The sequence below is a fragment of the Siniperca chuatsi genome, linkage group LG17, assembly GCF_020085105.1.
Source record: "Siniperca chuatsi isolate FFG_IHB_CAS linkage group LG17, ASM2008510v1, whole genome shotgun sequence".
Lineage (NCBI taxonomy): Eukaryota > Metazoa > Chordata > Actinopteri > Centrarchiformes > Sinipercidae > Siniperca > Siniperca chuatsi.
The window spans coordinates 4,256,161-4,832,876 of NC_058058.1; the positions used below are offsets into that span (position 1 = coordinate 4,256,161).

Here is a 576,716-nt window from a genome sequence, read left to right on the forward strand (position 1 = left end):
CAGCCTGATGAACTTTAACCCTGACATTTTACTGCCCTTCTGATAAGAATGTAGTGAGTGTTGCAGGTTTGATGTAGACACACATATACGCAGGTATACACCCCAGGAGAGACATTAATCAAAGAGCACACACACGACAGCAGAAATACAATGAGTTGCCTTTTGCTTTGTGGTAAAAGCTCATTTAGAGTCAACACGTTTGAACTCCTGAACCTGCCATCTAATTATAGGGCTGTAAAACGGCAGGCAGAGGGAGCATTAGACGGTAATTCCTGCTGTGTAAGAGGGAGAAAGTGTGTGTGTGTGTGTGGCTGATTATGTGGCCACAATATGTTTGAGTGAAGGAGAGCAAGTGAGAAAGAGGGAAAGAAAGGAAAGTATATGTGTGTGTGTGCGTGAGGTTTATCCATATCTGCAGTGTTCCTAATACAGGCGGCGCTCATTGGTGGCCTATTGTTGGCAGAAATGACAACCGGCTCTATCTTGCCCTGCAGACAGCACGAGAACTGAGCGCCGTCTCCTCTCTCTTTCTTTCCTTCCTCCCACCTCTCTTTCTTTTCTCTCTTCAGTCCTTTTTCTATCAGTGTGACTGTCTTTCACTGGCTTTTCCCCTTCTTCTCTCCACCCCTTTCTCTGTCACTTGCTCTCTCTTCTTTACTTCATCTTCTATTTTCTTGTCTGCCTTTAGCAGCCTTATCTTCCCTCTCTTTTCCCGTTTGATTTTCAGCCTGATGATCAGCTCTACATGGGTTGGGGACACAATAATAGTTGAATTTGACTTCTCACTGTTGTTTACTTATGTTTGTAATATGTTTTATTGGCTATATTGTAAAATACACTCATCAGCTTCATACACATATTGGGGCTATAACAGAACAAAATCTTAACTAATGAAGCCATCGATTCACTATTTTGCCCAAGTAATTCCTGACACTGGGACACAATAATCATAGTCAAAAGTAATTTAATGATGACCTGTTGTTTAGTGTTTGTGGCTATACAATTCAAAATTGGTGAAAAGTGACAAAAAGTGAGTGACAGGTGGTTCATGCACATCAAGTTTTGACGTAACAGAATCATTCACTTCTTGTCAGCTTTTATTTTTGGCCCCATGTATAAAATTGTGATGTTGGGGGAACTATTTCGGGCACCCCTGGTTCAGTAAAAGTCTAATTCATTTTTCCCTTAGACAATGTTATGTGACTCACAGTTGGAGCACTTATAAGGCTCAGATCAGCATTAAACCGGTTGAATCAACAGTAAAGAAGATGAAAGATATGTTCTAACACAAATACATTTTCTATATTTGGGTTAGCAAATATCTGATTATTTGATAAAAAGTCAAAGGCACAAGCCTGTGTACATAAAAAGTTAACTATGACTCCCAAGGTACATTTTGGTAAGACACCACAGAACTTGAAATTCTTTTCCTAAATATTACATGGTAGAGAAAATTGATAATACAATCTCCATTTTAAATCATTTTACTAATTTTCGATGAATTCAGCAACTACGGTACCATAATTTGTTCACAACTGCAAAAACAAGTGTTGTGAATTCGCTACAGCTGTGATTCACGGCTCTGTCTGGCTTCTTCTCCATTGCAATGGCGGCCTCGGCTCATGGGTATTATAGTATTTATTGCCATCCGCCATGCTTAAGTGACAGAAACAAAGTTGAAATAATTAAAACTGGTGGTCAGAACATGAACCTAAAATGCCGTTACATTAACCAGGGGACTCCATTAAAACAAAAAAATGAAATGAGAATTCAGAGTAATGAAAAATACTTCCTCTTCCCACTTCACAACTCTATTAGGGCTTGGTCACACCAGCATTTATTGTAGTGAAAATTTGGACCATAATAAATGTAATCACTGTGATCAGTGGATTTGCTCAGGGAGTCAAAGTACATTTCTACAGACATTGGGATAAATTGCAAAGTTGCCTAATTCAGCTTTGAACATGTCTGTGTCTTTTAAATGACCCGGGTTAAGAAAGTGAGCCATATTCCTCAAAACTGAAAGTTACAATCTAACAAACTTTTAATATTTCTTTACCTACTTACCCAACCGGCAAAATGAAACACAGGCATTTGTTTTAGTTCTTTATTAAAATCATCTTTTTATTTCTGTCCTGCTTGCAGTACAGCACTGTATTGTCATTGTCCCCACTGGTGGCAGATGTGGCTGAAGCAGAGTGGTGGCAGTATCTTACCAACCTTACCTGTGTGTGTCTGTGTGTGAGTGGACTCGTGTGCATGTATGTGTGTGTGTGAGGTGCTGACAATAAAGTGTAGCACAACTAGCCATCATCTCGTACAGTCAGTCAATACAGCAGTATTAATACAAGGCCTTTGTTCAGAGGTGTACAGGCAGAAACTGTGAATGTGTTTCCACTGGAGGCTAAAATTGGGCTTGCCAGGGCTCGGGGCCAGTAAATGCTTCATATATTTCTAAATGCAGTGTTGAAAATTGATTTACCTTCGACCATACTGACTTACATTAATGTATCATAAGCACGTAAAAGTGTAAGTTGGCCAGGAGGATGGATCTACTCTCGGGCAGTGTTGTTTCCATGTTCTACTCAATGACGTGTGCAGGATAATTGTTGTCCATTTAGGAAATCCTTCTTGCTGTCAAAAAGTGGGGATACTGACTTTTTTTTTGTTTGACGATGTGATTATCAAAAGAAAGCCCTGGTTTGGCCATTTTTGGCCTTAGTGGAAACCACACTAAGATTTAGCCCTGCCCCTGACATGTGTCATATTAGCTTTACCAGTTTTGTAAAATTAAGAAACAGTGTGTTTGTTGTGTACAATTTTTTTTCGCTTTTGTTTTACAGCACAGCAGCTTGGCAGATACAACACACTATGTACGTATATCAAAGTCCTTATATATACCGTATAGGTTGGTTGGCAGGGGTAGCTGTGCATGTTTTTGTATAGTAATACAGCTACTAAGAGATGCAAAAAAAGCCTGTGCTGCTCGCTACATTGTGTTTCAAAGAGGTCACCTTACTCTACACTGCGATATAAACTCCAGGGCTTGATGTGAACCTGAAACAGGTCGAGAATGTGACCCCTACACAAGTGAGAGTTGTGGTAAAAGCTGCTGTATCCATAAAAGGTTTAATTAGTCGTTAATCTGTAGCCCAAACCAAAAATAAAGGCCCCTCTGGGTAGACAAACACATGCCACCACTGCTACAGTGACACGGTCATAAGACACTCGCACACCCCTCCACGTTGTCACTTTGTTGAAATCTTAGCGTTAGCTACAGTAGATAGCTAATGGAGGCGGATGGTTGGTCTTAAGTGAGCAAAAACACAGTTACATACTGGTCTCTGTTTTCGCTGGGGGGTAGGGAGCTGGGCAGGAGGTTTGAGACAAGGAGAGACAGACAAACAGACAAAAAAGACATATTCATTAAGATAATACCGAAAATTTAGTAGACAAACTTATATAACATAGATCTTAGCGCCTTGAAATATACTATCATATATATTTAGATATGCTATTTTTTTAGATGAAATAAATATATCCACAGATATTCTTTTTTAAAAACAGACCAGCTTTACAATTGCAGACACGCACCAACACAATGGATAGACATGAGGAAAAAGAGGCGAGGGGAGAGAAGGAAAGACCGGTGGCTCATTTCTCTGATAAAGCACCCAAGCTTTGTGTTCACACCGCTAGCAGCTGCTGTGCTGCACTAATGTACAATTATCTGTTTATGCTAGCTCACTGATGCTGTAGAGTTTCAGCAACAGGTTTGACACACAGCAACACAAATGAGCCCAAATTGTTTAACTGCAGCCAACTTTTTAATGGCAAAAGTAAGTTAAGTTTTCTTAGGTCAGAGAGATTGTTTGTATTTGGGGCAACAGACTTGAGTTACTTGCGGTGTGAATGCACAGAAACATGTCACACTTACTCAACGCTTTTCCTGGTTTCACTGCAATTTGTATAAACTGTTGATTGCTGATTGTAATAACCAAAGCACTCAACTGCCTCTAACTTGGCTTAATACAGTCAATCTTTTTTGAAGAAAGTAAGTCTTTAATTTGAACACAAGAATTTCCATGTTGTTAGTGAATATGAGGGAATATGTGTTTTTAACACATAATATTCATATTATTATTATTGAATGGACTTGGAATGAGAAACAATATCCCCAAATGTCAAGATGCTAAACAACAATTTTCTCTAACACTACCCATCGCCACAAGTATATATGATATATGATTTATATATATGATATAAATATGATCTATATAAATATGATCTATATATATATATAGATATATATCTATATATATATATATAGATATTATTTTTCCTAAAGAAAGGCAAACCAGCTCTACACAACAAGTTTATGTTAAAAACTTAAGCTTTGTTTTTGTTCTCTTCAGCTGAAGTAAATTATGGCTCAGATGCAGTTCTAGGCAAACAACAAGAGCTGATCAGACTGTTATGGGAAAGATGGCTCAGGCATTATGACCGACTAAAAAACACAAACGGCGTTGTGCCAACGGCTCTTGCCTCTTCACAAGAACTCCACTGATGTCCAGTGTCCTGATGCAAAATTCTAATGTTGATGGATATAACTAGCAACTCTAGCTAAGTGCTTGACATCGGAGTGTAACTGCTGGTGTCAGCTTGGTCATGGATTAAAAAGCTATAGCTCTTGGTTACATATTTACAAGGTGAGAAATACTTTTTAAAAAACAAGATTGCACAGGAGGTGCTACTGTGTCTTTCATACACCCTCACTCAGATCCAGCACTTCTTCAAAACTGTCTATTCTGGTAGCTAGCATCCAACATAGGCACAGTCTCTTTGACATCAAAACGGCACTCGCACTAGATCTAATTTCGCACCAATCTAAATCCTTCCCATCCGATCATACTGTCTTGGTTGTCATGTTGATTAAACTACATACCTTTATACTCATACTTTGCACAAAACATATGGCAGGAGCAATTGACCAATCCTAAGCACCACCCTCCCCTTGGTTACTGTTGATATGTCGGACAATTTCAGTCAACAATATGGCAACATCTACTGATAAATTGATTTAGTCTTTGGAGATGGAATAAAAGCTTTGTTGTTTCTCAATTAATCTATTAACAGTTTTGTCTATAAAATATTTAAAAAAAAAAACTCAAATAAACATGCTAATCGCAATCAACCAATGCCCAAGGTGACATATTCAAATGTTTTGTCTGACCAACAGACCACAGCCCAAAAATATTCAGTATACTGTCATATAAGATGAAGAAATGAAGCAAATAATCACTAATCATCATTTTAAAAGCAGCAAATGTTTGACATTTTTGCTTGAAAATGGACTCAAATGATTATTATTGATTATCAAAATAGTTGCAGATTTATTTTCTGTCACCTGATTATTCAATTAATCAACAAACAGGTTTCAGCCCTAGCTGCAATTGGTGATTGAGGGAAAGGGTCACAGCAGAGGATCGGTCAATTGGCATAAGGTTATAAGTATTTATTTCCCTGCAACAATCTTTCACTTTGTCTGATAAAACTGTGTAGCTCCACCTAGCATGTTGGAAGCATATCTCCTGCTTGATGGAAAGCAAACCTGGGTTGATTAGTTTTAGTCTTGGCACCCATTGGACCACTTGAAGGAAAAAAAAAGAAAAATGTAAAACTCTGAAAATGTAACCCATTGCAGATCTAATCTTTAAGCAATGACGCATCTACACTTACCTCGCAAGGGTAACATACCGTTGCTTACGTCAGGCTACGTCAACAATGAACTGAAGTCAACTCTCTTCATATGTCTTCAATTAGCAACACATGCTAACCATCAGAAATGCTACAATTTCCATCTCCAAGTGTCTTAATTGTTGTTGCAGCACACTTGTTGGTGGCTGACTTTACATTCAGTCAAATACAGGGAGAGAATAGACACTGCCTTCAGTGTCGTAGTTAGGTAGTTGAGAGAATGTTTCATGTGCAGCTTGAGTAGTATGGCACAGTGCTTACATTGTATTAGACTTAATACATGTTTTGATATATAGATAACCATTAATAACAACAACAACAACTACAACACAGAAGTAAAATAAAGGTTTAAAAGTATAAAATTGTAACATGAACAGATGGTGAATAATGTATTGCTCATAAAAGTGTTTGTGTGTACTTATGTGTGTGTGTGAATGTGTATTTGCATGTGCGCATATATTTGGGAGATGATGGAATACTCTGCAAGATAAAAGGAAACACAGCAGCTAACGTTGTACAGATTGATGTCGAGCTCTACTTAAGTTTGGCACTCAGCTTTTCATTAAGCCAGTAGAATATCAGTCACAGTTGACTTACCCTGTTGTCAAGAATACAAACACAGAAAAGCACAGACACACATAATAATCACATCAAGGAGAGGAGCCAAGAGGGGAGGATAGGCAAGGAGATGACAGGAGAGATGAGGAGAGAAGAAAGAGAAAATAAGGGGGTAGAGGAGGTGAGAGGAGAGAAAAAGGGGGAAAAGATAGGAGAGAACAAAAGAGAAGAGAACAAGAGAGGGTGCATGGATAACACAGAGAAGACAAGGTGGTTATCACCTTCCTCTCCCTCTAAACAAGAAGGTATTGATCATACACAACAAACGTGCCTCGGGAGGGCATCACAGTTCTGCGGGGGTGTAAACAGTTTGTTAAGGAAAGTAGGGGTAAGCAATTTGTTTAAGGGAAAAAAATAAGAACACGGTTCTGTGTTAAAGGCTTCCGAGAGCAGCAGGCATACAGTACTACAAAGTTCCTGAGCCCTCAGTAAGCATTAAGAATACAAACTACTGCTCTGCTTCAACATCCAAAGCCCTTTACTGTCTATAGCAAAGGAGTCTCCTTCGGTTGTACCACTTTTAATGTCTGATTTGCTTTTAGTGTATTGGTTAACCCAGTTCAGAATGCAAATGGTTGCTGTGGTTGTAGTCTTTCACATACTGAGAGGAATGAAAGGAAACAGTAAGCACAAGATTGCTCCTGTTTTCCTTTGACCTACCCCACTGGGTTTGTTTGGCTTTCTGGTTTGTTTGTTTGTTTGTGCAGAACTTTAGGAAAGGGCTCAGTGCGTATACTGTACTGACTTGGCTGCGCAGCCATCTTTGCTGCTGGACAGATTTAGATCCAGATCACCTGCTTAGCATCAGCCTTGCAGGGCTCTCTTATGACTTTTGATACCTTGTCAGACCTCACTCTCCACGCTGGAGAAATGGGCTGAGCCCCTTCGTGAGCAAAGGCTCTTGGCTTTGAGGGGTAAGTGAGGAGACTGTGGAAACCTCTGGGGCTGAGGTACAGAGCGCAATCTCTGGTACTGTAGTTTAGCACTTGCCGAAGCCATGGAGGAGGGCTGGGGTGCTCCTGGGGTAGATGAGACCACAGAGGGAGAGGATACAGAAGAGGAAGAGGTAGGGGGAGGAATGTGGATAGGGTGAGATGAGGACGGAGGAGCTGGAAGGGCAGGGAGTGGGGGTGCCAAGTTAGGTATGAGTGTCGGAGGTGGGGATGGTTGCCGTCCTCGATCTCGATCCCTATCTGTTCTCTGTGTCCGCTGTTGGATACTAAGGTTTGACTGGCTGCCAGATTTGGATGGATTTTGTGAGCGATCAGGTTTGGAGGAGGATGATGAGTCATGTTTGGGCTTCAGGGGACCTCCAAAACTCTGACAGTGGTGGTACAGCTCTTCCTGGCTTCGTGAGGTTATGCGGGCCCATTTGGAGGAATGGGAGTGCGGATGGTGTCGGGGGGAATGACAGGAGGAACAAGCTGCGTGGTCCCTTCCCTTGTCCTTTGACTTGCGTTTACTCTTCTTCTCATCCTGTATGTGGAGTTTGTCCACTGACCAGTATCGTCGAGGAGGTGGTGGCGTGAGAGGGGGCGGGGGCCAGTGTGATCCCGATCCCCACCCTCTCTCTCTTCCATCTCCTCCTCCTCCACCACCGCCACCTCCACTAGACCCCCATCCACTTTCTGCCGTCCCCCACCTCTCTCCTCGCTCCAGGAACAGGTCATCTCTACTGTTGATGCTGCCGATTTTATCCCTGGAGGGGTAGGTGCTGAAAAACCAACCTCCCCCTCCAATCCCTCCTACTGCCCTGCCTTCATGATCCTCCCAGTACCTCTCAAACTTACCAAACTCTCCTGAAGAACCATCATCATCAGAATATATCCCGACTACCTTATCACGTTCCCGCTCCTCATCGGACATTGTCCTTGCTCCTCTACGCCTCTTTCCACGCTCTGCTTTCCTCCTCTCTAGCTCAGAATCTTCTTCCTCACGCTCTACTTCGGACTCCCACTCGTGGAAGGACAACCCCTCCTTGGTGTGCATCTCACCTCTTCCGTTCCGTCCCAGCAATGGCCTCCTCTCTCCTTCCATTCCTACAGCATCCCTGTCTGAACTTTTACTCTTCCTCCTTTTAGAGGAGACAGGCAACAAGGGCAGAAAGGCAGATGGAATGGTGTCAGAGGATGGGTTGCCCCCTCCCCAAAACTTAACAGATGAAGAAGGCTTACTGCTAGAGCTTTGATAGTGCTTGCTGTTCCTTCGCTTGTGGTGTCTTTCTTTCCCTCTGCTGTCTTCCCCATCATCCCTCTCTTTCTCTTCTCTTTCCTTCCTCTCATCTTCACCTGGGATGTTCCATCCATAGCTCCTGATTGAGCTTTCACTTTTCTTCCGAAAAGACTCCCGTCTTAGGGGTGGGTATGATGGGTAGTCTGGTGTCCCTGATTTGAGTTCCTCTCTTTTTTCAGCATCTCCTCCCTCCTGTTCGGACCTCTTCCGCTCTCTCTTCCTTATCTTATCCTCTTTCTTCCTCTTCTTCTTTGTTTTGCGCCGCTTTCGCTCCCTTTCTCTTTCCCTCTCCTCCCTCTTCTTCTTCTTTCTGCCCTTCTTCCTCCTCTTTCTCTCATGCTCCCTCTCTTTGTGGTGCCTCTTCTCCTCTCTACCCACTCCTCCATCTCCCCGGCTTGTTGTTCCTCCCCTCCCTCGCTCTCTGTCACCCCACGATGCCCACCACTCTTGTAATTGGGCCAGCTGACTGCCTGTTCTCTCTCTGCCATAATCTCTCTGAGGGCGTGGCTTCCGGGGCGGGATTGGTGGAGGTGGAGGGCTGCACGGCAGTGAGCGTGATGACATGCGGCGTGAACGACTCTTCCTCCGTGACCCCAGGAGGAGACTGGACTCCTCTGTAAGCAGATCTGAGTCATAATCGTCATCCACCATAAAGTCCCGGTCACCTGCTCGATACCTGAAACTCAGTGAGGAGTTGTAGGAGCTGTCACTGGAGCAAGAGGAGGGGGAATTTGACCTAGAGAGTGAGACAGAGGATGAAGAAGAGGATGAAGATGATGTAGAGGAAGTGGAGGAGGACGAGGCACTGGAGCAAGAGGAGTAGAAACGGCATGGGGAGGAGGGAGTGGTAGGGGTGTGTGTTGGGGAGGAAAGGGGGACAGGCAGAGGAGGAGGTGGAGGAGGACGTCGCCCTCTCCTTCCACCTCCATCACTTGCTCCATACCTACCACCTCCTCGCCTCCCCAGAGGGAGTATATTCTCATACAGGGGACCTCCTGAGCCTTTTCTCCTTGCCTGAGCTAGGCTTCCTCGTCGCCAGAAAGGAGGCCTTCGTGGGGAAGATGGAATTGGTGGAGGTGGCTTGGAGATTAAGTGCCCTGGGCCTTGTTGGGGGCCTTTAGGAGGCTGACGTGGCATCCCAGAGGCTTTGGGGCCTCGAGGATTAGCTTTGGGAGTCTGCTGGGGCCCACCTACCTGTTGGTCCGAATTAGCTCCTAGCCCCTCTGGATCTATAGGACCATAGTAGCGCTTATATTCATCTAGCCCCGTGTCACCTCCTCCCCCTGCAACTCCTCCTTGCAGGTTCCAGTGCTGTCCAAGGTTCTGCTGATACTGCTGCTGGGCCTGGAGTTCACTGATCCCTCCTGCTATCCCCCCAACTCCCACTCCTCCACCACTGCCTCCGCTCATGACTTTCTCTGGCTTTGGCCTGTTCCAGCGATCGACCACAGCAAGTCTGCGGTCATGCCGTGGCAGGAAGGTGGAGCAGGGCATGGGTCCTTCCATTAAGGGGCTGTTTGAGGGTCCCAGAGCCATTGCTGAGTGTCCTGTAGTTGGTGGCGATCCGGGTAGCATGGTGGTATAGGTCTGCCCCTGTTGTTGTTGTTGGTGGTGCTTCTGCTGCTGATGCTGCTGTACCATGGCAATGGCAGTCGTGTTATTTATTGTGGCTGTAACAAGGTGTTGTTGAGCTGCTGTAGGCATGGTGGTCATGGTGTGGTACTGGGGCAACGAGCTTTTGCTGCCTCCTGGTGCTGTCTCATCCTCAAACTGGCAGCAACTGTACATCCCCTGGGTGGATAGATAAAAGAAAGATTGTAATTAGACCAGCAGGCTGCCAAGTATGATAAGGAGGAACTGTGTGTGTATGTGTGAGAGACAGAGAGACACAGAAAGAGAGAGCCCAACATTCCCAATTTTGAAAATGAAACCTATAGAGTAGTTTAGATCTGAAACCTACACAAACCATATAAAAGCTATCTTCAGAAAACTGCTAGTGTATGAAATACAGTACATAAGTCTCATTGTTCCAGCCTTCCCAGTTTTTTTCAAAAAATATCCAGATCTTTTGAAACTAGCAGATGCATTTAAACGCTCTCACAGATTTTGTTATGATTCCTGCAAAAATACACTGATCACCACAGTTTAGATTAAAAAAAAGGTCTTCTTGTAAAATTGACATGTTAGAAAATGCTTTTGGAAAAATAATAAGCTATTATGCACCAGAGTTTCTCTAAGTATGTAAAAAAAAATATGAACAGTAAATTATAGCATGTTTGAGCCGCCAATGGTATTTTTAAAATCTGGATTTCCAGAGAGATACACTGAAAGATACACTGATAATCTCACAGATTTTTTGCTGCCCTTATATTAAAAAGAGTAACAATAAGCAATGGCGAACCAATTGTTTGTTTGCTTTTCACCACAAATTGCTATGCTGTCTAAACAGACCTGGTTTACCTACTTAGTTTATTTTAAGAAAAGAGCTTGTGGTTATAATACTGTACTACTGTACTGACACTAACAATAACATTGCAAATAAAAGTCATTTAGTTGGTAGCTGTAAAAACACAGGATAATGGCAATATTTTGAGTCATTCTATTAGCATATCTTGATGAAAAACAACATATGAATGTTGTGCTGAAGAAAGTCTGTTAAACAGCAACTATAAATACCTCAAAGAGGATCCAGTTAAAACCGTGACAGGCTGCCGTATCAAGAGAGGCTTTAAATTTGTCGGGGCTACAACTTATGTATTTTTATTTTCCTTTATCTTTATTCAGTGCATTGCATAACCACTGACTGTGTAACTTCGTCGGCTCAACGCGTTTCACAAAAGCATTTTGAAAAGAAGAAAATAATGTCAATTTTCTCTCTCTCTCAGCATGCTGGGAAATCGCTCTAGGTGGTTTCCCTCTACCTCAGGTTCTCTCTGTCACCACATCTTCTATAAAGGCAGACAACAGGGAGTACTGACCATTAAATATTGATGAGAGTTTTGGAGAAACTTTGGACTGAGTTTACCAAGCATCTTGGAGTGTCAATTTTTCACACTATCAAACCAAACAAAGCTTCCAGCAAACAAAGCATCACTCAGCTGGAACAGGGCTGGGTTTTCTCCAAAAGCACTGTGAGAAATAATTGTAGAGGGAGGTATGCACAAGGGGTATACAGCGTCTGGAGAGAAGTCAAAACAATGGGGGAGAGCAAAAGCAACAGAACCAATTTTGTCATTGTGCAAATAAAACAACTGGTGACAGATGCTGCATTTTGAGAGAATCACATTTCCTCTCAGCTGCTATCTTGCTTGCTTTACCGAAACTCAACAAGCTTCAATGTCTCTTCGGTCTGTCTTTTCCCAGTCCACAAATTAAAATTAAAATGTTTGTTTTATTTGATCTTAACTAAAGTAGAATTTTCTCCCATCACACAAGGTTAGATATTTTCGTCACAACAAAAAACAGACCTGATTCCAGTTCCTAAAAGTATAGGCTGGGCTGTATCATTTTTCACTAGTGTTTGAGTAGAGAAACACAATCATAAAGGTCTTATTTTCCTAAACCAAGTGACAACTGATCTGCCAGTGCAGTAAGAATATTTCAATGCATTTCCAATAGAAATCCACTTGTTTGAAGAATCTTCTCAAAATGAGTGTCTGTATGTCTGTATGTTTAAAAAAATAAAACCTGATCTTAAAAATACAGTACTTGAAACACGTTTATTTGCTATTCTTACAGTTTACTTACAGCTAGTTCTTTTTACTTTTATGTAAGAAATTAAGACAAGCCAAAAATGCCTTGAAAGGGAGATTTTTGCAGTGAAGGAAAAAGTTGAATATGGGTGTCAGCACAAACCTTATGATGTAGAAGGTGCTACTGTTATTTGATGTCAAGATTAATATTCTCATTCACAGGAAATTGTACATTTTGTTTCCTGTAGTTGCTTCTGACAAGGACTTATTAGGACAGAGACTAATTTTCACGTGTCTTGGTGCTGTTATCTGTTGCCACTTGAGTTTAAATAAGATTGTTCTCACTTGGTATTAATGAACTGCTCCAAATGTGCATGGTGAGAACCAGTCTGGCTTTTTACATCTCAGCAATAACATTCAACAATGTTTGATATGAATAAAACATGAAATGAAGGAGTCAGAAATACAAGTAAATTACAAACTCCTTGTGACATCTTTTTAAATTTAAAACCCCAAGCAGAATCCCTCAGTTATAAAATCTGTCAGATGAGCAACCTAATCTCTACTGTGCCAGGATGCTCTTTCTCCCCTACCTTTGTATATTTACGCCTCGCTGTAGATAGATGGGACTCAATTAGCAGTACTGAGGAGAGCCATGTAAATCACAAAGACTCTATTAGTCTTCACACATGAAGATGATTCATATTATCCATCGACATCTGTCACATCTTAATGACTAAATGTATGGGGCCTCCTGTAAATTTCTGTTCCCCACCGGGACACAGATCTGATGGAGAGACTAATAATGGCCCTTCCGGACACATGAATCAGCAGTCCCAGCGGCAGAAGTGCTATCACAGTCCCCAGAGCATGGGGCGCAGCACACTGTGAAATTGAAACTTGGGTGAGTCGCTGATTGGGTTAAAGAAAGTCACAGAGGCCAGCTGCTGAGGCTTTAAAGCAAGCACAGCATATAGATTGGGAGATAGAACCTAACTGGCCTTGGAAGTGCCCTTTGCATGGAATTGATGTTTTTATTCTTAGAATGAGGAATGCTACAGATAAGAGTAGAGTTTGCTGATGCGAGAAAATATGCTGGTACGCTCGGAATGTATGAAGAGAGCTGAAATTGCACTCCAAAAGGGTCTGCAGGGAGACCGTCAGGGAATGTCGAGATATCAGAGAATGCAGGGGACACAATGGATTTTCACCCACATGGTCAATATAAATGATCATAAAACAGTAGCGTGTGTTCAGTAAATGGCACTTCAGCCTTATATCAGTACATACACAAGACCTAGAGGACTTCAACCTGAATCTGAAGAACTTCACAAATTCAGGCAGGGGTTTGAGCACATTTTCACATGCATACTGGTTCGGGTAGGCTTCTAGACTAATTTGAAGTTACTATTAAACATTAAATGTTATAGCCTGACCAATTTTTGAGGCTGATACTGATATAGATATTTGGGGGGTAAAAAATCAAATAACAATGTATCAGTCGACAGTAATTTATTTAACATAAACACATAACATAAACAAACAATCTCGATACGGACCCCTTTGATTTTATCCATCTATCCATCCATCCATCCATCCATCCATCCATGGAGAATAGAAACTAAATTGATTGAATGATAAGTAAAGGAACACTTTTTTCAATTGTTAGCTAGGCTCTATAGTTTTTGGTCTTTGAGAATTTAGCCACTTGGCGATATGTTTGTGAACTAAATTTTGTCATTGTCTTCATCTCACATCAAGGCAAAGTAGTGAGTCAGGCTTCTTTTAGAAATTCATTCAGCAATTGCTTGCTGGTTTATCATTATAAATATAATGAACTGTCCTTTTTCATTGAGGTAAAAGATTTTGTCTTTGTGGGTTTGATAGTTGGCTAGTGCTTGGTGAGACTTGTATTAAGGGTTACCACTGTTTGTCATAGTATTTACTATTGGTTCACTTGTATTGTAATGCTTCACAGACTTTTTCCTTAAAGTTATTGACCAGTTCATTATGAACAATGTACCAGCATCAGTGTTTAGCTTTGAATCAAGAGAGCGTCAGAAAGAAAGAGCAACAGAGAGAGGCAAAGAGAGTGTGTGTTTTAAATGTTAAAATATAGGCTTGGGCTTGGTTTGTGCTGAAAAATGTTGTTAGCTGTTTAACTCTGGCCAGGCTTGAATGAACTGGTCTGTGTTGGGCTCAGGCCAAACGTTCATGCCTGTGGAAGATTTTAATAACCCTCACAGTGACCACCACTCATCAACCTTACACATCCATACATCACTACAGCTATTATTATATAATGTGTCTTTTTGTGCTCAATTTATTGACTAGCAAGCATGCTGTTAATTTGAAATTCAATATTTTTCCCATTTTATACTAGATGTACACTGTCAGCATAATGTATATCTTATCATCATCACTTAAACTCTCCTGTCCATTTCTCCTCTTTATCTTATTGCCCTTGCTGTATTAATTTCTAAACTGTGCCACCTGAGTTTGCGCACACTTTCTTGTCTTTTATTTTATAATTGTATTAACTTGTACTGAAATTCATGTTTGTATAATTAACTATCAAAAGAATTAGAAACACTTGAATGTGCTTTAAGATTCTTAGCTCTCTCTCTCTCTCTCTCTCTCTCTCTCTCTCTCTCTCACTCTCTCTCTCTGTATAGTGCATAGTTTGAATTGCTGATTTTTTTTATGTGCAAAAGCAATAATTCTGTTTTTGCATGTGAAATGAGAGTTTTGATTTAATTAGACTAGAGTAGTCTCCACAGCATGGAAGCATCAGAAATGAGAGCTGTAATGTTATTTCCTTTTTATAGTGCAATTTGAACACAGCACATAAATTAGCCATTTTCTCTGCTTTGTCAGGCAGGAGCAGGTGATAAATCACAATCTTTTGTCATTCCAACATGGCGGTGTCACCCTTACAACCAGCAGTACTTACACACCAAGCATTTCATCACAACGTCTGCTGCCAAACAAGAATATCTCCCCAGTGCTCTATGAAGCCTGTTTTACACTTCAACAGTGTCTCCTCTTACCTTCCTCTTCTTTCCTCCAAACCCTCCCTCCTTTTAACCTCAACTTCTGTAAGTCTTTCTCAAGACCTGTACTAAATATTTCCAGGACCCTGGGCTGAATTTACAGAAACTGTATTGGCTCTAAAAGAAAATAGCTGTGCGACATCTAAGTGATCACTCTGCCCTGGGACCTTTGGGCTCTCCTTGGCATGATGACAAGGATAAATACCATTGATGTTCCTCTTTTTGGCTCTACCTCCTTGTCCCCTGCTGAGTGCCAGAAACAAGTACCAATATTGAGTGGCACCTACTTTTGTGCAATCCATATTTTGATTGTATCTGAAAACTGTACATTTACCTTCCTTCATCTATTTCCTGAATAAAGAGGACCTCATGGCTGCAATCAGTAAGACACCTTCCATTCCATATAGGGAACAGGAGATCCTAAAAGTTTTTACACCTTTCAATTTATCATAACATCCTGCGTGAATCATTTACCAATGCTCCTCAAGCACTGTATTATGAATCTGCAGGTTATTTCACTGATTAGTTCTACCCTCTCAGATTAAGGGTGTGCAAATCAGTGAGATCAGCCACTGTAGTGTTTGGTTGAAATTAAAATTTAAAAACTCTCACGCTTCAGAGTTTACTTCCTTTAGTTCTCTCACCACCTGGCAGAACTTTTGAATTGTTTGTAAATTTGGTAGAGAAAGATTATATTTGTACCTTATGATAAAAGGTGTCTCAGGCATTATTTCATCTGTCTTGAGAATAAATGCACCCAACATAAACTGCACACCACTTTAGAAGGTGGTGTGATAAGCATTCTAGGCAGTAGTCATACTAAAGCATCAATTTCTCCAAGTGATGTATGTTCTAATTTGAACACTCGCCATCAATGATCCACCCTAACGACTCACCCGGACCTCATTGCTATGTTCAATACAGTTCAAAACAGTTTCCTTAATAAGAGGTTAAAAACATTATTTGGGCTCTTTCTTGGGCACAGTTCTGGGTCAAATCTTACCTAACAGGCCGAGACAATGTTTACTGTGGTGTGCCCCATGGCTTATTCCTTGGCCCCATTCTTTTCTAACTGCCTATGCTGCCATTAGGTTCTCACATTTGGTATCAGTTTCTGTCGTTATGCAGATGACACACAATTCTATACTTCACATCCAGTTGACAGCCTTGTTGATTGCATGTCATGGATGGACACATTTTCTATAGATTAATAAGGACAAAACAGAGAATAGTACTGTTAGTTTGGATTGAGATCAAAAGCGAGAACCTCATTTAAATGTCTAATTTTTATTTGTCTTGTCTATTTTTCTTGTCTATCAAATTGTGAGCCAATAAACCAGGATGCTTGTTAAGTTGTATGTGGTTCTTTGCTGCCTTTTCTCACCCTGCTGAGAGCCAGGAGGAAGTCCATCCCGCCAGATCGCTTTACACAGTGCCGTAGTTTCCAGTACACCAGATGCTCCCAGGCAAATACCAGGAGGCTGAGGCCCATGGCCACCAGCAGCATGTAGAAGACCCCTGCCATGTTGTCTATGTCCAGTTTACTGCTCATTACCTGGGGGGGAGAAGGGATGGATGGGGGAAGACAGCAGGGAAGGAGAGTAATGGGAAAGGTTATAGGAGGTTAGAGCAAAGAGAAGAAATGAGGAAAAGGAAGCAGGAAAGTAAAAGCCAGAAGAGGTAAAAGGAAAGCATATGAGAAGGGAGGGGCAGAGATAAGACAGGAGAGTGTATTTATTTCTAACAAGGGCCAGTTTGTCTCCCAGACAGTAGATAAAAAGTTAATTACAACCAGCAGTACAATAGAGAATCCTTTGCTGTCACTGGATGTCAGCGCACCCATCTGTGATATTTTAGAGTCCCTGCGCTCAGAACACTGATGCAAAGGCCAAAACATGTCAGCCACCACAAAATATCTGGTTCACATCAAAAAAGCTTTTCAGACAATTTAATTGATTCAGTTTCAACATTCATAACTCATCTCATCTACAGCCAGGCTGCATTCACACTTAAATCAATAATTATTATTGCTTAATATCAAAGGTTTTGGTTTGTGTGGGGGCATTTGCACACAATATGTGTGCACATTTATTCTGAGGTGTTTACGCCTTAAGTTTAGTTTGTTTGTCACAACAATAAGTGACAACAATAAAATTTAAACATGTAAAACACCAAATAACCGCACATACATCCCTGAAATTGGGAGTCTTAGCCTCCCTCTATGAGACCTGTAGTGCAGTTTTGTTACACACCTACATTAAGAAACCACAAAATGCAGGGTGACATTTGATAGGCAGCAGTTACTTGTGATTGGAAATCTGAGGAAAACAAAATTAACTGACGGCAAGCAGGAGTGTGGATATGTAATCATGTAGAACAAAAACAAATCTCAAACCTGGCATGGTGACTATTTTTGATTACATGTACAACTATTGCTTACAAGCTGCAGAGAAACAGCAACTCTGGATTTTGTGACGACTTTAACCACTTAATATACAGTTTTTCCACTTAGTTTTCCATCAAGTAGCTTTAAGATGGGAAAAATCATCCTTTTCTACATTGTCAATATCAGTATCATCAGGTAACTATGAACTGAAAAATTGTCATCATACACTAAAGTACTATAGTTTTAAACTTGAAGATAAGTTTATCTCAATTTACTGATGTGGTCTGAGCTCTGATGATGATGGTGATGATGATAAGTTGAGTTAGTCTGGTTTCAGTGATACCTGGTTATCTGCCAGCAGGAATACCAGCAAAAACGCCTGAACATTCTTAAGACAGTGCCTGTTTCTGGTCTGGGGTTACAGTAGGATCAGCACTATGGATAGCACATGTGACACCATGTTGGTTGGACAACTTTCCAACTTATGCCTTACAGATTAGCTGACCAGGATTAAGGTTAGACCACATTTAGTTCATTCTGAAAACAGTGCAGAGTCTGACTGTGTGCCAGGTTGATGGAGAAAAGCGGAGAAAAGGTATAAGACGTCATACCTCGATCTTATCATTGTGGCAGATACCCGACAGCCAGAGACGCTCCAACATATCAATCTCATCTGCAAGAGAAAAGATGGAGGGAGAACAACAAGGAGGTCAAAAAGAGGAGAAGCTGAAAGAAAATGAAATAAGATGAGAAATAGGGAAGAGAAGAGCAGGTTTAAGGTTCATAGGAAAGAAAGAGCTAGATGACAGGGCGAAGAGTGAGCAAAAGATAATAATGATGAGGAATTAGGGAAGGAAAAGACAATGGGGGAGAATGAGTTAAAACAGTACAGCACTAGAGGAGAAAATAAGAAAAAAAAATTAAAAGGGGATTACCGCCCCTTTGTTATGAGAGCAAGGTGTTTGATCCCCCGAGGGAGAAGCAAGAGAAGGAAAGCTGAAGAGGAGAAAGAGGAGGAATGGAGTCTATTGTGTTACACTGAAAAAAGAGAGGGACATATGATGAAATGCAGCACAGAGGAGCGAAATGAGAGGAGAGAGTGAAACCTTGTTTGTATGATGTTAAAAAGAGGAGAAAATGAGACTGGTAGGGATCAATTTAAGAAAAGATCATATAGAAGGGACATTTTGTTCCCATGGTAAAACATAGTAAATACATAGTAAAATTAAAGTAAAGGGTATCAGTCACTACAAATTACAAGCAATCAAAGTCCACAGAAAGTTGTATTTGTCTTACGGATGCTACAAATTACAAGCACAGAAATATAAAGTATGAATGGAAAATGAAAACTTAGAACATCAGGGAGAGGCTAAAAAAATGATAAAGGAAAAGGTAGCATGAGAAAGAATTAGAGGCCATTTGCAGAGAAAGTCATGAGATTGAAAAGAGAAACTGGGAATTACAGGCAGTGAGTGGAAGTGAGAGAATCCCTTTGAAGCAGGTTGTGAAATGGCCCTGCATCTGAGGCGGGCACACTGAGTGCAGAGCAACACAGGAGATGAAAGGGGGGAATGCACACAAACATTACACTTCCTGCTAAAACTGTCAGAATCACGCACACGCATGTGATACACACTCTGATCTCCTGCGTAATGGGACTCTCAGCGCTGGCCATTAATGCATTAATCACAAACAATGAGGCAGTGGGAAGGAAAAGCAGGATCAAATGTACAGAGAGACTTATGTAGACAGATGTGCACCGACCCAGTCACAGAGGATTTTTAAAACTAGCACACACACACTGTCATGCACACACTCTGTGACTGTACACACTCAAAGGAAGTTCCAATTCCCAATGCTCACAGTTACAATATTAATTGACCTCTGGGTTAATTATTGCTGTCTGGAAACCCCTCCGTATAGCTCCGCCACAAGGATTAGACCACTAGGGCTCGGCCATGTTGACTGAAACGTCAAATCCGCTCAAACAAAACACAAATCTCACTCCGACATGAATCACTGTGTGCCACATTTAACTTCCCCAACAGTCTTGTATGGGAATTCAAACGTTCCTTGACAGCTGAATTATACCAGGCTCAACTCCATCGACCCTGCCTTTTGTCAGCCCGCTCCATGCGCAGATCCTGACAATAGGCGCTAATACACATGTTCATTCTGTGTGCGGCTCACTCCCATAATCGAATTCGAGTTTCAATGAGTTCTCAGCTGATTTCTCTCTCCCTGTCCAGCTCTCCGCCTCTCTCCCTTTATCTCCCTGTAAATACGTTAATCATGGCAGTCAGTGGCACATAAAGCTGCTCTTTGGGAGAAATCTTCCCCACAAAGAGCTGACAGACAGGCAGAATTTCAGCTGTATCCTCTCTCACCTGCTCCAAGGAGGAAAGAGTAAAGAGGGGGAATCGTCTGCACAAATGAAAGCAGCAGACATGCAAACACAGAGGGGAAAGCCAGAGCTTATAATTAAATTCATGTTTCATTGTGTTTTTGACAGTGTAGTAGTGATTTGGGAACAATCCATTTCAGTTTCATTCGGTTCTATTCTAACCTAACCTAACCTTCCTTTAATAGCTTTACATTGGTCATCAGTGAGGATTTAAGGCCCCCCAATCTTCAATCCTGTCAGTGGCATAAATAACGTCTCCTTTATCCAATCTGTGCAGAAAAAGAATTAAGGGAAAGGGTATTATGACCCGGACCAGTTTGATACATATGGTCAAGTCAATTTTAATTCTATAGCCCAATATTACAAATCACAAATTTGCCTCAAGGGGCTTGAGTGGTGGTATCACCTGGAATACCTCCACAAGGAGGCAAAAAGGAGACACCCTAGCCAGATACCAGAAGCACCTCAGTTGACTCCTTTCAGTACAAAGGAGCCATTTTTGCATTCTGTGTGAGCTTTTTTACCCTACCCTTACCCAGACACCCCATAGAAACATATTTTTGATGCTTCAGATCATTAAATTTGTTCAGAAGATTAAAACTACCTGTCCCGCTCCAACAAAGGCAATAGTAGCACAACATTGTTATACCACTGCAAAAACCTCTTATTATGCAGGTCACTGTGGATGGTTGGGCATAAAAAAGCACGTGAATGAAAAAAACAAAAACTGCTGTTCAAGTCTACTGTTTTACCAATGGTCAACATTGGCTTCTCAAACTCAGGAAACACTAATGAACCATTTTATGACCAGTCATGAATTGTCTTAGAAGGCAATGAAAAACCACCTATTTTTTTAGACTTTTTTGCAAGTAAATTGACTGATAAACCAAGAGTTCCACCCTCTTCATCATGCCAGTTTGGTACAATGTACATTTTATGACCCCGAGGTTGTCTAGGTGTAAAACCAGATGAAGAATATGAGGAATCATTGTTCTACTTCTGAAGCATCTATGGCTAAATATGTATGTCTAAATTGAACTTTAGGTAGTGCTCAGGCCAAAATATCAAACTATCCAACCCTAAAAATTTAACCAAAATACTAAAATAACTACTCAAAATGAAAGTCAGGCTACTCAGAAAGAAAGAAAAAGAGAAGGAAACACAATGACAGCTCTCCCCTACAGAGCTTCCTGACAAAAAGTTAAGGTAGGAATTAAGGTACAAAACAATAACTCAAAATAAGTGATAAATAATTTCCACACAAAACCACTACCTTTCTGATATTTAAATGGCAATACAAGAGAGCATTGGGCTAATTCTGCACAACTCTGACACAAATAGCTCACAATACAAAGACTGATCATGCCACACTAACCAGCCTGTCAATTTCCATTTTACCCTCACTGTGAATAAGACCCCAAGACCCTGCACTCCTTCACTTGCGGCAACGACTTGCTCCCAACCTGAAGGGGGCAATCCACCATTTTCTGGCACAGTACCCCTGACTGACCCTCATCTCTACTGTTTAATTCAAGCCATACTTGGCCAGAATACACCCCAGTGCATGAGGTCATAGCCTGATTAAGCTAAAGGAACTAAATCAGGAAAAAAAAGAGAAAAAAAGTCACTGCAAATGTTTTCACAAATGGAGCCTCACTTGCCAGTAGGATGTAGTCTCCATGTCATTTATATAATATCAATTCCAAATATTTTGTATCAAGCAAGATACGCTATCTACAAATATTAGTAATTATTGGGTGTAAGCTTTTATTATATTGAAACAAGTTTTTTTCTGTATAATGCAAATGGAAACTGGCTTTTTAAACAAAGAAATTGCTCTGGTCCTATTTCATATTTCAAAGTTGTTCAGTTTCTTATTTCATGTAGTTGTTTTTGTCATATTTAGATTGGATTACATTTTATTCTCAGTGACACTGAACAGCAACAATATTCAGTATCTGATTAACTGTAGATGAAGTAAAAGTGAACTTTGCGGGGAGAGAAATATTGGACGGGAGAGAAAACACTACAAATAATTTAAAGTTACTGTAACAGCTTTTTTGTGAGTGACAGAAGTAAATTATATGAGCTGCAGTTGTTCCTGTCGTCGTGTCATTGCACAGTTCCTCGATCTCTAAAAGAAATTGTTTTGTAAAAACTGAAAGTGTTTTTTGTCAGCCGACCTGTAAAATCACAAATAATGATTGGACAACCAGCCTGAGAGACAGATCGTGTTTTCAGGGTGGGAGCGATGGCAGAGGTGGTGTGTATGTGTCTGGGAGGTGTGGAAGTCTCACTCTATGGAGACTTATCCCAAAAATATGAATAATTTCAAGGGTACTTCTGCAAGGCACTTGGATTTATGGGGGTTATCAAACTTCCAAGAAGCCAGTGGCAGAACCATTTCAACTTTAACAACCATCCCATCTTTTACTCTTCCCTCTCTTCTTCCAACAAAAATACACTAAGGCGACTGGAGTCGACCAGGGTGACTAAACATCGACAACTTACTGAAATCATTTTTGCTCAAAGGAACATTTATATCAAATGAGCCAGTGGAGATTGTTTTAAAGGACTTTGTTGTGTGAAATAATGTACAAACATTATAAGATTCTGTGTCAGAGTATAACAAAAAGAAAAGTAATGCCATGAGTCAGGCTTAGGAGTCTTTTAAAGGGAAAATCCTGCCATTTCTAGTGTTTGTTTATTTGTTTTTAGATGTTGATCCCAAATGATCTGTGGATTTTGTTTGACTGTGGAACTAAACATAAAAAGAAAACTGCAGGTTCTATTTTCAGTCTATAAAATTAAAATCAACATCCGGGTCTCTAAAGACTCAAAGCCATCTGAACAAAAAAGAATGTGAAGAAAAAATAAATCAATTTCCCGAGGGTCTACTATGCTGCTACAGTATGTTCCACCCTCAGTGCCAAAAGCTGTTTGCATTCACATTTTCTTTTTATCATTCTATTGTGTGCGAGGTGTTTTTATTGGCTTTGCTCAGTCAGCATGAATCAATGTGAGTGACACAAAGGAGTAGTGGAGCGGAGGCGAACTTTGGATACGCGCTGCTGTGGGATTTGAGCCCAGGTGCAACTTCAGCAGTTGTACATATTCCTGCATCTCGGCCATTTGCAGCATCACTTTGAAGACAGTTTATTTCTTGGAAGTCTGTTAGAGCCAAGTGCGACTTGACACACAGCTACCTTAACTTCAAAAGGTTTCCTTTATCAAAATTACTGCTGTGCATCTGCTCTCCAACAGGGTCTCTTCTTTCTCTTCTTCATGTTTTAGCAAACGGGGGGTCAGTAGCGCTTCAACAAGGGTTCAACAGGTAGTATCTACTATTAGAGCCGTTAACTAAAGGAAAGGACGGACGCTAATGAAGGCCAGCTAAAAACTCACCACTCCGCTGCTCTGAGTAGATCTTTTTAACAGAAAAACAGTTTTCCTCAGCTAATAAATCCCTCGTCTACTTTGCCATTTTTTCTACCCTGTTAAGTGAATTATCCTGGATGTATCAAGACAAACGTAAACAAAGAGGAAGCATCGAGTTTTGTAAAGGACCCGTTTTAGGGTTTAAATATATTTGAGAATTAACATTATGTCTAAAATTTGGAGGATCTGTCCTTTGAAAACAATTAGTTTTATTTTTCCAAATCAACAGTTTTGTAATTGTGGTGTCACCCTATCAAATAACCAGATGTCTCATTTGAAGAAAAAGAAACCTCAGTTTCACATTTTTCGGTCTGAAGATTTTCAGTATCCACATGCCGCCAGCCTCTAGTGTTCGCTGCCCCTGGGAGCCGCTGTCACTGCTGGCACTGAGGCATTTTCCACATTGACTCTCGAGCCTTCTAATTGCGAATGGGCTAAATTGTTCCCCAGAGGAGCCAATTTAGTGACTGACCAGTCGTGCTAAAAAAAGAAACGCCGATGCTCTAACAAAGAGATGTATTAGGAGGAAAAATAACAGGACCCGTTGAGGGCCACAGGGCACGTGCTGTGGATAATCAATTCATGTGAAGTCATTGGGGTTGGTTATGAGGTTGCTGTGGCTCAGCGTTAAGTTTCTGGATGAACACTATAGAGAGCACAATTAGCCCAAACGTCACATAAAATTCCGTTTACAGCAGGTCCTTCAGTGTTCAGACAAATCATTTTTTAACCTAATCTCGTATTATGAACTCGGAGTTTATTCACACCCCTGGATAAATGATCAGAACATTATCAAAGTTTCTGATTACCATGTGCTATCTGTACAGGTGTGTTTTTGACGTTTTTGTCCACTTTCTCTCTACTCTTTTCGCTTTATGGCTGCCTGAGGATTGCTGCATTTAAATTCTGTCAGCAAAATTAGGATTTTCCAACTTTCCACACACATAGGAGAAGCTTGCCTGCAGGGCTCTTTTTTCCCCTGAACCTAACCAAGTATTAAAGCTTTCTGGCAGAAAGCCCTGAGGGCAAACTTCTCCCAAGTGCACTTTGCACCATGAAATATGAGCACAATAAATGATATTAAGCCTTACCAATATCAGAGTTTCAATTTCACTTCAATGTGTAGGTTGTTTATCATCTTTAATAATTTGCATACATCTTTGCATGGCTTTAATTTCAATGTTTGTTTATGTTTTACCTCCTTTTCAGTGTTAATTATGGCCAAATTTAAGTCCCCCCCCCCCCCATTTTCCACGCTTCTTTTTCAGTGTAACATAATTGTGGTGCTGTTTGGGCCAGAACTCTAAACTGAAAATCCTTCTGTCAGAATGTAACTGACTTTTTTAAAACCAGGATGAGCACTTTTCTGAAACTAGGATAAAATGTTTACACATGAATACATCAACAAGATACTAGTGAGCATGTCTAGTCTCATCTATGTATGCATTTGTGAAATCATTTTGCTTCTTGTCATTCATAGTTTATTTGCAATACTATTGCAAGATTTCTGACATAATGAAGTTGGTACTAATTCAGTCTTGGTGGTTTTTTCTTTGAATGCAGATTTATCACTGTTTGTACTCTTACTGAGCACTGACGCCAGCAGAAGCTAAAAGGCTTTCCTGCCATTATAAAAATATAAAAGAAGGGGTTATTATTTTAATATTGAGAGTCATTCTGACTACTGCAAACCAAATTACTGGAATCTGCCAAGGTCCAACTTGTGTAAAACTTATTCACCATCTCTCTTGGCTGTGCGTGCCTCCTCTCTTGCTCCTGTTCTATTCAAAAAGGGCTTCTGGCATGAATGGAGGAGAGCACATATTGCCAAAACATTTCAGTCAATCAAAAAGAAATCAGAACATTACATTTGCTTTAAAAGTAGGAACTTAGCACATTCTTTAACAAAATAACATTTATTTCAGTCTTTGTCGCATCGTTTTTTGCACTAGTGAGAAGAAGAAAACCTGTACATATTTTTTAGTCATTTAGTATTTGTATCTTATTTTGACACATTTTGGAAGTTTGGAGGTTCAAATGTAACTATGCCTGTGTCTCTTGTGATCCACAGTTTCCTTTCTGCAGATCCAATAATTTTCAATTCCATCTATCTTTTTTCAGCCTCCTCTTCCAGATACTCACACTCATCAGAAGCAGGACTGTGAAGCACTGAGAGATCCTGATTAGGCATAAACAGACTGGTTAACAATGCCAGCCAGTTAACTGTGCTATTAAAAGGTACCATAAGGAGCCGTGATCACCTCCATACCTCCTTTTCTCACATCTGTCTCTGTCATACCTCCTGCTCTTTATGTTTTCTTTCCTCTTCCTCCTTTATCTGACTCATCTGAATCACATTTTTTTCTCTCTTCTACACTTACACCTTTTCTGAGTTAAAGAGTAACTTAACACTGAATGCAAGCCATTACTGATCAGTATAGACGTAAAAACGAGATGTACGTATGTAACTATGCTGCCCAACAAAAGCAAAACACAGTAACTACATATTTGGTCAACATTTAGTTATAACCTGTATCTGATTTTCTGATCTGTTTTAGAAAAAGTATTATGGCATAGAAAAGTGTAATTTCTGTCAAAACAGCTTTATAAATTTGCAGTAACTACAAAAGTACCTGCACTTTGGCTGTGTAGTTACTGCACTCTGGCTTGGTAATCATTGTGCTGTAGGACTTACTACTGCATTTACTGCACTAGAAAGACAGCTAACCAGACAGCTAAAGTAAGAGGGCTACGTCAAGTGAAAGCTAGCTTGTGAGATAGCTGTGGCCAGCCTTAGCTAAAACTAAAGGTAAGTTTAGTTATTGATTTCCGCCACGTTATCTCTAAATGAAAAATATTCATTTAAATGAACTGACATTTTGGTTATTCAGTTGGTTACTCCACATAATTAAATACGGCAGCAGCTAAATCAATTTATGATGGAGAAGAAAAATTAAAACAGCTAAATGTAGCTAGCTTAGCATAAAGGTAGCTACATTAGCTTAGCAAATCTCAGCTGCCATCTCATTTTTTGACTTTTGACCAATGTCTTGCTAAATGTAGCTATTAAATTAAAAATGAATGTATTATATTGCTTTCAATATAAATATTAATATTAGACAGATGTGTACTATGTACTGTAATAATAAATAAATTAAAGTTAAAGTTTCTTAAACAAGCTAGTTAAAATGGATAAGAAAGCTGAGAAAACACATTTTTTGGTAGATATTGCAATTTATCTGAGTATTCAGTGAAGATTATGCAAATGCAGAGTGCAGTATCTGCATTTTTGTAGGTATTATGTTGGTTCCATGGCAATATTTTTTGGGGGTAAAATAATCAGCATCAATAAAAACACAAAATGAAGGCATTACAACCATTCTATCTGTTTTACAGTTTGCCATCCAGCCTGAAAACTTTAAACTTTGTTTTTTAAACTTCACTGCTTCTGTAGTTACTGCACTCTGCCTTTGCAGGCCAGTATGGTTCTTTGAAATGTGAATACCACCAGGTGTAAAAACTAGGCAGAAATAGTGGCTGAAAACAGCTGAAACACATAGGTGTAGACAGTCAAGTTGAGAGTCTGGGTTTGCAGTTTTGGAATTTGTGAAGGGGGCATGTTCAAGCTAAAACACGGTGTTACAGTAAATAGCTCTTTAAGCTCTTTACAATCAAAAAGAAATTTAGAACATTACATTTGCCATCTGTCTTTCTTGCATCGTTTTTTGCATTTTCATTTTCATGACACTAGTGAAAAGAGGAAAACCTGTACATATTTCTGAGTCACTCAGTGCTTGTATCTGTTTTTGACCTATGTGACAGCTTTAACAGAGATCATACCGCCCCTTCTCTTCCTTTCTGCTCTTTCTCCCTTTAACCTTCTGTATAGATCTTCCTCCTTCTGATCCCTCTTCAAACCTTCCTTCTCTTTCATTTCTCCACTGACCCTCACCCTTCCCATCACACCTTCCCCCATCCTCACCCCTCATAACTTTTTCCCTAACTTTGAACTTTGTCCTCTTTTATCCTACCACCACCTGTATCACACCATGTACTAATAAAATCTACTGTTGACCTCGCCCACATTTATATCAGTGAATTGCAAAATGCTTTTTGTTTGTGTTTTCTATCCTTATTAGTGTTATAGTTGTTTTCCTGAAATCCTGGAACAATACAAAGTACTTATATTTCTTCTATTGGGTAGGCAGAGGCAACTTCAGCCAGCAGCTTTGTACCTGATCAAGTCACATTTATTTGTGATTTGCATTTTTATTTTTATTTTTTTTTTTATCCTTGTCCACATTGCAAAAGAAGAAGCATTTTCAAACATATTCAGTTTGGAAAGTGTTTTTAGAAAAACTTCGTTTTTGGGGATAAACAGATTTCAAATTTAACTTGCCTGTGTGGACATGGCCTCAAAAAAGGCTTGGTCTTAAAAGTTTTGTGAAATGAGCAAAGTGTGACAAATGAAATACTGTATGTTTCCTCATAACAATCCTCTGACATGACATCACATCTACAGCGATGGCTTTCACGAGTTCACCTGGAACTCTCAAACCGCAAGTAAGTCACACAGAACCTAACGTTAGCTAGTTGTCGGGTGTTAGCTAAGGTTAGCACTTGTCCAAGCGGACCTCTGCCTGACTAGCGGCCTGCACTACGAGTCAGGATTTGAGGTTAACAAGGTAACTTCAGGATTAACCCTGGGTTTTCAGTCCTATGACGGTGGTTCATTTGTTATTGGGGTACATCGCCATGGTAACTTATGCTGGACGCCTAACCTGCACTGGAGCAGGTTATGTTCGAGAAAAGAGATCAACGCTATAAAAGAGATTGATACAAAAGTTACTTACCGCTTTGAATTATGTTTTTAAATTTATTTTTTATTTGCTCCCAAGTTCGTTTCGCAGCCTTTAAATTTTATGTTAGGCTAAATATAATGAGCAGAGCATATATTTTGGTATTAAAATTAAGTTTAATATGATTTTTTTTATTATAACTTTAGGTTGCATTTGTTACTTATATTATGAAGCTGGTCATGTACCGCCCCACCTTTTTCTATTTGGGCGCAGGAAATGTGGGTGAGTTTTAAGTAAATGTTGGGAACTGAAACCGTGGTTGAGATACAGTCTTTCAACCACTATTTGAGCACTTTTTATGACATTAATGGATTTTTCATTTCATTACTTTATGAAGTTAATTTAGAACAATGTTTGGAACATTTTTGAGTGCGTTAAATTAATGAATCAGATTTCTGAAGTGATGAGAAGTTCTGAAAGTGAGTTGAACGACCACTTATCCAGTGCCCGCAGCTTTTAATGACGAAAAGCCGACACGCAGCCATTTAAGCTGAACGAATAAGGCTACAATTGCCATACACGCCATAAAAATACATCTAAGCAACTCATTAATTTAATGGAATACACAAATGTAGCCTAATTATAGTCAGATCTACAGTGTGATCGCAGTTGTCAGGGTTAGTGAAGCCAGATAATGAAAATATATCCTTGTAGTACAGGCCCCAGCATTACGTCAGTTAAAGGTAAAGTTAACTGAGCCCATTTTTTTTTCTGTCAGTTTTTTTGTTGATTTCACTGTCACTAAAAAAAAGTGACATGAAGGAAAAATCAGGAGATTGTCATTGAAAAACACATCAGAATGCAAAAATATCAAAATAAAATGAAATAATTTATAATGCCTGTGTTTTATTTTTCAGTGGAACTTCAGTGCCTATACAACTTTTTCAGTTCAGGTTTTGTTTTCAATGCCAAATTTTATTTTTGATGCCAAAATTTAAAGTCACTGTCCTGGCTCGATACCACTTCTGTAACCAAAAGACTAGATGCCTTCCAAAACGACCCATATGACTGTTCCAAAAATGACTCAAATCAGCATTTTCTGATCAGTTTTCTGACAGTTTACACAATTACAAATACTAGGTTACGGTTATGAAACGATTGTGTTAATGGTTAGAAGAAATCACATGACAGGAGCGGCAGTGTCTGGCGTTGAAGTCACACGACCATCCACCCAGACCTCAGTGTGATCCACAATGGACACACAAACAGTTCTGTGTATACTACATTAGGTGTCTGCAGATATGTTCACGTTTGTTGTGGCGCATGGTCTGTGTGTACAGTCCACACGGTCATGCATTTCTGGTCTTCTCTGAGCTTTGTGGTCTTTGTCAGATTACAATATATAATTCAGCTATAGAACTTGGAAAGGTCAGGGTGTGGAAGTCACATGACCATCAACCTCAGCCTCCTTTCTAAGAAATTTTGTGTCTGAAAATATAATAACACCACAGTAATTCTGCCTTTGTTACTGAGAGAAGGCATTCATTAACTGCAGGTACAGTGCCAATACAGCTGTGTAGAACATAGTGATATACTGTATATACTGATAGGCAGATTGGTGTTCTTCTAACTTTCAGTTCAGCAATGTAACATTGCAAACTCCACTGCGAATTATTTTGTTAACCAAGTTTTCATTTTCAAGATCATGACTGAAACCTTCCTTTTCCTTTAACCATGTCGTTTGACTTGCATTGACCTAAGGACTAGTCAACCTTTCCAAGTAACAAATAGCTGGAGGTGTTTATGACTTTCTGCTCTTTTGAGGTAATTTCTTCTGACCCAAATGCTTCATCTATCCTCCTCATCCTTTCCAGTGCCCCACCCTCTTCTGTCTTACCATCTCCAACCAGCTGCAGCAGAGCCAGGTCTAGTGGCCGTTTCCAGCGGGAGTTCTTGTGCAGGGCGATGCCATAGCCCGTAGTGGCAAACACCTTACCAGAGCCGATGGTCATCACCTTGTGGAATAAAACACAAACACATAAACATCCATACATACACACGTACACACACAAACACATGAATCCCTAGACAGAGGGAGATTCCAGGAGGCAGACGGCAATGAGCAAATGAAAATTAACTTAGTTTCTGCTGTAATATTTTCTGTCCACTGTCACTGTTGCATACATGCAAAACAGTTGGCTCAGCTCTAGTATCAACATCCCCAAAAATCCCAGAGCTGGAGTGTGGGATATTGTTTCAGTAGCGGAATTAATATAGATCCACATCAGTTGTAATCATTACTGCAGCAGTGGCTGTTGTATGAGGCTGCTGGGAGCTCAGGCCTCCTACAGACCTTATTACAAATGATCACTGGGTAGGATTTTCATTCTTACTGTGGGAGCTGTAGCAAATGCAAACTTATAAATAAATCAACACCAGCGCTGTCCAAAAATGACAATATTAACTAGCTATAGGCCATGAGAGACAAATATAAAATTGGATCTGTTTGATTTATTTAATGTAGATGTAGAAGTGGCATGCTTGTTGTGCTACTGTTGCAGTTGTTCTTCCCACGAGGAGAGGCTGAGCACACTGAAGATCTTGTAGTTTTGTAGAACACAGTAGCTGCAGCGTACAGGGACTTCAAGAATAGCGGCCACTATGTATGAGCGTGTCATTGTGCAGAGCTGCAAAATGACAGATCAATTTCTTACCTTGCAGCCCTCGTCCTTTCTGGCCATATAGTTCAGCACCGCAGCGTCATAAATGAAGGCATCCAGTTTCCTGCGGGGAAGGAAGGAAGGTGGAAAATTACAACAAAGAAATGGGAATCACTGACCTGGAGCTAAATGACAACAGAGGAAGTGCAACTAGTGAACAAAATGACAGAGATGATGGATAAACCAGCACTGAGACAATGACACTGTCTAAAGACAAAACAGACACTGAAGGCAGGAGAGCTTCTTTCTCGACACCATTTTGCACCAACATTCAACAATCGCACAGAGAGCTATTCATCATAGTGGAGGCAGACTTGTCAATTCTCTAGCCTCAATAGACCAGAATACAATGCAGCAGCAGGAGAGGTTGCGATGCAAGTAAGGTGAGATTCTCACTTTTGCTAAGCAGGAAAAATTCTTACCTCTCCTGGGCTTCTAAGAGCACTGCGCTTGTGCCACTTAATGTTGTTTCTTATATGCAAAGAGTATAAAATCAGTTAATAGACCACAAACAGTGTGAATGAGCCAATTTGAAATTATCTAGGAGAATTCTTTTTATGTCATCAGCCTATAAAAATATGTTTCATCCTCTCACCACACCATGTCCGCAGAAGCAGAATTAAGGGAAAACCTCTTGAATTACTCCAGGATGGTTATCAACGTTGCTGCCCTGTAGTAACCATACCATAAATGAAAGTGCAGCCAAAATGATCTGTTTTTCTCAACCAGATATTAAACTGCATAGACTATATGGTGCATTATATACTGTGGTGATTTTGCAGTAGGCCTGGGCGATATGGTTAAAACCAAAATCTATCACAATATGGCAAATGTATGCAAATTGCAAATGTATTTGTTAATTGCAATGCATTGTATTCCACAGTTCCACAGATGCATTACATCAGAAAAGACTCTATACACTTAAAACTATAACTAATTAGAAATTATTTTTTTATCTACACATTTTTATTTTCTCAGAATCATTGATTTGGACACTCATTTGTAAAATATGTTATACGATACAAATCTGCTAAAAGCCTATAAATGATAATATCACGCAGCCTTAATGTGTTGTTTGTTGACCATTCTGCAATCCTTTCTGTCAAGTTGGAGATATTATAGCCAATAGAAATTCATCAAATTTCCACCTCATAACTACAACTAGGAGGCTGACATTAAAGGGTTTCCCACCTAGCTGCCCAAATTTATTATTTGTACAAGAGAGATAATGATTGGAAGGAGAGAGGAGGAGGGAAGGAAGTGCAAGGCAGAAGCAAAAGGAGCTGATGAGCTAAGAGCAAGGAGTTAATGAGGGAGGAGGCCAGTGAGAAGACAGGAAAAAGGATTAGAGAAAGAAGGAGTTAGGAGAGGAGGAGGAAAGACAAGACAAAGATGGAGAGGCGATGTTTGGTGCCTCGACAGCCAAATCAAACAGGAATCTTCATTCTGCTTTGCTTTGACGGCGTAAACTAATGTTTCCTCCGTAAATAATGTCAGGATGAGAGGTAGAGAGAAAGATGTCGAAAGAAAGATAAACAGCGAAAATAAGAGACACGGTAAAGAGACTGAGGGATTCAAGTGAGGTAGAGGGAGGTAGAAACTGATGTAAGAGGAACAAGGAGGATGAGTAAGGATAATAAAAAGGAATGCATCATGCGAGTTTTAATAACACGGTACGTCAAATCTGCTAAAGACTGCGGCCGCTGCTTGTCGGAATGCCAAAGTGTGTTTATGTGTGTGTACATTTGCTTGTCCCATTAAACATTTGAACCCTTGTCTGCATCAACTAACATCACTCCCCCTCCTCCTCACCTCCCTCCCCCTTCCACTTCAAACACGATGAGCAAGTGTATATTTTATGGCTAGGGCTTTGTGTACTTTGTTGCCCCACAGGCGGATAATAACACCCCCTTGTTGAAGACAAGAGCCGCCTGAGTGGCAGCTGGTGCTGAGATGGCGGGTTTTCCCCCCTGCACTGCAGTTGCTGCTAGCATGCATTATTTAAAAGTACTTCTTTTTTCCTCCTCTTCTCCCGCCTCGTTTAGTAGCCATGATCCTAATGGAGCTGCACAGGTTACAACAGTTAGCTGAGGCTCCAGAGGCGAGGCAGATCAATGTGCAGGTTGAGAAGGAGAAGAGGGTCCTGTAATTGAAATGAGGCGTGGATGACAAAATTGCCTCAAGTTAAAAATAAAAAGTATATGACAAGCAGAAGAGAAAGGGCGGTACATATATGTTTAATGGAAGAGCTGTTGTCAAAAATGTGTAGTTTTGACTTGTGAATTACAGGAGGAATGCAGCAGAAAGCTGAGGGTTTGTTTTTGTTTTTTAAACTAAAGTGGATGACAGTAGAAGTATATTTCTTGGTAACAAGATTTCTGTGGATACAGCCTCCAGGCAATATCTGACTTTTACTCTATGGGCAATCCACAGTGGGGTTTTTAAGTGTTTTTAGAGTGTTGTAGATGTTTGTCATATGTTGTATGCTTAAATTTCTATTAATGTATCAATTAACACCAACTCCAAGAGATGCATGCGTGACACACGCCAATCCATTTTTTTCTGTTCTGCATGCCTGGTGAGCTGTAATCTCCATAGGTAGCTGTTAAAAACACTCAAATCTCCTACTGCCTTTATGTTGACAGCTACAGATGGGTGACATCCAGAACAGCGTCAATGCTGTATGTATTATCATCCTAGAAGAGATCACTCCCACCAGGATAGATCATGTTTCATGATAGGATAAAGGTGATCACTCAGAATAACTTTGTATTGATTTGCATTGGTCATTCTCTCTAAGGCAACAAATGGACGCTTCCATGGAAGGATCTCCGCCAGGAGAGGATCTTTCACCACTCATTTCTTGTAGTTTTTCCTTTAATTTGTCACCCATCTGTATTTGGATAATGATCCCTGAAGGCCTTCACTTTCACTGTGAGCATATACTGTAGAGCTACAGACAAACTATTTTTGTCCATTTAATTTCTGATGTTAGTCAGCCTGGGGAAGACAGTTTGTCTGGTCACTGTACATGATGCTGAGGACAGCGTAGATGGAGTTCGGAGTTCATGGAGACTGAATGGATGGACACTTCAGTAGTGCTTCCACTCTGTTGACGACTTGCATCGGGTGTGAAATTTGGGTACCACATTGTATTCCACTCTGGGTCTACTTATCATTAGAGGTCTGGCCTTTATCATGCCCTTTCCCTTTGTTTAACCGCATTTTGTGCCACAGTCCAACCCTAGTATATGTATCACAATGTGTGTGCCTAACGCAGTGGTTCTCGAACTTTTTCTGTCAAGCCCCCTTTCAACAGTTGAAACAGGTTTATGTCGTCTTACCACCTTACCTGAATTCTTATCAATCATTAACAATATTAGGAAACTCTTGTTTTTTTATTTCCCTACATAAATCATGTTCCTTCAAACTTAGTTCCACTCCATATTTTCCCCCTGGTCATCCACGCCCCCCTTGCAGTGTCTCTATGCCACCAGTTTGAGAACTACTGGCCTAACGTCAGATATATATATGAATATGAATAATTCTTCTATATTTTATAATTGTTTATTTTTATGTTTTAAAAAGTTAAATATGCGTCACTCGATGAATTGCTTTTATTTTACGTTCTTCACCCGTTTTAGTAATGTTTTTTTTTGTACTCAGGGACCTCTTGAAAGAGATGAAAGCCCTGCACACCCACACAGGTGTTTACTATTGTGGCTGATTAAACCTCTGCTCAGGTTGAAGTTTGGTGGAGCTATGTGAGCTAATTAAGTGAGGTCACTAGTAACAATAAAAATGATTAAGGTGTAAATTATCCAGCTTGTAAAGGGTGAAAACAGGAGAGTCATGGCACACTCAAACCGAAATTTGCTTCCTATTCATTTCTATGTGGAGTGGGGTGAGACACATTAGCAAAGGTTATTGACAGTAAAATATTTGATAAAATGCTGTATAATCAACACATTTGTGGAGTACTATTGTTAGCATGCTAGCCATGCTAGCTCCCACAGTTTATGTTTACAACCATACCCACATTATTTCCTGTCCCCTCCTGCTTTTAGCCACACCATGCAAGTACATTTCGCCAGACGGATTTAGGTCTGTCTGCGCCATCAGGGAGGTGTCAAGAGGTCTAATCAGGTGCATTAAGTGAAAACACCTGTGTGGGTGGACCATGGGTGTGTAATGCCCTATACCTAATAATAAAACATCCAAAAGTAGAAATATAAGCTGTAAGAATAAAAGTAAAAGGAAATAGAATATTAGCAGAAGTATAAGACATTTTATTAAAAAGCAAACTTCTTAATGAATCTGGGATACAAAAAATAAACCTTATAAAACCTTTTGTTTTCTTCAAAATTGCAATGTAGATTCGGTCCTTGTCTGGTGTGTCATTTGAGCTTTCTCTTTTTCATAACTTAATTCCTTTTACTAATCTGTCCTATAGTCGTTTCCTTACTCATCACTACTTCCCTCTTCCCCGTCCGCTCTCTTTTCCTTTCCTTACCCAGTCTTGAGGTTTTCAATGGCCTCCTCCACACCCTTCTGGTTGTTGCGGATCATGTACTGGTGCATGTTGGGATAGTTAGAGCGGATGTTCTCCTCTGTGCTGCCGTTTGGCACTGTGCCGAAACGCAGCGGTGGGTACTGCTCTGTCGGGTGCTGGAACTGTACGAAAAGAAGAGGTGGGCGGAGATTAAAGCGATGGAAAGAAAGAAGTTAAAGAGAGGTAGACGAAAAAGGGGGGAGAGGAGCTGATCCCTGCCGCAGGATGAAGTGCTACAAAAATTCAAAGTCTTCACTTTCAAAGAATGGCCTCTCTGCTACAGTTTTCTGAAGAGCGGACGGGGGAGACTGATAAAACAGATGAGGTTTTAAAGTGTCAGAGCAGCAGGATACAGTATTCTAGGATCTGCTGAAGCTGCACTGAGAAATAAAAGAGTAGGCAACAGGGAGACGGAACATTTTGAGGGAGTATATGCAGTATTTCACTTCTTTCTGTTAACTCAAGCTATTCTGAAGTTGCCCACCTGTTGTGGAGAAAGACAAGAAACAAAACCTTTTCTTCTCTCTCTCATCTGTTTACTTTTTAACAAATTAACAAAACCCTTGCATTTTACATTATGTAAACATACACGTAATCTTGAATCCTTGTTAAGCTAAATTTCTTGCTCATCTGTTCATCTATTAGTCCATCCACCTGTTCATGCATCCATCCATCAGTCACCCCATCCATCCATCCGTTCATCCATCACTCCTAGACCGTACCTTCTTATCGGACAGCCCTGACACCGTGTCAATGTACTCCTCCTGGATCATGAAGGCAGCCAGGTTGGCAGTGTAGGAGGCCAGGAAGATGACAGCGAAGAAGGCCCACACCAGCACCTGAAGAAGGAGTGCGGTGGAGTAAGATCAGTGAGGGCTGAGTCTGACGGGTGTGGAAGTATTTTAAGATTCCAGTGACATTGTTTTAACTTCTTGGCATTTCATTGCTAAACCCGCAGCTGACGCTCTGTCTTGCCTGGAGGGTAGAGCCGTTTTGTCAGCACGACACTTCCGCCTCCAAAAAACGTCACTGCAACCTCAGCATTTGTCCTTTTCTTACTTAATAAACTTATAAAAATGATAAAGTGACGCATTGTAGAGTTTTGTGAGCAAATCTTCTTTTTCTTGTGCCCCCATCTTGAAATCATTGTACCTTATTATGTCTGTCACAGTCATTTATATGAATATTGTAAAATAAAGTACATATAAGTACAAGCACTGTATTTAAGTACATATTTAAACTTCCTACTCTGTCTGTGCCCTCATGCCCATTGTTTCCTACTGAAAACATAGATCTCTAAAAAGAGGTCATAAAAATATGGTTTTATTTCTTAAAAAAGACTATTTTCAATTGTGGATCAATAAACATTTCGTGCTCTAGTCACTATTTATAGCAGCAGGACGGACAAAATAAACTACAGTGTGTGTGGTCATAGTAGGGAAGGAACGTGTCACCCAGTGCAGCGGTGTGGCTCATTGATGTGTTTTTAATAGTTAAAAACTAGAAACTAGAAATAGAACTAGAAATATCTGGCTTCCTTATTGGATCCATTTATTGTTGGTTTTGGTGTTTTTGATTGAATTTCTTGATCATAATAAAAAATATAGAACATTGCCTACATTATCCTTTAAGTACATTTTGCTTATAAAACACCTGTAACTAAGTAAAATTTTGATAAACAGGACCTTTAACTGTAATGGAGTATCTTTACATTGTGGTATTGCCTCCGAAGTAGTAGTACTAATTTCCACTACTGGATAACACAAGTTGACCCAAATTACTAAAGCACGTATAAAAGATCCTTTGAAAGGTGGTTTAAAGACTTAGCATGAAGACATTTAGCTGTTCAGAAGTGCTTCTTTTATTGCTGCAAGATGCTGCACTGTTGACATTCAGCCATGAAGCAAGTGGGAGAGGTGGATTAGTTTTAGCACTAAATTGCACTTGCAGTCGGTGATGAACAGGGCTATTTGCTTCCATAGTACTCTATGTTTATGCCAAAAGTTCATTTGCATCATTTTCTTAATGAATAAGATGAAAAATGTACACTCATAACTCTGGCAACTGAGGCATAATTTAAAAAGAAGTAATCTTAGTGAATGAGGATTAAGTGTTTTGCTCAATGACGCTTTAGCAGGAGGCTTCGTCCTAACAGGAGAGTTGAAGGACGGACTCCTCGCTTACACCTCCCTGGTGAGTTTCATGACCCTTGGGCCGCTGTAAATCAAAACTTGAATGTATAATATCAGTAATACATGGTTGTCAATTCTCCATCCAGTGCATGCTGGGATAGACACTGATGTCCCTGAGTAGGCTTAAGCAGATATGAAAAATGAACAAATAAATGGAGGTCAAGAGAATAAGCCTTCATTAAAGATTAAATGTATCTTGGATTTTTTTTTTTTGTTGTTGGTTGTGATTAGTTGTGGTTGTCTGACATGATATTTTAGCTGGCATGTGATATGAAAATGGACCAGATTTGGAGTGAAGCTGTGTTTTTTTTTAAATGTTCTTAAAGACACAGTTGTCTCTTCTGTGTATTTTTTAAAAATCCTCTAAAGTTGAATGAAAGAAAACAGGTTTGATGGGCTACAGGACCACTGATCTTGCTCTACCTGCAAGGTGACGTAAAGCAAACCTACAGTTTAACTAAAAACTGCACCATTTGCAGAGAAAAAGAGCTGAAACCCTCTCCTCTGACCTCCTTTTGTAAAGCCTATTGAGCAGCTAATGAGCTCTTGAGATTATTGGGGTTATTGTGAAAAGCGCTCGGGCAGACAGAAGAAAAAAGACACCTCTAATTGTTTAACCTCCTGTGGTTCTTTACTCTGCAGTAGAGGGGGCAAGCCTTCGACTGATTTTTCTTTTTATGTCTTGAAGGCAGAAAGTAACAGCAGGTATTAAAAAGACCACCGTGGTGAAACAAGTAAATGAACACTCTCGAACTGATTGCACCGGCTCATAAAGCTCGCAAGTTTTAGTTTTTCTTGATAATACAAATTAGGAATGTGCCAATGTGTGGGGAAAAAAACACCAGTGGAGATAAAGTCAAGATAAAGTTCTAGATAGAGCAGTATTTTATTGTCACCTGTCAATAAACTTTTCAATCAATAATCCAATAAATAAATAGTTAAATACTTAATTTACTAAACTAAAAACTAATGCTGCCCAGTAAGCACTGATGTGGTGAGTTTCTGGCCCTAAAGAAACTATGCTAAATCTGGGCAAAAATTGATTGATTGAAAACATCTAGGTTGCACATAACAGCATTTTAATGGTTATATTTTAATGTGACGCAGGTCTTTATCACATGGAGAGAAATATACATTTTTAACATTTAAATTGAAATGCTGTTGAAACCAAGGTTATATTTAACTTAAACAGCTAAAACTACTAGACGACTTCACCTGCAAATCATCAAATGAATGCCTTCTAGGTGTTGAGTGATCAACCAACTACCAAATATATGACACAATCAAGCAGTCAGCCAGTCAATCAACTAATCAGTCAGTCAATGAGTCATTTGGAGTGATCACCATGATCTTGCTGGTGGTTCCTCTGGGATTCTCCACAGGCACAGAGTTGTTGAAGACCAGCGCCCACAACAGCCAGACGGACTTCCCTATGGTGAACTTAGATCCTCCTGACTCTGAGAGAGAGAGAGAGAGAGAGAGAGAGAGAGAGAGAGAGAGGGAGAGAGAGAGAGAGAGAGAGAGATAGCGTGTTAAAAAAAAAGTTTTTAGGAGATTAAGAACAACTCAACACACATGCTGACTGATATTAGCAAGGTAGGACACTTGGTGGCATCAAATCTAAAGGTAGTAAATGAGAACACATTGCAGTGCCACAGTTAAATTGTAGGACAAATAAAGAAAAATACACTACATGGCCAAAAGTATGTGGACACCCATGTTATAACAGTATGTGATTGGTGAAAAACATGGGCATTAAACTGAGGCTAAAACAGCCTCCACTCTTCTGGTTTCAAGCTTTCCACTAGATGTTGGAACCTGACAGGAGTTTGCTCCCATTCAGACAAAAGAGCGTCAGTGAGGTCCAACACTGCTGTTGGGTGATCGGCTTTGTCCATGAGGGCACTGTCATGTTGAGACAGGAGGACCTTCTCCAAACTGTTGCCACACAGTTGGAAGCTCACTATTGTCTGAAATATAATTGTATGTTTGAGCATTAAGGTTTCCCTGAAATGGAACAACCTAGGCCAAGCCCAAACCACAGAAAACAAAGTAAAATGTATGCAAAAGCATGTCCTACAGTGATCTAAGAACTGTCTGATGCTCAAAGTTCAAACAGGGGTGATTGAGTTAAAGAGGGGGTAGAGGAAAGACCTATATGGAGTTATAAAAGAATAAACCTGGCAGTAGACTCCTTTTGTTCAATATAGAATCATCAAACTGTGAAGCCTCAGAGCCTTCTCATGGGAGAAGAATGAGACAAAATCTAAACAAAATTGAACAGAATCTAGTTGGTTGTTCAAGATGATGGTGGTGGTACATTTCTTACTGGAAAGAGAGTCATACTCTGAAGGTATAGACGGGATGATGGGGGATCGAGGGAGAGAGTATGAGAGTCTGAAGAATCAACTGAGTTGTCAGGGCATGTGGAGAATAATGAAGAAGTGAGGGGATCATACTGACAAACATTATGAAATCATATCTACAGTGAGTGTAAGTGGACTATAAAAAGTACTATAGTACTATAATAAATTTACAAAATTAGAGAGAGAGTGACAATTCCTGCATGTTATCAAAATGTCATAGTTGGGAATAGTAAGGACATGTTTAATAAATAGTAGTTAAATATGGTGTATATATCAAATGTTCTTATTTTTCCTCTTTATGAATTCATTGACAAGCAATAATAAAGTTTTACTGATTTGAACAGATTCTTTGCCTGTTTTTGAATGTATTTAAACAGTGCAGGTTAATTTTTCAACATAATAGGAGGGTTAAGATCTCTGCTGGTACACCCAGCCTGCAGAAGAGGACTGGAGTGGTGTATGAGCTTCTCCAATCGCTAAAAGCTGGTACATAGATTTTTTGACAACTTACTATTATACTGTTTTGAAGGATGAGAAGAAAAGGTAATGCGGAATGGAGGATAAGATTAAAAACAATGTGTTTAAAAATGAAGAGAGACAGAAGCAGAGGTGTTTTAGCACAGAAGAAGCTCGAACTAACAACCAGGGATGAAAAAACACCTACCTGTCACTCCAATTCAGTGTAATTCCACTTGTGTCAATTTATTAGAAAGTAATAAATAACATTTCAAAAATTATTATTTAAAATGAATGTAGCAGCACAGAGGAGCAGCCAGTAAACAGTTGGAATAAATGATAAACTGACAAGTACTGTAAAAATGTCAAAATCAACCACCACCGCACCGTCAGTGTTTGTTTCATTAAAAATAAATAAGCTGGATCGTGGGTGTGGAGTGATTGTTTTGACTCATGTGCAGTCAAAAAAAGTGGGACGCTTTGCATAATTTGAGCAAGCACCCTCCTCAAATCAGCCCCCCACCCCACCCCGCCTCGCTAACATAACTGACGAAGTGACAAGTTGGTAATAATGTTGTGAAATGAGCAGTGGCAGTAGGTTGATTGGCGTGCCGACGCTGGAGTGACTCAGTTTCCTACTCTTGGCGCTCTGCAGGCTGCGGTTGTATCCCACGGGGCTGAAGAACTCAAAGATGAAGACGGTGACAGCCACCACCGACAGGCACATCACAAACATCATCACCCACACTGCCGGGCTGTAGGGCTCTGCAATGCACACAAACACACACATGCAAATATCAGAAAGTTTCAGAAGTTTGCCTGTCATCTGTAACTTAGCTACTATGCTAACGTTGCTAGCAGTAGATCAGTACGTTTCAGAAACTCAAACAATTTTCTGTACCAAACCTGGTAGCTGCATCTGCATGCTGATATTTCTAATTTCTAATTTCTAATACTAATATCTTTTTTTGTCTGGTCTCTATACGAGGCCAATTTGTTACTGTACAGTTGTGGAAATTCAGAAACACAAGCAACCCCCGTTCCGCTCGGTGCACCACAGACATCCGGAGGAGGAGGCGCGCGCAAAAGCTGTTTGCACAGCGAGCGGTTACCGCAGCAGTGGCAAAGACAAGAACGGTGGCTGCCGCTCTCGTGAGCACGCACAGCTATTTGCGCCCAGCTGCTGCCGATTCAAAACGTTGGCAAGGCCAGTTGGCTGCTGCGGCACAACCGCTCGCTGTCTGAAAGCACCTTTACTATCCAAACATTTTTCCACGTGGTAACAGTGTGAAGCCACGAAAAGGGAAAAAAACTAAAACCATTGCTGAAGTAGGTGAAACTGCTCTTCTTTTTTGACTAAATGCTTTTAAGGCAACTTTACTTTACTCATTTCTGATTGGCTGGCCGCTGTGTGTTTAAATTCCTGAAGTATTTTTCCATAACAATACGTATTTATGACTCAACAATCAAAGTCAAAGTTTGGATAGAAACATCCTTATTTTTTTAATTGACAATTTAGCACTCAAAAATTCAGCGTATCAGCTTCATCAGGACAGCGTGGCTGTGGTTTGATCAGAACTGATTGACAGCGGCCTGTTAGCCAACAACCCCACAGCTGTCATTACATTGTAATTCCTCTGTGAAACCTCTGAAATGACTAAAACTGCTCCAATCTTGACAGAAGAACTGAGTATTCATGTAGGACCCCATCGCTCATACTAAGAAGCTGAATGAGAAAATATGTTTTCAGGGCCTGTAAGATTACTAAACAGGACACCTCAGACACAGTTCAGAAGACAGCCCAAGAAACAAGTAACTGCAGGTTTCTATGGCAACAGAACTCGCTACAGATCCTACAGTTGCTGCTCATGTACTGTTACCTAACTGGTGAAACTGACTTCAAAATGGGTACAACTGAGCTCCTCTTTTTGCCTGTTGTAAGTGGAGTCAGATATAAGCTCAGTATGACACCCCAAAGCCTGCTGATATAGAAAATAAAGGCCTTGGCGGAGGAAATGCCTCACACCTTGTACATGCTTAGTGTACTTATTTTACACAGTAAATCATTATGCAAAATAGTTGGCTGTCGTGAACTACGATTCACTTTGGTTGGCAAAAATTATTTTCTGTTTATTTTTCACTTGAGACCTTTGGCAGATGAGCCAAAAAGTTCAATTTCATGCATTAATGTGAGAGTAAACAAAGACAACGGCACAGTGAAAGGAACACACTGTTAGGCAGAGAGAGCTGAAGATTATGTGTACAGAGACACTCTCAGCTCTTGGCCACACTGCGTTCATGTCAGACTAGATTCATAGTAAATAAGAGCTGCCGAATGACATAAACGTTTCCTGTCTTTAGGCAGAGGTAAGACATGTCTCAAACCAGGAGGGGTCAGAAAATCATTTATTTTCAGTTGTTTGGCATTCAGAAATATGGAACGTTTTTGCAGCTTGCATAAGCCAAAATTTAAGTGCTGAACATTTTGAGACCTATTTGCTTCTGTAATTAGACAACTGAAGCACTGTGGTGGTGGGACATATATACTTTGGTCCAATGTGTAAAACATGGAAGACCAGGTAGGAAGAGAAAGTATTTTATATATTGTTTTATTCGATGGGAGAGGCAGAATTGCTTTTTATTACGCCCACTGGTATTTCATGAATATTAACACGTTGTTGTTTATTTTCAAATATAAGTATACGCAACACATGGAAGATTATATAAAAACTTTGTTACTTTGTAACGCAAAAACGTAAATACGTTTTCATTTTGCTTTCAGAAACTAGTGTAATTCCTTAACTGCATGACAAAGCAAATAAGCGTACTCAACAGTAGAGGTAAAAACCTCTGGCTGAAGACAGGAGGAGACTGGAGGAAACGAGCAGATGCTTCTGAGATTTGCCAAATTAGTGAGGGATTTTCTGCCGACACTGATAACAGCAGCAGCGGCAGCTGTAACGCTAATCAAACAGCACTGGAGAGACGGGTTGAGCTGCTGCGTCGACTCATCAACACCTTTGTCTGGTCTGTCTGTGTTACATCCAGGAAGAGACGCTAAATCGAACTCAACTGTGTGCTGACATACCAAAGAGCAACAAGTGCTGTTTACATATGAGGCTTTTGGCTGAGGCTCCCCTGCAGAGAGATGTACAGTGAGGGCGCAGGTGGAGAGGCTCAGGATTTATCCATTAAACTTACTGCCAGACAGGGTTAATTTGCTTTTAAGGCTAGGCTGTCCAACTGTGTGCCATGAGCACTGAGAGGTTTTATTTCCATCTAGGTTTGTCGCAGTGGACGATATCACAGGGGCAGAAACCTGCCATCTGTTTTACTTAAATAATAATGCCGCAAAACCCCTTTTTAGTTTGAAAAACGCTGACTTTTCAGGAGGATTCACTAAAGACATGCAACATTATTTATGATTAATGACAGTGAAAACTAGACTGATGTCAACAGAAACACAAAGAAAGCTCTAAGTGGGAGACATGTACAGTATTTAACTACCGGCGCCTTTAACGTGTGAGGTCGTAATATTTGGCACATTGGAAGTCAAGGACACAATAGGCCTAGTATTCAAGTGTTGCTTGAATGTCTGGTGATAGACAATAAGGTTTTCTGATTCTGGTTAAAGCCACCTGTTGCTAGGTGACGGGCAACAGAAATTGCCATTCTGTGGTTCTATTTTCAAAAATTGTTGATGATTTTGTGCACTCTGTATTTCAATGTCATGCTCGGAACCAGAAATGGGTCAACAACAAAAATCAAAAATTATTACTAGAAACATTTTAAAGGCTCCTTCTATGTGTTTCAACATTTTCCACAACATCAGCTATGTAATAATAATAATAATTATAATGATAAAATAAACCACACTTGAAGGCACTGTAGGGTAAATTACCAGTTTATTGTACTGTACAGACAAATGCAATCCAGTAAAATACAGCAGTGTCTGACAAGATTTAACTCAACATTATGCATTATACTGAGAGGTCTTTTTTATGTTTGTTCAACCACATTAATAAACATGAGAGGGGCAGTATTTTAGAAAGCCCTCAGGCAAGTGCAGTCTAATAAAACATCGCCTCAACAATGACCGCTGTGTTAAATCAACATCTGCCAAGCACAGTGTGAGCAAAGCAGAAACATTGTCTGTCTTGAACTGTCTTCACAAAGGAAGGATTTGTTGCAGGGCTCTTGTATTGAATTGTATTAGAGTTCACATATACTTAATGAATTGATAACTTACTATAGTGTACAGCAGATAATTGGTTTGGCAAAAGAAACACAACTGCACCAGTGTGGCAGAACACTAAGTGGTTCAATGTATGAGTGGCCTGTGCTTTATTTTTATTAGACATTATAGAGTCTAGACATCAGAAGTTAAACTATGTTACTAGACCTGAAAAAACTATTTTGTTGTAATTTGTTGTAACTTTATGAGCTATTTAAATGTGGCTGGGTGTGTTTTTGTAATCTTTTTATTGCAAAATATGTGTTTGTGTAAAACATTGAGATTTGAGTGTTACGCCAAGCTTCTTCTCATAGCATTTGTTCAGTTTAGCCTCAGGGAGGTGATTTAAAAGTGATTTAAAATATTTGATTGTGTTCTTTGGTCTGATGTCTTTTTCTAACCAAAGATTACAGCAGCTGCATTTACTAAATAGCACGACATCAACCAGAGAAACTGTGAAAACACCACCAATAGAATCATCAGCTTAGCTCGCATGCGAAACCTTGACAAATAGTAAATATTCCTTTTTTATGAGGTCATATTTTTCTAATTTACATTATTAATTTTAGTGAACATCGTTTTCATTGAAGGATGAAGTTTCTTAACAGTACCAGTGGACACAGCACTGTATTTATCTACATGTATATTTATCTACTCATTTTGATTGTGGTTCAATCAAAATTGCCTTGGCAGAGGAAGTGTGTAAATAATTACATGGCGCTCTGCAAACACTAAAGGGTGCGTTTGATTTATTTTCTTTTACTCTGGCGGGTGAGGAGTGTAAAGCAGCCGCATGTTGTTGTTCAAAGTGCTGTCAGCCTTGAGTTAAGATCTGAGGAGCTTTATTGCTTTATTTTCGCATTCATGTACTCTCTCAATTAGTCTCAGTGTTTGGTTTCCAGCAGCTGTATATCCATTTTGGACAACAGCAAATCTATTTTTACACCCACATTTAATCAGGGAAAGTCAAGAGAAGACATATGGTCTTTGTCAATGATGCCCTCTTTTCAGTTCACACCTGGGAGCTGCCAGGTACAACCACAGTCTGGTACTGGTGCCAGTGAGCAGATTCACTGGAGCAGATGGGGTTAAGGTGGGGGTTAATGAGGTTTATGTGCCCTTCCTTAAGGGCATTTAAGCAGCAGTTGCTGAGTAAAGTGACTGCATTACTTATTCATTTTGCTTGCCAACATGCTCCCAGCAGGTCCAGGGATTCAAACTGGTGACCTTAGTAGTCTGAGCACTGATTAGCAGTAACCCAGAAAAGTTGGCAGGTGTTCATAAGTCCCTTTAAAGAGAGGGATAACCACTTTGTGAACCTGAGTGCAGGTTTAGTTGGTCTCTGTAGTGAGAACCAGAGCTGCACAGGACAAGGACACAGTGTGTACGATATGTCACTAGCTACATTTACATTAACATAATAATGTGATTGTGGCCAGTAATAAGAGTGAGGTATTCCCCAATTAAGACATTTACATGGTTCCATTAATATTCACTTTCCTTATGGAACATATGACAACCACAATATTTCCATAGTCTCCCTCCTCTTTCTGTCATAAAGCTACTATAGTATGCGCTTGGAGTGCTTATTATGCAAATATCATGTGCATATATTATGTAATCTAATGCACACCTGGAAGTGCAAAGGAAAATGGAATCTAGTGCTACCTTTTGATGAAACTACTAAAACGTAGCTTCTTGAATGATTTTGGTTAGAAAAAGTCATAAAAGCACAGTTGTGTTTCTGGGCGCTCGAACACAGTACAGCATGTACAAAGGGCTTAACGCAGAGGAAGACTCTTGACTTGTTAAATGCCACCACTGCTGTTTGAGGCAAAGGAAGTTTGTTTGTACCCTAGAAAGCATTTTTAAATGACAAAACAATGGAAGAGTGAGTGAAGCATCTTATCAGTGGAAGATCTTTGGCATGTGTTGTAAGGCAGTTGGACTGCCATGTGAAGTGCAAAATGTGGTGAAAACTGATAGTCATAGTTAGATTAAGCAGATTACATGGATAAAAATGCTCAATGTGACTATAATTGGAATCATCCACAAATCTTACTTCAATAATACCTACTGTGACTATCAGAATATATGGGCATACGGTGTTAATTGGGCTTCACTTAACTTGTAGCATTGCCTTAATTACATTATGAGTGAATTATTAGTATGCATGTGAGCAAAGCCACTGTCTTTCCTCCAGAGTTGCTCCTAACTGTTTCCAGAACTGGGAGCAACCTTAATGCTATACTAAGCACTTAATAAAACACCAAGTTACTGTCGCTATCAAAACTTGATAACCATGTTAGTTATGTGTATCGTGAGACAGTGTTCATTTTCACTCATTAATATGTTTTTTAATCCCAAACAGTATGATCACAGCAGCTGAGATTGACAGATCTGAATATGTTTATATCTTCTGACTACAATCAAATTACTCAGCAAAAGTGACATCAATTTGACTCCGTAGACAACGTTTCACTAGTCCCTTTCTAAGGAGCATCTGATTACAACTCTATGGTCAGTTACAAACATTTTGTCCCTGATTTGTCCATCCTAATTGGAGGGTTGATCTGTAAAGATTCTCCAGTGGTCTGAAGGCTTCACAAACTTAGTGTACATCACTTTGCTCAACTGTTCATATCCCACATGTTTTATATGTATGGCCCGACATCTGAACAGCCCTGTAGTGTGTAGGTACCACAGATTGCTAGCAGTCAATAAGAGCAGAGTTAACAGTGATGGGGCAGAGGGAGCTGAAGCTGGCTGTCTGCTTCCTTTGTTCTGATTAGATTCATGTTGAATCACATCAGTTCCTGTGAGATTAGAGGACCTGCAGAATAATATGTTGTTTGTTTGATCCTTATTTTACAAGGTGAGTTTATTAAGAGCAAATTTGTTTTTACAGTCACAGCATGACAAGAGCCAACATGCCTCTGGATGATATCATGTGACTGAGGAGAAAAAGTGATAATCATAACAACACAAAATACAATAAAGGAGATAGGCAAAAAAGAAAACAGTTGTAAAATATTGTTGTCATGCAGTGTTCTCAATATTGTCAGGATTTTGACTTGTTTTGAATTTTGAGTGTCCCCAGCATTAGAGGAGCATTGACTTCATTCAAGCACATGTCATAAAATGCAAATAGGACTCAAATTAAAGTTAAAATCCATGTTGGATTCTTCCCACATTGTCAATGACAGCTAGTATTTTACCATCAAAATTTTAGGACAATAAATGTCATCTGAGCACTGATAAGCAGTTGGGGTTTAGGACCACAGGCTTTATTCTGACTCAGTCAATAGGCTTTTTTCCCAGAAGACATTTTGACATATCACAATAGGAAAAGCACATGTGTGGAATAATAGAACTGACGATGTCTGAATTCCATGTAGCTGTTTCAGTTTCAGGGTCCTGGCATTGTGCGTGCTGGCTCAATGTCACACCATCATGGCTTACTGGGACACTTGAATAAAACAAAGCCATCGTCAATGTTATCAGTAACACCTGTGATTTTACTACTATGACAAGTCAAAATGTCTGAAAAAGGCCTATGCTCCAGTGCTGCACTTAACATTAGGTAGCACATTTTATCATTCCACCACATGCTTATTGACTGGTTACTTGTTAAAGGCTAAATACATATATTTATAAATTGACCACAGCTGAATTCACTGGGTTCACAGTAACTCTTAAGAAGCTCTTGTTGAAGCACGAGTTGGTGGTTTGGCCTGACAGTTTTGCTGCACTCTTTTGTTTGTAAAGGCTTTTATCTCTGAATTGCCAATATGAGTGACAGCCCTGCTACTGCAGCTGACCATCCTTCCCAACACACACTCTTTCCCTTTACTTCTCTTCACTTGGTTCAATTTTCACATCTTTTTTTTACTGGGTCCCTTGACAGTTTAAGTGTTTGTTATCATCCAGGCTTAGACTTTGTGTCTTTGTGCCTCGCTCTCCAGCTCTGCGGTCTGTCTGGGTCTCTGTGTTTGTCACAAGGCCTCTCTGTCGGTCTCATTTTTCACTCACTGAGTGTATCAAGGTGTTAGAGGATTGATTTAGCTAGAATTATTGTGATGTTTCAATATAACTATTCTATTAAAGAACAAACATCTTACACTTTGTTTCTTCATACCTTATATAAAAACATAAAACACACGCACTATACACACTTTTCACAGCACACACACAGACCCACTCTTGAACACATACTGAAGGTCGTGCAGCAAAGTAAACACGGTCGGACATGGATAAAAATCCGACTGTCAGAGTCCTATGTTTATTTATAGTTTTTTCTAATGCTGAATGGGAAACTTCTGAGTGACTTTTAATGTGCACAGTATTTCAAAATTAGAAATCGTTTAATTCTGCCAAGAATAAGTGAAGCAATTCAACTTGTTTAAATTGTACCAAAAGTGAAATGAAGCAGGACTGACAGACTAGAAGCAGTTGAAAATGTTATGATGAAATGGTACTTTTAACTTATGCAACATTCAGTCCAAGGTTTAGGAATAAGCAGTTTATCTGAAAACCTACTTTCACTCTGAAACATTGACGCTTTACACATTTTGTGTGTGTGGGTCTGGTACAGTTTATCAGCCTCAGAAAATGTCCAGTAAGCCCAGTTCACCCTGCAGGAATAATCGGCAACTATCATATTTGACATGAAAAACAATCCTTTCTTAACAAGTGTCTTGACTGCAGAACAAGACCAGACAGAGTCATCAAACAACTGGCCAGTGGCACAGAATGTCAAGTCAGAAGACGGGGAGACCAAATAGACAATAAAAGAGTCACAGAAAATGTTTTCACGCTCCCAAAACTGACCGCTTCCAAGAGCTTGACAGGAGAGTATGTGACCGAAACTCTAAATGAACGCTTGGTACCAGAGCCACTATCTAGCTCATTATTAACCATTAGTTTTTTGGTAGTCATGGTTACTAAATTTTATTCATGGTAAATCTATTTTTTTATTTACTGTATATGCATTTACATGTGAAAATACATTTAAAATAAGTGCAGTGGTATGTCTGTATTCTTTACCTTTATCAAACAGTTGCTACCGAAGGGAGGTTTGTCTTGCATGTCTTGTTTCCTCTGGTCATTCATACACAGACACAAACACTGGAGATGCAACAGGATGCCACTCGTGAAATAAACCTCGAAAAACATGCTGATGCTGCCCACCACTCATAGTATAAAAGACTTTATTCAGATGACCTTTAACGTGCAGGAGGAACAACGTGGAGGCAACCGGTTGCGCGTCTTTTGATTCCCCCATGACATGGAAACAGATAGTGTGATAGATGTTGTACTCCAGTTATCTACAAAAAAGTCAAAGCTGATCAGCACAGTCAGTGGTTTCACAATTCTCTACGATATAACTTTTAACGAGCTACCGGGCCTTGCCGGGTCAACCAATAGATAACAAATGATATTGTGTGTGACAGACAAATTAACTACTAACTGTTTTAATGTTGTTCTTATTCAACAACCTGCATGCGAATCATATGTTAAAACTCATGATGAGGACAACAGTGTCCTCCACTGCCCAAAATACTAAATAGTGACAGCCTGTGTTGGGGGGGTTCCTAGACAAGACAATTGTTTTTTGCTAGTCACCATTATTAGCTTAAGCCTATGGCATTTTACACTGCAACTCACCGTTGGTTTAAATCACTGCATCTCCTGACAGAACATTACAGCGTAACAAGTTGTCGCCAACTCGAGTAGCGTTCACTCCCCCCACAGCACTCAACATAGCGGAAACACTGCGTTGCTTCGAAGCGTTCGGGTCTAGTGGCAACATGAGAAGATAACTGCCCCATTGTAGCTGAGTATGTAAATTACATACTTCATACACAAAGGAGAAAAGAGACAACCTGCCTACTTATCTCAGACCCACCAAGGCTCTACTCTTGCTTCACTCTCTCTTTCTCACTTGACTGTTTTTATCACCTTTGACCTTTCCTCGCATGTTTTTGTGCATCTTACCTCTCTCTGGCCTTGCTTACCTTTTTTCTTTATTTCCCTTCCCAACAATCCCATCTTCTCAATCACACACACACACACACACACGCACGCACAGAGCCACCCACACACAGAGCCACCCACACACCCACAACCATGGAAAGCTACAGTAGAGTCGCTGTCAGCCCGGTGGCCCAGCGGTCTTAAGATAAAACGGCCTTGGGAGCCCTGCACCTCCGTCCAACCATGACGTGTTTCAGATTGTCTCCTAAATCTCCTCTGACAGATGGATAGATGTACTACTGCAGCTGTGTAAGTATGAAATAGATCCCTTAAGGAATATGAGGAAAAGATCAGGTCTGTGAAGGGAGAATATAAGTCGACTGCTGAAGCGGATTCAAATCATGTGCCTTAAAGAACTGCATTTTATTAAAAAGGCAAAAATACTGAAAACTTAAATCTGCTTTTATTGCAGGAGGAGCTTCCAGGTTTGAAGTGGTTGTTCTGGCAAGAAAATAGTCCTTGATATGAAATAATATTGACACCATGCTGGATATAAAAATGTAAAGTAACAGTTTGACATTTTGGGAAATATGCTTATTTTCCTTCTTACAGAGAATTAGATGAGAAGCTCGATTCCTCTCGCATGTCCATTAAATATGAAGCTACTGCCAGCAGCCAGTTGGCTTAGACCCGTAAAACCACAACTTTGTACAGATTGAACAAACAAGATTTTTTTTTTTACCTTTGAACGGAGCCACACTAGCTGTTTCCCCCTGTTTCGAATCGTTATGCTAAGCTAACCTGCTACTGGGTCCATGCTTCATATTTGGCAAATTTCCTAAAATGTCAAACTATTCCTTTAAGGTACTAAATTGTCTTTTCTTTCAGGTCGTAAAACAAACAGCAGAAAACACCAAATCAAAGCAAAACAAAAGAAAACCTGATATTAGCTGCTGCATCAGATAATTAACACTTTGGTTTTGGTACTGATAACAAAATTACTAGTTTTTACTTTGGTTGCCTTTTAAGGTCAATATTTTTATTTACCTACATTAGTTATTAACATACAGTGATCAGGTAAGTGGTAAGCAGTTTTTCTTATTTGTATTTATTGAATTTAATCTAAAGTTGCAATGTTGCTTTAGCGATTTTGCTGGATGTTTTTATTCTATAGTGGCTTTTTCCTGATTCTTGGATTTTGTGTCTCATTATATTTTCATTTGAACTATTACAAATTCAAACCTTAAAAGTTATGTGAAAGTTCAAAGAAGCATTCAGTATGTATTGTTGCAGAATGTGCACTGTAGTGCATTCTCACAAGCAGGTTTACAGCACAGATGGAAGGCTTAAGAAGTAGTCGCCTGAGACGTTGCTCTGTGCTAACAAGTCATTTTGCTACGGGTTATCGTCTTATCTGGCACGCGCGCACACACACACACACACACACACACACACACACACACACACACACAGAGCAGCGTGTCAACCAGCCACTGCTCAGATTAAAACATCTGAGAACGTCTGAAAATTTCTGAAGCAGCTCTATCCCTCTCTATCAAAGCCACTCAACCTCTCCCTCAGTCTTTTGTGTTTGGTTTATATTGGTATATGACAAGACTCTCTCTCTCTCTCTCACATTCTTTATCCTTCTCTCTTTCTTTGTTTTAATTTCTCTCTGCCTCCAGCTTTCTCCTCCTCTCATCTTTCCATCTCTTCATGCTTGGAAATGTCTGGAATTAGTCTAAGAAGATTTGTAAATTAAGAGGTGTTATCTTAGGAGAGGCCAACTTTGACTGAAACAGATACTTTAAAAAAGAGCAAAAAAAAAAAAAATCCCCTCTGTTTCTCTGTGGGAGCTCATTTGGGTACTGAGAATATCAAATCTAAAGTCCGGGTTGGCAGCTTTGCTTTGAGATGCAAAGCCATGAGTGTGAATCTTTGTGGGAGACAAAAGCATGTCAGAAATGAAGGCCTCTTACATAATTGAAGGTTCATTTACAACACACTGTACAGGGTTATGTTCAGCAGGGCTGTTGTAGTACATCATTCTACCCCTTCAAAGGCCTACATCTTCAGATTAAAGGGAAAAAAAATGAATCTGTACTCAGCTATTTTTGAGGTTTCTTCCGTTTTTGGGTCCATTTTGCTGACAAGTGGTGAATTTTTCACCCTTCCAAAAAAAAAAAAAACACACGTGAAGCACATTTTGCATATTTATTACAAGTTAAAAATCATTTGAAATGTGGAAATTTCACATACACGCACATGGTTTTTGGAAACTCCACATATAATAAATTCACATGATGTGGGTACATGTGATTTTGAGATATTTCACATGTGAAATGTAAGACATCGCAACCAGCAATTTCATATCATGAAACCACATATGGTTTTCAGACATTCCACATCTAAAACAAGAAAACATGAATTTATTTCACATCTGTCTTTTTCACAAAAGCTACGCTGACAAAGGTTTTAGTGATTTTGAACATGAACAATAAAATACCTTGCTAATGAGTACATCGGTGGTGATAATGAGGCAGGGGCAAGTGTTGGTCTTTCGGTTTTCCCATCCAGATTTATCCACGTTTGAATCTGCCTTTCTATATGGTCAGAAACTACGACTTATGCTTGCACTGTACGGATCAATTGACCCTCCACAACGTGGCTGCTCACACTGAACCCCTGGCCAGTTCTGTCCAGTGACAATTCCAAAAAAGTTTATTCCAACAAGATGGCTCCACCCGCAAGAATGTTGACAAGAAAGAGAATAAGGTAGCGTTACTTTGTGCAATCCTACTATGAACACAAAGTAAGAAAGAAAAAAGACAAATATGGAGCCGGTGCTTGAAGATGCAGACAATATGATCTGTCTGTTCTGCAGTCAAGTTCAGTATTAAATCACAGCACAGTCTCAGTCAAGATGACAGTTTCAGCGACAACATGTAAAATACTACTCCACTATCATTAAAACAAACTCACCGCAGATTATAACCGATCTTTTGACGGCGGTCATGTGGCAAATCGGACCAGGGAACTGCTCAGACTGCAAGGCAGCTGACCAAAATTTCTGACATGCCAGTCATCCAACAGCCAGATCGTTGATCATTCACGCAATTAATCAGGCTTTGTGACCTGCATGTCAAACGACAACTAATCTGGCCTGATTCTAAAATTAGTTGGGAGCGACCAATGCAGGGCTAAAATTTAATGGCTTAATCCGTACGGTGTCTGCCCAGCTTTAGGCCACCACGGCATAAGCCTATTCTGATCAATATAACTCCTCAAAAGTCCTTAAAGAGGATAATCCATTAATAATCAAATCTTTTCTTTCTGAACTATAGTCATGAATGATCACCTCATTAAGACTTTAACCCTAAAGCCTTTGGTTCAATAGAATTTGTGATACAAATTCCGACAAAACCCTATGCACTACCTGAGGATGCTGCAACTTCTTTTTGTTATGTAATGATATACAGTAGGGTTGTGGATGTTTTTTCATTTATTTTCCTGAGTTCAAGCATTTGTGCTGTTGTGTACAAAGAAACCTTTAGTTCTTGTAAACACTTTGGCAATAAAGTGGATTTAGTAAGATTTTCCACAGCGGCAGTAAAATAACAGCAGGTCAATACTTTGGAAGCTCCGTACTCTTCAACATTATCCCTCAGTAATAGACGGCCACTGTATCACTGTGGGTTCTAGTTGACTCAGCATGCGTTTATGCATTTTTTCAGTAAAACGTTTTGGCAATATGTGTGAGATATTCCATATATCACCATGGATTGATTTGGTTGACGTAAGTTTTGAGTGTATACCGAAACCTGCGTTAGAAAATAAGATCACAACAATGACGAAAATAAAACTGTGAAATTCCCTTTTGGTTTGATTAAAAAAACACAGTAAGTAGGACAGAGAGAGAGAGCACAACATGTAAATCAACTAGCTGGGACAGCCCAGTGGGTTTTTACATCTGAAATAAATACACCTTGATTTATGTGTACCTTGATCTAAATCAAGTTGTATTTTTAAGGATATGTTTTTATACTTTATATTGGACATATTTTATTGGATTTATATTAAACCTCATTTTGATCTTTGTACAGTATATCTATTAAGTGTTAGTATGTTTTTATTAGTGTAGACGCGTCTGTCTACAGCTACTCTTCCATCCACAGCTGACTATGGGAGGGGCTCTCTCTTTTAATTGCTTTTCCAAATATTTATCACGTGTCTTAGAGAGCACGACATGGGTTGGCAGCAGTTAGCTGATGTGCGTCTGTAAATCCCATATTTGGGGAATACAAATTAAAAAAAATAAGTTTTAGATATTGGAGTTTATCATCCCTATTTTATACTTGTGCCTGAAGAATAAGCACACATATAATCCAGGGTTTTTATATTCAACAAAGTTTTCGTCAGTTTTCTTTTGGCTTTTCGTTGAGCCTCTGCTGAGTTCCTCCCTGTCAGTAATCAAGCTGTTATAGAAATAAACCTGAATTGAATTGACTAGACTGTATAATCCGATTATTTGTAGAGGAATATACTGGGTCTTGGAATAATCGTGTAAGGTTTTCTTTGAACTAGTCCTAACTAATGTTTGACACACAGTTACAGTCAAGCAGCTAAATTAATTACTGTTTAAGTGTAATCTATAGACCTCATCCTGGATTTATTTTTAAGGCTCTGATTTAACAGATTATTATTTGTCACTACACTACATGTACATTTACTCAACCATTTAATAATGCCCATTCTGAGTCCATACAGATAAACATGTACTTCATAAAATGGCACAAGTGAATGTAACTCAAGACAACAACTCACCAAGGAAAGCAGAAGGCGATACGGTGCCATTACTGCGAGAAACCATGACACTGATGCCAGTCTCCACGAATGGAACGGAGAACTCTACGACCTCTGACCTCTCTTCGTTAATGGTGAGAGAACCGATGGCCATGTCAGCCCTGTTGGACACCACCTGGAAAACAAGACGCCCGAAGTTAGAGCGATTGTGTGTGACTCAAAGAACTCGAAAAAAAGTTTGAATGAAAAGTTAAAAGATTAAAAGGATATTTTTACCAAACAAGACAATTTTTAAATAATATTTAAATTAGATCTTAAGTTCAAATCACTACTATTGTTGTCCTGCATCAACTTTGTCTTTTCTCTCTTTTCTGTGTACTGTATCCCTTTTATGTAATTGCTGAAAAACATCATAACATTTTTGAACTCTACACCCTCCTACAAAGTGTTGCCTTAAGACAGTGCTGTGCATAAAACTGCAGAGTGGAGTCTTTGAAAAGAAAAATCCAAAGCACTCTTCCTCAGTGATGTTTGAAAAAATACTTCATAGGCTTTGTCAGTGAACTGGATGTAAATTCGAGTGTGTTTCAGAGTTTTCTTTTGTCTCGGCATGCAGCATGAAACTGGGTTGTGTTCCTCCTCGGAGCACTTCTGACGGCTGTAAATGAGGCTCAGGTGGTCAGAAGGTGAGGAAGTGAGGGGATTCACAGCTCTGTCGTGTTTCACCTGGCAGGAAACAGAGGTTACCTGACTGCAGCCGAGGGACTGTGGAGGTTAGAGGAGCTGGCTACTGACCAGAAGTTCATTAGTCTGAGTCCTGGCCTGGCCCCAAAACTCTGTTAAGACAAAAGGCTCTGCGGTCCCTCACCAGACACCACTGAGACACCTTTCACCAGGCTCTTAAAGTCACAAGTCCTCCTTCTCTGTTGACATCTTAAGTGTTCAGCGCTCATTGATTCATTGTTGTGTAGATGTACTGCACTTCCCAGTTATCACCTGTCAATGAAAGAGTAGTGGTAGCGTGGTGATACCTTTATCAAGCTTAATGAGATATTCAGTTATGAACATTTAATCATACTTTTTGTGGAAGTTATGTTATTTTAGCTTAGTTATGCAGTTAATAGTGCAGATTTATTTGAAAAATATGGGAAATCTGTTGTTTTTGTTTACATTTGAAAATTGTTTCGATTACAGGCGATGTTGTAATCCAAAAACTGTAATCCACAAAACTACAAGCAAGCATGTAAAAATGTGATATTGACCAATTTGGTTATCTCTTCCATTAAAAAGCTGCTGTGTGGCAGCAGACAGTCAAGTTATGGATCTCAGAGCTTCGGGTGCATCAAGCTGGAGAGTTTTTCTAATCAATTTATAGTTTCTATTGCATTGCCATGAAATGACATCATAAAATAATATAATAATACAATAATAAAATAATATAATTAAATACAACTAAATGTTCACTGTGATGGATTACCTATATCAAGCAAGTTTCAAGTTTTTGCATATCATATAATTATTCATATCACAATGAATTATAATACTATACCATGCAATCATGAAATTAATGGGAATTAATGGCTGGCTGAAAGGCAGGAAGGAGAATGTTGTGAAAGGAAATGTGCTGCTGAAACAATGTGTGCTCAGTCAACCCTCTCTGGATAAATGCAGGATGAATTTGTTGAAATTTTTAAGTTTACTTTGTAAAATCAATAGTTTGTCTCTGAAGCCTTCGGAGAGACACTTTAAAGTACACTTCTATACGAGTGTGATGACGCACACGTTTTACACTTTTGATAGCGTGTGATTAGTTGCTTCTCTGCCTGTCAAGATCAATCAATCCATGATAATTATTCCATTTAATTCAACTAGGTCATTTCAAATATCTGAATACAGCTAAGTCTGAAAGCAACACCTGTGACACTCCTGTTCAGGAAGTGCTTCATCGCTGCACAGGCTTCATATTGGGACAAAAAAATATTATACCAGGATGATTCATAGTTGAGGATGAGAAAATGTTAAGGACATGGGAAATTACTGCCTTATTGGGAGGCATTCATATAAGGAAGAAGGACAAAAAGTACAAGGCTGAATGACATGATTGTCCAAGTGTAGGCTTTCACTGGAGGCACAAGGACACAAAACATGTCTGAGGAAGGCGGACCCATTAGCCTTGGTGAAATTTTACCTTGTCAGGATGTGGGAGGTGTTTAGCTAATAGAAAAGAATAAAATGGAAGTAAAGAGAAAAAGAGGAGGGCAGCCAAGGATAAAAGGACAGATGCGAGAGAAAAACAAAATTGGTGCATTCTTTTGTATATTCACAACAAAATGGTTTGGATTAAAAATAATTACTGCCGTAGGCAGCGGGATACAACCAAGGACAGGAGGATGTGAGATATAACAGTTTTCACACAGGATCAGCTGCCCCTGTATACACATGTTCGTCTGCCACCATAATTAAGCAACTTAATGAGTTGAGTGACAGAAGCTGGGCAGCTGGGAACAGAGAGAGAGAGAGAGAGAGAGAGAGAGAGAGAGAGAGAGAGAGTCCACCTGCATCTCTGAGGCCTATCTGAGACAGTAACACTGTAAACAACAACATCAGGACTGTGTATGGTTGATCTTAATAGACACATGCATACACATACACATACATACATACATATATATACACTAACTTACACTCATGCAAATACGCAAACACACACATATGGTTTCACATAATGTGTGAGACTGTAAAACCCTAACCCTTAAGCTGGATTTATACTTCTAGCACTCAGATGTTACATGCTTACGGTTTGCTAATACTGCATGCGCTATGCTTTAGCTAGCCATTTATAGGGAACGAAAGAATGTAAACCAGATTATAAGGTTATTAATGATTACAAAGCAAAAGTTCAGGCGCCGGTGAGACATCAAATTTGATCCAGGAAGTCCTGTTTGATCTGATCTGAATGCACCACAAAAGGATTTATACAACTTTTTTTCACATGCAGCGGTAGTCCCCAAGACATGTAAACAGACTTTGATGTGTGAGAATCGGTGTTCACCTTATTTATCATTTTACAACACAAGGTTGTACAACGAAATAAGTTTGTAGTCCCTTCGTGCTACACACAGATCATAGCAGATAATTAAATTTATATTATAAAATAAATAAAATAAAACAATATATACAGTTATTTATACATATATACATACACGTATTACTCCCAGGAAATAATTCTGCTGTGCATTTTTTGAATTTGCGTCTGGTGGAATGTAAACGGCAGATAGAGATAGTGATGATAATATAGTTTTCATCATCAAGCTCAACATTTGGGAAACAGTGTCTGTCCACTTTGTCTCCTTGTCGGAGTCTTGCACTCTGTCAGTTCGGAACACGGTCCGCCCGTTGAGTGCTTGATCCGGGATGTTGATGGAGCAGGTCTCTGTAAAGATGTGGGCACAACATAATGATTTCCTATTGCTTGGCATTTACATGTGCAGCCGGTGTGAAAAGGACAGTTAACTCTCAGTAAATGGACAGTGGTTTTTGACAAATTGTTGTCAAATGGAAGTCCTGTATTTTGCTAAACATAACCTAAACCTACCTCCAAACTTAACCCTAGAACCAAGTCAAAACCTTAAACCTTTGAAGAAGAAGGCACCAGAAAAAATGCCCTCAATTTCCAAAAATGTCTTCACTCTAAAGGTCTAAAACTAGAACTGGTCCTCACAAAGATACAAATACAAGACCAGGCACACCCACACGGTGATAACTTGCATCCCCTGTCTAACTCTATGTTAAACCAACTTCATTAATCCAGCCACCAGAGGGGGATTGGCATCATGGAAACAGCAGAGTATCTGCCAACGCACACACACATACACACACACAGTCATGTACAAACAGTCTCACAGTCTGTGTTGTCCTCTCTCTCTCTCAGTTTCTGCAGCACTAATCCTTCTGACAGCCTCCCTCCATATTTTCTCTCTTCTTCTTCGATTCGGGTCCAATCCTCTCTCGCTGGGTCGCGTTTTAAAGGATTTGAGGCAGGATAAAAAGAATTTCACGGGAGCCCTCAAATCAAACCCCCTTTTTGTAAACACAACAAAAGAAAAAAAAAACAGAATGGGAAAAACGACCATGCTACTGTACAGGGAAAATGGAGAATTAAAAAAATAGTTACAATATCTCACTGAGACTCACACAAAAAAGGCTCACGGTGTGTTTGTGATCTGGGCTGCTAAACTTTAGAATAAACTCCCAAAGGAAATGCAGTCTTAATAGCTGTGTCTTCTTTCAAGTCCCAACTGAACACACATTTTTATAAACTTGCATTTAATCTCTCACCCATGTTGCTGTCATGTTTATTTGTTTGCTGCGAGTTCTGTATTGCTTATGAATGTTTCATGATTGGCTATTTTTTGGATGTTTAGCTTTTGACTTTAAAGGAATAGTTTACCATTTTGGGAAATAGGCCTACACTTATTTGCTTTCATTCAGACTGAGAAGCTGGATGGCAGTCTTAGGTCTGTGCGTTAAGTATGCAGCTGGAGCCAGGACGAGGTTAGCCTAGCTTAACACAAGAACTGGAGGCAGGGAGAAGCTAGGAGCTAGTCGGGCTCATCACAATTTGTCATTTTTACATTTCTGTTTATGTATTGGTTAAACAAACAACATACAATATGCAAATAAGACAGCTGTAGAAGTGTTGGAAGGCATGTCTTTTCCCCCCTGGACAAAGTGTTTTCCCCTGCTTCCAGTCTTTATGCTAAGACACCATGTCCTGGCTCCAGCGGCATACTTAACACACAGATTTAAGATTGGTATTTATCGCGCTGATTGACAACGAGCTTCTCACTCATACTCTAAAAAAGCAAATATGTACATTTGCAAAAAGACTATTTCTTTAAGAAAACTGGAATATATGAATCGTTACTGTATCAATATGTGGCTTAATTACTAATTTCTGATTGGTTTGCAGGTATAGGTTAAAATAGGATAAAAAAACACCTAAAACAAAGTTCTGGCCAACATTTATGTAAACTCATTCTAAATCAGTGAGCAAAATATATTAAACTGCAGGTAACTACAGCAACAGTACTTGCTACAGTTGCTTCTTGCTAACAGCTAAGCTAACTCTCACTGGTGAAATGGCCTTGACCATGGGTGAAACTGACCCCAAACAATCTTTAATAAATGTATAATTATTTGAACACAGCTTCACGTTTTGACAATGGTAAGCGGCCATGTCATAATAGCTATAATACAATCCCAGTAACATACCCCATTCCGCTTTGTGGTGTTATTTTCGTATATCTGGACACCTTGTCACGTATTGTCTTTTATTTTGATTACAGTTACATTACGTTGACAACACACTATATTATACTCAGATTATATTAAATTACACTGAGGTTACTGTTAATTTGCTGTACAGTTAAACCTTCAAAGGTTTAAAACTGTTGAAGTCAACCTCTAATTTGCTTTAAAGTTGCTACATTTATTGCTTCTGTTTGTGGCTACTATCACTCAATTTAGTGTAATACTAAATTGCTAAATTGTTATTATGAATCCTATTATTACTCAAAACGACGCGAACTCAGCAACCTTGCCTGGAATCGGGAGCAACGCAACCTGGACCTTGATAAGCGGCTGGGTGGATGGGTGGATGGACCATGCTAGCACAGAGGCTATCACTCAGCATATAATATGCTGAAATGGTAGCACTGAACACCAGATTAAGCCTACAAAAGACCAACCTGATATAATTTTTATTTATACTGAGCTGGAGAGTTCACCAAAAAACCAGTTTTCCACAAATACAATGTATTCTTAAATTGTAAAGGTATATAATAATTATTATATTATTAAAATATTAAAATTAACATTAAGATCCTCACCTCTCCGACCATGCCGTTCCACTCCCCATCAATGTTCTTCCCATGCCTCCCATTGGTCACCAGGTAAAGGTCATAGGTGAAACCCACAATTTTTGCCAGTCGCTTGAGGACGTCGATGCAGAACCCTTTGCAGCAGTGCTTCATGGGCCCGGTGCCATCCACCACCAAACTGAGGAGATGATGTGATAAAAGACAGATAGGTGAACATAGTGAACATGCTTTTTATGAGATGTCAAGATTTTCTATCAAGGATGCTTTGACCTGGATGGGCTGCTTGGCTGTTATAGAAATTGAAAAAGGAGGAGGCTGTGCTGCTAGGGGAATGAGAAAACGGTGAGTACCAAAGAGACACAGTAGAACGTAACAGACGAAGAAGAACGGGAGACTGAGAAAGACAAGGAGGGTATGAATTATTGGCAAGGGACTGAGTGGATCGATACAGACAGTTTGGGCTGTGTTTGGAGAGGCAATGCTTGACAGGTCAGGGAGCTCAGCAGGAAAAGTGCTGCATTATTAAAACAGAATTAAACTCCATTTTGTGCTCTTGGATGCCATCTAAAATTTAAGAAATTCTGCAAAGGCCTCTGAATGCCTCTTTCTACTGAGGCTTCATCGAGTGAACATTTCATCCTGAGTGGGTCACATATACGGGAATCAGTCAAGTGGCTCCAGCAGCTGTCCATACCAACTGCCCATTCGATGGTCCCTGAGACACTAAGCTCTCGGCTCTGTTACCTAGCAACACAACTTTCACATTTTGCAAATTTTGTTTTTTACTACAAGCCAAAGTAACATCAAACTTATGAGGGTAGGACACTTATTCCCTCTTTACTTATAGCATATAGTTGTAAAAATATTTTCTACAAATAAAGTCTTGTCTTTACTTAGCAAAAATGAAAGGAAATACAAGTTGTGTTATTGTGAAATACTGTTTAGCAAGGAGTTTTCTTGGTTGTGATTTTTTATGCCAAAGCCATGATTCTCCTGTTGTAAAGTCACATCACTGACATAATGTATTTCTTATTATTTACCCATTTACTTACATAGAAAGATCCCACGTGATGTACAGCGACATTAAATGTTTTCATATACACATGTAAGCATGAATAAATGACTTTCTAGCAGTTCAGGTGCAAACTAGCAAGCAGATGCAAAATGTCACAACAGTGTTCTCCACAGAATGAAAGCAGGTAATTAACTGAACTGACATCACATTTAAGTGATATTAATAGACTTTGGCCAGCAATATTTACATGTTTTGCCACTTTAGAGCAACTAAATGCTCCACTATATTCACCAGCTAGTTACTAACTTTGCCTGTCTACTGTTTGGTGCTGAGTAGATAGCATACCGTGGGTTTATCAGAGCCTTTTACGTGAAAACAATGAGCTGAAAGATTTTAAAACACACTGTACATCTGAAAGTAACTCAGTAAGTTCTATGCTATTATGTGGTAAGTGACTGTTTGAGATTAAAACATGTCACGTGTGATGTGGTCCTCATCAAAAGTTGGAAATATTAAAAGGCAGTTAAGTTTAAGTGCTTGGTTGTGCCCCTGTAATTTAAATGCATGTTAATTTTAACCATTAAACATAAAAGCATGACCTTGGTGGTGATGAAGAATATAAAACCATAAAACATCTTAGCCACTGCACTGCAGCAGCATCCGAGGAAATAAGCTGTGACAGGTAAAAGATAACAAATCAATTAAACAGGAAGTATATATATATATATATATATATATATATATATATATATATATATATATATATATATATATATATATATGTGTGTGTGTGTGTATAAGAAGTATATAATATATAAGATATATGATATAAGAAAGAAGAAAGACAAGCAAGTTAGGAAAAAATCACTTAAGGAAAAAACCTGGGTCAAAGTAGGTTGATTAACAAGAGAGCAAAGTTCTCTCTCAGCCAATAAAATTGATGGAGGATGAACTCTTTATCTTCCCATTGGCCAGGTCATGTGCTGGCAGGAAGGAAGCTTATCTGGGATAGACCAGGAGCCCAGAGCACACACACACACACAGACACATGCAATCACTCTTTCTTTCTCCCCTTGACTTTCTTTGGCTCAAATGAACCTTATGCATAAATGAAACAGGACAAAAACTAATTATAAAGGATACTAGTTCTCCTCAGTTATCAAAAATCAGTATTGAATTATCATGTTGTTGCTATCTTTTAGTACATATAATTTTATGAATACAGCACGACTCACTGTAAACTGGACTAAATCACTCCACTTATACACAATGTTTTTTTCCAAGTGTTGGTAGGGATGCAGCAGGGATCTCTTGCTCAATGATTAAAAGTCTATTGATTTTCTATCAAAGTTATGATTATCTGGATTGATTAAAAGACAATTAGTCTTAATTTGCTGTGCAGCTTCAAGTTTCTATTATGATTTTAATGAGCAGCTGGAGCAAAATCATGCTTTGTTCATAATTACATGCTTTTAGGTGGTACCATATGACTTTTAAAGTGTCTATAGCTGCTGTAAGGAAACTTAATTTCCTCCCTGGGATAATTAGGCTATTTTGTGATGTTTTAATCTATTGATCCCAGAAGGAAAGTCTTTCTTTAAGCCTATCCCTCCCTGTACACAGCACCTGGAGATGGTAAAGATTTACTGTCTTGTTCATGGATGCTTGGCCAGACATTTCAATTTCACAAGGAATCAGACTCTGGACCCATCTGGTTTTCAGGATGGTCTCTATCTAACCACTTTTTGAAGCTTTTTTTCTACTTTCCACTCAGGTTTATAGGCTGATAAGGATTTAGAGGAGAAACCACTAGGAGACGTCAAGGTTAGAAATCACTTGTTATGTACTAAACCGACTCCTGTGATGGCTATAATAAACTGCAGGTCATCCTGACCTGCCACTTTCTTTGGGAGTTACGAAAATAAATTTCAACTCCATTCACACTTACTTTCATTGCAATATTGTTTTTGCTTTTCTCTCATTTTTGCTTTCGTAATGCTGAATATTTTACCTCTCACCATCCTCTCTGTATGAGTCAACTTAAACAACCAGAAAATGGACTGTACACCACCGTGGTGATGAAGGAAGTGTGCATGTGCTATTTTGTTTTAATGGCTATAATGGGTAATACACTCCATAACAGGGTATTTTGGGGGTGAGAATATTAACTGCCATTATTTACATCACTTACACAGTTCATTTTATAAAAAAATGATTTGTCATTATTTTGTTGTATTAAATAAATCCAAATGTACAGACCAATCATTGAGAACGGAACCTTGCAGAGTTTGGATACAATGAAAAGCAAACACGATGCAGTTAAAAAAAAAGTTTGTTTCCTCAAACTTGATGGCTATCTTTCATATCCAGGGGCTGTGGTGTGTTACCTGGTGTTGATGGGCATTCGACAGGGTACGGAGTCTCGGATGCAGGAGCTGGTGCCTGGGTCAGCCGGTTCCACGATGACAAAGGGCCTCTCCTCCAAAGTGACCACTCGGAGGTGCTGGGAGTCATCCAGAGGCTTCAGGAAGGAGCCGTAACGAGACCAGGGATGGTAACGCAGACGCAAGTGGCCGTTCTCCCACCAGCCAACCTGGATGGGCATAAACACACAAACACAGATGCTCAGGGCTTCAGGTCTTGGGCAACAGTGGCTTAGAACAGACTGCTGATCACATTTCTAAAACTAAAATTTAGCAGTTTTAATACATGTCTCCAGAGCATTTGAGTAATTTCATCAATGACACATATGATCAGTTTTGTTTTTTAGCCTGGATAATTATATCTACTTAGTAAGCTAACCATATTACCTAATATGACAGCTAAGTATCTTAACCTTGCTGTTAACACATCTGATTTCCACACGACCCAATAAGCACATATTTAGATGTTATGGAATCTGGGTTAAAACTGTGCTAAATCTGGTCAAACACTTTAAGCTTTTTTAGACCTGCAACATCCTGAATTACTGTCACTGAAATGCTGTTAAAACAATGGTCATATGTAACTTGTATATCTAAACATCTGTAACATTTCAACCAAAATCACAGGTTTCACAGTAACAGTTTCACTTTAAAAGGGACACCCCTTGATTCGTGTCCAAAACGCTCCCCAGTAGTTTAATTCAGCGGTACAAACATTTTATTTTGGTAGGCCAAGAACACCAAACCACAGGTCCAATTGTTTTGTCAAAAGAGTTTTGGAACTTAGGGCATCCTTGTGTCCCAGTCGTTTGAATTGCTGGGTAGTTGCATGCCATTGCCCTACTCTCTCCCCATGTGTCTTGTATCTATTGTGCTATCTAATGAGGGCAAAAGAGCCTCCAAAAAAGAAATTTGTATTAGATGTTCAAAATCGGGTACTTCTGTGTATATCTGGTGCATTATGCTGCTTCCCCGCGCTTGCAAACACAGAGTAGTAGCTACTTTGACAGTTTACTTAGTTGAGTCCTCACCCATGATGACGTCAGTGTAATAGTTTACTAAATGGGAGTTAATGCTGTCAGCTTCTTATTTTTGTTTTTTGTTGTCTCAATTTAGGATTTCTATATCCTCACATCTGTACAGCAAGTCCCAAGGGACAACGTTACTCACAGAATAGCATAGGGCCTGACAACTCTGATCCCAACTTGGTAAAGTGTGTTATAAATGAGGTACCTCAGCCCATCTGGCTATTAACTTTTTTGTAGATTATCACAGTTTGAGTCATCTGTTAGGTCAAGCTTCTAGATGTATGCTTCTTCTGCCCTTCCTCTACGCCTGCATGCTTTTTCCAGCACAGTTATGCTTCAAACCATAAACAGTGAGCTGTGGAGGACAGTTTGGGTTGTGAGGGAGATGTAACACAACCGCGCAGTGTGTCTTTGCATTGGTTGTGTTGTATAATGAGCAGTTTGTTCATGTTAACTGAGCTGAGTGTTTTCATGCTGAAACGTGATATTTTGGAGTAGAGACTGAGACTAAAGACGAGACAGTTTGCAGTGTCACAGTGACCTACATGTGTAAACAAATCTGTTCACATCGACTGAAGATGTAACTGGATGGATGTGCAGCAACAACACAGCATATTTGTCAGGCATTTTGTCATCTTCTAGCTGTGGTGTCATATATTTAGATGTCGTTTGCATACAACCAATTCTTCCTGATGGTGCCAGACATAGCTGCTGGGATTTATGAAAAAACATGCAAAGCCTCTTTAAACACACACATACACACAATTTGTTGCTTGTGAGGACATTGTTTATAGACTTGCCCAAACCTTAACCATGATCACTACATGCCTATGCCCAACCCTTACCTCGGTCTTGACATAATTCTAATCCTCTTTCTAAAACCAAGTCTTAAACTTAAAGCCTATGGTTAACCTTCAGGGGACCAGCTTTTTGATAAGAAATGAGTCCCCACAAACAGACATGTCTTCACAAACACACATTCATTTATACTTATGACGATTCTCATCGACATAATACATTCCTTAGAACCTATCCCTAACCCTGAACTTAAATGGATCCTTATTCTAACCTTCTCCCTAAAACTCTTGAACTTAAAATAAACAGTTAACCTTGTGGGGACCAGGACTGGGTTGCACCAACTATTAGTAAAATTCATTAGTAAGTTTGTGCACCATTAAAACTAAAGCAATGTCTAAACTAGAAAAGACCTTAAAAAGACCTGTAAATTGGTAGCTAGAAAACGTGTGCTGCTGTCAAAAGAAATCAACTAAAGAGAAAGTCACTGTAGAATCAATCAAACAAAAATAGCAGGGCCAAAAGCTAAATTAAATTGACCAGACAATCTTTTGTAAATGAAAGTATGACTTTGTTTTATTTATATATGCATACATGGAGCAATACATGAGTTTGAGAATAAGTAGTATTCATGCAGTTCACTGGGAGGGAAATATCAGATTACACAACCTAACCAACCTTAATTGGTTAATTGTCTAACATTATTGCCATTAGATTTTGGAATTTATGGTAACATTGTCTTATTTAGGTCAAAAAATCTTCTTAATGTACATCATTATTAATCAGTATTTGATTCGATGTGTCTGGTCAGATACGTGGACCATATTACATGTTACCTTTTGTTTACTCTTCAACAGTTCATATATTATCAAGATAGTTTTGTCAATTGATTCGGTCAGTTGTACCTGGCAGTTAGTAGGTGTAAATATTATAATCAGCTGATCTCTACTGAGGAACTATCTGTGTGGTGCAACATGCTAGAATTAAGAAAGATATACATCTCTACTTAGTTGATACTTGTGTTAACACAAGGCAACACTTGAACTTACAAACAGCTGGTGCAACTGGACCCAGCTTCTTTTCCCCAGATGGGAGGTCAGTCCCCATAATGTACCATGGAAAGTGATGTACCCACAATGTGATGAATACACGTACACACACACACAAAAGAACAGGTGCAAGCATAATACACTATACTTTACCAGCAGAAATGCATGCACACAGAGACACATAAAAATAAGTCACAAGAACACAAAATCCCACACAAAACTAACAGACACAACTGGGCACAAAAATACAAATAGGTACACTGACACACATCCACATTGTTATTCATAAGTCTTTTTACTGGGTTTCTGCTCTTCTCTTTCACTCTCTCTGCTGCATAAATAATAATAGCCAGAACCAGAACATGATAATTTGCTTTTCTATGCTCATTTGTCCTCCAGTTCACCCTTCTAACATGTTTTGCATTAAGTGAAGTAAATGCTTTCTGCCACTAGACAGAAAGACATTTATATGTGCACACACACACACACACACACACACACACACACTGCCCAGACAGGGGTTGAATCCCTGGATTGCCAGCCCAGCTGAAGGCAGATAGAGCGTGATTTGGTATTTTGTGGTTCTCAGTTACCATGGAGCTCAGACAGACCTTGAGATTTTTATCAACATGTTATGAGACTCAATGACAGCAGCAACATTAAATCCAACTTAAAATTTAAAAAAAATGTAATGATATTCACATATTACAAAGAGCACAGATTCTATAAAATGCTTTGCTGAAATGTTTCAGTAAAAAAACAAGCTAAGCTCCAGAACATGCACAGTGATGTAATTTTGATATGTACTGCAATCCCGCCGGTCTCGAAGAAATGGAGCTGAATCATAATCAGTTTTAGTCTTGTTGTGTCTATCTTTGACATTTCCATTAAGATTAATAATCTGCGGTGCACTGCTCAGAGGACTCTATAGTTTGGGGTGCACCACTTGGAGGAATCAATAATTCAGTGTGCATGAAAAACAACACTCCAATATGCACTGACTTGAAGAACTTTTACTTTTGCAGTCATTGCTGCCAAAGTGCACTGCTGGGTCAATAATCTGATCTGCTACCCCGTCCTGTCAATAATTTGACATTAAATATCTCAAAACAACCAATAACTGCTTTACGGAATCCATAACTTGCAGAGGAATATTTACTTGTCTGTATATCTTTCTTTGTTTGTTCAGTCGCAGTGGCTGTGACAGCTCATTGTAACGCAGCTCCTCTTCTGTTTATAACAAACAAATGACTGCTGCTGCTGCTGCTGCTGTAAAGGTAAAACTCATCACTATCTGAGCACTAGATGACCTTTTCATACAAAGACCAAACACTCAGTGATGAGCAATTGTAAAAACTGTTCTATCCTGGGAACAGGCTGAATCACTGTTACAATGGTCTTCTTGTAAAATGTAGCAAAACACATTCATTCATGAGAAAACGTTGATAAAAAGTTGAACAATTTTCTCAAAAATAATGGTTGTGTGTACTTTTTAATCAGTGTGAATAAGCCTGGCACTGTTAAAGCCACTGTTGTGTTGATTGCAAAGTATATATTTTCACAGGATATAATAGTATTGAAAAAATGTACATTTTACTTATAACTTGAGTTCAAAATATTTTTTTCTGTGATTTTTGTGTCCATTTTAAAAGAGCATGTCACCAGTATATTTGTTTACTGTACTCATAGTGGGGAGTACTACTGTGGCCACTTGGGGGGAGCCTGTGAAAACAGTTGTATGTCTTCTGTGGCTCTGAAGTGAGAAAAAAATATGTAATATAAATAATGATGTCATTAGAGCGATATTGGCTTGGCTACCTCAACAGAACAGAAAGCCTGTGTTACAAACTCAGGCATGGAATTCATTCATTCATTCAGTCAACATCCATGTATACAAGACAGGAAGGGCCTAGTGACAGATGCTATCAGTTGCATTATGGGAATTGTAGGATCAAGTGTTTTTGTACCTTGACCTATTTTAGGGATTAAAGTCCCTAAAATATCTCGGCCTCTGCTGCTTTGATTTTGACAATGTTTTCCAGTTTTTCTGTCTCTTGCAAGTCCTCCAACTTTATCAAAATACAATATTAGATGGAGTAGCCCTTTAAATAGATTATGATGAGTGACAGAGTTTACTTCATTGTAAAGGCAGGAAACGAGACGTCAGAACAATCTTTGTCCTTAAGTTAGACTACGTTGCAGTATTTAGTTTTTTGTTGTTGTTAGTTTGTTTGTTAAAAGTTAAATTCATTAGACAATATGAAAAGTATTCACAATGGTGGCATTGTGATTTGGACTAATGCCCCACCACCATCATATAGTGTATTTGGCTGATTCATTGTGCTCATTTTTTGCCTTCTTTAACCTTGTAACCTTCAATATCGAGTATAAAGTTTTATTTATTTTGTTCATTTTGTTCTTTAAATCGTTATCATTGTTGAGTGTTTTGCTGTCTGGACTTTCTGTCTGCTTCTGTCCTTTTCAGTTGAGTCATTATTTATTTTGGTCAAACTTGCGCTGTCCTGGCTTCTGTTCGGTTTCCCAATGATGACGCCCATCCGGAGAGGGGTCAAGGCTCTTTAAGTATCAACACAACTAATTTTTGACCTTGTTTTCCTGAATGCTAAAAAGTTACTGCACTCAACTCCAATGTCGAAATGTCAGGGAAACAAGGATTGAGCATTGCAGCCCAAATATCAACAACAGAAAGAATGAAAACAGTCAGTCTTTACCTGGAATAATTATTGCGGGACTGGCAGCCATTTTAGAGCCGTAACGATTAGTCGATTAATCAATTAGTTGTCAACTATTAAATTAATTAGTTGTCAACTATTTTGATAATCGATTAATCATTCTGAGTCTTTTTTTTTTTTTAAGAAAAAAAGTCTAAATTCTCTGATTCCAGTTTCTTAAATGTGAAAATCTTCTGGTTTCTTTACTCCTCTATGACAGTCAACTGAATATCTTGACAAATCAAGACAATTCAGGAGGTCATCTTGGGCTTTGGGAAACAGTGATTGACATTTGTCACCATTTTCTGACATTTTATGGACCAAACAACTAATCAATTAATCGAGAAAATGATTGACAGATTAATCAATAATGAAAATAATCGTTAGTTGCAGCCCTACTGCAAAGCATTGATGGGCGTGCATTCATCCATACCACTCTTGCCAGCAGTGGATCCATTACTTGTTTTAATTGATTTCTGGCTCTATTTTCACTCCATTCTGCCAGTCCATTCTGTGAGTGCAAAACTGCTGTAAATTGTAGTAAACAACTTAAGTACAAATTTGGCAAAATGGATTATAAACTTTAACTAGCTGAAGAATGGAATACCTCTGAAAACATGACAAATAATGGTGTCAACTGAACCAGAGCAAATTAAATTTGATTAATAGTTTGGTTTAATTCAATATAGTCTGATACGCCCTGACTTCAAGAGGTTTTTCCTCACACGATGGTCAGTATGTCCATTCAGTATGAGTCTAGTGTCAGGCCTCAACCAGCCTCAGCCAAGATCTGGCTCAAGTAATACCTACTGTACTTTTAATACTTACTAACTATGAAATATGAGTTCAATATGCACCGAACATGGACGTGGGGAGACGTGGGCAGTTTAAAAACTCAAGGTCACACCCTCTGGCTGAGCTCAAGATTTATTCTAAAAAGCGGAGCAAAGGCAGAGATTCTGACAAATTAGCATACTCAAAAATGGTGTATTATAGGGATTAAATTTGCTCATTTAACACCAATTTGAAAATCCTGCCTACACTGCAGCTTTAATAATGTGATATAATGAGAAGATAAGCTGCTCAATTTAATATATGTCTTAGATAATGTCTAATCTCTGCTGATTATGTGTGTGATCATTGATCATTGTAACCATTATCATGTTTTCTCATCAATCTCCTTGTCTTATTGCCACCTTACTTGGTCTACATGATATTTTACAAATAGATGGTTACAATATTGATCTTTTCGAATCACAGCTGTTGATAAAATTGATAGCCATGCTCACCCAATGCAACTGTCTGCCAAGCTGGGTTACCTTCAGAACAATCAAACAGAAACGTATAAAGAAGAGATTATAAAGAGGTCAAACATCGGCCTGCATGGTGCTTGTAGAGAAGTCTACCTTCGGAACTCTAGTTGGTTGGGAGTACAGGCCAGAAAGTAGGTTTTAAAGCCTGCTCCCTTGTGAAGTACTGGCTGAATTATTGTAATCGATTAACAACTCTATCAAACTCTTCCTGCAGATATATTGTGATTATTCTGTGTTGTAAGGTTGTAAAACTCTTATTGCGCCTTTAAACTAAACTGAAATGGGATTCAGCTTCGTGTGGTTTAGGATCCCAGCTCTCTTGTCATGTTGATTAAAAAGGTACTGCAGCTTTCTTGTCTCATTTGCTCATTGATCCACTGTATACGTCCCGGTTAACGCTTCGGCAAACAAATGTAAGATGACTTGCTGTATTATTGCATCACATAACACCTAACTTCATAAAACTCACAGGTGTCACACAAGAGATGTTCAAAAGCTGGTATGAAAGAAGGCTCAGTTGGCAGCAAAACAACAAAAATCAAACAATGAAAGAACCCCTTCATTTCCGATATGATCTGCACTGAAGCACACATATACATAATAGCAACTTAACAACATCATTTGATGCAGAAAAAAATGGTATAAAATAGTGAAAACAATATTACTTGAGAGTGTTTATCAAGCTACTTATGTAAAAGGTTAAGACTAACAATCTAAAGTTGGAAAACTTCTGAAACAAAATGTACATTTTTATCTTATTTCTTTAAAAAAATTATTATTTTTTTTTTTTTTGCACAAGTTAAGTGTGATCCAGTGCTATTTTTTGAGTTATTAAGGAAAATTAAAGGTGAAGCCAATGCTCAGGCAGTGCTGTTGGCCTGACCTTGTAGTTTGTGCTTTTGTATGCATCATGCATGGAACATTTAGATCCAGCATCACTAATCATGCATCCATAAGCACATGTGTACATATATGGATACTTTGGTATGGATTCCAGTGCTGTAATGCAAGATATTCATGACACTAAATAAATCCAAGAAATGACACCAATTTGGGTAAAACCTTATTCTTATTAAATCAGGTTTAGTGGCGGACACATTATTCACTAGGTTTATTGCCAAGTAAGTTTGTATGCGAAAACCTACTTGACAATAAACCTGTTTCTATTTCCTTGTTGTCAATAAAGTGTGGATATCATGGTGATATACAAAATTGGTAACAGAATGATATTATGCAAACAGTATTTTTGAGGACACTTAAGTTTACTTTGAATCAAAAGTTACTATATATAAAACTTATATATGGTCTGTAGGCAGGGTGGGAAATTTTTTAAACTGTAAACATCCATCAGCCACTCAACAGTAAATCATTATTTTGTGTCTGAAATCTACCAGCCACTTTCATATTTTATCAGCATTTGGCTGGTGGCTGGTGCTAATTTCCCACCCTGTCTGTAGGAATATAATATATGTATGTTTGTTTACCATCTGCTGGGTATTCCAGCAGGTTAGGACAGCTTGAGTTCTCCCAAATCCCGGTGGGGATAGGAAGACATTACAAAAGTCCACAAAATACGTTATTTGCCTAAAAGCTAGACCAAATATTCATCTCTTTGTGAATTTTCTGACTCTGAGACTCTTAATAAATACAGTCCCACATATCCCTGCAAGCTCTATAGCAGCGCTTGTTCAGCTGCCCTAAGGTTGCTGTGCTCAGCAAATATACTCCATGATTCAGTTCAGGAGAGGTTAATTTAGCAAATATATGCCTGGGAAATGGGGATGTTCAGACAATTGACGTTGGAGAGAACTACTGGGCAGTTAGGGTTAAGTGCTGGTCTCTGGGGGAGATGTATCGACACTGTTTGTCCTTTGCTTGGCCATTATGCCTCATATCAAAGCATCATCATAAAACAGTCACTTCAAGACCCTGGATTAAGGCCTTTGTCCATTAAATTAAACTGACTCAAATTTAGTCCATTATGTTCAAACTGTAGTAATTTGCATTTGTAGGCCATCATGAAACAAGCAACAAAAATCATTGCGGACCCTGAATACGAACCTCTGCCATCAGGAAGAAGACTCTGTGTGCCAAAGTGCAAATCAAACCACGTGAAGCTATCGTTTGTTCCAGCCTCCATCAAGCTGCTGAACTAAATCTTAGTGCAATAGAGCAATGTGTAATAAATACATAAGCACTTTACACTTAACACTTTTTCACTTTAATTCTTAGTTTCTTTTTTAGGCCGCTGTGTTGTCAATGTCAAATGTCTCCTATGTTTTAAGATGTGAAGCAACTGTCTCATCGTGTCAAACGCTTCTCAGGTTTCCATGATGTTTTTTATGTGAAGCAACAGACTTTCCCCTGGGGGACAATAAAGTTTATTCTACTCTATCTGCATCCACCCTAAGGCTAGAAAACAATTAATTCTATATTCATAAAGGAAGTTTTATTTGTTTGTTACACTTGTGCCCACTGTTAATTTTTTTCAATGCAGTTTTTAGTACAAGTTGTAAACCATAGTCCCATAGTAAACTACTTTATTTTTTGACCAAGGCACTTGCAATTTGAATAGGATGACTTGGTTTCCTTGGACCTCTGGTAGGTGGTCTCATGTTTTTTTTGAAACTCACATACAAAAGTGCTAATTGACTGTTTTATAGCTGACAAACACTGATAACTAGCATTTTGGCAAGGTAATGTGTTTTAAATGTGAATTAACGTATTTTGTGGCCACTTGGGAGCAGCCAAAATAAATGGAAAAAGAACACTGACCTGTTAATTTGATATGGCAAACTTGTGTAGACATCTAACAGATATGGAGCAACATTAGCATTAATTTGTAGTTGTGTTTCTGTCTACCTGATGAATGCAGTCCACCATTCCCTCCCTTTTAGCTCTGTTTTTTCTCTCCACTAACTTTTGAGGGGAATATCTGGCTCCTTAGCTATTAAATACTCGACTATGTTCACCAGTTAGATGTTGTGCAAGTAGCTTATAGTGGGTTTTTAGAGCTTCTTTGCTGAAAACTGCTTCCTGCTACATTTGAAAACAACAGTGATAAGAGCGGTAAGAGTAAACCAAAACTGTGAAGTTACGGGCCCAGAAAACCAAAACAATTACCTAAAAATTGCTAAAATGCTCCATAGAGCTGGGGGGAGCTGCAGAGTCGGGTAATGATTCTCTGTGGGTTTGTCGCTGTAAGATACACCTTTTAACATTACACATATTCATTTGATCCATTGTTAATATTAAAATATTGATTATAGCAGCTTCAAGTGTTCTGTGCTCAGTTCCTTGAGCAGTATCTGAGCCAGATCACAAGCATAGTTTGGTTCCAGTAATTTTCAGGGAGGGATCATGAATACTGTAAAATTACTAAATATTGTACAATCCTAATGCGGGATTCCTTGTTTAAAACATGACATGGCTATCCTGATGATTTCCTCCTCGGCTCACCTCAACATCAGATATAAAAGAGCAGCACAGGAGTCATCTTTTGAGAGCAGCAGTGCAAAATAAACCCTTATCTGTCAGTTTTTATGCCTGCTGTAGCCAATTTTTCTTCTATCTTTTCCAAACCCATGGAGTACAAGCCAGTGACCTATCTCCTCTGTCAGTATCTCAGCATTCATTCAGTAAAAATTCAATACAGTAACGGCGAGATGCATCAGAAAAGGGCAGAAAACGGTACTATGATTCCCACAGATGGAGTAGTACGTCAGTTTACTGCATCTTGCACCAGGCACTACTGTAACTCTCTTCTCTTCTGTAAGGTTAACTACTGCCAGATGAAACACAGGCTGGATGAGTTGCACTCAAAAACCAAAGAAATACAGAGTGAGGTACAGAAGACTTAAAAACATGAATAAAATAGCTGACACTCTCTAAAAATAAATGCCCCTTGTTCAGCAATCAAATGATAAGAGGCAACGCTTTTATTTTTCATGAGTGCTGCCTATATGTCAGGTTTTAAACTAAGTATCGCCAGTAACTTTAATATTTCCCCTGATTTGAATCTTGCTCTGAGGCTTGTTATCTTCTGCAAAACAAGATTGGGGTCAATTTCAGATCATAGCATGCATGATGTACACAATTCTGCAAACCCCCCTCAAACACCACCATTTAGTCCAAGGTTTTTCAGATGCAAATTACCAACAGTAAGTCAGAATTTTATAGAAAGCCCAGAGGGAGAAACATTATGCGGCATTGACAAGTTAATGTGTTTTATCATGAATGTTGACAACTGAAAAAAGGGGATTTAGAAGCCAATTCAGATCAAAGATTCACCATGTGACACTAAGAAGGATTGAAACTGGTGACAAAAGAAACGAGATTCTACAACTGACCAATTTAACATCAAAAGTGTCGAGCAAAAGATGGTGTTTAATGTTACTATGACAAAGCTCCCTCCAATGTCTTCATGGTTTCTTACTAGTTCATTGTTTGGGTGTTTTTTTGTTGTTGTTTTTTGTTGCTTTTTTTTGTTTTTTAAAGATTTTGTTTTTTTTGGCATTTCTGCTTTATTTGATAGTAACTGTAGAGAGAGACAGGAAAAGCAGGGGAGAGAGAGGGGATGACATGCAGCAAAGGGCCCAGGCTTTTTAGGTTTGAATCAAAAGTGGAACAGAATGTTGCATCCATTTGTGATTGTTTATCATATTCCAAAGTAGTATGAATCTATCTATCTATCTATCTATCTATCTATCTATCTATCTATCTATCTATCTATCTATCTATAACAGCAAGATTTTGGAACCTGGCTGCAAGGATTTGTTCCCATTCAGCCACAAGAGAGGTCGAACACTGAGGTTGTGCAATAAGGCCTGGCTGCAGTCTGTGTTCCAGTTCATCAGAAAGGTGTTGGATGGGGCTGAGGTCAGGGCTCTGTGAAGGCCAGTCAAGTTCTTCCACACCAAACTGGGAGCATTTCTTTATGGACCTGGCTTTGTGCACGGGGGCATTGTCATGTTTAACAGGAAAGGGTATTCCCCACACTAGTTGCCACAATGTTGGAAGAAAACTCTTCTCTTCCTTTCGGCTGTTCCCTTTCAGGGGTCGCCACAGCGAATCATGTGCCTCCATCTAACCCTGTCCTCTGCATCCTCATCCTTCATGTCCTCTCTCACTGCATCCATAAATCTCCTCTTTGGTCTTCCTCTAGACCTCCTGCCTGGCAGCTCCAACCTCAGCATCCTTCTACCAATATATTCACAGTCTCTCCTCTGAACATGTCCAAACCACCTCAATCTGGCCTCTCTGACTTTATCTCTGAAACATCTAACATGAGCTGTCCCTCTGATGTCCTCATTCCTGATCCTGTCCGTCCTCGTCACTCCCAAAGAGAACCTCAACATCTTAAGCTCTGCTACCTCCAGCTCTGCCTCTTGTCTTTTCTTCAACAATGTTGGAAGAAAACTATTGTCTTAAATATCCTTGTATGATGTAGCAGTACGATATACCTCAACTGGAACTGTCCTAAACCATGAAAAACAGCCACAGAGTGAACACAGAGTTGGTAGTGGCATCCACATACTTTTGTATGCCATATCGCATACGTTGTGATTCAGTCTGCTGAGACAGGTGTAGAGCACAGCGACATCCTGCTTAGAGAAACTTCTGACATAAATTGAGTTTACTTTTACTTTACCTTAAATCCTACTTAATGCACTCTAATCTGAATCCTTTATTCATCCTTCTCTTATAGAGCTAAGCTGAAATACTGCACTGCACCTTTAGGAGGAGGTTCATCTTTGACAGGAAGGTGAAGAACTAAAAGCACTTAAAATCAAAGAGCTTGTACTGGTGCTGCAGTGTTAGAGCAATGTTTTTTTTCTTTCAAAGGTTGATTTTTCCTTTTTGGTTATCATCCTTTAAATGAGGGGGGCCTTGAGTCTGCACTCACTGGTAAACATCTTGAGTTATAAAAGGTCAGGAGCAAATGGAACACAGTGGGATAGAACAAAAAGGTTTACTTGTTTTTCTCAGGTCGAAGGGAGTCTTGAGGAATTGAAAGTGCCCTCGGAGGGCAGACCTTGGATTTGGTGCTATTATTGTACAACTGCTACACATGGCTCCTGACGGAGAGGATATTGGACTGTGAGTTAGCGCTGGCTAACAAGGCTGACAAACCCTGATGAAAGAGTAGAGGGTGAGGAAGAGACAGGGAGTAAGGGAAGGGGCTTAGGGAAGATGTAATTAAATGGGGGTGGGGGGGTCAGAGACAGTGAGACAGCAGAAAGGTGAAAGGTGAGTAGTGATGAGTTAGCATGTTTGATGGGTTGTGAAATTGCGGTTAGGCCGTTTCGCCGCTGCGCTATGATAATTAGTGCCAACTTGCACAGCTGTATACTGACCTCCTCCCAGCCTCTCCCATTGGTGTAGGAGATGACATCAAGCAGCGGTTTGGACAGGTAGCCATCACTGTTGAAAGAATAGTCCCGTCCACCAATGGATATGTTGCTGAAGTACCTGAGAGGAGACAAGAGAATAGAGAGGTGAAATGAGAGATGTGATTTTACTACCCTACAAGATGGAGGGCATGCAAGGGGAAAAGGAAATAGGTGCGCTGGTATCTCAGTGTGGTTATCAAAGCACCATGTCCTATAAAAGTAGTCCCAGGTCACCTGTGGAAGACTAAACTAGTAAATAAATGGCATAAAAAGATGAAACATTTCATAAAAAAGAAAAATACTAAAATTACTAAATTAAAATAAAACAAAATCATTTGTGAAAAGTTGACATTACATCTTGTCATAAAATGTGGTTATATGTTACTAAAATGCATCAGCCACTGTGTATGCCTATCCTGATTTTCAGACTGAAATTGTTTCACTTCTTTCACTCAGCCTGACATATGTTAGTGGAATTCTTGTTAGGAGGATGGTTTATTTTGTTTTGTTTTTGCCTAACCATGAGTGACATATACGTTCCACCAACATCACCTACAGTCAACACAGAAGCTGCACTAGCGGTTGCTCGAAGCGGATAGCTTTTTCACAACAATTAAAGAAAAATACTAAGTCGACAACCTGTGCAGCTGTGTCGATCTCATTCACAATAATCATGTCAAGTGAAGTCTTATTGCACAAGCTGTTCATTTTCAACAGTTGAGGACAACTAACTTATATTTCCTGTTTTCAGCATTGTGTTTGCAAATTAAGTCAATAAACTCTTAGAAGACTTGAATACAGGTACTGTAAGCTTCAAAGCCTGTTACCCGATCCCAGATCAAAATATTAACTTTAGTATCTATAATACACATGGCTGTTTGTCATGATATTTACTGAGCACATTCATGCTCCCAAAGCAATACGCCTTTTTGATTTTAATGGCCTCACATGTTTTCACTATTGCCACTCTCAGGACAAACTGATGCTAGTGCTAAAGGTCTACAAAAAGCACAAAGTATTTGAAGAAGCAACAGCGTTTTTGGAAACTTGGGAAACACTATCAATAACTAACACTGGCCTGTTTCAATCAATTGAAAACATGTTTCAACACGCAACCATAATACTTTTAATATATGCCATAGTATCTAAAAATATATACTGTTTCGAAAAAGTACACATGAGGAAATACAATTTGTGCCCTTATGAAAATTTTAGAAAAAAGACAAATCAAATGAGAGAAAAGCTCAGGAAAAAAGGAAATAAAATTAGGTAAGTAATTAGTAAAATTAAAGCTATGGAGGAAGAGCCAAGACCTTCACTGCAGGGAACAAACATCAGGGATTCTGCGCTAAAGACAAAACACATTTCTGTTGATATGAGGGGAAATCACATTGAGGTGGTATAGAGACCGTGAGGTGGGGGAAACAAAGAGCTGAGAGGACGTGACGCAGGGAGGGAGAGATAAGATAAAGAGCAGAATTCGCTAAAATGTTTCTTCAGCAGCATTCTTGTGTCACGCAACAGCGGGAGGTTTGCAGAGAAGAAAAATATGGGGAAGAAAAGCTGAAAGAGAATAAACATTGGAGGACAAATACTTGAGAATACTTTTAATACCAGGAAAGACAAAAGCAAAGAGTGTTGGTGTGAAGCAGAGATAGAGAGAGCTTTACCTTTGATCTTTTTTAATGAAATATCAACCTTAAAAGCATCTGGAAAAAGGCACATCAAAGTATCCCAATGAAACCATCTTGCACACTCACAAACACACAGTAAACTGCACTGAAAAAAACCCTCAACAACATCTCAAATAATACTTAATCAACTGGACTTCAAAAAATATGCACTGCAGAACCCAGTTCAAAAAAAGGAATAAACTGTTGTAACTACAGTGACTAAACAGTGAAGAGCACACCTTACGTATTCTTAAAGTACTAATCCATCACATTTTCATATAAAAAAGATATAACAAGTTATTTTGATACTATGTATTGCTGATAAATTCAACATAAAACAGATTTAACCTTTAGCCAGATTAGGAAAGCTTTTACATTTTCTCTTCTAAAAATCAAGTATCTTATTTGTATATCCCTGACATTTAAAACAAAAAACTCTTGTGCACAGGAAGTGATGTGTTTCACGTATCCAGCAGTTATTTAATCCAAATTAATGGAAGAGGAAGAACTAGGTGTCAGATCCAGAAAGACTAATCTAAATTCATCAACAGAAAATGTTCCAGAAAAATATGTCACTATTTGATTGACAAGTGACAGAAAGTCACAAAAACAAACAAACCAAATCCACCACCACAGCAAGGAGCGCCTAGCACCAAAGATGTCATCAAAACCAAAATGCCTAAACCATTATGTCCATAATGTGTCAGTGTGAGGTTATATCATCTAGTGAGCTGTTAAAAATGTCTATTACAATAAATGTATTGCCATTTGAGGCTACAATCAACAATTATTTTCATTATGTGCAACAAAATAATGGAAGCTTTAAGGTCCATTTACTAGCACTCTGAGCTTTCACAGTCTTACTCTGAGTGGCGTTGGCTCAGATGTCAAATATCAGCCAGCTTCAAATGATCAATGAAGACCCTGAGATGTGGGTTAAAAGCTGCGATATCAGTGGAACTTTGAGCTGACATTATTTTGGTGCTTGTAGTGCTCTCAAAGGTCAACAATGATCTTCCATAATCAAAAGTTGATTACTGAATTATAATATATAAAAAAAACTTTATTTATAGAGCACTTATCAAAACAAAGTACAAAGTGCTTCACAGAGAGATATATAAAATACAACAGTGAATGATAAAATACATAAAAACAATAAAATAAATAAAATTTTAAAAAACAATAAAATAAACAGACAGCTCAGGTAAGATCAGGATATGCTTTCCGATAAAAATGTGTTTTGCGAAGAGACTTAAAAGAAGACTGACTCAGACAACCTAATTTCTTCGGGCAAGTTGTTCCAGAGCCTCGGGGCCTTGATGGCAAAAGCTCTGTCCCCCTTAGTTTTCATCCTGGACTCAGGAACAGAGCCCTGCCCAAAGATCTCAAACTACGTAAAGATTCATAAGGGATTACAAGGTTTAAAATATAGTCTGGAGCCAGGCCATGAAGAGCCTTAAAAGTTATCAATAAGATCTTAAAATCAATCCTAAAACAAACAGGGAGCCAATGTAAAGAGGCTAAAACAGGTGTGATGTGATTGTATCTCTTGGTCCTGGTTAAAAGCCGAGCAGCTGAGTTCTGTACAGTCTGCAGTCATGTCAAAGTTTTTTGATTAAGACAAGTGAACAGGCTGTTACAATAATCAAGGCGTGAGGAGATAAAAGCATGCACAACAGTTTCTGCATCACTAAGATTTAAAATAGATCAGATTTTTTGCAATATTTCTTAGGTGATAAAAACATGATTGGACAAGCTCAAAATATAAATTGCTATCAAAAAGGACACCAAGATTTCTTGCAACAGGCTTGATATGTTGTGACAGGTAGCCAGTAGATGGCAGTATTTGTTTAGTGATATGTTGGGGCCCAATAACAAGGATTTCAGTTTTATTTGAGTTGAGCTGAAGAAAATGTATCGACATTCAGTTTTTTATGAGAGTCCTGCAGAGAACTCAGCATACTAAGGTCAGTGGGCTTGACAGGGAGGTACAACTATGTGTCATCCACATAACAATGAAAAGAAATACCATGTCTGTAGATGACATCACCCAAGGGGAGCATATATAAGGAGAACGGTATTTGTCCCAGAATTGAACCTTGAGGCACACCGTACTTGATATAGGAAAAGGATGACATGAAGATATTAATGGTGACACAAAATTTCCTATTGGACAGATAAGATGAGAACTAGTATAGTGCAGTTCCAGATATGCCCACCTAGTGCCTTAGTCTAGAATGCCACAATCAATGTCAAAAGCAGCACTTAAGAACAGCAGCACAAGAATTGAACACATGCCTGTGTCGGCATTCATTAAAAGGTTATTAAGCGTTAACTCCGTAAAATGTCAGAAATTAGTGAAATATGTCCATCGCAATTTTCCAGAGCTCCATGTGACTTCATATTGCTTGTTTTGCCCAACCAATAGTCTGAAAGCCAAAATGATTCAATGTGCAATGAAGCAAAAGAGAGAAAAGCAACAATTCTTAGATTTGAGAAACTCGAATAATTGTTGATGAGTTTTCTGTCATCACTTAATCAGGTAATCACCTAATTGTTTCAGCACTATTGCTATTTATCAGAATTTACTGAATTATACTGTCCTCAAAACTTAAGGGTTGAGTTTGCTTTAAATAAAGGAGACAAAAGGAAAAAGGGTTTATATATGTTTGTAATGGCTACACTCAAAGGCGGGATGAAAAGCCTGCTGTCAGTCCCCTCTAAATCTGCTATAGGAAAGGGGTTTGCAGATTCTGTTCAGATGATCTGACAAGCACTGAGGCACTTAAAATTTAAATTACAGAGACGAGACAGTGTGCACACCTACACAAAATAAAAACATTCTACTGTATTTACCATTACGAGTTGGGCCCATAATCCTTAGTGGTCCACTATGGGATTTTTAAAATATTCCTACAGTCGTATGTTGACTTTAGTTATGTATCAAATGCAACGGGGGGTAGAAATAATTAAAAACAGCATTAGGAAGCAGCTTACAGAAGCTAGAAATCAGGATCTTATATGCATATCCCAGCTATCATATTCTGCATGAACCTGTTGTTGTAAATGAAATATGTTTAGTATTTAAAAGAAACACCTCAGTATTCTGAATATTTCCATTTCCATTTCAGACGATGAGCAGAAGCTTTTCTTCAGGAAGACTAACAGTCAAAGAGTGAAATGAGATTCAGCTCCTGTAGGTGCAGCTGACTGAAAAGTCACAGTCTTTACTGCATAGTTGATTCACTTTGGCTTCATTTCCCAAAGGGGAACTGTTGGACTCACTTTGACTTTAAAGGAAATGGTCAGTTCACTAATTGGTTGAGAGAAACCAGACTTTCCTTATAGTATGCTGGTCTTGGAGTATATGCGAGACAGAAAATTCACTGCATTGTTGATATGCAATAGATTTAGGGAAAATGAATTAAGTTAGACTTGAATAGCTACTGCTGCTTGTCATTACAAACAAACAATACTATCCAGCAGAAATTCAGAGGATGAATAAATGCTGAAATTGCAGCTTGCACTCATGAAAACACATGCAAATAGAGCATCAACAGGAAAGTTGAACCTGAATTGCTTCCAGGTGATATTAATATACATGTCTACCCTACCATATAATCATACTTTGGGTCTCAGTTTTTCAGCAACCTCCTTTAATCCAACATCCATCAAGTGTTTGGTAGGTAAACAGTGCATAAACATCACAGCAGCCATCATATCAGAGTAATATCGGAATATCAACGTGCAACGTGCAACGCAACGTAATCATGTTGGCCTGCAGCAGCTGAAATAAAAATCAAGCCAGAACACATTCAACACTTCAGCTACAGATGTAACCTCACACACTGTGCAATCTCTGAGGGCACTTTGCCTCTTAATTCATGTCCACCTATTTCATGACTGGAAAGTGTTTAGCCTCCCTGGCAGGATTTTTGTAAAAGGAGACCTCTAACCCGCCGCTCTACCCACCAGCACCTGATGTTGCCTGACATCTGGGAGGTCCCTGAGGACTAGAGTATTTCTCTTTCACCTGGTTTTACGTCTGGGAAGAGGAAAAAAATATCAACCTTGAGGCTCAGAGTGACAGAAGTCAGAAGTGTCTCCATCCTTTCTGCCGAGCAGTGCCATTCTGCAGCTGACTGTGGGCTCCAATCCTACCTAGTTTTCCTCTCACCTCCTCTGTCCTTTTTTCTTCACCCTCCCTCTCTGCCTCCTCCTTCTACCCTACCATCTCAAATTCTCTTGATTTTCCCAGGCGGAAGGTACAGTACAGTACAGAGTAGAAGTGAACCAGAGGTGACAGCAGCGAGGAAGTGGAAAGAAACAGCGGGAGGGGTAGGAGGCGAAGAGAGCAAAAGAGCAAAAGAGAAGGTGGAAGATAGAGAGAAACTGCCAGAAACAGTGAAAGAATAAGAGAAAGAGACAACGAGAGACGGAGAGGGGAAAAAAATACTAAAGGGGGAGACGGACGCAGACAGGGAGAGAGTGTGCGATACAGAAAATGAGAGAGGCAGAGTGTGCTGCATGGCACAGAAACATGAGCTGCTTCACTGAGAGGGGAAGCATCAAGCAGGTTCGCTACAGACACAATCCAACAGCTGCTTCATGCACATAAAGGAAAAATCCAACGAATACATGTCAGAGAGTGTTTAACATGCTAAACAACAACCAATATTATCGCATTCATGTTATATCATTGGTATAGTTATTATAAACAGCCAAGTTTACCAGCCCCTATTCATTATTTTGCTTTAAGAGACTTTGAGGCAAATGAACTGAATTGCTTTAAAGCACAATACACTCTGGGCCAGATTTACTAAGAAAAAAGCAATCTTACTAAGACAGCAGCTCATTGTGCAGTCAGCTCCTGGACTGCGACTGGTACTGAACCTCCAGACGCACTCTGCCAGTGAAGGAGGTGGAATTTCTGAGAAATTGAGATCACTAAGCTCAGAAAAGAAATCCCTGATCCCCGGTTAATGCAAACTCAAAACTTCCTCAATATGTTTCCTTGTTGTCGTCACCTGTTAGTATAAAATATGTACAATACATTTCCACAGCACTTATTCCTGTCAGTGCAAGTATGACAAGTATTACCATGTCAGCTATTATATAAGCTACAGGTTATTCCCTCCAGTCAATGTTTTTATATTTTTTTATTTACCCGTCCCAGCCTTTATTTTTTTGTGCTGACCATGGCCCTGCCCATTATTTGAGCCTCATTATTTGAACACAAGCTTTTATATCAGAATTTTCATATCATTGTACTGTATTTCAAAGAATTCGTAGTTGAGGTGTAAAAGAAACAAAAACTTCTTAGCATATTTATCTTTCCCAACTCCAGTTCTCGATTCAGGCACTTTACATTTGAATTATAATTATATATACATTTTTATACCTGTAATATTCAATAGTTGGTGCCTAAGCCCCTATCTGTCTTCTATTATCTGTTTTTGACAGCATGGCGCAGGCTGTTGTTTGAATGTTGGAATAAATATCCCCCAATTCATCATGAAAATGTTGCTCATAACCAAATTACCTGGATAGTTTTCTCCCCCAACCAACTCAAGATGTTGGGGCTCTCATGTCTGTAGCCTTCTGATTAAATAATTTATCAACCATCTATGGATCTTGTGTGATGGTAACTCACCTAACAGATGATAGTGGTATGAAATTATCCAGCAGTAAAATGAGAGTTTTTAGTCTTATTCAAGCTGCAGAAAACACAAGATGCAATCCTCAAAATCTTACTGAACTTCCATTTTGGTTCGTTTTTCACGGATGTAGCTGTTTTTCTGGCTGTGGCACAGGCTGGATTAAAGAATGGAGACATCGTCCCCATTCTTAAATCCTGCCTACAAAGATCTGATTGGTTGAGCAATCGTGAGCAGAACACCAAACCTATTTGAATCAACCTTTTGGACACTGAATGAAACAACAGAAAGGCTTTCATAAGATGCATAAAGTTCAAATATCTTCTTCTCGCTTACATCAGTCATTAACAAAACTGGAATTACTTTCTCTATAAATGTCACAGATTATTATTTTAAATTTCACCTGTAAAGCAGCTGATAGAACCCTGTGAAGGCAGGGTGGAAGGAGGAATGAGTGAGAGAGGAACAGAAACACAGGGTGAAGGAGTGAGAGAGAGAGTGAAGCAGGAGGTTGAGCGTGCCTCAGTGGGAGATGCTGCTCTCTGTCTGTATTATAGCTGCACAACAGCAGAGCTGAGACAGAGCCTGATTTAATAAATGAATTCATTACTGGGACACGCGGCAGCCGTGCATCAAACAGAGAGGGGGAGAAAAGTTCCCTATGGAATTAGTACCTTTTTATTACTTTATAGACTGAGAAAGAAGAAGAGGGAAGGATGTGAAAGAAAACAGATAAAGAGAATTACATGTGAAGAAGAAGAGATAAAGGAACAGAAAGGAAGAGAAAAGGCAATAGAGAGGATTTAAACCAGAGAGAAAGAAATGGACAGACTGACCAGGGTTTGAAAGCAATGAATCGGGGATACAATTGACGATGAAACTCAGCTAACCCCAGTTAATCCTTTTCATTCCCATAAATAAAGTTTAGCCAGACCTCCATCTGTTCAAGCTTACAGAGGTCTAGCAAAAATCTTGTCACAAAAACCTAGGATAACACAATCTGTGGATATCTTTAGGTGGCCGTTTGACTGACTCAGTTTGATGACACATACAGCTGAATAACACATCTGGTCGAGTACAAGCAGGTTCCTCTCAGCATATATTCATCAGTTTAAAGTGTCCCTGTGTACGACCACCCTTTGTGTCTTCGACCTCTTCTCACCAACTTTTAAACTACAAGTCCTCCAGACAGGGAAAACAAGGCCGGGGACAGAGCTTACAACCATGAGCTTAACCCAGCATCCTATGAATTCATTCATATTGGAAGATTCTGCATGTAACAATTTACATCTACAACATTCAGTGTCGATGCAGGAAGTAGTGTGTCCTTTATGTAGCAGGGTGGAAACTATGAGGGTGTGGAGGTCAGATTGTTGGATGGGCATGTAGTGAGACAACTCTTGGAGGAGACAGGTGGTCACATCCTGTCAGCTTCAATTAATGTTCACCTTTTTATTAACTGTAACCACGATCTTTTCCTAGCCAGGTGTTTCAGTTGCCTAATGCTAGCCATCCCTTCACCATAGTTTATTTTTCATAACCACAGTCCTTCCCTAACCTTCTGGCAATAGGGTTGACTTGACCAATTACAGTAGGCTGACATATATCTATTTATGTAAATTGATAATTTATGAAACATTATAGTAGGCATGGTTTAAACAGCCCTTGTTTGAAGTGAGAAGATGCATTAATTGACTTCTGGTCCCTAAGTGTGAGAAGAGCTTAAAAAAATTAGCTGCAAGATACAAAACCCAAACATATTATCGCTTTATAATTTTGTTGTGGCTGACATTTTAGCAATTGCCTACATTACCATCCCATTTGAGTTGCGTTTTTGTTCACCTGATGAATGTAAGTGGAACATTAACTGTCCTTTTAGCTCAGTTTTGGTCTCTGCCACTTCCTGAGAAAAATATGGTGGTGGGAATGTAGTGTACAGGATTAGCGGGATTATTAGAGCTTGTTTGCTGAGAACAACTGCCTGCATCATGGGTTTGTCACACCAAGCGACTACTTTGAGAACATGTATCATTTGATTCAATGTGAATATATAATATTAATGTACAATATCAATGAACCTTTAATCTTTAATTTCCTGTTCTTGAGGATTTCCTGATGAACACTAAGATGATGGTTTAGGCCAGTTTATTAGTCAGCAGGTTTCTGGCTTCAGTGTTTCTTACCTAGCAGAATTTCTCACTTGGTGATAAGCCTGTTACTTTACCTCACTGCTCTGCCATTGGCCAGCTCTCCTCTCTGTTGTGATTTTTTCTGACCAATCACACCGAATACCATCTCAGCCTGGGAACTACAAGTGTGTGGAGCTGTCATGACAGCAGATACTTCAAATTACACTACAAAAACAAAAAAGTCTGTTGCTTTTGTTGTAAAAGCAACAGATTCACAGATTTCTTGGTGGTGAAAATGATGACTCAATCCAGTATCATTTGCTCAGTCTCTTAGTGATTTCAAAATAAAACAAACTGAGCTGGGTATTTTTATTTACTCATTTTTATCAGCACTGATGACTAATGATGAGAGCCAGCAACACTGAGCCTGTATGTTGGCAAAACTGGTGGCTGGCCATCATTTTATTAGGTCTCGTTAATGTGCTGGATAAACAGAAACAAATAGCTCTACCGGCCCCATGAGTTTCCTGCAGAGTTCATTCATGAATTTATAAAGTGCAAAATGTGCTAATGTATGAATCCTAAATTAAAATCCATCAAATCATGAGAGAACTTTTGGCTGCAAACATCAAAACATTATTTTATGAAAATAAATGCATTTCCATCACCTTTTGTCACAAACCAAAATGTTCATGAATCATGACCATTTCTATAGGTTGCAGCAGAGAAACAGAAATCTGGGCTTTGGTAGGTGCATAGATTCATCTGTTCGAACAGAAGCTGGATGGTACAGTGGAGACAGACAGATAAAAACTCTGAGAGTTTAGAGTGTGTACTAATGGTTTACAGTCCTGCTCTAATAAGCACCAAATATCTCGCTGGCTGATGTGTGTGTGATTTTCCATCAGTGGAAACATTCAGCCTCTTTGCCAGCTGTTACGGAAAGCTTTCTGTGTAACCATGACAACTTCTTCAAAAGTAAAAAGATGCAGAGAGAGAGAGATGGGGGGTTAGAGAGAACAAGATGAAAAGAAAGAGTGATGGAGAGAGAGAGAGGGGGACAGATACAGACAAGCTAGCTTGAATGATCAAGAGCCATTTCATGCTTCATACACTGAAAATCTAGGATTTGTCAGCATTTATTCTCCATCTCTCTTCATCTTTCTATCCTCTTACCTGTCACTCTCAATTTTATATGCAGGAATGTTGATGTTACATTAAAGTTAAATTACATATTATTGAATATAGTTCATTGTCAGGAAAAATATATAATAAATAAATAAATTTAAAAAATCACAAAATGATAACTAAAACAGTACAATCTTTTAGAACAGTGGTTACCAACCTTTTCCAAGCAAAGATCACGCCTCATGTCCATATACACATACTGCAAGCCAAGATATATTTATAAAAAGGCATATACGAAATAAAAGGGGTGTTCAAATACTACAAATCGCCTTTATCCTTATATATTTTTAAATAAAATACATTTGACCATCAATATGACTATTCAACATTTCACCAAGGGAAAACTAAGATGCAGTATGAAATTAAAGACACTTACTATCTCCAAAGCAAGAAAACGACGATTGTGCCATTCCATGCTGTGACCAACCATGGCATATGAGGGATTTCCAGCCAAAAGGATGGCTCAGTTAAAGGCATTGTTTATCTTGATGACACGTGAAGGTGTGATAGTTAGCTAGCACAAACCTCCGTAAGAAATCCGTCTACCCTTCGTCCCTGCAATATTAAAAACTGATCCACTTGGAGAAAAAAAGGAAAAAACACTGCAAATGTAAATTTTTTTGTGTATAGCAGGTTGAATAGAAGCTGGTGCTAACCTAGCGGACAAATACGAAGCCCATGCTAGACAAGAAGGCCCATATCGACTAAAGGTGAAATGTTTAGTCAATTATTCGATTAGTTGATCGACAGAAAAATAATCAGCAACTCTTTCGATTATACATTAATCATTTAAAGTAATTTTTTAAAGAAAACATCCCATTTTTCTCGCTTCTCTAATGTGATCATTTGCCGCTTTATATTATTGTAAGTTGAGAATCTTTTGGTTTTGGGTTTTGGACAAAACAAGCCACACTTGTAGTATAAAGAACAACTTTTGTACAAAAAAGTTTGTTCTTTAAGTGTTGCTGGAGTTTTGACTTCCTCAGACTTTTTCCCTTCCCCATGCACCTTGGAAGTAGGTGAAGTTGTGCCAGAAATCCCTACTCTGGTTGGAAGAAACTAAACAGTTGAAGATCACCTTGGGCTCTGCGAAATTGCGACTGGCATTTCACTATTCTTTGACCTTTTATAGACCAATCAATGAATCGAGAAAATAATCGGCAGATTTATCAATGATGAAAATAGCCGTTAGTTGCAGCCCTATATTGGTAAATATAGGGCGTCCAAAACGTCCAATGCCATCTATGTTAAAATTCTCGCTTTCTACTCTCAGCACAATATCAGCACATGGCAACTATGGTATGGGCAAGATGAGCGAAAGATGGGGTTATGGTTAATACAAAGGCAAATATTGATTACCAAACCCTGACTTTCCACTTTGCTACATAAAAGGCACACTATGTCTTTCATTGGCACTAAACATTGGCATTGGAGGTACGGAAGGAATCCAAATAAATGTTGTCACTATCCATCCAATATGGACATAATTTCAAGGGATACTGAGCTACAAAGACATTTCCTGTTGCTGCTTCACAGTAAAAGCATGTGTTTCACCAGTGGAAAGCTTTTAATGAAGGACAGAAGCAGCAGGAAGTGATCGCTTTGAATTACCAGTAATTAAAATCAAACCCCATCTTTGTTACTATTTATGGTCAGCTTTTTTTTCTGCAATAGCCATTCACTGTATTTACATTCAGTAATTACCTCTGTATATAGTAGTTTTTATTGATAGCGGCGGAGTCTCCTCCATCTCTTCAGCAAGGTAAACAACTTTACTGTGCCCTGCTGTGGTGTGGAAAACTACTACTGTGCGCAGCATGAAATCAGATCACGGTTGTAATTATTATTGACAAATGTCTTTATTGAAACAACGTGAGTGTGGTTGGCTGCTCTGTAAACAGATACACCCGTTGCTTTTCTGTTATATTTCTGACAAAGTAGCTGCTGCATTTGTGTTTGCTGTAGTATTTAACCACACTTGCTGTTACCACTGTAACCATGGGTGTCGCCAAATCAATCAGGACTGAAATCTTAAGGGTTACAACTTTAACACAGCAAATACAGTCCTAATATAGGGCATTTATTACGAGAAATTACACTTATAAGTACATTCATTCATAGGAACAGGAGCTAGATGTCATTAAAAAATCTTCAAAAAGTGCATTTTTTCCAAACAAACAACCAAGAGCACATTCAGTGCTCCAATATAAGTACTTTGAGGGTTTTCATAAAGGAAATGAGATGCGAGTAAGTGCTAACATGGCATGTATAGACGTAGTGTGAAAAAGTAGGTTTTCAGCCTGTGACAGCCTGGGAGTTCATTCCACCACTGTGAGGCCAGGACAGTGTAGAGCCCTGACAAAGATGACGGACCCCAGACCACAGCATTTCATTCTGATTGGTGAAAATTAATTCATTTCATCTTTCAACTGAAATGTTTTGTAATCGACTAACTGAAAATGGTAGAACAAAGAAAAATACAGAAGCGGTCTTGTGCGTTTTCTTTTTGGTTTTGTAGCTCCACCCAGGTAAATAATCACCAGCCGCCACTGTTATATGCTGTATGCTATTTATATCTAAATAACAACAAAGTTTGTATTTTGGTAATTCCTGTCCAATAGGTCAGGTCCTTTTCTTTTACGTTGTGTGTTATTTGGCCGGATTGGATTTTTGTGCTACTTTGGTGTTGTCCTGACCAGTGTTGTGTACGAACACACTCAAAGAGCACCGTTCATTAAATGTTAAAAGTTTTTGGTGACCTGAATGTCTCCGTTTGCAACTAATGAACGTGAACAGATTTTTTAAACTTCACATCGAGCTGAAGCATCCGACCAGTCTTGGGAAATATCTGCGAGTGAATGATGATCACAAGAAATCATTAAAGGGTAAGACCACGAGCCAACAGCCGCACAGCATTTTGTAAAGGAAGAAAATGGAAGAAATTAACATGTACTACTTAATTTTTTGGTACTGTAAATTTAGTTCAAAATTCAAAATTGTGAACATGAACTAGTTAATTTTAATCTGTGTGAACTGAAGTTTGAGCTGGCTCTTGTGAAGTGTGAACTTGCACAACACTGACACTCTTTGGTGTTTTGTAATGCTAGCGGGTGAAATACACCACTCTCACTCGATCTTCCTTTCTCCTACTCTCTCTCTCTCTCTGTGATTCCTTGATGCAGCAGATACAGCCGATTGAGCTTCCATTTTTATATTTTCCCCATTTTCCTCTTCCCCATCATTTATAAGGAGGCTGACCCATTAGAAAGTTAAATACATAGAAGGATGAATAAATTGATAAATAAATACATAAAAGCCCTCTGCAGCAAATACTCAATAGGGTTTTCATGGGATGTCAGCTTCCCTCCCTCACTATTCTCTCTGCCTTTCTCACTCTTACCTTCTCTTATTGGCTGAGATGATTCATAGTTCATCACTTTCCATGACAGAGCTGCTGTGAGTCTGAGGCCTGTCCTCTGGAACCGAACGCACCAGCAGAGCTGTCTCTGCTCTTACACTGCGGAGAATAATGTTTGTATCTCATGCTATTGCACAGACACACACACACACACACATATACAGTGTATAAGAGAGAGGCCTTTGGCTAAATCACACAACACAAACGAAAGGCTTGTGACCATGAACACCAAAGGGAGGGGGCAGAGATGTAAAGGCTATCATGACTCCTGTGTGACTCATAGATTCTGCCGTGAAGAGGAGCACAAAATATGTTATGTGTGATTTAACTGGGCTACATGTGGCTCTCGCAGGAAGCACACAGGAACAAATCTGAGCTGCGATCATGGATGTATTTGTTCCAGGGAAAGTTAGCCCGGCATACATACTGAAAAAGTTACATTTTAGGGCCCATAGAGCATGAGCATTTGGGTCTTTCTCTGGATGAGCTAGCGAGCAGCCTACACACATTTGCATTGAAATATTTCAGAGCTACTGTCTTCGAGACTTTAATTTTATTGGACCTGATGGCTCAAATTCTGACCTACAATACTGTAGATGCTGAAACAGTGGTTTCCAAAACAATGGGGTAAAACAGAAATGTCTTTCAGCCTCAGGAAAGCAGAATTAATTGGATTTTCTGTTGCTTTTAATTTTGATCAACAAAACACTTCTGATATTGACTGACACTCATTTGATTTGCACTGATTGATGATCGTGATTATTAGCATGTTACATTGTTTTGTTGGTCTGAGTCTCCACACTCAACACAGCTTGTCCTCCTTGCTTCTAAATAACACACTATGATTCCTTCAGGCTGTATACACTCCAACAGTTATAGCCTGTGTCCAGTCAAAAACAGAAACAAACATTCACATCTGTTCAGTTTCTCCGTGCCTATTTCAGAAGGCAGTAATGGTCAACATGGGTGTAGAGAGAGAGAGACAGGGTGTCCATCAAAGTCTCTGGCTCACAGCTAGCTCAGCAAAAATAATCAATGAAAAAAGAGGCATTCTAGTTTTCTATTGGACACTCAGTAGCTATTGGGGCATATATGGGTTCAGACAACATATTCACAGACTTCTTGCTGACTCCAGAGGTGTCTTAATGATGAACAAAACACAGGCTGTCCATTAACTTTTCAAAACCCATACACTTTCAAGGATTTCCAAGTCCGGTGTGAGTCTTCGCAGCACCACTGATGTGTGAAGCTTGAATTTGTGTGGAGAATATGTTTCTACACAAATGATGCATGGATGTACTGTATCTTGTACAGTAAGCCCATGAGAGGTGGCCATTCAGGGTGTGCAACACTCAAAAAATATATACATATCAATAAAGGGGTGTACAGGTCACCTCTAGAGCCTTATCAAAGGAGAAGGAGGCGGTGCAGAGAGGAAACAACGCTCACGAAATTAAAAGGAGAAAATAAAAGACCGAATACAAAGAAATAACTAAAAATAAAAACAGATGTTGAAAGAAAGGAATATGCCCTTAGTCTATGGTCCGAAGCAGAAAAACTATTTCATGCTTTGGACTCAAGAAAATTCAAAAATTCCTGCTGACAAATAAGAAATTATTCATCCGGCCGGGGACTTAAGTATTGGCTTTTCCAAACATGGTGAAAATAGGCAGTGTATCAATGGAAACACTAAGTGTGCTGTTCTGTTATATTTCTGATCTTCAGCAACTTCAAATTCTTTTTTCTATTGTTCACTTCCACACCACTTATTTCTCAAATTTCCCTATTCTTTTCCCCATCTTTTTCTTCCCTTTTCACTCTGTTCCCTGCTCTTTGAATCTTTTGATTTCTTTCCTGCCTTTCATCTTTTCTCTGTCCGAGCCTATCAGTCCCCCTCTTTCTACCCATTTTTCATTCCATCTCTCCCTTGTCCCAGCAGGGTTGTTATGGTGATGTGTGCAGCTTGGCACTACATGTGTTTTCATTAACGCTGTACATGGCTGGGGCAGAACCACAACAAAGCAGCAGAGGCAGAATGTTTGAATACAGCTCCGTCCTAACAGGGACATTACAAAAAGAAAGAGATGGAGAGATTCAGAGAAGGAAGAAAATGATGTAGATTAAAAAATGACAAGAAAGGAAAGTGAGAAGAGTAATAGGAGGAGAAGAGAGGGATGCAGGTGAGAAAGAGAGATAAGAAGCTATTGATAACAGCTATTGATTTAGTAAAATGTTAAATGCCTCTAGTTGCATGGTTATCTGGTGTAAACAGCGGATTACAACAATGAGGAATCTCCACACTGGATATGGTTGATCCTGTGTGTTCAATATTCCACCTACAGTGTTCAGCTTTGACTCTTCAACTGCATCACTAACTGTGACGCCAACAAGTGAATAATATGTCTATCATCTGAGGAAATGCCTATTAACTGAGAAGCTAAAAGAAAATGTCTGTCACTATATGATATGATCAATCCAAAGGAATGACAAAGGTATGAATGCAATATTTGTGACTAAGAAATACCATAGTAGAAGGTAGAAACATATTATAATGTAGTAATGATGTGAGAAATTAGAAGAATGTTAAAGCATGCAATCAATATTTTGCTGTAATCAATATTTTTCTATTATCAGTGGATCATAGTACTACGTACAATATGAAAGGGGCCGCTCATAGTGACAAACCCACAGACTGTGCAGTTCCCCCCTGCGCTACAGAGCGTTTCAGCATCTTTCAGTTCACTGTTTTGGTTTTATGGCCCAGTGGCGTCGGCAAGCCATCTTACCGGGGCTTAAGCCTAGACCATTTTGAGAGTAGCCCCGAATGTAATTTTAAGCCTATGTGAAGCTCGACAAAAAACATAATGTGTGTGTATGTGCAGTGCACGCCGGCACAGCGCTGAATTCACACACACACACACACACAGGTCAGCGGGCGCTGAGTGAGTGAGTGAGTGACATGAGGGGTGCTGAGTGGTCAGCGGCTTAGAACGAAGCGGGAAGAGTTGCGAGGAGGTCCAGGTAGAAAAAAAAACGACTAAATCTTTTTGGATTTTTCCAAAAGAGAAGGAAGGGTAAAAAGTTAGCCTATGTAGTAACTTTTCAATAATGGTTTAATTACCTGTTGAAGTACATTTCTCCTCATCTTGATTATAAGTGCTTACGTTATTATGAGCTTCATTTAAGTTGATTTCATGGTTTTGCAGAGGGAGAGGGTAGCAGCAGCAACAGCAGCAGCAGCAACGATGAGCTACAGACTGAGCCAACAGCAGCAGCTGAGTCAGAAGAATCAGGTGTGGAAATTGCTAACAGCCATTTGGTGTTACTTTGTAGACCTAATACTTTGTGTTTGTGCAATTTTGATGAGCTAAAATCCTAATGCCACTCATGCCTGTACACTAGAATGGATCCAAAGTCCCGCCCCCCTTAGTTACTGTTGCTAGGTGGGGTAACACTTTATTTTAAGGTGGGTTCATAAGACTGAACATGAACATGAAGGAGTCTTTATGAAGGTTTATGACTGTTGTCATTAAGTGTCATTTGGTCAATTATGTCACTTTTAATGCAAAGTTGACATTGTTTGAGATGTCTTTGTTATGACAACTTGACATTAACCAAGACACAAAAGTAACATAATTGACCGAATGACACTTAATGACAACAGTTATAAACCTTCATAAAGACTCCTTCGTGTTCATGACAGGTGTCATGTCACGGTTATGACGGTGTCATGCCAGTCTTCTGAACCCAGTCTTTTGCTTGACAAAAAGAAACACAGTGACACATCAGCAGTCTGTCGTTAAAAAGCTGCTCTGTTTCAACATTGTAAGTCTGATAAAACATGCATGCAGGCTGAAATTCAACTGTACTAACCCTCACGGTGAGTAAGAAAAGTATAAATAATACACAGAATTTGTTAAGCTATGAGTAGAGGGAAAGTCTGCTAGCTGTTTGGCTAATTTATGTAATGTAAAATGCTATAGGCTTAAGCTAATAAAATTAGCATGTTGGATATGTGGGGAAAACGTGACTAGCAAAAGACGACTGTTTTGTCTTCGAACCTTGTGTGTTATTAGTAAAGTAAACTTTACTGCACTTTACGGGTTAGCTATCTTTCAGGTGTTTTGTCTGCCTGCTAACTGGGTTTTCCTCAAAGTAACAGCAAATTCCAATAGAGACAGACCACAATTAAGTCCCGTTCACAATCACATCGGAGGGGAAAATTTGGTTTTCAAAATAATCGATTGTGTGAAGTGGGTCTTTTGAGTCGGCCTTACGAGGGCATGACGAGACAGACTCCTCGGACAACCCTGGCATTTTCAGGGGACTGGTGGATTTTGTTGCCTCCCTAGACAGTGTGCTGGAGGAACACCTAAGACAGCTAACTTACAGTTTTTAAAAGCACATCAAAGACGGCACTCAAAGGTTGGACTGCATGCTGTCAGTGCAAAAGATTACATTCTGGAGGAAGTAAAGAGTGCCGATTGTATCACCATTCAAGCAGATGAGACGACTGACATTTCCACCCACTGCCAACTGGTGCTTATGCTAAGCAACAATGCCAACAGTAACATCCAACAGCGGTTTTTCGAGTTCATTACCAACCGCCGACACCATTGCTACAGCACTTCTGGAGAGGCTCAGCACCATACTCCCACATGGACAATGAATAACCAGGTATCAAGCAGATGCAATCAAACTCTGACTGGTAGTGTAAAATTTTAAGATGAGGCTTTCTCTTCAAATTTCTGTTAAGGCAGCTCATTATTTTTTATCTTTCTTTTCAATCTTTTAACTGCCAGCTCTGCACATACAGCTGCTAGAAAATACCACCATAAACATTGTGGTATGATACTAGAGGACAAAATGTGATAAATGTTCAAAAGTTTGACTATGCAACATGTAATAAAATGTAAAATTCAGGGTTGGGTAATAACTTGATAACAACTTAATAACAAAATGAAATAATGGTTGTAAAAAATTCTGTTAATTTGTCAAAACTTAAAAACAACTTAACTAACTTAACTAACACAAAAGCATAATTTTGTCATCGAGTGCCATCTAGGTAAGGTGAGGCGAGGAGTAGAAATTGAGGAGAGATGTAGGAAATTGAGGGGAGGAAGACAGAAAAAGAGGAAGGTGAAGGACAAGAGAAGCTAAGGCTGAAAAGAGATGAAACAGACAGCTGAAGAAGAAGCAGAAAAATGAGAAGAGAGACCGACAGGGGAAACAAGAAGTGATGGAGAAGCAGGAGTAGTAGAGAGACAATTAAAGACGGAGAGGAGGATGGTGAGGGGTGGAAGGAGAGGAAAGAACAAGGAGGGAAGGGAAGGGAGCGCTGGGTGGAGGGGAAGAATAGCTATTTCAACATCAAACAACATTGGGCGGAATTTAATGTTCCTTTTACAGCTCCATTTGCATGTTTATAAGCAGGAGTGGCAGCTCTTGTATTAGACACACATGCACACACAAACAGACACACACACGCGCACTCACATTAGCACTTCACTCCCATCATCACACTGATGTGACTGCCTTCATTAGCACTGATAGGACAGGTCACAGCAAGGATACCGGGGGAGAGCGTGAGTGTGTGTGTGTGTGTGTTTCACAGAGTTGACAGCTTTCACAGCGATGGCAGCGGAAGTCACAGAGCCAGAGGAGATCCGCTCGCCGTAACTGACAACTGGTAATTTAGCATGCAGCAAATGCAGCGAGTCGACTGCACATCAGGAGCACCTGCTCTCTGCTCTTCAGCTGCAGCGAGCAGGTGAATCAGAGAGAGCGCCGCCATCCCTCACTGATTAAATAACGTCTCAGGTAATGCGATTGTTCGCGACTCCTTGTGGAGAAGGCATCTTCTTGTTCTCCCTCCTCCACGGGCAGTTCAGAGTCAGCTGCACGCAGCGCAGGGTCGTGGAAATGTTGAGAAGTGAGCATGACTGTAAAAGATAAACTGTGTTTCTCTGCCATGGTAAAGACTGCATGTAGGAGACACAGCTATAAAGAGGCAATGGTCTGACAGTGAAAGTGAATTCTACAACCACCGATAAGGCCACAGCCAGATTAACCCGTGAGGGGGTCCCGGGGCAAAACTTTTTTGTTGGGCCCCCATTACTGCCCCCAAAATAGACTCGGGTATAACCAAAAAGCCAGAAAAATCCTATAAAATCAAACAGCCTTGCTTTCTATAACTGATACTGGGTTTATAGTTCAGAGTGACCGTTCATTTGTTATGTCTCCACCCAAACATTCTGTTTTAACAGGAACTGCATCCCATCAAAGAAGTAGGATGTAGTCTTATGAGGTCTTTAATTCTTTGCTTGTGCAGCTTTTGTTTTGTGCGTAAAATTTGAGTTTTTAGCAACATTTCTCTTATTTAGAGCTCCTGTACAGTACATCAGTTTGGAGATGGGTTGAGCCATGCTAGGAATTTACTGTAGTCATTAAACTCCCTGCACTCCAGGAATCATAAAGATGTAAGTTACAATAGTAAGGGAGATATCAATCAAGCCTTGATCAAGTAAATGTATGTGGTGTTGAGATGGAAAACAGTACTGCATTAAAACAACACAAGGGGCTGCGTTGGTGTGGGCATGTTGCTTCAGGTATCGGTGAGACGATGATATCAGACACCAAAACACTTTCCTGATCATAATACTATGAGACAGGATTTTACAATTGTGGAAAGTTATTACTACAACAGTATTTTTATCTCGGTTGTGGCAATCACAAGGTAGACACAGCGCTCGCGTTACAAAGTAATTTACCAGCATGTACATATTTTATTTGCTAACACTGTGCATTGCCAGATGACACTGCGTTGCACAGCTGAGCCTGTGTCAACCTTTTTTTTTAACCAAAGCCATCTGTGTCAACACAGCGGTCCAATTTAAATGAACGAGAGGGCTGTGTTTTTAATGCAGTGCTGCTGTGTGTCTGAACATGACCTTAGAGAAATGTTCGCTATAATAAAAAAAAAAGTCATGTGAAAATGCACTTCCCAGAAATTCACTATCAAACAGTATGAAGAAATGCATTTGGGTTTTCTGTTGTGACACTTCAGTCATGGTACAGTATCTATCGCTGCTCATGCTAACTACCCAATTATTTTACAAGAAAAGAAAAAAACACTTTTGCAACAGAAAAAGTAAACTACTACAAGGGAAAAAAACAGGTGCTGAAAGTGAATGTAATTTTTTCATCAACTACATATATTGTCACTGATGTGTCAATCAGCCTTTTAAAGTTGAAAAACTGACATGTATTTAGATGGAAATATGGCAAATCATTACTTTAACACAACAGTTTACCCAATATTTGTGAGACTGTCTAACCCTGAAAGCACACTGGACACATAATGGAAGAGCAAACTTTCTCCAGGGATGCTGCACCAGACCGTGTAGACACATACTTTTTGAGTCAGTGGACATGCTTGTAGTCTCAGTTTGGTATTCCCTAATTTACATGATGGTGTGCTCACTGTCACCTTAAACATGAGCTTGGAACTTAATTGTGTGTGCAGCTCTGCTTCTGGGTGCTTCACCTGGCAGAGCACACTGCAGGTAGAGCATGATCAACTGATTAAGCTTCCAGCGCATTTTAAAAGTGCAGTGTATGTTCCTGATACATCTATGTCTTTCTGTCAGTGTTTCTTGCATGTTTCTGAGTGTATATGTGTGTGGCTGAGTGTGTACCTGTCTGAATCCAATTATCCAATTTACATGCAGAACGATGCATCTGATGCCTTTGTGGCCGCGGTCCCCGGAGGAGCCGAGATGGGAGACAAAGATGGGCAGGGAAGCAGAGCAGATAGGTAGATGGATGGAAGGAGCGCTAGATAGAGTGAAAGGGGAGGGAGGACTGATTTAATAAGCGAGAGGGGGGTATGAAAAATGAGAGAGTAGAGAGGAGAGCAGGATGGGGGGGAAGATTTGTATATGAATGGGAGAGAGAGAGGGAGAGAGAAATTGATGGAGAATGACAGGTTGGATGATTGAATAACGGACTGAGAGACGGAATGAAAGACAAATAACCAGTTAACGGACTGACCTGATGGATTGAATCAATCGACCGATCGATCGATCAATAGGAAATTCTGGTTTCAAACAAGTAAGGTTTTATTTTGTAGTTCTGGCCATCTTTCCTGTCAGTAACAGCATTTTAACCAAGGGTAATTGGATACATTTATTACCCTAACTGGCCCACTTCCTGGTTCAACTTTGATCTACCGTAGTATAGATGTGCTCCACACAGTTTTCCTGTGCAAAGAGGGAGCATTACCAACATTTCAGGAGTGGTCACTTTCACCTTCAAATAAAGTGGTATAAAATATAAAGATAATCTGGATCAACTGTCTGACTGCTTGTTTTTTGTTTGTTTTTTTTCCCATCGGACTTCGTTGTAGCGAGTTTGTGGTGTGCACAGATCCTTGCTAGTTACACATTTTCACATAAAAGCTCGTTGCTTTTCTCGGCTTCATTTTGCAAAGTTTCCTCTCCCGCTTTTTCTCTTCAGAATCTGTTTTTTTTTAAGAAAGTTTTCCCAACGTTTGATAAATCTAATCTCATTCCCCCTTTCTTTTTTATCACCGTGTCTCTCTCGCTGCTTCCTGCCCGGCCCATTTTGTGCACCAACTCAAGTCACATCTCTCAGAGCTGAGTTTATTTATGTCTGTGTACATGTTTTCTTCCAGTCTATGATTTACTTATTATTTAAACCGTTCTTTAAAGGATATGTTCAGATTTTGCAGAAGTCTGACTTAGTACAACACTCACATGCCTATATGTATATTGAAAGAGTTTTTGGTGGCTGTAATCATTCCGACTCTCCATACTGGCCATTAAGTATCACTTCCTAGAATGACTCCAATCCAGATGGGGAACAAAATCTGCAGTCCTCGTTGCAGTGCAACGCTTCTTCTCTCCTTCTGTTACTAACCCTCCATCATACATCAGCAGGGAAACGCTTCCCAGGGAATCTTTAATTCCGAAAACACTTTGGATAACACTTCCAATAACTTTGGAAGAAACCCACTTGACTTGGCTAACTCAAACTCCTAAAAACCTAGGTTTTGGCTGAACTTTGAAATACCTGTATGCATGGAACAAGAATTTTGTCTCCCATGTCTTACATTGGAGCCATAAATTAAAAAAAGTTCACTCAAAGCAACAAAATACTAAAACTAAAATAACGGCAATGAACACCGTGATACTGGACAAAGGAAAAAATAGGTGCCACAGGAAGACTGAGTGGCATGTATTTTGGAAGTTCGTCACATAATTGGCCAGAGTGGATTGGGGGGGGGGTGAGAAATTACAGCGGTCATTACCCCCGGCAGAACCATTAACAAAGCCTTGGCATAATTACACAGGGAAGTCGACCCTTCTTTTTAAAACCCCCCAAGCACATATTACCAAACTCATTCTCTGCCTGCCCTCCCATTGGCTCTTACCGTCTTAATAAATTATCTTGATTGTTGAGGACACGAGTCATGTAACTTTAACTCGACTCCCGGGGACACAACTCATGCATGTTTAAGGCGAGAGGCACAACATGACGGGTCAGTGCTGACAGCCAGAGAGAGACGGCACAGAGGAGGACAGAAGAAGGAAGAGATGGAGGGAGAGACAGATGTACATCATGGCCAGCAGTCTGTCAACTCCTGATCCAAGACATCGACTGTGAACGTTAGGTTTCGGTGTCAGGTCTTCAGAATCAGACACTGTGCGCTCAACACTCAACAATCATACAGGCAAGAATCAGAGAAGGTAACAACAGAAAGACAGAGAAGCAGCAGTAGCCTCAGGAGAACAGAAAGCTCTGCAGCCTGAAAACATGCTGAAGTGAGTTAAGGGCTAAAACACTCTACTCTCCTGCTGTTACAGCAGTACCGCTTTCTCAGACTTCATGTCCTGAATGCAACAAGCTCACACCCGTACTGTATGTGCTGCCATAAGGGATTTTGGGAAATGTGGTAAATTGCGAAGCAGAAGAGGACAGAGCAGGCTGAAACTGGACACGTTGTCCACGTTTGTCTTTGACAAAAAGTGTACTGCCCTGTAATTTGTGTAAATGTATAATAGGTATAAAACACTGTTGTTGCTATTACCTATCCCACAACATGTAAAGGTAGTGTTACGTGAACCGTTACGTGGCCGGTGTAGACGTCGCCTGATACCTGAGTGGATCCAAGTGGACTTCTATCAAGCTCAGCTCTGATCACATGGTGCATCATCACAGGAGAAAAATGTCATTTTTTGAGGCAAGACAGAAACTGTGAACTTCATTCTTAGGAAATGTATTGCTCTTATAGATCTGTTTCTCATCAGTTTGTGGCGCAACATGCGGATGCCAGTGTTGGTTTCTCTTTCCATTTGGGTTTGTTCGGATTGACTGCATTTTAGATCTGGTCCAATTATCTTTGGGTCTCTTTTGGACCAGTTATGACTGCCCTCAGCTAACTTTCAGATTAAGTCCCCCTTTTTTATGTCAGTTTCAGGTATGGTTTTCATGGGTCTGTTTTGGATCAGGTCCAAAATTTCGTACCCACGAAGACACTGAAAGAGTATATACGTTTTAGAAGGCTAGAACGCTAATTATCATCTGTTGTACCTCGCAATAAAAGAGATTATAACTGCATATCTTATAACACTGATGGGTCTACATGTTACATCACAGAAGCAAGCTAAAACTGAAACTGAAAAAAAAGAAAGAAAGAAATTGAATATCAGATTCAAGTGGATGACAGAAGACAAAGCAAGACTGAAAACAAGAAAGGAAACAAGAAGAGCAAAAGAGGTAGAAACGGTGTCTCACCAAAGAAAACAAGGAAACACAGTGAATGTGTGTGTGAGTCAGAAGAGATAGAGAAAGGCGACACAAACTAATACCAGGCCAGGAAACACGACAGATGGGAGGGTGACAAGCAGACATGTTGATGAGCAACGAGGGAAGGTGTGAAAAAAGGGAGAAAGAGACAGATGATAAAAAGTACTGTGACCGGACGTAGAGTCCTGACACTCCTTGATCATTTTTCCCATCTGTCAGTGTCATTTAGGTCTTTATAAAGAGGCAACTGATGCAAAATCATACATAATGGAAGAAGATAAAAATTAACATTTCATCAATGGAATCTGGTAAAATGTGTGTGGATTTGAAGTACAAGAACATAAAACAAACGGTGCTTCTTCTCTATGGCAATTGCAATCACACTTAATTAATTACCAGTTTATTTTAATGCAATCTCAGGTCTCCAGATCCCTAAATGATCAGCTGATCTCTTCTGTAAGTTGAGTGTGTTAAGGACTGAAACATTAGCAAACCCAATAGCAAGCAACAACAGTCACACCTATATTTTTAGATGGACTTTTACTGTTTATACTTGATATTTTATTACTGTTAGCACTGTGGGTTTAAGTGTTACATGAATATTGAAAATGGTTATGCTACATTTCACTGTATATACTGTTTCTGAAGTTTTCAGCTCATTGGGAGAAGTAGGACGGGTTTTCTGGTTGTCCTGAATGAATGTGGCTGTTGAAGATGACCGTGGTGTGGTTATTAAAAAAGTGAGACAGAGAGAGCGGGCGGTGTGACACTCCTCCACTCCAGATGAGCAGTCGGTCCCCCTGAGGGTTTGAGGTGACTGGCTGAGCTTCAGTCTGTCTCTCCTCCTCCACTGTCTCTTATTGCCTTATCTTTTTCCTGCTCTTTAGTTTCCTTTTTTCTCTTCTTCTTTCTCCATCTTGCTCTTTCTCCCCTCTTCCTCCTCTGCTTTCATTTTTTCCTCCTCGCCATCTCCTGTCTCCGTCACCTCCTTATCCTCGTTTTCTCTTGTCACCCCTTCCTGTCTTTCCCTCTCCACTGTTCTGTCTCGTTGGGTTTTTACATTAAGCTTTATCATCTGAGTGAAAAAATAATATGCAATATTATAATTAGAAGTTAATAATAACATCTTCCTTCTTCCCTGCATCTTCTGTCCTACATTATGCATTGCTGTATTTCTATATTAGAGCTAATGCTTTAATCCAGAGATAATTACAGTACGCAATTTTAAAATACAAATAAAACAGTCAAATTGAAAAAATGTTCTCCTTTTTTCTAATTTCCATTATTAGACTGAGCTACATCTTCGCTGTCCTGTTCTGGTCCGCCTGTCTTCCATCTGTCCAATGTGTCTCCTGACATTCTCTCTATCAGTCCACACTTGTGAGTTTTACTTATTTAGTTACAATGCACTTTGTGTCTCAGTTGTCTGAGGGCATTAAATCCTCCTTGAATCTGTCTCCCCTCCCTCCGCTGCATGTCTGATGAATGAACTAGCTCTAATCGTTCAGGATGTCACTCTGGCTTTAACCTGGATTAGCCTGAAGTGGTCATAGGATTTTTTTCGTGTGAAAAGGTAAGATACTAGTTCCAGTTGGGTCTTAGCCTAACTGCGTAAAAACAACGCAAGGGGCTACATTGGTGGCGGAATGTGGTTTCAGGTACTGGTGAGACATGAAGTAGAATTTAGAAAGTCCAGTTTGAGTAACAGATCAATGAATTTGAAGGCTCATCAGACACCAAAAGACTGCAGAGTGGTTTACAATACTCAGACAGGATTGGCTGCGTTTTTTCACCCAGGGCGCTACTATTGGGTCAACCCTGTTAAATATCAACAAATCACCTACTGCTGATATCAGATATCGGTCCGATACTAACTCAATAGCTGGATCCGGTATTGGCGATGATGAGGCCGATCTATGTTCTGCCATCATTTCAACAGTATGTACCAGAAGGGAAACCATTCCCACCAGAAGGGAAAACATCTTGGATTTGTGCTACGGTAACATTACTGACGCATTTCGTGCCCGTTCATACCATGGATGTATAAAGAGAACTGGATACAGCATTGGAGGCGGAGCTCTGTTCATTCCTATGAAAGCTGCTCAGCGGTGCATGAAGCCAAAAAAAGGTAGAAAATTACCCAGATCTTCCACATAGTTTTCGCATTGTGTGGCCCCTCAGGAGCAAGCGCACTAAAGACTTTCACAGCAGAGCCGGCTAACCTCTGGTTTAGCCCTCCGCTAACTTGAATGGGGATCAAATGATTTATTGATTTACTCTTTCCAAATGTTATCAAATGTTATAGGATTAATAACATTAAGATAGTGAAACAAGTCATTTCTATGGGACAAGTCTATGGGATAAAGTCTTTTGGGGCACGTGTGCATCACGTGACAGATCTGGAAGTTGTAATTCCACGGTTTGGCCACTATGTCAAACTGGCTTCAAAGCCCGGCGCACTTGGGGACTTGATTCATACCCACCACTCAGACTTTTGTTGCAATTTGTTGCTGCATTTATAAGGTTTACATTGAATTGTAATTCCTGTTAATATTGAAGTTTTTTTTTTTAACCAAGCTGCTGGCGCACGATTATTATATTAATAATAAATAACAATTCAGTAAATTTATATCTATGTATTTGTTTGTTACATTTTGTTTAAAAAGTTAGGAAAGCAGTGCTTAAGTCAAGCCTGATGTTGCCTTACACATAAAAGAATGATCACAGTCTCTTCCACACAGTGAGGCATTCAGCTTACTAATCAACGATAAACAATGTATCGGCAGATATCCAATTTATGGTATCGGAATCGGATCAGAACTGATAAACCGTGGATTGGTGCATCCATAGGCTAAATACCCAAATTCTGTGTTGTGCCATTCAGTCAAAGCTCTGTAAGTAAAATATGTAGCAATACTGGCAAAAAAGATTAGAGAATATAGAGAGGCATTGGGGAAACAGATTTTACAGCAGGAGTGGTTTGAGACATTTCTAAGTTTACACTTTATTTCCACCAGTGGAATCCACTGTAACTGAGTGAGATCAAGCTGCCTAAAAACACTTCAGCTGATTTTTTTATATCATTGATGCTCTTCATCTCACAACTAAAAAGTTATCAGAAAGGTATCTATAAAAAATTCCATCTTTGAATATAAGCTGAAGTCTCATCTGTCACTATTTGTTTTAAAAAGTTTTTCAAGTTATTTGTGAATTTGTCACATTAGTAATTAGCCTTGTGTGTGTGTGTTGATTTTGTTTTGTGTCATGTTTCAGTGTGCTACAGTGAACTGCACTTTTTTTAGTTGAATGTCATTGTCCCACTGTGTTGTGTTGTGCTGCATGTGTTCATTTATTTCATTGCACTGGCTCACATTGTGCTCTGCTGCTGTTGTTTGTAATCTGGTGGCTGGAAGCTGCAAACTGATTTCCAAGCAGACAGCCAAATCACCATCATCATCATAGTTATCTCTGCCTCTGTCTCCTGTCATCTCCCTCTTCCATTTACTCTTTCTCTCCATCCTCTCAACTCTCCTCCAGCTCTGCCTGCCAAACTCCCATCTCACACATTTCCTGTCTTCTCAGTCCTCACACACGTTGCCTCCTTTTCCTTCTGTCTGTACATCCTGATATTTGTGTTGCCAGAGTCTGTATACGTGAGCAGCTGGTTGTTCAGTGGATTTTTGGCTTTTCGGTGAATGCAGTCATGCAGCTATGCCGGTGTTTTATGTCTTTTTTGTTAAATGTACATCTGTCTCAGCTGTCAGAGAGCACAAAGAGCAGAAAGACTGACTAATGGTGATCGTTGTGGAGCAAAACAGCTCTAAAATGTGTATTGTCTCATCTGACTTTTCCTCTGTGTGGATGTTGTTTTCAAATGTCTCTCCTTCTATGAAAGATGATACACGATGTCTGTATGAGGCTGTTACTTTTTATCTTAGTGTAAAAGATGTATGTGCTGTAACGTACAACTGTGTTGAGAAGAGCGTCATCTCATTATTTCTAAAACATTAGGTCCATGAATCCATAAGATAATTAATAATATCAACTTTGTTTTACTGTTTTTTAATGATTAATTATTCAGGGGAGAGCATGCATTCGCTCTGCTTCCCACTCATTCAGTACTATTCATTCAAACAGAGGAGCACTGTTGACTAATGTGCAGCTCCATTAATCAACACCATTTTACTTCAGTGTAAAAGAGGATGTCATGGATTTGAAAGGCATAACTATTTAAACACTACCTTGCATTCAAACCTGACTTTTTCAAAAACAAAGAGAGCTGCATGGGAGACATTTTTAGCAGGAGCTTCACAACAGGTAATGACATCAATCATGTGGGGAGTTTCATTCCCATAATAACACATCGTTTTGTGAGCTCAGAATCAAAACACAGCAGCTGCAGTGAGCTTGGATTCAGAGCAGTTACAATGGATTCCAATTGTATGCCAGAGTCACGGCCAGGGTTGAAAATTAACTTTTTTGTCCACCTGCCACTGTGCCTGGTGGATTCCAAAATCTACCACCCACAAAAATTTACCAGCCACTTACTTGTTTCAACCGGCAGTGTGTAACTGCATGAGAAAAATAACAAAACAAGATCTACAATATTCAAGCAATAAGTTATTTTATTTCATAAGGTAAATATTTAAATGCTTAAGGAAAGTACTGACATTCTCTCTCTCTCTCTCTCTCATACACACATATAGGAGGTGTAGTGCTATTTGTTTAAGTACCGGAGAGCACCTATGAAATGCGCGTGGCTCGTTTTGAAGGTTATGTAACCACTGTTCCTACGGTGGCAAGTTTACATACATTAGTCAACTATAACTGACATCACAATCAAATGTTAGACTGACTTTATGAATAGTTTCATCATGTTGAGCATATTAAGCAGCAGTAAGCCAAACATCTAGCTAAGTAGTATTCAGCGATACCCTGTAATGTTTCTTTGCAAATGCATCACAAATGAAGAAACTGTCAGAGGAATGAACGATGAATGAAAGGATGTTTTGCTGCTTTTTCATCTTTACTAGTTAAAGTTAGCTAGCTATAGACTGACACTCAAATGCTAGGCAGCTACCCGCAACTTTTAAGGTGGAATGTTTTCTTGTATGTTACTCAATGCATGAGTTGACGTCGTGAATCAATAAACACATCTTAAATGTGAACCCCTGCGATGAAACACCACATTGTCTCCTTGTTAAAGTGTCTGAGTGAAACAGGCAGACTTGGGATGCTTGCAATTCAATTTGCATTGTGGAATGTCACAAATCACTCTACACTACTTTTATTTACCCGCCACTGTGGCTGGTATGTTGAGCAAATTCACCCGCCACTACACAAAATCATGCTAATTTCTAACCCTTGCCAAGGCACAAAACGTCCCAAACCATTAATGAAAACTTTGCAAACCACTGCACGGCCAACCTTCAGCACCACTGCAGAAAGAAGTGTGCCCTTTACGTAGCAAAACTGAAAGTAAGGGTGTGGAATTCGGGGTCATCAGGATAGGATTCCTATCCTTAACCATGCTGTATCCTTAACCAGACTTCTTGGACAGTCTGTTGGTACAATTAACCACACAGTCAGCAATATTATTCTTCAGATATTTCCATGAAAACGTCTCCAAAAGGCACAAACACGGCCGAGAGGTCAAGTTCAGTGACTCGCTGAGATGACTGGCGGCTGGCAGACAGCAGACCGTTAGCAGTGACGGTACAGGCTGTCACTCAAAGCGGCCACACCCTTAATTATGCAGAACTTTAAGCCTCACTATAATTTAAACGAGTGAGTTATAAAAAAAGTTGGCATGAAGGGGGAAATTAACCATAGAGACCAAACCTGTTTCTTGTACCAGGCTGTAAACATGCTTATTTCTGCTGTAAAGTTGGGCATTTTAACATATGGGGAATGACTCCCTTTTGGAGTAAATTTGATATACTGCAGGTTTTGGCACTTCTGGGTTGGCTTCATTTTTCAGTCCCGGAGGTTGCCGCTTGGTGTAACTACACAGTCTCTGGAAGTACCTACTTCTTCTGGTGATAATGGCAGCAGAAATGACACTGAACTTAGCATCTCACTCTGTCACATTAAAGCAACAGGATGAAAGCAGCTCCAGCAATTTCAACACTTGCAGTCAAACAAAAGGTGCAACACGCTGTTGCAGCATTTATCTGATCCCTGATCAGTGCAAGCACCAGTGAGCGAGTGCTCAGGATAGTGAGCAAATCGTTTCTCTCGCTCAAAGTCCATCTATGTAAATCATCCAGATGTTTGTTAGCTAGCATTCTTAGGACAAGTCCTAAGAATGTTGCAGTTGCATTACCACCCCTCTGGACTGTAGTAGGGCCTACCCAGATCTGCATCTAGCACAAGACAAGCAAACTCGATGCAATTTGATTTTTGATTTTTGAAATAGAGGTATACATGTGGCTAAGAGTGAACTAAAATGTATTCATCTCATTTGGATTTTATCTAGATATGAGACTTTTAAAATGACAAGTGGGGCCTTTAATACTCTACAGGTTGATTTTCAATGGAGTATTCATGAATTATTATGAATTCAGAAGCTCCCAGTGTTCCCAAAATAAAAATGTTTACATGTGAACAAGGCCACACAATTGTTAAAAACACCAACAGGTTGAGTTATATTTCTATGTCAGCAACACTACAGTTAAAGTGGAGCCATTTTTGGAAAGGTGTTCATCTCCCTCGAGAGTAAAATCCTTCACGTGTTACAGGTGTCATTCATGCTGCTGTAGCGAGGACTATCACTGCCACTCGATGAGACTCCCACGAGCCTCGGTGCCTGTCAGCGTGACAGACAGCCCTGCTGCTGATTGAGAGCATTCAAAAGCCAGATTCTGAAGGGCATGAAATGTTTTGCCGAGTTGAAAATGAACCTCCTCACTTCATTAAAGAGCGCAGGCAGGCAACCTGCGGTAACCATCCATCTGCAGTCGAACTTGTTGTCTGTGCAGGGAAGATTTCTCTGACACTGTCTTCAATCTGTCATATCTGCACCAATCTGTTATTTTCTGGTGTTAACTGTTGTAATGTAGCTTTTTGTTGTCCATGCGCTCCCTCAATCTGCCTCATCTGCATCTATTTCAGGAAGAACTTTTCCCAGAATGACTTTCACTACCCATACAATTAGAGGAAACAGGTGTGAACATCTAGTACTCAGTTAGCATTAAAGGGAGACTATGTAACTTTAAAAAGAACATTCTTCCGCTTAAAAAGTTGAATTCATAAGAAATAAAATGCACCCGATTCAATACACTCAGCGATTTTTCCATTAATGTTGGCTAATGTTAGCAAACTTTAGGTACATAATGCTGTATAACGAACGTTATTGAACTAGTTCACTGACTTTACTTCTGTACATGTGCAACTATCACTGTGTTTAAACATTTACCATTAGCTGCAATTGCCACATATTGCCACAGTGGTCGCTGTTCAGGAAAAGTTACATAGGCTCACTTACACATGTGGACAGAAGAAGATATGGATTAAACCAGAAGACCTACAATAAATGGCCAACCTGCTCTACGACCTGAGTTACAGCCACCCTTAAAGAAAAAAAGAACAACATTAAGCCAATTTAAAAGGGGAGTATGGTTGAATATAAAGTCAATGGGAAGATATTGAAAAATTTCTAGAGAACTGCAGTTCCTAGGTTTTCAGATAAGTCTGAATCTGAGTAGTCACACAAAAATACATGTTGGTAGCTATAGGGCTAATGTTTGTGTTCGGTGCATTTGCTGTTTGTAGTAAATAAACACAGACTGCAAAAACACTTCAGCATTCAAATTTGTACAAATCTGATGAAACACAAAATATGGTGCTTTGACTATGTTTGCAGATGTTCTCCATATTCTCCTTATTACCAGTACAGCCTGATATCATTGGTATTGAGTTCATATCAGTTAGTCAATCTATGACATTTTCAAGGCAACCACCAATAATGAGGCAAAACAACTCCAGAGACATGAGTCATGAGGGGTTTTTTTTCCTTCCAGCAACATGCTTCTTCATATTCAGTTCAGTGTGAGGTCTGACAGCCAGCACAACAGCAGTCCTCTCTTAGTAGTTCGAATAAAGCAGTGAGGGATTCAGTACCTTGCTCAAGGGCATTTTGACATTATCTGGTGAGATTAGGGTTTCTCATTCACTTCTGTCTCTTGATACGGAGGTTTTTCCTGAAAGTTGGCTTAATGGAGCCCAATGTACAAAACGCCCTTCATGCATATATTCTGCATCTCTCCAGCGGATAATTCATTTGTGAGTGTTATACAGTACAAACGCATTAGTAAATTTGAACACAAATCTCCAGAGCTAGTCTAGAAGCAGGTTACCAGACAGCTCCTGTAAACTTGGCAGCTGAAAAGAGAGTGAAACCTGACTTCTCCACACAGTTCCCAGAGGGGATTGTGCCAAAGAGCAGCAGCAGTCAATCAAGCATGCAGTTAAAAGTTAGACTTCTGCTATCCTGCTCCACTGCTCATTTTCCCCTCCACATATTTAAAGTCCAACTGGGTAAGAAGGGCAAATTGTCTAAAATGTAAAGCTTGGATGATTTGGAGATACTGTATATGGTTGTTCCTAGTTTCAAACAGTGACATAGATATGAGAAATGCCAGAAGGTGAACTGAAATGCTGTGAGCAGCTTTTGCTTCAGGTTGCAACAATTTGCGGTTGAATGTTTGCAATGTCTGCAATGCAGAAAAATATATGAATCCTTCTTTTGTCTGATTTTGGACACAACAAGAATAGCCTTTCTGGCCTTCAGTATCCCACTGCCCCAACAGTAACAACAGCTGCTCCAGCTGCAATGTACAATTCATTGTACACATTTTTTTTTGTTGCCGGCACATAAAGTTGCCAAGATACGGTAAATTTTAATATCATCCCTACAATGTACTGTACTCTTTGATTGGATTAAATGTAAAATATTTACCCAATGTCTTGTAGTGTAAGGATGGTTGAAATGTCATTTTACGGTAAGTGCAGGAATATAGGGCCCCTATAATTATTAAATGATGGGGGGGAAAAGGGTTACCTAAAGCTAGCTAACCACATCCCAAGATTACAATAGATAGTTACATGAAACACCACCGCACAAAGTAACCTAAATCTATAGCTAATGTATAGCTATATGTTACAAAATGAATTATTTACTCTATCACAAAAGATTAATCACTTGATAAGTCTGAGTCATCTAGTGGCTGAATGTTATCAATAGCACCTTTAATGGCTACATACAGTTTTTACATAAGGCATATGGATACATGGATACATACAGTATTTACCATTCATCTGGTACACTGGTTTGCAAGTGGTCCATCTCAGGTTTGGGTGAAATGTCCCAACTTGTATGGTAAACTCTAATATTTCACACTGGTTTTTACCATTTTATTGGTCATTTGACTTCCTGCCTATTTACAAGCTGACAAAGGCCACCCAAAAGCACCATTAGTTTTCTTTTATATGAGGTCTAATTGGGTCAGACTGGCCTTCAGTCCTCTACACATACCTTTGTTCGCCACTTTTTCCTTCAAAGGTAGCAACTCCTGAATTTTGGACACATATTGCAACATTTGACAACAGTTTTCCAGATCTATTTGCTCTTGTGCATCAGTGATGAAAACCAACACATCTGTGTTACAAAACAGAGAAGTGATGTATATGCAATGGCCATGAAAATAATAGTTTTTTCAGACATCACTTTCATTGTGAGTATACACAGACAACTGCATTAATTCACTGAGTGGCAACTAGCAACAGTCCTTTCCTACAGGACTTGAATGCACCACAATGTCTGTCTATGTTTTGCCAGTACAGGAATGTGACCCTAAACAGTGTTACTGAGTTGTAGAATCAATAAGCTCTCAGTGTCAAAGTCTTATATTATGAAATATGTAGAAGTGCAAAGTTAATATGTAAAACCAAAGCAAGAAAAACATTTGTTTGACCTCATGATCATGATATACAGTAACCAATCCTCTAAATCTGTAGCATTAGCAAGTACAAGATCAGTAACACAGAAATCCAGACTTCCATCACTAGCCACCATGTGGCGTTTCACCTGTAAAACATAACTATAGAAACAAAACAGCTGTTTTCAGGCCAGAATGACTCAGCTCTCTGGATTAGCTCTGAATGTAGAAGCTTCATTAGAGCTGCTTGCCACTATTTACTTTTCCATGCTGTTCTGCTGTTTGCTCACTCTGCTGTGTGTCAGAAGCTGGTGTGAATGACATCGAAATTCAAAGTCACCCTCTGTCCCCTCCTCTCCCTCCCTCTCACCTGATTCTGTCTGGAATTCGGTGGGTCTGGTTGCCGTCGCTCTGGCAGTTGCCGGCGTACTGCGACCGGCTGGTGGACCCCTGGTCCCTCCGCAGAGCCATTGCCCCGTGGGTGAGCACTGAAACGCCTTTGGCAATGCGCCTGCAGGATTAGGGAGAGAACAATGTGAGACCGAGACACTGGGACATATTCAAAGGTCTGTTTGACACTGCTGAGGTCCAGGGAAATACAGGAGAACGAGAGACTGTCTGGGTGGAAGACAGTTGTCACTGCTTGAATAAGTGCATACCCAGTGACAATGAAAATGCAACAAGGCTCAAACTTAATACCACTGAATTTATGAGGAAAAATGAATGGACTCCTCTCCTCCGTATCTTAAAGCTGAACTAGACATGTTTTTTTAAGAACACTCATCTTGCTAGTTTAAATTATGTGTGACTTCAACAAAATGAAAAGTAATTACATATCCATTGACTGAGACACTGTAGAATTGCCCAATTTCTTCAAATGAGGTTCTGGTGTTGGGTGTGTGCACTTCTCTGCACACAGAAAGTGATGAATCAAGACTAAAGAGCAAAATCCAAACGGTCTCCTCCTCAGCTCAAAACTTCTAAGCTTTTGTATAAATCAGAGACCAGCCAAGTTGAGAAACATGAGTGTGCTGTCAGGATTTCTGGGTGTTGAAGGGATACTCCAACATTTTGCATGCTCACGCACATGTGTACACATCTGACCTGCTCATTCTTATAGAATGAGCAGGTCACTTAGGTCTTCTGACCAGGGCTTACTGGCTGTCCCTCACGCTCGACTGAAAACAAAAGGTGATCGTGCCTTTGAAGTGGTGGCTCCAACACTGTGGATCGCTCTTCCTATAGACTTACATTCTGTGGTCATGTCTTTAAAAGCAGCTGAAAATGCATTTATTCAAACTGGCCTTTGTCTCACCTCGAGCTGTCTAGTGTTTGTAATTTTGTGTGTTTTTTAAGGTCTTTGTTGCTTATGTTATTATTTGTTTAATTTTACTGTTTTTGGTCTTATTTTTAACTATTTTACTTTTGTGAAGTACTTTGTGACCTTGCTCTGTGAAAGGTGCTATATTAAATATACTTTTTACTTACTTAATTATGCAAGCACAACTTCAGTACAACACTGAACATCCAGTTTCTAAATGTATTTATGTGTGCATCCTCAGTTCCAATAAATAAATATTAACTGACTCTCTTGCTGTCTGTCTCAGGACAATTTAATAATAGATCAGACTTTGATCTGCAGGAAATTCTCACAGAGCAAGAGACTATCTAAAAGGCACTGCTTTTTAATATGGCTGTAAAGTCACTCTGATTTGTAACTCACTGCATAACAACAACACCAAACACTTCTCACATCTTATTATACATGACGCTAAGATTTATTATGTAAAATAAACATTTAAGACCAACAATAGAATCTTGCTGTATTCCTGATGATAAGGCCTGCTCCAACCATTGAAACCCTATCTAATGAACACAACTCATAAAGCATTTCAATGTCTTGCTTCCATAATTCAGTGCATTACCACTTCAAACAAGCTAGCGGGGCAGGACATGAAGTGAGGAAGGACTGTTGAAGAGAGTTCAAAAGTTCAAAAGTGCTCATAAATTTGATGTGTCACAAATTCTGTCCTCTTCACAGGGAATGAATTCACAGTCATGGCGTTTTCAGGAGGGGAAGCAGGGTGTTCACCGTTGTACTATGTTGCTACCACTGTCACTTTGAAAGTTGTGATATTGATGGTACGGTATATGTTCTGGTCAGGTGATGAATAAAATATGTTGCTCTCCAGGAGGCAGTAATGAAGTTGGGCTATAAATACATTTTTCTCTGATAGGTTATGATATGCTGAATCAGTTAACAAGGCTGAATTTAATTTTGCATTTGACTTGAAAGAGCTGTTAGACTCTCCATCACAGCGAGCATGCCGTTTCTTAGTAATATGTTCACAAAAACTACTGGTCCACATCATAAGCATCATTTTTTTAGTGTCTAGAAAGGCTCTCTGGGGGATCCATCAGCAGCAGCAGTAATAAACACTGCAGCAGAGAGCAGGATGCAGCTACAAAACACACTGTAATATACCACTGAGGGGAGGCGGGGATTACGGTTTCAGAATCATTTCAAACATTTAATTGTAGGAATTTGGAGGACACAGCTGGTGTATCCTTTGCACCCCTCAGTATCCAATTATCCATTGTGCACAATTGTGTAATGGTGCGTTCAGGCGATCCTCATCAACTCAATAAATCAGGAAATATCACGTGACCAAGTCATTTTTACCAGCTATTTGCTTTCAGTCACTCTCAGTCAATGTCTCACTTCAAAGATAACAATGAAAAAACAGTGATGGAAAAAGTTTTCAGATCCCTAAAAAAGAAGCAATACCACAATGTAAAAATACTCCATTACAAGTTAAAGTCCTGCATATCAAAACTTACAATAGACTATATTATTAGAGACTCAGTTTTCACAGATTGATGAACCTGTAAGCAGCATTTTAATGTTGTATCTCGTCACAGTGGAGCTACATTTAACTACTTTACATACTTGAGCTTGAAAGTTCATTCTTGACCTTGAAAACAGCAACAATGCATCATATCTTATAAGCGTTCATATTTTTGGCTTGTAAAACCAGTCACTATAGCTGTCTGTAGTGGAGTGCATTTTAAAGAAGTGTATATAAAAGTATAAAGTAGTATAAAATGGAAATACTCAAGTAAAGTACCTCAAAACTGTGCCTACAGTCGTTGAGTATGTACTTAGTTATTTTTCCGCTACTGGCAAGTTGGTTAATAATGGAAGCCAGGAATAAACTCCAATTTAAGAAAAGTTTGGGTTTTACTGTATGATATATTACCACTTAAACCTTATACCTCGTACATCAGTCACCATTTGATTATTATGTGTTAAAGTTAAACATCACAACTCTGTAAACTCTCGGTATGATGGAACTTGTCCAAAATCCCCACTAATATTTACCTTGTTAGGCATTTGCAGGTCACTTCCTGGTAATATTTTTTTTCCTCTGCTATGTTTATTTAAATATGTGTTACATGAAGTTTACCTCATGAAGGTCAGAAGACCAAAACATTGTCAATACTTTAAAGTGAGGCCAAGTTATTGACAGTGTGCAGAATTTTTGGGTTCTTTCACAGAGGTTTTTGATCCAACTCAGCTGTCACTAAGACTTTCTGGTGTGCGAGAACTTTTTAATAATTTCCTGTGGGTGATAAAAGAGGAAATTTTGACTCTGAGGAGGAGTGCCTGAATGCACCATAAGTTCTGGTCTGAGTGAGGCTAAATCTTTTCATTTGGAGATGAGGTGCAGGTTCAGCCTGACAGTCAGGTCTTCAGAAGGACCCATCTGCATTGGTCATATCCCCCTAAGTATCCAGCCCCAGTCTTGGGACACACCATCTGGGTTTCACAATGAACTGCGACGTTCTGCCTGATAGTGACAAGTGTGCTGGGCTTTCCTTCTAGCATGGACACTAATTTCACAGGCATAGAAATCAGAAGCATTCAAAATGCAGCTTGGCAAGCTGGAAGGAATCCTGCCTCTCAATGGATTCAAGATGGTCAGCAAGTGTTTATTAAAGCACGGAGAGCGACGTGGCAATACCCAAGGTATTAAGGATGATGATTTAAAAAAAAGAGTCATGTCAGAGAGCTCAGTGGACATTTTCACTGCTCGAAACATCTAGTCAAGTTTAGGAACAAAAGCTGTTTGTATATTGATCTGTTTTGTACCAGGGTTTGTACAAAAATAGAAAACTTATTTCACAGTTTCTAGTATTGTTAACAAAACACGAAAAATCCTTAACCTCGTTTGGATTTCTGTTGCAGTAAAATTCAACAAAATCTCCCTTACAAAATGTTCACCTTTGTCCTGCATTACTGAAATGTTTTCATAAATTAAACATCCTTTCTAACCTGACTCCCTCTACGTTTCCTGTCATGACTGTGGAGGATTTAACAGTTAACATCAATAAAGGATTCTACCTTTCAACTGGATTCACTTGGACAGTCTATTTAGATTAGATTAGATGAAAATTTAATGATCCCTGCAGTGAAATCAGGTCATCCCTGCAGCAGAGAATACATCATGGACAGAGCAGGTGGTCGTAAAATGTTACCGTGTACTTCTGTGTGTGGCTGCAAGAAAAAACATGGAGGTGCACAAAGTGTGTTTTTCAAGGATGAAAAAGAGAATGTTTATTTTCTCACTGATCCTCATGTATTTTTAAAATCATAGGGTTGAGTTTCCAGCAGCTTCAAGGCTCGGCATTACAGAACTCACTTAATATGTGTAAATTCTCAATTCAACTGAGAGAAAAGAAACTACTAACACTGGAACTGCATGGATTTTCAGCAACAGTAATAATCGCACAACATAATGTAAATTTTACATAGCACCAGAGAAAGATGCAAAATATTAAAACAGTTCAGAATCAAAGTGGTCCATTTATATTTAAACATTTTCACATCTTATTCTAGAAAAACAAAGGGTTCACTGACCGCGTATCTGCAGGTTTCAGAGAAACAAACGCTGCTAATTGGAAGCTGAATTAATACCATTGAATATAAAATGAGGAAATTTGCCACATAGCCATGAATGTTATAAGAATGGTGGTTGTAAAAACGTGAAAAGGGCACTAACTTTTAAAGCAAGGCTGTATTGCTTTTGAAGGAATAAATAAATGCCACAATCTTCTTTTTATGGATGAAACGTTGAACATCGAGTCATCTGTTTGCTGACTTCAAAATTCATCTCTGCCTGTGCTATTGTTACACTACAGTTTAGTATTTACTTTTATCCTGTAATTGCCATTTGTGGCCACTGTTGAGCAAAAGGTTCGCTTTAATTAAGGGACAGGCCTTTCTGTCCTTTTCTGTTTAGTAAAGCAGATATGGTGGGAATCACCATATATAATATCTTAACAGGTCTTAAATCATTTCCTCTGGACCTGTAGAAACCCTGTTTGAGTCCAACAGCCAGTGAACCCTTGAAACTTGAAGCCCTTCTGCTCTGCTTGTACCTGCGTGGCTCATCCCTCCAGCCCTGCGGCCGGACTGCGAACAAGGCCTTGGGCAGCCCCTCCAGGCCCAAACCGGACAGGGCAGGTCCCACGGCGAACCACATGTGACTGGGCCCGTCCTGACCCGCTGCCCAGGCTGCCCGGAAAACCAGCTCAGCCTCTTCCAGGGAGCAGTACAGCAGACGGACCTGGAGGAGGAGAGGGACGGAGAGAGTAAAGAAATGGAAGGTGGGAGGCAGAGGGTGGGAAGTAATTAGTAGAAAAGGAAGCAAGGAAGAGGGAGGAAAGTAGGAAGGAGGGATGGAAAAGGACAGACGTGGCAGGAGGGAGAGTAGAGGGATAAAAGTCAGAATAAGAGGAATAGATGGACAAGATAAGCAGGAGTGGGTTTAAAAAGTCAGAGTAAAGGATGAATCAGTCAAAAGAAAGGAAGGAAAGAGGAGGGGAGGGATGAACACAATGAAATGAAAGAGACAGGAGAAGAGGGAGAAAAGGAATAAACAAATGAGAGGTAGTAGAAAAGGATGTAATTAGAAAAGGAGGGATGTAATGGAGGAAAGGTACAGGGAGTAGGGAATGAAGGACATGAAGTGGATAGGGAGTGGAAAGAAGAAAGACAGGACATTTAGGATTGAGGAAGAAAGGGGCAGAAGGGAAGGAGAGAAGACAGGAAAAAGACAAGATTAGAAAGAAGAGGGGAGAAGAGAGCAGGTATTGAAGAAAATATGCAAAAAAAGATAAGGCCAATAATAAGAAGGGAGATGGAGAAAAGGAGGCATAAGAAACCAAGAAAGACGAGAGGGCGAAAGCGTGAGGAGAGAAAGGAAAAGTGATAGACCGAGGATGAAAAAATGGCAGAAAAAGAAAGGAAGGATAGATGGATGTGGAGAACAAAAGAGGAAAAAAGTGAATTTCCATCCCATTTTTCATTGTCTGTGGTTCTTGCTGCTTGGTCCCATAATGCCCTTTCATGTTTCCTTTACAATTATGAATTATATTCTTTATACATCAGAACACTTGGTGCATTTGTACATTAATGCTCCTCTTTATTTATTTATTTATTTTTAACACAGTGAGCTGCACTTGAAAAATGGTGCCTCTTGGTCTGCTTGCATTTCCCCTTCATACATTATTAAAAGAGGGGGGATTGAATGGGGGGAGCAAGATTAAAAAGACAAAGTGAGAGTAAAAAACGTTAAACTAGAAGAGGGTGAGAAAAAGGAAAGAGGCTGCTGTGTGTGAGTGTGTGTGATTGATGCTGAGGGCACTTCAGATGATTACTCAGAGGAAGCACTTGAGGAAAATTTGCGCCACAGTTTTGTACAACAATTGCAGAGGTTATAAAACTGAAATTAGTCAAAACCAAAAGGTGAAATGCTTTACTAACACACTCTGATACCAGCAGGCTTGTGGAGTGTGGATCCTGTCACATGCTGCACATTCGCCGCTGTTACTCGCGTCAGAGAGGACGGCAAGATGACGCCGATCCCTCCCACTCAGCCAACAGCTGATGGAATCGAGGTCGGCATGAGGTCCAAGCTAACGCTCAATCCTTGTCAACCACATCCTCTGAGCAGTCAGGGTACATTTAGAGCTCTTTACATATAGCACTGGCATTTCTTGAGCTTGAAGTTTGTCACGCTATATGTATGAAATAAAGAGGATCCAGTCTGTCGAAGTGTTCTCCTCTCATCCTTGGAAGAGGGAGTTGAGTTCCCTCCTTTCTGCCATCCTTCAGAAGGAGGAGTAATTTGTTATAATTTCGTGCCATCAATCACTTTGTTAGCGCAGGTGTCTCATTTTTCAAACGTTGGACATCTAATTTTGGAAGAAAACATTTCATTTAGATCCCTGTGGGTGTTCATATTTTATTGTGACAGAGCTTAATCGCATCAACATCCAGGCAGAAATGAAAGAAGTCTCTTTCCAAAATGGCAAATACATGCACACAAAAATACATCTTTTACTAGAGAACTAGGATTTGATTTCATTTTGTGACACAATTGTTTTTTCTACACTGTGTTGCCTGTTTTTAAACAGGTAGGTATTTTACTTTCACAATGGAACACTTCCATGTTCACCCTTGAGAGCTAGCAATAACAGGCAACTTTAATTATTATGCCAGATTTAAACTTTTGGTTTAAATCTGGCGTACTCAAAGTTTTTGTAATTGTCCATAACAAAAAAAAGCAGCCCTTCATATAACTTAAAGCTGCACTGGTAAAGATGTTATATTGACAATGGATCAAATTACTTTGTGTAATGTGAGCAGAATCACTCGTGGCAATCCCACAGAGAATTTTCTCCCAACTGTGTGGTTCCCTTCAGCTCTATGGTGCGTTTTAGCATCTTTAGGATCACTGTTTTGGTTGTATAGCCCACAAATGTACTGTTTGTTTTACTCCCACAGCTCTCATCAGTTTTGTTTTCAGCAGCAGCTGTTTTCAGCAAACAAGCTCTGATTAACCCACTGTACACTACCTGGCCAGCACCAAACAAGACAGACAGACATAGCTACTAGCTGGTGAATATACAGTATGAGCATTTATCAGCTAATTTTTTCTCAGGAGTTGGTGGAATCCAAACCTAAAGCTAAAAGGAGAGTGAGTATTGGACTTAAATTCGCCAGGTGGCTAGAAACATGACTCCAAATTAATGCTAACGTTGTGCCATGTCTGCTGGATGTGTGAAAAGGCGACTGTTTGCTAACACATTCACCACGACAATTTTACAATGTGATAATATATCAGTGAACAGTTTGTTCTGCTGCCCCCAAGTAACCAAAAACATCTGTTAATACTGCTTTAACTAAAAACTACACTTTAATATCAAAGTCTGAATTAAAAGGTAAATAAATTGCATGTAGTCTCTGTTGCTGCACTGCTTGATTTGTCATGCATTTGTTCTCCTGTAGTGATAAACTTAAGTGATTCAGACACGTAGAGGAAAAACAGCACGCCTGCTATCTTGCTTACCAGTCACAACACCTAGATGCAAATCATCAGCTGATGCCTGCGGTATGCTAATTAGTGAAGGCAAGCTTTGAAGTAAAATAAATGGCCCATGCTGCACTACAGCCTCCCCAGTGCCTCCAAGATTATGCATAAAAGACACGTAAGATTAATAATTTTGCATTAGCTGTGACAGAAAGTTGTCAGGTCGGCGAGGCACATTTACATTTGGTGAGGGGCAGAGGAATTCTTTGGGGGCACTGGAGGCTAATTTTAATTTCAGGTGTAAATGAAATACAGATTGTTCGCATCCAGATACGGCTTGTGTTAATGTACAATGAGAGAGGGAAAGACGGAACAGGAGCAGAAGAGAGGATGAGAGTGAAAGAGAGATGGTGAGATAGGGAGAGCAGTAAAGAAAAGTCTCAGTGGGAAACAGTTCTCTCTGTCTGAATTATGCTCACATCACAGCACAGACGAGGCTGAACCAAATTTAATCAATAATTCCACCATCAAGAGTGCGTATGTTTATGTGATGAGGGGATTTTAGCAAACACACACACTGCAGGGCTTGTCCAACTCACAAATACCATTCAGTACTAATGCTACTATAGATACATTATGAGACAGTACCATTTGGTTTTTCATCAACGGCCTGAGCGTCATGGGAGGATTATGCAGAAATTTGCATGCAACCCCGCTAGCAGCATTTTAAAATGGAACAGTGACAAGGTGTGAGCAACATTACACAATAATGAAAAAACAGGCAGTATCATAGTACAATGGTGGACAAGTCACTGCAGCAGATCAGCACTCCTGAAACCTGAGGAACCAACACAACCCAAATCTGGAATCCAAAGTTTTCTCTTACCTTGGCTAAGGGTTTATAGCTCCAGGTTTTGAGTGGGCTCAACAGCACCCAAAGACAGCAGGCTACATCTTATCTGTCTTAATTACCTCCGCCAAGGAGGTTATGTTTTCGGTGTTGTTGGTTTGTTTGTCTGTCAGTAGGATTGGTAGACTTGGTAGAAGGGTGAAGCATGGGCCAAGGAACAACCCGTTCAATTTTGGAGCGGATCCGAATCAGGGGGCGGATACACAAATTATTTTTCACTTTCGCTTACATTGCAAGATAGGTGAATTCTAACACCGGTGTCTATGGCAAAATGAACTGAATTTGACGCACATGCGTGAACCCGTCGTGATTAAAGTGAATGGTGTGCCGCGACTACCACCTCAAACATCACTGTAGAAACAAATGTAGCAGGTATGTAAGAAATAATAAAAGAAGAAGAAATAATAAAAATGCAATCACTAACAGATTTCCAGGAAAGGGGTGTGTTGATCTGATAACAGACTTTTGTGTAGGATGCTCTGATATTTCCTCACTCAAGCCATTTCGTTCATTGATCTTCGCTCCACCAAAACAGATTTAGATTAAGCAGATTAAGCAGATTAAGCATTGGAATTTACTTTATGATACAGTAGCAGACCAGATCAATTTCCAGATTACCCAAGAATCGAGTGAGGAGACAGAAATGAGACAAACCCATACACTTAACTAAGGCTGCTTCCAAAGCACACTGGTCCCTAAGGCAGGAAGACCAATACAGATACAATAAGCTATTTTTTCAAGGACATGTGCTCATATATTGTTGTAAAAAATGCCAAATTTAGATGGATGATACTGACCCTGCACCTGATGAACACAATACGCAGAGGGCAACATTTCAGTGGGAAAAAAAAGCATCCTTGGAGACTGTCCAAAAACTTGTCCTCTGCATGACTGCATGTTGTTTACTATTGTTGGTGTGGAAGTGGACATTTTAGTTGGGGACATTTAATAATAGTTCAGCAGCCACAGCAGTTCTCAGCTGACAAATGAATTTTAGCACCAGCATGTTAAGGTAGTTTGAAGTAGCCTACCACCTGACATTTCCTGTACATGTTGGACCTTTGAAAACATAAATGTGACACCTGCAGCTGGCTTAAGATTTAAGACAACCTTTAAATCCACAGGCAGAAATAGCAAGTCTACAGAAGGATTTCATGTTGCGAGTTGAGAATTTGATCAAAACTAATGGTAGGCAATGATAGAGACACAGAATATGGTCAGTCTTTTTTGCCATAAATACCAATGTCATTGCCAATACAAACATTCCACATGATTGAATTTACCTTCAAATCATTAACGAGCAACATACACATGGTTTCACAATCCATCCAATAGTTGTTGAGACATTTCACTTAAAAACAGAAACGTCAACCACATGGTGACTATTATCATTAAGATACATTGTCTAAGCACCATGAATGTCTGTACAAAATGTTGTTCCAATCCGTCACATAGATGAAAATATTCACAAAATAAATGAAAACTTTGACCTGCTGGTGGTACTAAAGGATCACCAAAGTCAGTAGGATTCATCCTCTGGGAACCATGAATATCTGTACAAAATTTCATGGCAATCCACCCAATACACTATTTATGGCAGACATTTTGATGCCTGCACAATACCAGAGCCCTGCAATTTTCTCACCTAAATGGAATGCAGCCATCATTAATATTATTACTTCCACCTGTGCTTTCCTGCTTTGACAAGTCAAAATCTCTGCTGTGAAAAGGGTCTATCGTTGTTGAGATATTTCAGTCTGGACCAAAGTGGTGAACCGAAACACAAACCAAACTGGCAGACAGTCAGGCCGACAGACTGACATTTCCATCCATTCACCCATCTTCTAAAATATGCTGCACCTGTACAGACTCATCTTCTCAAAAAAGACATCTAAATGTGTACATCTCCACATCTAAAGCCCAGTTCATTCACTCCCTCGCTATTCAACATTTCATATCACTTTCATTACATTACATCATGTTCACTCTGGCCCTTTTGCTTTTGGTCCATTCTCTCTCTTTCTTTCTTTTTCTTTCTTTCTCCCTTTCATGAACTTCATTTTAACAAAGGTCATTTACACTGACAATGGTAAAATGAGAGCAAGGAATGAATACGAACAAAAAGGGTACAGTGTACAGAAAGAGAGAAACTTTTTCTTTGTTTGCAAGTCTGCATTGAAAACCCTCACACAAGTGGACTGTTTTTAATCATGCAGATGAAGCACCGCTGAAGTGTCCCTCAGCAAAGTACTGAACACTCAATGTTTAAGGAGAACAGCTGAGTGCAGAGCTGCAACAGTTAAACGCTGCAGTTACACTACAAAGCTCCCAGGTGTGTATGATAGTGTGTGTGGGTGTGTGTGTAAGTGGTCCCCCAGGATGTCAGTGTAAATGAATAGTGTGTCCTCAGTCAACCTCCCCTAAATAAGGCTTTTACTGCAAGCAAGTAGCTACTTTTAAATGGTGAGATGTTATGGCTTCCCTCAAAACCTTTCCTCTGGTTAAAACGTGTGAAGAAGTAACTTATAATGTCATAACTGTAGGTGAAAAGAGAACACTGCAAATATATTGACCTGACAGAGCTTTTTATCCTGATATTGATTTTTTTTTTGTCCAGCTGAAATTAAATTGAATGTTTTTTTTCTGCTACAGCCTACAGAGGAAAACTGAAAAGGGAGAAGTTTAGATTGTTTTTGGTATTTGGTTTCATGATTGCGCCCCCTATCTATGCATCAGAATGCCGTTGCTTATTTGCATGTAGCCAATCAAATAATTTCTTTTTAAACTGCATTAACTGTCAATTTTCTTTCATTGGCTGATGGTGACACTGTCTAACAGCCAGACAACACAAAAACAGATTAGCTTTCCTTCCTATCTTCAAACATCGACACATGTATAATGTTGCACTTTGGCAAGCTACCACACAAAAGTGCACTACAAATGTCAGTTCGCAGGCTAGATAGCAAAATAACTAGTCAGCTGCAGCACATTACACAGCTGCTAATGTCAAAACTGGTTTAGGTGCTAAATAATGTGGTCGGTATTCTTCAACACTACTGTCAACAAAACGACTAACAAAATGTGACAATCACCTCAACAGTGATTTTTAAATGAAAAATGTGATGACTTTTGTCATTTCAGTTGGACTAGAAGTATTTTTAATTCTTCTAATGGTCTCCAAATGTTTCTGTAGTTTTCTTAAAGCCAAAGTCCCAATATCATCTATTCTTTCATTAATTCAATCAATGCGCTTGCATAAGGATCTTGCCACTTTGTTTGAAAAAACATAAAAAATTATGATTATTTATTTTTAGATTTATTTTGTCATTCTTGTTTGAATTCCCTGAAGAAGGCATAGTGTGTTTTTAACTTTTAGCCATTATACACTTCTTTCCTATTTTATGTTACCAGAGTCTGCCTGTGATCCTGTGAGTAGATGTTTATGATTTTCTCTTTCTATGGGCACAGCCAACAGTGAACAAGTTGTGACTTTCAAGGTGAAGCTATCAGCTGAATGCAGGAGGTCACGGTAACAATTGAGGAAAGTATCTTTTTTAAACTAGAAATTGGCTGCATTCACCATCTGCTTCTTGAAGGCTTGTGGAGCCTTTACAGATGTCAGTTAGCTGAGCCTCAGGCTACAGAAGAAGTAATTTCAAGCTAGACAGCTCATCAAGATGAGGGACAGGTGTTGTGGAACCACTGATTTCTCAGGTTAAATATTGAATATTACAGCTTTTAGAAAAAATTAATTATAAGACTTGAAATAACAGTAATTATGTTTAGCCTTTGACACTTGTGCCCAGCAGGAAATAGCGTTAAAAGAACAGTCAAAATTGACATTAGTGCTTCCCTGCCTCACCTGGGCTTCGTTGTCTTTGAGCAGCCGTTTGGTTCGGGCTCCGCCGGGGTCATCTGTCACGTTAAGAATCACCACACTCTTCTTTTCCCAGCCGATGAATGAACCGTCCGTCATACCCTCCACCATGGCCAGGAAGTCCTCGTAGCCGTGGTGACGGGTGGTCACCACAGAGAAGGAGGTCCAGTCGTACTCTTCAAGCACCTCGAAGATGACCTCGAGCTGGAGTGAGGTGGAGCAGGTGAATTGGAGGTAGATGGAGCCGCTTTCCTGAAAGCAAGGGCAGAGACAAGGGCATTCAGGTAACAAATCACTGTTATCAGTTCTGACTGCTCCAGCTTGTTGCTCCGTTGGAATTATTTTTAGCAACGTTGCCGCATTCCGCGATTTCAGCAATTGCTTTGGTAGGTGAACCTGCGGAAGGATCATTACAGGTGATGAAATAAACATTTGGACCTTACAGCATAACCATAAAATACATTTTAAAATGGTTGAACTCTGTAACTGGGCTATCTGTAACCTCTCGGATATAGCTAGCTAAAACACCAGCTTGGCTAGCCAGAAACCCTTGAACTAAATAAAAGTAGAAGACATACATCATTTTCACACACTTATTATACATAAGCTAGAAAAGAAATCATTAACAAACATTTGCGCACAAGTTTAGATTATTTAGTGCAACGTAATTACCTTAAACACGGGGAACATTAAGCTTTAGCCAAGGCTAAAGCACTGCAAGGGAGAGTAGCGGGGAGTCCCAACGGACTACGACCTGCCAGGTGAGGGTCATGTGACCAACAGTAGTCGGGTTAGCACTACTACCGCTAGCGAGCTAATCTACTCGAAAGTTTACTGCTGGCTGACCAGCATTGGCTATGTGAGCTAATATTACAAAAGTATCTAGTAGACCACACGGACGTGGGTTTAACAGTGTTTTTGTGAGTTGATATTTGATGTTACAAAGGACACATTTCAGGAGTAATTGATCACCGAAACTGATGTTTGTCGTTTTACTACAGTGGCATGGAGCTGTGCTCTCTTAATTGTCTGACATTTCTCCAGCCCGACATTCTGAAAAGAACTGGTGGAAGTCATTTGCTTGGTGACAGACCCAAACATTAAAGAATCTGAGTAAAAAATCTGTGATAATTCTGTAATACAGTAATGAAAATGTAATATATATTCAAGGGAGAACATCATTTTCAAAATCTTTTAAACTAGAGGTTTACATGACATGTTTACATGATGAAAACCTTTGCATTGTTTGAATCACAATTTGTCTGAACTCAACAGAGGTAAAAGCTACCGAAACGTCCCACTGACGCCTTCAGCTGTCTCCGTCGGTCACATGACCCTTACCTTGCAGGTTGTAACGGCCTGTCGAGAGTCTCCTGAGAGGAGCGTGATACACCCTGCTGGAGCCCCAAGCAATAACAGCAGATAAGCAAGCAATCAACCCACACATCGGCATTTTCATCACTGGCTACATTTTCTTTACCCTGACCAGCACCACAACAACAGAGCTGTAACAAATATGAAATATTCTTGTCTGAAAATGGAATATTTTCATCTGAGAATGAATTATCTGTCGCATACATTCACGCTGACCATGCCCTTACTTTCTGTCTTGCCACTTACACAATTTCCTGCACTGGCACTGAACACTGGCATTCACTGTAAATTGCACACTGCTTAACTGTCATGAATGTAATTCAGGGACTGGTGGATGCACACTTCAAGTCTTCCAGTTATGTTAGGGAGTCCATATAGTAGAAGTCTAAGCTAGTTCTCATCCAGTTCAACTCTTTTCTTTGCCTTGTGGTTGACTAACTTCAGTTTTACTGAGGGGAACATTCAGAGGAATAACACACTGTCTGTCAAAAAAGTCCTTGGCCTCTGAATAAGGCTTTCAGTGTCAATGTCAATGAAAGAAACAATGATTGCCTTCCTCTCTGCTGCTCAGGTCGCATGTGATCTGGATAGACGAGCAGTTCACTGGTTGAAAGAGGAATTCATTTCTTTTGGCTTTTCTTCTATTGTATTTTTCTTAAAAATAGAACAACGGAACAGAATGGAAAAATCCATATAGGTTGAGAGTTTAAATGAATGTGAGCCTAAACATTGAAATAAAGCGAAGGGCTTATCATGACAGTGTGCATTTGTCCATGACATTGTCCAAACATTTCAGCAGTGTTGTTAACAATTCATTATTTATCTCCTTCTGAACATGATACGAAGAGGCAGTCAGTATGTGTTTTAAATTAATGATCAAGAGGAAACTTCAGGGAGTATCACACCGCCTTCCTGCGTCGACAGGGCTCACCTCAGGTTATGCTGCACTAAACTAGGTCAAATATCAAACCAGCATCAGCCTGATTTATGATGTAAGCTTGTCTGCTTTTCTTAACCCAGCTTAGAGTGGAGTGTACAGGCAACGTGCTTGTGTGTGAGCGGTGGTGGTGTAGCCTGAAACATAAAACAAAATTTCCGTGTCCCCTTGGAAGCTAAAATAAAATACTCTACTGGCACTCTTGTCATGTGAGCGCTCACCAGAAACCATGAATGACTGACGTTGTGTCCCAAGTCACAGTTTTAGAAGCACTGTTGACACAAGCTTGATTGATTCTTGGTGTATATCAGGAAACATGCATGATTCAGCGTCCCAAAGGCAATTAAGAACTGATTAGAGTTGGGCAGGGTCAAAGATCCATAGCTTTTCCAGCTAAGTAACATTTGAATTAAAAGGCAAGAGATTAGTTAAACCCTAGTACTTTACTTATTGGCTATCTATACTAAATAATCAACTAGTTAGCCCTGCTGCCTTTTCTAGTTCAAACTAGCCTGTAGCATACAAAAAAATGTGCATGCTGTATATTATTTTAGTTAAAGTGTATTTTTGCTAGTCAAGCTGGCAAGTAGCTAACTGTCACTAGCCCGTTCGGGGTTTAACTCAACCAATGAAAATGCCTGTTTCTCTCTTATGTTATCATATGTCATCTCATCTTTTCTGAGTTTTGTCTCTAGAGCAGCTCCTCCTCTGTGATTATGGAACCAGACATTTAAGAGCAAAATCTTAAAGCTCAGTGAGTCTATATAATAAGATTAAAGGTAGATAACATATTAGGCTTAGTAACAATCTAGCAATAGTATTTAAATGTAGAGGCAGAAGAACATAGAGTTGTAGAAATTTAATCAAAGGGACATTACTGAGTCTAACAAGTGCAAAAGTAGTTCTGCACCGCGTGCTACTTCAAAGCAAACTGACCTCCCACCATAAACACAGCTGCTTCTGATAATGAATATTTTCAGACGCTGACAGTTCAGTGCCAAGCTGACTGTGTTACATTAACTGTTACCGTAGCTGAAGTTAGTTATGTAATCACAATAACCTCATCATACTGTCAAGAAGATCCACCTAAAACAAATTGGTCCACTTATTAAATATCACACTTGTCATGCTAAACTGTTTTGTTAGCTTGATCTACTTATTACTAATGTCAGCAAAACAACACCTATTGTCACACACAGATTAGCCAGTTGGAGAGGTGATACTCATTAATTAGTCTTCAATGGGAAAGCAAGCATCCTAAAACAAGCTGACACAGCAGTCATCGTGATTAACTGAATCGTGAATTTTGACACCGAAACTCACTGGTTTTGGTCCATCCAAAAACAAAAAATCATCAGCACATAAATTAATGTTGATAAAAATGTAAAAATATATTGATTGCAATAGCTCATACTGTAGCAAACTCGACTACTGCGAATACTCACACAGTGTGCACAAAAAAAATGTGAAATTACCAGCACAATTCCTCTACTCAGTAAAGAGAAGCAATTCTGATGTTGATGAGCAGCAGTGACAGAACTAGAGCAATTATGACAAAAAATAAATTCTCCTCTTCTTCATTACTGCTTAGCGATGAAGTCAGAACAGCATGTTTTCTGAAATGTTTAGCTTTTAGAAAACTATAACTATATCCTACAAGTCTGAAAGAAATTAAAGATTCTTAACTCAGCTCCATTTTTTAGTACCAAAACTATGAGGCACAGCCCTCTGTTACAGAAAGTGGCTGTTATGCATCAATATTACTCACAGGCCTAAAGTATTTGTCACATCCAGAGCTGAAGTGTACATTTCTGTGAAGAGTAACGTCTGAAAAAAGGAGCCTTGCTTCAAGTCTGTGCCATCTTGATATGATGAAAACCTAATGTGGTGTAAAGAAGTGAGGCAAACTGGCACATTTACCTAAAGGTATCATGCTGGTCTTAAAGCTGCTCTAATTGATGTTTTTATATTGACAATGGGTCAAATCACTACATGTAATGTGAAAGGGGTTGCTCATAGTGACAAACCCACAGAGAATGCAGTTCCCCTCAGCTCTATTTTAGACTTTCACTTCATTATTTCACTTCATTATTTTGGTTTTATGGCCAGGACCTTGTGGTTGAGTCTCACCACTCTCATCAAAACCATTTCTCATCAGCTTTCAGCGAAAAAGCTCTAATAATCCCATTGCACACTTCCTGCCCAGTACAAACAGTAGACAGACAAAGTTAGCGACTAGCAGGTGAACACAGTGGAGTATTTAGAATCTACAGAACCAGACATTTCCCTCAGGAGTTAGTTGAGACTAAAACAGAGCTAAAAGAAGAGTGACTATTGGACTTCTATTCATGAGCTGGCCAAAAACATAACTACAAATGAATGTTACTGTGGCTCCATGTCTGCTGGATGTGTAAATAGGCAACTGCTTGGTAACAAGTTCACCATATCAACTTTTTAAGGTCATACATAATATGTTAATGTTTACAGCCTGTTCTGCTGCCCCCAACTGGCCAAGAAATCGATTAATGATGCAATGAAGGCAATGTATTATTCCATACACACCAGTCTTTATTTCTCATTTCAAAATGAGTGCTTAATTGAATAAAATTAAATATTAATTAGAAATTATAACCTAACTTGCCAAGTCAATGATGTTATTCTCATAAGGAAATAGATCATTAAGAAGCAGTTGCCACCCACTGACAGACTGCGGAACACACAAGTCTCCAGCCACTTCAGTAGAACTAAAAGGGACCAATGTCCAGTTCTTACAGTAATTTACTAATATAATACATAATCTAATTTATGACAGTATATCCTGTAATAAAACATAAATTATAATAATAATAATAAGAAGAAGAATACAAATGATTTTGGATAATCTATTCTTTTCTTATAATCTAATATATAATATATAGGTCCTGGCAGTCAAAGAAGGTTGCCACAAATGTACCTGTTCAAGTAAAACAAAATCTTTTACAACAACTTTCATAATGACATACTACCTGGAACATGTATTTTTCATATATTGAATGAATTGTATTGAATGAACAACGAAGTAAAACAAAACAGAATTATGTTTTTTTTTTTAAATTACAAATGAAGTACAGATTATCCGATGATACACAGACCAAAATATTACATTTCAAATGATTAAACACCATTTTATCTTGCGTGTGAGTAGGACTGTTTTATGATCACTCATTCACATCATGAGGAATTTTGAACAGGCACATTTGTCAAGAGGTAATTCTTCACTTCACTCGCTATTTCTTACAGTCTGTTTCATCTTCTAAGCCACAGATAGTCCTTGCTTTAGTCCAAATGAAACTAAAAGAGATGATGATGCAACATTAAGTAATCCACTTTTACCTGTGGCTCTCGTCCCAGGCTGGCCCCTCCCCCTACGGCAACCACGGGAACCCCCGTCTGGGCGGAGACAAACTCCAGCATGGGGGCCAGAGGGGCGCGATTCGGCGGCGGCGGTCTTTCCTCCTCAAACACCAAACCCTCAAAGTAAAACAAAGGTTGCAAAAGCACATCAGACAAAAGGCTTTACATCAGCCTCATTGAGACGCAATTACATTAGCTTCTCAGCAGACTTTTATTCATCAAAGCTGCCGTTTCTTTTATTCTTATGCACCCTGATAAATTAAAGGCTGAACAAGTAAGAAAAATATACTAGAAAAATATGTTCACAGTATTCAAGATAACAACTCATACTTCAGTAAAGATAACAACTCATACTCCAGTAAAGACTTTATTTTCTTACCTTGCTAACAAATATCTCGACTGCTGAAGAAACTGAATCTTTCCAAAAAGTTTTAGAGGTTTAATGAAGTAATGAAACAACTGTTAGAGGCTTTTTAAAAAATGGGACTCCTGTGTTTCTCTGATTGGCAATCAATGTTCACAGAGATAAAATCAGAGTTAAGTCCCTGCAGTGGACTGGCATCCTGTCAGGAGAAGAGTGTGTGTTGTACCTGTACAGCTTAAGCTGCTTCACACCACAAAAACAACAGATAAGCTCCTGGCTTATGGGCCACCTCAGCTCCTACATGGGCTTACTGACAGGTGTGGCTGTTGCATACATGCTGAACTACTGCTGCAAACAAACCATGTTTTGTATGAATGTTCTGGGTTTTGTTGTGATTACCTTTCAAGAAAGAACTGTCAGCAGCAGTAATAAATTCAGGATAAATGCATGTTTTGGCAACTTCCATTACTTTCTGTAATGATACGAGGACGAGAATAGGGATTTGAGGATGGCTTGATGACTTAACGCTTGTTTTCTTGTAGCGATTCAGGGGAGCAAATTGAAGTTAAGTATAGCTGACAGCTCAATTCTCACAGGGAAGCATTTGATATGCAAATAGGCTACAGACAGGACCCGGAAATAATAAGGCAAGTGTAACTTAAAAGAGTTAATATCATAGTTGATCTAAGATTATAATAAAACCTTTCCACTGTTCTGACATGAAAACAAATAGAGAGATTGACAGCTAGACACAGATTAGATGAATAAATTCCGTATATTTTTCATAGAAGAATGAATGAATGAATATATGAATGAGAAAATGAATCAAGAGCAGGGTGTTTTATTACCTGTCAGTAAGATCATAAGCAGCTCTCAGAGTTGAGGTTGCAGATCTGCTCCCATCCACAAGTGTTATACTATGAATGAATGAGTGAATGTTTGAAAAGATGAACAAACTGTACAATGAAAATGAACATGAATGAATGAAGGGACAGTTTGTAATTTCTCAGCTAGAAAACTTTGGCTCTGATCTTTAAAACTCAAAGATTCAAAACAAAAGCGCCTGTGTGTCTGAATATTGTTGTAACTTCCCGACAAAGACAGTCCAACAATCAAGCCCACTTCATGCAGTGATGGGCCAAGTGTGCAGAGGGGACGTGTTTGGACAAAACATCGTACATGCTTGTTCTTTTTAAGCATACCCTGGCCATGGATGTAAAACAGCAAGTTTTAGATTAAATCTAACATTATAGTTTATATACCTTGAATAAATATTACTAAAATCATCCCAAACCCCATTAAGTAGTTGTTGTACGAATGTTATTTTGGACATTGTCATTTGTAAAACAGTATAGGATCATATCCCAAAATGAACTGGGATAGTTACCCAGAGGGAACCTCTCATTTTTTTCCCCCCATTACTATCCATCATTCGTTGTCTTTTTGTGACACATTTTGGGGATGTTTGGAAGCATATTTCTGAAATGCACTCTTATAATTGTCAGATAGTTGCTCTATCACAAACTTGAAGAAATGTACCAGTAAGGTCATGGGAGAGTTATGTGCCAGGTGGGTTGTGTGTTATGTGTACCTGCAGTGGTGTGGTGGCCAGCAGCTCACACAGCTGCAGCAGCAGGCTGCCTGGGCTGCTCTCATTCACAGCCAGGTAGATGACGTTGGCCTGACCCGATGGCGTCATCACCGTTTCCCCCACGAGCGCAGCCAGCGACAGGGTTGACGAGGAGGAGGAGGAAAATGAGGCCATCGCAGCCACTCCTTCCAACAGAGCTGTATCCGTTACTCCCTTTCCTCCTCCTCCTCCTCCTCCTCCTCCTGGACCGTTTCCCAGCCCCGGCCCCGGCTCGCTGACCCCCGCACCTCCCACCACCGCCGTCTCCGGGAACAGGGAGGAGCCCGAGTGGACCACGGCGATGTTGACGCCACCCGAGTCCCTCTCTCTCTCCCGGGGCCGGAGCAGCAGGGGGGGCGAGGGGCGCGCTGGCCCCGTGCAGGCCAGGACAGCCAATAGCAGTGAGAGGGCGGGCCTTGGGACCACCATGGGGTAAAGGGAGGGCCAGTGGCAGCTGTCGGATGTGGTTTGGCAAGTGAGGCCTGGTGGGATTTAGGGATTTTTGGGTAGTGGGTGACGTCTGTGGGGGAGGAGGGAGGGAGGAGAGGGGCTCACAGTGCTTCACCTGATGAGGAGAGGAGACCCTGGAGAAGAGTGAGAGAGGAGAGGATGATTTAAAAACTGTCATCATTCTGCTGTCATTTCTTCTCCAACCATAAGAGGAGTTTCAAACAATAGTTTGTTTTTATTTGAGATATATATATATCTATATGCATGTAAGTGTTATCTTAAGTAAGACTGTTGATTTATGTAGCCTTTATGAAGCACAATTCTCCAGTTAAGAATGTAAATAAAAGATACACACTGCACCTACTCATCCTTCTATTTATTGTCCCTGACATCCTGTAAGTATGTAAATGTAATACTGTTTACATTTCTAATAATTAAATCTTGCTGACATTCATGGTTAAATAGAACAGTAAAAGTTAACATAAGGATTTGTCAGTGTGCGGTGCAGAAATTCCAGAGTGATGACTGTTTACAACGAAGATGTCGTCTAAATCAAAATGAGGATCTTGCGGATTACTACTTTAAATATATTGATGATATTGTAAATACAAGATGGGTCTGAAGTCTGAAGAGGAGCAAAGCGGTTTTTATTCCTGCAATATTACCTAGGTAACAGAATAAAACGGCATGAAAATCTCAGAAAACAAAAAAATGGATATTAAATCTTTGGCAAAAACATCTGTGAGCCTGGGGGTCAATGGGAAGACGGTAGTGTCTCTAAAAGTGAGGTGAGTCACTCCCGTTAATGGACTTTTTTCCCTTTAAGAGAAAAAAACTTTCAACACGATTTGAACATTTTTGCACTCAGGACTTTAAACAGTGATAACCGTTTTTTGGCAGGTAACAAAAAGTAGCCTAACATGGTTTCATATAGTGTGTCAGGTGTGTAAGAAATATGATGCTAAATTAACTAAATAAATGCAAGGCTAATCCAGACCTTGGGTAACATGCAGGTGATGTTAGCCTGTTGGGCAAGATAATATTTATGTTAGTACATTATGTACATTATGTTTGACTATAAAACCATGTGTCATGATTCTAATATATAATCTGAAAACATAAACCTCTCGTGTTGTCAATGTCAGTGTTTGATTTCAGTTTACATGTGCACCTCACACTGCCCTCAAAACTAAAACATAAAATACAAAAATGCAGCTGCGGCTGTAGCTGCCTTCCCTCATCCACTTTCCAGGCAAGAGGGATTCATCTCAAACAAGCCTAATGTTAAACTGCACAAACATATACTTAAAATGAGTACACACTGTACAATAATAGTATGTAGTATGAAATTCAGACACAGCAAGTGTTTCTGGATAAAAAAGTCAGCAGAAGGGGAAAAAAGCACAGTAGGAAGATTTTCATTTCTAACTAACTTAGTTTTTTCCAAAATGCAGCACAGACTAAGGTCTAAATCGAAGCATGCCAGCATATGGATGGACCCAGAGGAAAAGGCAAGAGCAAGACCACAGAGAATAAATGGTGAGTAAAAGCAGAATAAAAAAGCAGAGAAAGTCCTGCAGGTGATGAAGGGATGGGTTGAAAAGAGGGATAGATAGAGGAGTGTAAATTCAGCAGAAGTGGGAGGACAGATGCAGTGTGTAAGGGAGAGCAAAAGGGTACAAAATGAGACCTGCATATGTATGAGAGTGAGATGGAAAGAGAGGACAGAGTGTAAGAAGGTATACAGAGTGTGCGTGTATATGTTTGTGTGCAACGGAGACAAAAAAGGACAAGCACTGTATCTGAATCTGAACAATGAGACTCTGCTGCATAAAATGATTCCTGGCAATGGAATGTAGTCTGTGCACAATTTGACATAATTGCAAAGTCCAAATGTTCTGACTTAGTTTAGGATGCACAGAAAATTTCAGCAACAATTTCTCTCTACAGCTGCTACTTAACTCTATTAAAATGAATACTCACTTTTTCAAATACGTTTTGCAACTATATCATCAGTAGGTGTAATATAACATTAAATAAATCTATATGCAGATGATGATATCTTAATTTTCTAGATGCTTTTCTCACAGGAGGATGTCATAGTGCCACCAGTACTGTTTGATTTACAAGTGATCTCTTGGATGTGTAGTGAAGAAAGATCACAGTCTTGACACTTACAGTAGCTCAAGATGTCAAATAAATATAATAATTAAAATCTTAGACTTTAAAGAGTAACTTAACACCAAGCTGGAAAGCTGATGACCTCGTCTGCTTGTTTCAAGTTTTAAGTCTCTTTACTTCTGACATCTGTGCATTGTTGCGTGTACAGATGATGAAAAATTTGAATATTTTTTTAAATTATTTTATTTTTAAACTATGGTAAAAAATAAAACGAAGATGCAATATGGGCTATTTAATTGTTTTTACTATTAATTGTTTTATTTCTATTGTGGGCTACGATTACATATGTCTCATAAGAAATGTATGAATTTTGCCGTAGACCTGTAGATGTGAAAATCTGATTATGTGACTTAAGTCAATTGGTATGCTTACATTTTTAAATGTTACTACAATAAACAAACATCCAAAACTTGGATCCATGTATTCATAATAAAGTTTGAGGGCCATGCAAATTACAGGAGTTTCCCGGGAGAAACAATAAAACAGGAGGGCGCCGGGAGATGGCTTGAAAAACTTGAGTGTTGGCAGGTATGGTCAATGTCATAATTCCATTCACACTTCCGTACACACTTGATTACTTGATCCATTTGGTCTCACAACATAGTGCCCTGTTTGACAAACAAAATAAAGATTACAAAGACAACGGACACAAAGAAAAAATCTGGGAAAGTATAGCAGTTCGACTGGCTTGTGACAGTGAGTAGCCTACAAAAGAGGGTTAAACATACTTTGTTGTCAAGGTAACACACAGAGAACCATTCATTTTCAAGTGCATTAGATAACATTATGCTATGGACATTCAACCCATTCTCATTCCCATGGCGTCAAATACAGACGTTTGAGGACAGGCTGGGACATTAGCTGTATGTGTCAGAAATTCCATGTAGTTGTTGTGAAAGGTATACTTTATATATAACCTGACCACATAGGATAAACATTAGTGTTACATCAATTATTTCAGTCTGCTAATAGCTCGCCAGCTACCGGTATGCTAGCTAGCAGCATACATTACATCTTTGGCTGTTGTTTTGATGTAATATGCGTACTTTGTTCTGCTTTACTGTTTAGTGGAAGAGATCCAGAAAAGACGGAGAAACCTCAAGGATACCTACATTAAGAGGAGGAAGGATGGTAAATCCACAAAGAGTAGGCAGGAGGAAGCCAAAAAAGCAATGGAAACACATGAGCTCACTGGCTTTCCTTGAGAAATCCACCAAGCCCTGGAGGTATAATAAGCTGACCATAATAAACTGGCCATTAAGCCTTGTATTAAATGCCATGTATCGCATATAATAAACACAGAGGCATACATATGATAAACACATTTAGACTCTGTTCAGTCCAGTCATGAATGAGGAAAACCAGTGCAATGAAGCTCAGTATTTACACTCGTAACAATAACATTGGCGCCACCCATAGGAAATGCGATTGTATAGTCTACATTGTAACTTTTCTACACAGTATTGGACATTTGGAATAACAAGCCTGTCTCCAGTGTGTAGTGTTGAGTGTGAGTTATAGTTTTTACATACCAGTACAATTCATAACTTTTTGATTAATCCACCTCTACGCCATTTCATTCACTGCACTGCTAACACATAAACACGTTTTCTTCTTCTGCAGCACGAAGCTTTGATTTCCGGTGCAATGCATGGAACGCAAATTGGTGTCAGACTTGGTGTGAAAGGTTTGAATGCAAATATTCTGCATTTTCGTTTCGGTGTGAAAAGGCCTTAAGTGGGCAACCTGACCAAGATCATATCACACACATTACACACATCTGGGAGCTGCCCAGCACTTACACAAACACCTACTGACTTGGGGTTAAGCATCTTGCTTCAGGGTACTTCAATAGAAGTTGTTCAGGGAGTGGAGAAAGTTGTTTTTTCACACTCAGATTAAATGTTACAGTAACATTGTGTACATGATGTTCAGCTCTGCTGAGGATGCCTGTGTATATGTAAGTAGCTGAAGAGGATACAGACACCGTCCTACAGCTAACACTGTTTTATTAAAGTGGCTCTGTCCCAAGTCACCAAAGCCCTTTCCTCCTCACTGTTAGACTGTGGGTAGGTAGAGAACTAACTGACTGATTTACACAAGCTTTGTCTATCCTGATGATCAAAGGAAAAATGCAGATCAGAGGATTGATCAGGACTGACAGCCAACAAAGATGACTTGGTTCTATTGATACATTTAACAACATCAAACATGATTTTAAAGACTGGTGGGTCAGACATTATATGAAATATTACATAGAGTATATATTATATATTAAAGCTGAACGTCTCTCACTTTAGTCAGATAATTTAAATCAAGGAACTAACCATTTACAGCACATGGTTGTACAGTTAGATTTGACACATTAAAGTTAAATGAACAATAGTATGAGCATATCAGCATGTGGCGGGCTATAATTGCCACACTGTACACCTGCAGGTATATGATTGGATGTTGCTAGTCAGCTGATAGCCACACAGCTGATGAAGGAGCCAGTAATTGTAAAGCATGAATGAAAACAGCTGATACTAATCAGCTGAGACAAGCACAACTTCACTGCTCTGCTAGAACTGAAGCAATGCTCCATTTGTGATTTCATCTTGTCAGCTATTATTTTGTGAGCTAATGGACACAATGTGACCACAAACTTCATCCTAACACACAATATGCACTACCAAGATATTTAACCAAATATTAATGTACCAATCTTAGTGTTTAAAAAACTTGACTCTACAGATGACACATTCTAATAAGGTTACAAATAAAAGCTAGTACAGATTTGAGCTTTCAGATATCATATTAACATACACTTAGAGCACCAATGTAAGGAGCTTGAAATCAAAAACCTCCGTGACCCATGTCAATAGGTTACTAACCTACATCACCCTTCTTCTAAAAAACCTTACTGTGAGCAGTGTACAGTACTAATTGTTCACATCTGTCACTATATATTAAGGCACCTTCCACTGATGCCTACATTAGTGCATTATTGGATTGCTAAAATATGATAACAGATTTTCTGAGTGATAGGAAATTAGAGCAGAATAGTCCCAGTTGTATTTTTAATGAATACAATCAGATTCAATCTAAAATTCCATATCTTGTTTCTGATCTAATGTCATTTTTTGCATTGTTTTTACATGTTAAAGGTGGGGTGATATACCATGATATAGAGCGAACAACGACACAGCAAGTAATGTAACTAACGTTAGCTAGGTTGTATGTTAGCTTAGCTAGGTTGTGGGTTAGCAAACTGTCAGCTAACAGCCAGACAGGACGAGACAGTTTCCTAAAGCCAGCAAACCACTTCCAGACAGCGATACTCTCCTGCTACCATAGCTAACGTCACAACAACAGCATTTCTTGGCAAACTTAGTAAGCTGAATGATGCACTACCATCTTTGTTGTGCTTTGAATATCATTTCAACAATCTTGCATCAACAATGTGTGGATAGTTGGGAAGAGGCATGCCTAATCTTATTCTTCTTCTTTTAACAAATGAATGGATTGAGCTATGTTAACTACAAGGCCAACATCTTCTCTTTCTACCAACTCACGTATCCCACAACCTCACATGAAAAGGTTTGGCAGGAGAACAGAATCGCCTCAGAGGGTCCATCCTCATTCAGATGAGCAGGAAAGCCCACCATATGAACATAAATGAATATCCTGCACTTCACAGATCAGACTTTTTAATCGAGGCAGATCTGTAAAGATGCAATTAGATAATTTGAGATTATCACCAACGCAGAGATACTCACATTTACACTACTTTAAGTAGTCTAGTATTCATTTAAAAGTATTGAGCTTAGTTAATTAATTATATGGTAAGATGTTAAGAATAAGCAGTGTTTTTTAAACAGGACATTTGCCCTGTTAGCAGCAGTTGTTTGAGGTTCAATCACATTTATAATACAAACAAATCTGTTTCTCAATTTGTATAAACAAGTTGTAAACAACTTAACAGTATCAGAAAATCCAGCCATTAAAACACCCGTCAATATATTTGAGACTGATGGCAGTTTTCAAAATTATGGTTTGATTATTGGTGATAGTACATCTCTTTTGTTTACATGTGGACTGTGGTAGTCCACTCTGACCCTAGTCAGAGTAGATTTTTTTATGCCATGACCACTGTACAGGTGTCAAAATATAAGAAATGATGAAGTATATTTTGGGGTAGTATGCTCTTTACATGTAAACTAACAAGTAGGAGAGGACATTGCCTCGTAACAGCTGAGATGAATAGCCTTGCAGATATGAATATTATTTTGAGAGCTATGCAGTTTTATCATAATAATGGATACCCTGCAGTCAGTCACAAGTCAGTATTCTCTGTAACCATGGTATGAACAGAAAGCTGATTTGTGACACTCTTGGTATTCCACAGTAGAGTCTTTACACATACATATACAGTACATGTTTGTATCTGTTTCAGTGTATCATGTTTTGGTTGACATGATCGTATGTGTATATCTGCATATGTGCACACATTTTAATGTGTCTTTACACTGCCATCCATGCCTGCCTGAGTGTATGTGTGCATTTCTGTGTGCGTGTGTGTGTGTGTCAGCAGTCAGGCAGGCGGTGAGACAAGGCAGACAGCTCCTATTGCTCTTTTGGATGAGAGCAGAGCGTCTGCCAAAGTGTCGACAGTCTCGCTGGGAGAAATACTGGATATAATCACAGCGTCTGGGTGCATCGGTCCGGGCCTCGGCATCATGTGTCTCTTGGTCTGTCTGTCTAACTGCCTGCAGTCAGGGCAGCAGGCAATAGACAGCAACTTTAGAGTGGCTAAATCTTAGTATTTTTATTTTTTCTTCCATTCTTCGACTATCGTTATTCACTGGCCTCGGGGAGGAGATTGATCCCAGAGTGAATGTGAAATGTGGTATCTGGATTTTCAAGCAAGAGCTTGAAACATATTATGCATTATGTGTGTGTCTGTACATTAAACCATTTGACAGCGATTTGTTGAGTATAACAACCGCAATATGTGTGAATGTGTTTTCATATAGTGAATGTGTGTTCATGTGTGTGTATGGGGCTCAGTGTAGCCCTCCTGACTGGTGCCTGTCTGAGCCTGGCAGTGACGGTGCTGCTAGCAGAGACAGAGATGGATAGCCATGCAGCAGTGGAGGGTCAAGGATACAGCTGGCTCAGCCCTAGCCCTGTGCACCAGCAGCACAAACACACCGACACTGAAGGACAAGCCCATCATTGTAAAAAAAATAGATTGACTTTCTGATGGAAAAGTTTCTGTTTTGAAAAGAGATGATTATCTAAGAGTTTAGCTCACTTTAGGGTCATTATATAGATGTTATTGTCGGCATCAAGATTGTACCCACCAGAAAAGTAACAGTATTGGTCATTTGTTCAAATGCCTACGGTGTTCTCTGTCAGTAGTAAAGACAGTAGTAATGTAATGCTGCTATACTGCCACACACACTGCGGAAGAAGTCGTGATGGGTGAGGTTGGATGCACAAAGCATGTGATTCGACACAGGAGACATGAAGACAATGATTCCCTGAGCATTACCAATTAGTTTGAGTTGCGTACAGTTAACCAGACCTTAACCATAGAGGTAGCTGATCAGAAAATACTCATAAGTAACTTCTGAAGTGGTGATATGGGTCATTTTGGAAGGCACTGGTGTCTTTTTTTGTCATTCAAATGTGAGGACTTGTTGGAGAATATCCTGTGCTAAAAACAAAAGAGATATATCTGGAAAAAGTTGTGTTGTGGGTATTCTACTCATTACTGTTCTAAGTCAGAGTGAATAGCCTAAGTCTGATTTGTATCCACATATAGGTTGCTGTAACACAGTAATCTGTGTTGTCTTTAGCCCTGTCTGTTCAGATAACTTTAGAGGAATTAGTTCAGTTAGCCTGAACAAACTGCAGATTCATTTAATTACCTTAACATGCGACTATAGACCCTTTAAACGCCAGCCTCTAATAGACATTTTAATTATTGGGCAAATTATACAGCACAAAGGAAAACTGCATCACTAGGGCAACATGTTGAAAAAATGATGGTGCCCTTTCACACTAATTTGTGATTTAGGGCTATTTAAATAGACGTGAAACGTCGCTCGTAGTGATGAACTTACAGAGAATTATGACCTGAAGCTGCAGTTCCCCTCAGCTTTATGGATTTTTATAGTGAGTTTCAACTGATTATTTAGCTGTCCGGCCAACTTTACTGTTTTGGTTCACGCTCACCGCTCTCGTAACGTTGTTTTTGGCTGCAGCATTCAGCTGTTTTCAGTGAAAAAGCTCTAAAAACCCAAACGGCAGACAAACAGTTAGCAATTAGCTGGTGAAGATAGTGGATCATTTAGCAGCTAAAGAGCCAGATGTTTCCCTCAGGAGGTGGTAGAGACCATAAACAGAGCTGAAAGTGAGCGCATATTGGACTTTCAGCAGGTGGCCAGAAACACAACCAAATGAATGGTAATAATGTTCCTCCGTAACTGCTGGATGAGTAAATAAGCAACTGTTTGCTAACAAATTTAAAAAAAAAAAAAAAAGATCAATGTTGTGTTCACATCTTCTTTCAGCAAAATCTAATGAATGTTTACAACACACAGACAGACATGTAATAATTTGGATGTTAATGTAACATTGCATTTGTTTTTGCTTCTAAAGACTGGTACAAATTTGGGGTTTGTAAAGTACAACTTGTTCGACTATTAGTATCTCTGCATATCTATCTCCATATCTTAGTTTAAGTTAAGAGCTAAAGAGTATTATGTCTCCAAAGATGACTATGGAAGGACAGAAGAGGATGTTGTGTTTACACCAGGACAGTACAAGATATCTGACCAGACAGTCGTTGGCTGCCGATCAGATTTATCAGTGTTGAAAGGCTCAATTCCACTCAGCCATGTTTATTGATTTCTGTAAAGACGGCCAAGTTGTTCATTTAAAAAAAAGCAGATCAGTTTTTTACTTATCTTCATCGCTACCCAAGGGCTGAGGACCTCCAACATAGCCGCCAGAGAGTTATTACTACACCTGAAATCCCTTCATTATCTAAAAGTTAATAGGAGCACAGACACAGCGGCAGTGATGGTTATTTCCTTTGTCCATTGAAACAAAAGAACTAACAGGACGAGCGTAGAGTCATTAAGTTTACACTTGGTGTTCCGGTTATAGAAAATGCCTAAATGCCTATCACCAAACCCTGGTGAATATGCTTCAAGACATTGAACATACCAATCAGATCTCTAGAGACGTGAGAGACATGAGCCATGAGATTTCAGAATCAGAAATACTTTATTGATCCCCGAGGGGAAACTCTTTCGTTACAGCTGCTCACTGTCACGTTAATGCACACAGGAATAGATGTACTAATATATATATATAAAAAAAACTTTGTCCTTCACCCTCCGCGGGTGGTCTCATCCTTCGAGCTCGGGTCCTCTACCAGAGGCCTGGGAGCTTGAGGGTTCTGCGCAGTATCTTTGCTGTTCCCAGTACTGCGCTCTTCTGGACCGAGATGTCTGGTGTTCTTCCAGGGATCTGCTGTAGCCGCTCCTCCAGTTTGGGGGTCACTGCCCCGAGTGCTCCAATGACCACGGGCACCACTGTTGCCTTCACCTTCCAGGCCTTCTCCAGCTCTTCTCTTAGCCCTTGGTACTTCTCTAGTTTCTCATGTTCCTTTTTCCTGATGTTGCCATCAATTGGTATCGCCACATCAACCACAACGGCTTTCCTCTGTTGTTTGTATATATATATATATGGTATAATACAATGTAATAGTGCAATAATGAGTACTGTCAAGTTAAGTGTAGCAAATTAACCAGATTATTAGACGTGGATATTGCACAGCAGTAATGTAAATAAATATCAATATTTAATATTAAACTGAAAACAGAGTATATTGCACAGCAGTATTAAATAAAAGAGAATATTGCACAATATTTCAAGTAGTGCAGTGATGTTAATGATCCAATGTCCAGTTTAATCACTTAGGGTCATATAGACTGACACTTAGAGGGAGGACATTTCTGGACATTTTTCGGTCAATCCGGTCAGATTATCTCCCCGCGGATTTGGTGAACTCTTCTCCCCAAGGTGCTTTAATCCCTTTTCCTGTAACAAAACTCAGAAAGTCTTGTGTTTTTGTAGTCAATTTTCACTCCACGAACCAATCCAACCATAAAAATAATGCATCTCTCCGAGGATTTAATATTGAACTGTCACGCAAGATCAGCTTCCCAAATATTAGCCGATCCCCTCTTCCCTTGCCAATAAACAAATGCAGAAAATGATAAATCTGTTATGGCCTGGAGGCTGGTTTCTAAGATTTCTGGCTGCAATTCAAATAAGACTATTCAGGGAAGTGATTTTAATAAAAAAATTAGGAAAAATTATTTCAGATAACAAGAGTCAATGAGACAGTGAGGTTATTACTGTAAAGTATCAGCAGCTACTGTTTTGTTCTTCTTCATGCCCTCTTTCTTCTTGGTCTTCTCAGTTGTTCTCCACATTTACGCTGTTTTATCCAACTGTCAATATAAATCAATTGCCAAAATGGAAATTGATTTCCCCATATCTCTTACAGAGTGTCCACATTTCTTTGAACCAGTACTTGTTAGGTAATAGGGGTCAAAGGTGCTATCGATTTCCGGCTGATCGCTGCAAACAGGAGCCCCCTCCCTCTGCCTGCCCTAGACATTTCTACACACGCACACACTCACACATATTTTATTGTTTTGTCAATAGCATAAAGCCCCACTTGTGTTTTTTTCACTGTTATATATCTCCACAAACCCACACACACACAAACATGCAGATCCAGAAACAGCTGCCTCAGCGTATGGTATGGAAGGCCAGGCTGATTGCTAAGCCATAATCCATTCTGCTGCTGAGGTGTGTGTTCGGTTTATAGCTGGGTAGTAGTTCTCAAGGGAATCTTGGACTGTCGCATTTGTGTGTTTGGTTGTGTGTATGAGAGTGTGTGTGAATGTGTCCGGAAATATTTAACCACTGGAGTAACTGTCAGAAGTGTGAACATGTGTGGTTGCTTGTTTTAGTGAAATGCAGCAATGAGCCTGTTTGTGTACATGTTTTTGTGTTTGTGTGGTTGTGAGTCGAACAGTGTGTGTTCTTGTGTAGTGTGAAGGATTTCCTGCTTTCTGTTGGGGAATCTTGCACGTGTTTCTGTGTTACATATGACTGAGCAGCAGTTTTGTTAACTTAGTTATCATCGCTGCCAGGTTGTTGAAGCTCATACGCAAACAGCAGGCTGATACCGAGCAGATTCACTCAGGCCACACAACACTCATGAGCAAATCTGTGTAGCAGTCAATATTTGGGGAGCAGCACGGCCTGGTGGGCACAGAGAGGGTCTAAACGGCCTAAAAACCTGGGGCTGCAGTGCTGTGAAGCATACAGCAAACCTACTGTCTCCAATAGCAACATTATATTTCATGTTCACCCAAAGCATGATGGGAACCCTGGCGGGAAAATATTCAATATATTCATCCCATAAGAAAACGAAAAACAACTTAAGTGACAAAATCCATAAAGATGAGCTTATTTGGTTTTACACTAGCAATTGGTTTTGGATAGTACTAAGGCTCAGAATGTCCTAATATAAAGATATTTGCCATGTAATAAAATCCTGTGGACATACAGGCAAAACCCCACATTATTTCAAATTGAAGAAAACTTTTCTTTTTTAAAAACTGTCCCAGAGCCTGAACAGTATAGTACCACTGACAAGCCAAATTATGTCATTTCTGAGTAGATTAACACATCCTCAATATAACAATATATGTATTGTCACTACATGCCTAGCTAAGGTATGTAGCGACTTAAGCCTGTAAATAAAGGGAGTGAAAATGAAGAAATAACAAACTCTAGTCCAAAGAGCAAAGGAAGAGATGAAAAACTTTTTAACATTTCTGTCAAATACGTGTCGTATCTGTGGATGTAGAGAAAGCCAGATCATAAAAAATGCATTATTGTGACCTGTATGTGAATAAACTGCATGTTTAGAGAGCAAGTCCCAACTTCTCCTGCAGGAAACTGCAGAAAAGCTGACTGAGCTAAATCCCCAAATACATAACACACACACACACACACACACACACACACACACAGAGTAATGTAATATTTTTTACCTGCTGTTTCTGTTTAGCAGGCAGCAGTAAATATACTGCTTTAGTTTGTTTACATTTTGTTAATTCAATTGTGTGCCAGCTTATTCAGCAAGGGAGGCGGTGCAAAGACTGCAAAGTCATGGTTTGCATGACTTTTTTTGATAGAGAGCTCTGACATTATATTTTTAATGCCACCTAGTGATGTATGTGATTTTTTTTTCTTTCAACTGATAAAAAGTTACTGCATGTGTTATCTGTTAACATTTCTTGGTGAAGAATCATTCAATTAAACGACCACAAAGACATGCAAAACGACCATGAAGAGAAGCAAAACAACGTTGTGTAGGAGGGATGGGGAGCAGGTATCTATTGATATTATTTCATATTAGAATATTTAAAGTTGTTTATTTGGCATTCAACTATTAATGATGTACACATTGTTATTAACACATTTTTACTCATTCCCCAAATGTGCCCCCCTTCTCTGAGTCCGTGCCCCAATCTAGATTCCAAAACCACCCCAGTTACACCAAATCAGAACTGGGAGCTGCCCAGTACAAACACAGTCATTAAATGTTGGTTAGCAGTTGAGAATGCACCATTTGATTTTTCTGGAAAAGAAGGTTATTTCCACTTCTTTCACATGGTCTGGGTTTTGAACCTAGTACCTTTCAGTCACAGACCTGATTGCAATCACCAAAACCGACTGTAGCATGAATGTAATTAAAGCCACAGATCAGATCACACAAATCAGCCCTGGAGGGAACAGCTGATTATTGGCTACAGAAGCTCAAGCTGCACATTTACAACTAAACTTAACATACTCATTCTTATTAACTGTGATTACTCATCTCAGTGAATTAACCTACATTAGTGTATTATACTAATATTAACATCTTGACTGTTTTCAACCGCAGCAGCTGTGAGTCAAGTGCAATTGCATTTAATATTTCTATGCGGCAGAATTCCGCAATTACCAATTATGCAAACTAAACTTACACTTTGCATTTTCACAAATCAACTGTGCAGCTCTGTGGCAAATTCTATGTATAATGTTGATTTTCATCAGCCCAGAATGTATTCATATACTCGGACCGCAGGCTGCCACAGCCTGGAGCCAGACATCTGGTTAAGATTTTGGCAAGATATCTCAGCTGTCATTGGCAGCCTGGCTGAGCTGAGGAGATGGTGAGTGTCATAACCAAAAGGGTAATTGTAATATCTGAAACTACGGGTGCTTTGTGAGTATTTATATTCTAATGAGTATCCATTCGGACCAATGAGTCAGGGTATACTGAGGAAGTTAAAACTTTGGGTTAGTCTGGACATCTGCAGCGGCAAATGTATCATTTTTTTATATCTATATAGCTAGTATATGGATTTAGCTTTTGGTTAAAGTTAGGTATACGCTCCAGTAATCCAATGCCAGAACTGACTTATGAAAGGCTGCTTTGGGAATCTGTAATGTCATGAAAATATCTTTAACTTATAAGACTGTTCTCAGTAATCATCCTCTCACTGCCTGTGGCTCCTTTACTGAGCTTAACGTTTTTGTTGCTCGGTATACTGCTCTATTACGGCTCTGTCTATTCCTGTTATGTTTCTCAGTGTAACTGTTAACAGTGTATTGCTGTAAAAGATCAGTTAAAACATGCCTTCAGCCAGTCTTTCAATGCCTCTCTAAAAGAAATACATGTTGGGCAGAATTTTGTCAATAGCTACACTGTCGTGCTACTAATGTCTTGTTTGCCTCAGTGTAACTCTCCAATAAAATCCCTGGAACCCTGGACATCCACCCCATGTTTTTATCAACACATTGATTCCTTAACCTGAAACCAGACATGCACATTCAGCTGATAAATTGCACAATTTATATTATACTATTTTGTCAACAGTCACAAAGTAAACTACGGGGTAACAAAGCAATGGCCAAAGCAGGATCAAAACTACAGAAAACAGGCCTAACAGGCGATCATTTTCATTTACAACTTCAAGAGAAAGAAGCACTATTGTGTTGCTGTAGGTCTATTTTGAGTTGGTTTTTTTCTTGCGTTTTTTCCCACAATGCTGCAGGACACTCCAGTCATATATTAGGGTCACTCTCTTCACCATGTTTTGGTCGATGCTTGTTGAATCACTGACTTGCCTATAAATTTGTTTGAGGGTCCAGGAGCACTTACAGGCTGGCATGGATACACAGTATAATCTCTGCAGCATGTTCTGGCTCTCCCCTAGTGTCTCCTCTAATTTGAATGAGCCCAGAGCGCCTCAACATAGAAGCATCTGGGCATTCTGAACTACCTCCACTGGCTTCTTTGAACACATTCTGTAGGAGCAGAGTTTTCCTCAACCTATCTTAGGAGGATAGCGCCACCTTATCACTGTGGAGAGGTTTACATGCCTTTTTGACCCTGAGAGCTGTGTGGCTTTAAGCATTAACTGCCGATAGATTCTTCCAGGACAAATTGTTCCTAGGAGAGAGGAAGACAAAGAGCGATTCACAGATCTCTTGTGGAAAGAGAGTTGCTTCAACTTGAACAGGGAAGCTCTGGCTAGCTGGCGCGGAGGGGCCTTGTGTGATGCCAGGCAGGCAGCGGACAAAGGTGGAGTCCTTGGCAGAGTGTTGGCAGTGCTTTAATGTAAACAAATTGTAAATGAAGTGCAGCAGCATTATTCAGGGACAGACAATTATAGCTGATGTTAGTTTTTATTTGACAGCTAATAAAAGATATACACAATGTGTACACATATATGTACTTTTGTAAGTGCAGTATAGTTATGTTGTAGGACAAGACTTATGCTTGTTTCTGTTGCTAACTTGCTTGTTGTACTGCAGATCTGCTCTCAGGCAAACAAGATACAAGTACCTCTATTTGAATCCAGTTAAGCCTGAGTCAAATGTTATGATAGAATGAATGGTAAATATGGGGCTGCAGTCTATGTGGTCATGGGGTTAGGCAATGAATGCAGTCAATTATGTACTTAACTAGAGCAATAATACAAATGTGTGTGTTTGTGTGAATGCGTATTTGCAGTACAACTCCTGACCTGTGCGTAGCAGCCCTGTGGGGCCGGCAGTCAGCACCCTGATCACTGCAGCTCCTCGTTCCAGCCAAAACACGAGAAGCATTAAAGTCACATGCGCACATCATGCACACAAGCTTCACTGCAGGCACAGATCTCAACTCTCACAGAGATACACAACCCACAGCCAAATGGAGAAACTTCTCAGTCACACACACACACTTACACATAACACCAGCCTGGGAGCAAGGATCCACTTTCTCACACACACACACACACACACACACACACACAAACACACACACTCTTACAGTGTCTCATCATGCCAGCAAGTCAGGGGAAACCTCACAGTAAAAGAGCGATGGATTGCAGTTGACAGCCAGCAGGAGACAAGTAACTGTTGGCAGTTTTTGTTTTGGGGGGGGGGTTTAATGGCACACTGCAGCGTGGCAGGGAAGGTAGAATCAGCATGTGTGGTAGGTTGGAAAATTTGAAAGGAAGGTCATAGATTCACAGTTGATTTCCACTACTAACAGTACTTTAAAGGACACATTAAATGCATTCCAGGAGCGATGAAATGATAGTGTGTTTTTTTTTCCTTTGGTACCCACTTTTCCTCAGCCTGCCTCATCCTGTGGGCTTTCCTTCATTTAAATCTTTTTGACTATCTTAAAGGAGTGTGAATCTGAAATGGTGATCTCCATTAAGCTTCTGCTTCATTTCTTCTTGTGCCCCTCCATGCTGTGAGCAACCTGTGACGCCAACTGTGTTTCTATCAGAAGTGGAAATTACAATTCTCTTTCTAAACATTTTGAATCCAACTTGGTGGTAAATGTTTGCAATCATTTTGTTTATTGCAGTTCAAAGACTTGGAGGCACTGACTATGTAGATTGTTTTTAAGATTTTTTTAAGCTAAGCTGCTGCATTGGTGTTCAGACGCACGTCAGTCAACACATCAGAAAGCGATTGCATCATCATTCTTGATACATTGATGCTACAACTCTGCTTCTTACTGTCGTCAGACCAGTATTAGATTTTAAGTAAGTTTTGTCGGTTGCTGTTTCGAACTATTCAGTTCAGTTCATTGCAAAACCAGCTCCATTCAAGCAATTTCTAAGATTAAAGAGCAAGTTAACACCCTGTTTTAGCTAGAGAGCAAAGAAGAGTTCCACTGTAACTACCTTTCTATGACTTCTGGATGACGGCAGACGGTATGTAACACCTGGATTTATTGAATGAAGTAGAACTCCCACCCCATTGAAAGTTGATTTCTGTTTTAATATGTCTTGATACGAGGAGGTGTCGCCCAGATTGGAGTGAATAGGACATGGGGTACCGATTTTCACATTTATTTATTTATTTATGTCTAGAGCACAGAATTTTCATTTTTTTCTTCTGTTGTCAAAAAAAGACAAAGAGCTGGCGTTGCAATGAATACTGTAGACAGGGACCAGAATCAATTGATAGTAAAGTTAGTACATTTACTAAATCAAAACAGGAGTTATCACATTACAACTTTCAGTAAGCTTTTAACCAGGAAGTAACATACTGTGTATCACAGCTGAGCTGACAACGGGACTTTTAGTCACCAGTGACTAGAACAAAAACCCACTGATTTGGTCAGTAAGATGTGTTCATTTGTGCATGGGACACATCCAGTTATTAATTCCATTGTGATTTACTTTTTTTGTCAGGAGCAGCTGGGACAACATCGCCCAAAAGATTGTGTTTATTGTAAAGAGAATACCCATTGACAAAAATGAAATGAACAAACAAACTTCACTGGAGCAATCAAAGAATAGATAAGACTTGATTACTATAATCTCAGAAAGAATTCATCAACATTTCAATGTTTCCCAATTTCATCTTTAACATTTTTAGCCTGTGACAAATCAATAGAGTGTTTTTATATGGAAATGGGATTCCTGTCACGTTTACTTCAGTGTTCTGTGTGATATCTCAAGTTCCCTGTGGTGAAGTAAAGCCTTCTCACTCAGCTTTGATGGCAACCACCAGAGAGCGGCTTGATGTCATCTGTCAGGACTCACTGAAGCCTTATGGGTGGCTTGTGTTAGCTCGGTGTCCTATTAAAACCCTTTATGTTGGGATTTTCAGCATTTTGGCAGGTACATCTATCATGCTTTCATCGGCCTATGGGATGCTGCCGTATTGATTAGCTGACCTACCTTTTTTTGAGCCAAAAGGGAAAGCCAGAAAACTTTCAAACATCCACTGACATGCTGAAGATGGAAATCAACCGAGGGCAGGAATAAGATTTATGATATGTGATAATAAAGCACAGTAACTAAACTTTTAAAGTGGGGGTATTTATCTATTTTTATGACAAATTGTTATAGCTACAATCGGTCTATGAAGCACTTTGGTGATATTTTTTCACCAAAGGTTGTGATGTTATTGGGTTTATAGAGCCCCACACCAGCCTTCACTGACACAAGTTGTTTTTTTAACACAACATTATCATTATCCCTTATCCATTACCCTGATTGGCTGTCACCCACCCCCTTTTGTGACATATCAGAAATCATTGAACAAAAAGACAATTCTTATAACTTCAACTCTTGTCTCAGCTGTGACGCATGTCAAATCTCCAGAAAAGCAGCCATTCGATCCATTTTGCTCCACAGACTGGAACATCCTGGCTACCATACCTTGCCAGTGTCTGTATGATGTGGCACAAACAATTCATATAGAGGGGGTTCAGTTGTGACACCACACAGAGAGAGTTAATTTGCTTGTCCAAGCGATGCAATTTCATCACATTAAAACGTTGGTTAAGTAGTGATGAGTCCCAGCTTTATGCTTTAAAGGCACTTAAATAACGTTGGCAGTCAAATCCGTCCAAAAACTACAGAGTTCTTGTTTTCAGTGATACCCTTCTTTACAAACAGCAATGGCCTGTGTCTCCAAATGATGTGGTTAGCAACTGCTGATTTTATTTTGGTGTTACAGTAAATGCACACAGGTCTGCACGTGTTAACATTTGTTCATTTTTAAAATGCTTCCTGGTAAAGTAATTAGGGATTCTACTTTTGAATTATCTACAACTGCCCTATACAAATAACAATAATAAACATGCAGGTAAAAACCACAAGTATGTAGAGGGGCGTTTCCTCAAGAGAGTCCATTATTTTCTATAGTTGGAAATCTCAAAGGACATTAATGCTCCCGGGGCCATTTAGCAAAGGAAAAAGTGGTTTAATGTTAAAATGTTTAAAAATGTGTAAATGGTCAGTTCAAACCATGGTAAGTATAGTTTCTCTAGTTGTAACATCAGTGTAATATCAGTGTTGTTGCTATGGTTACCCACAGTTTAATGATTTTAAATTATTTTTTAAATGGTTGCAGTGTTCTGATCCACAATTTTTGTTGACACCTGGCAGCTGAACACAAACAAGTATTCTCTGTGGCCATGGTGTAAACAAAGATTACAAAGATAGTCATGCTCTTTGGTATTTACAGTGGCTCTCCAGTAAGTAGGGTCAACAGAATTACTGTGCAGTAAAAATGGCCATGTAGTAAAATATTTACACTACTGCACGAGATATCTGCTGGTCCACTGTGACTGCAGCTTGACGGAGAAAGGCAGGGATGATGGGAACTGGTAGTCGGATGTGTTTTTACAGAAACAGAAGTGAAAATAATTTAAAATAATAATGGTCAAGTTCAGCAGTTGTGGAAGCCTGCATTGGCAATGCATTAATCATTTTGGTTCTGCCTAATTAACTTGCTTTTGTAATGACAGTCGACCACACACTGTTGGCAGAAATGATGGGTATCTCATCTTGTGACAAGTTGGTTTATAAGCATCTTCCATTACAATACGTACGACGAGATCATCCATCGTGTGGCTTATGTGCTCAAACATGAAGGGAGGAGTGCTCTACTGTCTCTCTCTACTGTACAAGACTATCTGATGAACATTAGGAAGCAAACAATATATAATGAAAAGAAAAAGCAGGAGCATGGATTTGCTGCGTAGATTTCCTCCATGATGTCTCCAAAGCTGTTTCTATACTTGTTTGCTGCCTAATGTACGATGAGACACACGATTCCTCCACTAGTCACAAGGCAGCATGCTTCCAAGAGATATTTCAACATTGTGTATGAAATGTTCTGGGGTAAAAATAGTTTGTAAATTGTAATTTAAACAACGTTTTCGCCTGGCAAGAAATGAAAACTCTCCTCTTTCCACGCACACTCTCTCTCTTTTGTCATCACCTCCCATCATGGCTGACCGCTGTGTGAGCCCTTTAATATCTGTCTGAATAATGCAGCAGCGTTTCACAAACCAGGAGTCATTCCTCAGCCCATTCCAGGCCTCGCCGCCTGCTGCAGCCGGAACGAGCAATACCAGGAATATGTCTTTTTTTTCCCTGCCGCCTTAATATCTCTTTTCTCCCCTTTTCCTCTCTGCCCTCCATTTTCTGTATCTCACCCTTCTCCCGCTGCTTCGCTCATTATACGGTGCACATACTGTAGTTTATTACTCCAATGTCTCTCCTTCTTTCTGGCTCTTGGGCTCACTCCTTCTCTCTACAAAAAGGCGTGAATAAAAAGGTAGTCATGTGCACATGCTCACCATCACTGATTTCCTCTCTCCATCACAGTCTCTCTCTCAAGATATATTAACCATCTTTTGTTATATTTCAACCAAAGCAACAGTACATTTTTCCTCATCTGTTGCGGTGAGCTCTCCTCATTCCAGAAATGAGCAGTTTTCATTATCTTAATCCTCCCTGCCCCATCTGTTTCCTCACTCTTAAGACTCCTCACAGACTATAAAAAACAGGGATGGAGGGATGTGGAAATGAAATTAGAGGAAGAAAACAAGAGGAAAGAGGTTGGAGAGGAGAAAGAGAAAGATGAGAGAGAGAGAGGGAGGGGGGAGGCAGAGCGAGCATTACATCAGAAAGCCTTCTGGTTCAAAGCAATGATATTAGTGATGTTTGGAAAAACACATCCAATCTGGGAAGAGGGTGACAGTTATGGATTGTGTGTCTGTGTGTGTATTTGCGGTTGTGTGAGTCTGCAAACGGGGGGGTGTTTGAGTGTACATACCCTCCATACTTGTGTGTTTCTCACTGGTGTGTGTACTGTATATTTTGGACTCTACTGCACCTGCTACAGAAACTCACACTTTAGAAAATCCCCCACTTTGTCAAGCTATTTTTGTGCATTAAAAATCTACCCATCCAGTAAGATAAGTTTTTCTTGATTAGTGTTTGATCTAGTGCAGGAATCTGCCATATTCTGTCTTATGTCAAAATACTGTACTGCAAAAACTTCCTTCTACAAACAAACAAAATATCGTGTAATCTAGAGATAAGATTGAAACCTCATCTGACCTTAAAGTCCTGCACACCCATGGTACACCCCAATAGGTGTTTTCACTTATTTTGCCTGATTGGAGCTCTTCTCAGATCTGTGAGTGCATTTCCATCACCTGTTTTATGCACATTTTGAAATAAAAAGAAAACGCTGGAAATTTAAAAACAAAAGTCGAAATACTGCAAAAAAGTACTTGGCTGAGGTGGAAAAGCTGGCATATCAATAAAAACAAAATGTGACAAAGTGCAGGTACATGAAACATGTGACTTAACGGGTCACTCAAGCTTCCGAAAAATAGCAGCAGATGAAAACATCAGATCTGTGTGGAGCGAAGAGGAGACGGTAACGTTTCCCAAATTAATACATAAAACAAACATAAATGCCATATTCCCATCACGTTTTATCCCATCCCATCTCATTTTAGGAAGACATCATTTTGTTGGGTATTTTTACACCTGATGGACATTAGCGATGATGCTGTAACACACATAAGTTCATAATAAATCTCACGCCCTCATCACATGCATTGCAGACAGGAGTCAGCAGTGCAGTGTCTGCCGCAGCAGGCAACTAAACCTAGATCTCTGTTAGTGGAGGCCATGTGTTTTGCCCCAGCACCACTGTTGCACTTAACAGTAAATCTGAAAACGTTCAGTTACATACAAGCTCCACCCTCCTAAAATAAGGCTCACCCAACTTTTTCAAGAATTTTGAGTAATCACGTCTTTTTTTTTTTTTTTTTTTTTTTTTTATACACTAGTGCAGTGATACATCCAACTAGATCTAAGTATAAGATTATTATTTTTACCTACCTTACCTTAAATCAATTCAACCAAATTATTAGCAATGTTGTTTTTGTCTGTCTTCTATCACTTCTGGCTGAAGAATATATTGAATATATTACTAAGGCACATCGGGATCCGTTATCTTGAAACAAGTTTAATGATCTAATGTAAGAGTTGCTTGACATGATTGTTTATCTTGGATGAGGAGATTTAAATCTTCCTGAAATGAGATACTATTAGTTGGAATTGCCTTTTTATGCAGTGGGATGCTAATTTCTAGAAAAGTCTTGGAGATTTTGCACTGTAGTGTGTGTGTACGTGTGTGTGTGTGTGTGTATGCAAGTGTATGCAAGTGCTATTTAGTAAGGAAAATGTGTGTATTTCAGCGCCTTGGCATGCATTTGTGCAAGCCTGAGGGGAGAAGTTGGGGGGGGGGTTAATTAAAGAGAGTGAACGAAATGAGGGAGTGTGTAACGGAGGGTAGTGAAGGCAAGAGGAAGGAAAGATGGAGTGTGTGTGTAGGTTGTGTTTAAAAAAACGTATGTGTGTCTATGTGTGTGCATGAGACATTTGGCAATCTTAGTGACTTGAGGATGATACACGGACTTGCGCTGTTTACATCTCCTTACATTCCAGTACGTCTAGTCAAGGCATCAGTTGGCTCACTTCCTGGCCCATATTTCATTTACACACTGAGAAGGATGCACACACACCATCCTAAAACACAAGCACATACCTACATGCACAACATCCTTGTGACTTATCTGTTAAATGACAAGAGCATAGATACTAAAATGAACTACCTGTCTCTGGTGGGTGATTTGCTTCAGAGCCTGACACTCAGAACACATGGTTTTGAGTTATACTGCCACTTCCATTATCCAGTGACAGATGACTGACCTTTAAGTGAAAAATGGTCATTGGTCATTTTCATCATACGACCAGTAGTTTCACAAGTTGTGTCAATGGTCCTCCCCCATGGCAGACATTTTGACTTGCCACAGCGGGAAAAACACAGGTGGAACTAACAAAATTAAAGACGGTTCAGTTCCATTTTAGTTTTTTTAGTCATGATCATGATCATGCACAGAAATAGGGCTCTTTAACTGGAACATCTAATTACACCTATGCTTTTCCTTCTATGACATGTCAGAATGTATACTAGGACATATTCATTCAGAATACAATACAGAACACATACTTCATGTGCGTACACAACTGCCATTTGACTTATGTAAGTTACTTGGTAACCCTGTACTAGTGACCATAGACTAGCATCACTACAGGGAAGTTAAGAAATTGCTTTGTATTTCTTTGCAGGTTTGAGTTTGCTAACAAACAGGCTTTTGTTGACCATAAACTCTCATAATCTGCCCCTCAGTATTTTTACCATTTCACACTGGAATTCACAAAATTGTCATGGTAATAAAACCTATAATTACATGTACTTGTAAACAAAACTGTATTTTAAAAAAGGATGTAGTGTCCGTGACATCACCCATAGGTTTCTGAAGAGCCGATGTGGGTGTGCCAATGTGGGTGGCACCGGCCGTCGCCATTTTGGCAGTCCGTGACTCCAGCCAATCCAATAATGGGCAGAGAGGTAGGCTTCATATTTCAGCACCGGAGGTTGCCGCTTGATTAAAACCAAGTAAGTTGAAATTTTAGATATGTTGAAATATAAAACGATATACTTTTTATTTTTGGTTGCTCACTTTTTGAGCATATTACTATTACTATAACTAATCAAACAGCCTTTATCAATTCTATATGTACTTTTATGTGTTTGTATTTCAGTCAGAGAAACTTCGGTAAAGGAATTGACCATTTGCAGCAAGTGGCTCTCAAAGAGAGCCTCAAAGAATCTGAGCAGCGGCAAGAATTCTCTGAGAAGTAATCCCTCGTTAACAAACACATGCATATTAGATCTAGTACAGTGAACAATATCTAAAGCTTCAGCACATGGTCAGGGTAGTGAAGGAGCTACAGCAGCAAATTTTCTTGTCATGAAAGTATCAGTTCAGTAATAGTTAGAACGGTCAGATTATAAATGCTGCCTTGTACACCTGTATGAATCTGGATATTACTAGTCAGCTGTTAGCCGAGCAGCAGATGAATGAGACCCTGATGGTGAAGGAAAGATACCCTTGATCTCACTCCCACACACACACACACACACACACACACACACACAAAGTACACACACACCAGCACACACAGAGAAAATCATTATTTGCAGAGTGTCTGTACAGTTAAGGGACCTTAAGCCCCCCGTGCTTGTTATGAAGTCAAGAGTGGTTTGCTGCAAATGTTCAGAACAGGACACACAGCAGGTTGTTGCTTGTAATGATGGTTCGCAGGGTGGACGCTGTGCTGATGGCTTTATACATGTGCCTGTGTGTGTGTGTCCACATTCCGTTTTATGCACTATGTTCATTTATCCATGTCTTTGATATGCTACACACTGTATGTATGCAAGCAGTGTATTTTTTGTGGCATGGTGTGTGTGTGTGTAGCTGCAGATTTATAGTTATGCCTCCATGCTCTCCAATGATGTGGGACTGAGCCATGAATCAGCTCAGCCTGTAATGAATTCTGATGGCCCACAGGAGAGGAAGAGGAGGAGAGGGAGGAAGAGGGGAGGAGGAGGAGTGGGGCGTGGTGAAGGAGATGAGAGAACAGGAAGAAAGGAGGGAGGAGAAGAGATGAAGGGAAGAGAAGAGGAAGCAGGAGTAGAGGAGAGGAGAAAAAAGAAATAAGAGAGGAGATGGTTAGAAAATCGAGGTTAGAGAGAAAAAGAGAAGAAAAGACAAGAAGGAAAAAATAGAGACGGAGAGAGATGAGGGGAGGAAGGAAGCACATTGTGGAGCTGTGGGTTTGTTGATTGATCACGAAAAAAAACAATTCAGTCCTCACACTCAGGGTTCTTTTACACGCTCCCTTCTACAAATTGCACTGAAATGTTTGCTGTTACCCGAGAAACATCCAAACACTAGAGATGGTGAAGTACGTGTAGCATTTGAATCAATGGAGAAGCTGCAACTGCATTTTTGCTAGACTTAATGAAGCATTTAAAAACATGAATGAGAAGACGACCCTAACCCAACACAGATTTCAATGAGTGTTCTTATTCAGAACGCTCTCATTGAAAACGTGTGATGCTGGGCAAAGAGTAAACATTATAGGGCTGTAGTGTTTTGATGTGTGAGTGAGGGATATGAGTTTATTATTATTTATTCTCAAGCATTTTTGCTACCTTCCACATAGCCATTAGTTTCTAAATGAAATGGCAGACTTTAACTTTCTGTGTAGCCTAATGTGTCTAGCATACACGCTTTGTAGTAAATAGGCTAAAACATTCAAAGTTAACAGTATGTTCCTTTTTAAAGTAAAAAATAAAACCTTTTTCATGGAAGACATTTTGAGTAGGAATAGTAGGAAAAGCACAGGTGTAACCAATAGCATTAATGATGGCTACATTCCATTTAGATCTGTCAGTAAGCCATGCCAATGAACCAGAATGGACAGTACCTGTAGCCTTGAACTGGATGATCTAAATGGAATGCAGTCATCATTAATTATATTACAACATGAGGAAGTCACTGATATCTAAATGATTCAGTGTGGTATCATATTATATGTTTTGTCTTCTAAGTAGCAAATGAGTTTTGTAGGAAACGCTATGCCACCCCAGTTACATTCTTTATCAACATGAAGAAATATTGTTAATAAATGTATCTGCCAAGTCCCAAAATGTTGATACTAAACATATCAGCAAAATGTTCACTAACAGTTGAGTTGTTTCCCCTACAATATCGGCTACTAGCAACTAAAGTATTATCAAACTTTTTCATGGTTATGTTTAGGCACTCACAGCACTTTAAGGTTAAGGTTTGAGAAAGATTGTGAACTTGGTTAAATACTGAAAAAGTCAAAAGTGACCTGAAATAAGACACAAGACATGTTTACTTTAATACATTTTAATAAAACCAAGATTTCCCTAACTTTAACCAATGTGCTTCTGTTGCCTAAAGCAACGGACTCTGGTCCATGGTGTCCTGCGCTTTGTACGCCCACTATCCAACTCGACCTCCTTCCTGTGACTAGCTTGATGCACAGAAATGTAACACTTCCTACACCAGAAAAAAATGTTACCAGGCAACATAATTCAGGCAGCAATTACTGTATGTTTTCACTCAAAAGATAATTGTCAAAACCAAATACTATTGTAATGTATATATATGTCCCATTAAAGTTCACTATGAAGACAAGATCTTCATAATAAGATATCTGTGAAACCTCTCATAGCTACAGGTTTCCAAAGATCAACCAAGAAATGTAAACAAAATAAAACGCTGTAATTTCATAATGACTAAGAGCCCTTCACCTTCTCTATAGCGTGAACTTTCCTTTAAAAGCCGTCATGACTTGCCTGAGAAAAGTAGGCAGAACACAGTAAATCTAATTCTTATCGTTGCAGCACTCAGTGGGAGGAGGAAGACAGGCTGTATTGCCAGCATGAGAGCAGCAAGTTCAATAAAAAAAAAAAACATATTAAAAACAGTACAGTACAGTAACATGAAACTCCTGGGTGCCATAAGTAGATGTAATTAATACACAAGGGAGCATCCATGCTCGCTCTGCCCTCGGAGCAGGAGGCTCAAAGCTCCTGTACTGTACTCGGCTTTCTGGGTAAGCTGACCTAAATTGATGTTGATTGATCATAGTGTAGACTCCGACCGCTCCCTACTCCCCCCACCTCATCCCCCCCCCCCTGTCTAGAGAAATATCTCTGCCACTGCATTTCTACATGTCTTCGTCCCACTTGTTCTCTCTACTATCCATCTGGTATCTATCTCTCCCTCTCTTTTTCCTTCTACATCTGTAAACCTTGTCTTTGTTGCTGAGAGACTGTTGATGGTGGCCATTATTTCCTTTTACCCTCACAAATCACTCTACCCACATGCAGACACTCACATAAGCACGTACACGCATCATCACATGCAAGAACAGAAAAGAAGCGACCATGCATACATACATACATGCATACCTCTAAAGCTTTGTTTGGGCGCAGCTGGTATGTTGTTTATACAGTGGATTTGAAGCATTTAAATGTATGTAGTTTGACAATTTCAACAAAAGATTTTAATTCCTTTCACACTTGCAGATGTTTTAAATGCTCCGGGTCAGGTGCATCCCCCTGTGTCTCAGGCAGCAGAATACTGATTGACGATCAATCATGCATTAGCAGCCTTCAAAAAAAGCACAGAACAAAATCCATCTCACAAGCATCGCAATGTGCTAAACTCACAATATGCTCCAGCATCCACCCCACAGGCAGCCATTTTGACAGTGTTTCTTGTTCTCATCCCTCTGGAAGGTGTTTGTGTAGGATACATTTTGTTTTTCCCAACAACAGCTTAAATTTGCATGCAGGTTTTGACACATTCACTGCCACCACAGCTGTTCCTTTCAAATTTTCCATGCTGGTTTTGTGAGGCCCATTAAAAGTCCAGTCCAAAAGCCTAAATTCTAAACCTCATAGCAATTTTGATCTCCACGTTTATGCTCAACAATCCCACCTCACCTTTAAAGTGACTGCTGATTAATGTTATAACAGTTAAGATTTTCCTTTTCTCAAACTATATTTTTGATACTGTTTATTAATTTTATTAATTTCACCATTTCAGCAATGAGGTTTGGTCACACCTGCACTCACGGTCTGCTTTGTAGTAAATATGCACAAATCTTTCTCCTCAAGTTCAGCTTTAGTAAGCCTTGACAAGCTAATTTGCGCCGTTGAACATTAGCAAACCCTCTTGACAGTGGCAGACCGTCCAAAACAAAAGACGCTATCATAGCCTATTAGTTGTGCTACACTGTCCAACTTTATATAACCCTGCTCTGTTGGAGTATAAACTGATTCACAAAAGAGACATCGTTTGCAAACAGTTATGAGACCAGGGTCGACTGTACAAATACGTCTTTTGAATAAACTATGTTATTGTCCAATTAAAATTAATACAAAAATAAAATGGAATAAAATACCCAATGATAATATAAGATAAAAACAATAACAATTTAAAAAAACAGATACGACATGTTGGAAATAAAATGCTGTACTAGCATTAATAAAAAGCTTTTTTTTTTTTTTTAAGATAACTTTTGAGAAGTGATTTAAAAGATGTCAGTGATCCTGCAAGCCTCATATCTTCAGGCAAGGAGTTCCAAAACTAAGGAGCCCTGAACATATTTAATCTACAAGCAACACTTTCACTGTCCCTTTGTTTCCTACATGGCAGGAAAACTTGCAAGGTCTGTGAATTGAATTTCAGCATATTCTTGTTGCCTCCTGATGTATTTCACCCAATAGTTGTGTTTGGCAAGTGCACAACATAGGCCACCAGTTTGTTCAAAGTGTCTCATGTTTTTGTACAGACTATTTACAAGATTTTAAAAATCAGATAAACATCTGAAAAGTGATTTTAAGAGAGTGGTGCACGCATGTTTTGCTGGGGTCAGTGGTAAATTACCTTCATTTTCACCACTCACAACCTGCCAAATTAGAACAACCTATCAACTAGTTGCTGTCAGTTTGGAGACAGGTTAGAAGCTGCTACACAAACAGGCTGCTAAGAGGGAGGAACTCTTTTCAACGGTTCTGCTCTTCTTACTACACAAACAAACGTTCTGCAGCACACATGTTAACTTTAATTGTCACAGAGAAGACGTCCTCTGAAAAGATAAGACCACATAAAGCAAGATGAGATTTTAATGATGCTGATGGGAAAGTGGGTCACTGTAGCGGAAAGATTTTGAAGACAATATAACAACTAAAGCATTTATGAGGATTGGAGAAAAAGATGACAAACAACCTTTATCATCATTAATCAAACTGAAAATATCAGCCAAAAATTGTTTATTTACAAAAAAAGATTTCCTTTCTTAGAAGACCCTGTATTTATGGAACATCCCAGTTGTCTTTAACGTAGAGGAGAACTTTACATTATAAAAAAAGCCTAAAAATAAACTGAGCACAGGTGAGCTGCTTCCATGACTGTCTCTTCACTTGTGTTGCAGTTTGTGATCTAAAAGGCCTTTCAACATCAGGCAAATAAACGTTTAAATAATATCTGAATAGTCTTGGTTGCAGCATTTACCGTTTCCTCCAAATGGACATCCAACCACTGAAGGCTGAGACCGTGCCAGTACCTTGCCAGCTGTCTGGCTCAGTCGTTTGGCCGCCTGCAGCCATCAGACTGCTTCTCATTCTCTATGTATCCAAGGCTGATGAGTGTCAACAGCTTGAGCCTGCACAGATAGCACAGCCAAGGCCAACAACATGACTAATGGCTGGTATTAAGGCTACGTAGCATAACAGGTATGATTCACATACAGGCTTTCTGTGCACCCTTCAGCCTTCATTACATTTTCATGCACAGTGACTGGACACATGAAAACATCAGACTGTCCTCCCCAAAAATACGGCCGTATAGGTCGCCTGTGCAAGCGGCTTATTACGACCCATATTTACGTTTATTGTTAGGCGGCGACCTCTAGCGGACATAGTAATTATGACGGGAACAAAGGAGGAAATCAGGTGAGGTAGCAAAAAGAGCAACAAAGTCAACATAGGTAGGAGGCCGGGGTGGCTGGATGGGTCACAGGACTTTTCACCCAGGAGACCGCTGTTTGTGTCCCGTGTGAAACCAAAAGTCAGCATTGACTTATTTTAAGTCACGTGACTTACTAACATAACTTACTTATTTGAACCCAAACCATGATCTCTTCCTAAACCTAACCAAGTAGTTTTGGTGCCTAAACCTAACCAAACTGCAACCGTCACAACGTTAACCACGTGTTTATTGTTACCATGACAATGAAGGTCCGGTACACCTGTTGCTGGTACTCTCCAACGCTCATATATCTTTGTTTTGGGAGTCACTGGCAAACGACCTATTCTTTCATTTAGGTATGAGGACTAGTTGGAAAGCATCGGTACAAACTTTATTTTTCTTTACAATAAATTTATTATCATTAATACTTTCTTGTAGTTAGTTAGTTTCTCGGTTTTATTGGTAAAATATGAGATTCCTGATTTTGTTTATAGTACTCCTAGTGACCCAAAATTGCCAAAGCATTTAGGAGGAAATTTGAGGATTTGGGGGTACTATTGGACACAAAAATCAAGGAAGTGTATGTTTCACTTTATTAAACCCTTTATAACTTCCATGCAGTAACTTCCACCCATCAGGCCACCTGATGTTAGCTTCAGACCACTAACATATCAGTCCAACAAGGTATTTGAAATTCTGCAGTTGCAAGAATTCACAGAAATTCAAGTAATTTTTGTCTGTAATTTTTCCACAAAAAGATGGTCAAACGGAAAGAATGATTTCCAGTTATACCAATAACAGCAGTTTTTCACAGAAAATAATCCAACACAGAAACTGTCAAATAAAAATGAAGCATTAACCACCACAAACTTCCTCTTAATTAAAAAGGGCTTTGTTTTGTTTGTCTTCTCAAGTAGCACTTGCCCCAAGGTCATAATTTATAATCTAATACACTACATAGCCAAAAGTATGTGGACACCTGAACATTACACCCATATGCGATTGTTGGACATGTCATTCCAAAACCATTGGCATTCATTTGCTGTAACAGTCTCTACTCTTCTGGGAAGGGTTTCCACAAGATTTTGGAATCTGAAACAGCATTAGTGAGGTTGGCCACTGATATTGGGGGATAACGCCTGGCTCACAGTTATCCTAAAGGTGTTGGATGGGGTTGAGGTCAGGGCTCTGTGCAGGCAAGTCAAGTTCTTTCACATAAAACTCGGAAAACCATTTCTTTATGGAGCTTGTACACAGGGGCAGTATCATGTTGAAACTGGAAAGTCTTCCCCAAATGGTGGCCAAAAAGTTGGAAACACACTATTATTTAAAATAATATTGTATGCTGTAGCATTAAGAGTTCCCTTAATTGGAGCTAAAGGAGTTTAGTCCAGACCATGATAAACAGCCACATACCAAAAGTACACAAAAGTATGTGGACAGGTATCCACTTAGATATGTTTTTTAATTTCTGGAACTATGTTGGCACTTCTACACGGCATGGTAAGAAGCACAAAGGTTACCTTACAGACTAAATTAAAAGAAAAAATATGTGGAAAAAAATATTTTCAACCTTTCAACCAAACAGTTGAAATGGTTGACAGCTTCAAATATCTCGGACTCACACTGGACAGTAAACTCAGTTTCGACCAGCATACAAAAGGACATTCAAAAAAGCAGCCATCAAAGATTATCAGCCATCCATAAACTCAAAGGACTATTTTGCCCCCATCTCCTCCTGCTGTTCCATAGACTTCATTCTCTCTCTGCATTAGAAGAGCTTTGACATCCTTTAAATAGGGCAAGACTGCAAGATGGAAAATGCTATTTTCTCCTTTTTCCAATGCACTGTTGAAGTTGTTTACAAAAGAAATTATGTCTTTGATAGTTGCTTGTTCTGCAGTATTTTTCATTCACCATGTGGAGTAGGAACATTCCTCACATTATTCTGTGAAAAGATGTTTATTGGTGGAGTGACAACTTTGACTGCTGATGCCAGTGTGTCACTGAGGTCTAGAGAAAATTTCTTTTTGCTGGCAGGTGCTTGTAAGTGGAAGGGTTGACTTACTGGATGTGTCTAACGCCTTGTTTTGTGCTCCTAATCATTGCGGCTCCATCAGTACACCAGGATATCTTCACAGGGAAGATTGAGGAGTCCACAGTCATCAATGCAGTGTATCCTAAGCTGAGCTGCAATTGAACGTCTTAGATGTTCACCTTCTACATATTGTACATTAACAATGAGCGCTGACTCACTCCTGCTTCTGTTATTTCTTCCATTTGAGGACAACACATGGCTCTTTCTAAAGCTGTAATTTATTTCCATGATCCCCTACAATTCTGCCCTTTCCATCACAGTATTGCACAAGAATCAGGTTTTTCTTTACCGGCAGAGATCCCAAATTCTCCCTCAACAGTAACATACTTTAATAGACCAGAATGCTGTCTTGCTCTTACAGCGTTATCAACATTCTATTTCCCCCAGTTTTAACGTAAAGCTGAAAACAACAACGACGTTTCACACCTTTTTCTGGAGGTTGATGAAAACTATTCTAGGAAACTTATGAAAAGGAAATTACAACAATTACAACTTCTAAGTATTGAACATATGACACTGATGGTATTGAAAGTTCAAGAGGATCTGAGGGTGGATTTTTCTGTTAAGAGAGCATCACCTACAGAACTCCAGCATCCATCAATTCAATGTGCAATCATCATGTTACATATCAGCAATTTGACAGAGCCTCAAGCTACAATGGATGAGTGATTTTTACTCAGGAAAGCATGGAAGCATACACACACTGCCAGATATACTTCAAGAAATATCTATGTGCCAACACTGTAATAACACACGCTCACAGTACACACTAGCATGCACACACACACACACACACTCATATAGCCTATATCGGTGCAGAGAAGGACAGCCATCACTGTTGTGATCTGGCTGTTGGAAAGAGGAAAACATCCTATAATCCATCATCCAGTTCCTTGACCCCCAAACGCCAACAGCCTCCTCCGGCCCCTCCTCCTTAATAATGTACCAACGAAACTCCAAATGGGCCCCACCCCCAGAAATACAATCACACATAATATCACACATGCAAGGTCACACAGTGATTTAAACATCCAGCCTTTCACACTGCTTTTAACTCACACATACACACTCACACACAGCGCCAACACACACTGACAGATGGAATTCAATTTTGTCACAGCATCAGACATTCATGGTGTGTCTCGGCCATAAATGGAAATTTCATGCAGTTAAAGACGTCTTCCTCTGGTTTCAAGACACATAATCATGTTTCTGACCCATTATTGACTTCATTTATCCAAAAAGGTCGACAGAGAACAGATATGCCATCTCAGAAACAAACTGCCATCACTGAACACGAGGGCGATTCATCAACGTAATCGACGTCATCGGTTACAGAAATAAGTCGTTTTGCATTGCACGGCAGTGCGTCGCAATGAAGCACCTCTGCAGCTTTTACCACAGGAGAAAAGAGCATTTGCTTTCATTTTCATAACCATAATTTCGTGCCCACAAGCTGGTTCTTTGACTATTGACAAGCCTGCATCTTTAGCGTTCTAGCTATTGCCTGTTTCATTGTTAAGTTAAAAAGACAATGTTGAACAAAATTTGAGATTTCACAGACCAAAGACAGAGCAGAGAGCTTTTCAAATGATTTCTTCAAACCATTTGAGTCCCAGGCCAAAAAGTGACTTTTTGTACTGCTTCGATTTATATGTATTTCCAACTTGGATGAAAACACCATTGCATATTTAAAAATAAAAAATAAAAATAAGTGTTGCATCCAAGTTTTACAATGATGTGTGTAATTAAGATTAACCAAAAAAAAAAAATCCAATAAAAATGCATTTATTAGAATTCTGTGACTGTGTATGATAGCTTAATACAAAATGATAATAATAACCAGTCAAAGACAGATGTGAATTTTTTTGTGTGACTGAAGCTATAATACTTCACATTAATATCAAATCAATTCAGTAATATATTTAGAAACTGATACAGCTATAATTCAAACTAAAGTCACTTTTAATCGAGCCATGTCTTTCTTTTTATTTTATGAATATTAGCCTGCCTTGCTAGTCTCTTACATTTTATATTCCATGCCCATGTCCATTTCTGAGTCCATGGGGTGAACCAGTTAATACAGCTGTTGAGACAAATGGCAGGAATGTAACATCAAACTGGAAAAAGTTACAAACCAAACAATTTGCTTAGAAGGCACAGACACAAGGTGGACACCGTTACAACCAGTTAGTTACACATAAGGAGTAGGACTGTTGACGTGTGAATTGGCAGTTCAATAAACCAGTTGCCTGTGGCACAAATGTCTTTCAACTAATCGACTTTAAGGTCCTGAGAAGACTTGTTTTCTGTTTTATTGAAATAGCTTCTGTTTATTTCACTTGTAGGCTGTATAAAAGTAGAAAAAAATGAGTATTCCTAGATTAATTACATCACAAGCAACAAGCCACAGTGTCGTGGCACCACTGTGAAGCACTGGTTACAGATCTCTTCCTTAGTCTCCGACAATTAACACACCAGTCCTGTCATTTCAATCACTCAAAGTATCCTGTGTTTGACTGCTTCCTACGCCAAAGTCTCCTAGAGAAACAGCTAATGAGCCTGTCAGAGCAGCTCCGATCAATCAGTATGTGATCATCGATTTGAGTCTACGATAAAAGGTCAGAGGTTGCTCTTTTCTTATTCTACAGATCGCAGAGTGCCAACATTCATGAACAGCCTCCGGAAACGGTTCAAAGCCCTCTCGACTCCATCTCCATGAATATTGATCATGTTCAGCCTCCAATCATCTCCGCACCTCAAGTCACTTTCACATTCAGCTGCTGTTCCAAACTTCTCCAAGAATTACAGCCCATTCTTCTTCTGTCCTTCATTCTCCACCTGAAGTTACATCATTATCACTTATCACAGACTCCTTGTCTTCCTGGACCTATGCTTATCAAACTGCAACAATTGTATAACAATATAATAATTGTATTCCCTTTTTTGATAGTTGGAGGCTACACTCACACTGTTAATTTCACGCGTTAATTGCTGGTGGTGATAATTAAGATTTCACACAAAATTAACTTTTTAAAAATGCAGTATAACTTTTCTCATAATTCCCTTTGCGGAATCAATAAAGTTTCTTATCGTATATAAGGATTTTTCAAAAGAATGAACAATGGGGTAGACCTACGTTAAATCCTTGTACCTTTCCCGCTCTGAGCATACATGTGATTAATGATGCGATTACACGAGAGCTGCTCTTAAAGTTACTCCTACACTTTGCTGTAAGTAAAACTGAGTGTCTTATTCTGCATTTATTGTGCATGTTTTTACTCCCAAGTTAACAAGTTTTGATGTCAGAGCCAAAGGTTATGAAAGAAAACACATTTATTTCTGTAATGTAGTTTTTAATGAATAGAATTTTGATATATTGACCGAAAAGTGAAATGTTTTTCATCTTTTTCTACCCTTATCACTGATGGAAATTACAGTGTCATGATACAAGAGGGAGTCATGTCTCAGTCATGATTTGCTTCTGTAATGGGGAAAATCAGAAACTGATTGGCTTCCAACAGCTAAAAACAAACCGATGCCTGCATGTAATCCCCCCGACAAGACCACAGAACAAGACACCAGAACCAATCTTTGTTTCCCATTTTCAGGCAACGCCACTTGATTTATTACCAGAGAAGGCCTAGAGGCTGCAAAAGACTCATTATTTGAGAAGCAAACAGGATTTCTCACAAAGTATATGAGTGTATATTAGAAATATAATTTCTCACATTCATTAAATAATCTTTCGACCACCCAAAACCATTTAGTGCCTGCAGGGGGTCGAAAGAATCACTGACTGAGTCTATTCTCATTATATACTGTAGTCTTGCAGGAACATATTAATGCGGAAACCTGCAAATGTGTGAGGTTTTCCGGCTTGATAGCAATGTTAATATGGTACTGTATGTGGTGAGAAAATCCACTTTTGTCTCCGTAAATAAATTTCTTGTTTTCACCCGACAGCAAAAACAACATCAACATGCAGCTTAGTCTCAAGTGCATACATCTTCCATCATTACAAAACCTGATGCAGGAGCTGCTTTATAAACAATCACTGGAAATGCATCTGTAACACACAAGCAACTGAAATGAAGAGATCTGCCGGCAATTATGACAAATTGTGTTTGTGATACATTTGTCCCTCAAGTCGTTATGCAAACCGAACTGATTTAGTTACAGTTGTCATCTCATGTGTCAGTGATGTTGCTCAAAAGGTTAAGCATGGCAGAAACACGATCAGCTTCTCTCTTTCATGCTAAAAATACATGTGACTTCTTTTTACCTGTGAGAGCTTCACGATGAGGGTGTGACACGTGAGGCTGCACGCTATTCCCCCCAGTTACATCCCCTACTGTGCAGGGCAGGTGACATGAGTAACCAGAAGGAATTGGTAGTGCAGAGACAAATTTGTCATCCCACACTGGCTTCCCACCCACGAACACAGCCAATTGTGTTTGTTGGAACACAACCAAACCAGAAGCATCCCTCCTGGGAACTGAACCTCAGGCCTTTGCAGTGGTAGATGGGAACTTGCATCTACATTTTGATGTTGTTAGATGGATTGTAAAAGCATCTGCTAAATAGAACAAAGTTTTATTGTATTTAATTTTATTAAGGTCTACGGGTCTCAGTATACTTCAAACTAATTGCTAGTCTGCAGTGATGTCGATACTGAGGGGGCTGTATTCTACAATTTTTGCAAACAGATAATCCAGCAAGGTTTGGATTCTCTCTCAAGTTCTCTTTTTAATTCTTCACACAACCTCTTTTGTCACTTTTTGTGTGTACTGAGTGCGACAAAGTGTCTAAAAGTGTGCGCCCTTATGCTTATTTTTACGATTCATTGCATCAAGACTACACAGATAACAAAAAACAGTTCTTGGAGAGAGATCAGTGGGATGTAACCAGCAGGAGGCAATGATGGAAGGCTTTTGTGTAGCAATTCAGAACAGGTATTAACACTTTTGCTTTTAGACAGCGTTGGACGACACATTGTACAAACTAGTTTGTTTCAAGCATACTGAACCCTTAACTCTAAATGAGGCAGCCGTACTCAAGTATAAGCGTGTCAGCTACAGTGCAGTCATTTGGGTTTTGATACTCTTGAGTATGGTGGCCCAATCTCAGCCTCACATAGACAGTACACAAATCCTCTTTCGAAATCTGTTTCTGTAAAAATATGTAGTGAGAAAGTTGTAGGCTTGGGAGTAGAGAGGGGATGTACTGACCCTTAGTTCAAATTAAAATTCAGTGCTGCTCGTTGACCCTTATGACCAATTAATTTGGAAGTGTTGTATGACAATTCTAGTTAACGTTACATAGAGTACATCCTGTATACCTGGACATCGATGGAGATGAAATGCCTTTGCATACCCAAATTTACAAAGAGAATGAAAACAATAGCACACTCAACAAAATCCTAAATGTTCCGAAAATGGTGAAAAATAACAGAGAAGTGCCAATAAAGTAAAGTATAAACACTTCAGCACTATTTTACACAAGCTACAGATATTAAACCATCAGTCTTTCATCTAAACCAACCCATGGACCTCCCATCCTTTTACATCACTTACATTCAAACTGCTGACTGAGTCCAAGCTTTGTGCCCAAAAGGCATAAAAAGGCTTTTAGCAGGACAGTTAAAATACATATCACCTCCTCATTAATGTCTACTCTTACTCCTTGTTGCTTTGCTGATTTATGCAGTTTTCGTTTAGTCGCCACAAAGTGCTTTTGGCTCCGAGCAGATCTCATCACGCCTTTTTAACACAGACTTCTCTTCTGCCTACAGCGTCACCTCTGCTGCTCTGAAACCTTCCTTATCTTCTTTCAAAAAAAAAAAAAAAAAATAACCATCACATTTCAAAACCACAAAGCCTTTCATTCCCCAGCTCTGCAGCTCCATCTCAGTCTGAGACACCTTTCTTGGTGACAGCAGACGCTAATGCATCTTCAATTATTATGTTTGTCTTTCCTAGAAGAGAACACTTTTAGCACCTTATATGCAGGGCAATTTGGTAATCAAGTTATTTCATCTTAAGTTGTTTGTTTTTTTGTCTAAATACCCCATGCTGCACCAGTCATCATGTAAGTTTGATGTTTCTGTATCTACTGGATAAAAGACTGAAATTCAGCTCAGGTGCTCTGCAGGTTGAAAAATTAAATGTAACAATCAGAAAAGCTATAGCAACCAGCAATTTGAGATGCTATTTTTATGTCTAAATATAACTATTAAATTGACTTTGCAGCATCAGAGAAAGAAGAGGCTGCAGTGGCCACTGCAGTACAGATGGAAATTACATGAAGCATAGAGAAAAGAAATGACAGGGGACTTACTAAATCACAGTCCTGTTTGTAACTAAGGCAGCATGGCCTGCAATGAATAAACTTCTATTACATGAGGGTCTGTTTAAACTTGACTGTTTGGCTTTAAATGTATGCATAAGAGGTTATCCTAAATATATCACAGTGAAAAGGCAAATTAACCAAAGATATGACTACAATTCTGCTTAATAATGAGAAAATGTAGCTTCAGTAATCTGGCTCCTGCATTCTTCTGGCTCACTTTGGAAACTGTAGCGTTCATTTCCCCATCTGACTGGTCTGTTACTGAATGCATCAAAAGCAGTCCAGAGGGGAAACAATGAAACATGAAGACAGAGTTTGACAGCTGTACGCAGCTGTACGCAGAACAAGAGCAAGACTGACTTTGCTGCGACATCTTCAATTACTCAAATTGATGCTGAATCCATTTCATAAGTTGTCACAGAGAACAGAGCTGATGGTTCCTAATGAGACATTCAGGGAGTGAATGTTGTTTAATAATACATTCAGAGAAGATCCTATGTGGTGTAATTCCAAGTGGTCAACTTTTTTTCCTCCTGAAATTAAGTCAGTTTCTTTGTTCCATCATTTGCGTTCACACTCACTCAGCTCAGTTTTTTTTTTTTTTTTTTTTTTTTTTTTTTTTTTTTTTACAGGGGTCATGTTATCATTTTGGGATGCAGATGAAAGCTATACCCATAAAAAGTCACAGGCTTCCAAATAAATATTCAAAAGCAACAACCACAGGCAACAGTAGCATTAAATTTAAAAAGTTAACCAAAGTCATGTAGATGGATGAAAGGTCAAAGGAAAATGGAATACATGCTTGTTTTTGGCAACATTCTCCATCTAAGACCACAGCTCATTATTAGGAAATCCTTTGACCAAGCCATATTTTATCTAAAGATCTAAAGGCTGTAGTGATTTGATTCAAAAACTCATTCCTGCTGTCCTCACATAAACAGGTAGCCTAAGGACAACATGTCGCAGCAAATATAACTGATTATAAAACATAAATTCATTTGCTACAGACAGTAGCCTACATTATTAAATATCTGCTGAATTTTTAACATTGTGCCTATGGTCAGTGTTGTAGGTGTGGGCTTCTGCAACAGCTACAGCATTCAAATACCTGAACTAACTGAAACATATTTTACGAATATCTGTTTACTTTGTAGCACTAAATTTTAATAATACGGATGAGGTTTCATTTGCATCCCAGCATAAGATTAGCTTTTTATTACATTTTTTTTTAAATATATTTTTTGGTCTCCATATTTGGTGCTAAGTGTACATTGCTTTAGTGTTTTTGTACTGCAGAGAACAGTGCAGGCAAGACCAGCACCTTTTTTTTCCTCTCAATTTTCTGTAGATGAATTTTGGCTTTTTATAGCAGGTGCTATTGCTGCTTATGCTAACTAGGTATCTATTTTACTTTTTGTTTATAATGGAAAAGCTTCTATGAACAGCGTACAATTTGAATTGCTGCATGCTGCATATTATCAAGAAGTAATTTTATTTGCAGTAGAGATGAAGTGTGTGTTGCTTTCCATTGCACCCTGGTTTCTTTTCTGCTCTTTGTCTCACTGCCTCGTCTACAATGTATTTTTCTGTGTATGAATGTTGACGTTTCACAGATGGTATTGCTCTTTTACTCTGAAGGATTTAGTTTAGCATTGCAGTTAAACACTATGAAACTAAACTGTAGCTGCAGGAAATACCTGCATGTGACCTGAATAAGAAGAAGAACAAGTGACAAACTAGATTTGCAAATGCAACACATCTTCAGCAGCTGCTTATTGTTCCTTGAAAGAAAAATATTTACAGCAAAAGTCTTGGCAGGACTAATATTCGACCTGAGATACATGGATGCTGGACACCTTGAGAGAAATATGGGAGCTGGAGAGTCCTTACCAAAATAAAGGACTGAAATCTGGTACAAGCTCAGGGATGAACATACAATATCTTTAATTCATTCATGAGTTGGAATGATTTTTAATCCTCTCCATCAACAAGGGCTGCAATGCAGAGGGATACTTTAAGCCATTCAAGTGTAAATGCCACCCAAATTCATCTTGATGACAGGCAATCATTAGTTTATGGGCTGAAAATCCCTGCAGTCATTTTTCACCTTGCAACTTAAACACCTCTGTTTCCTCCATATTATGCTTTCATTTCACTTCAGATTCTTCTCTAAAGGAAATGCAGGTTTTTTCTTGAAATAGATGCATCCACCTTTTTGTGTTTTCACCATCTTTTCATGAAAGCAATTTGTCAGGGTGTATTGTGTGCACATATTCAGCTCTCCAAACAGGACAAGCAGACATGTCTATGCCTAAACAAACACACACCAACACAGAGAGACTCACACATGTATATCATTTTTCAATTACACAAAGATTCATCTAGGGGGTGGACAAAATAACAGCAACACCTTTCAAAGCTGGAATAGCCCTGCAGGAAAGAAACTTTCTGACCACTGTAGCTCTTTGCTAATACAGTTGTCTTGTGTTTGTGATTACTTTTGAGAGGTTGCACGTGTTACATTAAATGTATGCTGCAATTCAGTGACTAGTTCAAGTTCAAATGTGCTTTACTTGCATTAATGGGTAATACCCACTGTTACAAATCAAGTATATGACCCAAATACCTACCTACCTACCTACCTACTTAAAACACAAATAAGTAAAAGGGAAAATATACATAAATGTTGTGAATAGTCTCGTTCACATAGATGAAGTGCCCACTGTCTCTGAGCTTAAAGAGCAAATTAACAGCAGCTGAAAGTTTTGTTTTAGCTGACATCTGGTGATGTGACTTCTCACCATGCTGTGTTCATGTAGAAGTGTACTGCAGGGTGTGTCAGTACACCATGACCTCACTGTTGGGTGTGGTTAGGTGTGATCAGAGATGTGCTCTGTTGCACCTGTAAACCACATTCAACACTGATGTCACCATGTACAGACACACCTGGGAGTAGCTGGTGTTAAGTTGCTCTTTAAGGCAGGTGAAGATGTTAATCAGCAGATATTTGTTTTCTTTCTGTTAAGGAAACACACTTGCTCTACACAGCTTCATTCATAGAATTCTAGAACTTTGTTAACCAATTTTGGGAAATATATTTGTCTGATATGTTTCTATTTTATTGGCAAAAATGTTAAATCATACTATGCACTTTGGTATTGGAAAAATCTGCAAGACAAACTTCTTTTGGAAATGCTAATAGGCATTCAAAGGATGCTTCATGAGGAAGTACTTGATACCAATAAGCAATGATAAGTTTCTTTCACATCTTATTGTGCTTTATGAAATTGTTGTAAAATGATTAGTGCATACTCATGTTAACTATTTTCTGCGTTAATTTTGCTCAGGTCTCTCTTGTAAAAGAAAATGTATCTCAAACATCTTGTTTAAAAAAAGTTCAACAAAAATCAAACAGCTGTCCTAAACGACAATATTTTTCTGGCTTCTTTGTATCTCTGTACAGGAGGTTATGTTTCCTCATGTTGCATGAAAACTAACAAATGAAAATAGTGATTGCCTCGGATTGCTGCTAACTAATAATTTGTGCACACCCACACAGGTGTTTTCACTTAGACCTCTGCTCAGACACATTTCAAAACTTCACTGGTCAAACTGTACAAATGCCTCGTAAACAAGCAAAAAAAGTTGGGTTTCTTATAACTCAGATGGCATACAAATCCAACAGACTGCACAAAGAGAGTGAGTTGAGATTGGTGAGACACTCAGAGCACTTCTGTCTCCTGCAGCATCTTCAAAGTAATTAACAAAGGCTCGTCACTGACCTTACAGGTGCCATTTTCAATGGTCATTACCTTAATTGAAATTTAAGAGACGATGCCATGGATGGGTGAGGCCGGGGATGGAAGAGGGGGATGAGAGCAAAGTCAAGGTGAGTAAACGTAACACTGCTTCATTTGTAGGATTATAATAATGCAGAGGCAGAAAGAGAGAGAGGTGCATTTTAGCCTCTCTTTGGATCTGTCTGTGTTTACATAATGTCTTTGTGTTTATAGGGCTCAGGACACTAAACCTTAACCTCAGGGGAGCCAAGATTACAGGTCTCAGGGAGCACCCACCTGTGTGTGTGTGTGTGTGTGTGTGTGTGTGTGTGTGTGTGTGTGTGTGTGTGTGTGTGTGTGTGTGTGTGTGTGTGTGTGTGTGTTTGTGGTCTGGGTTTAAATTACTTTGACAGGCCACTTTCTCTGGAGGGCAGAACGTTAATGAACTCTGCTGGAGTCATTATACAGTAACTACAGTTATCACACCTAATTATTTCCCAATTACAATTTTTTTTTAGTCTGACTGTGTAGCACCTTAAGCTGCAATATGCAACTTTTTTATTTAAAATAACAAAACAAATCAAATGTATTACCCTGTACCACGTAGTCATTTGATCCATCCATATACCTGTTTATCCCTTAGAGGGTCACGGGGTAGCTGGAGCCAATCCCAGCTGACATTTAGCGAGAGGCAGGGTACACCCTGGACATGTCACCAGTCAATCACAGGACTGTCATTTGATCCATTGTTAATATAGAAATATTGATTAGCACATCTTTAAAACTGTGTGAAAGTGATCAGTATTGCTTGTATTACAGACTGCTGGTGTTGCCAACATCCAAGGGAAAGTTAAAAATGAAAGTGCTGGGCAATACATTATCTTCTCATCTGTCTTCTTTGTGACTTTTAAAGTCCATTTGGTTTGCGGTCAGAGCTGTAGCAAAGTCTCCCCCAATGCAACCCCAACCACTCCAAAAAAGTTGGTACAATATTATAATTATTTGGGGGTTTCACATGTTTATTTAATCTACTGTTTGCTGTTGATACAGTTATATTTCTGTCAATTTTATTTCCTCCAGGAAGGTCTGAAATGCTGATTCAGAGCCTTCTCCACACAGGCATACACTCTAGTAGGGAGGTACTGAAGTTTAATGATATTGTGCCTACATAATTCTGAAATCAGACTTTAGAAAACCTCTGTGTATGCTGACACTGATGTGGCGTAACATCCTCAAATCCAGAAATAAATAAAAAATAAATAGACAATATGACCTGCAGTGCTGGAATATTTGTAACAAAACTCCTCACAGCCATCACATCGCTTCATTCCACCACAGCAGAATAAAACACCTGTGGAATCACAAGGAAAACATCCCTGTGTGAGGTGAAAAAGGCACCATGTTGTGCCAGCACCATCACCTCAGCCCACTCTTATCTGCTCCTCTTTGATTTAAAAATAGCCACGTTTGTGTATTTTGGCAAAAAGTATGAATTGCAAATAGCTGCTGAGCTCGTATTAAAGATGGTGAAGTGAAGCGACGTGTGCAGGGCCGGGCGCGTTTGTGCTGCAGTGAGGAGGGCTGAGTGGAAGAGGCAGGTCAATACAGACCGGGCTGTAAACACACTAAGAGGCTGGAATAATTTGTAAATCTCTGTCATCCACTGCAGAGAGGGGAGGGAGAAAGGGAAAGAGTGGGAGAGAGGCAAGGATGAAAGAAACGATAGAAAGGAGGGAGGGAGTAAGGGAAGGAAAGAAATGAAATGAGGACAGTAAAGGATGGAAGAAAAAAGGAGGGAATAAATTGACGAAAGGATGGAAGGGTAGTTAAGGAAGAAAATTAACTTAAACTCGGCTGAGTAAGGAAGGAAAGAAGTGAAACAAAAATGGAGGGAGGAAATAAAGAAGGAAGGACAGAAAGGAGAGCAGGAGGAGGGAAGAGTGGGGGAAGGAAAGATGGGAGATGACAGAAGAAAGTTAAATGAGAGGTTGGGTGAGGAAGGAAAGAAGGAAGGAAGGAATGAGGAAGGGAAAAGACTAGAGGAAAGGAAGGGGGAAAAGGAAGGACAATACATGAAAGTGAGGAATAACAGAAGAGAGATATAGGAAAGGGAAGACAGTGGAAGAAAATGTTTGAAGGCATAAGGGTGATGGAAGAAGAAAAAAGAAAAGGTGGAGGAAAGAAGGAGAGAAATGAGGAACAGAGTGGGAATGGGAAGGAAGAAAAGACAGGATTTTTCATTTTTTTATTTATTTAATCAGGCAGTCTCATTGAGATTAAGATCTCTTCTCTAAGAGACCTGAGAACAAGAACGTTCAAAAGAACACAAACAATAACAGAATTAACACAACTACACAATAAACAAGGTAATTAATTAAACAGTTACAAGTATCATTGAAAATGTTGGAAAATAAAGTTTTAAAAACTCCAAGGGGAATGTAAGACTGTAGTTCGAGGGCAGTTTGCAGTTCATTCCATTTAAAAAGGTGCATAGTACCTGAAACCAGTTCTGCCAACATTAGTGCGTACATGAGGGATATCTAAGGTTAGGTAGTTACTGGATCGTGTACTGTAGTTACTAAATTTAAATGAGAGAAGAGATGTGAGGTAGTTTGGAAGCTTCATCAGTAGAGCTTTATAGATAACATGAGATGGCTATTTCTTCTTGACTGTAAGGAAGTCCATCCAACCATGTGATACAGAGAACAATGATGAGTACGAAATGTGTCATTTGTGATAAAGCGTAAAGCCCTGTGATTCACAGGATTGAAGTGTTGATGGGGCAGAATGACAAAGAATATCTCCATAGTCAAGGACAGACATGAAGGTTGATTGCACAATAGTTTTACGGTTGGAAGAAGACAGACATCCTTTGATTCTATACAAGAAACCTAGTTTGATTTTTAAGTTTTGAGTCAAATGCTGAATGTGAATCTTGAATGATAGTCTGCTGTCAAGCCAAATTTCTAAATATTTGTAGGACTCAGTAAGAGTAATATGGGTGCCTTTTAAAGTTGTAATGGCAGGATAGTCAGAGTCACTGGTGGAGGTAGAGAATACCATGAACTTGGTCTTTTCTGCATTTAAAGCTAGTTTGTGATTAAAGAGTGATACTTGGAAAGCATCACAGGCAGACTGAAGACGTGTGAGGGCCTGGGCTGGGGTGGCACCTGGCGCATATAAAATAGTATCATCGGCAAAAAAAAAAAAATGTATATTGAAGTATTGATTTGGAAGTATTATGTTATTTATGTATAACGTAAACAGCAGTGAACCAAGGATAGACCGCTGTGGCAACCCATTTCTGATTGTAAGATGGCTTGACTGAGTACCATCAGCAACAACAGTCTGCGTTCCCTCTGTAAGGGAAGAGTGGAACCAATTAAGCGTGGCTTCTTCTAGACCTATAGACGTAGTTTGTGGAGTAGGACTTTGTGATTGACGGTATCAAATGTTTTAGAGAGGTCAATGAAGAGGGCAGCACAAAATAGCTACTGTGGCTGTTTTGTGTGTCAAAAGCACATAGCTGTAAATTGACCAAGGATTCTAGGATTTCTGCTAAAAATGGAAGTTTGGTTATTGGGCGATAGTTGTTGAGATTGGAGACGTCACCACTTTTGTGCAACGGTGTTACTGAGGCGCTTTTCCACGAAGCTGGAATCATGCCTGTTAAAAATGTTTTATTAAAAATATGTGCTAAATGTGGACAGATTAAGGCGGCACTTAGATGAAGTAGTTTTTGCAAGCTTTTAACCTAACCAGAGTTTTGTAAACATCCGCACTGCTGACGAGATTAAATGACAATTTACACTCTGTAGAAGCTGAGGCAATGGGGACTCCCTCTGCTGGACAGATATGGTATTTGTCTACAGATGAATCTGCAGACATATTAAATAAAAGACCAGAGGAGAGGAAATGGTGATTAAAAGCTTCTACCATAGAAGATCTATCAATTATATGACCAGATGTTTGATTTGAGATGGGATGTGTGACCACGATGAGGTCTTATGAGATGCTATGGTGTTCTAAAATTTAGTGGAAGCATCACAGGCAGAGAGAACTGACATAATTTGATTTAGCCTTCCTAATCATGCTGGTGCAGATGTTTCTTTGTTGCCTAAAGGTTAACCAGTCCTTAGAGGTGCCATTGGATCTAGCCTTGGACCAGGCTTTATCTCTGTTGTGGATGCCATTGGAGAGTTGTGGGGAGAACCAAGGACTGCATCCGTTTTTAATTCTATGTTTTTTATAAGGAGCATGTCTGTCAGCAATAACATTAAAGAATTCTGTAAAGTTTACCAGTGCCACGGCAGGATCAGTAATAGAGAACATTTTGCCAATGTCAGAGATTGACAAATCATTTAAAAATCCTGAAGATTAAAATGCTTGTAATTTCTTGTGGTGAAAATTTGAGATTGAGATTTTGGAATTCTAGTATCTCTAACACAGGCAACAGGACAGTGGTCACTAAAATGAAGGGCAAAGAACTCCGGAGGCAGTGTATTTGTGTGGTCTGTTAGTAAATATGATATCAATTAATGTGGAGTTAAGAGGATTTTTGAAGTTTGGTCTGGTGGGTTTGTCTATGAGCTGAAAAGATTAAGTTCCAGGCATTGATCTTTTAATTTGTTAGAGCTGTCAGAGAGCCAGTCCAGGTTAAGATCCCCCATTATTAACAACTCAGAGGAGGCATACAGCGACCATAGCTTTGCAATATCCTCCAAAACATCGAAATGCGCTGGGGGGGGATACATGTACATGACATATTTGTTGGTCCATACCAAGACAGAGGTCCAACACAATATATTCATATTTCTTGAACATAGAGCATGAGGTGATTTCCTGGACAGTGAAGCAGTCTTTGCATAAATCACAACTCCGCCCCCCTTAATTTTTCAATCACATCTAAAAATGTTGTATCCATCTAGAGTGTTGACATTCTTTGGGATCTTGGGGGAGAGCCATGTTTCAGTCAAAACGAGGACATCAGGGGATGTTTCATGGAGCAAAACATGAATGTAGTCCAGTTTTGGGAGCAGGCTTCTTATGTTTATATGTAACAGTCCAAGTCCGTGGCATATTTTAAAGTCGTGAGATGTGTCAAGTGTAACCTCCTTAGGAGGTAGAAAAGGGCAGACGAGTGGGTACAATAGACACAGGAGGATAAATTAGATTTTTGAAGGAGACATACTTAGGTCGAATTTGTAGGGTTGTTTTAGAGTCCTGGCTCCTCATGAACAACGGAACTGATGCACAGGGAACCAATGTGACTGGTGCTAGGGCCCTGGGGATGTCAATAGTATTGGGACTGGTCAGAGCGAGTGGCCGTCGTGGGAGTGTTTTGGCTACCTGTTAGCATAGCATTAGGGTGCGTGACAGAGAACGAAATGTTGGAGGGATGAAGGAAGGAGGAGACAATGCAAGAAAAAGGAAAGGAAGCATACAAGGAGTGATTCAAGCAGAAAAAGGTGAAGGGGGAATGAAGGGAAGCAAGGAGTGAGGACAGGAAGGAAGCGAAGTAGGGATGGAAGATGAAGGAGGGAGGGAGGTGTGCAGACAGTGATGGAGAGGACGAATGAAGAGGAAAAACAAAAATAATCCTGGGGGGGAAACAACAGCTTTGCTATTTCAGTTTCTGTAATACAGTCGGCGTAGTCGCTGCCTCTCTCCTCGCACATCCTCTGCGTGCTGCAGCGGGTTCTTTCCATGAGTTCGTCCGTCTTTCAGGTTGAGGGAAAAAAAGGAAAAAACTTTTTGAAACAGACTGATTCATCATTCAACACTATTTATCATCCTGCTGTCAGATTTGCCCACAAGGCTGCCAGTCAAAAAACAGGCAGCCAATAAACCACCTGGCACACAGAGGGGGAAAAAAAGCCGACTTGCCATAACAAACCCCCCTCAACTCTTCTTCATGTCTGAGGAAACAGACAGTTGATCCGGGAAGCGGCGGGAGGAAGAGTTATGAGACAGCTATGGTAACACTTTGCAGAAGGTCGAGTGAAACACGAGCCCCTGCCAACAGAAAGTGATATGGTTTTGTCTTTTTTTAAGATTAAAAAAAGAAATCATCTGAACACCATCTACCACCATCGACTACCAACGTTGTTAAACGCAGAAGTGTGCCAAAGAAAAGGTCAAATACATTTAGGAGAAGAGAAGAGCTGGAGGAGGAGAGGGTGGGAGGGGTATTTACGATGAGCGCCTTTAGCCAAATGTTCAAACTGCGGCTCCGATAAGCAATTTACTGCCCTCGATTAAAGCGCAGTGTTCAAACAGAGGAGGGAGCCATCTGCTCGGCGCTCTCCAGCCCTCTTATGTTCACATGTGTCAGAGAACAAGCCCATTAGAGGCCATACGCTGCCAAACTCTGGCACAGACAACCCGAGGTTGATTGTTTGAATAGGAGCAGTTGGTGGTTATCTGCAGGTTTTGGTTGTTCCAAAGGACATAAGGGTGTGCAACGGAAATGCTGTTGGGTTGGTTCCATTGATGAATCTGGGCAAAGAAGCAACATTGCCCATTCATGCAAACTTTAAAATGTAAGCAATGTGGACTGAAAGTTGTGAATGTGCCCTCTCGTCTACAGATAAGGTGTCCTTAAGCAAGGCATTTAACCACTAAATCCCAAAGTGGAGTCAGCAGAAGAACACAGTTGTATTCAGCAGGTGCCTGGAATAATGTGAGAAAATGTGGAAAAACTTGTGATTCAAATGAAAATTTGTGGAATGTGTGTCAGGCTATTTATGTTACATTATACGAAACCAAACCAAGGCCAAAATCTTCTCATTAACCTGAACCCAAATAGCTGTACTTGACACCAGGCTGAGAAGCAGTGTTGCCCTGCCCTCTGTGGTTGAAAGTTTCATGTCCGTTTCAACTATGACCACACCCGAGATCACTGATGGATGTGGTCATAAGTGTGCTCTGTTGCACCTGTAATCACACCCAACAGTAAAATCCCAGCGTACTGACAAACACTGGAGTACACTTTTACATCACTGCAGCGAACCGCTATCCAGATATCTGATGGATATACTGGAAGCCCCGAAACATTGGTCGGTTCCGAGATTCTCCCTCCATTTGGGGCCACCAATGTACAAAAACAGGACAGTGATGTTTTAATAAAAAAAAAGGTAAAGAAAGAAGCAGACAAATGCAGTTAAATGTTTTGCCTCAAATACAGCAATTATGGACATGGTAATTCCTAGTGGTAAATACTGCACTTGTGCCTTTTGAGCAGCTGTGGAACTGGATGCACTTCCTGCAGTGACAGCCTCCACTGACTGGGCGGTTAAAGCCTCACGTGTCCCTGAAGGCTGCAGCAAAACCATCAACCACATCCTTGAAGATTGTCCAACCGCCATGTTGGCAGACGGCTGGCTCGCCATCACAGCTGAACCAGATGGTAAAGGTGACAAAAGGTGCCAAAAGGGGATTATACTATGTGTGGGGTTCTCTATGTGTGTGTGGAGAGGATTAAGGCATATTTTCACAATTTGTTTTGAGTTTGCTTCTGTATGTGACACCTGCTTTACCTATAACAACATAATATTCATTCTCTATGTGACCCATCTGTCCACCTGTGGTCAGGGGAATTTAATTTGGTCACACAGGAACATACTGTAAGTAACACCTAACTAAATGCAGTAATTTGGAGGATGTTGCATTTGCATACAAACAAGTAGAATACAGCCACAATCCGAGGCACCCCAGTAGCTGACCTGGTAGAGTGCATACCATTAAAGCTGAGTCCTCACTGCAGCGGCCCGTGGCCCTCACTGCAGCAACCCATGGCCCTTTGTAGCTTGTCATCCCCTCTCTCTCTCTCCCACCTTTCTTGTCTATCTACAGCTGTCACTGTCCATTAAAGGCAAAATGCCCTCCCAAAAAAAAAAAAAAAAAAAAAAAAAAAAAGAATATAGCCTCAATCCTCCTCAGCAGACAGGCTGGAAAATTAACAGCCGACAGCAGCCAAATATTCAGCAGCTGTGCTCTGACGGTAAATATGGCTAATCCACCAGCCGCTACGACACTTCATCATCCATTATCTGCTCGTTCTGTTCTAATAATCAAGTCAGAGGGTAAAATAATAAAAACAAGACTGCTAAAATCTCCATTTTGTCAAGTTAATTATGTATGTTATTGAGTCGTAAAGGTCTTATTTTCTTAAAAGGTTTGTCTAAACAGTGAGGTAACTGTTTCTAATACAAATCAACTTGTTTCTAGAATCAAGTGTCATTGTTCTTGATTCTAGTGACCAAGTTGGGCCGGGTCTGTTCCACTCTGCGTCAGCTGGTGTCGACAGATAAAATCATATAGTGTGTGATATATAAAGATTTTAATCTTAAGTCTTCAGATGCAGTAACTGACTTTTTTTTTTTTTTTTTTTTTAAACATGTTTGATATTTGTGATTGGCATTGATGGCTGATGACATCACGTGTGTCACCCGAGGGACATACTATCTCCAAATCCCTCTGTAGGCTATACAATCCGCATTGCCCACGCCTCTCCATCCAGCATCTCACCTAAATGCTTTTTCCTTCCTTTTTTGGACCACAAATGTCACTGTATATGAACAGTGCAAGCCAGTTGCTGTCCATGTTTGTTTTGGTACAAGAACATGCGACAATTGCCGTTCTTGCACGATTTGCAAGGTCATCTACAAACGTTCAGCGTGTTGTCTAGTGTATTTACTCAGTTGTAAGGTTTATGCTCCTTCCTGATTGTCAAAGGCAAGTTGGTGGAAACAATCTTTATGTGTGGTTTGTCCAGTCTTTGTAAGTTTCAGCTAGTGTTCACGTTTGTCCCAAGGGTTAGTGAAAACTGGAAACCAGTTGACAAGATGGGGAAAACAAATGTTGACAAGATGCAGATATTTGGCAGCGAACCTTCCTGAAACTTTCTCAAAGCGCCTGTTAACTCACTTTCAGTTCAGATGGACCCAGTGACAAATACAGCTATAATACTGGTAGTGTGATCTTGGGTCCAGATCTTGATCATGTACAGGCAATTTAAAATATAGGTAATATTAGTCAGTTATATCATTTACAGAAACAGTAATCTTCTACCTTGTGTCCAGATGTGTGTATTTTTCCACCACCGACATTGTAAAACACACATTTCAATATTTTTATCATATCCAACTGAGCCAACATTCATAATTAAAACCCTGTAGTTGTTTTGTCTCTTTTTTCAGAATGTAAAGTTGAATCATATCAGAGACCCACATCCTTTTTCTCTCTTCCTATCCTTCCCATCTTTCTGTCTAGAAACCTGGAAATCCAGTAGCCAATATCATTTTTCATGTCGCTGTCATCTATGGAGTAAGACCACTGGGCTGTGGCCCTGATATGAGAGCATGTTTAGACTCGCTGGGATTATACATATTGTTTTGTTTTACAGTGGTGCCTGTATTTCTTCGTCAGCAATCTTGATCTATCCAAATTTATTTTGATTGGCAAGACACACTAAAATGCATTTGACTTTACAATAAACTGTCTATGTTCCCTGTGTAAATACTGAAGCAGAAGTTTGGCATTACCAATCACAAACAAAGCATCAGGGTAATATTTAAACTCCCTCTTCATATGATAATTGCCCACTTTGATCTGATTTTATGGACTATTTTACACACAAACATTTGTTTTTCATTATTGCAAAAGCATGTCAAGTCTTATAGAAGATGATGATGCGGTTTTCAAAATATTTTTCTGATTTGCACTGCATTGTTTCTGGATTTCTACTAAAAAGCTAATGGTTTCTCCTGCCAATGGGAGGCTGCAGTGGCAAGCACACCTGAATATATGACAATAACTAGGTTAAATAAATGACAGCCTTTTGCAGCCTTGTTTTCTTTCACATGGATTTATTAGCTTTCAATGGCACTTTGGGCCAGAGCTTCCTTCTAATTTCTGACTTTCACAGTATGACAAACTCACATCAAAGAGACTTTGTTTTCAATATAAATAACATTATAAATTTAAGAGACAATATCATGACATCAAAATATTTATATCTCCAACCCCTGGTATGAGCCTACTTCACACTGTAGCAGTTTCCAAACCTTTATTACAGAGGAGCCCATTACAACGAGCTCATTAATTCATGGATTCATCGAGTCCTACTGTAAAGTTCCACAACGTCATTATCACTGTGTGTGTGGGCATGATCGAAATAACAGCTTTCCCCAATGGATTGCAGATAGCCTGGTACACCTGTCCATCTATGTGTGATTACCAGGTCAGTGAGGAAGGTGTGAACTGTAAATATGACCACCTGACCAAGGGGGGGGGGCATCAGAGAGTAAATTTAAACACAGCTGAAATGAGCCAGACTCCAGGAAAATAAGAAAGTGATATAGGGAGAGATAAAAAAAACTAAACAGGAAAGGCATGTGTGTGCATGCTTTGCCTCCAAGCCGGTTATCAGCGCAAAGTCCTCCTGCATTATTTACGAGCCTGTCAAAAGGACATGGAGAGAGGATAAGACAACACAGAAAAACAGCTCGGGGTACTGCAATGCATTTGCAGCGTTAATCTGAGGGTGGGGCACGTCTCTCGCTGCTGACAGAGTGGCCACGGCAGCTCAGCTGATTGCATTGATATTAAGGAAGATAGGTGGCCGTATATACGGGGTGACAAGGGCTGGGTGGAGGTATGGTAATATAGTAGAGCCCATGTTGCGTTGAATGAAGATTCAATTTCTCTGGGCGGTTATTGAATGGAGATTGCAGCAACATTAAAAGCAGATCTGATACTTGTCATTATAGAGGCTACTACTCCCTGTTTGATTACTGCCACTATTATTAACAATAACAACAGTAATGATGTACAGTACACCAAATGTTTTATTTGTATGTCGCTCCCTCTCAAGGGGCCTTTGCACCAAGCATGTGTAGATTCTGGAGTGACTGCTGTTTTAGTTTGGCTCATTTTGGTGAGAACAGTGTCATTCAAACTTAATATGGCACCAGAAAATAGCCCTCAAAAATGTGTGCACTATGTGTGTTTCTGGGAGAACTAAAGCAGTTGCTGCTTCTAGATGCAACATATATCCTATCCAATGCTCTGCTATGCCTGCTGCTGCTTACCTTAAAGGTCTGCTGTAACTGCTGCCACTGGTGCTGTTCATATAGCATTTCATATGCCCCATCGCCACCCTTGCATACACTTGTAGAAGTTGTCACTCCCTAATCTCTGCTGTGCCAAGCATGCTCTATGTGACGAGGTCAGAGCCTATAGATGCCAAATATCAATTCTGTACATATTCAGTACATATAATAAACTCCTCCACATAAATTGTCTAATTGAACTGATTAAACAATGTGATTCATTAAAATGTGTTCAGACTTAAAAGGTCCAGTGTGTAACATTTAGGAGGAGCTATTGGCAGAAATGGAATATAATATTTATAAGTATGTTTTCATTAGTGTATGATCACCAGAAAATAAGAATCGTTGTGTTTTGGTTACCTTAGAATGAACCGTTTCAGATACAGTTCAGGATAAGTCTTTTTGCCTCATTTTATGCTGTATACATTTCAGCTGTGTCTGTTTGTGTCTTTTCATTGATTCTGAAAGCAATCGTGACTCAACATATTTGCTTTAGGAGTAACAAACCAATATTCTGTAATCCAAACAGGTAAATAATGTGGCCAAATTATCTTTTTTTCCTTTCTGGTGTCCTACTGTTTTAAAATAGACCAAGTATTTCAAATCTAGAACAACATTTAGATGTCACGGCTCATCTTCAGGGCAAAGTGAGAGGTTATCAGTGTAGGGCAGGTTCCCTTAGTAACTTATATCAAGTTTTGTTATTGTTGTATTTAGTGTTAGATTTGATTTGGGTATTTATTGTAGGTGTTCGTCAATATTGACTTGATCTCTGTTTTAAAGATTTTTTTCCGTCCATTACTTGTGGAAATCTACGTTTGCTATTTTCTGTCTTGATTTGTCACATCTTGGGACCATGTTGGAAATAAGTGTTCTCACTAACATGCTGCATATCCATAAAATCAGTTGATTCAACTCAATTTCACTCAATTCTATTCAGTTCAGATAAGAGATTAGGTTTATGGGAATACAAATATTTGGACACCTTATGGCAGAAAGTCCTTTTTCTTTGAAAGTCGGGCAAAACAAATAAAGTAAGGTCAAACAGCAGACTGGACTGAAGCTCAAATTTAGTTTTTGTTTTTTTTTTTTTTTACATTTTCCTCACTGATTTGAAGACCAGAAGTGGTCGGTTACAGCAGAGAGCACAGAAAACTACTTGATATGTTTTGACTCCCCCTCTGCCACCAAACTCTGTAACCTGGCAGGATGACAGTTCACCAAACTGTGTCCAGAACACAAGAGAATTAATGTGACTTCTGTTTACTGGCCCCGGTTTGCTTGCAATCAAGTCAGTGTGAACCTAAACAAACCAACTAAAGAAATAAAAACAAAGTCAACTCCCCTCATGCAGTTTGGTCCAAAGCAAACGTCATGTAGAATTCAAACTAAAACTCAGAGCACTAATGATGCATTCATGTGCACCTGAGATGTAGTTTTCTCAAAGCTGTTGAAAGTTTGAACAAACATTTAGGTCAAGTCAGTTATAATTTGACAGGACAATGTCGTTGTCATCCATGTTGGCCCATGTTATCCACACAGAGGCATTTGGGTCCTGCCTCCAGGCAGGAAAGTATATATCCAGCAAAGACAACAGCACTTGAATGCACAATTAATGTCAGAAAGAAGGTTATTTTAAAAAAAGCTCTGAAACTAAAGCAGGCAACATGTATCATTAAACTTTAACGGCCTGTCTGAACAAGAGCCAAAACTGTCAACAGCTTTGATATTACAGAGCAGCCGTGGTGGTGGTGGTGATTGGGGGGGGGGGGGGGGTGTCCACAGTGAAAGCTGAGCTGTTTGAAGTCAGCTGCTACACCCTGGAGTTGTTGTGGCCAAAACTTTCCCTCCACTCTGTGTTCTGGCTCTCATTTTTATAAAGAAGTTTGGACAACTCCACTGTACTGTCTAATTTTATTCACACAGCATAACAGAATAAGCATAAATTTATGTTATAAATGCAAGATAACACGAAAATTATAATAAACTGAGAAGAAAAACAAAGAAAAAAAAACAATCAAAGTAGAGTCGGAGTACCACCAATGTTGCCCCTTCCGAGCAAGGTAAGGTGGCACAAAAGCCCAGAGCTTCATCAGCAGCAACAACGAGACAGGTAAACAAACCCCAAACAATTATCGAATTGTTATTGGTCTCCTTACTCTGAAACACCTTGAATATTGTGGAGTAAGCAACGGGGAAACAAAGTGCAAATTGTCTTTTGTCTAATACTGGCCCAGTCATTTTCAATAAGTTGTTTAATTCCCCCCTGATCTGCCCCTGAAGAGAAGTTGCTTTCCTGCAATACAGGCATTCATTGATTTGCAGCACCGTTCTACTAATTAGGAAACCACACTGAATCTGGGATGATTTGTGCTTGACGTTCACAAAGAGACACCACAAACACTGGTGGGGACTTGTGCGTGAGCCGAGGCAATTAGCAATGTAACAAAACAAGGGTTTGGGATTTGAAACCTTATCTGCACACATTAAAGCAAAAGGTGACAAAACAGCATTTGGGGGAATGCTTTCCTGCTTCTAAAGTTTTCTGAGCTAGTCCTCAAAGGCTTGCAGAGCTTTAACTTTTCATGTTAGGTATTCAGCTTACATGTTCTTGTTCAGAGTGTTACAGTGGAAGGTCCAACTCTTACATCACCAGCATTACAAGCATCCAGTAGAAAGTAGTGGGTAAAGGTCAAACCCACAAGAACATGATAATGTTCCTGCTGCCATAAAATGATCATCTCAGAGCAAAAACAGTCCAAAAACCAGATCTATGTAGAGGTCTGAAGCAAATTAGACCACATATTGTAGAGAAAGAGTTTGTTTTATTGTGCCCATAAACAAAATGCAATGCAAAACTGTGCTTCCTGTTGGCATGAACAGCACCGTGAAATGAAAATAAGGCTCAATTCATGCTTGAAAAAAAACAGGCAGGAGCAATTTGAAGGGTGGAAGCTGGTGCACTATCTGTTAAATTGCTTGATCACTACACAGCGTTGGTAAATGTGACTATACCATCAAAATAGCTGCTCTGCTGTTAAAGCACCTGAAAAACTGGTTTGAAATCTTAAATATTTTGTATTTGTGACTAAATAAGCAAACATTTAAGTTAAAGCTACACTAATCAATATTTTTATATTAAAAATGGGTTAAATAACCATGTAACTGTGTAATGTGAAAGGGGTTGTATGCGGAGACAAACCGACTGAGAATTTTCACCTGACAATGAGATTCACCTCAACATTTTATTGTCTTCCAGCTCATCGTTTTCATTTTACAGCTCACAACTTTATTGTTTTGGTTCACTCTCAGCCACCCCATTTCCAGCAGCAGCAGGACCACTGTATGCCACCTGCCCAGCTCCAGACAGCCACAGACAAAGGTAACTTCCTGCTGATCATAGTGGAGCATTTAGCAGCTAAAGGGGCATGTATTTCCCCCAGGAGTTGGAGCTAAAAGAAGAGTGAATAGTGGGATTCGTTGGGTCACCAGAAACATCAAATTAATGCTAGTGTGGCTCCATGTCTGCTGAATGTGTAAATATAGGCAACTGTATGCTAACACATTCCCCATATTAACTTAAAGGCCACGAGTCAATGTTGTACACTTCCATCATTCCAACATCTATTACTACTGCTTTAAAGTTAGAATCCTTCCTTAGAATCCTTAGCTATAGATTAATGAGTTTAAAAGCCAAATCTGCTTCATCAGGGCTTCTTGATTTTTAAATTCTAATTGGTAGGTAAACATATGTGACAGCATTTTCTTCCACCAATGCTCCATCCAATTCAGCCCACAAAACAGCACATACCAAACACAAATACAGAAATCTCTCATGTGAAATAATCTGGCAGATAATAGTATGTTCATGTAGGACTTGCTTATGTCACTATATAATTAGTTGCAAGCTGATTGAAAAAAACAGGTTTTCAGGGCTGAACAGAAAAAAATGCATGAGTAGCACTCTTCAGTCAGCTACTGCTGAGCTGATGTACCCTTGAGTAATGCGGTAAGTCCTCAGCTGCTCATGTGGAGCTGCTCTTTGCTCAACAGGAGAGGACTGTGCAGACCTGAACATGGAGAAGCAGGGCGTTGCTGTCAAAGACCACGTTCGCTCTGCAAAACTTCCTCCGGACACAGAAGTCTTACAACACCTGAACGATCACTGACGGTGTAATTGTCATAATACACATTTTAACACCGTTCTGCTCTGACCCAGGGCTGAGAAATGCTGTTGATTAAAATCACCTGCATGCTCATTTGTAGTTCAGATAAATGGATAAAACCTGCATGCACGTTACCTTGGTTATAAGCCCACAGCACACACTGCTTTATGTAAATCTGAATCTTATGTCCTTCAGTCGAGCATGAGTCAGCAAACGTACCATTAGCTGAACAATAGCCTGACCATTTCCAAACAGAAATCTTTTAAATAATAATAGCTTTCCTCTGTATTCATTGAACAGCTGTAGCATAATATATCAAGAGCATTCCCCTTACTGCTGCAAACTATGTGAAATTAACAGTATAATTAAGCCTAATGTCCCCCTAAAGCAAAAGTAGGTTGAATCCTTGAGTTTGAAATTAATGTTTTATTATGATGAAACATAAAAAGAAAAACAATTTTAGCACTGCAGCCAGCACTAGAACCATAGCTGCACAGATGTGGGACAGAAACTGGAAATACCTGCAAGCACCCTGCTGCACAAAAATCACACAGAAAAACACGAATAATTGTTTTGCAGTTATACAGCTACATACATCAATGAGTAATTGTTCACTTCACTTGGGGAATGTTAAAGTAGAGGTCTGGGTAGGCTGCAAGGACAAGAGCCAAGCAAATTACTCTGTCTCTGGCAATCAAGTAGTGTCGTCTTTTAGCGTGACCTTGCAGCTGGACGCTGCCAAGCTGGGCTGACTTGGATGAGTAGGATGAACATCCTTCCTGGCAGGTAGTTTACAATTTTTATTTATCATTCATTAAATCTGAGCATAAGGTTTCAAAGCCAAAAATGGCTGGGGGGGGGTTGGAGGTTTGGTTACGCATTCTTTATCAGCAGTCATCTGTTGACATGAAAGCTCAAAAGCTGTTAAAATTTCCTCTGAAGCACTTTAAGGACTTCTCAGTTTATAAGTAAAGCAAGTTCATTCTTGACCTTTGAAATACTAGTTTGACCAAACAATCTCAATTCAAGGTCAACTTACTATTTTTTTCCCCAGAGCTTTCAACCATATCACATTCATTCGCTGATGCTGAAGACGGTATGATACAGCTGAAAGTTCCGGAAAATAACTAGTAGGTAAGTGGTTAAGCTACCATTTTCAAGGTTAAGGATTAACTTAGATGCTTCATTTGTTTTACTCTAAAATAAATCTGGGGACAGGTTTTGTACGACAGAAAGCACTAGATTGTCCAGGAACTTTGTTTGGAATGCAGAAACTGTGTCTCCCAAAGGTCAACATATAAAAAAGGTTTGCCCTTCTTGTTAAAAGTCATGTATTTTTGTCACATTAAAATGCACTCTTAACAGTTCGACCTGGTGCCAGGGTCATACAGTATGTCCGCTAGATGAAAAATGTGTCCATTACAGGAAAAAAAATGAGAAACTGTATTTCTTTGGGGACATGAATGTGTTGCAGTTCTAACTGATAGGACTGTATGGAAAACATTCTGAGCAGTTTTGACCTCCAATGCCCTTTAAAAAAAAAAAAAAAAAAAAAAAAAAAGTCCTCGTCCCTTGTCTGACATTCAGACACTTTTGCATATCGTGTAGGACAGAGCGTTGTATACTTTATATAGTGGGTCTCAAGACACTGAAGTTTGAATCTTGTTCCATTTGTGTGCAAATTTATGATTAGCTTGGACATCCACTGGGAGCCTCCTCCTTTGGTACTTTCAAGGAATCTTTTGGCCGATGATTTCATCATGAAGATGGGTTTCAGGGATGTATTAATGATCTCAGAAGTAATGGTTCTATTGCTACAGCTGAAAAGTTTGAGTAAAATCAAGGACCTCTCAAGTGGTTTGGATGCGCGAGAATGTTGTAAAAAAAGTATCCTGCGTCTCTGAGGGAAGAAGAGATATAGGACAGGAGGAAGGAGGCCAAGATTTGATGAAATTTAGAAAAAGCTGAAAGAGAAGGATTTCAGGAATAGGGGGCAGATGGGAAGCCATTTGCTCATGTGGAGGTGGAATGAGAAGTTGAAAGGGCAAAGACAGAGATGAGATATGGTGTCCTGCATGGACTGTACAGAGTAGAAATAGGTACAGAATAGACAGAGGAGTAAACAGGAGACAAGAGGTTGAAGTTTAGAGGATAGGACAAGGTGAGTAAGACTTCTTACTGCAAAACAGAAACAGAGATGAGATAAGGAATACAGAGAGGAAAGTGGAGTAGGGAGATATAAAAGGAGTGACAGTTCTAGTTATAGGTGGTAATATTTCTGCAAAAGACAGTTCATCAAACAGAAGCATTCATACTTCAATGTTTTTTTTGCTGAAATGGTAATATTTGACATTGGTTTGTTGAAACGGGCACAGGTGACTTGAACTTACTGGGCTCTTTTACAGCGTAAATAAAAGTTGGATGTTGCTAGGGAGCAGGAAATGGGACAGCCATTTTGAGAGAAGTTAAAACAAGAGCCTGCAACCTTTTCTAAACAGTAGATTTCATGTTGAGAATCACAACTGGACAATAACATCATAACATTTGTAAGTAAGTCAAACGTTTAGCCAATGTGTAGCTAGTGGGTGATGACTTCTTTTTCATTGCATTTTTACGAGGATGTGGTGTTATTCTACATGTTTTCGTATTGTCAGCAAATCCCATGGAAAGACCCAATCCAGTACTGTTTTAGTTTGTCTCTCAATATTTTCTGACTTCCTACCCTGTCTGTGGCTCTCAGCTCCAAGCCCATCGGTTCCTGCTGAAGATGTTAATCTTTAAAAATAGGTCACAAATATATAGTTTAATTTTTTTAAAGGCTCAGTGATTTCCTAAAACAGCTGGACTTGGTCCTCTAGTGAGGATTTGGGGCAGCAGGACGGTGTATGTGGGATTGGGTCAAAAATAAAAATGTTCCCTTGAAGCCACGCAGCTAGTGTACCAGGCTTCAGCCTTCCAAAGGATAGTGAGAATATTTTCCAAAGGCATTCATACTTCATGAAACATAGCAGGAGTTTATAGCCTACAATTTAAGCATGAATAGATCCAGTAAGGGGGAAAAGCTGAAACTAAAAACAAACCTCTCAAATTAGTAGTATTAGTGTCAGGAGTAACAGCAAAGTCAAACCCCACTGAGAAAATATACTCGATTTACCCAGAAAGAAAACAAACTCTCCAGTGAATTCAGTTCAAATGAAATCTTTTAGGTCGGGGCGATCCAAACACTGCTGAGGAGTTACAGTAAAAATCAGTGAAACACAAGAAGAGTAACAGCAGCTGTAGCGAGGAGGGGAGGTGTTATGGGAAGCGGATACAACAGTTACTGTAAGTGGACGTGTGAAGAGGGGGGCTTAAGAAAAGGATGAGGGGGGATATTAAGCAGCTTCATGCAGGGGCATGCAGATCATACAAATTTCATACATTTATTGCTTCCCTCTACTTAAAATGCAGAACTCATCTCACTCCTGGTTCACTCATTTACTTTCAATTAGTAAACCAAAAACAACCATTTCCCCTCTACCACACACTGCAGCCAATTAGCCGCAGCTGCAGTGTGTTGTTTGTGATGTTGACCACCACTTGATGCCAACTAGATTAACACTAGATTAACACTAATGATGACCAAGCTGGCAGGTGATGTTACTGGCCTTTAATGGATTTCTCTCATCTAACTCTACTTTGTCAACAATGTATCCACAAACTGATCTCTCCTGATTGAAATTTCAGTAGGAAAGCTAAAAACAAAATAAAAAATAAAAAAAGACTTATGGATAACAGCATCCATCCAGCTATTGCATTTTCATTAAAAAGTACACAGTCTCACAATCCAGATTTGTCTCAAAATTTTGTTTACTGTGACATAACTACAAACTAAAAGTATGAATGTACTAAGAAAGAAATGCAGCCTACTTTCAAAGTAAAAGCAGGCTTACTCATGTGTTAACCCGTAGGTTGTGTTTCAATACTGTAGCCAGTCCAGGTGGACCAACTGCCCTTTACTGTCTTAAAGGGTTAAGACATAGCAATGCATTATATTTTATGGAGGTCATGATATTGGAAACCTGGAGCAGTGCGTCTCACGCGCTGCTGCAGCAACGCTTCATCTAGAGAACAGAGGTGCCACCTATTTCTCAACAAAAATACACAGTGAAAATGATCTGTTCATTGTCATATCGACATCATACCAGCAAAACGTGCACATTTCACTACAGTTTCAGTGTCTATATCTGTAGAATATGTCATGGACATGAAAATAATTGAATTTTTCATTTTAACTCAACACCTCGTTCAGATTAAAAGTCCTCCTGTGGACAGAATCCCTTCATTTGTTAACAAGGCTTTAATTGTACTGTATTTATTATAGGTGAACTCAATATACAAAGATAGGGCTGGCAGCAGCAGCGCCGCAGCAACGCTGTCTATGCGGACACCACACACGTGCGAGCCGCAGCAGTTCAGCGACGCAGCCACCACGCACAGGTGGAGGTAGGCAGTGTGGCCCAAGCCTTACCAGCACTCATTGGTAATGGAAATAGAAACACTTGCCACTCTAATGCTAGCCTCTAGTTAGTTTGCATATCAGCTCCATGTAAAAAAAAACTGACAGGAAGCTAACCTGAGTAGCACGTTAACACAGTGATATAAAAACACAAAAGTTGTATCAGTGGTGAAATAACTGGTTTCCAGTCTCTTGAATACTGTTGAAACCACAATCAAAGCTGTTTGACATTGTTGCCTCCAGTACAATAACTATTTCACTTACATCACCTGAAAACACTTGATTTCTAATGCAGGATCACTAAATCCAAGGAGAGAAACTAGAGGGCTAACTGCGCTCTCCAAAACCATGAAAGCCATGAAAATGTACAACTGTGAATGTGAAAGAGGGCGTTGCTTAAAAAAAAAAAAAAAAAAAGGATAAATAAATGCTGAAAGACAGACGACTCAAAAAAAAAACAAAAAAACAGGAAGACATGTACAAAGAGGGAGACACAAAGTTAGAAGAAAGGAAGACAGGTGCAGGCAGAATAAGGAGAAAGATTTGCCATGGATGATTTTGGGACAGAGATCTCCTTTATGCCGTCTGTTGTTGTCATTCGGTGTCTATTGCTGTCAGAAGAGAGAGGGAATAAAGAGCAGAAGAGGGGTAGCAGTAACAGAAGCAGACGTCTAGCTTTGAAAAACAAGTCTCAGAAAAATAGAGCACCAGCTCAAAACTGCATTTGGTAAAAACCCAACACTGGGCACACATAATATATGATACTTACACATCTGGAACACAAATATCATGCTTATATCATTTTCACAACCATACACTGCTGTATAAATGCTGACTTTTCTCTGATCTTCATTTAAGCAGGGAAGAATATTGCTAGGCATCATGTTTGTTTAGGAAGATTAATAAAGGGAAGTGAAGGGAACAATATCACCTGAGAATTACATTTATTCACAACGTAGAAAAGGTTTCAGTCGTAGTCATTCTCAATTGTGAAAATGGTCTGAGAACTCAGAAATGAAGCTGTGTTGCTTAGGCCCCGCCCTCAGGGAGGAGTCTTCCTGAGTATCTGCTGTTTACCCTGCCTAGTTTCACCTGAAACTGACCAATCAGACCATTTTCACAATTGAGAATGACTTCCGGATGGGAGCCGAAACGTCTTGATTCTGAAAACAGTGTCCAGATGACTACAACTGAAACCTTTTCCACGATGGAACACTCCTGGACGAATGAGGGACTACACAGTCGTATTTATCCACAACCTTTTAGCATTGCAATATCCTCACTTGACAAATAAAAACAGTTGGTTAAGTAACAAAATATTAGGAAAAGGTCAAGATTAAATTTTAAACCCAACCCAGGACGCTGATATTGAAGGTAAATGCAAATAAACACCTCTACGCCCTTATTTTCTTGAACCTGAAATCAGACATGACACTTCTTACTGCAAATTAAATTAAAAATGTAAGTGACACTAGAGCTGTAGTTTACATCCCTACCAATAGTAAGTGTTTTAGATGTCTTACCATCTTCAGGTGTGAGGACATTTTGATTTAAATCCCTGTCTCAAGACGTAGAGCCCAGTCCAGCTCCAGAGATGCTCTGCTGAAACTGACCATGACTTCAGACAACAGAGGAACTAACTGCCCTACAAGGATTTCATAGTTGTGAGTCAAAACTGGTACCTACTGGTATTGTTACAATTATCAGAGGCCACATGGTTCACATTGAGGTCTTTCAGTTGGAACAGACCTTCCACACATGAGGGGCTAAAGTTCATGTAACAGAAATCAAATAGTGTTTTACTTTAAAAGAGTCTCCATAAAGGCAAACTCTACTAGAACTCTCTGGTGGATAAAATAAATTGGATACAGATTAACTTATTTCCTTACTGGTTCTGTATTCAAATAAGTACCATAGTAAGTACCATAGTATCATAAAATCTTTTCAATCTCACTGATGTTTTTTGTCCTTGAGTCTCTATTACTAACAGTAATTCTGGTTTGCTTTTAAATTTAGAAAATGCTACATTCATTTGGTACAGTTTTTTGGTTTGTAAACCAAACCATGAATGCATGAATATCAATTTTGTAAAAGCATTCAAATATTTTACAGTAAAGTCTTTATTTCTTTTCAAGTCATTGAAGCTGCTTGATACCATACAATAAGTATAAAATATTTTATGAATAATTGTGCTAACTATAACTTCCTTTCTATCTCTCTTGGTTCAGAACATTGTAGTCACATTATTGTTGCATTATTTTACAGCACTATCTTGCTCTTTTCCTGTATGCAATATATTCTCACTGAGGAGCTGCCCTACAGCCACTAAGCTGCTCTGCCGGACTGAGAACGTGAATTATTTACCTCACACACCAGATAATCACACTGGATCCTCTCTAATCAGGACGCAGGACACGTCGTGAATGCACACAAACTCACAAGGTCATTTTTATCTGAGGTTAGAAAATAGGAGCTGTCGGCTCAGGAACCTTGAAAACAAACACTAAAGAGAAATACTTTTGAGAATATGGAAGGGAAGGTAGGAAACAATACTGTTTTGATATACGTTTTAGCATTTACTGCAGCAGTACGTTTTTATGTCATCAGAATCGCTTTATTCGCCAAATGTACAATGTACACAGGAATTTCTTTTATGTCATGGTGTCGAATGCATTAAGTTTTGAAGAACTGTCATTCCTCACCTGCCCACTAGCTGTCTAGTTTCCCACCTCAGCCCATCACCTGATTCATTCACCTGTCCACCAAGCTTCTCTAAATCAATCAATAGATTGAGTCTTTGATTGGACATTAAAACCTGCAAACTGTTGGCCAAGGCACATGGTTGGCCACCCCTGGTATGGTGGATACTCAGCCTCATTCTGGGCCAGAGTTGTCTTTGTGCCTTATACCTATATCAAACTACACAACATTTGTGTCCCTTGAAATGGTCACTATGGTGTGTTAGATGACCACGGTGCATTGAATTCCTGCTTGGCAAGGAAACACGTAAGAATACATAAAGAACCCCCAACCAGTCATAGCTGGCAGTCTTTAAGGTGATCAGAAACGAGAGACCGATCATGAATAAAAACATCCATGGCTTCTGAAACATAACAGAACGTGTCATAGACATTGTCAAACTAGCCAGCCATTTCTGTCTGCAACCATTTTCACATGCCTAAAATCTGTTTCCCGTTTTGATCACGTCACTGATGTCTTGCTTGCTCTGTATTCTGTTTATTTGCCTAGTCTTGACCTGCCTGCCTGGCTTCCCTGCCTGCTGTAAGCCTGTCAGACCAAGTTAACTCTCTTTTAACCCTTCTTGCTTTTTATCAGTAAGTTTCCATCCACCTGTTTTTATGTGCATTTTCAATTTGCGCATTAACAAAACCTGAGTGGAAATGCCAGAAACCAAACTCAACACACATCAGCGGTGTCACATGTTAACTGATGCCATTGTGTCATTTAACACCTGTAGCAAACACCTGCGCCTTACAGACAGAAGGAGTCATGGTACATTAGACGTAGGTGCCAATCTGGGAAGCAAATGTGATATAATTCCTACTTTCCTGGAGAGGTGACATGTGTCAAGATGCCGCCAGTGTGTGAGATAACAGAAAACAATGAGTGAGGGTGTTTTGACACTTTTAACACGCTACAGATGCGTGTTGCCCTTTACAAATCCAGAGGAACCTCCACTTGTGCTGATCAGCTGGAAAATTCACAGTGGTAGACGTGGTTTAGAGAAGCTTTCCTCTTCCTCAACAACTACTGCCAGGATGCTTTTGAGCAACACACTGAACATCAACATGCTTAAGTGGCAAACAGCAGACAACTGTGTCATTTAGGGCTTGGCTGAAAACAACACAACCTCCTTGTTCAGCAAATCTTCCCTGCGTAAACAAAGGATTTAAAAGGAAACAGTTCAGCAGCCGACTTTAATACCTCTATCACAAGCAGAAAAAGCAGAAAATATGACAACAATGTCACTTTTAGGTTTAGGCATATAGCCGACACTTTCATCCAAAACACCTGGCAGCAAGAATAATAAGCTTATAATTCACTAATATTACAAGGAGCCAGTTATACATGAGTGCAAAGGTCACATCAGCTGGCAGGGAAAGCAAAGAAAAAATAACCTTGAATATCCATTTTCTATGCAGCGATAGAGAAAGTACAGAGTGTAAGAAGCAGGAAGGTCTCTGCCTGCATGTAATGATCAATTGTACACAGCTGATTGATTACCTAATGCCATTTTCATCTCCGGCTAGAGTGAACAAAGGGTGTTACTAAAGTGGGCAAAATGAGAAATTCAGAAGGGATTTAGGTAGAACTAAAGAGATCTTCTCAAGCAAATGGTGCTTATCATCCCATTAGCCTGCTGGACTGTGGGCAGATAGGGGGCATCTGCAGAAACTGCTTTGGGCAAAAGGCTCTGAAGCTGCAGAGGAAGAGGTCGGGTGAAATTAAATTACTGCTACAACCAACAATATCTACAGGAAGTCATTTTTTCCCAACAGAAGTGAATGCAATATCATTCCACAGCTGCACTACCTTTGTTTCTCCAGCAGGCTGATATTCCAGCTGTGAACTTGAACATACATGATGTGTACAATACTGTGTTTTTTCTGTGCATTTATGTTCACCTTCGCACAAAAGCTATTTATGCATCATAAATGTCAAAGCAATTTTTCACTTACGCTGACACAAATGCCACAAGCTGGCCGTGTGGCAATGAATGGGGACTTTTTATTCTACTGATTTTAATGTGAGTTATTATTTGCATGTGGCAGCATGGCATGATTATCTATCTGGCTGGGTATTTATCCAGCTCACAGTATATATTAGGAAGATGTTAATGCATAATGCCCTCTACAAAAATTCAACCGCTCACAATGAAAACCTGTAAATGGTATATCTTAAGCTTCTTCCGACTTTTGGCATTGCAACACATCTATACAGTATATAGCTTGAACATGCTTCCTTACATACTCAAAAAATGCACTCAATCCCAAAGCCACCCTGATCAAGCTCAACGCAAATAACTGCCATTGCAATGGACAGTATAGACTGGATGTACAGTCAATTGATCATACAATTAAATGACTGTACATATTGTATAATTTATAAGGTTATTAACCTGCTTTAATATTTGAGGTGTAACCGAAACACATCGTCACTTACTACAACTGAAGTCCCTTAGTACAAGTACTACTAACACAAGTTGTTGTACTAGCCCAAGCTTCACACTTTAACTTTATCACTTTGTCACTTTATTTAAAGAACGTAGCTAAATGTGCTTTACAATAAGGAGAATAAGGAGATTTACTACATAGAGTAGAGAGATAGAAAAACATTGCAACACTGTGTCTATTTGTTAACCTAAATGATTGGAAACAGACGCCAAGCTCAGTGCACAGTTGGCGACACGAGAAGAGGACCGGAGTGGACCTGAGCGGGCTGGCCAACCACACAATCGAGTGAGTGAAACTTCAGGTTTCAGGTAAGGCCTGCATCCTTTTCTTGTTCACTGACAACCAAGGTATTCAGTCTGTGGTGTGGTATGTTTTATGTTTTCTGATTCATCCCTTAGTTAAGCTACAGGCCTAGACTGCCGGGAGACTTCCCATGATGCACCAAGCCCATCTCTCCTCCATTCTTATCCCATTAATGTATGTTAATAACTCGACATCTTCTCTCTCCTGTAGGTTTGTGCTTTCTCGTTTCTCTCCTCTCCCATGTTCCTGCTCAACAACCGCATCTCCCCCCACCCCCTCTCTTCTTACATTAGACTAATAAGAAAGCAGTATTTTTATTCCCATGCATCATTATCAAATATGACTTTAGCTTGACCCAAATATGGAGTTACAATTACAAAGCGATTTCTGTAAGGGTGAAATTAATCACATTTTCACATATTTGTCTCTGTCACTATCTACATTCAGCACAGGATGGACATTTTAACCTTTAACAATTTTTCCTCTATCTCTAATAGCACAGGGTCCATCAATTTCTGTTTAAGTCAAAACAGTAATTTTACCAACAGAAAGCTGTACAGTTAGATGTTTAATTTGCGTCATCCACTGCAGTGGCGTCACTGTGTCAGTATTGTTGGCTGTTGTATACATTTTTTTTGTAATCATGACCATTTATGAATCTGCTCAAGATCTGCTTATTGATCGTGTTTTAAATTATAACTCCTGAAGCCTGCTACTTATTTTGCTTTGTCTGTGTTGAGAGAAAGAGATGACTCTTGCTGGCAGTGACACAAATTACACAAGTGTTTAGCTTGCTATTGGCGAAATTACTGCTTTGACTTGAAAATGGATACAGAAATCAATGCACCAAGTGCCATTAGAGAGACAAAAACACACACACACACACACACACACGTCTAACTCTGAAAAGCCTTTAAACATAAACGCCATTCATTTTCTCCACAGAAAAATCAACCTGGAACCAAAGCCTGTATTTAGGAAGATCTGGCATATACATGGTCTAGTGTTGCATCATGGACCGTTATGTCGAGGTTCTGCTGCATGCACTAATTTCCACCACTGTCACGTTCACATTCATTCAAGTACACTCATTTTCGCCCAGTATAACCACAGTCGTCCTCTGTTAGCCACAGAGCAGCTGGGGGGTTAGTTCTTGCGTGCCTGCACCTCGGCAGTAGTCTTTAAGCGAGGGGAAAGTGTTATTCATTCAGTTTCCCCCACCGGGCCTATGCAGGGATTCGAACCCTGCCTAATTGACTACATTGCATTCACTGCGTCGTAGTCACTGCAACCTTGAGAGGCGGCGTGAGGGAAGGATCTCGTCTAAACAGAGCCCTGAGCCTCTGACAGTGGGAAGAGTCACACAGGCATTTTCTCAACGGCATATCAAAAACTGCCTCCCTCTTCAACACTCCAACAATATTCAGCTCGGATTTTAGGAGAGAAGGGTATTTAGGCTGGCTGCGGGCTAACAGCCTATAGTCAAAAATGTACAGTGTCTGGAGGGTAATAGGCAGCCGAGACTGAGATGAGCTGACAGGATGGATGAAAAGAAAAGAAGGAGTGAGGGAAAGGGATGGAAACCAAGAGAGGATAAGAGACAGCAAGCAAAGGGAAAGGAAATATAGGAGGAGATGGGGGGAGGGGAAAAAAAGACCAAAAGGAGGTGGAGGAAGAGAGAGAAGAAAGAGACCACAAACAATCCTCAGTTGATGCAACGCTACAGGGGCAGATTGCCCCTCTACCTCTGTATCCTTCATCTCTCTCTTCTTTTCATCCATCCTTTTTCTCACCACTCGCCCTCTGTTGCTCCCCGGTGCCCTTGTCTCTGAGCGCTACATCAGGTGAGGTTACAGGTGCACCGAACAAATCCCACACCTCCCGCCTCCTCCTCCTGCATCCCTCCCTCCCTCCTCAGCGGGCTCGAGCCACATTAATCCACTGATGTAGATTTACAGTGACAGGCCAGCCAGGTGAGCCCCTGGTTAGTTCCCTTCAATTCCAGAATGTTCTGCTGAATGTCTTTTTGTTTTTTCCCTTCGTCTTTCTTGTCCTCCTCCTCCTCTCAAGCTGCCTCTCTCATGTTCCACAAGCTGTTGCCTTTCCTTACTGCTGCTGCCTTTTTACATGATCCCTGACACGTTTTCTTCAAATATCTGATGTGGCTGCTTGGATAATCCCAATTGAGTGATTAACGTGACACCTGACCCAGACGGTAAGAAAAACCAAAGATGAAGAGCAGCTCCACCCTGTATTGATCAGACACCGTTATTCTATGAACATATTTTGTGTTCCTGTGATCATATCTTGTGTCAAAAAGCAGGTAACACAGCAGCAGCAGATTGAATGTTTGCTGAGAAGCAACACCCTGAATAGCTTTCAGTGTTATGCAGAAATATCATTACTTTCCCGCCATTTTTTGTTAATAAAACACAGTTGGTGTCTGTTGGTTGAGACGCATAATGCACCGTATAAATGTGATGTTCTGGTTTTAAATCTGGCCCAGAAATGTTGCTGCACGTCATCCACTTCTCTTTCTCCTAATCCTTCGCTCTCTGTCTACCTTAAAATATACCACAAAGGAGAAAATGCCATGTTTTGTACAAAAGCGTCCATGTTCTCAGATGATCATATGCACTCTTAAAAATAGACAATTATTTGTAACAGCTGTGCTGATCAAAATCAAAAGGCTACTGTATCAGTGAACGAGGCAATTGATTGTAACAATGGCCAGCTGCACAAATTGTTATCACTGATTTGGTGGCTTGCAAGTCAAAAGATGTCTCAACATCTACTGAAGGTTATAACTAAGTGTTTTAGATCATTGATTTCCAACCAGGGGTACTCCTACCCCAGTGGGAATTTCTTCAGTTACCAAGCAGTACATGTGGAGTAGCTCAGCTAAATATTTATATGTTCACAGGAGGAAAATGAACACAAATTGGTTGCTGATCTTACAGTATATTTATTGGCCAGATCCATTCTTCATACTCGTTACAGTGTATTTATAATTTTGTCATCATGATTGTCCACACTGTAATTTTATTATGTTGTCTATTCTGTACACATGACATCTACTGCGTGTCTGTCCGTCCTGGGAGAGGGATCCCTGCTGTGTTGCGCTTGCTGAGATTTCTTCCATTTTTCTCCCCGTTAAACGGGTTTGTTTTAGGGGGAGTTTGTCCTCATCCGCATCAAGGGTCTAAGGACAGAGGGTTTTGTATGCTGTACAGAATGTAAAGCTCCCTGAGGCAAATTTGTGATATTGGGCTATATAAATAAAATTGACTTTACTTGTTGTTTTAATAACCAGTAACCCCCCCAAAAAACCCACACCTAAGTTTCCCACTGACTTGAGTCAGTTAAAACACTTAAACGCTGCTATAATCAATATTTTTATATTTACAATGGTCCAAATTACCAGGGGCATTTTCATAATTGTTCATGTGAAAGAAATAACAAACGTATAACAAATGCATAGCCAGCCAGCCACTTTTGACTGTCCGTCACTGTGTCACACTCCGATTTAGCAGCTAAACAGACTTACAGAGGTATTTTTCTTAGGAGTTGGTGGAAACCAAAACAGAGCTAAAAGGAGAGTTAATACAGGACTTACATTCATCAGGTGGACATAAACACGACTTCAAATTGGATATGTAAAAACTGTTTGCTAACAAATTTGCCAGATAAACTTTATAAAGTGACAACATGTCAATGTTGTGTTGACAGCTTGTTTATGCCACGTGCCTGAGCCCATTTGATAGGGCTGTGGGGGTAAATAAAAAGGTCATAAAAAAAGGCTGGGAACACGTTTTGGTGAATACTAACACCAGTTCTAACTTGTGATGATTATAAATAAATGGCAGAGTGGTAAAACGCTCTAAACACGTTTATCCAGTCGAGGCATGTACAGCCTTAATCCAGTTATTCATTTCTTTATCAAAACAAGGTCAAATGAAAGAGCTTACTTAATTGATGTCTTTTTTAATACACCCCTTGTAAATTTAGGTCGTAAAGATTCATGTCAGTCTTGTTGTGTGAACTCCATTATCGGAAAATAAAATGGTTGCTCTTGTGTGTTTTCTCGTCTTCTCCATTTTGCTTTTTCACCCGCTGCTCCCACCGAGTCCACGCCTGCAGGAAACACACACACTCCTGACATTGTTACGCGTCCACCAAATGGCATATGTTAACTCGGCGTGCATCGATTAACTTTGACACTGCAGCATCTTGTCTCTCACTGTTCCCAGCCACTGGCTCCTTTCCACCACCATCTCCTCTACCAGTCCTCTGCCATCATACTTCTCCCTGTCTTTCCTTCATTCCTGTCTTCTTTCCTTCCTTCCTACATCTTTTGTCCCCATCTTGCTCTACTTTCCTCCTCCCTGCTTTCCGACCCTTTATTATTCACCTCATCCCTTTGTGCCTTCTTTTCTTTTTTCTCCCTCAGTTTTATTGTGTGCTCTTTCCTTTGCCCCATATTTTCCCATTCCTCCTGTTCGAACCCTACTTCCTTCCTCTCTACTTCCCTTCTCTCTTTCTTCTTCTCACTCTCCTTCCTCCTCCACTCCAACACCAATCGCTCCTGATCTGACACTGCAGGTCGCTGGTCCACTTAGTTTCCTCTCCACACTGTTGACAGTGAGTCCTACATCAGATATGCTGAAGGAGCGAGAGTGTGTGTGTACGAGGGGAGGGACACAGGGGGAGGAGGGGGAGTTATGTCCAAGTGTGATGAAACACACCTAGGGAAGTCCATTCATGTCCTTGTTCTCAGGCATCCATTCACAGAGGCTGATGGAGCGTGCCGATAGGGGGGGGGAATCAGCAGATATGAATGGTCTGACTTTGAGAGGGAGGGAATGGGGGAAAGAGGGAGAGGAGGAGAGATGGATAAAAGAGGGAGGGAGGGAGGGGAGGGAGAGGGAGGAGGGAGGGGAGGGAGGGAGGAGGGAGAAAATGGAGAATGGAAGGGTGTAGGGGACAGATATGGAGGAAGGAAGGAGTTGAGCAATAGATGAATATGGATCAAAACTGAGAAGAGGGGAAGGAAAGACGGTGAAAAGAGGGGAAAGAGAATAAAGAAAGAAGAGGAGGGATTTATATTAGAGGGAAGAACAGAGGTTAGGAAGGACAAAAGAGGACAGCAACTGAGGAAAGAGAATGGAGGAAGAAAAGAATGGAAAGATGAAGGAAAAGCACTGGTAGGGAGAGATGCAAAGGGAACTGAAGTAATGATGAAAAGAGCAATGAAGTAAGTAAGGGAGAAAAGGCAAGAGACCAGAGCAAAAAGAAAGAGGAGGAATAAAGGAAACAAAGAAGAGAAAATGAGTGGAGCAAAAGGAAACTAGAGGAAGATGGAACAAGCAATAAAAGAAGGAAGAAAGGAAAGTGGGTAGGACTGGAGGATGGAAGGAAGGAAAGGTGACAGGGCACAGGAAGTAAGGAAAGTCCAAATGAGAATGGAAGTAAGTAAAACACATGAAGGAAGAAAGGGAGGGAGGAATAAAGGAGGTAGTGGAGGATGGAAGGAAAGAAGGAAGAAAGAGCCCAAGGAATTAAGGAGAGACCAAAGGAAAATGGAAGAAAGGCAGAAAAAGAGAAACTGCAGAAGGAAGGAGGGAAGAAGAGGAAAAGGGGTAGGGCAAAAGGAAATGAGAAGGAGTGGAGTATGGAAGTAAGGAAAGATGAAATGGCACTGGTAATTATAATCAGAGACCAAAAAGTGATGAAGTTACTGGGAAGAAGAGGAATAAAGAAAGGAAGGAAGTGGGGAGGAAAAGACACAAAGGACAGAGTAAAAGGAAGACAGGAATGAAAAAAGAAGTGGAGGATGGAAGGTTGCACCAGGAAGTGAGGGGAGACCAAAAGAGAATGGAGGTAGGGAAGAAAAAGAGAAACAGAATAAGAAAAAGAAACAGAAGAAGGAGGAAAGAAGGGACAAGTGGAGGACAGAACATTTAAAAAAAATAGAAGGAAGAAAGGGAGCAAGAAATAAAGGAAGGAGGAGGAGAGGAAAGAAGTGAGGAAGGAAGGGAGTGAGTCGAAAAGGAGACGAAGCTCAAACAAAGCAAATAAACAAAATTAAACCAGAATAAAGTCCAGCTGATTCCTGAAAAACGACCCAAAATGGCCGAACTTATTTAGCCTGGCACAGCCCTTCAATGGATATGATGTCACTTCCACACACTGTCTCACACACACACACACACACACGAAAGAGAGAGGTTGTTTCAACAACACTTGGGGATTATGTGAATGAAATGAAATATTCAGACGGCTTAGTGTCACAATTAAGTGTGTGTGATTGTGGTGAAGAGACAAAGAGACGAGGGGCGAGAGAGGATGACTGACAACAGGAAGAGAGAGAGAGCGAGAGAGAGAGACACACAGACTGGCAGCGTCAGCCTTCAGTCGCTCTGTCTGCCTGTCGCTCTGCTTCGTTACCACTACACTGATGGATTGAGGGAAGTGATGACATATGACAACTTCTACTGTTGTATTCAAACACGGAGAGACACAGCAGACCAGGTGGCAGGTTTCACACAGGTACCTCTGCACATAAAGTGGAGGGTTTGATTCCACCTTTTTCATTTCTTCTCTCTCTCTCCTTTTTCCTTTTTTCCTTCCCTCATGACTCCTTGCCTTCCTTCCTCCCTTCCCTTATTTCTTTGTTGTTTTTCTCAAAACAGATTTTATTCTGTAGTAGATCCAGGAACATGAATCGCAAGTACACAGCTAACAGGCTACCAGATGATGTTAAATCCTACTGGGTTTACAACTTCCTAAAACTAATTTTACAGTCGGTTGACACCCAAAAGTCAAAGTGGCCTCATGGCAGTTTAAAGGAAAATTATGGTTTAGAATTAATTGTCAAGATTTGGGAACACTGCAACATCGCTAAAACAAAGTCTAACGGGGCAAGAGACGCGAGCAGTCGGACAATCAGACTGGTTGTAAACAAGCCAAACGTTTAGCCACAAAATCAAACCACTTTAGTTGAAATGAGTGCACGTGAAATGTCAGTAATAATCCCTCATTGCACACGAAAACGTAAGTATTTTAAGTACAGTAGGTCAAAGCTGGAGAATGAAATGAGTCTTTAAACTGATGGATGTTTACAACAGACAGTTTGGATAGCCATTTTACAGTTCGCCCTTGTTTTCTCTTCCACATAAATTTGGCTCCAATTGGATTGTTTACAACCTGTCTGATCATCTGACTGATCGTGTTTCTTGACCTGTCTGACTTTTTTTATTAAAAAAAATAAAAGATGAAAATCAACCACAATTGATATCAGAACCCTCTGTCCACTCACCCTTTGTGTAATGTACAGGACTACAGATACAAACAATATATGCGGTTGAGATGTTTGAGGTGAGGCGTGTTTGGCGTCTAGGCTCTGTCTTCGTCGATACTAACTCCCCCCCCCCAAGGGGGAAGCTAGACTCCGAGCCTACAGGTGGATGCTAGGGTGGAGGTGGGGCTTTTGAAATGCTGACAGCAGAGGCAGCAGCAGTGGCAGAAAGCAGCAGCATAGCTTTCAGGTGAGTGGTGTAGCAGAATGAGCAGAGGCTTAAACACCTCACCATGATTAAAAGGGTGTGTTGGATATGTGCTGCAGTGAGAGGAGAATGCCATGTGAGTGTAGCAGCACACTCAAGTTGGGCTGCCTGAACTGTCTTGCAGGCATCGCTTCAAATTACTGCTCCTTTATTCATGAAGTATAGATAATGAAATATGTTCAACAATTGGATAATTCTCTAATTACATATTTAGTGAGTTCCATGTCTCACATTATTACTAACTCTGCATGAGTAATGTCAACTAGGTAAATCATCCTTTATTCGTCATTTATGTTACATCAGCAGGCTCAAAAACTAGCAAGTTCTCTCCTTACAATAAACTTTTAGATGACTGTTTTGTTTCCAGAAGTAGAGCCGTTGTCAAAAAATGAAAACAGTTTGAAGTACAGTCTGTAGTGCTCCTGTTCAGTTAAAAAGGCACCATTACTTTGCCTCCGCCTGTGGACTATACTTTACTGTTTCATGCTCTGGTGCAGCAACATTGTAAAAAGCATGAATATTGTAGGAATGAATGATTTTGCTGATTTGTTCCTGCTGAACTTCATGACTCTGCGGTGTGAAGTGGCTAGCATCATCTTGCAGTTCTCCAAACTCAAAGTTGTCTGTCTCAGCCTCAGACCTGATTTGTCTCTGTCTCGTCTCAGCCATGACTCTAATTCCCTGCTCTCTTTTCTTTTATTCATTTTTTTTGTAATCTGTCTGCAGCTATTGACCGCATCTTTCACAACTCAGAATGAGCAGAAGCTGATGAAAGGTTTCTCCTCATAGTTAGCTTAGTGAAATCCCTTAGAACAATACATTTGGACATTCGGAGTAGGAAATGTACAGATCTGGGACAAATGAATGGAAAAACCAACATAAAGTGTTTTAGTCAGGTGTTTATTTCACCATGAGCCCCCAGAACAGCTTCAGCGCTCCTTGGCATAAACTCTCCAGAGAGGAACACCAGTCTTTCAAAAGATAATCCCTCATTCGGTGTTGTGATGATGATGGAGAGCGCTGTCCAACATGTTGTTCCAAAATCTCCCATAGGTGTTCAATGTTTATAACTGGTGAGTGTGAAGGCTAATGGAACCCTCGATTAACATGGTTCTGCTCCCCATGATTCAAGACTAAGAAGCCATCCAGTGGCACAACATGGAGAAGTTGAGAAAGGTTCAACTTTATACAAATGTTTTCTGACGTGGCGGAGCGACAACCTGGAAACAACCAATCGCGCTGGTTTTGATTCCCTCAGGAAACAGAAGCACAGCTGTTTTCTACTCCAACTCAACTATGAAAAGCATTTCAATTAAATGTGGGAAATGGCTTCCCCACTGAATATTATACAACTTTAACAAACTACCACAACAAAAGAAAAACAATGCATGGAACCACATCACTGGGGAAATGTTGTGCGCCAGTATAGTGACAATGGGAGAAAATAACTATCCAATCATTCAGTGCAACTCTACCACCAGACAAAAACATCAATATTGGACGATTCTGCAAAATCCCAGATTACATCCAATGCCAACATTTTTAAAATTCATACTTTCTACAATATCTGCGCATGACAACTACAGTATGATTACAGTTAAGGAAAGATTGTGGTTATGGTTAATAAAAAATGTTAACTTTAATTGCAGGTCTGTGATAGGAGGCAAACTCTGGTCTCCTGCATGAAACTCGGCCAATCTCCACACCCTTACAATCTGCCGCACTTAATAGGACGCACTACTTCCGGCATTGCTACTGAACGTTTGCATTGGATGTAAATCATTAGGTCCCGAATCGCCCACTACGGGTGTAATTCCTCGGGATACTGGGCCGTTCATTGAGCCCTCGTGCCGTGCATGGAAGCATCTGCATTGGATCTTTCTTAACTCATTCAGGTTTTTCCTTTAGTTTCTCACACATCTCTACTTTCTGATTAGGAAACACTTTAGTATATCTTGAACTTTTTTTGCATGATTTTAAATCATGAAGGGTGACTGCTGCTGGATGTTTTTATATTTACGTCAGGACAGAGTCTGCCACAGAGGTCCTAACAGATCTCAGGTAAGTAGCTCAGTAGCTTTGAAAGAATAAGCAGACAGATTCAAGGTCTTGCTCATCAACAGTTTAAGAAAGAGATCAACATGCACAGCTTCAGTTATGCATCACTTTTCCTACTGTTAGACCACTTTGTCTATCACAGTAAAAGCCAGTGATTCCGACAGTAGCTCTGGTTGCCACTTTTATCCTTTTGTTTCATTTTAAGGTGACTGACGTATAAAACCAGCTGTATCCACATCACCTTTAAAGAAACGCTGTGTGGATGACCTGTGGCTCACATCATGCCTCAGCAGTAGATGGCCTCAAAAAAAGGGAAGGTAAGAGTGAATATGGAATAAGCCCCGCAGCTTTTGAGGGTCTCAGGCAGGAGGCCACCCTCTTTATCCATTACACTTTGTCTGGCTTAAGTAGGTTATCTAACAAGAGATAAAATGCCTGGATCGAGCCCAACGGTCCACTGGCCTCAGAAACAGCATCATGAAAACTCTGCTGCCTCAGCAGTCCATGGCCTCAAAATGGTGGAAGCAGGAAAACAGTGCAGCCAAGACGATTTTTTTCCCCTACTACTACTAGGGGCACAAGGTCACACAAACATGTCCAAAATGTCAGTCAACACAGAATATAGATCGTTGGCATGGTTACTGTCAGCTTAGATAGAGCCCTTATAGAGCCACTGCACAGCTACTGTTTCTGTAAACACTAGAAGGAAAAGAAAAAATGCCAGCTTAGTTTAGAGACGTTAGATGTCAGATATCCGAGCAGGTGTCTGCTTGATGCTTTTAGTGGAAGGAAGAGAGCAATACCTGCGAGCATCTCAGCAAGGAAGGAAACCATCTCTACACATGGAACTAGTTGTTTCATGCATTCGAAGCACTTTACAGGAGAGGAAACCAAGAGAATTTGAGTCTTTACTGCTAATGTCACACTGACCACCAGCTCTCACTCTGGCATGTAACGCCATTACAGGCTCAATCATACTTCAATAAAATCACTCACACAGGCTGCTGTATAGAAACGGGAGGGATGAAGTGTGTGTTTACACTACATGACTGGAAATTCAATTCAAACTGTTGAATCAAATACACACACACGAGAAACTACATCATCATCAGTGCTAGTAGTGTTTTATTTTTCATCATGCATTGAGGAATTGTGTTTGTGTGTTGTGGTGGTGGTGGTTGGGGAGGAGGTGGCGGATGGAGGGGTGCAGCTCCTAGCTCTGAATCCCAATATCCCCTGTCTGTCCTGGGGAGTGATCTTCACACACTCAGCCTGCTGCACCAGCTGCTGATGTGCGCGCGCGCGCACACACACACACACACACACAGGACTGATCCTGGATCTGATAGCTGTCCTACAGCTAATAATACTGAAAGGGGGAGGAGAGGAGGGGAGGGGAGTAAGAGAGAGATTTTGGGAGAAGAGGAGGAGGAGGGGGGTAGAAGAGACGTGAGTCCCAACGGTGCGGTCAAGCCAGCCGCTGGAGAGGGCATAGCGCACATATGCGCAACAACCGGTTGGGAAATTGCAGAATGCAAATGCCTGTACGGTGAGATCGCACGCGCGCGTGGAGACATGTATGCGGGTTTTCAGAAATGTCACATCTGAATCACAGCTGCCTGCATCTGTCTGTCACTGACTAAGTTATGCACTGACTTCATGCGTGAGAGAAAGACAGACAGAGGAGGGATGGAGGGATTGCGCATCGGTCCGTACATGTGTGTGCGCGTCTGGGTGAAAGACAGTCATACACGGCCATATCGGTGTGCACGCGCATCAATGACAGAGGGGTCAAAGCCTCGCGCACCGGCCGGCTGCGTCCTATCAGTCACAGCGCGAGCCAGGGAGAGTAGCCCGGGATGCACATACATGCACAACAAGCCCCGGAGAAATGCAGCAGCATCCCGCATCCAACAGCCGGAATGTGAAGGGCAAAGCCGGAGACAGTTGTCTGAGACACGGCGCAACATTTTCACCTTCAGCGTAAAAGACAAGAGAACCAGAAGGAGACACAAGGGGGTCCAAAATAAGACATGAAAATAATTTACTCACTGTTTTCAGGAGCCCAACACTCTTCTTCTCTTTTTGCTCTCCGCGTCTTCTCTCCGTGCACCACAATCCATCCGTCCATCCCTCCGCTGGACATTTCCTGCGGCATAGAGCCTGATCGATTCTAATGTTGCGGGATAATGTCCTAGGGATGAAACGAAGACATGTCACCCCCCCACAAAAAGCAGATAATCACGCGCACACACAGTTTCGACCTTTCCTCCACTCGCTGAGGCTACATGTTGCTGACTGCTACCTCTCTATCCCTCTCACTCACTCTCTCCTCTCCCGTTATTTTGTTAAAATTCAGTATGTACGCTCTGTCACCTAGCAACGTCTCCCTACCTCCCTCTCTCTCTCTCTCTCTCTCTCTTCCTTCCTCCCTCCCTGCCTCCCTCCCTCCATCCCTCTCTCTCCTCATCACTTCCTCGCGACACGTGTTGAATGCTAAACTAAGTTGCCCGTTGTGGGATGATTGTTTTCTATCTTTACCTAAACATTTCTTCCTTCTTATCCTTTCTTTCTTTCTTTCTTTCATCTGTCGTCTCTCTTCATCCCCTTCATCCACCTTGTCCTCTTTTTTTCCTCCATCCCTTTCTACCTCTCTTCATCCATCCCCAAGGATGCCCTTCCATCTTTCCTCTCCCTCACTCTTTTTCCCCCTCATCCCTCTTCCTTTCCCCCATTCCTTCTCTCTGTTCCATTTATCTCCTCCTCTCACCCTCTTTCCCTTTCATGTCCTCCGTCTTACCTCTCAAAATTTGACAGCATGTCAACATTTGCCTTACCAAAAGCATCCAGTGAAAAAAAAGTGATAACATTATTAAATCAGTAAAAGGCAAAGCCTGAAGTGAACATAAAATAAAATCTAAGGATGCCTTATGCACGTTATGCTCATGTTATACATTTAGACAATTAGTCTATTACTCAATGAATTGGTCAGCAAACAAACAATATATTCAGATTCAATATGAACACTGGCTGATTGCAGCAACTGCTAAGACTAGTTTGGGTATCTTTGTTTATGAATTATTATGAACAAAAAGTTTTTTGGCAGCTCATTAACCTGCAGTAAACAATATGACTGAGTAGAAGTTTTAGCTCTTGTGTATGGCTTTTTAATGAATTGATTAATTAGTTACAAAATCAAATGTATACTGTTTTACATGTCAGACCTGTGGTCATATGGGTTGGAGGACTTGTTGATACATATACAGGTGAAAAGTACATTTACTCAAGTTCTTAAGCTCAAGTTTTAAGCAGTCTACTTCTACTTTGAGTATTTCCGTTTTATGCAACTTTATTTCTACTCAACTACATTTCAGAGGGAAATAATTTACTCGACAGCTTTAGTTACTAGGTACAGTACTTTGAAGATGTATCATACAAAACATATGAGCATCCTTTAGAACATGATTCACTCAGATTAATTTACCCAGCAGTATATAATGTGGTTAAAATTAGCCCCACCTTGGCCAAAAATACATTAACAAAATGCACTTACAGTTACACAATATATAGATTAATCATATAATCAAATAGTATGATAATATAACAATAAAAGCAGCAGTTTTGCCTAATACGTACTTTTAATACTTTAAGTATATTTTGTTGATAATTTTACAATAGTATTTTTGCTGTTTTCACTTAAAAAAAGGTCCAGTGTGTAACATTTAGGAGGCGCTATTGGCAGAAATGGAATATTTATAAGTATGTTTTCATTAGTGTATAATCACCTGAAACAAGAATCGTGTTTTCATTACCTTTACAATAAGCCATTTTTAATCAACAGAGGAAGTGGGTCCCCTTCCACGGAAGTCACCATGTTGCACCGCCATCTTTCTACAGTAGCCCAGAACGGACAAACCAGACACTGGCTCTTGATAGGGCCTCTCTTTTTTTGCGAGAGTTTCGCGGCCACCGTAGTTTCTCCTACACACTTTGAAGGGGAGGATGATGCGAGCGGTACTGAAATAGTTGCAATCTGTAATTTCACTGCTAGATGCCACTGAATCCTACACACTGGACCTTTAAAAAGGATGAACTCCATTGAAGTGAGGTAGAAAAATGTTTAATTACATTAATTTGCATAGAAACGTTTCAATCTTTATGCTTAAAAAAAAAGTCTTGACACCTGTAACTTGTGGTGGGGATTTGTATTTATTTTACTTTGTTTATTTTATAGACAATTTTATGATGAAAAATATTAAATCGTCAAATAAAGTATAATGAGGTGTGCAGCCCTATACTGTAAATATATTCATTGAGTGTCATTTTGAGGTTGAAAGTAGATTATGAATGAATTGAGAACTCGCTCCTTTTTGCCTCCTCTTCCCCTCACACTCCTTCCCTCTACCTCTTCTCTGCTCAGCTTGTTATTCTTCGCCACACTGTCGTAAATGTTCACCAGAAACAATACATGTCCCCTTTCGAATGCTGATTTTGAATCAGCATTCAATGCCTATAAAAGATAATGAACTGCTGTAAAAACAAAAACACCTGTACTTCTCTCCTCTCACTGTTACTCAAATTCACATTTTGTAATTTCTCTTCCTAATTGTGGCCAAACGTTTCATTCTTGCCGCCTCTTTCTCCTTCCCGGAAGGGGATAGCTGATAATTACTGCTGGGGTTCGTTCTTTACAACAGAGTCTGCCAACTTTTTATTCCTCTTCACCCCTTATTCCATTGACATTCCCCCACTGAAGATAATGACAGTTTTAGATTTAGCTCTCAAAAAGAGAAAACTCTTTGGCCAATTAGCTTAATCTAAAATCATTTGTATCACCACAAATCATTACGTTCCTATATTGTCAACATTACTCTCCTTCACATGTAATTACCACAAAACGTTCTCATCAGAAGACATTTGCATGAAAATTGCATCGCCACTATCACTTACACGATTGCTAAGTGCTCAAAAGCCATTACTTTTTAAGATTCGTGTAATTGCAGTGTTGGAGTTTATTTTTAGTGTTTTCCCGGGCCTTGTAAAGAGACAGACAGCAGTAATTTTAGCACTAAAACATGCTTTCGTCTATCTTTATCTGACTCAAACCCTTGCCTTGTTCAGGACAACAGAGTGTATGAAATGATCTCGGAGGCTTGCTTTTATCTTCCACCACAGTGTGAGTGTGTGTGTGTGTGTGTGTTTTTCTTTCATTTTCCTCTAAACACTTGTTCTTTCCCCAGCTGCCATGGTACATGTTGTTTTCTCTGCACAAATATAGAAAAGACAAGCAGCAGCCGGTCGTTAGGCCAGTCAGCCAGCTAGGAGACATTTAAAAATAGGCCCTAATTATCAGAGGAAGGCTCGGACAGACAGACAGGCGGCCATCTTGGTTCTTGTTTACGCTGCGGTGCTGCTGTTGTAAATTGGACAACGGGAACCGACTTCTTGACTCTAGAAAGCCTGCTTGCCAGAGTACTGGGGAAAAAAATACAAAGAAGGCAGCACTCACACACACACACACACACTCAGATTAAGACACAGCACATGGACACAGGCATGCAAACACAAGGATGTATGCATGCTCTCATTTTTCCATGGACATACAGTACTCACACTGTTACATGCAGGTGCACTTACACATACACAAGCATTTTAGTTACTAATGCCTCTCCCAAAGTTGTAATGTGATTACTTTTCAACTTATTGAAACAGTAGAAACAATCCCTTTATTCATTACTTTACTTTTATAAATATGTTATAAGTCATATAATCCTTTCCTGTCATTGGTATTTAATTAGAGCAGCATTTCCTTCCTTACTGAAGTGAAAGTAGCAATACCGCAGCACCACACCATAAAAATACTCCATTACCAGGAAAAGCGATGCATTCATAATTTCAAAAGTATAACCAGCTAAATGTACTTAAGTGTCAAAAGTAAAAGTTCTCATTAGGCAGAAGTGTTACATATTAATGCATTGTTAATAATTAGCCAATAATAAAATGTAAGCATTTTTTAAATTGCCACAATTGTTTTGCACAAATTGTCAAACTGGAGGAATGCAGTTTTCCACATAAAAATAAAAAAATTAATGAATACAAACAATAATAATTCAGATCCACACTCCAATAATTCAGTAATGCCAAAAAACCCTGTGAGACCCTGGAATGACACACACACACACAGCTTCCTATTGACCCAGAGCAGATAGAACACCACAACACTCAACAAGTTGATGCTTTGATACTCTGTCTACTACCATGCAGAGAGACAAAGTGTCTGTGTGTGTGTGTGTGTGTGTGTGTGTGTGTGTGTGTGTGTGTGTGTGTGTGTGTGTGTTTCATGTTCTTGTATCCCAGTGGGAACTTTAACCTGACTGCACACTAACCCATGGGGACTTGTGTCACTATGGGGACAAAAATTAGGGATTGGGGTCCCCACAGGCAGAGACTGCTTTTTGAGGGTTAAGACTTGGTTTTAGGGTACAGGTTACAATTAGGCTAAGGTTAGGGTTAGGGTTAAGGTTAGGCATTTAGTTGTGATGGTTAAGGTTAGGGTAAGGGGCAATGACTGTCCCCCATGGGGATAGTAAAACAAAACGTGTGTGCATTTCTCGTCTGCATTCAGTCAGCAATTGAGGGCTACAACTGTGAGAAAATTACCACCACAGCTGAAGGAAATATGAGAATGAATCACACTCAACTTTAAATTTCTCTCCAGAGTTGACGACACATACGAGGAGAGGCCAAAGTTTGGACTCACTGATTGAAGTTTTTAAATAGTGTTTTAGTGCTGCACTGAAAACAGAAACACCGGTGTGTTAGACAAACTAATGTGACAGTGTCATTACTTTTATTTGGTCTGGGGGTTGGGTAATGACCATAATATGTTTCACTTCTCCGTCACTGACAGTGTGTGTTAGTCTGAAAACAGCCTTTGACCTGCAGTATGGTTTCATAATAACGTCCTGTATAATGTGTGCTGTAACGCTCCCACAGATGATGATGTATCTGCAGTTGTTGGCAGAGGAAAAAGGTCTGTAAAATGCTGCTCCTGAGACCTGCACAAAGCTCGAAACCCTGTTTTGATGGATGGTCAAAACAGAAGCCATTAGGGAGATGTATCATTAGCCAGGGATAAAGTATTTCAAGGGGTTGTTTCCTCACTGTGGCTTTGATGACTTCACTGAAATATTTGACGTCAGTAAAGCACAGCTGATACATTTAAAGTTGTTGAAATGAAACAGGTCCTGCTGACATACTTCAGATTTCTAGGTCATTTTTTTGTTTGTGAAATGTTTTTTCCTTGTTTCCTCCATCGCATCCAGATATTTCTAGCAGCTACAGTGGAGTTTAATAGTGGAAAGTTTTTCAGCAGGTTTACAGAGCAGTGATTTTTGTGATGTGTAGGTCAAAAAGTGTGAAGACGCCTATGTTAAAAATGTGCTATATTTGGTTGAAAAGTTAGTTGTTTCAATATCATTTCAGTAACTATAGGTCAATGTGTAGTTAGGACATGCTTAATATTGAAATATAGTCCTTGGAAGAAGGAAGAAATTTACCCCAATTTAAATCTAGATGTCTTTTGAGCTGAAAATGAGAAAACAAGTGCTTGCTTGATTCTTTCTAGAGCAGCCATTTCTTTTGCACATTCAACCATCAAATACCCATGACACAAGAGACAAAGAAGTGGACAGAAGCCTGAACAGACCAGAATGCATTGTGTAAATGCAAATAAATAAATAACTTTATACCAAGGTTTCCCTGGACTCAACATGAGGTAAGTTGGTACCTAATTGGGGGAGGAGCTTTATGACCCATGAAAAGGTGTTTCTTACCTTTGTTTTGTTGGAAGTTTATCCAAATAAGGGCCAAGACATAACTTTCACTTGGGTGAAAAGAAACTTTGGTGATTTTTGGACTGATTGCCATGGACGTTCATGGCTCTCAGATGATCCTGATGACTTTAGTGATCCACTGACGTTTCCTCTAGCGCCACCTTGAGGTTGTGGTTTTTAGTGAAATGTCTCAACTATTGGATGGATTGCCATGAAATTTGGTACAAATATTCATGTCCCCCTCATTTAAATCTCTTTGGTGATCCTTTGAAGGTCCAGTGTGTAGGATTTAGTGACATCTAGCGGTGAAATTGCAATTTGCAACCATTTGAATACCGATTCACCCTCCCATTCACTGCCGAGCAGAGCTGAGAGCCACTTCTGGGACGCGTTGCAGCGCATCTGGTCACGATCAGCTCAACGCAACGCAGCCGTGCCCGGTGGAATACCAGGGTTATGGAAATTACATTTTGGGAAATGTAGTAATAGTAAATGTAGAAGTAGGTCAGGGTGTGGGGAAATGGGTCCATCAAGAAGGTGAAGTACAAGATTTCATCAAGAATTCATTGAACCTTACAGACTGATGTTTAACAGCGAAAGAGGATCTGAAGATGGATATTTAAATTTTGATTCTTAAAACCCATCAGGTCGGGTCAGGCTCTTTTTCCCTGAGGCTTGATCAGGTCAAGTCTCATTTTCATCTTATATTTATTTATTTTTAGTCAGGAAATCTGAGCTTGTGAAACCACTGTGTCAAACAAGTGCACATTGTCCCCCCTCCGGCCCTGCCAGTACTTTCTGTGACATTTAGGAGCTTGTCAGTTTCCCCCTCAGTGGACTAAAATGAAGTGAAGAAGATATTAGCATCATGAGAATCGACTTTGTCCTTACAGGGAAAGTTTGAGGTATGGAGCAACTTTGACATTACTGCCAGCAGTGACAGGATGTCCATGGGGTTTGTTAAATGTCAACAGGGTGAAAATCTGCTAAGGTAGGAAAATAAAATAGGGAGTGTGACTCTGCAGAAGCATATGTCATGGTAAGAATTTGGGTTTTAATCAGATTCAAGATCATTAAATGCTGCTTGAGTCTGGCCTGATATTTTTTTTTTGGCTTCTTGATGTATGAAGTTTATATGGTTTATTTAATTAATTTTGTATACAAAGTTATGAAGCTCCTTACACAGAGTGAACAGGATAAAACAACGAAGACTGCATTAAAAGAAAAGATAAATAATATAGCATAGTGATAGAAATAATATAAATAAGCAAGGTACAAATAAATTATATGAGAGATTGAGGAACAGAAACTTTAGGACACTCATCTCCAGAAAGATGTCAGCATTTTTTTCTTTGTGCATTCACTTAGTAGGTAAATTCCGCTGGTAACTGAGTAACTTTGAGGTACTCAGCCCTCCGCACAAATGTGGTGAATTTATATTCACATGTTGTCTGTATGAACATGTTAGTGTTGTGACTTAAATAAAATGCTACTAAGAAGTGTAACGAGTGGATATAATGCATTTTGCAGTACTCCTCAAGCAGAGACGAGGAACGGGCTACAGAGGTAGATACGTTCACTTCTTTCTAACTCCACACCCCCAGATTTCTTTCATTTTCAAACTTGTAGTCTTCAACCCCAACCGATGCTGACTCAAGTGACATCACTTGAGGCAATTTATCAGACTTTTCACAGCTCCTTCTGGAGCCACAAATGGCTCTGTACAACTTTTTCCCCCCACATATGCAGTAGAACTCCCCAAAACCTGTAAACAGATTTTGATGTGTAAAATCAGTGGAGTTCTCATTTAAGCCATCAGTGCCCTGCTCACTCTTTTGCTGCATGCCTGCTGCCACACCGCTCACCTGAAAGCTATGCTAACACTTGCTGCCACCTCTGCTGCTGTTCATAAGGCTCCCATTCACTTAAGCATGCACCTGAGGCTCTCCCCACTCCCTGCTGTGTTGAGCCTGGTGTTTCCTTGTACGGAGTGACGAGGACAGAGCCTAGACACCAAATTTTAACACTGTATATATTCTACATTCACGTAATAACCCATCCCACGTGGGTTGGCTGACATATAGTCACCATAAGAATGAAAATAATGCTCAAACAGTATGGGTACATTTTGATTAACTCCCTATTATGCATTTTAATATGTTGCATTTTATAGAAAAACTTCATGTTTGCAGACTCACCAGGCTGAACCCACATTCAGTCTTGGGTTACGTTCATAAAGTAGCCTGAGCATCACATGTTTGCCAGAACGCAAAGCCAGAGAGCTAGCAAGAACTGACCAAAACACATCAGCTGTTATTGGTCGCCTGGCGAGGAGGGAGGTGCAGTGCTTTCTAGAAGTGGTAGTATTTGAATCCTCTGTTACACAATAAAAACTGGACTCAAACAAACCATCTAAAGAATGTTGAGGGTATAGATGTGTGTTGTCTGTACGTAATGAATAAAAGCATCACATTACCATAAACTAATCCCGAAGCTGCCCATTTATCATCTTTATCTTGAAGATTTAGACAGCAAAGTGAAAGTCAAAACATTCTTTTCAACTAACAGGAAAATGAATTACTTTGGAACTCTGCCACAGAAAACATAAATGCCTTCCTGGCCTTTTTTCAAAGATTTTCAATCTATATGGAGGATTACAGAGTACAAATTAAAACAGCATTTGCATTTTTTTCCCTTAACATGCTCTGTAAACACTGCAAATATTAATGATGTGGTACAGCTACAGTACATCATCATCATCAGTGAGTATGATGAGTATTAAGTCTCTAAAAAAATACTGCTACTGTTTTCTTAAAGTATCAAAGTAAAGTATGGACTGGATTGACATGTATGCAATGCATTCATTTGTTGTTGATTAAATGTGGACATCAGTGTTTGGGCTGAGGGTTGTTTTACAGAACCATATTTTCTGTTTGCATTTTGGGGGAAGTCATGAAAATCAATTGTTTATCTCAAAATACTGCAGATTTGATTTTGAGACTTGTTTACACAGCTGCTGTGGTTGCAGATATTTTCACATTTGGTTTGGAGTTAAACAGAAGGGCAGTTGCTAGTTTTATTGGCAGTAAATTATTAAAGAATGCAAGAAGCAAACTGAGCCTCCTGCTTTCTCTGTTACATTGTGGAGTTTTCCTAAATTCCGGCATGTTATTTCTCTCGTGCCCCCAAAAAAAAAAAAAAAAAAACACGTAAAAAGGGCCTCACAAACATGTTAGATCTGCATTGTTTAATTAACCACCTTCAACAGTCCATCAGCAGAAAAGCATGACCTTAGCCTAATCTTAAACCATGTTGTAGAATTGACGTTCCCTTCTTTCATGGTGCCTCTGCTGCCTAGCTTAAATTACAAGTTAACCGGTGTCTCAGATTCGTTGTCGTGGCATGGTTACTGTAAAGCAGCTGCGTTTTACAAATGAAACTAGCATGGTTGAACCTTGAACGACGTCAGAAAGCTGTACCTTTACCCATTTTCATTTTTTGTTGACAAAGTAATTTTATTTATATATATATATATATATATATATATATATATATATATATATATATATATATATATATATATATATATATATATATATATATATATGTGATTAAAATTATAACAAATCAAATTTTTATTTTTCAATGTTCAAATTTCGAATAAAAAGTGACAGCCCTAGCCAGTAGTGGTGTGTCCTCTTCACAACTCATCAAAAATTGGTTCTGCCCTATAAGAAATCCTCCTATTGTGAAAATTATAATTTTGAACCGTGTACAAAGTGTGGCGTCAAAACATACCATAGAATTCAATCAAAAACACAAAAACTGAAGTAGTCACAAACACTGAGCGTTTTAAAGATCATTTATCACAGAGCTGTTTTGTTGCATTGCATCACGAGTGTTTGTATTTTTCTGGTGGCAGACGGTTTCTGCCTCCCGAGTTTGTTGTATTTGGTTAACAAGTGCTTGCGCTGCTTAAAAACTCCCAGTAGATACTGTAAATGTATTTTATTCTAGCATGAATTATTTAGAGTACAGTAGGAATCCCTTTTGTCAGATAAGAAAGTCATTTTAGATCAGACCTCTATAGGATTTTTTACTTTAAAAAACCTAATGGGATGTCAAGTAATTATTCAGAAGTTAAACATCCTCACACGCAACACTGACAAAAAATAATAAGGGTCATTTTATCTTTCATCTGGGTGGTTCCCCTGAGTATGAATGTCTTCGTCAGGACAGACCTGGCTGAGAAATCAGTGACAGGAAGCAGCATGTCAGTGCTTAGAGAGGCAGCAGCAGAACTGCAGAATGAAGCAGAAATAAGTCCCAGCCAAACCAAACCCAGGCAGATTCTCGTCAAGTCTGCCTCAAGATCCTTCATAATCACTTTAAACTCACCACGGGAGTAACTCCAAGAATACCACCATCACTAACATGCTTATTCACCAGATCAACTCCCATACAGCTCTGATCTATAAAAATGTCAGCAGAATAAGTCAAATGTCAGTTAGCTGCTGGTTGATGGATTGTATTTTTTTTATTTCTGCTCTTCAATACTTTCAGCAGCAGGCTTCAACACCAGCAACGCTGCGGTTATCAGCTGCTGTGATGAAGAGTGACTCCAGGCTTCCTCTTTTGTCCTGTCAAAAGCAAATGTTGTTTAAAGTGATAATCTATGATGTAATTATAAAAGTGGATGTCAACTTTGATACTGCAGCTGATAAAAACACAACAGGGATTTAATTTAGACCCAGTTCATCAAAGGGTTTCCATTTATTGTTCTAAACTCTCAGTGTCCATTTGGTCTGTCCTGGGAAAAATCCAGTGTCCCAGCTCAGCAGTGGTGGAAAATAACTAAGGACATTTACTCAAGTACTGCACTTATTCAGGTACTTGTACTTTACGTAATTTGTAATTTATGCTACTTAATACTTGTACTCTACCACATTTCAGAGGGACCTATTGTACTTTTTATTTCACTACATTGATTTAACTGCTAGTTACTTTAATTTTACATATAAAACATACAATCAACCTATTAAATATGATGCATTATTATAAATTAAAGGCCTTGCAGTTGTTTTTAGTTATGTGTCTGATTATACCTACTCAGAATGGAGTTGTGCAAAAGTTATGCAGGAATTTACGCAAGGTCGTTATGTACAAATAAAAATGATAAAGTTGTTAATTGCCTGGCAATAAAGCTAACAGGAAAACCATTGAAGCCCAGAAACATTATTTTCTTGCTGCACACAATAACTTGTGTGCAAAAAATATTATTTTTTGTGTGCATAAGAAAAAAAAATCCAAATCATGTTGCTGGCAATACTTCTGTACTTTTGCTCAAGTATAATTTTAAATGCAGGACTTTTACTTGACTAAAAGGATCTGAGTAGTTCTTCCACCACTGCAGTTCAGGGGCTGGATCATTCAAAATCCACTTCCCTAGATGGAATAGACACGCTATCATGTCTTCAGTGTCTTACTCAAGGACACTTTGACATGTGGACAGGAGAAAGTGGGGATTGAACCACAAACCCTGCTATTAGTGGACGACCCTGCTGAGCCATCGCCGCCCAGTACTGTAAACTGAGATTTCAATTTTGAAATATTTAAAGGAGTTTGATCTTCACACATTCACAAGGACTACTCTGGCCTTTACATCAATCCAAGCATACATCGAGGGCTGCGATTTTTTTTTTTTGGAGGATCCAGCCTTACAACCATGTGTAACTCCTTAAGTCCTGCTCAGCTGTCTTTAACAGAGTTGATTGACATTATCAGCGGCACAGGTGTGACCCATCAAGCTCAATCAAGAAAGAGTCTCCAAAAGTGGTAAATGTGTTTTCTGGGGGCAGATAGCAGCTTTAAAGTCAACTGTTATCCTTTAAAAATGTTATTTGTTCCATAGATACAATTTACATTTTTGTCAGAATAATGGATTTCTGGATCATTTTGAAACGATACATTTTATCTTTCATTTCATGTGTTGCTGTGCAGTCTGTTTTTTTTAAGTGTGCGTCTCATGAGCAACTCGTTGGTGAATTGAAGGTCATCGAACAGCGAGAGGACACACCACAGATGGCTTCAAGTACACGCTTTACAGAAGGGACTTCTGAGCCAGAAATGCTTCGTTTGACAAGTATAATAAAAGCACAGGAATCTGTCTGGGTGGTATTGGCAGACTTTCATCGTACATGCTGTCACACGTACTATAAGTAGTACTGAACTATACACACACTATAAAAAACAGAACATACATACATTAGTATCTCTCCAAGCTGAAAGATGACTGATTCACATCCCAGAAATTAAAATGTGCACTCAGAATGAGACACTCGTACGTCAGTTTCTGTCTAGTGTCCTTGAGCAAGTGAAGCAAAACTGGTGCAATTAACAGCAGTCTATGTAATCAGTTTAGCTCAAACTGCAACTGAGATGACGTGTAGTACTTATAACAATGTCTAAAGATGAGAATAAATGAACAATCAAACCAAATCAGAGATTAACAATAGAAAAAATGGTGAAAGTGGAGAGCCATCACTGTTCTCATAAGCCATATATCAACTCAATCATATCATCATTTCTTTGTTGAGACAGATGGCTTTAGTCCAAGAAACTTATAGCCTACTGTGCTTGTAGGACAAGTTTTATTAAGTTTAAGGTTGGCTGGGGTCAAAATTTTATCATCATTAGGATGCTCTAAGGAAGACAACCCCTTAATTTGTACACCTTAAACCCACCTTACACCTGTCATATAAACATTAAGGGGGACAATGAGGTGGAATGTGCATAAATTAATTTCACGCTCAGTACTCAGTGTCACTGATCAGGGGCAAGTGAAGCTCAAAACTGCAGTTTTGCTCAGTATTTGGTGCAACATGTGTATTATGTACAGTATATTAGCATCTTAGAAAGACAATCAACACTAAATGGGTTTTTTTCTTAGTGTTATCCGAAAATCACTCCCAATTTGCTATGTAGTGCACTATAATTACTGTCCACCATTTTATTTGCGTGTTCAAAGAAGCAATTTAATTTCAGAGGGCACTATAGTGGATAGATTTAAATGTCAGCCTGCTTACTGTTTCTAGTCATGTCTCTAATCCTTTGGAGGTGAGGGAACTGATATCACTTTTCATACAGTGCGGGTTATTTGCCATTTCAACTCATCACAATCATTTTACACACTTGTATGAGGCCGGGCTGTTCCCAGGTGTGAATGCATGCAACTACATTAGAGTGAAGCAGGGCACTACGCTGGAAAAAGTAAAGTAAATATACACTCCTGAGATGAATGAAGGATAAAAAAGAAACCTATCTGCAGTCTGAACATACAGTACCTGTGTATAATCAGCGTTATTCAATACAGTCAGACCCAGGAGAAAACCCGTAATTCAGCCAATCTTGATTTGGACCCATGACCAGAGTGCTAAATGAGATTCCCTCCAGGCAAAGAGGGAGATTTCTGGACTCCTAAATCCTCAGACGTGGCTACTCCGCTACAGTCAGTCAACACGGATCAATCCACATCACTGCTGGTGGATGACAAGCACACATCTAGAAAAAGTCTGTTTCTCAATAATCACCAGATTAATTCTCATTTTTCTGTTCGCCTGGTGAGGTTTTTAATACGTTTCAAAGATCCGAGGATCATAAAATTTATTGCTAGAGGGTTTTTTTTTTGGGTTTTTTTAAGTGCTCATGCCACAGGTACTGCAGTATGTGGTCTAAATCCCAGGCCTCGGAGGACGTATCGTGAGTCTGGCATGTATGCCAAGGCGTTTCTAATGAGGCAGATGGCTTCAACAACTCTCTCCAGCTTGACTGTGATTTCACCATGTGGAGGGGGCTCAAAGCTACTTTAATCACAGAACATGACAAGGACCTGGAGCAGAAATGCTGCGTTTTGTGAAATCAGGCTGACAGATTTGCGATTTTTACCTTATTTACTGTATCTTCCCTCCTATCCTCCTTCCATACTTAAATTCTTAAGTCAGTGCTTCTCTCTTCTTGCTCCTTTCTACCTTTTCTCCCCACACTAATTCTATTTTTCCTCTCGTTTATTCTTTCTATCCCTCTACATCCTCTTCTTTCTGTTAAAACATGGAGCTGACGTAAATTCCTTAATTATCTTTTATTAATTTCTCTTTGGTCCACGTAAGGAAATGATATGTAAATGACTTCTTTAAGTGTACGAGGATTTGTCAGAGAGAGAGAGAGAGAGAGAGAGAGAGAGAGAGAGAGAGAGAGAGAGAGAGAGAGAGAGAGAGAGAGAGAGAGAGAGAGAGAGAGAGAGAGAGAGAGAGAGAGAGAGAGAGAGAGAGAGAGAGAGAGAGAGAGAGAGAGATTTTAAGGCCTGTGTGTTTCTGCTTGCACATTCCCACATGCATATGCACTTATTAAAAGTGGTATTCAGGAAATTAGGATACTGTTTGCAAATATGAAAATTAAATCCACTGCTTTTGTGTGTGTGTGTGTGTGTTTCATGTTCTTGTATCCCAGTGGGGACTTTAACCTAAATGGACACTAACCCATGGGGACTTCCGTCACTGTGGGGACAAAAATTGAGGTCCCCACAGGCAGAGACTGCTTTTTGAGGGTTAAGACTTGGTTTTAGGGTACAGGTTACGATTAGGCTAAGGTTAGGGTTAGGGTAAGGGTTAAGGTTCTGGTAAGGGGCTAGGGAAAGCATTATGTCAATGACTGTCCACCACGGGGATAATGAAAGAAACGTGTGTGTACGTCTGTTCTTGTACTTCTTTGTGAGGAACCTTGAGTGAGGACATTTTGTTTAGTCCTCACTTCATCAAAAGGGCTGTTTAAGAAATTAAGACATTTTTTGAGTTAAGGTTCAAATTAGGTGACGTTGTGGGGCTATAAACCATTCACACAGTCACATTGTGGGGACTCATCTACCATCTGGGGACAAAAATTGGGTTACCTATTAATTCTAGGGTTAAGATGTGGTTTTAGAGTTAAGGGATTAGAGTTAGGTTTAGACTAAGGTTAGAGAAAGGGTTGGGTTTAGTCATGTACCTTTGATGATTAATGCTTGGATTAGAGGCTAAGGAATAATGATGTAAATGTCCTAAGTATGTGAGTTCAAGAGTGTGTGTGTGTGTGTAATTGAAATGTGAGATACTGAAAAAATTAGAAACAGTTTAAGAATTGTACTGCAGAGCAAACTCAATCAAGTCCATCAATTAACCAATAGCGCTGCCTCTTCTTTAATGAAACTCTTTCTATTTCCTCTCCAGCCAACGTCAGGGATGACGGATTTGATTTCCAATGAAGTGGTCGTGTCCCTGACAGATTGGCTCTGACGCTTTTTTGTAATACTCCGCCAAGATGTGGTCACAGATGTGGATCTAGTCCAGACTAGGGCAAAAATGTACTGGCATACGTTTTGAATAAAACATGAGGCACGCTTGATTTGTCTTATCTTTTAAGCGGACACATGCACTTTTTGAGGCTGTTTCAGAGTTGGGCAGAGTGGAAAAAATATATTAGGGATGCTTCCCTTGTATTGATTCACACTGCCTTTGCATAATTAAAGTCTCACTTGTTTTTTTACAATCAGTAATACTTTATTGATCCCCGAGGGGAAACTCTTTCAAGGCTTAATATCCTCCTTTTAACTGATTTTCTCTGCTTCATCTCTATCAGTAAGGATCACAGCTTTTACCTGGATAAATGTTGGTGGTACAATAAAATTGTTAGAGCTTATTGGGCAGTCATCCTCTTTTCTAATTAGGACACTGCCATGACCAGCACCTACAGTCATTTTTTGTGTGCAGTCACTGTACAACTAATCTGAAATGGCTATTTTAACTGTCTCTTCCACTGCAGAGCTACTTCAGTTCACATTTGATCTACTGTACCATATGTACCATAATGCATATATGCAGTTTATTACAACTTAGTTTTTCATTTCCGTAGCTCCAGCCATCAGGTCTATTGATTATGATAACATTGTGCTCGCCTAACTAATTGCAGAGATCGATATGACGATAAGTTCAAAATAGGTCCAAGTACAAATAGTCAGAAAATCATACAGGTTGAATATAAACCCCTAGTTTGGCCAAACTTATTTTGAAAAGAAAGCAAACAGTGAAAGTTCTTTCAAAATAGCTCTCCATGGACTGGTGGACGTTGTGAATGTGTCCAGCGGTTTCGGTATGTCTGTGTGCTTTGACAGCGAAACCTGGAGAGTAAAATGCCGTCATAACCAATAGGATCAAAGGCTGATGCTATAAAAATTACATAGATTTTTTTAAATTGAAATTTTCCTTTAAAGAGTCAATTCACTCAAATGCACAAAAACTGACATTTGCACTTACCCCAAGAGCGATGTTCACTGGTCCCAATAAAGTGTTGACAGTGAGATCTGTGGATTATCCAGTATGTACAGGACATTGTTTCTAGAAAGTTGCCATAGAAACCTTCCTCATTCGTGTGCCCACAAGGGACCGCCCTCTTCCAGCCCAAACTTTGTCACAGTACAGACTGTATGTGCGGACTGTATGTTCTGACAAATGTGAACATGTCCACCTGTGCAGACACCCAATATAGCATAATTAAATACTCAGCAGATCATTACTTCAATCAACGGTGTCAAATGGAAACAATTCCCAGTACGCCTCATCAAGATCCATCCAATTCCATTTACCTCCATGATGACAGCAGAAATGAACAGTTTAAGACTTATTTCGAGTTATGTTTACAAATTTATTGAAGATAAAAGTGCAAACTGATGTCTTCTGAGCAGTCTGGGTTCCCTTGCTCACTGGCACTATGGCAGCTCTTCATTGTGAATAACCCACATTCTCCTAGCTGCTGTGGGACTCAAATGGACTCTTTCAGTCATAAGCTCGCCTCTCTAACCTCTGAGACAACTTTATTAAGATGAATTGGGCAGAAAAGAACAAAGTGACTCAAAAAAAAAAAAAAAAACACTGTATTTCCCTTAAGGAACATGTGTCTCTGCCATTTCGCTCCTGCAATCTCACTCGATTCTCCATTCGAAAAAAAAAAAAACACCCGGCTGTTCTCTTCTCTGGTCTTTGGTTGCCTGCTCCCTTGACGCTGCTGCTCAGGATGTTTTTAGATCTGAGGGGATCTGAGGGGACTGCGTCGATCTGACAGCCATATGGGGATTCAGGCGAGAGCGACTGAAATGGAGAAGTCTCGACTGGAGCGATCACTCGCTGTCTCTGTGGAATAATGATCGCAATTAGTGGTGAATAAAGGGGATTACTGAAGGAGCTGCTGCTCTTAAGAGGATGTCTCGTTTTCAGCAGACTTCTGTGAGTTCAGCACCCAAACATGACGTATCAATTCAAAATGTCTTAAAAGTATTATTATTTTAGAGAGATAAGTGTGTCACCTCTCCACTAATTAATGACCAGGTAGATTAATAGCTCAATTTAAAATCTGGTGGATGGTGTCCTCACTTCTCTGACCAGTAAGAAATGAGTCCAATGAGCCCTTCATCCACCAGCATTAGATCTTTTTTCCTCTCGTGCCTTCGGTTTCCTTTTGATATGAAGCATCAAAAACCAACCATACAGGACCATACAGTACTGAAGTTCATTTTCAAACAGTTACTTCTCACTGCTACCTGGAGCTGCAAGTGCGTATGCGTTAGTATACTTTGTATCCTCAATCCACTCCAGCCCCAGTGGCTCAATTATTGTAAACTCAACACATCAAATATGAAAGGTGAATTTGGGGTAAAAGTGTATCAAATTAAGCACAAGATATTGCAAGTATTTGATGTAGTGGTGCAGCCACTAAAAAACATCTTTTCGTTTGAATGCTGACTCATTGAATTACTTTTCGTCCATTATTTGTCAAGGTTTTGGGGTGGGGAGGGGGAGAGTTCAGGCTTGGTTGGGATCTGTTGTTGAGGGCCTGTAAAGCCAGTTGAGACATTGTATGTCATATTGGGCTATGCACATTTTCCCACCTTTATTCAGGGGGAGTTTCACTGAGAGCAATGCTCTCTTTTTCAGGAAAGCCCTGATCAAATCCACACAGTTACACATTCGCTCCTGGAAGCTGTCCAGTACAACCACAGTCTGATCTGATGGCCACTGAGCAGCTCCACTGGAGCAGTTGGGTTTAAGGGCCTTTCTCAAGGGCACCTCAGTGGTGGCAAAGAGGGAGGGGCAAGCGCTGCTTTGTCCCCCCTTTCCCCATCCAGATTTAACCCGCCGGTCCGGGAGACTGAAACGACAACCTTCCGGTCACAAGCTTGCTTCTCTAAACTTTAGGCCACCACTGCCCCGTACAATTTACTCCATTATCAGTGTTTCTGCATGCATTTGGGTTTGTTGTATTAAGGACATCTGTATGCACGCAAAACTAAAGAAATGCAACACTGGTTATTATGCATTCACATTGTTGAATAGTTACATGTTTGTGGCAAACCATGGGGTGAAAATGTCTTCAGGGTGCTATTTAGCCTAAAAGCAGCTGTATATTTTCAAGTACAATCAATACAAAGATTAGTTAAAACGCACCCATCACCACAGTTAAATAAATGTGAGATACGCCTATGACATATTAGAGATTTCCAGCAGAATCCTGCTTGCCTTCAGGTCAACAAGGTATTCATTTGAAGGATAAAAGATAAAATAATAACAATAATTAAAGATAGGTAAACTGTCTCAATAACCTTGGAGAGAAATGTGAATTTTCTGTGTGGAACAACTGAATAAATGTGAAGGTATGTGAATGTAAAAGAACCTGTAATTCCAGCATGACTGAGGTCAGTTAATGTTAATGGAGCTGCTGCTGCAGACTGTACAGTGTGACATCAGCCTGATTAGCTTCCTGGTTTCTGCATTTGAGACAGCCCTATTCTGGCTTTAATGGTATCTTGATTATACTTCTTAACATTTAGTTCATTATCACCAGACATGTTAGTTGGTGTTTAGCACTTAGACTTTTCTGACAGCATCAGGTAAGCTGGCAACGACAAGTGATTTGGCAGATGCTCCCATTCAAAGTAATTTGCGGTGTTCATGGTTCAGAAAGTTGAGTCATTTTTTTAAGCTTGAATCTTCAATACTTTTCATTTAAAAAAAGGGGGAAAAAAAGGAAACGACTATTTTCAAGCAAACATGAATGTAAATAATGCAGGATTTTAATTATGCCTAGAATCGGCTTTAAAAATGTTTTTTGAGGAAGGAAATGCATTGCGAGACCTCAAGTACAACACTGTGTTTTAGTGAGAACCACGAAATGTCCAAGAAAACTCCCAGGCTATCTCAAAACAATAAATATTCTATATCAAATATAATGAGTTGCACTCCATTGATCCTGTGCAGTTTCCTTTGACACTTGATTATAGAAATGATTGAAACAAAATGGATTTATATATATTGGAAAAACGGTAAAATATTCTCACAACATTTTGTGTATGATCATTGGACTCAATAATTGACTAAATTACACGTTAAGATGGATTATTTTGCAATTTTTGGCAAGCAGTTGCCATTGATCAGCTGGCCAGAAACGCAAAAAGGGCTACAGGGAGTAAACTTCTGTGCTAATATACAAAGCACACAATTTCCAGTCATACTTTCCTAACTGCTGACTAGAATATCTTAAAGAGAAACTACACACCAGTGTTTTTATTTTGCAGTGTACACATAATCAGATTCTTTTTGGCATATGGCGTTAATAAAGGTGATTTTTCCAACAAAACACTTAAACTGCTCAAAATGAGCAGTATAAAAGTATAAAAAGGAGAACTCTGGATAACCATAGCCACAGTTTGTTCCGCTCACACATGGCTGCTGGTAATGTTCGCATTAGCAAGCTTGATAAACGGCGGTGGAAAAACAATGTCGTACATGAATGCGATTTATTTCTCTACAGTGGCAGTAAACACAACACACTAGCCCACCAATAAATGTGCTAGTAGTAATAGTCAGGTCTGACGAACAGTAACATTAACCACGATAAACAGCAGGGCTACTGCTATGTTCTGACACTCCCCCACAGACACACACACACATCTGGAGAGAGTCTCATAGTTGAGCTGCTAGTCAAGCTACAACGCAGGTACCTACACAGTGACTCTCAAAGGGCCATAAATGTGCTTCTGGTGACTGTCAAAGCTCCACCAGACTCCCTGTCTTTTCCAGCAGAGAAACAGAGTTTGACAGCAGCTGCTCATGGCTATTAGCTCTGACTGTCAGCTCTACGTCGCTGTCCATGCTATACTGAGCGGTACAGTCATGCGACACACACACTACATAGCCACGAGGCCTCCTACAGTCATTGTTCCTGCACTCCTATGCTGCATTTTTTTAAATATGCTGAGAGGGTCCTAGCAGAATTTGAGGGTGTACTTACCCTTTAAGCGTAAACAGCCATAGTAGATATGTTGACACTCAAAGGCTACTCATGTGGTATTGGTCCTTATGAAAAAAGTATTAGTTGCAAAGGTCTATATGAAAATTTCAGTTCCACCTTTGGTTCTGATTTCTACAGTCTGTCAAAGAAGAAATCAGCATCACCTGGAAACAGCTCACAGCTCTTGGCCATTGTGGGGGCTGATGAGTGGTTGGACTGGATCCCACCCTCCATCAGACAAACAGGGAAATAAATAGGGATTTGATGCTCACATTCACTATTTTGATCAGTTTTAAAGCCACTGTGAAAAAAATCCCACCATAATCTATCTAAGCATTACAGCATTTGTCCCTGACATCTTTGTCATGAAATCTTGGTCTCGCTGCAAGTCCCACCAGTGAGTTGAGTGATGACATTATCTACTGGTTTTCTGACATCTCTTTAACAAGATCTAAGATTAAAAATAAATAAATAAAAATTAAAAAACTAACTTTATTGCCAGGCAGCTGCAGGCACCAAGTGCAGAGGAAAACCTTGTGGCTTTGTAGGGAAATGATAAGGTCAAATATACGACTTCTTTCCTGCTCATACCGACAATTTCACATATTTAGTGGATGTGATTTCCTTTCGTTTTTTTTATTAATCAGTACAACAATCATTAAAATTTTGGATGCCTATACATGCAAAAACACGCATCTTTAACTCCAAACTGCTTAAAACAAATACTATTAGCTATATGCAAGTCATGCAATTTGACCTAAATATGGCGGCTGAGCTGTCAGAAGGGGGGCATATCTATGTTCCCCAGCTCAATATGACACATTAAGAGACCTTTCAAAAGGGTTTTCAGCAATGTTTTTTCCCTCCGTCAAATGTTCAGTGTATGTTTCCCTGAGTCAATATGTTGAAATCATCCACCTACAGCTTAAAGCCTACTGATGTTGTACTCCTTGAAACCTACGCCCTCACATTTGCGGGCAAGACAGTTTTGACTTCAGACATTGATATCTCCACAGTGGTGGAACTGATCTTTATCATTCTAACTGCATTTGAAACGCCCATCTCCCTTTGTTCTTTTGCAATTTGAACTGCAAAGATAGCTCTTACCAATGTCTTACAATGTTAGTTTATATCAAGAGACACACATCCTCAAAACTCAATACAAGGCTAGACCAACTCAGAACAGAAAAAGAGCAACAGAACAACTTTGAGAAGACGTAACTGTGGAATGGTACAACGTAATTTCACGAGGTTCAACTTACTGCGATCATGCGAGTCCCCTCTTTCAAGCCATAATTTGAAACTTTATGATAAAGTCATGGTTATTAGGGTTAACCCTAACCGCTAATATATTTGTAAATCTTTTAAAAACACTAGGAAAACATATCTAAAGTGTGTTTTATGTGTTCCATTAAGGGAATATAGAGCAGGAGAACATAGGACTTTGGGAACATAGGGATGACCCCATCAGAAGCGTTAAGAATCACATTCTTCTGTTGTCAGATAAGAGCTTCCCTTTAAAATGAGACTGAACAGCGGTCAGTGCCAGGGTCCCAACAGGTTGATGATATCTCAATTCATCAGATGTCATCATCCTGTTGGGACCCTCAGTGTTGAATAACGTGAAGGCCTCAGTAGGATGACCTGGCTGTAATTCTATAGGATGACCATGGTGAAATGAAAGGGATGTAGATTGAAACACACAAGATATGCAAAGTTTAAATCAGAACTGATCATTGTGATGATCAGACTAATCATCATATAGTCATCACACTAATGATCTATAGCCACAAAGGAAGGTTACTATCATCTCGTTCTCAGGTGCAGCCTTTGCATCGACCCCAAACACGCCCAAGGCATGTCCTTTTCAGTGCATTGATTGCTTGCTCTGTAATGACATCAGCACCTAATTCACAGTTTATTCATGTACAGTCAAAGAGTACACAAGGAAGTATCAAAGCAATGGCCAAGACAGGATCTAAACAGCCTGATAATTTACAGTCTTTTCAATTTACAGTTTTAAATCGATTCGAAACGATACCCAGTGAGAAATCAATGTGATCAAAAAGACACTTTGCATTCATTCAATATTAATTTCTAATGGCTCATTATAGGACTGTAGAAGCAACATTAAGATATAAGTGACTTGGGATGAGATTTTCTACAGAATTAATCAGTGTGATGGGAAAATATTTTAAAGTAAATGTTAATGAATATATGTATCTATTTATCGATCCACAGATGGCCTGCAAGATTCATCCACTTACTTTTAAGATAAAAAGGTAATTTCATCATTTCAAAAATATTAAATTATAAATAATGATGTCATAAAAATATAAAATTGTGTAATGCGTGTAAAAACGTGTATTGCAATTAGGTGATCCGAGTCATAAATTATTGCCGTGACGTGGTCGACAGACTTGGCAGACTACATGTTAGACCCCGGCCAATCACAGCTTGCCATCTTTCATGACATGCGTGATGTACAGAGGTGATCTGTAAGGTGTCATGGATTGACTTTAATGTTCCACCAGATATCACCAATAATCAACGTTTATGTATTATTAAATCATAGTTTTATGAATGAAAGTGATGCTGGAGCCATTCAGCGTCACTCTGCTGTGAAGGAGGGCTCCGTCTTTTTACTTCCCTGTCACTAGAAAGAGGGTGAGAGTGTGTATTGTATGTCAGAAGCAAAGGCAGACATTTTTATAGAGCCTCAAAATCCACAAGAGGAGGAGGTCGGGGTGGATCGATGGGTCAACAAAATGTCAGACTTACAGGAGACCGCTGTTCATTTCCTAATTCCTACCGACAGTCATGGCGTCTTATAAAAAACATGACAACGAAGGACCAAAGTTATCAAACTTAAACTAATTTTAACTCTGATCTTTCCCTAAACCTAACAAAGTAATCTTTGCACCTAAACCCAACCTTAACTATATTGTTGTCACATCATAAAATTGATTTACTTTTCTAACTGATTTGAACAGTTTGAGGGTACTGACAAATAATGTCATCCTGTCAATAGCGGCTTACAGATCACGAAACGCTTATGTGTGTCGTTATAGAGGGTGTGAACAAACAACATATTTCATCATTTAATTTGAAGGATTTGTTGGGAGTGGGCCAGCGTCACGCAACAAGTTATAAACGTTGTCAAACTCGGCGAGAGAAGGGCAAAACTTTTGGACACATTAGTGTTATGATCTAGATGCTGTGTCAGTTTTCTTCCACTATGACACACTGCACTGGATAAAATGAGCAACTGTCACACCCAAAGACACATTTTTGTTCCCTATACCCCACACATGTTGGGTCTCGGCAGTCCGAAGTCTGTATGACTGATTTAATTTAATTTGTCACCAGAAAAGGAGCATTCAGGACATTTTTTAAAGACATTTCAAGACTTTTAAATCACTTGCAGATATGTTACATTATCATTTCCTTCATTAGCACTTCTTAAAATTAAGTCTAAAGTTGTAATCCATGCAGCAGGCTCTTGCCACTGTGCAGAGAAGGCTAAGGTAAAGAATTAATATTCATTTAATCGATAAAGCCATCACTTTAATCTGCGAAGTAATCAAAACTGACTCCCCAAAAAAAAAATAAATAAAAATAAGGTAGTGATTGAATAAAGCTCACACCAGTTTGTAAGGGCTAATAGAATGAGTGACTCTTTGGGCATTTAGACGAGTCCCGTCTTTAATCAGAGTACAAACTAATAACACGTCTGCCGCTAAAGACACAGGAGGATGAAAGGCACAATGCCAACCCTCTTTTGTTTTATTCCATCACTCATCTCGTCCCCCGGCACATTAAGGCACTCGACGGCCCTAACAAGCTCTCCCACGACATTTACTTCGGCTTAATGGATAGAAAATGTGTGGCTAAGTGCGCAGCGTGTGTGTGTTTGCTTTTCTCTGATAATGAACAGACACCTAAGACTTACCTAGACATTCTAAAAGGAACATCTTTAAAAGAAGAGAATCATGAAATTAGGGTTTTTCCAATTATCCTAACACAACCTTTGATGTACAAATAACAGCCACTACTGAAACTACAATTAGTCCTAATGTAGGGATGTGCTGTAATACGTGAATTAACCGTATCTTCAGACAAATCTATATAATATTTTTCCCTCAAAACTTCATTTAGTTAGATCAGTGCAATACTTCTTACAATGAGTGTTTTCTAACTGTACATTTATTGCCAGTCAGCTGCTATAGTAAGATCCACTGATTCATGCTAGAACAAATTGAAAACATGTACAAACAGTTTATCTACGTAACAGATCTGACGCTTTAATTTCTAGATTAAAGTTAATGTCAATAAAATACTGTAAGTATTAGAAATAATGAGGGCTTCTGAGATACATTTGTGTTTTAAAAGTAACATCAAAGCTTTACATTTTCAAGGACCAGCACCAACTAATAAGAAGCTTTGTTCAAAAATGTTAGCAATACATGGTACTTTTTCCTGCACTTCACTTCATTCGTTATTTTGTATCCAAAAAACACACCTGACCCAATCAGACAATATAATTTGGATCTGGCCCGACTCGCATCCCAGGTGTGGTCTGGGTTAGTGAGAATCTAGTGAAACTGCGAACACCTCTACTAATGAGATAAATTTCAACCAACAAGCAAATTTCCTCAACCTATGTCAGCTGTTCCTGTAAAAAGAAAACTCTTTGCTATATGCTATTTTCGATGGAGCTTAAGAGCAAAAAGGAGTCAATATCGTGACACAGAAGTAGTGTATATATTTACCTACGTTGTAAATAAACAATGCGTTTTGAAACCTAATGTACATACAGATCGATGGTGGAGAAGTGGACAGCGGGAATGGTTTGAGAACTTAGAGACATTTGGATGCATTTAGACACGTTTTTGGTGGAGTATTTCTTTAATGATGTAATAGCTCATCTTTGTGCATGTAGCCTTCTAATACTGAATTACTGAAGAAATGTGGAGCTGATGTCTGACTCCGAAACTCAAGTCAGATTTGAGTACTGCAACACTACTATAAATTGTGAAAGAAGTTGTGTAACTCTCAAGATTACAACAACAATCACAGTTTCATGTCAAGCCAACAACCACCATCCGAGGCTTACGAAGCATTTGACACATTATTATGGCAGCCTGTACACCACAGCCTGTGGAAACATCATTTCTGTTCATTCAGAAAGACTTCCAGCTGGCAAAGCTGCCAGTGAAAATGTAATTTTCCAAACCTCCCAATCTCAGATCTGCTATCAGCCAATGATAAGCTGGAAAGCCATTTTGTAGGATCCCTATTCAGGAATAGAAGTTCTGGCTCCTGATTAATCACTTTCTGCTCTCTCCCTCTCTCTCTCTCTCTCTCTCAGATGGCCTGTGATAAAAAAAAAAGCAAACAAATTCAAATCTCATCCATGAAAAACCCTGGAGTTTGTGAATTAAATATGAACAGACGGGTGGGCTGAAGAAGAGGCTGACAAGTTGGAGATGTAACTGAAGATGAGGACAGATAGACAGGGAGACAGACAAACAGGCGCGTCAGAGACAGGAAGACATTAACGGGGCGAAAGGAAAACCAGCAGAGCGACACCCAGACGACAGAGCTGTGGGAGGGAGGCAGCCAGTTTGACAGACTCAAAGAGACGGACAGGCAGACAGCTGCGAAGGTCGACAGGTTCGCATACAGTGAGACCGTGTTACCCTGGCAACGGACATCCGATCAGTCATTCACAGACCGTAGAGTTCAGTCAATCGTTATTGTCCCCAGGGGATAATTAGGAAGGGCAAACAGGCAGACACATGGGCAGAGAGACAGAGAGGACAGACAGGACGGCAGAGACAGACAGACTGACATGCAGAGGTACAGTGGCTCAATGCACTACTGGACACTCAACCCACACTCCTCCTGCTGTAACCATGCTGCACGCCACGCTGGTGTTGTCATAACGACTGAAATTTAAATCCCACTTCAACGTCATAACGAGAGGTGAGAGAGACATTTTGAGAGGGACTGTTTATGTTACACACGTTTAGTTTTGTGTAAACTGTTTCTTCGAAGATGTTAAGTGGGATTGTTTTAAGAAGAAGTAGAAGAAAAAGAAGAGGAGGAATGAGGTGAAGAATTGGAGCTCTCGCTGCAGTCGAAGCAACAGCATCAAACAGTCCAACCACATCTGGAACTGAAGAGAGTAAGAAGCTGTTTTAAGCCATGCAAGCAGCATGGCTCTAGGGATGGCAATGTCGGTCGGTCTGTCCACCACGTTATGTCCACTGAAATATCTCAGCTATTAGATAGATTGCTATGAAATTATTTTTATTATTAATTATTATTATTCATTTGTGTTCCCCAGGGGATGAATCCTAATGACTTTGATCCTCTCACTTTTCCTGTAGCATCACCATGAAGTTGATTCAGAGCAAAACATTTAACAACTATTGAATGGATTGCCAAGAAATTTCCTACAGGTCTTCAAGGTCGCTTCAGGATGAGTCCTAATGACTTTGATGATTCCCTGTGTCTTCCTACAGGGCAGACAGCAGGTCAAAGTTTTCACTTATTCAGAAAAATATCTCAACATCTACTTGATGGATTGGCACCAAATTTTGTACATACATTCATGGTTCCCAGAGGATGTATTTGAATTACTTGGGGGATTCCCTGACTTTTCCTGTAGCCCTTCTATGAGGTTGACATTTTGTTTTTTGAAATATCTCAACAACTGTTGGATGGATTGCCATGAAATGTGGTACACACATTCATGTGTACCGTTTGTAAAAACTTTGATCCCCTTTCATCACCATCATCAGGTCGAAATTTCTGTTTCCTAAACTTTGGTTTATGACCTGCAAGATTAATGACATTCCCATCAGCCTCAGCTGTACTTTGTGCTAATTAGCAAATGTCAGCATACTAAAATGCTAAACTCCGATGGTAAACATACCTGCTAAACATCAACATGTTTCTGGAGATCTGACAAATTGAAGTCCAGTATTCACTCTCCTTGGTCACTATGAAACAACCCCTTTCACATTACACATGTTCATTTGACCCATTCATAATATAAAAATATTAGTGCAGCTTTAAGTCAGTTTTCTCTTTGTTTTGTGCATGTCTAATGTTTAAAAATGTGATGCCTTAATGTTATTACTTTAAATAACTTTAACTGTGCCCATAAATTTGTTTGTGCCCCTCAACATGAAAATTTGAATTGTTGAGCCCCTGAAGGCCAACAGGCTTACAGTCAAACATGTTCATGAATAGATGTAGATGCAAAGACGTCAGCAGGTTAATGTGGGATCTGACAGACGAGACAAGTCGATGAGTTCGGCAGCCACGATGAACAACCCTCTAAATACATCATCTGACCTTGTCTGTGGCTTCCTAATACAGCGTGGAAATGTAATCCTTCTCATTAGCATGCTGGTACTCTGCTAACACATAAACACACACACACACACACACACACAGGAATACTTCTACACTAACATTTGGAGGTAGAACACACAGATGATTCAATGAAACACAAGCAAAAATTTACCTACACACACACTCTTTCCCACTGTATTAATATGAGCACCTGTCCCGCCCGCCTATAGCAACACACGCTCTGGCGTCCATGTTTACTGCTGCCATAAGGACAATACACAGAGCTATTATAGCAGCTCGCTGACGAGCGACAAGGTAATTTCCTCCTCCCTCAGGCCTCCTGTGAAGGGAAAAATAAACAACGCATGGATGCATCTGGGAGCTCAATCTGCACAATAAACCAGAAATATTGTCTCATTCCATTCACTGCTTGGTTTTAACATGCAATTGCAGTAGAGTTCTGATGGTTTGCCTTCTCAAACAGTCCTCTTGTTCTGTGTAAAAATTACATTCCTCCCCCTTTTATTTTTGGTCTAATCACTTGTTTGACAGTAAGTTATCATTCAGAGAGACTTTTGTATCTATTCTGGGAGTAAAACAAGTTGTACTCCCACCCCTCCCAGCTCCGGACACAGAGATAAGACAACCACAACACACAGAAAAACGAAATACGCAAAAGACAGAGAGAGAAAAGGTGAAGTCATTCTATATTACACTGGATATGTGTGCATATATCCATACATGTATCACGGTGGATAACCACATATATGCACAAATTATACAATGTTATGACACACCTCACCTCATATGAAGTGAGTCACAAGCATATCTGTAAATGCATGTGCACACATAAGTACACATATCCATACAATTACAACAGATCACTATCAACAAATCAGAATGTATAGCACCTGCAATCCAATCCCCCTCCGGATCAGGGTACAAGTTAGTTTGTGTATTAGACTGCCAGTTGCTTTACATGAGAAATAAATGATGTCCATATGTTAGAATTAACAGATTCTTGCAACTCGTCCAGTTGTTGTTTAGACGTCACTTCCCGTATCCACATTTTAAAAGGGGGTTTATATTAATCAGCAAACCAAAATACTTGCAAATGCTACAGCTTTTCTTTGAGGGTTAGATGCAACAGTCCAATAGTTATACTCCAAATATAGCAGTTAATAAATAAGGAGGAATTTGATGTATTTCCATTTCAGGAATCTTTTACTGCGCTACAATCCAGAGTGAAATATTGTACTTTTAACTCCACTACATTTATCTGACAACCATTACTTTACTTTAGATTTTACAAACGCATGAAGAACTTTTTAAATATGATGCATTGTAAAAACTTTTTGCAGTAAAAAGTTTGTGCAGTTTGATCTTAAATGATTAATCGATTGGTTGATTTGTCTATTATCACAAAATAGTCAAATGCAAATGTTTGGAAAACTGATTCATTGTTTGTCATTTTTCATGCAAAGATGCCAAACATTTCATGTTTTCAGTTCCTCTAATGTGATGATTTGCTGCTTTTCCGTGTCTTAAATTACAGTAAATTGAATAATTATAAGGTTTGAACTGTTGGTCGGACAAAACATGACACTTAAGTTGTCACTTTGGGCGCTGGGTAATTGTGATGGGCATTTCTCACTATTTTCTTATGTTTTACAAACCAAACAATTAATGGATTGATGAAGAAAATAATCAGCAGATCAATCCATTTTGAAAACAATCAGTCTATATACAATAGTTAAAAACTAGCTCCATCTCAACCAAGAACTCAATGCTGCTTCAATATTAATGCATGAGTAATAATAATCTAATTATATAATATATAACAGTTTAAGACTCACAGGGGCCATTTCTCTGCACGAGTACTTTTACCTTTGAGACTTTAAGTACATTTTCCTGATAATACATACAAACTTTCACTTAAGTTTTAATGAAGTACTTTTACTTGTAATGGAGTATGTTGACAGTGTGGTATTAGCACTTAAGTAAAGGGCCTGAATACTTCTTCGACCACTGCTGGCTATTTTCTTTTACTCAATTCAGTTTCAAGTGGCTCCACTGCCATGTGAACAACTTTGCAGAGAATACAGTGAAGATTTTTCTCTTGTACAGCCAGAACATAATCTGCCTTTTACATTGTTTTCCCAAAATGTATATTATTTTGAATTAGATATTTCCAAGGGCCTACTGATTCACCCAATGTTGACAGGCAAATATCTTTACTCTTTGGAGTGGAGCCTCTATCACATTCTTCATTTCATCCCATGAGAGCAAATAATGACAGTGACATATTGTTCTCTCAGTTGGAAAACAGATTTACGCTCCCCATAAAGCGACAGTCCATGATTCTTGAAATGCAGGAGGTTGTCAACATGTCCGTCCTTGGCTGGCCAAACTCCCCTGCATCGCATCTCTGCGTGGACTTTGTGCCGAGGACGCCGTTTGCTACGCCTGGGCGGCTCGCTCTCTTGTCAGGCACCGCTGCCTCCTGGTCATTCTCACTCGTTAATCATGATTAACAGTCGGCTGGAAGCCATGCATTACCGGCTACCTCCCAAACACCTGTGGTTCCGGACCCCTGACATCTCCCTCAATTCCCTCTGGCTAACGAAGAGCATAAAAGGGAGGAAAGAACAGAGAGCGAATGGAAAAAAGGGGAGGAGAAGTAATCACACATCTATTTAAGTAGTTAGAAGAAAAGCGTTTAGGCAGAGTAAATGATTACCTAAGTTGGTTTTATGAAGCTGACAGAAAGATATGTTTTTGCACCATTTGTTCATTTTTTAACCATTTTCACGTACAAGTGCGACAAGAACTTTATTTCTTTTTTTAGTTTGTTTTGTTTTTACACACACACACACAGATGTTGTAAGACTTCAATGTTTTCCCAGAAATGTAGTGGAAAAGCCTCTGAACAAGTCTGTCATGGGAAAACAAAACTCTGCACCAAAACCCAGATGAAAGAACATCTGGAAGCAAAATAAAAGTCATTACTGTTTTACAGAATGTTGTGCAGCTGTAATCTGAAATTTAATAAAAAACAGTGGTGTACTTCTGGTCTACTTTGTGTGGAGTCCAGGTAGGGGTACTGGACAAATGGCATCAGGGACATTCTACAATTTTAGGCTTTTAGAGGATACTCTCACCCTTAATGACTGATAATAAATTAGTATGTGTCAAAATTACTCAAGGACACTCAAGAAGGGACACAGGACTGACATTTTTTGGTCCTTCAACCTCAACTCATGCAAACAGACTGATAGTCATCCAGGCAGACAGGTCAACATGTAGCTTTCAAATGGCTAAACTGGCATAAGCAGGTTCGTGGACTGGCTTGGGAGTCTGCAGTAATAAATGGACTGACTGGAAATTTAAACCAGTTTGGTTTGTTGTTTGGATACTTAAAGCCGCTATAAACAATATTTTTATAGTAACAAAATCAAATTACAGCACGAGAATGTGAACGAGGCATAGTGATGAACCTACAGAGAATCATCACCTGAATCTACAGCTCCCCTCGGTCTTACGAAGCTTTATAGGGAGTTTCAGCTCACTGTTTAGCTGTCCAGCCTGCAACTTTACTGTTTTGGTTCACTCTCACCACTCAGTGTTGTTTTCAGCTGCAGCACGCAGCTTTTTTGAGAGAAAAAGCTCTGAAAACCCACTGTACGCTACCTGCCCAGCACCAAACGGCAGTCGGATACAATTCGCGACTACCTGGTGAAAAAGAGCTAAGATGAGGGTGAATACTGGACTTACACTCAGCAGGTTTAAGTTTTTGGTGCTCGGACACAGATCTCTTTGTCACCAAGACAAAACTCCAGTACCACAAACATTTACCTACCTCCCTGTCCAAACAAACCATGCAGCAAAACATTCAGGGAAATAGCTAGGATTTTAAAACTGCGGAGTTCATGAATCTAAATCTCCTCTAGCCTCAAAAATGTTTGTAAAATTTAGACTTTTAAATTCTTTGTTTAACTGCAAATATTAAAACCATTTTTAATGTAATTTAATAATTTTCTTATCAAATTTTGAGATATTGAGTGTTGATTTGTTGAATATAAAATTCCTCCTCAGATCAATTAAACCACCCAAATTCCCAGAAACAATACCAATAACATGACCTTGGTGCCCCAGTGGCCTGAAAACATGAAGACGTGATTCTTTTTACTTTGGTCAGACAGAGTGTACAGACATGAAGGAGATGAGCCCCATAATCAGTCAAACCACATGATCACCCTCACTGTGACTCTGGTTGTGGTGGTTAAAGTTTGCCTTAACTCAGTAAGTATTCTGAAGAGAGATGACCTCTAACTGTGCATACAAGTTGCACCTTTTCTCTCCTTTCCTTTCAGTCAAATTTAAAATTATGCTGCACTTTCAGAATCAGTTTAATTGGCAGGTGTGTTTGAGGTGTTGCTTGTGAGAAACACTATTTGACACCTACTCACAGAATGATTGATGGTAACAAAATTCTAAGAGACACTTTAAAACCTTGGCAAAAAGATAACCCATTGGGTTGGTCTGGATACTGACTCATTACTTTGTCAGGTTTTTAAAATTGTGGCAGAGAGCATTTACAATACATATACAAAGTTGTGTTTTATCTGACTATTTGGTGTGTTGAAAACATTGTACATACTGTGGCTGCAGCTGAATATTGAGGTAATGTCAGACAAAAAGAGGATCCAAGGAATTTTATTACAGTATACACATGCTAATACTCCCATTCATCCATCATCCATCCATCTTTAATCCATTTTTAATGCTTCTTGTCTGGGCCACAGTCACAGTGGAAGCAGGGCAAGCAGAACAGCAGGTGCCCTTTTCCCCTGCAGCCTCCACCTAATACATTAAACAACATATACAATAAACACGGCAGCACTATCCACAAACTGACAGCACAGATATATTTTGAGTAGAGCGGGATTGTGCAGAGGTTTGCACTTCTTGGATGAAAGGAAAAGAAACAAGAATTCTCCAAAAGTTCCTGACAATAAAACGTCATTCTTTTGTTCTTTTTTTAAAGAAAGTTCAACACACTCACACACCTCATGGCGTTCACAAGAGGATAAAATCTCTCATTTGTGGTACATCCTGGAGACCATTATTACCTCTTCTGGGCAGAGGTAAACCAAATGAGACACATTCCTGCACATACCCGTTTAATCTGGGGAAGAGAAACTGAAAGAAAGTGCTGATGCGGGGAACTAAATGAATCCTATACATAACAGCCTTTGAAGGATCTCTTGTTCTGTGCCAGGAATAATAAGTCCTCTTTACAATGTGTTCAAGGATAAGAGCTTCTATGAGGGGTACAGCCTCTTAACCCTCACTTGTAACTCACTGATACGGTCACTTTTTGTTTAAAATCTGACAAATAATAAAACAAGGGAAACCGTTCAGTGCAGTAACAGCTCCAAATTTAATAAAAATAAAATAAACACTCTTGAAAACACCAGCTGGAGGTGGAAGTCGCATGCACCTTTCGGACCAGGTTGTGGGTTGCCAGGTTGCGGTGACAGATGAAATTGGTTTCATAGGCGATCTGGCAACTTGGGTGACGGCAAACATCTAAAACTCGATCTGTGTATGATGATTATTTGTAGTAAAGTTTTAGGGCCATGCAAATTACGGGAGTTTCCCCAGGAGAAACAACAGAACAGGAGGGTGCCAGGAGATGGCCTTGATACGGGAGAAACCCGGGAAAGTGTTGGCAGGTATGGTGGAAGTTGATTCCAAAATGGAGGACAGACCCAGAAAGAGAGCTCTTATTCCCAGCATGTCAGCACCTGGTGAAGGTCTCAATGAGTCTTTGGTATAGGTCAAGAATTCCATCACACCCAACTGAGACGTCGTTTTGGAGGGGTTTTGCCAAGGGACAGTTTAAACCTTTTTCATTGCTCTTTAAATCCCCATATTCTTAGGTGGACATTTTTGGAGACTGAGGCTGTTGTGCCCAGCAGCTGACTTACACGCTCTGCATATTTGTGATAAAGGGAAAATGCCTCTGAGGGGACTCTAACTGGAATCCCCAGATCGGCTGTAAATGGTAGAGTGGAGGGGTGGATGGGCAGGTGTGTGTGTGTGTGTGTGTGTGTGTGTGTGTGTGTGTGTAGTGAGTGCAGCTGCCCCGGGCCCTGAGCCCAGAGGAGCACACAACACAGAATCAAAAATCACTTAATTCAACAAGCACAACTAATGAAGAGTTTCATTGCAAAAGAAGACATCTGCCATTTGAATTAGTGTGAGCATTTTGCTCATTCTGCACACATTTATAAATTTATGTTGAACAAGCATACAACCACAACATGATAAACTTGATCCATTCAGTCACTGTGCAATTCAGTTCCACTTTAACAACCCTGTAAACTTTGAAGACCCAATCAGGGAAAGCTGTAAAATTTCCACTATTAATAGTGACCAAAAAGTGAATTGTCCTTAACCTGTATCAACACTAGCATCAATGCCAAAAAAAATGGATCCATTCATCATCTTTGCTTTTCTGCTGCTGTTCTATGCATGCACACAGCGATCACCTCCTTAGTTCAGAGAATTCAACAATGAACATTTGTTATTTACCATTAGCAACCACCTTCGTCTTGTGTTTTAACATGCATCTGATTAAGTAAATAAAAGTTAAGTAAAATGAAATGGCAAATTATTTGGTGGTAATTAAAATATATCCAGAAGTAGCCTACTAACGATGCATTCAGCTCATATAATCATTACACGTTTTCCTCCCCTACATAATAGTACATTAGCTGCTTTTAAATCTAATGAAGTATCAATATCGGTGATTCTGGCCCTGATTACTGTCTGCCATATGGTTGAGGTCTAGTTAAGATTAGGCAACTAAAACTTCTTGGTTAAGGTTCAAGGACTGGTTAAAAGGAAAACCAACCTTGACTGCTGTTACAAGATGGAAACACACACTACTCCATACACCAATAACTACTAAACTCTGATCTCTGGTGTCAACATCTCCATCACACAAATATCAACACCTTACTTGTCACTGTTATAGGAACTGTTACAGTACCTTCTGCTGTGGCACTGGAAAACAGAAAATATAGATAATTGTAAGCTTGTAAACAAACCACCGATGCTGCTGTTTTTCTGCAGCAGTCACAAAAACCACCGGTATGCTCCTTTAGAGTTCCCCTCCAGATATGTTTAAAAGTATGTAAAAATACTCTGATTAATATTATATTTGACACGGTTATCCCACTTTAAAAGGGGACAAAGGTGGTGCTGGTGAGAGCATGGATGTGGGTGAGAGCGGTGCGCGTCTACTGGCTAGAGTCAGAGGAAACCTCGGAGATTCAGCCGTACGTGTTTGAGCCTCAGTCAGACCCAGATGAGGAGTCTGTTGTGCGCCAAAATCGGCGACTAGCAGACGTAACAGAATGGTAAGTGTAGTTTGCATCTTTTATTTGTTTATGTTTGTCAGCTTGCAACTGGCAGTGGCTGACACAGTGTGAGTGGTTGGGAAACCTACAGTAATATCTGCTACGTTGCTACAGTGTGTTCACATTGTTATTATGTAACGTTAGTAGATAGTGGAAAGAAGCTCCAGTTTACATCCAAACACTGCACATTCCATGTTTGCTGTCAAAACTTTTATACGCTAACTTAGTGCAATCTCTCACTCTCTGTACTGTAAAGTCCGCTCTGCGCCGGAGGTTTCAGGTTTCTTTGTTGGTGGCATTGCGATTGGTTTTTGAATTTGTTACCTACCAAATCTAGCTTGCCCGGAGTCCGATTGAGTCTCACATTTTTGGGAAGTGTACAAACATATTCCCCTTCAGTAGAGGAATGTGAAAACACCTCTCTACTGACAAACTTTGCACAGATACAAGTCAGTAAAGTCAACATTTTAGGGGACTTAAACATAAGATTTCACATTTCTGAGTGGAGGGGTACTTTAAGATCAGCCTTCCAGCTCAATGTTTCTTCTTCTCCCTGTTGTATTTCCCTGAACACCTGTGGAAGGGAGTCGTGCTCAGAGTCCTTGTCCTACTTGCTGTATTTACTACCAATGTTGATTTACAAGGACATCAATACTCCACAGCATGCTAATGCTCTCAGCTGAGATTTACACTGATGTCGATACACAATGCTAATGAGGTTGGGTGATTGTTTGCCAACAGCATGTCATGACGGCTCGCAGGAGATTATTTCAGGGGCAATTTATCAAGGTGTCCTCTGTAACTAAACAGGTGAATCGAGACAGTAACACTGCCGGTGTTTAGGGTTCAATTCCCACTGTGGCTCAAAAGTTAGCGTATTTTTCCTGCTGGAGGTTCAAGTATTTGTGGACGTGCCTACGTGTTGGCTGTAGCTAGCTTTCATTAAGCACTTTGTCCATCAGAAATGCCTGTGAAATTAATTTCTAAAGGTCAGCTAATGGTCCCAGTTTGCTACTCCTGCAGCTACTTTTCAGTTAAGTTGCATTGGGAACATTGATTTTATATTTCACATTTCCCTGCAAAAAGAGAAAGCTGCTGGAAACCTCTCTCGTTAGTAGAATTACTTCTAGTTCATTGGTTCATTACCATATATAGATGTATGGTTATATCAAGAGTATTACGACCATAAAAAGTACATTTAAACAATATTTGGATTAGCGTCTTGAGCATCTTCTGACATCTAGAAACATTTTAATGAACCATATTTTGAGCACAGGAGTTCTCAAACTAAAAGTTGATGACATTTTTGGCCAATTTAGGCAAAGTGCACGCTGTATCTGACAGGATGTCAGTCCGTGGGACGAGTTTACTCCTTCCTTTCCAACTCCCCTGACCCTCATCTATCTGTGTTAAGCTGAGGGCTGAGCAGACAGGCAGCCAGTCCCATTACCCAAGTTTGGCATGATTTGTCCTAAAATGGAAACATTACCAGTGTCAATTCACATGCTGTAATTTACACAGTAATTGGAAGATTACCTTCCATGATGAACAGATGTGACAAGTCTTCCTACACAAATGTCATGTCACTATCACAATGCCCAAAAAAAAGGAACACTGAAATTTGAAGTCTGCTCTTTTGTGTAAGTATATTTAAACTAAAATGCTACTGTGCATTTATTTTTTTTTTTTTTTCGTTTTTCAGAGAATAGAAAGGAGGATAAAACTGTTTTTGGACACATTGGTGGAAACAGTGTCAAAGCTTCATGACAGCTTCAAGTGGGCATTTGTATTAAGTTTGTATTCCTCTCGTAAAAGTGAAGCTAGCAAGCTAGGCTAACTAGCTTCCACTCAAAGTGGAAAGTGCAAACTAGTTAGCACAGCTTGCTAACGTTAGCACTGATTCCCACTAGACGTTACTTTGCGTTTATGTTATTTCAACTCTTGCTCAGTCATTGCAGCTTCTGTATGAGGAGGGAGTCTAGCTAGCGTTCGCTGTCTCTCTTTCATGGGTCCGGAAGTAGCAAATGGCCAGACTGTCAAAAACTGACAGCAACGATAGTCTCATAGCCTCAGCACTCCGTACGTTACCCTGTTAGTCATTACACAGAGTTATGTACAAAGTCATGAAAGTAACGTAGGGTTGCTCAAATCACAGATGAGACTAAGCGACGGTTAACAACGTCAGTTCCCAAGCTGGTTAACTGCCTGTGTGGTTGTTGAAAATTAAATGAACCGACTATTGTTATTGATCAAATAAGTCAAAACAAACAGAGCATATATTGATTTCTTAGCAAACATGAATATAATAAAGATTCAGGGACAGGAAACTTAATTATTTGACAATCAAACTTATAGCTGTGATGTTTTTAAAGTTTGAGTGTCCTCACCGTTCCGAACAAGACATCACAGTGCAATTTGCATTCAGTGAGCAGCAAGGAAATCATAATCATTTTGTCCGAAAGTTACATGCACCTACACGCAAATAAGCAACAAACAGAATAAAACACAAACAACCATACACTCTCCTGTGCCGACAGTCTAATTCAAATATAAAATCTCACACACAGTCTCACACACCCACATTCCCCGACTGTGGTCCTGTGGTAAACAAAGCTATCATCTCCCATTAGCATCCTGTTGACCCGTTCGTATCCGATATTAATCAGGCGGTGATTATGTGATCAAGTGAAGAGCACTCTCCTGCCAAAAAAAAAAAAAAAAAATTAAAAAAATAAAACCCTAGAGCTCCTTTGGGGTTTTCAAGGTTGCTTTCCCACATGTTATCTGATTCTACATTATCAACCAGGCGTGTAATTTTATTTCCTCTTTCAGGATCCGACCAAGGTTTGCTGACTGTGCTCTTATTTTTAGCACTGCACTGGTTTTCATTAATACACTTTTACACATTTACACATGGATGCTTCCCAGTACAACCGCAGTCTAACTGATGTACATGAACCAGTGGTGGAAAGTAACTAAGTACATTTACTCTGATTCTGTACTTAAGTACAGTTGTTGTTTTTTTAAAGTACTGCTACTTAATACATTTCACAGGGATATAATTCTGCTTTTAATCAACTACATTTATCTTACAGCTATAGTTATTACTTTCTAGATTAAGACTTTACATAAGCAAACCATATGATGAGCTTATTAAAAACAAATACATCATTAAAGATTAAACCAGTGGTTCCGAACCTTTTTGTCTTGTGACCTCCTACAAAAAAGCAGAGTCTACTTGGGGCCCCTTGTCATGTTTCAGGTGTCCGAGTTGTTAGCAGTTTCACCAGAGAGAGATTTCCTGTCTACACTTCTCAGATGGTCTCAGGGCCCAAAGAGGTAAAACTATCAAATATTTCACAACAAACAAGAAAATCAAAAGATTAGTGACTCCATTGAACCACTGGACTAAGCTACCTAACTGTAAGTACTTAAAACTAGTAAAATACTGCTTTCACAGACGCATCAGTATTAACAATCTAATGTCATATATAGTGATATATGAGTCAAAGGCCATTTTCAGCACACACTGAACTGACAGCTAGCAGACCGTGAGGAGATATTCACTGAATTTGACAAAAATACGTGTACTGGATTAGAATCGCATACTCCACCTTTAATCACAAAACATCTGAACGTGCATTGCTCATGGGCACTGTGGCTGTGGGAAACAGATGTGGTGATCTATAAAAAGGTATTTAATGAAAGACAACACTGTATCTACATTTGTATTATGTATAGTAATAATGAGCTCTAATTTCATGTTCAAAATTCAGTTCATCACACAATCAAAATGCTTCTGTTCTTGTCCAGTGGTTTTCAGAGCAATTCCACGAATAAACCCTTTTAGAAAAACTATCTGCAATCCACTTTGATTACAGTCATTTTTTGTGTAATCACATTAGATGTGATCCACTGCTCACCAACACAGAGCTTTCACTGATTCAAAAGCCTCCTACTTCCTCAAAACAACTGGAAAGAGACATTTGACTCTTTATTCTCACCTTAAAAAAAAAGGACCATTTATTTACTGTTCTATAATTAATGTCTTAATTAAGATGGAAAATCTAGGATCACTAATATTTTGGCAATTTTAAGGGGTTTTTGCCACCTTAAGTAAACCTTAATATATTAAATTCTGTTCATTTATCCTTTAATGTTTTTTAGTGACAGCCTTAACCCACGCAGAACATCAATTAAAAACCTAAGTATATTACAATCTATTCATTTAGCTCGTATTTGGGGTTAAAACATTCACTAAAAAAAAAAAATCCCTTAAATTTGCACCTGAAAATATTTCGGGCACTTAAAACAAACCCCAATCACACTTATCACATTGATTTCTTAAAATAATACATCAAATATAACTTGTTGATATTAAATATTAGATCAAAAGACTTTCACCTGGATTTACCTGGTATATTTTCTGGAAAGTAACTTTCTTACAGTTGGCACAGTTGCACACTGTACAGCAGTGAGCCTATATAGGGATTTGGAATCACAAACCACAAAAAAAAAAAAATAAATAAAAAAAAAAATATCCCTGAGCTCCCATAGCCTTCTGTTATTAATTCTTTCCTCAGCCTCTCCCTTGGCTGCAGAAATCCTCCTTTTCTCTGAAGCAAATTCTTGTTTCACCACGGGTGCCTTTCTGTAGGTGTTGCTGCTGCTTATTTGTGTAACATAGGCTAACTGCAGAGAGTCCTCACCGGCTCATAGTAGATATTTTATAGAACAAAGTTAAAATCAGACCCATCCCAAGCCCCGGGCAGGTGCTTTATGTTTATTAGTATGGCACACTTTTCTGTAAGAAAACTCAAGCTGCCAAGAAGAACTACCCCTGGAAGTAACACACAGTACAGCCAGCTCACATTTATCCTCCGAGTTACAGAATATTAGTGCCTTACATCAACATTGCATCACCAAAAAAAGAAAATGATTCTGGGATTGGGAATCCCATTGGCATGCTTTTCGAGTTAGGATGGTCACACTGGTAATAAATATTCATGAAGGTAACATGCCGTAATATGGTTAGTACACTGTTACTGTCTTGCAAAATATATAAACCCAAACCATTATCTTTGGGATGGAGGGAATAGATTCTGGGCAATATACTGTGTTATATTAACACAGTATATCAAACATCGACCAAACTCTGGATCAGCAAGAAGCCTCAAGCCTTTCAGGAACTTTCGTTGAAGAAGGTCCATCCTGGGCATCAGGCAAGTTGTTTTCCTTAACAGTGCAATACACATTTCAATACAAGATTTCTGCATAATATATGCTGCAATATAGTGATTGTAATTCCAAAGACAAAGTTTTGAGAAACTTAGGAAATGTATGTTTTTATTCTCAAAGTCTGCTAGTATGTTTTGGTTATGATTATGAAACAACCGTATCCTTGTAGGACTCTCGGGGACTCCCAGCAACCCAGGTCCATTTTAAATTTACACTGCAAAGATGCTTTGAATAAACCCATGCTTTATTCATGGTGTACTGGAGAAGAATTGTATTCTTTATTCTGAATAAAGCACTGTATAAGGAGTTGTGCAGTGTGTTTTAATTTTGATGGACTTGCCTTGAAGCTCACACTGGTCTGCATGTCGATGTGTGTGTATTCTTAAGTTAGAAATTAAAACTGGAGTCCTAAAAAGCTTTTTTTTCTTAAAAAAACAATGAAGTGCATTAAAAGATCTTTCAACATGTTTCAATAATTTTCTAGAAATGAGTGTCTGCATCTTGAAACAACTTGAAACCAGTAAATTATTCTAACTGCAGTGGCACTCCCCCCCACTTTAAGAAAATAGTGCATAAGGACTCAAATTACCGCCAAAACTGTTCCAACTATTTTATTTTAGAGAGTTTGATAATACCATTATTTTAGAGAGTTTGATAATACCAAAAAAAAAAAAAAATGTGGATTTGTGGTCTAATGTTGTATTGGAGGGTTTCTGCAGTGGCAAGAGGACACCAGAGGGTGGCAGCACTGTGCTGCAAAGCCACCAGAAACAGGATCCATGGGCTGTTTCCTGCAATTTGATTTGTGTGTGTGTGTGTGTGTGTGTGTGTGTGTGTGTGTGTGTGTGTGTGTGTGTGTGTGTGTGTGTGTGTGTGTGTGTGTGTGTAGACATAAAAGCAAGTGCAAAGTTGCTTTTCCATCACATTCAACTTTCTCCCACCTTTGGTCTCTCTTCCTCTCTGACTGAGACACACACACACACCTGTGTGTAACGTCTATACTCTGGGCAAGTGTACCTAAAATTTATGCACCTTCTGCACCTCTATTCATACATATTCCTGCACACTGGAGCATACACATGAATACATAAACACACACACACTGAAGCCCCCCTGCAGGATTGATACCTTACAGGTAACAGTTTGTCCCCAGGTGTCACACACAGCACATCGGTGTGAGTTACTTTTTACACATTCACATCTGTGTACTGTGAAAACAAAGTGACACCAGCACACAACCACAATACACACAGCTTTCTCTCTGTCAGCCTCCTTCCCGCTAACAGATGGGATGATGGGATGGGGTCGTTGCCAGATTCAGCTTAAGCCTGACAATCTGATAGGTGTCAAAAAATAAATAAAAAAAATAAAAATAAAAAGAGAAATATGGTGAGGAGGGCAGTAGGGGACCAGACAGAATGACAGGAGAGGACAGACAGGTCAGGGGTAGTGTAATGTGAGGAAGAGGGGGAAAAGGAGAACAAAAAGGGCACTTAAAAAAAGGTTTATAGGTAGCTTCCTGCCTGCTAGCCTTGATTGCTTTCCATAGAAAAGCTCCGTGAAGCGGCTGTGTGCTGCTCTTTGTCGGAGGTGGGAAAGAGCACCAGACGCGTCTCAATCTCACCTTTGTGCAGCTTGCCCACGTTTGTTTAGAGAGGAGTAGAAGGGTCTCATTGTTGCCACTCTGGCCTTAGGGAGCAGTCATGAGTCCATTATGGTTTGGCACACCAGCATTTCTTTATGAATCTGGTTTTGTGCACAGGGGGCATTGTCATGTTGAAACTAGAAAGGACCTTCACTAATACACTTATAGCACTGAAGTGCAATAAATCCACAGACTTTTCACCTTACATCATTCAAACTTTAAAGTTACCACTCTTAGTACTTTCACTTTGATTCAGTTTTCTGGTACCTTTCATACATTTTCAAAGATCAAATTTTTTTCCACTATTAGTTTTTTTTTTTTTATACTTGATAGATTTTCATACTTTAACCATATCCTAAACGGAACTCTTTACATTCACATTTTGTTAGGTGATGCAACATTCATGTAAGGTGTAAGGTCATTTGTCTCTATTACAGAGACAAGACCCAGTTACACCAGCATTAAAAATGCTAATAGCAAAGTTAATCAATGAAATTGCCACCACCAGTGGAATTGACTCGCGGGGGCAAAATAAATCTACATGATTTTTTTTCCCCCCAACAGTTAATCCGTTTTGACCTCTGAAGGAACAAAAAGATGGAGTCCAAAATGGTGGAAGCTATGGTATTGTCTGTTTAGTATGTGTGAAATTGTGACCATGGGAATAAATTAATGAAACTGCGATGTAGAGAGTGAGAAAGAGTGAGAGATGAAGATAAAATTAAGCATACGTCAACTCCAAAAAGGTGACTAAAAAAAAAAAAGGCAGCGAGAGGTAGCTGATTAGATTTTGCTGATATCGAAACTCATATGTCCTTCATATCATCAGTTAACTGCACAGTGTTAATGTTCACCAACCTGGCAACCTCATGATACTAAAGGTTTCTCGGGATGGCCTTTTCTGCTTCTCAGAGTTTTCCAATTAGCTAACTTTCAATGTATTTATTTTTTCCCCTCCTTCCTGTGGGCAGACATAATTTCCCACCAGTGTTCAGACTTGACATCTGAAATTTCATTTGGGCAAATAGAGCAAATCTACAGGGCCCCTATTAGTTTAGAATGGACAATCTTTGCTGCTGAAGGCACTGTTTGTGATTAATGCTGATAGGATGGGTGTTATTTTAAAAAACATCATGCCTTACGGAGCTGTAGAGGAAAGGAGAGAGAAATTAAATGAGAGAGAGACACACACACAGGAGGAAGGAGACAGAAAGTGAGGAGAAATGAGACAGACAGAAGGTGTTTGATGTTTACTGCTGGTGCTGAGGGTCCAGGTGGCCCCAGACACATTATAGAGATGATGAAAACACAGAGAGGAGACAGAGGACAGACAGATGGAAGGACAAAATGAAGGAGTCAAGGAGAAAACTGCCCACATGGGACACGACATTTTAAAAGATTGGAGAGAGCAGAGTAAAGCGTGTCCTGGTGGCTTTGCAAAAAGTCTCATGTTTACTCTGTTTTGTTTTTTGTAATTTCACTAACTGCAAACTTGTTAAATAACTTCCATCATTAAAGTACAACATAAACTAAGGCATGTCCTGCATTATTACTAATGTTGTGGCCCCGTCTTGTAGCGGGGTCCTATGTCAAAATATTGACAAGCTTTATTACTTTAGTTTATATTGTGATTACATGGCGAAAAGTTGTGTTTATGCTGGCGATAAAAAATCTTTAATATTAAAAATTGATTAAGTTAAATTTTGTGTTATTTTATTACTATTTACATTTCGTTGCTATCATGGTGTAGCTCCGTTCCACGTGGGCGAAGACGTGGAAGAGGGAGAGTAGCCGACAGAAGCAGAGGTCAGAGTGCAACGGGTTCCAGCAGCCTGAAACCTGGCGAGTACCAACGCCCCTGTTGCTGATTGGCTGGAATAGTGTTGTGTGACTCCACTTTGTTTCCCCATTTACACAGCCAGGGCTGTGTACAAACAGCAGAGTATTTTTCAGCACACACACACACACACACACAGAACAGACACCTAGGGGACCATGAGGAGATATTCGCTGAATTTGAAGTGTGTTGGATTATAATTGCTGTGTGTAATGTGAAAGGGGCTGTTCGTAAAAAATAAAAAATTAAAAAAATTCTTTTGTTGAATTATCACCCAACTCTGCAGTTCCCATCAGCTCGATGGAGCTTTATACCAACTTTCAGCTTATTGTTTTCAGTGTTTTACTGTCTTTTCTGTTTTGGTTCACTTTCACTATGTCCACGCCTTCTTCGTTCGCAGCAGGCAGCCGTTTCCAGCGAAAAGGCTCTAAAATCTCATTGTTCACTACCTGCTCCGCACCAAACAGCAGACAGAGTTAGCGGCTAGCTGGAGAAAATACTGTAGTAGAGCATGTAGCAGCTAAAGAGCCAGATATTTTTCCTCAGGAGTTAGTGGGGACTGAAACAGAGCTACATTTGTCAGGTGAATCCAAATGAATGCTAATGTTGCTCCTTGTCTGGTGGATGTGTAAATAGGCAACTGTTTGCTAACATATTCGCCATATCAACTTAAAAAGGTGATAACATGACTGTTGTGTTCACAGCTTGTTTGTCCAGTCTGTTATCTCTTCTGCACAACTTATAAGTCTTCTACAGTCAAACTGAAGGATTCAAGTGTTCCGTAAGTGTTGCACAGAGAGCTGAAGTGACAAAATTTTGAATTTGATGAGCAACAGAGGCAGACAGTTCACCAGAGGACAGGAGGGAGGCTGAAGCACCTTCATCTCCCTTTCAATCACTGTGTTAGCGGCCAGCTAATGGCTTTGAAATGACAATCTCACTGACAAGCTCATCATACATTCATTCAGTTGCAATTAGCAATGCAAATAAGGAAGGTAAGCAGGAGATTGTGAGACAGAAGAGGGGGATAATTTACATGCTAAAATGTTCCCGATTGTCGACATGTAGAATATATCACCACACTGAAATATGAAATCTCTAAAGACACTCCAGTGATGGAAGGGTGGAAGACAGCTTAGCTTCTGAAAAGCCTAAATGAGCACAATTATGCGCAGGCTGGTGCAGTGCATTAGCAAGCAAATGGGAGAGACAGAATTTATGCAAAGAGGGGTCTGGGAAATTATGATGGTTGCTGCAGAAGAAATACGCAGCGTAGATTGTGTTGACTGTATGTCAGAAGTAAAGAGGGAGAGACAGATGCATGTAGATGTACTGTGGAGGACCCTGCAGCACAATCAAATCAGTCTCATCACAATCGAATCATAATGGCTCTTCAAAATAATATGTGACAAAAGTGCTGCGATGTGAAGACAGTTTAATTGTGTTAATAGCAAAACTCATTTAAAAGATGAGAAAGCATCAAATGAAGCAGAAGGAAAGGAAGTGGGAAAAAAAAAAAAAAACTGTAGGCAAAGGATGCAGTAGCAAATAATAACCAAAAGAGGCAAACAGCATTCAGACTGCTTCGGGATTTACACATATGGTTTTTATTTCAACCTACATTCATTCTGAATTTCAAAGCAATACAAAACATTAATTATATCAAAGTGCAAACCAAATTGGAGACAAAGATGTGAAAGAAACAAATTTGATGAAAATTAACGAGGTCAATATCAATATACAGCATGTTATCTCTTGTTTAATACGTACAAAAACCCAAGTGTAAAAGTGTCACGTTTCAGTTGAGGGTGGGTGGGAATCTGTGTTAGTATCCTGGTTGCTTGTCCCCTGGTTCAACCTCATGAACGACAACAAGAGTGGTTTTTGGAAAAATTCTGAACTAGTTTCTGACTAACAACTGTAGTACAGCACACATGCCAACAATACAGTCAATTACTCACCTGCAGGTCTGTTTTGAAATCCCAGGAACAATGCACCCAATCTGCCAATTGATCCCACTTTTGTAGTATTTTCTAATTCTCTTTTTCCAATCGATGATAGATAGATGATACAGAACAGCAAGTTTTTGTGTTTGCATGCTGGCATATTTATATATTTTTAATAATAATAAATATATGCAGTGTTGGAGGTAACAGTAACATGTTGTCCCATTACTCTAAGACTTTGTCCACACTAAGCAGCTAAATTTTAAAAAGCCTATTTTTCTTTCCATTTTGTCTTTCTGTCCAACTGAACTTTTCAAAAAGAGTCACCTGAGTGGATTAGACTGAAAGCGGAGCTCTTAGGACGCGAACTATCCGACAGTCACAGCCACTTCAGATTTGCCAGGTGTGTGAAAGTGAGGAACACTGCAATGTGTGAAAATTCATAGTGAGTTTTGAGGAAAGTTTTCACGGACCATTGTTGTGCCATGCACATCAGAAATACCTGGAAAGGTGCTTTAGCAACCCCAACGTCATGGTGCAGTCAATATGTGTTTCACAATCTTGCTAGGGCAGTATGAAAGTATTTTGCAGAAAAGTAAGTCTAACTATAATGCTGTTGTTTTATTGGCAAAATTACAAATGGATTGCATATATTGCATCGAAAATATATTTTGAATTCTTTACGGTCACTTTTGGAAAGGCAGCATCATTATGCAGTACATACAATAATTTTACTTTTTCCACCACTGAATTCAGGCATAATGAGTGTGTGTACTGGGAGCAATAGTAACACAGATGTTTGTATGTGTGTGTGAGTGAATGAGTATGTGAGAGAGAGAGATACAGAGAGAAAAACAATCCATTCATGGCTAATGAGCGTCAGAAACATGTGTGTGACATCTGGCAACAATGGGCAAAACCCTCCAAACTTCCCCCCTACTCATTTGGCACCAGGCTTTGCCCATGAATCCTCTGCTCTCCACTCCACCACCCTTCCTCTTCCTCTCTCCTGGCATTCTTCCCCTCTCCTCTTCCACACCCCCACCTCTCCTCACTGAAATCCACATCTTAAATCCTGCACTGGACAGATGTAAGCAGAGGGGAATGACATAGCCAGAGGGATGATGGAGGGAAAGAGAAAGTGGAGGAGGGAGGGGGAAACGTTGAAGAGACGAGGTGAAAGAGTTTTGGGAGGAGGTGGGGGGTGTAAGATGAAGGCTAATGAGGCAACATGATGAGGAGATGAAAAGAGTGAGGAGTCATCACTGGTGGAGAGTGAATGAAAGAAAATGGCAAAAATCATGAAGGGAGATGCAAGGAAGTAGAAACACTCAAAAGACAGGAGGCACATTGAGGATCACAACAGGAGGAAAGTGGTAAGATGGAGTGAAAGCTGAGAGAGGGAGTCCACACACACACACACACACACCCCTCCTGCCTTCTCCCTGAAAGCGTACAGACCTGTAAATCCCCTCTGAAGCCAGCAGCAATGCAGCTCAGCTCACAGCCACTGTATCCTCTCCATATTCCAAATCCCATGATGGTCTTATTACCATAATCGGCTCTGAACGGAAACACAACAAGAACACACGCACACAGCCAGTCACTCAGTTCGTCGGTAAGCCAGTCTACCACCGGGCCAGCCACAGTCTCCATATTTTACTTAAATCCCAAAATGTCCTTGCCAAACCAGGTCTCCCTAGAATTTACGTACACGATGGGTGATTCTGCAAGACAATTTATCAACGTTCAATAACAACAGGGAGTAATTAATTTAAAAGACATTAAAATAATAGTCAAAAGTAAGGCCCGTGGCATGTTTCTCAAGACACTCATATCCACAAACCTCCGCAATGACTTTATTATGACCAGCACACTGACGCAGCTGGTGCCTTTTGAATTTTGAAACAACTGTCTGCGGTGACACCACACGCCTCTTGTTGATTGGCTCGTTGGTCTGTGGTACCCCCAACTAAATCACTTCCTCCTAAAATACACACTGGCAATCAAATAACCAATATGTTTGTAAAGCGAGGAGGCGAGTAGAAAACATACGTGTTATACAACAGAGACATATAGCCACAGTTTTCATCAGAGCCATCATGTGCAGATTTTCCAGCTTTCCTTCTCGAAAACAGACTTTGACAAGCCGCACGAAGGTGAGATTTATTCTTTAAATCAAAACCGTTTTTCCAACAGCATGTTTTGATTTTACAAGAGAGATGGTTTTAAGGATGAGGACTAGCTAGTGTGTGGGGTAAATGCACAATTTTCCAAATCCAATAAAGAACAATGCACCGCCGCTTCACTAAGCTTTTCCATCTGAAGCGTCTGGGACTGTCTTCTAGGCCTTGGATAAGACTAAAGAAATTTGCAAATTAAACCAACCAACTGACACAAAGCCAACCTGGGGGTTTTGGACCCCTGAGGGTCTGTGGCCTCAGGCAGCTTATCTCAAGCACACAGTCAAGCAGAGAGCTTTGTTTGGATTTTGTGTGAATACCTCTCAAAAAGCTGTATTCATTTAGGTCCTTTAGGTACCTACATTGAGACAAACACTATACAGTACTTAATGTAAGTAGAAAAGGTAGAAGCAGGTAAACAGGCTTAATGAGGCATGTGAACTGGTCATGCCACATTTTCAGGTCCACCTTTGTGGCATGTTTTCTCTCTGAAAAGGTCTTGAATCAGCCTGTCAATCAGTACGATGGCCAACCAGCCAGACTTTGTCCTGGCAATCTTTTTAACAGCTAACCTTGTTACACCTTCACCACAATGACATCACACACACACACAAACATACCTAGACACACTCTGCTAGATAACAAGGCCTGCAAATGAGGCTAACCTCATGTAGCAGAGCAGCCAATTAAACCCCAGCAGCCTCGCGCTACACCGCTGCTGCTCATAATAACGATGATGACGGTGATGATGCGCCTGCACCGCAGAGACCAAACAAGACGTGAAACATCACTTCCCTCTAATCGCTCTTTGATTCCCCACAGAGACAAAAAAATAAAAACCACATGGAGGAGAGCAGGAGGAGGAGGGGTGAAGGAGAAAAGTTGAAAGGGTTCACTGAGGCTTAGTTTTAAAAAAATATATTTCTTCCATGAACTAAATTTAGATGCTCACTGAGCTGTCTGGCACTTAACACAGCAAGTTAATGAAGCATGCAAACCCCCACCAGCTCCTCACTATAGTGTTATTTGGGGTATGTTCATTAGGCAACGTGTTAAGTGTCCAAGAATTTGTCCAAAGAAAGTGTATACAATATCTGTAAATATTTGAATCGTGTATACTTGAATGCATTTATGCCAGGAGAGGAAGCTCCGACCGATTGCCAAGTGGGTTTGGTAGATGTGGAACATTCTTGCAAGGATACTGGATGGGTCATGAGAGTTTGTCTCACTAGACTACATGTGCTTTATAGACTAGGAGAAGGCTTGCGGCCATGTCCCTCTGGGTGTCTTGTGGGGATGCGGAGGCTGTTACTATGTGCCACCCGGTCCTTGTACAACCAGAGTTACTGCTGTGTCGGTATTTTCTGCAGTAAGTCAACCACTTTCCCTGCTGCAGGTCGGCTCTCCCAGTGCTGTGCCTTGTCACCTATTCGGCTTGTGATTTTCCAGGACAGAATCTCAAGGGACGGAGCATGTCCAGTTTTTGTGACCACAAAACTGGATCTCTGCTTTTTGCAGAGGAGGTTCATAGCTTTGTCAGACCATGACCTCTGGTGCGCATTGGGACGGTTTGTCTTCAAGTGGGAAGCGGCCAGAATGAAAAGCAGCCCCTCGTAATCTGAGGCCAGGGTACTCTTCGAGGAGCAAGAATTTGACTCGCTGCTCCTTCGTGATGAAAAGAGTCAATTGAGGTGGTCTGAACATCTCATTAGGATGACTTCTGGTCTCCTCATACAAACTCAAGCACCTGTTAACATCCAAAATCAAATCTAGAGTAGGGGTGTAAATAAGCAGCCCCTCCCAAAAATAGTAAAATCCTACTTTGATCTGAAGTCTGAACCGTCAGCGTTCTGGTCAATATCTGCAGTATTGCGCCTTCACATTTAAGAAGTGTGGTAATTTCTCTGGAAAATCTTATAGTCGATATGGCTGTTGAGGAAGCCGTGGTGATTCAGGAGATTATACTTCTAGTAATACAGTTAGAAAGGTCAGTTCACCCATAAAGAGTTTTATTTACGTACCCCCCCACCCCTAAAATACAGACAAAAATCTCATTCTTACATTTCTGTGTGAGTACAGAAGAAACAAATGAGTTACAAAATGTTAATTAGTGAGCATTTGAGGTGTTGGTAGGAGTATTTATGAACTTTGGACAGAGCCAGGCTAGCTTTCCCTGTTTCCAGTCTGTATGCTAAGCTAGGCTAACCACATCCATCACAGTAGTTAATGCATAGATATGAGATTGATTTTGATCTTCTAATCCCTCAAGTCAAAACGTGCACACCCAATCGACTTGCTAGACTTTTCCTTGTGCTCCATTTCTATGACAGTGTTTGATTTGTTCTACTTTTGTGCCACTAACACCACTTAATATCACGCATGTTAACTTTAAAAAAGGAGGTTTGACAGGGACAGTCCGTTAACCTACACACTGGGGACATCATTAGCCACAACATTTTTGCTTGTAAGTTCTGCATTAAAAGAATAAATACACAGCAAACATAAATTTCAAAAGACTAATTTTTACTCTGAGTACAAACCAGTCTTTCTCCAGTTGTACATTGCAGGTTGTGGTGGTTTAAAATACACCAGGTAAACACAGGTGAGCGCAGTCATCTTTCACTATATTGAAACCACTTGACTAGCCTCAGCATATTAACTACTCCCTGTGGTTTTAGTCAGTGCCGGTGACAGGAGAAACGAAACAGGGGGATCTAGAGAATTACCACTTTAAATTCTATTGCTGCTTTATTTTTCCTCTCTTCTTCGCTGCTGCTTGGACCATACGTCCCCTCAGAGGAACAATAAAAGTTAATCTAAATATTTCACACATTGATTTCAGTGCTTGGAGGGTTGGTTCACCCTTTTACTTCCAGGCCATCCTGTTCTATTCTTAATAATATGGGTGCTCTTGGAATTATCATTCATAATGTATCTACTTCATTGAGTTTTGGTATTAATATTGCAAAGCATTCTCCAAATGCATTAGAAAAACTGCACAAACTTTAGTGTTTTATTTGTTCGGTGCAGATTGTTTTTCACTTTAGGAATTAAAGGATGTTTTTGTTGTTTTTCTACTCATCTTAAATGTTGCTTTTAATCCAGTGGAAACCAGAAGGAGTGCGGTTATGCTCGCTTTAATTCTTTACAATCCATTCTTAGCCAGATTTGCATTTTCTATCCATCCTTGTTTTTCCTCAGATTGTCACCTCATACTTCCTCTGGTCCTACTTTGGCAGCTAAGGGCACTGTTACAAACACACACTTAAGCTCCTTCTCCACATCAGGGAGCAGCTCAGCTGGAGCTCTGTGTGTGTGTGTGTGTGTGTGTGTGTGTGTGTGTGTGTGTGTGTGTGTGTGTGTGTGTGTGTGTGTGTGTGTGTGTGTGTGTGTGTGTGTGTGTGTGTTGCCTTTGGCTAATGCCCCCCACCATACACACACAAAGTATGATTTGGTGGAAATTCAACATTGTGCTGCATTGTCATAGACAAGCATGAATATTGATGTGCGGACGGGCGGACTACTGTCTCTCACACACACACACACACACACACACACGCGTGGCCAAAAGCAGCTCTGCAGCATGCACACACAGACTCAATGGAACGGAACAGAATACTAATGTATAAGGGATATGGCTGTCAAACGTGACACACACACACACACACACACAGCTGAGCATCCAGAGGTGTTGAAAAGGCCCACTCACTAGTTATGGAAGGTGACTGAGCAAACGTTATCTTCTCTCGCTCTCATTCTCTCTCTCTCCCCCTCACACACACACGTCAAGTTCAGCAAAGTTTTACACGCTCATCAAGTGCAAACATGCCTGAGCACTTAAGCCGTCAGACACACACACACGCATGGCATAGTATCACCTCATCCACCACCACCCCCCACCCCAACAACCCCCCTCCAGCAGCCGTTTCCATGACAACATCCAATCAGCAAGCTGGTACAGAGAAACTGCCAGTCACTTTTTAGAGCAGAGTGAGGCTGATGAATTCCAGTGGAGGGGAGGGAGGTTAGGAAGGACAGGAAGAGTGGAGAATGGTTTGAAAGATGAATAAGACAAATCAGCAAGGAAGAGGAGGTACGGAAGGCAGTGTGGAAAGGTGTGAGAAAAAAAAAAAGATCAAATCAGGAAGGAAGAAATGAAAGAAGGAAGCAAGGAGCAAAGTGTAGGAGAGATGAGAGTGGGAGAGTGATAGACAAATCAGGAGAGAAAAAAAAACAAAAGTAGTAAGAAACCGAGGAAAGGAAGGGATAAAAGGAGGAAAGGAAAGTAGGAAGTAGTAAAGGCTGGGGGAAAGAAGGAATGGAAACAAAAGTCAGGAGGGGAGGAAGAAAAGAGGGAGGAAAATAGCAGGGCAAAGGAGGAAGAGAAGGATGTGAGAGATAGATAAAGACAAATCAGGAAAGAAAAATTAAGAAGGAACAGAGGGAAGAAAGAAAGGAAGTAGGGGAGAGGAGGATGGAAGAAGGAAATGAAGGAAGTTAGCAAGTCCAGGACAGGTAAAGGAGAGAAAGAGAAGGGATGAAAGTAAATCAGAAGGAGAAAGAGGTAAAAGAGGAAGGAAGGAGGATGAAAAAAGGAAACAGGAGGAAAGGCAGGAGAAACGGAAGTTAGGAAGACTACGACAAGGTAAAAGGAGAGAAAGGATAAAAACGAGTCAAAAGGAATTGGGCACAAATCTGTAGGGAAGGTGGGGAGAGAGGCGATAAGGACAAATCGGGAAGGAAAAGGAGGTAAAGAGTGAAGGCTGTGAAGGGAACAAAAATAAAAGAAGGAAAGAACTGAAGGAAGGAAGTCGGTCAAGGGAAATAAGGGACAGGAGGAAAGGAAGAGGCAAACAAGGGAAGTGCATGAAGGAAGAAAGAAAATGCAAGGAATAGGGGAGGATATGAGCAATAAGGATCAGACATAGACCAGGGAAGGAAGGGAGTAACTGAGCAAAAGTGAGAAGGAATGTGAGGTCAAAGCTAGAATAAGAATAAAGGGATAGAAGAAGGAGAGAGTTACGTAGATGAAGGGGTGGAATTAAGAGGGTAAAACCTGTGATGTAACAGTAAGGCATGACTGGCAAGAACACAGGGGCCTGTGTGTGGTGATGTAACAATATTTACAGGAGTCCCTTTTTCCTAGAAAACCCTTTCGCTTTTTCAGCTCTTAGAAAAGTATTTTTAGGAAACGTGCCTCTGACCTGCTGAGAGTCTGCAGTGTGTTTTCAAGTGAAAGACTCCAAGAGAAAACTATTTTCTCTTTCTTCAAGACTTCTTTATCAACTGTAGTATTAACAAGACAAATGTGGTTTGCAGCAGCAACACAGATCACATAACTGCACCAACAACAATCTACAGAACATCCAGTCTTAAGTGAATATAAAAATGTAAAACATTTCTGAAATTGTAAAAAAATATATAATAATTAAAATAACAGGAGCAGATTATTAATTTCTAATACTTCTTTTTTTCCATGAGTTTCTGTGAGCAGCTGTTGCTATGGAGAAGACAGTCGGATGTGCAAATCTAAGCTGTAGCAAGTTCAGAACACTGTTTGCTTTTCTTTCAAAACTGACCCAGAATCTGAAAGTGTACCGATTCAAAATGTCTTCCGCTACAGCTCAACGCTAGTGTCGCGCACACACACACACACACACACACACGCTCTGATTGAATGTTTCTTAATGAAATACATCTTGGGAGACTTCTTTCCTTATGTTTGTGTCCATAGACTTGAACCTTTGGATTTTTACAGCAACAAAGAAATTTTCAGACTTCTCTCTCATCGTTGCTTTTTTTTGGGTAAAATACTGGAGAGATCCACCTCAAAACAGTTTAAATAAAACTGTGTGAGAAGTTTAGAGGGGAAATGTCTCTTTGGTGAAACTTAATTTAGAGACATCTGAAACACGACAAGGAGCCACAACTAGACAGCTTTTTTGTAAGTCGGAAACCACTAGTTTAATGTTTTGTGTCGTTTTCACTTCATATCAAACAAAATAAAAGGCAGTTCTTCTGGTCTGGTCCTTCCACAATAAAACATTTATCCATAGAAAACAATGTTTAAAGACATTGAGAACTACACTGAAATATTATTACATTAAATTATAGATACAAAATCAGAAATGCAAACCATGTGACATGCTGTTGCTGTTATCAACTCCAATTTTGGGGATTTCCAGATATTGCTTTGAAGATTTACATGCTTCTTTCTAATCTCTTCCGCTTATGAGACAAAAAAAATTCAACAAAGTGTAACAAAGCGCTCACATCAAGCGAGAAACTGCTTTTATTCTCAGTCCGATAACGTGACATTGTTGGCTATCAAATGTTTTCACCCTGCAACGACAAACAAATTAGATTGAGATATGTATTAAAATCTTGACCTGCATTACTCCTCATTTACATCGTTGTGCCATGACGGCGCTGTAATTAGCCACAGAGCATGCAGTGGTGATGTAGGAGGCCAACACAATGTTAATTAGAGTCTGTGGAAAAAACAACACGATACACAGAGATGTGGTTCAGTGGGCAAAAGACGGCAAATGGGGCATACCAAACTGGATGAATACGCAGCATCGGTGTGTGTGTGTGTGTGTGTGTAAATTTCCATGCAAGCATCCATATGCATGTACTTCATGCTATCTGTGAGTATATAGATAGATGCAAAAGTCAAGCTGGGCTCTTGTGAGACAGCCCTTGTGTTAGGAGGAGGCAACAGCTTCTTCAAAAAGAAAGAAAGTCATTAACATTCATTCACACAGGCAGCCTTCCATAAACAGTCATTAGGAGGAGGAACACTTACTGTAACGCCGGATCACTGAGCCTCTTCACGTCACTGCCTTATTCCAAAAATCACTCATTTAATTTGAAAATCTATCAAACGCTGTATGAAATAAATACTTTCAGCCTGTGGCAGAGCTCAAGTTTACAAACTTTTTTTATTTTAAGCCGAGGACCCCTGGATAGAGACATTTTATGAAGCAATCACACCGTTTGTTTTCTTTGTTTTCCAGAAAGGAAACATTTATTTTGTTGCATTTCTGTTTTGGGCTCGTTAGCCTAATTACTGCCTAATTTAAGTGAATCAGGGGTTGTAAACAGAGTTTTGTTAATCTCACATCGCGTCAGATTACAGCTATGAATGATCTTTTGGGGTCTTTTATCCTCTGGTGTTTATATCCAGTTAAAATATAAGGTTAGACAAAATTACTTTTTTGTCATCAAATCCCATGAAAAGACCAAAACCAACCATGAATTAATGCTACTAACAGTTATGGTCTGTGTATCCAAAGCCTAATATTTCTTTTTCCTCTGAACCAGAACGCAATTGTTGTCCAGAGGCTAATAAAAACTGTTGCACTGGGCAACAAGTTTCTTCGTTACCATGAAGACACACACACACACACAGTAGTTTATTTTGACTCAATCTCACATACACCGTCCTGCTGCCCCAAATACTCACTAGAGGACCAAATGTGGATTAATCCGCTGCTAAAAGTAGTCCTCAATAAATTAAATATTTGCTCCTTTGAGTAACTTGCTAAAAATCACAGTGACCAGCTGTTTTAAGAAATTACTGAGCGCTTTAAATAAATAAAATTATTTTTTATTATATATATATATATATATATATATATATATATATATATATATATATATATATATAATATATATATATATATATATTTTTATATATATATATATATATATATATATATATATATATATAATAACTATACTGTATATTAGCGAGGTGTTTAAAGATTTACATCTTTAAATAGAAACCAATGGGCTTGGAGCTGAGAGCCACAAACTGTAGGGAAGTCAGAAAGTGTTGAGAGACAGACTAACAAATGGTTGGTTTTCGTCTTTTCCTGGGATGTGCTGAAAATAGAAAATGACACCACAGCAGCAGAGTATGATAAAGCTTCAGGCCAGATTTAAATTTTATTCTGCTAAGCTCTCCAAGCATATGGAATAAGGTGTCAATAATCCATCTTTCTACCCATAAACTCTTGTGTTTTGGGTAATTTCCTGCAGATGGTCCGGATTACATTTTCATACCTTAAAAAAATAAGTGTATTTAAAAAAGGACATGTGCCATGTAAGCTAACATCAAATGAAAAAAAAAATAATTAAAATATTGAAAACTATACTTAGACACAAGAGCCAAACAAATTTGCAGTTAATGAAATTACTACAAAGTAAATGACACAGACAACATAAAGCCTTTGAGGCATTTTGCCCAGTAAGTAATCCGGCCTTGATAACAGTATTGGATAAAACAAATTCACTGATTAGGGATTACAAAATCAGAAAAAATTAAATGAATTAGTACAGTAACAAGGAAACTTGTATAGTATAGACTGGACTAGCTGTCAAAGCAGTTAGCTTTTCTGCCCAGGAAAGACAAAACATGACCAACAGCAACATACCAACACAGTTATTAATCTAGTACATAGAGTCCACAAGTCTAAATGCAAACCGAGTAAAACACATACCAGTTAGCCCAACAGTAAATTAACAGTTACAATGTTCCATAAGCAAAACATTAGCCTCATACAACTAGTATAACAGTTGCAATAACTGGTTGAAAAACAATTTTTCCCTTTCTCACATACCTGTCTCGATCAAATTAAGCTCCTACTGGGGTGTAATTACACAATTTAAAGATAACGGACATTTTGAAACTCTTTACTTCACTTCAAAAATGGCTCCTACAGCCTGAATTTGCATTCAGAGATTCAAGGAAAACCTTTTACTGTTTTCAAACTGAATCCTGGTGTCAATCTGCCCTCAACCAGCCCAAGAAGCCCCTTTCAGCATTGTTAAAGCAGGTGAAGGTTTTAAAATGATGTTAGAAGCTCCTCTTAAGCTTGTTTAAAAGGTCTCTTTTTCCCCATGTGAAGCGCCCTTGGCTGCTCCCTGTGGACCAATTAGATTCTAACTTGGGAGTGTATCCTCCCTCTCTGCTCAGAGCGATCCCACTAGCCCCATTTACTTTCACTTTATTTAACTAGGATAATCCACTTGGTGTTAAATTGTTTCCCAGGGAGCTGTGCTCCGAAATTGGTCAGCTTGAAAAGAAAATCTACAGATGTGGTAAACAGAATAATATTGATGTGTGTTAAATCCTTCAGTGCTGCAGGAAGTGTTCATTTATCATCATATCAGCATTTATAGCCTTTGGGAGGGAGTGTTTTTCACATATTTAACATATTCATGTATTGATCATATACAGTAGAGGACCATTAGATAACACTGCTTCCCTCTCTGCTGATATTTACAGGGCAATGACACATGCAGCACTGATAAATGTAAGTTTGTTTTTAGATAATGTTTGCTAACATTAACAGAACCAACATTTGATGGTAAAGGAGGGTATGGTGAAATGGGGGTTGTGTGTCCACCCATTGTTTACAGTCCTTTATTGTAATTTTGTCACATATTCAACTAACGCCCCCCCCAAGGGTGAATAACTTCTGACCAGGGATTACAAATAAAGAGTCACTCTGAGACAATTACAGCAAGTATTATGAGTGTGCACTGTCCCAGTTAAATGAAGCAATTACTAAATATATTGTTTAATTAATAATGAATGTTTATAAATTTGAAGCTTAAATTAAAGCTGCTCTAAGGAGGTGAAAGGAGTCGCTTGCAGTGATGAATCCACAGAGATTTATCACCCATCTCTGCAGGTTCCCTTCCACTATACTGAGTGTTTTAGTGTTTTTCAGCTCATTCTTTTGGTTTTCGTGCTTGTAACTACTGTTTTGGTTCAGTTTCACCACTCTCACCGGCGTTGTTTCCAGTCGCATCAGGCAGCAGTTTTTCAGAAAAAAAAAAAAAAAAAGCTGATAAACCCATTGTAAACTACCTGCTCAGCAGCAAACGGCAGACGGACAAAGTTAGCGACTAGCTGGTGAACATTGTGTAGCATTTGGCTGAAGAGCCAGACATTTCTTTCAGGAGTGACAGAGCTGAAAGGAGAGTGAATATCAGACTTACATTCGTCAGGACACGACTCCAAATGCATGCTAATGTTGCTCTGTCTTCTGGATGTGTAAATAGGCAACAGTTTGCTAACATGATTGCCATATCAACTTTGCTTTGTTGTGTTTCCCTAACTAGCTTGTTGCACTGCCAGCAAGTGGGCAAAAAAAATAAATAAATAAAAATACAAAAATCAATGAATGCAGGTTTAAATAATATTATTAAATATTACCACATAATGTACTGTAGGAAGCAGTTTATTCTATACCTAGTATATTCAATAAACTGTCCATTGGTGCTTTGCATGCTGAACACCTTCAGGAATGTGTGAAAAATGTAACTCAGCTGCCTGTCCGTCACAAAATGATGACCAAAGGAAGCCAGTCAGGGTACTAAGCAGGTGTTTAGAGGTTCCAGTTGACAAAAACAGCAGCTTTTCCATCAGTTTGAACCTGTGGCTGCTGAAAATACAGAAATACAAAAATACAGCCTTCTGTTTACGTCACATCCAGGAAGGGAATCAATATGCCTCTGTAAATCTTAAAAATCACTTTCTCTCAATAATAGGCTTAATATTTAGAAATCCAGCATTTAAAAATAAATCTAGCTGACACTGACTTGGTCATTATCGGTCAGCCCTATTAGTCATTTTAAAACTTTTTTCAATTTTGTCTAATGAACATTCAGCCTCGAAGCTTTTATACTCTGGTAACATTACAGAATTCTTTGTTGAATTTTGTGTTAGGGTGGATTACCACAGCACCCACACTATTATATTTAATTACACTGTATAAAAGCTTAAATCAGCCTTAATTTAATGCACTCTAATAGAGAAAACTGAAGCTAATTAAAAATAACTCTCTCTCACTGCTGGTTATTTGCACACATGTACTTAGTTGGGCTCGATTTGCACATTTTCCTGTATATAATAATTCTTGTTGACAACCGATATTGGCAATATTCACTGTACATTTGGAACATTTTCAGCCATCATATTTCACCAGTGCACCTAATGAGGATAAATCAAGCAGAACGAGGCCTCCCACAGTTGCAGCAACACACAAGTGAGCGCTCCATCTCGTTAGCGGCCTCCAAGTCAGACCAAGTCAACGTTGTTATAAGGCTCAGGGGCAAAAGTTAGAGAGCAGGAGAGGGGGACAATTGATTTATCTGTGGTCACATGGAGGGATGGTATAGGGCCTATTGAATGTATGAGACTGTGTATGTATGGGTGAGTTTGATTCACTGTGTGTGTGTCTGACCCGGCTGAAGCCCTAATGAGCCGTGGCTGAGTTTGCTATGGATGAAACCTCCATGGAAAAAAAAAAAAAAAAAAATTAAAAAAACCCACCGCTTCCTGAGCTGGTTTCTCAATATTTTAAAGCCATGATAAAAATGATTCACCACAATACAGTAACACACTGTTTGAAAGGGTTTTTGATCAATAACTGAAGCTTAACACGGCCTTTCACAAAGCGAGATTAAAGGGTGAGCAAGGTAACTTTCAGCTTAACCCCAGATCTCTCTCTCTCTACGTTAAATCACCATGGTAACCTGAGCTGTATGGCTAACCTGCCCAAGAGTAGCTCAGTTCAGGGGGATCAGATCTGTGCCTGGATTGGAATAAAAAGCCAGCATTATGGCATTTAATTAGTCTCAAAACCAGCGCACATAACCAGGCACATGCATGTGATACAAGCGCACAGAACAGTATCCGCGAGCAGAGAAGCATCCCTGCGAGGGAGCATTTCTGATCCATGTGCACAAATGTGTTCCCGAAGGCACGGGGCTGTTAATTAATTGTAATTAAAATTCTTTCACAGGCTCTCCAGCTGTGATTGGTTGAATGTCACCTGTTGCTTTTCATGGAAACATTTGGAGCCAATTGTCAGCATGCAGAATTACATATTTTTAATAAAAGAGGCTTATCGCTGCCTGTCATTAGGACACAGTGGGCATGTTCTTTCATTCACAGTTTATTTTTATATCATTGAGTTTCATTCTACAAAAATATTTTTTGTATTGAAACAGTCACCACATGTGTCTTTGGGCTGCAGAGCTGAGATATGAATGTTTTGGTCACATCAACTTTTTCCTGACATATCAGCAGTGCATTATTAAAATGTATTGTTTATTGCATTTTCTATTTCTTATTTCCACTTATATTATTTTTTTGTTCTGCTGTGTCTAGACCCTAAAATCTTTTATTGAAACATTTTTTTTTCCTGCTGCAACAACTTATCTCTGCAGGGATCAACAGTTCAATAGTCATATTTGAGGTTAAATCCCCTCGTCTGGATCGGATTCATTTGTTTGTTACAAACCCCTGACATGTTCATGTGAGCACACTTTCCACTGAACTGGTAAATCCAGGGTTAAGTGGAGAACCTGCTCAACAATTTAAAGAAGTCATGACTCAAAGACAGCTTGACAAAGTTCCCCTCAGTTTGAGAGACTCTGCTGCTGAGAGCCTGAGCCCGTTTAAACTTTCAGGCCCACACTCTCGTTTTCAGGCCAGCACTGTTTTGAAAATAAAAATGCAGGACCCATTGTAATTTTCAGGCATTGACAATCCCCAGGCTCTGCTGCACAACAGTCAGACTGCAGCGGAGCGCTTCCAAATTCTGATTATATTTCTCTCCTTTTATGGACACAAACATGTTTTAGAATCACAATTAAACAGCACAAAACTGTAAAACTGCATTTGAGTTCAGTGTTGATCACATGTGTTGCCATGAAAATAATTAAATCTTATATAGAGCGTAACAGTTCATTCTTGACCTTGATAATAGTTGAGGATTTCATAAAATATATCAGCACTCTTAATCTTCAGAGATGTGCCTTTTGGATACCGTTGTCAGTTAATACTGGAAGTCCGATAATCAGCCAATCAGAACTGAGCATGAAGGCCTGTGGTGTGAACTAAGTGTTAATAGCATTAATGTAGCTAAAAAGAAAACTTAACAGCAGCGGCGGATGGCCCCCCACCATTGAGTCTGGTTCTCTCCAAGGTTTCTGCCTCTTAAAAAGGAAGTTTTTTTTATTGCCACTGTCGCCAAGTGCTTGCTCATGGTGGGATTTATTGGGTCTCTGTAATTAATATTAATGAGTACGGTCTAGAGCTGCTCTATAGGAAAAGTGCAATGAGATAACTTCTGTTATGAATTGGCACTATATAAATAAAATTAATTGAAAAGGCAACATTAAACGAGAACATGTGAGTGAATGTGCTTCTAGCTGCTCTGTCAGAACAAACCACATCTGTCTCCTCTGCACATCAGCACTGACCCCCCACCCAAGCTGTCTTCCCAGGTCCATCTTCTCATTAATCATGCTGTCAAGGCCACGTCATGGAGCTGGAGATGAGAATTAGGGGACTGAAATCACTCTGACAAGTTGTTCATTAAGATCTGAGCTACAATGTGTCCACACTTTAATCTTTAAAAAGAATTTCAGTTTATTACACCTTGGATCTTATTTTTATTAAATAGGGTAGTTTTAGCCATCGTTGGTAACATTGTAGACACCAGGGCCCCATTTCCCAACAATGATCATTCTTCTTATTGTTAGAAGACCGTTTTCTGCCAACACTCCTCAGTTTCTACAAGGGTTTCCCCAAAGCAAAACATAAGAGCAAGTGCACCCATATTCCGTTAAGAGCATCTTAAAGTTGGCTGTGGCACTGAAGATGATGCTGAACACACTTTACAGTAACTTTACATATTCAACTGTCTGTAAGCCATGCCAGGTATTACAAAATATTAGCATAATGACACGATTGATATAGCAAGTTTTGCTAACTCATAATGTTGTTGATTGTCCCAGAACGGATAATCAGAGTTTCTTAAGATGCTCTTTGACTTCAAGGAATGGATAGGAGGCACTCGTCATGTGATGCTACTTCAGTACACCTTAACAAATATTACTGGGACCTCTACAGAAAATTGCAGATGAACATTTAACAGATGCAAAACAAGGGCAAACTGCACTCAGCTGCAAAACTTTATGGGCGTGTTTGCGCTGTACTATCATTAGCACAATATCTTTTGTGAATCAGACCTTGAGACGGGCAGATAGCGGTTGCAAGTGATGCCCAATTCATGGTGCTATCAGCGGCCGCAATCTATTCTTTGTGAATTCGCCCCAGAGGCTATATTGGGACTGTTGAAGTTCAACTATATTAGGTTTCTAACTGTATTCAGGTTTCTTATTGCCTGTACAGACATGTCCTTGACTGTTTTACATCTCATACAGTCATAAAATAAAAAAAATAAGTATTTAGGTATATTCAATAGCTGAATATCACCTGCATTAACATCATCTAACCAGTGTCTCAACTTTCCTGAATGTTTCCCATAATATTTTGCAAACTATCTATTCGGCTCCTTCTGTACTGTGGCATAAACATTAGTTTAAATACAGTTTCACACAACAGCAGCACTAAGTATATACTCAGGAGCCATGACTCGCTGCTATGTCAGTGTTCATTCTGCTTATTAAAGTACAATGTGGTTTTCATATTGTCATATTTTGGCTGACATCTAACGTTATTGTCATGTGACAACAAAAAAATATTGAGTGTGTAGTATCCGCTACTCAAAACATGCTCCACGGCTATGTTGTTCTAGTATTAATCACATTCAGTTTTACCTCCAAATAAGTGTTAGAAAATAAGTTTATAAAATCTAGATGAACTGTTGGTTTGTTTTAAACCTTTGACTGCTTGTGTTTCTTGCCCCATCGGATCCACTGTACGGGGGCATTACGGTTTCCGTGTTAGTTAGAGAGAAAATGGGCTACAATTAGCGTTAAACTGTATGGCGACATTGTTCAACCGAGGACGGGTATGTCTTAAAACATGTGATTCACAACGGCATCACTCGAATGTGTCCATTAGCGGAATGAGATACAAACAGACAGGAAAGAGAGTCCTTCTCCCCACAGCGTTCAGGCAGCCTCTCACTTCAGATTCAGACCTTGCCAAAGAAATAATTAAGGCTATAGGAGTGTTTATCGCTGTGGATATGACGCCGTACCGTAAATGAGCTAAAGTTATATTAAAAGTCCTAATTTTGAGCAGTAAGGACAATTTTGTTTTATTTCTGATGCTAGAGTATATTGATTATTCATACAGATACTTATACATGTAAGCCCAAACTACACAGACATTAATGAATATTGACTGAACACCAATTTCCATTTTATATAATCCTCAATTTTATATTCTGCTCAAACATTCACACACTCGAACTGCAGTCAAATACAGTCAAGGAGTTACACAGAGCTGTACCTAGTAGTAGTAACCTAAAGGGGATAAAAGAAGAGTTATAAGGATTTTATGTAACAGTGGTAACATGCAACACAACTTCAATACATGTACACATGTGCGCGCACACACACACACACACACATTACGTTACCCAGCTTCTAACTGCACGCATGGCGGCATTCATCAGCAAGATATTGGTGTGAAAACCTCTCACTGAAATCACTGATCGAGATCCCATAATGCATTTCTGTCTAATAGAGACCCCACAGAACCCTGATAGCAGCAGCCTGGAGACAATTAGATCAGACCGCCTGATTCTCTCATCAGTATGCTGCCGCTGACATTTCACAGCCTGCTTCATCGTCATACACACACACACACACAGAGCTGTCAGGTATGGAGGGAGGTATGTGTGCGCGCGTTAGAGATTAACTGATGCAGGTTAGTACACTTTACTGTTTGTGTTTTTAGGATTTGTCCATGAAAGAACTTTGGTTTATATTTACTATTTCAACTGTAGTGATTATTTTTTCCTTCCAGGGTCCTGAGACAATAACGCAGAGGTCTCATTTCTTCCCGTCACCGTTGCTTCCCCACAGTTCACACTATCAAACACCACAAGAATAGAGATGGCAAGTCAATTTCAATTCATCCAAAAGGTGTTTGATGGGGTCGAGGTCAGGGATCTGTGCAGGCCAGTCAAGTTCTTCCACACTAAACTGGGGAAACCCATGACATTGTCACGTTGAAACAGGAAATAGGAAAGGGCCCTTCCCGAACTGTAGCATTAGGATTTCCCTTCTCTGGAACTAAGGCACCCAAACCATAAAAACCAGTCCAACACCAACCAACCAATGTATCCGAAAACAGAAAACCAGCACATTTACTGTGGTTAGAGACCCTCTCCAGACTGCTAATATGAAAAGTAATTTGCCTTGTCAGGTTGCACCTGTATGTCACTAGTGCCAATAAGTCAGAGACAATTAAGTCAAGGAATTGAAATGGTTATCCAGTTAGATCCTGCTGAGAGAGCTAACCCTCCTTAATAAAAAACACAAAGTTAAATCTTTGTTTAAGTCAACAATACAAAACACCAGGAAGGAAGAGGGTGGGGTGGTGGAGGTGGCTGCTGCAGCAAACAGTGTTGGTAAGCATGATCAGCAACAGTGATAAGTATCAGGCAAAATTATATATAACAAATCTTGATACAAGGAAACCAAATTAGCAATAAGCAGCAGTTCAGCTATATAAACAACCATAAACCAAATTTGAGTAAATTCAAAAGTGATCAGCTAAATAGTTTGCATGAGGTAGAAGAACCCCCCCCACCCCAAATAACTCCAACCTGCCCAAAACTACTTCAGCCCATACAGAAGTATTCAAATATCACTTTCAACAACAATACAAGCAGATGCCAGAAAACACTGCAAGAAATTAGAAACAGAGTGAAAATTAAATTACAGAGGATCCGCCGCTTAATAGCAAACTGGGCAGCCAGCAGCAATAACACCTGCAAGCATTCAGAAGCCATGAATGCCAATAATTCATGCTCATCCCGAGTTGACTCTGAACAGCAACAACAGTAGCCAACAACAAAGCAGCGTCACAGCTTATTGCCAAGAAAACATGCCATGCCACTAGCAATGAATGAAAGCACATGCAGCAGATACTTAGCTCAGACCCCGGCAGAGTGGTCCCGGTCCAGCAGCAAACAGGAACTCTCAGCTTCTGTCCTGCCATCTGAGCCGACGGATCCCCGCGGGCAGCTCCGCCATTATTTACTCCTTAATAAAGTTATACAAAAGGAGAAGCAGCCTACGGACTGTCAGGTTATAGTGTCCGCGGTGCACACCTGCATGAGTGTGATTGGACGTTATAAACCACGTGTATGCAGAAAACAGCTGATGCCAATCAGCCAAACTGAAGTTGAAGCGCAACGTCAGTGCCTTAACTAACGCTATGCTTCATTCAACATAGTTCCAGTGCACTGGGAGATGGCCACACCATGATTGTATATTCATGCATCAAAATAAAGTTGATGTGTTTTCCAAGTTTTCAAAATAAATAATACGTTCAAATAAACAGCAGGCTCCCAAACAGCCCTCCACAACAAAAAGTGAAAAATGGAATTTTGGAATATATCACCACCTGTAAATCAAAAAATCACAACAATTCAAGACCATTGAAGTAAATGTGACAGAATTCAGGGTTTGTTTGTTTACAGCGTGGGTCCTTTTCCCCCCTACTATTTAACCCTTTTACCTTTAAGACAGCTATGACATTTTTTCAGGTCAGTTGCTGAGGTCTGGGGATGCAGCAAGTCTCTCCAACAGAATGCAACAGGACACAAAAAGTGTGTGTGTGTGTGTGTGTGTGTGTGCGCGGGAAGATTTTACAGTAACATCAAAACTGAACCAGGAAGTCAGTCAATAGCCTACAGTCCAATGGAGGTTTGCAGGACAGTTTGGGTAATCATTGCATCGTGGTGCAAAGACATTTGACAAACTGTGTTTGGATTCAACTTATTTGATCGTCTGACCGTTCATGTTCCTGTTCATCTCTATTCAAATGGCATCATGTTGCAGATCTCAGCAATGACGTTGGTGAGTGGAATCTTATCATAATTGATAGGAATGATGTCTAAATCTACCTAACTGAGACCCAAGTTGTAATAATAAATCCCTTTAATAAATGGGGTTATAGTAGTCCATATGATGTCTTTTATTTTTAGAAAAATAAATAACTCCCTGGCAGAAGTGGAGGTTAGTTCAAGGTTTGTGGGTTTTTATATTCCCTTACTGTTTCATCCTGCTGTTTGTGGGGAGTGAATACAAACACTATTTGTTTTGTTTGTGCACCCACACACACACCTGCCTGTCTGTGGACCTCGCAGGGCCAGAGGAGGCGGTTTGTGATTGACAGCTGGTTGGGATCAGGTGGAGCTGCTGCTGAAGGTTTTTGAGGGCAAACGGAGCCTCAGAGAGACATTTAGAGTGACGTCCTCACAGCGAGACGGAGAGCGACACAGCAACAGATGTGACAGTTAAACCCGGATCTGACCTGCTCTCTGCTCACACACACATAGCCTACAGACACGCACACACACACATAAGGTCAACTAAATGACGATGGTATTTTTATGTTATGACATGATACATGAATGATTCAAGAGCCTCTCTTTCCCTTTGCTCCCTGTGTTAGACAGAAAAACACACACAGACACGTTTACAAAACAGACAGCAGCCTTACAAAGTCTGCGTGGGATTGAGAAAAATCCAATTTAAGGATGGCCTTGGATATGCATTTCAAGTGCCTCTTCTGGATTTCTTGCTTTGACAAAACCTGAAGAAAACAAAAATGTCTAATTCTGGCTGATTTCATTTCTGCCACCTAAAACCGCACACCTACAGCTGTCTCAAAACTAGACCTTGAACGTCACTAAACGTCATCAACGCAATTTAACACTAGCCTCCATCAGTGTAAATAATTAAAATTTGTGTTGTTAAGTGAGAACTCACTACATTTTGGGGGAATAAAATATTTACTTTGACAAAATCAAGTTCCAAAAAGGTTCCATTTAACTATTTAATTTCATTCTGTCAGCAGTTTTCCTCCCTTTAGTTTTTAGTCTGGGAAGAATTATCATTCGACTCAATATTATCAGAACAATTGTGATAACTAAGTGGTCATAACACATAGAAATAAGAAGGGATAACCTGTGGAAAGTCAATTGATGCCACACTTTAAGTTGCACTAATCAATATTTTTATATCAACAGTGGATCAAATGACTTCATGTGAAAGCTGTCGCTCATATTGATGAAGCCACAGAGAATTAGCATCAGACTTTTATTTATCATTTTAGCATCTTTCTGCTCTTTGTTTTGGTTTTCCGGTCCTCAACTTTACTCTTTATTGTTTACTTTGATAAATTAGTTAGTTACAAAGATGGTGACTAGCTGGTGAACATAGTGGAGCATTTAGCGATTAAAGAGACAAATATTTTTGTCAGGAAGTGGGGTAGACCAAAACAGAGCTAAAAGCAGAGTGAATATTGGACCTACATGTGTCGGGTAGCCAGAAGCACAACTTCAAATGAATGATAATGTTGCTCTGTGTCTGCTGGATGTGTAATCTGCTAACATATTGACTTTATATGGTGATAATATGTCAGCGTTGTGATTACAGGTCCTTCCTGCCTGAAAGTGGACAAAAGTCTATGAACACTGCTTTAAGTCTGAAGACTAGTGGAGCAAATTATCTCTGGACTTCAGTCAAAAAAGGGTTTCTCTGAAAGATGTTGCAACTCAACTAAAATCATTGTATAAGTATGAGAAAAAATGGTACCCCTTCATGGCCTGTGGTTAAAAAGTAGTTTTTAGGTGGTAAATAAAGAGCAAAATCAATTAAACTCAACAATTAACACTAACAGTTTTGAATTGGCTTTAATCCATTTCATCAACGAGTAGATTACATAATTACTGCTGCTTAACTGCACAAACTGCTCCTGAAAGTGAGTCTGCCTTTAATTTCAGTTTAATTACTGGTATATTAGCTTCGGTGCAAGGTCTCAGTAATGATCTTCTAAAAGAGTTGCGATTTTAAACATCCAGTTTGGTGGTCTAAATTTAAACAAATTATAAACCATTAACTGACAAAAATAAACAACAATCTAAACAACAATTAAGTTATTAGTGTTTCTGATGCTTGAAAAATACCTGGAATTTATATGGATTGGGTCCATTTTTTTCTGTTTACATTCTACCTTTATGAAATAAACAAATAAACAGCTCGCACAGTGCAGGGCTCCAACGTCCACTTATTTATTAAGAGCAGTTGTGCTCGAAACGTCACCTTAATAGATAAGTGGACATTGGAGCCCTGCAGTGTGCGAGCTGTTAATTTGTTTATTTCATAATTTGCATCCTCCTATTTTTATTTACGATCTATTTTTACCCTGCAGCTTCCTAATACTCTTAGTTCCTACATTTACTGAATTTGTCCACAATGAATCTTATTTATACAGAATTTTGTGTGTTTTCCCTTTACAGCCAGCCACCAGGAGGCACTGCAGCTTCCCCTGCATGATTTCAATGTACATCTACGCTGATGACGAGACTTTTCAACGGTGGTAAAGTGAGTGGAAATTAGGGGGGGGGAAACATGTCTTAGAATTGGAGGGAGGCTGAAACACACACACACACACACACACACATGCCTGTGTGGTTGTCAAGGCAACCAAGGAGCATAAAAGGATGACAGCAGAGTGTAAAGGAGGCAGGAGAAGAGAAGTGTGTGTTTGTTGTGTCTCAGCTACAATCTTCGAAATAATGAATTGACTTAAATGAGTTTATTAGGGACTTTAACTGATTTTTATTGTCCAAATTTGTAATGAAATGTTTTGTTTGTTCCCTCTTTGTGTCTGGTTCTCCCTAAATGCATTTCAATTATTCTAATGAACTTGTAAAGTAAATGTAATGGAGTTACAGCCTGATAGGGAACGGTGGTTCTTAATACAAATAAAACTTACTTAAATTGGGCTAACTAGGCAAAAAGAAAGACACCCAGAGGTGAAATGCCTAAGTCTAAGGATGCCTAAGGATGAGTGTGTATGTGTGTGTGTTCCTCAGCGAGGGAGGTCGACCATCTGGTTCCCATTGAGACTCGAGGTGGAACGTTGAACTCACCTTTCACCCAATTCTCCTCTGGGTCTGAAGACGACATGCACACACACTTGAATTCTCCACGTGTCTCTAGTGTGGTTCTACTTTTTGCTCACGCTTTATCTCGTTCCTTCACATGGGTTTCTCTGTTGGTGGATTTCTTCTTTCCTTTTCTGACTGTTTCTGTTCTGCACATACACGCAGTCATCATGACAACTAAAACTCACAACCTTAACCGGTAATCTTAATCATACTCTTCAAGTTCAAGATCATTTTTAAGTTGTTCAACAGTACAGGAAATGTCAATTAACTAGTATTCAACATAATTTGGTGTCAGTGAAATACATCTTTGCTGACCTCAGTGTTGAACTGAGAGAAACTTCAGTTTCTAACCACTGCTAATGCTAGCTAGGAAATGTTGGCAGGTGTGCAGAAGCTCAGCGGTTAGCTTTCTAACACTCTGACATCTGAACACAAAATAAATTAGATTTATCACATGAATGACATAGAACACTTACACATGCCTGTTCACTTAAGAAATGCAAACAGTTCTTTACAAACACTGTTGCCCAATCAAGGGACAGTAAAGGTGGCGGCAGCGGGGTTATATCACCTGAGTCAAGTTTTCCATGTCTTTACCTGAAAAGCTTACAAACTTTTGTATAAACAGTGTCAGCATCAGAGATGATAACAAATTAAATACCTGAACTTTGGGCTTTTTTGGGGGGGTGGAAGTTGTATCAAATGGAAATCCCTGACATACACAGACACGAGTGCATGGGTTTACAGCTTGTTTACATCAGCCTACTTCCCCATTATTCTAACATGTGATTAGAGCTTTAACATTTATGGGAGTTTGTAATAAGCAGATTGATTGGGTAGTGATATAAACCATGGCTGAACAAAGAAACTAAAGTTTTAACTTTACCAACAGAACTCTCTGGGAACAGCAAAGATGTCACGTGGATTAATTACAGACCTGAGTATCTTATCTATGTTGCTTGGTGATTGGTGTGAATTTACCTTCAAAAAACAACAACAACTGAAAGATGTAGCTGCATATTATGAAATGGATTTCAAAGCCTTGTTCTCTGGGACTCCCGGGTCTGGCTGGTTACAGGGCCTGGCACGGCTCTGCACACGGCAGGCCGACTTGAACACGCTTTGGCTCGGAGTATCGGCACCAGCTTGGGCAGATGGTCTGCGGCGTGACAAGGGGGAGCTGGTGACGCAAACATCGCAGAACAGCTGAAACAACCCACTAGATACAGGTGGTGAGGCGATCCACTCCCACACACACACACACACACACATATAGGGGCGCACAGACCGGGCTGGTGTGTGTTACATAACTGAAGTTGAGGGGCTTCACTGTCCAGGGGACCTACAATTCATAACAGTAGTCATGGAAACACACATTAGCACATGCATCCATGCAGACACACATGTTCAGTTAATAACACACACACACGTTACTGTACACATGGAAATAATGAGATATATACACACACACACTGTGTATCTGATGATCTGAACAGAAAAGCTGTCAGAAGGGTCCGAGTGCCTCCCAATGGTCTGCTGTTGCACGTTCTGTATAGATTTATTTTATTATTCAATCTCTCACACATACAGAGACATGATTATTGCTATAAACTAACTGATACTCAAGATGCTGCAGTGTTTGGCAGATTTAGAAATCAAAACTTTGTCCTATAGATTACCAATAATAAACTCAACTTGTTGTGTTTGTGAAAAGAAAGTCTATCTAACAAACAGACCAGCTTGCTTTGCCCTGAGAAAAAACTGTATTCACAATTTTATTTACCAGTGGAAATGAGCTGTACATTTCAAAAATGGATGTAGCTTCTATGATATCACCTGTTTTCTGGAGGATTTGGTATTCCTAGCTGTTTGGAGCCTGGAAATCCAGTTTTTGGCAACAGTGTGCAGTCTGGGTGGAGCCGAGGAGGGACAAGCAAGCGGCAAACGTGGCGGCAGACTGTGCTGAGATACCAATCAAGACACCAATAAAGGCAAAACACAGTTGTTAAAGGATACGGCTCTATATTTTTCTTATTGTCAACCAATTTCATGGGAAAAAACAAAAACATTCATGAGTTTGTCCGTCTCTCAATGCTTTCTGACTTCCCTAACCTGACCCAAAACACGAAGGTTTAAGTCATTAAACTGGACATTGGATCATTAACATCACTGTAATACTTGAAATAAGTGTGCAATATTCTCTGTTTAATACTCCGGTGAAATATACTCTGTTTTCAGTTAAATATATTGATATTTATTCATACTTCTATTACTGCTGTGCAATATCCACCGTCTCACTTGACAGTACTCATTATTGCACTATTACTTATTACTTATATTATTACATTGTATTATACCATACGTACTTATCAACCTCTAAATCCACTTTGGTACTTAGACTTATTTTAACTTTTATACTTTACATCCACTTGTACTTAATTTATCTGACCTGTATTATAGTGTATTATATTTTGATTTGCTTAGTACTTCTATTCCTGTGTGCACTGACGTGACAGTGAGCAGCTGTAACGACAGAGTTTCCCCTCGGGGATCAATAAAGTATTTCTGATTCTGATTCTGAAGGTTTAGACAGAGATGGATTACTGACACCTGACTTCACATACAAGCTAAGCAGAATAAAATTAAGTCTGGACTGATGCTCATATTCAGCTGCTGTTCTGAAAGGATATATTCTTCTATTGTCAACAAATCCCATGAAAAGAACAAAACCAACAGTGTGTTAGTCCGTCTCTCAATACTTTCTGACTTCCCCACCCTATCTGTCCTCTCAGCCCCAAGCCCAAGACATACATGTTTCATTTTTTAAAAAGGCTCAGTATTTTTCTAAAACAGCTGCACGCTGTACTTTTTAACAAACATTACTCAAACAGGAGGATTATTAATATACATATAGTGCTCTAGTGAGTATTTGGGGCAGCAGGACGGTGTATGTGGGATTCAGTCAAAATAAACAACAGTGTGTGTGTTCAAAATGAAGGAAGATGTCACCCAGTGCAACAGTGTGGCTCTATATAGCTTTTGGAAAACAATGGAGCTCTAAGGCACAGAGGAATAAGATACACAGACAATACTTGTCGGTAGGATCAATTCATTGTTGTTTTGGTTGTTTGTTTTCCGTGGGATTTGGTGACAAGAAGAGCCAGCCTTACCTTTTCTTTAAGCCTTAATATCTTCCTAATGGAGCAACGCATTTTTTTTAAACCATCAAAACACACATTAGAAGAAATGCCATTAGCAATTGAGAATCTAACTTCTAGTGTTAAACATTTTTGTTTGTACTGAATTTGAGTTTTTGGTACTTTTTGTATGCACCTTTCTGTACTGTTGGGAGGGTTTCTCACTGACTTCAATGTAGTCCTTTTTTCCCCTATAGAGCCAGCCTCTGGTGGCCATTAAAAGAACGGCCGGTGATGGCACCTCCCACATTAGCTTCAACAGTGTGGTGGTTGCCACCATTGACTGCCACCTGGTTTGTACACACTTTAAGATCAAACAATAAGACACCAGAAAAAGCTCTGTCGGTGAGTAAGGAAGTCTTTATTGGTGTTTGGAGGGGAAAAAAGCCAGACCACATATGCCATCATCCCTGTGGACAGCACACAATACTGGTGAGGATTCGGGATAGTGTTGCGCTCATGGGACTTGTAGTTCATAACAGTCAGTCACAATATGGAGTAGTTGAAAATCCACAAAATTGAAGGAGAAATAACAAGGCTGTGTACATTATTGTTATCATCACTATTATTGTTGTCATTATTACCCGCAATGCTGTTTTATCGCACAGCAGCAAACTGTCACTGCCGTCACGTAAAGAGTGGGCCTCAAACACCCGCCGGAAAAAGTTGTAACAGGCTCAACAACACAGTTACATAGAAAAATAGCACTGTCAAAAAGTTTCTGAAACTTCTGTGAAGAAATCCAAAAATCCCACATATCAAAAAGAAAAACAACACACATGGCTTTCTTCTTACATCAACAGATAGAAGCATAAGAAGCTCTGAGACTTTTCTTCCAGGGATTTGAATTCAAAAGTTTGTGTCTGTGTATCAGGTTTAAACATATTCCCAAAAAAGGAAAAAGACAAGAAAAAGGAAATATATATATATATATATATATATATATATATATATGTAAATATATATATGTAAATATATATATATATATATACATATATATGTATTTTTCCTATACCTGTCACTCAAAGCAGCCACATCCTTAATTATGCATAACTTTAAGCCTAAATTTAATTTTAACGGTTGTACAGTTGTCATGAACAGGGAAATTAACTATGGAGACCAAAACGTTTTTTGTACCAGGCTGTACACAATATTTCTGCCGGGGATTGACTCACTTTTGGAGCCAGCCTCAAGCGGCCATTCGAGGAACTGCAGTTTTTGGCACTTCCGCGTTGGCTTCATTTTTCAGCCCCAGAGGTTGCCGCTTGGTGATGACGCAAAATGACGATGATTCATAAGTGTCCGAAATCTCAATTTACTGCTCACTACTGAGTAAACTATTGAGACTCTATTATGCAGGGAGTAGTGCGTGTGCTAGTTAGCTAGCAACAGCTAATAAAATCTGCCGGCAACAGCTGTCATTTCAGCAGGTGAAATCGAGGTTGTGGACTACAAATAAAAATCTGCTTGTCTACTTCTGTCTGAAATCACGGACCCAGTGTTTTGGAAAACATTTCGAGTGTTAATTTGCCACTGTCGTCACGGTAAACTGTAGTTCAAGAAGGCAAAGCTTGACGGGCATAGCAACAGTAACTAAAGGGGGCAGAGCTTAGCGAACAGTCAGTTCGTCAGAGGAGAAAGTTTTCTGTTAGTGAGTTAGTAATAAAGTGGGGTATAACAGAATCAGAACAGTAAAACCCAACAGTTCTGAAATGCTTTGCAACAAGCAAATTTAAATATAACCCCCCCCAAAAAACAAAACAAACCAAACCACAAATTCTGTCATAAATCAAAGACTTTTTTTTGTGTTTTTTTAATACGTGTATTTAATACCTCAGACAAAAACACCTGAGAAAAAACTGACAAAATGATTCAGATGGGTTTCTCTGTAATATATTCAATTATGTATATTACAACTATAATCACATAATTCAAGCATATATCATATACATATATATCTAGTGAGAGAATAGTTTAATATTCAATAGTACAGTTGTATGGTACAGTAATAGGGTGCATTTCTCGTTTCTCATTGGGTAAAGTTTGAAGGAGAGGTATAGACAAGTGTTTGTGTGTAAATCTATATACGATTTATCGATACAATATGCAACAAAAGAAAGAAAAAATAAACTAAAAAGAAGGAATAAAAGACAAAGAAAGGGTATAGGCAGTTCAGTACTGTGTTTGAAAAGGTGGAAGTGTTTTTTATGTATGTTTACATGTGTGCATATGATTTTTATCAGTGTGTGTGTGTTTGTGTGTGTCAGGTGAAGGATCAGATCAGATCAGCACCATAGAAGTCCATAACAACATCAACAACAACAATAAGGGTTAAAACCTGGGTGAGGACTGTGTGCGTCCGTGTTGTGTGTCTGCATGCTGAAGGTTTCAGTCATTGTTCAATCTGGGCAAATCAACCCTAAACCAGTTAGTATTTCATTTTTGCACTTCCTGGACAAATCGAGGAGCAAATAGAGAGAGAAAGACTGCAACCACATGGTGTTGTTGTTAACAAAGTGTGTGTCTGAGTGTGTGTGTGTGTGTGTGAGCAAGACACGTTCACCAAACTAAATGCAAACCTGCCAGCGAAATTCTCCCCCTTATTTTTTTTTTTTCAAACATCTGCTCACATCCAGCTGTTCTGATGGCTAACCACTTCCTGTTTTCCTCTCTCTTTTTCTCCTTCACCTTCAAAAACACAAAAATAAAAGCCCTGCAATTATTTCAAAATCAGACACGGAATCAAAGAGAAGATAACAAATCAAGTGCTTGAACGATCCCACAAAGAAAACAAACGAACACATACATTTCTTAAAACTATACAATTTTTGTTTCACCGTCTTGCTCCTAACGTCGCCCCACCCCGCGGAAAACAATCGTTACTAAGACGCCTCTCCTCGCCTCACACCGTATGAAATACCTGAATCGACCGTGATACATTCTCTGTTACGCCTCTGCCTCCGACCAACCAGCTCTGTGAAATCGAAAATAGATTATTTGTTGTTTAGCGATAAACAGCTGGGAGGAAAAGCGTTTCTTGTGGCCCCGTGACTGTCCAGCTAACAGCCCCTCCCCGCCCCATATATAAAATATACAAAAGATTATCTCCAAAATCCTCCTCCTGACTATCTCTGCTAATAGAAAAATATACAATTATCCTATGTCAAAATCTCTTTGCGTTATGGACGAAAACCCTGCACCTCTTCCTCCTCCTCCACCTCCTCTTTGCTGGACTAGTCTTGCCTTCCTGCCCAGTTCAAAAATATATACATTTTTTTTTGTCCTATTTATAGAAAAAAATTACACATCTGACCTCTCCTGGCTTGTATCCGTGCCTTGAGCTTAAAAAGTGAGATTTCACTGGCATAATGTGAGTTCAACACCCTGTTTGAACTGGCCGGAGCAGCGGCCGGAACGCACTACCTGCAAAAACGCCGTGCGACACCAGCCGTAAGCACAGCACCGAGGGTGACGGAAGCTGCCGTGGTGACACAAGGTGATACAGTACGTTGTGTGGATTCAACGAAGCAGCATGTACAAAGAGAGTCAAACTGGAAAAAATGGCGTCGCTGTGCTTTCCTGTCGTGCCATCCTATAGCCCACCGTGCGCACTAAAACACACTTTTCGTGTTTGCGCCCGGTATCGCACAGCGCTTACTGCAGATCTACGTCAGCCTTCCCCCTCGCCACTTCAACTAAAGTGCTGCTGTTGTTGGGTTGCCTTGTACCCTTTTCTCATTTCCTCCTTCCCTCCCGCCCCTTCCTCCACCATCGTCATCTTCTTCCTCCTCCGGCTCACAAGTCTCCGTGCCGACTCTCATACTTGTTGATGATGTTCCTGCAGCGGCCCAGCTCTTTCCTCATGTCGGCCACCTCCTGGCGAAGGGCGGCGTTCTCCCGCTCCAGGAAGGCGGCGCGCACAGAGATCTGGTTCTCCTTCAGCCGCCGGGCGTCCCGCGAGCGCTTTGCCGCCTCATTGTTCTTGACGCGCCGGCTCCAGTACTTCTCATCCTGTCATCGGCGGCGGTGTGGTATGTTGGGGTGTGTGGGAAGGAAGGTAGGGGGGAGGAGAGAAAAAAAGAGCGGGATGAGAAGGGTCAGCGATGAGAGAGAAAGAATGGCAGGAAAGGAACAAGGGAAGGAAGGAAAGATGGCAACAGCTGAATAGTTGCAACTACAGAACACGAGAACTATGACAATTTACTGCACGAAAAGACAAAGTTATGTCATTTTATACCATGGCCACGGAAAATACTCATCTCTGATTGGCTAGCAGGTGTCTCCTCAAACATAGTTCTTCTCAATGTACAGTATATTAAAGGAACACAGGTTTTGTTAAGCTTACCTATCACATATATGTTTTCATATATATGGCGACTTTGGTTTGTTGCTAGGGCAGTATGGTTGCATACATGCCATGTCGGCAGAATGGGAAGAACAGGAAAACCTCCCGTTATTCCGACATGGGAATGTTCATACATTATACCGAGATGCTTTGCCCCATTGCTAATCTTGTAGTCACATCAAATAAATTGAAATGTAGCCAAATTAGGCTTTGTTGTAAATTGTAAATAAATTGTAAGCAGCTGAAAGATAAAGTGCAAGTGCTTGTTTTAATTAGCTTCCATGCTAATATAGGATTTTATATTAGATGCTCCGCTTTGTAGCCAAAGGTTTCTTGGCAATTCTGTGGTTCTTTTCACCAAGGAGTAGACACTGTAGCTGTAAGTTATGTGTGATGCAGCTAACTGCGCTAGCAGCAAACAGAAGCTTTGTATCAGCCATATTTTGGCATATAATATAACATATTCAGCAGTGGAGAAGTGGATTATACTGCAGTGATAATCTGAGACGTTAATTTATTGTAACTGCTGTGAATTCGTATTGGTGGAGTATTCCTTTAAACTGTAGTCAGCAATACCAGCAACACTTCTTGTTCGTGCTTTCTCTTTTTGCCTGTAGCCGGTGGCCATGGTATAAGAGCAATAACACACTCCAAGGTGTTCTCATCTAGAAAATAACGGACTCCGCCTCATCCGTTCATTTCTTATATTGGAACACCTCCTCATGTTTTATTGCACATATTAACTGTCAACAATGTTAACAGACACCTAAAAGCTCACAAATAGACACATATAGACACATTAAGAGACAGGCACCAGAGCTTTCTAGCAATCAAATGGTCTGCATGTATACAAAAGACCTACACATCAGTTTAAAAGTGTTACATGCTAAACTCGATGATATTCACTAATTTGCAACATCTAGGATGGAAAAGAAAGGTGAGATGGAGAATAATAACGACTGGAGTGAAAACAGTATAAGTAATAGTAGCAGCAGCTCAGCTGAATGAATAAATACTCAGCACTGCAGACATAAATACCCTGCAGCCTCACAAAAGTGTGCAACAGTGTTTCTTGGGACATGAAAGAAATGTGTTGGTGGATGAGGGTCTCGTGAGAGGAAGGTTGGAAACCACCAAGATTGTTTTGTTAAACCTTTGGACTTAGAGAGCAAAATAGAAGTCCAAATCGAAAGTAAAACCTCGTAGAGATCTCTATCTGAAAGATTAATGTCAGTGGAATCACTGTAGGCCCAAATGGTTCATGGTGTTTCCTCAGAGAACCTTTTACGGGATCTGTTTACATCTGGCCAACATCATTCCACAATTTCAACTCCTCAAAAAAACCATTATCCTTTCGCAACACATTTAAAAGGGTTCAGGGATTATCACTGCTTTGAGATTCGTTTTTAAACACAAAAGTTTTGTTGTGATCTTGGAATATCTTTCATCTTTCAATCGTCAGATTTTCCTACTCTTCAGTGGAGGGTTGGTATTAAACAAAGAGCTGAATGTTAAATCTCCTTTATGAGGAGCTGCAGAGCAATCCGAGCTTCATCTTTAACTTTGGTCAGAGATCATTTTTCCAAACCTGCGTACAAATGATTTATAAAACCGGCTCAGACTGAAGGCGTCAAGGTGAGCGCCTTCATCTGTCCATAAATTACAAACGCCTCAGGAGCTGCAGCTGCTCTGCACTGAACTATGAAAGCATGAGCTATTGATCAGAGCTTCTCCTATTGTGCAATGAGTACAAAATATTTAGGTCTCTCGTCAGGAGGCATCAATACTAGTGGGCGTCACGCTCCTTCAGTTTTTTCCACATCAATACAGGAGCTGTCAAAGAGCTGTGGCCTTTGTCATGATGACGTTCAGGGTTTTTAACTAAATCACTGCTGTGGCTTCTGCCTGAACTGGATACTGAAGGAAAACCTGACCTCTTTTGATCTGTAAGGAAGACTTTCTGCAGTTTTTATCTCTAGAAACCTTTAAAACACTCGAGTGTCACTTACTGGACTCGGCTCTTTAGTAGGTAGAAATTTTAAATGCCTAGTTTTAATTTGATCTTATTTTAATTTAAAAATGTCACGTGAGGTGTGACTTTTATCTTACTTTGGCTGTGACTGAGGATTTTTGTGCATTTATTACAGAAAAAATACATCTGTAAGAATATTTCAACCTGTTTCAAATAGAAATCCATTCATTTCAAGACTTTTCTGGAAATTAGTGTCTGTATCTTGAAACAAGAAAAAATAAGGCAGGTCGCTGCGCCAGAATCATGAAAAATTGATTGATTTTATATAACACCCAATATAAGTAGATTTTTTACTGGAAACAAGTTGAAATATTCTTGCTTTACTGGCAGATTCCTTCTGTATTTTATTTCTCAAATTAAAGACAAAATGACTTGATAATAAGAATATTTTTGCAGCTTTGAGACAAAAAAGTTAAAGTGCTATAAAACACTGAGTTTAAATATATATCATGAATCTTGACAATTTCAAGTTCAAAACAAGAAACTGGTTTTACTGAAACACTCACAAATATAAGGGTGAAAACTAAAAAGCCATAAATCTGCTTATTGACCGTCAAAAACATGTATCTTTCTGTCATTTTGCAAAATCTAAAAATAGATTTTTTTAGGATTTCTATCCTGTCAAGATCGTTATAATTTCCACATGTGGCCTTAAACAGACCACAAAACCTGTAAAACCACAGAAAAGCTACCTACTCAATTATTGGATGGCCAGTGAGCATGATTGCATGCTTGCATTTTGGAAAAAAAATATCACATTACTGCAGTGAAACTGGTCAGACACTGGTCTGTAGGACAGCAAAGAATTGTGGGAGTTGTAGTACCTTCTGCTCATTGGGGACCAGCATCTTGCGGGCCTTCTTGATCATCGGCTGGGGTTTCAGCTCCTCATCGGAGAAGCGGTGCCGCCGCGGGTCAAACGCCTCCTGGCCCGGCACGCTGGACAGTGCCAGGTCCGCTGGGTCGGGGTCAAAGTTCACCATGATGTCACTGCTGCCGTTGGCAACCGCCGGAGGTCCAGGGGGTCCCGGAGGGCAAGTAGAAGTGGGTGACGGGTCCTGAGGCACCGCCTGACCACCTGGGAGGGAGAAAGAGAGGATGACTCAGTTTGTTATACCAACAACTATTTACTGTGATGTTTCATCCACAGCCTTCAGGTGAAGGTAATTAAAAATGCACAACTAATTTAAGCTTTTCCCCAAATAAATCTGATCTGATTTTGTGTTTACAACATTTAGCTTGTTTGTTACCTACGGCACCTGTCCAGCTAACCGTCACTGTTTTGTGCTTCAAGCTTAAGTTCCTCGACTGGCCAAGAAAACGTTGTATTGAAGTTTAGGAGGGACAGACACCTTGCCCTCTAGAAATACGAAATCGGTACAGTTCTTTAAAGTTATCAGTAATTCAGTCGTGAGTGCATCTCAATGTAAATCACACTCAGCCATAGTGGTTCCCTCTTGCCCATCTAAACGTCGTTGCCCAAACCTTTACTTGATGACAGATGAAGATGGCCGCTTCAAAGACTTCACTCCAAACAGAACTACAATCTTTACAGTCTCTTCAGAATCAGTGTCAATGCTTTAACACAGTGTCTGTATGCACACAAGCTGATATATATCCAGTAGAAGGCAGCACATTAAGATTACCATCGGTTACTTGTTAAATTAAATCCCAGACCATGCAGAGTTCTGCAGGTGGGACACAGAGAGTTATTTACAACAATCATGCTGGTGCTTTAACCTGCTTGTTAACAAATCCACAGCTGTCTGACTCTTGTTTTTCCTGCATCACAATGACTTGAATTTGGAAACAAATCAACCTTAAGACATTATTCCTTTTTACTTAGGTCTGCAGCCACATCTTATTTGTCTTAATCAGTTTTCTTTCGTTATTATAGGCTTCTGTGTTGTAGAATATGTACGTGATTATAGCATGTTTCAAATTTGTGTGATGAGATTTGTTTTTGTTTGTAGAAAAATTAAACAACCCCAGTGAAAATGAAAAGTCTGTGTTGCTTTCACCACATTCATCCAGTGGTGGAATGTAACTAAGTACATTTATTCAAATGCTGTACTCACGTACAAATCTGACGTACTTCTACTTTACTTGATTCTTTTCTTTTCATGCTACTTTCTACTTCTACGAAACATATGAAGAGCTTATGAAATATGATTTTGTTCATTAACAAAAAAACACTTTATATTAAGGTACACATATTCACCATTAACTAGTTTCTTATTAGAATGCATATTAGTAGCGCATTGGCTCTTTATTAGTCATTATGAAGCACTTATTAATGCCTTATTCTGCATGTCCATATTCTACAACTACTAGACCATTAAATAAGAATTTTCCCTCAGTAACCTCCTAATTACTGCTTATTGATAGTAAGGAAGTTGTTGTACATGAATTATGCATGCTAATAAGCAATAAGTTCATGGTGAATGTGTGTATCTTAATATAAAGTGTTACCTAAAAATTGTACTTCCCAACAATAAACACAAGTACAGCTGAAACGATTAGTTGATTAATCAATAAGTCAATTGTCAGAAAATTAATCGGCAACTATTCTGATAATTGTCATTTTTTTTTATCAAAAAACATTTCATGGTTCCTTTTAATTATTTAAATTTATTTTTAATAATTTTGAGGTTTAGACTATCGGTTTGACAAAACAAGCATTGTGAAGGTGTCACTTTGGGCTCCCGGTAATTGTGACGGTATTTCTCATTATTTTTTAGAATTTTTAATCAAACAATCAATTGATTAATGGAGAAAATAATCAGCAGATTAATTCATGATAGATAACAGTCAGAAATCAGTAGTTTGATTTTTATACAAATTAGTTCAAAATGAGCTCCACCTCAACCAACTACAACAATAAAATCCTGATTTTACATTAATGCATATGTAATAATATGTATATGCTATAATATAAAATAATAATAATTGTATACCAGTCACAGGGGACACTTTTCTGCATCGAGTACTTTTCCTGGTTATACTAACATTTTCAATGCAGGACTTTTACTTGTAACAGAGTACTGTTACAGTGTGGTATTAGTACTTTTGCTTAAGTAAATGATCTGAATACTTGCTCCGCCACTGCATCCACATAAGCGATGACTGTGATTTGTTGTCTGTGATGTTTGCGACAGTGTATTTTTAGATACGACCACCAGGGGCTGCCAAAGTCAAACATTCTCAAAACCTACATAAAGGGGCGTTAAGTTATATTTGTGCTCACAGTAATCATAGTGACAGATGTGGAGGCTGGATGGCACAACTGCAAAGCTGCTATTGATTGTCAAAAGGCAGAAGGTCAGTGGAAGGTCAGAGGTCACGCTCAGCTACAGACCCTGGAGCTGGGAGTCTTGCTCAAAGGCATTTAAGTCGAGTGAATCTGGTGTGAACTTGAAACTATCCCATTGGTCTGCTGATTATTCTGATTATTCTATGCGGGCTACTTTGCTAATAAAATAAAACGACACATAATTGTCGTATTTATCAGTAAATTCAGATGCAGTAAACACAGAATCAGCAGGGCTGACTTAATTACTCTTCTCCAATCATCACCTCAGCTTTATCTGCAGATTAGAGCCCATCTGCCCTCACTGAGGACGGTCACATGTCAGAGAGCTGCAGCGGAGCTAAATGCTAACACGCTAAAGATGACGACAAGACAATCCAACAGAGATTTGATTACATCTAACCTGAACTTTGGACATTACCGTTATCGTGGAATGGGCCTCAATTACCAGTGGAGAAAAACCTGACGACAACATTGTTATTGTGTAATTTTCTTTCTTTTTTCTTTTTACAAGGACTACCAATGTCAGCTGTAAAGGAGCAGTCTCTAAAAAAGTATATATCAATCAATTAAATTCAATTTTCTTTGTACATTTACTGTTTTTTTTTCAATAACCGTAATTTTGTCAATGAATTATTTTTAAAGAATTTGTGTCACCCACATTTTCCGTGTCTTTAAACCCCTCTAGAACCAGCTTTCATTGTAAAAAAAACAAAACAAAACACATCACTATTTTAAAATGTGTCTTATGTCTAGTAATTAATTAGACTTTAACTGACCAATACATTTCAAAATTTCACTTATAAGTTTCCAAATGACAGAAGACAGGCCAAACAAGAAGTGGTAAGAAACTTTTTAACATCAATTTATATAAATACATACATATGTATAATTTTTATTTAATTTTCATCCTTTATATTTATTTTCTTCTGATTCTTATTCTAATTCTTATTATTTAGGGCACCGTGGTTGTTTAGCACAGCTTTGAGAGTGTATCTCATTGCACATATTGTTTGAGCATGTGGCAAATAAAACCTCTGAATCCTCTGAATCTTGAAATTAAATGAAATTCGATGCCAGTGGACATCATCAGGTCTAGAGTGAGATAAACAGGAGGCTGATGAGAATGTTATTCAGATTACTAACACACACACACACACTCAATTAGTCTGGTTTTGGTGTCCCTAAATGTTGTTTTAGAGGTGTTGTACTTCTGGTAAGACTACATTTTAAGTTCATAATTTTCTAATATCATAATTTGTAGTTTTGTTACATTTATTATTAGCTGTAAATGTATTTTTATCTTTACAACAAATGTATTCAGTAGTGCAAGATCTCCTATTGGTGTGACAGCAGTAAATAGTATTTGTGGTCATATCTTGTTTTTATTATTATTGCTATTATTATCATTATTATTATTATTATTTAATCCTTTATTATAGTTTATCATCTCATTGAACTCAATGTATTACTTAACCACATTACCAGTTAAATGAAGCAATTACTAAATATATTGTTTAATTAATAATGAATGTTTATAAAGAAAAGGTTTCAGTCGTAGTCATCTGGACACTGTTTTCAGAATCAAGACGTTTGGCTCCCATCCGGAAGTCATTCTCAATTGTGACTTCCGGATGGGAGCCAAACGTCTTGATTCTGAAAACAGTGTCCAGATGACTACGACTGAAACCTTTTCCACGTTAGAACACTCCTGGACGAATGAGGGACTACACCGTCTCAATGTATTACTATTATCATTATCATTTATAATATTATTTCAGGTGGGGAGGGAGGAAGGGAGAAGAGGTGTGGGAGGCCTTTGACAGGTGGGAGATATTATCATTAATATTAGTCACAATCCTGTTTACTGATACTTTCAATAAAGAAATATTTTACTTTTATGTAAAGTAAATTGTAACTGATGGTTTGAAAAGTGCTTTACAAATAAAATAGAGGTAATAATTCTAATTATTTACATTCGTAGTAGTAAAAGTAGTATTTCTTCTTATCATTTTAGGGCATGACAACAACCTGATTCAGATCTGTTCTTTAACAGCACATACAAATGAAAAAACTGCTGGCAACTTCATTGGTTTTGGTGTCCTACACGGGTCTAACCCTGTAGCAGTTTGAGGGTTTGGTGTTGAGCTCCTCTACAGGCCGCTGGCGGCAGAGTCACGTGTGCTGTAAACTCTGACTCTCACATGCTTCATCCAGCGAGCAGCGAGACAGGAATGAGGCCCAGTGAGATGAGTTGACCATAAAGAGGATTACCCTATAGACGGGACACAATATGTTCAAATTTAATTCAAAATGGGGGTGGAGGGGGAACGTTTTTTCATCAAGTTCAATTCTCTTTCCTTAATTGTTTCTCGCACATTTAATGACAAGTGTAACTCTTCATATTCTCACTTAAATCAAACAAAACAGCATCTTCATTCTGCTGTTTCCCACAGCAGCCGCAGTGACACTGATCCACCACCAGGTGGCAGTATCAAGCCAGCAAACACTCAGCAGGGCAGCCGGTTCACATCATGTTGGATTTACAACAAGCAGGAAAGATCAGGTTTTCGTTTAACCCTTTCTGGTGCTTCATGTGAAAAAATCAGCTTGTATCACTGAATACAGACCCAGAATGGTCATACCTGAACCACAACAAGGAAATGTAAGAAATCTGACCTGAAATCAGATCTTTTGTGCATGTTTACATTTAACAATGCGCTATTGCAAGACAACAGATGATATTGGAGCTGTTTTTTTAATTCGGTTCCAGCAGGCTTTACTGACATGACATTTCACGTGTATGGCCAAAGCACGGTAATGGTGTTAAAACTCAATGTCATGGAATTAAATTAAATAAACATTACAATGCCAGGAATTTAAAAAAACATGATACAATGTCAGCGTGGCTTAAAGCTAGATATGTTCAGCTTGGATGCTGCTAGTGAATTGTGTGGCAGCGAATGTAAAACTCCTCCTTAATGCTTTTACCCTGAAGCTACTCTGCGTTCGCACTGCTTTTCTTTTCTGAACGTAACACTAAAGAACCAAGAATAGTCTACTTTCAGTTGTATCTCTACACCAACTGATTATCAGACAATCCCTCCGATAACTGGAAAAATACTTGATTTCCTCTGTGGAATACAAGTGTTAGTTGAGCAATCATCCAGTACTAGTCAGAACTCTATTGTGGCAGCATTTGTAAGACGCATTTTTGGAGCTTTAGGCTCTGATCCACAGATTATAAATAACTGCAGAGCTGGTGACCAATATCGACTGAAACAGTAGTGGAAAGATTTCAGATACTTGAGCAAATTAAACAGAAAAGAGACGTTGATGTTTACAGTGTGTAATTTGACTTGTAAATGATTTTTATCAGCAGACAGAGCAGAGATGAGAGGAAATTATGTTGGCTTTTTATCAAATATATCCCAAATCCTTCTCATTAATGATTCAGCATTAATGACGTATCTTAATTTTGTTTTACTGTGTCAAGAAGATGTAGTGTCGAATCACAGAACCACAAAAACGTCCTCAGCTGTCAGGGACTGTGCAACTGGTGCGTTTTGTAAGCCTGGAAATGTCAGTCAGAGCAGCACGACTGACACTGATTTGCTACTTGACTGCTGCTGTGAGCTGTCAGTCATTTTATTATGCGCATCAACCACAATACCACAACCAAATCCTCTACAGGCTCTGAGAAATCAGACTGAAGCTGCATGGCAGGCAGGGGGTGGGACATTTGAGGGCAAGTAGATGGCTGAGATACCCCCGTGTTCCCCCTGAAGTCCAGCTGAAAACACTTGACTACACACTGAGCGTGCAGTGCTCGTACAAGAGTGGGGAATTCTTGGGATATAAACCTTGTGAATGGTGGTTTTCGAGTTCAAACTTATGTCAAACTCTGAGATAAAATCTTATCAGTGTGTTTACATCCAATCGTAAGAAGTGGGGAAAAGGTTGACACTCCATTGCTCCACAGTGATTTTGATCTGCTTATAAAAACCTTCAACATACAAAGGAAACCGACATTCGCCTACACTTGCCTTACAACTTGCTATGCCAAATGAAATGTAGTTTTGAGAGAAACTGCATAAAAATGTATCCACATTTCCCACTTGTATCCACCACTACAAGATATATCTGAATGTTTTTTTCCCCAGCGTGGATTTACAGAAACTCTAGTGTGACATGAATGCATCATCCTGCTCTGTCCTCTACAGTTATTATCCTTTATAGTTGGTTTACTTTGGTCCAAGCCAGAGTGGAAAAGTTGACTTTTTTTGTGTGTTCGGTTATTTTGGGCTCCCAGTGCCCAGTTGCAATCAGACCAGGGCATGTAAACAAAAGTCACATGGACTCATATCCTGCAGAGTTTGACATTTTGGCAGAAGAGTCTAAACACCGATTCTTTTGAAAGAGGCTTCAATTTCCAGGCATCTTAGTGTTGCTATCAGATGACACCGGTGTTCAAATGCTTCTAAACAAATGAACTAAATGACCAAACTCTGCAACCTTCCAATAAACTGCTCCAAACATGCATGTGATGTTGCTCTTAATGGTCAACTTACCTACATAAATAAGGGATAAACCATGGATATCCTTTCTTAACCAAACACTGAGTGCACAAAACTCCAGTGGGAAAATTAGTGTTTACAATCGCTTATTTATTTAACATATTAACACATTTCAGTTATGAATATGAGGGGAAAGAAGAAGAGACGCAGACAGGAAAGCAACTAAGAACCACAAACAAAGCATGCATCATGCAAAAAAGAAAAATATACAGGTTAAAACGTTAGATTAAGTCCTCCTATTTAACATTTAAAGGCAGTATATAAATATTAAATGAATGGTTTATAACACACTACTATACATTATAGTGTGTTATAAACCGTTTATTAAATGTTTGTATACTACTTATAAATTATTTAAGGTAAAGTGTTACAATATAAAGGTTTTGTTAATTCATTTAATGGAGTGATTCCTTTGGTAATAATATTGGGGAAACTACTAACAAAAGGAGCCAAGTTTTTTTGAAATTACTATTAATAACATGTTTCTTTTGTGGAAACTAAATTAAACTTTGCCTTTGAGTTTTTGGCACAAAAGACACAAGGCTCTATTGTTACATTAAACTCAACACCATTTGCTCAATAAGTATTTTTCTTTTCTTTCCTGTAAATAATCTGTCCATCTTGTACTTTACATGTAATTTTGCTGTCTGAATACATCTTGCCAACCTGATTCTTGATAGCCATTTAAAAATATTCAATCAGAAAATAATCGATTAAAGCTGCTGTATCAATATTTTTATATTAAAAATGCATTGACTGACTTTGTGTATGTGAAAGGTGTCGCTCGTACTGAAGAACATTATAGCATTATAACCATCTCTACAGTTCTTCTCAGCTCTATGTAGCATTTTAGCTTCTTTTAGCTCATTGTTTTGGTTGTACAGCTGCAATTTTACTGTTTTGGTTCACTCTCACTGCTCTCATCAGCCTTGTTTCCAGCCACAGCAGCAGCTGAAAAAAGCTGTGATAAACCCACTGTACAATACCTGCCCAGCACCAAACAGCAGACAGACACAGTTAGCAACTAACTGGTAAACATAGTGGAGCATTTAGCAGCCAGATATTTTTCTCAAGAGTTGGTGGAGACCAAAAACAGAGCCACCTGATGACTTAGATTCATCAGTTGGCCAAACACGACTCCAAATAAATGATAATGTTGTTCTGTGTCTGCTGAATGTGTCAATAAGCAACTGATTCTTAACTTTTTCACCTTATTAACATTTTAAGGGGAGATAATACGTCATTGTTATGTTGACAGCTTGTTTCCGGATCAAATAACTGAAAAACTTCTAAAAAGTTATTGATAGATCAAAAAAGTACAGTACATGCTACATACAAATTGTACACATTTATGCACACATTCATGAAAGCATCATGAATCTCCCATAATGCAATGTACCATATATCCCCCTCTTTATCCGTCCATACATCCTCTGGTCAATCTGTTTGTCCGTAAAGCAGCAACTCCATCAGATGAACTGCTGCTGGCTTGATCTGACTCTCTGGCAGCTAGACGGGGCTGATCCTGGATAAGTCTGCCCAAAGCCCCGTCCTAATAACAACCATTTTGGGCAAAAAGTTGAAATTGATCCAAGAACATGGCTCCTGCTGCTGCCGGGTAAACAGCCGCCAAGTGCAGCTTCGCCTGGCTTCATTTCCTGTCTGTGAGCAGGAGCCATTTGGACTAAGCAGCCGCTGACTCTCGGATTCTCTCTCTGCTTTCATTAATTTAGCTGAGATTATGTGTTTTTCTCTTTCCGCCTGTCGCACTGTCTGTCAATCTCTGCTTCTCCCTGTCTCTCTTTCCATCAGTCCACAGTGTGTCTGTGAATATCACTGAAAGCCTTGTCGGTATTAATATTTTTGGATTAAAGCAACTAATACTCAGTTACTTTCTTGGTATGATATTTAAATCTGACAATTTTCATGCCAAAAACATGAAACACTTGACACTTTATCCAGTGAACTGCAACACTAAAGTTCTTACATTAACTTTGACATCCTCAAGACTTTTCAAGGTCTTTGAAGGTCTCGTTTGGTGAAATTCAAGGACTGTACGGTTTAGAATTAAAGCTTCATTTCTTATTCATATTCTTGTCAAGTCAAGAAATCCTGGTTGAAATCCTTCATTTTAAAACAGCTGCTGCATCATCTAAAATCTCCATCACAGGATTCGCCTCAGGATGTGAAGAGTTGATCCTCAGACGGAGTGAGCGGAGGCATACTGATGAAGTTGGGTGATATATTGGAAAACATGGAAAACTTTTCCAGTCCTCTTTCAGAAACTTTTGATAGAAGAAAATGTTAAAATTATCTAATAAATGTAAAAAAAAAAATCAGAGAGAAATGTTTGGGTTTGGTTTCTGTGCTTCAGAATCAAACAGCTTCTCTCTTGGGCCGCCATTTTGCTCCGATGTTCACAAAGCATGCAGGGAGAAATCAGCTGTAGTGGGCAGAGACGCCCACAGAGGCAGAAAATAGACAGGTTGAGGTTTGAGAATCAGGTGAGCAACTCTTCCTCTTGACTAATCGCTCGCTTGATCTAACTATACTTTCACTTGATCCACCTACACATAAAACCATCAGCTGAACCCAACAAACTCACTGCTGCTCTCTGAGGGTCACGGAAAGGCATTTTGGGAACTGTAGGAACCCGAAAACAAGTGGAAGTAGGCAAAACGGGTAAAACAAAAGATGAAATTATAGCACAAATGCCTCCTCAAATACACTGAACTTCACAGACTCATCATCATCACCATCATCATCATCGTCCTCAGCTGCTCTCCATCTTTATTCCAGCTCCTAAATAGGACAGAGCTTTTCCCTTTAAATCTGTTTAAGCCATTTCCTGTTTCAGTAGGTTTTTTTTATTTAATAAAAGGAAACAATGCAACAGTAATTATGCTAATTATACAAGGATCGAGGTAACAATTAACTTCTGTTGTGATTACTGCAATTGAGAAGATTTTTGTGTAATTTTTCAGTGGTTTTAAAGTCTGTTTTGTTCATCTTCAGTGAGTTTTCGTCAAAGTTAAGCACTTCACATAACTGCCTACCCTACCCAAAAAACATGTTTGTTGAGGTAACGCTAATGTTAGGACTGTCATTTTTCAATTTGAATCTAGCTATTATAAAACAGAAATGACTGGAATACAAAAGAAAAGATTCAATTTAGCTATCAGAGCAGGTACAACAATGGACGAACAAACAAGATGACACACTGTAATATTTAGTCATCAAACGCCCCACATAATGGGTGCAGTTACATGATTGTTGGTGTCATCTAACTTTAATGTTGAATTGTGGGAGTCTGAGGAGTAATATCTCACACAATTCAACATATTATTCAGATATTACAATAAGTAGCAGCAGTAGTAGCAGCAGTAGCAGCAGCAGCAGTAGTAGTAGTAGTAGTAGTAGTTGTAGTAGTAGTGCTTACGACAGCAACAGCAGTAGGAAAAGCTTTAATAATATCAGCTAATGGCCAGAACAGTGTTTGTACTAATGGTAGAAATAGTAACCTTGTGGCGGTACTTGTGGAGTAGTAATAACAGTAGCGCTTACAGTACCAGTAGTACCAGGAGCAGTAATAGTAGTGCAGTACTGGTAGTAGTAGTACCAGCAGCAGTAGTATTACTAGTAGAAGCTGTAACCATGTAGTGCTAGTAGGTCTACTGATAGTCGTAGTAGTAGAAGTAGTACTGACAGTAATAATAGTACTAGCAGTAGTATTTGTGAGTAGCAGTATTAGCACTAGTAGTAGTTGTAGCAGTAGTAGCATTGGCAGCAGTAGTAACATCAGCAATAACAGTACTAACAGCAGTAGAAGGTAGAAGTAGAAGTACTAGCAGTCCAGTAGTACTAGTGGCACTGCCAGTACTAACAGCTGTACCAGCAGTATTTGCAATCTTAGCTGTAGTACTAACAGAAAACATTACTACAACTACTGTTAATACTACTGCTGCTATTAGTACTTACTGTTAGTAGCAGCAGCACGAACAGCAATAAAGGTACTAATAGTAGCAGCAGCAGTAGTAGTAGTATATCAGTAGTACCAGCGCTAGTAGTACTAGTAGTAGTAGCATGAGTCATGGCGGTAACAGCAGTAGACCAGCAGTATATATGATATTATTATATCAATAAGACTATAAGTATATTTTGAGGCTAATACTTTTGTGTTCTTACGTTTTATTTTAAATGCAGGACTTTTACTGGCAACAGAGTATTTCTGCACTGTGGTATTGCTACTTTTACTTAAGTAAAAGATCTGAGTACTTCTTCCACCGCTGGTAATCATAGTACCGACGCTACTAATAGAAGTAGTAGTAATAACAGCAGTAGCAGTCTGAGTATTAGTACTAGCATCAGCTTTAAAAATCAAATAAAGAGTCAGAGCAGCGTTTCATTTCCTGTACTGTTTGTTTCTGTCGTCTGAGTGGACGACATGCAGATGAACTTTGAGCTCCGCCAGCAGCTGTTTGTGGCAAACAGAAAAACACTCGCTGGAAATACAATACAGACGTGGAATGTGATATAGGAAGTGTGTTACATAAAGAGCGATCCCCTCCCTGTAACGTAAACACTCTTCACCGCGTGACTGTCTGCGGCCATGTTTGGCTTCTCCCTCTCTGTCTTAATCACACTGAATCCTTCCTTCACAGCAGCAGCTATATGACCAACTGTAAGCTTTTCCTTTAATGCACAAACAACAATATGGAAGACCAGCTGGCCACGACATACAGTATATTATACGCACTCCTTCAGGGCTGCAACTACTATTATTTTCATTATGACTGATAAGTCGATTCATTAATTGTTTGATCTATATAATTTTATAAAGCCCAATATGGCATCTTCAGTTTTATTGTACAAACAGTCAAAAATACCAAAATATTTAATTCACAATGGTGTAAAACAGAGAAAAGAAACACATTCACCGATCTGAGAAGCTGGATGAGAAACAAATGTTTTTGCATTTTTGCTTTTGCTTAAACTTTAAACCAAAATAGTTGTTGATTAATTTTAGAACACACACACACTCTAACATACACGCTTGAAAATGGACACACTGATTTTTACATCATGGTTTGGGATTTTTTATTTGTATTTGTTTGGGTACTTTTTTTTAAACATTGTGTTTTAATCTAGTTCGAATAGGAGTGACTTTTAAAAGATGTACTAGATGTTTGATTGTAATACAAAGAAACACAAACTTAAATTACATACTTGTGTTATGTACAAAGAATGAAATAAAATCTGATTAGTGTTGAATAGAAATAGCCAAAGCTGTTTTAATTCTAGTCATTTTTGTACGTACGCATAATCATTCTAAATCAGACTCAGATATGATTTTTATCTCACTTTCCAGCATCTTTAGCATCTGGTTTTTGTCTCTATGTAATTACAGTTCATGGGTACAATGTGAGACACTGAGCACACATGGACGTCCATGTACACTCCCAGGCAGGCTTGGACTCGCCTCTGCACACACACACACACAAACAAACACACAGTCAGGCACGTGCACCTTCACATGAGTGTGCAAGAATACCAGTACACCAGAAACAATTCAGGCCAGGTGACACACCCCAGGAGTCTTGTTCCTAATGTCAACACACTGACTGGGAGTTATGTCACCACAGTGTGGAGATAGCAGTGACCTCCTCTCTCTCTCTCTTTCTCATCTTTCTAAAACACCGCTCACACTCTGCCAATGGTCAAATCAGATTATGAGACACTGGACACATGACGTGCCTAGAACCCCACATAGTACGAGATTTTGCAGATTACCCATAACTGCATCAGAACTTCAGTATTTTGTCCAAGCTGGAGATGAAGACATGCTTTAACTCTTCACGTCTTACTAGATTTAATGTAACGTATTTATCTTAATGGGACAGTTCACCCCAAAATCAAAAATACATTTTTTCCTCTTACCTGTAGTGCTATTTATCCATCTAGATTGTTTTGGGGCGAGTTGCCAAGTTTTGGAAATATCGGGCCGTAGAGATGTCTGCCTTTTTTGAATATAATGGGACTATATGGCGCTCGGGAGCTATTTTCTTTCTACTGATAGCTTCTACATGAAACTGCTCATAACAAGATCTGTGGATTATCAGAGTAACCGGGTCATCATTTCTGGAAAGAGACATTGCTGCTGAGTTTTTCAAATGTTTTTCTTTGGCGCTTTGAGCACTACAAGCCAAGTGCCATATTTTGTTGGAAAGTAAGAAGAGTTCAGTCACAAGTAGGGATGTCCTGATGAGATTTTTTTCCCAGCTGCACAGTGCATACTTAAAGGGACAGTTCACCCAAAAATCCAAAATTTTGGAGCGGCGGCAGTGCAGAGCATCGCATTACCGCACGTAGCACACACTTGATGTGGAATACCGACATAAGAAGTAGCCAGAGTACAGTAGCTGGGATCTGACAAAGGGGAGGCGATTATAATAAAAAACGCTAATACAGCTTTTTTATTAGCTGTATTAGCTAATACACGTCGATGTTGGGGAAAAGGACAGTGGCGTATCCCTACATGTTGATGCACACCATTTTGCTGCTGGTGAGTGCTGCCTTAAACCATAAAGGTGGCAGATCAAAGAAAAAAACCATCATATGCATTTTGGAAGGTACTGACAAATGAAATAGTAATGATGACAGGGTGATGATATTGGGTGGCAAAGAGAGGTGGTGCCAGACTATTTATTTTGTGGTTTAGCTGGGAGGATTTATTAAATTCAGGACCTGAATGGTTTCTAGTTAGTCGAGGGATGTATTCTGTGGTAAATATGTGAATTTGTGTAGTTATTAGACAGTAATTAGAAGTGCCTCATGTCTTTTCTTAATAATATATTTACCGCTACATACAGATCTGCTTTAAAATTCAATTAAAATTCTCTCTCGTCTTCCTCTGCCATCCTAAAGATTTTCCTCTTTTTTTTGCTTCGTCCTCAGTGTTTATTCTCTCTGTAATCCCAACTGTTTCCTCTCTTTCTCTCTCTCTCTCTCTTTATCTCCCTCCACTTTCCTCCTGCCCCTCCCTTCCCCTGTTCTCTCTGTCCTGCTCTCTCCTGCATGCTGGCTCTCTCGCTCCGATGCTTTCTGCAGCGGCACGTGATGTGGCGGCCGCACATGGCCCGAGCGTGTGAGAGACAGAGAGAGAGAGAGACAGAGAGAGAGAGATTTCAAAACATGGAAAGCGAACACTCTTGACTCGCTCTCCCCCTCCAGCATTGCTCTCTCCCTCTCTCTCTCTCTCTCTGTGCAGTGTTACAGAGTGCAGAGTCAGTGTCTTGTTTAACTCTTCCCTCGCTAGGATTAATCACTGTCCTGAATGTTAAATCACTGACTGCCTCAGCATGGCATTATCCTGCACTCTCCTCTTTTAAAGAGACAGCAAATCAGTTCACTCACTGTTTAATCAGCTCAATTCCTAAACAATGCAACACCAGATTTGACTAAATTCATCTTTTAATACCTGTATGTTGGAATTAAACTCTTGTCTGGTCTCACTAGTTTGTCATTCCTAGAGGATTTATCTGGGATCCTTCTAGTCTAGGTGCTTGGACTTGGTTTCTGCTGTAAATGTTCAGTTAAAGGGGAAGTTATATATGTCGTTCCTAAGGCCAAGGACGATCTAATCAGTGCTGAAACTGTGCGTCTGCGAGAGAAAGTGACTGTAGTGATATGTGCTGCTGTAGTTTGACTGCTGACCTTTTCTTTTGATATGTTTTCTGCTCAGCAGTGAAAACAAAGAAATTCAAAAGATCAAATATATTTATATTTATTTTGAAAAATAAAGGTTAACAACGGCTCATGGGTCATAATTACTGTTGTATTAAGTCCACAGCCACGCTAGCGGCTCTGTGAGGTTGTACTTGAGCTAAATGCTCAAATCAACATGCTCGCAATGATAATGCTAGCATGTTGGTGTTTAGCAGGTATAACGTTTATCATGTTCACTGTGTTAGTTTAGCGTGTTAGCATGCTAACATTTGCTAATTAGCACTATACAGAAAGTACAGCTGATGCTGATGGGAATGTCATTAGTTTTGCAGGTCATAAACCAAAATACTGGACAAACTGAAACTTTGACCTGAGGATGGCACAATAGGAAAAGTGAAGGAATCAATGTTTTTACAATTAATCCTCTGGGGACCGTGAATGTGATTACCAAAGTCATCAGAAATTATCCTCCAGGGACCTTGAATATCTGTAGCAAATTTAATGGCAATCCATGTAATAGAGTTTGAGATATTTCAATAAAAGCCACAAATGTTAACCTCATAATGGTGCAGGAGAAAAAGTCAAGGGATCTCCAGAGTGTGTAGGATTCATCCTCTGGGAACCATGAATATCTGTACAAAATTTCATGACAATCCATCCAACAGTCTGGACCAAAGTGGTGGACAGACCAACAGACCGACAGAAAAGACTGTTTACTTGATAATTTCATATTCCGAGTATTGCCTTATTCTGCTTAATTTCTGGGTATTTTGTGGTTGTTCACAGTGACAGACAAATGATGGCAAAGAGATATTTAACAGCTGAAAACCAGCCCATTCCCACTGAAGATCCAACTTTGGATCAAACTGAAATCTAGGCTTGTATATAAATAAGTAAAACCAAATGTAAATGTCAGTTAAACCCCCTAATTTAGTTGTTTGCCTGTTTCTATAAATGTGTAATGTATAGAGCTCATATTTCACTATATTGGCTTGTTTGTTTTTATCTGTACTTCCCACTGAAGCTTTACCACTTCTGCTTTCACTGTCAGGCTCTTCACGTGTTGGTCTGTCAGCAGGATTTAAAAACAGAATAAATTCCCATGAAGTTTGGTGGACAGATCAGCTTCGGGCAAAGGAACAGCTGATTAAATCTGGGTGGTTATTCAGATTTGGGATTTCTCAAGTGCCTTGGCTCATTTTTATCACACGTCAACATGTCTGTTGTGATGAGTTGATGTGAAGCAAATCTCTTGTTAACTTGTCAAATTCTATGTCTTGTGTATATTTTACGTGCAGTAAGCTCTTTGTTTTCTTCACTTTAATAAGTGATTACCATTAAGGACGGCCTTTGTAACAGCTGTGAAGAATTCGTGCAGCAGATGCTTCCTTCAAAGCACATCGCAGTTCAATGAGTTTATGTGCCCTCAAGCATGCACAGGCTCATGGGAATCTGAGGTTTATAAAGTTGTTTTTGATCAGGAAGATTTCTGACTGGAATTGACAACTGATCTCACTATATAATATAACGTAACAGTAAGTGCCGAGGTGGACTTTCTTTAACTTCTAATGAATTCTGCTCAACAGCTTTCCTCCTCTTCTATCACAAAGCAAAAAATGTCACTTCTCTGATTGTAGCTCAGTGGGCGTTTGCTTGGTTAAAGAGCATCACTGGTGAGTGTTGAGCGAAATTACATTGCAGATAGTGGGATCAGGCCTCCTTTACTAACTAAAATATAAACATGAACGCTTCATACACCAGAGTGGACAAATGCAGAGTGACTATGAGTTTCAGATTTTTAAACTGGGTAGACATTCTGTTTTTCTGGAAATGTTGCATTTCTTCTAAATTATCCAGCAAAATTCATTTCTGAACAATACTGATGTCAGATGTGAGTATTTTTCATTCAAAATCAGGTAAAACTGAAAGTGATTTATTCATAATGTTTGGGGCAGTGAATGACATCGAAGCACCGTCTGGTCCTGCTCGTCGGCTCAGCTGATTCTCGGAGGCTAAAAAGTGAGCTTGAGTCTGGTTTGGACTTATTTTATGGAATATTTGTGTCCTACAGTTACCTGACCACAGCTGGTTTAGTAATTGTTTAATCCATGCAGTGTTCATCCACTAGTTTCCATTTTTGTCCATTTCCACCACCTCACAGATGTAAATATTTAGGATCTACTGCATTTTAAGAAACAAGCAGGTGAATGATGTTATCAAAGTGCCTTATAAAACCACAGCTGCATCTATATTTTTGTGTTTTGTGTCTTTTTGCCCAGAATGAATCCAAATCAAACCAAATGTGGATCAGATTATTATTACCAGTCCATTTTCAATCTGTTTCTCTGGTTGATTCTCTCTCTCTCTCTCTCTGCAGCTATGTAGTAACACTTCAGCTCAACAATGACCTCAGGGATTTCTGGCTGAATGCATCATACTCAACCCAGTCACGTGTTTATAATTCAGAATAAAGCACACACACACACACACACACACACACACACACACACACACACACACACACAAGAGCATGTTCACATTAAAGCCCAAACAGTTGCATGCAAATGCAGAAATAAAGAGGACACTCACATATGCATGTTTGAAGTTCAGCGTACTGCACAGACACACACATAAGCACGTGCACGTAAAGGCATGCACACAAACACACACTGATTATGTATATTCACAGACACTTGCAGAGGCAGAGGCAGATATGAACACACACAGACACACTCAGAGCCTTGCAGCAGTATCCAGTGAGGCTCGTGAGGCTCTGCTGCTTTCTTTCTCGCATCTCTCTTCTCTCTGTGTCTCATTTTCTAATAGTTTTTTATGATTACATTTTTTTCTTCAAGCTACTCTGCAGCTCGTTTTCACAGTGAAACATCTCCTTTTTTATTGTTTATGACTCAGAATAAAAAGGCAAACACAATGTTCCAGTCAGATTTCTCAGAATCGGATCCTGCTGGGCAGCTTATCTCCCTTTCTCCCTCTTACACTCTCTCTTTCTGTATTTTCATCTCTACCTGTAGCTGTGTGCAAACTCTTCATACTACATACTGTATTTTAAGTATGCACATTTTGTGAAAAGCACGAGTTGTGAAAGGCATGGGCATGAGTACAACATATACAAGAATATGAAGTACAGAGCAGATTATTACTACATGGTAAAAACAGCCCCTTAATTGTTGCGCCTAGTTGTTCCCAAAGTGACCAAGTCAAGGAACATTTTCCAAACAATATGTCAAACAACAAAGCAGGAGGAGCAGCAGCCAGTAAACTCTGACGTCCCTATAGGTGGGTCCACCTAGTTCAGTCTGTGTATACAGTGATGCCACTGACGCTGACAGCGTGAGAATCATATAGCTTCAATCAACTGTTGGACAAACAACATTTGGCTTATATTGGCTTTTACACACATGAAAACACAGAGGAAGGACAATTTAAAAACCCTGTTAAAGTAACAGTGGTCTGGGTGGCAACAATATGCAGCCACAAAGCTGTTTCATTATTATTTTCTTCCTTGGGTTCATGTTATATTTGTAGCTGTGCATGTGCACATTACTACTTGTGTTTTTAAGCTGCACTAATCAATATTTTTATATTAACAATAGATCAATTGGCAATCAATCAGCAATGTGAAAGATGTCACTCGTAGTGATGACCCAACAGAGATAACAATAATTACCCAACTCCGCAGCTCTTTTAGCGTCTTTCAGCTAATCTTTTTGTTTTTCTGGCCCGCAGCTTTATTGTTTTAGCTCACTCTTTTGGCTCTCATCTGTGCTGTTTCCAGAAGCAACAGGAAACTTTTAAGACAAAAAGTTCTAAAAACCCACCGTACACTACCTGCCCAGCACAACAACAGACAGACAAAGTTAGCGACTAGCTGGTGATCATGGTGGAGCCAGATGTTTCCCACAGGAGTTAGCTGAGACCAAAATGGACTTACATTCGCCCGGGTGGGCAGAGGCACGACTCCAAAAGAATGCTAATGCTAACTGTTCGCTAACATATTTGCAACTTCATAAGGTAATAATATGTCAATGCTGTGTTTACAGCTTGTCTCGTTGGCCCAAAAGTGGCCAAAAAATCAATTAATACAGGTTCAACTATACTCATCCATTTCATGCTTGCAGGTTACAGAACGACAGCAAGAGAAGGACTTTTGGTACGTAAGTTTTTCCTTTATCGAGCGCTTCTCCTCAGCCTCGGTTCCATTTTAGTGTGGTAAACCTGTTGCCTAGGAGGAGGCACTGCCTAAAAGCGTGAAGTCAGGGAACAAGCATCTCATGTGCAGAGTAAACACTACATGAGAGATTGTAACATTATTCATGATGCAGCCATTCCCTGCAAGATTGATAGTGATTCGTATCTCGAATCCACCTGCCCAGAGGTGGGTATACGCCATGTTCCTGCATTAAAGTAGCATCACAAATCTGCTTCTCTTAAATGTGTAAAATCTGATCAATCTGAACACAGTCTGTCTTTCAGTTGGTTCAATCCAATGATGCAAGATAAAATTCACAATTTACATGAAAAAAAAAAGATAAGTTACAAAAAGTGTTGTCTCTTTCTCAATCTCAAACATCGACGGTACTATACACACTCGATAGCTCACTGTCTCATCCTTCCTTTAAATGTCATTACAACTGCTGAACATTTACAAAGACATTTGGCAATCTGTCATCAATAAATCATCCTGAAATTAGCTGTGATGATTCATTCGATGGCTCACAGGATAAAAAACATGACCGTCAGCATTACAAAGAATGGGCTTTGTGGTTTCAATTAGAATTGGAAGTTGTCAGACTTGTGAAATCTCCAAGAGAAAGAAAAAATAAAAGAAAGACAGACAGAAAAGCTCTTCTGATGTTCTGGCAGTTCTGGTTCACATCAAAAGCAGCAGAGAGAGGAAACAATAAATTATGAATATATAATGGATGAAAACAGGCTGTTGGAGAGAACCGAGGAGGGCCAGAGAACAGGGTGTCAGCCATTTATCACACAGAGATATAATTAGAGAAGACCCGACTCTGGTTATTGTTGAAGAAGTCCAATGGTTGAATTAGGTTCGTTAATGTAATGTATCATTGGCCTGTCTCCTCATTAGTGCTGGATCACATCGAGGCCTTTGCATGTACAGCTTCATATATGTCTGACTGCATGGCTAGTTGCTGGTGCAGAAATGTTGCCTTCTCACGTGAAGACGTCAATTTTAATCTCGCTGTCCACTTCTCAGGAGCTGCAATAGGAAAAGCTTTCTCATTTCTAACTAGAAAGTTGGTTTATTTCTATTCATTTTTAAGATATTAAAGATATCAAAACTTTTCCTCTTACAACCTCCTTCTGCTTAAAAGTGACTGATGAAGTAAATAATTAATGGACAATGTATTAACTTCTCAAACATTCGATCAAATGTCCATCTAAATGGGTCAAATTTGGAATAAAACCGCCCGATAGTGGCCCCCAAATTCTCCAAATTTCCAACCAGCTTTCTTTTATTGTTTACATTCACTCACCATGTAGACACTCAGGTCCTCCCATCATGCCTTGCTGCTGCTGCTGCTGCTGCTGCGGCTGAGGTGGTAGTGGCGGCGGCGGTTGTGGCTGGACGGTCTCCAATCCCAGCAGTGAGGAAGAGGAGGATGAGGAGGACATGGAGGAGGAAGAGGAGGAGCAGGGCGGAGGAGAGGTGGGCGGGCACTGGGAGCTCTGGTTGGGCACGGCCGACTGGGATCTCTGGAAGGAGAGGAAAACATTTTGTTAATACAACCTCTTCTTCAAAACTGCTCGTAATTACGTTCTATAGCCTACAATATGACGTGAACACCACATAACACCCTAAGCTAATTAACGCAAGCTTACTAGGACCCGGCCCAGTCAGTGTTCGACCCTGAGAGGGCTCGCCTGGACAAATCCGAACGGACTGACCTGCGTGTTATTTCATCTAAGCTTCATTGTTGTGAATTGTACTTTGCTTATTGTGGGAAGTAACGGACTGCTGTGTTGTATGCTAATTGTGTTTAGATTAGATGATAGTGGTTGTTGGCGGAAGTTATTGATTGTTAATCAGTGCTAAGGTTAAATAAACGCTATTGTATCTTTAAAGAGCAGTTGCCTGTGGTTATTGTGTGTAGGTGTTGTAATAACAGCTGGTTGTGACGGTCAGTGCTCGGATTCACCCTTCACTGCCAACCCTATTCATGTAAGATAGTACTTTAAATATCTGCTTTTAACTTTTCCTATATACTGCATAATGGATGTGTTCATTTACAAAGGGCTAACAGCCACACCTTGTCAAATGAAAAGAAATCTTTTTCTTGCAGGTCAGTGAGGTTAAGGTGAAGTTCGGATAGGCTTTTGGTCTCCATCAGTCTTACCTGGGAAGGGATCTGTGCACTGGTGGAGCTGGGTCCATTGCTGTGCATCCCCATCCCGTTCTCGGTCAGGAACTCCTCCAGGTCCATATACTGCAGCTGGAACAGGCCTCCATCGCACGGCAGGGTCCTCTCCCACAGCAGCGGGCCCAGAAAGGCTGATTGGGAGTTTGGCCGCAACGTGCCGGGCCCAGGGGCTCCTCCCACCCCACCGGGCCCTCCAGCATTGACACCCAGTGAGTCTTCGTCAGAGTCCGGGGGCTTGTCTTTATCTGGAGAGAAGGAAGGACGAGAAGTCTGTTGGATTATTTCATCTTGATACTCGAAGAGGCTGTGCTGTGTTTTGAAAAACTCTTTCTGACCACAGAGGGTGATCAAACTTTTTCCTCCTCCCTTTCTCTGTGTTTGTGTTAAAGGGCAAAAGGAACGATAAGAGCCGATAACGACTGATATCCATTCGAACAATCCAGCAGAATGTGACTCTAACTGTGGAGAGAGAGTCTGATAATCTCGTTCCCTATGGTCTCATTTGTTTACTGTAATTAAACTGTCCTCAAACTAATGTGGTCATGACTTATTGATGTTTGAATGAAACCCTACATAAAGCACTTTTTAAGCACATGCCTTTTGTCTTTTATTCTGACACACTTTGTGTCCACGTTGGAAAAGTGTCATAATGTTTCAAAAACATGATAATATCAATAACGTGGCACACTTGTGGACCCACCAAAGTTTTCAGCCCAATTGATTACTTGGAAATATTCCAGCACATACAGCAGATACATACTTAGATAACGTGCTTAAAGATATGACTGGTAGCCAGATGGTCCCAGGTGGTAACACACACACTGGCAGCATATGAAGCACATCAAAAAAAACCATGCCTTGCGTTTTCTATGTAAGCCTACAGACAGACGTTCTATTTCCTGGCACTAACGTGTCTCAACACTTCAGAAAAGCATTGAGTTCATCTTGTTTACTCTGTGGATCGGCACATCCCAGCTACCATACCTTCACTACTGCTTCGGTCTATTTGATGCATCCAGTGTGTGTTAAAGGGAAACTGTGACTTTTGGGTGAAGACATAATTTATAAGAAATAAAACACACCCTTGTTGATTTCAAGACATTAAGGGGTTTTGTCTGGTATGACCAGTAGCTTATGGTGGCTAATGCTAGCTAATGTTAGCAAACTTTAGATATTGCTGTTTAGCTGTCAATAATGAGTCAGTTTGCTTACTCTTCTCTACTTATGCTACTGTTACACCGCTATGTTTTAATGTTTATCATTTTCCTGTAACTGCCACATGTAACAGTTTAGCTAAAGTTACATAGCTTCGCTCAAGTGAAAACTGAAGTTAGAGCGTCTTTAGCTTCAGTAATGTGACGTATATCCGAGTGAAACAGAACATGTGGACGGGGTTCAGTTATGAGAGGGTTCAAATCTTTAGATGTGGTTGGATTGTTCGAAAGTTGGCCTGGTTTAGAGAATCGTGTGATGTTGGCCTTTTGATATAAACATACTCAAAAATGATTTTTTTCCCCGCCCACATATTCAGCATGTAACAACAGATAAATGAATAAGTAACACAAGGACACAGGAATAGAACTTGTAAAATGAATTTTTATTGAACTGTGCATTACTCTACACATGACCACCAAGAGACTACATTGTCCTTGAGCAAGGCACAAAATGGACGTTTGGTTCCACAAGCTCTAGCTCTTTTCTTGAACCATGCGCTTGTTCTGGTCATTTATTTATGTCAAAAAAGTGACTAGTTTGGGCTTTTGGATTGGATTTTGTTTTGGATGTGATCCAGATCTGTGAGGTCTTCTTGCATTTATCTGCTGACTGACGAGACTTCTGCTGGAACGCAAATGCTAAGTTGCTTTGCTATCGTGTGATACTTTGTCAGACAATCATTTTAAAAAACAGGCAACAATCAACAAACAGCTCTCCAGAGGCCGCACTGTTGTTTGATAAACACCGGGTGAGGTTTGTGCTTCTGTGTAGCGCTTGTGTCCTTTGCTTTCTGAAAAGCACTTAGTTGCAATCATTAAAAAAAAAGGCATCTATAAATAAAGTTGACTGACCCTGCACGCCGACCTCCCAGAGAGGGAGGGGGTCCGATGGAAAGATAGATATAGACATCAGGCATCAATAAACCATCCGCAGAAAGAATTAATGAAATTCCTGCAAGTAAACCAGGAGCCAAATTTAATTGCAGCACCGTATGAAAAGAACTAGAGTGATTGTTTTGTACCCTGATCCTTTGATAATATTATTCTACAGAATTATGCCTCTAAAAGTGCATATTGAATAAAAGGCACACTGAATAATAAAACCCAATAAAATAGTCATAAAAGAGCATATTTAACTGGGCCGGGATGACAGCACAAAGACACGAAAGATTACAACGTGGAAACAGCAGAGGAGGGATAGAGAGAGATGGAGGGAGGGAGGAATTGAGCAGAGCGTCAAGGGCATCATATTCATGTCCCTCATAATCTCTCTGCTATTATCATCATTGTCATCTTTCTCATCTACTGTCAATGGACTATATACTGAAAGAAAGACAGAAAGAAGAAACGAGAGATAGAACAAAACGGAAAAATCCAGAGTATAAAATTGATAAAAAAAAATCTCATCTCTTTGAAGGTGTGGGACATATTTAGCCTGGATCCAAAATTTCTAAATCGCTGCCCACATCTCAGATTCAAATAGGTCTGATCTAATGTTCATTGTTGGTTGTTTCCCCAGTTGGAAAAACAACCGAGCCAAGCAGATGTTTGAAGGTGCGATTAAGGATGGGGACACCATTTTCCTGTCTAAAAGCCAGAAAAATGGCGACAAGCGTGGATGAGATCGATGCAGATGTAGTACAAGTTGTACATAGTTGTTGTAAGTCAACCTACAGAAATAACAAGTGTAAAATCAGCACATTTCTTCTATGACAACGTGAAGGTAACGGCTACAGCTAACCGCAGTCAGAGCCTCTCGAGGAGGTATATGGACATAAGCCAGGTTTCCATCCAAACGAAGCGCAAATTTTACTCGAATCTCCAGAAAATCGTCAAAAGAAAATTAATGCACGTTTCCATCCACTACTGTTGTGCAAATATTAGGAGTTGGTTCATCGAGAAAAACATCAGGGGCGCTAATTCTCCAGCCCGATGCCATTAAACCACTGTAGAAGAAGAGGGCGCAAAAAGGTGACGTGATTAAAAGAGCGCGAGTTAAACCTCAAATGGTGGGAAACAATGTAGAAAACGTGATGGAAATATGGCAATTATGTTTGTTTCAAGTATTAATCTGAGGAACATTACAGTCTCCTCGTCGCTCCGCACAGATCTGATGTTTTCGTCTTTTTCGGAAGCTTGAGTTACGTTTAAGTCCCGTGCTTCGTGTTCGTCATGATGTATTCGCTAAGTCTGTTTCCATTGCACTTTGTAGCATTTTGCTTTTATCGATAAACCAACTTTTCCACCTCAGCCATGCGGAAAACATTTCTTTGCGATGTTTCAAGTTTTGTTTTTTTAAGCACCAATTAAAAACGCGCATTAAAGCAGGTAGGTACAGAAAGTAAGTAGACAAGAAAAGAGAAGACGATGACGACAGATGGGTGAAAAGGTGGCCAAGTTAACACGGTAAAGGAAAGGTAATTACAGAGTGAACAAATTACTACTATTAAATTAATATTTTGGGCTATCATGTCAAACGATATTGTTAAAATTTTAAAATATGTGTTTAAAGGACAACACAACATTGCACAGGCAAAATCCAAAGTATATCAGTGTATAAAATAAAACAAGCAACTCGTTTAGATTGTGCGTTGCCTGATAACTTTGGCTGTTTATTGTGCGCTGCATAAGGCTACACAGCGGTACATGAACCTAACAGAGCGCAGCCAAAGTCAGCCATGCTACAGGATGTAGCATCACAACTGTATACAAAACTGCGTTGAGGAGATGAGGAAAATGCTACAACAATATTAACAGGAAGGAATTAGTTCAGTGATTGTAGGTATCTCAATACCAAAACACCGATGATAGCCTGCCGCTAACGCTCTGGATGCTCCTTTTTAATCGCCACAACAACCTGTAACTCAAGCTCCTCGTGCAACAGTGGCATGAGCACAAATTTAATTCCTAATTCGTGTGCGCGAGTTATTAGTTCTACAGCACAAATGACTAAATCTTGCACGCAAATTTAAAAACAATAAAATATCTCCTGACACCTGCAGGCTCCATACGAAGGAAAGCAAAATGACAATATGAAAGGACAGAAGCAAATGGGGAAATCCCTTTGTTTAAGAGCAGCAAGGGCAGAGAATGAAAAGAGGGATGGGAGGAAAAGAGCCAGAGAGATGAGAGTGTACTGCAAAAGATGAGACAAAGCCTGAGAAAATGTAAATCAGCAGAGAGACGCGAAGAGCGCAAGACAGGAAAGTGTGAGAGGAGAAACTCGTGCGAGAGAACGACAGACAGAGAGAAAGACGAGAGGGAGAGAGATGTGCTAGATAGAGTGGGTGTTTGTGAAGGCATCAAACAAAGCTAGCCAGGGAAAAAGCAGGAGGGCGAAGGAGTGAAACGTCGACTCTGCATTGTGGATCGAGAAAACCGAAAACATCGCACACCAACATCTTTTTTACACCCCTGAATGCATCACCTGTCATTAGGAGAATATGCGCTCTATGGGCGCTGACAATGAGGCCTTTGAGCTGACTCCATGGTGAGCCTGTCAGCCGTGCTCACCATCATCTCCTCCTCCTCCTCCTCCTCCTCCTCCTCATGGAACAAAAAAAATACTCCAGAGAAATGAGCTGCAGTTACACCAAGAGGCCACCAGGGGCCGCCAACCAGCAGGGAGCACGTGATGTGTGTGATTTCTTTGTTTTTCTCCGTCTTTGTGTATATGTGTGTGTTCAGTTCTATCAATACTTGTGAGGACTGACTCTTGATAATCTATTGTGCTTGTGAGGACAGTGACAAATAAAAACAACACTTATTTTAGGGTTTTAATAGAGGTTAAAATGTTCGTGGCAAAAGTGAGAATCAATCCTCAAGGGAATGAATGTAAGGCAATGCAGTGTCCTCCGTGTGTGTGCGTGTGTGTGTGTGTGTGTGTGTGTGTGTGTGTGTCTGTGTGTGTGTGTGATAGCAGCTGACAAGGAGTTATGACATCCCCACAGGCAGAAGAGAGGAAGGAGAGGCAGTCTGGTTAATATTTCTCATGGCAGCTGGTGGATAGGAAACAATTCAATCCCACTCACTAACCTTTATTTAAACAGACCACAGAATCGGAACACAATCGACTGCTGCTGCTGTATTTTGATGGCATCCTCTCCAGATTGTGTTTCTTTTTTTAAACCCTCTTCTTCCCTCCTCCTCCTCCTCCTCCTCCTCCTCATCCTCCTGATTTAATTTCACCACCAAATGCGAAAAGGAAACGTTTAATAAAAAATTCCAGCCGGCCAGAAGGAGGAAGGCTGAAGTGAAAACAGAGTGTGAGTGAGTGTGTGAGTGAGTGTGTGAGTGTGTGTGTGAGTGTGAGTGTGTGTGTGTGAGTGTGTGTGTGTGTGTGTTGGATAAGCAGGGCCTCTATCTTTTACAATCACACCTACCTACTCAGTCACATGCACACACACACACACACACACACATGCACCAATGAATAATCACTGTAGAGGCTCTGTAATGAATACTTCACTTATTATTGTTTGTTTTTCAACTAATGATTATTTTGATTAGCAATTAATCTATCATTTATTGTCTTGAGAAAAATGTCAAAAATGCCCATTATAACTTCCCAGCACACAAGCTGACATATTCAAATAGCTTGTTTTATCCAACCACCAGTCCTAAACCCAAATATATTGAGTTTAATATCATATTCGACAAACAAAAACAGCAAATCATCACATTGGAGGAGCACGAACCAAAGAATTTCTGGCCTTTTTTCTTGAAATTTGAATTAATTATCAAAATAGTTGCTGATTTATCCACCGTCATCGACTAATTGGTTCTTCGGGAAGTAGTTTTAATTTTATATCACTAAAATATTCCTATAATATTTCTGCGGGGGCTTCAAATGCCTCTAAGGTGCATTTATAGTTAAAGTTTATCCTTACTGTACTTTACCGCACTTAATGTGGATTTCTTTAAATCTCCTACAGTAAAATTCACCACAGGCCCATCACTCAGGCTCCCAACATATACCTGCATTGCACTTATACATTAAAAGTGCATTTCTCTGAGATATTCCTGCAGTGACTTGTTGGCGGAGGTGTTTTTCCTTACTGTCCCTTTAACACGTTTCTTGCCTATAGGATCACGCTCTCACTCGTGCACACGTGCACACACTCACCTTTCATCTCGCTGCAGTCCTTGGTGCCTCTCTGGTCGGCCTTGATTGGCAGCTGGAGCAGGGACTTCAGGTTGGTCATGGAGGTCAGTTGTCCACCTTGGGGGCCACTTCCAGCCGGGTTACTGGCCCCAAACTGGGGGCTGGTGGCCCCGGCAGGGAGATCCGGCGGTAAGAGCTGAGTGAGAGGCCTTGACATAACTTCTGTGGTGGAGGAGGAGGAGGAGGAGGAGGAGGAGGGGTAGGTGAGGGGAGGCGCGGGGGGGCGGGGGGGAGGAGGTGGAGCTGCCTGCAGACTGTAACTTCAAGATCAAAATAATCCAATTAGTGATGCTAATTGACAGGCGCGCCGTCAAAAGGTGAGCGGACAGGTGACGCGTGTGCGCGCGCTCAAGATCGCCACCTGATGTCCCGCTTTTCCGCCCGTCCCATGAAGAAGAACGTGTAAAGAAACGAAATAAAACAAGGGGGACTTATCTCCAAAATGGCACCATGTTGACCGAGTCTAATGCATCCTCTGAGACTGGCTGAGACCTTCAGGAGTTGCTGTCCCCTCTTTAAACAAACTCAGCTAATAAACGCACACAGGAAGACGAACTGAATCCCGGAGGCGCAGCAGTGAAGTGAGTTTGTGGACAGAAAACGGTGGCTCGCGGTCGGGTCCGGTCCGTCGGTCGGTCGGTCGATAAATCGGGAGAATTTTATTCCGGAGAAGCGGGGGAAACAAAAACAAAAAAAGAAAGAAAAGCAGATATAAACGCGGATGTCTGTCGTCCCATGCAGCGAGTGGAGAAAGAGGATTAGCAACAGCAGAACAGAGTCGAGTCAAGTCTCCAAGATGGAAAAAAAATCAACCTAAACAAAACTTGTGACTAAATATGAGCGGAAAATACAAGATGAAGGAAATAAAGAGATCCCCCCCAAAAAAAATAATATCCAGTAGTCAGATAGATGGGACTGATGGCTCTTATTTTCCTCTCACTCTCTCCCTCCCTCCCTCCCTCCCTTTCTCTCTCTCTCTCTCCCTCTCCCTCTCACACACACACACGCACACACACACTTCTCCCTCTCTCTCCCTCTGCCAGTCAGCTGGAACCAACACGGGCCGCTCGTGTGACGTCAGCGCTCACGGGGGAAAGGCGCTTGGGGGCGTGGATCGTTTGCATACCGAGGCCACGCCCCCCGGTGACGCCCCCCCCCGTTCTCTTACATACACCGCTCTGCGTTCAGGGCGCGTGTGGAAAGCTGGTAAATATGAGCTTTCCACATGTAACATTACGAATTAATCAGAATCAGAAATACTTTATTGATCCCCGAGGGGAGACTCTCTCGTTACAGCTGCTCGCTGTCACGTCAGTGCACACAGCTATAGAAGTACTAAGCAAATAAAAATATAATACACTATAATACGGGCAAGATAAATTAAGGACAAATCAGAATCAGAATCAGAAATACTTTATTGATCCCCGAAGGGAAACTCTTTGTTACAGCAGCTCACCTTTACGTCAGTGCACACAGGAGAAAGTACTAGCACAAAATATAATACACCATAAAACACTATAAAAACAGGTCAGAAAATAAATTAAGTACCAGGTGGGTATAAATATAAGATAAAATAAGTGTGAAGTACCAAGTGGGTTTACCGGTTGATGATGATAATACAGTATAATAATACAATGTAATAAAATAAGTAATAAGCAGTGGTGCATGTTCTGTCGAGTTAGATGTAGCTTATTAGCTTAGATTATTAAGATATTACACAGCAGTAATGGAGGTATATAATATCAATGTCAAAGTGGATATAAGTATAAAAGCTAAATAAGTGTAAGTACCAAAGTGGATTTAGAGGTTGATAAGAATGTAGGTATAATGTAATAATAAACATGTAATAATATAAGTAATAAGTGCAATAATGAGTACTGTCAAGTTAAGTGTAGCTTTATTGAGATTATTATGAGACGGTGGATATTGCACAGCAGTAATAGAAGTATTGAGGTGGTTTGGACGTGTTCAGAGGAGAGACTGTGAATATATTGGTAGAAGGATGCTGAGGTTGGAGCTGCCAGGCAGGAGGTCTAGAGGAAGACCAAAGAGGAGATTTATGGATGTAGTGAGAGAGGACATGAAGTTAATTGGTGTGAGTGAAGAGGACGCAGAGGACAGGGTTAGATGGAGGCGCATGATTCGCTGTGGCGACCCCTGAAAGGGAACAGCCGAAAGGAAAAGAAATAATAGAAGTATGAATAAATAAATAAATATCTGAAAACAGAGTATATTGCACAGGAGTATAAAACAGAGAATATTACACAATTATTTACTGTATTCCAGTGATGTTAATGGTCCAGTATAAAATTTAGATTAGATTGGATTAGATTCAACTTTATTGACATTACACATGTGCAAGTACAAGGCAACAAAATGCAGTTTAGGTCTAACCAGAAGTGCAATAAGCACGTGCAGGATATAAAGTGTGTGCATAAATGCAGGATAGAGCAGTATTATGAAAATATTTTACAAGTGGTACTATGGACATTATTATATACAGATGGCATTACTATAAACAGAAGTATACTGATGGATATGTACAATAATGAATTGGACTGTGCAGAACAGTAGTGCAATGAATATTAAGTAGTGCAAGTTATGCCGAATCTAACTCAAATATAATCTGAATCAGTTTTATTATCAAGAAGTTTTCGCATACAAGGAGTTTTCTTTGGTATTTTGGTGCATAAGAATAAACACAGTAAGAGAAAAGAAAAAGAAAAAAACAAGTCCTACTGCAAAAGTCAAGAATCATAAATGTAAAATTTACAATAAAAAATATGAATAATTATGTATGTTAGAATACATAGAATAAAAGAGCACGAGGAAGTACAAAGTTTTAAATTATTAAAAAATAGTGTTCAACTTGGTCATACTAGAAAATAAGCTTTGCCTCAGGTGGAAGGGCTAATTGAAAATTTAATTTAAAATAGAATTAAGTGTCAAAAAGACATGTTTTATCCAAGTGTTCAATCGGTTTCACATACAGCAAGTCCGGGGAATTTTGCTCTTGAGATAATAGAGATAATAGAAACAGACTCATTACTCTTGGTACTCTGCGGTATATAGACTAGAGCTGCAACGATTGGTCGATTGATCGATAAGTTGATTGACGGAAAATTAATCGGCAACTATTTTGATAATCGAATAATCTTTTTTTTTTTTTTTTAAGTAATAGCCATATTCTCAGCAGCATTAAATAAAAGAGAAACTTTGCTTTGTGAAAAGCGTCCAAAGTGAAGTTGGTCCTACATTTAATATTAGTCTTAAACCAAAAATCCAAAAGGCGGTTAACTGAACACCAACTTGTTTCCAAACTTGACAGTAAAGTAAATATTTTATAAAGACTATTAGTTGCCTACAGCATTTTCTTACTCTTGAAGCAATGCTAAATAGAGTTACATGTAAAAAGAAGAACCCAAAATGGGTTAAGTGGCCTAGTTAACGTGAGAAAAAGGAATCTGATTTCTGGGTGAACCCAAAACGTTTGCATTGTATTATTGGTCCGGTAGCACGCGAACGCAACACAGGTATACATATAATGCAACACCTCCCAGCAGTTTTATCCAATGGCTGATGGCAGCTGGGACTGTTGCGCACTAAGTCACGCCCAAGCTGAGCGGAACACCCTTCTGGATGGACCGTGAACGCACCCCGCCCCTCTCTCACGCTGTCATTTAAACAGCGAGGCCAAAACAACCGCGATGACCGCCGACCGGGAGTAAAACTAACACGAAGATGCACGTTTCTGAGACGTCAGGGTGTTTGCTTTGTTGATGTTGTGTCCCCCCCTCCTCCCCCTTCTTTCTTATGTGAAAAATGTGGGAAAATGTGATTATTTTCACCCACAACGTGACAGGATTTACAGAGTCAGAATAAGCAGCTCAAACAAACAAAGCAAACACGGGCGATCAGGTGTTCGCATGTGAGCAGACAGTCACACCATATCTCTTCCATTTTGTATCAAACATGTAACACATTTACAAGTAGAGATACAGCCTCCATGTCGTGATTTGTACGGAACATAAGCTGAAAAACTATCTATAAATGTTTATTTTTTATAAATTTAGTAGTGTTTTTACCTATACAACAACAGTATACCGTAAAGTTTAAAAAAACCAAACATTTAAAGTGGTTCCACTGTATTTAATCGCATAAAAATGGTGGGGAGAGGCACACTTCGTCTCTCCAGTGTCCCTATCTGCCTCTCGCGCTGAACACCAAAGACGCACATGGCTGCGGCACGCGCCGACTGTTGCCTACCGGCGAATCTTCCGCGTCGCGATTGGCTGAAACTAGGTCACTCGCGGCCTCTCTCAGCCCCCTATTGGCCAAAAATAGGTCACAGTCTCCGCCCACAGGTTTCCCCATGCCACTGCCGCGTGACAGGCCGGCTGGAGGGGGGGGGGCACAAAGGGAGGGGGGCTGAGCGCGTGGGGATGCAGCAAAGATTACATTTATTTCTTTAATTCAGCGGCACAAACAAATATCAAACATTTAAAATACATACAATAAAAATGACTATAATCAAAGTTACAATAATAAAGTAGTAAACAAATAAGGAATAAAAAAAAAATAATCTAAAACTTAACGTGAGAAAGTCCTTGTTTGTTGACATATTAGGCTCATGGTGTTTTTTAAACCACAAATCCTGCAAGTATTTCATTGCAGCCTTGCTTTTATCATGCCATTTGTTTTCATTTTATTTTATAGTCTTGTTGCTTTATGCCCCTTGTGTTGAATGTTTTATTTACCTGCTAATATACCAAAATGTTGTATTTAAAAAGAACATATTATTAATAATAGTTCCCTTTTATTGTTTTGTACGCTGTGTATTGTATGTTTTTGTGTTGCATATTTATTTATTATTATTTAAATAACTTCTAATTAGTGCCGTACAGTAGCTTAATTATGTCTTGTAAAGCACATGATATCTTAATAATATTTACCCTAACTCTACGCTACATGCGTGGTGTGCAGAGTGCTGTCAAATATACATGACAGGAATGTGCTAGTAGTAAGAGGCCAAAATAATCTCTGTCTCACACACACATAGGCAGGAGTGTGTGTACGCTGGCATGCATCAGTGAAAGTGAGGGACAACAGCTTGACTCCACTAATGTGTGATTCGAGTTTCATGAGGCGTTCAAATGATTTTCCCCTGCTTCCTTTCCTCCAGACTTGGGAAGCAGCCATCGTTTAAAGTGTATTTAAATGGCTCCATCTCTTGGCCATTTGTCAGTAATGCACCAAAGAGTTACAGTCAGATGGCGCCACAGCTACAACACACTCTTCACTCTGCTTTACTTAAGTAAAAGTACTGATACCACACTGCATTCAAAAAAAATCTTACTTAAATAAAAGTATTATCAGCAAAATGTACTTAAAGTATCAAAAGTAAAAGTACTCAGCCAGTGTTTTCCTGTATTCCTGCTGCATTAATGTGTGTGTTGCATTTTACTGCTGCAGATGTTTAAGGTTGAGCTCATTTTAACTGCTTTATATACTGTTGGGTAGTTTAATCTGCAGCAATGCATCATGGTCTATAAGGTCATCACGTGTTTGTTGTGATGCTGTCCTGTGACAACCGCGTATCTCTAAGAAAGTCAACTTTTCATGAGGAAAAACTGTTTTCAGCTGTGTGACGACGCATTTTCCTGCTAATCCAAGAGCGGTTTAAAAGAGTTTATTTAGCTTTAGAAGTAGGAGGGTTTTCTCAACCCATAAAGGAAACACTTCATCCTTCAGTTCAGCAGAAACACTCAAAATCACTATGTGGTTTTCACTGGACAGGAAGGGGATGAACAAAGTACAAGTACCTTGAATTTGTACATAGGTGCAGTACTTGAGTAATCAGTTACATTCCACCGCTGTTTCGTGAGACACGTGTCTCATATGAGACTCCCCAGTCAAATCTGGGGGCAGCTGGGTGCTCAGCGAGGCTCACCTGCCCGCGTGCTCCAGGTGCACAACACCTGACCTCGTGTCACTGATGTACGTGGAGCTGGAGCTCTCTGAAAGTCTGCGCTTGTTGTGCGCGCGTGGGAGAAGGCCGCATGCGTCACAGAGAGAAACCACTTCAGCGTCCCGGTAGGAGGAAAGGGTGGATAAAAATACACACGGTGGATTAATTATCTGAAACAAGTTTTGAGGGGATGGAAGTTGTGCCGAGCTGCTGTTTCCGTAGCATTCTGCAAGTTTACAGTGTTCACATCAGTATTTTATAGCAGGAGAGTTGTTGGTAGCCCTTTTTTTTTTACTTTTTAGCGCTGGACCCTGAAGGGGTCATGGCTCAGAAAAAGTTTGATGGAAACAGACGAGTAGTTTAATGGCAGCTGTGTGTTTTCTGAACGCAAATCTGCTCCTAGACCACACCGAACAAGTGCGTCATTTTAACCATTTATAACTTTACAGCAGCACCTAGCCATCAGTGGTGGAAAGTAACTAAGTGCATTTAGTCAAGTACTGTACTTGTTTTTTACTTGAGTATTTCCATTTTCGGCTGCTTTATACTTCTGCTTCAATAAAATTCAGAGGTAAATATTTTTATTGCACTACATTAAATTGGTAACTAACTGGTTCAGATTAATAATACAAAGTATAATCAACAAACAAATGATGTATTATAATAAGACTTTATTGATCTCCAAGGGGAAATTCACAAGCTATCCAGCAGTATATAAAGTCATATATTATAATAAAATTAGCTCCACTTTTACCAGCTGCAATATTAAAGTGATGTACATATTAATGCATTAATAATCATAGTAATAATAATTAATTGGCATTTTTACTTTGGGTACTTTAAGTATATTTTCATGCTAATACTTTTGTACTGTTACTTAAGTAAACTTTGAAATGCTGGACTTTTACTTGTAAGAGTATTTCTACACTGTGGTATTGCTATTTTTTCTAAAATAAAAGATATGAGTACTTCTTCCACCACTGACTGATCATTAGTCATTTCCATGTAAAACCATTTCTCTAAATTGCCATCACCATTATACCACAACACCATTTACCAACTTCTATTTGACAGCTCACTTGCCCATACGAACTAAAAATGTTCAACTCCACACTAACAGATGCTTCACTTTCAGTAAAATCTTAAGAGGATTGGGTATAAAACCTTTTTTTTCCCCTCCACCACTGATCATTTTTATCTGAATCAACAGTTTTGATATCGGGACTATTTCTTCAGTAGCAAGAAGTAGTTCTAATGAAAAAACAAAATATCTGGGACGTCGTTTCTGGAAAGACATTGCTGTTGAGTTTTCTTTTCGGAAGATAATTTCTCGATAAAATCAAATACTATTCACTTTCGTTGTGGTTGGGTTGTATGTAGGCAGAAGCAGATATCGCACAACCTGAGACAATAAAACCACAGATATCTGTATGGCTAGATACCACTAGAGGTAAGATAGAAATGTTTTTATGTGGTTTGGTTGAACCGACGGCCCCTTTTGAACTCACTGCTGTGGTTAGCCTCAAGATAAAAAGGGGAAGTAGAATTTTTTTTTTTTTATTCTAACTCAATGGGGAGGGCCACAAATTTAATTCAAAAATGAAACTGTTATAATATCTGTGCAGTTGCTTAGATTCTAGTATCTGTTACTATGCAGCCAACACAGGTTACTTTCACTGAATGAACAGAAGCCATTCATAGAAATCCACTAGACAAAGGTGACCTCGCAGCGAGCACCAAACTTCCACTACCCTCCAAGGAAGATGATCAAGTGTGATAGTTAAATACATTTTGGGCCGGCTTGACTGCTACTGTCACAATATTTTTACAAAAAAAAAAAAAGGGCTGTAATTTCTGAATATTTTCTTAATAATTTTCCTGGAAACAACCATGTAATTTGATAGTAACTGTAGGGAAAATAGAGAACAGTGTTTAATTGGTAGCTTTCTAATGATTTCATTCCAATTAGTTGCCAGTGAAATACAGTCTTGTACTCATTGCACAGCAGATCAGCTGAACATGAAATGTGAGATCTGTCTATAGTATACTATACTAATTCCAATGGTAAATTATTTGATAAATAGATGAATATTTACTTGGGTTTAAATGGAGCTTTTCTTTCAAGGAAAATCCTATTTTCCCATATATTTAGTACCAAATTCCATACATACAAACTACATACATACATCTTTCCTGGAAACCTCATAAGAAATTGAGGACCTGTACAATAAAGCTTTACTTTACATTACTTGACTCCAACACAATACGATCAAACATTATTTCTCACTATTAGAGAGGGAACCTTTGTGGGGAAATTCCAGATATTAGCTTTTAACATAAACTTAAAAACAGTGGATGTAACGTTTCAGTTTTTTTAAATTTTATTTGATTTGAGGGTTTTCAACAACTCACTTTTAGGCAAAGAAAAGGATAGTAATTTAGTAATAATATTACATGTTTTAGTTTTACAGAAAAAAGAAAAAACACGTCTGGACAGGACCTAAGTAATGAACTATGTGTACACGCTTTTGTTACAAAAATTGGGCATAACTGTGGCAATGGGGGAGTAGGTAAAAGGGGTACAGGGAGGGGGAAAAAATATCACATCGATACATATACTCATCCCACTGTTTTACAAAGATAGTCCCCAGCTCCTTCCCTCCCACCCATACAATACCAACAATGATAAAAGAAATTATACTTGGAGTAAAAAACAGCAAATAATCAATATATAATAAAATATAATACGAATTGTACAGTACACTCCGGTTATTTCTGTTGTCCTTTTCAAATCCTGAACACATTAACAGTTTGAGTCATGTTTTCTCTCCATCCACACCTCTTTTAAAAAATGACAAAAGTAGTGTACATTAAAAACAAGGTCACCAACACTTTTCCTTTTCAGTCACTTTAGCACATCAACTAGTATTGCCTTTTGTGACAGATAAGACCTTTTAATGTTGTAAAAGTCATTTTAATGGAGGTTCTTAGACCATCGGGTCAGGATTTCCTTTTTCTTAAAAGATAAATTTATTTTGAGGGCAGATGTCATCTCAGTATAAAAAGTGAGAGATTCTCCACTGGGGTAACAAATAAACACATATAGAGCAAGAGACACGGACTATACTGTTTAACTGTGAATAATGTCAAAACTATTTGAAAAAAATAAAAATGGTACTAAAAAAGGTACCTCACTTCTACAATAGGCATCCAATCCATGTTTATGCGCAAACACTGCTAACGGGAAGATTTAAAAATAAAATAAAAAGAGATGATGGAAAGAAAACTGGATTAATGCATTTTTTCAAACAGGTGCTTCTAAAATTGTCATGTGGTCTAGAGTTCCTTCACCTTAAGGTAAGCGTGGGGGGGGGGATAACAAGGGTGATTCTGATTTTGGGCCTTTTGAAGTTCACGCTAATTTATCAACCACCTTTGCTGTAGTAAGTTAGGATTGTATACAGATTAATCCGGGAGGGGTGAGGGCATATTACGGTAGTTACACTAAACCCTCCCCATTCTCCCATCTTTCTGTTAAAAACTTGCTAGCTCTTGCTTGCTTCTTGGATTATTTAAAAAAAATAAACATAAAAACAATCTAGTCTAGAAAACTGTTTTTTTTTTGTTTTGTTTTTTGTTTGTTTTTTTACTGACTGTACTCAGTCAGAACTGTTGATCTCTCAGGCTGGACCAGAACTGGGACCGTTAGCTGGACTGGTGAATGGTCACTATCTGACTGGTCATGTGATGGTGGAGATTTCATCTTCATCAGTCCCCAGTTCCCGCCCCCGCTGCCGATGGTTATCCCCCGACAGGAGAACTTGTGGCGAGCCAGAAGCCTGGGGTTCCAGAAACTGTGTCGGCATTTGCGGCATTGGAATGCAGCTTGTTTAAGATGCTGGCCCCTGTGTTTCAAGGCTTTGTGTAATGAGCTGGTGCGTCTTCCACACACCTGGCACCGCAGACGGGCGTGGCGGCCTGAGATCCGGGGTGGGTGCCTGATGGCGTGGTGGACCAGCAGAGAACCCTGCTTGGCGTATGTGGCGCTGGGGCAGATCGGGCAGGGGAAGCGCTTGATAGGGACGTCCATTGAGGTGAGCCCGGTGACTCTGACAGCACCTCCGGACCACGACTTCACTTTCATCACACTGCCCTTTATCCTCAGCTGGGCCAGGAGCTTTTTTTGTTTGAGCTGTGCCTGCAGTTTGCCCCTCTTTTTCCTCAGAATCATCAGCTTCCTGCGGGTGTCTTTACTCAGAGGGACGCCCACCAGCTTTCCGTCTCGCATGATGCTGTGGATCACCACTCGCTTTTTTTTTTTCCTGTGCTTTCTTGTCTGTCCATGCCGCTTTTGGAAGTTTTTTGAGCGGTAGTGAAAAGGGTGTTGCAGCTGTTGTTGTTGTTGCTGTTGCTGCTGCTGCTGCTGTTGTTGTTGTTGCTGTTGCTGCCCGGAGGCCCCTTGCTGCATGTGAGACGACCCGGCGTAGTTGGAACCTGATCCAGAATCATAGAAGAGCGGCGAGTATCCGGAGGGTTGGGACTGGTTGACACGCTGGCCGCTGCGGTCGATACCATGCTGAGACAGCTTGTGGCGCACTAAGCTGTTGGAGTAGGCAAAGGCTTTACCACATACTTCACAACGAAAGGACTTTTCCAGCCCTACCCCGCCACCGTGGACAGTCTGTTGATGTGCCGTCAGGTGGAAATAGTGGCGGAACGATTTCCAGCATACTGTGCAGGTATAAAGCCTCTGAGAGGGGGTGCCAGATGTTGGAGACTTTTCTCCTTGGGAGCAGGACGAGAAGTAGTCAGAGTTTCCCGAGTTGGCGACTTGACTGATGGCAGCAGCGGCACCTTTAATTCTCCTCCCCTGGCTGTCGATCTCGCCTTTTCTGTGCAACTTCCCGTGTCTCACTAGGCTCTGTGCATAGGCAAACATCTTCCCGCACAGATTGCATTTGTAGTTCTTTTGACCAGAGTGCACGGTCAGATGCTTGGTGAGGTGGAAAGGCTCGCGGAACATTTTGCCACATACATCGCAGGCGTGAGGCTTCTCCCCCGTGTGGACGCGGTTGTGGCGCCGCAGGGTCTCCGCCCTTCTGAAGCGTTTGCCACAAATCTGGCAGCTGTACGGTCTCTCTGACCCGTCCCCTAAAGGTGCAGGGCTCCTTCTTCTCCTGACGATGGTGCTGGGGTCCCTCTTCTCTCTGGGCTTCCTTGGCCTCCTGGGCTTCGTGTGGGGCTGGCTAGGGTGGGTCAAAGGCATGGTGGAACCATTGAGGCTGGACGTGGATGACGGTCCACCCATGTTACCAAACCCCAACCCCCCAAGCAGGCCTCCGATGATATCCCTCCTCTCTCCTTCCCGGCTTTCTGTGTTGATATCACAAGAGGCTGCGGCTGCAGCGGCGATGGCCGACATCGCACTGCTGGTGACCTCATCCTCTGAATCATCCAGTAGGGAGGAGAGGGGGAGGTGTGGCTGCGGTTGTTGCTGCTGCGGTTGGTGGTGATGATGCGGTTGCTGGCTCTGTGGATGGGGATGAAGAGTTGGGGCTAAAGGGGCCTTACGGAGAGTTTGGCTGGTCATTTCAGTGGCTAGCGTACCCTCTGAGGAGTACAGAGACGAAGATTGTGATCGTCTGTAGTCATCGACCCCACTGTTGTAGGACGACTGGTTCTGGTAGCGATTTCTGGAATAATCTGTTGCATATTTGTCATTTGCCATTGCTGCCCCATCGTTTGAAATTCCTACCCTGTCTCCGCTGCTTCCCATTTTACTGCTGCTTGGGTTGGATGATCCGCTCCCTCCGGTGCCGGACCGGTTTTTTGAACTGCGAGGAGGTTTGCCACAGGCACCAGAAGCAGCATGGTTGAGAAGAGAGGTGCTCTCACGGAAACAACGCCCGCAAGCCGGGCAGCGGAAAGGCTTCTCGTCGTGAATCTTTTCATGTCTTGTAAGTGACTCTCGACGGTTGAAGGACTTTTGGCAGATGTTGCAGACAAAAGGCCGGTTTTCTGAGTGGGTGACACTATGTTGGATGAGGTGACCCCTCTTTTTAAATCTCTTTCCACACTCGCCACAGCAGAATATCCTCTCCGGGCTGGGGGAGTTACAGTCTGACTTCCTGCTTTGGCTTTCTGGTGTCAAGCCGTGGCTGCGGAGATGCCGTCGAAGGCTGGAGAGGTGGGTGAAGGTTTTACCACATTCACCACAGTGGTAAAGGGGTTCCGGTTCGGGCTGGCCAGATGAACTATTACTGTGGTTTTCTATGGATTTGGACAACTGTTGGTTACCGTTGGCTACAAGGACAGAGGTGGAGTTAGAGGAAGGAGGGGCAGACGAAGAGGAGACAGTGGAGGATGACTGTTGCTGTGAGGACGATGAAAGTAGAGAGGAATGCTGTGGCTCGCTTCCGATGCCACTTATCCCAGATCCTCCTCCCACAAGGCCTGATGAGGAGCTCTGACTGTGTCCACTTGAGCTGCTGTTATGGCAGTTACTAACACTGCTGCTGCTATGGCTGTGGCTGCTGTGACTACTACTGTCCGCTTTCCTCTGGGGAAGGTAGCCCGCCATTGCTTTTTTTCTCCTGCTTCCTCCACTCGAAGCTGACGAAGACGAGCTGTCTCCTGTCTTTGCTGCATCGTCTTTAGAGAGGGACAGGTGCAGGGGCAGGGGGAGGGGAAGGCCAGCCTCTTGCTGCATTAGTGATGCTATTTGGTTAGAGGAAAGAACTGGAATGCTTTGGAAATCAAAACCACCCAGTGGGCCAGGCTGGGGGGCCGGGTGGAGAGGGTGCGGGTGGTGAGTGTGGCTGTGTGGATGAGATAAGGCATGAGGGGTCAGCTGTTGTTGTTGCTGCTGAGGCTGTGGAGCTGTGTGGCTGTGACTGTGGGAGGAGTGGAGAGCAGGGGGAGGGGCCAGGGCTGAGTTTGAGTCAGTGGCCCCTTGGCCCAGACCCAAACCCAAGTGGTTGTGAGTGCCTTGCTGGACGAGGAACTGCTCCAGGCTGCTGTTGGTGGGGACGCCAGACAGGAAGTACTGGTTGGCGGCAAGCATGCAGCTGAACTGCTGGTGGAGGCTGCGGGGATCAGATTGGCCGACTAAGGGGACTGCAGTGCTGCCAGAGGGGTTGTTGGAGGCTGAAGCAGAGGTGGAGGGAGAAGGTGAGGAAGAGGGGGGACCAGGGGAAGGCTGGGGGACAGAGAGCCCAGGATGCAGCGGGGGAGGCGGGGGCGCAGGTGTTACGACCCCCCCAATGACCCCTGCGCTTCCTCCACTGCTACTCCCACCAAAGTCAAAACGTCCCATCCCGGAGTGGAGCTGCTCCTGGGCCAGCGCAGCCTCGGCCGGGTGAAAAGGCCGCAGAAACTGTGGGTATCCCGATGAGGAGCTCCCACTTCCACTGCTGCTACTACTGCTCATCTTACTGGACTTCCTGGAGCTGTGAGATGAAGAGGACGACTGGCTCTGATGGGAGATGGGTGGGGGAGGGGCGCTCATTTTGGCGAATAAAGATGAGGAGTCAGCGAAGGCATTACTCCGAGAAGTCTGGAGGGATCCGAGGCCGAGGCCAGACAGGAGGCTTCCAGAGGTGTCGGCGGAGGGCTGGTGCTGCTGCTGGAGTTGCTGCTGATGCTGCAGTTGGACTTGCTGCTGGTGGCTCAGTTGTCGTTCTAATCCAAGCCCTTTGAATTGGTGGGCCTGGTGTCCACTTAGCATCTCCAAAATGTCCATGGGGTACTTGCTGAATTGGAACATCTCCAACACAGCCGTGGCAAAGTGTCACGAAGCCACAACTGCCACGTGCACTAAGTCCGTAATTGCTGGAAACAGCAGTGAACCCTTGTCAAACTGACAAGGTGTGATTTTCAGAGGTAGTCCTGCTGTGATTTCTACCACAAACTTCAAACAAGCCGTTATAATCCACCAAAAGCCGATGCTTGATTTTCTCACATAAATATTTCACTAATACTTTTACTTTCCATTCAAGAGTGAAGCCTTCAAGTGCTTCTGTGGGATGTTACAAAAAGCGTCATAAATAGGCAATAAACTAAATTATACTAAAAAAAAAAAGAGTCTGTAGTGTTTCTTTAAAGTGTTCCATAACCGTATGCTGATTTTTAAAATCAGGTCAGCAGTCCCATGAAGTGGAGTGTGTCCATTATTTCAGCAGAGGATGAACCATTGCTTCACTGCCCCTCTGTCCCTTCATGGAGTTTTTCTGACAGCCTGAAGAATGAGAAGGGGAAAAACAAAAAGACAACGATGTCAGTTAGTGATTCAGTGACTTGATACAGAGCAGAGAAACAAAAAACACTTCTGACAGAGAGAGTTCAAGCTTTTCTTGCCTTCAGTGCCTCAAAACCCAAATGCTGAATGTAAAAAAAAAAAAAAAAAAAGAGGAACCCCCTGAATAAAAACAATTCTGTTTAAACACAAGCAATTAATTCAGCTGTACTTGAGACAGCTAAGATCAACATATTTTTTGCAGTTTAGAATTTAATGTCATGTAATTTAACGTTTGGAGGTTCTTTTATTGATGTGACAATTTTATTGATATAAGAACCTATAAAATCACTTTGTTGAGACTGTCAGGTGTTCCTGGTAGGTTTTTGTGATGTTGTATTACTGCATATTGCAAGTGGCAAGTTTCATGTATTTATTTTCTAAAATGCATTTCCCCATAGAAAATAAAGAATAACCGTGACCACCACGTCTAAAAATTTTGGCTAAAAATACATGCACGTTGACAATGTCCAACGCAAGATAAGAGGAAATTGTGTCACTGCCTTCCCTCTTCATACTGAATACCCACTCAGAGGCCTGAGCGGCTGTTGCACAATACTTTTTGTACAACTGTGGAAATCTTAGAAAGCGCTCTGCTTTTGAATGTTTGCTCAACCTGGTAAAATGTTATTCTTCAGCTGGCTTTCTAATATCAGCCAGCTTCAACCCAATGAACCAACAGCTACAGTAATTTAAGTTTTTTCAACAGTTCATTTAAAAAAAAAATCTATGTTTTGGGCAAGCTGTGCGACCAGACTGTATTTTTATTTTTGACATTTAGAAAGGTCCACTGTGTAAAATTTATGAGGAGTTATTGGCAGAAATTGAATGTAATATTTATAAGTATGTTTTAATTAGTGTATAATCACCTAAAAATAAGAACCGTTGTGTTTTCATTACCCTAGAATAAGCCCTTTATATCTACAGAGGAAGCGGCTCCCCTTCCACGGAGGTCGCCATGTTGCACAGCCATGTTTCTACAGAACCGACAAACCCAACACTGGCTCTAGATAGGGTCTTTCACGAGTTTCGCAGCCACCGTAGTTTCTCCTACACGCTTGGAAGGGGAAGGTGAGGCGAGCGGTATTCAAATGGTTGCAATCTGCAACTTCACTGCTAGATGCCACTAAATCCTACACACTGCTCCTTTATATGTGTCTTTTTTTGTCACTGTCTTAACATGAGAGAGCAGTTTTAAATCATGTTCAGTTTTAAAATGAATTACTAGGAACAAAGCTGACAAGAGATAAACTAAACAAGAAAAATATACATTACAGACAAAAAGATACAAAAATACAACTTTCATCCACTGGTGTCCATTTATGAAACTGAAATTTTAGTGCAATAAGCAGAACAATGACTTATTATACTGGTTTTCTACTACTTTATAGTGTGAAGATACAAATGCCAGTCAAACAGTACACTTCAGCACTAGTGAGTGTGACAAACAGAGCCTAGAGAGGGAAAAAGAAGAGAGTGGCAGCTCAAAATGCCACACGACTCCTGTCCAGCTCCTGCTGGATAACATGGCTGCCTGTCGCCTCTCTCTCTCTCTCTCTCTCACACACACACACACACACACACTCACACTCTCTCTCTCTCACACACACACACACACACTCTCTCTCTCTCTCTCTCTCACACACACACACTCACTCACTCTCACACAGCTAAATGCCAGATTAAAAAAAGGTGGTCTGGTGCACAGTGTCTTTGTGTGCAAGAGGAAAACAGGTGCTGCTGAAAATCAACATTCAAGCTCAGCAAATCCCTTCTGTCAAAAATGCAGTCTGATATTTAGAGATTTGCATTTTCAATTAACTTCACTGATTATGTTCCTGTATTGTTTTACTACCAATAAGGGAGAAACTGTATTCACACAAATGTGGGCCACTACATAGAGCAGCAGCTTGATACTGTTAACCCATCAAGGAATGCAGTACCTCGCTACCAATATAGAAACTGATGCTTCTAGTGTTATTTCCAGTGTCTGATATAACTCAGTCACTTAGCATTGGACACCTAGAGCATTCACAACCGAATCCCAATCAGACAACATAACATAAAAACCAAGCCTTTTTGTCAAATCTTTTAAATTCTGCTTCAGACCCAACCTTGGTCAGTCAAAAAGAAGAGTAACATACACCATGTGAGTTTCTATGACTGCAATTTTAATCTAAAACAAGATTTTTTTTTTTTTAAACTGATGTACCCAGTTGTTCAGAGCCAGTGCTCAAAAGAAACACTCAGTGTTAAAATTTGTATAGTTTTAAATTTTGAGTAATTAACACTAGCTTTTTCAACAAAATATTTTGATTCGACACCACCTCAGTCTGAATACTGCTCATTTGTCTGAAAAAGATAAACTGAAAAACACTCCAATCTTAATCTGATTACAATGACGCCGTCTTTATGATGAGAAATGATGCTTCTCTCTTTCACTGTAGGTAACAACCTCTTCCTGAACAGAAATAAGACTTGTGCTCTTGTGTCTCGTCTTGCCTGGGCGACATATCTTTTTAAAAACTGAGGTTAATTCTGCCCTTTATTCTGACCTTCCTCTGGCTTTGCACAGAGCGCTTGACACGAACAACTCTCCCCTTGGGGAGACTTCCCTTAATTGGGGACCCACTCAACTTTCCCTGGGCCCCATACGAATGACCACCTGTGGGTCTACAGTGAAAACCTATCAACATCACTGTGCATCTGTGAAAAAGCAGAAAGGTCTTGAATGCTACAAGGAGATAACTGTTTAAAAGCTGATGAACAACAAGGCCAAACAAACATTGAGAAGAACGATGCTTCTATAAGCATATTTACCACTTGTAGAAGAATCTAATTCTCTAGGAAGAAAAATAATTGTAATCAGGCTGCAGCCTACTTCAGAAATTGACTGAACAAACATTTATCAACAAGAATCACATTACCCAAATTTAGAAGTCAATCTGCTGCCCAACTACAAAATCAAATGAATCTAAATTCTGCTCAGTTACCAGTGTGCCTAACTGGGACGGCTCGAATGCAAGTAACTAGCTGGTCGTTTAGAAAACCCGCACGAGCCTGGAGTTAAGATCCAAGACTGAAAACGTCTGACTGAATGCTACCTGGATCTTGACTGGAGAGGGAACCTGCTAGGAGTCCTGAGAGAGTCTGCAGGGTTTCATTTCCAAGCAATCAGCACAGCAGCTTAATGATTAGCGGCCTTTTAACCAAAGAAGAGACACAAATTAGTGTATTGCCGGCTGCAGATTGGTTGAAATAAAACCTGACCACCAGTCCACGATGTATGGGGTTGACCTCAGATGTGTTCAAATGTGAAAACATTTTGCAACATTTTAGTTGTTGAATGGTACACTTTCTCCCAACTGTACGCAACGCTCTGCAACTGCCTTCAAAGTCTGTTTGCTACAGTTTGGTTGGCGTGTCGGGGGCAACAACAAATACGTCCCATTTAAAAACACAAACGTATAAACTCAGATTTATCACACCATAATACAGCGCTCTGCATCTTTATTCAAGTGTGTAAAGCTTTGCAATAAATGATCTGAAAATACTTAAAAAGGGTACGCAAAACAGTGTTAGTTCCCCACTGTAATAGCAACTACAACCAACATTTGCACCAAGATGTTCAGTGCACCATCCTTTCCATTAAAAAGAAAATGTTTGGTTTTTATAATGGTAGTGCTGAACATGACCCTGGATTCATCTGTGTCCTAGAACAAGACAGCGGAGGAAAAACCTTGTCACCCATCTGTATCTCTTATTGCTCTCCCTTAAATGATGCTTTCTCTACCAGGTGACAGTAAATTTATTATGAAGAAAAATGACCTTTAACCCTTTGATTAGCAGCTATTACAGATGCACAGCGCCATCTGTAGCATCAGTATCAGCAACCACAGTACAGCTTCTTAATAGTCTGCATCAGTAAATCAACCAATCACTTTTCAGAGACGTGCGCTTATTAAACATCTTTCTCTGTGAGGAAAATAGGCGGTCACTCTTATCCAGCATATGAAACTGCATAACTTGTCAAAATCATAGCTTTACTGAGCACAACAGGGTTTCTAGCCCTTGAGTCCCATTTTCAGGTCCCAGAAATCTCTGGATGAAAACAATTACAGCGCTGTCAAGTTGTTATGTGCTAGTAGTATGCTGTAGGCTATTCTCAAGAGCACAGAGGAGCTCAAAATGGATTTTAGTGCAATAATAATATATTTGTCCAACCTATTTACTTTTGTCTTTATTTCAGTGTTGTGGTTTTAGAAATGACCCTGACTGCATTTCAAGTGACTTCATGTAGGTTGAGAAGCTCTGTAGCATAGTTTTTTAAGGAAAATAGAAAATATTTATCCTGTTTTTTTTAAATCATCAAACACCAAGTTACATATTTCTTATTCATTTAAAAAGATATTTTCTTACAAAAAAAGGTAGGCAGCAACTTGTTCAGATTTGCAGAAAATGTGTGTGTGTATCTTGTGTGAAAATAACTTTTTACACACACACACACAGCCAGTGGTGTCAGTTAGTCTGAGCTGCTGATTCTGCATCAGTTTTTGCAGAGAGCATGCGATGACTGCACAGATATGTGCAGTTTAAACTGACTATGTGCTTCAGTTTGCTAAATCTCCTTTAAAGCCCACACTTTTAATGCTGACAATATCAAAACAACGTGGGAGCAGAGCACAAGTGACAAACTGAAGCTAATTATGCTAACAGTTTGTTTGACAATTTGGAGAAGTGTGATTGCATGTTGTGCCATCTTACCGGCTGATCCACAGGTCTGGGAGCTCCCTGTTGGACCGCAGCTGTGTGTGTGGGGGGGGGAAGTGTCCGCTTTCTCCGCCGACAACCGGTGGCTTCAGGTCGACAGCCTGAAACAGATGTACCGATGACCGAGCAGGTTAGACAGATAAAAATTACTGTTACCACTCACTCACCAGCGTCTGCTAGCATCCATCAATCAATAGCTAACGTTAACTAACTGCCAAAATGTTGCACTAACGGTCGTAAAAGCGCATACTTTGTGCCACATTTCAATCACTCACAGATACAAAGTGTTTTAAATTGAGCTAAAATGTGTGTAACAGCGTTATGCTACTGATAATAACTAAACTGACATAAAGGAGGTATCCCGGTTGGATAGCACAACGTTAGCATTGCTAGCAGCTTAGCCAAGTCGCTTAGCTTGGCAGCTAGCTAATTAGCTAACGTACTCCTGCTGGAAACGGCTTTTGTTTTTGTTGTTTTACCTTGTAGCATACGATGGCGGGGTGCAGAAAAGCTCAGAAACACCGGAGTAAAAGCGTGAAAACATCGAGCGGAGAGTGCGCCGTGAGAGCGGGGTCCCTACTGCCTGACAGCGGGGCCTTTTTCTTCATCCATGGAAAAACACTGTGAAAGGCCTGGCTCTCCATCGGCCCGGGAGGGCTGCTTTTCACTCGCTAACAAAAACTATTTCCGCTGGCCTGGCTCGATATGTCCATTGTCTGACGCCACAGTCCTACTGCTCGACCGGCCCACTGCTCGTCTTCACTCAAACGGCGCCTTTGTTTTGTTTCCGTCGTGTTTTTTCCTTCTTTTCTCCACGGTTGGCTGTTTTCCGCCCTTGTCAGATTTAGGTGTCCCCCCTCTGTAGACGACGGCTCCTCCGATGCTGCTAGCGTTAAAATGGTAGTTTCCTGTCTGCATAATGGTTCCGGGTAGAGCCAGGCACAGGTTGGTCTGTCCGGCCGCGACCACACCGCCGCCGCCGCTGCGCTCACATCCACCTCTGCCCCTCCGTTTGCAAAATATGGTTTCTATCCAGCATGCTGCTCATGAATGAATAAACCGCGTGTGTGTGTGTGTGTGTGTGTGTGCGTGCACGTGCACGCATGTTTGCACTCCATTAAAAAAAAAAGATATCACCGTGCATTGTGACACTGTGTGTCATTAAGCCCCCCCCCCCCGTGTGTGAGGTGTGTGTTTGTATGTGTGTGTTTTCACACTTTGTGTGTGAAATGTTAATGAGTCAATTAAATATATCATCAAGGCGCATGCTGCATAACATTACAAGGTATGTGTGTGTGTGTGTGTGTGTTGTGAAAAAATTGCACAGGTTTTGTGCATAGGCTGCACTTCTGCATGTGTGTGTTGCAGGTATAAGTATAAACCTGTTGGATATTTTAAATTCCCTGTTGTGAGAATATTTAAGTGGATCATATTCTATATAAAAACACTGAATAAACAAGGTCTTAACTACCCAGACAGCCATTCATCCTGAGCGTTTTGGAAATGTCTGCTGTGCCTCCACAACCATAAAAGTATTGATTGGTTGATTGTATTAGTGTATGGATGCAGTCTTGGCTATCTTGCTTTCTCAGCCTTGCTTTAATTGGTGCCTTTCACTCCTGTTCTCCACTTATCACAAGTACGTAATGCCATAAAATAATCTATAAAACCGTATAAAATAATATCTAAAACCCGTTTAAAGTTCTCTATATGGGTCAAAAAGGTCGTTGACGTGGTAAGTAGACAGCAGAGAATCTGAGCCCGCCTGTTGGTCTTCATCCCCTCCTGTGATTTATTAATTTTCTTTATTTAACGACTGTAATGAATTAAATTGGGGGGAGTGGTGAGGTGTTGTTCCCCTGTGTGGAGCCTCAAATTGCTCCCTCAGGTGTAGAAACAGAGGGGGGTGGGGCTGACTTTAGAAACACAATAGTCGCACACATGCTTACTTTTCTTCCACTCAGACTCCCACTCAAACCACAGTGAGGATCTGTTGTTGTAGCTAAAATTCCTTCGGTATCGGACTGTTGGTCGGACAAAACAGGTAATCCAATATGTTTGATGGCAAGTTTCACTTTCTTGTCACAATTTATAGACTAAAAATCTATAAAATAATGGTAAACTGCAGCCCCGAAAGCCATACACTGTGAATATGGCTGCAAGGATTATCAATTCGACTAGCTATTATTTATTTGATTAAACAGTGCATCGTTGTCTAAAATGTAAAAAAAATTAAAATCAGTTTCTCGCAGGCCTTGTTTTGTTTGATCAACAATCCAAAAGGTATTCAGTTTACAGTCATACAAAACAGAAAAAAGCTGAAAATCCTCACATTTGTCGAATTGTTTAATATGTTGCTGTCGACTCATCAATTAATCAGCTTATTTGTTTTAGCATAAAAGTGAGCCTGTCAACTCAAAACACAAACAGAACGAGTCAAACTTCATCACAAATGACACAAACAAGGTTTAGTGGGATTTTTTTTATTGTTATTATCAATTAAAACAGTATGGTTTCTACAAACGCAAGAAATGATCACCAATAACAAAAGGGTTGCACATCTGTGAGACCTTTGTTTGGATATTCTCGGAAATAGACATGTAAGGGGGATGTAATAAATAAATGTACACACAACCGCGCATACACACCAACACACATACAGGCACACAGTTTTATCAGGGGAGCAATTAACTGAACGTGAATTACAACATCTGTATCAGAAGGTATGAGGAGGAATGAGACATTAAAAATACAACTGAAATTTCACGTGTCATTTACACCCCCCCCCCCCTTCTTTTTTGCCTCTTCCTCTTTTGAAACTTAATGAGATGTTTTCATTGTAAAAACCACAGAGCCTTTCCAGTCCTGTCAGCCAAACGCAAGTCACAATACATTCTCCTCCTCAACTGCTAAAAAACACTTGAAGGCAATTAGTTTTCCCCCCTTCACATGTATTGCAACTCTAAGTTCTGTTAAAATGAGCACAAATGAGCAGGTTGTTTATGAAAAACAAATCGCCTTTTGCAAATTCATATTCAAGTCACAGGGCAGCGACACAAACTCATCAGCCGAGTGACATCACGGGATTTGCGACATCAGAAATGACACGCTCAGCTGTTTCACTTTTAGTCAAATACCAAAAGTTGACACAATATAAGCCTTCAGTAGTGTACATTTTCAAATGTCTGAAAAAGTCCTCGCTTTGGTGAACGTAGCTCGACAAGAAAAAGCTGTGATTGATCAATGTCCCTTTTATTTAATTCAACGGCAGGCCGTAAATTTCATTACAAGTTGATATGAACACGTAACGACCGCGACGCGGGTCTTTAAAATCGTCATGTGCTGAAGACGCCAAAGTTTGGTCAAAAGTGAGGTTCAGCATTCCGAAGAAGAAGAAGACACAGAGAGCTACACACACGGGCACACAAATTAAAACAGACACATGTACATTTACACACATACACGCCGTGACATCATAAGTCAGCACTGTGACATCATCAACACTGGCTTCTGACATCGTCATGCGGTTCGTCTTTTCTCTTTGATTGCATCAGCTCTTTTTGTTCTCGAGAACACAAATGTGTTTTTTTTTGTTTTTTTTGTTTGTTTTTTTTATTCCACTAGAAAGTTTGAATATTGAAAATCCAGGATTATACATTAAAATTCACAGAGATTAAAAAAATAAATACATGTTTAAGTAAAAGACAAAAAGAAGAAAGAAAAAAACAAACCCAAAAACAATATTCGATTCATGATAAGAGCGTTCATAGTCTGATCAAGGGGGAGTCTTTACACGTATGATCATAAACCATTAACATGAGCACATGTATCGTAGTAAAAGACTAAAAATGGCTGGCAGGAAACTTCGCTCAGTAATCAATCATGTCTGTCTTTATCGAAATGCAACTCAGAGGGGAAGCTGAAAGCCTAAAACAAGGCCTCCTGAGTCCTTTAAACCTCCACAGAGGGGAAATCCAGCCTGAATGGCTAGAAGGTCCATCTCATAGCCAGAAAAACACAAAAAATGTACCAAAAAATGACATCATCATGGCCACCTTTTCTCCCGCAACAACGAAAAATTAATCATGGTCGTGTGTTTTTACATGTTGCACAAAAGTCCCTTTGCTTTGCAGAATTTGCTTGCATGTTTATATTTTCTTTCTACACTAGAAGAAGAAGAAAAGAAAAGAAAAAAAATAAATCAGTGAACATATATGCACAAGCATGCCTCCCAGCACTGACACACAGAGGAAATGAAAATGAGAAGCAGACACTGTACAGAGCACAGACACACAAAGATAATTCAGTATAGCCCTTGGTGTGAAGTGTCCATTGTCCCCCGCCTCGAACCCGTCTGCCCCCCCTTCTCTTCATATGAGGTGAGCAGCTGAACTTGCAGGTAACACGTGTCATCGTAGAAGTACGGGAAGGTTTGCTGAACACCAGTCAGCGGCAAAAAGAAACCCTCGACTTTCTACAAACTCACAATGAAAAGTTTAAAAACAGTGGTTGAGGGATGTTTGGTCAGTCATGGTTGATATTAAAATGTTTGACCCATACAGAGTCTGCATGAGGTCGGTTCTTCTTTATGAGTGGTCTAATTCCAATTTTTTTTAAAACTAATTATTACGCAAAGGGTCACAGCACAATGTTTCATAGATGATATACACCCACTAGAGTTCACTGTACAAAGGCTTTAAAGTTAGCTAAAATCATACTAAGTGGATTTCACTTTTAAGGCCCGGTCACTCCAGAAAGTAATCTTTGCAAAATATGTGGTGCTTCAAGCTTGGTGACTTAGTGATTACTCGCAGGGCTAGTTGGTGAACAACTGTAGCTAACAAGCTAACACGCTAGCAAGCAGGGAGCATGCTAGCGCTAGTCAGTCACAATAACTCCCAGAGCTTCTTTTATTTTCTCTGTACTGGGCTGTTAACTCCACTCTGGCATTTTTAAAATCAGACTTATTCATCATTTCAGTCAATAAAGTGTTTTACTGAAGAAAAAAAGAAAGCTTTTTGCTAACTGACGGGTAGCAACCTCGTTAGCTTGGTCGCAAACGGGACAATACATTCAAACAATTCATTCAAAAGACGTATTACACCATTGACTCCTGTATCATGACTGTCTGTAAATCACGCCTCTTTTGTGGAGCAGTTTATACAGACAGAGGAGGTTAAATAAAAGTGGATGGTGCAACACGTAGCTAATAAGCTACGATAGCTTCTCTCCATTCCCTCAACGGTAAGCACTGATAGACAGTTTGCTATTATTCAAACTCACTTGCCACATGCACTTAATGCCCCCGTAAGCAAATCTAGGGATTGCAGCAATTTTATTGAAATGAGGATTAAATTTTGCCACCAAATTTTGCCAGTTAAATGCTGGTGTGACTGGGTCTTTATAGCAGCAGTTTGTGGTCTTGTTTCCCCCCCCAAAATGGTTTATATCATTATCTAGAGTAAATCGAGCCATAAAGGGAATCAAATGACAGTTAACTGTACTTGGCTGGATTATTTTTTCAGTTTTACTTTTATTATAGTCCAATCACAACTAGAGAAAGAAATGACAGGCAGGTCACATGTCCAGCCTTTAAGTTACAAACTGGCTAGCTAAAGGTTAAATATGTTTTAAACCAAGTATACACAAAGTCTTACAGGGCTCAGTAATGTTAATACTATTATTATTATCATCAGGTTAATTTCATACAAAAGCAACTTGTTTGGTTTTAAATACTTTTTATAAATACAAAGACAAGCAAACCCGTCTGTCTCTGCCTCAGTGCTCTTTACCACCCACAGTGGATTCAAAGACAGATGAATCTGTCAGAGCTCTCGAGGACTCAGAGGACAGTGCAATAAAACTCAAGGACAATTCAACAAATTTGACTCAGTGGGTATCCTTCAATAAAAGTCACAGTGGATACCCAGCAGCCTTGAAACTGCACTCGTATGATATTTTTTGCTCTTTTAAAGTGGACATTTCTGTATTCCCTTTACAAAGAATGGCTGAATATTCTCTTTTTCAAAACACAAAGTGACAAGGAGAAAATCAATTGGCTATATTCGCTATGAGATTAATGTTGTCTTCCACCACTTTTTTGTTTTACGAAGGGGAGGGGGGGCTGTCTGCTGCTCGTTCTCAGGGCAGAGTGCAGCCCTGTGAGGCAGCCAGCTGAGATCAAACCTCTTCCTCATTTCTTTTTCATAGTTATCTGGCCTTATCCTGCTCATCTCTCCCACTAAATGCCTCGCCACCTCCCTTTCCACTGTCTGCCTCTTCAGCTTCTGTACAACTTCAGCCTTCACCTCTCTACTCTTCATCTTCCTCTCTCTGCGCCTCTCTCACACTGTCACCTCATTCTTACTCCCAGTCCGCAGTCCCTGCACTCCTCCTCCTCCGGGGATGAAGTGCAGCTGTTCGATGGTGTTCTGCCTCTTGTTGGCGAAAGCCATCCGTCGGGCGTTATGGTGACCTCCGATCGTTACCCCGCCACCTCCACCTCCACCTCCGCCTCCGCCTCCACTGTGGCCCCCATGGGGGTCCCAGCCGCCGTGCATGCCCATCCCGGGCATGGCGGCGGAGCTGCGGTCGTGGTCGTGGCCTGGCGTCGGGTGGGAGTTCATCTTGATCATGTGGTGGCGGTCCATGGATGGCGTGACGCAGATGTTCTGCTGTGACTGGGCCTTCTGGTGGTGGCTGAGCCGGCCCATGGTGGGCACCATCCCGCTTCCTGCTCCTCTGTCACCTCCTCCGACCATCAGACCCATCGCCATCAGCTGGTCCTCCAGACGGTCAGGTGAAACCAGAAGCCTCTCATGGGACCTGGAACCAGAGACTTGTTTATCCTCCCTGCTTTTAAATTGTGCTCATGAAATTGTGTCATGCCTGAACAGCATCATATCTGGCCTTTTCGTTGATCAATTTTCAGTGGAAGGTTATCATGATTATATGGTGCAAATCACGTCGTCGCTTTACAAAATTCTGTCGTCTAAGAATTTCAAACAAATTGTAGTTTGTAGCAGTTAAATGTTTTATTTTACACATTAAAAGAGATATATCTGATGTAATGTAAAGTATAACAGTAGCACCTATGTGTTGATTTGATGTGTGACAGTATGTAACTTTGTTACATTCTCATAGCAGCAGGTTGGCCACAGAGCAACCTGGGTTTAAATATCTTAATATGCATTATTTTTTATTATAAACCAGGTCTGCAAAACCCGTTTGTCAGTGACCTGTCATATACCAGTGATGTGGTTGAAAGCTCCAGAACAAGCCAGTAAGTGGACCTTGAGTTGAGATAGTTTTGTTAACTGCTGTTTCCAAGGTCAAGCGTAAACTGTCGAGCTCAACGTCAAACTTATTTGACTCATTTAAAGTCATATGAGGTAAAAGGTTTTAAATTGGACTGATTTAATTTAACAGAGTACGTTCACCTTGTCAGACACTTAAGGTTTTAATGAAACTTTTCCGCTCTTGATTTTTATTAAACATTCCACTCTGATTCACTTAACTCTTATTTTTTCTTCATGGAATTTGTCTCATCTCTCCTTCATCTTCTCATATCATTTGATATCATTATGATCTTCTCTCGTCTTTCATCGTCTTTTCTTTGTTCTTTTCTCTTTAGTATTTCACCTGCTTGGTTTATTTACTTTTTCCTCCCATCACACCCCATTTCTCATCTCCTCCCCTCACTTCTGCTGTCCTCTATCCTCTCTCATCTTACCTGCGGAGCGTCTGCGAGTTGGAGCCCCTGCTGGTGCTCATCATGGCTTTGTAGTACTGGTGTTGCTGGTTCTTGGACAGGCGGGACAGCGTGTTGCCCTCCCCAAGCGCAAGCAGCTGGTCCTGGGAGCGGACGCGGCGCGGCGGCCTGTCGAAGCTGGAGCTGGTGTACTGCGACTGGGCGGGCAGAGGGTACGGGTTCGGGGTGGAGGCGGGGATGTGGAGGCGGGGCCGGGAGCCATGGAGGGGCAGCGTGCCCCTGGATCCCAGCGTGTACTCGCCTGCCCAGGGTAGGTGGTGCTGCGAGGAGTGGAAGGAGGGCGGAGCATTGTTGGAGCGACGTTTGGAGCTGTAGTAGCTGGAGTACTCGTCAAGTTCTTTCTCTGGTTCAGCAAAAGAGAGAGAGGATTGGGCAAAATGTAAATATGGCTGCAACTAAAGATGATTTTCTTTGTAAATCTGTTGCCTGAAGAAGGTCCATGACCAAAATGTTGCGTCTCTTATGAACTCAGGGCTTGCTGCTCATGATTTAATTTTCCTATGCATATCTACCAGTAATGCATTAGAGAACACTTGGTTTGACATTTATAAAATGTAAAAAAATAAAAATAAAATAAAAATGTGCCTGTGATCTTGAATTGTTTCTTATTTCCAGTCCAAAACCCAAAGATATTTAATTTACAATTATACAAAACAGTGAAAACGAGCAAATTGTCTAATTTGAGGAAGCTCGAACTAGAACATTTTTAGCTAATTTTTGCTTGATCAAATTAATCTATTATCAAAATTGTTGTTTTTAAATTTTCTGTCAACTGACCCCCCCTCCGAAAATCAGTAAGGATTTTGTTGAATAATACTTTAATTTCATTGACTGTTTGAAATTAAAGTATTATTGAAATAAAGCTGAAGAAAAGATTCAAATTCCCATTTTTTTCTGAGCATTTGAGGACTTCTCGTCCATGTTGGTGAAATTATTGGGAAAAATTAAATCAGATAAAATGTAAATTTGAACATCTACAATCCAGTGACAACTGGGTAAACCCCATCTGCTGATGAAGATCATGCGATATGATGGAAAGCCTAATGGAGGCTAATGGAGCTAAATGGACCTTGTAGTTAAAATTGTTTTCACAGATGTCCAAGGTCAAGACTGAACTTTGAACCTCAAACTAAAAGAGAAAAAGTAGAGCAAAAATGGCAGAAAGGAGAAACACAGAAATGAGGTAGAAAGAAAAGAAAAGAGAAATTAAAACAAAAGAAAGATGACAGATATACAGAGGCAAAAGAGAAGGATAATATCAAGGAGGACGGATGAAAAAGACAGCAACAAAGGAATGTGTCACCTGTGAGGCAGGAAAGGAAGGTGAAATCCTTTCACAAGACGTAGAGATGTCAAAAAAGATACAGAAAGGAAGGTGAAATGTAGGTGATCAAGTCAGAGGAGGATAGAAAGTGAAGACGGAAATGGCAGGAATGAATTTCAAAAAGAGATGGGGGGTGGATGAAAGAGAGATACACTGTATATTGCATGAGGTATAAAAGAATATAGGTGAAAGAGAAGCCCTAAGAGAAAGAAAGGAACAGTAAAAGACTGTAGCTCAAAGCTAAAAAGTGGTCGCTTTAAATGACATGAAAATAAAGAAACAGATACACAAAGCAAAGAGAGAAGAAAGAGATGAAGAAGCATGGAGACGCAGATGTGGATGGAACAGTTAGTGAGGTTCATTAATAGTGAAATACAGTGTTTCTGTGCTTTCTGCTCTATAGCCTGAGACCGCTTTAATCTTCAAAGCATTTCCATGGAAGCAGCTCCCCAAGAGCCAATTTAAACATGACCTTTAACCAGCCACTTCTCTACCTCTTCCTCCCCTCTCGCCTTTTCCTTTCTCTCTGTCAGGTCTCTTCCCATCCTTTCTTCTCTCCTTCTGTTGTTCCTTTGTCTCTTCTACTCCTTCGGTCTTTCTCTTCCTCGTCTCTCTTTCCCTCTCTTTTTCATTTTCCTTTTTTTTAACCTCTCTTCCTCTCGAGGTTTCCTCTGTCTCTTTTTTAACCTATCTATCTTTCTCTTCTCTCTCTGTTTGTCTCATGTCCTCTCCCTCCTCTTGGTCTTTCTCCCTCTCACTGTTTACTCCCCTCCTGTAAGACCAAATTATATCGAGGTTTCTCCCTGGCTGCCGACTGCAGACAAAGAAGCCTTTATCAGTGTCCTTTCTGCAGCGCAGTATGGGGAACTACATCAAAAGCACCAGGTTTCATATAATGGCTGGCGAGAGGCTGTAGTCCCTCTCCTTGTGTCACAGTGACAACATTTTAGTTTCCTTTTACAGGGGTGTTCCACCATAACTGACATTCAGGGTGTTTTTTCTGAAAAAGCAGGCATTTAATAATCAGACAAGTAAAAATACTGCTTTGCTTTCAGTGTGATTCAGCCTGTATCTGGTTAATGGAGGCTTTTACGTTTTACTGCTGAAGAGATCAGTGCCTGGTAGCTCTACTCTGGGAAATAAAATCATCTGGCGCAAAAAGGAAGTCATGGCTTCTTATGTTTTTTGGTTGGTTTGGAATAAACTGAAAAAAGGAAGAACTGGGTAAATAGGGTTAAATACAAATTTCCTTGACCTCTAATCCATCTCAGAGTATTCCTGTCAACATATCAGTCTTTCTACATCTTTAAATACATGTTTGTGCTACACACAGCATCTATCTATATACCTATACAGTATAGTTATATAGATATACTGTATAAGCTATCTATATACCTAGTGTCTAACTAGTAGTCTGGCATGCTTTATATTATATTATACGCTCGAAACAAAGTCTTCTCAACATATCTGAAGGTCAAAAGCTGCTCTGAACGGCCACAGGTCGAAGACAGTGAAAAGCAATAATCGTTCAAATGGCTATAACAGCACACATTTTCGGACAGACTCCTCAACTTATTGGTGATACAAATGTTTGTACACATGAAAAGGTGACAGAAGTAATTGTGTGAAGAATGAAAAACCAGCGCTTGAGAGAGACGTTCACACGCTGCTTACTTTCTCACCAACACATTCCCGGACAGTTGCTGTGTGAAGTGGGTGTGATTGTTGGACACGGCCCCCCAGTTGTGATGCTGTAAAGGGGTTTTCAGATGCCGTTTGACCATTTAACAAGCACTTGAGTTGAAGCATACCAGTGCCTTTATTATTATTACTACTACTACTACTATTATTAATATTAAAAAATCTGTGTAATCTCGAACTGGTCTGGTGAAGTTTGCACCCCACACAGACTCTCTGGATGTCTGCAGAAAGTCAGGCTGCACCCGTACAGACGTTATAGCCACAATGACGGAGCAGTGGGAGAAAACTGCACCACCTGCAGGAACTCTCAAACAGAAAATACAGGATGAAGACGTTACAGTTCAGGCAATACTCTTTGAATCATAGATTCATTCTGGGAAGTGCAGCCTTAAAACACTATGACAAGCCAAGATACTGTGGATGTACTGCATTCCCCAAAAAAGTATTTCCTATTCTTCAATATATAGAACTGATTTTGTAATTATCAAGGAAAAGGCAGTGTGCAATCATGCTTTTTTAAAAGTATTACTATGGCTGTATCTATAAAAAACATTAAAAAAAATTGTATTTGTCTAATAGATGTGCAGAAAAATAGCTGTTTAAAATAATAATTAAAATTATATGAAGGAGAGACGACGAGAGAGGGACAACTAAAGAGAAAAATGTGGTGACAGGAGACGAGTAAACAGAAAATGAAAAAACGAAGAGGTGAATGAAGGGACGAGCATCTGCTTCTATCTGGGATTTCTGTACTTTACAAAACAAAAACCTAAACCATGACATAGTTTTGATGATCTGAACCATAAAAAGCTACAAGACGGCTGCGATGAATGCGTCAGAGATGCTGTTTCACAAATGAGAAGATGGAGGGAAGTGGCATGACCTCTGAAGGTCAGTCGAGCGTCGTCTGTTGATGTGTTTTCTCCTTCTGATTGAATCGAAATAATAAAGAGCCTCATCTGGCCTTTCACCTCATTATTGCTTCCACTTCCACGTATAGACACACCGCGTACGCACACACACGATCCCCCATGTAGTAACCATCCATCACTCAGCCTGCAGAGGCGACTCCCCTCCCCCTGCAGTCTTCAGCAATTGCAGGGTGAGAGAGGGAGGTTTCCAGCCACTGCCTCTCAAGCGTCTTTTCTTCCCTGTCGAAGGCAGCCAGGCCCCTGCAGACCAGCAGCCAACGCCCCTCCCCCTATCTCCACATCTCTCTTTCCTTGCAATCCTTTCTTTCTTTCTCTGCCTCTCCCTTCATTCTTCTCCTTCTGCATCTCTATCTGGCCGAATCTCTTCTTTTCTTCCTGCTGTATCCTTATTTGCCTAATCAGCTCTTTCACTGCCTCGCCCTGATCCTTCTCTTCTGGTCAACCAACCTCTTTCTCTACATTTATACTCTCCCATGCTTCTTTCCTTTCTCACCCTTTCTTTCAGTTCCCTCAATCCCCTACATGTCTACTTACTCTTTTTACACGGATGCTTTTCTTTACCCCTTTATCCCATTTTAGCCCACAATCTGTCACTCCTGGTCTTTTGCATTATTCCCTTAATTCCCGACCTTTACTCATCTCACAAATCCATTTCTTTTTCTTTCTCAATCCTTTTCACTCTCTTAATTCTCTCAATCTGCTCCAATCCCTTCATTCATTTGCACCTTTTCTGTTTCAGTTTGTTTACTTTACTGTTATGACTGTTTAGCAGAAACAGTTTACACATTCAGACTACACTGAGATGATTATTTGGCTTTGCAGCTGAGTCACAAATCTCCTGGCGGCCATGCCTGCCTGCTGCCATAATGGAGGCTCACTTGAGAATCGGCTGTGTGAAAGTCAAACTAACCAGGCCACAAAAAGAGAAATACCTGGAAAGAAAGTCATGTGGTGGGAGTAGGCCAGTTTACTTGAGAATAACTGGCTCATAGTTTAGTTGGCAGAGACATGCCCAGGGACTTGGGTAACCAAAATCAATACCAAAATCCGGTGAAGTGGGTGTTGTCTGTATTATTGGTCAGTACAGGCAAAATGAGATGACACGGCTAATATTCATTCTTACATGCAACAACAAACCATTTCTGGCCACATATTAGCTAGACATCAGGTGTGAACAACAGCACAAATGATGTCTTTTTCTAGAGTATAATCAGCTTCTCTGCTGTTGATTCTCACGTTTAGTATGTTCCACAACATAACTAAATACATTACTTACATCACCTGCTCATTGCTCCAAAGCTCCACCAGTAGTAGCGTTTAACGATTTTTCGTGACATAGTGTGGATCATTTAACACACTGAACAGCTGAGAAGTTTATTACACTGTAGGAGTGGTAAGAGAAGCTTCTAAGGAAGTTTTGTAATTGTATATCTTTAATGTGACTCTAGGTCTCCATTGGAATCCAGTGTAACAGCAGTGAATCCAAGCTGACTACAGCTACCGTCATCCACAAAGGAGCAAACTACACATTTCTTAAGAGCCACCTTTCAAAGCTACAGGCGCTGAGTGTTTGATACTCAAACATGTTGAGGTGGAGAATTCCTTTAAACACATGATGTGTCAGATTTGATGTGTCAGAGGCAAAATGATCAAAATTAACTATGTATATAATTCATACCTTTGAGACAGTCAACACGAGTAGCACAAGAACAAGACACTTCCAATATGGCTGCTAGCTAGTGTGTTGCATCACCTGAAAGCCCTCACTGGTCCCAAATAATAAATTAGTCCCACCTGCTCTCCCCCTCCATCTCTCTCTCTCAAGTTTTCCTCTTTGCTTCCCCTGTCCCTTGTCTGCCTTTTCCCTCTCGTGTATTTCCACTCTCTCTCTACTCCCCCCACATCCCTTAGCCCCCCGGCTCACCCAGCCTCTTCAGGGAGCTGTAGCGGTTGATCTCAGGTTTCATGGCCATCTCGTAAGACGGCGGCAGCTGGGCCAGGTTGTGGAAGGAGTGGGAGAAGGAAGGGTGGCTGCTGTTGTGTCTCATGCTCCCTCCGATGATGCTGCCGCCACCAACGCCGCCACCACCACCAGGACCTTTACCGCTACCTGAAAGCAGGGAGGGTCCAGAGGAGAGCTGCGAGGTGTTGTTCATACGGGGCCCACGCTCTGGAGAGGCATAAATTGACAGAGGGAGAGGAAAATGGGGAGAAGAGAAACGGGGGGGAATGAGGGAGGAAAGGGTAGATGGAGGAGAGGATAAGCAAGTGAGGAAGAGAAGGAGAGATGGGAGATTAAAAATGAGGGGTGGAAATAAACAGGAACACAAAAAAATAGAGGGAGAAAGAGTTCAAGAAACAGACAATGAGGAAAAGAGGAGATGAAAAAGAGATAGGGAAGACAAAGACAGAGATGGAGTATGAAAGAGGGAGAGGGAAGGGAAGAGTAGAGGATGGGAGGGAAAATGGAAAGATAGAGAGAAACGGAGAATGAAGAGGCAGAAAAATGAGAAATGAAAAAACAGAGAAAGAAAACGGAAAGAGGAAAAGGGAAAACAAAAAGGCAGAAATAGAAATGGACAAAATGGAAGAAAAGGGAAGAAGAAGACAGAACAAGAGAAGAAGATACAAGCTGGTTAATGATCAGTAAACACAGGAAGTGTCTCTGAGCTCCATGGCGACCATCTATAAATACAACTCTGTACTGTTCATCTGAGGCTCTAACACAAACATATCAGCCACATATAAATACATAGAAATACAGTGATAGCATTAGGGGGAATCTACATACATACACTTCCACATTTATGCAAAATGCAAAAGCAGCACATCGATCAATACACATAAAAATGATTTGTCTTATGTAAGATTAGCAGTATGGGGGAGGGGCAGGGGTGTCTGTTTTGCAACATGTATACTCATATCAGTTACATCATACAGTATACGAGTACATTCATATTGTCCAAACAGCAAACAGACACCACTTTTAACGACCCAACATGTAGGTGTACTCAGCAGTGACCTAACATGTGTAGGTTCTGTACATTTAAACGGGGACAATGAGCTCACATCCAAAAGGTACATCTGAAATCAACAAACGCATGCTGCCCATTGCTGGAACCATCGAGGAGTAATTTGAAATATCAGAGAGAACAGGAGAAACTTTATTAACTGATGGGTGTCAGCAGCAGATGTAAAAAGTGTTAAAAATGTGAGAAATCAAAAATATAAAGCAGCAATAAAAAGATTACATAACTCTGGAAAATTGGCCATTTGCTGTTGTTTCCTGTCGTTGAGACAGACACAATCGATGTCCATTCAGGGTGGTAATGGTTATGGGCTGCGATCTTGTTAAGATTACTGTTGGACATATCTGGCTATTGACCATTGACAGTAATGGGCAATAATGGCCAATAATGTCTCTGTTAAGCATCACCCAGGGAACACACACCACATCGACTTCTGTACTGTGCATGTTACACAGACGGTGGGAAGAAAGCAATGCTAGCTCTGAGATCATATGGTTTATAAAGCATGAACCGAGCATGAGGAAGGCTAGGGAAAATAAAAGTAGAAAGCATCAAATATTGAGTTAAATGTGCCTTTTTTTGTGCCATCATACAGAATTAGCTTGGCCACTTCCAAGAGTGCAAGGTAATGGATTTTTTTGGAACACCTACGATGGCTGACAGAGAGGTTTGATATTGGTGTCATGGAAAAATGAACCTGTTCAATATGTGCACAGTATCTGACTCAGAGAGTTGAAGTGTTCTGTTCTTGTATCCTCCCAGGCGGCCGTTAACCTTATCTAACACACGAAGAGTGAGGACAAAACTAAAGAAAAACATTAAACGTTTCAAACTTTACACCTTTATAACCAAACTTTCAAGAATGAATAGACATGAGTGAACTAGAATCGTCATTATGCACATAAATTAAAGAATGACACCAAACATTTGAAAACGACCTCAATTTCATTGTATCCATCGCCCCATATTAAAATCAAACCCTTCAGTGTAAACAGTATTAAAAAAAGGCTGTTTCTTGTTCTTAACTAAAAATACAAAATAAAAGTGGTGCTTCTAAAATACTTAACTGTTATAAATCTAACTTCCAGCAATACTGTATGTAAGTAATACTTAATTATTAGTTTGTTTATATGTGATATATGTCATTGAATATAATGGATCTTGACTTGCAGGTTAACATTAGCAAATGAACAATTGACAATCTTTGCTTACAGCACACATAAAAGCACAATTTAAACTAAACTTTTAGTTTAATCTGTACTCTCACTTGGCTTCATTCTTTACCGTTGCCTTCTTGTGTAATTCATTCCTCGAGGGACACATGTAGGTGTAATGGCTTGGAATAACTGGCACTGAAACAACTTAAAAAGTTCAGTGAAAATCATGCTTGTCCCCTTCATCTTCATCATATTTCCATGGCAACCTTATCCAGTATTCTGTGGCAGCCATGTTAGATGGACCAAATTAGCCTCCACAAACAATGATTTGACTTTTACTTACAGTAGGTTGGCCAACAACAAAATGCTGGGGAGATAAATCACTCGTGCTAGCATTGCTTTTTTGTTTTCTTGATGCAAAGTCTGGGAAAACACACATTTAGTAAGTGCAGTGACCTCGCTTAAGCCAAGACCTCCAGTAATCAGCTGTAAGCACAGTTGCACATCACTGCTACACAGAGAGAAGAAGAAGAAGAAGCACGTTTGGAAGCAGGCTTGTGGTGGTAGTGGGCGGTGGGGGGGCAGACAGGCTTGCATTAAGCAGAGGGCAGGCCAGACAACTTTTAGCTCACACTCTTATGAAAGATGTGTCACTTTCAACACAACTATGTGCGTCATTATAAACATACGTATATGTTTTAAACCACAAGTATGTGTTGCCACAAAGTAATGCTGACAATGGCACAGCTGTTTTAAGAGTGCAGGACAACAGGCTATCATACCAACAACAAGACAGACAGACAGTGTGGTAGTGAGGCCGTGAATCCGGCCGGCAGCTCGCCGCCGCCTGTGCTGGACTGTGCTGCTAACCACAAGGCTTACCGATGGTAGCAGAGTGTTTGGGGCTGGAAGCAGACCCCTGCTGGTTAAAATGGTGGTGCAAGTTCCCAGCTGCAAAGAGAGCAGAGCCGACAAACTGATGGACAACCACTCCAGAGACACACAGCCATGTGTCGAGTAAGCATTTGTGTCAATAGAGAGAGAGAGGACAGAGAGGGACAGAGAGATAGAGACAGGAGAGGGAAAGACAGTCCCTCCAGGAAGTGGCTTTTTTTTCTTTGATATTTTTACTTTATTGACACACATTTCCACAATAAATTCAATCAAGCTGCTTATTAACGTAATGCAGCTTGTCTCTTCATGTCTTTCAACTCCAGAGAGGGAGGAGATGAAAGACAATGAGATGTAGTTTGAGTTTTTTTCTCCATTAGAAGTTTAAACTATTCTGTGTACTGAACTTTGTGGTTCATTTAACCTGTTTGTATACTATAAAAAGAACACAGATTATCTATCTGTCAAAACTGGACACTTTATATCCAATTTTACAATCGAGTATCATGTGCAAAAAGTCACGTGGAAGTGTTGAAGTCAAATATTAATAAAATATAGACTTTGTTTTAACTATGAACCCTCAAGTATCAAAGAGTGTAAAAGTGACAAAAGTAAATAAGAGTAGTTACATACAACAGATCAAACTTTTTGTGATATTTTTATTTGTACTGAAATACCACATTTTCCTTGAGTTGAAATTTGTTGAGTTTCTTATTGTTAAAACCCTAAAAGTTAAAAAGTTAAAACCCGCAAAATCACAAAACAATTCAGCAAAATCCTGGAGTGACTGAAAGAGGAGAGCTTGTTTTGTGAGAGGTGAGAGACTGTGGCGGAGCGACAGAACAGCAGTGAGAAAGACAGAGCAGTAAAGACAGAAATGTGTGTGTTATTTGTGTGTGTTTGTAATTGTAATTGTGTGAATTGTTACAGTACAAGAAAACAAACACATTCACCAACACTCTGATATCCACCGCTCAGAGGGAAAATGTTTGTCAAATGTCTGCACAACTTTTTTTTTCTGCAACCAGAGAAATACGATCGTTTCAACTGTAATCTGTTGACGACAGCAACATTTTATGTCTCATCACAAACAACACAAAGCTGTCGGGAGTGGGCAGCTTGAGGTGCAAAAGAATGAGAAGAAAACAAAAAATTAAATAATGACTTGTTGAATTTGTCTTTGATTCGAAGCACTAAAACTTTTTAAGGATACATCATTTGATTTAGCTAAGTTGTTCTGACAGTAATAAAAAACAACAACTGTCAAAAAGATCCATCTGTGATAGCAAAAGTTAAAAAACAGCCCACACATTATAAAATGTAAAGATTAGTTCCACTGCATTTCAATGTTTAAATACTAAACTAACTGGTAGTTACATATATGCTGCTCTTAGATTTATTTGTTCTTGCCAAAACACAACTTAAAGAAACACTACAAATGTCAGTGTTAAGGTTTATGGCCCATGTAAGGTCTTCAGGGCGTTCAGTCACAGTGCCATGTTGAGCATTTAGTTGATTAACAACTTTTTAGGTGAAGATTATGATTAGCTGAACATGCAGTTTTGTAGTCTGCCGCAACCACAAACAAGAAAGAAGAATTTCTAAGAAAGAAGAAACAGTTCATTGTTGTAGTCATCAGTATTTTTCTAGATGTAAGAGAGCATTTATTTCATTATATGCTTTGATATAAAGGTTACAGAGTTTACATTCATAATTTGTGCACATACATACTAAGTGGATTTTTGTGGGCACAAAACATCAAATATGTGGTCAGATTTAGAGGTATTCCCTTCTAGACACAGAATAAAGAACGGTGAATCCACACTATACGCAATTGAAAGGATTATTAAACATAATTTCTGCAAATCGCTGAACTAATGTTCCTTCATTTTAAGACAAAGGCCCATTGAGATTAACCTTTAACTTCAGCAGTGTCTGGCAACTAGTCAGTCACAACAAATGTATTCCACCTGAAGTGTGATGTGCGTTACTGATATTGAGATTGAACAGAGATTTGAATAAAAGCAGCGACAATTAACATCCATGTCACTGGGGATGTGACAGGTTGGCTTGATTCAAACATTCATTTCACCTGAATATGACAGCATCGTTTTATGTTTTCACCCCGACGAATGTGTGTAATTAATATGATTTTTTCCCTTCTAAATTCTGCTGTTTTAACATTGAGTTCTTGTCACTTACTCCGGTTGTCTTTGCTCTGCAGGATGGGGGTGTAGAGGTTTTTGGATGTCCGTCCATCTGAGGTGGTGGTAGCCAACACTGCGGTGTTGTTCCTCTCTCCCTGCTGCACCGGGCTCGACTGGTGACGTAAGATATCCACCAGTGATCTGACACAGCAGAGGGGGGACGGAGAGATGAGAGCAGGAGGAAAAGGACAGGATAAAGAGAAAGACAAAAGGTCAGACAGAGACAGAAAGACAAGAGAGGTGAGGATACCAAAGGGAAGAATAAGAATATGAATATGGAGGAAACATTAAAATATTCAGCCAACTCCAAAACCCCTAATTCATGTTTTTTTCAGCTGTCTTTTATCTTTTCTTAATCGCTAATTCATATCAGTCTATCAGAGGCAAACTGATGTTATTGTCAATACTCCAGTTAGCTGCCGGTTTCATGTGTTCTAATTTGTGGATCTCAAATGTCCGGAAACTCCCTTCTTGCCTGTTAATGTCCACCTATTTCATGAATTCACCACAGTATATACATTGTTCGTCTGTATGCACACTCTCAATAGAAAAACGGATGTGTGCCACTGTTTTTCAGTATGTAATCGGTACAGAAATATGCAAACGCTTGTATATTATTATATCCTTTAACTCAATAAGAATTACCTTTGTCTTCACACCTGCGTAGTTGAGACTCCGCCTAGTTTAACAAAGTGTAAACCACAGTCTGAACTGATGCTTATATTCTTTATGTACTCTGGTTTTAAGACAAGTTAAAGTGGAAAGGCGAACTCATCATGCTTACCTGAAGTTACAAAGACTGGAATCAGATGTTGTCTCCCCTGGCAGCTACTTGGTAACGAACTATATGTGACGTGACTTTTGTTTACAAGCTCTCGAACAATTCTTTGCAGGCAGTGTGGACAAATGAACCAAAAGCAAAGCAAAAATGCTACCAAGTAAACTTTCCATTCAAGTTCAGACCAAGCAAAACAGACTGCATCTTTAAGAAGGGACAGTTCATCCCAATATAATCCACAGACCTTGTTGTGAGCAGTTTCATGTAGGAACTATCGGTGGAAAGAATATAGTCTCTACATGAAACTGCTCACAACAAGGTCTGTGGATTATCTTGAGTAACCGGGTCATGATTTCTGGAAACAGACATTGCTGTTGAGTTTTTCAAATTTATTTTCTTGGCGCTTTGAGCACCACAAGCCGAGTGCCATACAGTCCCATTATATTCAACGTCTGGCGATATCAGCCGTAGAGATGTCTACTCCAAAACTCTGCAACTCACACCAAAACAATCTAGATGGATAAATAGCACTACAAGTAAAAGGAAAAATATGTATATTTGATTTTGGGGTTAACTGTCCCTTTAAAGTCAACCGAAGCCCTTTTTAGACATGCACTCAATTAACTAAATGTGCCGGTAATGTTACATGTCAGTCTCATGTTTGAATAAGCCTCTGACTCACTTTAAGTCAGACTTAGTAACACTTCTGTAATACTTCCAACATGGTTCATACTTGAATTATATACCACTCCTACTTGTATACCTGGCAACACATATTACATGAGCATTACAGCTCTATCTGCAAGGGCCCAGTCACATCTGAGGAGTCATTATGGAACATTTGTGTAATAGAGACCTATGTTTGAAAGCCTAAAAGACATTACATAACAAACAGATAAAGCCAGCAATGTTACAGTTTCCAGGACACCTTGGTATTGTCTTGGTTCCAAGATTCTCATATCATCTCACCGTCATTTCTCCGGTCTCTCCTTGGTGCACTGATGTTCTCTGTCTAAATCAGTTACAGTGAGGAAACCCAACAGACCTGTCCTGTGGTCTCACCTGGGCATGTTGATGTCCCTGTTGCGAGGTCTTCGCGCCACTTTGCTGAAGGCAATCCTGACGCCGACGGCCATCACTAGCGTGAAGGAGATCACCCCTCCAATCACATAGGCCGTACTGCAGGTAGAAGAAAATTACATTAGCTCACTGAGCACAACAGTAGAGGAAATCAAGCAGCAATCAAACATTTTTAGTTTCTAGTAAACATCTATCTATCTATCTATCTATCCTATTGAGATGTTGTTAACTTGAGATGTACAGCTGGAAATCAAAAATGTAGAGCACATGTTACAACAACAATTAATACTATTACAACTTTACGATTGCTACTTGTATTACTCCTACTGCTTCTACTTTTGCTATTCCTAAAATTAGGCTTATTAAAAAACCTAAAAAAGAGACAACGTGGTCTGTATATTCCTAAAATTTATCTGTGATCCACAAGGATACAAATACATTATCATGTTAGGTAGTTAGCTAAAATGCAAATAAAGTTTTTTTCCTTCCTTTCAAACAAAAAATATCAAGCAAGATCAGGAAGTGAGTATGACCAGTTTTGACAACGTTACTTGTTTGTTTTGGTTTACAAGATAATGATAAAATATTGTACTTTTCCTTAATGGCTTTAATTACTGCTAGCAGTGAAAAATGAGTCCAGACTCTGACCTGCTGTTCTGCTGCTGGAGCGTCTCAAAGTCCGGGTCGGGCTTATTGCCCACGGGCACGGTGACCGGGCCCTGTGGGTCGGCCCAGACGGGAGTGATGTAGTTGTGGCAGGCGTTCTGGTCCAGCCGGTTCCTCTGGTGCTCGCAGCAGAACCGGTAGTGGCAGGTACCGCAGCAGTAGATGTAGCTGCCCTTGGAGCAGTTGAACGTGCTGTCAAAGTGCCCCATTACGTCGTAATAGCCCCTGTGGAACAAAATTGGTAACAAAGAAATTCATTATCTCTGCCACTTGTCCCATTTAGGATTCTTCTTTGCCCTTGAAACCTGGCCTGGGTGACTGGACACCTCCCATCATGACCAACCGGGTAAAACATTTAGAACAGTTTCTTTCTGTAAACATTTAAGCCTCATTGATCCAATGTCTACCAACATTTCACAGTCCTTTTCGAAGGCAGTTTTCCAATTAGCTAATGCACATTTTTTCAGGGCCATTTCTGATCCAAGCCCATTACTATCTGACCTTGATGAATTCTACAATTAAGTAGCACAGATATGCCTCCATAAAGCTCTAAAGCACTTCACAGGACCATGAGAGGAGTCATTTTAAGTGTGGCTGGCCCTAGTGGGAATAGACTCCTATGGATGACAGTGTCAACCATGCTACCAGCAACCTTGTGTTTCATCACCCAGTGTGTCTTGTGTTGTCGCACCTCAGGTTGAAAAAGGTCAGCTCTGAGCAGGTAAACGCTCTACATCACCTTGGCTATTTCTCCAATTGGAAGAGCGCAGGGTGCGAGGTTAGGCCTTAACAGCCAAACATTCAACACCAAAAATGGAGGAAAGGTTAGGAAAGCTCTTGTCACTGAGCATGTAACCTTACAGACAGAAATGACAACGACATTAAAAGAAACATCAAGCTTAGAGAAACACAAGTGAGGTATTTGGAGCTTTATGTAAGTCTTAAATCTGTTTGTTATTACTGTACTGTGCTTTGGATTGCCTGAATGTAGCTGCTGTTGATAGCTGTGGTGTGTAGCTCGCCAGCACACAACTGATTTAGAGCTGATTACATGTTGCCTAGCAACAGCCAGACGCCTCTCAGTGCAAAATATAAGCTTCGCTGAGATCGAGATCAGAGCTGCAGGAGGAAAAGAATCATGATGCGCCTCGCTTTTATGGCATCCAGTGTTTTCAACACATTACATAGATGGAAATAAAGTTGTGCTATAAAAGAGATGTAGCCCCTCTGCTGGGAATGTCTAATGTCTTCAAAGGTTAACTTAGCTGACTTTATACAACACACCTAATGCTCATCCTTTTTAGTTTTTACAGATTTTTAACCAACCAGTTTTTTCTTAAGGGAGCAGATCAGTTTTGAACTGGTTTTCACCTGGATTTTACGTCCCCTTGCACCCAAAAAGGACAATGATCCTCTACAGTTTTCATTAAACAAGTTCATACTAGAGTCCCAACAAGAAATGCTTTAACCACAGGGTTCTTGCTTTGCTAATGGCATTTAAAAAAAATCTGATTATCATCTGCCTTTTAATACTCAAAATAAACACAGGTTTACTGATTTCTTAATAACCTTACAAAATCACACAACACAACTCAACACCACAGGAAATTGTTTTGTTCTGGCTGTACCTGCACACGTCCACGTCCACCAGCTGTCTGGGAGGTGGAGCCACCTGGGCCGCACCGAGTGGAGGCTTCAGGGCATCGGCCGTCATGTTCCTTGGCAACATGGTCTGAGGGAGGGGCTTTGGAGGGAGCTCGGCCATAACTGGTGGATCATCTCCATCTTCCACCTCGGCTGCTTTTGGCGCCACTTTGGGTCCAGCGGGCAGCGGTGGCAGTGGTGGCTTGTAGCCGGTCAGGAGGAACAAGGTGGTGCTCCTTTTACCAGCTGCAGCGGAGCTACTGCTGCTGGTCAGAGTCCTGACATCGCTATCAAGAGCGCGTCGCTCTGTGGTGATGGTTACCGTGGAAACAGTGAGGCAGGAGAAAAGCAGGAGAACAAGGGACAAGCAAAACATCCCTCTTGAAATTGTAGGTTTCATTGTTTTAACACACACAAGTTCTTGAGCCGTTGTAAAAAAAAAAAAAAATTCACCTTAACAGTTCCTAATGCGCCGCGAATGATCAGCGTCCTCTTCCAAGATGGCGGCTTGTGGACTTATAAAAACCTTTTGTATGAAAAGTTTTAACTCCAGTCAGATGAACTAATCCCTTCTTGTTCTGTACACGCTGCACAGGTGCAAAGGGTTTCTCTTGGAGTTCAGCAGATTCACTCTGTTCAAGCAATGTATCATGAATGTGTTTGGCATTTCACTCTTTCATCTAAATGTAAACATTTCTCTCTGTATACAAATCCTTCCCTTAAGCAGCGTTTGTAAACATTGAGGTCTTTCAGAGTTTTTAGGCCCTATATGAACTGCCTGTGAAATGGCTGTAGTTCTGAAATAATCAATTCAAATTAAAACTTAAACCGATTATAAATATAGAATAATGTGGTTTGTTTTATGGCAGCAGGTATCAGATATTTTCTTTTGGTCTGTCGGTTGACAAAGTGACATTTTACAGTCCATTGGCCAAAATTCAAAAACTTCAAAATAGGCAGTATTTTTTATTTTTACATTTTCTGTAAACAAAATGAGAAAGAGAAAATTTTTTACTCTTAATATAATGACCCCTCCAGAAAGAGAGTCTTATATCTCCTACTGAAGAGTTTTCTGGGAGTCGTTTATGGCACGAAAGTTACGATTCACGTAAGAAACTGCAATGGAAAATGTAGTCTGTAAACATTTAGTGCTGTATGTAAACTTTATTTTTCACGTTTGAGCTTTAACAGATGTTGGGTGTATTCTTGTTTGAGTTTGGCACTTCTGTTGTCCAGTGTGGATAACTGCTGTGTAAAATCATACATGGAAAAATAATGTTTTTTAAATCAAGTCAAATGTTCGAGCTCTATGTGTCTCGTGTCTGTAAACAACAGTGCTGGCAGCTTTAGAGATCTCAGCTTTGTTTAGTGAACAAGCTGAGAGGAAGTTGGTCTGAATTTGGCACAAGCTGTGACTTAAATTTGTATTCTTTTTACATCATGCTCACAATTTGCCAATAAACAAGCTCTTCTTTTCAAATAATTTAGAGGAAGAGAATCAGTAAAGGTCAATATGCTTGAAATTTTGGTTTAAATTACAGTGGAATTGTGAATTTAGAAGTTGTGGACAGTGAGTTGGACTAATAAAGGTACTGCTAAATGAAAGCATTAAGCAGCATCAAATCTCTTGAAGTCCTTCCAGCAGCTACTAGAGGACAGAGATCAGTTCAATAAATGAGCATGTCAAGGCATTCACAAAAGAGTGATCAATAGCGAGAAACTGGAGACAAAATTACAGAAAGAAAAGATTTAAAAAACGGGGAGGATCTATGTGCGTTCGATACCCTTGTGTGAGTGTCTTTGCTCTGAATTTAGCTTGGCCCAACAGAAGAGAACGAAGGAGGGCTTGGGCCCGGTTCTAGCAGGGCAGCGAGGTTCTGCCCACAGAACAGACATGAAAATGTCCGGATTCATCCGTCAACACAGAGGAACACGGGATGACGACAGGAAGTCGACACGGTCACGTTCACTGCCACACTTGACACCGCAGGCTGTTTTAGTACAGATTTAGTACGTAGTGCGATCTAGAAAGACACAGGTAGAAAAGTCTGAACGTTCAACCAAATGTATGAAATTTAGGGTTCTTCTCAGTAGCAGTTTCTTCATTGACTCCCTGAATGTGTATGTGCACTGATGTGTTTGAGGATCACTTTGTTGAAGAAATCTTAAACATTGTGAGGTGTTTTGTAAATGTGAAAGGTATTTGTATGGCTGGTGTTCAGTATGGCTTTAGGTTATGTTCTTTTTTTTTTTTTTTTTTTACAAACTTGATCTCCTTCCACAAAAAAAGTAAATACAGTGAAAGGTTTTTAATTGCATGTTTTTAGTAGAATAAAAGGAAGAATGCAAAAAGTTGAAGAGGTCACTGGGATTAGATAAAGGGGGCTTTCAGGTTGTTCAGTGTGGCATAATCGAGCGCCACATGTGGAAGAAACAGAAGACGACAAAGAGTGAGAGGCCTCTCTCATATAAGCAACTGGAAGAAGGAGATAGGCAAAGTGTCAACAGTGTTTCACAGCGCAGACTGAGACGATGGTATATCTCCAAGCCTTTGAGATAGCAGCAGCAGCAGCAGCAGCGGTGGTGCCTATATTTATCTGGTTAGGCGTGGCTCGTGTTGCCTGTCAGTCAAACACCGTCCTGCCGAAGTCTTAAAATGTTCAGACGTCGTCAGAGCGCAGTGGCGAGTTATCACTGCTTACCACGCACCTCTTCTGTAACGCACAACTACAAGCAAACCATCGGCTGGAGGATCTGTTTATAAAGCACTTTGAACCAATAATGCACTGATCAGCGTCCTAGTATTAAAAATCTCTCAGTTTCAGCATTAAGAGCAGCAACTATGCAAACACTGACCGAAGACAATGGATATTAAGTTTTGCAGTTGTTCTGTTTTCTAAAATATCTCTTCAGTATGCTGTGATGAATGTGTTGAGAGTAAATATGATTTTAATGGGATGTTGTAATGTGATTGTGGGTTTGGGGAGGGGGGAAATAAAGCTGTACTCTAGTTACTAAATCAGGTTTTCAAAGCTAAATGACTAAATAAACTCTTCTTATGATGATTTGGTGATGGTAAGTTTCATAGATTTTTTTGCTTCTTCTCTTGACACAGTCAGTTTGGCACCTGGTTTTGGTCTTGCTTAGAACAAAACAGCAGACGAGAAAGGGAAGAGGTCTGTAACCGCTATCCCAACAACAACAAGATAGTAAAAATAGTGGAAAAGGAGCAGGTATAGTTAGTGAAGAGCCTCAGCTTTGAAAGCAGCCCAGAAAATCTCCCAGAAAACCTCCATGTGTACAGGGACAGTCCTGTTGAAATCCTCTGCTTCTTCAAGTCTCTTTCTCTCACAGGTTCACATCCACTTCTTCACCAGTTTGCCACACTGCAAGAGAGGAAGAACACAACATGCATGTTAGTAAGGATGCATTTAGTCTGCTGTGGTTGGTAATGTTGATGTAAATGTTTGTTAAGAAAAAAAATCAGCATATTCTGTGTATGTATATATTGTCTAAATGTTTTTAGAAATCACTTGTATTTTTTACTCCATTTAACTCAACTTATTGTGTTAATTTGAGTTTAACGTTTCTGTAATATGATAATACTGCACTGTCAAAACTTATTAAAACTGACTGAAATCTAATATTTTGGTTCACACATTTTATGTTAACATTTAATGTCTGCATGGGTTTCATCCCTAATGAATCTTTTTTTTTCCTGAAATATTTTCAGGGAGCGGATGGATATGTTTTACATATCTAAAGTGGTCTATTTGTAGTTTTTCAGGATATTTTTTGGTTGTTGTTTTACCTGAGCTAAACTACCTGAGAATAAAACACAGGCACTGTGGTGCTGTGAGCCTTTAATGTGACTGATTATTTCCAATCAATGGCAACAAATTGCACTACGTATTTATGTTCAACACATGAATGACTACAATACACAGGTTATTTCTAACTTTTAAAGCATCATCCCTGTATGTGAAAGCAGCATTTCGCATTGAATTTTCATCTGTAATGAAATATCAAACATTTAATAAATAATCAAACATGCATTATTCAGAAACATAAAATATAGACATCCTATAGTGCATTCTTACTGTGTAAGGATGCACATTTGTACCTCAAAATGGTAGCAAGAGACAACTATTTTGGAAACATTTAAGTTCAATAACCAGAAATTCTGTAATGTGATGACAGTAAACTGCACACTGCTCATTCGTGTTTACTGCTGCAGCTGCTCTGTGATGTTTAACGCCATAGAAAACCAAACAGGTGAATGAGGACAATGTTTTAATGTTGCTTTAGATTTTGCTCAGACATTTGGCTGGGTCACTTCCTGTGTCGAGGACACACACACACACACACACACCAATTTAATTTGAGCACAAAGGAAATTTGTACAGGAAGTCAGTTATTAGGGAATACTGTGATTTAGGCTGGGAGATTGGAGGTCATTTTATATAATACTCTTGCTTGATTAAACCTGAAATTCTGCTTTACTGAGGGATGTACAGCATAGCAGATATACTAGTTCCTACAACATACACATATACATACACATACATACACACACACACACACACACACACACATATATATAAATAACATCAGCTGACGGAGGAGATGGGAGCAGCCGTGATCTGACTTTGATAAAAAGAGAGCAGGCGACATGACAGCTGCCATATGGACTCATCTGACATAAGGACAGAGGACAGGGAGACCACAGATATGTGTGTGTGTGTGTGTGTGTGTTCTGTTTACAGAATGAGGCCTGCAGCGCCAAGAATGGGAGGGGCCCTGCATAACACTGCTGTCAGAATAAAAATCTCACAACCCCAATAGTGATGTTTTCTTACTCTTATTTATTTAGTGACTTGAGTGACACCCCAGTGATACCAAGTAAAGTCTATTGTACAGTTGTTCTATATACAGTGGTGTGAAAAAGTGTTTGCCCCCTTCCCGATTTCTTATTTTTTTGCATGTTTGTCAAACTTCAATGTTTCAGATCATCAAACAAATTTAAATATTAGTCAGAGATAACACAAGCAAACACAAAATGCAGTTTTTAAATGAAGGTTGTTATTAAGGGAAAACAAAATCCAAACCTACATGGCCCTGTGTGAAATAGTGATTGCCCCCCCCCTGCCCCCTTGGGCCACCCTTAGCAGCAACAACTGCAATCAAGCGTTTGCGATAACTTGCAATGAGTCTTTTACAGCGCTGTGGAGGAATTTTGGCCCACTCGTCTTTGCAGAATTGTTGTAATTCAGCCACATTGGAGGGTTTTCGAGCATGAACTGCCTTTTTAAGGTCATGCCACAGCATCTCAATAGGATTCAGGTCAGGACTTTGACTTGGCCACTCCAAAGTCTATGAGTCCTTTTGGAAACTTATCTTTGTCATGATACCACAGCGATGAACATTAAAGAGAAGAAAGAAGCAACAGAAGAACAGAGGAAGTATGCTCATCTATTTAGTGCAGAAACAATATGTCAACTTATCTTTGATTGACAGAAAGTTAACTTGTAATAGTCACTGTTTAAGTTGTTTATCAAAACAAATATTTGCTTTTACAGCATCTGAGGATCTTACAGGATTTCTCCATTTTATTTAATATCATTTCATATCATAAATTCAATACTTTGGGTTTTTAGACCTTTCATCAGACAAATGTAATCATTTTAAGATAGAGACTCTTTGGGCTCAGGTAACTCGTGACAGACACAGATTGACATTTATCAATAAAAATAAAAAAAATCAATAGATTTAATAATAATGGAAACAGTTCTTGGGCACAACTCCATATATTTTACAAAAAAGATTTTTTGTGGGGGAAGTATTAGATTAAGAATGTATCTACCAGCATTACTGGACAAATCATCGTTTAATGGACTGTGCTACAAAAGGATTCAATTTCACATCAGGTTTAGAAATGCACCCATCCAATCTGTCAGATCGCTATCAGCCATGATAACGACCTTATTAAGCAGATTGGGTATCAGCCAAACATTATCAATCCACATTAAATACAGTTTTCTGTTAAGCTCCATCTATTTGTCTATTTGTTGTTTTGATGCATTATACTACTCATCACTTCCTTGATATGCTTCACAGGAATGCATTTTAAACATTTGCATGATATATAGATATCATGGGCAAAATCAATTTTATTAAATGCTTACGAAGCTCAATATAAGAAAGCGATTCAGAAAACTGCCGTCATAACTTATCAACAATAAACTTTCGGTGAGTGGAATTTTAGAAACACAATCAAGGAGTTATGTAAAGTTAATTTCAGGTTTCCCAGACTGTTTTTGTGTTTAAGGCAGATCCTCCATCATGATCATCACCATCTATGGACAACATGAAGGGCTGCTATCAGATACTAAGTGAAAGACTGACATATAACCATGACCTGCAATGATAAGCAACGATCAGACGCTCCTGGTCTGTTATCTCACCTCTGTGAAGGAAATTTACTTTTATATTTCAAATCCTACGTTGAGCTGGTTCTTTCCAAAGCAAACAGAAATGAGATCACTCCCTGGAGCAACAACATTACTTGCAGCTGACAGAAGCATCAGAGCTGCAGTTTCAAAGACAAAACATGCAACAAGACATCAGAGGCTGATCATAAAAAATGAAAAACCGCAAGGTAGAGATTATCAAGTAGTAAACAACCGAAAGGGCGTTTTCTCTTCCAAAACAGAAACATGATCAGTGTAAGTGGAGGAGAAAACTATGCGAGAACAGGATGTTCTGATTCCAGGGTTGAGGAGTTGATGGGAACTATTTCCTGAATCACAGTAACCTAAATAGCCTGGTCCTCTCTGCTGGAGAGTTCTGGGCGCACTGCTGCCTGACAGCCTGGCTTCACATCAGTGTATCACGACCCTCCGGGGGCTTTTCCGACCCGTTTCCTCAGATGTCGTAATTAAGAAGCCCCCGCTGACAAACAGTTAACAGTTGAACTTCCACTGGCTTTCGAGGCAATAAGTGCATCAATTCAATAAAAATAAAAACAAAATAAACACAATCCAATTGTGAATGTGTGCACACAAACACAGATGTACACACTTGTGTCCACTCATGGATTAAACAAACTGGGTGTCTGCAGGTTTCAAAACAAAAAATACAAATGTAAGACTTAATGTTACTTGTTAATGAACACAACACAAATTTAACACAAATTAAACAGCCAATAAAGCCAATGAAACCGCACACAGCTAATACAATTTCTAAATGAACAGTACACCAAAAAGCATACTTGAAATGAAGAATTTCTGAATATATTTAGAGTTGCGTCAAAACATCATTTTGAGTGCATTTTTCTTCCTTAATCGGATGTTATCTCTCATTAAAACAGGATGTGAGGGGCAGAGGAGGGACTGTTCAAACATCTCTGTGACAGTTTTATTGGCTGTTTTTCTTTTTGTTTTTATACTGGTACACAGTGCGGTAAAACTAAACATAACACTGTTCTCCAGGAAGTCAAAGTAATGGGATTTTCATTTAATTATGACTGTGTTTATTAAAAGGACATTCCTGCTTGTTGTTCTGAATTAAGAGTTTGTGCATGTGGGTCAAAACCTACTGTGAGAAAGTGCAGTGATGTGTTAATGAATATAATACAATATAAGCAAATAACACTAAAGCTAATGCCAGCCCTGCCTCCTAACAAAACATTTCTTACATGAAATTTGCTGTTACCATAAATTTCCTAAATTGCCAGATGATAGATAGATGGAAAGAGCATTTTATTAGTCCCAAAAGGGAATTGAGTTTTTAAAGCAGCAAAGCCCACACACTAAGAGAGAATTAAGGCCTTTATTATGCCTTTCAGCCACTACAGTAACCTGTCTGTCCACCATTGTTTCCGATCTTCCTATATATGCCTAAATTGTTTCTGGCTTACATGCCTGTGTGCCTATGTCTGCATAAACCCTCGATTTTCCTGCTTGTCCTGTCTTCCTGCTGAGCCTGGCCATTTGTCTTGCTGTGTGTGCTGCACACACGTATGGATTTGTGTTGCTGCCCATATGCCTGCTGCTCTGCCTCCCTGCCAAGAGTATCTGCCAGAATACTATGGTATACTATAGATGTGCCTCATTTCCACAGTATAGAGTATGTACAAACGTTTCATATTGTACTTTTTTGCAATTAATCTACCTCTACTAACAGGAAATTATACTTGATTTGTGCCAACTGACATCAGTCAAACTGTGGCTTTGGGATGCCACTCTCAATTAGGGTTGCAACTAACAATTAATTTCATTTTCGATTAATCTGCAGACTATTTTCTTGATTAACTGTTTAATCGTTTGGTCAATAAAACGCCAGAAAGCCTAAGTTTCCATCTTCAAATGTCTTGTTTTGTTAAACTAACAGTCCAAAACCCAAGACATTCAGTTTACTACAAAGAAAAACAGCAATTCACATTTAAGATGCTGGAACCAGTGTACCTTTGGCACTTTTGCTTAAAAAAAAGACTTGAAGTTGCTAATTGATTCATCGTTCAAATCTTTTGTTTTCAGAAATCTTCCTGGACCTGTTTCACCACCATCCACAATTAGTTTAAATTTTTTGCAGATGTGAGTGATTGTCATTTCCTTTGTGCACCGATTAATGGGACACTACTGTACTGTCCATTAGCGGTACACTCTGCATCTGATCTACAGTAATTTATACAAACTGCAGTAATCTCAAAGAAAATCTACTTCAAAATGCAGTTATTTTAAGCACTGTGTGTTACAAAACCTAAATGTATGAGTAATGCTTCCCTGAGTGATTCAAACATTCAGAGATGTGGTGCCAGTCTGTCGACTCTCTGCCATATTGTGCTTCATTTACAATGAACCTGATAACCTATAGTTCTGAAAGCACATATGGAACAGATAACCCCTGGTACAGATTGACTGAAGTTGTGTAAATGCTCTAGGTAGTAGAACAAGCACATACATTTTTGTTAATTAATCAATAAAGGCAAATTCAGGGTAAATGCTGCAATATTAAAATCTTCTGGAATTGCAATTGAATCCCCCTAAGGCAAATTTGTGATATTGGTCTATATAAATAAAGTTGACTTTGAGCTGACAATTTTTGACCAGTCCAAATATCTGCCTGTCTCACTTCATGTCTGTAATATACTAAGGGTAGGTGATATTTTTAAATTCATTAAAAATTGTTTTTTGTAATATGTGTCCATTGTGGAATGGAATATTATCATATCATGTTATCATTTTTTTTAAATCCTGTCATCATTGTATTAGTTCCAAGCAAAGTGTAATTAAAAAATAACAAAATAAGCTCTTCAAGTTGTTGTTTTACATGAGTAAAGAGTATAGTACTCAAACAATTAGCCAATTAGGACAGACAATTTAGATAACTGATTATCATTTTAGTAATTTATCAAGCAAAAATGTCTTACATTCACTGTTTACAGCCCCCTGTTTTAAATAATTTTTAATTTAATTTATTTGGACTTTGGACTGTTGTCAGACAACAAGTGTATTATTCACTATTATCTGATATTTTATAGAACAAACAATTTATCAATTAATAGTAAAAGTAACTGACAGGTTAATCAATAATGCAAACAATCGTTAGTTGCAGCCCTAAAAGAGCAACAGAGTCCATTGCATTGACTATCAAATTGATTATTTTACACAATTATGCATACATTTGCCATTTCATGTTATGAATCAATATTGTAAACACATTATTAATAACATACATTTCAACAATATAGCCCTACTACACATCATATGTGCCTGTACATCTGTCTCCATATAGTGTATGTGCCTGTGTATCTGCCTCAATGCTATATGCCTGCCTGACTTTCCTTTCCAGGTGTGACGTTTTGCAAGATCATGTTTCGAAACGTGTCTGGGGTACCTGGAACACATGAGCCCCCCCCACGACACACACACAAACTATCTCTCCCGACTCCATCCCTCCATCCATTCACTCCCTCCCTCTCTGGCAGTGCGTGGGCTGAAGCATCTCTCTCAGAATAACACTGCAGCATTGAAAAGAGAGAAAGCAAAATAAAAACAAGGGGAGGAACAAAAACAAAAACAAAAAAACCCCCAAAAACTTTATTTGTATAGCACCTTTCATACAAGAAATGCAGCTCAAAGTGCTTTACAACAAAGACGATTACATGCACCGAGACATAGAATGAACGTAAAAACAGTGATAGATGCCATAATTAATGGAAAATAAGATGGAAAATAAAACCATCTTGATAATAGTAAAAATAAAATTAAAATAAAGATAAAAATAGAATGCATAACATAAGATGGAAAATAAACCCCACTTATAATAAAAAATAAAGTTAAAAAATAGAATGCATGAAATCATGTAAAATACAGCATTTTAAAAGTGCAATGAACTGCTGCACTTCAGTGCAGAATTTCCAGCTTGCACCAGAAAAGTCACAGTTAATTAAAGGCTAAAGTGAAGAGAAGTTTTTAGCTTGCTTTTAAAAAAAATATTTAGCAAGCTGGCTTCCCTGATAATAGGTAGCGATGTTTCATAGCTTTGGGGCGTAACTGACAACAACAACTTTATTTGTATGGCATATCTCATGCAAAGATGCCAGCCAAAGTGCTTCACAAGACATTTCATATCAATAATAAACAAGGCAGTGGAAGATCTGAGAGTTCTTGTTGGGACATAAAATGTGAGGCAGTTGAGGGTGCTACATTATGTAATGCTTTGTAGATAAGTAAAAGGACTTTAAAACCAATTCTAAAAAGATACAGGTAGCCAGTGCAGTGATGAGAGCAGAGGGGTAACGTGATCTCCTTTTTTTTTTAAATATTGGTCAAAATCTTGGCTGCAGCATTCTGAATTATCTATAATTTTCTTAAAAACTTTTTAGGGAGACCAGTAAAAAGAGAGTTGCAGTAGTCTAAGCGACTAGTAATAAAAGCATGTATCAGCATTTCAGCATCGTTCTGAGTTAAAATGATCTAATTTTGGCAATGTTCCTCAGATGGAAAAATTATGTTTTTGTGACCTTGTTAAAATGGCTAATACAGTTAAGATCAGAGTCTAAAACCACTCCCAGATCAGTAACGTGTTTTGATTTGATTGGACAGGCTAGCAAGCACTGACTCAAGTCTCTGCCTCTCTGCTTTTGGACCGAGTAGAATTTTGGTTTTCTCCTCTTTTCTTTTTAGAAAATATTTACTCATCCAAATGTTAATGTCAGTGAGACAGGTAAAAATAGCATTTAAGGAATTGTGGTTGTCTGGTGAAACAGATGTAAAGTTGTGTATCGTCCGTGTAACAGTAATATTTGACATTATGGTGATTATTTATGTTGCCCAGAGGCAGCATGTATAAAGAAAAGAGAAAAGGACCCAGAATGCTTCCCTGCAGAATGCTGTATTTGATGTCAAGTGTCTGACTCAAAGTCACCTAAACTAAAAGAATTTTCTTTCAGACAGGGATGACCAAAACCAGTAGAGCACTGTGCCAGAGAGACCCACCATTTCTCAAGTTGATTGATTAAAATGCCATGATCAATTGTATCAAATGTAGCGCTCAAATCAACAAAAAGAGGACTGTTTGAGTCGGTTGAAGGTCATTTACTACCTTTTAATAAAGCAGTTTCAGTGATATGGTTGGATTGAAAACCGGACTGGAATTTATCTAAAATATTATTGGTATTCAGATGACCTTGTAACTGCTCAAATAGGGTTGTGTTTGTTATCAGTAATGATCTTTGAGAAGTGGGCTTGTGGGCTTTCTTTTCTGACAGCATTATTGTAAATTCTCATGTGAGACTTTAAGACAGTTTTTGGACAGTTAGTTTACTTTTTCTCCACTGTCTCTCTGCCCTGCAATTTCTTTTCAGCTGGCAAATAGCAGTAGATTTCCAAGGTGATTTGTGGACTACTTGTCGTTTTTTAATTCTTAGAGGAGCAGCAGTTTCAAAAGAAGACCTCAACTTATTAAAATCATGCACTAGATCATCAACTTATCAAGCATTCGATGGAGGAAAAGTATTCATAATATCTAAAAACCTAGTCTAGCATAGCTATCAAGGATTTGCTTTACAACAACAGACCCATGACACTTTTGTGATGCAGACATAGTAGCATAAAAAAACAAAACAAAAAAAACAACAACACAGAAATGGTCAGAGACGGGAACATCAGTGATATCAGATATCTATTTCGATACCCCTTGTGATAACCAAATCTAATGTATGCCCATGGTTGTGGGTGGCTCTCTTTACATGTTGCACCAGACCAAGACAGACCAGAACATCTAAAAATTCCATAGCCCTTGAATCAGCAGTGTCGTTGACATGGAAGATAAAATCACCAAGTAAAATAATTACTAAATAATCATAATTGGTAAGAACGATTGACATCAGAAAAGTCAGATAAAAAGTTGGTGTTGTGCTTAGGGGGTCGATAAATTGTCACAGTTAGTACAGTAGGACTGCTGAGCTTAGTTAGTACAGTAGGACTGCTGAGCTTTAATCACCAAAGCTAGGTATTCAAAGCTTAAAAATCTCCAAAAATGACACTTGGAGCAAGTGAAGTTATTAGAGAAGATACTGGCAACTCCTCTTCTTTTATCTTGTCTACACGAGTAAAAAACAAACAAACTATAATTTGGAGGAGATGGTTCTAAAAGTATGGCAGATGCAGTTGAGGAGAGCCAACATTAAGTAAAAAAAAAAAAAAAAACTAAGACCATGTTGAGAGATAAAATCATTACTATAAAAACTCTTACTAGAGAGGGATCAGATATTCAAAAGTGCAAACTTTATCAGGGCGGGTTCACAGCGAGCAGGAATTGATTGAGTCAGGGCAATTTTAACAAGGTACTGTGGATTCCTGTGATAATGATGGACAGGTGTGAAGTTTTGCAGTTTTGCAGCTGTTTACAGCTCCTCAAATGCAACCTCCCACTCATTTTAAATAATTTTTAATTAAATATATTTGGACTTTGGACTGATGTCAGACAACAAGTGTATTATTCACTATTATCTGATATTTTATAGAACAAACAATTTATCAATTAATAGTAAAAGTAACTGACAGGTTAATCAATAATGCAAACAATCGTTAGTTGCAGCCCTAAAAGAGCAACAGAGTCCTACATTGCATTGACTATCAAATTGATTATTTTACACGATTATGCATACATGTGCCATTTCATGTTATGAATCAATAATGTAAACACATTATTAATAACATACATTTCAACAATATACATCTGTACATCTGTCTCCATATAGTGTATGTGCCTGTGTATCTGCCTCAATGCTATATGCCTGCCTGACTTTCCTTTCCAGGTGTGACGTTTTGCAAGATCATGTGTTTCGAAACGTGTCTGGGGTACCTGTGCAGCATGTCAGCAGAGTTCATTGTGTGAGAAAGTTTATTGCTACAATGGGTAACAACGGGAATTTGGGAAATGTTATTCACGACAGTCAGTGTGTGATAGGAACCGACTTCTGTGGATTGATCAGGTGTAAGAGAAAAACTAATGTCAGTTCCTACTTTCCAAGGACGTCAGTCATCTATTGATTTGCAGGACTTCAGCGTGAGTTCCATATTACGGGTAAGAAGGAGTTTACCGTCCCTTTTCAGATGTAGCCCATCACGAGCAAATAGGTTGGGACGAATCCAACATGTGTCAGAACTACAGAGGCACAGGGATTTTCACGCAGGAGTTTGGGGAGTGTGGAATTAATGTGGAGTACTTGAGCTCCGGGATAACAAAAAGTTTCCGTCTTCAGGATGTAAATGTGTCAGACCATGGAGGAATCCACAACAAGACACTTTGGATGGGACACTTCAGGGGTCATCCACTAATAACTGAATCCACGCAGCTTCGGCTTTACCAGAGGTGACTGGTAAACCACAGACAGGACATCAAGCAGGAAAACTTACCGGCACACTCAGATTAGGCTTCTGCCTGCAGTAGTAGAGTCTTGACAGTATCAGTGGTCTTCCTGGACAAAATCCGCGTCAGATGACTAAAATACTTAGTAAAAAAATATAGTTAAAAACGAAGAGGAGTATCATACAAATCTGAGTGGAAATTGGATAAAAAGTCAGTTTAAGACAGAGCCTCACACAGATGCCAAAAAAGACGTTTGTTTCCATGGTTCCTACTTGGACCTTTGTTTTTGTGTGTGTGTCCTGCATGTTTTTCTGTAACATAACACAAAGAGTCAATTCTGCTGGCTGGCGTCCATATCTACGCCGTCGGTCGGCTGTCATCTCACGGTGGTGTGTTTTTGTATGAATCTACTCTCTAGCTCCTCTTCCTCATTCACCATCTTCCTCCTCCACCTCCCTCCTGTTCCCTCCATCTTCACTTTATCATTCGCCTCACTCTCATTCCTCTTTTCCTCCATCTCCCATCTTTTTCTCTCTGACCCATCCTCTCTTTCTCTTCTTTAACCCCATTCTCAACCCTTCTCTCCTTCCTCTCATCTCTATTCACCCCTCCTCCCTCCCTCCCTCCCTCTCTCTCTGAAGCATGCTGGGAAATGTGCCAGTGCATAAGGGCATGTAGCAGCAGTAGCGGCAGCAACAGTATGGCTCTGTATTCTAATATGGACTGGGGCGAAGCTGGCAGAGCCGTCACTGCTGTGAACTCTGTCCATAAAGGTCAATGCACTGCCCTTGGTCCTGACACAGTGATGCGGTGGTGGAATAAAACTGGTTTAAAAATAAAAATCCATTAATGCAGCCTAGTTTTCAGATGATAGTGTGGAGTGAGGAGTATTATAGAAGGTCCATGCTTCCATTAACTCTCATCAGAATGACACTACATAATGCCACAACGATTTATTTGAGCCAGAGTTGAGTAATCTGGTGTTTGGTCACTACATAGTTTAACAAAACATATTACATCCTAACAAACACAAAAAGGCACATTAAGATAAGTCATTTAATGAGTTTGGGGTTAATTTTGTAGTCCATAACACTAATAAACTTCAGTTCATGCCTCACATTTAATTAACTCTTTCAACGTTACCAGGAATCAGATTTAATGCCAAATAAAACCCACAATAATGAAACGACACAAAAACTATCAATTTCCAGTTACAATGTAAGTAAAGATTGTCAAAGTAAGAATGAGTAATAAGAAATTAATTACAAAGGAAATTGAAGCCCTATTGTTATTGCTAAAGCAGATACTGGCGCTGACCAACAGTCCAAAACTCAAAGATATTGAATATTGAAATTGATAAATGATATAAAAACAGACAAAAACAGCAAATACGCACATTTGAGAAACTGTAAGAAAGTAATCGTTTCAGTTTTGTTTGGGTTCTAAAAACGCCCATCACAATATTCAGTATACCAAAGTGACTTCATCAAATGTCTTGTTTTGTCCGACCAACAGTCCAAAACCAAATAATATTCAATTTACTATCAAGTAAGACCAAGGAAAGCAGCAAATTCTCACATTTGAGAACCTGGAACTATTAAAGTTTTTTGCATCTTTGCTTGATAATTGCACAAAATAATTGCTGATTAATATTCCGGCGATTGACTAATCAACTACTAGTTGCATCTCTACCAAAAACCACAGTATACTGTACACAGGGCTGGATTTTGATACCAGTGCTGATACGATACCCAAGTTTCCGTACAAATACCAAAACAATACTCTTTTCTATACCTTACTTACAGAAATATGACCTAGTTTAGTCTACAAACCCTTTTTTTCCCCCCATTCAACAGAAAAGCTACAGTTCTCAAACACTAAATGTTGTCTAAACACCAGCAGATGTACATATTTGTTGGCATATTTCCTTGATAAATTACTTGAAATGATTAATCAACTAATAAAACTGTAGATTAACAAATCGATTAATTGACTGATCATTTCAGCACTCAATACAATACAATAAGGAAAGACAATGTTTTGCTTATTGTACTACTAATCCTGTTCTGTATTGATTTAATAAGATTTATACTGACTACAGTAGATTAACGACAAAAAAAACCACATTCAATTATGCAAATTCATTATCACCTGTGGATGCCATGCATGGCAAAAATCCAACATTTTTACATGAGACAGGACAGAAAATGAGGAAAACACAGCCAAAAACCTGTAACTTCAGTCAGTGATTCCCATAGTGGCGTCTGAGGAACTCAGGGAGACAAATTCATCTCACTCAACACTACGATGGAACAACTGTTTTGGTCTTAAACGTCACCCTCTGTGACTGTCAACCCATCTACATTTATATAGTCAGTTTAAAGCTGCTTTGGATGCAGATAACAGCAATCGACTTGGAGAGCCCTTGAGTTTGGGAACACCCAACTAAAGGCTCTGATGATTATGACTCAGTTTCCAAAAGCATCTCCATTGTGGGTTGTGATTCCTCCAACTATCCGAAAACGTCTGTATGACATGATCGACTTACCCGCAGACAAAAACATCAGATTTAAACAACACTTCATGAACTAGTGATGTAAAAATCTCATGACCCTCGCTAAGTAACACATGACAACTTCTCAGCTTTTTCCTATTCAGTCATAAAACCTGCAACATTTTAAATTCAGCAACAAGCATGGCAACCTGCGACAGGTGTGAACTTTAAGGTGTTCACCCATCTAAAGCCTTATTTACTTCATTGACAAATAGTAACACCAACTGCTTTTTTAGGTGCTCTGGTCCAACTGGCCTACTTTTAGGTCTCTCCCTGCATAACATCGTGCCCCAATTCCTGAAGACAGACAACATTTAAAAGCCATTACCTCACATCAGGAGACTTACTTGCAGTATTTGGGGTGGTGTGAGGTGCAGAAAAACACAGAAAAACTTACTTTAAAAAAAGAGATTGATGACAGACTAACTGCTGACTGACTTTTGCCCAAAGCAGCCCATTTTACACCCTCTCCTCTGTAACCCCCAGTGTAGCTGCACGAAAAGTTTCAGGGGTTTTTTTTACCCACAAAGTCAGCTCTATTGCTATCACTATATAATCCTGCAAAATTCAGTTTTTTTCTTTACACAAAGTTCTTTACAGTCTGAAGTTTGATCCAGTCAGAAAAAACTACCAATAGCCGGACTACTAGGAAATGATGCCTGACAGGACCTGAAGAGCTTAACAAATCTGAACTGAGTTTGTCAGGCTGAACACAACTGAATGGTTAATAGCCACGTTAACTATTAAATGGTTCTATTAAGTACCACTTTCAATATTAAAATTAGAGCCCCCCCACACACACCACAAGAGTGATACCAACAGATTCATGTTTTAATGGGGTACTGCAGCGATTTAGTATAGCATTTCTATAAAGTATGAAGACTTGCGAGAGACAAATTTAAAAAAGAAAGGTCGAAATAAACGATATCCTGACTTTCAAACCCTGGATCCTACATTTCCCACAACGCCACTCTTTTGTTTAAACTCTTTCTGTATGGTAAATGCCCATGTTTTAACAAAATTCCTCCAGAGCCAAAACAACATTATACAACTGTTTACTGTTAAAGGTCCATTGTGTAACATTTAGGAGGAGCTGTTGGCAGAAATGGAATATAATATTCATAAGTATATTTTCATTAGTGTATAATCACCTTAAATCAAGAATCGTTGTGTTTTCATTACCTTAGAATAAGCCATTAGTGTCAGTGTGTGTGTCACAGCCACAGTAGTTTCTCCTACACGCATGGAAAGGGATGGTGAGGCGAGCAGTATTCAAATAGTTGCAAACTGCAATTTCACTGTTAGATGCCACTAAATCCTACACACTGGACCTTTAATAAATCTTCACAGTATTACTCCTCATGGCAAGTAAACTGATTATGGTGTTTTTAATCTGTGAAATGTGCCTTTAACATTTACAGTCTGTTCAGCAGTTAATGCTACTTCATTACTTCATCCTGATGGGCTATTTCTTCCCCTACGCAACAAACATAAATTAGCATTTTGGTCATTTTCTACTTGGTTGTCTCTCTTTTTTTTTTTTAAACAAAATTCTCATCCCTAGTTTCAAAGAAAGAACATAGGAGCGACGTGGTTGCTTACTAAATGACTAATTAAATGTCTCTGCTGAATAAAATAACAGAACTGGATCTCAGTATTGGACATTTGTTGCTTGACTTTTGTTGCATCCAGGACCCAGTAAGTTAAATTATAGCCAAATACAAGTAGAGTTGAGTGTGCTTAAATCCATAGTGTGCTTACGAAATTAAAAACAGCAGCAAATAAAACTCACAGCAGCATTCAGGAGTAGTCATACTCTGCTTAAAATTTTCTTGGCCAGACAAAGCCTCATAAATACCAACATAAATGCCAACATGACTTACTGAAGATATGGTCTCAGGAGTCGGGGAAAGCGGGGACTGATCTTCATACACCATAGTGACGGCAAGTTCCTCCCAAAATGTATATTCTGACAGTCTGATTTGAGCAACTACTGAACTACTCTGGTTAATTTACTGAATTTAATTTTATTGCAAGTGTTACTTTGTGCTTTGTCACTGTACAACCAAGGGTAGGTGCCAGTTTTCACAAACCAAAAAGGACGCAAAAAAGCAAATACTAATTCTGTAAAATGTTGTCTTCTATAAAGTAACTATGAGGAATAAGTGTTTAATCATTACTGACAGGGTGAATCACTGTGCGTGAACAGAGTGATATGTAAATGTTATTACTGATTGCATCAGTTTATTACACCATATGCTCTCATCGTAACTGTGAAGCAGATAGTGGCAGTTACTGTGAATGAGGACAATTGTGAGACATCTCACATATATCACACAGATGTCTTTGCTCTGTTAGTCCCAACGCTGCCTGCCTGCGAAACCACTTTGAATATTTATTTCAAAAAGATTATCAACTGTATAATTAGTCGATCTGATCCAAGCAATAATTATTCCCTTTCCATGGAAACAGTGGTGTAATTTTACTTAGTGACAGCTTCAGAAGGCGTAAATTAAACATAATGTTTTGCTGTCATGTAAGTGCAGCAGTGGGATGCTGCCACACTGTCCCTTCGGTTGAATGTGGTTAATATGACTGGGAAACAAGGCCTCACAGAGCTGCACCTCCCTCACAGCCAAATGGAAGGTGTCGGTCCAGCAAGGAGCATTTTCATTTCTCATGGCACCAGTCGTACACAACTCCAGGGCTGAGAGCTATGACTAACTCGCTTGGTAAATAATTTCAGTTTGAACAGTGGCACTTGGTGGCCGCTCTGCTTTGCTGAGACACTGACACTGGCAAGCAGAATCGACAAAACAAGTCAACAAACAATTTTTGTAACAGCAATCACTGCTGCCAAGCGTCTTCCCAGGAAAAAAAGAGACCGAAAAGTTGTGGGAAGATACCAGATAAAGTCATTACATGAATATAATTGGGGGGTTGCACTGTGTATGGCGAGCACTATGATCATCAAAACTCTTTGGATTAAATAAGCAATTACTATAAGCTGTACTTATGATATGGGAGTAAACACTATACCGTTTTTTCCAGTGTCCAGTATGTAAAATGTAATTCGGTTTGCCACTAAATGCTTTTACATGCAAGTTACAGAGGGGATCGGAAAAGTGATTAAATCTAGCAACATTTGATTGCAACAGACAATTGCTTGATTTTGAACAAAGTAATCCAAACAATGCTGCTTACTAATAATTGGTAAACATCATGGAGTCTTTTTAAACACTTTTCATGTGGGAGAACCTTTAGATGAAGATTTACTGCCAAATAGAAATGGGCAATATGACCTAAAATATGTAGTATATCATAATACATTGACACAATTACCTTGATAATAATAAATGCACCAATACTGTTTTATTTAATACATCAGATCATCATAATTCCTTCCTGTCTGCTCGTGTCCGATTTGTTTGTCCTAATTACTGTATGAGCAGTTCAAAATGTTGGACTTGGTCTGTGGGCTCATTGGTTGGCTGAATTTCTGGTTAAATGGTTGTTGTAGCTATTTTAAGTTTAATTATATGAAATTCACAAATTTGTATTTATCCTTATGTATTTCTTACTGACCTAAATTTCTACTCATATCAAAACTCCTTTCATGCAGGAAAAATTTAGGATGAAGGAGAAATGCAGCATGGAGCAACAAGATAAATACTGTCAAATCTATAATCTTTATCATAGGAAATTGCAGCAATTACCTTAATAACAATAAATGTAATTACAGCATGTCTTTAAATACATCAGGGTATCATACTTTCTTCCTCATGTCTGCTCATTTCTGTTTGTCATAATTAATGACTCTATGACCAGTTCAAACCAGTGGGCTGGTTGGTTGGCTACATCTGGTTGGGTGGGTGATATGGGTAAAAGCCTCTATCACTGTAATTTTATGTAGCAACATTGATAGATATTATGATATCAGGACGTTTCTTGAAAATGCTTATCAATAAAATAGACAGGCAAGAAAGTATGTATTCGCTAATGCAGTGAAATAAATACCTCACAATTAAAAAGGTACATCATTACATCAATGCAAAATCACACTGATACAAAAATCACACAAAAACTCCAGTATTGCTTTACAGCAGTCCTGCTCTTTGCTTTGCAACATTACACATGATGGCCTAATACACCTAGAGGTATTAAAGTGATAGATGCCACGGTGTAAACAGTATGGCAACATTTTTATTTTGTCTCAGTATATATCGTCATATCATCAGCCCTGTTAGGTGTCATTAGTTGTTGTTGTTAGAGATGTCCTGAGCTGATCAGATCGGTATCTCGGCCGATATGAGCATATTTTAATGGATCGTTATTGGATAAAATACAGCAGATCAAAATCTGATCCTTTCTTTACTGTGTTTTGTCCACCTCAGCCTGCTGGTGTTGCTGTGCTGCTCTACTTTACCACAGCCGGGCTCGACAGTGCAGCATTTCACTGCATATATGTGAGTGAAAATTAGAGAGTGTGAATGTGAAAAATTATTTGGTTGCACCGGTGTGACTGAGTTTGAGTTCAGACACTGAGGTTGGCAAAATTCACAAATTCACTAAGCTCAGATGCTAACAAATCTGTTATCTCTCCTCTTTATTTCCTATTAGAAAAGAGCAGTGTACAAAACATTCAGGTAGCAGCTTCTCATTTTTATCTGGCGTGTTGTACAGTGGTTTAGGAGTCATGTTCTCCCAGTTAATTTTTCATTAATATCATATCAATTATTTAAGCTTATGAACTTAATATTTTTGAACCAGGACCTCCAGCATTTGGATCAAGCAGCTTGTAAAAAAATTAGTAGGCTACAGCTGTTATTTCAATGTGTTAGACACATATTCAATCAACATTTAAGTAAATATAAGCATCAGAATCAGACTTGGTATCGGCAGATACTCAATATTTAAAAAAGACTCGGATCATGGCCAAAAAACATGATCGTGACATCTGTAGTTGTTGCTGCCATTCTAAGTTTAATTATAGAAACTCAGACAACTTTGCTATTGAAAATTGCAATACGAGACAGGAGATTCATAATGTTTACTGTCCAGCCCTATCGTGACTTATTATATGTGAGACAGTTTCTTTCATTCACAGAAAATTATAGGAGCCACTGGCAAAAGATTAAAACAATATTAGTTCACATATCCTGAAGCTGTGAGAGATTTGCATATAAAAGCTTGTTTTTTCCATTCAGTAGTGAGGTCATCCAAAAATACAAACAAAAGTCCCACCAGTGTGAACAATAGGCTATGTTCTACTTTGTCTTTGCATAAGGCATGTGATTGACTCTAAACAGCTTGCAGTCCTGCCATGCAGGCTCTGAATCTGCTCCAGTACAACTGTCTACATTCCCAGCTGACATGGAAACCGCCAGCACTGAGCCCAACAAGGTCAGCCACATGTCACCATTCAAACTGAAACTTTTAATTAATTAAAAAGGTCTGCTAGACAACAAATGGGTCATTCCAAAATTAGACATTTAACATTTTAAAAAGGCCCTTACTTTTGGTAGAACAACTAATTATAATCATATCACGTCATACCACGTCACTGTTTAAAGCAGGTGAGCAAAAGGTTTTGGCATGAGTGTGCTGCACTTTGTAGAGAGCATCATCTAAAAGAAACACAGGTCTTGGATCAGACTTTTTCCACACCTGTAACCAGACACATTTCTTTCTCACATCAACGATGCAGTGGAGGAGTTCCTGGAAGAGGCGTCACTGTACAGTACAAATACAATAGTGTTTGTTCCTGAAGGTTGTTGTGTGCTGAGAATACAGTCATTACAGCCATTTGTACCCACGTCCCCGGTGATGACGTCAACACCTGAGACTGTCCACAAGCCGCTGGTAAAATCCCCCAACATCCGGGGGTGCAGTCAAGGCCGTTTGTCTACGTACGCAGCCCGTTTCCAGCTCATTCTCTGGGGGACACTGAAAGCCTGACCACAACCTATCAGATTAATCACCGCTGACTCATAAAACAACCAAGATGGATGGTGAAGCTGCAGACGATCCGCCTCCTCCAGCACATCGGGAATGAGCACACCGGGCCCGGCCGTCATAACTGAGCTAAAGTCACCCATCAGGCTACAAGGGACAGTAACGTCTAATTATCAACTACACTGCCTTTTAAGACGCCAAACTCTGCAACTGAGGTAGATATCACCCAAAATAAACACCAGAGTACTTTGCTGAAATTTTAAGGAACCCCCCTCTGATACTCTGACACTGTTATATCATCTTTCTGTTATGTGCAATGCTTTTGTCATCAACTTGGTGTACCCACTTTCTCGTCTGCTTCCACTTCAGTCAGTGATTCCCTGCGTCTCCCAGAATGCCTTTCAACAGCCCCCAGAGAGTGGGCGTGAACTTGTTGATTTCACTCAAAGGTAGGCGTACATAGGCATACAAACAGCTTGAAAGTGTGATCATTCAGCTGTAGGGGTAAACGCATCTATAAACGCAGCTATGCCCCATACTTGAACACAACATGTCCTGTGGCTGCACTGCAGTCTGGTCTATTGAGGCTACTGTGGATGTACAGAGTGCTCTCGCTTCCTCTTCTGCAAAAGGATTTTTACCCTCATGTTGATGTTAAATGTTGGTGTGAAAGAGCTGCTATCAGAAGAAGCTTTTTGATTTTGAGGAACTGACATAGAAATCTTATAGTTGATTGTTTAATTGATTAATCAACTGCTTGGACGACAGAAAAATCACACAACAATCCTGACAATCGATTAAGTCATTTATGAAGACATAGTGCAAAGTATTAATTAGTTTCAGCCTCTCAAAAGTGAGGATCTGCTGCTTTTCTCTGTTTTCTCTGTTTACATCACTGTAAATTTAAAATCTTTGGGATTTTGACTATTGGACAAAATAAGCAATTCAAAGACATCATCTTGAGCTCTGGGAAATTGTGGTGGCCATTACAGACTAAACAATTAATCAATAACATAATTGCTAGCTTCATCAATAATGAAAATAATCACTACTTGCATCTCTACTCTGTTTTACCTCATTATAAATGTAATATATTTGGACTGTTAGTTGGACATAAGCAATTTTAAAACATTACCTTGGGCTGTGGGAAATTCTGATAGGCCTTTTTCTCTATTTCAGACATTTTCTAGACTAAACAATTAATCGATTAATTGCAAAAATACTCTAAAAGTTTAATTAATGGTGAAAACAATCATTAGTTGCAGCCCTATTCCGATAACTAAAACATTTCCTGTCACCAAACTACAGCGAGGCTGCTACAATCTGGATGTGATGTGAAGATGTCATGTCATCCATGTTAATAGTGCGGAAACAGTTAATTAATCAAGTAGGCGTTTGAAAGAAAATTAATAGCCAGTTATTTTGATTATCAATTAATCGTTTAAGTTATTTATTAAGCAAAAATGCTAAACATTCACTGATTCCAGCCTCTCAAATGAGTTAAATTCCAGCCTCTCTCTGTTTAATATGATGATAAATTGAATATCTTTGGGTTTTAGACTGTTCAATTTAAAAACATCACCTCAGGCTTTGGGAAATTGTGACGGCCTTTTTACTAACTAAACAATCAGTCGAAAAATTAATTGACAGATTGATCAATAAGGAAAATAATCATTCATTGCAGTCCTACATCGATTGCTAAAACATTCCCTGGAGGCTTTCGATGTGATGTGGAGATTCAACATTATCCATGTTTATTTACAATACAGTAATCAAATAACACAGATCTTAGAAATGCGGGGTGTAATGCCAAACGCTGGTCTTCTTTTTGTTGTTTTGTTTTTTTTACAGATTAAAGTGTTTCAGGCTGGATTTAGATTTTAAGTTTTAATTAGTCACTTTGCTGCGAGTGAAGTATCACACCAGACCTTTTATGTGGCCAAACAGGCCGCTTCGAAGTGTGTCAATTATGGAGGATGGGAAGCACTTCTCTAATGTACCCTCACTTTAGAAGCCCGGTGAGGCAGGTGTAGGTGTGCAGCTCTAAAAATCCTGGTTAAAAACACATCCTCAACCACACATGGCTCTGCAACCATATGCAAGGTGATATCATCCACAAACACACACCTACACTGACACCTACACACATGCATGCCCAAACACACACACACACACACACTCTCTCTCACACACACACACACACACACACACACACACAGGCACACTTGTAAATACACAGTAAGTTAGGTAAGGCTAGGCAGCACCTGTGAGCCCATGGGGCAGCAGTGCAGAGGGGAGCAGTTAGTTTGCAGTGTTTCGGCATTAGCATTCATGAGGCAATTATGCCAGTCATGCCACTCTTGTGTGTGTGTGAGTGGGTGTGTGTGTGTGTATTTGTGCATGTGTGATCTGTATTTTTCTTGCATGACTCTAATGTAGCACACACAGACTCACAAACACGCATACAAACCCCCCCCCCCCATAAACTGTATAAAATACACAATTATTCCTTTTTTTTAAGCTGCTAGGTGAGTCCATGTATGGGTGATGCTGTTGCTGCATTCAGGGCATCACAGTGAGACACAAAATGGGAGGGTTGTGTTGCATTATGCCGAGGCGTTACTGTATTGTATGCATGTATGTATGTATGGCAGCAGATGAGACAATAGCCTCATGATAAAAACCTGTTCGTCTAACACACTGCAGCACCACAACACCGACAGAATGAAAGGCAGCAAAATACCTGCTTTTCTTTCACGCAGGGGCTCCACAGAGAGGATGCTGATCCTATAGATGCGGCACCCGTCACCATTTTCCCCCTTTGAAGAAACGGAGAAGAAAACAGTGCCTCATCTGAATTGGACTAAAATGCGGTGGAGATAACAGCCCCCCCAATAAATCAATGGAGGCTCAACAATAAAGCGCAAACATTGCAGTTCCACACATGCGCCCTAGCAGTGAAAATGTGTGCACATTGACGGCTTTAAGTTAACATTATCTGTCAGGAATAACACTAAAAAAAGGCTTAAGGTCGGCTGAGGGTGTTATGATGTAACGTTAAACCACGACACTCACAGACCCTTTTTTTTTTTTTTTTTACTTTTAACCAAATGTGACTAGCTTTGAAGTTACGCAGGGTTAAAAACATGATGTGCCACTTCAAATCACAATTTTCTTTTTACGTCTCTAAAACAAGCAGAGCTTTTTTTTTTTGTTATTTCTTTTTTTACCTGCTTTCTTCTTTGCCGTCTTCGCTTGGATCCTATTGTGATTCCTGGATTGTTAAAGAAAATGTGTCACCTACATTTTTCATTGTAATTCCCAGCGCTGGAAGAGGAAATTGATTAGCCGCAGTGTAGCCTCGCTCGCTGTTCCCCTCCAGTACAAAAAAAAATAAAAATAACGCAATGAAAGCGTATAAAATCAGTGAGAGGACGCGTTTAAAAAATTATCTTTCGAGTATATAGTCACGTTATATCAGTTTTGTCGTCGGTGAATGACTGAGCGCTCTCCCTGTGATGCTCAAAGGCTCCACATACGACGCTGATGTCGCTCTCTCTGCCTCTCTAACAGAAACTGCTCTCACGGAGGTCCGCTCTGCTCCGTGGCCAAGTCATTGATTGGACAATATGGCACTTGCCCACGTTTGCATTCCTCAAGTACTGGAAATGACCAACCAATCATGCAGCGGACAGCCCTAATCATCAGTTCTGATTGGCTGAGTAGCGTTCGAAACCGTTGGTAAATTCCCGATACACGCGCACCTGTGACTGCTTACAGTTAATGTACATATTAATGCGCTGACCAAAAATGACTCGTCATCCATGTTAGCTAAGGAGCTATATTGTTTAGCAGAATCGTGACATCAAGTCATATAGCGTTAGTTATTTTTCTGAACATATTTTTATTGTATTTGCGTTCTTAATCACAACACCAAACCATATTTGCTTCCATTACACTTTCAACCTAGGCTAACGTTTGGTTGATTATCTAGCTACTATTCTAATTTTGTTTGCTTCGTGGCTGCTCTGTTTTTATCTGTTTTTTTTATTTTAATGAGATTTTTGTTTTCAAAAATGATCCTACCGCTTGTCCTCTATGGATTCGGGATCCAACGTTGGAGTTACCGCAATTCTTGAAGGTAATGTTAACATTAGGATAAGTTGATTACTAGCTAACAACTAATATATAACGTTAATGGGGATTGGTTAGCATCCAATTGTCCAATAGTTTGTACAGCAGCAAGGCAAGAGAGTTTGTGACTAGACATAGTACTGTAGTAACCGAATACTTGACATTTTGAGGAGTAAAATACATTGCGAGGCGCAACAATACAGGAGATATTGCAGGTTAGTTGGTGAATTGCCAAAAAACAAACAAACCATAAACTTTAAAAGGTCTGTTCATGCGGTCATAGTTAGGATTTTTTCTGCGTCCACTTCATTACAAAGGAGGTTAATGAGGTGTTGTTTGTGGTGCTCACATTGAAAAAAGACATTTAAAATATTTAACATTTCAATATGTCTTTACAGAAATAATGTCCGGGTTACTCTGGATAAGACCAGAGTTCATTGGAACTACTTTCTACTAAAGAAATAGTCCCAATGAAAAGTGGGGGGTTCAGTGGGTTAAAGGGGACACTGTTTCTGGAAAGACATCATTTTTTTAATAATGTGAGCACCACATATGAAATTCTGTCAATCACTAATGTATTGTAACCCACTAGATAGACTACATAGTAGAAGTAAGTGAGAAAAATAAGTTTTTTAATAATTTGGGTGAACTGACCTTTTAAAAGAAAATAAAGTATGCAGCCAGAAAAGTATGGTTTATGTAATCATTTTTGATTTCCCAGGCCCACCACTCCCCATTGCAGTGTATAATCATCTATTATGGTAATTGACTTTACAAGATTAATACCAGACTAATAAAAGGTGTATGTGAACTCTCTTCTGGGAATAAATAGGAGTTTAATATGAGTTGAGGTGGGGTTGCCCTCCCCTTCCTCCCTGTTTGGAGCTGTTCAATAGCTGCTTGATGAATGGGAGGAAAGAGGGAGGATGGAGGATGCAGAAGCGCCAAGTGATAATGCGGTGTCATCAGTTACCTTGACAACCGCAGCCTGTACATCTAACGTGTTAATTATGAATTTTAGCCAGGAAATTAGCAGAGGCTTGTTCCCTGTTCTTGTAGCTCAGGCCTTTTGCCTCCATCCCTCACTGCTGACTTAAATGATGAGAGAAAATATAATATGCAAATCTCTACTGCGCTCTGCCTCAAGCCCTGGCTTACATTCCTTGGCAATGAAAAGGTAGTCCTGATGCAAAAGCTACAGCACCATCTTAACCCTGCAAAAGCAACGTTAGCTACAGTTTACAATTTTTGTTTTAGCACACTAACCAAAAGTAAAACCGCCAAGGACCATTTTAGACATTTGCTCATTTTGACATGACCATTGCAAGAGAGATATAAATTCCTGGACAAAAAAATGCTCACACTTTAGCAGCAGGAGGACAGTTGGTTTTGTAACGTGCACACAGGCATGTCAGTGGAAAATAACAGATCAAATAACAGACCTCACAGGTCAGCAGGCAGTAAGTAAAGCAGAGTGCTCCATTTCAACGCCTGTCAGTGTTTTCGCCTCTTCAATGCTGTGATTTGAATGCACATGGTAGCTGGGTTTAACAGGTTTGGAGTGAATGGCATGTCCCTTGCAAAACTTCGTCCTTTACGTATTATGTGCTCCGATTTGTGTTACACATTTCTTGTTAAATCAAGAAGAATTATTTCTGTCTTTTGTTGTTTGTGGTTTATCCATTAATATTTGAATGGATACGTGTTGGTCTTGAGAAGTTTTAATTACCGCGAGGCTAACAACCTCTAATATAAATTTTATTAATTATATTTTCCGAGACTTTAATATACCCTATTATCATATATTTTTCAATACTTTGATTCTGCTTCTTTTGTATTGTATTTTGACTGATGTATCGGTCAGTATTGACCCTCTATGATGATGTCCTCTTAATACATGACAAAGTTTCTTTTTCCGGCAAACATGAAATTGGATTCACTTAGAGCATTTTATTTATTCATGTTTATGCAAAAGAATTCTTTATTTAAAGGCATAATGTGTCCCAGGGTTTCTCTTAGGGTTGAATAAGTCCAACTAGGGATGTAGTGAGGATTTTAGAAATACTGTGGTCATTGTACTTCAGTACATGCAGTTTTTTTTTTTTATAACAATGACCAACCAGTATACTTACACTTTCAGTGTATTATTTGATAATTTTAGACCCATTTCTTAAAAAATGACTAAATGTCTAATTTTTATGTACATGTTACAAAAATCCATGCAGGCATACAAAGAAATAGACCCCTTTAAAGAAAGTTGATGATGAAGTATATTGTGCTCTGTGCTCTTCATTTTATGTTATTAATTAAATGTAGCACCCATTTTCTTTCAACCAAAAGGTCTAAATTTGAAAACATAAGTTGATGTAGTCAGTAATTATTATCCTGGCAGACTATTTCCACACATTATTTTCACTAAAATTTAAAGTTAGACATGATAGCCAGTTGCAAAAACTGCCACAAAACCCCAAAATACAGAGGACATGACCACAGTGTCCTCAGTGGTTGCTGCTATGCCCTGAGTGCCTGTTAACCTGCCCAAAAAATGTCATCATGGTGGGCAGTTTTTGTGTCCCATGGTCTCTGTTTTAGAGGTTTTTCATCCCGAATACTTAATATTTTTGCCATGAAAATCATAAGATTTAAATATAGTATACAATGAACCTTTTGCAATACATACTGATGAACAAACTACAGTATGTGAGCATAAAAAAGATAATGTCAGCTTGAAAAGTGGTGGGTGACATGTTTGCACAGATTAAATCTCTGCCTCGTTTACTAGATAAAGTCATGCTCCTCAGATCTGCTGTTTTGTATTGAACCTCTCCAGTTAGACTCTTGCCAGCTGCCTTCAAGTTATCATCCATTTTCATGCAGATGAATATTTTATTCCAAGTCTGTAGGTTTCAGTGGAAAGAGCAGCACTGACCTGAGTTCAGCAGAAACACTGTGGAGGAACCGCAGATGGAGAAGCTACATGTTGGTCTCTGCTGAAATAGCCAGAGGAGTTGGCACTCGTATACCCAACCGTTTGCCAGCTGTTCCCTCACCAAAGACAACTCTGGTAAGCTTTATCCTTTAATATATATATATATCACAAAATTATATACATATCATAGCAAAAATTCAAGGCATATTAGGAGTATAGTAGAACATATTAATTTCACTGCAAAGACAAACTGAAGGTCCCTGCAGGTGTATTATAACAGGATTACAGTGATTTAGGTTTAGCTTGCCTACAGTGAATTTTCATAACAAAAGCTTCAAGAATCAATAGATTCTTAAACTTGCGATCGATGCACGGCTGGAGATCAGTTCTGTGCAGCACACTGAATTAAATGTGGGGGGGTTTCTGTGTGTGTTCAGCCTAGACCTCACTATTAAGTGCACATAAGGAGATTTTGATTTCAAACAATCATTTAAAAACCATCTTGACAAATTTGATTTCAATTGTGAGCATTAATCATTTATGGCATTCATGAGGCATTCACTGGTCATATTCTTTAAAAGGAATCTTCTTCAGTTGATTGTATTGAAACAAATCCGTCACCAAACCGCAGTGTGACTGGAAACCTTAAACTTAAAAACGATTAAAAGTCTTAAGGTCAGCTGACTCCAAAACATTTTGTGTTTGTGTCCGTTTACGTCCAGAGGGAATAAAACAACACAGCTGTCAAGGAGAAATGAACACTGAAAGTAGATTCATAAATCCATTAGTTCACCTTCAATAGTTAAAAAAAGTGCTCAGATTACAGAAAACAAAACTTTTTGATCCTTAGAAGACTATTTCTTAAAAATCACAAATTCAGCAAACCTGCTCCATTGTCATAATTGCTTAGAATTTGATTAGAAATTAGGTATTTATTTAAGCTATTAGGCAGAAAATAAGTTTGCTTACAGATTGGCAGCATTTTGGAGGATGTAATCATACTTGGCTGCATAAAGGAGCATTTTTCTCAGCTCATCATTTTTCTCATGTATCACATTGGTACATCATTCATACCGTTGTTTTAGGTACCTCTCTTGACAAGTGTTACATGCTGAAATACAGTATTTGAGAGATTAGTTTACTTGACATTATTAAAAAGGTAGACATTAAATCACACACAGCTTCAAAATGTCAAAGATGACAATAAAATTCAAGACTTATTTACCATTATAGTCCAGTTTCCTAACATTTATGTTCATATTCTGCAGTGCACAGTTTACGTCTAGTTCATTATTACTGTTGACTTTCATGCAGGAGACCACATCCCGCCACAAATCCAGCAGTTAATGTTGGAACTCAGTAACATAACCACAATCTTTCCTTAACCTTAAGAATACCGTAGTTACCATGCATATGTAGACAGAAAGCATTTTTTAAATGTTGGCATTGAATATAATGCAGCATTTTGCAGAATTGTCTAATATCAACAACCTGTATGGCGATAAGGTTACTAATTGTTGTCCTTTCTGTAAAATATGTTATAGAGTTGAATGCAATTTGTTACAAAATTAATATAGTTCTTTCTGGTATTAAGTACTGAGTGTTGAAACTTGAAGTATTCAATTGCTGTAAATGTTGTAGGGTAGTCAAGCCGGGGAACCAGGAAAACAGGAGTAGGACCCAAATGCAGACGCATAAGCAGAGTGGGTGCAGTTTAGTGACATTTATTAAACCAAAAGGTACAAAGCTTACGGGATGGTGAGGCAAGCAAAAGTCAAATCCAAAGAAGCAATACAAACAGGAAAACAAATCCAAAGGAAGGCAGAAAAGTCCAATCCACAGGGAAGGTCCAGGAAAAACAAGAACACCAGAACAAGGCTGGGATGCTTGACATGCGGTACTAAGTACAAATGACAAACTGACACTGAAAAAAAGGAAAAACTCGGACTAAATACACTTAGGTGGGGGAGACAATGAGACACAGATGCAACTAATTAGGGCGGAGCAAACAATCAAAACTGGAGGGAAAAGCAAATAGACAGGAAGTAAAACAGCAGGACACACACTTCAAAATAAAACAGGAAATAACAGGACAAAAACCCCAAACAATGACAATAAACGCTTGAAATAAGTAGTCCAATAGATGTTCTTTGAATGTTATGCACTTTTGTCTGGTTATGTTTGTTGTATGTATATGTCCTTTTGTTATGTCTGGCTATGTGTGTTTTTCTTTCTCTCTGTTGTACTCAGGTCTCTCTTACAAAAGAGATCTTGATCTCAATGAGATTACCCGATTAAATAAAGGTTACATATATATTTTAAAAAATTACTTGCAGTTTAAAATTAAAAACAGGAAAACATCGTCATAAACATCCTGAAAAACCCGGTAGAGATGATAATAGCAGTTCTGATCATAAACAGCCTTTTGTGTTTTAAAAGAATTACCATTGATCCCAAGGATGTGATGTTTTCCTTCGTGTGACCATTGGAGGAACAGAGCAGAGCAAGGAGGCGCTCAAATCAGGTGTTATCAACAGAAAATCCTTGGCTTTTAAGCAGGTAATCAGTAACAAATGATTCAGTATTGAGTACAGTTACAAGTGTGAGGTACAGGTGTCTGTGTAGCTTGTCACAGAGCATATTAAAGAAAATACAACTACAGGGTGAGCTTCAGCTTATAGATCATCATGAGGAATGAATTGAGGTTGAAAAATATGTTTCTGGGAGCTCTGGATGAAAATGTAACCGAAAGCTGGAAAAGAGACAGAAAAAAAGCTCAACAGAGAGAGATTTTTTTTTCAAGAGCAAAATTAGAGCATGTGGAGGAGGAAGATATGGCCGAGCAGATATGATTCAGAGGGGGCAGCGTGATGTGAGGTACTTCTTGAAGAAATGAACCTTTAATGATCCCCTTGGGGATTCAGTCAGTAGAGGATGAGGAGGAATCCCACTGTTCTGATTAGATGAGGAAGGTCAAACTCTCAGGTCTCATGCAGCCAACAGCACGTGTTAGCTGACACCTGATTTGTTTTCTCTGGCCTTTTTTTAACCCCCACCGCCTCCCCCACCCTCTCCTCTGGACAGGAAATCAGTAAAATTCCCCAGAGGGTTTCTGCACTCAATATGGTTGCTGTTGGTGAGAGTGGGAGAAAGAGGGCCGTCGTCTGCAAGATAAGTTTAAAGATACAAGAATGTGATCTAGACTATATGAGGCCCATATTAGACTGATATTAAATATCAGATCATGATGGTTCCCATCTGAACACAGCCACAGATAAAGGCGTTTTATTTACCAAGTTTCTAGTTTAAGACTAGACTAGACTTTTTTAGCAGGTTTTAGCAGATTTAAAAGAACATCTTAATGGAGTTTATGGCAAATCCAGACTAACACTAGAAAAAATAGTTTGACATTATGGGAAATATGCTTATTCCCTTTCTTGCCGAGAGTAAGATGAGAGGATCGATATCACTCTTATGTCTGTACGTTAAATATGAAACTAGAGCCAGGAGGCGATTAGCTTAGCTTAGCATAAAGACTGAAAGGGGAAACAGCTAGCCTGGCTCTGTCTAGAGTTCAACAATATACCTACCAGCACCTCAAAGACTTATTAATTAACACATTGTATTTTGTTTGTTTAATCCTTAGACAAACAGAAATGTAAAAACAACAATTAGCGTCTCTGCTAGTTGCCTGGCAACATTATGAGGCAAAAAGACTGTAGGAAGTCACTGCCCCCGACTGTTGATCGGCATGAAATAGTCATAGTACGCAACTCCCCTTAAAACCACAAATTGACATTTGGCAAACCAAGTTGTATAAAGTATTTTCAAAATCTGATAAATGCCCTCAAGTGATGTCACTTGAGTCAGTGACGATTGGAGCTGAAGACTACTGAAGTTTGAAAACACATAGCTGCAAACCTGGAAGCAATTGTTCAACGCTGTTGCTGGAGCAAACAAAGCTAAAGTTAGCTTGATTTAAACAAGCTAACATTTTGTAGCTCAGTTAAACAGCAACATTTCAAGTAACAGCTTGCATCACAAACAGTCCATTACAAAAATGAATGTATATATATATATATAAAATATATATCCAATATATAAAAACAATTAATTTACCATTTTATATTTCAAAACAATATAACAATCAAAACAAAACAGCCAAGGTCTTCAGATGACTCATAAATTATTTTGGAAACAAGCTTGGTCTATCTCAGATGTTGGACAAATTTCAAGCTGTAGAGACGATTGTAATCTAATTACAGTACATGTAGTCGATGTACTGACCAAACCAACCAAAACCAGTACAAACCAAATGCTCTTGTACGTGTTCCTGTTGGTCGCAAAATCAGTCAAGACAATACATGAGTCGTGCTTGGACGTATACGAGCATCAGAAGACTGTTGATTGTGGGACAGCTTGTTGCTCTCCTCTGCTGTCCTGCTCCGATGTGATGTTCTGTGATTGAGTCATAGTTTAGTTTCCCCTGCAGGCTGTTTTCATGTCACCCTCCAATCACAGGCCAGAGACTGGAATAACACAGTACGGGCTGCCGTGGAGCCTCATCGGTCTGAGGTGCAGACCGATTCTCCACCTGTGTGGCTTCTTATACTTCCATCCCATCTCCGTCTCTACTCGATTATACTGTCTCATGAAGCTAAAACTGCATTAAGAATCTTTGTAAAACCTCTCAGAGAGGATGCTGAGGGAGTTTATGCAGTAAGCAGCTGTGCAGAGCCTCCGGCAGTTCAGAGGGTGATAGCCGGGCTGGAAAACTTTCTCAGGGCATTTTCCAATGTCTGCTCCAGCACCACCACCTCCAACGCTCATCTCTATAGTAACATGTATGAACAGATAAGCGTCAAGACGGTAGAATGTAGGTCAAAGCAAAGATGACGTCCGCTTGAACGCTAGCACGCTGTAAGGTATGCACGCTCAGGAGCCTGAGAGTAATGTTCTCATAAATTAGGAGGATTTCTTTGGACATTCTTTCAGAGCATCTTTGGAGCAAATGTTCTTATTCACGTACAATATATTCTACACTGTGTTTTATCAGGCGAAAAGAGGAGGAAGAAAAAGAGGTCTTTGTTTCTGTTCCTCTTGTTTTCTCCTCTTTTTCTCATTATGTTCAGCCTTTACATCACTTCCTCCGGGGCAGGAGGGAGGGTAGGGGATGGTGGTGGGGTGGGGGTGTTTGACGCTGCAGTCGGCGCAGCGCTGCTCTCAGTGGTGGACCTGCCAGACCTCAGTACAGTCAACAGACAGGGATGAGTCAAAGTGTCCTCTGGCCAGCAGAGAGTGCGTCACTCATACACATGAGCAAACACATGGACACACACATACACACAGATACACACACAGGCATGTACAACCCATATGCAAAGCGCTGCCCAGTGAAAACCCCGTATCTCCAAAATGTCAACTTGGGACGAGCATTGTGAAAGTTTGAGTTCACTTTGGTTGGTTTTATAGGATACATTTCCCTCAAGAGCAGCAAATAAACTTAAATTGAAGTGACGACGAGTCACTTCGAAGAAAAAACAGCCTTGTTTTTCACTTGACTGCTGTGCTTTTTAGAATTTATCTACCAGGCTTTTAAAACTCTTAGACTCTGACTTCATAGCCATTGCAACAAAAGTTGACAGGAAGTTGCTTTGGTGAGCTCATTCAACTCAACATACATAATGTGGGGGGACAAAGACAAACAAGACTAAGAGTCCACAGCCATGCTAGCAGCTCTGTGAGGCTGAACTCAGGCACAGTGGTGTTTTGGGCTAAATGCTAATATCAGCTTACAAACATGCTCACAAAGATAATGTTAACATGCTGATGTTTAGCAGGTACAATGTTTACCATGTTCTTAGTTTTGCAGGTATTTGGTCATAAACCAAAGTCTTGGAGACATTAAAATCTTGACCAAATGATAGCGCTAGAGGGTTAAAGGATTATTTCAATTAATCCTGGAATTCCATGCCCTCCAATAGCTGTCAAGAGATTTCACTCAAAACCATGAATGTCAACCTCATGGTGGCGCTAGAAGAAAGGTATGGGGTCTTTCAATGAATTTCTCAGACTGAAATCAAGTTATCTATATCTTGAAAATGTGAACCTTTGATTAAAGCGGCTTTCCACCCATTTTACACATTAAGGTCAGTTCACTCGTCATGAGAGGTACTCAACCTGTGAAAACAGTTGTATGTCTTCTGTGGCTCTGGAGTGACCTTTCTTAAGTCTGAAAAATAGATTAAAATAGAGTATTGCTTTATAGCCTCAGTAAGATTAGATAAACAAGATATACATATGGTTGCATACATTGGCTCAGTCACGCAAACACATACATGCAAAGTTAAACAGCAGTGCACTTTGTGTTCTCACACGCACCCTCACAAATCACACACACACTCCTGCTTGACGATCATTTGGACCCATTCACACATTTACACACACACACACACACACGCTTCGAAAAAGCATCCAAACTTGAGACTTAACTTGTGCCACCACCCCTTATAATCCCCCCTCCAAACAAAAAACGGTGACCTGGGTTAAGTCATGTTATAATGTGGCATACATGCAGCCAGTCATCCAAGAAAAAGATGGAGAGTCTCTGCAGCCGTCGCACTGCCAAACAGCAAAACACAGCCATATGGCGGCACATCTCCATATGTCGCTCTACGGTTTAGACGAGATAAAACTGTGCGAGGCGTAAACAAGCGTCGCTCAGGCACACGCACATGAAAGCAGCGAGAGTGTAAATAAGTGGGGCGGTGGTAGCCCAGAGGTGAGGGAAGGGATGGGGGCAGTGTGTGTGTGTGTGTGTGGTGGGGCTGGTTGAGGGGGACAACACATACCACTGAGGTGCCCTTTAGCAACACAGTTAACTCCTGGTAGCTGTGAAGGAGCCGCTCAGTGGACACCAGGGGAAGCTGCTGGGTGTGAATGAGTGTAACTGTGAGGAAGAGTAACATCTCTATAGAACGAACGTTAGAAAATGGTGAAAATGAGTTTGATTTACCGTCATCAAAAGGGGTCAAGTATTTTATTTACAAATTTTTAATAACATTTCCTTCAAGATGGTACTTAGTTTTTTATCGTTTATAAGCAGTATATAAACATCTAATAAATGGTTTATAACACACTATAATGTAGTTGCAAGCCGATATAAGGACATATTACCTGTTTATAAATGTACAGCATTAGTCAACAATTATAACTTACCAATTAAGACATATTTTATATTATTACTATTATTATTATCTGTTTATACAGCAGCCTCCACTTATGGGTGCTCACAGGAGGAGCTGTTGACAAATACATTAATAAACACTTATATCTGCACTATATGAGTGTGTTGTAAACCCTTTATTAAATGTTAATATACTGCCTATAAGTGCTAAATTGGGGGGTTATAGTAAAGTGTGACCATTATTACTTATTTATGAACTCTTTTAGTTGGGTTCAGTTAGCCAGGTGAGGACAATGACATTTGAACATAGCTGGCACCAAGACACCCCAAACTGTAAGTCTTTGCAGTGCGGTTGGGCCTGGAGCTGAAATGATTAGTCGATTTGTCAATTAGTCAATTGACAGAAAGTTAATCAGCCACTATTTTGATCATTGATGAATCATATGAGTCATTTTTCAATGCAAGAAATGCCCAAAATGTCCGTCTTCCAGGTTCTCAGATGTGAGGATTTGCTGCTTTTCTTTATTTTACATGACAGTAAACTCAATATCTTTGCATTTTGAACAGTTGGTTGGATAAAACAAGTAAACTGAATATGTCAACCTTGGGCTTAAGGAAACTTTGCTGGGCATTTTTTAACTCTTCTCTAAGACTGTACTTTATCGACAAAACAATTCATTGAGAATATAATAAACAGATTAACTGGTAATGAAAATAATCGTTAGTTGCAGCCCTCATTAGGCCCACGTAATCTGAACCAGTTACAGGAAGTGACCCTCAAAACATGAGGATTTACGAGTAAAAGGAGACAGATGTTGACATTTAATAACCAGCCATTTGCTGAGAATGACATATAAATAAATATTACAGTGTCTTATAAATAAATCCCTGTTTTGCTTCAGTTCAGCCTTTATATCCAGTTCATGAAAGTTTTTAAATTTTCTGTTCTAAACACACAAGATTGGGCTCGCACGAAGTCATGATTATTTTGGAAATAAAAAGAGGAAGAACTGTAATTTGCATAAGCAGCAGCAGTTACTGTAGCCAGAGGAAGACATATTCAAATCTTTTGCTTCAAAAACACAATGTTATGCTGTTACTATATGCACATTGTTTTCTGTTATCATGCGTGGTGGGTTTTAGCATTTGTTTGACATATTTCTATTGTATCTTATTTATTATGTTTAATGTGTCTTATGTTTAAGTTGAAGTTAAAAGTGATTTACTGCATTGATTTACTGTTCTACACATACTAAGTCAGTATGTGTAGAACATTTTTGTGGTTTTGAAATTCTAAATAAAGTGTCTTTAAGTCAGTGGTGGAAACTACATTTACTCAAGTACTGTACTTAAGTACAATTTTGAGGTACTTTATTTGAGTATTTTCATTTTCTGCTCCACTACAGTTCAGAGGCAAATATTGTATTTTTTACTCCACTACATTTATTTCATAGCTTTAGTTACTAGTTACTTTGCAGATTGAGATTATAGATTAAGGTAACATTATTAATCTCTGGGGGAAGTTAACAAGATACCCAGCTGTATATAAAGTAAGTTAAAATTAGCTCCACCTTTACCAGCTGCAACATTCAGGTGATGAACACATGAAAGCATCAATATTTATAATCCAGTAATGTACAGTATTCTAAAATGGGCTGTTCTGCATAATGATTACTTTTACTTTTGGTACTTTAAGTATATTTTGATGCTTATACTTTTGTACTTTTACTTAACTATAATTTTAAAAGCAGGACTTTTACCTGTAATAGAGTATTTCTGCACTGTGGTATTGCTACTTTTACTTCAGTAAAAGATCTGAGTACTTCTTCCAACTCTGCTTTAAGTAAATTATGGATAAATGTATCAGAAACATGTGCTTGAACTATCCAAAGTAAAAGTAGTCAGTATGCAAAATGGTCTTTTAATGAGTGTTACATTACTAATGCATAACATACTGTGTAAGGAGCATTCTAATGTTGTAGCAGGTCCAAGAGGAGCGGATTATAACTACTTTGTATAGTGTTGGGTGGGTAGATAGTTATGAAGTTATCATATTTTTTATCTGTCAAATAAGTAGTACCTACATCCATCAAACAAATGTAACAAAGTAGTTGATAGTAGCTGCACAAAATGAAAATTCAAGTTCCTCCAAATTGTCCAATATTTAAGCAAATGTAAAATGTAAATGTACTTTGTCACTTTCCACCTCTGCTGACGGGTAACCTGAAGCAGAAACAAGCCAATGAACAAAGATGGAGACTAAATAAAAGGATCTTAACATCAACCTCGAACCAAACGCAGCTCCATACAAAGCTACTAACAAGATGATCACAAATCACCACACAAGTTTTCTGAAAAGTAATTCTTTTATTAATATTTTACAATCCTTTATTCATGGTTATGTCATTATTTACTTTTTCAGCGCCACTTTGCAAGTGTCATTATTCCATGCTGTCTGAAGACGACAACAACAACAAATAAACAAAAAACAAAGGAGAGGTTTGAAGAATGAGAGTCTATACAACACTTTTGTCAAGGGGCAGAGAGAGATTCACATTTCGGCTCTCGGATTGACCTCTCATCCCTTCCTCTTGTCAAAGAAAGTAAACAAAAAGGTTAAAAGCAGAACTGTCAGTCAAGTGAATAAGTGTAGAGTTGTCTGTCGGTCCGTCAGTCAGTCGGTCGGTCTGTTTGGCTATAAAAACACCCGACACTCCTGAGAACAGGGGTCCTCGTTCTCCTCTGGGTTTTTAAATGCTTTTCCCATCTCTGAAAAATAATATACAACCTACTACAATTAATCCAACAAATAGAAAATATAAAGATGGTCTCTCTTCCAGGCGCTGCTCCAAACATTGGAGGATAATATTCTTATTTTATAAAGGCTTTTGTGTAATGGAAATAGCCACTGGCAGGTAAAGAGGGAAAAATGCTCGTGACATTCCCAAATGACTGATAAAAATTACTATTTTCATACGAATCTGTCAGGGAAGATTATTTAGTTGTTGTGCTGTGGCGAAGGGAGCTGCTGGCGGATACATTTCCTCATAAAATGATCTATCAAATACTTCCTGAGAAATAAAGGAAATATCTACCTGGCATGAACAGAAGAGGGGAGGAGGGGGGAGCTGGCCGGCTGAGAGAGAGAGGGAAACAGAAAATCCAAGTGTTTTGGTTATAAAAAAAACTAACAAAAGAAGGAAAAAACAGGCTGCTGTGTGTTGGCAGCAGAGATCAGGATGCAGGGTGCTGGAAAAACAAAAACCATGACTTGTTGGTAGTAGGAACTGGGCAGTGTGAGTGTGTTTATTGTGAGCCCAGTCGGCTCATTCGAACCCGTCAGTGTGTAAACATGGAGCAGAGAGCTGGAGGACAGAGGTGTGGGCAGCAGTGCTGGTGTTGCTCAGTTTGTGCTCTTCAGCACAGAGAGAAGAGGAGGAGGAGGGAGAGGGAGAGGGAGAGATGAAGGCTGGTGGGAGACTAACAAACTTTCCATCCAGCTGCTGGTAGCATCCAACACCCACGACGCTCACAACGATCACTGCTGGAGCTTTGTGTGTTAATCTATCAGTTCACAAAAAACACATTTTCTCACTTCCTTCTAGTGGTATCTAGTCATGCAGATAGTTCTGCTTTTATTTGTCCAGGGTTAAGATACAAGGTGATTTTCAGTAGCTAGCAAAGGCATGTCTACAGCAGCATGACAAGCTGGAGATATTATTTTTACCAAATAATTAACAAAACCTTTGAGGAACAGTTTAACATCTTGGGAAATGTCTTTAGAGAGTTAGGTGAAAAGATTGATAGCACTCTGACGTCTGTCCAGCTACAGCCAGCAGCTGGCTAGCTTAGCTTAGCACAAAGACTGGAAACGGGGGAAATCGCGTTTGTTTAAAAGCCAAACAGTAAAAACAACGATTTGTGGTTTTACAGGAAGTTACGTGTGGGACAATTTTTAGGCCGGGAGGTTAACAGGCAACCAGCAAGTTACTGCTCCCAACCAAGAAATAGCCAGGCACATAACCCCCCCGTAAAACCTCAAGTCGTTGTTTTTACAATTTAGTTTTTGTATTAAACAAACGATATATAACGTGTTCATTTGTGAAGCTAATTTCGTTACCTTCGGATAGAGCCAGGCTAGCTGTTTTCTCTCCGTTTCCACTCTTTAAGCTAAGCTAACGGGCTGCTGGCTGGAGCTTCATCATGAACATGCAGATATAGGAGTGGTATTGATCTTCTCATCTACTTCACTTGGCAAGAAAGCGATTAATCATATTTCCCAAAATATTGCTTTAAATATGTATATTATGGAAACGAGGCAATGCAAATAAAGCTAACATTCCTCAAGAGAGTAGCCCTCCTCCACAACACTGAAGCAGTGTAAAAAAAAAAAAAAAAAAAAAAAAGTTGAGGTACAGCTAGGCACTGTGCGGATTAAACCCCTGAATCGGTTGCCTCTGACTACTTCAAGAATCAGGCTGAATTTCAACACTCTGTTTAGACTTTTTCAACCCGAACTACAAACATCTGTGGACATCTGGATATAAAATTATCCATCCACACAGTTGTATGTTTGCTGGCTATTTTGCTGGTAGCTAGTGTTTAGGGAACTCTCTGAATATCTGCGACTGAAATTTCTGCAGCCACCTCAGTACAGAGGTTAATGGAATTCAGTTTGAAATCTTAGAAATACCTCGAAACACGGGCAAATAAAACCAAAACTATATGTATGACTAGATATCACTAGAGAAAGATGAGGAAAATGTTTTTTTTTTTTTTTTTTAAATGTAATTTGGGTGAACTGACCCTTTAAGAAACAAGGTGAACCACTGAGCTACAGACGCTTGTGAAAGCTTGAGGGCCAAACGCAGAATTTTATCTTAAACTCTGATATATATATATATATATATATATATATATATATATATATATATATATATATTATAATTTTCCCAAGTATAAAACCCTTTCCTCTAAAAGTGTTTCCAAACCAAACTGTGATATAACACTGCCCACCAGGTAAAAGACAGTTACTACCAACACCTCGCTGGCTGTGTTGTCACACTCCTCCACCGTGGCTAGATGGGAGTAGGCAGGGCAGGATATTTTTAGACAGGCTGGTGGATTCACAAAATGAACCAGCCACTTTTACCACTTCACAAGAATACAACAACAGGACCTCTGAAAGACAGTTAAGTGCGAGAGAGGCCTGTGGTGCCACCTACGACCAACATTTACCCACATTTGGCTGGTGGTTGTGTTTATTCTCCACCCTGGTGTAACAGACGGGTTGGTGTTAAGTCTACGGCAGTCAGGTTAGGTCAAGGCAGAGCCTCTGCACACCAGAGGCAGGTTTACTGGTCGAAGGGGCAGTTTGTAAGGCTCAGTCGTGTTGAGGCGATGAAGCTCAACAAGTCCTTGTTGTGGCAGCAGCAGAGCAGAACAACATTATTTAGCTACTGTTTCCTGGCAGATGAGTTCATATTAACCGGCAAACAGGGACGTCAGAGCAAAGATTAATCATGTTACGATGATTTGTTTAGAGGTCAAACTCCTCATAAACACTTTGGCCTTTTCCACTACAAGAAGTTAACGACCCGTAACTTACGGTGCAACCATTGTCACAGGCTCGGCTTTTGTTTCCATTGTGCTCCCACCGCTTTGAACCAAACCTAAATTTCTGGTACTAAATTGAAGTCCAGGTACTCTCAAGGGGAAGGAATGCAACAGCCGGTTTGCAACACGGCAAACACTACAATTAATAACAGGGGACACGTGTTCAGACTGCAGGGAAGTGCAGGCGATATTCTGATCGAGAATATCTGACGTGTTCTGCTGCCTCGTTATGTATTTGTTATCTGGACTGGAGCCGGTCTCTATCGAACTCACCCTAATGCAGGTGGGGCTCTTCTGTTAATTAAATGATAAAGACTTTTAAAAGTCCTCACATGCAAAAAGAAAGTTAATATTAGCACCACATTTTCCATTCTCCGTCTGTTCCACTGCTGAAAAAATTATAAAATGCAGATATCCGTGGTATCGACTTTTCAGTGACGTACAGTATATCCAAAACTTTACTGGTTTGTAAAACACAGTGAAAAACAAAGCAGAACCTGAACCCTAGACCTTAGGGGTTCTTACAGGTTCAGGTTATGGTAGGCTCCAGGTTACGGGTCGTTAAGTTCCCGAGTCAGTTCTTGGCTTCTCGCTGGATTTACAAAACGTCCTGCCCTGCTGCTGCGTCACTGCTCCATACCACAAATTAGGGAGATGTTGTAACACTGACGCAGGGCATTTAGAGTGTGTGGTTGTGGGTGGAGGCTTCTACTTTTGCTACCTCTTTAGGGTTTTCCTGTTTAGAAAGGGGACAGAGCCTGTACTGTATGGTTAACCAATTATCTTTGGTTCTTGAGGAGCTAATATAAGCAAAAGTTTTTAAAGCCAACATAACAGGATAACACAGAGGGGAAAAGCACATGATAGTCTGAATATTAAGTGTGATTTTTGTGTCTTATCTGCCAAAACAAATCAAAGTCTTGTTGTTTTAAAGAGAGTTCCAGTTCAGGAAAAGATGGAAATAAAAGGCCTGATTATGGAGGGGTGGAGTGGAGGAGGAGGAGGAGGAGGGGGGATGACAGAGTGGGAGGAGTAATCACTGCAGAGGTGAAGATGATGAGGCGGGGTTGAAGGGTCAGAGGGCGGGAGGGTGTTTGCAAACCCGCTCACCCCCCCCTCCAGCCTGAACATCTACTTTCCCCAACGAGCTGAGATGAGATCCAGGAATGTCAGCAGGTGGATCACCCTTCTTCATTTGTTTGTTCTCCATCCGTCTGTCCCTCCCTCACTTCTTCAGCCGTCCGTTCGTCTGTCTGTCGATCTTTCTTGCTGCAGGTCACTGGAGGTCTCGGTCTTCCAGGTACCGGTACTCAAACGTGAAGCCTTCCTTCTTCCGCTGGCCCCATTTCTCATAGTCAAAGTAAATGTACGTTCCCTGAAAAAGAAAAACGTAATGCAAAAAAAACCCATGATTTAAAGACAAAGTCAGAGCATTGAAGACCTTGCTGCCTGACAATTAAACCTTGTTCACTGTATGAACATCTTTTTGGAGCCACTCCCAGCATGCTTTGTGTAAAAGGCAGGGAAACGTTTTGGACATTCACAGTTGATAAGAACAGACTGCTAGCTCATCCACAAGAACAAGCTTCAAAATGGCAACAGCACATGGAAAGAATCTACAGGCGCTTTTCTTTTTATATTGTATGTATTGAATGTACCTGCTAATCTGCAGTGTTTCATTTATATTTTGACAGGGTAGTACCATCATTTTGCTAATCTTAAAAATCTATCAGGACCTTGAACTTTATGTCAAATATGGAATGCGAAACAAGATCCTGTTTTAAAGCTTGCAAAGCAAAAAAAGATTTCATTTCTGGGTTTAAGCAGACTTCGTGTATCGTACTGCAGATCAAAAATCGTGTGTTTACGATTCATAACTGTAAGGTATAAAAATCAATAAGCAGACTCTAAACTTCCTTCAGTTGTGTTATCCATCACAGTGAATTTCAAGTCTGCATTCACTGTTGTCAATCTTACACTGTGATAGCTTATGAATGCAGTTTACGTGCACGATTAAGGTTGAAAAGTTAAATAAATGAAACGTCAGCACTGAATAACCTTATAACAATAACAACATATTCTCTGCGGCACACACACAATGACACACAACTCATGTTTTGAGAGCCCGCTATGAGATTTTCATAATGCACAGAAATGGATGGAAATCAACGGCTGCCTAGAACGGCAGAAAACCTACAGCACTATGGTTTTGCAAAATGGAGTCAAGCATGATAAAAAGGCTGAAATATGCAAAAACACAGGTGTGGACCTTCAATAATCTCACAAACTTTCTCCACAAGAGGTCAAAGATGTGACGCTGACCTGCTCAAACTCATCAGTAATGGTTTTGGGTTCTTCGTGCCTCTGAAACCACATCATGTACTTTGTGTGGAACCTCCATGACTGCTTCTTCAGGGCCTTGGCTGCCAGATACTGGGCCTTAGTGCCCTGCAGAGAGGGGACGAAGAGGAAGAGGTAAAGGAAGAATTTAATTAGCAGGAGCACATCATGGTGAGGCAGAAAATACAGCTTTGGTTCTGTTGCAGACTTAGAGAGATCCACAATGTTGTATGTGATGTTATGATCACTAATACATTCCATGAGTTATTTTGATGTTAACAGTTGTATTGCACATCTTTGCAGTTTCTTCAGTCTGACTAACTTCAAGTGGTAGTTTCCTACATGTCCCAGAATACCTTTCAAAGTCCCAAAGCGGGGGTCTAAATTAATTGCTCCCAATCAAATTGAGGTGTAAACCAAAGCTGACCAGTCGACTGCTTATTGATCATTTCAGACTGAGTGAATAATTCTGCCTTTTAATCAAATCTATATAATTCTGAAGCGGGTCTCTCTTTAGAAAGAAGATCTCCCTCTTCGATTTAGACATTTACTGCATATCTTTTTGAATCATTTTGAACTCTGTTGTAACATATTGATATCATGATTTAGACACCCGTCACACAGCCTACCTCCAGGTAGTAAAAGATGAAGAAGAGGGTTTCTGTGGAAAGCCTCTGGTAAAACTCTACAGTGTCGGAGTGGGGTGGTGGCATCTGGTGGTGGAAAGGCAGGGTGGGGCACGGGTTCCTCATCAGGTACTGCCTGTAATATCCACACAGAGGGAGCGTTAGTGGGACATAACTGATGCAAAGAAGGAAAATGAAAAATATAATAGAAGTAAAAAAAAAAAAAAAGAAATAAGCAGCACATAATGCACCAATCAAACTGACTGGGTCAGTTTAGGGCCTACAATGATTTACTGTGTTAATAAGGATGTAAATTAATTGGCGTAATCTGAGACATTTTAAATATGTGCATCGTCAGTCAATGACATCATCATAAAAGGCTTTTTTTGTGTGTGTTGGGTGTCAACTCTTATTAGTACCATGGTTAAAATGCTATTTTACATTGACCCTGTCAAACATTAGTTAGAGTACTCTGTGCATTACCCACAATGCAACTTGACCGCAGACAGTTTGGTCAGACATTCAGGTGTGTTATGCTAGTAGCAGCTAATGTAGCCTTGAGCCGCTAGCTTCAAGCAGAGATGACGAGTGGGTTGAAAGGTCTGGTAACTTCTTTCTAACTCTACGCCCCCAGATCTGTTGTCATTTTCAGACTTGTAGTCTTCGGCCCCAACCGACGCTGACTCAAGTGACACTTTAATTTGTCAGATTTCATTTATCAACTTTTTTCACATATGCAGTAGTACTCCCCAAGACCTGGAAACAGACTTTGGAGTTCCCCTTTAACAAAAAAAAGAGAAATAAATAATAGACTATAAACAACCACTTTCAACACACTGCTTAATCCAAGTTAATCCAAAACCACTCATGAACAAAGAGGTTTTTGATGAACCACTTTTTGGACCAATTAACTAATCCATTAGTCAGACCGATTGACAGATTCACCTCCCTGATGGTAGGAAAAGTAGGAAAATCTGCCCACTCTGCCCAGATGCATTTTTCCATCCAAACCATGTATTTTTAGGTCAGTGACAAACCCAGTTTGTCCTTTCTTTTTCCATTAGGCTGTTACAATGTTAGCCAGGTCAGTGCGCACCAAAAATAATCATCCTGTCCCACTAACAGGCAGAAAGTTTGAGACGGATTACACTCTTTAACTATGATTACTTTGATTATGTCAAATCAAACCAGATGGAAATTACTGCATGTGGCTGTAAGCAGAAAAATGCTGGAAATTAATTAGAATTATTATTAAGAAACAAAAGATTTGCCTGTCGTGTGCTTATTTCACTCAACTGTCGACGTCACAATCTTGTTTTAAACAGAGGAAGAAATGCAGGCGCTGTGTGTGTATGTGTGTGCGTGCGTGCGCGTGTGTGTCACTCTCCTCCTCTGACTGTAAAACCCAACAGGTACTGTGGGACAAGAGGGTTTGAGTGTTTGGATTTAAATGTCAATTGTACCTGTGTGGGCTGACAGCGCTGTAGATACAGAACCAGCATAATATGTTCTCTAATTGTGCCTGCTGTGTGTGTGTGTGTGTGTGTGTGTGTCGGTATGCTACATTACTGCACACTGGAGTATTTGAAAGTACTAATGAGCTAAAATGTCACATTATTCTTTGTATTAAATAACTGTGTGCTGCAGCTGATTGGTTCTGTGGATCTCTGATTTAAGTTGGATGACAAAGAAAAGCTGCTGAATCTGAAACAAGTTCTTCTAAATCTTTATATTAGAAAAGAAAAGATTAAATCTTTAAAAGCTTTGGCAAACAATGGAAATTCAACAATCAAATGCTAAAGTTTTCTTAAGGATGCCTGTTTACTCAGATCAATGATTGAGGCTCTTTTGTCCCGATTTTACTTTCACAGATTACCAAGTAGAAGATCAGTTTAAATAGATTTTTAACTAGATTTTTATTATCTGCAACAAAATGAAACCTATCACTGCAGTTTACATCAACAAGGTCCTGTTACAAGTATAGCTCTAAGCGGTTTATTATTGCCAGAATCCCCCAAAAATATTTTTAAAACAATTAACTGTTTAACTAGAGACAGTGTTTAAGCTGCTGTGTTTTTATAATCTGATTTTCACCTGTAATTAAAAAAAAAAAAATCTAAATTAAAATGATTAAAATTAAAAAAATCTAAAATAATGAGCCGTATTCAGACTGTCCAACAGCAGTGAAAACTGCATTTACTCAATACTGTGTGGTTAAGTACAGTTTTGAGGTATTTGTACTTTATACTACTGCAAAGAGCATGTATTGGGGTAGACTTATATTTTGCATGCAAAATGAACAGTTTTTAAAATATGAGGCATTGCTAGATTAACCAATGGTTACTTATTAATGCATCAATAACAATCATCCACTAATATATATATATATAATAACAATAATATAACACACTGAAATAATTAGTACCTTTACTTATGACACTTTGCTGATAATTCTTTTGTACTTTTAATAAAGTAACATCTTGAATGCATCATTGTACTGCTACTTTCCTCAATCTCAGTACTTCTTCCACCACTGAGTGCTGCAGATACCAGCATGAAGGTTCGTTACTGTGTGGTGGAAAAATGGAAAATGGAAAACTTTCACTGCACCTGATCCTCTCCGAGTCAGACGGGTGGGGCATGTGCGTCCACGCCGCCTCCTCCATGGCCTGTTGGTAGAGCTGGTCTTTGGACACGGGAACCGGCCCCAGCGGGCAGACCCCCAATGAGGGGGGGATGCTGACCTCTGACAGCGAGGGCTGAGGTGCTGTCGGGGGGCCCGAGGGGGCCGTAGTGCTACTGGGGAAGATGTCTGAAGAGAAAAGGGACACAGAGAATTCAAGTCAGAGAGGGGATTTAGGACAAAAAAGCAACAGAGGGAGATGAAAGGGTGATGGGGAAGGAAATTGAGGATGTAGGGGAGTGAGAGAGGATGTGCAGAAGGGGGAGGGATTCAGGATTTGAAGTCAGAGAGACAAAGAGAGAGAAGTTGAGTCAGGGCTGATAATATCATCAGCAGTTTTTGTTCAGAGGAGGCTGAGAGTGGGAGGTGAGATGACATTTTGTTCCATTAAACTACAGCTTTTCTATTTCTGCTCTGTGGCAACCCTCTATCTCCTTTTATTAAGGTACATAGGTGTGTGTGTTCGAGTGTGTGTGTTACCTGGGGTGAGGTGCAGGGAGGGCACGTCTCCCTCCATCCCTGAGCTGAGTGCTGCTCGCTCGGCCATGGACTTCAGGCTGCTCAGAGGCTCCTGGGGCTGATGTGGACAGACAAGGAGACTCATGGGAAAACAGATTCTATTGGATGTGTGCGCACAGTTATCGTACCTTCCCCCGACAGAGGAACTCGAGTTCCCGCGCCAGTGATAACGTTGTCATGGAAATCACGTATTGTTAATTTACTCCTGCTCCCTCACTTCAAAGATGCTTTAGACGTTTAAACATCAGTCGGCTGAGGAGCGATTTAAGACCAGAATGACAAGAAGGAGATATGGACACCCGTCTTAGTCCAACAGCAAACAATGATGTTTTTAGACAATTTTGTGCTTCCAACTTTGTGTCAACAGTTTGTGTTTGTCCCTTTTCCTGTTTCAACATGACAATTCTGCCGTGCACAAAGCCAGCTCAGTAAAGAAACGGTTTTCAGTTTGGTGTGGAAGGTCTTGACTGGCCTGCACAGAGCCCTGACCTCAACCCCATCCAACACCTTTGGGATGAACTGGAAGGCCGACTGTGAGCCAGAGCTTGTCAGCCAACATCAGTGTTGGACCTCACTGGATGCTCTTGTGTCTGAATGGGAGCAAATTCCTGCAGTGAAAAGCTTTCTCGGAAGAGTGGAGGCTGTTTAACGCCAGATTAACGCCTCATGGTTTTAGAATGTTCAACATTCACATATGGGTGTAATGTTAAGGTGTCCACAAACTTTTGGCCATGTAGGGTACTTGAATGGTTAACATGGCAACTGCAAAATTAACTCATTAACAAAATCAACACCTCCGTCTAAAGTGTTTTGAGTACAGTACAAGAGTTAAGAGCTGTGGCAAATTCAATGATTAGACATGATTTATATATGTGCCCACAATTCGCAGTCATGGGTTATTGTGTGTTGAATTAATTGCCGAAAAAGTCAATTAAATCAGTTGAAAGTTAATTCCATAACACAATAAAGTGAAGGGGTCTGAATACTTTGTACAGCCGCCATAATTACCTTCAGACGGTTGTAATTTATTACAAAAACGCGACTGGAAATTTCAGTAGAAGATGGTATCTGACAAAACAACTGTCTCAGAAGTACAGCGATGTGACTGAGTTGCAAGTTATACCCAGTGCTACATATTTTAATCACTGTGTAATAAGGAATTATACATGTGTTTCCTCAGAGAGGTCAACTCAAGGTGACTGAAGCTGTAGAACAAACACATGATGTTCTATATTCTTAGGGTAATCAGTTCAGTGGTGTTTTTCATTATTCTCTTCAGTTTTGTCAACATTTGTTAGCAGAGTCTGAAATATTTTGCCTGAACTACACATAAACAGTCACAATGAGACCATAATAATCCCCACTTGGATTTCACTGTTAGCAGAATTAATTAAATCATAGTGGAAGCACTGGAACAGTTTTTAGTGTGTTTGCCTGCAAATTAATAGTCTGTGGAGATTTAGGAAATTAAATCTTTACAAAGAAAACAACTTGCAAACTAATCATCGTGTCTACAAAAATGTCTCAAATTAAAGAGATGGGGGAAAAAAAGATAAATAAATGTTCACCAAAATCCTTAGCTGTAAGATGGAGTGTGTGTGTGTGTGTGTGTCATATTTATACCTGGCATTCAAATGTGATCTGTGTCCTGATACATTATTTAGATATGGAAAAACACGTTAATGCAGGTGTAAATGCATGCAGAGCGCATTGTGATCTGAATACAATCGGATCAGCCAGACCACATTTGTAGGTCGTCAGGCTCGCATTGTGATTGGATCTCAGCCAGGTGTAAATGCAATCTGTACAATGTGACCACATTCTTAAGAAGAAAAAAAAAAGACATACGTTAAGTTGAAAGGTCACCTAACTCCGCCTCTTCCTGTTAGCTTAAGCAAGCCTAGCAGCAGTAACTAGCAAGTAATTTGTTCAACATAAATTATGTTCACTTTTGATTCAAACCACATGTGTGTTTTCACTTTTAGTCTGAACCTTGAGCCAGTTCATGACAAAATGGGGACTCGTCCATTCAGTTAGTGAAAGGACCTGCATTTGTTTGAGCCTGATTCTTAATCGGCATTTCTGCTTTTGGTAAGTTGAATTAGTGTTATGTCAAATTTGACGGACTTAGGTGGAAGAATCAGTTTCGTAAAGTGTGTCCAGTCCAAGTTTTGGCCTTTTAATTTGTAACATATGTTTGGAGTCTTATCCCCCCTGGTAGGTTTATCCCACGGGGTCTGAGTAGGGAATCCGTGGCGTTAACTTTAGTGTGGCGGTAAACGAGGGTATTTGCTCGGAAACACATGCAGGGGCTTTTGGAGGGTCGCTGACTTATCAGTTGCTCTTCAACCTGCTGTTATTCAGTGTATAAGTACCCCCCACAATTAGCTGTCCGAAGACTGGGGGTGAGTTAGGTAGGTAATTAGTCTTATTCTAGCGGGGGTTTATGACTCATTGTTGAGGCTATTGTTTCGTTTGGTGTAACTGGACCATTTTGCATGTGGTTTTTCTCCGAAATTGAAATAAAGCCTCTCTAGTAGAGGATTTTGTGAAGTCTCCCTCCGACGAGTTTTTGGAATAGTGTACCAAAGATCAACTTTTCAAGATTGCTGAGCATTATGAGATTGAGGTTCCTTACAAATGTTTGAAAGACACTGAAATACTGGTAACATAAACATGTGGCAAACTGAGTTCATCCATAGCCACACCTGTAAGTTTAACATTTCCAGAACATGATCCGATCACACAATGGGCACAATCGAGATAACGAGAATGTATTTTAATACCAGGTGTAAATGTAAAGACCCATGGATCATGTCATTATCCAGATACAGATCACATGTTCATACCAGGTGTGAATGGGGCCTGTGTGTGTGTTCTTGAGTGTGTGTCGTCGTATTCTCACCTTGATGACGTCGGAGGACTGCGAGTAGGACAGCGGCCCGTTCAGCAGGCTGCCGCCGCTCACCATTTTGGCCTCGCTGTAGAAGGCCGGCGATGGGGAGCTGGACGACAAACTCAAAGAGCCCAGTAAACTGGGACCAGTGTCCTTACTGGGGGGAGAGAATGAAGGGTCACAAAGGGGGCAACAGAGAAATAAAACACTACATTTTATAAGGATATTTGTTCATGCTTGAGGGATTTTAAGGTACTGAGTCTTTGGTGCTTATTCAGAAGTTTAGATGTTCACTACATTTCACTCACATGCCATATTTTATCGTTTTATCCCAGTGAGTCCTAATGAACTCAAGGATCTTTTAGGAATAGTGATTGGAATAAACAGGTGAACCTTCAAACTTCAACGCTTTCTGTTATAAAAGATACAATTTCTATAAAAATGGTTTTTCATCATTCTTCAGGCTAAATATTAGCAGGTCCAGTTGAAATCTAGAAGCTGACATCAAGCTTCAAACATAATTCATTGTTAATTCATTTCAACTGTGCCATTATTTCTATTTTATCCTACTGATTTGATGCCACAACGTCTCTGTGATGAGACACGAATTTTCATCCATGTTCCCATAAATCTACATGACTGGTAACGTGCTCCTTCATACTCACGGCTGATTGGCTGTGGAGGTCAAAGACGATGGTTGGCTGCTTTGTGATTGGCTGGCACTGTTGAGGGCGGAGTCTGTTGTGCTGTCTGCTACCACAGCACTGTAACCTGTAAAGCAAAAAAAAGACAAACAGAGGAAAATACATGTTAAAGAAAATGCAATCCTGATTCTTCAAGTCTTTAGTTGTAAACCTTGTAAAGAGTGAACGGGGCAGAGCAATTCCTGCACTTCAAATCCTCACTGAGCTGTGAAACTGGAAATTAGCATAATTATTACAGGGACAACAAGAAATTTGTAGTTAAAGGCCATGAAATCTGTGTTGTGTGTTTAGTAATGCGCCTACTAAACTATAATAAAGCATTTGTAATTTAGACATGTTAGGACATTTCAAGAACCTGCAAACACCTGCAGGCAAAAAAGGTTTCCAGTAAACTGAATTTATGCCTACTGTGGTTTAACTTTCTAAATAATGAACAGCTGTTATCTTGTAAAGAAACTACTTTTCAGTTACTCACAGTAATGAAACTTCTTTTGACCAAGATAGCTAAGCATCAGTGTGTTTTTTTACTTGCTTTGAAATGGATACTGCGATTACTGATAAATTATCAATAACATATCAATACATAGAAAGTGGTGTTGCAACAGTTACAGCATGAAAGGCCTGCGCTGACAGCACCTGCACTTAAAGGACATCCTTCTGTGTTATGCTTTGGTAATCCCTTGCTTATCAATTCACAATTGATTACAATTTGTGGCTAAACTGTCCACAGTAGTGCTCTGTGTGGATTTTAAACTTGTTTGTTGTCTTCAAAAGGTCTAAAGATGTTAGAAAAGCACTGAGCATTGTTCTTCCACTCACTGGATGTTGCCACACTCATCAGATACTCACTAGAGCTACCATTCTGCTTCTGGCGGCTTGGTGGCCTGACGGAGAGCGACGAGTTTCCTCCCACCACGCCGCTCCCTGCTGATCCCGAGCTGCCGATGTTGCTCCCGATGACTCCTACTCCGCTACCTGGCGCTAAACCTCCTACTGGGCTCAGTGACACCAGGGAAGACCCCTGCACCCCCGACTGACCAGAGCCCAAACCCAGAATCCCAGAGCCGATGCTGGTCACCACCGGCGCTGAGCCCAGCAGACCTCCTGTTGAGGATGTCGGCCCGCCGACTGTGATGCTTCCACTGCCGATGGAGCCCAGTGCGCTGTTGGTCGTCGTTGAGCTAACGCCGCCCAGGGAGCCCGGTAGGCCGGAGCCGACCGCGCCTGAGGCAGCTGCCTGAGCATAGGGTGCCGGGGTGGAGCTGGACAGGAGGCCTGCCATGGTACTCAGGGATGCCGGCATCCCTGAAAGGCCCAGGCTCCCGGACATCGGGCTGGTGGTGATGGAGCCGGACATGCCGCCTTTCCCCAGAGAGAGGCCCAGGCTGAGGCCAAGGCTGTTGGAGGTTGGCGGGGGCCCTGACAGAACCTGGGACTGGGTGTTTGAAGTGAAGAGCCCCTGTGTGCTGGCGTTGGGGGGAGAAGGGGCCGAGGAGGCCAGGTGGCTGTTGGTGGAGGTGCTGGGAATGGCGATAGGAGCCGAGGAGGAGGAGCTCACTAAGTTTTTGGCCTGTTGTTGCTGTGCTGACGGGTGCGGCTGCGGCTGCTGCTGGGTGGCGTTGCTGTAGCTGCCAGCAGAAGTGTTGGAGAGGAGACCCCCCGAGTTGTTGTGATGACTGTTGCCCCCAGAGCCACTGCTTCCTCCCCCAGCGATGGTCACCATCGAGACCAGTGAGGATGAGGTCAGTCCCGAACCGGAAGAAGAAGAGGAGGAGGAGGAGGAGGAGGAGGAAGAGGAGGAGGAAGAGGAGGAGGAGGAAGAGGATAACGAGGAAGAAGGGTTTCCGTTTTTCACAGGTGACTGGAAAAGAATTAAGAAGACATCAACATGTTTGTCTACAGATGCTTGTTGTTACGTAATAATTGAAAACCTGTTTGATGCAGTGTGCGCTTTGGCAAACAGTTAAATATAGTGTGTTCAACACTGTAAATTATTAATTGTTCTCTAAAATGTTAGAAAATAGTTAAAAATGTCCATCACACAATAGCTTAATTGGTCCCAAAACCCCAAAACATTCGATTCATATTAATATAAAACTGAGAAAAGCAACAAAATCTCAATTTAGAAGCTAGAACCAGCAAGTGATTGTCTGTTTTTCATAACTGATCTAATAAAACAATTACCAGTCTTGTCGCTTGACTAATCAATAAATGAATTGTTTTAGCACTTTATTACATAAGTCATCGTCATGATTAGGTGCAGAATTTCCTGGAGCTTTCTGTATTCCTGGGGGTTGCAGACATGATGTTGACATGATCACTAAGAGGCAAAGAGGGACGCCAACTTTCAGTGTGTTTAGACTCACCTGACTAACTTCACTGTCTGTTGAACGTCCCCTCTTCTTGTCATCTTCTGAGTTCTCCTGAAAAACACAAATTAAGAACAACATTAGGCCACAGAGAAACACCAAGTTAATGGTCATCATGCTTAAAAGCTGTACCTCAAGACTGGGTGTAAAACAAGAAAAAACAAAAACAAAAGAAGCCAAATTCCCTTCGATTTATGATTATTCAAAAGAGCTTGTGACAAGAAGATTGCTGCTCCAAATCCCTAGCATATTTTGGGACTCAACCCTAACTTTTGCCAGTATGAGAAGGCTGTATTTGTGCTGACGAGCTCTCAGTTCTTCAAAAGTGAAACCAAAACCATTTCCAGAAACTTTCCTTGGATAATTAAAAGTTAAACAATCACTTTTCCCAGGAATCATTGCGGCTTACATCCCATCCTTTACATTTCCTTTCATGCTTTAGTATAACTTCATGTCAGCAGCATTTAACAATATCACGCCTTCTGTTCAGACACATCAGACCTATAATAACTACTCGCACTACATACTGTATGTGGGTGGAAAGGAAGAACAGATGATATAATGACAATAGAGCAGAACAATATGAGTAGATGGCAGGGCACGATAGCAGATACAAAGGCAATTATCTTACATTTATATTTTAGATATTGACCTGACTTGACTCACAGTGAATGCAACAATAGGCTTAATTTTCAGGAATTACCAATATTACATAATTTACCACTATTGGTGACAAATTCAAAAGTCTGTGAAGAGATAATAACCTGACAGACTGTTGCTTTTGGTGGAAAATCAGTGGGTCGAGGGCTGTTTCTTTATTAATGTGTCATTTTCTAAGGCATTTCTACTTTTCAGATCAAAGAGGGAAGAGTGATACGAGCAGATGACAATATGTGAACGACAAAGTACGAACTTTAGCCTGATGAGCAACCAGAAGGGTCCAACTTACTGTTTTAATTTATTGTAACTGCCTGACAAATCTTGTGACTCCAAACCGAACCTTTATACTCACTGAATCTTTGCAACTTCCATATGTTGCATAAATGTTATGAAAATAAACACCCACAAAATGCACCCTGACACCTTCAAAAGTGCAAGAATGTCAATTTACATGCTGATAGCAAGGTCAAACTCTAAAAAAGACAAAGTTTTATGCAGTTTTGGGTTACGTTTTTTTTTTTTTTTTTTTTTTTTTTTACCGTAGTGCAAGTGGCAGGTGACGGCGGGATGGGTGAAGATGAGGTGGTGGAGGTGGGTGTGCTGCTGGAGTGCTGGAAGATCTCGTCGTCCAAGTGCGAGTGTCCCGGTGGGGAGGTGGCGACCAGCGTCTGAGCTGGAGGGAGCAGAGACACAGAGGAGGAGTTCAACGCCATGGTAAATCACTCCCTACAGCCTGGTGACTTCCCCACTGAGTAATAATAATTAATAAAACCTCTTTTAAAGAAAGGGAACCTGGATATTTTAACACCCAGCAATTTTAAACCGATTTCAAATCTCACATTTTTAGGCAAAATGTTAGAGAAACTAGTTTTTAATCAGCTAAGTACCTTTTTTAAACTCAAACACTAAATTGGAACTGTGGGCCGGTTGACTCACTTTTTAACTGTATTTTAGATATAAAAGGCCTGGATGTCACAGGAATTCTTGCAGCTCAACCAGGATAAATCAGAAGTACTGATTCAAAGGCTCAGAGAGAGAAACTGGCTTCCCAAGCCAAGAAGCTAGAAACCTAGGAGTGATTTTTGACTCTGATTTCAATTTCTAGGCTCAAGTCATTTTCTAGACAAAATAAGCAATACATCATCTACTTTTGTTTCTATATGTAAAGTTGGAGTTCTGCAAATAAACAAACACGTAAAGTGAATTGAGAATTAACCCCAGCTCTTTCTCTACTTACGGAGGTCTTCCAGGTCCAGGTCGTCATATAGAAACTCATTCTCCTCAAAGTCTGGATCCTGTGACGAGTCGAGATAATACTCCACATCATCCTTTATAAAGAAAGAACACATGAATAGATAAAGATTCATTTTTAGTACACATTTACATGCGACATGGCATGTTGGAAAGAAATGCTTCATATGCTATGATGTATGTGGCTCGGTAATAGAAATATTTTAAACGATCTTTTCAGAAAATGATGCAAAACAACGCTCTGATTTTCCATAGAAAAAGAATTCTTGCAGTGAAAAAACATAAAAGGTGTGCAGTTGCAACAAGAAAACATAACTGCTGTATCTATGTGTTCGGAAAAATGTTAACCCCTTACAAAAATAATAAGAGTCTACAAATGGAAAAAGCTTTGAACACTTCAATGACTTCGTTTTATAAAGACATGAGCGAACCTTGATCTTCCTGACCGAGTCCACCTGCACTGAGTCGTTGTCCAGCATCCTCAGTATGGTCTCCAGCATCCGGATGTGGTGCCGATGCTTCTCAATGAACTTCTTCAGCTCCTCAATCCGGTCCTGCTTCTTCACAACAAGAATGGAGTCAGGTAGGGAGGAAACAGGGAGTCGATGAGGGGAGTTCTCATCCTAGTTTAAAACTGTTGCCTTTCTGTTTTTCAGATAATAACATGATATCAAGCAGCCAGGTCTACAAGCTGCAGTGACTTTTTTTATTTTATTCACACAGATTTCTCTGTTTGGTTAAGAGAGTGGATTAAAGACCAGTAAAAGAAAGTCATCAGACTGGATGAGTGGAGAGTTTTAATGTCTCTCATTGGTCTGTATGTTGATTCAGATGCTTTTCCACTCAGACAATAATACAATTAAGGTACAAACACTTTTTAATTGTAATATTTGGTATATATGTGTGTGTGTGTGTGTGTGTGTGTGCGTGTCTATATAGAAATATATGACCATTATGGACCAATAAGGTGGCCATATACGCCACCTTATTCCAATGCAAAACACAAACATTTCAATCAATTATTCATTGAAATAGCAAGGAAAAACATTTTAAATGAAAAACTAAATAAAGAATGAAGTAAAACATGCAGAAGTGAGGAAACACATGAAAGGTACAGCAGCAGGAGGTGAACGCACAACACTATACAAACCCTACAGCTGTTAAAAACACACAGGCAGGAACACTTGATGGATGTTGTTCACAGGCTGCTGCTGGACTGCATTAGTGAGGCAGCAGAGTGGAACATATTAATGTGTTTCATCACAGTACATTAATGCTGCACCAGCACATGTAAGGAACATGAGGACGTTTCTGTGCTGAGTGCAAAAGCTTTTTCATCCAGACTAGGTCAAGGAGCCTTTCATCCACTGACTAACTGTGTACGACCAAACTAATGGTGTTTAAAAGTAAACACATCAGAAACGGAGAAAATAATAAAAAACTAAGTCAGCTAAAACACCTCTCAGGGCAGCAGGAGTTCAGTAACTCCTCTGAAATGCAGAACAAAAAACCTCCCCTGACCTCCTCATCTATAAAATACGTTGATGGTCAAAAGCCTTTGAAACTTATCTAAAATGTAACTATTTGGTTTCCCCTCTACGGACCGGTAAACCAAAACTGGCCAAAATTATTATTATACATTTTTCAGGGAACAGATTCAGTTTGTATTTATTGGAAATTTCGCTTCATCTGTTTCTCACTGACTTATAAGTGGAATGCCTGAATGTCAAATCGTATGTGTCAGCATTTGTTGTTTTATTATAATAATACTTCCCTGCATTATGTCTGAATATGCCGTATAGTGTATATTCAGGTGGTTAAACCACTGGTCTGACCCTGTATATTCGAGTAGACCAAAAGGAAGTAATCTGCTCCCCCTTGTTATGTTTTATGCTATAAAACTGGTTTTAAAAAAAACTGATCACAAAATAATAATAAGTTAAGTCTCTTGTCAAAAATCTGTTCAGTTTTCCACCCAGGCAGAGGAGAAAACGTGAAGAAATGTTTATCATTATGGACACTTCCTGTCTGTGTAGAGTGGCATTAAAAGGTCCAGTGTGTAGGATTTAGTGGCATCTAGTGGTTAAATTGCAGTTTGCAACCATTTGAATACCGCTCGCCTCACCCTCCCAAGCGTGTAGGAGAAACTACGGTGTTTGATTTGTCCGTTCTGGGCTACTGGAAGGGGACCCGCTCCCTATGTAGATAAAAACAGCTTATTCTAAGGTAATGAAAACACAGAGATTCTTACTTTCAGGTGATTGTACACTAACATACTTATATTATATTCAATTTCTACCAATAGTTCCTCCTAAATGTTACATACTGAACCTTTAAGCCTGAAACGTGCTTCTGTGTCTCATATGCACAGATCTCCATCATACTGTAGGAGTATGCCAAGATTCCAGCATGTAATACTGACATGTGCATTAGGTGTCAAAGCTGCATTTACCAAATCAGAAACTCTGAAAGGGAAACTAGTTTTCAACCTCAGAAAATAAAAAATGTATTATAAAACATTAAGGCTGTGTCTGAAATCACTCCCTCATTCACTCTTTCATTATTCCTTCTATAATAATAGACAATTGTTAAATCTATAGTGAACAATGAATTCAGATTTCACACATTCTCATTAATCATCATATTGCATCTTCACTGATAACTATAGATTGTTGGAATATTTAAGGACACTATATAGTGGATAAATATACACACTCAGAATCCAGACACTGAAATAAGATGGTGGGGTGTAAATATAGCGCACCGTGTAGTTCAGACACACTTTTTATGTTTTTTCATAATTTCGGTTATTTGTTTTTTGCTCTGTGAAGGTTGTTACTCCAAATTTAGTGCTACCACATATCCTTCTTTTCTCAACCAATCACTGTTTGTGTGATACACAGCACAACAGCTACATAAGAGGCGCGGTAGCTAGCCAGAAACATCTTCTTTTCATCCCTGCACACAAGTACGTTTACGTTTATCTTCCCTACTGCATGTTTCATCCTCAATAGGCAACAAATCGGGACTCAGTTCGGTTTTGTTATATTGTTATATAGGTAATTTAAATATTGTCGTCTCAGGAAACTACTAGCCAGTGCAGCAGGTGACCCTTGTGATGAATTATCCTCCAAAGAGAAATGACAGGTGGTCTATTTTGGAGCCTCTGTGAGGGTATGAGGCATGAACGGCATACGCAGGACCTGCTAGTTCTCATGTTCTTTGAAATGACTGCCCGGTCGTCAAGGATAAAGTCAAAGAGGGTTTTTTTTTATAGATGAGGACCCTGGAGAGGACTTTAAAGGGAAAGTGAGTGAGAGAAAAAGTGAAAGAAGTGGTCAGCAAGGTTATCTTCATCAGGGCAGACACAGAAGATAAATGGATGACACACTATCTGACCTCTCCACCAGAGAGGAGCGAGGAGGGCTGTGTGGCTGAGGGCCAACTGACCCACCGATCTGTGTCAGCTATGAACAGAGAAAAATAACAGGAAGAAGAAACCAGACAGAGAGTAGAGAAGAGAAGAATGAATGGATCAGAGATGGGAACAGACTGACCTCCTTGTCTCCTTTCTTTTTTCTCGTCTGGACTGAAAGAGACTCCACTTCGCTCTCAAACTGGTCCACCTGCATGTTCAACGTGTCTATCGTATTCTGGAGGAGGAAAGAGAGAATAAAAGTACACTTAATATATACACATATATACAGTTCATATCACGGCTGAAGTGTGACGAGGCTCTTAGAAAACTAACAAGCAGCTGAATCATTTTGTTTAAGTAGATCTGAAATGATTAGTCGATTAATCTGCAACTATTCTGATTAATCGAGATCTTTTAGATTAGCTGCTTTTCCTTATCTTATGTGATAGTAAACTATCACACAAGATAAACTAAAGGCAACATTTAAATAAATAAGTAGGAATGTAACTAACAATTATTTTCGTTTTTTATTATTTTTCTGCTGATTATTTCTTTTGGTTAAATCGATGAAAAATGTCAGAAAAGGAAGCAATTTGTCACATTTGAGAAGGTGGAACCAGAGAATGTTTGGCATTTTTGCTTGATAAATGACTTAAATAATAATAATCAATTATCAAAACAGTTGCTACTCAATATTACCATGAAACACAATAGTCAGGTTGACAGGTTTTACTTTTACAAGATATTTACACACAAAATTATGGCATTAACATGACGTAGAGTAAATCATTATTCATTTCTCTCTGCTAGAGCTTTCAAATAAGTTAATTAAGTTTATCACTTTGCCCCAATGTTGCCAGTAAGACAAGAAAAGGCCACATTTCAGGTAACTAATATAAACAAGTATACTGCGATGTTTTAATGGAAGTGGCTGCTGGTTAATGAGGTTTTCAGTCTTTGTTTTTGTGAAAGTTTTGTTTTTATTTTGGTTTTAGTTCCACTTTTATCTTACTTTCAGTTCCAGGTTTTGTTAAAAAAAATTTCCAGCAGCAAACTCCCCTTACGAGAGAAGTCACCTCTGATCTCTGCAATTGTCCTCTGAATCAAATCAGTCTCTTATTTTTGAGGGTATGAACGACAAATTGGGGCTGTACCCGAATCAGAGCTGTTCCAAGTTGACTTGCATTTCGGTAACTTTGAGACAATACGACGCGTGTAAAGGTTTATTGCCTGTGATTCTGTTTTCCTGTGCTGCACTGTGTACAATAACATGCAAAAAAGGGTGAGAATTCAACAAAGGCTAGGTTTGAATCGGGGCTGATGATTAAAATCCTCAACGTTTGCACAATTTAAGTGAAGCTGGTAACAGAAAACACATTAGTAGAATAACACAAAGGGCCAAAAAGTGAACAGAAATGTTGGGTGTTTTCTTAATGACACTTACACGTCTAAGGGGACACTGTTAAGGATTAGGAAACCATAGAACATGCTTTTATTTTCTTCTCTCAGTTGGTTCAAAATGCAGCAGCGAGACTCCACACTGGTACCAAGAAGAGGGACCATATCTCCCCTGTACTGGTGTACTGGCCTCTCTTCACTTACCATTGACATAATAATTATCAGATTCTTTGTTTTCAAAGCAATGCATAGACTGACACCAGGTTATATATCTGAACTCTTCATCCCCTTTCGTTTGTTGACCCTGAACTGTGGAGTAGTTTGGCTCTCACGATCTTAAGATCAGTCGCTTTTCTTTCGATAGTCATCAAGAAGACCTGACTGGTTACTCTGTTTATTCTCTGTGCTATACGCCTGTTGTGTTATGATTTCATCCAAAATGAATGATTCTTATGCTTTTATTAATTTACTTATTGAGATTTTTGTCTGTAATATCTCTTTGGTCAATACATAACATGTACAATAATGAAGCTCACCGTTAGCCACGTGCCGACCTCCTCCTTCTCTTTCTGGGCCGGGTCCACCTTTTGGGCCAGACCCAACCCTTCTTTTGAGTACGCTTTCGTCTTCGTTTCTCTTTCCACTATTTTGAACCGCTCCATTTGCTGCAAGACACATATATAGACAAAAAGACAAACAAATCATGTATTAAAAAAAAAAAAGCTGAACTTTTTAATACAAGTTGATCACATTGTAATAAAAATCAGGTAACAATTTGCTTTAAGTACTTTTATTTTCTACGAGCAGAAAAAAATGCAGCTCATTGTTACTACAAAGACACAGAAGAATAGGAAAAGAAACAACATTTCAATAGAATTTCAAATACCTTTAGAGCCCAGAAAATAGAGAAAATAACTGATTCCATTGAGTTCTTAAATAATCTTAACAACGATGGAGCTGTAAAATAGAAGGACTCAGCAATAATAACTGGAAGCCATGCACTAGAGGAGCCATTAAAGCCCACTCAGCAGACCAGAAATAGGACAAGACCACATACTGTCTGTTACTGAAGGTTGTTAGAGCCTTTTCTCTCCTGTAGAAAAACCACAGCAGTGATTTTAACACCCAACCTGTTTTCAGACATGCCAAAGGCCTTAAAGACCCTGAGGACGAGGCTCTAAACTGTAACACTACTTTTACAAGACTGATTCATCTTGGTCACATCCTGTATCTCTGTGAAAACACCCAGTCGATTGTGATGTTCCCCTTTTTTGTTTTTGGTCAAGATGTTTCCAAGACACCCCGGCCGCTTCCAGCAGGACTCTTGAGTCTGAATGAATAATTTCAGGTCAACCAACAAAACCACAGGAAGTCTTGAAGAGCAGCTTTGGGATAAAAACCAACTCCTCGAGATCAGAGGGAGCTGGCAAGTTGCACTGGTCGCTCATTGTGCAGGCAGGTGGCTCACATTCAGTCCATCTCAATAACCCTCATCAAAGGCTCATGTGGCTCTGAGGCGGGGTAGGTACGCTAAAGAACAGGTGTTAGATATCGGACTAGCTCCCATGTTTACCAGCTCTCTGAAAAATGCCATATGGGCGCAGTTCTTTATTTAAAGGGGTAATCTGAGAAATTATTTTGCCTTAACTGCATTTTTTGTTATAGACGTTTGAGTTTCTGTAGATGGTGATTATGTCTTTCAGTGTTTAGCCATGGTGGCTATCACTGCTCATGCTAACTGCCCTGTTCTTCTTCTTTTGTTTATTCTAAACAAACCAGAGTAGCTACTACCTTAAACGCATCGCTTTTACCTAAATGAGTGTGTTTAGAACAAAAATGCAAAGCTTTAATAAATCTAATAAGGATTGCATCACTATTGCGCTATTTGAATTTTAGGGTGATAGAGTTATCAAAGTGGACTTTTATTAACATAAAACCATTACAGAGTGGTTTATGGCGTAGATGATAAAATAAAAAGGAAAGGAAAGAAAAGCGTAAACTTAATTTCTGCTTCCAGGTACCTGTGTCTTGACATTATGCCTGATATACTGTAGCATTTACAGTACAATCCCTTTGAGTCCCATTTTAAAAGACACAATATACAAGATTAATGCACATTCTTGATGAGTTTGAGATGTAGATGAAGATTTCGTCTGAGCTTCGAGGAGGACAATAGTGTGACTAGGAAGCTGCGCATATTAAATTTGGGGAAATACAATTATTTGGAGCTAACTGGTGAGTGGATTACGTTGCAGTGGTTTGACAAGTTTCTATGGCCATTTTTTTTAGCTGTGAAAACATTCCAGTCAAGCTGACTGCAGTCACTTCCTCCAAGAAGAACAAATCTTTTTTACAGCCGCCTTTAAACTCTACACGGGGTGTATTTGATATTCACATGATATAGCTGAATATTTGTCTTTCTCACAACAAAGTGATAATACAGAGTTATATTGAGAAGTATAACTGTTTATATCTTTGAAAATCTTTTTTTATGCTATGTCTCTATGTCTTCATTAATTGTCTTGTGTTGTTTTTAATGCCATGTGGTGAATTCAGAGACAATTTTCCGCATTGTTGAGAATACAGTTAATAACTAACAATATCTGCTGACATAGAGTATTATTAATGTATTTAGGTATTACATATGTAAGTTTTTTCTCTTTTTTGCACAAGACCAAAAAGACATTTTATTTCTGTTCTAATCTTTGCTGCTCTGTAAGAAATGACATCAACTCAGAACTGAAAAAAATGCACCAGTAAAAATTGCAATTATTCAGTTAAAAACTGCAATAACATGTGTAGTGAAAATAAAATTCTTGCTGTTTCCAAGGTAAAGATTGAACTGTGTTCTTTTACACTAAAACACGTTTCAGGAAAACAATTAAATCTTGGTAAACTGTTAACCTGATGCGTCAATAACATACAAACATAACAATAGCTATGTAATTGCCCCTTTTGAACTGTGATTTTGTCAATAAATTTTTTAGACTTTTCAAGACTTTCCAGAGTTCAAAACAAACACAACCCTCCAGAGTAAACATGGGTCCTGCAGGGAGTGTTATAATGAACATGATGCGTCCTACCTCTCCTCTGTTCAGTTCCTACTCACCGTTTCTATGAGTTTGCGGTTCTCTACTAGCTGCCTTTTGTCTTTGATCTCGTTGGATGCCACCCACGTCTTGATCTGGTCTCGAAGACGCTGGGGGACCAGAAGAAGAAGAGGGAGAGAAACAGAGCGGGGGAGGGAGAGAGACACAGAGAGAGAGAGAGAGAGAGAGAGAGAAAGATACAGATATATCAGTGAATACGTGCAGAGACTCGTCCTCAACAGTCATGGATGGTGAACTTGGTGTCTAGTCCAGCAAAAAGGCTTGGCTTGGAGTTTGGTCCTCATGGCAACACAGAAATGAAGCACACACTGCCTCTGGCTGACCATGATGATATTTAATACTTCACAAGTAAACATGCATGCGCACACACACACACACACACACACACACACACACACACACACCTGTATGTGTGGGCAGGTTAAACTATTTAAGATCAGCAAACAATCACTGTCCTTTAATCCAATTTCAGGGCCAAAAATGGAAAGACATCAGACCTCAACAAATCAGTTCTGGCTGTTTCTGTCTCACTTGCTGATTGGCTAGAAATCAGACCCCATTTACACCTGGTATTAACAAGTAATCTGTATCTGGATATCTTAGCTGGATAATGAAAAACGTATGTTAATCCGTGTGAAACTTCACACAGGGCGCATTGCAATCGAATTGCCATCAGATCAGCCAGACAGGAGGAGGTCTAGCTCACACTGATCGGATCTCAGCGAGGCGTAGATGCAATCTAGGGCTGAAAACAATTGATTAATCGATTAGTCAATCTACGGGAAATGGGAAATTAATCGGTAGCTATTTTGATAATTGATAAATCATTTAAGTAATTTTTTAAGTGAAAATTCCAATTCCCTGGCTTCTGCTTCTCAAATGTGAAGATTTGCAAAACAGGACATCTGGAAATGTCACCTTGAGCTTTAGGAAATTTGAATTCTTTCATTAGACCAAATGATTAATCAATAATACAGAAAATAGTTGCCAGATTAATCGATAATGAAAAGAATTGTTAGTTCCAGCCCTAATGCAATCTGTAAATCCACTTCTTAAGAAAATATCACAATTGTATTGCTGTAATCTTGCTTGGCTCTCCATTTTATTGTATTCCTTGTACATTCTGTTACTTGATGCTGTGTTCGTTTTAATGTAAAGCACATTGAGTTAACCTGTAATTAAATAATGACCTTGCTTTGCCTCAACATGCTAGAAGGAAAGCACTCATAATACGTAATTCTTCACTTTCTTTTCCTTTTCTTCTTAAAAGCAGGAGGGAAATAATAGTCTCAGATTGTATGCTATCAAAAAAATATATTTGCAGATTTATTTCGTTTTGGGGAAGCCCCGAGAGGATTTAAGCCCCATCAGCTCTTCAGTGGGAAAACGTCACTTCCCGGAGCTTGGGGACTTTAATTCTCATATGTGCACCGTCTCTCTGTGTTTACCTGTAGCTTTTTAATCTCTTTTTTGAGGTCTGCTTCATATTTCTCCTTCTGGTTCGCGTTGGCTGCATTGTGGAGCTGTGGAGAAAAGGAAACAGAGGGTCAAACAAGTTCTGGTCCAAAACAATACAGCGCATGCCCTCTTTTGGGAAAGTTCAAAATTCAACACATATACTGTAAAACTAGATAATGCAGTCTGTGAAACGTTTTACCAGCCTGTCAATAAAGCATTTGCTCATACTTTTAAAATCAAAATTCTGTAATTTGTTTTAGCTTTGTACTATCAATTAAATTTAGGACAACTCTATTGATCTCGTGGGGAAATTAAGTCTGCTGCAGCAGCAAAGGTAACAAAAAAAATAAAAACATTAGACAAAATGGATTATAAAATAAGCTATAAAAGGCAAAAAAAAGTAATACAAATAGAACATGAACATTTGGGGGTAAAACAAGCCTCTGAGAAGTAAAATGGATTTGTAGTGATCAGCATAAAACTCTGGCAAATACAACCAGCCACACAATAAATACAGGATATAATGAAGGAAAAAGGGCAACTGGGATCTTTGGTAACTAAACACACTTTCTGTCTCTTTATTAGCAGAACAGATCTACACTCTGGGCCACTGTGCTGCTGTTAGCTCTCAGGGCCAAGCACTGCTTTAATAACAGCTGTATTCGCTCAGTTTATTATCAGTATTATGTCGTGGTAATGGTAGAATTATGGCTATGACTGCAGAAGCCTTCGTCCCAGCTCACACAGTTAGAGAAATGAACCTCAGGGGCAGATAGGGCAAAAAATCTAACTAATGGGGCAAAGTAAACTGTACAATTTGACTGTCTCACTGATTTTTTTTACTTGGCACAAAAACATTTCCTTCTCTTCAACATCCTTCACTCCTCTAAATCTCAATGTGGCTGCCCGGGTAGATAAACGTACCATCCACAGCCCAAATTTACCAGAGTTTTGTCAGTGTTTATTCCCCAATCAAATAATGACAATTAGTCGACTGGCAGAAAATCTATCGTTTTGAGTTCTTCTAATGCTAAAATTCTCTGGTTCCAGCTTCTTAAAAGTGGATGTTTGCTGGTTTCCTAAAGCCCAGGTCAGACCAAAGACTCACGACGAGACGAAACTGCTTTAGCGCACAGGAAAACGTTGCAGCGTTGTAAACTGGCCCATCTCAGCTCGACCCAAGCCGGCTGATGGCGTCGCCCACCCAGTTTTAGGCAGAGAGGATCATCTCATCAGTTTGTCTGAGGAACAGCCGTGTCTGAATGACACAAGCCTTAAAATTTACTCAATAAGATCAACAAACAAACCCTTTGTCACATTGCACAACTGCAATGTATGACCCTCTCGTTTTTTTATGTTTTCGCCGTTTCATCAATAATAGAAATTCAACTGTAGCAAGTAAATCACTATCCTCATTAATATTTTAAGAAGCTACAAATTATATCCAGCTACAAAAAAAGCCTGAACGGAAATACGGAGAGTTGTTGCTATGGAGACGATACACCGTATCGTATATCGGTGTAAACTGGCAGGCTTCAGAACCGGCGCCTTGCAAGTAGTTGCAAATTTCAACTCGTCTCGTCGCGAATCTTTGGTCTGAGCTGGGCTTTACTCTTCTACAAATGTTAAATGAATATCTTGAGGACAAAACAAGACATCTGAAGACTTTTTGTTAATCTTTCACTATTTTCTGACATTTTACAGACCTTCTCAAATAAATGTAAATGGAGAATTTTTACATTTTGGACTGTGGATCAGACAAAAAAAGGGACTCTGGGCAACTGTGATGGGCATTGACGATTTTCTTACAAACTAAAGGATTAATTGAAACTACGAATCAATGGTGAAAACAATCATTTGTCGCAGTCCCAATGGCGATCCTTCCTTACTTTTTGCCAAATGTCTTCAAACTGTTCCACTCCCTCCGCTACTTTTTTCAGACATCGATCTATTTCACCTGGAGAAGAGAGGAGCAGAATAACAGAGGGGATTAGACAAACAAGGAAATGATACTAATCACGTGACAGTTAATATAAACATGTCAAAACACGCAGGACCAGTTCCAAGAAGCAGATTCACTGATTATATGGAGTAAAAGCCAGTGGTGGTACTCAGCAAAGTAATCTACGTAACATGGTAAACCTGCTTCTTAAAAACAGGCCACTGGCCTGCTCCCATTTTATAACACACACACACACACAAAAAAAACATATAACAGCAGTGCATTTACAAATTCTGTTTGACATCTCATGAAATATGCATACCGTAAAAAGGTACATTATGCTTGTAAGCGAGAGGTAACACACAAACACATATCTTCTGCACACACAAATATACCCCCCCCCCATTTATATCAATGAGGCTGGGCTAAATAACAGAAACACCTTTATGGTCATCCTCCAAAATGACCATAAAGATTAATCAATACCTCAAAAACGGAACATTATAACCTTCATGAAGGTCTGCTGTATTAGACTGCATTAGTCTTAGCTAGGTGTAACTAATAAACTGGTAACTGCGTGTACATTTCTCATATAAGTGCCACATAAGTCCAAAAATATTGGAACTGCACCCCGATGAGCAGTGGAGATTGTATGAGTCAAACCAAAAGAGGACAGATGAGGGAGTGACAGGAACATTTCAGCTTCGTTATTACCACCATGGGCCAGATTAATGTTCCCCGTCGTCACGGGGCACAGATTAGTTGTTGGCTATTAAATGTAAACAGGAAAAAGCTAATTTTAGTGTCTTTTTATTATTTCTGTCTTGGACCATATCAAGGCTAGTATTGTTTCTCTTCAACATGCCACAGAGCTGATGGTTTCAGTGCAGCGTAAAACATCTTTTAATTCCTGAATTGGAAACGGTTGATATGTTCTCCTGTATCTGATCCAAACTGGACTCACGGTCATGTGACTGTGACCAGACAAATACGAAATTGTTTTTTGTGTCACACTCCACAATCAGGAAAAATCCCTGTTGTCATACATTTGTGCATGTTTGATGGGAAAAACATGGAAGACAATAACAGCAGGGTCTGCGTAATAAACATCACACCTCCTAAACTCGTCAATCACAGAAAATCCCGATTTGTTATGTCTCGCGTGTTCTCTGAGCTCATAATCCCAATATTTCCAACAGCACCATGAAGGCAGCAAAATGTTCATGTGTTACGTTGACTCAGTCACAGTGTGCACACAACTGTCAGTTTGTCTCTGTCAACAACTGTGCATGTAAAAAGGCAGAAAGTTCAAAAGAACAGCTGCTGAAAGGAGACAGGTGCCTGACCAATATATCACAAGACTGATTATCAGGAGATATTTAATCACAGATGCTGTATAACACTATGAGTGTAAATGGTGTCAGGAAAGCAAACATAAACTGAAGTAATGCCATCATAGGCTTCAAATTTATGTGCATCTGCACCTGTATTTATGTTAATTCAATATTGCATATGTACACACCGACTCAACATTATATAATTTTAGTGACCTCCGATTGGCGAAATCGGGAATTGTTAACGGCAACATATTTACGCTTATCCTTAGCCAGCAGTTTTAAATATTTAATGTCGCCCGCTCTGGCCCCAGGAATACATTTGACTATGGTTGCTGGTGTCGCTAACTTCACGTTTCTCACAATGGAGCTGCCAATAATCAGAGTTGGTTTCTCAGCGGGTGTGTTGTTGGGGAAAACTTGTTAGAAACTAAATATTTACCCATTATGTTGACTTTTAAATATTAACTTTTATATTTATTGCTGCTGCCATCTTCTATAAAAATGTTGGTGCTGTGTATAAAATTTATTATATTATTATTACTGTTTTATAAACTCATGATGTCAATATTTTAATATGCCTTAAAAATCCATAAATGATCAGACTATTCTGACTATTTTACTTTACTTCTGTGGCATACGCACACACACACACACACGATACATGTCAGTGTTGTTATGGAAAAGTCCCAAACAGTACAGAAAAAAAGAGATGGAAGATATCAAGAGAGGAGATTGAAGGAGGGTTTGGTAGAAACTGGCAGCGGTGGAAGAAGTACTCAGATCCTTTACTTAAGTAAAAGTAGCAATACCACAGTGTAAAAATACTGTTACAAATAAAAGCCCTGAATTCAAAAAGGTATTAGCAACAAAATATACTTAAAGTACCAAAAGTAAAAGTACTCATTATGCAGAACGACTCATTTCAGTTGTGATGCATTATGTGTAAGCATTAGTTTCATGTTGCAGCTGGCAAAGGTGGGGCTTTATACTTCTATACTGCTGAGTAGCTTACAGTAATCTAAAATAATACACCATCATTTATTATTTGATTTTGATTTTGTATTAATAATCTGAATCTGCAAAGTAACTAGTAACTCAAGGAATCAAATAAATGTAGTTGAGTAAAAAGTACAATATTTCCCTCTGAAATGTGATGAGTTAAAGAAAGTAGCTTAAAATGGAAAATGGAAGTACCTCAAAATTGTACTTAAGTACAGTACTTGAGTAAATGTACTTAGTTGTATTCCACAGCTGGAAACTGGGAACTGTGGGCAGGAGAGACAACAGCGGCCGCTTGTAACCTCAGCTCTCAATATTTCTAATATAATCTCAATAGTGTTTTGATTGTTATTTGATCAATTGTGTGGTCGCCGATGGAGAATCGAGGAGTGACGAGGAAAAGATGCATTGACCGGTGGAGTCGAGAACAGACTGATGCTTTGACTAAGTTGTGTGAACAAACTCCAGTCTGAGTCTGACCTTAAACTGCCTTGATGTTAAGATTCTGCCGCGGGTGTGTTATTTTTAGATGAAAGTCTACCTCCTCGGTAATAATACATTACAATTTGACAAAGCCTAGATGGTGCTCGTGCTTGATCTTTTCTTCTTCATGAAGACATGTTTGTTTTAATATGACAGACGTTCAGTTGGAGAAGTCACAGGAGTGCACGTGAAGGGATGAGTGATGCCGGCAGAGAATCATCAATCCTGTCAAAAAGTGTGTTTTAACCCTGCAGCGATAAACGTCAGTTAAAAATAACTTCAAAGTAAAGGACTTTCTGTGGGACAGCAGAGCCTCAAGGTTTTCTGTCTTTACACAAAGGTCTGGGTCGGGTTACAAAGCTAGTTGTGGTGAGCTCTGGATGCATTATGATCCGAGTACTGTTCCAGACATCAGTCAACATCTGCTTCACTGGTACGGTCATACTGTTTAAATTTTTAAAATAAAAAGCTCTGAGAAGAGCAGCAGAGGAGTCAGAACCTCTCATTATTATAATTTCTCATTAGAAACAAAGTGAGTCTGTCTGAAGCCTGAAACCTGCTCTGTGGTGTCTGTGAAAGTGTGCCAGCATCATGAGCAGACTTTAGCACAGATGTCTGCCAACACACACACAGACGCAATGTCACCCTGCACACAAAGACGCAGTGTCACATTTACCAAACCAACACAGGATACAAAAACAAACAGAAACCTTTAACTAGGGATGGGTGATATGGATAAAATTCCCAATTCTCATCTAATACTGCAATATTGATATATATCATATGGTACATTTTCTGGAAGTGTTCATGGGCAGAATAATTGTTTGTTTTTGACAGTTTCACCTGACAAGTTTAGGTGCTTATCACGTCGATACCACAATCGTAAACATTCATATAGCAGTCCTGCTCACCGGTGTGCAACATTGCCCATGATGTCCTAATACACAGGAGATATTAAAGCTACAGTATGGTGGGTATAACAAAATCTACCTTCACGCAATAAAATGAACCAGAAATTGAATGTTTGGTTCTTTGTTAGCGTGTTGGCCCAAACCCAGCGCTCCTGGCTACCTGCTTAACTAACAAACACTTGATGGACACACAGCGCTGTAACTGCACATCACATGTAGCTGAATCTTTGGAGGTGTGCATGTTTGCTTCTCTATGAGCTACAGTTACAATTAGTCGATCGACAGAAAATCTATCTGCAACTACTTTGATAATTGACTTATTGACTAATAAACTACATGTGATTTTTCACTGTTTTATAAACCAAACAATTCATCGAGAAAATAATCAGCTGCTTTATTGATAACAAAATTAACTGTTATTCGCAACTTGAACCCAACTGATATATCTGCATGGCTGATACTATCGGCTGATTGTACCTTCACAGATAAATCGCTAGAAATGTTGATGTCAGCCAATAAATGAACAGAAATGAGGTGGTTTAGAGAGAGTGGTGACATTTCACAGTATGTTCACCAAAGAGCACTGACTGTTATCTTTAAACTGCAAAATGTTCCACTACATACACTTATTTTTATTATTTAATAATAAAACATCAGGAATCCTGGTCAAATGTAATTGTTACATGTTTTTGTTAAAAACTGATATCAGCCAATGTACCACAATCACACTTTTTAATTCTCATATACTGACACTGAATCCAGTATTGGCTGAGCTCTACTAGAAACCACCTCTCTGCTGCTTTATACAATGAGGTTCAGTTTTAAAGGACCATACCAGTGTGTTTGCAAGTTTTAGCTTGTGCACCCTTTAGCTCCTCTAAAGGGGGCACCGATTTAAACTGGAGCTTTTGATTAATTTAGCAGGTGAGAACACATGAACCCCGGTGGCACCTTATAGCACACTGCCAATGCAAGTTTCTGTCCACTTCTAAGCTAACCTCGGTCCATTTTGTTGGGGGATAGAATATAATCCAATCCAACTGCTGAAAACTACCCCAAAATGCAACACTTTTAAGGAGATACAGCCTGACATAGATGCAGAAACAGACAGATACTGACACTGAGAAATCAGCACATAACAAAATCAACTGAGGACAATCTGGACCAATGCTCCTATTCAGTTTTACTTCATGTGTTCTTATTTGCGACGTACGCCAGAGAAGGTAAAAAGTGTCAAGGAGCTCAGGTAAATCCATCATGTCGTCATCGTCATCTAACCTGGCAGGACGACAGCTGACACAACCCAGTGAACAAGCTACTTGTGAGCGCATGTGACTTTTGTTTACAAGCCCGTGTTCTCTTTTAACCAAGCAGCGTGAACCAAACCACAGTAAATATTTCCACTAAATGTCATATAACACAGCACACAAGCAGCGGTAGGTGTGATAGCACTTGAGCTGTAAACAATTTTTAACATTTGTTTGAACCTACTTAGAGTGACAGATGGGTGGAGTTTATCACCAATATGCCATGGACGTTCCAATCACAGCAACATAAATTACACACTGACTCTGAAATGCTTTTCTGTGATCGTGGCGATCCCTGAGTGATATAATTTGTGGTAAACCTCACCTACCTTCCACCTGATCAGACCACAACAAACCCCACTGCTTATTTGCATCAACTCAGGTGTTTGATGACACACACACACAGTCAGATATCTCACCTTGAAGTTTCCTTTTATCGGCCATGACTGATGACTAGGATGATGTCTTCATGCCTTCTTTCACTGCAGAAAACAGAGACAAAAGAAAATGTTTATGTATGTATGTATTGGTTTATTTAAACAAGGACGGTGCACATTAACACAATAACACTACTGTAAATATGATTTCTCTGACATCTGCAACCCTAAGAATATAAAAATGAAAAGTTATTGAAATATTATATACTGTAAGCATGCAGAGCGATGATAAAAATAAACCAGATGAGCTGCACTGAAGAAATGTGGAGACCATTTCTTCCTTTCTTCCCTGCTGAAGTGTCTTTGGGCAACACACTGAATCCAGAGGAGCAGCTCTACAGCTGAGCTCAACCTTTATCCTCCAACTAAAGAAAACATCCTCCCTTGGATACATTTATACTTATTTAAGTAAGTAAGTCATTTCAAGTGTTGCAAATTAACTTATTTGCTGTACCTGCTTTTTCTAAACCTGCCTGCTCAATGTCTGCGTCAGACGATGATTTCTTTTGAACAACCCCAGAGATCAAGTTTGAACTTGTTGCATTTAATGCCCCATTTCCACTGACACAGTATAACGTGCTTCAGCTGCGTCGTGAGTGCTAAGTTGTTGTCTACACAGCTGATTTGTAGGGACTGACACCAAAACCTGATGATAACTGTTGAAACTGTCACTTGTCCTGGCAAACTCCAGTGTAGCTGCTGGAACTATCTCAACATGATATGCGTTTGACGACTGACAGCGTTAAGATTGTTTTAGTGTGGACTTTTCCATTTAGTCTGATGCTGACACTAGTGGTAGTGATATTGTTACCTGATGCTCTTATCCAGAGCAGATTACAATTAAGTGAGGTAGGAAAGGTAGGACAACAAAGCTATTTATGGTCATACATATTGGACTAGATATACTTCAGTCTTTCTTCACATTTACTCAGTGTCTTCTTTAAGATAAATATATATTCACCTTAGTCTAGGGGTATGAAATTCTGGAGAAATACAATACCATGACAGACAGACAGAGCGAACAACAACACAGCAAGTCATGTAATGCTAGCTAGGTTGTAAGTTAGCAGACTGTCGCTACAGTTGCTGCTGCAAAGCTAACAGCCAGAGAGGACGAGATGCAGCAAACCAGCTCCAGACAGCGATACTCACAACTCTCCTGCTACTATAGCTAACATCACGACAACAGCATGTCGCGGCAAACTAGAAAGTAAGCTGAATGTCCGTGGGCAAGTCGTTTAACGTTACCTGACACACAAATCACGGCTGGAATAGTGCTGTGTGGCTCGGTCCAAGCAACTTTGTTTGTTTCCCATTTACTGAGCCAGGGCTGCGTACCAACACTGGAGATGTTACTCTACAATTAGGAGAGGGATGAAGGAGCAAATATTGTTTACAGTGCTTCTTCCAAACTGCAGTGACATTTTTAGACAAAACTTTACTTCTGTCATTGATTTTTACAACAGTGGTGCACCACAATATCACAGCCTCATCATATCGTCAGAATGAAAGATTACAATATCATAACAATGTAACTATGGTCTTAGGAGCATCTGCCAGAAAGTTCAAATAAGGAGAGAATTAACTTTGTTAACTTTGAGACCTTTCTCTGTCTCAGCAACACACTCTTGCGAGATCTGGCAACAACTCTCTGTTGGCAGAGACGGTTCAGAGTTGTATAAATGAGTTTATAAGTTTATTAAAGTTGATAACATCACGCACGCACAACTAAATATGCTTTCATTCATTCACATGACTTTCACAACACATCCAAAAAACATGGGGTGAGTGGCGAAAACGGCCACTTAGGAGACAGGAAGTGTATACCATTTCATACCATTGGCGCCGCTTGTAATGGGGGTCAACAGAGGGCCTGTTATCGAGTTTGCACGCGGGCTACTAAACAAAGGCATTTCTGACCACGCTGAAGCAGCAGAAAGCTACAGTTTATGATGCTTTTCTGACATCAACTCAGAGGAGCGTGGAGTTATTTCTTGACAAACACAAAAGCATTTTTTTCCTCTGCATGGTGTTAAAACACTCACCTGAGGGACAAAGAAGGCACAGAAATGAATTTCAGGAGACAATTTCTTGTGATAAGAGAAAAAAAAGGAGCCTTGAGATGATTAACTGTGCTGACTGTGTGCAAATTCCTGCTGATGCAGGAAGAATGTCAAGAACAACCTGCATGACTGAATTTAACTTCTTAAATACTGCTGTTATTTAAATAGGTGAGTCAATCAGAGGATTATTGACATTATAAATATAACAAGGGTCTGGGTGAATACTTGATTCTGATTGGCTGCAGGGTGTCCATTAATTCCTGATAATGGACACCTACTAAGTAGTTCCAGTGAAATCTGAATATCTTACTTCAGTGGCTCATCCTCTGAACGCCACAGGAAGGCGACTGTAACACACAAGCTGCAAGAAGTACCCCGCCCCTCTGAACTTACTGATACTTTGTATCACACAAGCGATCATCTCACATCCCATTCGCTGTTCAACTCGCTACGTCAGGCTGCAGCCAACACTACGCATGGCCTATCATTTGTTCATGAAAATCTTGATATTGATTTGGGGACAATGACATGGCTGGATAGCGAGCTAGTCTTGTTGTTAAAGACGCAATGTTATTGACTTTGACTCTTGCTAGCATAACGTTAGCTTTCTGGCTCGTAGCAGAGCCAAAGCGTTCTGTGAGCTGAGCGGAATAGAAATATCTCGTCCTATTTACTGGAGTAGTGAACAACGTTTCCATTGCATAAGAACCTTATGGGATGGTAATGATTGCTCCAGGTATTAGTCAGACCCTCAGGTGTTACCAGGGAAATTGAGTTATCGCTTGTGAAAAACTTAAGATTTTGATTGCAAAACGCATGGAAATATAAATTAATTTTTTTTCTTTGGCAAGTGACCATGGTCTAAGCGGGATAATGGCCTTCGAGGTGTCCATTATCAGGAATTAATGGATGACGGGGAGGCCAGAAGCGTCTGATGCGCAGCGGAGGGCATTATCCCTTACATATGACACTACATTATACTACTGTTACATGCATTCAGTTTTACAAAAAATCTGTCAGTGTGAGACCGTAATTACTCGAAAGCATACACTCCGTTGACAGTTTATAAAATTATGTCCACCCCATTTATATCAATGAGGGTAGATTAAATACTAGCAAGACTTCTCAGTATAACACAAAGGTGCATGGCTGCTGTATTAAACTGCATTAGTTTTTGATACAGAACCACAAACTACATCCTCCAAATTCAACACCTCTCTTAAAAACATTTTAAACAAAAAAATGAGGATTACAACTTTCACAAAGGTTGGCTTTATTGCAGGGTTTTAGCTAGTTGTACCTAACAAACTTGCAACTGAGTGTATAAGCCAATGCAGATACATCTGTGACAAGCTAATATCAGGTGATAGTATCATCTAGTAGGATAACTTTATAGTTGAGTTTGGTCTTTCCGTGGGATTTGTTATGCATGTCGGTATGCACTCATTTTGATCATATCAAGGTGTCAAGCATTTAAGATACTGACCATGTAATTGCAACATCCCCGGTTTGAGTCCGGCCGGGGAGCTTTGTTTCATCTCTCCTCTCCCCAAAATACACACACACATATATATATATATATATATTTTTTTTTTTAATTGTTCATATCACCTATGTGATACTGGTATCAATGCGATCGATAATATTGTGATATAACATATAGGAATGTATTAGGCTAATTTGACCTTTAAATATTTAAATCAGATAAAACCTAGGCTAAAACTACTTTTTGATTGCACCCATGCACTTTAGATATTTCTTGATTATTTATGGTTTGTCTGATGTTTTGTCAATTTTATACACTGGACCTGAAGAAACATTATTTCAGCTCAACTATATTTTTTTCACACTTGACATTGATAAAAAAAAAAAATAGTCTGACTTAGATCTCACCTGCATGTTTTAGTTTCGTAACTGCATCATAGGTTGATTAACACGACTTTAGTTGACTAAACATGTCTAAATTAGCTTTAGCATTACTTTTCCACACAGGTGCACACATCTGGGCACACATTCACACTGCTCAGTTGAGTTTGGACCAACTGACACTTTTACTGTGTGTTTTTCGAGCATTTTATAGTCAAATCTAAAAACTAGACAGGTTGCGGGACTAGCTAAACCAAACAACCACGCGGTGTTTTCGGACCGAAGCGCAAACATTTGTTAGCTCGGGATGTTTATAAACAATGCGGGCATCATTAGTGCCAACAGCAGCCTGTGTGCACCAACATCCCAGCATATACACTTCAAAACAAACTCCGTACTCAAGTTACGCACCGCGGCTCTGCAGGAGAAGTTGTGCTTTTCCGTTTTAAGCTAACACACGGATTACAAGTTGGTCTGCTGTCAGTGTGGAGAGCTGCAGTTTCCCACCGGCTGCTCGATTTGATGTGGGAGACACAATTTGGAAAGGGGAGAGAGAGAAAGGGGGGGAATGCACATAAATTCATCACCTTTGGGTCTGCAACGAAATTACCTGTATTTTTCCGAGCTACGATGTCTTTCCTCAGTCGTCCCACTCCGGTAAATCTGCAACGATTCAGTATATAGGCTATTTTTCTAAAAAAAATGTGTCAATTCTTCTCGCTAAACAATCACTCCGCACATCCAAGATGGCTACCAGGAACACCTCCTCCTCCGATGCCCTGTTGGACAGGAGTCCCGCCCACCTCGCCTGTGATTGGTCCGCTGCGGCAGCTCTCGAACTACTATTCGCTAAAAGCCGCTGTCTGTCAAGAGACGCTGGTTTTACTACTTCCAGGATATCTCCCGCTATGATTGGACGGCTCGGAAAGGTTAAAGGGTAAACTTCATCCTCCTCCATTCTTCTGCCTGTCGGCCGCAGGGTGTTCTGGGAAATTGAGTTCACCTCTGCCTTATTTTAAACAACATTAAATGTGTTATTTAATTCATATTTATTAATTAATTATTAGTTTTTTGAGGAAGTTTCCGTTTTAAATTTCTTTTGTTTTTTTCAAAACTTTAGTTGACATATGCTGAAAAACAACATTGCATTCCTGACAGTAACAAAGGCAAGAAAGACTGGGACAACAAAAAGGAAAATAACAATAGCACAGGTATAATAGAAATAAACTTATATTTAGGATGTTAATAAACAAGATTATATTAAAAATGTACCATTGATCCTATTCAATCATTCTCAAAAAAAATTACACCTGTATGGTAAAACAATAAATAAATAAATCTTACCCTTATTAAGCAAATAAATTACATGTATGAATATGAAATTTACCCATAATGCTAATAATATTTTATTAATAATATCAGATGTTGGGCACTTTGAATTGTGTACATCGTTTGCTCCAATTCTCAATGTAGTTGGTGTTTGTGATTATTAATTCTGCTAAATGTTATATCTCTGGTGTCATAGTTTATTGTTTATATTTTGACATTGATGCTGTTGTTTACACAAGGTTCCCTTACTAGCTTTAAGATTATTTTGTTAAATGTATTTTATCCTTTCAACTGCAATACGGCACAAACTGTCCTTTATATAAAAATTGATTTGATGTGATTAGGACGGGGAATGAGGAGTCAGAGTTCAGGGCCTCACCTGATTAAATGGTAATAGCTGCTCTTTTTTTGCAAGGTGACATTTCACCACATTAATTTCACCCTTTCAGAGATCATCATGTCACCCTGATTAGCATAGGAGTAGGACTGACCACTATTAATTATGAAAAACAGTTGTCTAAAATGTAACTCACCATGAGTTAATTGCTTGGAAGTTAACATTTATTATAGTTTAGTGTTTTTTTTTTCCCTGAAAGACTAACAGCAAAAAGGTTCATTTACTTTGTTTAGTTAATTTTTTTGTAATCCTGTACGAAGTGTATTTATTTTGTACCTTGATTTTAGACACATTACTGCTTATTGCATCTTATTTTTTTTAAATCTGATTTTAATGTTTTTTGTTACTGAGTTTTATATTATTAACTCATGTTTTTAAACCTTTATTTTTATTTGAACCTCATGTGTTTTAGTATGAAATTAAACCAGAATTACCAATTTGTAATGAGCAAGTCGTCTTGAACAGCTTCCAGTGACCTCTGACTCTGACTCCTGGGCCTGATGCCTATAGAAATAGAATCAGAATCAGAATCAGAAAAACTTTATTGATCCCCGAGGGGAAACTCTGTCGTTACAGCTGCTCACTGTCACGTCAGTGCACACAGGAACAGAAGTACTAAGCAAATCAAAACATAATACACTATAATACAGGTGAGATAAATTAAGTACAAAGTGGATATAAAGTATAAAATTAAAATAAGTGTAAGTACCAAAGTGGATTTAGAGGTTGATAAGTATGTATGGTATAATAATACAATGTAATAATATAAGTAATTAGTAATAGTGCAATAATGAGTACTGTCAAGTTAAGTGTAGCTTATTAAGATGATTATGAGATGGTGGATATTGCACAGCAGTAATAGAAGTATGAATAAATTAATATCTGAAAACAGAGTATATTGCACCGGAGTATTAATCACAGAATATTACACAATTATTTCAAGTAATGCTGAGATGTTATTGATCAATGTCCAGTTTAGTGACTTAGGGTCATACAGACTGACACTTAGAGGGAGGAGTTAAAGAGTTTGATGGCCACAGGCAGGAATGACTTCCTGTGGCGCTCTGTGGTGCATTGTGGGGGGATGAGTCTTCCGCTGAAGGTACTCCTTTGCTTGACCAGCACGTCATGGAGCGGGTGGGAGACACTGTCCAAGATGGTGTGTAGTTTGGCCAGCATCCTCCTCTCTGACACCACCGCCAGGCTATATAGTATAGCCTATATAGCCTAATGTCTAATAAATATAGCCTGTCTGCTCCTGCTGCCAGGTGGATGTTATTGCGATTGATGAAAACAAACCAGTTATTGATCAGACTTTAAAGGTTTCACTGTGCTGACAGTTTTGCGGTTACTGCAGCTCATGCTCTCCATGCTGCTCTGAATTAAAGGCTTTGTAACCTTCAAGCAGGATATTTAAAATAGTTTTTTTTACCAGATGATGGAAAATTGCTGTGTCTGTGTCATCAAGGTCATAGGGTCAAGTGTTGACCAACAATGTACCGAAAAAGAATACATTTGCCTTTCATTAATATATTTCTCAATGATTACAACATGTTACAAATGACAGCTGTATACGTTTTAAGTCTTATTTAAACAGCATTATTTACACATTATGGCCAGAAGTATGAGGACACCCAAACATTACACCCATATGTGATAGCCAAACACCTCAGTCCAAAACCATGAGCATTAATATGCAGCCAAAACAGCCTCCACTCTTCTGGTTTCAAGCTTTCCATCAGATGTTGGACCCTGGCTGCAGGGATCTGCTCCCATTCAGAGACAAGAGCGTCAGTGAGGTCCAACACTGATGTTGGGTGATCAAGTCTGGCTCGCAGTCGGTGTTCCAGTTCATCCCAAAGGTGTTGGATGGGGTTGAGGTCAGGGCTCTGTGCAGGCCAGTCAACTTCTTCCACACCAAACTGGGAAAACCCTTCCTTTATGGAGCTGGTTTTGTGCACGGGGGAATTGTCATGTTGAAACAGGAAATGGGACAAACACAAACTGTTGCCACAAAGTTTGAATCACACTATTGTCTAAAATATCATTGCATGCGGTAGCATGAAGATCTCCCTAACTGGATCCAGGATAAACAGCCCCAAAAGTACACAAAGGGATGTGGACAGGGGGTGTCTCATATGTTTGGCCATAGATTGTATCTATTTGAAATGTACTTATTTCAAATATATTTCTTAAAATGCTTTCCCGGTGTTTCATGTCAGACATACAGACTTGTTCAGGGGATCAATATGTGGATAAGTTAAAACAGCTTTTAAAGAGGAATCAGTCATGAATTATCTGCTTATCATTGAGTTTCATGGTCATTTTATTTTATCGTTGTTTGTGTTGGTTTATATGTATTTTCTTGTTGAGTTTTTTGTATTTGCATAAAGGCCCATTTAGGGAGGGGCATTGCAGACCAGCTTAGGATATAGATTCTGTGGTATGCAGACTGGGTCTATGCTATATACTTGTCTCTATAAAAATAAACAAGAATTAAATATATTCAAATCTACATCTACAACATGAGTTCTGCATGCCACCTTGAATGGAGGGAAATGGTAAGTTCTTCTGGATCATGTCTCCTGCAGTGATTTATGAACATACTATAGCCTTTTCATAACTGACTACAGTGTATTGAACTTGGAGCTAAGAGCCATAATGAAGCTGAATCTGTTTGGGTCTCAAATCATAATTTCTGTATCACAGCAGTTTCTCATAACCCTTGCATTACTCATTTCTTCCACTGGAGGGCGCTGTAGTCTGCAAGCTGCTATAAAGTACACGATAAAACTCATAGTACACACCAGTATCACTGTTGTAAAAAAGATCTTTTCTCGTTTCTTTCTTAAGATCTCGAACATTAATGATTACTTCAATATGTAAAATCTGTGTTCAGGATGCCGTCACTTTGACTGACTCACTGTCAGATGTAGAACAGAATCCTATTGTTGCAGTGAACTTCAGTTTCTTGACAAGAGCATTTAAATGCTTAAAATGTAAAATAGAGTTCAGTGTATGTCAGGCCTGTGCTAGCAGCAAGTCGGTGGTATTTTTTCTCATATACTGAATGTTGAACTCAGAAGGCTGAATTCATACTTTCATTTACACCCTTCACACTTTCAGCAACTCGTGGATCGTGTCCTGACTGTAAAAAAATCCCCCAAACGATCATACATTTAAAGTTATTTACTTTCTTGCATGATGTGACATTGTAAACCTTCGAATACCATACAGTACAAGTCAAAAAACTCAAATACAATATATAACTTAGACATGAGATTTATGAACAAATACTCTTTTTCAATAATACATGTAAATATTTTACAAAATAATAATTTATAAACTACAAAATGCTGTGTCAAAAATGAACAACGCAAATAAATATTTCTCATTATAATGCACAATATACTGTGTGTTCTAGTTAATGTATAACATCAGGTAATTCCTGAGGTAAAGCAAAAAGTAACCAAAAAATAAATAAAAATCCTGCCAACCCTAACAGCTGCACAAAACCAAAAAAAAAAATAAATCACAGATATTTATATAAATCAAGTAGCTTGTTGGCAAAAATTCTGAAGTGTATTCAAATTAAGTTAATCCTTTAATTTGGCATCTAATCTTAATCTGCTTCTTACTTTAAGGCAATGAAAAATTTAAGTCGAAAAAGTGCAAAAAAAAAAAGAAGAAGAAAAATCTACATGTTTAGCGTAGAAACCTCCCGTCAAATCCAGCAAATACTCTTCCTCCTCCCTCCTATTGGTCAGTTTCTGAACCTATAGGAGATCGGCAGCAGCTTGTGAGTCTTCTTCATGGTCTGGACCTTGCCGTGCGTCTGGTCGTCCATGGTCTTGTAGCACCGCCGGGCGTAATCCAAAAGCTTCTCCTTGGACGCCTCAAACTCCCCAACCTCTGCCACCTGCAGGAGATCGGGTTGTTAATGTGGACATTTCAATCAGTTAGCTATGTGCTGGACAGATGACACCAGATGAACCCTTTCAAAATGTTTTTTAAAAGTTTCTGAAGAGGAGAGCTGAAACAGAAGAAAGGAGAAGAGAGGAAACCAGAAGAGAGGAGGAAACAGATGAGAGGCTTTATAATGATCATCAATCTTAATCTTTAGTTTCATTTAGTGTTTTAATTTGCAGCACAAACAGTTCAGACCTTCTCTGGAGCCACCAGCAGCAGCTCGGCGATGGGGGAGGTGGAGGCCATGGTGTTTCGGTCGACTCCGTGGATCTGGAAGGCTCGGGACATGCTCCTCACCCGCTGGTAGGTGGTCAGGATCTTCTTATAACGAATCAAAACCCCGTCTGGGTCTTTAACTGGAGAGGAGGGAAGAGAGAAAAAGGAGACTGAGGCACACAGAGAAATTTACTGTTTTGAGTCTTTCAGCCACATGTACTGTACGTCACATGATGAGTTCTTCATCAAAATTCAAAACAATCTTTTTTGAACCCTGATGAAGAACCTACACAGGTTGAAACTAAAGGCTTTCAACTCCTCTTTTCTGGAGTGCAACATAAACATGTGTTCAGATTGAACTCTTCTTCACGTGAATTTGGCTGCTGGAGATATTCGTGCCCTCTTGAGAAAATCCACTTCTTGCATCTTTCCATTGACTTTGTGCCATGTGGAGGATTCACTTCATGTGCAGTCTGAACACACATTATCCTTTAAACTCAGAATTATCCTTTTGAAGCTTGTTTCCATTTTTTTTTTTTTTAAATCTGCTACAGCAGGACTAATAACTTTGTGTATTAAACGATACTGTATGTAGTACACAGCTGGAGGGAGCTGTGGTTATGTTTCTGTCACATGACCCTCACCTCTCTGTCTCTCCCTCCCGTGGGTGATCCTGAAGATCCTCCTCATCTTCATCCTCGGCTCTCCGTTGGCTCGCCCTCTGCCCTTCTTCTTCGACCCCTTCTCCACCGACGAGTCCTCCTCTTCCTCCTCCTCCTCCTCTTCCTCCTCCTCCTCCACGTACTCGTCCTCGGTGTAGTATTTATCCTCCTCCAGATGAAACTCCTGCTTGACTACAGCCGTGAAAAGTTGAGCAGAAATGAACACAACAACTTTATCATGTATCAAGGCCAAAAAAGTTAAATATTTATAACATAATTAAGTGCAGTAACATTTAATTTGTGTGCAATTTCCTCACCAGGGATGGCGGTGCTGCGGCGGGTCCGAGGTCCTGGTCCCTGCGCGCGTTTGAGGGTCATTCCAGACCTGGTGGTCATGGGGGAGGGAGGAGAGGGGGAGCTGGCAGGCTGGACCTTCACACCACGCTGGGAGTCTCCACACCACTCGGTCACTGTCGCGAGGTCCAGGAAAACTCGAGGGGTTAATGACGTCATCTCACAGCAAAATAAACACCAAAATATCCGATGATGAGCAAACGCACAAACAAACTGGATAACAAACTAAATACACTTGTGATTTCTGTGGCTTCCTACCCAGGTGTAATCCACATACTTTCCTCGCCTCCTGAAACCCAGAAAAATGTTTTGAATTTCTGCTTCTTTTTTTTGTTTTGTTAAATTTCACCTTCGTCTTTAAGGGTAAATATATATTATCATTTCAGTTTTATTGTGTCTTTTGAGTGGGACATTGGGACACAAACAGTTTCACATTTACATCTGAAGTCTGGCCAAATTTAATGTTGTGAATTCTCATTTAAATTCTACTGAACTCTGACATTTTTAATGCAGTTTGTGTTGCTCCTGGAACTCTACTTGAGTATTTCTATTTTATATTCAGAGGAAACGTTGTACTTTTGATTCACTGTTGGCTGTAGTTAGTAGTGACTTAGCAGATAAATGTTTGAGACAAATCATCAGTGTTCATAAAACATGAAGCATTCCTATTGTTCAAATTAACAAAATAGTGTGTGACAGTGTAGAGGCCAGTCTTCAAAGTGATAGTTTTACCTTTGATGCTTAATTAAATTTGACTGCTAAAACTTTTCTTACATATAATTTCTGAATTTAGCACTTTCAGTTTAAATAAAGTACTATTTTCTATAATCCATCGTTAATTTAAATAAAGGTTTTGAATACTTTTGTCACCGCTGGTCCTTCTCAACGTCTCCTGCTGCTTAACATGTTGTTTACAATCTATTTCACTGCTTTATCAGTTTTGATATCTTGTCTCTATACTGTTTTTAATGTATATTGTACCTATTGTAGTTATGTATATGTATAGTTATGTTATTGCTCCGTTACTGATATTAATCCAGTATTTTACACGCATATACTACAAGTAAATCTTTTGATCATGTATTATTTTGCTTTGGAGAAATCCATAATCATGTTCATAGAGAGTTTTATGCATTTCTCATGTTCACTTGTTGAATTGGATGATTTTTTATTTTCTCGTGTAGGCACAGTTCCTGACGCCTCACCCTCCGGACTCCTCATGCTGACGATGAAGCGGTCCAGCTGGCAGCGCAGGAAGTTGCGTTCCTCCTCCAGCTCCTCGATGCGCTTCTGCAGCCAGGCGTTCTTCTCCAGAGCGACGTACAGGTGAGCTCGCAGGTTAGAGACCAGGATGAAAGGGCTGTACTGAGAGTGAGGAGGCTCCTGCACCACAGGCTCTGCAGGAGAGGAGAGGGGAGGAGAGGAGAGGAGGAAACAGAAGAGAGGAGAGGAGACGAGGAGAGGAGGAGGAGGAGAGAGGAGAGAGAGGAGGAGAGAGAGGAGGAGGAGGAGGAAACAGAAGAAGAGAGGAGAGACGAGGAGAGAGAGAGGAGGAGGAGGAGGAGGAGGAGGAAAAGATGAGAGGGAGAGAGAGAGAGGAGAGAGAGAGGAGGAAACAGACGAGAGGAGAAGAGAGGACACCAGAGGAATGGAGGAAACAGAAGAGAGGAGAAGAGTAGAGGAGAGGGGAGGAGAGGAGAGGAGGAGGAAACAGAGGAGAGGAGAGGAGACGAGGAGAGGAGGAGGAGGAAAAAGATGAGAGGAGAAGAGAGGAGGAGAGCAGAGGAGAGGAGAGGAGGAGGAAACAGAAGAGAGGAGAGGAGACGAGGAGAGAAGAGGAGGAGGAGGAGGAGGAAAAAGATGAGAGGAGAAGAGAGGAGGAGAGCAGAGGAGAGGAGGAAACAGACGAGAGAAGAGATGAGGAGGAGAGTAGAGGAGAGGATGAGAGGACAGGAGAGGAGAGGCGAAAACAGAAGACAGGAGAGGAGAGGAGGAAAAAGATGAGAGGATAAGAGAGGAGGAGATCAGAGGAGGAAACAGATGAGATTAGAGATATTCCTTGAAGCGTTTCTTCCAAACCTCAGTGACAGTTTGTTTTAAAGAAAATGTACCATCAATCATCACATTAGACACCAGAAGCACGACATCACAGCAGCATCATGTTGTTCTTCTGTGATTCCACTGAAAGAAAAGGGACTGCAGCAGCATGAGCCTGAGGTCACCTACCAGAGATATTTGGAGGTTGATTTCTACAAAAGCTATCTTCACGACTCTAACGCGTGCTTCTGTTGTAGCCTACAGCACTGAACATGCTCTGCTAAGCTGCGAATGAGGTGGAGGAGCAAAAAGAGGAAGAAACTAATGAATAAATGTGGAGGAGAGAATTAAATGTGGTAAAAAAAGAAGTTCAAATAGAGAACAAGAACAGATGATTCTGAAAACAACAGATTTTATAAGAAACGTGCTGAGTACTTTAACATTCCCAATATTCCTCAAGACTTTCTTAGTTAGAGTTAGATAAAATCCAGTATGTGTAAAGGAAGTATGTTTACAAACTTTAATATTTTGACCTGAACTTAAGTTCATTTCTGTGGGTTTTAATACCCTGAAACCCTGAGTGACCACCGAAGCACAATGAAACATGATCCCAGTTTGTTACCGCCACATTAGAAATGTGGTCAAAAACCTGGAAAGAGGGATCTTAACAGCAGTGGTCATGTGTAGTAGATGTGGCGTACCGTCCATCATCTGCTGACCCTGGTTCAGGTGATATGCAGGTGGTCTCTCGATACTCTCCTCCAGGGGAAAAGAGACCTCATAGGCATCCAGGTACAAACCTCCTTCTCCTCCTCCTCCTCCTGCTGATGAAGATGACGATTGAGGCATGTAGTGCTCTGACAATCACACACACAAGACAACAGACAATTAGGTGAAGAATCTGCAAAGCAAGTTACGATTATTTTCATTAATCTGTTGATTCTTTTTTATTAACTGACTCTAAGTCTATTAAAGCGGGTTTCAGCATGAAATGAAGACCACCTCCTCAACCACCATGAATGTTCACAGATAGAGGTGCTACTTCACACAGCAAATGCCATGTATTTAATGAGTCTGTCCATTGTTTAGTCATCTACTAATGAAAGTGATCATAAGAGAAGAGTGTCGGGATCTGTGTGGTTTATCACCTCTGCAAAACCTTCCCTGGGGAAGCCTGAAGAAATTAGCAAAGAAAATGGCCATCCCAAGCCCAAGGTGACTGCTTCAAATGTCTTGTTTTGTCCTACTAACAGTCCGAAACCCAACCATATCCAGTTTGCAATGATTTAAAACAGAGTTTGAGAAGCTGGAACCAAAGGATCCATCAATTTAAACAATGAATCAATATCAAAAGTGTTGTAGATGAATTACTGTTGACTGACTAATTGTTTCAGCTCTAATAACAGCTAATAATAACGTTAATAAAGTTGTAACTTATAGTACTTGCACGTCACCTAAACTAGATGGAATTGAAATGGAAATTAATCAACAAAACAGATCATCAGTAAAATAGTCATAACAGAAAACAAGATGTACAGTTTATAAAACTAAACGAGATATTAGGGCATACAAACGTAGCCTAAAACCGATTGGATTATCAATATTAATGCGAAAGCGATTTGGTGAGCCTGACCTCCACAACCTTTTTTTTTAAAATTTATCTCTTTAATGAATTGCAGCTATTGCCAAAACAAAAACCCATCAACTCATTCCGCCCAGGAACTCTTTAAAGACAGGCAAGTCTATAAACAAACATTATGGCGTTTAAAAGTTATTTAAACGCACTGACTCATTTAGTACGTTTGTAGCACAAGGTGGATACGCCATTTAAAGGTTGCGGTTACCTGGCGGGCTTGTATCGTCTCTGCTGGTTGGAGGATTCATGACTGAAAACAGATAATCGATACTGATTAGTAATAACTCAACTTGTTGTTATTTGTCTCCAGTAGTTTCCGTGTGCAGTTATACTTCTGTAATACAGCCTGAAACGACCCACACCTGCTGCTCTACAGCCGAGCGACCACATTTTCAGCAGCAATTACCTGATTATAAGTGGCTTCAACAGGTGTACGCGTCGCGCTCAGATTTGGTCGGTTCGCACATGCGCACGACGACGGTGTCCCTTCACCTGTTTGTGCTCTGTCCAAACGCCTCAGCGCGCCTCGCATCTGTTGAGCCGAGACAGAGCTGACAGAGGGGTCTCTAGCTGTCTTTCATGAGATGGTTGGAGGTTTGAAAGTGTTGGAATGGGTCCAGAGGCCGACCGGAAACATGTCACCTGAGGGCGGTGCGCAGGTGGGTGGAGAACACCGAAGAAGGTAAACGCGGAAGTAAAGACAAATTCCACAAGAACGATAGATCAGCTGCTGGACGAACAACAATAACAAGTGAGTCAAAGTAAAACTATCGACGCTGTTTGATTCAATGTTGTGTTTAATGTGATCACAGAATCAGGTGGAAGTCTTTGTCCAACAGTCTCACCTGTCCGGGTCTGAGGCGGCTCTCTGCATCACCGAGTTGTCTGTGGTGGAATATAGTACATTTACTCAAGTACTGTACTTAGGTACACATCTGAGGCACTAATATTTTACTGCAGTTATTTAATTTTATGCAACTTCTCAGAGACAAATATTTACTTTTAGTACTACTAATAGTGCTTTTCACTGCACTACATTTGTCTGACAGCTTTAGCAACTTTACAGATTACAATTATTCATCCCCTTCCTGTCCAGTGAAAACCACATATCTCCACATGTGATGATTTTGAGAGTTTCTGATGAACTGAAGGATGAAGTGTTTCCTTTATGGGCTGAGAAAACTCTCCTACTTCTTAAGCTAAATAAACTATTTTAAACTGCAAAAGGAAAACGCATCGTCACAGAGCTGAAAAGAACAGGCTGTTTTCCTCATGAAAAGTTGACTTTTTTAGAGATACGTGGTTCTCACAGGACATATGATGATCTTATAGACCATGATGCATTGCTGTAGATTAAACTACCTAACAGTATATAAAATGAGTTAAAATGAGCTACATCTGATGCAGCAGGAATATTAATCCAGAAACAACAGATTTAACAGGAAAACACTGACAGGGAACATTTTACTGCACAATGAGTACTTTTACTGTTTGTATAATCGCTGGAAGGCTATCAATATGGTGGCTAATATTAATTAGAGCTGAAACAATTAGACAGTGGTGGAGGAAGTATTCAGACCCTTTACTTAATTAAAAGTACTAATACCACACTAAAAACACTCTAGTCCTGCGTTGATGATGTTACTGAAGTAGAAGTGTGTGAGTATAATCAGGAAAATGTCCTTGTATTAAAGTATTACAAGTACTCAAAGCAGAAAAAAGACTGTTATATTATATATTATATAATTAGATCATTATTACTCATGCATTAATATAAAAGCAGGATCTTACTCTTGTAGCTGGTTGAGGTGGAGCTCATTTTGAACTATTTTGTATCCGAATGATTATCTTCTTTATGAATTAATCTGCTGCTTATTTTCTCCATTAACAGATTGATTGTTTGGTTTGTAAACATTTTAACAATTAAAAGGAAAAGCAGCAATTCCTCACATTTCTGGAGCTCGAACCGTGAGATGTTTGGTTTCTTTGCATTAAAAAAGGCTTAATTGAATGAAATCATTTACTGTCAATCGACTGATCGTTTCAGCAGTACTTGTATTTACTGTTGTGTAGTTTTAATTTATAACAAAATCATATTTTATAAGCTCTTTGTATGTTTTGTGCGCCAAAATCTTGATCTGTAACGTAACAAGTAACTAAAGCTGTCAGATAAATGTAGTGAAGATGAGATGAGGTGGAGTAGAAAGTGGCATGAAAAGACCTTTTAATTCTTATCGCCAATCTGTTTTTATTGAAAAACCAGCTAGTTTTGGGCATTTAAAATGTATTAAAATGATACAATATGAGAAGTTTAGAGGTCGAAACTTGTAACTTTTAAACTTTTGACACAATTAGGCGTCACAAGTAGACACTGTTTTATTTTAAGAGGCAGGAAGCCTAAAAGGTTGGGACACACTTTCTTATGTGATAATAAGATAAGATAAGAGATCATTTATTGTCCTCCGGGAAAGGTGAAATTTGTTTCTTATCTTATCTTGTACACACATAAGAACAGTTAACATCAAACTAACACAAAAACACAGACACAGGGAACACAAACAGTCACAGGAACATGAGTCCATAAGTGTTACTGCTGCAGTTTGTCGAGGGCAGTGATGGCAGAGGACACGAGGCTCTTACCGTAGCGTGCTTTTTTACAGATCAGAGATCTGTATCTGCGTGAGTGCTTGGCGTGTGATGGCAGGTCAGTGAGGGCTGGGGGGTTGGGAGGAGGGAGGCCAAGGATTTTAGTGGGTTGTGTGTGATTTTTGAGGAGTTTGTTCCTGTTGGTGAAGTACCATGTGGAACAGCAGTAAATAAACCAACGATAACATAATCTTGAGCTACAGGAAACGGCTAACAATGTTATAGACCAAACGATTACTCAATTAATTGAGAAAATAATCAGCAGTTTAATTTAGAATGAAAATAATCGCCCTAATAATAATAATAACTCAAATTCAGTTTAATTTCCATTAAACCACACAAAATTACTTCTAAATAAAGATGTAAGTGCTATACTTATCTGTATTCATTAAATATGGATACAGTAGGTTTAATACTGATTTCACAGATTTTATAACCCATCTTGGGAAAGTGAATCTACATTTTCATAGTTAAAGGCATCTATTCATTCTTCCTTTTTCTACCTACTTTACACACTTTCCTTGTTTCTTCCATTCTTCTCTCTTTCCTTACTTTCTCAATTCTCCTTTCTAAGCATTAAATTCCTCTGTTTTATTCACCAAAAATGCTTTTCTTTCACAAATCCTTCCTTCCTTTCCTCACTCCCCCGATCACGTGCTTTACTTCATTAACCTACAGATGTGTTAGTATGAAGTCAGGCCTCCACGAGCCTCCAGAACAGCTTCAGTGCTCCTCGCCCTCCTTGGAGGGATGAACACCACTCCTCCACAAGATATTCCCTCATGTATATATACAGCCTTTTATTTAATCAGGTCATCTCATTGAGATCAAGATCTCTTTTGCAAGAGAGACCTGAGTACAGCAGAGAGAAAGAAAAACAAACATAGCCAGACACAACAAAAGGACATATAGCATATATATAGATTTGAAGATGAAAGTTTATATAATATCATTTGGTCTTGTGGAGATGGTGGTGGAGAGCGTCGTCTTACACGTTAGTCCAAGATTTTCCACAGGTGTGAAACTGGCCGGAGCGTTTTATTCACGTCATTTTTCAACCTCAGCAAACCATTCAGTGAGCCGGCTGCACCGAAGCGTCTGCATTTGAAATGTTTCTCCACTCTTTTATTCAGGTCTTTCCTTTAATTTGTCCCCGTCTATATTTTCGAAGGAATAAGTATCACTAATACTAGTTAGACTGATCAATTTTTTGGGGGCAATGAGCTGCCAGTTTCTGGGCTGCTGATGAGTAAATATTATACATTATATTATGTCTGAGATCAGCTTTATAATGCAATCTCAGTATCACTCAGATGGTTTTTATGATCTTTTATCTAGGAGTGTATCTCTTAAGGCAAACTGTCAAATATGAACTCAATATATCCATAGTTGGTATCAGTTAAAAATTGATAATGGTGATACCTCACTCATATCAGGGAATAACAGTCTTTCTTCTCTTCGTCCCTCCTTCAGTTTCATCATGGCCCTGTGTGAAGGCCTCTCCCACTGTAAACTGGCTCTGGCCTTTGCTGTGTTGATGGATTTAGTGGGAGGAGCTGCTCTGCTGGTGGGAGTTTTCGCCCCCCTGGAGATCAAAGGACAGGACTTTGGAGACTTACTGGTCTATACTGGTATGAAATAACTATCCCAGTCTCAACTTGTTATCAACAGTAGTGGCGGGATGATATGAATTAGACACGATGAATTACAAATGCATAAACTAGAAAAGAGGAAGCAGAAAAAAGTAGAAAAGAAGACCACATTCAATCTTTGGAGGGTGAGGAGTGATGTTCCTGATTGCTGCTTAAAGTTCATCTGAAGGACTTATGGTTACTTCAGTGTGATTATTTCAAGACTTATGCACTGTGTGATAATTCATTAGTAGTGGAAGGTCAAGACATTTTTGTGAGTAGCTTTATTTGGTTGAGTGTTTCAATTTAAAATCTTAAAAATCAAAATGTAAAAAATGTGAAAAAGCCCCACAGAAAACACAAAAAAACAAACATTATGCAACTGGATCAATGTACTAAAACAAGAATATATATATATATATATATATATATATTAACGATGACACTGCACAACGTCTTTATCGAGCAGCGTCTCGTTGTGTGTTTAAACACATTAAATTCACCAACATAAAAAAGTAAAAAGTAATGCCCTATATTTTTGTTTACAGGGTTTACAGGATGATGTAAAATCAAATCAACGAGGAGACACAAGAAAGAGAAAACTTTAAAATTAGGATAAAAGACCAGAAATAGTAGAACAAGTAAAATAACATTAAAGACATCTTTGTAACAGTTAGTCTTTTTTGGATCATTAGCTTTCTTGGTTTTAATGAAGCTACTTCACGAGACAGGGACTAAGTAGTGGATTTTCACTGAATTTACTCAGATTGCAGATTTAACATGATAATATTTCTGTGTGTGTGTACATGTAATGTTATCCAACTGTCGGTATTACTCATTTATAAAACATCTGTGCAGGGGCTCTGTTTGTGCTGATGTCACTGGCTGGATGGGTGTTGTGGTACAGCGGAAACATCGAGGGCCTGACGACCAAGAACGAGCTGGGACACATCGGCAGCGCCGTCGACCGGCTGGCTCGTAACCTCAGCCGCAAGATCCGCACATACAGGAGCCAGCACTGAGCGGCGAGGAAAAGTCTGGTGATGCCTGTGTTGTCAGTATTAGTATGAGAAACAGACACTGAATTAAACTCTAATTACTAATAACTGGAAGTGTTACAAGCATGTCAGAAACATTTCAGATGTGCACCTGTTGTTCTGTTACATAGTCATGCTATTGATGTTTTATTATGATTAGTAGTATTTTTTATGTTTTATAGTGTTTAGATGAGGTTTAGATAGTGGTCCCATGTTGGATTTCAATAAAAGCCTTTTTATACATTATATGTCTGTTTTTATTACATTTTCAACAATAAAAGCTTAATTCTCTATTCACAACCAAGTGCAATGTCCTTTTTACAAGAAGACTTTCATACATTTTAATTAAAAACAGATTGAGTTAAATAGTCAAACAACAAAAATGAGAGGTATATATATATTTCTTATTTCATTATTTTACATTTATTTCATATCTATCATATATGTGTAAATATTATGTTTATATTTAACATATTTACATTTATGCATATGTACATTTTATGCATATATTCTGTATTTAGGAATATCAGGAGACTGTACTATTGCTTGAAATCTGTTTTTGCACATATGGCAACAACATTTAAGACACAATAACTGAAAATAAAGTAAATTAAGATAAAAAACGAGATAAAGAAGATTTAGAGAACTGAATCAAAGGTAAATAAACTGCATTTGTTTACACAGATGCTATTGTACTGTATATCTTTATGATTTCAACCTATAATTTATAATTTCTCCTCTGCATGCACTATTTGTATCTTTATTTTGTTTGTTTCTTCAATAAATAGTTATTTTTCTTATCTTATATTCAGAGTTAAAGGAGTAATTAGTATATCTATAACCTGCACTGACCTCTGCTGGTGACCAGCAAGAATTACAACAACATCAGTAGAACATGCATCCATCTGTGGCCTGTACAAAAAAGATCAGAGCAGATATTTTATTATTAATGTCAGGAGAAAAAGTAACATATTGTCTTGTTATACAGTATATAAATATGATGCAATTGCTCAACTACATCTGTACAGACATCTCTACGGCCGATATCTCCAAAACTCGGCAACTCACACCAAAACACTCTAGATGGATAAATAGCACTACAGGTAAGAGGAAAAATTTTGATTTTGGGATGAACTGTCCCTTTAAACTGGATAACCTGATTGCTGAAAAGTGACTTCTGGCAAGTGAAAATCTTTTTTCGGCTGATTAATGAACTCGCGATTACATCAACATCCATAAGAAGAAGAGAGTTAAAAGAGAGGAACTGACCTGGCAGCAGATTTTCCCTCCACCAAGATGGAAATTTCCTTCTGACACTACTCAGCTAATCTGATTCACCTCTCACCTTGTTGCCGAAAACTGTAACAGACCAGTTAATCCCTAAAACAAGTCAGTAGATCTATTACAAGTGTAAAACAAACAGATGTCAGATCAGACAGAAAATTGTGATTTAACAAATAATGAAATCGTTTTTGCTGTAGTTGCACTAGTTTCTTGAAAAGGGATGCCACATTTAGATTTTGATTAATTTAAAAAAAGTAATGATAAAATTGTTATTGGTTGTAGATTATGATGAAAATGTATAGACTGGGGAGAAACAACACTTTAAACACCATCAACAAAGTAAAACTTAATATAATTTGTTGGGAGTGTTCATGCCAAACAAATGTTAGCAGTTAGTAAATAGCTTACATTTATTATATGTGAAAAGTAACCATGACAATCCAGAAAGAGGAGGAAGAAAATACAGACTGCACATTTAGGAAAAATATGTTATTGACAAAGGTCATTTGGTATATTTATCCCCTGTAACCACCAAAAAAATACAGATCTTGACCAGAATGGTGTCAGGTTTAAAATGTTGGCACTTTTTCCAAAACTGAATTTGTCATAAAATTGGCATCTGCACACAAACATATGCAACTTTTATGTGAACTTTAAGTCAGAGACCTTCTTTGATGCCTGACGAACAAATGAAAGCTGATATTAGAATAAACAGTTGCACCAATGTGAGTGTGTTTCTCGCCAGTTAACTTCTGTTTATTAACCTCTAGCACCTGTTGGGTTCACTTAAAGTCGTTAGATCTCCATTTGAAACTCAGTTTGACTTCCTGGGCCTGAGATGCCCTGGTATGTTAAATCCTCCACCATGTGGTAAACCAAGTGGATTAAATCTGGACTACAGTAAACAGTTTCTTATTTGCCACTACTTTTATTTGACCCCAGGTCCGGTCTAAACTCGGGTCTGTCTTTCAGGTTAGATGCTAGTCATAAAGACTCTGGTATCGTCACTGCTCCTCGACAGCTCTGTGACCCTCAGTGTGTAAACCCCCTCCACCACTCCCACCACTGAATGAACTTACTGTGAGCGGGGTATTCCCCTGCAGCAGTCTTTGTAAAACTACTAATGGGATTATGAGGACACTGAGCTGAATGTTTTCACTGGCCTTGTTTGTAATACCGACAGGTGAAGTCAGGCCGTTGACCTCAGAGCTGTCAAGTGTTGGAATGTAACTCGTGGATTGACCTCAACAAATAATGCACTTTTAAAAGACATTGCCTTTGATGTCCACAACAAAATGCTCTAAATGTTGCTTTTATTAAAAGTGTTTTAACCTTTTGCACCATCTGCTGGTTTGGCAATGCTACCGAGGCACTGAAAAAGCTGTAACAACGGCCAGGAAACTGCTAATGATTACGTTACCAAGTTTGGAATGCATCTACAGAGACAGAACGATGAAGAAGGCAGACAACATTGTGGGTGACCAGAAGCACCCCTTTGCCTCCTCATTTGAACTGATACTATTGATATTTGCAACTTGATATTGCCCCCCTGTATTCACTAAAAATAGATCCAAGTTTTCATTTGGTCCACAAGCCAATAAGTCTTTTAACAGGTAAGGCACACGTACACCTGTGCACACGTATGTCTAATGGCGACTTTTGTGATGAAAGGCCTTGTGATTGTGATTGTGCTGCAAACAAATTTCCCCACTGGGACAAATACAAGTGTCTATCTATCTAGATATTTACTCAGGTACTGTACTTAAGTACAAATTCGAGGTACTTGTACTTTACTTAAGTACTTCCATTTCATGCAACTTTATATTTCTACTCCACTTCATCTCAGAGTCAAATTTTGCACTTATTACTCCACTACATTTGTCTGACAGCTTTAGTTACTTTTCATATTCCATTTTTTTATACTCTTTGGTATTTTTGGTGATTTTGAATATGATTGTTTTGATAAACTGAAGGATGAAGTGTTCCTTTATGGTTTGAAAAACTTCTACTTCTCTTGGATCAGCTGGAAAATTCATCTTCACAAAGCTGAAAACAGGGCTGTTTTTCTGAGCTCATGAAAAGTTGACTTTTTAGAGATAATGGACTGTACTTATATAACACCTTTCTGACTACTTAAAGCGCTTCAACTACATATCTCATTCATACAGCGATGGCAGAACGGCTCATCAAAGTAACTAAGCATTCACACACCAAAGGCACAGCCCTCGGGAGCAATTTGGGGTTCAGTGTCTTGCCCAAGGACACTTCGACATGTGGGCTGGGGTAAGCCAGGATCGAACCACTGACTTTGTGATTGGTGGACGACCCGCTCTACAGTTCACAGTTGCCCCGAAGATACATGGTTCTCACAGGACAGCGATGCTACAAACATATGATGATCTTATGGACCAGTGCTGTAGATTAAACTATCCAACATTAAACATCTACAGCAGTAAAATGCAACATACACATTGATGCAGCAGTAACATTAATCCAGAAACATCAGATATAATAGGAAAACACTGACAGAGAGCATTTTACTGCACAATGAGTACTTTTACTTTTGATACTTACTTACTTTTGCTTAAGTAAAGTTTTGAATGCAGGGCTTTTTAGTGGAGTGTTTTCACAGTGTGGTATTAGTACCAGGAGCTGAATACTTCTTCAAGTATTTCCATGTCAAGTCTCAAATTCAGAAACTCATGTATGACTTCTTGTAGCCGGAAGGGTGATGATTAGAAGGTTTTACACAGATAAAGTGTAGACTGTGCTCACCAACATTTTATTTTAATGCTTAAAATCACTTAAAATGTTCACGTTTCCCTGACAAGCGACCTCTCTCAGTAGCAAACGACTTATATTCATCAGGTGGCCAGAAACACGACAAACAAATTACAAAGTTGCTCTGTAATTTCTGGATGTGTAAATAAGCAACTGTTTGCTAATAAGTTTGCCACATCAACTTAAAAGGTTAGATGTAAAAAAAAATCAATTAATGCATTTTTATTTGGCCAATGACCAAAGTCAGCTTTGAAATGACATTTGGGAATGTTCTATCGCCCCATGTTTGACATGGAATTTGTCTACATTTCATTTGCTTCAATTATTTCTAAATCATGAATAGCCAAACCATACATTTTTCTATATAAAGAAGTCCAAAGTATTGTATTTGTTACGTCCATTCACTCAGAAATGCTGGTCATGTGACTCCAAAAAGTCATGAAGTTTTAGTTCGAACATGCAGGAATACTGCAGTTGTCCCTCTTTTTGTTCATTTTCATCTGCTGGCTGGCTGTTGTTCTCACCTCCCTCTGCTCCCTCGATCAGTATCCGCACTGGAAGCCATGATGCCCATTAGGGTGTCTAGATTAAACTGTCCTTTTCTGAGAATAGATTCCTCAAGGCCGGGCCAAAGAGCTTTGATAATACTTATTAGTTGCACTGTGGTAACCATTTTCCATTCCCTGTATCAACTCTCTGCTTTGCATCGCTGCCAAATCCTCCTTACACTGCCTAACATCACCACCTTCACTGCTCCTCTCTCTCTCTATCTCCTTCTGTTCATCCATTTTAATCCTGCTCTCCTCTCAATCAAAGGATTCCCTTTCCTAGAACTCAGTCTAAACCAGGTTGAGGGTTAAAGGTGAGATTGCGACAGGGAGAGGTTCGTCTCAGGAGCCAAGGGTCGAAAACTGCTAATCCAGTAAATCCATACTCTTTAGTATTTGTAACCTGAAGGGTAAATCCCCGTTCTAAAAGAAGAAAGATCTGGATGATAGACAGAAGATGAAGTGCAACACAATGAGGATCAACCTGGCTGCTTCCCAAATTTTTTACACTTCAGCTGAAAAACAATGGGCAAAATCAAAATAGTTAGTTGACCCTGCATTTTGAGAAAAGATCCAAAAACATTTGAATTTTTGGGACAGAAATAAACGTATTGCTTAACTTAAACTTCAGTGGGTGGAGCGGTGAAGTTGCAACCCATCTTTCGGCACTAAACAGTCAGCTGTAAACTCCTTTTTTCATATTTACTAAAAGGCTGCACCACAGTTTTGTGATGGTAAAATAGAAGAAAAGAGGCACTTGGTGAAAATCTGATGAACTGTGGCTGAGTCCATTTACATCAATAGTCGTAGTAAATACCCCACTATACTGCAAATACAAGGTATGCAAATTATCTATCTGGCAAAGAAGAAACTGTCCAACAATGTTTATGCATGACACTATGTGTGGCAAAATAAGTTCATGGTGTCAGGGGAAGCTGTAAGACCGTGGTGAGGTGTGCTGTAGGTGTGACAGATGAGTTCAAGGTGGAGGTGGGTCTGCATCAAGGATCGGCTCTGAGCCCCTTCTTGTTTGCTCTGGTGATGGACAGGCTGACAGATGAGGTTAGACAGGAATCTCCATGGACTATGATGTTTGCAGATGACATTGTGATTCGTAGTGAGAGCAGGGAGCAGGTGGAGGAAAATCTAGAGAGATGGAGGTCTGCTCTGGAAAACAGAGGAATGAAGCTTAACCGCAGTAAGACAGAATACATGTGCGTCAATGAGAGGGACCCAGGTGGAATGGTGAGGTTACAGGGAGCAGAGGTGAAGAAGGTGCAGGACTTTAAGTACTTAGGGTCAACGGTTCAGAGCAATGGAGACTGTGGGAAAGAGGTGAAGAGGTGAGTGCAAGCAGGTTGGAACGGGTGGAGAAAAGTGGCAGGTGTGTTGTGTGATAAAAGAGTATCAGCAAGAATGAAAGGAAAGGTGTTCAAGACGGTGGTGAGACCAGCGATGTTGTACAGCTTAGAGACAGTGGCACTGAAGAAAAGACAAGAGGCAGAGCTGGAGGTAGCAGAGCTTAAGATGTTGAGGTTCTCTTTGGGAGTGACGAGGACGGACAGGATCAGGAATGAGTACATCAGAGGGACAGCTCATGTTAGATGTTTCGGAGATAAAGTCAGAGAGGCCAGATTGAGGTGGTTTGGACATGTTCAGAGGAGAGACTGTGAATATATTGGTAGAAGGATGCTGAGGTTGGAGCTGCCAGGCAGGAGGTATAGAGGAAGACCAAAGAGGAGATTTATGGATGTAGTGAGAGAGGACATGAAGTTAATTGGTGTGAGTGAAGAGGACGCAGAGGACAGGGTTAGATGGAGGCACATGATTCGCTGTGGTGACCACTGAAAGCGAATAGCTGAAAGTAAAAGAAGAAGAAGTTTCAGGGGAATTGCTCAGTTCAAATTGGGGAAAACAAGTTAAAAAAAAAGCAGACAGGATTAAAACAAGAATACAGAACAAACATAACAAAAAAAAGAGAACTTTCTCCAAATTCTTTTCAGATAGGCCACATGTTATTCATTGGTAATTTATGGATGTTGTTATCAAGGCCGGAGCTGGCTGCAAAAAGGCCTGGTAATAAAAACAAAACATTTTAAAGCAAGACTGTGAACTTTTGCTAAATAGCGGCCACTGTGGCTACAAGACGCAATTACAGGATGATGGAAAATTGAATTTCCCTTTTTCACTTTTCATTATTGTCTTGAGTCAGTTGCATAGAAGACATCAGTGGGACGTCCTGAAGTTTAAGACGCCGGCCATGTTATCGCAATGTCTCGGTTTCAGTCCAGTCCAGCTGGGGATCTCTGGTGCCAGATTAGGTTGTTTTTTTTGCCCATTTGGGCTACTTTTTAGTTGATTGATTGGGTAAAAATGTTTTTTGTGCCATTTGGGAGGTTTTGCCCAATGAAAGGTTAGACTATGAAAAAAAAAAAGAAGTCTGGACAAAAATACTGAAAGAATACAACGTGGAATGAGACCATAAGCAGAAAAATTATTTTTGTGATAAAACCAGTTGAAATGTTTATCTGTGACATGCTAAAACAGAGTGTAACAGTCATAAAGTCAGCAACTGTCTCAATGATGTCTGTTGTTACACAGCAACAATATCTATCTAAAGTTTGCTAACTAAAGCTAGCTAACGTTAGCCTACATTGGCTACTGGTCATACCAGACCAAGTAAGAGCAAAACAAGTGTAATAAAATGAGCAAGGGTACATTTTATTGGTTATGAATTCAACTTTTCATCATGGGAAGATTGTGTTTTGTTTTTTTTTTGCTTTGAGAAGCTGTTCTACTTAAAAGGTGACATTAGTTTTGGATGTCTTCTGGCAGAGCTCTCCAAAGCCTCGGCAGCCAGATGGCAAAATCCAAATCACCTGTTGAGGCAGGGTGCTGAAGTTAGGCCTCAGGACGTCAGCAGAGGAATTAAGTTGTTTTATTTAATACAGAAGAGAGATCAGCAGTTCGCCAAGAGAGCTTAATGTAGATGCTGCTCTATACTTGTCCTGCGATAAAGACTCAAGGCAGCAGTCTGCAGGTAGTTATGTAATCTTAATCAGGTTGAATGCACATACAGAAGACATGCTCTGAGTTAGTTGTTGTTGTTACTGTGCTTGGTGATATTATAGCAGCCATCCAGAGTCCAGCTGTCACTTTGCTTCTTGTTAGCTCATCTCATTGTAGGTAACTGAACAATGCTAACACTCTTATAAAACATGCAAGTATCTGAATCCACTGATAAAATAAAACAGACAAATATGATTTATAGTAATATGCACACTATTTATTAAAGAATAAAAAAAGAAATAAAAAAACTAAAACAAATCATTCAGTCACATGGTAACACAACATGACGCAAACTGTTACAACACCGTCACATCACCATCACTCAACTAGCTATTTGGAAAGTGAATGTGATAAAGTTCTGGTAGTGGATGTCAAATGATTTTGTATATCATTTGTATCATTGGTCAGTGCCATCACTTTGTATATTTTGCATTTATTTATGCATTTATTAACGAGTTAATAGTAGAGAGCTGACAAGAAATGAGAGGAGAGATGGGGAACAACATGCGACAAATTTCCCCTGCCAGATTTGAACGAGGCCACCAGGGCACCCGCATATGATCATTTTCTGATCTGCCACCTCTACGGTTAAAGGATAGGTTCACAAATCTATCTTAAAACAGTACTGACATGCCCATAACTACAATGAAAGGTTTATTGGTCACTGTAATTGCCTCTCCTGTCCATGCTGGCTGCGAAGAGATCCCTTCTTAAAGCCGATGTAGGCCTAAGTGATAGGGGACAAAATTCATAGTCCTTGCTCTGTGTAAAAATGCATTCTAAAGTTCAGATGATGTTAATATGAGGCTTCTGCAGTGTGTGTTTGAGAAATTAAGTTGATATTTTTTAAAGTTACAAGGTTTTTAGTATTAAATTCCCTCTTTGTGTTTCGACATTTCCTTGCTGAGCGACGGCAGAGGGATAGTAACACAAAGCAGTGATTTGGTGCTACTCTGACTGTGACTTTGGAAGATACCTGCTTTGTTTGTCTATCTCAGACTGCTAAAGCCTCATATCAGCTTTGGTTGAACTTTGGAAAACACTTTTACACAAAACGAGGACTGTGGATTTTGTCCCCAATCACAATTCCATTGAAATTGTATTAGAGAGAAACAATTACGAAGACCAAAAATGTTTTCAATGTACATATGGGTATGTGAGTATTGTTTTGTTGCTACTACACCTCTGGGTAATAAATTAGCAGTAAGCTCACTTCACGGCCATGAAATACATTATAGTGAGCTGGTAGAGAGGTGAGAGAGGGGAGAGGGTCGGTCAAGATGATTAAATCCACTCCAACACCAAAGTCATGACCTCTGAGTCCTGAAGAGTCCAGAAATTTAATTCCTGCTGCCTTCCCACCGTGCTTCAGTCAGGTAGTTTACACCTATCGAGGGACCACGTTTCCCTATAAAGCAGGTGTACTGTACTGGAAGCTGATGCTTTTTGCGTTGACTGGTTTACAGTGGAGCAGATGGTGGATCAGCAGTCAACACTCAGTTAAGAGCATATAAAATACCCCACTGTACACCGCAGAACCACTCACCAGCACTAGCTGGATTTAAACTGTTAAATCTTTGTCTGCGTGACGTTCCAAGGTAGTTTTGGAAAGTACTCATTTTTACCTTGTCACTTTACTTGATCAGGTTTATTTTTTACAGTGGATAAAGCCTGCAGCGTACTCGTAACCAGGCAATATTTCAGTGCCAGGTTGAGTCATATGACTTGTTTTCAGCTGCAGGCCGAGACAGGAGTCAAGCTGCAGGGAAGATTTTAGTCTGACCTTTAACCTGTGTCACATGTCAATCCTCCATGTTCCCTTCTCTCTCATTGGATATCTCACAATAATGTCAATATGGTGTAATAATAACTAGGATAAGAGTTTTTGGGGCAGATACATATACTGACAAGTGTGTACTGAAGCTGGAAAGGGACAATAATGACAATACTGACAATGCAAATATCTTTAAATATAACCACTCAACAAATGTACACAATTCATAAGCAGAAAGCTCCTGGAGTTTTACTCATGAAAAGGTGTAAAAGACTCTTAAACAACTCTTGGCTCCAACGCAGCTTTCATAAACTGGATAAAATCATATATAATTTGGAAAAAAAACATTTATTGACCATTAATTCTTTACATTCTCTTCACTCTCTATATATATGAAAGTATTATGTATTACTACACAAGAAAGTTGTTTCATTTAATATTTTTATTTATTAATTTTTATTTATTTATTTGATTCAAAATTGAAATTTCTTTAAGCTAAACTAAACTAAAGTCTCTAGGCTCTACTTAGTCTTAAAGAGAAAATACACCCTATAAAACAACTACCGGTTAAGTACCTTTTGATGTTAGATTTCCCTCACAGCCCAAATGTTTACAATGTCATATCACTTCAGATATGTCCCAGGCACTTTTCCTCATAGTCTAAATTTCAGGAGTGACCAGATGTACCTTGCCAGATGAGAGGTATGTGTGCATACACAAGAGGTCAGTAACAGAACTGGGAACCAAACAGGGCCAGGATAAAGTAGACATAACTTCAAATTATGTAGAAAAGACACTAATTAGTAAAGAAATTAATTCAATTCTGCATCAGATTGATAATGCAGTGATTCTTTTTCTTACATGCATGTATAATCCATAATTGTCCTGTTGGGTTGAATTCGTCTGTGATGTGTTTCTTGTTCTTGTTTGAAGGTGTGTATTTTTTGTTTTGCAAAGCACTTCCTGCTTGCCTGTTTGTGAAAAACACCTTAGAAATAAATTTGACTTGACCACTTAACTACATAAAAAAAGAAAAAGAAGCAGCAGCTCAGTAAGCTCAGGGGTTCACATGGGTACTGCTGTGGCTCCGCCTCAGGGTGATCCAGTTTAATTGACTAATCTCAACAAGTGGAGGCTGATTTCCTCTGCTGCTCACAGACAGAGCATCACTGTTTGTCCTGGACTCCTCAGCTGCTCACACAGGTAGGAAACAAACAGCTGCGCTACATTGACAACATGAAATATCAAGATCCTTAAGACTCGAGAAACTGAACACTATGAATGACCATTGGACCTTTTGACTTTCTTAGACTATTGGTATTGGTAGTATTTATCTTAAACTAGATTTAAGTGAGATTCTCTGTGAAGAAAAACACATGGATATGAAGCACGTAGAGGCAAGGGAAGAGAAGACTAGAATGCTTCGATAATCTTAATCACATACATGCTGTTCACTTTACCCATAAATTTATTAAAGTTAAAGATGCAGTCATGAATATATTGATTGAAACAAATGAAAAATAGACAAGATTATTTTCCTTGTTTTATCAAAGTACAAAGTACGGAGCTTGCCAGTGACAGTTACTTCATATTGAATTGGTTTGTTATTTGAATATATTTATGGTCACCACAGTGCTTCACTTGTTCCCCAGGAGATTAGATTATTTTGTCGTGGTGGTCACAGACAAATTACTTCACATTACTAAATTGTTTCTATTAATTTCTTACAGCAGTCTTATGTGCACTTGTGCTATGATTGTGTTCATTGTGTAATAAGTCTAAATCTTTCTTGTAATATAAGTGTAGTGATGTTACTTTCAGTCAGTGGGGATAACAAACCAGGGCACTGCCTCATTTTTTACAGTACATTCTGAAAAATTTCTACAGAGTTGAACTTTAATTGCATTAGACTGGTTTTGGCAGTAGGACACAAAATATCTTGAGTTACTCTTCACTACCAACTGAGCTGGAGGCTGACCTGAACCCTTTTAAGACCCTGAGACATGTGGATGTTGGTAGACAATTAATGCCACCTACAGAAGCGATTAGACCTGTGAAGTTGTAGGTAACATAATTTAATGGCTTAAGGAAATTTACTCATGTACCAACTAGTATGGAATGGTACCTTGCTACTGTACAATGTGATTGTCATCCCCTACTCTCTGTACAAGATGTCATTAACGTGAGAGTAACCAAACCTACTGCAGACTCCTCTATCTCTTTTGCCAATTACAATTGGCTTGTTGCTTATTTTAAAATAGCAATGGGGTGGAGAATTGTTTGTTTGAAGCACTAAAGTTTAACTGACGATAAACAAGCACTTCAGCTTTGTCCTGGGTTCAGCCTTTTCTGTGACACCTCTTGTTGGTATTATTAATGGTTGATCGGCTTAATGAGCTTACCAAGTGGCTTCTGCTTTTTTCACAGCATAAGCTTCTGCAGGCTGAATTGTAGGCCAGGACCAGAATCAATCAGAAGGATACTGCAGCCATACCTCAGGAGTAGTCTTCTGTGTACCACTTTGACAGAGTAGAGGAGGCAACTCCCTAGGTTGAAGCTGTGACCTAGAAGAGCTCAAGGGCCACAAATTCACACTTTAATATAGCTCTAAAACATCACCAACACCACCAACAATGGGTAACACCAGGAGCGGCGCTGTGTCCAAGGAGATCCTGGAAGACCTGAAACTCAACACCAAGTTCTCAGAGACTGAGATTGTTCAGTGGTACGAAAACTTCAAGAAGCAGTGTCCAACAGGGCGCATCTCGAAAGAAGAGTTTCAGAGCATCTACAGCAGGTTCTTCCCAGAAAGTGATGCCAATACGTATGCCCAGCATGTCTTCCGCTCCTTCGACACAAACGACGATGGCACACTGGACTTCAAGGAGTACATCATCGCTCTTCACATGACGTCAACAGGGAAGACCACCAGGAAACTGGAATGGGCCTTCTCGCTGTTTGACGTGGACAAGAATGGATACATCACCAAGTCAGAGGTCAAGGAAATCTGCACGGTGAGTTTTGGTGAAAGGGAAGTGATGTAGTAGCTTTGCAAACAACAGTTCTTGTAGTCTGCTCTCTGTTTGGCTTCTAAATGTTTAGGAATTGTCTGAAGGAACAGTTGAGTACTTTGAATATGGCAAATTCTTGCTAAGAGACAGCATAGACAACAGTATCATCTGCATAGAAGTTGACTGTCCTGTACTGTATTTGTTAGTGGCTTCTAGACAAAGGTCTGACATTGGCAGGTTTTGCAGATCTCAGCAGTGGGTAAACTGGGTTTAAGGTGGTTTAGGTTCCTCTGTATACTTTTAAAATGGAATGTATTAAAAAATTTGGTTGAATGGATGGTTAAATTTATTGGTAGATGAAGGCGTTGATGAAAAGTGAGAGAAAAGGGTGGGTGGATGATTGAATCAGAGGTTAGATAGTAAAAGGCATAAAGGGGAGATCACAGTGATTACTTCTGAAAGAAGCTATATGTACAATATTTATAGATAATTTAAAAGGCACATGGAGATCACAGGAGCATGTACTGATGAGGCATGTGATCATATTATCTCAAAAGATGTTGCCTTACTTGGACATACAACTCTTTTTAAATGTAGATTCCCATTTTTTTGATCACATCCCCATTAGCACCCACTCACTCAATAATAGCACTGATTTCCCTGTCACCAAATTTAACTGTAGCATTGAAGGCTATTCTTCATCTCATGATCTTACCCTTGTTAGGTATTGTTTTTTAAACACAGGATTAGACTTTAATTGATGCTGATAAACAGTTTTGGAGTGACGATGGGAGGATATAGTTATTAATATTTATTTCTTTACTGCACACTACAAAGATAGCCAGACTATGTGTGGTTAAGAGACACTGAAAAATAGGGTTTAAGAAAAAAGCCAAATCCTTCTTCAGTATGACTGAATAAGACAATTTGTCACTGATTTGACAGCCTGGCCATTTTTTTTTCTTTTTTCTTTAAGCCTTGCAATTGCAGTGAAATGTGAGCTAATACTTTTCACAGCACTGCCAATCCTCCCGAGTTTTTTCCATATGTGATGAGATTATTCAATGTCTTTGTTGAAATGTAAAATGCTGATATTGATGTTGAATTTTTTGGTGTTCCAGAAAGTAATATAGAAGTCACAGTTAAAAGAGTCAAAAAAGAGACAGGAACCCAAAACAACTATCAAAGTGCTCTTTATTTTTTTTTGTTTTAACTCCAGTATACCACTCAGTGACAACAAATTAAAAATACCCTATTTTATGGGGGATTTGAAATCTTTACTTCCTCTCCTGGCCTATTCATAGCCACCACATTTCAATTTAAAAGATTAGATGTCGTATAATCACAGAACAAAGCCAGAGAGGCTGTAGAGCTGGTTGGTTAATCCATGGCACCACAGCAATTTGTTGTTGTTTTTGTCAAAAGACACATGCTCAGCTCATAATGGTTGAGTTTAAAAGGAGAATTTGGGTGTGATGGTTCCACTCTGTTTGCAGTCATGAAAGTAGAATTCAGAATAGACAGAATAAATAGATTTTATATTAGTTCCAACTGTGATGACTAGGAACTTGTCTGATTACCTCTCTTGTTACATGGATAGGTAAAATATGAAATATTAAAATTGAATGCTTCTCTCTCTTTGACCAGTCTGTGTGTTCTGTTTTTTTTTTCCCCTAACAGGCGATTTTCAAGCTGATTCCTAAAGATGAAGTGGAAGATCTGCCCGACGATGAAAACACAGCTGATAAGAGGGCAGATAAACTCTGGAACTTCTTTGAAAAGGGCGATAATGGTGAGATACAAATAGTCTGAATGGAGACATGAATAAATAAATGTGAGCCTTGTAATAACTTTGGTGCTCTTGCTTCTGATTGATTTTGCTTTGTCCACTGTTAAGTAAACCACCAAAATTATTTATTATCTTCTTGAACAGCTCTGGCTTTGCTAGATGACTGTACATCTTAAAGTCCAACCACCTATGGTGGGAGAGATGAACATAGCAAAGCAGACCACTCAGATCTAGGGAATGTGGTCAAAATGGGATTATAGCATAATGAATTCTCCATTTTCAAACACAAGATGCATCAAGATAACACTGTTTCTAAGTTAAACAAAAGTAAACTGACCTGTGATTTTGCCAAAGCCAACCGAAAACAGGAAATGCATTCTTTAGTCGTAAAGGCCTTAGTAGAAGTGAATTGAAGTGAAGAAAATATATGCACCCAATCCTGTGTGCTTGGTACATCACGTCCATTAGAATAAAATGCTGAGTAACAGAGCATCTGCCTCACTTGACTGCGTGTGTTCAGACTGAAAACAGCCCTGTAAGACAGTTTGAGTAACAAATTAATGCGTTTAAAGGTTTATCAGACGCCAAAACACTGCACAGCAGTTTACAATACTCTGACACAGGATTGTACAACTCTGGAATGTTATCATGGCTGCATTATTTGACCTTTCGTTGTGAGGATTGTGAGTAACAGTAACAGTAAAAAAAACCCAAAGTAATCTATCAGGAATTTGTGCTTGCATGTATTTGATTGGCCAGCACAGCACCTTGCCTGATGACGTTGCGTTGCGTCAGGTTTAACTTTTTTGCCGGAGCCTCGGCATCGGCACCCTGCCTTGTTGCTTGTTGTTGGACGTGTTTTTTCATGTAGGGCTAAAGTCGGTCTGAACTTGGCCTTACATCTGTTTTACCAGCAGATATTGATAAGTTGCATTATGTTTTAAACCTTGCTCAAAGAGGAACCTTTAAGAAGTCTAGTAGAAAAAGGATTCTCTGCACATCTTACAGCAGTATGCAGCTGAATCGGATGCTTCTCAGCCTGAGGACAGCAAACGTCCATGGGAAAAAAAGGGACTGGAGCACACTTATTCATTTACAGTCAAACTGATTTTGACTCTAATGAAGACACAGCTGTGTCGATATGGTCTGTTTGCACTATTAAAGGCTGGAAATTAATCGGTGTGCTCCAGTCCCTTTTTCCCTTGGAACCTTTCAGATGTGTTTTTAATTTAATTTAATTTTTAATTTCATTTCAATAATCTGAACTAAACTTTTCACTACTTTTCCTTTTCTAGAACGAGTGGCAGAAGGAGAGTTCATCCAGGGAGTGTTGGACAATGAGGATGCCCTTCGTTTGATTCAGTATCAGCCTTTAAAGTAACTCTTCTACAGATTCATTGTATCTCTCTCCACTTCTGTCCTTTCAACTTCACCCTTCACTCTGTTAATGCAGTGACACCTGACAGCACCTTCACAAAATGTGAGCACATAGCAGATATAATGATAACGCCCCAGTGCTCAAAATTAAATAATGACACAGACTCTCCTCCAGGGTTTTATAACATGTGTAACATGTATGTGTGCTGTCTGAACAGTTTTATTTATCATACAGTAAAAAAAATAAATGTTAAAGTTAAAAACTGGAAAGCAGGAGAGATTGCCCCCAGGTTACCTGTGATTGCAGTTACCAAAGCAACCATATCCAAATTTGAAATCTTCACAGGAACTCAAGTTGACTACTCTGTCTATCATATAACATCCCTCATACACATGTGACCTAACTGACACTTTCCCACAACTAAATAAAATGTGCAAGTTGCAATAGATGAAGCACATACAGGATTTTTGAAACTGTCAGTATTTAGTATTTACATTTCTTGAGAAAATTAAATTATGAAGGTGTATTTTAGCAACATATTTAATATGATAACATGTCATATGTTTTAGTTCAAGTATAATTACCATGAAACATTGTTGTTTTTTCCTCAACCGGGCAGCCAATGCTGGTCTCTGTAGTTTCTCATTTTACCCTGGGATATTTTTTAAACCAACATTTAAGTGCAGCAAGGTGTCATTGTACCTTGGCCCTTGTTATCATCTAATGTTGTGTCTTCTACAGTGTTTAATTCATCCATATGGCACAATCCTACACGTTTGATGTTCTAGTTAAGTGGTGCATATTGGAGAATAGGTGTGTTCATGTTCAACAACATGTAAAACTAAGTGTTGGTCCTGGATTTCCCTTTATGATTCAATAAATCAAAACCATGAAATTGTAATAAAATGTATGGTGTCAGATGTCTTCTTTTTTCATTCTTCTGTTTCTTTTTCACTCTATTATGTTATTGTTAATAAATACTGGGATTGTGGGACTTGTGGGAAGTGTTGTGTTGTGTTAAGGGATCAGCAGTGCCATAAAAGAACAAGACTAAGAGTCTACAGCCATGTTAGCGACTCTGCACGGCTGTACATAGGCACAGCAGTGCTTTGAGCTAAATGCTAACATCAGCTTACCAACATGCTCACAATGATAACATGCTGATGTTTAGCAGGTAACGTGTAGCATGTCTACCATCTTAGTTTAGCGTGTTAGCATGCTAACATTTGCTAATTAGCGGTAACACAAATCACAGCTGAGGCTGATGGGAATGACATTAGCTTTAAAGTTTTAAATTACTGTAGAAATTGACACTTTGACCTGCTGAGCGCTAGATGAAAATTTAAGGGATCACTAAAGTTATTAGAGTTTCTCCTGAGGGCAGTGGTGAAATGTAACTAAGTACATTTACTCAAGTACTGTACACATTTGAGGTACTTCCATATTTCCATTTTATGCAACTTTCTACTTCTACTCCACTACATCTCAGAAAAAAAAAATTGTATTTTTCACTCCACTACATTTATCTCACAACTTTAGTTACTAGTTACTTTTCAGATTACAATTTTTCATTCTCTTCCTGTCCAGTGAAAACCGTGTAGCTCCAAATTAATAGTGATAGTGTTCTTTTGTGGGTTGAGCAAATGTTGCTACTTCTTAAGATAAATAAACTATAAAAAAACACCTTTGGATTAGTTGGAAAATGCATCGTCACAAAGCTGAAAACAGAACTGTTTTTCTCATGAAAACTTTTTAGAAATACGTAGTTCTCACAGGAGCGACGCTACGAAACATATGATGATCTTATAGACCATGATGCATTGCTGTAGATTAAACTACCCAACAGTACATAAAGTAGTTAAAATTAGCACAACCTTAAATATCTACAGCAATAAAATACAACATACACATTGATGCAGCAGTAATATTAATCAGATATGATAGGAAAACACTGACAGGGAACATTTTACTGCACAATGAGTACTTTTACTTTTGATACTTACATTTTGCTGCTAATACTTACTTTTACTTAATTGAGGTTTTGAATGCAGTGTGGTATGGTTAATCTCTAATTGTCTGCAACTGTAGTTTCATTACTGGTAAACAACAGAGAAATTACATTTAAAAACTGTTGTTTGAAGGATAATCCACACACCTCACAGCTCTGACTGGGAGTTTTCCCTGTTTACAGTGAGGTCTGTGCATTGTTCAGAGTAACCAGGACACTCTTTCTGGAAAGAGATGTTGCTTCTAATATTTTTAAACGTCATTTTTGAATAAATAAATTCAAACCCATCTGCATGTCTAGACATGACCAGGGGTAACATATAGGTGAACATGTATGACAGTCTAGATGGTCAAAGATCTGAAAATATCCTGCGATAAGTGTTGTTTTTGATTTTTTTTCTCCAATATATTTAGCTCTTGTTGAAATATTTCGGTTTTGGGGAGGGTTGTGGTCCTAAAAATAAGAGCCTAACCCTTCGTTCCTTGCAAAGTCTCCAGATGTTCACAGTTGGCCTGTTTCACAGTTGCCGTGTTCTTAAGTTACACAAGACAAACGCAGATAGTAGTCTCTATATAATAAGAAGACCTAGTTTACTTTCTTGCTCCACTTTCTGGGAGACATCTGCTATGTTTCTTTTAAAGTAAGCATGCTGCTTATTTCATTATGAAGCCAAATGAATTTCAAAGTATCTTTTACTAGTTTACCAAGGAGGAAATCTATTTGGCAGGCTTCCACCCAAAATAAAATAATCACCTCTTTTGAAAAACCACACTAGGAACCATTCTCATGGAACTTCTTTCTTTTTTCTTCTAAAGGATAAAGATTTCTTGATTGAGTTTGAGCACACAGTTCCTCTATTCCGTGTGCTGTACTGTATTAAATTACTTAAAAGTATATCAATTAAACTTACACAAATTAGATGACTCGAAATTGGGAATCAGAAGCAAACACCTGCTTGTTAGCTATTATGTTTTCATAACTTGTTTTGTCACTGGTGACAGAAACACACAGGTCTGATTACCCCTTCATGTCCCATATGTTTGGTGGTTTTTGAGGAAAAACTGAACAGAGTGAACTAAATCACCTCAGTGACAAGTGGAGTGAGAGGCTCATCTTACATAAACTGTTGTATAATTCAACCTCTTAATTTCCATTTTTAATTACTTTCCACATACTGCCCAGTGATCCGACAACCCTGTTTATCTCTGCTTCACTGCCTATATTATGTCAATCTCTCTCTCTCAGTCTTATTCCCCTGACTGGGGAGATTATTGACATAATCTTCTGTCCAGCATTTGAAAGCATCTGCCTTAATGTCTAAATCTCTGTTGCTGTAATCTCGCTTTTCTTCTTTTCTGTCTTTCGCAGATGAACATAAACACAAGGAAACATAAAAACACAGGATGACTGGGTATACACTCTCAAGTCCCATGCAAACCAGGTATTTAAGCTGCAGCTAAAAACAAAACTTGATAATGTTTTATGTCTTTACATTTGTCTTGGTTGTCAAGAGTCTTAAAATGGTTAGGAATACGATAAAGCTGTAATGCAAACAGATATAAACAGATATAAAAAGTCTTGAACCTTTTAATTTTTTACAAATGAACTTAAATATCATCGAAGCTGTTTCTTATTGTTCATACTGATGATTTAACTGGGAGAGTTTCCTGGCCATCTGAGTCTAGAAAAAGTCTCCTCACATTATCTATAAGAAAAATTAACAAAACTTTCATTTATAGAACCCTGGATTCCCAAATAATCTAAGCCCCTTTTAACATAATGAAATGGCTAACATGCTTCAGGTAACTGTTTCACATGATGAACAGTGTGCTCATTTCATAGCAGAATAACTTCCTGCTCAAAAGTCTTTCACAAATATAGACTTGTTTTTAGACAACCTAAATATTTATTTTGACACGTCTGTGACTAAAATGTTATCTGTCATTATTGCAAAAGTCTCAACAGTGATGATTACATGATTTCAGGGAAACTGTGTATTGATAAGACATCATCAGACAATGTGGTTTGTTTTTATTTATCACCTTACTGGAGGGGATTTTATCCATTCATGCAAACATAGATTAAGGACAAAATGTAAATAACATTTTAAATTTCCATTTGAATACAATCTCTCATACATCTCATGAGCCATAAATTTACATGCAATCCCTGAAGAAGTCACTGTAAGGCTGGATTTACATGAGGAAAGAAAACTGAAGTTTGTTTTTCTATTTCTAGTAATATTGATCTGTTTGTAGCAAAATTTGACATTGTAAGACAATCCTGGAAAAACAAAAGATAATTGTCATTGCATAGCGCCACAAAACCACTTTCTGTTGTTTTATTCTCTGATGTTCTGTGTACTTCCAGCCTGAAATAGCTGTTTGCAAATTTCTTATGAAACATATAGAACAGCAAGTCTTAGACGTGATAAAAAAAATTACCTCTAAATGTACCGATACAAGTATTAACAGGATTATATTATAGTAGACACAGGCTTCTATTACTATGGCCTCACATTATTTCCTTCTGGTTCTCTTAACATATTTAAAAATATTTTACAATTAAAACTACACAAAAGAGGCGATAGTTTTTTTACTAACATTTATACACTTTTTGCACATACGTGGTTTGGTCTTCCTGTTGTTCCAACATGCTAAAAAAATGAGGAATTAGGAAATTATGAAATGAGTTGCAAAACATCAACAGTGCAGCTGGGTGAAAACGGTAGGGTTTGAGTGCGCTATTGCATAAAAAAATCCAGAAGTATACCTTTTAAAGCTAAGCGATATTTTTCAACACTGACAACATTACCAGCAAAGGCATTAGTAGAAATGGGTTGCTACTAGTGACCTGCTGAACCTAATGAAAATCAACACCAAACTCTATGTAGCGTTTACCCTCTTTTAGCCAATTGTTTTGGTTCTTCTGCAGAAAGACTAAGTTTCTTCTGTTGATGGAGACAAAACCAGAGCTAAAAGGAGTAAAGGAATATGAGACTTGCATTCATTGGTAAAAAACTGCTGCAAACTTGGAAAAAGAAATGCACCATGTTACAATTGTCATTTGGAACAACATATATACAGAAAGTCTTGTAGTCTCTGAATGTAGTTTCAATAGAATATAATGTGTAGAGCTAATCCTGACAAGATGTTTGTCACAGTCCTCTGCCCCCCAATGTCTTAGCAGAGCGAGTCCTCTCTCTCCTCCTGCAGAGCGTAATCTATCTCGTCCATCTCTCGTTCACAGTCTTCACATCCTTCAACGCAGCATCCCTCCACTACCACCATACCGTGATGGTCCACCAGCCTTCCCCCTCCCACTCCAGCTCCTCCCACTCCTCCAGCATTTCCTCCCACTCCTCCAACTGCTCCCATTCCTCCAACTCCTCCAACTGTTCCCATTCCTCCAACTCCTCCAACTGCTCCCACTCCAACTGCTCCCAAACCCTTCCCTCCCATTCCAACTCCATTTCCTCCAACGCCAACTCCTCCAACTGCTCCCATTCCTCCAACTCCTCCAACTGTTCCCATTCCTCCAACTCCTCCAACTGCTCCCATTCCTCCCACTCCAATTCCTCCCATTCCCATCCCAACAGCTCCCACCCCTCCAACTCCAATTCCTCCTCCACCAACAAGCAGCGCTCCCCCAGCGCCACACGCCAGAGGTCCGACAGCTGGTCCCACTCCTCTGGGCCACAGAGGGTCCATGAGCGCCCCCTGCTGGCCGAGCTGAATCAGCTGACTGACGGAGTAAACCCCTCCACCGCCGGCTCGAACGACCTCCTCGTAGGAGGGGGCGCGGGCGGCAGCACGAAGCTCCTCCATCCTCACCCTGGCCCGGTGCTTCATCTCGATGAGGGTCTTGGTGTATGAGTTGAGTGTGGCCACAGCGGCCGCCATGCAACAGCTGAACGACAGCCAAGCCATGCTGGTGAGTACAGGGAGGAAAGATTTGGGAGAACATTTTGACCTCTTTCATCAGACCACAGGCTAATGCAATTTGTTGTCTAAAGGCCCGGTCACACCACAAGTGGCACAGCAAAGTTCATCCACGTGTCATTGCAAAATATTTGGTGCTAGAAGTTTGGTGATGTAGTGACTACTTGCAGGGCTAACACTAAGCTGATGGCTAACACGCTACCCAGCGTCGAACACGCTAGCGCCAGTCAGTCTCACAACCATGGTCACAACAGCTCTCCGAGCTAGCTAGCTGTTAGCTCAGTCGCTAACGGGAAGGTCACAGTTTATTCAAAAGATGTATTTGTATCATCAACTCCTATCTCATAATTGTCTCAAATCTGTGCTTGAAGTTGTGAAGCAGTTTATACTCAGACAAAGGAGTGTTGAATAAAATGATGGTGCTCAAATTTGCGTGAAATTGCAGCAATACCTTGATTGAATGAATTATTTTTGCTGCAAGATTTCACAGTTTTAAATACTGGTGTGACCAAGCTTTAAGTCAGAGTTTTTGTGGGGGATAAATTGAAAGAAACTTACGCAAAAGACCATCCGTAGTCCCAGGTCTGCGGCCTCCAGTCTTTGGGCCCGATGCTCACAGTCATCTGAAACACTGTGGTGTACATCATGTGTGCTACCATCCCCATCATACCTGGCAGAGCACGACAAGATGGAGATTGAGTTAAGATAAGAAAAAGAAGAGAGAATAATTTTAATAAGTTTGGAGAAAATGATTGTAGCAATGTAAGAAATGAAAGACAGAAGCAGAGAATAGAGACCATTTAAAAGTATTTACAATGAGGGGGTAAAACAGAAGACAAAAATCTTTAGGCCATCAGCACAACTGAGTCTACAAGTAGCAAACCACAACGCTCTGGACCTCCAGGACGGTTAAAGCAAAGTAACCACTTCATGTTAACACTCTTGAAAGTCATATTGGATCGAAATCACAAAAAATGAATAAACAAAATCAGAAAAAACTCCTTTTTTTCTTCAAAGAAAATTCTGTTCTCACGACAGGAAACTATCAGTGTCCATGAAACACGTCTTTTAAATTTAGTGATTGTTCCGACCAGAAAAGTTCGAATTATATACCTTTTGCCTTTATCATCACTTTACTTTAGTATGCAGAATACTTACGTGCAGCGCAGTGACATTTCACATTAGTACACACAATTCAAACAACTACCCCTCACTGATATTTGGGGCTGCCAGTGTGTAAGTAGCTGTTAAGTGGACATTTAAGGGTTGCTAAAGAAAAGTTCAAACAAGTCAAAGAGTGACAACTCATAACAACTCAGCAGAAAGTGTCCCCCATCCTCACCTGAGAGGACAGTGCACATGGCGGCGAAGGCATTGATCTTGAGAGCGTTCATCTCCCTCTTGGCACAGAGGCAAATCACTTCCACACACATCAGCAGGAAGCCCATGGCCAGAAGGCCGATGTACATGAACTCACTGATGACTGAAAGCCAGAGGACACCTGGAAGCATAAGTCAGAAAAGAATACATTTTGTGTGTACTTAATAATTTCATGTAACCTGTCTATGACAAGCTAAAATGGATGGATTTGACCCTAAATCATTTTTAAAAAATAGATTTGCTGCTGATTAGATGTTTGGCTGTGGTGAGGGAAATGTTAAGTGGAATACAGGTTATAGTTCCAACATTTTCTGCTTTGGTTTGTGATGTACAAACCTTGTGTCTCTCCTGGCGTCAGCTCAATGAAGCTGCGACACTTTTCTTCCTGATCTTCACCTGGAAGAACAATCACAACAGTTGTGTAGATTGTAGTAAAATGCTAAATTTTTTTTACTTTAAATATTGTCACGTTGAATCTTTAATATCTGAATTGAATGTCAACCATCATTTAGGGCATTAAAGCAAAACTGTCCTTAAAGCCTCAGTCATAACAAAAGCCTGAGTGTTATTATTACAACTGCAATATGTAGTTTTTGTGGCTGGATGACATAAATAATCTCTTGCAAGTGCTGAGAACGTACGTCTATAATCATTACAAATCCTGAAAACGTAATAAAAAGAGCTGCTTTAAGCCCAGTAGGTCAACTTCCTATGGGAGGAAGAGTTTAAGGTCAAACTGCTGACGATCAACCAATAAAAGTCTCTTTTAATACATGCCAGAGATTACTTTTTGTTTTTAGGAATCCTAAGCTTTCTCTGTGCATGCTTTCTCACATAATGTGTGCTAGTTTTGAGGAAGGTGTAAATCACAGTATGTGCTGTGTGACATTTAATAACCACAGTAATAATATATTTGGATCAGCATTGTAGAAATAAGCAGGTCAGATGAGGTTTGATTTAGTATTTTATTTATTTTATTTTATCCTGCGTAGCTTTCCTTTTGCTAACAGAAGTTTTGTTTAGGGTGAAGTTTTTGGTGGAGTAACCAACAAGAGAAAGATACAAACAGGCGTATTATTTGGCTCATTTGTTTTATGGTATTCTCGCTGTAGGAGAACTGTAACATCGAATTGGTATAAAGACAAAAAGCTTGTTTCTCCACAAACAGACATTCCCTGCAGTTCATGGTGTGATTCACATGTATGTTTTCTGAACTAGTAACAGACAGTTTACTTGCCTGTCATTTCTGTGGCTACAGTAATCCAGGCTTGTACAAATTATCCGCCTTAGTGAGGACTAAAGAGAGGCTTAACTGTAAGTAATCTATGTTGACTAAAACACATTCTTACTGGCAGCAACAATAGTTGCAGGGGAACTAAACAGTTATAGACCATTGACACTGGGTTTCACACTGAATATGTGAACAATGATTTCTGTTTATCACTCAGCTGCTGAAGTCGATGGTTCAATCAATGCATATAAAGTACATTACTCAAGTACTGTATTTCAGTACAGTTTTGAGGTACTTTACTTCAGTATTTCCATTTAATGAGACTTTATACTTCTACTCTACTATATTTCAAAGGATAATATTCTACGTTTTACACCACTACATTTATTTGACACTTTTACAGGTTAAAATTGTCAAAAAAAAAGTATGATAATCTGATAAAATACAATGCATTGTTAAAGATTGAACCATTTTTTGGCTTGTGACGTCACGTTTCAGATGTCTGAGTTGTTAGAAGTTCCCTGTTTGAGGCCCAAAGAGGTAAATTATATTTCACAAATTTTTTTTATGGTTTCTGCTCCCATCACAAACCTTCATTGTGCTTCTCACATGAGAGCCAGAAGCCGGTGTGGAAGTAGCGCAACATGTACTTGTCCTCGCCCGTCTCCCAGATGTAATGGACGGCATTGGCCATCTGCTTCCTCTTTATCCTGGCCAGCTCCTCCTTCTGCAGCGGAGAGAGTGTCACGTTGGAGGCTGGGTTCCTCGGGTCCGGTGTGGGGGCCTCTGGATGGAGAAAGATGGGACAAAGAGTGATGAAAGTAATAAGAGAGAGAAGGAGGGAAAACTAAACACAGAGGAGATAAATATGGAGGAAAAGTTAAAGAAGATGAAAGAGGAGTTTTAAGGGAGCAAACCAAGAGGATGGATGGAGGGATTCAAATTTTAATAGAGGGAGAAGGAGGAAAAGATGGAAGAAAATAGATGGGAAAGGGTAAGGATAAGGGGGTTAAAGAGAGAAAAGAAGAAAGAGGAGATGGAGTTGAGAATGATGAGAGGTAACAGAGCCAGGAGGGAAATTGAGAGAAATTTAAGGAATAAAAAAGAAGAAAGAGGAGGAAAGAGAAATTTAGAAATGAAATATTTTCCTCAATATTGCAGTTTGGGATCTTCTTTAGAGCCAGTGTGCCAAGAAACCCTGACATAAATCCTGAAAGGGGTCTCCTGTGGGTCACAGCGTGTAACACAATCCAGCCCTGAAACACTGTTCTTTAGGTAATCTGTCACTTTCTATGCAGTGAAAATTGAATACTACATGGAAATAAATAGGCTTAGTGCTGGAAGATAAGACAGTAGGTGAGTGAATCCAGATAACATGCAGCTGCAGATACAAGGTTCTGAGATTAGCAACAAAACTGGGATTATGTGAATCTCTGCCAGTCAAGTCAAGTGTAAAATACCTGAATATATGGGGTGCAAGAAAAGTATTGTGGGTGCCATAAAATCCTGCACTAAATTAACATTTACAAAAATGTATTTTTGATAATATTAATAGTTATTTTTACATTATCAGTATGCTAAACTTTCCCTGACGTTTTCATTCACGTAAGTGCAATAGTTAATGAGAAAATAGGGTTTCAAAAACGCCTCCTTTCCTAAAGTTACTGGATCCACACTGAAAACTAATCACTTGTTCCTAGACCCAAACTTTCCACCAAAGTTAGCTGAAAGTTGTTAAGGTCTCCAACTAGTAACGAGACAAACAAACAGGACCGAAAACATGATGGAAGTACTAAATGAACAAACATGTGATGTTAGGCCCTCCTTGGCCAAATTGATGAAAGTTGTTTTGACACAATTGTGAGATACATCATTCTTAAATTCCCAGTTAACACAGATTTTGTGATTTGCCAGCTCTCAATCTATATGTCTAATTGGGCTACATATTGAAAAGTGAAAGTTTGTTTAGACATTTATGTCACATAAAACTGTAGTTTAAACAGCATTTCTATGATGAAGTTTACATGATGAATCAATTACATGTTGAAATATGAACATTGAAATGCGGTTCAAACAATTTTGTTTATAATCTAGATGTCTACAAAGTGCTTTACATGGTTGAACCAGGATTAAAACATTTCAGGACTGAGTCAAATAAAAGCAGGCAATTAAAATAATACAGAGACAAAATGAAATAAAATAAAATAAAACATGCAGGCTTGCAAATCACTAAATAAATGCCTATTGGGTTTTGTCAGTATTGTGATTTCAGTGTTTGGACAAACTGCACCTGTACACCAGGGGCAGCCATGCTGAAATTATAACTTTTTTTAAGGAAAAACATTTTTTCCCGCCCTCTCACCTGTGGTGTACGCCTGGCTGTTGTTCTGCCCGCAGTTTTTCAGCTTGACAGGTGACAGGCAGAGAGGCTTCACCACCTTGTGTGTTCCCTCACACCAATAGGAGGTGCAGAAAGCAGAGACGGACAGGGTGAGGGCCAATGAGGTGAGGGAAAGCGACAGCAGGGAGCGGTTACGTCTGGACATGTTCTCCAGCATTGTTGCTTCTCGACTCGACGAAACCCAGTGAGAAACGAGACAGAATTATGACCAAAGAGTGTGCTTCGGCTCGACTTTGAGGTTGGTTCAAAAATGGCTGCAGAAGCCGGACAGGTTCTGTTGACCAATCAGGATGAGGATCAGAGGAGCGAGGGGTTTTCCGTGACACCACAATGACAAGTCAAGATGAAGTCCAGTGAGTTGATGACGTGGTCTGTGTGGAGGGTTGTTATGTTAATTAAGATTGATTCATGGAGGATGGTAGAAAGGAGAAAAGAGAGAAAGCGGCGAAAGGGTATTAGGGATGTTTGAGAAGTGGAACAAAGGTCAGGGAGGAATCTGAAAAGAGATCGGGTGGAGAGATGGAGGGAGGGTTTTAGGAAGGAGAACTGTCGATAAGCGGAGGTCAGAGGTCAGAGGACAGTGGAGTGGAAAAAGATGAAGTGCTGAGATTTAATCACTTCCAGCGAGTAAGAAAGAAAAAGAGACAGATGTGCAGGCCAGAGGTTGCAGGAGGAACTCCAGCTCTCCTCCAACTCCAGTATCAGTCAAAGAAAATCAGTGTTATTAAAGAAGTTAATCAGATTTAAGATTTTCGTCTTGATGTTACGGCACGAGCCAGGCGAGACGTTTGACTCCACACATTTTTTCTCACCGAGCTGCCACTCTATCCCATGTTTCCACAGCCATCACAACTCCCGTCTGGTGTCCTTTTCTGTTTTTCTGACAGTTGCTGCTTCCTTCTCGGATGAAGATAAACGTCTAAATCTTATCCTGTGGATTTTGAAACTAATCAGTCTCGCTCTCAGGCCACATCCTGTTCTTCAACCTGTTCCTCCACCTCTCCGGGAGGGATTGAGCTCACAAAGGAGTGATTAGTCCAGTATCTCAGACCTACCCTTGGGCCTGGTAATCTGTGTTAATCTTGCAGGGTTAGGTGGATGAGATTAATTCCCACTGACTCTCATGCTGTCTTTGCCTGGACGACCACCTAAAAATAAAGAAGGGAGACAGAGGCAAGCATCTGAATTAAGAGTTGTTAGGAATGGCTGAGTCATGTCTACGATGGTAATAAATGGTCTCTAGTCAATAAAGCTGGAATCTGAACTCTTCTTTCTCTCACTTTTAGGTTTTCATGGGGTTTTTCAAAGGATGTTTAAGACACAGAAGTTTAGGGGAAGTATTTTGATTTCCAATTATCAATTTTATCTATTGTTTCACAATATGGGTGTTGTGTGATTGAAACTGTATTTGTGATTAAAGGCTGGACAAACTTTACTTGCTTTGGCTATCAATGTTGCCGTCACTAAATTGTTTTTTATCAATAAAGAATGGAGACTTAGTGGGGCACCCTTATGCCTTCAGGATAACCCAAAGCATATTTTTACGATTCAAGATAATTTTCTTCTCTTTTACACATGTAATTACAGTATTATGTATTGGGGGCTGAGTGCTGCCAAAACACAGGTGACATACTACCAGTGTAGACACAGATGGAGCACTGAAGCTGCTGCTGCTCTGCTAACGTGCCGCTCACGCTACGTCTCCTGTGTAGACACGTCCCTGGTTTGAGTCTGGCTGGGGACCTTTGTTGCATCTCTTTCTCCTCCATTTCCTGGCATCCCCCCCCCCCCCCCAATCTCATGTACCATCGTTTTAATCAAATCTTTCTAATCAAAAATGATTATGTCACGTTCAGCTACACATTGGGGTTTAATTTGGTCCATCAAATCATCCCATGGTGTGAAACTATATTCCATACAGTACACTGAGGCAGTTATTGTGCTGCTTGACTTTTACTTAACTGTACATGTGTGGACATGATGACTCCATGCACCTGTCCATGTTATCAACAGCTGAGGCTTACAGATTAACCAATCCAGGCAAACAGCTTTGAGATATGAACTTAGTTTACTATCCCAGCGTACAGACAGCCTACAGAATATTATTTTGTATTTATTTTAGTAGAGTTTGGTGGGTAAATGCTGTTTTGACTGGTCTAACTGTCACTACAGAGACAGGAAAACCATGAATATATTCTCCACATTAAAACAGCAGGAGATTCACAGTTAATAAAAGTAGAATACGCAGTTTATTGCTTTCCTCTGTATCATTTCATCATGAAAAGCTGGAAGCTTTCCCCTCATGTATGTGATTGGAAAATCCAGCTGTTGTTCACACTCAACCTTTGATCAGCTTACAGTTGTGCAACCAAATAAAAATTAATAAACAGCTCGACTCACCATGTTTGTGACTCCGGCAGAGAGACACTTTGCGTTTCCTTCACCTCTCCTCGAGCAGGGATTCGGTTCCCTTCACCTTTCCCTCTGCGCTCCCTCATCACTCCCTCCTCCGTCTTGGGTGAGTTTCCCTCAGAAACCCACCCAGATTTCCCTCTAATCCTCACAAGTCCATCTGTTACTTTCCCTCCCCTTTGCGCCCTACAATGTGTCTATTCATCCATCCACACAGCTCTCTCTCTCTTGCTTTCTTCATCTCTCCTCCTCTCTTAGTGACAACCCTCCTGACCTCTGGTCCTACAGTGATTCATTTGACAGTATGGTATGGAACAGCTTGGATTGAGATGAGTGTAACAGTGTTATACTCTCAAGGTTTGTTCTGCTCTCTAAACTTCTTAACACAAAGTACAGTACAGCTGTACAGTATATACAGCTGCTGGCTTTAGGCAATCAAAGTAGTAGGTTGGATGCTGTTTTTTCATGTTGCTTTTGTGGAACTTTATACTGCAGTGTTAGCTTTGTTGTTATACAGAAGCCCGCTCGGTGGGCATGGGCATCAGAAGCTCACACGCAAAGCATCCTGATAATACATGTAGCCACTGCCAGCATGGCTCTGCGAGCAGGAGAACACTTTCTCGGTCAATATAGCATGCACGGAGCAATTTATTGCTTCAATTGACTACATTTACCATCAACACTGACTGGACATCAACATAAAATGTGGCAAAATGTCCCTTTAACCAGCTGCAGGTTGTCTTCCACAGTGCTTGTGCTGGTATATTAAAATCTCTCTTGATTCTTTGAAAACTCCTCAAACATTGGCATTAATAAATCACATATACAGTTTTGTTGCTTATTTTGGTCTTTTAAAAGACTTTCGTTTCTAAGTGGACATCCACATAAAACATGGAGAATTTTCCCTTTAACAAACAAGTTTGGTAATAGAGAGTTTGCAGGTTTAAGTCTTGTCTGCATCATTTAATATGTTTATTTTTCTCCTGTAACCCTGATATCTAATAGAAGAAATATTTACAGTAGAATTAACCAAGGGAACGTTTCCTTTATTTGACCCAGCAGGGATTCAGTCCACTTTTCTATGCTATTGTGTGACTCTACAGTTAATAGACTTGACCACTGGAGTCAAGTGGTCATTTCAGACCAGAAAAAAGGGAGGGAGAGGGAAAATTGTTATTATTCAACCTTTCAGTTACAGAGAAAATGCATTTGTGCCACTTTTACATTTTGATTCTCAAGCAAACTTACTGTAGTGCTGCTTTAATTTATTACTTTTAACCAACTATGTCTTCGGCCATGCTTTTACTCTGTATTGCTTTTCCTTAAAATGTCTACACTTTGCAAAAGTCATACTCTTTCAGCTGCTCTTTCTTTTACCCCTTAACATAAGATAGTAATCGTATGCTCTCAAGAACATGTTTTGTGGTGGTAATATTTTTAAGACCAGCACCATCACTTGTCTTATTACATCCCATAATTTTCACTTTTGTTATCTCTGGATAATACTGTAACTGTATTATCATGTGTTGAGTAAGTAAAGCTTTATTTGTATAGCACTTTTTAAAACACACAGTTACAAAGTGCTTCACACACACACATATGTCAAGATATCAATAGCTACAATTGTTATCTCAGGATAATTATTGTTTTCTTGAAATTTTATATGATCAGCATTTGTTATCTTGAGATAACAGGATGACTAAGTTGTGATCTTTAACTAATGGGCCTTAAAAATCAGCAGCCGTGGCCGCTTTCGCCTCATGTATTGTGACACACTTTGTGAATCCGTGCAAGGCATTTGCTTTTAACAAATTACAGAGGTTTAATTAATTAAATTAAACAGTTTGTGGTGATGAAACAAAGGTGGACTGGGGGGGGGGAGAATCACAATACATTTAGATCAGCAGGAAAAACTATTTTAGTTTGCATTAAGTAATCTGGCTTGCTTGTGTAAAGGCAACACAAGGACTCTGACCATCGTGTCCTAAAATAACACGTGCTGACTGTCAAATCCCCAATGTCCCCCCTGTTGTTTTTAGACACTAAGCTCCCTCGCCTTGAATGGGGAGACTCAGATCCGCCTCAGCAGTCAATCCTACATTTCCTCCTCTTCTCAACAAATTCTGTAATGGCAAATGACTCCACTTCCCTTACTCTCCTAAATTAATCAGGAGATGCAGTAAATGAATGAATGAATAAAACGGTCAAATAAACTGTAAAATTCAAAGATCCTCTCTTAAGACTTAAATTAATTCATAATTTATTTTTAGGTTTTTCCACCAAAAAACTCAATTAACTGATTAAAAATTAACTTAAACTTTCCCTCTTCAGCAGATGAATATGAAAACAGCCTTCTGATGTCAAACTCTGCACATACATCATTCTGCACGGTGAAGCTCAAACATCCAAATGAAACAACTTCACTTAAAAAACCCATTTTGTATGTGCACTGAAGACTTGATGAGACCATTCACATATGTGTAAATCAATTACTTATATATTTTAAAGCACTTAAGCAAATTTTATTTCCCTTCAGCAGAATATTTTTAAGGCTGTAGGCTTATTTTTAAAATGTTTAATAATCGAATGATGATGTGTCCCAATTTATTTTGCTTTCAATATGCAAATTACAATGGCATCAACTGGTAGCACATGAGGTGTTTCATGTAGAGTGACTGGAATATGTTGTGTCTAAATATGTGTGTATTTGTGGCCCTCTTGTGGTGACATTAGGCAAGTTCTTTATAGGTTGGAAGACAAAGTTGAGATCAAACAAATCCCCCAAAAAACAAGAGATTCATTTTAAAAATTGAGATTTGAGAAGGTACTGAGCTCTGCTATAGAAAAAGGCCACAATGCTGAAAAGATGCAGTGAGAACAGTAAGCGTGTCACCTATTGTACCATTTTATTTCTCAAATGTACTGTATACTGTCACAGTTTACATCATAGCTTTAAATTTAAATACACAGCAAAATAAATTCATGTCATACAAAATTAAATTTGAATAATAATAATAATAATAATAGTGTTATGGACTATTTTTTCATTCTCATCTTTCTCTACTAAACTTACTCAGTCAAGTTTCCCACCAAAGTTCACGTTTAAAAAGGAGTCAGAAATACATGAAAGACGTGTACAGGCCCACGAAACAGAAAAAGACAACAATTCAAGACTATGTGACCTCTTAGAAGACATTGGTCCCGTCTGCTTTCGGGGTGGCTTTGATTTACTGAACTGTGATGTTTTCACATCTCATAAACTACGACTAATCCTATACTGTTCACGTTTTCTAAGTCAAAATGCTTTAAAAATGTATCTTCAGCCACAAGGAAGCAGCTGTAGAGCTACATAAAGAAAAAGGTCAAGTGGAGCCTTTTTTACACATTTGCCTTTTCGTACAGGTGTGTGTTGAAATATTTCATTAATCACACGCTCCGAACAGATGGGGGGCAGGCACACGCACACATACACTTAGGGGAGGATCTGCTTAGACAGCATGCACATTAAAGACGTTGATATGTTCAAATTCGGTTTTTATTTAGCCAACACTGTAGCTAAACATCATACATTTCTGTTTCTTGTCTAATGCCAGAAGATACAGCGAGGAATGTTCAGTTACACAATGACTCCAGAACAACTACAAATCAAAACAGGGAAGAAGAGAAAGCCACCATTGGTTACTGAGTTGATTGATAATGCAGTGTTTGAGCAGCCAAGTCAGATTAAAGCCAATCATGCTTGACATCACATGTAATCAATACCATCAGGTGAACCTGTCTGATAATGACACTGTAAGTAAAGTTAACCTGAACTCGTCTTTGTTGGAGGCCACTGCTGCATTGTTGCATCAATAAATAATCAAGCAATAAATCAATCAATAAATAGATCAATAAATAGTTACTCATGATTGTAACACTCTAATATACAGTATATTTCAAGGTTTATCTGTGATTACTTCCATTATTTACATCAGCACAATATATATTGCACACACACTGCGTGCATACAGGTCAAACACACACACACACACACGCCGCCTTGTACAAACACATGCACACTTATTGAAAACCTACAGTGACGTCTTACCCAGATCAGTTCTGTCATTGTTTTACAGGTCCAGTCACAGAATCATACAACACTCACATCAACAGTAATTCTTCAGGATTTCCACATAGACACTCACACTTAGGTGCTCTCTGTTTCTTAGACTTGTGCATGAAAAAGACTGACTGATCCAATAGATTTGTTTCAAATAAGTACACAGTTTCACATATTTTGTGTTGATTTCTGTTAATATATAATGGTAAGTACATTTAAACCATGGCTTTTATATTAATTGGACATGTGTAGATCTCAAGGGGAGGCAAGTGTGAGCTGAGGAGCTTAATTAAATTGAGATTAAAGTGATTTTGCATGTTTTAGCCTGACAAGTCCTACACATAACTACTGGCCATTTTCCAACAGTATACGATGGAGGTTTATACTGTTTCTTACCTTCCAATGCCGCCATAGATTTCAGTCCACCAACCATTTATTTTTTGTTAAAGTAATGCTATTATTACTTGCTAGTTCAGTTAGGAGCAGGAACTCTCATGACTGAATTAGTCTCGTAAAGAATTTTGGAAACTCTTCTTTCTTGCTGCATTCAAGGATATTCTGACACCTGGAAATGGCCACATTGACTGAATCTTTTTAACAATATCAATATTTGCTTATTGTTTGTCTTCCAAGGACTTTGAATTGTCTTGTTGTTGAAAGGTGCTATACAAATAAATGTTTCTTGCCTTCCAATATGACTTTCCTTAACAGTCCCTGCCTACAAAACTGAAATAACATTTGATGGTATTATACGGTTGACAAAAATTATGATTGAAAATTCATAACATTATAAAGGTAACAAACCAATGGCTGCCTGGAAGGAACATTGGAAAGCAATCTAAAATCCAATGGCTATGTTTTAGAAGCATATACAGCAGATGCATTAAGAAGGCTACAACATGTAAAACTACCCAGTGTGGTCATCTAATACAATCCCTGTATCTGATAGGAAAGATTACATGTCAAGTTGTCAGAACAGGAATGGATTGTTGTTTTTGTTCACTGTCTCACCCAGCCCGCTGCCTGAGAGCCACTGCGGCTGGAAGGGGACTCCACCCCCGGCCTGTGGAGTGGATCCTCCCAAGTGAGCCACTCCTGCTTGGCGATTCCCTCCAAAGAAACTGGACTGACCCATTCCTGTTCCAAATAAGAGGGGGTCTGCCAAAGGATTCCCCACCAGAGATCCAGACTGCACCATTCCCACTCCTCCACAGGGGGGGTTCATGTTAAGTCCCATTTGTGGACTCCCTCCCACAGAAACGGATTGTACCATTCTAGTTCCTGAACACGGAGGAGCCACCTGAGCTGCCTGAAGCATATTTAAGCCAGAGTGAGACACCCCCATGGTATGGGATGGTAGCTGAAATAGGGGAGTTTCACTGACAGCATTGGCAGCTCCAAAAATGGGAGAAGGTGCACTAAAGGAGGGAGCAAGGGTGGAACCAAAAGGACTGCAGTATGGGGCTGATGTTTCAGGAAAGGACACCCCTGCAACAGCCCCTGGTCTGACCACAGATGTCATGCCCCTGGCTTTGAAAGCGCCTGGGAAATTAGGAGGTGTAACAGGAAGATGGAGGGATCAGGGGAAGGAGGAAGGGATGTACAGTTTGAAGTATTCCAGCAAAGAGAAAATGCACCAAAGCAGAGAGAGGGGTGAGAAGAGTTAAATATCTGCTGGTTAATATACACTAGTCTCTATATTAAACTTCAATAGGTCACACACACACACACACACACACACACACACACACAGAAAAACATCTATACACTACTGCGAGACTACGGGGTAGGGGTGGTTAGGCAAAACACAATAAGCTTTTCCATACAAACCTATTAATAAATATTTATTTGTCAGTCATAATGTCTCCACCCCCCTCTCTGTCTCTCTCTCTGGACTGAAGACTTCAGCTGAACAGTAGTGGAATGCATTTGAAACATCACCAGGAGATCATTTTTAGTATGTCAGTAATTTTCCAGTCTTTGACGTTGATCGTGCATTTGAATCAAGCGCACCACAAATAATTCCACATGAAGTTTTTGTCAGAAACGGTATTTTTCACCCAGAGTGAAGCATTTTTTCTGTCCTTACCAATGGCTTGTGTCTGGGCGGCGAGCGAGTTGACAAGGGGGCGCTGTTTGGGTTTGGGGTTAGAAGAAAATAGATCGTCCAAGTCAACAAGCGATGCCCCCGCAGAGCCCAGAAACGAAGCAGTCTTTCTATTCGTCTCCTTTTCCTGCGATGTTTGCTTTCCTGCAATAAAATAAAGGTCCAATTCTACTCTAAAAGGTGTTTTCTTTTGGGGACAGGTCAGGGAGGAAGAGAGAGCAAAGCGGAAGAGAAGTTTAATTGATTATGATTGTTAGCCAACTGCTGACTGATGGGAAGATGGAGGTGAAGTGGTGAATATGGAAAACGGTCACACATGCAAATGACCATTAAATGTACACATGAAAAGCGTATATTCATACATAAATGCAAATAAACACAGATGCAGGCACAAACAGACAGTTAAGTTTTTAGTCACCATTCTCAGCCGAGCACTAAGCCTGCTGGCATAGACTTCTACTGATTAAAAACAAGCAGAAATTTTAGCAGACTACTGCTAAACACAGAACAGATTTAGTTGATTTAACCAGAGCAGAACATGTTATAGCTGAGGACAAAGCAGACACTGAGGTGTTACTCTATGAATTATGGATGGATCACAGAAATATGCATTCAGGCAGCCTATAAAGTGCAATTTACCTGTCCCATTGCTAGGTGCGTTGTTCGGTGCACCCCAAGGATCACATTTTTTAGATGCTCCGTCTCCAAAGGGGTCACTAGATGGGGAGGAGTCTGCGGGCGGAGCCGGTGAACCCCACGCATCATCTGTGCTAACTGAAACTGCAGCTAAGCAGAGAAATAGAGCAGGCAGGGTCAATGGGGACAAAATGATATACAGAAGAGACCAATATTTCAGTCTAATGGCTTTGTTACTTCTGTGTTAAAATACTTTAAACATGAGGTTCACTTATTAGCTTTTTCTGGAGCTTTCAACCATATCACACGGTTTTCTTCAGCAACTGGAACTGGCCCAGGTGTCATCGTGTGACTTAAGTGAGGAACTTGGCGATGTAATAACAAGTGGATGCATGTGGGGGGAGACAGTAATCTCGGTCTTTGTTTAAAGATTGTCTGTAACGCCAGATGCAAATGGCCTCCTTGATCTTTCTCAAACTGTCCACTGACTCCTGGTTGATGACTTTGAGCTCTTCCCAGTTGATACTATGACTGGTTTTGATGTTTACAGATAGCTGATGTCTGCTTCCGGTGCCCTTTCAATCTCTTACTCGGAGTTCTTGCCATTTCACCAACAAAGTGTTCCCCACAGCTGTTGCGAGTGATGCTTAAAGGCTGCAGGAGGTATGGACTCCTTGTACCTTCAAGACTCTGGCTAGATATTCCAAAAGCCCAACTATGTCCCACTGGAAAGATTCTGGTGCCACAACGGTTACGTCCCCCCTTTATATGGCCACTTGTTATCACATGATCAAAGTTTTGATGACACCTGAGCAAGTTCCATTTGCTAAAGAAGGCCATGTGATACAGAAGAAAGCTCTAGTAAAAACTACTAAGAACCTTAAGTTTAGAATATTTTATCAAATAAATGTGTTCCCAAGTTCCAAGAATTAATCTTTATGCATTTATTTGTTTGTTTCTTACCTGGGGCTCCCCATGGGTCATTGTCCGGTTTGGATGCATCTCCAAATGCATCACAACTATCAATGGGGGAGGAGGCCCTTATCCCATCCCCCCAGGGATCTTCGGCCTTTCTTTCCTTTGGAGCAGATGGCGCCCCCCAGGGATCTGACCCGGTGGCGGGTGGAGGGCTAGCAGGGGCTCCCCACGCATCTGCACTGTCTTGGGGCGAGCTCACCAGAGGGGCATTGAAGGGATCTGAGGCATCATCTTTTGGTGGGCTAGATGGCACTGCGAATGGGTCTTCTTTAGGGGGTGCTGCTGGTGCACTGAAGGGGTCATCTTTTGTAGGTTTGGATGGCGCAGAGAAAGGATCCTCTTTAGGTGGTGTTGTTGGTGCAGAGAAAGGGTCGTCTTTTGTAGGTTTGGGTGGTGCAAAGAATGGATCCTCTTTAGGTGGTGTTGTTGGAGCAGCAAAGGGGTCATCTTTTGTTAGTTTGGATGGTGCAGAGAAAGGATCCACTTTGAGTGGTGTTATTGGTGCAGCAAAAGGGTCATCTTGGGTAGGTTTAGTTGGTGCAGAGAAAGGATCTTCTTTAGGTGGTGTTGTGGAAGCAGTGAAGGGGTCATCTATTGGGGCATTAAAAGGATCGTCTTTTGGGGTGTTGAATGGGTCATCCTTTGGGGTGTTAAAAGGATCATCTTTTGGAGCATTAAACGGATCATCTTTTGGAGCACTGAATGGATCATCTTTGGGTGCATTGAATGGATCATTGTTAGATGAACTGAAGGGATCTGGTTTATCTTTTGGAGCAAATGGATCTTCCTTGTCTTTGGGTGCATTGAAGGGGTCTGAACTATCTTTTGGTGCATTGAAAGGGTCATCTTTTGATGCACGAAATGGATCGGATTCATCTTTTGGTGCAGCAAATGGATCTTCGTCAGTTTGTGGTGCTGCAAATGGATCTTCATCAGTTTTAGTTGGAGCCCCCCAAGGATCACTGCTGGCTACTGTGTCAGTTGTGTCTGGTCTTGTGGGTGTGCCCCATGGATCTGTGGCCTCTTTAGGTTCTTTGGGGGTTCCCCATGCATCTGGTTTCACCTCCTCCTCGGCTTTCTCTCCTCCCCAAGCACCTCCTTTAACGCCATTGCCTTTGCCAGCATCCTCCCATTTCAGCTCGTCTTCACTCATCTTGGCCTAGAATATTACCATTGCAAAATTAGAAATGTAAACACAAACACTTACTAACGGTTTCATTAGTGGTGTAACTAAACCTCTCCTGTTTACACAACTCAAACAAGTTAACAGAACTTGTTTTATGATAAAGGCCCAAAATGCCAACTGAAACCAAAAACTCTCTGAACTAGTCAAAAGTATAGTCAAAAGACTAAAAGGTGCTTACACACAGCAGCTAGCTATCTGAAAGCACATAATGGGAGAGATTTTTTACTTTTTTGATCGCTTCTTTTTTGACTGAAGTTTGTGAACTCTGTAATCTCATTTCAAATGCTCTATTGTTTTACTGAAACTTTGCATTTGTTTTTGGTTGATCATTTTATGATTTATTTTATATATTGGGTGATAAATTCATCTTATCTATAGAAGGATACAATGAACGAGCAGGCAATGGTTTAGTGTCTCACAGGATATAGTGGATATAGTGTAATTTGTGAGGATTGTATCTCCTACCTATCATTAACGTGAGTCTCTCAGAGTACTCCTAAAAAAATAAGCTTCTTTAATATATATATATATATATATATATATAATATATATATATATATATATATATATATATATATATATATATATATATATATATAAATAAATAAATAAATAAATAAATAAATAAATAAATAAATAAATATAAAACAGAAGAAAGGCACAATGAACTGGTGTAGTAGTGCTATTGTGTCCACTTGCTGTAGCTGAGCACTGTACTTGCTATACGCTTACCCTTCTCTCTGCTTCTTTCTTCTCAGCTTCCTGTCGAAGACGCTCCTCTTTGCGGGCTGCAAAGGAAGCAGTCAAATCGGCCACTGAGGGTATATTGTCTAAGGATGGAAGCCCCGAGCCCCCAGCAACGTAGCATGGCTTGTAGTTGGGATCCTTGATTGCATCGGTTGATGAGGCTGATTAGAAGGGATGAAAAAGAGATTGAATGAGATTTGTGTGAGAGACACAGACAAATAAAGAGAATTATACTAAAATAGTTGAAACAATGGGTACTTAGCAGTGATACTTCAGGACAGAAGGGCTCACCAGCAGAGCTTTTTGATGTCTTCTCTCTGGTCTTGACGGCAAAGTCTCTCTCCTCCTTTAGTTTCTCATCGTCCTCCATAAGAACAAGGACAACCTTGGCCTTCTCTCTCACATTTGCACCCTGGGACAGATATGTTTAAATTAGACTTTGATTTGACTCTGACCATTTGAGCAAAATCCTATCTAAGCCTGAAAAACGTATACCCAAAACAAACCCCAAATGTTACAAGTCTTGTAAAACAAGACCAAACCTAACTACAGTCTAAATTTAACCAATAAATAAATAAATAAACTCTGACGTAAGCCCTTTGGGTCTAGTTAAGTCTGAAAGTTTCAAGCATTGTTACGCTGGAGAGCTACTGAAACAAGGCTTTCTTAAATTTGTTTGAGACAGCAAACCTAGACTGAATCTGTTTTCGTCCTTTAATTGTGAACCTGGCTTGGTGGTTAAAAGAAGTGTGACGATATGGATATTATAGTGCCAATAATGGGTAACCCTACCTTGTAATGGATACTAAAAGGCTGCATGCCTTGGACATTATCAGGAAGCATGTATCACCTGATCTTTGCCATCCTTTTCTACAAAGCGATACTCTGTGAGGGCTTTGACGATGTAGATGTTGTCTTTCATTTTCAGAAGCACACGATCGTCACCGGTCTTTAACAGGTATTCCAGCAGTGTCAGGGACTGGTATGAAAAAAGCATGACAGTGAACAAATTTATGTCAAACAAAAACGTATATGGCTGAAACAAAAATAAAGAGACAATCCAATTCCAACAGTTTTTTTTCTATATAATTGTGGAATTCATAGGACAAAACAACGATGAAAGAAACAAAACAAAATCTGTGTAAAATCACAGATTTGGTAGGAAAGGATAAGCAATATGTCAAAACATACAGCTTGCAGTGGATAGTAGACGTGTTGGGATATTTAAACGATCAATGAAGTTACGCTGCTGTGCCTCGTGCGTAAATGTGCACAGCATCTATCTTAATGGGGAGACGCCTCACCCTATTTTACCCACCAGCAACCCACCTGCTATTAATCAGAATGTTGCTTATTGGACATTGGCCATTCAGTGTCCTTCACCGTTAGAGATCCTCCCTGACCACAGCCGAGAAAACCTCCAGTGAAATTTCTTTGCTTTTTGTGCTCATGTTACTGTTCAGTTATGGTTTCTATTAAAATAGTCCTTCATTTACAAAAGCCCAATTTATTACAGCTATTACAGTTGCAAAAAAGTTGATCTGGAATTAAGAACAGGGTTTTTGTGACCCAAGATATACGCACAAGAAACAAGATTGTAGAAACATACTTGAATTGGTTTGTTCAAAAAAATGGTCATATTTAAGGATACTGAAAGTCAGTATAAAAATTTTGGCTGTTGACAGCCTCAGTACAAAAGCATCCCAGTTGGCTTTCAAAAGCCTGTATTGTTTAGTCCATGTATGAAGTGCTAGATAATAAGAAAAGATGGATTATGTACTTATTGTCCAAGGCCAGAGAAATGTTGATAAAGCTGTCAAAAACCCGTTTCAAAAAGAAAGCTACAGATGAATCTTCGGGTGACCTTATTTTATTATTATCTGGGTCTGGTGGTATAGGTACCCATCGACTATCAGTCTCTACAAATAATTGATGTATTTGAAAGTGTCCTGTTTCTATAAATATACTGAAATTTCAAGGTTGACATAACATTCACAATAATGACAGTGAAACGGCTGTTTAACCACAGTCTGAACACAAAGTAGGGGACTTGCTTGTGCATTGTTATTGTTACCTTGTGGATGTGTCTCCAGTTCTTGTCGTCTTTCAGGCGTTTCCAGAGCATCGTCATGATTTCGTTGCAGGCCACCACATTGTAGGTCAGATCGGAGATGTCAGCCATCTGAGAGCTGGATGGGCCCCATGGGTCATTAGACGTCGCCTCTCTCACCTGCAGAAGAAGCAAAGCAAGAAATATCAGCGCGAAGGAAATATAAGGTGGCGGCAGCCCAAAGGTCAGAAATGCCAGCTTGTGACAAAAAGACTCACAGTAAGAAACGGTGGCACCGGTTACAGTGTAGCAAGTCCTTCTTGCCATCATTTCATTTCATCTTGCTAACAAAAATGGTAAGTTATCTGTTCTGCCAGGTTATTACTGACCATGTTTCATCAGATCAGAATTTTAGCAAAAAACATATCCCTGACTCTAAAAACCTGAAGGTTAGGATTTAAGAGAATGGCTCACCGTGACTTAGAAGAACTGTATGTGTTTACTCTTGAAACTTTAAATGAATGGCTTGTTCCACCTCTTCAACTCAACTAACCTGGACATCCTTTCAAACTCATGTTGTACAGACAACAATTGTTCCAAACCACAGAACTGTATTTAAATGCCAAATATAAGATGTTCAATAACAATGCGTATAAAAAACGGGCTGCACAATTAAATCGAAATATTATCGAAATCGCAATATGGACAACTGCAATATCCAAAGTGCAGAAGCTGCAACTTTTTGATAAAAGGTAAAATGTGTGACAAAACAGCATTATAATGAAGTACTGTAGTGCTGCAGAGATGCCCTGGCCTACAAATCGTGTTCTCCAGATGTAAGAAAACAATAGAAAATTGAAAATGAAAATTGTGATGCAAAAATGATCGATCCCACTAATAGTGAATCATATTGCAATCGTAGTATCTGTCTAAATAATCACAATATGATTTTTTTTTTTTTTTACCATATCGTGCAGCCATAGTATAAAATGATGCACAGTAAATCTAAAATGTGTCACTGGTTATAAAAAAATTTGGCATCTTGGGGTGTGCTAGTGGCCTACAGGCTTAAGACGCTGAACATGTAACTGAAATGTTCATGTTTCACGTATGGCCAGGGATTTTTGGTGCGTGTTTTCCCCCATCTTTCTTCCTGCTTTTCCTGTCACCTCTCCACTATCTCCTATCTAATAAAAGCAAAAGTGTTCCAAAAATCCATTAAAAGAATGCATCCTGAACCAAACAAAGAATACAACGAGAAAGCATTTTATTTTCTGATAGAGGGAAAATTTTGCTGAAATAGTGGAAATATTGGGGTTCACATAGTTCTTCATCTCTTGATTTCAGTTTCTCTTACCTTGACCTCAGCCTCAGAGTAGTTCTGGACCAGGTTCTTCAGCTGTCGGCGGAGCATAGAGGATGTCATGGTGTCTGGGGAGGAGGTGGGGAATCAAACCACCGCAATCTGATTCAGAGAAAACTTGTCAGCAATGCTGCATGCTTACAGAGAACTGGAAAACAAGGATCCACAACCATACACACATGCTTACACATAAAATAACACATACAAACACCCATACCTTTTGTAAAGTCTGGCTGTGCTGTCAAAGACTTATTTTTATGTTGTTTGATTGCAGTTGCTGGCTCAGTGAGAGTACATCCTGCTGGTCTCTCTTCCTCCTGACTGCATTGACTTGTCTCAGGATGTCAGAAACCAGATCCTTCAGCTGCAGGGAGGAACCAGTCAACATAAAAAAAAAGAGCTGAGGCATGGGTTGGCAGGCACTGACTGACAATGGCAAGCAGTCAATTATGAATGCGTGATTGCAAAGCTAGACTAGAGGTGTGCCTACACCTGCTGTATGTGACAGCTCATATCTGTTAGTCATAATCATTGCGACAAACACAGATCCTCATCTAGGTTAGCTATCTGGCTAAGCTACAAGCTAGTTAGCTGCCAGCATCCTGGGGCAGGTGTGAGAAAATATAAGCTAAAACCTGATTTATAGTGCACCCGGATGATTAGTGTGAGCCATATCAACTGTAAGTCGACGTGCTTGCAAGTAACGTATCTGTCAGGAGTCACACATCGCGTTTTCAGGACCTCGGAGAGCGACTGAAGACGACCAGCAGACGTCAATATGGCTAACGGTCGAGCGTTGTGTTAAGCCAGCAACAATCAGCTTAAATATCGGACTTTGGCGATCAACGGAAGGGTTACATTTCGAGAAACAGTCGCTGCTTTTAGTTCAGAATAACGCTCACTGGTCGCGCGTTATTTCGTGTATTACATATGCGTATTTACAGCAATACTAAAGCACTAACCCCGGGTGGATCTTCAGGAGTCTTCGAGGAGACGACACGACACGACGCTACGGTTTCCGCTTCCGCAGTTTTCAGCACCTGCAAGTCCACGCCCCCTAACGATACATTTTTTTTATTTTTACTCAGTTAAATACCCATTTCTGTTAACCAGTTCGGCGTCTTTTATTCTTAAATTGAAAAATAACGCTGTCTGGCGGTTAGGACGTCGCAAACCAGACACACACACACACACACATAGCACATACACACGCACACCCGCACACACACCTCAGAAAAGGACCGAATAAATGAGTCACAACCACAACTCCCACATCAATAACAGTTGATTCAAGATGGCGGCCGAGGGCGAGTACGAGTCGATCCTGTGCGTGAAACCCGATGTCAACGTTTATCGCATCCCGCCGCGAGCTTCAAATCGCTCATACAGGTAATGAAATAACTGTCGGTCGTTAATGGCGCTGTGAAATATGATTTAACGGTGTTTGGTGTCGCTCGGTGTGGGCATTTCACTTTCCCTGCTCGCCGCCAGTGCATGCCTTTCTTTATGGCTTTATGTTGTGTTTTTTTTTGGAAGACCGGAGATGAAAATAACGTTTCCAGATGTAAAGATGCAGCCACGGTTAAAACCGTTGGCCGGTCGTCCGTGCCGCTTTGTTGTTCAGGGCGGCTGAGCTGTCAGAGATGTGACGGGGGTATTTGTCATCATGCCGGCCGGGGTCGAAACGGGCGGTTTGCCAGGACTGTCCCACTCGCCTGTGTGACAGCTTGGATATCCTCCTTACACACTGAAACTACTGAATTGAGAAATGCCGTTTTCAGGGTTTTCTGGCTGGATAGTTTCTGCTTGAGGTTGTCATTACAGATTAAAACTTTATGTCTACCCTTTGGTAGACATGCAGGCGCATTGGAGACGGTCTGTAAACATAGTCTGGATGGGCATGCAGGGAGAGATCACACCAAATAATCATAAAATGTTCATTAAGAAGCTTTACATAGATCCATAAGGCCACCGGCACCATCATATTATATACATTTTTGCCCCATTTGAGATAGCCTACAGTAGTTAAGAAATTAGAAAGAGAGGTGAAGTCTAGTGAAGGTTTGCCCACCTTTTTATATTTATGTCTAAACCATTATAAATTAATACATAACTAGTATTGTAAAATTAGTTTTAAATTAGTGGGTTCCAACCCCTAAAGGTTTCCCAAGATAAATCTGAATTGACCCAAGATGAATAAAGGGATGAGGGAGGTAAAAAAAACAAACAAAACGAAATTTAAGTTTAATTTAGCAACTTTTCTCAAATTTTTGCTTTTTTTTCTTGTGTACTGGAGACTTGCACCTCTTTGTATTTCTAAAAGTCCTTCAAATGAAACAAAAACCTGTCTTTGCTTCAACTGCTCATAACTCACATCCACCCCTTTTTAAGTGGGTTCACAAGTACTTAATATTAAGGGGTCACAAGCCAAAAATGTTAGGAATCACTGGTGTAAGTGGTAAGATCTCTCTCTGTAAAACATTTTAATACTTTCCTGAAAAATGTAATTATGATATGTTGTCTGTGATATTCTCTCGACTTTATATTGATTTTAATGTTCTGTTACTTGACTAATCAATAGCGTCACTCATTCTCTCATCGTGGTAGTATCATGCAAAATGCTGTAATGTGTTTTGGACGATCAGATGTTTTAAAACTATGGTTATTGAAATCCAGAGTTCACTGGTTCAGGGTTTCCACTGTGACAAAGAGAGACAACATATTCTTTGTTAAACAGATAGTTAGATAGTTAATATGTCAGTCAGTGTCCTGTTAATATATACATTTTTTAAGAGTAAAGTTTTAGTTCAACACCCTGTTTGTCTGCAGGGCAGCTGACTGGAAGCTGGATACTCCAGACTGGTCTGGACGAATGAGGGTCACAGCCAAGGGCCAAGTGGCGTACATCAAACTGGAGGACAAGGTCTCAGGTATGACTTTGTCGTGTATTATACTTAAAAACTCCCATTACGTGACACTCAGTTACATTACAGCCCACATGAGTCAACTGTACATTACTTTCCATGTACAAATCTTCAGAAGCCCAGTGTTAGCTTGGTGATAAATTGGTTACCTGTCCAAGTTGTACCCCCACATAGGCTCCAGCCCCCAGGGACTCTACCCAGGATAAACGGTTTAGAAATTAGATGGATTGATAAATGGATGGATTATTCACTGATTTGACACATTTTCACTATTTAGCTTGTCATTTTCCCTCCTGTCCTGCAGGGGAGCTGTTTGCCCAGGCACCAGTTAAGGAGTATCCCGGTGTTGCAATGGAAACGGTCAGCGACTCCAGCCGATACTTTGTTCTGCGGATACAGGATGACAATGGTGAGAATGTGGATTTTATGAAAACGATAATATGAATTATTTTTTGGTCCCCCACAACTCAAAACTATTTATCAAGCTTGCCTGTTTGAAGGCCCTAAATCCCCTTTTAAGCAAGTTAATTTGAAGAAATGTTTGTTGTCTGTTGTTCATGTCATTTACTGTAACGTCATCTCTTGTTCACAGGTCGCAGTGCTTTCATAGGAGTTGGCTTCGGGGACCGAGGGGATGCTTTTGATTTCAACGTGGCTTTGCAGGACCATTTCAAGTAAGCACCGACTGGGTGGTTTCAGTGTAAAATGGCGATTACTGTCTTTCTCCTTGAAAACAAGATGCTGTCTTTGAGATATACAGTACTGTACAGTAGTTGTGGAAAGCTGCATGCTATAGCTTTTCTAAAAACTGCTGAGATGCATTGTTTATTTCTGTATTCGTGCTGATGTGATGAGTGTCTCTGCCTCCCTGCAGATGGGTGAAACAGGAGAATGAAATCAGTAAAAACGCCCAGCTCGGGGATTCGGGACCAAAACTGGACTTGGGCTTTAAAGAGGGACAGACCATCACACTCAACATAGGGGTGAGAACCAGTTTGTGAAACATCAAAATGTCCAGCTTTCACTACATTTTCAAAACATTTAAAATAAAATGAGATTGTTGGCGAGTGTAGAAAGTAATGGTCTTTTAGTCAGTGGTTTTATAATTGAATTAGCTTGCAAATAGACATAATAAATCAGAAATGACGCATGCATTTATTTACTTAAAAATAACTTCATGCTTCCTATGAAACTTAAAATGGCGGTCAAGTGTAACTGGAGATCTGAAGCGTTGAGGACCAGTTGTAGCTCACAAGTGCATGTACCCTATAAATAAAATTAAAAAAAATAAATCACATGGCTCTTAAAACTCAAGTTTTCTCATTCTTCTTCAGTCAGCACTCTGTCAGTTACATCATTTGTCCTCAAAAGTCTTTTGGTTTCGCAGCAGTGAAACAAAAACACAGGATAAAACACAGGGAAATAAAAATAAGTGTAAACATAGTTGTGTTAAAAGGAATTAAGCTAAATGCCATGCAAAGAAACTGGTGGTTAAAACTCAAAGGAAAAGCGTTTTACTTTTCTAAAACCTTCAGGAACGTCAGAGATGTTTTCTTTTCTTCTCAAAAACGTACTTTTTCTCTTCTCTGTCTCTAGCAAGGTAGAAAGAGGGATAAACCCCGCCCACAAAGCTCAGGGGGGTTTGGACTCCTCCCACCACCACCTGGAGGCAAGATAGCCCCGCCTCCTTCGTCAGGTTCATCCAATCACAACATAGTCCCCCAGAGGGGCGGCACAGCAACAGGTAGATGGCACTCTCAGTCAACTTAAATCTGCACCAGGCTGTGCCTAAATGTAAATTACTTTCTGTGCATCAGTTTTTTTTTTTTTTATTATGAGTGATCATAGCCAACATGTGCATTTACTTTACAAATAGAGCAATTAACCTCTTTGCAGTTTTTGGCTGTGGGATACGACTGTATTTTCACATAGGAGTCTTGTGCAGCTTTAACCTATAAGAGTGACCTATTTTCTTAATAACTGCGTTAATTAGTTGCTGTTAAAGGAGTCATTCGTTTTAGAGCTTCAGGCTGCAGAAAATGAAGTGAAATGTGTGTCAGTTTGTAAGCTACTTTTAATGAGCTCTGCATTTCCCTCTGTATCTCTGTCAGGTTGCCTGTTGGAGCTGGACAGTAGCAACTCTAACACAGTGGTTCAGTCAAACCCTAGTTCAGATCTTTGGGGAGACTTCTCTGCTCCTGCAAGGTAGACAACTTATTTATTGTAATATACGCCCATATGTGACTCCGGCAAGACTTTGCACAAGGTTTTGGAATTTGGCTGCAGGGATTTGCTCCCATTCAGCCACAAGAGCATTAGTGAGGTCCGACGCTGATGATGGGTGATAAGGTCTGGCTTGTAGTCGGTGTTCCAGTTCATCCCAAAGGTGTTGCATGGGGGTTGAGGTCAGGGCTCTCTGCGGGCCAGTCAAGTTCTTCCACACCAAACAAAGTTCTTGACAGAGAAATTTGAAATACAATTAAATAATTCAAATGTAAATAAATGGGTAAATAGCTGGAGCAGACAAAATGAAGTGATCATGTAGTCATATTAATATTCAAGGGGACTCAAACGCATTTGTAAAAAGATGGAAAAGATCTGACAGTGAGGGGTAAACTGTTCCATAGTCTCTGAGTAGAAGAATGTATGTCGAAATGAGTGTCTACATACAATTGGCCATGTAATGTGAATGCAGTTGCTATGTAATATGTTTCAGGAAAAAGTGTATTTTTAAATTTTGTGCATATTATACATTATACATAGCATTTTTGTTCAGTATGAACAGGAGCACCGGTACTCATCTGTTAGGAGCTTGTACATTCAGCTCAGAATGAAATCTGTGTTTAAAATGGCATCTCTTACTGTATTTAAAAAAATAAAATAAATTGTAGTAAGAAAGGTCATGACATGCAAAACACTGGAACTGTGCTTTAATAACTGATATGATGTTATCAGAATACATAGAAAAAAACTAACATTACTTTATGTGTTTTCAGCTCCGTTCCATCACGACCACAGGACACCGGAAACTGGATGCAGTTTTGAGTCGTCGGCTATGACGTCGGTTGTGATTTCCATCTCACCTGCATCTGTGTCTGTAGCTTACTGTGCATCACACTGAGATTAACTCCCACACACTGATCCCAAAGCAGAGACGTGAAACACCACCGAGCTGTAGAAACAACTCATGACATCGTTGCTTTCAGAAAGAATCGTCGTTCTTTCAAATATTCTTGACAGGAAATGAAGCATTAATCTGTTAAAGCCATTACATGATATGAGCCATTTCCAATAATATTTAAGGGCTATGTGTGACGTCCTGAGAGGCAGGTGTTCCTCTTTTATGTATCTGCATCACCTCCCCAATAGATGGCTCTCTGGACAGAGCTTTATCTTTGATCTGGCATGTTTATGTCACTACAACAGCTCCCCCTGCAGGCACTGCAGAGTGCTACATCTCAAGAAAAAGGCACCAGTGCTTTCCGTAACCTGCTGTGAATAATGTGCAACGAGCTACAAAGCTCAGCTTAAGTGAAGGCTACATTAACAGTAAGACACAAATCAAAGTAGAAATTCAGACATTTTCTTTATTGCTCTACAATTGGCACTTAAATCTTATTTTTGTCAGCCTTATTATTTCCGAATAATGAAATAGAGATTACATAATTTTCCTGAATAATTTTGAAATTACAGCAGCGGCCTGTCTAACTTGTTTAAATATAAATGCTAAAGAAAGAACAGTTTGAGACACATAACACTATTTTACCTCATTTGCAAGAGTTTGTCACTAAGAAAAGTAGGATTAAATGACTGACTTGTACCCACCATCACACTGTGAATTGTGGAGTAGTACAGCCTTGTCCACATGTCTCAAAATTTCTGTATTTAAAATAACTACTGTAGGTCTGAAGTGTGGTTTGATTACATAATGGCAATGTAAGTGGATTTAAAGATGCAACTTCAAAATGTTCAGATTAGCTTTGCTTTGTGGGATATGAAAACTAAATAGTCAAGATGTCAAATCTTTTCTGAACTCAGATGCAATCCTCTGATAAAATCACCTTTATCATGCCATCTACCGGTATTTATCGCCAATTATGGATTGTAAAGTGTTTAGTGTGTATCACTGAGCTCACTTAAAGTGGGATGAGATACTGTGGGAAGAATGTTTTAAGATATGTTCATGGAAATATACGGGGTACATTAACATTCCTTTCTGGCGTATTACATCTATAAATTTATGTTTACAATGTAAAACCATATTTGTGTTTGCTACCAGGTGCTTGTTATCAGCAGACTTATTTTATTACAACTGAAATAAGTATCCACATCCAGACATGTATTTATTACTGTCAATTATTTACATTTTACATACTTTTACTGTTTTTTTTTTTTTTTTTAAGAATTAAATAAGCTAAGTATTAAATATAACACATTTTGCTGAATTTGGCAGTGGGTGTAAATTAAAACTACTTAAATACTTGCAGGCCTTCTTCACCCCAATCATTTTTTATTTTTATTTTTTACCTGTGTCTCATCCCAATTAACTTGCCCATTTCCAAAATCCAGTTGAATTGAATACACGAGGTAAACCAGAGCAGGAATGTAGGACTAGTTATCAGAAAGTCCGATTTGGTTTTGAAAATCAGTTACTTTACTTAAGGCCCAATTTTGAGATCAGAGGGAAAATCTAATGTGGGGATGGTTTGCAAGTAAATCTCTGCTTCACGTTTCGCATTAAATATGTAGTAAACTATTAATGTCCACCAGATTTACATTTAGATGTTAAGAGAGCTACATCCCCTGCACCTCCCAAATGGCCCCCTTCTGTAACAACCAGTCATATGACGGTGTAGTTCCTCATTCGTCCAGGAATGTTCCATCGTAGAAAAGGTTTCAATCGTAGTCATCTGATGACTACGATTGAAACCTTTTCTACAACCAGTCATATGTTAAAGAGAAAAGAGATAAGGTGAATGAGATGACTTACCCACCTCATTCTAATGTGCTGTTCACAGCACAGAAGAAGGGTTTCAGTTACAGTGGAAGGAGGCTGATTGCTGCAGAAGTGCATATGCTATCAATTTACCTGCTTTTTCATGTTTGTGAAATGACCATTTGGCTTTTTAACAGGCAAAATGTTTAGGGAGCTGCAGTTACCTGCAAAAAAAACAGCCCTGTTGTGAACTCATGACCTTCAGTACTAAATATTGTTTGTTCAATGGAAGTAAGAATAGATCTTGATAAACAAGTAAATACAGTTCCAGATGCAGAAGCTGTTCAACACGACTCTGAAACAGTACTGAGGTTTGACAGCAGCTTTTGACAATCTGAGGAAAACATTTGGAACTTAAAGGAGTAGTTTGACTTTTTTGGAAATACGCTTTCTTGTTGACATTTAGATGAGAAGATAGATACTACTCATGTCTGTGCATTTAATATGAAGCTAGAGCCAGCAGCCGAGTATATTAGCTTAGCTTAGCATAAAGACTGAAACAGTTGTAAACAGCTTGCATGGCTCTGTCCAAAAGGAACAAAATCTGCCTAGAAGCACCTCTAAGTCTCACTAATGAACACGCTGCATCTTGTTTGTTTATATTTACTAAACTTTACTATTCCTTTAATTTATTTTAATCCTGAGTGACATTCTACCTTAAAGAATGAGCCTACCTTATGCCGTTATCCCCGTGTGGCTTATTTCAGACTGTAAAATGACATCAAAAATGCTCTTTTACTGAACCCACGTGTACTGTTAAAGATCTGAACACACCAGTCTCAGGACTGAAGGTGGGAAAAACAAAATGATTGTGTTACTTCATCTGATGAATGTCTTGGCAGCAAATGATATGTTAATTCTTGTGCTGAAAAGGCTTTGGCTGATTGTGAACTTAGATGGTGTTTACAGGACGTTGACATGAATTGTCAAAAGCATTTCTTGACTGTGAATTAATTTGTTTGCATATATTTTCAGGGTTTGCTGTGATCAAATCACATGAAGTGTATTTAACTGGCATTAAGATATAATGCTGACCGATATGATATGCTGATATGTGTGTTGTGTTTACATTGCTTGTATTGCTGGCTAAAATATTAAAATATCTCCCATTTCTCACGCATTCCACACTGGCTGTAAAATCACTGGACTAACACTTTTGATTTATGACCAATTTAATGAGAAAGAGGCAATAAATCCTTTCAAAGGATGTTTGATGTCTTGTTCTTATTTTGAATACTGCAATATCTCAAATAGTTAGATCACTAATAAATTCACATTCAAACTGCTGCGGGAGCAATTGTGTTTCTTACAGGTATAATCTGAATTATTTCTCTTTTGCTAGATTTTAATGAGCATTGGTAGCAATCCTGAAGGTGATGCCAAAACTCTGGTGTGATAAACCGTTTACATCAGTGAGCCCTGAATCATTGCAAAACCAATCAGTGCTTATGTGACCTCCCATCTCCTACAGTAAGTCTGAAAATTTGAACCATGGAACATAAAGACTATGAAAAGGACTAGAGCTATTTGTTGATGTTACAATGTACTTTTGACTTACGATGCACCTGTAAATCTTTTCAACACGCCACAGCTGCATGTGGACCGAGGAACTTCCTATCATTATCGTAAGGTCACGAGGGAGACGATAAGTCAAAAACACCAGTGTGACATAACAGTCAGAGAGAAGCACTGGCGTCCTGAGAAGTGTCATAGGAGAGGAGAGGGTGACACACTGTGACCTTTGACACAGAGCAGGAAGTCAGTGGTGACAGAAACAGAGACATATCTATGGGCAGGAAGGCAGCTTGTTGTTGGTTTAATGTTTTGGGCTGTTTGAAGGTTTGAGGCCATTGCCATTAAAGGATAATTTTGGTTTATTAAAACTTTTGGTCCAATGAGATCTGAGAACAGCAATATCGCTACAGCAAAGTCCCATCAGATTTCTTAGTAGTCAGTGGTGTCTTGGTGAGTGTTATTATTACTGTTGGGAATGATGGCTAAAACTATGAAAATAAGATCCAAGTTGTAATAAACTAATTATCCTTTAACCCTGATTTCACCTGAATTCTCATGGCCAGTGGTTGAAAGTAACTACATTTAGGCAAGTATTGTAAACAAGTGCAATTTTGAGGTACTTGTACTTTACTTTTGTTCAACATATATTTGGCACCTATTAAGCCAAACACGTGATCAGTTTGCTGTGTTTGAATATAACACATAAATGTTATTTAATTAGGTTAAAATACCAAACTGTGTTAACTAGTTAAACATTTGTTTAAGGTTCCCTTTTTCAGGAACGCCCTGTTCACACACACAGTTACAGTCTGTTCTGCTTTCCTCTGAGCTGGGGATTGCTCAAGGGCATTCCTTACTGGTGGAAAGCGCTGCTCTCTCACTTTCCCCACATGGGATCAAACTTGCGACCTTCTCGTCACAAGCCTGCTTCTTAACCTTTAGGACACCGCTGCACTTTGGTAAACGTAAAGTTTGCCGATAATATACTTCTGTACTTAAGTAAAACTTTGAATGTAGGACTTTTACAGTACTTTTAATGGAGTCATTTTTTATATTGTGTCATTGCTACTTTACATAAATAAAGGATTTAAATACTTCCTCCACCACTGTCCCTTGCTACTGCAGGACAGAGAGATCCTGCCATTATACACTCTGTTAGGAAAGGGAGGGAGTCTCAGTAGAAGTGAGAAATATGGTGTGTGGTCAGGACATGACCTCACTGAGCAGTAGCTTTTAGCTCTGCTGACAGACTGAAAAAGAGAGCGACAGACAGCTGGACGGACAGACTGAAGGCGAGGAGAGGAAACTGGTGGCAGGTTCAGATCTCGCTGGCCTCTCCTGAGCTTCATCAGGAACACGATTCATCCTCCTCTGATTTTTTTGTCACCTCTCTTGGTCATTGCAGCCTTTTGGTATTTGTCTATGTTAACTAACACTAAGTCTAAAGTATGACAGCACTGAAAATATCTGATCACAGGTCTGTAGGCTTGTGTATGTGTGAATGTACTGTATGTTTGTGTATGTGAGATCGGTTTGTGTGCAAACTTATTCTGAATGTGCTGTATGTGAACTTTAGACCATGTATTGCTGTGTGTGTGTGTGTGTTTCCCACTCCTCTTTTGACCTGGATCACCTCCTGCTCTGTAACCCACACTGAGTAGCACATCTCTCTCTCTCTCAAAACACCATCACACATGCCATTTTGATGGATTAATTTGGATCTGTGTTGCAGCCAAACGTACAAAGAATTACAGAGAAATTAAGGACTTTTAATACACTCGATATCCCTGCCTGCTCACTGAACATTTTGTTTCCCTTTCCAGAGAACTTTCCCATCTATCAACATCAGTGTAATGAGAGATCAGATTTAAAGGTTCAACATGTAACTGAAATACAAACCGTACAATACTCCCATCACAAAAAGCTCAATTATGACATGGGATTTTTCAGGCCAGTTTGACGACAGGGAATACAGCGAATACAGTACTGAGGTAGTTTTCTTGTCGGGTTTGGCTCCTGGCACCCCTGGCATCCTGCTCTGCCTCAATTCTGTGATTTACGGAGTTTCCTGATGGACAGATTTACTTGTTGCTAAAGTAACCGCTAACTGCTGCTAACTGTAGTTGCCATTAGCTAGTTAGCTAGCATTAGGAAATAAAAGTCCCCTGAAATAAATAAAAGTAGTCCTCTGAAAAACATAAAATATAAACCTATTTATTTATATATTTATTGCCTCATTTGTTTATTTCAGGATTTATTTCATAGGCATATTTATTTATTATGTATTTATTTATTTAATATTGACTTAAATGGCATTCCATATTTTCACAGAGTCGGTCAGTCTGTCTGTCTGTCTGATTCGTCTGGTAGGGGTCAGACAGACAGACGGATAGACTAGATGGCCAACACTCTTAGGTCAGTAAGTCTAATCTTAGCTTAGCATCACTTTCAAAGCAACATACATCAGCACTTCATAAAATAAATAGACAAGTACATTTTTGATTTGGCTTGAGTTTGTGATGAGAAGAATTCAGAGCAGGCGCTCAGAGATGGTGTCACACTCAGAAAACGACGTGTACCCATTACAGGAGATCTGTTTGCCTCCTTCAGATCCAAATGGGGCACCAGTATCTGTTCACGTGCTGTTCTGAAGCTACAGAGCCAGCAGAACTCCAAGTTTCTTTCAAGTCAGGTGCTGAACACTACTGCAGTGATGTGCTATTTAGCCACACTAGTGGCAGGACTCTAGTCCAGACTGAAATATCTCGACATGTATTGCATGGTTTGCCGTGAAATTTTGGTAGACATTCTTTGTACCCAGAGGATGAATCCCTAAACAAACTCTAAGACATTTGTTTTCATCAGAAAACTACTGAGTCAGAGAATCCCTGATAGTAAATAGGTGCTAATTTCAAGATTAATGTAACTACTGATCTCAAATGGCCTCAGTTAGGCCACTATGGTTTAAAAGGTATAGAAAGACACAATTAATTCACTGTCATGGACTTAAACAGCAAAAAGGATCATACTTGTTAATTACAACTTAGATCTTACTTTCAGTTTTATCCTTCATTTTTACAAGTTACACAACGTCATGATCGCTATAACAAAGTTTGCTGTTTATATCTGTTCTGAACGACCACACTCAAAGGCGGGGTGAAAAGCTGGCCGTCATAGAGAGGCAATAATGGTAAAATAATTATGATAATAATAATTAGCATAACAACCTTTACACTGAATCCTTTTAGTACGTGTCTCCTTCTCTACATGCCTTTCAGCTTTCCTAGTCTCATAAACATTAAAATATACCTGGCAGCAGGACCTGTAAAGAGCCATTCTAATATTAATAATACTGAACCCTGGGGATTTGCCCCATGTGTCCAATAAAACTGTAGTCTGCACACATCATCTTGATCTTAATAAAATCCTCTGCAAGAAACAAGAAACAAAATTGAATGTACGTAATGATTTCAACATTTAATAGTATGTGCATTTAACTTAACTACTAGTTCTTAGTTAGAATAACAGCTACTGTACAGGTATGTGATAACATTATGTTGTGGCACACTTTTATTAACAGAAACTTGTCACCTCTACAAATATTTCACAACATCACTGTGTGTCATATTTTGTAGCATTTCGTGACGTTTGCATTTTCACCCAAATATTGTCTTTTACTATTTATTACTGCGTTAAATTTTTTTCATATTTATGACTTGTCCCGTTATCAACTTTAAGCCTCTCTTTTCCTCACTGACACTAGACACACACAGTCACACTCATTGTTTGTCACTGGCATACTTAAGACACATAGCGTTAATGCAACATATCAGGTGAAATGTCAGGAGAGGAGTTTGGATCGGAATAGTTCACAGGCCGCCGGCCAGTGTCCTCCCTCCGACCCGCTGACTTTCTTCCCAAGTATGATATGGTAATCAAACTGTCTTCCTTTAATTAGCTTGCTAATTCATGAGTTTTGGCTCAGGATGATTTGTGAGATAACTTGAGTTGTTCCTCCTCACAGATGCTCTCTTTATCTCTGCCACTGTAGAACATCGAGAATTTGTTGTTGGCTCAAATCAGCAGCAATATACTATTTGACACTAGATGCTAGGGTGATTTAGGATGCTGGGATAAGCAGGGGGTGCAGTGGGGACAGAAAGTTCAAAGGTCAAAAGGTTAGAGTCATTCATGATCACTTTTTACTTTTAGGTTTTCAGGGAAACCTGAACCAACACCTTGACGTGTTGTTGGGTAGTCAACCAGGAAAGCAGGAGTAAGACCCAATTGCAGACACATAAGCAGAGTGGGTGCAGTTTAGGGACATTTTAAAAAAAAGGTACAAAGCTTAGGGGATGGTGAGGCAGGCAAAAGTCAAATCCACAGAAGCAGTACAAACAGGCAAACAAATCCAAACCCAAAGGCAGGCAGAAAAGTCCAAAAGTCCAATCCTCAGGGAAGGTCCAGGAAAAACAAAGAACAACAACACCAGAACGAGGCTGGGATGCTTGACATGAGGTACGAAGTACAAATGACAAACTGACTCTGAACAAAGGAAAAACTCAAAACTCAAACTCAAAAGGGCAAACAATCAAAATTGGAGGGAAAAGCAAACAAAGTCAGGAAGTAAAACAACCAGACACACGAGGAGAAGAGAACACTTCAAAATAAAACAGGAAATAACAGGACAAAAACCTCAAACCCTGACACGATGTGATGACTTAGGTGGAGGTGTGTGTGTATGTGTGTGTCTAAAGGTGTAAATCCTGCATTACTGTCCTGTCATACCTGCATCTCCCCTATGTGACTAAACAAAGCCTTAAAAACATATTTGCAGAAGCGATTATAAACTCAGGTTTAGTTTTATATGTTGTGTGCATGTTTTCATACATATAGTTGTTTATTGCTTGTGTGTGAAAACCTTGTATCTCCAAAATTCCAGCTTTTCAGGAACTAAAGAAAGCAACCTTGCTTTTAGCTTTACGCTCCGAGTTTATCTGACTGATATGGAAAGAGTTTCACAAGCAAACATTTATTTGAATTTAATTTATAGACAGTAACTAAAAATGGATTTACAACTAAGGTTGCATTTGGTAAAACATGATATTTATCTGTATGTGTGGTGTGTAGGTGATATATGTAGAGTTGTCACTGAGGCCTCAAACTCTTTGTAATGCCTTAGACAACAGCTCTCCTTTTTTTAAAAAGTACTTTATAGTACAGCCAAGACAATATATATTGTCAAAGTAAACAATAAAAAGTGTTTTTTTAGCTTCAAACAAAGGTCTCTAACAGTTCTGGAGGAAATTGAAAACCTATTGGTTTCTTCTGCTATGATTCTGCGTCATATTTCTATTTTTAGGGTGATCATGGGGTGAGGGCAGTTTTTACATCCTTACATAGGCCGAATAGATTTGTGTTTTCACCTCGGCTTGTTATTTACGACTTCTCCGTTTTTTTTATTAGACTGGGCAGCGGTTCAGCATTCTGCGGTCTGTCACTGCTTCTTCTCTATGGTGGCAGAGACGTGTCAAATGAACTGCAACCACAATGCTTTGCAAATTCAAAAAACACAAGTGCATTAAAGGAAAACACAAATGCAAAAGTCACGACATAACAACGGAAGTGAGCAACAACAGATGTTGAGAATGAAACAGACACACTATTATTGCCTACACGCAAAGCAGGGGTTTACACACAGAGCTCTGGAAAAAACCTAAGGTCGTTCCTTGAAAAAACAATTCTCGGTTATTGCTGCAATGCTATGTCATCTGGTAATGTGCAGTAGTGGCAAATACGTATATATAATTTCCTGTATGCAGTGCTATAACACCTGTAAATGTTATCAGTGAAACGATTTCTTTCACTGTGTCTGTGTGCTGAAATCCACCTCTGCAGTAGGTATCCAGCTGATTGTATTGGCGTGAAAGTTCAGTGTGTGACTTGGCTGGACAGTGAGGCTGAGGCGTCAGAGCTGTGGGCCGCGGCACAAACATGGCGCTGAAAGGTTGTAGTGTCAAATTTATGACCGAGGATCTATTTTTGAAAACATCTGGGGAAGCTCTCCAAATGGTCCTCACTGTGTGTGTCTGTGTGTGTGCGTGCTTGTTCATGTGATCATGTAATCTATTTGCATTGGTGTATAATCTTACGAGGACATTATCGAGATAATGCCAGGCCATGTCTTTTAAGGTCAACAGACTTAAAATCAGTTAATAAATCGATTTATTTGCTGTGCAAATAAATTGGCAGATGTGAGTCTTTTTGATGTAAAGTAAAATCACGGGATGATTCATTGTGCTGTCAAACTGTTTTAAGTCATTAAAAAAAGAGCCTTTTACAAAAACAATAATTTTATTGCATTTGAATTATTATATTTTGTAAACTGAAAATGTCTGTATAGTAGGTACAGTTACATGAATAAACAAAAAGTTTACATTGTACACTTAGGCTACATTGTGTCAATGACACTTGAAAGGTATTGCAGTATTATTACTGTGTAATATTGAATTTAATACATTAAATCCTAATTGAATACATTCAATTTAATACATTTGATACAGTGTACATTTACCATACAAAGTAAGAGAAGACGTAGTTTTGTAGTTATGTACAAAGTGCTACAGCAAAAGCATCTTAGTGCTAATATACTAAAATACAAAACTTACGTTAGCTAAAAGTTGCTAGCTGCCAACTGCTGCTAGAGAACAGTGCTACACAAGTGCTACTGAAATATATGCAGCATATAAATATTTACTTCCAGAAAGTGCCAATACGTTGATACGTTGACATTTAGTTAACATTTCTGCCCTTTGAAACACTGTTGTGCTGTGCACCTCTCAGTCCGCTAGCAGACGTGTTTATGGCTGTAAAAACTGGGCACTACTGCAGTCTGTATACAGTTCATAGCCTACTATGATGTATACACAAGTCTAGACCCAAATATAGATGCAATGCGCTAAAGAGGGTATCTTTTACAAGGACATGCTAACATTACAGCACTATTAAACACAAATAATCCCCGGAACTGCAGCTGTTACACTATTGACGTTTCAAGTCATTTTCAATCTGAAATATAAGATACAGTTAGTGCTATAGTAAATATGTTTTAATTGATTAAAAAATTATTGTTAAATTAATTAATTAACTGCCAAAAACAAATGAGACCATGATTGAAACAATTTGTTAGCCCACAGAAAACATACAGTATATATCAAAATTAAAACCAGATGTCCCACAAACCTGGTTTTCATTTAACAAAGGAAAGCAGCTAATTTTCAAATCTGAGAAGCTTGAACCAGAGAGTGTTTATGTGTTTACCTACTGCAGGCCCTACAGTGTGCATAGCACAATGGCAAGGAGGTTTGCCTATTAAAAAATAAAAACAATATTAGTCAGGTTTCACAAATTAAACCTAAACATCACACACATCCTTGATATATCAAAAAGGTGACCAGTAGTTACTTCCTTATTCATCAGTATACAAATCAGTTCACAAATCTCCTTATCGCTCTCCTCTCCCCTCCATCTCTTTCATGTTCCTGATTGCTCCTTTCCCTCTGCTCTTCTTCCTCTCCTCCTCCAGCCGCACCCTCTCCCTCTCCATCACCCAGTCCCCTCCGAGGTAACTGAGCCCATCCTCAGGTCGTCCACGAAGCCGGGGCCTCGGGTCGAGGAGCGACTGGAAGAAGGAACAGGCCAGCGGGGTGAAACATGCAAAATGGGGCGCTATGGGAGGGTGGTCTTTCTTTCCAAGTTCTGCCCCAATTAAATCAATGCCATCCTGTGCGCTCTCACCCTGTGGCTCTGCCCACACATCCAGTTCGTCATCAGGGCCTTTTGCTCTGTCAAACCATTCCTGATATTTCAGGTATGACTGGCAGTCGCTGGTTGTTTCAGCCCAGGGATGACTGCCGGTGAGCATGGCGTAGGTCAGGATCCCAAGTGCCCAACTATCTGTGCTGGGCTCCACAGACACCCAAACTCTTGTCTTCTTTTTCTTCTCTTCATCCTTAACGCCATCATTCCCGTCATTCATGCTTCTCCAGCTGTCCTCATTTCCGCGAGCGATCTCTGCCTCAGGGGTGCAGTAAGGAGAGCTGTACCAGACCTCCGGGACCCTGGTGCCCCTGGCCTTCACCTGGTGTAGAATATTAATTTATTTGTCACTTGTATACAACAAAGAAACATGTAAAAATACAGTAAATAAAATGTAATAAAAACAGGCTACATGTTCCTGTGCATTGACGCACATCCTTTGAACCCAGGACTGTTTTTTTCCCATCTTCACCTACTTTAAAATAAGTTAAAATAAGTACTCTGTTAAGGTTAGGGGACCTTCATTGTCATGGTTACAATAATAAACACATGGTTAGGGTTAGGGAACGAACATTGTCATGGTAAAAATAACCAATGTTGACTCGTGGGTGGGAACAGGAAACGAACAGTGGTCACTCGTGTTAAAGTCTGATGTTTTGTTGACCCATCCTTCCACCCCAACTTTCTCCCTACTTGGACTTTGTCGCTCTATAATAACGTCACATGACTTCCTCCTTTGCTCCCGTCTTAATCATTACGGCCACTAGAGGGTTTGTCACTTGGATGTAAACACACTGTATGTTGTTTTGGGGCACTGGCTGAAATAACTGATGCTGTCCTTTTTCTTGGGAGGACAGACTCCATTGTCATTTTCAGAATAACTTAGGCTCCATCATCTGACACTTAAGTGGTACAGTACTGTATATATTTTATACTGACCATGCCAAAGTCTCCTAGTTTGACCCAGCGGCAGGCGGAGTCACACAGGAAGACGTTCTCTGGTTTGAGGTCTCTGTGGACAAAACCAAGAGAGTGCAGGTGGGACAGAGCGCCACACAGCTGGGACACCACCCGCTGACAACAGTCCTCCTCCATACCGACCTGAGGAGAAGGGGGGATCATGGAAGGAGAAGGATGTGTAAGCAATACTGTAATCAGAAAGAAGTCTATTTAAATGAAAAGGAACCTGAACAGTGAAACTCAAAAAAGTCAAAAAGTCACAGATTTTCTCTGACAATGCAACACATTAATTCTATTAATTACGTGACTGCAAACCTTTATAGTCATGACTAAAAACTATTTTCCAGTAGCAGAAACCCCATATCCAAGAAATCTAATCATCTGTCAGTTATTCCTTAATCTGATTACAGTCGGGCCTTAACACTTCATCATCCACTTTTGCAAACTGTAGAAATCTGAACACAAAACCATGATAAATACAGTGTGTGTTGTACTATTCATAACACTTAAAAGCTCTGTTGGAACAACTGTATACCTCAGGCAAGATGACATCGTAGAGATCGCCAAAGAGGCTTGCTTGCTGAGCGAAGACGTAGTGCGAAGGCGTGGAGTAGGCGATTCCCAGGGCTCTGGTCAGGGACGGGTGGGTGCAGAATGACAGAGAGAGGTTATACTCCCTCAGGAAAGAGAAAAGAGAAGTGGACTCACGAGGGAAGAACTTCAGAGCCATCGGAGTACCTGGAGGATACAAGGGAAGGTTATTGATGTAGGTCTCTTTTTTTGGTGTGTTGAGGCTGAACAAGTGTTAGTTTCCTCCCTCACCTCTCTTCCTGTGTACAGCCAGCATGACTTTGCCATACGAGCCTTCACCCAGGAGCTTTAGGACCTTGAAGTGCTCCGATGTGTCCATTGCAGTCAGAGACTGAGCCGTCAGATGGCACATCTCATCCAGGAGCTTTGTGGCAGCCTGGACACACACACACACACACACACACACACACAAACACACACACACACACACACACAACAAAATGGTGACGTTAAAAAACCTTAAATGTGAAGAATACTCACACTACAAGACATGTTTTTGTCTTAGTCTGTTGGTCTTTTGACATGTGGGTGCACAAATTACACAACTGATCTCAGGTGAGGTGTACTGACAATGTCATAATGGGTGCATGAGTGCTGATTCCCAACCCTGTCTCCTACAAATTACATTTATATAGTACTAAATTATTATAGTGACAAACATAATGGCTGCCTGGATTCTATTCAGAGGCAACATTGTTTGAGTGAATGAAGCGTTACATTTATCTACCACACAGGAGTTGCAGGGAGGTGGTCAGGGTGAATGGCGAGTGGGCAAAGTGCAGGACTTTAACTCCAGTTCAGGGTCTAAGATCAAATATCTGTTATCTGTAGTTGGGTTAAGGCGACAAAAGCATGTTGGTTAAGGTTAGGGAAAGAATTAAATGTTAATAAAAATGTCTTGTTTTGAGCTTCAAGTCACTGCTGACCTGAAACAAGTGCATTACCATGGTTTAAATCATAGATGAACTCGTTAATAAGAGCACCAGCAGAGTTGGTGCACAGGTCCAAATAGACCTTTCTCATGGTGGACATTCATCAAACACAGATATAACTGATAACATAAATACTGGCTACATCTATCAGTTAACTATGTTTCTCATTAACTATGTTAATGTGTGCACAGCTACATTTAAGCTGAATAAACACAACATTTGAGTGGTCAAAGTGCTTCTTTTCAGCGTGGAATCTCTTGTAGCTCTTTGGAATGTAACACAACCGTTGCAGTGATGATTGTCGTCATGGCGATGCTGGCAACACTGATCCACGGGTATAAACATGTCTGTTAATAGCCTCTTGAAATCCTTTGACATACATACACACACACATACACACACACACACACACACACACACACACACACACACACACACACACACACACACACACACACACACACACACACACTGATCTTTGTTTTGTCTGGTGGCATGTTGGTGTTTCCACCACAGCTGGCACCCTTGGGTCCAGGCTGGGCTTTGGTGTCACCGTACATCCAGACATGGGGCAGCTCATTACAGCTCATTAAAGAACAACTCAGAGCTGTGAATGTGCCGTACACAGATGCTTTGAATCCCAGCTGTGGCAACAGGCCAGATTTTATGATCAAATGGGAAGATTTATTTAGCTAAAAACGCAAAACAAGAAACAAGTTTCTCATGTTTCATGAGAAAAGATGCAATACAAAACATCCTTTAAAAGTACTACTTTATGATTGCTGATGAAGAGAATCAAAAGTTTCAATATGTTTCTGAATATTTTGCAATGACAGTGCAGCATATACAGCAGTGTTATGCCATGAGGTCCATCAGCACTATGTGTGAATACAATATTAGAGTGGGTGGTCTCAGTGGAAACTGAACTCTAACCCTCTGAGTGTTTGTGCCATGCTCTAATTACTCAGTTATTCAGGTCTGGCTGAGACAAATGTTTTAAAATATTTTAAATGTTCATTTTGAGCTAAGAAAAACAACTCCATCCTCAGCTTCGTGACCACACATTTCTTAGATAATCCAATGTTTTTTTTCTAATTGGTTTATGATGTAGGAGAATTTTCTCAACCCATAAAGGAACACTCAATCCCTCAGTTTATCTGAAAAATCACCAAATTTGGAAATAACACTGGACAGTGATGATAATGTAGCCGAAGCTGCTCACACAAGTGTAAGAAATTCAAATTTCGCAGATGGTGTGAATACAGCCACACAGTGTGGAGGATCAGGGGTTAAGGGGGTATTCAGTGAGCAGCATAGCTGAAGCGCTCAGAGTTGGTCAGGTTTAGACGAGTGTAAGAGGAGGTGACACCGGTCTGAGCCAGCACAGAACAACTCCAACAGCTTCTCTGTGGGATGCCGGGCTGAACGCTCACGTTACATATGACAGACACACAAGGTTGGACCTGTCATTACTGGTGTGTGTGTGTGTGTGTGTGTCTCAGAGATAAATGTCCTGAGTATGTCCTCTACATGGAAATGGATCTCTGTGGACCACAAACACCAGTGTGATGAATGACAAGATGATCTGTCTATGCATGTGTGTGTGTGTGTGTGTGTGTGTTTGTGTCAGGAAGTGTGTACTGGGACATACACACATCCAAAAGTCAGCTCAACTTTTAAACAGTTGTCCGCCTAAAATGTGTTTAGCATGTAAAATGAACATACATTTTCTACTTGTGTGTAAACAATTTATAATCTATAAAATACATGCAGTAATCAATATTTGAGCTTCACAGGAACCTGGCTGGGTTTCTAGTCACTCTTTATGTGTTTAAAAAAAATATTTTACAATCCATTTTCAACAGGTTTCAGGATTATTAAACATCATCTACGTGAAGAAAACAGCACCTGAAAAAATATAAATAATTTCGGACATCTTTAATCAAATATTTAAGTGATCAAGTTAATATTTGTGAAGAAGAATTAGTTGATGTAGGTGAATGAAACTTTCAGTTCACATATGTCCATGCAGTTTACGGTATGTTAAATGAGACATCAAAGCCTCAATATATATACCAAAAAATCTTGAGGAATATTCTTTTGAGGAATTACTTTGTCCACATGTTCCAAATACATTTTAATCATTCAACTTACACTGAGCTAGAGCAGCTCACAATAAGTAATCATTTTCCAGTTTCTAGATGAAAGACTTTACAAGCTGTCAATAGTATTAAGGGTAAAGATCTTGCAACCTGAAATTATTCTTCTTAGTCTAAAATGTTCTTCAAAAGTGTTACAAATTTAAACATTTAACTTCTATGAGATTGTGACATTTATTAGGCAGCAAAAGCCCATTATGGACTGTAATGATGATAATCATGATAGAGATAATTGTTGTAACAACAGTATTATGAAATAAACACAAATATTCTGACCTCATGGGGAAAATACTGTGCGTATCTGTAATGACATGATATTAAACTGAGTTATCTGTCACTTGTGTTAAGATTATACTGCAAGAAATATATTTATGCCTCTAAAGTGGGTTTAAAATCTGCTTTACAATGCACTTTAATTAAAGTCCTGCTGCATCAGATAGTAATTGTGATTTCTCTAAAATGGGTTAATTTGCCATTTAAAAATATGTAAATATGCATACATCTTTTTGCATTGTGCCTGCTCATGAAATGATTAAACTATACTCCATACATACGACATTCTACATCTGATAATTTGGTACTAAATTAATTTAAAGGGTCAGTTCACCCAAATTACAATTTTTTCCCCTTCTCATTTATGTCTAGTCGTATCTCTCCATGTAGATAGTTTTGTTTTTATTTGTTCAGGTTATGACATATCTGTCTCTGAGATTTCTGCTCACAGAATCACTGTCGCTGTTACTCTGGATGATCCACAGAACGCATTGTGAACAGTTTTCATAGGGACTATTTGTATTATTAGAAAGTAGTTACCATGAAAACTATTCACAGAGGTGCTCAATGCTGTGAGCACCACAAATGATATTCCATTCATCTCCGTTGTATTCGGGTGAAGGCAGAAGTCGGATATCTCAGAAACCGCACAAATATCACTAAAACTATCAGTATGGTTATACATCTAGAGGTAAATGAGAAAATTATTTTTTCACAAATTGAATGAACTGACCCTTTAATCTATGAAAACTTTTCTCACGTTGGTTGTGTGTGCAGTGAGGGAATCCCTGCACCGGGTTAGACTTACTGTCATGTTGCAGCTGTGGTTCAGTTCGGCACTGTTGATCTTCAGTGAGAAATCTGTTTGACATAAATTTTCGTCCTGGTCTTCATTTAGCAGGTGCACCTGACAGGAAATCCTTCACAGATCTTCATCTGCTGAGTCTTCTTTCCACCTACAGCACAAAACCATGGGCGTCTCAGTCTGCTGCAGCGAGAGTTTGGTTGTAGTTTGCAGTCAGTGGAGAAACTCTCCAAACTGTCCGTCGAGCTTGTTGGAGGATTTCATGTCTGCTGCTGCTGCTGCAACTTTTATCCCAAAGTGATCTGTCCTCACTTCCACTCCTCCCCCTGTCCTCCCTCTGCTGCTGCTGCTGCACTGCAGGGTGGATCCTGAAGACTGTCATGCATGCATGTTTGCATGTGTGTGTGCACGCTCTCGTACTTTTATCTTTGTGAAAACCAGCCGGAGTTTTAGACCACGTGTGTGAGGGCATTTTTATGTTAAGGTGCATGGTAAGGGTTGGGGAGGGTAAGCATCATGTCATTAATGGTCTTCACAAGTGTAAATACAGAAAAAATGTTTTTGTGTTTGTGTGTGTGTTTGCCTAGACTGTACAGTATAACCATATGTGAAAAGACAGAGAAAAAATATGGGACTGACGTGCAGTGATTCTCAATGGCTTGATAACAGTGCGACATCATCTTAGAAAGGACTGGAGTTTAACTCCTGCAAACATCTATATACAAACTGACCTTCAAAAAGTCCAAACACTTAAAAAAAAAGACGCTATTTGTAGTACCAGTCATGCCAAAATAATAGTATTTAAATGGCCTTATCTAAGGGATCTTGTGCTGTGCCATAAGCAACAAGTTCTCCAAACTAAATGACAAAATACGTCATTTGTCCTTGCCCTCTAGGACCTCAGCAGGACGACATCATTTGTCACATATCACTGTTAAAAAATGAATGTTTTGTGATCTGAAAACACTGTGGTTAAGGTTTAGTTGGGTTAGGTTTAGGCTCAAACATGGCTTGGTTGGATAGAATTAGACATTGTTTGGGTTAAAATGACAACTTTATTATGGTAAGGAGAGCTTCGTCGTCATGGTTACAATAATAAGAACTTGGTTAAGGTTCGGAAACGATTGTGGTCATGGTTAAAAGAAACCAATGTTGACTGTCGGTTGGAAACAGTAAACGAACAGCGGTCTCTCATGTTAAAGCCCGATGTTTTGTTGACCCGTTCATCCACACCGACAAACAACATGAAGTTTGTCGCTCTAACGTCACCTGACTTCTTCCTTTGCTCCTGTCACGATTGCGCCGGCCACTAGAGGGCTCTGTCACTTATCGTAAATATTTGTCGTAAATATTATGTTGCTTTGGGGCATTTGCAGAAACGACTGATGCTGACGCTCCTCTTGGGAGGACAGTACCACCATGAGTCTACAAATGAAGGAAGTGAAAGATGGTTCATGAGGTTAATGAGGGAAAGTGATTTCCTTACATATAACAGACAGATTTACTCTATGTGGCACAAATTGAGGTAAAAAACTGTAACTATTATTTTCTCAGTTATAGTCCCATCCCCTTTGCAGAGAACAAGAATGGAAAAGTATGTGTGTTGCTCCAGTGTTGTTCCCTCTCTGTCCTGTTGTGACATCCAGACAATATTTAGCTATTGATCTGTCAGTCAACAAATTATGACCTGCCACTCACGCTCTCTGCATACAAAACATGTCTTTCTATCTTTCTCCCTCCCTCCCTCTCTCTCTCTATTTCCAGCCAAAGGATTTTCCTCTAACACCCAGACCCCCTGTGGGTTGCAGATCCAGCTCTCAGCTGCTACCAGTGACCACACGTACAACTGCAGGATCATTCAGACTTTCCCGGGAGGCCGGCATTAGTTACAGGGTAAGTCTGTCAGTGTGTGAGATCATCTGTCTGTGGCCACATGTCAACAAGCTGACATTATGCAAGTCACTGTGTGTTACTTCAGGTCACTCATACAGTTCACAGCTGAACAGCAGTGGTCTGTACAATCCCATGTGTGTCACCCAGCCTTGTGTGGACGCTTTTATCCTCAGTGCTTTATGAGTGCTTGCATTTCATGCAGCAGATGTGGAGTTTTATTAATACTGCAACATGTGTTAGAGTCAGAGCAGTACAGCACAGTTACTGTCATTAGTTCAGCTACTTAAGTTCAGCTACTCCATTTACATAAACAGTAGTTTTTCAAAAGCAACAGATGAGAAAGTGTTGGTAACACTTTATTTTACGGGGCTGTTTCCTAATAATCTCCTGGAAGCACTATGTAATTTGAGAAAGTTAGAAAGATGTGTTGGGTATAAAAGCAGTTTTAAAGCATTAGCACACTAACTTTAAAATTGAAGTTTGAAAAAGTTATAGAGGTAAGAAAGTTAGCACAGCTGACCGCTACTGGCAAGTAGCAAAAATGCTGACTCAAAGCAAATTCACAAGCACAAACAAAAAAAAAGAAAAGAAAAGAAAAGAACAAGAATGACCCACTGTATGTTTTTGGGGAGCTAACAGTAGTTACCTGTGAGCTCTTTATGCCATTTCCCATGTCAACAGTGAAAATAAATAGCAACAAATCATATATTTACGTGTCCTAAACATTTCATGAAATGAACCATCTATAAGCTGTAACTATCTGCGTGAGCTAGTTGGGCTACACTGCTGACCTTCAAAAACAGACAGTCGTCACCTGAAAAATGAGCCAGTGGTTGTTTGTTCAAACACTTAAAACGACCTATGTTTTTCTGACAGGTGAAAGCAAAGGTGGAGGTAGCTTGATGTTATTTTAGCCCCACAAAACTTCTAGGGTGGATGGTGGGGTATACAAAGTCTCTGACTTTGTCGCCGGAGACCACTGTTTGCACACTGTTCCATATCAAAAGCCATTGTTGCGTCAGCTTCACACCATGACCATAATATTTTTTCTTACCGTAACCAATTAGTTCAAGTTGTCTAAATCTTAACCATAGCTGTGGCAGATCAGACAACTTTCAATGTTTTGGTAACAGTTATTTTGAACAGTTTTGGAAAGCACTGACAGACAATGTTGTCCTACCAATAGGCCTTTTTCACAGAAGACATTTTGACACGTGACAGGAAAAGCACAGCTGTAAATGATAAAATCAATGGTGACTCAACCAATAAGATTATTTCCACCACCACAGTTGTTCAGGTTTTGGAAAAGATCACTGATTCAGTGTAGTGTAAAGTGTTATTATGTTAACCAGTACAGTACATCACCATGGGAGTCAGATCTCTGTTTCAAGTGTAAAACTTTATTAATGACTTCATGTAAAACTTACAAAAACAAAACATACAAAATGTATAAATAGTACTGTAAAGGTCATTACAGTATGACACTACTGTATTATTAATATTATTAAATATTACATAATTAATTACCCATAGAAGAAAAACGAGATGCCTGCATCTCACACTATACACTGTCACATACATAATATAAAAAGCTCATAAATAGCATCCTAAATAGGTTAAAAAACAACAGTAGAAAAATATTAATTGTTCCACAACATTTTCTTGTCATTTAGCTCATTGAGTAGATTAACACTTAGCAGGCACTGTGAATGTAAACAGTCTCAAAGGGAGTAAAGGTCACAGGTGGGAGTATCTCTGCACAGTGCATTAGTACAGCACATTTTAAGAGGCTACATGTAAAATGTGGCGTATACATTTTTTCTTAAACGCATGCAGTAAACTTACATTCTGTTTTACAGCTGAATACACGTTAATGACACCCTACACAGAGTTGAAAACTTTTGTAAACAGAGCGCCAAAGCACCCATACAATGCATTAAGAACTCAACATCTCGCGTATTGCGTCAAAACAGTTTGAACTCTGCGATTATATGACTCCTGAAATGATTTATTTGATGTTGAACCTGTGTGTCAAATCAGACCCTGCCGCAACCTGCACATCACCCTGTGTAAACAAGACTACGAGTCTACTGCCATGCTAACAGCTCTGAGAAGCTATATTTAGGCACAGCGAAATGCTAAATGCTAAGGTCAGCTTGGTAACATGCTCACAATGACAATGCTAACATACTGATACTAAGAAGGTATGATGTTTAACTTCATTCATCATCAACCTCTTAGTTTAGCATGTTAGCATGCTAACATTTGCAAAACAGCACAATACACAAATACACTGATGGGAATGTCAATAGTTTTGCAGGTATTTGGTCATAAACCAAGTACTGGACTAATTGATATTTTGACCTGATGGTGGCGCTAAATGTAAAGTCAGTGGATCACCAAAGTGATTATAAATCATCCTGAGAGGGACATGAATGTCTATACCAAATTTCACGGCAATCCACCCAACAGTTGTTGAGATGTTGAGATATTTTACTCAAAACCACAAATGTCAACCTCAAGGTGGCGCTAGAGGAAAAGTCAGGGGATCACCAACGTCAGTAGGAGAACATGAATGTCTGCACCAAGTTGCGTGCTAATCTATACAGTAGACGTTGAAATATTTCCCTGGATAAGTTAAAACTTTGACCTATGGGTGGCGCTAGAGGAGAAGTCAGGGGATCACCAAAGTCATCATTAAAATGCATCCTCTGGGCTCCATGAATATCTCTACTCAACTTCATGGCACAACAGTTGTTTAGATATTTCAGTCTGGCCCAAAGTAGTGGACCGACCAACATTACCATCCCTAGAGCCATGTTGCTAGCATGGCTAAAAATCCTTGCTGGGTAAAAATCATATAAGTTAACAGTGGTTTTGTGGGAAGGCATTAGCAGTTGCTTATGTGCTGAAGGCGGAGGCTTAATGTTTAGGGCAGCAGGGTAGTCTCTGGAGAATCAGCAACACTCTTTTTGACCAGTTACAAAAGACTTTTAACCGATCAGAGACCTCGACGGAGAACTGAAGCACTTCGAAGGCTGTGGAGATGACAGGGAGGGAGGGCGGCGGTGACTGAGGAACCTCTTCACCGATCTGAAGACAGAAAGAATGGTTAAGGTTTGGAGGTTCAGGCAGCAGCTTGGAAGTCAAATCAAATCTGATTTATTTCCCTTTAACTGCACAATGGCACAATGGACTGCCTGAGCTGAATGGGAAATTCACCCCTGGACGACAGGAATTAGCACTCCAGAGCTCAGTTACAACACTTCAAACATGCTTAGTTTGACCGCATACTTTTAGCAGTGTATCAGCATTTTATTAGCTATATTCTTTTTTGTCTCACGTTTCTTGTATGTCTCTCTTTATGTTTTCTTTACTCTCTGTGAGAAGGACAGATCCATAAGGACCTACTTTATTCATTTTACTATAAATTTAACTGAACCAAATGATACTGAGCCAAACTAGATGTGACGTGTTTAAAAAAGCACCCTTAATATGGTTGTACTTATGAATTTTAAAGTTCTGGCCTTATTTGCAAGAGTCTACATTTATATTTCAGCTTTTTAGTAGTGTTCTGTAATGAGCTCCAGATTTTTCCCTTTTCATTAAATTCTCATCTTAAGCTTTGCTTATGAACATTTCTGTTTAAGCTATTCCATGTGTCATTTTACATGTTTTCCTTTTCTGTCTGATGATGCCAGCATTTTATCCATTTTATAATTCAACTTTCCATTTGCAGATTTTTCATATCAATTTATAATTTCAATATCATTTTTCCTTTTACAGTTTCCCTTTTTACGACTCATTATAACTTGTACTAGAGTTAAAAGTAATTTATTGACCTTTTCTCTTTTAATTTTAAAACATAATTTTTACTTTTGTGTGAAACTATCTTCCAAATAATCCATGTAAACAAACCAAAGCATCCTGGTCTTCTCACCTGGTGAAGCGATGCATTAACAAGGTGGGATAGCTGCAGGAGGTGAGTGCTGACGCCCTCAGCTGACAGGGAGGACAAACTGAAGTTTTTCATGCCTGTTTTCAACCAGTCAACATGCAGTCTGAAGGACTGAGTGTACACATACAGCTGGGAGAGTGACTCGTTCACCTGTAGGGACATTAAAGAGACAGAGAGAAAATATAAATTGACCTAATATTTAAGTTCACCCCTGACATACACAACCTTTCTACATAAAGAAAGAAATGAATTCCTTGATTCCAGAAACTTTACCTTCAATGAGCTGAAATAGGCAGCAGAGTGTTCTATATGAGGAAGACCGTCCAGTCTAGTTTCCACCCCTTCAAAGTTTCTGAGTTCTTCATCTGTCTGTTGGGAACATGATGAGAAGTGAAGGTTGCTTTAAAAACATTTCCAAGATTTAACTGGGATTTTAAACACCTTGAGAGAAAAATGGGAGAAAAGGTTCCACCTTAAATAAATATTTCAGATGAATGAACAGACTCTGCATTAAAAAATATTTTTGAATATATACATAATATATACAGTACATAATATAGAATATTTAGTTTCTCCTATTTATCAGTCTGTCTGTCTAAACTATGGCCTTTTATATGGACCTTTTGCAGCTTGTCCTCTGACTGCCTTGTGTTTATATGAAGGAATAATCATGTTTAATAAAATTGATATACAGACAATTACATAATTACATGTTCATGTATAAATACTGTAAATATCGTTTAATAGTTTGGTGAATATAAAATTAGGTAAAAACATTGCTAATTATTGAAACAATTAATGATTTCGTACATCTGCTATTAAAAGATTTGATCTCTGACATAATGACAGTGAAAGTTAAAACAAATGATGGTACTTTTTAACCCTGATGTGAAACTTTAAGCCCTTGGTTAAAAAAATGTATGTGACATCTATAAACAGCACAGATTTAAGATAAAAAAGTGAAACATATGAAATGAGTTTGGTTTGCAAAAATCAATCACATAGCTTGTCCAGGTAGTAGACAGTGACAACTTACCAAGTCATGGAGTTTTTTGGATAAGTTCACCAGCTTGTCCACCTGAGGGATCATTGCTCCAAACGTGCCGCAGATGCAGGAACTGTGGGCGGGACGAGATGATGAATGGACAAACAGCTCAGCCAATAGCAGCAGGTGGAGAAGACAAGGGGCGGAGTCATGAATTACTGAAAAGACAAGAAAAGATAAAAAATAAGACAGTGACGTGTTTGTGTATTTGCATGTGTTTTCTGAAGGTGCAGTGTGTTGAGCTCTGCTGGCCAGAGTTCTAAGGTCTTTTGGGAACGAGTCTGCAATCTGTCTCATTAGAAAAAGTTTGCCTTCAACTTCAATTTCAAAGAGAGTGACCCAGCAGTAGTACATTCAGCAGTAGTTGCTCACTGTGTTTACAGCTGCACCCACAACTACAGACAGTCCCACAACAGGTGGCTACTGGGCTGCATTCGCTTTGTAGCGGAGCGTTTTACAAATCACATTCTTTCCCCTCTCATTGACCCAACCTGGTGTGTCTGAATCAGAAAGAAAACCACAAAGCTGCATGGAAACACATTTTTATTTCCACCCTAAATCTAGAAAACATGTACAAGTCACACAAGATTAACCCAGAGGCAGCTGTATTCTGCTTTTGTGAATGCTTCACTCTAAGGGAAATGTAAACCATTTATCTGACATACTTGCCATAATTTTAGGCACCTGCCTGAGTAGTGATTACCGAGAGAAGAACAAGCAAAACAATGAGATCAAACCAAGACAACAAACTTGATTTTGCATTAAGAGACAGGCTGGTATTCATCCAAAATTCAAAGGCTCAAATACCCTAAATAAACTACGTTTTATTTCAGCATCACTGTCAGTTCATTGTTGCATCAGATATAAGTTGCATCCTGTTATCCAGAAATGAACAGTCATTCAAAAAACAGACAGAGCAGCAGTTCAGATTTCAGATTGAAGAACCACAGTGTAAATGAACTTTTACACACATAAATAGGTCAGAAACATTTACTGTTAGCATATTCAGTGTCTGAATGTGTGCGAGTGTGAGAGAAGGATGTAGACAGACAGTTTTCTGCAGACTGATAATTTGTATTTCTGGGAAACATAGAAACTAGGTTAATAGGTTAGTTCACATATGTAACATAATCTATAATAATGTTTCTTCTAAAGATGACCTGGATGAATGGTTACAGTGACTCATGTATATATTTTCCTGATAAGACACTTATTGCAGTCCTGCGAATAATCGTTGCTTGTTAAAACTGCTCAAAAAGATCTCTGGAAGAAGGTTAACGTTCTTACACCAACTCCTATTGAGGAGGTCCATGGTGGACGGAAAGGTATATTAAATGATCATTCTGGTTTCTTACAATGTTTTTACTGTAGTTTTGGACATTGTTCTTATTGGTTAGTTTTAATATTATACTACAGTTAATTGCAGAGATCTGGGAATGTGGTGACATGATAAAAAGAAATTCGGCGAAACAAAAAGCAGGAGCAGTCAAATGATCAGAGTGGTTAGAAACAAACTCCCAGGTTAAAGTTATTATGAAGAGAAAATAAAGTTGAAATGTAAAATTACTGCCCAAACCGTCTGCTGTCAACATCCATTACAGGTAACTGACTGACTCTCTGGTTCAACTTTTTGATTACTACCGACATTTCAGGTGAGTTCACTTTCAGTTTTACCTCCAAATAAAGTGGTTTAGATAACCTGGCTAAACTCTTTGCTTGTTTATAATCAGTTTGATAATCTGATTGTTCATGTTTCTTGTTGTGTTGCAATTTCGACTGATTTTAGCATTTACTTTATTTAGTACAATGTTATCATAACTGATAGAAATCAAGAAACAAGAATGATCCTTTAAGGTATGTATGACTTCGACACCATAGACCGGATTTGTATCCTGTCTCCTTTTAACAGCGGTCTCCCTTAACCTTGAAGTCCATCTTTCCTTAAAGCTGCATAGATTTTTTTGGCCACTTGCGGACAGCGGAAGAAGCTGTTAACACAACACTGACATATTAGTACTACTTCATAAAGTCATTATGTTGAATAAGTTAGCAAACAGTTGCAAAAGCGGCAACAGGTGCAACATTATCATTCATTTAGCGCCGTGTTTCTTACCACCTGAGTCAAATATCGCTACTTTTAGCTTTGGTTTGGTCTCCTGAGAAAATATCCATCCCTTTAGCTGCTAACTGTGTCTGTCTGCTGTTAGTGTTCAGGTTGTTTTTTTTAAACTGTTTCCTGCTGAATGATGCTTAAAAGCTCCGTAAAGCTGTTAGGCACTAAGCATCACCTCTCACATTACGTAGTCATGAATGTGGAGGGCAGCAATGTTTTCTGTCTTATGTAGAGCACTTTGAATTGCCTTGTTGTTGAAAGGTGCTATACAAATAAACTTGCCTTGCCTTGCCTTGAATGAATGGGCCTCCATGTTTGAATACTTCACCCTGTATTTAATAAATGCATGGAAAAGAATCATCAAGCTGTCATCTCTTTGTCTTTTTTTTCCCAGAACTCTTCAGTCTGAGAATTAATATTTCTCCCAAATCCTCTGTGGTTTGTCTTGGTCTCTTAAGCTTTCTTAATCAATGATGACCTCTATTCAAGGAAATAACACTTTAATCAAGATTAGTTCATGTCTGTAAATCTATCCCCTGGTTTATGCAACTTCAAAAATCCCATAACCCAGGGCAACAAAGAAATGAACTGTCCGTTACTGTTAGATCATGGTTATGGAATGAGAGGTATGCTGTGGGTTTTTTTTCCCCAGCCTGCTCTGGGCCTCCTGTTGGAAAAGGAGAGGGGAGCTGGCGGAGAGGTCTGACTCAGATTAATCTCTGTGTGGTGACATCACCAGGCAGACGCCTCAGGCTGCACTCTTTAGAGCGAAAACATCCACTTTGTTATGGGTGTCAGACCCTTTAAACACTTTTACTGTCATTCAAACACTTACAGCAGTAACTACTTTATGTTTTTTTAAAAGGTCAAAGGTCACTATGAAAAAAAAATCCATGTTTCCGGTACAAACAAAAAGTAAACTTTGGAAGTTTTCGTGCAGTTTTATCTGTTTGACTTTACATGAGCTTTTTTATGTTTGCATGTTCTCCCCGGGTACTCTTCCTCCCACAATCCACAGACATGGAGGTTAAGCAGGATAAACAGTTATAGATAGATAATGTATATTTTATGTTTTAAAACAAATTTGTGGTTTTGCTTTTGAATGATAACCCTTCATTGTTTCAATTTTTCCTCCTCCTTGTGCCTTTATTTGTATTTTTTTATCCAGTTGTTGATTTTATGTTTTTTTTAAATTATTTATAAATGCTTTTTATTTATGCCTTGAAAAGTACTATAGACAGAAAGTTTATAATCGATATTATTTAATTACGTTTATTTAAGTCTCAGAAAGGTGTCACAGTCATGCAGATTTGTATTAAAACAAATCAACATAGAGTAGACTACTTTATCACATCTTTTAATAATTAAATGATTACTGAATCAGTAAGGCCCTCTTCCAGTGAACAGCAGCAGAATCGTGGCCAATCTGCCAATCGCAGCTCAAATTTGCGATTTGAGCTGCATTGAGGATTGAGGATTGAGGTTGGTCAGTATGAGCTAGCAAGCTAGCATGCTAGCTACTTTTAGCATGCTAGCTACTTTTTCCTGGAGCTTTTAACAGCATCTCACAGTCTCTTTAACAGAGGATGGAGTTTGTGCAAAACCCATATGTTGATGAAGGCGGCATCTCATGGTCGTAGAAGCTCGGGAAAAGTTACTAGCCTACGTAGACATTGACTTAAAATTATTTGGTTAAACTTTGACCTTGTTTGTTGTGACCTTTCAAAAACAACTAGGGTGACAGCTGCCTCTGAGGAACCCTCGAAAGCAACCAATCATGGCTGAAAAGCTTTTTCTCAACATCAGTGTTCCCAGAACTGTACACCTTAAAATCAGATCACGATCTCGGCAGGAAGTCTACAGCAGGGCGGATGTCAGCAGTCAGACAGGCTAACAGGTTTGTGATAAGGCAGATAGTAAATAGCGGTGCGTTTGTCACACCTTTTTGATGAAAGAGAGACAAATACATTGTGTTTCCTGTGACTGCTTCACAATAAGTATGTGTTGAGTGCTTTTAATATGAACTACCAGCGGTAGAAAATGTTGTGTTTGCATTAGACTTTACTGAAGAGTCCCCACGCTATCACCAGACTTCCTGCTTTTTAAAAAGGCTCTTTTGGTCTCAGTCATAGGTTTTTATTACTTGTTTATTCTTGTTCAGGGTCATATGGCAGCTGCAGCCTATCCCAGCATTAACTGAGAAGGGAAACAGGAAACATGAACAGCTGCAAAATAATCTTTTTTCACTAATTAAAAATCATGTTATTCCAAGATCTGGAATATGGCACTGTCTTGCCTGAAAAGATAATCCTCTCTTCAAAGAAAGAAAAATAAAATATTGCATCATATATGTCTCACTGTGAGTCGGACATTAACTTCTAGCCAAAAATGACACAGTCTAGTAAGTTTGACAGCATTTTCACAGCAGACATTTGTGGTTAGCTCAGGTGAGGCGATGTGAAGTAACATCTGGAAGTGAGACCTTTCACTTCTGCTGAATTCTGCCTGATAACATGAGAAACTGCACCAGTAAGAAGAGTGAAGCAATGTTTAAACAGTGAACACATATAATCCCATCAGAGCCCTAAATGATAACAAACAGATGTTTACTTACAGCTCATTTTTTCACTCAAGCATCCAAAACCAGCCATCGAATAATTGCACTTACAGCTTTCTGCCAATATACCCCATGAAATTATCAGTTATTACATCACCATTTCTCTACATCCAATAACAGGCTTCATAAGAGTTTTCAGTCATCTAAGGACACAAACAGGAAATTTGGAATAACTTCATAAGGTTATTGGAAATTTACTGAAGAAGACATCAGCAAAAACCCTCTGTCATACTAAAAAAACATCCCCCGGCAGTGTAGTGTACAGTCATGTATTTGGCAGAGTAAACAGCTGGGACAGCATTACTGCTCAGAGCAGAACTGCTTAAGAAGCAGAATGAATTGGCCATCTTTGATGTATTTAGCAACTCATTTCGTCAGCACATGCTCGCTCGCTCGCACACAAAACATCAACACACGCATGCAATGTCTCACATACTCACACTTGGACAGCTTCTGTTCTAGTTCGTCAGATGCTGCGCAGAAACACTGGAGTTTCCTGTGTTTTCTCTCTGACACAGTGAACGTTTTTTACTCTCAAGAACTTCTGATGAACTTCTGAACAGACGTGAATCGCGTCTAGCGGGAAGTGCCCTGCACATGCCCTAGCAACTTCCTCCAAAAGCAACGAAATGACCAAGAAACTGTTAACTGTCAAGGAGCTGGCAAACCACAAGCGTAATGTTGGACTTTTAAACATGGTATTTCAGGATCATTGTATGTCAGGATCATGATAAAGACACACATATTTAATGTGTTTTCAGATGCCATGTGAAGACCTTGAGTCGCTGAATGTTTATTTTTTTCCCATGCTTCTTCTATGGGTTGAAAAAACTCTACAAACCTTGAAATATATTAATCAATTCAAGACAGTTGAGATAAGCTTAAAGGTGCACTAAACACTATTTTTATATTAAGAATGGATCAAATGGTTATGTGTAATGTGAAAGGTGTTGCTTGTAGTGACGAACCCACAGCAAATGATTACCTGACTCTGCAGCTCCCCTCAGCTCTACAAAGCTTTTTAGTGGCTTTAAGCTCATTACTTTGGTTTTTTTGTGCACTCTCACTGCTCTCCTCAGTGTTGTTTTCAGCAGCGGCAGGCAACTGTGTTCAGCAAAAAAATCTCTGAAAACCCACTGCCTAGCACCAAACAGCAGACGGACATAGTTAGCGACCAGCTGGTGAACATAGTGGAGCATTTAGCAGCTGAACAATCAGATATTTCCTTCAGGCGTTGGTAGAGACCAAAAACAGAGGTAAAAGTGAATATTGAAAGAGTGAATATTGGACTTAACATTCGCCAAGTGGCCAGAAGCACGACTCCAAATGAATGCTAATGTTGCTCTGTGGATGTGTAAATAGGCAACTGGTTACTAACATGTTTGCCATAACAACTTTATAAGGTGATAATATGTCAGTGTTGCATTTGCAGCTTGCTTCTGCTGCCCCCAAGTTGCCAGCGTTTTTCTGTTACTTTGGCTTCTGAAAAGCTGAAGATATTTTCGAAGAACGCCAGGAGGCTTTTTCACCTGGCAACAACAAGAGAGAAGACATCTATGAATCATCATAATAGATGACTGGGGTCGTGTTTTGGCACGCTGGCAAACATGTTGGCAAGTACAGTGATTGTATATAATTTTATATAACTCCAGTTTGAAATTACATTACCGTCACATAGAAATGCAGTAGGCTGCATGCATGCTCATGAAAACTCTCTGTTGATGTGTTCAGCAATGCTTTAAATCCAAGTGGTCAGAGAGAACTGAAACGTTTTAATCCAGTAAATTACTACATGGACAATTGCCCTTTTCACAACCTCTATCATGGCTAATTTTTCCATTTCTGAGGTGCATTTTCTGACGTGTGTGAATGCTAAGCTTTGTGGCAGCTAACTCTTAAACACTGCAACTTTGCTAAAAACAAAATCACTAAAACTGTGATGAAAAAGGAAACTACTTTCAAGTTTCAGGAATCTGCAAATTGATTTTCATTCTGTAGTTAACTTAATTGAAGCCAACAGCTCCCTAGAATTAAGGAAATTAACCTAAAAACATCTGGCCTGTTAAGAAAATGGTCATTAATGATAATATCAAAATGTCTATTTAATGAGCTGAGACTTTCCAAACTGTGTGAATGTAAACTGATATGTGCAGTTTCACATGCTGCAGAGTCCTGTTTCCTAATTTAGGCTGACACAGTGTGACATCACCGGTTGCATCTTTGATAGTGGGGATTTTTTTTATTTTCAGTACCACAGTTGGCCACTGGGGTATCAACATTGACTCCAATGCTTGATACATCCATGATCTATCCCCCTACAGTGAGTGTGCATATTACATTACAGTACGTGCAATGTTGATGTGCAATGATGACATCACTGTCTGCCTACCTGACTCATGTGTTTCATCTCTCTCGGACAAACATGCACACACTTGGTATTTACTAGTCACCATGTTTTCTTAGTTATTAGTTAGTAATCGACTAGCTGTCTTTGACTTGATAAGAGTGGACTGTCAAAGTCAGGCAACACTCCATCAACCCCATAATATCACCTGTGGGTGTAACATCACCATCCACACTTGGACCCTTCAGGAAAAGCAGCTTCAGCTTCACTGCCTTGTGACCACGAATGGTTCCGGCTTCACTTTCATTTATAAAACTATGTTTACACATACAAATATTCATTAGTGGTGCTGTCAGGTGGAAGTCCCAATCACCATGCAAATTGTAAAAGCTCTGATTGGTCGGAGTCAAACTTTAGGCTGCCATGTCTCTGCCAAGTCACAGCAAGAATTTATGACTGTGACCTCCTAATCTGATCACAAAAAAGACAAAAAATATTGCATAGTCTGATCCCGGCATGACACTACTTGCATGTTTCCATACTTACATGATTATTAACTTTTAATATGAGAATATTGCAACAATAAAGCTGAAATAGTATATCTGTAAATATTCAAGCAAAGATATTTTACCATTTAACTACAATACGTCTGATGCTTCTGGACATAATCATATTGCTGACTAGATCAAGCTACTCAGGGAACCCCCTAACACACAGGACCAGCCAATCACAGCCCAACCTGACACCAAACAGCGCGTTGTTTTTTAAATTCAAATGAAACTCAATCAAATTTGAGCTCTTTAAATTGCAGCTGACATTGTGTTTCAGCCACAAATGTCATACAGTTGCTCACTCATTCATTCACTCATTCACTTGGTTACCTCACTCACAGACTCTCAAACTCACTCAGGCTAAAAGTAAAAGTAAAGACCACGTGCAGTATAGCCCCCCTCCTCCACACAAACACACACAGTCACACATCTTCAGTCACTCTCTAAAAGTATCATAAACATACTTACATTTCATCTTTCTGCTCCTGCTGTAGTAAACAAACCTCTTTCTGAGTCCAGTGTGTGTACTGTAAGTGTGTGTGTTTGTGTGTGTGTGGACAAAATGTAAAAGTTCCCTTTTTATAGCATAGAGTATGACACATCACCTGAGTCATCAGCCATCGTCGCCATTCAAGCATCACGCCCACGCTGGACAGCCAGCCCCCCCTCCCCTCATCTAACCCCCCTCATCTGAAAAAGCTTCAAATTTCTTTGTTTGTTGAGGTGACTCTGAATGAAATAAATCATAAATAAAATGAAATAGAAAATACCAAATTGAGCAACCCCCCCCCCCCGTAGCCTTGTGCATCACCTCACTTTCCTCTTGTGTTTAACAAAATTTAGTTTAGTTTAGTTTAATTTAGTCTTCTGTCTCTTGTTCACACACAAAACTGAGCTTACTGCCAGAAAGTAAATCAAATGAAGACTCAACAAGGAGAAAAGTGACAACGAGAAGAAAGGATCATTTATGTGTATGATAAATTAAGTTTTGGACACCAAAACAAATTTCTTCTTATGTATATATTTTTTGCTAATTTACACAAACAGAAAATGGTAAAACTGACAGGAAAAAAAAAGGAAAAGTCAAACGTGCAAATGAAGTGAAAACATCCCAGCAGCACAGTTCATCAGCACTAAAGTAAACAAAGACAGGGGGATCTCCTGTCACAGTGAGGCAAAATACTCTAAGCCACAATGAATATGCCCTTGACCCCCAGCTGCTCCACCAGTTACAAGGCTGTGGTCATACTGGGCAGCTCCCAGTGTGGCTTCCTGCCAGTAATCAAGTTAATTAAACCCATCTGGATAACAGAAACAGAAACTCAACAAGAAGGAAATTTGGTGGTTAACATTTCACTCTCTTCTGTTTTTGGCACTTTTACTGTGTGTTTGCGCTTGTGGAATTTCTAGAGAAGAAGTGAATTCTTAAAAATGTTTTTAAATTGTATAACTTCCTGGTTGGACAACATCCTTGCCGATAAGAGAGAAAAAAGAAATTTCATAAACAGACTTAATCCTTGTTTTCTGGAAATTGAGATTTTACTCTTCAAAGGATATTAGTGTGAAGCATCTTCAGGATTACATCAGTTCCTCTCAGTGAAAGTCATCTCTGTAGCAAGATGAGTGAAACCTTCTGTTTCAGTCATGTATCTGTTTTACTTTGATCGTGCCTGTAGCCTGATTGAAGCGGATATATCTATGTTTATACTAACAATGTATCAAATGACGATGTGAAAACAACGTGACAACGTGAAAGGGGTCGCTCATATGAGCCTAGAGAGAGAATTATCAGCTGAATCTGCAGCTCCCCTCGGCTTTACGGAGCTTTATGGAGAGTTTCAGCTCATTGTTTAGCTGCCCGGCCCACAACTTAACCGTTTTGGTTCACTCTCACTGCTCTCATAGTGTTTTTGTTGTTAGCGTTTTTGGCCACAGCAGGCAATAAAGTTGCGAGCCAGAAAACCAAAACAATTCGTTAAAAGACGATAAAACGCTCCGTATCGCTGAGGAGAACTGCAGAGTCCGGTGATAATTCTCTGTAAGTTTGTCAGCGTAAGCGACACCTTTTGATTTAATGTTAATATAAAAATATTGATTAGAGCAGCATTAACATTTGGACAGTTGAAGCTTTCATGTCTCATAGCTGCATTGCATGATAGAGACATTGGTCTCTCTGCTGCCTCTCAGCTTTCTCCCTTTGTGATCGACCATTTTAACATTTTCTGCTCATCAAGCGCCATGTAGTCTTGAAAGGTGGTTCTGTTTGTATCTTGCTTGTTCAAGACGGCAGCTGTAGGCAGCTTTGATTCACAGTAGTTACAATGATTTCAAAAGACAGTCAGAGCAATAAATAAATCAATTATCAAAACATCTATTGAAACTTCTAAACCCACTCTGACAATATAATCAACTTTCCGCTGTTGACCAATATGTTCCAAACACTCATAATATCTCAGCAACTAAATACTTTAATGTCACACTATTAACTTTTCATCGCTCAGAAGCTTTGCAAGTAGCACATTTAGCGATTTTCCAATGAAGCAATGACTGTTTGGAGTCACCTTTTAAAGGGACAGTTCACCCCAAAGTCAAAAATAAATATTTTTCCTCTTACCTGTAGTGCTATTTATCCATCTAGATTGTTTTGGTGTGAGTTGCCGAGTTTTGGAGATATCGGCCATACAGATGTCTGCCTTTTTTGAATATAATGGGACTATATGGCGCTCCGCTTGTGGTGCTCAAAGCGCCAAAAAAAATACATTTGAAAAACTCAACAGCAATGTCTGTTTTCAGAAATCATGACCCGGTTACTCAAGATAATCCACAGATTTGTTGTGAGCAGTTTCATGTAGGAACTATTTTCTCTCTACCGATAGTTCGATAAATATTTTGGAGGCTGTTTGTTGTACTGAGTTATTCTGACAAATGTTTCTAGTATTTTGTCCACCTCATTTATATAAATCATGGTAGACTAAATAACAGAAACACCTCTCATTATAACCCAATATAGTTCAACAGCACAAACTGCAGACTCCAGAGTGACCATAAATGTTTCCACCTACTACTGTTATGAATCTGAGGAGTTGGACACATCGAGATGAACAGCTGGTGGTGCTAATTCTCCAGTCGGGTGTCAGTAAACCATTGCAGAAAAGGGTGCAACAAGATGATGTAATTAAAAGAGCGCCAGCCAAACCTTAAATGATGATGATGAAACAATGTAGAAAACATGATGGAAAATTACATTTCTGCTTGCTAAATGTATTAATATGAGGAAGGTTACAGCCTCCTCATCGCTTCACTAAGTCTGTTTCCACTGCACTTTGTTGCATTTTGCTTTTATTGATACACTAAATTATTTTTCCCGGCATTTCCACTTATAGGGACGAGGTTGGGGTGGATGGTTGAATGTACCACATGCTGTTAGTTTTAGGTGACTAAAACACTTGGTTGGAGAAAGTTGTGGTTTTGGTTAAATATTGAAAAGTCTTATGCTTCAAGTCAATGTGGACTTTCTCAATAATTAATCAAGACCACAATCTTTCCCTATCCTTAACCAAGTAATTTAAATATTACCATAAACATGTTAACCATGGTTCAGTTGCCAGGACTCGATATTTTGCAATGGCAGTCAACAGTTCACATTTATTTTGTATAAACGTGTCCTTGTTATGTTGATAAAAACCATCATCCAGGCGGCATACTTTTGATACTGAAAATTGGTTGTATGAATGGAAATTTCCGGAGACAGGTCAGAGTGTGAGCAGGTTAAACTTCTATTCAATAAGTCACTACTTACTCACTCAGTTTAACTCACTCTGGGTGAAAGTGTCAGCTAAAAAACTAAACTGTAAGTAAATGGAGCATCATTATCTTACTCACTTCATTCATTAGACAGTGGTTTGGCTTGTGTCGAAGCTGCAATGTCAGTGGGTTAAAACTACATCTGAGGAATGATGCTGTAATTTCCAAGAAGCTTCTAGTTTCCTGCTTCTTATGAAATGTTTGCGATAGTTAAATCTCCACCCACCAGGATACACATTACATGATATGTTATTGTCATCAGACCAGGTTGGATCACAGATGGTGTTTGGCATTAAATGCTGAACTGCTTAACTTTTTTGCCAGTGAAAGTGATGCATGGAAACAGAGGGAAGCACGTCATAACGGCTGCAGTGCTGACTCGTTCAGCCTCCTTTTGTCATCAAAGATACCCATATGGGGTAATGGAGGGGTTGTGTGTTTCAGTGTGTGTGTGTTAGGAGGGGTTGAGGGGTGCTTGTCCTCAATAGTGGTTTTCACAGGCCCACTAATCATTTCCCCAACCACCCACGTTCCGGATATCTTTGCTTTTGATCTCTCTCTCTGTCTCTTCTCTGACCTCTGTTGAATGGAGGAATGTGAGGAATGCAGCAGTGAATGGGCGAGTGTGGGAGGCAGCATGCATATGACTGACGGATGCAGGCTTTTCTTTTTTTTGCTCACTGAATCCGATATGAGCACAGAGAAAGTTTGAAAAAATTTCTGAAGGTGTTTATTATTACATTTATTACTGGCAACAACAGAGCAGAGCATGCTCAGAAAACACACAGTCCAAACATGAAATGATGCAAGCCAGCACCTGCACAAGCTTCAGCAAAGGCATGAAAAGACACATTCTGGCATTTTGCCCCTGGACACTTTGATACAGTTTGACTATTTTTAGGGATCAAACACTCTGCGGCATGGTTTCCAACACACAGACTAAACTGCCACCAATTCAAACCATCACATTAGGCAGGAATTTGGCATGGCAGACAGACAACAGCCAGATCTCCCCATAGACAATAACTGATGCATGAAATCAAAGCAAAGATTGAAGTAACCGGTGTGTCAGTACTTTTTGCGGAATTTCTGTGTTCTGTCTGAGACACATGTCTCTGATCTCATTCTGGGTTCTTTTCCAGGGGGTTTACCTCATCATATAGTATTGTTATGCAGTTGTTACTTTTTCCAACCAAGACAGAAGTATGTTATGTTTTCACCCCTGTCTGTGTTACTTAGTTTAAAAAGTTACAGATTTGGCTCGTCTGTCTTCTCTTTTCCCTGTTGTTGAAGGGTTTTTTTATGGTCCTGGACACACATCTGGTGATGGATGTCAAAAATATCCCAAAAGTTGATGTCCCTGTTTTGCCACACCTGACAGTCGACTGTTGCCATGGAAACAGACAAATCTTGGCTTAAAAGGAGCAAATAAACTGGTGTCAAAAAACGCTTGAAAATAAACTTAAAAACAATATATATTTGAAAACATAATAAAATACAGCAAATTACATTAGAAATTATTTTGCAATATCCAACATCATCAACAAAATTCACTAAAAAGTCATTGTGTTAAAATTCTGCATGTTTTGTTTGAATTTGGATAATTTCATTTTTAATAATATTTAGTCGGGAAAAGTAAAAATTTAGTTTACAGCTGTGCATCTGGCAAACATCTCAGTAATCCATCAATACAACCTCTGCTGATTGGTTGATTGGCTTACAAGTTGAAAAAAAAATCATAAACTTGCGTGTATCATCATCATTTTGTACAGGAGATCCTTGAAGCAGTCTGAGTGAAGTCGTGTATGGAAGCCAGTGGAAAAGTGGCTGCAATGTTAATGTGAGCACAGCTTGGCATCCTTTCATTTTTAACCTCTTAACCGTCAGTGTTCCAGTTTTGACAAGACTGCACCTCTTGATTTTGTTATATAACTCAAAAGCTTCAGAACATCACCAATGAGCTGAAAGGATATTTTGGTAAGAGTAGAGAAAGCTTTGGGAGTTACAAAAAAATAGTATATATTTAACCACTTAATTAAAGTCTTTTGTCTATTTGTCCCTTACTTTGTCTTTTTACTTTACTTTGTACCCCAACTGCAGCTGGCCTTATCAACAAGACCTGGAACCCCTATTGGCACAGACTTTTATCCCCCCATGGACACTACAGTGTCACACCCAGTTTGACTTTAAAGGTCCAGTGTGTAACATTTGGGAGAAGCTACTGGCAGAAATGGTATATAATATTTATAAGTATGTTTTCATCAGTGTATAATCACCTAAAAATAAGAATCATTGTGTTTTCATTACCTTAGAGTAAGCCGTTTTTATCTACAGAGGTCCCCTTCCATGGAGGCCGCCATGTTGCATCGCCATGTTTCTACAGTAACCCAGAACGGACAAACCAATCACTGGCTCTAGAGAAGGCCTTTTGCGTTTTTTGCAAGTTTCACGGCCACTGTAGTTTCTCCTACATGCTTGGAAGGGGAGGGTGAGGCGAGCGGTATTCAAATGGTTGTGAACTGCAATTTCACCGCTAGATGCCACTAAATCCGACATGCTGGACCGTTAATGCACATTTTTAAACACTGTGCAGCTCTTCATTTTGGATTATATATACATTTTAATTGTAAATGTCTATAACAATCTACAATTTTCTGATCTAGTAGTTTCTGATTCTAATTCTTAGATTGTCCATCTTGAACTCACTGGCAGGGACTCAATACAAAGGAATGTTAAGCAGCAGAGCCTTATTGACACAGAATTTTAATATAAATTCCAGTTTCCAGATAATATTTTTTTCCAAACATAAAATGATGAGTAACAGGAAACGTGTAATGCATGTAATATGTACATCTTGCAAGTGTTTCTTTTAGACATTCTTTAGCAGATGTTTGGATGTTCTAACTGTTCAAATATGTTAGAACATGTTCCAACATGTCTGAACATGAACAACACTGATAAAAATCTGTTACATCACCCTTAATTTCTGCTTCCTTTCAATTCATCTTTAATATTAATCCTACTTTTCACATGTAACCCATTATGTGCACAGTATAACAACAACTAGTTAGTTAGATATATCGTGTTGAAACCTAGTGTTGTCTGATTTTAACATTGGTCTTATTATTTTGTAATATATTTAGGACATATTTATATAAGGTTTGCAGATGTACCAGATGCAGTTGGTCATAGTCACTGCAGGTCCTCAGATCAGCGTAGGTGTGTTCCCCCTTCAGCTCAATCTGCTGAGAGAGAAAATAATAACAAAGACATCTTATTAATCCAAGACTGACTGACCACACACGCTTGATGACGCTAACATCCTCCTTCACATTCATGCGGTTAAACACATTTAAACTTGCTTGGGAAGCGAAACTGACAGACATCGACAACCCAGAGTACATCTATAACTTTAGAAAAGCTGAAGAAAAGGAGCTGGAACCAACTTTAACTGCAGCATTGGACGTTTCTATTGGGCACATTCTCAGCTCGAGTGTTTCAGGAAGTGAGAGCAATATTAAATACCAGGACTGAATTTCAGTAATGTAGAAAAAAAAAAGAGGAAGTAAAAGGAAAGTAAACTGTGATTATGTTGTACCATATGAATGATTTACAGTTGTAGTGGTGCAATGAGTAAAATATATGTTTCCTGCAGTCTTCGTCCTTGTTATTGTACAGAAGGAGAAGAGGAAGATGAGCTGCCATTCATATATGTCTAATGTTTTGTGCAATACAATTTCAGTCAGTAACACTTAACACCGTGTGTCACATAATGGTACAGAATCGGAAGAGGCTGGGGTGGTGGAAGGAACAGCAGTGTTGGCATGAGGGTCTTTATAAAGACCGCCTGGTACGGTTGATAACTGGAAAGATGATGCATCAGTGAGCCAATGATACTCAGAATCAGAATCAGAATCAGAAATACTGAGATCAGATACTGAGCGTGATTAAGACGGCTGATGCTGTTCTCCTGATGTAAGCACGCAAAACTCACTAGTGTCCTTTTGAAAAAGATGGTTATCATTCCACAGGTTTTGAACAAACTGTTACTGATACTTTTAAATGTTGTGGTGCCCTTTAAGACCAGTCAGCGCAGAAACACATTGAGTTTCATTAAAATCCAATCTGAAACAATTGATATGTGTGCGATATATACTGACAGTTACAAGGCAATCAGTGTAATTTTGAAATTTACAGGTATATATTATAAGTATTGTTGAAATCTGATCAGTGATGAGACATTGTGTGTAACAGAGGATGAAACTGATGGAGGGACTTTTCAAATAGTCCTTTACCTTCTGTCACTAAGCTTATTTGTTAGTTAGCTCAACCTTGACCAAAAACAACATTAAAATGTTTCTTACACATTTATGCATCAGTAATCAGTAATATTATTCAGATCATTTACTAGAGTAAAAGTAGCAATACCACACAATAAGAATACTTCACTACAAGTAAAAGTTCTGCATTCAAAATTGTACTTAAGTGAAAGTACAAAAGTACTCATAATGCAGAATGGTCACTTTCGCAGTGTTATATTATTATATTATTCCATCACTATAATTGATGCATTAACATGTAAGCAGCATTTTAATGTTGGTAGCTGGTTCAGATGGAGTTTATTTTGACTATTCCATACTGTAGTTTAACTTATAACAATGCATCATATCTTATCATATGTTTTGTAAAGTACAAGTACCTCAAAATTGTACGTAAGTACAGTACTTGAAAAAAAAAATCCTGTTGACCTTGAGGCTAGGTACACTGTTCCCAGAGGTCAACCATGAACGTCTCCGCTCAAAATTTCATTTGTTTTATGCACCATTTCCACACGAGTCACGAAAAGATTAGACATCTATTGTTATATAAAACATCTTCAGTTCAATTTAGAATTTTAGTCATTGTCATATAAAGAAGAATTGGGCAGAAAATGTATACATTGTGGCATTAATTGAAAGTTGGATATATTCAACCATTCACAACCTCAACTATTTCTTATCATGTTTCCTTTCTAATGAGGAAAACCACTTAACTCACTACCACGCACAAAGTACATCTATATTTGCCTTTTTAAGACGTTGTACTCTTGTATTTTCAAAATGAATTAGACCAAGATTATTTTGTGAATGCTGCAGGTGAGCGACTCGTTTTTTTAAAGGAAAAATTCTGTATAACAAAGATTAGTCATCCCGACTTCCTGCTTCAGTCAAACAGAGACGATGAGGATGTCAGTGAGACAGTGAGTGTCTGTGACTAGACTCTGACGTGCAGATGATGTCAAAACTCCTTATCAGATCTACTCTATTAGTGCTGTACACTGTTTCTCATTTCTCACTTTCTCTGTTTGAAGTGAAACATTTCTTCTTACCTTCAGCCTCCTGGAAAGACTTCAGCGGAGATGGAATGTTAGCCAACACTAGTAAGAAGGATTTTTTGGCAGAGCACTGAGATGTAGATAAATTGTAAACACCAGCATGTGGATTTTCAAGAACTGAGATTGTCTAATAATTAAACTACAACATCTTTATATGATTTTAAGAAAACCCAGTGTTTCCAGGAATAAAAAGTGATACCTCCAAAACAATACTTAAGACATGTAGGGAAGATGTGGAGGAGGTAAATGAGAAGGTCAAAATGGCATGATTATGTTCTTACCTTTGAGCCTTATACACATCCACAGCAACAGTCAGGATATAGAGAACCAACACCATTCCACATACCATATAATGCAGGGGATTACCATAACACACTCTCCTCTGCCTGAGAAACAGAATTAAAACATGCCAGAACAACAGACAACAGGTTATTAAGAGTCAGTAAATTAAAAAGAAAATGTCTTCATCAGAAATAACTAGTAACAATAATTTGTTGTTGGTTTTTTCCACTTTGTGATGTCAGGAGAAAGATATCTTCAATCTGTGATGCAATCAAGTACTTTTTTTGCTGCATTCACTTTCCCCTCAACTGGCATTGTTTGCTTAAGTTAGCCATTTCCTTCATTGCCCAGAGTTCTTTTCTTTTTGTGAACAATATGGGCAAAAGCACAAGTGTCACTCATTCACTGATAATGATAATAATAACAATAACAATAATAATAATAATAATAATAATAACTTTATTTATAAAGAACCTTTCAACACAAAGTTACAAAGTGCTTCACAATAAAAACATTATAAAAGCAAAGAAGATCCTGAACTTAAGATATAAACATGATAAAATAATTTAAATTGCAACAAATACCATCAGATTAAGAAAAAGTCATACAATAAAAGTGAGTTTTAAGAAGAGATTTAAAGGAGGATACTCTGTTTGCTTGGAGATCTCAGGCAGGTTCCACAGCTGAGGTGTAGTGTGGTCACTTCTCTTAGTATGTGTTAAAAGCCTGGCAGCAGCAATCTTTGGATGTTTCGCCTGCTGATGCCAGAATAAAGTGTGTTGCAATAGTCAAGTCTGGAAGAGATGAAAGCATGGGTGACCTTTTCTAAGTCTGAAAAATAAAGGAATGACTTTTGGTTAGCTGTCTCACTTGTGCAAAGCAGGACTGCACCACTTTAGTCACCTGAGCTTCAAAGGACAATTCTGAATCAAAACCAATACCTAGGTTGCGGGCCTCTTTTCGAACATTATTAGATAAGGCATCCAAACTGGAGGAGAGATTATTAATGCTGCTAGTACTGGGGCCACATGGGGTAGTTATAATTACCTCTGATTTGGAGTCATTCAATTGCAGAAAATGTTTGGACATCCAGTTTTTAATCTCGGTGAGGCAGGCCGTAATACAGGATGTATCCATGGTACCAGGCTTTATCGGGACACACAATAGGGTGTCATCTGCGTAGCAGTGGAAATCAATGTCATGACTATGCATTATTTGACCCAGGGGTAGCATATATATCATAAACAGGAGAGGACCCAAAATAGATCCTTGGGGGACCCCATAAAATAGAGGTGCACGCGAGGACTAGCACAAGCTTTTTTTGCTGCTCAATCCAGTGGTGGAAAGTACATTTACTCAAGTACTGTACTGAGGTACAATTTTGAGGTACTTGTACTTTAGTTGAATATTTCCATTTTCTGCCACTTTATACTTGTACTCCACTACATTTCAGAGGCAAATATTGTACTTTTTTCGCCACTACATTTATTTCATAATGTGCAGATTCAGATTATAATAGAAAATATAATCAACAAATACATTAAGATAAGATCAGACTTTATTGATCACCAGGGGGAAATTCACAAGATACCCCACAGTGTAAAGTAATTCAAATTAGCACCATCAGCTGCAACATTAATGTGATGAACACATTAATGCATGAATAATTATAATCTAATTATAATACATTATTCTCAAAAGGTATATTCTGCATAATGAGTAATTTTACTTTTTGTACTTCAAGTATATTTTGATACTAATACTTTTGTACTTTTACTTAAGTAAAATTTTGAATTCAGAACTTTTACTTATTGTGGCATTCTTACTCCACTTCTTCCTCCACTATCACAAATCCACTGCCTGCAATATAGTAACAATGGCACTGTGTGTTGTACATGCAGCCGTGTACTTCAGTGGTTCATTACTTCCGTCAACACCAAGTTAAGACTAGTTCAGCTCTTCAAACACTTCCGTCTGTGCACAAAAATCCCCTCCAGCTCAAGTCAGACAAGGTCATGTTGAAACAAGCCAACTGTATTCCAAACTATGTTATGCTGTGTCTAACACATTCGTCAACTTAATGGGCAATACATCAGTGTCAGTGCATTCTTCATAATGAAGGTGGCAGGTGGGAAGAAGGAGGAAGGGAAGAAGAACTTGTGGAATTTGTCAATGAATTAATGACTCAATGACTGAATCAATCATCAATATCTGGGTATCATTCAATAGTTTCAAGAGAGAAAACATGGGTTTATTGTCATAGGTTTTATAAGGTATGTAACCTGAGACTGATTGTACCTTCTTAAATTGTTTAATTTGAATAATTATAGAGATATAGAGATGTAGAGATAAAACTATCCATTATTTCACAAAAATAATCGAAGCAATTATTATAGAATAGTCTGAAAAATAAATGACCCCTCAGCAGTGGTGGAAGAAGTATTCAGGTACTCCATTACAAGTAAAAATCCTGCATTCAAAATCCTACTTAAGTAAAAGTAAAATTTGTATTATCAGCAAATGTAGCCTACTTAAAGTATCAAAAGTAGTCTGTCCCTGTCACTGATATATTATTATTATTATTATTATTAAATGTTGTAGCTGGTCAAGCTAGTTTATCTACTTTATTTACTGTAAAATTAGGTAGCTTAGGCCAGTGGTTCCCAACCTAGAGGTTGGAGCCCCTCCAAAGGGTCACAAAAAGATGATTAATGGGAGAGGAAAGAAGTGTGAAGAAATGTGTATTAATTTTTTGTACTTAATGCTTTTTGTGAAATATTGAATTATTTTACCTCTTTGGGCCACAAACAGTAATGTAAATGAAACAATCTTCGAGGGAAAGTCACTCTGCTGGATCTGCCGACAACTCATAAACATCTGAAACAAGTTCTCCCAACCAGACACTTGATTGCCTGCTTTGTTGTAACAAGTCAAAAAACAAGATGATATGTTGTATTTTATAAGGTCAAAATACTGTATGTTTTATGTAAAATCTTAATCTGAAAAGTAACCATATGTGTCAAATAAATGTATAAAAAGTATAAAAAGTACAATATAAGTACCTCAGTTCTACTTAATTACAGTTCTTGAGTAAATAGTTACTTTCCACCACTGCACCGCAGATTTATCTTGTGACCCCTTTGGCTTCTGCCCTCCGTGTTAGAAACCACTGGTATTTTGAGGTATTGTAATGTATACAGCTTTTGAATTTAATTTATTTGATTTCTTCATTTATTTTGTTTTGAATGTTCTTTTTTCTTTATTTTTGAACTCTCTCCTCTTCTTTTCCTTTTCACTCTTGAGGACATTTTAAATAAGCTATTAGTCACTTACATTTAAACATATTTTGACATCAGGGCTTTTATTTTCACATTAGTAAAACATCCTATACTTCTACGTCACTGTGGTACTCTTTCCACCTCTGCATGGTTCATAATAATGCAAACAAACATGGAGTGTCTCACTCAGGACGTTGAGTCGTGGCAGACGGCTGGGTGCTGCCCCCTTTTGTCAGCAGGTAGGAGACAGAACAGGTGATGCTCTGGTTGTGATGGTCGGCTGAGGCGATGAAGGTCAGTGTGGATGTCATGATCATCTGCCCATCCACATTCTGCTTTTGCAAAAGAAAGAGGAAAACACAGACATTACTGAAATGTTTATGCAATGTGTTACAGTGATGAAACAAAACAGTATATATCCTTTTTGTCATAACCTGTTAAATTTTACAGTGACAAAAAGCAACCAAGAAAATAACCAAAATAAACTTGAATCTATAAAAAAGGGATAATAATTGAGATGCTGTACATTAAATGAATTAGTGAACAGTGGAGGAAGAAGTATTCAGATTATTTGTTTAAATAAATGTTACTCCGCTATAAAAATACTGCTTCCCTAACTTTACTTAAGTAAAAGTACATAGGTATTATTGGCAAAATGTATATAAGATGAAAACAATTAGTCATTATGCAGATTGTTATGCTGTATTAATATCATAATTTTACAGTAATATTCTGATTCATGTATGACAGCAGTGGAGCTAATTTTAACTACTTTATATAAAGTTTGGTAGTTTAATCTATAATAATGCGTTATATTTCATAATACAATCATTTGTTTTTTATGCAAAATCTTAACATTTAAAGTAAGGAGCAGACGTATAAAGTAGCATAAAATGGAAATACTTAATGCTGGCATTATTCTATATTTTTTCTATATTTTCTATTTTTCTTATTGTCAACAAATCCCATGAAAAAACCAAAACCAACAATTAATTGATCAATACGTAGTGTAATGTCCACTGTGTCCACCATTGTGAATGAATGAATGACTAAGATTTCCATCACCTGCTGCATTTGTGTCTGCTCCTGCCTGGAGTTGTCTTGGGGGAGCCAGGTGAAGGAGGGCGGCAGGACAAAGCAGGGCTCTGGGACCGAACACTGCAGCCTCACCTGGACTCCCTCTGACACCTGACTCACAGAGGTCAACAGCGAAGGAGACAGGCCTGTTGTGGAGGAAACAGAGATGACAAAGATACATGCTTTTTACCAGCAGACATGGAGCAACATGAGCGATCATTTGGATTCATGTTTCTGGCCACCTGATGAAACTAAGTCCAATACTCAGTCTATTTTAGCTTTGTTTTTGGTCATCCGCAAGTGTTTAACTTTATCGGTCTACTGTTTAATGCTGAGGGTAGTGTGCAGTGCGTTTAAGAGCTTTTCACTAAAAGTGGAAAAACTGAAACAAAACAATAAAGTTACAGACCGGAAAACCAAAACAATGAGCTGAAGAAGCCTCATAGAGCTGAGGGGAACTGCAGAGTCTGGTGATAATTCTCTGGTTCGTCTCTATGAGCCTCCCCTTTCACATTACACATTGTCAATTGATCCACTGTTGTTATGAAAATATTGATTATGTTGACGGGGCAGACAAATGATTCAGACATCTAGTTGTGCTTTTGTCAGGTAGATTGCAAGAGCAACATCTACTTAACAATTTCAACAACACACAAAGTCATAACTGCACACATTTTTTGATATAATTTGATGATTGATTTTGTCGGGTAATTGGGGACTTTTAATTAGACAATGTAGGGTTAAAACAGAGAACAGGGTAGCAAGGAAGTGTATAGTTTCTTGGACTCTAAAGTGGAAAAATACTCCATAATAATCTCCATACCAGCTTTTTGAAGTTTGCTTCATTTTGTCATTTTGCCAGTGTGAACAGACTCAAAACACAGTTCACTTTGATGAATGTTTTGCAGGCTCCTCCCTCAGCCCCATCATTTTTCTCCTTATCCAAACAGCAATTGAACAGCCAAACATACTATATAACAAGGCTAACAGTCTACAGCCATGCTTACAACTCTGTGAGGCTGTACTTAGGCACAATGGTGCTTTGAGCTAAATGCTAACGTCACAATGCAAACACCGACAATGCTAAAATGCTGATGTTAAGCAGGTGTAATATTTACCATGTTCACCACCTTAGTTTAGCTTGTTAGCATGCTAACATTTGCTAATTAACACTAAACACAAATTACAGTGGAGGCTGAGATGAATGTCACTAGTTTTGCAGGTATGTAGTCATAAACCAAAGTATTGGGCAAGTTAAAATTCTGACCAAACACTTAAACACCCCACCCTAAGTCTAAGATTAAGTGACAGATTAATAACTTAAGGTCAAATATTTAGACAGAAAGAACACAAGTTACAATTTTCAACTGCCTCTGATCACTTAATCCATTCATACCTGGTTGAACGGCAATGTTTCGCTGTAGTTCTTGGGAAGCTGTCGAACATTGTTGTGCAGTTCTTCCTCATTAAGTCCCTGAATATTTGCCCCTAAAAGAGTCTTGAGAGAAATAAGTACAGAACATAATTTTAACTTAATTCTTGTGAAGATCAGAATTTTCCAAAGATACAAATATGTTCAATTCCAAAGAAACAGCTATAAAATGATGCACATGACATCTAGAATGATGAGGACGATGGGGACCACACACTTCACACTTATAACACTTCAGGAAAACCGTCTGTTAACAGCCTGCAGAGAGTTAGACAGTGCTAAATTGCCAAAATGTGAGTGTAACTGCTTGTCACACTCACCTTTTGACACTTTTATCTTACAAAATGTCTATCTGGTTATTTTTTACACATATACACACTTTAAAGGAATAGTTCAACATTTCGGGAAATATACTTTATTACCCAGAGTTAGATGAGAAGATTGATACCACTTTCATGTTTGTGTGTGAAGTATGGAGTCATGTTGTTGTTGGCCTAGCTTAGCATAAAGACTGAAAGCAGGAAGAAACAGGTATCCTGGCTCTGTTCAAAGTGAAAAAAATATACCTAACACCTCTAAAGCTCACAGATTAACATGTGATATCTTATTTGCTTAATCTGTACACAAACAGTAAAATGAAAATGACAATTTGTGATTTTATGTTCCGTTACTATTCCTGGCTGAAAAACAGCCAGGTTCAGTGATTCATTTTAAGGGGAAAAATGAGAGTCTTTAAAACACACATTTATATAGACTAGGTGACAAACCAATGGCACATACTCCCTTCCACTGTCTCTCCTTCACATTCATTCAACCTCATTTTAATGCTTTACCCTCCCAGACTAAAAAGAAAACTTTGATTTGACTGGAAAAAAACAAAAAAAAAACAACAACTATACTTCCACCTCTATACCTGTTACATGTGCAGTCAGGGAACTACCGACCTTGCATCAGAGCGATGAGCAAAGCGACAACTGTCAGACCAACACCCATCTCAAGTGGATGAGATGAAGAGTTTAAATCCAAGATGAACCTTTTTAACAACAAACAAAGAGAGAGAGAGAGAGAGAGAAAAGGAAAATAGTACATCATTTACAATGATTTATACTACAATGTCAAAAATCACAACTCATTTACTCAGAAAATGGTTCAAATAGAAATTAATTCTGAGAAGCAAAAAAAAAATTAACATGACATTTTGCGAACGCTGTTATCTAATGTAACTTATTCCAAGAACACTTAAAATAAGGAATTGAACCCCTAACTCTTCCTTGCATATTGCCCTACAGCCAATGCAAACGTCAAGAAGTGAAAAATAAACGTTATACTGAGATAATAAGAAAAATAAGAAATGAGAAACAATTTCTTGACTTAGTCAACAGACATTAAAGTTCAGTAGTAAGGAAATATTAAAGTTAAACAAAAAGTAATTTAGAACAACCTAATTCCCACTTTTTACTGATACAAATACAGTTCTGTGATTAACACACACATACTGTACACACATTCATATATCTTTACCTGATTAGTGATTATGAGCAGTTCATCCAAAGCAGACTTCTATGTGTATGTGTATATGTTTGTTCAGTGAGAGAGGAATGAATATTTAGAGAAGGAAGCGTTGGCGTCAGGAACTTTGCTGGTGAAATGTTGGCTGTGCGTGTTGTGTTAGAAAAATTGTGTAATTAATTCAGAAAGTCACAAAGTGTGAATGCAATTTTTTTTCAATGGATGTTGTCACAGTTTAAAGATTTCTGTTACCTCCAGAAATCTTGACAAATAGAAAAGAAACTTTCGAAGGATGTCTGCAATGTCAGCAAGCAGTGGTGGAAGAAGTACTCAAAACCAAGCGGCGACCTCCAGGGCTGAAAAATAAAGCCAACACTGAAGTGCCAAAAACTTCAGTTCCTCTAATGGCTAATCAGTCTATCCCCATTAACCCCCATGTTAAAATGCCAAACTTTACAGCAGAAATAAAGATGTTTACAGCCTGGTTAAAAAAAAAGAAAAAAGTTTTGGTCTCTATAGCTAATTATTATCTGCAAAATATACTTAAAGTATCAAAAGTACTCACTTTGCAGTGAAATGTTTTCTGTGAATATCATCATGATTAGTTAATACTGATGCATCACTGTGTAAGCGGCCTTTTACTGTTGTAGCTGCTCGAGGTGGAGCTAGTTTGAACTACCTTCAAAGGGTCACAAGATAAATCTGAGAGGTCGTGAGGTGATTAATGGGAGAGGAAAAAGGAAAAAAGAAAGTTCGGCTGCAGAATGTTCTTTTCGTTTTTGGTATTTTTTCTAATCTTTGTGAATGTTTATGTAAAATCTTAATTTAGAAAGTAACTAGTAATCACAGCTGTCAAATCAATGTAGTGCAGTACAAAGTAATTTTCCTGCTGAATTGTGGTCAAGTAGAAGTATAAAGTAGCATCAAATAGAAATACTCAAGTGAAGTACCTCAAAACTCTACAAAATAAGAAAGTACAGTTCTTGAGTAAAGGTGCATAATTACATTAAACCACTGCCATCTAGTGATAAAATAAAACATTGAGAAAACATTTTAACTGTTTGCCTCTACTCCAATACAATGGAGGTGAATTAGATTTTAAATGTTGTAACAGTATCCCTGTGACTCTGTTTGAGACACAGAACTCACTTTCAACAGTTTTTGCTGGAAATCAGAGATAGAAAATGGGGACAGAAACAAAACTATACAGGACTAGAAACCACTAAAGATGAGTGAAAAATTATTTTTCGTAGTTTTGGGGAGCTTATCCCTTAAATTTAATCAAACCTGATGTAGACCAGCACATTTTATTTATTTATTTATTTTCTGCACACAGGCAGATTTAGCAAGGCTTCAAAATCTGGGGAATCACAATGAAATCACAACCTCACTTTATGCCACAAGGGGGCAGCATAAGTAGGAGACTCAAAGGTAGATGCAACACACACTTAGAACCCCCACCGCACCACACACACACACACACACACACACACACACACACACACACACACACACTTGCACGTTTGAGCCGCCAGAGTGCAGCTTTAGGACACATATTGATTGCGCACAATATTTTTGTGTGCACATACCTGACACAAACCAAATGTCTGTACTTACAGTTATTTTACAGTTGGTAACACACATTTCTCAATATGACTTGATTATTTCAAAACTCTTCACACAGTCAGCACAACACAAATCAGTGTGGACTTTTCATTGATTTTTACACAAAATGCATTCGGTGACCACATCTTTCAACTGTCACAAACTGTTTTCTTATTCAAACTCTACCACCACCAAAACTCTGTGTAGTTTACACTTAATTTTGCACATGTTTACATACTATTGTCAAAACAGTTAAATTTACATTCAAAACCTAAAATAACACAATTACTGTAGATTTGACTGACTGGCTGTGAATTACATTCTGCCACATCTACTGTACATCAAAACAGAAATAAAGAAATAAAATGCATGAATTCCTAATTGGGACATACAGCACTCAGCGCCTGTTTTCATTCCTTGACGACCTCTATGAAAGACTTGTGCCAGGTGAGAAAAGGGGGCAGGTGAGGCAGACTCTGGAACTATTTGTATGGGACGATGTGGCGTTTCTCCATATCCTCCAGTCACTGAGAGGTTTACAGCCCGTCCCAGGATGATGTCAAGTTTACCTTTCTCTCCATTCCTCAACCCCAAAGAGGAAATTGTCTCCTCATGGAGGTGGAAAGTGTATCACCACCAGCCACATGATCAGATGACCCTCTTGGACACAGTGAATGCTGGATGTCTGGACATGGATCAGACATGCAAAAAGATCCTTTTCCAGCTGTGTTGCTAAAGAGGACATAAGGTGTGATGCTGATGTGAACTTGTGGCCAAATGCAGAAGTCAGGGTTGACTAACACTGCTGTATTTCTATAGCTGTAGCTCTCCTAAACATGTATCTATAGTGACTATGTAGCTTTTTGTATTGAATTACTGTAGTTTAGGAAAATAAAGCCTGCTGAAGCATATTGCAGCATTTCTGTAACATATACTATAAGGTCAGTCCATGCAGTAAAGAGGTTTTGTTGTAATGGAATTTTGGTCCATGCAAAAATAAAATAAAAGCTATTTCAAAGACAGTGATGAATATTGCAATGCTACTATAGGTGTTGTAAGTGTTTTTTAGGTTGTTGTGTAATGAGTGACAAAGTGTTGCTGTTGGGAGTCAATGTTGTCAGTGTTCAGGACACGAGTCGATGTTGATAAAGAGAACTGAAAAAGTGAACTCAGTATAGAGAAATGTGTGTTACCAATTGTGCAGTGCACTGTGGATGTAGTATTACAGTTTTTTACAGTTGGTAGAATCAACATCACTGGCAACATCTGTTTGCCAACAGTAACACTCATTACATAATAACCATAAAATCACTAACAACAGGCAGCATTACAATTAGTGTCACTACTGTCTTTGTAAAAGTATCTTTATTTCTTTATTTAGCATAAACCAAGATTTCATATTCCACAAAAAAACTGGCACTTCTTTATTGCATGGATTGTGAGATGAATCAGAAATGCTTCAACAGGCTTTTTTTGTGGCCATTTTTGCATAGAGTAATTCCAGTGTATTGCATTAATGGAATTAATTAAACATGTATGTATAACGAATATGTAGAGTTTTGTATTGCATTAATGGAATTAATTCAATACAAAACTCCACATATTCACTATAGATACATGTTTAGGAGAGCTACAGCTATAGAAATACAGCAGTGTTAGTCAACCCTGACTTCTGCATTTGGCCACAAGTTCACATCAGCATCACACCTTATGTCCTCTTTAGCAACACAGCTGGAAAAGGATCTTTTTGCATGTCTGATCCATGTCCAGACATCCAGCATTCACTGTGTCCAAGAGGGTCATCTGATCATGTGGCTGGTGGTGATACACTTTCCACCTCCCTGAGGAGACAATTTCCTCTTTGGGGTTGAGGAATGGAGAGAAAGGTAAACTTGGCATCATCCTGGGATGGGCTGTAAACCTCTCAGTGACTGGAGGATATGGAGAAACGCCACATAGTCCCATACAAATAGTTCCAGAGTCTGCCTCACCTGCCCCCTTTTGTCACCTACAAGTCTTTCATAGAGGTCATCAAGGAATGAAAACAGGTGCTGAGTGTTGTACGTCCCAGTTAGGAATTCATGCATTTTTGTTTCTTTATTTCTGTTTAGATGTTGATTTGGCAAATTGCAGTCTAAGGCTGGGTTCACACTGCAGGAGTTTTGGGACGATTTATGACTCACCCCCTCCCCCCCGTGGTGTGTGAATGTGGTCGGTACCGATGTTCACAAAAATTACACGTGTCAATGCCAATACATTTTTCGCAAAGGTGGTTTCTGTCATTTTAGGTAGTTCTTATCATGCTGATGTACGTTCAAGTGTTCACTTTTCTGATAAGTTTGGTTTTGATTATTTATTTGATCACGTCATGATTGACAGCTGAGCTCTGCTCGCGATTGAGTCGGCCGGGTGTACGAGCAGGACCAGGATACCGCGTCCAAATGACGTCACCAGCGCAAGATGGCAGCTCCCGCATCCGGGATATTTTGGCTTCATTTTGTACAGTGGGAGGAAGTGGAGACGCGTCGTCCATCTTTATGTCAGTCTACAAGAGAGACAAGTCTACAAGGAGACGGTGACGCTGACAGTGTTGCCAAGCAACGGTAAACATTCTGGCCCTTGAGGCTAACGTTAGATGGCATACTGGCTACTGTTGACATAGGCTATATCAAAACTGACCTCACCTCCAGTTCTCTCTGAAGACTTGACCTCATCTCCCCAACCTTTTCCTCACCCAGACTCGTGCTTTTGCTTTTGTTTCTTCTCACTGCAAATCATTGATGTAACCAAGGTAAGTTGTTGCACCACCTCTGTCTCCATTTTTTGTTTACATCTGCTTCCCCATGAGATCACATGAGATCACGGTGTATTGGTCCCTCTGGCATGATAATCTTAATACTATCTATCTATCTATCTATCTATCTATCTATCTATCTATCTATCTATCTATCTATCTATCAATACTACTATTGTGTGAAAAGCCATTATTTTCAAATCTTGCGGTGTGAGCGTGTTTGAGATTAGAGAGGATTCTGTGAAGTTTCTCCTTATATGCATTCTGGATGTTAGATTGTCATCTTCATGTTGGTAAAGAGAACTGAAAAAGTGAACTCACTGTAGAAAAATGTGGGTTACCAATTGTAAAAAACTGTAAAAGGTACTTCAAAGACAATAGTGATATGTGTTGTTTTAAGGTTGTTGTGTAATGAGTGACAAAGTGTTGCTGTTGGGAGACAAATGTTGTCAGCGTTAAAGTTTTGAAAAAGTGAACTCAGTATAGAGAAACATTTGTTACCAATTGTAAAAAACTGAAAATACTTGAGTGCTATCATTGACAGGATGCATTCCTTTGTCCCAAACAGTAAACCTTACCCAACACCAACCCTTACTATAATAATCTTAATATGAATTTTAATCTAACCTCAAAAAGTCTATTGACAAAGTGAGGAGCCAACAAAATGTCCTCACTCTAAAAAGGTCTAAAACTCAAATTGGTCGTTACAAAGATCGAAGTACAAGAGCACACACAAACACATCTATGGACTACAAATGTGCAATTGCCCCTTAAATTACTTGAGAGTTAACCACAAATCTTAAGTTAAGGTACACGTCATTAGGTGCACTAAACATGTATACACACACAGAACTGCTGTATTTTCGTAATTCAGGAAATCTGAAATTAAATTCTCTGCATGATGTTATTTCTGTCATGACCCTTCGCAACATCAGGAGGTTATGAGCCCTGTTTAGTGTGTGACTAAACCATTGGCCGAGGACGAAACAAGAAAGTGATTGCACATTGTAACATTTCTCTGAGACACAGGAAAGGAAGAAGGAAGAAAAAGTGATTAATCAAATCTGAATGAGTGGAGCCAAAGAGTTAATCACCTACTGAAGGACGCAGTAACTCCTTTAGTTTACGGAGGCTAAATATTGGCTGAAGCTTGGACTACCCATTGTGCACTGTACAGTGTTACTTTACTTTTTTAAAGAGCTATTTTTTAAAGGAACATCCTGGAATTTATCTGCATTTATGTTCAATAACATATAGCTGAATATTGGATGAAAAATAAGCAAAAATCCAGTTTTAAAATGCTATATTTTTACCATTTATTTGTGTCTTTTGTTATTATTACTTCAGAGCACTGAGTTGCATCAGCAGCTCAGTGGATCTTTGGTGGTTTCATTTTTTCGTCTTTTCTTTCTATTACTGGAAGCCTATACTATGAGCCAAAGAGGACCCTGTTTACCGTAAACAGCGATTACTTTATGATGTGCGGGAACATGAGGCTGCACCCAAGTTTAAAAATCACACAAAAAAATATATAAATTATGGGTGATTTTTTTTGCGTGGAAATCAGTAAACCCCCAAAACTGTGAGAATTAAGTGTTTGTAAAAAAAATGTTTGAATAACTCAAAGTCCAACATGCACCACAATGTATTATTTAGACCAGTTTTCCTTGTGGAATAATGACGATTATCTAAAGTTATGTGTTGTAATAACACGAGGTCATCAGCCCTTTTTAGAGGAATCTGATTGGTAACTAAAGAGGAAAGTAATAACGCTGTGTGATGAACGCAAGATGGTCAACCACTCTGTTTATGCATCTGTGCGTGATAAATACAAGGACAGAAAGACAAAGTGAGTGTGGCTGTGTGAGAAAAAGAGAAGCATGCAGACAGGAAGACAAAGCCAGACACACATGATATAAAATGAGAGCGTGAAAGAGGAAGAGTCTGTGTGTGTGTGTGTGCGTGTGTGTGAGAGAGAGAAGGGACACACTCGTTCAGCTTTTGACATTGAAACCACTTCAAGCATAACAGTGACAGAGGGGAACTTTACTGCGCACACACACACACACAGCTCATGAAGATGCGTCTTCACTCCTGCCTCTGACCACTGAGACTGAAGCAGCTGATCTCAGTTCTGTGATATCAGTTAAACATCTGCAGGTAAGAAATTAGGCCATTTTGTGATTCTGATTTTATAGATGAGCGTTGTTACACGTTCAGTGACAATATTAACCACTTTTTTGTTGCTTTATATTTAAAATGTATGCCTAAAAATTTCACAGCTATTGTGTAATTTTGATAAACACGTTTGATTTTTTGTTTTCCCAACCTTGTGTCAGAAATTATGTATATTTAGTACTAAATTGTTTTTCCAAATATGCTATGCAAGAAACATAAGTACTGCCTGGATTATGTGCATTTTTCATTTTTGGGAAAAGGTTAGTGATTTTGGTTAAATGTTGATAAACACGTCCAGTCTTTCAAGTGAGTGTTCACTTTTTTTTTATCATTTAACCAAGACCACAATCTTTCCCCAAACTTAACCAAGTGCTGTGAGTGCCTAAACAAAACCATAAAAAGTTTAATCATACTTTAGTTGCTATAAGAGGACATTGCACGAAAACAAATATTAATATATTAAACATTTTGGAAATACGTTCAGTATCAACATTTTGTGACTTTGCAAATACATGCTGTACATTTATTAATGTTTTCAGTAATCACTATGACGTGTGGGAACAAAAGAGACTGCATTCAAGTTTTAAAATCACACAAATATATGTAAATTCTAACTATAGCCATCTTTTACTTTTTATGTGGGATAACCATGTTAAACAAAATATTAATCATAGCAGAGTATTTTTTCGTATTTTAAAAACGTGTCTGGAGGGGAACTTAATTTGTGAAATAGCCATATTATAGGAAACAGAAAGCATCACTTCGATTTTGAGTATGCATCACTTCATGACCAATAAGCACTTATTTGGTGATCTGGAGGTCAAAAGACAACTATTTGTTGGTTACATGTAACGGTTTCAAAAGCATTTAGATGACGATATTCTCAACACGTAGTTAGGAGCTGCTTTATAATAAAGTCACTGAAATGACAAAAAAGTTATATGTAACCTAGACCTAAAAAACAACAAAAAAACAACAACTCACTTTTCAACCAAATTTAGCCCAGTTTTAATTTAGATGCCTTAATGTCTTCTGACCTGCAAAGTCACTGATTACAAAAAACCCACCACTGTTTCAAGCTGTGTGAGTTGCTGAAGGTTTTCTCTGTTCAAACCCCTTAAACAGTGGGAAGTTTATATTTTGCTGCTCAGTGCAATATCTGTGGCTTATTGTCTCTGTGACAAAGTTAAAATGGTTCAGTACAGGAAATCTTTTTCTTTCTACCACTACAAAGACTGAAGCTGCTGTTGGCTGTGTTGTTTTGATTGTCCAGATTTTGTGGCGATTTAGATTGTTCAGTAATTCTTTGACATGAACCATTCTTCAGAATTTTACTTGTGATACATTTTACTGCTAATTTGTTTACTTTTACATAATTGTCTTGCTGGCTAACAGTGGGAAAGGTAAACAATAGTTATTGTAATGTTTAATCAGAATGTATGAGCTGTGGACTAATTTAGCTCACAGCGGTTTGTGGTTGAGACAGAGCATGACTCGGAATTGAATGGTTGTTTGTGGTGAACTGCTGCGTGATGAGCAGCAGGGGGGCTCATAAATGTTTTTCTTCTGTGGTATGATGTACTTCCTCTCAACGTGCCTAGGGCAATGATGTTCACTGAAACTACAGTTTGTCTCTGTTTCTGAGTTGTGTCATTTTTAAACATCTGCTTCATATTAACAAATGTCCACTTTGCCACAATCCAATCTAGTTCCACCATCCAGTTCATTAAGACTCACATGTGCAGGGATAAAATCTTTAATTTCTGGTAGTTCTTTATGGGAAAAGTCCTCTGGTTGACGGGAAGTAATGCGTTACTACTGATTTAACAGCGATTTTTCTCAGAAGAATAACTGGGGAGTGTGCTGTGTCAAAACAGCACCGGTTACTAGAGGTAACTTACTGAAACATGGGTCACTCGTACCTTAAAAAACAGCAACAGCAAAACATTTAGCTAAGCTTTTTTTTTTTTTTTTAAATTAGCAACTTAATTGCTAATCTAGGGTTGCAGCAACCATTGGGGTGCAGTTGTATGAACACAAGTATTCCATGCAACGGATGATGATATTTACATTTTTTGGTGGGTTCACTTTATGGTGGTTTAGAGCTTGAATTGGGCCAGTACTCAACGGTATGGCCTATGAGCACCTTATATTTGTTCACAAATACCTGTGCTGATTGTGTACAGTTACCTCCTAGTGAATGTCTGAAAACTTGCAACATTGTAATATTGTTTGGACTAATACAAACTACGTAAACCAAAACAGTAGTGTTGCAGGTCATAAAACCAAAACAATGAGCTGAAGGACTCTAAAGTACTTTGTAGTGCTGATTATTCTCTGTGGGTTCACATTACATGTAATCATACCATCTTTTGTTAATATGAAAATATTGATCAGTGCAGCTTTAACCATGGTTACATTAACCATTATACATTAAAGTTCTGTTAGCAAAATCTTTGTTTTTCCATCACTGTTTTTTCTAAAATGAATTGCACCATAGGCCTTTTTCACAGCAGACATTTTGAGGTGTCATTGCAACATAAGCACAGGTGTTACTAATAACATTAACGATGGCTCCATTTCATTCTAGTGTCCCAGTAAGCCATGACAGTGAGCCAGTAGACACAATACAGGACCCTGAAGCAGCTAAATGGAGTTCAGCCATCGTAAATTTTATATCCTACTGTATATTGGATGTACAGTCGGATAAGTACTGTCTTGCATAATTATCTATAGCCCCTTGCAGACATGCACCTCTTTACATTAATCTGATGGTCTCATGTCTAAAAATGCACCCTTGTCACTTTTACATCTTAAACGTCACAATGGCAGTATTACTAAGTTGGAGCTAGTAACATTTCCGTAACAAGTCTGAAGAGACCCTTTTCAGGACATTTTGACAGGTGGTATTGATAGCATTAATGATGGCTGCATTCCATTTAGGTGAGCCAGTTCCAGAGCTCTGGTGTTGTGCATACTCACTCACTGAATGGCTTACTTGATGGAATGGAGCCATGTAAATGTTATTACTTACACCTGTGCTTTTCCTGCTTTTTGCAAGTCAAATGTAAGCTGTGAAAAGGGGGAGGCTTATATGCTTTACATATAACATGTGAAGAAACAGGAATTAAACGAGTCCCAACTTAACGTCCTGTAATTCAGTTCTTGTGCACTATCGGACATTGTAAAAAACAGTTGATGTTAATGACATATTCACACCAATTTCATAATTTATTAGATTCACTGTGAGAAGCTGTGTCCTGTGCCCACTGCACATGGGAGAAGTTAACCTTCAAGGCTTTCTGCCAGAAAGTCTTTAGGAAGTCAGGTGACAGAGTGACAAAGTCTTTGTATGGAGCAGGTCAGGGTGGTTGGATCGGTCAAACACATGACCGAGTTTGGTTAGAGTTAGGTACAAAACTACTTGGTTAGGCTTTCTTGCAGAAAGGCAAACTTCTCCCACATCCCCAGTAAACCACATCACAGGTGTGTGACATGTGAAAGGAAAGGGGTTTGATTGAAAACAAATTTAAGTTCATTTTTAGTGTCTGCATGAGTCACATAATACAAAAATAAATAAAGCGCAAGGCTTTTAAATGTTGGACCTGCATTGGGAACTTGGCTCCATGTCTGCTGAGGCTGTGCAGCAGTTTTATCAGATTAGCATCAGAAAAACTGTTTACCCCCCTGAAACTGATGATCGCTCACTCACTCAATGATGGTTCTCAGAAGACAGACAAGCTACTCACACATTTCAGAGAGCACCCACAAATGACAACCAGATGTGCGGCATAACTGTCTGGTGGGACACTGACATATAGTTCTGTGAATTACAGTATATATCCACTCATTGTGCTGGATCTTTCGTGTTATCTTAAACATGACAAAGAATAAACTATCTTGTCTAAGTCATAATTTTAAACTTCTCTTTACTTCCACTTTCCCCCCCTTTAAGTAGCTTCTAAGTTGGTAAAATAAATGTTTTAATTCCAGACTGACAATATCGCATAATCTGTATCCTTTTTTCCCCCCAACTCATTTTGAAGCTATGATGTTTACATGGAGATAAATAAAATAATCAAATAAATATTCAAACCAAGTACACATTTTTTTTATGCCTGCGCCATTTCAAATGAAATATTTTAGATGTCTTGTGTATCATTTAATGTCACTCATTTGTTAGTCACATGATCTCCTGAGTTTATCAGATTAAAAAGGACAGGTGCAGCAATCGATGCCCTCAACACCATCAGCTACCAGGGGGCAGAAGATTTTTTTTTTGTAGGTTGAAGGAAGCTGTACATTTGCTGCACTTTTCTTCATTTCCCCTTTTGAGGGCATAATCCTTTCATCTGTAAACTGCAGAACTACTTCTGTTCTTGTCAGCTGGACTGTTTTCCTTTTAAGCTCAACTGCATTTGCTACCACTGGTAAGGTCACTTAATATATGAACCTTGTTCTCAGCCTCCTTGAATGTCGGATATATCTCTAGATACATCTCCAGCCTGTGGCCACCGATCAGCTGTCAACTTCACTGTGCTGACTCCTTTTTCACACCCATACAGTTCTGTGCTACTAAATCTCTTATTTGCCTTCTCACCTATTTGCTCAATGGCTGACCTGACTATTTTCTTCATTTATTTTCATTAATGACTATTCATGTAATCTAGATTTGTTTTTCCATTAATGTGAGAATTTAGGGCATAGTTGTGACATTCTTTGCTCAAGACAAAAATTAGATCTGAGCAATAAATTAATACTCAAGTGTTAGGAAAAAGTGCTTATTCACCTCTTTGGAGAGAAAATGAGAGGCTCATCTTATCTCAGTAAATAGAAGATCATCAATTTCGTCACTGTACCCTCAGAGGTAGCTTGATCTGCAAGCTTCTGTCAAGTTTTAAAAAGTACATACAACTACACCTTTGAGCAACTCCAACTCCAAAACTATTGTTAGTTAACAAGCTAGTTACTAATACAGTACATCCACAAATAAGCTTTTCACTGCTGGTTAGGTAATCTTACTGCATGGTTAACCACAATGTTTTTTTAAAATCATCTCTACATGCCTTAAATACAGACAGACAGTCATACATTTATTTAAGACAGCTTTGAGTTGTTAGAATGCTTTTCCCTTTGCTTCCAGGGTTTGCACTAAGCCAAACTTGTTGTATGGGTGTCACGCAGGGAAACAGGGAACTCAAGGGAATAGGACCCAAACACAGATTTAGAGGATGCAGATGCAGTTCAGTAATTTATTATAAAGGAAAATCTTACAGATAGTGAGGTAGGCAGAGGTCCAAATCAGGAAGGCAGTCCAAGACAAGAAAACAAATCAGACAAGGAGCAGGCAAGGTACAAAATCCATGCAAGGTCCAAAAAAAAGGACGCGAAGACCCATCCAAGCTGAACAAATGGGAAACCACACGCAAATGACAAATTGACATTAAACAAAGTAAAAACTCGGACTAAATACACTTAGGTAGGGGAGACAACGAGACACAGGTGCAACTAATTAGGGCGGAGCAAACAACCAAAACTGGAGGGGAACGCAAACAAAGACAGGAAGTAAAACAACAAGACACACGAGAAGAAGAGAACACTTCAAAATAAAACGGGAAACAGGACAAAAACCCCAAACTATGACAAAGCTACACATTTGAGAAAACAATCTCACCACAAGATTCATTTAGTAGCTGCTCTGGAGCTTTCAATCATATTATACGATCTTCATCAGCAGATGGAGTTTGACTAGTTGTTAATGAATTGTAGATTTTCAAATTTTCATTTGTTACTGAGCACTTGAAGGACTTCTTGTCCATGTTGGCTTAAAAACTGACTTCCAAAGTTCAATGTTGACCATGGAAACAAGGTCAACAAGTAACAAATAGATAAAAATAAAGTTAAGTCCTAAAGGTACTTCCATTGGAGACACGGAGATGAAACTGACATTGATCGTTTAACTTTCGGTAAGACATGAGCCAATTTAAGACCTGTGAAGTTAACATAAACATGTTGTATAAGCTGTTGTGGAGGCTTTTGATTGTCAACCTCGTTTAGATGCTGGTCAACAATTATGCAAATGGTCCCTGAGTTGTCTCAGTTTCAATCGAGGTAACATGGAACATTCAATTACAGAAAAAAAAATGACAGAAAACAGGAAGGAAACAGCGAGGTTTCGTTGTAAGGCAAGATACTATATATAGCACATTTCAGCAACAAGGCAATTCAAAGTGCTTCACACAAAAAATCTAAAGCATTGCAACAAAGTGCAAAAGAAACACACCACAAAAAGACATTTAAATACAATAAAAATGATTGAGTCATTAAAGATCCAAGATAATAGAAAATAAAAACAAGCTAAAACAGAATAAGACAGGTATAAAATGCAGGAATACTCACTGTGGGTCATATCTGTGTCGGGCACCACCTGAAGCTGCTCGGAAACCCCCCCCACCCAGTTGGGATGCTATGGGGGTTAAAAAAGATACACCACAGTCTTTTTGCCAAATCTACCAACCGCTAACATCATCACTAAATGTCAGCGGTTGGTAGATTTGAATTTGTAATCCACTGACACATAAGTAATTTAATATTTTACCACACAAATGGGATGTTCTGTATGATGGTTGTCAAACTGACCAGCACTATCCTGTTAGCTGATGCTAGAATAAATTATCTTGTGAAAAAATAAGACTCTAAATTTAAAACAGACAAGCCTGGAAAAACAAGTTTTGTGGGTATGATTTGTGAAGTTTTGTGGTTTTCACTGTTTGTTTCAGCTGATACCATTGATGCAATTGAACTTTCTGCTCAGTTGTTGACTTTGGTGGATCTAATGAATGCTAAAAATGCAACATGAAGGCAAACAATATGTTATACCTTTTCCTAACATTCAGTGCTGCAAAGAACCATGACTGGGTCACATACCGGGTCAGCTCCTTTGCTTTCACTGTAATTCAGCTGCATTTCTGAGTATTGCAATACATTTTCTATGCTGCTATTGGGTGAAAACTGTAATTAACTTGTGCATTTTGCTCATGATGGGGATAAAAATGTTATCTAAATCCCTTTAAAACTCTCCTACAACAACATCTACAGAACAAAAGATCATGTCATGCTCAAATTAATAACTAAATTAGTAACTTCTCTGCTCAAATCAACAATTTGTGTCCTCAAAACACTTAATTTATTACTTCGAATTAGTAGTATTAACTTACATATTTTAACAAAACAAGCATTTCGATCAACTGAAATCTAAATGTGCTGCTTGGGTTTAATACAGATTTATGTGGCCTTTGGACTGAGTTACAGTATGTGAATATTCTTTGGGTTATTGGCTGTTAAACACAATGTTATCTTTGACATTCCTTAAAGTCATTCACGAAATAAATATTGTTAATTTATGCTCAAAACTTATTTGAGGGGAGAATGTGGTAATTCAATGGTACAAATGACTAAACTGCACACAAATAATCAAAAGTTTTACCCCGTTCCAGGCTTTGCAGAAATAAATAAAACTGTTCACAAACTGTATTTTGATATAGGCTTTTACTAATCCACTCTGACCCCCATGTGTCAGGTCATCCTGTTGTCTTTTCTTCCTCGTTGTCTGTTTAGAAACAGGAGTAATATGATGGGTAACACTTTGATATTCTTGTATTCTCTGTTTTCCAGACACACAATGTCTCTCAATGCCTCTCTTCACATCCCCAACACTTCTAAGAATGACCAGGCAACAATTGTGGACATTGACGCCATCATGGACAACGTCTCCATCGTCCTCTACACACTGACCGTTGTGCTCGGCATCACAGGGAACTCCATGGTGATCTGGGTGGCCGGATTCAAACTCAAGGTGGATATACAGTGTACAATGAGTTACAAATACTTTCTTAGAAAAAAGAAATGATTCCCTTGAAGCTCATTGTCCTGTTAATGTGTTGTTAACTTCCATAAACAGGGATTAACAACATTTATAAAAGACCAGACCACTAAACACTACACTACATTTATTTATTCTGCTCCATAATTATCTCTAATCTCCATAATGGAGATAATTCAACTCAAATCAAAGTGAAGATTGTATCAAATTTATGATAAATATCAGTATTCTGTAATATTAATTATAAGGCTTGAAAACTGCATTTCTGAACAACTGAGCAAGCCACTGTGAAATTCTTCCCATTTCCTAATGAGATGTTGTTGATGTAGCCACATCCCAAGGGCATCAAGGGTCCATCTATTAATAAACCTACTGCATGGGTGTATTGATGTGTGATACACAAAGAAGGAAGTTTGGCCATGCTGGTTTGAAAATAGCTCATAAACAGTGTGTTCCAAAAAATAAGAAAAAAGCCCTGTGATTTTTTTAATTTGGAGTGTGCTATTCAAAATGTAAAAGAGACTGAGTTCATTTCTGCATTCTCAATACCAACTCAACAAGTTTGGTCAGAGTTGCTGGAGTGTAAACTTCCTGAAACCAAATAAGGAGCAGGAGAGAGTCGCTATAGTTACTCTGCCTCCCACAGGGTCAATGTTCCAGTCCTGAACAAATGTTTCTCAATCGAAAACTGTAACACCACAAAATAGGCTGAAGCAAAGAGACACCACACTCTAAACTCTTGAGATATGGAGTATCACTCTTATTAAAGCCCCATGTACACCACTACAACATGTGGAGAAATCCAAAGCTTGACAGACCTGCTGTGCGTAGTTACGGTTGCTAAGCTATGGTTGGATAATTGCTGTTGGGGGGAGGCGTTTAGTGAAGGGTCAGTTTACTGTAAGTAAATTAATGGCTGCACTACTGTTTTTTTGACAGGCAGTACTGTATGTAGCTGCACACTGGGGACTATTGGGCTAATTTTTGTTGTTTCTATCTGTGTGTATGACAATGTTTAGTACAATACTAAACATTCCCATGCAATTCTCCTCTTTTCCTTCTTATTTATCCCCTTTCCTTGTTTTCTCGTCCCCCCTCTTTTCTTTTCTTCTTTCCTTCTTCCTCCTCAGCCAAAGGTCACCAACGTGTGGCTGGTGAATCTGGCGATAGCGGACCTGATCTTCTGCTTCACACGAGTCTTCTCCCTCACTAAGAAGCTCTTCTTCGACCACTGGCCCTTCGGCATCTTCCTCTGCAAGTTCAATGGCTTCTTCAAATATGCCAACATGTTCTGCTCTGTCTTTCTGTTGGCTGTGATCAGTTTGGACCGAGTGCTCTGCGTCTGGCAGCCTGTCTTCACGAGGCGACGACGCACCCTGTGGGCCGCGAGGGTGGTGGCTTTCTGCGTCTGGACCACTGCGATCGTCTTCAGCACTCCGTACTTCATCCACCGCCAAGTCTACCTGAAGAACAACCTGAGTAAGTGCTCTGTGGACCCGAAGGAGAAGGGGGGGAACAGCAGCACTAAACTTGCTCTCTACTCCATCCGCTTTCTGTGTGGCTTCATGTTGCCTTTCATGGTCATCCTCATCTGTTACATCCTGGCTGGACTTGGCATCCGACGCACCCGCTTGTCAGGGAAGTCCCGCCCTCTACGTATATTAGCAGCATTAGTCGTCGCATTCTTCCTGTGCTGGGCACCATACCACTGCCTCCTGCTGGTGAAGATGGTGAACAGTAAGAACCCAGTGGTGAAGATCTGGCACCCTGTGGCGTCGGGCATCGCCTACTTTAACAGCTGTGTGAACCCGCTGTTGTACTTCTGCATGGGGCTGGACATGAGGGGACGGTTCAGGCAGAGTCTGGCGGGGGTGTACAAGAGAGCTCTGGCGGACGACGAGGACGGACAGACGACCCAGTCCAACGACCGCTCTATGGACGACAGCACTGGGTCGAAACACACCACTGTTGTGGTGGCAGGAAGGAGTCAGACTTCAGTGGAAGTAGCTAAAGTTTGAGGTTTCGCAGAGTTTCCTAAACACGTCTTCAAGCATTAAAGGAGCATTCTGGTGGTTTTTCATGTTTTAACCCATTAAAGTCACAGTGAAATAGCGGATAGCATGTCTTTAGCTGTGAGTGATTTAGATCAAATCCCTCAGATATGATTGGAAGGCTCAAAAATGGGCATGGTTTTACAAATACAGAGTGATAAGGGGAGAAATGTTGGCCTCACCTGCATTTTTAAAAGAGAGGCATTTTGATATAAAAATACTCAAAAATGACACATATTGACATATGTTTGGCATATAACAAGAGATAACAGAACAATTACCACATGGACACAAGACTATTATTTTATTTCACTGTCTTTAACAATAACTACTCCTGAACATTTTCTGAAGCATACAAGGAACTCCCACATCCCCCCATCTCCCACATTTTAAGGTGTTAGTGTTATACACTGGTGTGCATTGTAACTCTTGATACAGACGGTATATTGCATGTTCATATTTATAAAAGTTTTCATAGTACTAGTACTGGCAGGCTGTGAAAGTTCTATAAAGTACCACGGGCAATGTAGTAGGTGGTAAAAGGTTAAACTGACATCCATTGATTTCATATTATTTCAGTAAGGCATGAAAGTTGTTGAGATCTGAAACTTGCTTTATGCATAATGCGTAATCCTTCAGAAAAATAAAAGCTGCATCTTGATATTTGTGGACCTGAAGTTATGTTATGATCACATGGCAATGCAGTTGCGAGCAGGGACTACATACAACTATATACATACAACTTCCTGTTGGCATGTTCAAAGGCGATTTGGCATCAGCCAGCTGCTGAACAACAAACACATAGCAACAATATTCATATTATTCTTTTCATGGTGTCAGTGTCTGCTTAGTGTTCGTCTTCTGGATTAGATTTTTCGGTGTAACTGTAGCTCATCAAAACAATCGTTTTCTGCAGGCAACTTTCAGGAGTGTTGAAAGAAGCCTCTGCTCACAACTGCATTACTGCAAGTGAAAAATGTGCCTTTCATGAAAATAGAGACGGTGAGTTGTTGAGTATAATGGCTCATCTCGCTCAGACATTTGTACATAATGAGCAAAGACATGCAAAATCACTGGCATGGCCATTTAAGTACTGAGACTATCCTTTCTATTGTAGTTTAGACTACTGAGTGTAAGTATTATTTCCTTCTCAGACTGCAGTAAATTCTTGTAGGTGCATAAAAAATTGCACAGATGAGCAAGTGTTTTTTTTGCAAATATTTGTTGAACAGTATAGACAATTTCTTGTAATTTGATAAATGTTCTCAAAATGAACATGGTACATGCTGGTATAGTGAGGTCAGATTAACATTTTCCTGTAAAGTTGCGTTTTGATGCATGTGATTAATGTCAGAGATTAAAAGTGGAATTGTGGTAAGTGTGGAGGGATAGGAAAGAAGGCAGAGGGAAGTGAGACTATTAAAAGGAAAGCCAGTAATAACTTTAGTCATGACACTGACTTGTGTTCAGGGGTCACACTGAAGGGTAGAAGAATGCGAACCATACTGCAACTCCATTGCGTTTCTAATAATCTGTCACTTGATTTCTATGCACATTTTTGTTTTCTACCATCAGAAATGCTCAAAAGGGTTTTGTCAGCTGTCAGTGTAACTGTAACCTCAGTACTGAAGTGGGCAGAGCATTTCTGGCTTTAAGCCTAGAAAATGGTCAACCAGCATAATGCACATCAGGTCTAACAACCAGCTCATAAAACACAGCTGTACTTACACATCATTGGGATACATGTATGTGCAATCAAACTGTTTATCTTGTCTGCTTTTTAGGTTTTATGGTATTTCTGTACTGCTACTGTAGCAGCAGTATCATTTTGAATGTTATGGATGTAAGCTCACAGTGTTACACATTGATTTAAAATTCACTGCAATGATGGATGACAAGCTTAGTTCTACTTTTCTGTTGTAAATGTAAATTTCTGTAACACATAATATTATTTTGTGAATACTACTGTAAGATTATAGAGAAGCTGTGATGTGAAAATAAAAGCTTTTAAAGTTGTAGGAAATTACAAGTGTGTTTAAACTGCCAAAGCTGCAACAAATTTAGCAGTGTTGGTGGTCCAAGATAATAAAAAGAGTGTATCTCTTTAATGGTTGAAAGACTGATAAATACAGGTTAATTCCACAGCCCACTACCCCTAGGAAATTACATTCTTATTGGACAGTTCCACATCTACTGATTTGAGTCTAAGGTCGCATTCAGACTGACTTTTGCTCCACTAGAAAAAATGCAGCCCTGTCATTCGTTTGAATGGGGCCAGTTCGTCAGTGCAGCAGAGGTGCCAATGCAAAATAACACAGGGTCATCCACAAAGAACCGGGCTCAAACTTTTGAGTCATCCAGCAAGGTGGTCAATTACATACATGCAAGCACACATTCCTGCACGCTGTATTTTTACTGTTTACCTTGTGATCGTCACAACAAAAGATAAAGTTGTTGCCACCGTGATAACTTTCCATATTTGTAAAATCCTGTCTGTGAGTATTACAAACCGGTATGCGGTGTTTGTACATTTGATGAGCCTTTAAACGCATTAATCTGTTACTCAAACAACAACTACTTTAAACAACACACCCCCCACCAACTCAGCCACCTGCGCTATATAAATGCTGTTTTTAGGCCATCCAAGAACATAAGTGGCATGGTTATAATTTTAAGAATTTAAAGACAGTACCACATTTCAAGGTTGTGAGTTTGCTACTTTTCAAAAAAGCACCTTGGCTCCTTGTCTCTGCCAGCTGAGGCTCAACTCAACTAATGGCATCATTTCTGCCTCCAGAGAAGGTCAGCCTTTAAAAAATGAGTTTACTTTAACTAAAACCAATACACCGGAAAAATGCAGATGAATTTTTATGAAAAGAATATTTTGCCCACCACCAGGTAGTGATACCAATGCCAAATCTTTGGTTTAACTTCCTCCTCTGAAAAGCTGAAATGTGAGATTAAATAAACAGATGAAAAGGATGTGGCTTTCTTGGTAAGTGTGAGATCACATGCTATTATAACAATTCCTTCCTAGGCTGCTCGCATGCGTGCACACACACACACACACACACACACACACACATGCACGGAAACGGAAATAGCAGCTCATCTTTTTTTGCTTACAACTAAGACAAGGGACACACCAGACAAATTCTGTTGAAACATGAGATCACAATACCAAAATTCAAAAGCAGTATCCCTTTTTTTCCAGTAAGAGCAAAAAGAATAGCAGCCATTCACTTTGGTAGCTTTGTTGCAGACACACTTATAGCTTCAACATCGGAGACATCTCTAAATCGCTCTCTGTCTTTTAGGGGGGGTTTCACTTTCATCAGGGGGTACTACAATTTATTGTTTTTCTTTTTTTGGTTTGCAACATGAATTGAAACAGATATAAAAGGACATTGGACAGACCTATGACAATGTATGATACTCTCTCTCCTTATACTGCACATGCACACACTGCCACCTGTCTGTGAAGGAGTAGATTAGAGTTTCTATACATTTCATGGGTGAACACACACATTCACACCTCAAATCTACAACTCAACTCATACATAACTAGAGACAACTTAGAGGATACCTCCACTAAGACTGCACAATCCACTAAAAATGTGATTTAATAACAAAATAATTAATATTAATTCTTTTTTAAAATTATATTTAATATTAATTTTCAACTGCGTCTGGATTGGCATCCAAATACAAACAGAAAAGTCAGCCAGAGGTTGTTATTTTTTTGTGTCATTTAAACAAGTGCAGTCGTTCATGAAGAAATAGCAAAAATGTCCCTGAACGTGCCCTATTTCGCAATGTTAAAAAATCCATTATTACATTTCAAGATCTGTACCAAGAGCGAATTCATTCGAGTCATTCCTTGGCCCATAGCCGAATGTTCCACCAAATTTCATTTAAATTGGTTTACATGTTTTTAAGATATTCTAACAAACACATAAAAACATGACTGAAAGACATGCCCTCCTTGTTGGAAGTAATAGGGACACAAATAAAAACAAAAGAATTCCACAACAGTGACATCTTGTGATGACGAAATCAATGATGTTGATCGTCTTTGTGTCTGTAGAACTACTCATAAGGACACTCTCACGCTCTCACTAGCACACTGACATTTTAAATACAATAATTAAAGCTCAACAATGGAGCTAAGTACACAGGAGAGGTAATATCAAGCTGCCAGGGTTCAAGAAGTCCTCCTTGTTTTTTAAAATAGTTTTTGGTGATGGTGACAGAACATTTCAAACAACTCCTGAATGGACAAAAAACTCTCTGCTGAATTATCGAAACCTGTTCTCCCTCCCAGGTCAGCCTCTTGGCATTTATACATACCGTGTTGTAAAGTTTCTGTTTCAGTGAAAAAATATCAAGTTACAAGACTGTGTACAAACTTGGCCTGGAAATACCGATTATTTCAATTTTCAATTCATCTTTTAATGCAAATTCTGAATTATTTAATCTATACAAAATCCAAAGACATTCAATTTACAATTATATAAAACTGGGAAAAGTAGCAAATCCTCACAACTGAGAAGTTTTTACTAGTCAAAATTTAGCATTTTTGCTCAAAAGTCCCCTCCAGACGTACTTTATGACATATAAAAACACTGATATTTGACATACAGCGTAGAAAAATACGGTTTCATCTCTGTAATTCTAATGTCTAATGGTTCTCCTGCATTAAAACATCTCTTACAGACCAGTGCAACTTTCCTTCTTTACAAACTATTGGATTTTTTTGAGGCACCCATATATCACATTCACAATAACAATTAATTACAAAATCAGGATTAAAGTGAACATTTCACATTGTTCATACTGACCTTCACAGACATGTAGTTTCTTCATATTGGGCTACATTGACAGTGAAATGTCACTGCAGAAGTATAACAGTAAAAGAAACCTGACATTTAAAGTAAAAAACAAGTTCAGAACCTTCAGATAAAGTGACACACTGTGTTACCAGTAAGGCTCATTGTTTTTCAGTCTCAGTTTTTGATTTTATATTTTCATACTTGTTTGTTTTCCCTCTGTACGTGGCCACTGTTCTCAGAATTTAATATTAAACAGGTTCCTCTTGCTATTCATCCAAATTTAATGTAATTTAATGCATTTTCTATTCAAATCAAATACCAAATCATTTTCCGGATGTTCTTTTAATTAAAAACTGAAAAAAATGTGCCTTAGCTGTCAGTCATTAACAGTATGTGATTTACTGCCTTGGTGCTACCTGGTGATTTCATTTACACACACACACACACACACACACACACACACACACACACACACACACACACACACACACACACACACACACACACACACACACACACACACAATTCAAGCACGCAAACAAATACATGAACAGTTTTCTGAAGTTGCATTGTGCTAGTTTTACAGCTCTACAATTGTGTCTTCAGTTTCTTTTTAAGAAGCACTTTGTGACAACCTGGGTCATTAAAACGGTTTTAGAAATATCATAAACTCGACCGCAAGAATTTAAATAAGATAAAGTTTGATTGTTTTAAATCTCACATACAGTACATGGTTGTCTCAAAGTGCTAAAAACAAGTGTTGGTTTCGGTTCATCTTTGTTTACACCGGAGTCCCATGGCCGTAGCTTCTGTTGAGCAGATTTGGAAACAAATCGTCGCTGTCATCGACTTCATCATCCGTGACCTGCAGGGAATTCAGGTGATTAGTATCCATCAACGCTACCACACCTACAACAAGAACTTTGCATTCATGACTTGCCAACAATTTTTCCAGTCCAACCGTAGTATTAGAAGGGAGGGGTACATGCAAATACTGAGTGTGTCATTAAAGAATTGTTTCTAATAAAGTGGAGGTTGCACAGTGTGTTCAGAACATGTACTTTCAGACTGAATCACAGCACTAAAGTTATCTGAGAGCTGATATGTCCATTTGATTTGTTGAATCAGATTTATAGATTTATTATTATCAATATCAGCAGCAGTAATCGGCCCATTTTTCATCTACTATTGAGAATACTGTGAAATCTGTATTTTCACATAAATATTTTTTCTTTTGAGAAAGTATTGTGCTTAACTACTTTTAGAAAGTTATGAGTTACACAGTAGCCAGTGGTTATGCTATTCTGGCCCAAACAGGAAGTTTTTATATCTTAGTTTGCGGTTATCATCTTAAATTTTGCTTGGTGCTATACTTTTTGGTATATTGTATTTTGGTTATGACTGAGGGCCCTACGTATAATGCAACCCATTGCATTTCTGGGCTCTCTCAGACTAAAGTTAACAGGTGTGACTAGGCATGGGACAATATGAAAATTTCATGGCGCGATTATGCGACATTCTCTACCATGATGTCAAATGGTACGGACAACAATTTCATCAATTGCATCAGTGTATGTAATTTACCCCTGACTTAAGAAATACAGGAATTATCCTTTAACAAAAATAAAGTCCAACTGGCATTAGGGCTTTTCAAGTCACTCGTGAGGATATTCATGATTATCCCGATAATGGAAATTCCCCACCATCAACTTATCTTGAGTGTTTTTATCCTGATGCAATCTGATGATAAAATCGTATGTCGTCCCACCCCTAGGTGTGAGTCTCTTATGTTGTCAATAAACCAGATCATTTCTCACAATCTGACATCCCTTAAAAAACATATTGTACACTCTGACACAAATTGCTACAAAGATCTCACAAGGTGTGACTTTCAATGAACCTGCAAGATTGATGTTTGCTGTATCACGCAGTGTGTTTGCCCTTATTCAAAGAACAGAAGGCTGCTCTGTCTTGAGTGGGATACTCTAGTCATCTACTCTTTCCACCCTTCATAATAACAATAGAGGTAGCAGTATCAGCAATAGTAACAGTGGTAATAATAACAAAAGTAGCAGTAGTAGTGATAGCAGTAGCAGCACTAGTAACTGTGGTAGTAGCAATAGTGGCAGCAGTAGTGATAGTAGCAGTAGTACAGTAATACTACTAGTAGTGGTGCTGGCAGCAGTAGCTGCAGCAGCAGTAGCAGCAGTAGTAGTAACAATGGTAGTATAGCAGTTTCATGTACCTGTTGCTGTTCTTGCTTTTCAGACTTGGACTCTGTATCCAGAAAGGCCACATAATGGATCAGGGTGCATATTCTAAAAAAACACAGAACAAGGAAGTAAAAGTTTGACTTCTACTGCTACAACACTGCTATAAAAAAATTGCTCCTTTGATTTAATACGACAGGTGGTTGGTTACCTGTGGTAAAGCATGGCTAAGAACTGGATGAGAACCAGCAAGGCGAAGGATAGGATGAACATGAAGCCCAGAGGGTCGATGTATATGTACTGTCCAGTGTACTGCAGGTTACTGTCGACCTTTGGCACCTGGATGAAGACGGTCGACTCTAAGAGCTGGAGAGTGAAGGTCGCTACGAGCCAGAGGGCATTGAAAATGAAGTAGACGAAGCTAATCTGTACATGAGGAGAGAAAAAAAAGATACATTTTACGTTGTTATTTATTTGATAATATTAAAACACATTATGCACAAACAGCATCATCACAGGGTTTCACAAACATGTCATTTAATGCACCACTCAGACACATAGTTACTTTGTTTCTCAACTCCTTGAGTTCATCAGCCATTTTTTTCTGCTTCTTTTTGTCCTCAGGCAGAGGCTCCAGGTATCTGGCTGTCAGGTCTCTGAAGAACTGCTCCTCGTCCTGCAGAGAAATACAGAAGCTTTTTAAATAAAGTGTTATACTTCATGTGTATATTGTGCTTCTTAAAAGTTGAAGTAGGGTTGGAAAAAAATATTGTTCATATCATTGCCATATTTAAAGCTGCATGCAAAAATCCCCAAATGTGAAGCCGTTTGATGGATTTTTTTCACTATGAATATCTTTGCATACTAAAACACAGCAAATAAGGACAATAACTGCACAAATATCAATGTGACTTTCCACTTTTTCAGAAAGAATATACCTAATTACATTATATTTTCATTATACTATAAGATTATGTAGTGTTTAGCTTGTTTGCAGAGCTGGATTAAACATCACTAGATTGAAAACATAAAATTTGGCCTGATATCTCTGACCCTGATAATCACAGGGTGCGAATTTCTTAACATAACTAGAAATACGCACCTGGTCGAGTGTGTCCTCCTGCAGCCGCATGTCATCAGACAAACTCTGCAGTTGTGTGACCCAGCCTGGAGAAACGAGCAAGACAAGAAAACATTACACAACATGAAAGTGTGTGAATCATCAGCTTTGCTAATATTTTGCTGAATTCCCTCATATTAGGACTTACACTGGTTAGGGCAGGTGAAAGCAGGCTCCTCTTGCCTGAAACAAAATTGCAAAACAGTTTGCAACAAACCAGTTTGTTCATAATTCAATCAGTGTATCCACCTACAACGATCTTCATACTGTATGGTTGACAACTCAGTATACTACTATTAAGGCTTTCAGGAGTTTCTCTACTTACCGATAATATGATATTAGCCAACATTACTTAATGTTAATTCAAACATATATATTTTGCACTGCAAAATGCCAAATGAGTGTGAATGTCAACTAGTTAAAATTAGCAGCTGTGAAACCTTTACTATACACATACCAAATGTTCCCTCACTGTTCCACCTTCAGCTCTTACCTCTGCTCCTCCTCAGGCTTTCTCACTTCCTCCACAATAGTGTTTTGGGGTTGAGGTTCAGGCTCTGTTGCCTCCACGGTCAGGTTCTCCTGGCTGACAATGAGCTCTTCTGCCCTGCCTCTCCAACAGGGTTTTCCGCAGCATTTGGCCTGCCTGAAGAACTGTGCAAATGCGCTTTTGGCTGCAAGAGTAATGATAAGTTTCAGCTCAACTCAAACATAAAATGGAGCAGCATGCTGTAACTGATTAATAGTATTAATAGTAGTTTAAATGAGGAAATGGGAAAGGGTCCTATATTTGCAACAAATAGTGAGGCCTTAGTGGAGGACTTTCGTACTGACAGTGCAACCATGTCATTTCAATAATGTAATGGTCATTTGTTGCCTGTTTTGGAACTCTTAAAGGGATAGTTCGGGTTTTTTGAAGTGGGGCTGTATGAGGTACTTATCCATAGTCAGTCCCCAGTTTGGAGAAGCAGAGAGATGTACCAGCACAGAAGCTAAGCAATGTACTACTGTGGAACTGATA

General features: G+C 39.5%; 15 protein-coding genes and 3 long non-coding RNA genes across 38 annotated transcripts in view; 5 read left to right on the top strand and 13 right to left on the bottom strand.

The window, feature by feature from the left end:
• Positions 1–2,093: 2,093 nt before the first annotated feature.
• grin2da (glutamate receptor, ionotropic, N-methyl D-aspartate 2D, a) lies at positions 2,094–277,572 on the bottom strand. Of its 2 annotated transcripts, XM_044171737.1 has the most exons (20): positions 277,453–277,572; positions 212,704–212,845; positions 133,965–134,587; positions 131,989–132,126; positions 126,291–126,557; positions 118,583–118,770; positions 113,511–113,651; positions 78,272–78,386; positions 64,963–65,168; positions 61,570–61,738; positions 55,700–55,853; positions 41,305–41,430; positions 39,188–39,300; positions 36,374–36,490; positions 35,613–35,773; positions 31,094–31,163; positions 30,277–30,394; positions 18,350–18,411; positions 16,737–16,907; positions 2,094–10,398 (listed from the first exon to the last, which is right to left on the bottom strand). In XM_044171737.1, exons 3-20 carry the CDS (start codon positions 134,430–134,432, stop codon positions 7,219–7,221), a joined length of 5,964 nt encoding a protein of 1,987 aa, XP_044027672.1. In that variant the 5' UTR covers positions 134,433–134,587; positions 212,704–212,845; positions 277,453–277,572; the 3' UTR covers positions 2,094–7,218. The 2 variants fall into 2 exon arrangements, with proteins under 2 accessions (XP_044027672.1, XP_044027673.1); XM_044171738.1 differs by lacking the exons at positions 212,704–212,845; positions 277,453–277,572 and adding an exon at positions 133,222–133,290 and having other exon boundaries at positions 133,965–134,103.
• Positions 277,573–286,449: 8,877 nt separating this feature from the next.
• dbpa (D site albumin promoter binding protein a) lies at positions 286,450–320,400 on the bottom strand. Its single transcript, XM_044171648.1, has 5 exons — positions 319,408–320,400; positions 313,045–313,313; positions 312,184–312,403; positions 291,874–292,127; positions 286,450–288,683 (listed from the first exon to the last, which is right to left on the bottom strand). The coding sequence occupies exons 1-5, from the start codon at positions 319,601–319,603 to the stop codon at positions 288,468–288,470; spliced, it is 1,155 nt and encodes a 384-aa protein (XP_044027583.1). The 5' UTR covers positions 319,604–320,400; the 3' UTR covers positions 286,450–288,467.
• Positions 320,401–327,772: 7,372 nt separating this feature from the next.
• On the bottom strand, positions 327,773–339,632 carry LOC122864864. Its single transcript, XM_044172587.1, has 3 exons — positions 338,957–339,632; positions 338,472–338,578; positions 327,773–333,650 (listed from the first exon to the last, which is right to left on the bottom strand). Exon 3 carries the CDS (start codon positions 333,177–333,179, stop codon positions 329,061–329,063), a length of 4,119 nt encoding a protein of 1,372 aa, XP_044028522.1. The 5' UTR covers positions 333,180–333,650; positions 338,472–338,578; positions 338,957–339,632; the 3' UTR covers positions 327,773–329,060.
• A 1,312-nt stretch (positions 339,633–340,944) lies between these two features.
• Positions 340,945–387,665, bottom strand: shisa7b (shisa family member 7). Of its 2 annotated transcripts, XM_044172592.1 has the most exons (10): positions 387,275–387,665; positions 386,788–386,863; positions 361,642–365,043; positions 359,996–360,238; positions 359,330–359,446; positions 357,485–357,630; positions 355,274–355,342; positions 352,130–352,375; positions 346,210–346,591; positions 340,945–345,302 (listed from the first exon to the last, which is right to left on the bottom strand). In XM_044172592.1, exons 3-10 carry the CDS (start codon positions 362,055–362,057, stop codon positions 344,822–344,824), a joined length of 2,100 nt encoding a protein of 699 aa, XP_044028527.1. In that variant the 5' UTR covers positions 362,058–365,043; positions 386,788–386,863; positions 387,275–387,665; the 3' UTR covers positions 340,945–344,821. The 2 variants fall into 2 exon arrangements, with proteins under 2 accessions (XP_044028527.1, XP_044028528.1); XM_044172593.1 differs by lacking the exon at positions 355,274–355,342 and having other exon boundaries at positions 387,275–387,663.
• Positions 387,666–387,835: 170 nt separating this feature from the next.
• Positions 387,836–393,385, top strand: LOC122864867. Its single transcript, XR_006375321.1, has 3 exons — positions 387,836–388,185; positions 391,075–391,242; positions 392,749–393,385. It is a non-coding gene; the product is annotated as an uncharacterized LOC122864867 (long non-coding RNA).
• Positions 393,386–400,640: 7,255 nt separating this feature from the next.
• Positions 400,641–439,481, bottom strand: cnot3b (CCR4-NOT transcription complex, subunit 3b). 3 transcript variants are annotated; one of them, XM_044172590.1, is made up of 20 exons: positions 439,297–439,481; positions 436,006–436,114; positions 434,740–434,802; positions 429,231–429,298; positions 427,332–427,406; positions 425,883–425,972; positions 423,310–423,438; positions 421,515–421,610; positions 418,389–418,517; positions 417,944–418,034; positions 417,246–417,379; positions 416,044–416,100; positions 414,527–415,538; positions 413,639–413,744; positions 412,983–413,130; positions 410,039–410,135; positions 409,486–409,687; positions 406,879–407,011; positions 406,232–406,357; positions 400,641–405,284 (listed from the first exon to the last, which is right to left on the bottom strand). In XM_044172590.1, the coding sequence occupies exons 3-20, from the start codon at positions 434,762–434,764 to the stop codon at positions 405,186–405,188; spliced, it is 2,817 nt and encodes a 938-aa protein (XP_044028525.1). In that variant the 5' UTR covers positions 434,765–434,802; positions 436,006–436,114; positions 439,297–439,481; the 3' UTR covers positions 400,641–405,185. The 3 variants fall into 3 exon arrangements, with proteins under 3 accessions (XP_044028525.1, XP_044028526.1, XP_044028524.1); XM_044172591.1 differs by lacking the exon at positions 436,006–436,114 and having other exon boundaries at positions 418,389–418,511; XM_044172589.1 differs by lacking the exon at positions 436,006–436,114 and having other exon boundaries at positions 439,297–439,480.
• A 4,105-nt stretch (positions 439,482–443,586) lies between these two features.
• ccdc106b (coiled-coil domain containing 106b) lies at positions 443,587–449,833 on the bottom strand. Of its 4 annotated transcripts, none has more exons than XM_044172355.1 (8): positions 449,693–449,833; positions 449,495–449,536; positions 448,352–448,507; positions 446,819–447,010; positions 445,577–445,729; positions 445,242–445,451; positions 444,577–444,737; positions 443,587–444,331 (listed from the first exon to the last, which is right to left on the bottom strand). In XM_044172355.1, the coding sequence occupies exons 2-8, from the start codon at positions 449,532–449,534 to the stop codon at positions 444,176–444,178; spliced, it is 1,068 nt and encodes a 355-aa protein (XP_044028290.1). In that variant the 5' UTR covers positions 449,535–449,536; positions 449,693–449,833; the 3' UTR covers positions 443,587–444,175. The 4 variants fall into 4 exon arrangements, with proteins under 4 accessions (XP_044028290.1, XP_044028289.1, XP_044028291.1 ...); XM_044172354.1 differs by having other exon boundaries at positions 449,649–449,707; XM_044172356.1 differs by lacking the exon at positions 449,495–449,536 and having other exon boundaries at positions 449,693–449,830.
• Positions 449,834–449,896: 63 nt separating this feature from the next.
• tmem238a (transmembrane protein 238a) lies at positions 449,897–454,900 on the top strand. The gene is made up of 3 exons (XM_044172359.1): positions 449,897–450,037; positions 453,406–453,563; positions 454,422–454,900. Exons 2-3 carry the CDS (start codon positions 453,413–453,415, stop codon positions 454,583–454,585), a joined length of 315 nt encoding a protein of 104 aa, XP_044028294.1. The 5' UTR covers positions 449,897–450,037; positions 453,406–453,412; the 3' UTR covers positions 454,586–454,900.
• LOC122864745 lies at positions 454,474–459,398 on the bottom strand. The gene is made up of 3 exons (XR_006375284.1): positions 459,190–459,398; positions 455,453–455,959; positions 454,474–454,610 (listed from the first exon to the last, which is right to left on the bottom strand). It is a non-coding gene; the product is annotated as an uncharacterized LOC122864745 (long non-coding RNA).
• Positions 459,399–465,125: 5,727 nt separating this feature from the next.
• LOC122864841 (recoverin-like) lies at positions 465,126–471,140 on the top strand. The gene is made up of 4 exons (XM_044172543.1): positions 465,126–465,259; positions 466,484–467,070; positions 468,748–468,859; positions 470,152–471,140. Exons 2-4 carry the CDS (start codon positions 466,690–466,692, stop codon positions 470,235–470,237), a joined length of 579 nt encoding a protein of 192 aa, XP_044028478.1. The 5' UTR covers positions 465,126–465,259; positions 466,484–466,689; the 3' UTR covers positions 470,238–471,140.
• A 3,116-nt stretch (positions 471,141–474,256) lies between these two features.
• On the bottom strand, positions 474,257–482,089 carry LOC122864179 (germ cell-specific gene 1-like protein). The gene is made up of 7 exons (XM_044171349.1): positions 481,157–482,089; positions 479,386–479,580; positions 477,900–477,959; positions 477,526–477,684; positions 476,742–476,853; positions 475,691–476,172; positions 474,257–475,609 (listed from the first exon to the last, which is right to left on the bottom strand). The coding sequence occupies exons 1-7, from the start codon at positions 481,350–481,352 to the stop codon at positions 475,425–475,427; spliced, it is 1,389 nt and encodes a 462-aa protein (XP_044027284.1). The 5' UTR covers positions 481,353–482,089; the 3' UTR covers positions 474,257–475,424.
• A 5,035-nt stretch (positions 482,090–487,124) lies between these two features.
• Positions 487,125–497,891, bottom strand: LOC122864177 (epsin-1-like). Of its 2 annotated transcripts, none has more exons than XM_044171347.1 (11): positions 497,736–497,891; positions 496,991–497,137; positions 496,768–496,841; positions 495,435–495,590; positions 494,211–494,339; positions 493,652–493,772; positions 493,346–493,521; positions 491,413–492,586; positions 490,453–490,599; positions 489,796–489,957; positions 487,125–489,248 (listed from the first exon to the last, which is right to left on the bottom strand). In XM_044171347.1, exons 3-11 carry the CDS (start codon positions 496,834–496,836, stop codon positions 488,677–488,679), a joined length of 2,706 nt encoding a protein of 901 aa, XP_044027282.1. In that variant the 5' UTR covers positions 496,837–496,841; positions 496,991–497,137; positions 497,736–497,891; the 3' UTR covers positions 487,125–488,676. The 2 variants fall into 2 exon arrangements, with proteins under 2 accessions (XP_044027282.1, XP_044027281.1); XM_044171346.1 differs by having other exon boundaries at positions 496,768–496,875; positions 497,736–497,890.
• Positions 497,892–497,922: 31 nt separating this feature from the next.
• Positions 497,923–505,900, top strand: necap1 (NECAP endocytosis associated 1). The gene is made up of 8 exons (XM_044171348.1): positions 497,923–498,162; positions 499,603–499,703; positions 500,002–500,106; positions 500,290–500,371; positions 500,572–500,680; positions 501,294–501,441; positions 501,809–501,902; positions 502,694–505,900. Exons 1-8 carry the CDS (start codon positions 498,068–498,070, stop codon positions 502,740–502,742), a joined length of 783 nt encoding a protein of 260 aa, XP_044027283.1. The 5' UTR covers positions 497,923–498,067; the 3' UTR covers positions 502,743–505,900.
• A 7,776-nt stretch (positions 505,901–513,676) lies between these two features.
• si:ch211-171h4.3 (serine/threonine-protein kinase SBK2) lies at positions 513,677–520,137 on the bottom strand. 2 transcript variants are annotated; one of them, XM_044172435.1, is made up of 6 exons: positions 519,750–520,137; positions 516,295–516,402; positions 515,809–515,953; positions 515,522–515,724; positions 514,966–515,127; positions 513,677–514,348 (listed from the first exon to the last, which is right to left on the bottom strand). In XM_044172435.1, the coding sequence occupies exons 3-6, from the start codon at positions 515,927–515,929 to the stop codon at positions 513,713–513,715; spliced, it is 1,122 nt and encodes a 373-aa protein (XP_044028370.1). In that variant the 5' UTR covers positions 515,930–515,953; positions 516,295–516,402; positions 519,750–520,137; the 3' UTR covers positions 513,677–513,712. The 2 variants fall into 2 exon arrangements, with proteins under 2 accessions (XP_044028370.1, XP_044028368.1); XM_044172433.1 differs by lacking the exon at positions 516,295–516,402 and having other exon boundaries at positions 519,750–520,136.
• A 3,882-nt stretch (positions 520,138–524,019) lies between these two features.
• Positions 524,020–534,806, bottom strand: il11b (interleukin 11b). 2 transcript variants are annotated; one of them, XM_044171533.1, is made up of 5 exons: positions 534,736–534,806; positions 526,634–526,800; positions 525,871–525,966; positions 525,580–525,747; positions 524,020–524,732 (listed from the first exon to the last, which is right to left on the bottom strand). In XM_044171533.1, exons 1-5 carry the CDS (start codon positions 534,740–534,742, stop codon positions 524,562–524,564), a joined length of 609 nt encoding a protein of 202 aa, XP_044027468.1. In that variant the 5' UTR covers positions 534,743–534,806; the 3' UTR covers positions 524,020–524,561. The 2 variants fall into 2 exon arrangements, with proteins under 2 accessions (XP_044027468.1, XP_044027469.1); XM_044171534.1 differs by lacking the exon at positions 534,736–534,806 and adding an exon at positions 531,813–531,930 and having other exon boundaries at positions 524,117–524,732.
• Positions 534,807–538,805: 3,999 nt separating this feature from the next.
• On the bottom strand, positions 538,806–562,912 carry LOC122864659. Of its 8 annotated transcripts, none has more exons than XR_006375272.1 (8): positions 551,036–551,140; positions 550,459–550,547; positions 549,479–549,580; positions 548,071–548,228; positions 547,192–547,337; positions 543,727–544,902; positions 541,245–541,316; positions 538,806–539,485 (listed from the first exon to the last, which is right to left on the bottom strand). It is a non-coding gene; the product is annotated as an uncharacterized LOC122864659 (long non-coding RNA). The 8 variants fall into 8 exon arrangements; XR_006375275.1 differs by lacking the exon at positions 538,806–539,485 and having other exon boundaries at positions 540,817–541,316; positions 543,727–544,521; positions 544,775–544,902; XR_006375274.1 differs by lacking the exons at positions 538,806–539,485; positions 551,036–551,140 and adding an exon at positions 562,875–562,912 and having other exon boundaries at positions 540,817–541,316.
• Positions 555,074–568,194, top strand: LOC122864658 (formyl peptide receptor 2-like). 4 transcript variants are annotated; one of them, XM_044172192.1, is made up of 3 exons: positions 555,074–555,231; positions 565,275–565,455; positions 566,613–568,194. In XM_044172192.1, exons 1-3 carry the CDS (start codon positions 555,089–555,091, stop codon positions 567,498–567,500), a joined length of 1,212 nt encoding a protein of 403 aa, XP_044028127.1. In that variant the 5' UTR covers positions 555,074–555,088; the 3' UTR covers positions 567,501–568,194. The 4 variants fall into 4 exon arrangements, with proteins under 4 accessions (XP_044028127.1, XP_044028129.1, XP_044028128.1 ...); XM_044172194.1 differs by lacking the exon at positions 555,074–555,231 and adding an exon at positions 555,243–555,419 and having other exon boundaries at positions 566,502–568,194; XM_044172193.1 differs by lacking the exon at positions 555,074–555,231 and adding an exon at positions 557,334–557,582 and having other exon boundaries at positions 566,502–568,194.
• Positions 568,195–571,965: 3,771 nt separating this feature from the next.
• LOC122864838 (chitin synthase chs-1-like) overlaps positions 571,966–576,716 on the bottom strand; it is a 16,695-nt gene continuing 11,944 nt past the window's right edge. Inside the window, exons 16-22 of the mRNA XM_044172540.1 lie at positions 576,189–576,369; positions 575,844–575,878; positions 575,678–575,742; positions 575,141–575,251; positions 574,787–575,001; positions 574,611–574,683; positions 571,966–573,230 (exon numbers count right to left, since the gene is read on the bottom strand). Of these exons, the coding sequence (XP_044028475.1) occupies positions 573,147–573,230; positions 574,611–574,683; positions 574,787–575,001; positions 575,141–575,251; positions 575,678–575,742; positions 575,844–575,878; positions 576,189–576,369 (764 nt within the window). The 3' untranslated portion in view covers positions 571,966–573,146. The remainder of the gene's footprint in view (positions 573,231–574,610; positions 574,684–574,786; positions 575,002–575,140; positions 575,252–575,677; positions 575,743–575,843; positions 575,879–576,188; positions 576,370–576,716) is intronic.

Excerpts from the sequence above, each read along its gene's own strand:
- shisa7b (XM_044172592.1), bottom strand. The coding sequence starts at position 362,057 with ATGAAACCTACAATTTCAAGAGGGATGTTTTGCTTGTCCCTTGTTCTC. Across the intron at positions 352,376-355,273 it reads CAAACACTCTGCTACCATCG|AGCGTGGGCCCCGTATGAAC; the intron begins GTAAGCCTTGTG and ends ATGCCTCTCCAG. Across the intron at positions 346,592-352,129 it reads CAGCTCCCTGAAGAGGCTGG|AGAAAGAACTTGACGAGTAC; the intron begins GTGAGCCGGGGG and ends TTGCTGAACCAG.
- cnot3b (XM_044172590.1), bottom strand. The coding sequence starts at position 434,764 with ATGGCCGATAAAAGGAAACTTCAAG. Across the intron at positions 429,299-434,739 it reads CGATAAAAGGAAACTTCAAG|GTGAAATAGATCGATGTCTG; the intron begins GTGAGATATCTG and ends TCTCTTCTCCAG. Across the intron at positions 418,518-421,514 it reads AAAAGAAAGGAGACAAGGAG|AAGCAGGACCGGATTGAGGA; the intron begins GTCAGTCTGTTC and ends CTTGTTGTGAAG.
- dbpa (XM_044171648.1), bottom strand. The coding sequence starts at position 319,603 with ATGTCAAGGCCTCTCACTCAGCTCTTACCGCCGGATCTCCCTGCCGGG. Across the intron at positions 313,314-319,407 it reads GGACTGCAGCGAGATGAAAG|ATAAAGACAAGCCCCCGGAC; the intron begins GTGAGTGTGTGC and ends CCTTCTCTCCAG. Across the intron at positions 312,404-313,044 it reads GTGCACAGATCCCTTCCCAG|AGATCCCAGTCGGCCGTGCC; the intron begins GTAAGACTGATG and ends CTCTCCTTCCAG.
- LOC122864179 (XM_044171349.1), bottom strand. The coding sequence starts at position 481,352 with ATGCTGGAGAACATGTCCAGACGTAACCGCTCCCTGCTGTCGCTTTCC. Across the intron at positions 477,960-479,385 it reads ATGTGAGAAGCACAATGAAG|GTGAAGATCAGGAAGAAAAG; the intron begins GTTTGTGATGGG and ends TTGTTCTTCCAG. Across the intron at positions 476,854-477,525 it reads CATGTGCACTGTCCTCTCAG|GTATGATGGGGATGGTAGCA; the intron begins GTGAGGATGGGG and ends GTGCTCTGCCAG.
- tmem238a (XM_044172359.1), top strand. The coding sequence starts at position 453,413 with ATGGCCCTGTGTGAAGGCCTCTCCCACTGTAAACTGGCTCTGGCCTTT. Across the intron at positions 453,564-454,421 it reads AGACTTACTGGTCTATACTG|GGGCTCTGTTTGTGCTGATG; the intron begins GTATGAAATAAC and ends ACATCTGTGCAG.
- LOC122864841 (XM_044172543.1), top strand. The coding sequence starts at position 466,690 with ATGGGTAACACCAGGAGCGGCGCTGTGTCCAAGGAGATCCTGGAAGAC. Across the intron at positions 467,071-468,747 it reads AGGTCAAGGAAATCTGCACG|GCGATTTTCAAGCTGATTCC; the intron begins GTGAGTTTTGGT and ends TTCCCCTAACAG. Across the intron at positions 468,860-470,151 it reads CTTTGAAAAGGGCGATAATG|AACGAGTGGCAGAAGGAGAG; the intron begins GTGAGATACAAA and ends TTCCTTTTCTAG.
- LOC122864864 (XM_044172587.1), bottom strand. The coding sequence starts at position 333,179 with ATGTTCCAATTCAGCAAGTACCCCATGGACATTTTGGAGATGCTAAGT.
- si:ch211-171h4.3 (XM_044172433.1), bottom strand. Across the intron at positions 515,128-515,521 it reads ACGATGTCATCTTGCCTGAG|GTCGGTATGGAGGAGGACTG; the intron begins GTATACAGTTGT and ends CCTTCTCCTCAG. Across the intron at positions 514,349-514,965 it reads AACTAGGAGACTTTGGCATG|GTGAAGGCCAGGGGCACCAG; the intron begins GTCAGTATAAAA and ends ATTCTACACCAG.
- il11b (XM_044171533.1), bottom strand. Across the intron at positions 525,967-526,633 it reads CCAAAAAACTCCATGACTTG|ACAGATGAAGAACTCAGAAA; the intron begins GTAAGTTGTCAC and ends TGTTCCCAACAG. Across the intron at positions 525,748-525,870 it reads CCTATTTCAGCTCATTGAAG|GTGAACGAGTCACTCTCCCA; the intron begins GTAAAGTTTCTG and ends ATGTCCCTACAG.
- LOC122864658 (XM_044172192.1), top strand. The coding sequence starts at position 555,089 with ATGGCAGCTCCCGCATCCGGGATATTTTGGCTTCATTTTGTACAGTGG. Across the intron at positions 555,232-565,274 it reads GACAGTGTTGCCAAGCAACG|ACACACAATGTCTCTCAATG; the intron begins GTAAACATTCTG and ends TCTGTTTTCCAG. Across the intron at positions 565,456-566,612 it reads TGGCCGGATTCAAACTCAAG|CCAAAGGTCACCAACGTGTG; the intron begins GTGGATATACAG and ends CTTCCTCCTCAG.
- LOC122864177 (XM_044171347.1), bottom strand. The coding sequence starts at position 496,836 with ATGACATCCTCTATGCTCCGCCGACAGCTGAAGAACCTGGTCCAGAAC. Across the intron at positions 494,340-495,434 it reads ACTGGAGACACATCCACAAG|TCCCTGACACTGCTGGAATA; the intron begins GTAACAATAACA and ends TTTTCATACCAG. Across the intron at positions 489,249-489,795 it reads CGCCCAGACACAAGCCATTG|GCGCTTTCAAAGCCAGGGGC; the intron begins GTAAGGACAGAA and ends CTAATTTCCCAG.
- grin2da (XM_044171737.1), bottom strand. The coding sequence starts at position 134,432 with ATGGTGGTCCCAAGGCCCGCCCTCTCACTGCTATTGGCTGTCCTGGCC. Across the intron at positions 55,854-61,569 it reads GGAACGGCATGGTCGGAGAG|GTGGTGTCCAACAGGGCTGA; the intron begins GTGAGGATCTTA and ends CTTGTTTTCCAG. Across the intron at positions 36,491-39,187 it reads GAACCACCAGCAAGATCATG|GTGCTGGTGTGGGCCTTCTT; the intron begins GTGATCACTCCA and ends CTCCTTCTTCAG.
- necap1 (XM_044171348.1), top strand. The coding sequence starts at position 498,068 with ATGGCGGCCGAGGGCGAGTACGAGTCGATCCTGTGCGTGAAACCCGAT. Across the intron at positions 500,107-500,289 it reads GCGGATACAGGATGACAATG|GTCGCAGTGCTTTCATAGGA; the intron begins GTGAGAATGTGG and ends TCTTGTTCACAG. Across the intron at positions 500,372-500,571 it reads GCTTTGCAGGACCATTTCAA|ATGGGTGAAACAGGAGAATG; the intron begins GTAAGCACCGAC and ends GCCTCCCTGCAG.
- ccdc106b (XM_044172354.1), bottom strand. The coding sequence starts at position 449,676 with ATGTGGTCGCTCGGCTGTAGAGCAGCAG. Across the intron at positions 448,508-449,494 it reads AGACGATACAAGCCCGCCAG|AGCACTACATGCCTCAATCG; the intron begins GTAACCGCAACC and ends TGTGATTGTCAG. Across the intron at positions 445,452-445,576 it reads CCGCAGCACCGCCATCCCTG|TCAAGCAGGAGTTTCATCTG; the intron begins GTGAGGAAATTG and ends TCACGGCTGTAG.